Consider the following 509,589-nt stretch of genomic DNA (forward strand, 5'->3'; position numbering starts at 1 on the left):
CAAAAAGGAAACACCAGCCCTGCAAATCTGACCAGAATGTAGATGATTCCATTAGCCTCCAGGTCCACACAAAAATGAAAGCTTTTGCGGTTTTACAAAAACGTATATATTTAATGCTGGGCAACTGCTAAACTCTGCAGTTTTTGTTGAAGAAACTTAAAATGATTAGCTCACTAATTGTCTACAATTTTACATCCGTTTGGCTGAAAGTGAAAGGAGGGAAACAGAATTCCAGCAGAACTCAATGGTTATTGTTTATTCGCCATACTTTTTGTCACTTTAGTTTTTTCCAGTCAATAAAATTAATTTACTCCTCAAAATAGTAATAATAAACAAAATGCGTAGAAGTGACACTGCCTGATTTTAGGGCTGGATCCGATCAAGCCATGCGCTTCTGCCTGGTTTTCCTCACCCTCATCCATTCAGGACACTTTCTCTCAAGTTGCTCGCCCTCCAAACGCCACCAACATGCTGTAAGACGCCAAGGCCACCTAGAGGCTCCAGAGGAAGGGTCGGTGAGCCCAGCCCTTAGGCCAGGCACTGGTCCCACGAGTGAGGAGGTCTCCTCGTGCTTCCCCCATAGTTTGGATCACCCCAGCACTTGGGTTTTCCTGGCTGAATTCGTAGGCATCGTGGAGCAGAGACAAACTGTGCTGGTCAGTCTTACATGCCACGCTTAGCTAAGCTAGCGTGCCCAGTTATTCAAACAAATACTAATGGAGGTACTTCTGAGAAGGTAAGAAATGGTTAACATTGACAGTTGACTCTATGTTAAAAAAAAAAAAAAAAAAGATTATCCTATATAATCTTTGTTAGGCTAATCCAGTCAGTTAAAAGACTTTAAGAACTGTAAGAACTGAAGTTTCCCTGAGGGAGAAAAAATTCCACCTGTGGAACACAGCATCTGCTCCTGCCCAGGTTTCCAGCCTGCCCATCCTGATAGCCGGCCCTACAGATTTCAGCTAGTTTAGCCAGCCCCCACAATCACGTAAGCCAGTTCCTTGCAATATGCATATAACCTAATATATGTTCCACTGGCTCTGTTTCTTGGTGGAGCCGTATTACAGAGATCACCCGACCATGCCCTACCTGGATTCCATGCCCATTGAACCCATAGCATAAGAACATGTTAGCTCTTTCATACAATTAAGACTGAATATTTTGTTATACAGTAAGAGGTAACTGGAACATGCTCTGTTACCCAGCCACTTTCCAAAGAATTTTCTACGTCAGAGGAAAACACTGACTGTGAGTGTGTGCTTGCGTCCCTCTCACAGTTCAGGCAAAATTAAAGGAAAAGTAAGATGCAGTCCCTGAATCCAAAGGCATTTTCGTTTATGGTATCCTTGAGCTCGAAATCTAAAAGACACACTGCTTCATCTTTAGTCAAGACCATGTTGAGAACAACCAAGACAAAAATCTTCCTAACCCATTCTTAGATAGGGTGATTTTCCTTGACAATGTCAGTGTGCCAGGCACGTTAACACTAACAATGTTAATAGTGACGAATGGCATCTCTTTCGCCATAGCGCTACCTTCTCTGAGAGCCTGCCTCTAAAAGTGCTCCCAGGGGACCCAGTTCTCACGCTCAGTGATGCAAGTCAACCAGAGAAAGGCAAATATCATATGGCACCACCTACATGTGGAATCTGATAACAATGATACCAAAGAACTTATTTATAAAACAGAAACAAGCTCCCAGATTTCAAAACAAATATTATGGTTACCATGGGTGAAACCATTGGACAGAGGGAGAAATTAGGGGGGTGGGCATAACATATACATACTACTGTATAAAATAAAAATTAATGAGAACTCTGTGTAGCACAGGAAAATGTACTCAGTAGTTACTAATAACCTACATGGGGAAAAAGAATGGAGAGATATATAGAGAGATTTGATTCATTTTGCCATATACCTAAAACTAATTCAACATTGTGAGTCCACTATACCCCAATAAAACTTAAAAATAAAAATAGAGAAAAAAAAAAGAAATGCCACAGGAAAAAATAAAGGTTCCCCTTCCCCATCCCAATTTTTCTGAGAAGAACACATTCTCTTCGCTTCCACCCGGCACTCACCCCCACACCCCGCACTTCTTCGGCACATCTCGGAGTATCTAGTGCTGAAGCCCCTGCGGAGTGGAGCCTGGGGAGGGTGGTGCTCCAGCACGGGGCCAGCATCTGCTGTCCATGGTGCTAATTTTTTTGCACCAAGGTCACTGTACCCTAATGACACAAAGCACTGCCTCCTGTCACATGGATGAATCCATTGATCCCAGACATCAGAGCCAGACACAGACACTGGATTTTGCCAGATGCTGCTGTGAAAGGTCCTGAGTGTCCTCACGGCGCTGAGGGCAGTGCTTTGCTGCAACCAGACATCATTAGATGTCAGTGCCCTAAACGCACCAAGGTTCTAGATCCCTCACCCACCTATGCATCGCTCCAAACTTTTAACCATGTTCTTTTTTTTTGTCTTTTGTTGTTGTTGTTGTTGTTGTTGTTGCTATTTCTTGGGCCGCTCTCACGGCATATGGAGGTTCCCAGGCTAGGGGTCAAATCGGAGCTGTAGCCATCGGCCTACACCAGAGCCACAGCAACGTGGGATCTGAGCCGCGTCTGCAACCTACACCACAGCTCACGGCAATGCCAGATCGTTAACCCACTGAGCAAGGGCAGGGACCGAACCCGCAACCTCATGGTTCCTAGTTGGATTCGTTAACCACTGCGCCACGACAGGAACTCCCATGTTCTTTTTTATTTCTATTTTTTTGTCTTTTGTCTTTTCAGGGCCGCAACCGCGGCATGTGGAGGTTCCCAGGCCAGGGATCTAATTGGAGCTGTAGCCGCCGGCCTATGCCAGAGCCACAGCAACGCCAGATCTGAGCCATGTCTGCTACCTACACCATAGCTCACGGCAATGCCAGATCCATAACCCACTGAGAGAGGCCAGGGATCAAACCCGCAACCTCATGGTTCCTAGTCAGATTCGTTTCTGCTGCGCCACGATGGGAACTCCCATGCTCTTTTTTAATTGCCACCAATGCAAAGGGGCTTACTGCACTTAATGCATGACTAAGTTTTTAGCAATAACGGATTTTTCTGTTTTTATCTTCAGCCCTCAGTCTCCTAGAGATTAATTCATGACTATCATGCTGAAAAGCAAATCTCAATAGCAGACAGCATGTTATACTCAAAATTGGCCCTGACTTCTAATGCCCAAGTTTAATTCTTGCTCTCAAGAGTTTTCTCAGAACTTCTTCCAAACAGACTGCATGAACCTGCCCTGATGCATCTAATTCTGGGGGGAGCAGCATTAAGGCTTTGCTGGGAATGCACACCACATTATAGTTCTGTAAAAATCTAGTTTAGTTGAAGGGAAGTAGTAAGTTCTTATTCCATTCTGACAAATGAAGAATCCAGAACCCCAATTTTAATTAAAATATCATATTTTGGTGTGTTGGTTTATTTGGATCTATTGACTCTAATCTTGCAAAGACTGTAGCAGTTAAGGGAGAGACTCTGGAACAAGACTCAGCTTATCTCAGGTTTGCCAATGACCAGCTGTGGGACCTTGGAAAGTTACGTAATCACCATTGGTGCCTCCAGGTTCCAAGCTATGAGCATATTGATGGTGCACACCCGTAGGGTTCTAGTGGAGATTAGTTCCCACACATAAGCAGTGTTGGCACAGAGCAGCGACTGGTATATAGTAAGCTATGTAGTAAGCATAGTAAGCACTCTGTGACTTGCTAATAGCATTTAACAATTGTTTCAGGGCTACAACTTTACTAATGACCACCCATGCAAAGAGTTTCTCATTTAGTGGTACTAGATGAGTAAGAATTGATGTAGTCTGGGCGGGTGCCAAGGATTTCAATTATTGGACACTTCTGTGCATTCTGAATTAGAGAGGGGGGTACACAGAGGAAATTGTGCAAAGGTTTGTACTTCTTTGCCGTAATGCATTAAATTCTCGCCCATATTGTAATGGGAAGAGGGTGTTACTTGGGAGATAGTCTGTAAGCACATGGGCTTTATTGGCATATAGACGTCTTTCCTGCACAAGTAGAGTCGTGCACTCTATCCAGCAGCTGGTAGAGCTGCATAATGTTAATACATTAGATATATATGCAGCCAATATACAAGGTCCTGTGTGTCAGCTGTATTATTTAATTATTCCACTGACATAAATGTCAAAAATATTCCTATTTTGACCAAGCGGAATACCTCCAACAAAGACAGAATCTCTAGTCACCGCTAATTTGTATATTTTCTTTCTTTATTAGCCAAAAATACTAAGTACCTCAAACTAATTAAAGTGCAAATAAAAACTTAGATTCACACACAGACAAATCTCTTCATGAATATTCACAGAAGCTTTATTCTCAATAGCCAACACCCGCAAACAACCTAAATATCCTTCATACAAGTGAAAAGGTAAACAAACGATGGTACGTCCAAACCATTAAATACTGCAGGGCGATAAAAAAGAATGAATTTCTGACGGATGCCACAACATGGATGATTCTCAAGGGACTTGTGTGAGTGAAAGACGGTCAATGTCAAAAGATCACATCCTCTGTGGCTCCATTTATGCAACACTCTTGGAACGACGGAAGTATAGAGGTGGAGGACCAACGAGTGGCGACCAGATGCTGAAGGAAGGAGTAAGTACACAGCTACAAACGGGTCAGGATCCTTGAGCTGGAGCTGCTCCGGTCCTTGGTGTGACGTTTTCATGTGAATCTACACATACAACAAAATTGCACAGGACTAAACAGTACACACGCATGCGAATGACTGCATGTAAAGCTGGCAGTAAATTGTAAATAACATTGATTCATTTTATCAACGGCAATCTCCCAGCTGTGACACTGCACTACAGTTATGTAAGTATACGTATTACCACTAGGAGAAACTGGGTCAAAAGTGTTTGGCATCTCTCTGTAACATATCTTACAACTATGCATGAATCAAAACACTTCAGAATAAAAAATTTACAAAAAGAAAGTGCATCTAAGAACTCTCCGGAGTTCCTGCTGTGTCACAGCTAGTTAAGGATCTGGTGTTGTCTCTGCAGCAGTTCAGATTTGATGCCTGGCCTATCACAGTGGATTAAGGATCCAGTGCTCCCACAGCTGTGGCACAGGTTGCAGCTGTGACTTGGATTAGATCCCTGGCCTGGGAACTTCCATATGCCAAGGGTGCAACCAATCCCCCCCAAAAAGAATTCTCATAAGATGTATAAAATGTCAAAAATGCAAAGTTTAAACCTAAAAACACTATGATTTTATTACCCATAGATATACAATATGTGCTATTTAAAAAAAAAAAAATCCTGTGATTCAGATTCAATAAATATTTACTGAGCCATAGCCCTAGTAGTAGGCATTTAAGCAAAGAAAATGTTACAGGACTTCTAGGATACTCCTGGGGTAGGCATTTATCACAGTCCCTATTTTACAAATGAAGACACGGGTTCAGTGACGTCAAAGAACCCGCCGAAGCCCCATGTTCAAGGTGCAGCCGGCAGCGCCTTTTCCAGCACGAAATCAGAGCAGCCTCTGTCACAGAGAAATGTCCCCCACTGTACAAAACAGCAGCTATTTAGAATGAATTTAGGAACTTAAATACTGGACTTTGTGTTTAATTTCCAGTCATAACACGGGTGTAACTAATTTCTTGTTGCTATCACCACGGAACTTTGCTTTACTCTTCTTCTGCCCCTTGAGCACAGGAAAAACTCAGTCACAATCCCACCAACATTTAAAAAATCATCCCAGTTCTTTCCCACTTTGATAAGATGTTGTATAAAATATCAACCTACAAATGCAAAATCTAAATCTAAAAGTAGTATGACTACCCATAGACTTACAATAGAACTATCAATCCCAAATGCATCATTAAATCCCCTGTTCACTGCAACTAGTCACCCCGTGGCTGAGCTCTTGCAGGCTGGACAAGTGGCAAGAGCGGTACCACAGCGAGGTCATGACCTCCAACCTTAGCAGCCACGGTCCACTTTCCTGCAAAATGCATCCACTGGTCCCGGCCTTTCGCTTGACCTGTAAAATGCAAGTTGGTTCCCTCTTCTCGCAATATTACTCAAATACTTGAAGTCAGTTATCAAACGGCGCAAGTCATGTTTTTCTCCAACCTACCGAACACACTCCCATTGGCCCATGTCTCTTTCAAGGCACGGTGACCAGAGATGATAACAGACTGCAGGTGGGTTCTGCCCGGAACAGAGGAAGCTTTTTCTCCCCACGATTCTAAGCACTGTGCTTCTTACTAACGCAGACAAGTTTGCATGAGTTTCCTTCACAGAGTCACCACTTACAAAGTGACATTTTACATGCTATTTCTAAGCCAAATTTCCCTTTTCCATGCAATTGGGCATTGCCTGTACTTTATTATGTTTTTTACCAAGGTATAAATCATTTCACACAGTCAACAAAGAGATTTAATACCTATTTTGTCCAGCATTTTTATTAGCGCTAAGGTAGTAGAAATGAGCAGTCTCTGACATCAAAAAGCTCCGAGTTGAGGAGGATGGGGTGCAAAGAAAAGCAAAACAACCTCATTTTCTTAAAGTTTGGTAAGAGTTATAAAATAAGTAGGCATAAGAGTGTTACTGCAGGAGTTCCCGTCGTGGCGCAGTGGTTAACGAATCCGACTAGGAACCATGAGGTTGCGGGTTCGGTCCCTGCCCTTGCTCAGTGGGTTAAGGATCCAGTGTTGCCGTGAGCTGTGGTGTAGGTTGCAGACGTGGCTCGGATCCCGCGTTGCTGTGGCTCTGGCGTAGGGCGGTGGCTACAGCTCCGATTCGACCCCTAGCCCGGGAACCTCCATATGCCGCGGGAGCGGCCCAAGAAATAGCAAAAAAAAAAAAAAAAAAAAAAAAAAAAGAAGTAGTTTAAAAAAAAAAAAAAAGAGTGTTACTGCAGATTAACAAAGAACCCTCAGTGGGGGACAAGGTTGAGAAATGGTTCACTTTTTTATGATTTCTTAATGATTTTTTATTGTTTCCATTAAGGTTGGTTTACAGTGTTCTGTCAATTTTCCACTGTACAGCAAAGTGACCCAGTCACACATACATATATACATTCTTTTTCTCACATTATCCTCCACCATGCTCCATCCTAAGTGACTAGATATAGTTCCCAGTGCTATACAGCAGGATCTCATTGCTTATCCATTCCAAAGGCAAGAGCTTGCATCTATTAACCCCAGATTCACAGTCCATCCCGCTCCCTCTCCCTCCTCCTTGGAAACCACAAGTCTGTTTCCCAAGTCCATGAGTTTCTTTTCTGTGGAAAGGTTCATTTGTGCTGGATATTAGATTCCAGATATAAGTGATATCATATGGTATTTGTCTTTCTCTTTCTACTTACTTCACTTAGTATGAGAGTCTCTAGTTCCATCCATGTTGCTGCAAATGGCATGATTATGTTCTTTTTATGGCTGAGTAGTATTCCATTGTGTATATATACTACATCTTCTGAATCCATTCATCTGTCAATGGACATTTAGGTTGTTTCCATGACTTGGCTATTGTGAATAGTGCTGCAGTGAACATATGGGCATGTGTGTCCTTTCACAAGTAACAGCACCTCTCAACCTGAATCTCAAAGAACAAGAGGAAGGTAGCCAAGGAAACCACAGACGGGAAGTGACCAAGGGTATTCCTGGTATAGCAACCACACTGGCCATTCATGAGGCGGCACGTTCCCAATGTGACTGGAGTAATTCCTGTTATGCCCAGGATTCATCCATAGAAATCTTGTTCTCAAACACATTGTCTAATATGTTAGTTATACTGTCAAGGTTTATCCACAAATTTGATTTTTTTTCCATCCAAGTCTCCGAGAAAAAGGCTGCTTGTCCTATTGCACAACTTGTATTTCTACCCTTCTTCAAAAAGAGGGGGACCTTAAGAATGACTACCTAAAAGTCAGCACTCTGTCACCAATGAGTTATTCTGGTCATTCGGACAAGTAACTGTCAAAAAAGAAAGAAAGGAAAGAAGGAAGGGAGGGAGGGAGGAAGGAAAGGAGGAAAAGAGAGGGAAAGAGAGAGAGAAGGGAGGAGGGAGAAAGGAAGGCAGGGAGAGAAGAGGTGGGGGAACAAGCCACCTCATTCACTGATTTGTGAAATCTGCTCACTTCCAGTTGTTGCAAAATGCTTTCTAAACTGGCCAGAAGAATTAAGCACAGGCCACTTGAAGTTCTTTAACTCAGCCGTAGGTATGGGTGAATTGAGCCATCAGCTGTGGGAATTGAAAGACAGTTAGGAATCCTAACTCTAAGTACTGCGAATAATGAAGAAAGTTGCACTAACTAGCCATCTCCTTCCAGACCCTACCTCAGCTGGCCCCCATGTGGCTCACAATTGAGGCACGTCCCCCCCCCAGGGGATGAAATATTAGTGAGCCCCCCCAGACCACAATGTGCTTGCATTGGATTATTGCCAAAGTCCCTGTCCAGGGACATCAAACGGGGCTGGGTAAGTATTAGGTCATCTCTCCACCAAGAAGACCATGTCAAACAGGGCAGCCTCACCTTCCAACAAAGGAAGAGTCTTTCCGTAATGCTGCCACTGCACTCAGTCACCACTCTCATCACTCCAGCTCGGATTCCTCTCCGTCAGAGCTGGGCCTGATCTCCAGTTTCCTGGAAGCAAGGACTTCTCTTTTATTGGTCATATACCCCTAAGACTCAGACAGAGTGATGGGATCAGAACCGTCATTGAAAGAATTGGTTCATGGTGGGAACCTGGAGCCCAATAGGCTAAAAAAAAATAATCAAAATGTGCTAATGACATTTTAAAAGTTCATATCTTCCCTTGGAAAGCTATACACAGCAATAAAGGGCAGGAGCTGAGTGGAATATATACAATGTACTGCATACAGTGGACATACAAGGCTTCCTTCCAAAAAGCCAGGAACTCTGTTCGCTCTCCACCATCTGACAGGGCCTGGAAGTCGCAGGCTGGAATCAGCAGGCATCCCAGTTTGCAACTGTTGATACAGGGATGCAAGTTTTCTTTTTTTGTTTTTGTTTTTGTTTTTGCTTTTTAGGGCTGTTTTGTTGTTTTTCTTCTTTTTTGTTTTGGTTTGGTTTTTTTCGCTGCATCCACAGCATATTGGAAGTTCCTGGGCCAGGGAGCGAACCCACACTGCAGTTGCAACCTGTGCCACAGCTGCAGCAACCCACTGTGCCAAGGGAGGCAAGTTTTCTTATTCTTTATAAATGACACCTTCAATAATGTGTCCTATAGAGTTTTTCCTGGGGCATCAGGCTCATTGTCCAACAGTTTGCAGAATCTACTTTCTAATCCTTCATGAAAATTCAAAGTGAACCCCAGACTTTAGAAATACAAGAAAAGTATTTTCTCCCATTCTGAAAGTTGTCTTTTTGTTTTCTTTTTGGTTTCCTTTTCAGTTTGATTAGGTCCCATGGGTTTATTTTTGCTCTAATTTCTATTGCTTTGGGAGACTGACCTGAGAAAATGATGCAACCGACAAGGGCTTAATCTCTAGAATATATAAACAACTTATACAACCCAACAGCAAAAAAACCAATCAATCAATGGAAAAATGGGCAAAAGACCTGAATAGACTGTTCTCCAACGAAGATATACAGATGGCCAGCAAACACATGAAAAAATGCTCAACATCGCTGATTATAAGAGAAATGCAAATCAAAACTACCATGAGATACCACCTCACACCAGTCAGAATGGCCATCATTAAAAAGTCCACAAATAACAAGTGCTGGAGGGAGTGTGGAGAAAAGGGAACCCTCCTGCACTGTTGGTGGGAATGTAAACTGGTACAGCCACTATGGAGAGTAGTTTGGAGATACCTTAGAAATCTATATATAGAACTTCCATATGACCCCACAGTCCCACTCTTGGGCATACATCCGGACAAAACTCCACTTAAAAGAGACACATGCACCCGCATGTTTCATTGCAGCACTATTCACAATAGCCAGGACATGGAAACAACCTAAACGTCCATTGACAGATGATTGGATTCGGAAGATGTGGTCTATATACACAATGGAATACTACTCAGCCATAAAAAGAATGACATAATGCCATTTGCAGCAACATGGATGGAACTAGAGAATCTCATACTGAGTGAAATGAGCCAGAAAGACAAAGACAAATACCATGTGATATCACTTGTAACTGGAATCTAATATCCAGCACAAATGAACATCTCCTCAGAAAAGAAAATCATGGACTTGGAGAAGAGACTTGTGGTTGCCTGATGGGAGGGGGAGGGAGTGGGAGGCATCGGGAGCTTGGGCTTATCAGACACAACTTAGAATAGATTTACAAGGAGATCCTGCTGAATAGCATTGAGAACTTTGTCTAGATACTCATGTTGCAACAGAACAAAGGGTGGGGAGAAAAATGTAATTGTAATGTATACATGTAAGGATAACTTGATCCCCTTGCTGTACAGTGGGAAAATAAAATTAAAAATAAATAAATAAATAAATAAAATAAAATCTACATCTTTACTCCAAAAAAAAAAAAAAAGAAAGAAAGAAAAGAAATATAAGAAAAGGAAGTGGTATAATAGCAAAAGGCTCCAATGTGGAAATTGGGTTGAAGGTGTTAGGGATTTAAAGAAAAAAAAAACAAACTACATTTATTTACTGATCACTTACTATGGCAAGGGAGCATACTACATATTTTAATATGAATTTTTGCAGTACTTTCCCAGTTTTCCTCATGTTTGTTTAGCTTCTCAGACTCTTACCCTTGGAGATTCTGATACACTGGGTCCAGGCTGGAGCTGGAAACCTCATATCTTTAGTAAGCACTCCTTGGAATTCTGATCATCAGGGAATTTGGTAAAAAAAATGCATCGTCTTATTTAATCTTACCATAAACTATAAGGCAGGTGCTCTTCCTAAAAGAAAACCACAACTGCAATTGACTAATTTGCACACAGACACACAGATAGTGAATTCAGTTCACATAGATCAGGAGGCCACAGACCTGGCCTATGGCCCAAATCCAGCCCATCCATGCCTGTTTTTCTTTTTTCTTTCGCTTTTTTTTTTTTTTAAACCTTTTCTAGGGCTGCTCCTGAGGCATATGGAGGTTCCCAGGCTAGGGGTCTAATCGGAGCTGTAGCTGCTGGCCTACGCCAGAGCCACAGCAACGCCAAATCTGAGCCGTGTCTGCAACCTCTGGGCAATGCAATCCTTAACCCACTGAGTGAGGCTGGGGATCAAACCCACAACCTCATGGTTCCTAGTTGGATTCATTAACCACTGAGCCATGACGGGAACTCCTCTTTTTTTTATTTTTACTGTGTGAAAACATACATAACATAATATTTACCATTTTAGCCATTATATTTTTTCTTTTCACTGCTACACCTGTGGCATATGGAAGTTTCTAGACTAGGGAAGCCACAGCTTGAGGCAATGCCGGATCCTTAACCCACTGAATGAGGCCAGAGATCAAACCTGCTTCCTCACAGAGACTGCGTTGGCTTCTTAATCTGCTGAGCCACAATGGGAGCTTTTGGCCATTTGCAAGTGGACAGTTCCACGGCATTAAGTGCATTCACATCCTCTGCCACCATCACCGCTATCCATCTCCAGAGTTTTTTTCATCTTCTTCAACTGAAACTTCATACCCATTAAACCCTAACTCCCTATTCTCCTGCCCTCCCAGTCCCTGTCAACCAACATTTCATCTTCCGTCTCTGACAACGTGACTGCCGGAGGTACTTCATGTGAGTAGAATCATGCAATATGTGCCCTTTTGTGGCGGACTTACTGCCCTTAGCGTAGTGTCGTCAAGGCTCATTTGTGAACCTTGAAAGGGTGTTAAGATCTGCTTCCTTTGTAAGGCTGAGCAGCATTCCGCTGTATGGATGTGCCACGTTCTTTAAAAAACGACTCATCTGTCAATGGACACTTGGATTGTTCCCGCCTTTTGGCTTTTGTAAACAGTGCTGCTAGGAACATGGGTGTACGAATATCTAAGTCCCTGCTTTCAGTTCTCTGGGGTAAATACCAAGAAATGGTACTGTTGGAGCATATGGTAATTCTGTTTTTAATTTTTCGAGGAACTACCGCACTGTTTTCAACAGCGGCTGCGGCATTTCACCTCTCCAACAGCAAGCCACAAGGGATCCAATTTCTCCATATCCCCACCAACACCTGTTATTTGCTGGATTTTTGATAATGACCATCCTAATGGGTGTAAAGTGGACTCTTACTGTGATTTTAATGTGCATTTGTCTAATTGTCAGTGATGATGAACATCTGCCTGTGAGTACAGGTTATTTGTGCATCTTATTCGGAGAAAGGCCTATTCAAGTCATGTGTCTATTTCTTAACTGGGCTGTTTGGTTCTTGTTGTTGATGTGTAATGGTTTTTCATATATTCTGGATATTAATGCCTTCTCAGATATATGATTTGCAAATATTTTCTCCCATTCTGTGGCTTGCATTTTCACTCTGTCAATACAGTCCTTTGATGTGCAAAAGCCTTTAATTTTGATGAAGTCCAATTTATCTTTTTTCTTTTGTTGCCTGTGCTTTTTGGTGTCATAGCCAAGAAATTATTGCCAAATCCCATATCAGGAAACTTTTCCTCTGTGCCTTCTACTAAGCGTTTTAGAGTGTTGGGTCTTTGGGCCTTTGAACCACTTTGAGCTATGTTTATGTGATAATGCTGTAGGGTACAACTTCATCCTTTTGCATGTAGATATCCATTTTCCCAACACCATTTGTTGAAGAGACTGTCCTTTCTCCATTGAATGGTCTTGGCACCCTTGTTAAAAATTATTTAACTGTATATGCCACGGCTTATTTCTGCCTCACTGCTGTAGTCCGGTGACCTACATATCTACGCCATGCTAGTAACACTATTTTTACCCTAGCTATGTAGTAAGTTTCGAGACCAGAAATTGTGAGACCTCCAATTTTGTTCTTTCTCAAGATTGTTTTGGCTGTTTGGGGTCCTTTGAGACGCTATATGAATTTTAAGATAAACTCACGTTCTTAGAATTCCGTGTATGACCAAGTCCTTGCTGACTCAGAATAATCAACTCTTTACTCTTCCACAAAATTTCTCTAACAACCCATCCTGACATTCTACCTGCAAGGAATTTGTATAAAATTGCAACCTACGTATCACATTCCTCCAGTGTCTTCTACATATCAATTAAAGGGTTTTCTTTAAATTCAGTTTCCCTCATAATTTGTTTTAATATTCAAATTTTTCCAAGATGTTACTTAGTATTAAAATAAAAAAGAAATCCATTATCTGAATGTTTAAAGAAGTTTGCCTTTACCTTTATAAGTATCAATAGCAACGCCCTTGATACATATTAAATTATGCTAAGCCAGAATCGAATTTCCATAAACAGCTCTTGTTTATGTACCAACCCGCCCCAGAAAACATACGGACCTTTCCAGACACAGTCTCAAAGCAACACAGAGGAACGAGGGTCATCATCACGCCCAGCCTTCCCACCTTAATAACGGCACTGTGGCCCCCAGTCACTTAAACCAGAGACCCGGGAATCGTTTCTGGCATCTCTTTTCTCTTCATCCCTACATTCAATGTATCAGTGAGTTTTGTCCACTCTGCCCTTATACTGCATCCTGGGTCCTCCCCTTCTCTCCATTTACCTTGCCGACCCTAAAGGACCGTCCACTACCATCACTATCAACTGGACAATGCATTACGCATCTTAATAAGTCTCCCTGTCTCCTCTTGTCTCCTTTCCATCCATCCCCACAAAGCAGCCTGGAGGCTCGCGTCCTTCCTCATCTGAAGCCCAGCGGGTTCCCATGTCACTTATAATAAAATCCAATGCCCTGAACATGACCGGGATTTGAGAGGCCCTGAACTGAGCTAAAGTGCTCAAACCTCAGCCCAGACAATGACCACTATTCTCTTGTTTCTTAAGCTACAACCCCGTCAGCTTCCGCTAAGTTCCTCAAACAGGCCACATCCTTTCTCACCAGAACCTCTGCAAATAGGATTCCCTTTCCTGGTACAGGATTCCCTCTTTCTTCTCTTGAAATTGGCCATCTCCTACTCAACCTTCAAGTCTCTGCTCACTGTCACATCCCAGAGAGATCTTTCCAACCAGCAAATCTAAAATGGCTTGCCATTAGCATAGCGTCCTGTTAATTTCCTCCTCAAATCTTTTACAACCCGAAATTATATTTTTTATTTTTGTCTACTTCTTTCTTCCTTATTATGTAAAGTCTCATAGGACAAAGGCTGGTTCTGATGTCATCACTTTATAACCATGCCTGTCACATTGTAGGCCCACATCACAAATTGTTGAAGGAATGAAAGGGCAAATGAAGAAATTGAGGCTTGAAAATATACAATTTCTTCAAGGTAAAAGTTGAATAATTTTCTAAGCCAGAAATGCATCCATAATTCGCTCTGTTTTCATCTAGCACTTCAGCCACTGTATCACCCTTTTCCTAAAGGAGTATAAAGTGTTGCCTTTCTCACAATACATTGCGTGGAACTGTAATACTAAAGACCTGCAGAATCCGAAACCCTAACTCCAAAGTTGCTGCCTTTCGTGACTATTGTGAACCACATACCATCACTGCTATAGATTCATCGAATTTAAATGTGATTATTAATTCTTAATCAGTCATTATTCACAGGTATTTTCAAACTGCAAAAGACAGAATAGCTGCCACTTTAATGTATTTTTCACTGATGCATAACAGCAGCGTAATGCCTTACTTTACTGCTAAATTCAAAATAATGAACCTTCTAATGAGGAGTTAATATGAGCAACTTTTATCATAATATAAATATTTGTTCTGATGATTCTGTGTACTGTGGTTCACTTGTACCTTCTAGCCTTCTAGTTATCTCTTTGGGTTTAAATTTGAGAGATTCTGAAAAAAATAAATTTTATAAGTTCTACCAGAAATGTCAAAGACTGCATGCCAAAACTGGTTTGAATTGAAGTTTTTCTATTTTATGTCACTTATTAATCACATTATAGTGATGCATGCATGATCTCCTGTTACTTATACACAAACTTTTATTCTCCTTTATTTTTACATATTTTGTTCCTCTTCTTCATTATACCGTAACCCTCTTGGGATGGAAATCACGTCGACAGCTATTTCTTTAAACTTTCCACAAAGCCTTGCAAAAAACACTCTGCCCATTGTGGGTAGTTAATAAATATTGGCTCATTGCCTGAAGGAAGCAATTGACAACCCAGTCATAAAGAATTCACAGTAGTGCATAAGTTTCTCAGTTTATTTTTTTATGTTCCCATGAGTGGTGATGTACCAAAATATTTTCTAATCTTAGCTGAGATCAACTCTGGCAACCAGACAAGAAAAGGGAAAAAGTGTCACTTACATTCATGGCTGGCATAATTTTGTGGCAGCAAGATTTTCAGTGTATAAAACTTAAACTTGCATGAACGAAAGCATGAAAGGGCGTTTTTGTTGGTGTGGATTTCTTTAATTTGCTCCTTTCCTTACTGCCCAGATTTGGAATATACAAAGTCAACTTAGAAGGTACATATTAACAATCGTATTTCCTAAGAGAAGAAAAGCATTTCTTAAGATAAACAAAAATGCAAAGCAGTATGATGCATTTGTTGGAGGAAGAATGGGTTTTGAATCTGGATATTCCTGGGTTTAGATCTTGGTTCTGCCACTTACTCATTAAGTGACCTTGTATGAGTCACTGACCTGTTGGCTAATTCAACTGTAAAAAAATTTTTTTAAATCTACCACATAGTGTTGGTATGAGGATTAAACAAGTTAGAACCTGTCGAATGTCCAGTACTGCTTAGTGTGAACCAATGCCTAGCTCATATTTTCATTAAATTTTCCTCCACAATAGCTTCCCCTTTTGGCAGATATAGGTTGCCGGAAGGGGAGCTGGCACGGGGAAGAAATTCAGCAAAGCTTTTCAGTGATCAGGCAGTTACTGCAACAGCAGTGATATTCCTCACACCAGTTTCTCCCTTGCTCCCAGTCCACCTCCTCACCCCAAGCAAAGTTCATTAGCAACAGTGGTCCCTCAAAAAATGAAACCGTAGAGCATCCTGCACATTTATTTGCGTAGTTTTCCTCTATGTTTTCATAGTACTTTCCTTCTAAAGCAGAAGATAAGTTTATGGCTACATCTTAGGAATGCCCACCAAAGTCTTCAATAATCATCAAGAGACTCATCAGTCTCAAGGTCGGTCAAATTCCCCCACCCCTGCAGAGGTTTCCTCCCACAGCAACCAAGTCCTCAAACATGTCACCAGAATGCTCACCTCACAGCTGAGCTTTGGCGCTGTCTGTCCATGCTAGAGAAAGTTCTGGCACTCCCCACCCCTAAAGTCAAACTCCTTACCTTGGCTGTCATGGCCTTCCACAGTCTGGAACCCCCTTCATTCCACCGTGTGCTCTCAGTACGCCCTGTCATGAGGTCAGAGACAACTACTGATCAGTTTTGAACGTGTCCTAAAGCACAAGCCTTGGTCGCTGCTGTTCTTTACACCTGATGTGCGCCCTTTCCATTTACGGCTATGAAATTACCCCTTTCGTAAAATGCAAATAACATTTCTTACTTTCTTTGGTTTAACCTACCTGAAACTCCCTCTTAGCTCATCTTTATTACCTGAGCACCTACTCACCATTAAACTCCAAAGGCTATTTCCTTCTTGAAGCTCCCAAAGACTGAATTCCTGCCTCCCTAACCTCAGGTCGAACTGATCACAGCACCAAATTATCTGCCATATATTCCTCTCATGGTCTCTCTCTGTCAAACTTTGCTGGTCTCACTTATAGACACCTCCCCCATCAGACTCCAGGTCACTCAAAGGAAGGCACTGTGTGCCCAGCACATACCACCGATTCTTCTACCTGGTGTCCATGAATGCATTTGCTGACAATAAACCGCTCTGTGAGGCCTGCGCTATTCTCCCCTAGAGCCTATTAAATAAATCTCTCTCTCTCTCCTTTTTTTTTTTTTTTAGGGCTGCACCTGTGCCATATGGAAGTTTCCAAGCTAGGTGTCTAATCGGAGCTGTAGCTGCCAGGCTACACCACAACCCACAGCAATGCCAGATCCTCAATCCATGAGTGAGGCCAGGAATTGAACCCACATCCTCATGGATACTAGTTGGGGTCATTACCATTGAGCCATGATGGGAACTCCTCAATTAACCTCTTTTTTTCCTGGGGCCCCAGAGCCCGCTGTAACTCTCCCATTGAAATAACCCACCACGGAGTTCCCGTCGTGGCGCAGTGGTTGAGTCTGACTGGGAACCATGAGGTTGCGGGTTCGGTCCCTGCCCCTGCTCAGTGGGTTGACGATCCGGCGTTGCCGTGAGCTGTGGTGTAGGTTGCAGACGCGGCTTGGATCCCGCGTTGCTGTGGCTCTGGCGTAGGGCGGTGGCTACAGCTCCGATTCAACCCCTAGCTTGGGAACCTCCATATGCCGCGGGAGCGGCCCAAGAAATAGCAACAACAACAACAACAACAACAATTAAAAAAAAAAAAGACCAAAAAAACAAAAAAGAAAAGAAATAACCCACCACGTTTTTCCTTGATGTGTGGTTATATGTGTGTTTGCCTTTTCCCTCCTCCAAGACAGTGAGCTCCTTGAAGGTAAGAATTAGGTTTTTCCAAGGAGGAGCTTAGTAGCTGTTTCTCACATAGTAGCTGTTTAATGAGTATCAGCAGTTTTGAAACTTGTTAAACTACATCAGAAAAGCCATCAGAAGTGGGACTCATCACCTCACTTTGAAGTGAAAACACTGCCATTCACAAAAGTTAACACTGCCCAAACTAATGTTTAAATCTCTAAAATAAGACAGGCCTGCAAAAACTTTCTAGTCCAGAAGGTGGAAATTGGCTGTCATGAAAGAATGATACACCTTGGTATCATCATAAAATATAGTAGAGGATAATAGCAACTAGGACAAACTGGACAGGTTTTGACCACTGCTAAGCATTGTTACCAGGTCTTCCAGTTTTTCAAAAGAAGTGCCAAACATGAATTTTATATATCTCCCAAATTTTTAAAGGTTGGAAACTCACTCATTTAAAAATATAAAAAACACTGTGAAAGCCTAACTAAATACATATGTGGTCAAATGAAGCCTGTAACTGTCCGTTTTTTTAGTTCTCTCCTCTGGATTGATAGTAATATGTCCTAACTATTGAGGGCTTACTTTGACCAGTGCCCCATGCTAAGAATTTTGCATTAATTATGAGTGAATGTCCATTCCTATGATCCGAGTACCACTGATCTGGGTAACATTAAGATACCCAACTTTCAGATGAAGAAACTTAAACACTGGGAGTTAAATTACACACATTAGGAATGTAAATTGGTAAAACCACTATGGGAAACAGTATGGAGGTACCTCAGAAAACTAAATATAAAACTACCATGTGACCCAGCAATCCCACTCTTGGGCATATATCCAGACAAAACTTTCCTTGAAGAAGGCACATGCACCCGCATGTTTCATTGCAGCACTATTCACAATAGCCAGGACATGGAAACAACCTAAATGTCCATTGACAGATGATTGGATTCGGAAGATGTGGTCTATATACACAATGGAATACTACTCAGGCATAAAAAAGAACAAAATAATGCCATTTGCAGCAACATGGATGGAACTAGAGACTCTCATCCTGAGTGAAATGAGCCAGAAAGACAAAGACAAATACCATATGATATCACTTATAAGTGGAATCTAATATCCAGCACAAACAAACCTTTCCACAGAAAAGAAAATCATGGACTTGGAAAACAGACTATGGTTTCCAACGGGGAGAGGGAGGGAGTGGGATGGACTGGGAATCTGGGGTTAATAGATGCAAGCTCTTGCCTTTGGAATGGATAAGCAATGAGATCCTGCTGTATAGCACTGGGAACTATATCTAGTCACTTAGGATGGAGCATGGTGGAGGATAATGTGAGAAAAAGAATGTATATATGTATGTGTGACTGGGTCACTTTGCTGTACAGTAGAAAATTGACAGAGCACTGTGAACTAAATATAGTGGAATAAGTTAAAATCATTCTAAATAAATAAATAAATCACATTAGATAACAACATCAAACACGTCACACTCCCAGGGCACACGCAGATTTCTGTTTGACTGCAATGTAAAAATGACTTTGAGCCATGTGCAACACCAAATGGGCCACTTTACTTTTTCCTCTCCCATTGATCTCTGTAATTACATGATCAAAATAAAGTCAAGGTTGGAAATGGCTGCTCTATATATTAAAATTGCTAAAGTTTGCTATATATCCCATAAAAAGCCTACCTTAAGGTTACAACAATTAATCTTTCAAAAGACAGCCCAAATAGGAAAAAAAAACTTAAATATCTTCATCCAAATACAGGATTGAAGCCTGGAAGAATATAAACAAGCAGGAAGAAGGCAAGAAAAATGGTACAGATGTTTGCAAAAGATTAAACCTAATGTGCTGCACTCTGCAAATGTTTTGGAGTACAGACTACATTCAAAGCTCCCTGCGAGGACTTACTTTAACAGCCTAGAGGCTACGATCATTTCAGACTTGAGAGACATTTTTAAACTTAGAATGGACAGGAACTGGTGACTAAAGTGAAGTGGAGGGTATGCGAGAGGGCGTCACCTGGGACGATACCTCGGAAAGCAAGAAGTTCGTGGCGTCGTTAAGGAACTGTGCAAGATGAAGGAACAGGAGAAAGCTGTTTGGGTGTGCAGAGCATGGCGGAGTGTATTGACAAGGGAAGAGAGGGTCTCGGGACACAGCCGAGGGGACAGGTGAGCAGTCAGAAAGCCAAGAGCCAGATGGGCGGAGCTGAGATGGATGTGAGGAGGCGGCAGTGAGAGTCTGGGAGAGGAGAGTGGGCCCGGCATCCTTGCCCTCTGGATGATAAGCATGAATCACAAGGACAAATGTCAGAAAACTACAAAATCGCCTGGAGAGACTTGGGAATGACGGAGTGGCACAACGCACTAAGAGCTGAGTTCTAGACTTGCGGTCGACAAGGGGGAGGGGAAAGGAGCGGGAAGGACGGGGAGTTTGGGGTTAGCCGATGCAAACTACTACATTTAGAACGGATACACTGTAAGATCCTACTGTATAGCACAGAGACTATATCCAACATCCTGGGAGAGACCGAGGTGGAAAATCATATTTTAAAAAGAACATATACAGCAGAAATTTTCAGAACATTGTAAATCGACTATGATAAAAAATAAATAATATAAAAATTAAACATTTAAAAAGAAGAAGTCAGATCACCTGAGAGGGTCTGGGATGCAAAAAGCTTGCTGAACAAATAAAATGGTAAATTTTATTATGTGAAAAAATAAATAAAAAGATTCAAGTTCCAACACTCCAAACAGTACTTTGCTGTCAAAGCTCAACAGTGTGTTTCTAAAATGCTTTCCTACATGCTTCATAACCGGGCGAATTCTCACTGTGGTTCAACTTCATGGAATCACTGCTTGCAGCTTATGATGTAATCAAGGACACAGGGTTTTCAAACTCTGCACAAAGCCCTAAAGATTTTATGGAGGGCGGTTAGGATTCAAAGACTACTGGAGGGATAGAGTTCTGGCTCCTTAACCCAATCCAATCAGTGAAATTTTCTCTCAATTTGTTGTGTATTTGGGGCCTCTCAGATGTTAGTGCTGGCTAAGAAGAATTCTACTGTTAAGAAATTTTTTAAAAAAGAAAAAAAGCTTTAATATTCACTGAATCATCTTGATAAATGATGAAGTGAAACCTAAGCAAATTTTTTATCTCATAACATAATGCAGTTTATAAATTTCCTATAAACTGCAGTAGATTTTAATGTATCTCATTAATAATGTCACTCTCACCAACATTTCCAGTTGTATTCTTGAGTGAGAGAGAAAGGAGTAAAGACATTACTGGTATGGTATGAGCTGCACAAAATCCAGCTACACTCATGGGAGTGTGTTGTGTTTGTGAAAGTTATCTTTCACAACCATTGCTATAGATAAAGGTTGAGAACTCGTGATTTCAGAGGGTGGGGAGAATGTAAATTATATTTTTGGTGGCAATGTAAATTGGTGCAGCCACTATGGAGAACAGGATGGAGGTTCCTTCAAAAAATAAAAATGACTTAACATATGATCCAGCAATTCCACTCCTGGGCATATATCCGGAAAAGACAAAAAGTCACCACATCCAATATGGACAGTTTTCTGGAATGCTGTTGTAGAAGAAGGCATGATACAGTAATAAAGCAAATACTGAGCAAGTACTTTCAACCACACACAGTAGCCACAGGAAAGGAGATCTCTAGAGTGCTAAAGAGATAGGATGTGGTACAGCAAACAGACCAACACTCATCCAATTCCAAGGTTGCAGTAGAGGTTAATTCCGCCTGCTGTTAAGAACCAACACGCAAACACTAGGACTAGCCTGTCGCTTAAAGAACTTCTTGTTCCTTTCTATCATATCACCTCACGCATATGTTTGATGATAAAAATATTATAATAAGTTAATCATCTTATTAATAATGTAGAGAATATTTATTACTAGCCATTATGTTAAATGTTTACAATATATCATTTCATTTATTTATCCTCAGGATAAACCAACATTGCTATTAGGAATGATGATGCCAATGTTTTCTTTAACAGACACACACACATGCACACGCACACACACACACACATGCACGCACGCACGCACACACACACACAACTGCCATCAGCCACTCCAATTTTTTGATATGGGCAATTGACTTTTTTAAAAGCATTATACAAACTCAACGCAAACCCCCCTTCCAATCAAACTGCCAGCACAACCTACTTCTAAATATACATTTTGGCACTGTATCTACTATTCCCACAAACAAGGAAACAGGCTGAGAAGTTCAGTGATACACCCAATGTCACACAGCCGGGATTCAAATCCAGGAGTTCTAACCACAGAACTCACACTCCTAGTGATCATAGGCCTCACTGACACAGAGAATGAGGGCTTTGTGATGCTTTTAGCCTAGCAGGTATAACCTGCAAACTTTATACTTTACATCAATTATTTCTACTAATTAAACCTTCTATTATATGTATATGTTAAGACTTGTTTGCTGCAAGATATAAGCACCCAGTCTAACCTGGTTGTGGGAGTTGGTTGGATACACAAGGAAATGGAAGCTCCAGAAAATTCTTTCAGTAGCCATTCAGTTTGATCTCATAAGCCTGGCAAGTCATTCATCCCTGTTCAGAAAACGACAGCAACAGTTCCAGAGACCAAGCAGAACCCATCTGGAATCCCCTGAAAAGTGGTCATCAACCGTTGACTCATTCTTGTGACTTAGCTTCCTGTCTTGGCACAGGTTCAACTTTGTTTTCCCTCTACTACTACTAATTTTGCTGTGTCTCACCTCAAAAATTCCCAAGAAGAGAGGATTCAGTTTGGGTGGTAGGTCACTATTCAACATGGAATCCCCCCGGGGAGTTCCCATGTGGCACAGAGGGGAAACTAACCCAACTAGGAACTATTAGGTTGTGGCCTTGCTCAGTGGGTTAAGGATATGGCATTGGTCACAGACGCGCCTGGGATCCTATGTTGCAGTGGCTCTGGTGTAGGCTGGCAGCTGTAGCTCCAATTTGACCCCTAGCCTGGGAACCTCCATATGCCACGGGTGCAGCCCTAAAAAGCAAAATAAAGGATGAAAGGAAAGAAGGCAGGAAGGCAGGCAGGCAGGCAGGAAGGAAAGAAGGAAGGAAGGGGAAAAAATGGAATCCCCCCATGGTATGTTCTAAAACATTTGAAGAAAGCTTCTGACATGAAAAACAGAGACAAAATAAACAGACAAGAGGAAAGCAAACTGGAAATACACGATGATGTTGAGCATTTTTTCGTGTGCTTGTTAACCATCTGCACGTCTTCTTTGGAGAAATGTCTATTCAGGTCTTTTGCCCATTCTTCAATTGGGTTGTTGGCTGTTTTGCTGTTGAGTTGTATGGGGACTGACTGACTTTTTAAACTGAAGTATGGGTGATTTACAATGCTGTATATGGAAGTACAGCAAAGTGATTTGGATATGTGTGTGTGTGTGTGTGTGTGTGTATGATTTTCATATTCTTTTCCATTACGGTTTATTACATTTATTGAATATAGTACCCTGTGCTATATGGCAGGACCCTGTTGTTTATTTATTTTATATACAGCAGTTAGTATTTGCTAACCCCAAACTTCTAATTCATCCCTCCCCACCTTCCTCCTTTGGTAACTGTAAGTGTGTTTTCTAGGTCTGTGTGTCTGTTTCTGTTTTGTAAATAAGTTAATTTGCGTCATATTTTATATTCCTATATAAGTGATGTCATATTGTATTTGTCGTTTTCTTTCTGATTCCACTTACTATGATAATCTCTAGGCCCATCCATGTTGCTGTAAATGGTGCTATTTCATTCTTTTTCTGGCTGAGTAATATTTCATTGTATATATGTACCACATCTTCTTTATCCATTCATCTGTTGATGGACATTTAGATTGCTTCCATGTTTTGGCTACTGTAAATAATGCTTCAGTGAACATAGGGGTGCATGTATCTATTCAAATTAGAGTTTTCTCCAGATAAATGCCCAGAAGTGGGATTGCAGGATCATATGGTAGATCTATTTTTAGTTTTAGCTGGGGGGTTTTTGGTAGTTTAGTATTTATTTAATGATTTAAAATTTTCTGGTTGAAGGCAAGTTTCTCATCTGCTAAATAAACATTTTTAAAGCAGAAATACAACACTGTTATCCAAGAATTTCACTATTTTGTTCTGCAAACTTTTCTTCACCAGTATTTATTTATCTTATACTGATTTTTTTTTCCATTATACCTGGTTTACAGTGTTCTGTCAATTTTCCACCATACAGCATGGCAGCATGGTGACCCCGTTACACATACATGTATACATTCATTTTTATCACATTATTATGCTCCATCATAAGTGACCAGACGTAATTCCCGGTGCTACACAGCAGGATCTCATTGCTAATCCCTTCCAAAGGCAATAGTCTGCATCTATTAACCCCAAGCTACCAATCCATCCCACTCCCTCCCCCCCCCCCCTTTGGCAACCACAAGTCTGTTCTCCAAGTCCATGATTTTCTTTTCTGTGGAAAGGTTTGTTTGTGCTGGATATTAGATTCCACTTATAAGTGATATCATATGGTATTTGTCTTTGTCTTTCTGGCTCATTTCACTCAGGATGAGAGTCTCTAGTTCCATCCATGTTGCTGCAAATGGCATTATTTTGTTCTTTTTTATGCCTGAGTAGTATTCCATTGTGTATATATAACACATCTTCTGAATCCATTCATCTGTCAATGGACATTTGAGTTGATTCCATGTCTTGGTTACTGTAAAGAGTGCTGCAATGAACATGTGGGTGTGGGTGTGTTTTTCAAAGAAAGTTTTGTCTGGATGTATGCCCAAGAGAAGGATTGCTGGGTCATATGGTAGTTCTATGTATAGATTTCTAAGGTACAGCCATACTGTTCTCCACAGTGGTTGTACCAGCTCACACTCCCACCAACAGTGCAGGAAAGTTCCCTTTCTCCACACCCCCTCCAGCATTTGTTATTTGTGGACTTATGAATGATGGCCATTCTGATTGGTGTGAGGTGGTATCACATGGCAGTTTTGATTTGCATTTCTCGAATAATCAGGAATGTTGAGCATTTTTTCATGTTCTTGTTGGCCATCTGTATATCTTCCTTGGAGAATGTTTATTCAGGTCTTTTGCCCATTTTTCAATTGGGTTGTTGTTGGCTTTTTTGCTGTTGAGTTGTATAAGTTGCTTGTATATTCTAGAGATTAAGTGCTTGCCAGTTGCATCATTTGACACTATTTTCTCCCATTCTGTAAGTTGTCTTTTTGTTTTCTTTTTGGGTTTCTTTGCTGTGGAAATGCTTTTCAGTTTGATTAGTTCCCATTGGTTTGTTTTTGCTTTTATTTCTGTTGCTTTGGGAGACTGACCCGAGAAAATATTCATAAGGTTGATGTCAGAGAATGTTTTGCCTGTGTTCTCTTCCAGGAGTTTGATGGTGTCTTGTCTTATATTTAAGTCTTTCAGCCATTTTGAGTTTATTTGGATACATGGTGTGAGGGTGTATTATAGTTTCATTGGTTTGCATGCAGCTGTCCAGGATTCCCAGCAATGCTTGCTGAAAAGACTGTCTTTTCCCCATTTTATGTTCTTGTCTCCTTTGTAAAAGATTAATTTTTGACCATAGTTGTCTGGGTTTATTTCAAAGTTCTGTATTCTGTTCCATTGGTCTGTCAGTTTTAGTACCAGTGCCACACTGTCTTGATGACTGTGGCTTTATAATATTGCCTGAAGTCTGGGAGAGTGATGCCTCCTGCTTGGTTTTTGTTCCTCAAAATTGCTTTGGCAATTCTGGGTCTTTTGTGATTCCATATGAATTTTTGGATCATTTGTTCTATGAAAAATGTCATGGGTAATTTGATGGGGATTGCACTGAATCTGTAGATTGCTTTGGGTGATATGGCCATTTTTACAATATTAATTTTTCCAACCCAGGAGCATGGAATATCTTTCCATTTCTTTACATCTTTTTTAATTTCCTTGATTAATGTTTTATAGTTCTCGGCATATAGGTCCTTTACCTCCTTGGTCAGGTGTATTCCCAGGTATTTGATTTTTTTGGGGTGCAATTATAACAGGTATTGTATTTTTGTATTCCTTTTCTAATATTTCATTGCTGGTATACAGAAATGCGACTGACTTCTGAGTGTTAATCTTATATCCTGCTACTTTGCTGAATTTGTTGATCAGTTCAAGTAGTTTTTGGGTTGAGTCCTTGGGGTTTTCTATATATAGTATCATGTCATCTGCATATAGTGACAGTTTTACCTCTTCCTTTCCTACTTGGATGCCTTTTATTTCTTGTGTTTGTCTGATTGCTATGGCTAGGACTCCCAATACCATGTCGAAGAGCAGTGGTGAGAGTGGGCATCCCTGTCTTGTTCCAGATTTTAGTGGGAAGGCTTTTGGCTTTTCTCCATTGAGTATTATGTTTGCTGTGGGTTTGTCATAAATGGCTTTGATTATGTTAAGGAATGTTCCCTCTATACCCACTTTGGGAAGAGTTTTGATCATGAATGGATGTCAAACTTTGTCAAATGCTTTTTCTGCATCTATTGAGATGATCATGTTGTTTTTGACTTTTCGTTTGTCAGTGTGGTGTATGACGTTGATTGATTTGCATATGTTGAAGCATCCTTGTGAACCTGGGATGAATCCCAACCAGTCGTGGTGTATGATCTTTTTTATATGTTGTTGGATTCATTTGGCTAAAATCTTGTTGAGAATTTTTGCATCTATATTCATAAAGATATTGGCTGATAGTTTTCTTTTTTGGTGGTATCTTTGTCTGGTTTGAGAATTAGGGTGATGGTGGCATCATAGAATGTCTTTGGAAGTGTTCCTTCTTCTTTAACCTTTTGAAAAAGTTTAAGGAGGATGGGTATAAGTTCCTCTTTGTATGTTTGGTAGAATTCTCCTGTGAAGCCATCTGGTCCTGTAGGGAGTGTTTTTATGACATATTCAATTTCATTTCTTGTTGTCGGTCTGTTCAGTTGGTCTATTTCTTCTTGATTCAGTTTTAGTAGGTGGTAAGTCTCTAGAAAGTTGTCCATTTCTTCTAGGTTGTCAAATTTGTTAGCATACAATTATTCATAGTATTCTCTTATGGTTTTTTGTATTTCTGTAATATCTGTTGTGACTTTTCCTTTTTCATTTCTTATTTTGTTTATTTGGGTTTTTTCTCTCCTCTTCTTGGTGAGTCTAGCCAGAGGTTTGTCAATTTTGTTTACCTTTTCAAAGTACTAGCTCTTGGTTTTATTGATTTTTTTCTATTGTTTTTTTAATCTCTATTTTATTGATTTCCTCCCTGGTCTTTATGACTTCCTTCCTTCTGCTGACTTTAGGTTTTGTTTGTTCTTCTTTTTCTAATTCATTTAGGTGGTGCGTTAAGTTGTTAATTTGAGATTTTTATTCTTTGTTTGAGGAAGGCCTATATTGTTATGAATTTCCCTCTGAGCACTGCTTTTGCAGCATCCCATAAATTTTGACAGGTTGTGTCTTCATTATCATTTGTCTCAGGGCATTTTTTAATTTTCTTCTTGATTTCCTCATTGACATAGTGGTTTTTTAGTAGCATGTTGTTTAGTCTCCATGTAGTCAGTTTTTTCTCATTTCTTTTCCTGTGGTTGATTTCTAGTTTCATGCCATTGTGGTCAGAGAAGATACTTGAAATAATTTCTATACTTTTAGAAGTTTTAGTTTTTTCAGGAACTTCCATACTATCTTCCACAGTGGCTGCACCGATTTACATTCCCACCAACATTGTGGGAGGTTGAAGGATTGATGTTTTTCATAACAAGCCTTATAGAACTCATTCTCTAAACAATATGAATGTAGTACTTTGATGCAAGGAAGATTTTATTTTTTAAATTTCTCTCTCTCTTTTTAATTAAAGTATAGTTGATTTACAATGTTGTACCAATTTTGCTGTATAGCAATGTGATCCAGGCATACGCATATATACATTCCCTTTCTCATATTATATTCCATCATGGTCTATCCCAAGAGACTGGATATAGTTCCCTGTGGACCTAATTGCTTATCCATTCTAAATGTAATAGTTTGCATCTATTAACCCCAAACTTCCAGTGCCTCTCACTCCCTTCCCCCTCCTCCCTGTCAACCACAAGTCTGTTCTCCAGCCTCTCAGTCTCTTTCTGTCTTATAGACAGGTTCATTTGTGCTATATTTTAGATTCCATGTATAAGTGGTATCATATGGTACTTATCTTTCCCTCTGACGTAGTTCACTTAGTATGAGAGTCTCCAGTTGTATCCATGTTGCTGCAAATGGCATTATATCATTCAAGGAGCATTTTAATTTAAAAAGTATGAAAAAGGATAAAAGTTATTTTTTAACAGAGATAAAAGAAATTAGGAAAGCAGTAGCTGAATAGAGTAGCTATCACATCACTTCCCTCTGAACCCCTCCTTCACTCCTTCATTAAACAGAGTTAACATAAAACTATGACCAGAAGCAGTTAAGCCACGTCCTCATATAACTAGCCTCTTATAGTTAGATTACTTGGTGAGATTGACATATCTTTCTGCTGAAGAGCTCAGCTGCTGCACTGGGAATATTAAGTATGGAACATTTTAACACCATGAAATTAAAAACAAAGGAAGTATATGGAAAGAAAACTAAGATTGAGAGATTACGAAGAGCAAATGAAATCAAATCTTCATTAGAAGATAATTAAGACCAAGCCTCTGAATAATTCTGCAGCTTCCCCAGAATGCTAATGATAGACATTGGTCGTGTTACTAGTTTTCCCATGAACCATCCCCATAGTATGGCACTATTTATCACTCCTGCCTTTTGTTTTCCCGAAAACACTTACATACCCTTTGACCATTTGAAGTTATCAAAACCAATCTGCATCGCTTCATTTTACCAAGATCAACCTGAGTTCACTTTGGGGAAATATGTAACCAGAGCTGCCTGCGGCTTGATCTGTCTTTTGTTTGTGCTTTGTTCTGCCCTTTGGAAAGTCAAATAATTACTTAAAATAATCTGGCCTGGCTCAATCCTGGGTACCTGGAACTTTTCTTTCTGATTTAGCCTCTACTAGTAGTCATTTGGGCATGGACTTGTGGGAAATTATAAATACATGGTTAACTCTTTAGCATCTAGGCTCTAATATAACTAGTGGCTAAAAATCACTAGCCAGAGACAAGAATATTCTCATGATGAGATAGCTGTTCTGTTGATCTCCTGCTTCCTTTTCTGAGACTCAAAAAAAAAAAAAAATCAGGGCTTGGAAGAGGAAAGAGTGATAATTAAATTTATTCTGACTTTAAAATATGAAGCATGGGAGTTCCCATTGTTGTGCAGCAGAAACAAATCCAACTAGTATCCATGAGGATGCTGGTTCAATCCCTGGCCTCACTCAGTGGGTCAGGGATCCAGCATTGCTGTGAGCTGTGGTGTAGGTTGCAGACAGAGTTCGGATTCCTCATTGCTGTGGCAGTGACATAGACCAGCAGCTGTAGCTCTGATTCAATCCCTAGCCTGGGAACTTCCATGGGCCATGGGTGTGGCCCTAAAAAAGCAAAAACAAACAAACAGAGTGTGAAAGAGTTTAATCAGAGAGGCCCTGACATTAATCCTCTTTCATTGTGCACTTCATCTGTGCTAGCCATGAGGTTAGACCCTCAGTATACCACTTCAAGGTACCTGTTACATCTGCAATTTACAGGTGAGCACACCAAGGCTTTAAGCAAGGCAGTCTTCCCTAGATCACCTGAGGAGCTACAGAAGCAGTGTGACCAGCTGGAATCCCATTTTACCACAATTATGATCTAAGACGGCTGTGTAAGGAGGTGAAATTGTACCTACCCCAAAGTTGATGCAAGGACGAAATAAATTAAATAACACAACTAAAACACTGAGACCTGTGCCCTAAACATAGTGTTTCATACATATTAGCTCTTTTTAAAAAATATTCATTAATTTTTAATTTTTTTATTTTGGACATACACAGCATGCAAAAGTTACTGGGTGGGCCAGGGATCAAACCCACACCATAGCAGTGACAACACCAGATCCTTAACCTGCTAAACCACCAGGGAACTCCCATATTAACTTTTTTCTTTTTTTAATATGAACCTAAATTTTTTAATTTATTTTTGTTTCTTCTCTTCCATTATGGTTTATTGCAGGAGACTGAATATAGATCCTTGTGCTCTACAGTAGGATCATGCTCTTTATTCATTCCTTCTCTTTTTTTAAAGATTTTCTTTTTTCTATCATAGTTGATTTACAATGTTCTGTCCATTTCTGCTCTACAGCAAGGTGACGTAGTCATATGTATATATATATTCTTTTTCTCACATTATCCTCCATCTTGTTCCATCACAACTGACTATAATTCCCTGTCCTATGCAGCAGGATCTCATTGCTTATCCACTCCAAATGCAATAGTTTGTATCTACTAACCCCAAACTCCCAGTCCATCCCACTCCTTCCTCCTCCTTCTTGACAACTACAAGTCTGTTCTCCAAGTCCATGAGTTTGTTTCTTTTCTGTAGATAGATTCATTTGTGCTGTATATTGTGCAGATATGTGATATCATACAGTATTTATCTTTCTCTTTCTGAGCTATTTCACTTAGTAGTTCTATCCATGTTGCTGCAAATGGCATTTAACTCTTAATGTGGTTTTTACTGCTGCCAGATATTTTAAGAGCTAATAAACTTACCTTCTTTTTCTTTTCCTTTTCTCTTCTTTCTTGGCCCAAAGGAAGTAAGAGATACAATACGCCTGTAAGGAGAAAGGAGTGGCTCCATGATTTGAGATTTAAATAAATGCTCTTCCTCCTCTAGGAGATCTTCTCTGCTAATCAGTGCCCAGTTCCTGTAAAACAGCCTGTTCTCTAAGCCACAGCCTGGCTACTTATCAAGAGTTGGCACGAGTGGGAAACCTATTTTCCTGTCCACGCTTGTTCTTCAGTAAGACCAGCACTGAAGTCCTCGTGCTGCTTCTGTGAGCTCCAGGACCAGAGTCATAAATAAAGTGACGCTTATTGGAATGATTTACTCCTGCTCATTACCTTCTCTCAAACACGGGCTGAGTAGAGATGAGCCCAAAATGCATGGATTTCTAACACTCTTCGATTAACTAGTCATGGCACCATTTTACTTGGACGAAAGCACAGCAGGCAGCCTACTTCGAACAGATAATAGGCTACAGCTAACAACTGCTTTAGTGCAAGCACTCCCATCAAGGGCCTCTCATAGTGTTGCTTTACACTCTCAACCAATCACTGTTTTCATGCACTTATCTTACAATTTTCACTATGAGCGGCCTCACACATCCCCACATATTCTTAATCTCCATATAACTGCCGTCCCTTCACACTTTTCCAATAAATACCACTCAGTGGCATGTGAGTATTCTTCCCTTTTTCTCCGCACTTGTCTGGGTCTCCAGTTAAATCCCGACTACTCTTCTGAGTCGGTTCTTATCTCCCACCTCCAGGTACTGGTGGATGTGCAGGTGCTGGAACATGGCTCATCTTACCCTCTCCTCTTTAGGCATCTTTCAGAGTTTCTCCCAACAAAAATGTGAGAAGGGAGTCCTTTGGTCTCCTCCTCAAGTGTCTGCCCACAGGACAGATGAAAAGAAGGCTCAAGATCTAGAAAACAACATTTTGCTGCTTACCACTCTGCACAACTATTTGCCTTAGTCCCGAAAGCACACGAATGAGTATAGATATAATTCCTCTGCTATGACAAAGCAGCTTTCAGTAGTATCCCCTTATAAGGCTCATGTGTGTACATTCATTCAACCACACGTGAATCCATCCAACAAAAATACCTTATTTGCCTGCCATGTGCTAATCACCATGTGCTAATCTCTGGTATATGCCAGAGATGCTAAGGTGAATCAGATGGACACTAGACTGGAGGAGGAAGGGCCAGACTAGGAGCAAGGAAGCCAGTTCAGACAGTATGGCAGTAATTCACACACAACAAATAATAAGGTCCTGAATGACCCCACACAGTGGCCTTGGAGCTAGGAAGCAGGGTCAGGACATGAGAAATAAGGGCGGTGTATCAGAAGGATGTGGGCATTTAACATGAGTGAGGAATGAGAAGAAAGAGATGAAGGTCCAGGATGACTTCGAGATTTCTTGATAAAAATGAGTCAAGGATGTCATAATTCCCGACCAGAAGACCAGGAGAAATAAGTCTGGAGGAAAATAATGGGTCCAGCTTGGGAATCTGAGGTAGCTGTGGGACATCGAGGTAGTGATAACTAAGTATTCAGACAAAAGCCAGAAATACAAGTTTAGGAGACTGAATACTTGCCACACAATGGAATCTCATGCTCAATGTACTCAACAGGAATCAAACACTATTTTAAACGAATATTTATACAACCACCATGGAAAACAGTATGGAGCTACCTTAGAAAACTATATACAGAACTACCATATGACCCAGCAATCCCACTCTTGGGCATATATCCAGACAAAACTTTCCTTGAAAAAGACACATGCACCCCCGCATGTTCATTGCAGCTCTATTTACAATAGTCAAGACATGGAAACAAACTAAATATCCATTGACAGATGAATGGATTCAGAAGATGTGGTACATATACATAATGGAATACTACTCAGCCGTAAAAAAAGAACATAATAATGCCATTTGCAGCAACATGGATGGAACTAGAGACTCTCATACTAAGTGAAGTAAGTCAGAAAGAGAAAGACACCATATGATATCGCTTATATCTGGAAACTAATATAGAACACAAGTGAACCTTTCCACAGAAAAGAAACTCATGGACTTGGAGAACAGACTTGTGGCTGCCCGACGGGAGAGGGAGGGGGTGGGATGGACTGGGAATGTGGGGTTAATAGATGTGGACTATTGCCTTTGGAATGGATAAGCATGATAATGTGAGAAACAAAGAATGTATATATGTATCTGTGACTGGGTCACCTTGCTGTACAGTAGGAACTTGGCAGAACACTGTAAACCAGCTATAATGGAAAAAAAATAAAAATCATTAAAACAAACAAACAAAAAGAATATTTAGGGAGAAGTGCTTGCAAGACAAAATTGTCTTCACTTCAAGATACTTTAAAACAAGGGCTTAATCTCTAGAATATATAAGCAACTTATACAACCCAACAGCAAAAAAGCCAATCAATCAATGGAAAAATGGGCAAAAGACCTGAATAGACATTTCTACAAGGAAGATACACAGATGGCCAGCAAACACAGGAAAAAATGCTCAACATCCCTGATTATAAGAGAAATGCAAATCAAAACTACCATGAGATACCACCTCACACCAGTCAGAATGGCCATCATTAAAAAGTCCACAAATAACAACTGCTGGAGGGAGTGTGGAGAAAAGGGAACCCTCCTGCACTGTTGGTGGGAATGTAAACTGGTACAGCTACTATGGAGAACAGTTTGGAGATACCTTAGAAATCTATACATAGAACTTCCATATGACCCCACAATCCCACTCTTGGGCATACATCCGGACAAAACTCCACTTAAAAGAGACACATGCACCCGCATGTTTCATTGCAGCACTATTCACAATAGCCAAGACATGGAAACAACCTAAATGTCCATTGACAGATGATTGGATTCGGAAGATGTGGTCTATATACACAATGGAATACTACTCAGCCATAAAAAAGAATGACATAATGCCATTTGCAGCAACATGGATGGAACTAGAGAATCTCATACTGAGTGAAATGAGCCAGAAAGACAAAGACAAATACCATATGATATCACTTGTAACTGGAATCTAATATCCAGCACAAATGAACATCTCCTCAGAAAAGAAAATCATGGACTTGGAAAATAGACTTATGGCTGCCTGATGGGAGAGGGAGGGAGTGGGAGGGATGGGGAGCTTGGGCTTATCAGACACAACTTAGAATAGATTTACAAGGAGATCCTGCTGAGTAGCATTGAGAATTATGTCTAGATACTCATATTGTAACAGAACAAAGGGTGGGGGGAAAAATGTATACATCTAAGAATAACTTGATCCCCATGCTGTACAGCGGGGAAAAAAATTAAAAAAAAAATGTCCATGGGGACATGAACTATATTGTGTTGGCTTTATACTGTCACAGAATTGCCTTAACTAAATTGAATCTTGTTCTGACGCCATTGTCTAAATGGAAAGTGGTAATAAGATACAGACCCAGGGAACTTGTGAGTGCATCTTCTGGAAAGACTTGGAGGATTTGATGCTTACCCTTCGGAGGTTTTCTCACCCAGCTCTGAGAGAAACTCCTGGCCCTTTCAGTAGCAGCAATGGTTGTGTTTCTGAACAACTGATTTGTGCACCTTACAGGCATTTTAGGTTGTGTACCCATGATGAGACTTCACCCTCATCTCATTGGTTTCTCAAAAGCTTAGGAACAAATTTAGGACTTACAGCATGTTAAGCCTCACCTCTTCTGGGTGGTATTCTGTTTTCTCCCTTATTCTTCTTCATTCCTATTATTTTGTGCTTCTCAGCTGTACTTTCTTATATCCTTATTAACAGTTTTAAATCATTCCTGAGATAAGAAGCATTGTTTAGAAAATAATTGTTTGTCCATTCATTTACGTCCCTTTAGAATTATGAATCCTCAACCTACAAATGAAGGTTACAGAAGAGAAGGAGACATCCTGTGAGCCATGCAAAAAAAGAAGAGAGAGAGAGAGAAACATGATTCGTTCACATTTTAGGGGGGAAATAGTAGGAGGAACTGGCAAAGGGGGCTGGAAAGAACCCATGAGATGACACTGAGAGAACTGTGCCTTGAAAGCCAAGGAAGGGAAGGTGACTGTAGGTCAAATGTTGCAGAGCATTAACTATAATAGAGTTAACTATAACTTAATAATTTAGCTGTAATAAAGTCTGCAAATGCCCCACTGACTAGGATAATTTGTTGATGATGGCCAAAATGGCCATTTCATTGACTTGGTGGAATCCATTGCCTGATTCCCAAAGACTGAGCCAAGGAAGAAAATAAAGATAATTTTTGCGAGGCATTTGCCTCACAAGGGAATAAGAGGTATTAAGAGACAGCTAGGGCTTGAGCTGTGATCAGGGATGATGCTGTGTTCTATATTGAAGAGATCTGGGCCAGTTAAAGCTGCAGGAAAGAACCAGTTGAGAGAGCAAAATAAAGGCACAGGAAAGAACAGGAGGAAGCAGTGGGTCAGGTTTTAGATGACTGAAGGCTGGGGGGAAAGACTGAATTAAATATCCTGGAAGGGGTGCTGATTGAATCCAGCAGGTAGCCAGGCAGGTAGTTGTACCATGAGAAGGTTAAGAAGATTTGAAACTCAGGTATTGAGTGTGTCATCCATGTAGATGGCAAAGTCACCCAGGATCACGGCATGACTTGTAAGACCATGATCCAGACGCCAAAGCCCTCGATAAGTGAGGGGCAGTGACCTCAACTAGATGACAGCTAGGATAAGGTTAGACGGTGTGTTCAGAAGGTAGAGTCCAAAACAGAAGGAGGTTTTGCTTAAAGGGGAAAGAGAGATGGTTTGCCGGGAGTGATAGAAAATTGGGCGACAATCCAGTGATGCCTCAGAGCTGATGGTCTATGACTCCTATAGGAGGCAAACTCTTAAGCCATCTCCATATGCTACCTCTGTAGGGAGGCATGAAGGAGGGACCAAGCCAAAGGGAAGCTGAACTTCAGTCAAGGCAAGAAGGTGGGAGGTTTTCTGCCACTCTGATGTGTTTAGAGAGAGTTTGGAGATGGGACTTGGGGAGAAAAGTTCATCTCCATCCATCACCCATTTCCTTGAAAAAAGAGAGATGACCCCAACACACACAAGCCTCTAAAGAAAGACTCAGATGCCAGTTTAAGGCTCTAGAGTTTGGAAAGCAGATCTGATAAGGTCGTAGTAGAAATTCTCCCAACCCTTAAACAGCAGCAGCTGCCATGGTGTTTACCATGATGTGACCCATGCTAGGAAACGTCTGTTTATTTGGAAGAGGAAGGAGACAGAGGGGTAGACTAGGATGCCTGCAACACCAGTGAGTGTCTAATTTGTCACAGTAGGGGACACAATGTTTTTAACACGTTAATAAATTAACAGTCTTCTAGTGAGAGACAAAGGGCACCCAGTTCTTTCCCTCTGGCAAAATCACGCGGAGGGAGATGGGTAAAGAGCTCCACCATTGCCCTGGAGGAAGAACACCTGGGATTGTTTGTGTCTCTTCATAATTCAAAGGGTGTCAAATACGCATGACTGTCTTGCTTATAACTCATTTTTTAAAATTAGTTTCTTTCATGTTGTGCAGCTAAAGAAAATACCTATTATTATCTATAGTCACTTTGATATTCTGTAATCCTTAGAAGCATTTTTAAAATGAAATAGAGACGTCTATTAATGTTTCACATGGGATTCAAATTCCTGGGCAAAGGGTGGAGGGATCCACGTAATCAGATTTTTACATAAAGATTAGTTTGTATTGTAAGTTATCACACTTACATTTTAAAGAGTTTCAACTCAGCGTTATAAATATTTTGCACAGATTGGGTAGCAGCCAGGCTGACACAATAAATCTTAATGTCTCCACATTAAAAATCAGTAGCTATTTGCCCATGAAATTTTCAAGCTGCTACATCAATTTTTGCATAAAAACTATATCCTGTAGAATTGTACTGTTATAACTCTTCCTCATAATAGTGTATATTTGATGCAATATCAAGTTCTGCCCATTTTGCTTTAATTTTTTGCATTTTCTAAGTGACTAATTTTCTATAAAACTTAAAAAAAAGTTGCAGGAGTTCCCTGCTGGCCTACCAGTTAAGGATTCAATGTTGTCACTGCTATGGCTCAGGTATGATCCCTGGTCCAGGCACTTCCACTTGCCAGAAAAGAGGGGACTCAAAAAAACAGAAGAAAGAAGAAGACTGTTGCAGTGGTGATTCCACCAGATTAAATGTGAATTATAAAAACAATTACGATACAAAAAAATATTGTCATCTTCCTTTCCCCCAAACAACCCACTTCCAATGTAGAATCTGGAAGACCCAAACTGCACTAGTGTTGCCGTTCAAATCTTATACATTTGATTTACAACTGTTATATTTTCCCCATCATTATTATCTAATCTTAAACTCTGTAAGCATCTACTGAATACATGGTTCAAAATAAAACCAATAATTTAAATCAGACTTGTTTAAAGTAAATATTCCTGAGATTTAAAAAGTAAAAACTTGGACACCCCGTTGTGGCTCGAATGGTTAAAACCTGACATAGCGTCCTTGAGGATGTGGGTTTGATCTCTGGCCTCACTCAGTGGGTTAAGGATCCGGCATTGCCACAAGCTGCGGTGTAGGTTGAAGATGCGGCTTGGATCCAGCATTGCCATGAGCTGTGGTGTAGGTCACAGACTTGGCTCCGATCTCACATTGCTGTGGCTGAGGCGTAGGTTGGCAGCTGCAGCTCCCATTCGACCCCTAGCCTGGGAAACTTCATGTGGCACAGTGCAGCCCTTAAAAGAAAAAAAAAAAAAAAAAACAGTAAAAAATCGTTGACATTTTCTGCCATCAAAGCACAGCACTTCACAACAGAAATGTGAACCTTATGGGTAGCACAATTTACAAAAGAAATAAGACATAAAACTTTCATTGTATTCAAATAAACTTTTTCTGATCCATCATCTCTTGCTGCCCAACTACCGTCTCTTATATCACCACCACCCTACCCACAACTTCCTCTTAATTTCCTTTTAGATTGGCAGTAAAATCAGACAGTATTTTCTTATATGGCTTATTGCGCTGGTATAATACTAAAAATAAGAATAATACATTAAAAGAACGGCCACACTCCAAGAATACTTTTGAAATTCTTCATTTTTCTAATATTTTTATGGAGATTTTTATAATTATTTCATTTCTACTATTTAATTTATAATAAATGTGAGCAAGAGTTCTAATTATCTTCTTCCTTTCTTTTTTTTTTCCAAATATAAGCCAATTACTCCAACACCATGCACTAAATAATACATTCTTCCCCTACTGATTTGAATGGCACCTTTGCCATATATTAAATTCTGGCATTAATAATAGTTTCTTTTCTACTTACATATAATATCCTTATAGCAACTCTATGTAGTATGAACCACTTTCTCCCCCCCCTTTTTTTTTTTGGCCAAGCCTGTGGCATGCGGAAGTTCCAGGACCAGGGGTCAAAAACATGTCACAGAAGTGACAATGCCAGATTCTTATCCCGCTGAGCCACCAGGGAACACTGATCCCCACTTTATAGATAAGAAATTTAAAATACAGAGAATTTAAGGAGTTCCTGTCGTAGCGCAGTGGTTAACGAATTCGACTAGGAACCATGAGGTTGCGGGTTCGGTCCCTGCCCTTGCTCAGTGGGTTAAGGATCCGGCGTTGCCGTGAGCTGTGGTGTAGGTTGCAGACGCGGCTCGGATCCTGCGTTGCTGTGGCTCTGGCGTAGGCCGGTGGCTACAGCTCCGATTGGACCCCTAGCCTGGGAACCTCCATATGCCGCAGGAGCGGCCCAAGAAATAGCAAAAAAGACAAAAAAAAAAAAAGAATACAGAGAATTTAAGAATTAATCATATGTATGACTTGTCACGTTGCTGTAAGCGGAAATTAGCACAACATTATAAATTAACTATATTTTAACTTAAAAATATAATTTAAACAATTTTAAAAAAAGGATTTGCCCAAGGTCACGCACTACCCTGCTGGCTTTACAGGCCATTTAGACACCTCCTCGGGAACCACCTCCTCGGGAACCCATCTCCTCGGGAACGCCTCATTGTTCTTTTTCCGTTTTCTTGCTTTCTCAGTCTCTAACTTAAATTTAATCATTCACTTTAACAAGCTAAAAAATGTATTTTGAATAGAAATGTCTGAAATCTGCATATTTGGGGAGAAATGACGTCTTTGTTACCCCGAGCCATTCTGTGTTGGCACAGGCCAAGGTTCTTCATCTACCTGGATCTTCTTGCACTCTTCAATACATTACTATCTTCACATGAGTTGCATACATCTCTTGCTAAATTTATTTATAGGCATTATATTTTTCCATATTTTTACTATATTTTCCATCTCTCGCTGGTTAAAAAGATCAATCAGAAAGCTCTTGGTTTTCTGTATATTTCCCCCATCGGACTAAATTCTTGTATTCATTTTAAAATTCTTGTATTCATTGAAACAGTTGATTCAATTGGATTTTGAGGGTTTTTTTTTTTTTTTTTTTTTGGTCTTTTTAGGGCCATATCTGCAGCATATGGGAATTCCTGGGCTAGAGGTCAAAACTGGAGCTGCAGCTGCCAGCCTATGCCACAGCCACAGCATTGCCAGATCCAAGCCACTTCTGTGACCTAAACTGCAGCTCATAGCAACGCTGGATCCTTAACACACTGAGGTGAGTCAGGGATTGAACTTGCACCCTCATGGATACTAGTCAGGTTCATTACCACTGAGCCACAATGGGAACTACCAAGGCATTTTAATTATATCTTCTAAAGAGAAAAATAATTGTGCTTGTTTCTTTTCAATATTTGTACTTCATTTTCCCATTTTATTTATTTGATTAAAGCCTCTAAAACAATATTAAGTAATACGTTAAAACAGAAAGTGTTAGTTGTCCTCCAGTATCTATTTCCCTCTTCATCCATAGGAAACCCTAGTTTGTTTGTTTTTTTTCGATTTTATTTTATTATTTATTTTTCCACTGTACAGCATGGGAACCAAGTTACACATACACGTATACATACTTTTTCCTCCCATTGTTGTGTTGTGATGTAAGTATCTAGACATAGTTCTCAATGCTACTCAGCAGGATCTCACTGTAAATTCATTCCAAGAGCAATAGTTTGCATCCATTAACCCCAAGCTCCCGATCCCTCCCACTCCCTCCCTCTCCCATCAGGCAGCCACAAGTCTATTCTCTAAGTCCATGATTTTTTTTTTTGTGGAAATGTTCATCTGTGCCATATGTTGGACTCCAGATATAAGTGATATCATATGGTATTTGTCTTTCTCTTTCTGACTTATTTCACTCAGTATGAGGGTCTCCAGTACCATTCATGTTGCTGCAAATGGCATTATGTCATTCTTTTTTATGGCTGAGTAGTATTCCATTGTGTATATATACCACCTCTTCCGAATCCAATCCTCTGTGGTTGGACATTTGGGTTGTTTCCATGTCCTGGCTATTGTGAATAGTGCTGCAATGAACATGCGGGTGCATGTGTCTCTTTTAAGTGGAGTTTTGTCCGGATAGATGCCCAAGAGTGGGATTGTGGGGTCATATGGAAGTTCTATGTATAGATTTCTAAGGTATCTCCAAACTGTTCTCCATAGTAGCTGTACCAGTTTACATTCCCACCAACAGTGCAGGAGGGTTCCCTTTTCTCCACACTCCCTCCAGCAGTTGTTATTTGTGGACTTTTTAATGATGGCCATTCTGACTGGTGTGAGGTGGTATCTCATGGTAGTTTTGATTTGCATTTCTCTTATAATCAGGGATGTTGAGCATTTTTTCCTGTGTTTGCTGGCCATCTGTGTATCTTCCTTGTAGAAATGTCTATTCAGGTCTTTTGCCCATTTTTCAGTTGGATTGTTGGCTTTTTTGCTGTTGAGTTGTATAAGTTGCTTGTATATCCTAGAGATTAAGCCCTTGTCTGTTGCATTGTTTGAAACTATTTTCTGCCATTCTGTAAGTTGTCTTTTTGTTTTCTTGTTGGGAAACCCTAGTTTTCAAATGAGCACATGGCTACCCAGCATACAGGCTACAGTTTCCAGCATCCCTTATAAGGAGGTGAAGCCATTTAACCAATCACTGAGCAATTTCAGCAGAGGTATCATGTAGCAACTTCCATGAGCATTCTTTAAAAACAGCAGACACCACAGTGGTCTCCTTTCTTCTTTACCCATTGCTGTCTTCTCCATTTTTCTGCCTTAAATACAGATATGCTACCTGGAGCTGGAGTGGTCATCTTAAAGCAGAAGAATGAAGGCCCACCCTAGGGATAGAATGATCCTGGTACCCACAGGGGCCGTGGGGTAGACCCACTTCACCGGCCTTGACTGCCTGTGTCCAGGTTTCTTCAACAAAAGAAGAGAGACCAATAAAACTAATGAAACCTCAACAGACGCAACTGTGATACTGTTACCGTTTCCCCTGAACATAATGAAAATACTGCCTAGTTCATTATCTTCCATTGGCCTTTCATATATACCACTTCTCAACTTAAAGTTTCCTTCTAATTTACAAAAAAAAAAGTATGTGTGTATATGTGTATGTATTTATTCATTTATTTGTCTTTTTAGGGCCTCACCCACAGCATAGGGAAGTTTCCAGGCTAGGGGTGGAATCAGAGCTGCAGCTGCTCATCTGCACCACAGCCACAGCAACACTGGATCTGAGCCGAGTCTGCGACTTACACCAGAGCTCACAGCATGCCAGTCCTTACCCCCTGAGCAAGGCCAGGGATCGAATCCAAGACCTGATGGTTACTTAGTCGGATTATTACCACTGAGCCACAATGGGAACTCCACACACACACACACAAATTAAATCAGGAAGGACTGCTACTTTCATCAAATGACTTGTTATTTATTTACATTTTTTAATTTTTCTTTTTAGGGCCATACCTGTGGCATATGGAAGTTCCCAGGCTAGGAGTCAAATCAGAGTTGCAGCTGCTGGTCTATGTCACAGCTCATGGCAACGGTGGATCTTTAACCCACTGAGTGAGGACAGGGATCGAACTCACACCAACACAGGTACTAGTTGGGTTCTTAACCCACTGAGCCACAATGGGAACTCCAAATGATGTTTTACTTAGATCAGTACTGTCCAATAGAACTTTCCACAATGGTACAAGTGTTCATATCTGTGCTAATTCCGGAGCCACGGGCCCCATGTGACTATTGAGCAACTGACATATGGATAGTGGGAATGAGGAACTAAAATTTTTTAATAATTTTACTGCAATTATTCAAATTTCTACTGGAATAGCCATGTGTGGCCAGTGTCTACCTTGCTGGACAAAGCAGATCAGCTGATCAAAATGATATTCTCTTTTAATCTATTAGGGCAAGATATTGAAATAATAGATTTGGTAATGTTAAACCATCTGTAATTTCTGGAACAGGATCTACTTGGTAATGCTAGGTTTGACTTGCTAATATGTTATTACTGTAGGAAGAGAGGGAAAATTGTGTTCACCAGTCTTTTTAGAGAAAGCACTATATTTTTCAGAAGAAATGCTTCGTATATCTCTTGGGTGTGGTATATAAGACCTTGAGGGAATGCGCAAAGAACAAGGATAATGGAATGTTCCCTCTGTACTGAAGGAATACGGAATGTTATGTCCCAAACAGAAAAAAGTGGCAGTGCCAGTGGAGCCTGTGAGGCTGAGTACTGCACCAGGGAGAAGAAGTGAAAAAGAAAACATTGGTGACACCTCAGTAGAAGATCTAGAAAGATTTCATGCAGAGGTTGTATCATGTGATATAATTCCTCCTCTGGTCCCCACAAATTTTCAGTCAGGCCCACAAAGATCGTTAATATTGCCGTGTGCGTCTGTGTGATTTTGTATTCGTAGTTCACAGATCCTCTATTTCTCTTTCCAGATATGTGATAGGATTTGATTTTCCTAACCTCTTAAAATTGCGGTTTGTGTCGACCAGCAAACATGTGCGGACGTGACACGGGTCACATTCCTTTTCCCTCTCAGGGCAGTGGCCACGTTCTAGGTGATAGAATCTCGGATGCCATTTGTCCCTGTGTAGGCAGAACCCACAGTCAACCTACGGCAGACATGGCTGGGGGGGGTTCTGTCCTTATTGTCTTAGGCTGCTAAAATTTTTAGATTGTTACTGCAACATAATCCAGTCAATGGAAGTTGATAGCTGGTAGTAGAGTGTGCTGGAATTTTTTTAAAAACATTATCAGATTTGGCACTGGAGTGAGGCATGGGAGATAGATGTTAAAAAAGTTGCTGGAACATGAAAAGATGAAAATCTATTTGCTACAGTGATAAGGCATTTGGCAGAAGGTAAAGGAAAAAAGACATGCGGCAAAATGAGGACACGTCCAGGAAAAAAAGGGGTTACGTCTACTGGTGTGTGGAACTGAGCAAAGTCTAGTAAGAAAGTAGTCACGAATGTTTTTGAGAGCTGTGTACTGTGGAATTCCACCAACCTGGACTAAATATGATCATAAGTTAAATTATTAAAAATGACTCCAGGAGTTTTCGTCATGGCTCTGTGGTTAATGAACCTGACTAGTATCCGTGAGGACATGCCTGTGACCCCTGGCCTTGCTGAAGGGGTTAAGGATCACAGTGGTGCCAGGAGCTGTGGTGTAGGTTGCAGACGCAGCTCGGGTCCCACGTTGTTATAGCTGTGGTGCAGGCCGGCAGCTACAGCTCTAATTTGACCCCTTGCCTGGGAAGCTCCATATGCTGCAGGTATAGACCTACAAAAAAAAAAAAAAAAAGATTGTAGACTTCAGAAAACCATAGGTCTCAGTTCTCCGTCGAACACGAAGTGGGCCAATAAAGCTGCTGGCCAATAAAGGACATAGTCCCTGATGCCCCCTTGAGATATGACCAAAGAGAATGGTCGAGAAGGAAGAATCTCTTAGAGGTGGAAACTAGGAGCAGTGAAGAGTAAGGGATGCCCAAGGGGTCAAGTCAGGGCAGCCTCCACCTCCAGAACAGGGCTCTTTTCTCATTACTAATCCGAGGTACACTGAGGGTGTGAGGGCAGAGGACCGTTAGCTCATAAGCATCAGATCAAAAGAAGCCACGTCCGGCCTTGACAGAGGCTCTTGGGCATCGCCTCCTCGTTGATGAACCATCACCCAGAGACCTTGGACGTTAAGTCTGGTTTGTTAGAGGATGCGAATTTGGGGGGGTTATTCTGGAGAAGGGACGATTGTACTTTGAATGTAGAAAGGACAACTGGTCACCGGGAGTTCTCCAGCCATTATTAGGATTGTGTGCAAATATCCCAGTCCCTTCCACGTCCAGGATGAAGGCAGGATTGTTCTTAACGTTTGAAAGTTAGATGCAGACATGTGACTTGCCTTGGCCAATGATATCTAAGTAGAAATTATGCATATCATCCCTGTGACAACACATTAAGAGCCAGAGTATGATTCCCCGTGCTTCCTTCTTCTGGTAGCAGTCACTGAAAAATTTTCCAAAGGTTGACGTTCTGAAAGCCTGTATTCCTGCAGGAGCACATTCCCAGCTGGCTCTCAGTTGAATAATCAAGAAATCAGCTTTCACTGCTTTAAGCCATTAAGGATTTGGGCAGAAGGGTGGAGGCAGGGCTTGTTACCACAGCAAAACCTTGAATATCCTGACAGATAATGTGACTGGTTTTAATGTGACTGGGTTTTCTGAGCAAACCAAGGAAGGGGGCGAATTCTGCACAGAATGGTTCAGGGTCAAACAGAGTCATCCTGCGGGGACAGCAATGTGTCATCCAGAGGTTTTCTGGGACACATTCTTGATACATGCATCTGTATTCATGTATACCCACTGCTTCCTTTGTGTGCTATCATTTTTCAGTTTTTATATCAGAGTTACGCTAGCCTTAAAAAATTGGTAGACAAATGTTAGGAGTTTGGTTTCTTAGGCTTTGGACGGCAAAAGGAACGGAGGGGTGATCTGTGCCTTAGTTAACTTTGTGAGCTCACCTATAAAACCAATTTGATCATTTCACTTGCAAGAGAATGATTCCTAAATTAAATTAACTTTGGCAGAAGAAAGACGTTTATTGCTTCACGTGCAGGAAAGACAAAAGTAGCCCCAGGGACTCAAACAATGCTACAAACTTTCTCCTCTTTTCTTCTCTTTTCCTTTATCTCCATGTCTGTGTCTGAGCTCTTTGTTTGCACGTCCGTGTGTCTCTCTCAGGCTCCACCTCTCGTTCCAAGAGTTTCTGGCTGTGCGTCTGTCTGTCCTGTCACCATAGCCCTGCCTTCCATCCCTTTCTCTCCCTCTGCCTCTCCTTATTAGTCCTGAGCTTAATTTCTATGGGAGGGAGTTGCTCCAGCCACGTGCAGTTACAGGCTTACATCGTCCCCGTAGAGCAACCAAGAAGAAAAGAACGTTTACCGAAGAAGTGAGTACAAAATCACTGGAAAGTTAGCTCCCCTTGTGGCTCAGCAGTAACAATTCCGACTGGTGCGCATAAGGCTGTGGGTTTTATCCCTGGCCTCACTCGGGGGGTAAGTATCCGGCATTGCTGTGAGCTCTGGTCCAGGGCACAGGCGAGGCTCAGATCTGGTGTTGCTGTGGCTGTGGTGTAGGCCGCCAGCTGCAGCTCCGACTTAACCCCTAGCCTGGGAACGTCCATATGCTGCGAGTGTGGCCCTAAAAAGAAAAAAAAGAACAAAAAAAGAAAAAAATTACTGGAAGGGACTCTTATTAATTCTATTTGGGTCACATGCCCACCACAGATCATTAAACATAAGGATAAACAAAAACATGGCTCGACATGATTGGTTTACTCCGAGGATGCGGAATCAGTGTACTGAAACCTCCCACTATCATAATATCATGTGATTGAGTTGGGGGAGAAGCCACCCCCCCAAAGGAAAAAGGAGAGATAAAGATGAAGGGTGAGATATAGCTGTTGGGCAAAAAACCACAGTAAATATCCACACCCCCAAAACAAAACAAAACAAAACAAAACCTGTCTCCACTCTGGAGGGTATAAGTCTTGGGCGATATTTTTCAGTTGCCTTCATGGTTGATGATCTATTTGGTTTTCCTAACTCCACTTGTGTCAATTTTGACCATTTATATTTTTATTGGAAAGCCACTTACTTAATCTAGATTTTCAAACGTATTAGCAAAAATGGAACAGGCTTTCCTTCGTGGTGTCCATCAAAAGGAAAGCCTACGGCGCACGGCCAAGGGCAATTCCATACCAGCAATTCCCTGGGGGACAAATCGAAAGCCCTTCAGGCTGCTCTTGCTTTGGTTAATCCAGGAACCAAACTGAGTATGTCCAGAGGACGGAAGGACTTCATATCCTTCAGGCAACTGTCTGTGCATATTGCTTTTCACAACTGAGCTTTTGACAGGTCCTGGGTAACAGAGACTCAGGGGTTATAACCTCTGACAAGAACTTGGAGTACAAATTATTTCTAATGCTCAATTTCATATGTTTCATTGGTCAGTCAGAATGCAGAGTTCAACAAGGAACTTCTGTGAAGCACAGGGACTGCTACTCGACATTCCGTAATAATCTGAAGGGAAAAGAATCTGAAAAAGAATGGATATGCCCATATGTATAAGTCAATCACTTTGCTATACACCTGCAACTAACACAATATTGTGAATCAACTAACCCCAACACAATTTTTAAAATAAAAATAAAATAAACATGGAGTTCCTGCTGTGGCTTAACGGGTTACAAACCCAGCTCATATCCATGAGGATGCAGGTTCAGTCCCTGGCCCCAATCAGTGGGTTGAGGATCCAAGATTGCCGTGAGCCGTGGTGTAGGTTGCAGATGCGGCTTGGATCTGGTGTCGCTGTGGCTCTGGCGTAGGCAGCAGCTGTAGCTCCGATTAGACCCCTAGCCTGGGAACCTCCATATACCGCAGGTGTGGCCCTACAAAGCAAAAAATAAAAATAAATACATAAACACAAATATAGTGGAGAGAGTTGACATTCTCTTATGAAAGTGGAGACCTCTAAATAGGACACACGTCTGAAGAGAAGACTCCGCGGGACCCCACAAAGGTAGGGTCACAGAATAAGCACTCATGCACAGGGCCACGTTTTTTCTCAGATCAACTAAACAGCTGAAGAAAACACAAGAGGCGGACCGCATCCTGCGAGAGCCTGTGAGGGTGTCGAGACAGCAGGTGAGAAAGGAAAAAGGCGTGTGGGTGTCACGGCAAAAATGGTAGTGAAGACGGCGTTGAGAGAGAAGAGAGACTTCGAAGGGCAGGAGGTAAGCAGGGCCCGGAGAGAGTTCAATGAATGAGCGTGTCTCCTGAACGTATTGCTTTCCCGCTGAGGGGATACCTGGAGAGAGAAAGCAAAGCTTGGATGAAAGATGAACGGCACGACTGTGCAGCCGCGGTGATGCAAGGAGGTCCGAGCCAAAGGCTGAAGGGCGGAGAGCAGCCCTGAGAGACACAAGGCCTTGCCTGTCCTGCTCCAGGTGAGCTCCCAGTTGAACTCAGCCTCGTGGAGGACCCTAAATACAGTCACCGGAAACAGGAAAAGGGCAGCTGGGCCCAGCCTGAATGCAAACCAACACTGAGAAACAATAAGCTGTTGCAGTTTTAAGCCCCTGTTTGTCCTGTCAGGTATCTGGCCAGGTCTGGAACAGCTTGCCCAGTCTTCTGCTAACCTGCTACTAATGTGAGCCATGAAACCATTAACATTCTGAATCTAACCATCCTTCATGAAGGACCATGAATTTGCGCCTCCTTGAGAAGGAAGAGTACAGAGGTCTGTGGGTATTGAAGGAAAAAAACAAATCCAGCAGCAAGGTTCTCGCGGATATTGTGCTATTAACACTGACCTTGTGTGTGCTTTCTTTCCCTTTCCCCACATGATAAAATGTTTCTCTTTATCATGGTTTCAGCGGTGCTTTGAATCACTGTCTAGCTGTTCAAGACCCAGGGTTCTCCATTTTCCCATGAAGATGCATGATAACCAACACCTGCTTGAGTGGTACAGGCACAGGGGTCTGCCCGAAAGCCCACCCCACTGCCTCTATGATCCTCCTGGCTTCCTTCTCCAGTGCAGCCAGTTCAGAGGAGCTGGTTTTGTGAAATATCTGAGGAGTTCCCGTCGTGGCGCAGCAGAGACGTATCCAACTAGGAACCATGAGGTTTCGGGTTTGATCCCTGGCTTCAGTCAGTGGGTTAAGGATCCAGCACTGCCATGAGCTGCGATGTAGGTCGCAGAAGAAGCTCAGATCCTATGTTGCTGCAGTTGTGGCTGTGGCTGGCAGCTGTAGCTCTGATTAGACCCCTAGCCTGGGAACCTCCATATGCTGTGGGTGCGGCCCTAAAAAGACAAAGAGAAAGAAAGAAAGAAAGAAAGAAAGAAAGAAAGAAAGAAAGAAAGAAAGAAAGAAAGAAAGAAAGAAAGGAAGGAAGGAAGGAAGGAAGGAAGGAAGGAAGGGAGGAAGGAAAAGGGAAGGGAAGGGAAGGAACGGAAGGGAAGGGAAGGAAGGAAGGAAGGAAGGAAAAGGGAAGGGAAGGAAGGGAAGGAAGGAAGAAAAGAAAGAAAGAAGGGAGGAAGGAAGGAAAGAAAGAAAGAGAGAGAGAGAAAGAAAGAAAGAAAAAGAAAGAAAGGAAATCTATGAAATGTTTATGGAAATCTAGAAAGCCATTTGAAAATACCATGGAAAGCTGGTTGAAATAACTTGTTCCTTGATTCAACTTGCGACAGTAATGGGAGAGAAAACACCCTGATTGATTATTTGCTTATGTCACTCTCCCCAAGTGCGTGCCCCCTCCTTCTTAACCTCTAGATAATTCAGACACTTTCTTAACCTCTAGATAATTCAGACACTTTCTTAACCTCTAGATAATTCAGACACTTTCTCTCTCTGATACTCTCTCAAAAGGAAGAGTCAAATGTTCTTTCAGTCGGTTCTCACAGCCTTTTAAATGTGCTCCAGGGAACTGCTTTCTATTAAACTGCTTCTGTATGTGTTTCTCACTGTGAGGACAGGTCTACTAACCATCTTTACTTTCAGCATCAGTGCACAGCAAACAGCACACACTTGGTGATTCAGAGCAGAACCGAAATTAAATGTGAAAATTTTAAATGTTACCTGTTTAACAAAATATAAACAAACATGGGAGTTCCCATCGTGGCGCAGTGGAAACAAATCCGATTAGGAACCATGAGGTTGCAGGTTTGATCCCTGGCCTCGCTCGGTGGGTTACGGATCCAGAGCTGCCATGAGCTGTGGTGTAGGTCACAGATGCGCCTCGGATCTGGCGTTGCTGTGGCTGTGGCGTAGGCCGGCAGCTACAGCTCTGATTATACCCCTACCCTGGGAACCTCAGGGCGTAGCCCTAAAATGACAAATATATATGGATATATGTATACACAGACTTAAATGGAAGAAAATAGTTTCATGACTAATTGTAGCAGGACCTCTTCGGCAAGAATGATTTGTGAAATGGTGGAAAATAAAACAAAAAATCAGAGCCACAACAGCTCAAATAAACCTGTGGAAATCGTGATTAATTCTAAAAAATAATAACGCAGTGACAGATAGCACAATCACCTTTTCAGCTTTCTAGTCTCCTCTGTTCTTTCTATAATTTCATATTTGGTTTATAATTTGACCCTAGAAACAATTACTATATTTCAAGGCAGTATATTTTCTAGGACTATATGGAGATCCTTCCTCATTCGGCTCAAGGCAAGGCTCAAATAGCAGGAGAATGAAGAGAAAGGAAAAGAAAAATGCTGCCAGTTAGGGCTCTGTTCCTTTTACGTATCTTTATAGCCACAAAGGAAATAGAGATAAATCTGAGGCTGGAGAAAACTATAATAAAATTCCAATTAGATTTGTCAAAATATTTGAGAGCAATTATAGTCACTGAAACAAGAACAGATATCAGTAAAAAGAGCAATGAGAGAAATTTCTGGAATGGAAAAACCCCAGCAGTAATTTCAAAGCCTTCCTGACTACATCACCCAAATTAGAACCCATGTTTCCAGGAATACACCCCACTGGTCGTGCAGAACAGCCCTGTTAAATTAAGCTAGGCGATCTGACATGGATTTCTTTGCCATCCATCTTTTCAATCATACTTAAGTAAATTATAATTTACACATGATAAACTACATTTATTTCCAGTATGCCATTAGAAGAGTCTTGACAACTTTTAACTACCACAAGTTTGTAACCACTACCATAATCCCCAAAATGTTCACCGTGGCTCTTTTCAATCAACCCATCCACTCCCAGCCCTAGGAGACCACTTATCTGCTTTCTGTCCCAGTAGGCTACATTCTGCATTTTCCAGAATTTCAAGGAAACAGAACCACACAGAAGGCACTCTCCTTTGGCTTCTACGCTGTGTATATTTTTGAGATTCTTCACGCTGTTGTATTCCTTTCACTTAATCACTGAGCATTATTCCACTGTATGGCTATACCAGTTTGTATGTTCGCGCACTTCCTGATGGACCTGTAAGTTGTTTCTAGTTCAGGGCTATTATGATTAAAGTTGCCATGGGTTCATGAATACGGCTTTGGGCTGACGTATATTTTCATTTATCTTAGGCATGTGCTGATGCATGGAATTGCTAGGTCACACAACTGCATGTTGAACGTAAACTACAAAGCTGTTTACCAAAGTGCGTGTACCATTTATATGCCTTCCAGCAACGTGTGAGTTACAGGTGCTCCGTCCACATCTTTGCCAGCACTTGGTATTGTCAGCCTTTGTCATTTTTTTTTTTTCTTGGTTCCATATATATTTTTTTTTTTCCCACTGTACAGCGAGGGGGTCAGGTTATCCTTACATGTATACATTACAATTACAGTTTTTCCCCCACCATTTCTTCTGTTGCAACATGAGTATCTAGACATAGTTCTCAATGCTATTCAGCGGGATCTCCTTGTAAATCTATTCTAGGTTGTGTCTGATAAGCCCAAGCTCCCGATCCCTCCCACTCCCTCCCCCTCCCATCAGGCAACCACAAGTCTCTTCTCCAAGTCCATGATTTTCTCTTCTGAGGAGATGTTCATTTGTGCTGGATATTAGATTCCAGTTATAAGTGATATCATGTGGTATTTGTCTGTCTTTCTGGCTCATTTCACTCAGTATGAGATTCTCTAGTTCCATCCTTTGTCATTTTTTTAAGCATTTTAGGGGTTCAGTAGCTTTGGTTTGCATTATTCTGATGACTAATGGTGCTGAGCATCCTTTTATGTGTTCACTGGCCATTTATATATCTTTTTGCCAAATTTTTTTTCAGATCTTTTGCTCATTTGTTATTGGGTTGTGGTTTTCCTGTTTTTGAGTTGTGACCATTCTTGATGGATTCTGGATGCCAAAAAAAAAAAAATCCACAACAAGGGAAAAAACTACCTTTTTTCTATGGCACAAATGATCCTATCTACAAAACAGAAACAGATCACAGGCCAAGGAGAGCAGACTTGTGGTTGCCAGCGGGGGAGAGGGGATGGAGTGGGATTTTAGGGTTGGTGGATCCAAACTGTTACATTTGGAATAGATGGGCAACAGGGACCTACTCTACATTGCAGAAGACCATGTGTGATTGAGTCACTTTGCTGTACAACAGAAATTGAAGAAACACTGTAAATCAACTATACTTTAATAAAAACATTTTTTAAAGTACATATATATATGTGTGTGTATATGGGGGGGGAGAATAATTCCTCCCAGTCGGTGGCATACTCTCATTTCCTTAATGATTTTTTTCAAAGTATAAAACGTTTCAATTCTAATGAGGTCTAGTTTATCCTTTTAAAAATTTTTAGAGTTTGTACCATCTTAAAAACTATTGCCTACTGCAGGGTCACAGAGATTTTCTCTTATACTTTCTTCTAAAATTTCAAAGTTTGGGCTTTTACATTTAGGTCTTATGATCCATTTCAAGATAATCTTTGTGTCGAGCATGAAGTATGTGCTGAGATTCATTTTATCCCACGAGAATATTCAATTATCCCAACATCATCTGTTGAAAATATTACCATTTGATCCACTGAATTATTTTGAAATCTTATCAAAAATTGATATCACTGTGTATGTATATATTTCCGAAGTCACTATTCTGTTCCATTAATCTGTATGTCTACTCTTATACTAATGTTCATTATCTTAAGCCCTGTAACTTTGACATCTTGAAATTAGCATAAATTTTCTAATTGATTCTTATTATTCTAATTGCGTTAGATACTCTAGATTTTCTGTATATCCGTATGAATTTGCCAATACCTATAAAAGAAAGGCTACAGGAATTTTGACTGGGGATATGTTGAATCACTAGAACAATTGAGGGAATTTTGAAACTTCAAAAGCATTGATTCCTCCAGTCCATGGACCTAACATATATACATCCTCATTTGTCTGTATCTTTTTTAATTTTCCTCAGCACCATATGATAATGCTCTGTATGCAGCTATTTAATATATGTTGTCAAATTTAATTTTAGATATTTTAATTTTATACTATAAAATCATGTGTTTTTCCTTAATTTGATTACCCAATTGCTTGTTGCTAGTATAAAAAATTCAATAAAGTTTGTATATCAAACTTGTATCATATCATCTGACTAAATTCACTTATTCTAGCAGGTTTTTTTACAGATTCGTTAGGGTTTTTTCACATATACTATAATGCCTTCTATAAATAGAAAGTTTTACTTTTTTCTTCCCAATCTATACACCTATTATTTATTTCTCTTGCCTGTTGCAAAAGCTATGAATTCCAGTAAAATGTTGGATGAAAGTAGTGAAAGCATATACTCCTGCCTGCTCCCAGTCTTACAAGGAGAGTATCCAGTTGTTCATTATTAAATATGATATTAGTTGCAGGTTCTTCAGACTCCCTTTGTCAAGTGAAAGAAGGGTTATATTTTTAATTTCCCAAGGATTTTTAAAAATCATTTATTAGTGTTGAATTTTTTAAAAGTAATTCTACTTTACCTACAGAAATAACAGTGTTTTCCCTTTTATTATTCTTTTAGTTACTTTTGAATTACAGTAATTGACTGTGAATGCTAAACAAATCTTGCGTGTCTGGGATAAATCTAATTTGGTCATGAGGTGTTATCCCGTCCATATATTTTACCAAATTTGATTTGCTAACATTTTGTTAAGAACTTTTCTGTCTGTGTTCCTAAGGGATAATGATTTTGTCTTTTAATATCTTTATTGTCAGAGAATTTCAGTCCTCATAAAATAATTTGGGACATGTTCCTTTCTCTTATTTTCTGCAAGCTATAAAATCTTACATAAAGTATGACAGGTATTCTTCTTTCATAAGTTTTTTGATAGAATTCATGACGAAGTCCATCTGGGACTAGAGTTTTCTTTGCAGGAAGGCTTTTAATTACAAGTTTGAATTGTTCAAAAGGTATAATGCTATTCAGATTCTGTGTTTCTTTTTGCATCCATTTTGATTATTTGTGACTTTCATGTATGTCCACTTTCATTTATCTCAATTTCAGTAATGCATTTCCGTCCTTTATGTCTATTTTATCTGATGCAAATGTGTAAGCATTTCTGTAGAGTATATACTTAGATGTGAAATTGGGGGCTTTCTTTATCCTCTCCATTATATCTTTATTTTCTTTTACACTAACCTCTGCTTTGATTTTTATGTTGTTTTCTGTGGCTTTCTTTCTTTTTTTAACCGTATGCTTTGCTTCTTGATTTCCAAACTACATTCCTTTCCAACTAGTATCCATGAGGACGCAGGTTCGATCCCTGGCCTCACTCAGTGGGTTAAGGATCCCATGTTGCTGTGGCTGTGGTATAGGCTGGTGGCTGTAGTTCCAATTTGACCCCCAGCCTGGAAACCTCCATGTGCTGCAGATGCGGCCCTAAAAAGACAAAAATTTAAAAATAAAATTAAAGTTGTCAAAAAAATCAGTAATTTGTGCAGAGCAGGCAAAACATCAGGGTAGCAAATTCCTGCTCAGATTTAAAAATCTGTAATGGTAAGTTGACACTGACAATGTGTCTAACCCTGGTTTCCTTATACCAGAAAACCAACGGAATATATCACTTATCTTGACTGCACTAATGAACTCTGAGCTGCGTCATCTCAAGTACCTAAATCTTTCCTCAGTGCTTTATCTAGTGGACCAGCAAGGTTCAATCATTAACTTGTTCAGCATGCAATCCTTGAGTGTCTGATATATGGCAGTACGGTTCCAGGCACTAGCAACACAGTATGAATCCGCAGATGAAAATCAATGCCTTCAGATATTACTAAACATTTCTCCAATAAACACATGAGAAAATGTTCAATGTCACCCATCACTAGCCAAATGCAAATCAAAGTCACAATGAGATATCACCTCACACTCAATTGGATGGCTACTATTAAAACAAAACAAAAAATGAAATAACAATTGTCAGCAAGGATGTGGAGAAATTAGAACCCACTTTGTAAGGAATATAAAATGGAGCAGTCACTGTGAAAAGCAGTCTGGAGATTCCTCAAAAAGTTGAAAATAGAACTGCTGTATGATTCAGCAATTCCACTTTGGGGTACACATGTAAATGAACTGAGATCAGAGTCTCTGCGGAATATTTGGGATATCAAGGATATTTATACCCATATTGATATAAGCATTATTCACAACAGCTAAAATGCAGAAGCCATCCAAGTGTCCACAGACAAGTGGATGAATAAGCAAAGGGTGATATGCATATAATGGAATAGTATTCAGCCTTTAAAAAGAAGGAAATTCTGGAGTTCCCATTGTGGTTCAGCAGGAACAAAATTGACTAGTAACCATGCGGATGCAGGTTCGATCCCTGGCCTCACTCAGTGGGTTAAGGATCCAGCATTGCCATGAGCTGTGGTGTAGGTCACAGATGCAGCTCGGATCCCACAGTAATGTGGCTGTGGCATAGGCTGGCAGCTATAGCTCCAATTCGACCCCTAGCATGGGAACTTCCATATGCCTCAGGTTCAGCCCTAAAAAAGTAAAAGAACAGAATTCTGATGTATGCCACGACATGAATGAATCTTAATGACATTATGCTAAATAAAATATGCCAATCACAAAACGGCAAATACGACTTACATGAGATACTTACCAGTCGTCCAAGTCATAGAGACAGAAAGTAGAATGGATGTTTCTAGAAGGAAGAGGGGAATGGAAAGCTATTGCTTAATGGGTGTAGAGTTTCACGTCTTCAAAATGAAAAGAGTTCTGGTCATGGAAGGTAGTGACGGTTGTACAAAAACATGAGTGTCCTTCACGACACTGTAAATCCACTATACTTTAATATAAAAGATTCCCACTGTGGGTGGAATGTAAGCTGGTACAACCACTGTGGAAAACAATATGGAGGTACCTTAGAAAACGATATATAGAACTACCATATGACCCAGCAATCCCACTCTGGGGCATATATACAGACAAAACTTTCCTTGAAAAAGATACATGTGCCCATATGTTCATTGCAGAACTATTCACAATAGCCAAGACAAGGAAAGGACCTAAATGTCCATCAACATGAATGGATTAAGAAGATGTGGTACATATACACAATGGAATACTACTCAGGCATAAAAAAGAACAAGATAATGCCATTTGTAGCAACATGGATGGAACTAGAAACTCTCATACTAAGTGAAGTCAGTCAGAAAGGGAAAGACAAATACCATATGATATCACTTATAGCTGGAATCTAATATCCAGCACAAATGAACTTTCCACAGAAAAGAAACTCATGGACTTGGAGAATAGACTTGTGGTTGCCAAGGGGGAAGAAATGGGATGGAATGGGAGACTGGAGTTAATATATGCAGACTTTTGCATTTGGAGTGGATAAGCAATGAGATCCCACTGTATAGCACTGGGAACTATGTCTAGTCACTTATGGAAATGATGGAGGATAATGTGAGAAAAAGAATGTGTGTGTATGTGTGTGTGTATGTGACTGGGTCACTTTGCTTTACAGCAGAAATTAGCACAACCTTTTAAGTCAACCATACTTTAATTTTGAAAAATTTGCTATGAAGAGTTCCCATCGTGGCTCAGTGGAAATGAATCTGACTAGTATCCATGAGGATGCAGGTTCAATCCCTGGCCTCTCTCAGTAGGGTAAGGATCTGGTGTTGCCATGAAGTGTGGTGTAGGTCACAGAAGTGGCTTGGATCTGGTGTGGCATAGGCCGGCGGCTACAGTTCTGATTCAACTAGCCTGGGAACCTCCATATGCTGCAGGTGCAGCCCTTAAGAAAAAGGGGGGGGGGGATAATAGTAAATTTTATGTTGTGTCTATTTTACCACAACAAAAAATTGAAAAAAAGTTATTTCAAGGAGTTTACATATAGTGAGAAAGAACAAAAATGAGCAAATAAACAACATAAAAACATGCTGTGCCAAATGGTGGAATGTTCTAGAGAAACACGAAGCCAGCAAGGAGACAGGGAATCAGGGTTGGACTGAGGATGGTGCGGTGGCCAGAGAGGACTTCACCAAGGAGGTGATGTTTCAGCAAAGACTTTTGCGGGCCAGCTGCCCACAAACATTGCCCTTCCCTTCTTAGGGCAGAATTGCTGCCGGGGGCCTCTGAGCCAAGACCGCACTTCCCAGCCCTTCTCGCATCCTGCCGGAGCCCTGTCATCAACTCCCTCCCTAGAATCTGAGTAGATGCGCTTTCTTTCACCTCAAAGTTGAGGTTTTTAATGAACCTGAAGTGGCTCCTTCACTGCCTCTTTCCTTTTCCACCAACCGAAGCAGAAGTCTCTGAGGCTTTAGAGCAGTGCTGTCCAAGAGAGATATCGTGTGAGCCATACGCGTTATTTTCAGTTTTCTAGTTGCCATATTAATACAGGTAAGAATATTTAGTGTAGAATGTACGTACTATCACTTTCTATAGTGGCAGTGTCATAGCCAAGGAAGTTTATCCAAGATGTGACTCATGTTAAAGTCTTCATGGGTTAATTTAACCTATGGATTTAATGGATTAAATTCATTGCAATTACGCATTTTTGAACTCAATACTTCCATAGTTTATTTCAATATGTATGGAGTATAAAATATTCATGAATACTTTACATTCTTTTTCTAAAATCCAGTGTGTGTTTTGCACTTGCAGCATATTTCTAGTGTTACCTGCCACTTTTCAAGCACTTAGTAGCCACAGGTGGCCCCACATTAGACAGTTCGGGTTTGGGGTATGGTGGAGGTGTGTCCCTGAATCTCCAAGTGGAGGACGGCCATGCTCCAACCATCCACATTTTAGTATCAAATGAGAGACAAGTAAACTTCTTTTGTGTTAATCTTCCAAAGTTTTGAGGCCCATTTGTTACAGCAACTGACTCCTTGAAGTGGAATATTAAAAAAAAAAAAAAAAACTAAAATATAGAGCTTTGGTTTAGCAATTCGGTAAGAGGTAGATTAGAAAACAGATCTTCGAAGCTGGGACTCAGAGACCCACGTTACATGGTTAAACTATTACATACGCATGGAGACAGAAGACAGAACAAGTACGTAGTGATCCTGTAGTCTTAGAAGCAGTCTGAAAGATCCAGAATGCCAACAGATGCTGTGTTAGTGTACTAGGGTTTCCAGAACAAAATACCACAAACCGGGTAGCTGACACAACAGACATTTATTTTCTGGGAGTTCTGGAGGTTGGAAGTCCAAGACCAAGTGCTAGAAGGGTTGGTTTCTGGTTAGACCTGTGTCTTCACATGGCCTTTTCTCTGTACACATGTACTCCTGGGATCTCTTCCTCTTCTTGTAAGGACCCCAATCCTGTTGGGTTGGGGCCCCACCATTATTACCTTGTTTAACCTTAAACCACCCCAAGTGCCTCCATCTAAGTAAGTCACATTGAGGTTAGATTCTGCAATATAACGAAGTGGGGCGGGGGCGGTGGATTCTGCCCAAAAAGATGCTGAGTGTTCCTCTCTGCACTCAACAAAGATTTCAAGAAAGAAATGTGCTCAGGAAAGAACTGGCTGGCTTGCAGACAGAAATGGAAGGGACTAAAGAAAATCTAGAAATAAGGTGGGCTTGGGGCCTTGCAGGCTTATAAAGCTGCCTGTAGATAAGACCTGAGCGGTGAGCAAAAGCACCGTGAAACTGTCTCAGTTAAGCACAGGTGTGCAAAGCGGAAAGTCAGGTCGTGGTGCCTCAGTATCTTCCCACCAAGTCTATTGCCTTCCGTGAACCCCTTAAATTAAGAGGAGACATGGAGGAGCAAGATAGGAAAGAGACAGAGCAGGTCCAAGAATCATTTCTAAGAAAGAACTTGGGATATGGTTACTGCACATGGAGCTGACTAGAAATCAAGGGAGTAAGTTTTCTAAAGAATCGAAGTCTGGGCCTTAAAAAGCCTGTGACAGTAAAACATTCTCCGAGGGACCTCAATATCCAGCAGCAGGAAGCAGGCCGTAAAAGCTGCGCAAGCTCCAAGGAGGTCATATTCCTTCACGCTCATCAGCAAGGATAATGGGTGAGAAAGAACAGCCCTGAGGCCAGAGGCAAGGGCCACAGAGAACGGTGAACAAGCAAGTTCTGCCCATCAAGTAGGACCGATGTCTAGGGAAGGAAGCTGCCTGACCTCCGGGGCCGGGAGCCTTCCAGGGTCTGTCCAGTCGGACTGCTCCTTGCGACGGACCCACCACCGCCTTGGATCTCCCAGTCTGCCCTTTTCCAAAATACAAGTTTCCATTGCAGTTATCCTCTTCCTAGTCCTTTTTTTTTTTTTTTTTTTTTTTTGACGAGGGAAGGGGGAGGTGGGCAGACAATCCGTGTTTGAATTCACTGGTCTCTGGACTAAAGGGACACATGACCAAAGAAGTCCCTGGGCGGGGGGGGGGGGGGGGGGAAATGTGGGTCTTTCCTTCAGGGAGGAGGTCGTTCACACAGATATTAGGTGGCCAGATGGCAGTCTGTGGCGTAAAGGGGCAGCTGCCCCAGGAGTCCTTACTCCCTGTTCATGGATTCTTGTTAGATTCTTGCTGGGACATGTTCCAGAGACAGTGGTAATCATCACAGCTCCCCCTGAAGCCAGAGTGGCCCTGTAACTAGTTGTTCTCTCAAGAGAATGTGAGAACATGTGATGTATTCCTGTCCACTGTCTGATTTCCCTTCCACTATCTAGAAACAGAGGCCTTGGGGTGTTCCCGTTGTCACTCCCGTTGTGATGAACCTGACTAGTATCCCTGAGGACACAGGTTCGATCCTTGGCCTCACTCACTAAGGATCAGATGTTTGCATGAGCTGTGGTGTAGGTCACAGATGTATCTCAAATCTGGCGTTGCTGTGGCTGTGCCGCAGGCCAGTGGCTACAGCTCCGATTCGACCCCTAGCCTGGGAACTTCCATATGCTGCAGGTGCAGCCCAAAAAAGACAAAAAACAAAAAAGGAAATAGAGGCCTTGGAGGCCTGGCCTAAGAGACTGAAGAGCCACAGAGGGAAGAAGCCTGGGTCCCAGAGAGGCCATTTTAGCGAAGCCACGTGCCACCCAGGAGTACCAGCATCAGCTGTCGTGTGAGCGAGAGATAAAGCGCTTTGTCAAGGCATTGAAAACTGGAGGTTTCTTTGCTATGAAGCTAAGAGCACCCTAATTAACAGGAAGGAGAGAGTACGGAGAGGTACGTAGCTCCCTGGACAGAAAGCATTCCAGACAGAGGGAACAGTACATGCACAGCCCTCGGGCAGCAGCAGAAGTGTGTCCAGGGATTAGCAAGGAGCAGAGCACGACCAAAGACAAGCACACAAGGGGAAAAGCTGAACCGATAAGATCAGAGCTGGAAAAAGGGGCCAAATCCTTAAGACCTTGTCAGCCACTGTAAGGACTTGGCTTTTACTTTGAATGAGCTGGGGAACCATGGAAGCGTTTGGAGAATAAGGAAACATTTGGACCCCTCCAGCAGGTGCTTCAGAACAGATTACAGGGGGCAACAAATAGATCTGTTCAAACAGTCCGGGGAAGAGGTAAAGGTGGCTTGGAATTGCGAGGTGGTGGCGGAGGTGGGAAGCTGTGTTTGGATTCTGGGTATATCTTTGAAGCAGTGCCGGAATTCCCTGGCGGCCCAGTAGGCAAAAATCTGGCCTTGTCCCTGCTGTGGCTCAGGTTCAATCCCTGGCCTGGGAATTTCCGCACACCATGGGTACAGCCAAAAGGAAGAAAAAATTAAGTAGTGCCAAAGGCTCCTTGTCTGAAATGCAGGCATAAATGATATTTCTGCTTCTGGCTGATTCATGTCAGAGGGCTCTATGCATGGAGAGCAGAAACTGGTTGTGAGCAGCTCCGAAGTACTTGGTGTCATCTGCAGGGAAAGGGCCCCGTCAAGGCATGACAGCAGTGTGGTTTCACCCTGGCATCAATAACTGATGTGTACAAAGTCCATGAAACTAACCAGAGGCTCAGGAAAGCTTCGGAGCCCCCAGCCCAGAGCAGCTTTCCGATGAGATTTGATGCTATTAAAATATATTCATACTCGGTGCCATCATTAATGTGAACCGTGAAAACTGCCACTGGCCTGAGAGACAAGAGTGCTTTGGGTTCTTTCAATAGCTGTGACTATTCCAAAACAGACAAAACTGACAGGCTACCACTTTAAACGGGAAAACTATCGAGATGTCAGGGTTTTCTTATTAAAGTGCAGCTGATTTAAATGTCGTGCCGATTTCTGCTGTACATCAAAGTGACCCAGTCATGCATACTCATGCACTCTTTTTTTTTAAATATTATTTTCCATCATTATCTTTCCCGGGAGATTGGATATAGTTCCATATGCTATACGCTAGGACCTTACGGCTTATCCATTTTCAATGTAATTGTTTGAAGATGTCAGTTTTTTTGGTGTGTTTTTTTTTTTTTTTCTTTTTTTAGGGCTGCTCCTGTGGCATATGGAAGTTCCCAGTCTAGGGGTTGAATTGGAGCTGCAGCCGCCAGCCTATGCCATAGCCACAGCATAGCTGTGGGATCTGAGCCTCCTCTGCAACCTACACCACAGCCTGAGGCCAGGGATCAAACTTACATCTTCATGGATACTAGTCAGGTTCTTAACCTGATGAGCCACAGTGGGAACTCCCAAAGATGTCAATTTGAAAGCCAGGAAATTCAGTGAAGCTTGACTCACAGACGGTATGGAGGGTTACCCTCTCTAACTTCTAATTGCATATTTAACATGAGAATCACTAGATAACCGTGAGAGCAAAACGAATTACCTACTACTGCATAAGCTTTAATTCATCTCTTGCTGTCCCTTTCAAAATTTTAGTCCCGTGTTACAGCACGTGGTGTCCTCACTGGCAGCACTGTCTGCTCTCTTCTCCGCGTCGTACGTCCTCAGCTACACTCCGAGTTGGTCATTTTTCACTCCTTTAGAAGAACCACTGGGAGGAAAAGCAGGTAATCCATTTACATAACCGTATTGGGTTTTTTTCCCACCGTAGAGCACGGCGACCCCGTTACACATACATGTACTGTTCTTCAACCAGCAGCTTCACCTGGTTTAGGCTGACAATGACGAAGACGGAAACTTTTTGAAATTTGTAATTATTTTTTTTAAATCACAAGATTACAAAAAGTTTAGGAAAAGAGCAAACATGCAGTAGCCTAAGGGGATGCTCTAACATCATGCCACTGTAATTGCAAACATCGGGAAGGTATTTAACCATGAGACAAGTGAAGAAATGTGTAAAATGGAAAAGTGCGCTCCCGAGTGATGTCAGCAAGCTTAAGAAAACGACAAAAGTGGCCACATGGGAACGCGATGAAACAACGAGAAGCCCAGTCAATTGGGCGTTAGAAACAGGAGGAAATCCTCCTGGAGTCAAAAGGAAAGGCGGAATTTAACATCATCGGCTTAAAGCCTGATGAAAACTGAAAACAAAGAGGAATTACACACTCACGAAGGATGCTGGACCCATCTTCTAAATAGGGGGAAGGCCTACAAGGGGAGAAAGCAACGCCACCGAGTATTAGACTTCATTCGCAAAAAGCAAAACACATGAGGAATAAGAAAATATTGTCACTTTAAACTATATAAAATATAAGATAAAGAAAACTATGCTCCCTTGCAAATAAGGACTTACAATTTTTAACAATTAAACAAAAGAAACAATTTAGAGGCACCCTTTTGCCCAAAACACAATCATTTTTGGTGGGACTTTTATAACACCCATGTGGAAAGGAGAGAAAGGAAGTTAAAGTAAGCATGTCTTTAAAAGATAGACCAAAAGAATATGTCCTAATTTGCAAGGCCTTGTGGGTTCCCATGCTACTTGTATCATTGTTTATAATGGGTGCAGCTGAATATAAGAACAAAACAAAAGGAGTTCCCACTGTGGCACAGAGGGTTAAGAATCTAGTGTTGCCACAGCTATGGCATAGCTGTGGCTCAGATTTAGTCCCTGGCCTGGGAACTTTCACATGCCACCAGGGTGGCCCCCCAAAAAAAAGGGTAAAGAAAGAAAGAAAGAAAGAAGAAAAGAAAAGAAAAAAGAAAAGAAAAGAATAAAAACAAGTCTCAGCTGTTCCATCATAGAAGTGGCAGGTTATTTGACAGGCACGCTCTGTCTGGAGATTTTATCCACTGCAGATTTTATACATCTTTCAAATTTCTGATAAGAGTAATAATCCAGGATCCCAAACGATTCCACGAAAGTGGTCATGCGAGCCTCCACCCTCCCACCCTCCTTTCTGAACATTTCTCCTTTTATTGGGAGCCTGTGTCTCTTCCCACCCCCCAGGAATGCAGAGTCACCTCCATTCAAGCCTTCCTCCTGGAGGAAGGAACACCTCCTGCCCCCAACCCCCATCTTACCAGATTCCACTCACATCTGCCCCACTAATCACACCTGCCCTTAGCGCTCCCTCCAGGCCTTGTACCTTTAAGGTCTTATCTACAGACTCACTGATAAACGTATCTGATGTAGTGAGGCCACTAGTACACACCCAAGACGTGGCCCTCTAGGTTTGCAACTAGAGGAGTCGCGAGGAGCATTTGAAATCATTCATCCAAGAAATAGCAAAAAGACCAAAAAAAAAAAAAAAAAAAGACAATGTGAAATCATTCCTCCAGAAGGAGGCGGGGAGTGTGGGAGGGCCTGGGAGTTTGGGGTGAGTGGATGAAAACGACTGCATTCAGAACAGATGGGCGAAGAAATCCTGTGTGCAGCGCCGACAACTCTATCTGATCACTTGTGATGCAACATAGTGGAGGATCATGTGAGAAAGAGAATGCATATGAATGTATAACTGGTCACTTTTCTGAATAGCAGAAACTGACAGAATATCATAAAGCAACTATGATAATATTTTTTTAAAAAACCCTTGGTCCACGTACCATGTCTCAGCCACTGGGGGTGGGGAGGAATTATGAGTAGAATACGCTGTCTACTAGGCAGACTTGGCCTCCAGCCCAGGTCCCAGGCCCGAATATGCTTAGGAATAAGGACAAGAAGTGAAAATAAGCACACACACAGAATATTCTCTGACTCCCTATTTCAACACAGCAGGGAACTAACCCGATAAGACTTTGCTGGGGGATAGGAGGAGGGCGCAAGGTGGGGGCCAAGGCCACCTCCCATCTAGAGCAGCAGCACCAGCAAAGAACCAGACCTGGCTTCACCTGATAGCAGCGGCCGCAGGCGGCGCCCTTGATGAAGGCCGCAAGGTCATCACAGAGTATCCCTGACCTTCTGAGTGCCAGGAGCTCCATGGGGTAGGAGGTGGCACTCCATGTGAGAAACCCGATGTCATGCATGCCCAGTGGGGGCAGAAAAAAAACAATATATGGAGGGCCAGAATGTCAGGGAAGGTTGAGTGGTCTTGAGAGTATGTGAGCCTGGGGATGCCCAGGATTTACTTGGGGGTGGGGGGTGGGGCAGAAGTGAGTCTTTGAACAAGGCTACAAAGTCCAGTGTGGTAGAGATGGTATTACAGAGAAACAACGCTTTATACTCCAAGGCGCTCGCCGTGCTGCACCCCCTGCCCCCGCCAAGGTGTGGTCTGAGGACAGACGTTTCAATGGCTCTGAGGGGATATGGGTTAAGTGACTGCTCTTTGCAGGAACAAAGAGGGGCCTCTTGCAGACAATACCTTGGCCTTTGTGTATCAACATGTCCCCAGTTGCTTAGTGAAGTTGTGGGCTGTGTATCTCTCTGGGGGCTGAATACTTCGTTTGTCCAGTTTTTCCAAGGCTGAAGGCCCCTGCATAGGATGAGGTGGCTAGAAGTTGGGAGAAGGTAATAGGTGAAGTATTTAAGGTTGAGTGTCTGGGCCCTGACCCCCTAACCCCAAACTCTTTTTTCCGCTTCCCAATGAAAACCGTTATCAGTCGGTCCTACAAAATATTCTAACCAATACATGCTATTACGAGCATGCTGTTAGGAGGCATGAAAAGTTCCATTCAGCCATTTCACTCTAAGCTTAGAAAAAGGAAGGCGGCAGACATGCGTCTTTGGCCCGAAGCTTTTTAATGTGCTCGTTACTCATGTGTGTATGTACATATGTGCTACGATGCATAGCAATGTGCCCAGTTTCACCAAATATGGAAACAGAAAGGTGCTTTCAGCAAACATTCTTTCCTATCCACTCTAGGTGATTAGGCATCAGTAGCAAACGGTTTCGAGAGGCATCCTAAGTGTCCAATAGATACTCAGAATGTCAGAATTGCACTGGAAAGTCTCTAAAAGCCAGACCTTCCATTTTAAAGAGAAAATGCGGTCTAGCTGGGCAAAACCTTTTGTTCCATCCAGCAAGTTCATGGCCAAGCTGGATCTAGAACCTATGTCTCGCCCCTGCTCAAAGTGAATTCCTTCCCTGCAGGAGATGAAAGGGCAGCTCAACCCTCTCTTACCCAGAATCTGGTTTCAGGGCAGTGCTCAATCCCCATGTTCACTCTATAAACATCATGACCCTTCCAAACAACCGTGCCCAAACCTGCACCATAAATGTAGCATCATGCAAAGGGATGTCCCATTATGTACTCTCCATTATCACGCGACTCCTAGAAAGACCCAACCCAGCTCAAAATCCACCCCACCTAGTGTGTTCCGAAATATTTGTGACAGCACAACCCACTCCCTGCAACCTTGCCTAAAACATGCACACACGTGCACGCATACACACACGCACCCAAAATATGCTCTTTCATTAAGTGAGAACACAAATCACACAACCATTAAGGAGACTGACGCTGCTCGACGGTGCCAAGGATGGCAAGGAATCTATAAAGAAGGAATCCCCTCTGTTCCCTGTGGGGACATGTAATCAAAGCTTAGGCACCTTTTCGGAACAGATGGATATCTGGATGTCATTTGAGATGGGAGCCGTAACTGCCCTTTGGTATTAATACAACCTTTTAAAAAAAAAAAAATGTTTCGAAGCCCATGAGCAGGAACCAGTCACAGACTCATTTTCCTGACCTTGCTTGCGGTCAGACAAGGATAAATCTTCTGCCTTCTCCGAACTTGCAGGCGGTCAGAGAAGCAAATGGGTCACGTTCCTGGACTCGGGAATGGCTAAAGACAACGGCCATCGTACACAGCAGCCCTCAGTTTAAGAAGAAGCATTAAACTGATCCACCAAAGAGACCTCAGTATTGCCAGGATGTGAAGCCAACGTCCCTCTGTGATCCATGTGGTGAAACACTACCTTCTAATTGCCTCCTATGACCACGCATTTGCAAACAGATGTTACACCGAGATGCCTGCGCTCCCAGCAGTGGAAGAAAAGGGAAATATCAGGCGAAGGTGATACATTCACCAGACAACTCGGACTCAGTGACATGAATTGTATTTTACCACAGTGTATTCTTTCTGCAGAGTGGGATCAATCTTGAGACTTGGAGCCCCAAAGGGTACAAGAGTATCTGCAAGTCTGAGAAGCTGTGGAGCAAGGCTTGTGCACAGAGGAAAGTCAGGCCTCATCTGGCTACCTTCTTCTGATCACAGCCCCCGCTGCTCATTCTTCTGTTGTATCTCTACCTACCCACCAGATTTCTCATTTACAACCTCAACCCCTTCTGAAAACCAGTGATGACATGGCCACAAAGCAGCAAGACCCAGCCATTGGAAACCTCCGCACCTCTTCCAGAGGGTGACACACCTTCCCCGTGCTTCCTGTTTTCATTGATGGGAACGGAGGATCCATCCCTGAGTCAGAAGCATCCAAAGGAGTCGAGGAATAACTATATAATTAACATGAGCCTAAGGACCAAGACACTAGGAATTGAAAAAACACTGAATACTCAAGTCCAAATCCAGATCGAGTAAACTAGAAATCTCTGAGTGTGCACTTCAAGTAGAGGTTTTTTTTTTTTTTTCATCTCTCCAGATTAATTTTAAAGCATAGTCAGGGCTGAGAACCACGGTTTAGCACCATACAGAACCCTGGGGATTGTGGCCATATAGGAAATAGTGTACTCTTCCAAAGTCAGTGAACTTTCAGGCAGAGTTATTGAGGTAGAACTGTAAATACTTCAAATAGCGTGAGATGCGGTGCGGCAATTTTAAAATACGGCCCCAAACTCTTGGACACTCCTCCCACTGAGAAGTAGAGCCCATGTTCTTACGCCTTTAATATAAATTGATCTTTGGCTGTTTCATGTTTAAAAGTATCGCAGAACTGATGCTTAGTTCTGAGGCGACATTACGGAGGGCAATGCAATGTCCACCTTGTGGGCTGGAAGACTCATGCGGAGACCTGGGTCACCGTGTGAGTCTAGCCACCTTGAACCACCACGCTGTGACGAAAGGCAAGCCACACGGAGAAGCCACATCTTCGTGGTGCCCTGGCTGAGTTCCCAGCCACTATCAGCATCAACTGAATAACGGAGAGACTGACAGATTATTTACAAATTCTGGGAGCTGAAAACATCAATATAAGTAAGTGTGTTGGAATACTACCTGTGAATTTGCCCATCAAACATGCATTTTCCAGTTCTCCTCCAAACCTAAGATAACTCTTGCTTTAAGCAATCAGTGAAATTACAAGTGTCTGAAGCTACATATTGAGCTGTTGCTTGTTTCGAATAGATAGAGGCTACATTTTAATTGAAATAGATCAAATACTCTGAAAGTGCTAGGAAAAGGTCCATAACATAAAACTGCCTAACTTCAAAGAACCAATACTATTTTCAAAAATCAGAGAAATGAACGGATTTACCATTTGGAATGTTGATCCAGAAGGCAGAAGGGGGGTCCCCCAAAAAGGCATACCCAGGTCCTAATCCCTGGAAACAGTAAACGTCACCTAATCTGGAAAAGGGTCTTTGCAGATGTAATTAAGGCTCTTAAGATGAGTCATCCTAGATTATACACATGGGACCTAAATCCAATGACAAGTATCCTTATAAGAGGCGGGCGCGGGAGGGCAGAAGAGGAGAAGGCCACGTAACTGCCCAGGCAGAGATCCGAGTGAGACAGCCATGCAGACATCAAGGATTGCTTACGGCCGAGGCCAGCAACAGGTTCTTCTCCACAGCACCAGAGGAGGGTAGCCTTGCCAACATCTTGATTTCGGACTTCTGGCCTCCAGAGCCACGAGAGAATAAATCCCTGGCTTACCAACCCATTTGGGGTAATTAGTTATGATAGCCACAGGAAGTCGGCACAGATGGAACTAAAACCCCACACATTTCTTCATCTAATTTTCTGCTTCCACATAAGTGCAAACTAATAAATTGCAATTTTATTCTTTAAATATGTCTCCTTATACTTCTACCTACAAGACAGATTTCAGTTCTAAATATCATTTTATTACAAAAGTGTCAAATTTTTATTACTATTCTTATTTATCTTTATGGTTAATGTTTCCAACGTTTTTTAAAAAATCTTCTTAATGTATGACCTAGCGGTGATTTTTAGGCTGTATTTATGAGCAATCTAAATAGAGTAGAGACTGAAGCACTCGATTAAGTATTCCGAATTCTTTAGTATGTTTATGCACACACATATGTACAGACGTGTGTATATATTCATACTTATATCTACATACATACATTTGGAAGGTGAGGGGTGGAAAATAAAGCACTTGGTTCAGAAAGAATAATAAGAATGACATCCTTGCTCGAAAGCATACTGCTTGTAGGAAGATGTCTGCAGACATCGAGGAAGACTGGCACGTTCCGACAGCGGAAAATCCTGCAAAGCGACTCACCAGCGCTCCTCGCCACGGTCGGGGTCATCAAAGACGGGGAAGGCGTGGGGAACTGTCACAGCCAAGAGAAGCCTACGAAAATATGGAGACTAAATATTACGCTGTATCTTGAAGAAGGGAAAAGGACCCTGAGTAAAGAGTCCGGAGAGTTGAATAAGATGATGACTTCAGTCAAGAATAATATGGCGCTATTGGTTCACTCACTTTAACAAATGTGCCACACAGATGCAGAGACCTTAACAGGTGGCACCGGGTCCGGATACATGGGAACTCTGTACTATCCTCTCCGTTTTTCTGTTCTTGGTATGTCTATTAAAACACACACACCCAGAGGGCTGCCTCTATCAACATTCACGTTTAAAGTGAATAAGGTTGAGGGAAGTGAAACACTTAATACAAATCAGCAACGTTGAGGAAATTTTCTCGACTGTTTCCCAGAATGCTAGTCCATTGCAGAAAGTTACTTAAGAAGGCTAGTTACTGGAGATGTTCTGAAAAGGGACCACCACCAAGCAGCATTTCTGGGTTTGCAAAGAAAAAACCCAGCTGGTTCTGCTGGCAGCCGAACTTCCAGGACTAACTGGCGAGCCATCTGCTCGCCGCAGAGAGTGGTAACCATGGTTCACGTGTCGCATCGGCTTTCGCGTTAGGAAGTTTGCCCCAACAAGCCTGGACAATTTCGCTTCCGCGCGCAGGTTGCGGGGGGAGGAAGGGGTGGCGGCGGCAGCATCCAGAGGGTGTATATCGTTTTCCAAACCCCATCTGCTCTCCCCTCCCCGGGCTGTGCCCGCGGTCTCCCCGCGCGGCAAGCCGAGGGCACGAGAGCGGGTCTTTTGCGCGTAACAAAAGAGCCCTCCTTCCCGGCACCTCCTCCCGCCGCCCCCACCTTGGCTTCCCGCGGCCGCGGGGCCCGCGTCCCCGGCAGGAATTGGCTCCCGGGCGCGAGGTTTCCAGGTACCCGGAAGGGGGAGGGGGCCGAGGCGGCAACAATTGGGCGGGTGAAGGCGAAACGCGCGCCCAGGAGCGCCAAGATTCCGAGGGGCGGAGAGCCCGGGCCGTGCAGCCGCGCGATTGGCCGGGGCCGCTCCGCCAGCCGCCGCTGATTGGTGGGTTCTCAAATTCGGTCTCAAGGCGCCAGAGGAGGTGTTTTAGCGGGGACCGCGGTCCGAGGCCGGAGTCGCGCTCGGCGGGTCGGAGCGCTGGCGCGGCCGAGACGCCGCGGGGTCCCCGCCTGCGCGAGGCACTCGGAGCGGGGAGCTGCGCGCCTCGCTTTCCCCGCCCGATGCCGCCGATCGGCTGCTGATCTCCTCGCGCAGCTGACCCCGCGCCGCCGCGGGGTGGTGGAGGTCTCGGGAGACGCAGGAAGCCAACCTCGCCGAGGGGGAGTGAGTAGCGTGCGGCCCTGGCGCTGGCGGGGAGGCGGGAATCGGGGAGGGGGGGGGAAGGGACCCTCCCGCCCCGTCCGCCAGCCTGCCACCTCTCCCCTCCGGGGCTGGCGGGGAATCGAGGCGTTCCTGCCGCCGGGCCGGGCACGCGTGCGGTGTCTTGGCTCCAGCCTTCCTTACGGCCGGCCTTTTAAGGTACTTGCCCTTCCTCCCGATCTGGGGGTTCATTGGAAGAGTTCATCCTTGGGGTCTGTGCAGAGGCCTGCGACGGGGCCGCGCTCAGCGCTGAGTGGGTTTGGTCGAGCGATCAGGTTTCCTTCCCTCTGATTCAAAAGCCCCTCAAAGCCGAATTCCTCCCAGTTCTTTGCGCCAAAATTAACTGACCTAGGAGACCCTGTACTTTGTGACAGATTTGCCCTACACCGTCTTGAATTGCAACTTGATTTTGTCCTGCTGCTTTTTACAAAAATGACTCTTTTCGTCGGGGTTTTTTCCTTCCCAAGTTTTCGGAAATTACTAAGCACTCTTTAAAGTGCTTGTGTTCCTACATGTGCTTTTGAGAGAGGTGGGGTGTCTATGACCCTGGAAATTCCCAGGATGGGTTTAGGGAGGGGACGTTCCTGTTCATGAGCAAGTAATAGATATTTCTGTTGAAAGAGAAAATATCCCGTTGTAAAGCCATTTTTCTAATGTAATCGTGCGTTACAGATGGAGGTAAATTGCTTAACACTAAAAGACCTGATCAGCCCCAGGCAGCCCAGACGAGATTTTGCGATTGAAGACGGGGAAAATGCGCAAAAGGTAAGTGAACGGGAGTCCTTTAAACTCGGTCTTGCTTATGATGGCGATGTCTAATTCAGCTGAGGATTCCAGCATGCCGCTTGTATTTGTCTTAGAAGCATACTAGCTGATTTGGGTGACCCTTACAGAACTGTGCTTTTTCTTTTAAAATGACGAGGCCTCCAACGGTCAGTGTTGAATGTCAGGCGTTGTGCGGTAGAAAGAGACTAGGTTAGATGCAATGTTGAAATCAATTCATATGAATCAAAGATATGCAGGTACTAAGGTCTGTCGTACTTGCAGTTGCGAAGGAAGAGTTAGCTGTTCCTGGGCAGGAATGCTAAGCCTCAGTTTACAGGCAAATCGACTTTTGTACCATAGATGCTAGATTACTAAGTGCCCTGAAATGTTCTTCACGTGGCTGAACCAGCTCCTAGAGGCTTTTCCTTTCTCCCAGCATCGTAACCTGTGCCTCCCATAGAGGGAGAAAAAGTGACTGGCGCTCCCCAGCATACTCGGAGTATTTTACAGAGCCCGGCTGGTTTTGCACAGAGCCCTCCCGTGTGGTTTTACTTGCGATTTCTAAGAAGGTGGTGGTGTCCACCAGAAGCATTAGGACGTAAACTTGCCGTAGCAATATCTACACTGGACCCACGTCAGCACAATGTGCTCACCGACCAGTGCCCTCCTAAAAAGGTGTAATAATTTATTAGCAGCGAACATTTAAGCATCTCTCAGCAAAGGCAGATAGATATAATGAAACTGGATTTGGAATCTTTGACGACCAATCTGAGCTTAGCAGCTTCCTTGGGCACTGAACTTCTGGAGGTTCCTGGACTTGACTTAACATCCTCAGTGAAACTGCCTGGTTACAGAGCACCTGTTACAGGGGCCTTTGAAGAATACTTGACAGCCATTAATTCTGGGTAGGTGTGAAATTGTATGCTTTTTCACGTAGGTTTTTTTTTCCCCTCGCATTCAATTTATTTTTCTTAGGAAAAGTAGTATACCAAAACATTATTGTTTTAAAGACGACTTTTTAAAAAATTCCCTCTGCTACAGGAGGGTGGCAGTGCTCAGACTTTAATGTTTATATCCAAAGTCTTCATTTGGGGTGTTTCAGAGTGAAACTTTTTGTTTGCCTTTATAATCTGGATGGAACAGCCTTGAAAGAATGTGGATACTCTTATGAAAAGCCAGAGTCAGCGTCCCCCTCTCTCCCTCTGTGTCAGAGTTTTTGCCTAGTACCTTCCAGAAGGGGACTCTTCCTACTCTAGTGTGCTCAGTGCCTCTGTGCCCAGGTGAGCGTTTGTGTTTTAGTGGGTGTGGAGAACCTCAAAGGACGTCATAGAGATCTGGGAAGGTGGCTTACATGTGTGAAGTAAGTGTGCCTGAGCAGGGGTTATTTCACCTGTCAAAGAGGAGGCCCTTGAAGAGAACGGCGTGTTCCTTGAGATACCAGGTCGGGCTTCTGTCGGTCTTTTTCCGCTGCTGTGGCGTAAAGGCAGGAAAGACTTCTGGGGATAGGGTGTAGTGGGATTTGGAGCCAGAGATCTGGGTTTGATTCCTGCACTACCATTTATTATCTCTGTAACCGGAGATAAATGTATTCATTCAGTCTTTCAACACCATATGTATGTTCCTGGTGCTGGGCATACAGTGGTTTAATAAGTCTCCTATCCTCTCTAAGCCTATTTTTTCTTGCATAAGTTGGAATTAATAAACAGCCCCTGCTCTTTGGGTGTCTGTACAGCACCCAGAACACATGCCATTCACACCTTACTCAGCTGAATGGACAGACCAAAGATGAATAGAATGCAGGCCCAGGCTGGCGGCTGGTTACCCAAGAGACTTTCAGAGCCTTAGATGAGCTGCTGTTCATACCATCACATTGAAGAAGAAGAAGAAAGAAGTAGGGAGAGAACCAAGAGAAAGGGCGCTAGTGCAGAAGAACTGAGAGTTTTAAAGAACACAGAATGATCAGGAGTCTTGGCCGCCCGGATGAGGTCAGGTGGGATATTTTGCCGTTGACGGGTCCAGCAAGAGGTGATCTAAGTGAGAGCGGGGATCAGAGCCGACGGTGGTTTGAGGAACCCCTGGGAGTTAAGAGGGCCGAGCGCTCAGTGTGGCAAGTGTGTCCCTAAGGGAAGGCGCTAGAAGCTTCCAGTACCTTGAAGAAGATGCTTCTGAAATGTCTTTGCAATAAGCCTTAAACAGTAGGTCGGGTTTCAGCGGGCAAGGCGGAGCCCATGGCTTTAGAGACGATGCGATGGTAAGAACGGCAGCTCAGATGTGATAAAATGCAGGGCGGGTTTAAAGAAAAACGAGCAGGCAATTTGGACACAACTGGGGGTGTGCATGAGATGGACTGGAGAAGAGGGTGGCCACGTGTCACCAGGGCCCTTGCACAGGCTGATGATGTTAGATGACAAAGCTGAGACAGAAGCAAGACTGGAACCTTTGCATGAGCAGGCCCTTCCCGTGCCAGCCCCCAGTGTAGCCATACTGCTGGCATAATGAGTCATGATCAACAACGGACATGTGCACAGCACCTCACAGATCATAAGCCGCTTTCGTTATCTCATCTGATGCTCACAGCAACTCCATGGGCAGGGGAGCCAGGGTGCATCGCCTCAGTCTGCATACGGGAACCGGAGAACCTGCTTCCTGGGTATTTATTCCCCTGCCCTCTCTGGTTGAAGAGGTAGACAGATCTGCCCTGGAGTTTAGCATGCAAGGGGCTGATTGGGGCACGGCCCTGGCATTGGTGCCCTTTAAGGGAAGGAGAGGCAGCAGAATTCGAGGGAGAAGCATAGCTGCAGAATAGTCTCAGTGGAAGTCTCGTGTTTACCCTGCAGGGGCTTCTGGGATGGCCCCTCCGAGTCGTCCTGAGACAGGGCAAGGGGACCAGGCTTTCAAACGTCAGTGCTCCTCTCCCTGCACTGAGGACAGAGCCAGCCTCTTGGGAAGGGGCGTGATCCTGGCTGAGTCAGCCCCCTTCACCACCCAGCTGGGAAGCCTTGCTGGAAAGCTTTGGAGAAAGGTCCTTCAGTCTGAACGCCTAATTTTATAGATCTGGAAATGTGGGCCCAGACACAGTGAACCGTTTGTCCTGAGACAAAAACCAGGTTTCTGATTTCTCATTACAATCCCCTCTCCTCTGCCTTCTACAGCGATAGGCTGGCAGGACAGACGGACAGAGGGAATGGGGTGTGGGTGGACTGCACCTGCCTTCCCACCCACCTGAGACCTCGGAAAACGATTTGCTGGGCAGTTTTTTCTGTTGGTGCAGACGTGCGATGGAATCAAAACTACCATGTGACCTAACGCCCCTCCTGCTTAATTACTTAAGTGGCAGTGAAAACAAATCAAAGCGCTGAAGGAAGTAACCCATCTGAATTGCCCTGAATTGCTCCTCACTGCGGAAAGAGTAAGAGCTCACTGTTCTGGGAGGGCAGGTCCTACGGAGGCAGGGGTGGAAGAAGGCGAACCTCCGTCCAGCTCCAAAAGCCTGGGCCACACCCTCCAGTGCGGGGACAGCTTTTGGAATAACTAGATAATCAAGGCACCGTGTTCCCCATGTTCTCCGAGCACCTGCATGGGGCAAGGCATTGCATCAAAAATTGCAGGGAATGAGACATGTGGCACGAGCTCCCAGGCCTCCAGAAGCACCTAGTCCTGTTAACGAGACAAGACACACATCCAGGAAGGTCAACAGCTTTCCAAAGTGCTGTCTTATATTAGCCTTCGGTGCCAGGATGGACGGTAACAGAGAGCAAGACTGGGCAGGGCGGGGGGGTTAGAGAAGAGCTAAGTTTTATGGAAAATTCACTATGTGCCAGGAACTGTCCCCACAGCGCTGGTGGTTGCTATTTGCATGAACTTCATTTTCAGTTGAGAGACTTAAAGTACAGTGAGAAGGAGGAGCAGAGCCAGGCGAGCTGGCCCCACCCACCTGCCGGGAGAGCTACTTCCCCAGTCGTCCCTTCATAGGTGCCAGTGGGCATCACTGGCCAGTTGGTACCTTTTGTTGGCGCCTCCAAAAGATACCTTCTTCCCAGTTCACACCCAGGACAAGCTTTTGCAGAATTTTAGAAACTTCTGCTGTCAGCTCTTCCTTGCATGACCGATGAATTTTACACTGTATGTGACTTCAGCCAAGGTACCCTGTGGTGCCTCCATTCCTTCGTCTGTGCACTAGAAAAATAACAGTACCTAGGGCACAGGATGGGATGAGGAGTAAACAGGGGTAAAGTACACGAAACAGGTGTTGTGTGCAGCACCTTGTAAACACTCAAGGCTTTCCCACGAGAGGTCCTGTGCAGATGATGTCCTCGGAATAGTATACAGATAGGACGGGTTACGAGAGGTGAGTTAGATGCAGTGCCCCAGGTTGGATGCTTCCCCCTGCGGTGGCATGAGAAATCGTCACCCCTTTCCACCCGCCTCCTGCTACCCCAAGGTGGAACTGCACCATGGCTAGCAAGCAGCTTCTGCTGATCCTGCAAATTCCAACTCCAATTTCTGCCAAGCAATTCTTTCTCTCTCTTCACATGTTGCTCAGTTATAGGAAAGCCCTTTTTTTTAAACCATGGCTCAGCCCAAATCCAGCCCAAATCCGAGCGTGCAGTAAGCTCTAGAGTGATACTCTGAACAGGAAAGGGAGTGGCAAGTATTTAACCCTCTGCCTTCCTAGTTACACACGGCCCTGTTGCCTGGAAGTGAATTCAACCACGAGGACAGCAGAGTCTTTCTGGTTTTGAATGACGAAATCTTATTCTGGGGGAAAGAGCTTTGTTGGAGTAACCTAGTGGTTCCAAATGTGACTTCTCCATTCTCAGTCCTTTTCCTTAATGGATTCATCCGTGGACCCGTTATTAACTAACCTTTTCTGAAAATTTTCGAAGACGCCCTGCTCAGAGTGTGATCTGGAGGCAAGTGCTAGTCCACAGACTGTGACCCAACTGCAGAAAACCGAGACCAGTGCTTGAGAGTTGAACACTCAGGAACCTCTGAGTGTCATTGGATCTTGCCCCTGGGACCTCGAAGCCTGTGATCAGTGGTCTCTCCTTGTCAGGCAGGCTCGAGGTCAGACTGAGTGGCACACGCCAGGGGCCTGCCACCTGAGATGGGAGTTCCAGATGAGTCCCATGAGGTGAGGCCACATATTGGCCTGTGGGAGTTAGGACAGAGGAGCCCGGTCCTTGACCACAGGCAGTTTGAGAAGCACTGCTCTGGACGGGTGACGTTAGATGGCTGGCTGGGTTCACACGTGGCATTCTCTTAAAAATGCCCTCCATCAGTTGGTCCTGCTAATTGCTCTGTGAGCACCAGTGAACACTGAGCGAGAGCATAATTGCTCTTCACTAGTTGGGGCAACCTTGTAAGTCGTGCTTCAAAAATGTGTCACTTACAAGCCAGATGGACTCCACCCACCTTTGTCCTGAATGGCCTCCTGGTGCTGCCAGAGGCGTCCGCCAGTGACAGATACGCTCGCAACCTCGTTCACAGCAATGCCGGGGAAAACATGTTTAAAAGGAGTGGCGGATGACAGTGGGTTTCTCTTTGGAGCGACCCCTTGGTTCCCGTGGATCCTTTTGCTTATTGTCCTTCGTCCTGCCCTGGTAGCTTTCAGCCCTGAACGTATGGCCTGTTTGCATTTTCAGTTCTCAGTGAGTGATGGGAACAGAGTGTACTCTTAGCTGGTACCTGCCCTTTCTCATATTTGCTGCAAGGTTTTTGTTTTCTTTTCTTTAATAGGAAAATATATTTGTTGATCGCTCAAGGATGGCTCCAAAGACGCCAATAAAAAATGAACCCATTGACCTATCGAAGCAAAAACTCTTCACTCCAGAAAGAAATCCCATGACTCCAGTTAAGCTTGTCGACAGGCAGCAGGCAGAGCCGTGGACGCCCACAGCCAATCTGAAGGTGCTCATTAGTGCTGCCAGCCCGGACATAAGGGACCGAGAGAAGAAAAAAGGACTGTTCAGGCCCATTGAGAACAAGGACGATGCGTTCACAGACTCCCTGCAGGTAAACAGGCCTGCTCCTCCTAAGGGCTCTCTTAGAATTTAAAAATTTTTACTTGACTGTTAAAAAGTCTCAGAATTCTCCACTTTTTGCTTACTATTGACTCAAAAGGAATCCTCAATATTTTTATTTATTTACAGCTAAAATGGAACTCTCCTTTGGTATCTCATTCCTCATACATGAATGCTTTCTTCTGTAAAATACACTCTTGACCAGTACATTTTAAATGATAAATTTTTAAGCAATGATACTTACTAATCTTGATTTAACGAAGAAATTTGCATTACTTTTAATGCTGCCATAAATTATAATTTTCGCTCCAATTTTAAGGGTAATATTAATCTGGATATTTTTGACTTGGGAAATTTCATCATTCTCATGTATGTTTAGTTCATTGGTTGGGACTTTAGAGTCATCTTTAAATTGCCTGTACTCTGGGGAATCAGAGCTACTGAACAAGCAGCATAGCCATGCTTTTTTAAAAAAAATCAGTGGTCAATCATTGTCACTCTCCGTCAAACTTTTTCCCAGACTTGCTAAGAAAAGTCACTCACAGATGTGTTATTTGTCTTCCATTTTTTTCTCCTTTTGGTGGATTTTTTTAAGCCATAAAAATAACCACAATGAAGAAAATGGGAAGGGAGAGTAGAAAAATCCCAAATTACAACATGAAATCAATAGAACAAAATGAATAGAATACTCGGTATACTGTATTGTAACAGAACCACAATGTAACAAATACCAATCACACAGGTGTTTGTTTGTTTGTTTGTTTGTTTATGGCAGTTCTCCTGGCACATGGAAATTCCCCGCCAGGGGTTGAATCTAAGCTGCAGTTGTAACCTACGCTGCAACTGTGGTAATAGCAGATCCTTTAACCCCCTGCCCTGGGCCAGGGATTGAGCCCACACCTCGGCAGCAACCCAAACTGCTGCAGTCAGATTCTTAACCCACTGCGCCACAGCAGGAACTCCCAAATTACATGGGGTGGGGGGGGTTGTTTCTTGTTTTAAGGCCACACTTGCAGCATATGGAAGTTCTCCGGCTAGAGGTCGAATCAGAGCCGCAGCTGCCAGCCTGTGCCACAGCCACAGCAACTCAGGATCCAAGCTGCATCTGTGACCTATGCTGTAGCCTGCGGCAATGCCAGATCCTTAACCCACTGAGCCAGGCCAGGGATTGAACCCACATCCTCAGGGATACTAGTTGGGTTCGTAACCCACTGAGCCACAACGGCAACTCCTTTTTAATATCTTTTTAAAACTGATTCTCTGATATCTTTTGATAGACTATTTGGTCATATAAAATGTACTTATCATGTGTAATATCGTTAATGCTCATGAATCTGCCTACCAACCCAGAACCCGGACAACACTCTTAATTTATATCTGCCCTTTCCGCAGAGTAAGCTCTCTCCAGAATGTGTATTCATCATTCCCTTGCCTTCTGTGCCGTTCATATAAGGGACTTAAGCACCCACAGATTTTTTATCTCCATGGCCGGTGGGGGGCAGGGGGGAGGAGGCGGTCCTGGAACCAGTTTCTTATGGATACCAAGGGATGACCATAGTATATAGTCTTCTGGGACTTCTTTTTCAATCAGCATGCATCATTAAGATTCATCTGTGTTCCTGCTTACAGCTATGGTTTTCCCATTTTCATGGCTGTATGATATTCCATTGCATGAGTATACCATGACTTAGGTATCCATTTCCTGGTTTGTGGCCATTTGAGTTGTCTCCCGTTTGGGCTAATAGGAACTGGTTCTTATTGAAGCTGCTGAAATAATCATGTCACTTTTCTTCTTGAATACGTTCGTCAAAAAGCCTTTTCCTTCCTTGGAGCTTGAATTGAGCCTTTTTCAAATGTGGGTTGATGAGATAAGGACACTAGTTTAAGGTACTTACAATAAGGAAGAAGAATATTTAGCTGCCCTTGTTCAGTTCCACCAACCCTTGGTAAATTGTAAAAAAAAATAAGCATTTGATGACACAACGCAGGCCAGTATATCTCAAATTTTCATATTGATAGAATTACACAGGATCTTAGCAGAAGACAGATTCTGACACATGGAGTCTGAGATAAGGCCTGAGGTTTACATCTCTTAACAGGCTCCCAGCGATGCTGATCTGCACGGTCTGTTCAGACCCCACCAGTGGCAAGCGTGTAGCAACCTTTGCGTGACTGCTTTATCTGCATTTCATTGAACCAGCAGACTCAGTCTCAGAGCACAAAGGACGAACAGTTGGGCTTAGAGACAGCAATAGGTAAAAGAAAGGTTAAGAAAATCAGATGAGGAAGTCTCTTAACCAGCATCCAGGGTGGGATGGGTTACGCTCCCCCCGACTCACCAGTCGACCCGCTGCAATGGCAGTTTCTCCTACAGGATGTTAACGGTGACGTCTCCCTGCTCCCTGTCTGCCCTTTGTAGCTTGATGTTGTTGGGGACAGTGCTGTGGACGAATTTGAAAAGCAGAGGCCAAGCAGAAAGCAGAAAAGTTTAGGACTCCTGTGCCAGAAGTTTTTAGCTCGCTACCCAAGTTATCCACTGTCCACTGAGAAAACCACCATCTCCTTAGATGAAGTTGCTGTCAGCCTTGGTATGTATCATCCACTCAGCTGGAGGCCTGTCTCCAGGTACAGTGGGAAATTGATTCCTCAAGCAGGTCAGAGGTTTCGGGTCACCTCCTTTACAAAGTGAAGAGCGGGCTCTTGAAAAGAGCGAGGACACAGGGGCAGGCAGAGCTTGCTTCTGTCCTTAAGTGTCTCATCATCTGCGCGGAATTCCTGGGCTCGGGCGCAAGCCAAAATCTGGTTTTCTTAACCTTAAAAAATGTCTTTACTGGGAGTTCCTGTCGCAGCTCAGCAGAAACGCTGAGGATGCGGGTTTGCTCCCTGGCCTCACTCAGTGGGGTCAGGATCCAGCATTGCCATGCACTGTGGTGTAGGTCACAGACACGGCTCGGATCTCACACTGCTGTGCCTGTGGTGTAGGCCAGCAGCTACAGCTCTGATGCTACCCCTGTCCTGGGAACTTCCATATGCCGTGGGTACGGCCCGAAAAAGACCAAAAAAATTTTTTACCAAAGACTGACATGACAAATTAATATCTAATATCTTACTTCCACCTTATCTCAGACAGACTCAAAAGATATTTAAAAACATCCTGCTATTTATTTTTAAAAATGCTTCTAAGAATTCAGAACTGGTGTTACTTCTGTCACAAAGAGCGATGTGAAAGCAAGGCCATTACGCTTGAAGCCATGTCCTGTGACAGTCGCAGCATGTCTGCCCAACTGGAAAAAGCACGTCTGGATGTAACTCAGCTCAGCCTTGCAGCAAAGAATGCCTGCCTTCACATGGCTGGGCCTGTGTCCTGAGCAGCCGCGTCTGGGCTCTAGATGGGCAGTGGGCTCCCTCAGAAGAGCGACCCCTGGTGGATCCGGATTGCACTTGGTTTCAGGATGAACACACTGTTGACAAACCATAAACAAGGAGAAGTCACGGTGATTTAAGATGTCAGGGTGCTCCCTTAAGAGATGACAAAGGTTAACATCCATGGGAAATAAAAAAGCCTCAAAGAAATCAGCCCAAGAGTCTTCACAATAGATGCTGTGTTTAGGTTGTTCCTTTGATCTGTATCTTCCTAGAGACCAGAGAATGTAACCCAGCAGATGACTGCCGATCTGAATTATTCAAACGAGTGGCTAAAAAGGTATTACTTGCTGGAAGTTGAGACAGTGAGCCAATGTGTTGTGATGGGAAGAGCGTGGGCAGGACTTTGGGTCGGATAGAGCTGCATTTGAAGCCCAGCTCTCCACTTAGTAGACTGGGAGAGCTTTTGAAAGTTAACTCATCTTTTCTCATCTATAGCATAGGACCCATCACATCCTTTGCAGAACCTTAGGAAAAATAGGCATCATGTCAGGAACGTGCCCAGTTCAGAGCCTGGCTGGGATGACTCTTCTCCCTGCGTGGAACAGTTTCTCCTCAGCTCTGATGAGAGGTACCCCTCTCTCCACCACCCCCAGGCTGTCTTGGCAGCCTCTACAGCTGGGAGGTCAAGCAGGGCGCTTTGACGGGGGAGCCGTTTTGGAGGGAAATGGAAAACAGTATTCTGGCACCGTAGCAACGAAACAAGCAGGGAAGGTGGGCCCGCTGGACACAGGCTTGATGTAGATGCGGCTGAGAGACAGGGTCCTGGAAACCAGTCTTCGGAGGGTGGGGGGGGACCCACCGAACAGACGACGCCTTTCTCACTGGGCTCCACGAAGCAAGCTTCGTCCATGTGCGCAGCCATCATCAAGAGGGCTTGCACTCATGTCAGTGCAGGAGACAAAAGATGTTGGAAGGCTGAGTGACAGGTCCCAGGGAGGACAGAACGACGGACTCCCGGTCTCATATGGGCCGTTGATCCCCAGGTTATAACTGCCTGGAGCAGAACTCCAGATATTTTTGCAGCAGCTTCCTACTGCCTCATGGTTACCCAGCCCTCCCAAATGAACCTTCCGTCTCGCTTCATGTGAAATCGAAAACTAAGGTCCCTTCCTAGACGCTGTGACCGTCTCTTAGGGTCGAGTCTGAACTCCCTGCCATATCCCAGGTCTCAAGCTTTGAGACCATATTTCAACCAAGGATGTGGAGAGCATTCATGTTGCACTGCTTCCCAGTTTCCGGTCTTAGGTAGATCGGATACTGATACTCTAGGTAAGAAGTTCAAGAACTGGGAGTGGCGTTAGGAAATGGAAAATTACGCAGCCTGGAAAACTAGCTCAGTGGGCTGAGACGCTCCCAATAGGCTCTTTCAGGGACTAAGGGCAGTTTGGTAGCGATTGCTCAGTCCTTGAGGGCGTAGCTCCTGCCCTGGCTAGGATGAATAGGATTGCTTTGAGTGCAAGACAAAAAGGGCTGAGTGTGAGGGAGAACCTTCCTGGCAGAGTGAGCCCCAAAGTAACCTGCAGGTCTTGAGATCTGTGAAAGAAAACATTTTGGTCCGCCCAGCCAGGGACTCAGTCCAGATGCAAAGGCGAGTGGTGATTCGGGCAACTGGCTGCACATGGGCTTCTGCCAGCCCCACCTACTAACACGTATGGTGTACGTCAAGCATCGTCTTACTCCCCAGGGGTCCAAATGGTCTTTTCTTTGTTTCTTGGGAAGCCTGGCCACCAGGTGGAGGCTGAACAGCTTGTATCTAACACAGAATAACACAAGAGCCGGGCACATGGCGGGCCCTGGGGTGTCTCAGCTGCATTCACATGACGTTTCGGATGGGAAGGTTTATAGGATGTTACACTCTAAACAAGATGTGTTAATAAATGAAAACAGACTGGAGTAAGGAGACAGGCAGATCTGGACCAGGGGCTGCTGCTTGCTCCCGCCAGCCCCTTGCAGCAGGCATCTGGCGCCAAAGCCGGAGCTTTTGAGGGTGAAGAGCCTTTCAGGGTCATGAGCCAGGGTGTCGGATTGACTGCAAAATGCCTCTTCATCCATGTGATGGAGCTTTCTCCCGGCGCCACAGTTTGCACTGGAATTTGATCTATTTCTTGTGCTAAATCTTCAAAGGGCCACAAGCTACCTGCACCAAATTTGTCCTCGTTATGGAACAGCTCCTGGTGTGAAGAGAAAGGAGGCATTTTGGTAGCTGGGCTGGTGTTCTGGGAGATGCCTGGAGGCTTTTGTTACCTAGATGGGTTCAAATGGGGCCAGTGGGTTCCAAAGGGACTGTTGCATAACAGGGTGAGACACAGATGGGAGATTTTAAAAATCTGTTTCTACTGTCACCTCTTAAGCTAGCGGGGATTTTAGCTCTCTTCCAGGCCACGCAGAAGTATTGACAAAATAGTATGCAAACAGTTGGTAAATTAACACCTCTCGGAAGCCCTTTGAGTTTATGGTTGCGTTTAAGACTGATGATTTTATGAGATAAATGCTACGGCACAGAAAGATTAAGTAACTTCTCAGGCTCACCCAACTAGTAAGGGGTAACGCAGGGACTCAAATCCAGGCAGTCTGACCCTGAAGCCCCCCACACTTAATCAGTGTAAGTGTTTTTAGGAGATTGAATAGACTGCTCAGGATCCTAGCTGTTTGTGGAGTGCTCGGAAAGTGGCTAGGGAACTCAGGAACTGGATGGCCAGCCTGTGCCAGAGTCCCCGTGCCCTACTGATGGGCTCTTTGGCGGGATGTGGTGAGGGGGGCAGCAGGGAGAATTGGACAGTTGCTGTCACCGGACTGACATTAGCTGTGATGAGCAGAGGGAGACTTATGTGTTACTCCAGCCAGGGCACCAGCTTCTTCCAGCAGCGTGAGAAAGGTGCCCCAGCTCTCAAGCCCTGCGCTTCCAGGGCAAAATCGGAAACAAAATATTTACCATCTGATTTCCTGACTGGCCATTAAGAAAATTAACAAGGTAATTTTTTCACATCCTTCAAACTCCAGGAAAGGACAGTACTGTCCAATAACAAGGTAGCAGTTACTGGGCACAGTTTTATACTCTAATTAGGAATATAAGTCAAAAGCAAGCACCCAGCATTCATCCAGCGTTTATTACTCTGATATTGCTCAATCCCACCAGTGTTAACCCACTGAAATGTTTGTATGGTTTGCCTAACAGTTTCTCCCCTTTTTTTTTTGTTTGGTCTTTTTCGGGGCCACACCCGTGGCATATGGAGGTTCTCAGACTAGGGGTCTAATCAGAGCTACAGCTGCTGGCCTACACCACAGCCACAGCAATGCCAGATCCGCACCGATTCTGTGACCTACACCACAGTTCCCAGCAATGCCGGATTCTTAACCCACTGAGCAAGGCCAGGGATCGAACCTGCAACCTCATGGGTCCTAGTCGTGTTCATTAACCAGTAAGGCACGATGGGAACTCCTTTTCTTTAATGCTTTTTTTTTTTTTTTTTGAAGTTTCTCAACGGTTGGTATAATACAGATGGATCTGTCGTCCATCTCAAGGTGGATGTTTATACTGGATCTTAGCGAGGGTTGGATCCCAGGAAGAAAAAAGAGAGAATTTCTGTTGCTTGCATTCTTCTAGGGTGAATTTGTTGAGCAATTATATTTGCTGGGTAGAGGATGACACAAAAAAATTCACAGACGAGGCCCAAGCCCTCAAGAAATTTACCCTCAAAACTATTCGTCAGCCGACTCGTGGTTGCCAAGGGGAGGTGGGGGAGGGATGGGTTAGAAGCTTGGGATTGGCAGATGCAGACCAGTCTATAGAGCACGGCCAAACAGGTCATGCCGTGCAGTGCTGAGAACTCTGTGCGGTGCCCGTGGGAAACCGTGATGGGAAAGAGGCTGAGAAGGAGTGTCTGCACCTGTGCACCTACTGCTGTACATCAGACATCAGCGCGACACTGGGGATCAACCGTGGTTCAGTAAAATACTTTTTTTTTTTTTTTTTTTTTCTCTTTGCCCTTTTTTTGAGCTGCTCCCAGGGCACATGGAGGTTCCCAGGCTAGGAGTCGAATCGGAGCTGTAGCTGCCAGCCTACACCACAGCCACAACAACGTGGGATCTGAACCGCGTCTGCGACCCACACCACAGCTCACGGCAACGCCGGATCCTTAACCCACCGAGCAAGGCCAGGGATCGAACCCGCAACCTCATGGTTCTTAGTCGGATTCGTTAACCACTGTGCCACAATGGGAACTCCAGTAAAATACATCTTTTAAAGCTGGGTACCAGCCTGCTGACGGTGGGCTCCTGTTTCTCCCGCAGGCGTGGAAAGAAGGCGCATCTACGACATTGTGAACGTGCTGGAGTCGCTGCACCTGGTCAGCCGGGTGGCCAAGAATCAGTATGGCTGGCACGGTCGGCACAGCCTGCCAAAAACCCTGCGGAACCTCCAGAGACTGGGAGAGGAGCAGAGATACGAAGAGCAGATGGCACACCTCCAACAGAAGGAGCTAGACCTGCTGGAGTACAAATGCGGAGAACGCAAAAGAGACGGCTGTGCAGAGTCCCAGGACCCGCACTTGCTGGACTTCTCTGAACCAGACTGTCCCTCTTGTGAGTCCCCAGAAAGCGCACGAGTCGTGACAGAGAGGGTGATGGGTTCTCCTGAGGACAGTCACGGCTAAGAGGGAGCTGCCAGACTGACAGCCCCACGGGACCTGTCCTCTCGTTCTCCCCCCTGAAGACAGGAGGCCAGATGGCCACTCGCCGGGGCGGCCTGTGCACCCGCGCCGGAAGCCTGTCTAGTGGCAGCTTTGCCCGGTGTTTGGTTGGTTTGGCCCGGCGATCACCAACTGTGCTCCCGTTTCGGATTGACAGCCCCGTGCTGATTGCTTTTCTGAGCCTTTAAGGAAAAAGTCCTTGGGAAAATTTCTCCCTTCAGAGGATTCTATTTTTTTAATTACACATTGGGGTAGATGACTTTGCAAAGAACCCCTTTAGCAGAAAATGCTGATTAGAAAGATAAGACAACCTGCTTCATTGGCTGCATTTTTTTTAACTTACACTGTTATTCCCTTCCCAGCTCATACTCAGCCCGTTCCTTTAAGCCCTCATCTTCATTCTCCCCCTGCTTCCGGCTGCTTAGATGCTAACGTTCAGGTATCCCCCAGGCCCCTTCACCTGCAAGCATGAGAAACAGGAATGGAAGAGTGGACCTGGCTTTCATTCCACCTGCCACCCCAGGCATTTTAATTCCATCCTGTGCACCGGTTCTTATCCTAAAACCCGAGGCGGCGGCTGTCCGTCGGGGCCGCTTTGCCTGCCATCCGCAGCCGCACATCTCACCAGCGTCTCCTCTTTCCTTCTTTCTCCACGTACTCCCGGAAAGCGGTGGGGGAGCTGGGCGCCTCCAGTGTGGAGGGTGTGTTCTAGCTCGTGGGGCTCAGAGCCATAAAACTGGAGTCCTCGCCTGGAGGGAAGAGTTTCATATTCCGAAAACGGTTCCCGAGTCCCTACCCTGTCCTGTGTCCTACTTAGTCTCTCCCCAAAACTGCCTCAAGAGAACGGCTTCGTGGATTCTCGTCCACGAAGTGGGAGGGTACAGCACCTCGGGATTTATCCCTCCTGTGAGTTTCTATGGTTCTTACTTCTTCAGGAACCATCCTTCTAGGACGGCTCATGGGCCTCTGCCACCACCGTCACAGGAGTGGTCTTTCCATCTGCTGATGGACCCTTCCGGCAACCGCAAGCGCAGCCTCTCTTGTGGTAAATCAAATGGGTTGATGCTTTCCTTCCATTCTTGTAGCATCTGCAAGCAGTAGAAAAGACAAGTCTCTGAGAACCATGAGCCAGAAGTTTGTCATGCTGCTCCTGGCCTCCAAACCCAAGATTGTGACCCTCGGCGCGGCTGCCAAAGTACTGACAGAGGGAAGCCAAGACACGGCAGACCACAGCAAACTCAAAAGTGAGTGTCTCGACCTAAATCCACCCAGCACGGAAAGGGTGGGAGTCCATGTGTCTGAGATTTAGAAAAAATTGTTTTGAGACGTACACCCCTTCCTGCCTTCATAAAGGTCCTTGGTGCTGTGAGAGGTAAGTCGGCCACATGCTCGGATTCCTGTGAAGGTTCTGTCAGATCCCAGCAGAGTGGACGGTGGAAGCAGAGTGGCGCCCACACGCGCAGGTCAGGGAGGGGCCAGAGGCTTTGCGTTTCTCTTTAGCGTCGCTGCATCCGAGACGGAATGTCTGAGTTTTCTTTCCCTTTTCTCCTCGCCCCCTGCATACTCTTCTGATGGGTGGACATGAGAGTTGTCTACAGGTAAGAACCAGAGGAATGAGCAGGGCAGGGTACGGGTGGTGGGACGCGGCTGCTGGGCAAGGAGAGTGTTTCCCAGTTTCACATCTCTCTTCTTTTGCCGTCAAGCCTGGGCCGAGCTAGAAGCCTCTGGCTGCGGGCAGCTCATCCAAGCCTGGGAGACCATGAGCTCAACATCCTCTAGCTTTTTGTTTGTTTCCAGCAAGAAGTGTAGCCCCCCCCCCCGCCCCCGCCCCCCACCGGGAGAGGCGACTAGGCACCATGCCGCTCCGTCAGGGTTGAGAACAGTGCTGCGTCCAGGATGAACGCAGTGTTTGCAGACGAGGATCAGAGCCCTTGGCGTGATCTTAGGACCCGAGTTGAATATGAAGTGATGTTTGAATAGAAATGACATCGTGAGCACCACCCTGCCCCGTGAATGTGTTAGGCGCCCCCCGCCCCGCTGAATGTCTCCTCCAATACCTATACTTTCAAAGTTGCAAAAAATTGCCCCGCCGTCTTTGGACTCGGGGATGCCTGACCCACCGCGCCCCCGCCCCTCGGGGCCTCGGGGTGGCGGGACTCCGGGCCGGGAGGGAGGCGCTGCTTGTCTGGCGCGCAGTCACCCCGCCTGACCTGGCGCCGCAGACCCGCTGGGGAAGCCCTGTCACGGCCGGCCGCCTGGCAGAGCCGGGGCCGCCGTCTCCCGCCGGGCGAGCTCGGGGCAGGCCTCTGATGGGCCACAGGCCAGAGGGACGTTTCCTAAGCTTTTCGTTATGGCCCGTTTCCCTCCCTCGGTGTTTCGGCCGTCCCCGCCGTCCCGGCCTGTCACCAGGTGCCTCTTGCAAGAGGTGCCGAGCTGCAGAAACGGAAGGACCCGATGCCCTTCCCTGAGCAGAGTCCCTGGGTACCCAACGCCGGGTGCCGCCGGCCCCGCCGTCTCCTCGTCCCGCCCGCTCCCCGCCGGGGGCGGAGGTCGAGGCTGAGAAAAGCCACCCCGCGCGGAAGCGGAGGCCTGACGGTGTCGCGGCCCACCGCGTGGGGTGACCACACCTGTTTTTGTATCTTCAAGCAAAGGTACGACGCCTCTACGACATTGCCAACGTGCTGACCAGCCTGGCGCTGATAAAGAAAGTGCACGTGACCGAAGAGCGAGGCCGCAAACCCGCCTTCAAGTGGATCGGGCCGGTGGATTTCAGTCCCAGCGGTAAGGCGGGCCGTCGGTGGGCACCCTCCTAGGCGGCACCCCCGGCTCCTCTTCCGGACCCGACGGCTCCCTCACAAGGAGACTGGGCTTCCCCCCCGCCCCCGTCTCCCATCACCCACATCGCCTTCCGAATTGGACCAGGGATGGGATGCTTGGGACCGTGAGCCTTGTCTACACATGGTTATGCTGCTCCTCCTGCGAGCTTGGAACCTAGCGGACGCTGGGCCTTAAATGACACCTCTTTCACCTTTTTCATTTTATTCCAAAGTTTCTGGAGGTTTGGGGCTGAGGATTTAAGAAAAAACATGACACTTCTTAGGAACTCTGGTTGTTTCTGCATTAGCAGAAGAAAACGTTGGTTCCCTTTTAAAGGTCCAGATAATGTTAAAGTTATTATCAATGACTAAGTCAGTGACTCTCACAAAAATAATGTGTGGTGAGATGGCTTTTACATACAGTATGCATGTACTGAACCCCCTTTTTGTAATTTACTTAATAGGTTGCAAATGTCATACTTTTATTGAACTAGAGCAAAAGACAGTGTTATCTTCTTCCATGGCTAATCCTTGAGAAACTGGGGGCTGGATCCTTCTGCACTGGCTACTTTACACATAACTGTGCTGCCTGGAAAAAAAGCCTTTACCGTTATTTTTCAATGACCCTTCCAATTGTAATCGTAGTGTATAAATTCCTGCCACTTCACCCAGGCTCACAGAAGACACAGCACTCTGTCTCACTTGTAACGCATTATTCACTTAGGATCTAGATGAAACCCCTTAAAACCAAGTATAAGTACCTCAACCCAGCAAGTACTTACTGCACGTGGACTCTGCGTCATTACTGTACAGGTGTACTTTGTTTTATTGCATTTTGCAGGTCCTGCGTTTTTTACAAATTGAACGTTTGTGGCAACCCTGTGTTGTCACGTGATACTTAGCATTTTTCAGCAATCAAGTATTTTTTAACTAAGCTATGTACATGGTCTAGATACGATGCTATTTCACGCTGCAGTATAGCGTGAGCATAACCTTATGTGCACTGGGAAACCAAAAAATTCATGCGACTCACTTTATTACAGTGTTCTGGAACCAAACCCAGCATCTCTCCGAGACAGGACGGTACTGATGCCACGAGAGTCACAGACGCTCTCGTGCAATGAACGACTTTGCCACCCTCTGCCCCTCTGCCTTTGGCTCCTCCTCGTCTTTTCACCTGTCTGTTCACTTTTCAGCGTAAAAACAGGCCACTGAACCTTCAAGATGCCGCTCAAATGTCTCATGACCCAGCGTAAAGGGTGCCTCGTCTGAACTCCTGCAGTTCAGCTTTGTGCTGTTTCCTTGGTGATGACACTGTGCCACAGTCCCTGCTGCACATGTCTGAGACCAGACGGGGTCTCTGTCTTTGATTATATCCTATCACCAGATCGGCACCTTAGGCGCTTCAGTAATGAGCTTCTCTCAAAGTTGTATAATTAGCACACCTTTGAAAATGAAATAACTCTGAAGCACCACACATGGCAGTATTGGCTATGTAGGAATTCAGACGGGATGTGGGTTCAGTTCTAATGGACTGTCAGGTTTTAGAGGGACAGAGAGCTCTTTTTCAGCTGAAGGAACAGATACCTAAGAAGATACCTGGTTTGTGTTGGAGAGATGAGCCACTCTGACTTAACTGGTGGGCACGGAATAGAAATAATGAGACATGAGATGTGATCTCTTGGCACCACATACTGGAAGGCCTCAAAAGTTGCCTTTTTTTCTTTTTTTTTTTTTTTAAGGACTGCATGCACCTCATGGCGTATGAAATGGGAACTCCTGGAAGATCTCAAAAGTTAAGCCAAGAGGAGTTCCCATCATGGCTCAGTGGTAACGAACCCAACTAGTATCCATGAGGACATGGGTTCAGTCCCTGGCCCTGCTCAGTGGGTTAAGGACCCAGCATTGCCATGAGCTGTGGTCTAGGGTGCAGACACGGCTCAGATCTGGTGTGCGTGTGGCTGTGGTGTAGGCTGGCAGCTGCAGCTCCGATTCGACACCTAGCCCGGGACCCTCCATATGCCACACATGTGGCCCTAAAGGGGGAAAAAAGAAGCCAAGAGATTTATACCTGATGTAGGCAGAGAACAAGGGTTCTTTAGATAAGGAGATGGAAAGAGAGGAGGGATTCAAAAGTGGTGATGTCATCGAGGAAAATAAGATAGCCAAGCATTCAGCTGGTGTTGAGAAGTCAAGTTCACGGGTCTATAACCAGTGGGACAGAAGACAGCAACTGGGCAAGTTCTGATCTGACGCGGGAGAGAGGATGTGGCACTGGGTCAGGAGCCTCAGCTCGCACTTCCTTTCTCTGCCCTTCTGAAACCTGGCCCTCTCTCTGTACGTCCTGCTGCCACTGCAGCACCACTGGCATCAAGCCAGCAATCAAATTAGGAATGTCAAACTACCTTTGATTTCCGAGTTCACTTTCCTTTGCTCCTGGATGAGCAGTTCCTCACAGTTCGGCTTCCTCACTGCCGTCTCTTGCCTCGTCTCCCTTCCCACCTCATGGCCTGTCCTTCTTCTAACAGCTTTATGCGTAGGACAGTATATTTGTAAGTTCTGCACAGTATGCACCTGAGAAATAATCTCCACCAGCAAAGGCGGGAGCCCATCACCCCGCAAAGTCTCCCGACGCCTTTTAAAACCTCCCCCTTTCCCCACCCTTAGCCGGGGTGCTGTCCTTCACACTAGATTTGGTTGTATTTTCAAGAAATTTCAATACGCGAATCATAGACCGGCAAGGCTCAGTATTCAGATTCCTTGTTTGCGAATTTACCCACTCACGAAACTTTATCGGTAACTCCAAAAGTAACACTCACAGCCTTTTCTGAGTCATTCAGAGAGCAGCAGATTTGATTAGCCTCACACATCCTCCTGCAGAGGCCCGAACCAGGCAGCCGTCTGCCTTCTTGTTTCTCATGCTGGTTTCTTTTGACTCATACTACACACAAGTGTTCTTCTCATGGTCTTTTTTGTGCCATGTTTTCACGTCTTTGTGGTTTGCTTTGGCGAGTTCGCTGTTTAGAATTGTCCCCAGGTGTCATACTGAAATGCTGTCTAGTGGTTCTAAGTGCAGGAAGGCTGCGATGTGTCTTATGCAGAAAATATGTACGTGCGAGGAGCTTCCTTCGGGCACGAGGCCTAGTGCTGTGGACTGCGTCCAGTTCGACAGACCAAAACTACGTATTAAATAAGGTGTCTTTAAAGGGACCTACATGTGAAACAAGGTGAGGCATCGATGAGTCGATGCAAATGTGACCGGAGGCTTGCAGGAACCTGCAACTATTTCCTCTAGGAGTGGTGGTTCAGCATTGGTTCATTCCACGTTCCTGGTGACTTTACAGAAGTATCACAGTGATGACAGTCAGCAGAGCAGTAGTGTCTACACTGCTTATCAGGCCTCTTCCACTCCACAGAGTGACTCTGGGATTAATCAGAGTCGGCGTCTCCCATTTATTCCGTTTTACTGCTGAGGATTCGTCGTTGGGTGTCTTCTTTGTTCATGCACTTCTTGGGGACCTTCAGCCACTGTGATAGGCATGCGTTGGAGCCCCACTGGGGGGTTAATTTCTGTTTCTCCAGTGATTAGCAGTGTTAAATATCGTTTCGAGTCGTTGCTTGGCCGGCCCCATGTCTTCTCTAAGGAAGTGGCTCTTCTTTGAGTCCGTGGATGTTTGTTTCCTTATTTTTGAGTTGTGGGTGTGCACTGCGTACATTCTTCACACGAGTCTTTTACCGGAGGCGTGATTTTCACGTTTTCTCCCATCCGTAGCTTCTCTTTTCCATCGCTTAGCAGTGTCTTTTGAAGAGGCAGACAGTCTTCCTTTTGAGGAGGTCCAATGCAATAATTTTTTCTTTTGTGATCACACTTCTGTGTTCTTTCCAAGAAATCTTTGCCTGACACAAGGTCACAAACGAGGTGTGAGCCATGACCGTATTGCTTGTTCGTATTTGGCATGCAAATATCATTGTGCCAGGATCAATTTGCTGAAGACGAGTCTTTCTCCACCAAATTTCTTTCGTACTTTTATTGAAAATAAATTAACTGTATGTGTATGGTACTCTCTGGACTCCCAAAACTGCTGATTTCTCTGCCTATTTGGCTTCATAGTGATGCTGGCCTCCTGGAGTGTGTTGGGAAGAGTCATCTTCAGTGTTTGAGCAGAGTTTGCTTAGAATTGATATTGTTGGAGTTCCCACCGTGGCTCAGTGGAAACAAACCTGACTAGCATCCGTGAGGATGCAGGTTCGATTCCTGGCCTTGCTCAGTGGGTTAAGGATCTGGTGTTGCCATGAGCTGTGGTGTAGGTCACAGACACGGCTTGGATCCTGCCTTGCTGTGGCTGTAGTGTATGCCAGGGGCCACAGCTCCTATTCGACCTCTAGCCTGGGAACCTCCAGGGAACTCCTAGCTGTGGTCGATCTTGATAAATGTTTCTTGTGCACTTAAAGAGAACATACACGTGACCTTTGAACTGTGCAGGTTATTTTTTTTCTTTTTCTTGGCCACACCCGTGGCATGCAGCAGTTCCTGGGCTAGGGATCAAACCCACGCCACAGCAGTAGCCAGAGCCACTGCAGTGACGATGCCAGAACCTCAATCAGCTGAGCCAAAAGGGAGCTCCTGCACAGACCTTTCCTTTCCGTTTTTTGACGGCCATACCTGCAGCACGTCAAAGTTCCCAGGCTAGAGGTCACATCAGAGCTGCGGCTGCCAGCCTACGCCACAACCACAGCAACCCCAGATCGGAGCCACATCGGCGATCTATGCCACTGCTTGTGGCGACACTGGATCCTTAACCGACTGAGCGAGGCCAGGGATTGCGTCCACCACCTCGTGTCGGGTTCTGAACCCGCCAAGCCACGGTGGGAACTTCTGTGCCGTCCTTTTTGAAGCAGACATTTTTCAGTAGTAAATACTTCAGTCCTCCATAGTCTGAAGTTGGCTGAATCTGCAGAGGGTTTGGAGGGCCAACTATAACTTGTGTGCAGGTTAACCTCTTTGTTAAGATTTCACTGTATATCCTGCTTTGCTAGATGCAGTTGTCTCTAAGTGACAGCAATGTCAAGTTGGCTGGTAGTGTTGTCTAATTCTTCTATGTCCTTACTGATTTTTTGTTCTATCAGTTATTGATAGAGGAATATTGAAATGTCTGTTTATAATTGCAGATTTGTCTGTTTTTCCTTGAAGTTCTATCAAGTTCTTGCTTCATGTTTTGGAGCTATCTTTAGGTGCATAAACGTTTAGGGCTGATCGCTCTGCCTTCTGGATGAAATGACCCTCTTCGTACCTGACCTTCTTTGCTCCGAAATCTGCTTTATCTGATAGTGGGCACTTCAGGTGTCTTGCTTAGCTTAGTGTATTACTGTTCATCCTTTAAACTATTAAAAGTATCTATGTTTAAAGTAAGTTTCCAGTAGGCTGGGCTTTTTAAATCGAATCTGACAAACAATGCTTTTTCATTGGGTTGTTTAGACCATGCATACTTGATGGGATTATTGATATAGTTGGGTTTTAGTCTGTTATCTTGCTGTTTGTTTTCTGTTTTTCCTATCTGCTCATTGTTTCTTTTGACTCTTTGTCTCTCTCATTTTGGCCTAATGCTCCCATTGTATCTCCCTTATTGGCTTATTAGCTATAACTCTGTTGTGTCATGTTAAGCAAAACTGAAATTTGCCACACACCAGCAACTATTTCCACAGCGTTTACATTGCATTAGGAATTACAGGCAATCTAGAGATGATGTAATGTATACAGGAGGATGTGCATAGGCTGTATGCAAATACTGTGCCATTTTCTACACGGGTCTTTAGCATCTGCAGATTTGGGTATCCATGGGGGGACCTGAAATCCATCCCCTGGGGATATCAAGGGCCCACAGGAGGTCCTGTGCAGACCTCCGGCATTCTTTCTGCATGGCTCTACTCTTCAGTACTGTGCCTGCAAACTCCAGCTGCCTTGGCTCTCCTGCACTCCCAGCTCCATCCGCAACTTAGGGAGACGTTCAGAGTCCCCTAACCTGGACGCATTGTCCAGGCAGTAAGCTGCGGCAGTCTCAGAGCTCACCTCCTCCAATTCCTGAATCTAAGGGGTCACTGTCCCTCATGTCCTCATGGCTGGTGTCTTGAGAGCCATTGTTTTATACAGTTTGTCCACTGTTTCATCTGTTTCAGGAAAGAGAAGAAATACACCTGGTACTGACTCAACCCATTTTCTTTTCGATTCTGTAATTTCTGATTTTCTAAAGAGTGTATTTGTTGGGTTTTTAGCATAAGAAAAACAAAATCATACAGGTGATGTTCAATTTTTATGTGTTTTAGAAAATCTAAGTCTAGCTGGGCCTTTCCGTTTTTTAAATTAGTCTTCTAATTAAAACGTGCCTGCTTTGAACTTAGAAAACAATAGCGTAGAAGAGCAGGGTAGCAGTGACTGTCTGAGCAGCGGGGACTGTTCCTTTACAGAGTATAGGCCTGACTCTGTGGAAATTTCTGTCCTGATTCCACGCGGGCTATTTAAGCATAAAATGGGCCTCCGAGGCCCAGCCTTCTCTTGTGCTCGCTGTTCAGCAGCCTTTCAGCCTTGACATTCTGCTGACCTTACTCCTTTGGTCCTTGGTAACTGAGGCTCCTACTCCGAGAGAAATAATAAAGCATAACAATAGAAAATAGAGCTTCTTACACTCACTGCCCTAGGGCTCTGGCCTACGAGGCTGATCTCAGTGTTAACGTCTCTGATGCGCCCGTGTTGGGCTGAGTCTGACTGGGTTTCCCTTTGATGCCTCTGCCCAAAGGAAGCATCTGCGGTGTCAGGTCCATTCTAATTTGGGCCGAAGGACATCTTGCTCTACTTTTGTTGCAGTTGAGTTCATTTTAGACTATAGATGGATTCGGTCTTACTTTAAAGTCACCCACTGACTTTTTAAAAAGATTAGTATGCTGAAAGAAATTGGGGTTTGAAAAAAGTTTACAAAGTTCCTTTGATTGCCTTAGTTTTTAATTTACAGGGGAGCTCGATTACAGCTAGAGGTTCTCAAAGCCGTATCTTTAAAAGGCTAAAATTATCCTCAGTTATAGCTGGATAACAAGGCTACCAATGCTCTCATTTATTTAGATGAAGAACTCGTGGATGTTTCCGCATCTGTCCTACCAGAACTGAAAAGAGACACATATGGCCACATTCAGTTCTGCGCAAAACAGAAGCTCGCTCGACACGGTTCTCTTAACTCCGTTCAGGCTTCGGAGAAGATCCAGAGGAAAGTGAACTCGGAACCCAGCAGCCCTCACAGAGACAAGCAAGGTATCTGCCTTTACTGAATCCATGGACTCTGTCAGCCACCATGCGTTGTCGTCTCGGCCAGGGCTGGCAGTGTAAAGGGAGCTGACTCAAGGCTCTGCCTGTTTTGGTGGGGGGTTTTTGTTTGTTGTCACCTGCCCGAAATGAAATGATCTGGAGAGGTAAAAGAGTTGGTGACGTCACAGCGTATGAACATGGTCCCGTGCATGAAATTGATCCTAGTCAGCCTCGAAGACTGAAGAGCAATTGGCTTGCCATGGTTGGCCTGTCTGGTGCATCTCAGCCATTCATCACACTCACAAAGCAATACGGGCTTTGTTTTGTTTTCTAGCTAATTTTTAATGAGACCTGAGTTCACCATTGACAGCTAGATTCTAGACAGTTCTCTCTTTGAAGCCAAACCAGCATGGATTTGAGATAGTCTTATTTATAATCCCTGAGCTGTGAATAATGAATCCTGCACGTAATTGGTGTATATAAATCCTTGCTATATTTGTCAGACCTTCATTTTCCTTTTTAGAATCAGGTGGCTACTCCTTAGAAATTGGAAGTCTAGCAGCTGTCTACAGACAGAAAATAGAAGACACTTCGCGGTAAGTAGTCCTTTAAAAACTTCAAGTATATTTTTTTTCTATTTCCTAGTTTTAACCTTTAACTATGAAATGCCACCCATCAAAAGGTCAAATGTAGCAGTCTTATTCAAAAGTCAGCCATTTGTTTATTAAAAATTTTGCAATTTTTCCCCCTTGTACCCAACACTGTGCAGGATGTGGCACCAGGGACACAAAAGTATGAAAAATTTACTCCATAGGCTATGAAAACTTAGAAGGAAAAAAAATAGACATACACCAAGAAAAGACAATTCGCTACTAATGACACTGAGAAATGACACATCATAGTCCCATGAATCACTCTGTCATCCTCATAGCTAATGTTATTTATGAGCTACCAGGTACTGTCCCTAAAGTTTTCTGTGTATTATCGAATCAGAACAACCACCTTTGGAGGCTGGTGCCGTTATCCTCATTTTACAAAGAAGAAACTGAAACTCAGAGACGTTGAGTTACTTGCCCAAGGTCATGATGCTAATAAGTGACGGAGCTGAGATTAAAACCTAGGCTGAGTCAGACTTAGGGTCTGATTTTGAAGAAAATCACATATTATCAGAGGAAATGCCAGAGAGAACCGAAGAGGCTTAGAGTGATAGGTGTGGGAAGAAGCAGATGGTTGAGCCAGTGTCAGGGAGTAGAGGGAAATAAATAAGCTGGTTAGTTTAGCCATGATGATATGTCCAAATAGAGTCCAAATAAAGGAGATATTTATAAGAGCTTGGGGTGTTGGAAGAAAGTGGGTCAAGTTGGCAAAAAGTTTTGGAAGCCAAGTGGAAGAATTTAGATTTATCAGATGGATGGTAAAGAGTTACCATAGGTTCACTGGAGAAGACCCCTATTCTGGATGCTTTAAGCAGGGGGCTTTGGGAGTAGAGAAAGGCTCCAGATTTGGAAATCCCAGAATGGAGCATTCCCAGACTCTCTGGCCTGCCAAGGTGCTGGCATGAGCCGGGTCAGCTGGGGAAAAATGGAGATCAGAGTAAGAAAGTGAGTCACCAAGACTCGCTGAGGTAGAAAGAGGCAACGCACGGAGCACCTGGGTCTCGGGGGCCGGTGATCTCACCAGGGGAGATGGGGAGGCTGAAGCTGTGAAGCGCCAGAGGCAGGGCAGCAGGTGTGGGCGCACCGTTGGACCGAACGAACGGTAGCCATTGCTCGTTCCGGGAGGCTGCGGTTGGAGAGGTGGACTTGTCGCTGCGGCCCCAGGCACAAATTGCCTTCCGTGCCTCCATCACCAAGGCTGAGAGGAATTTCCTCATCTATTTCTCAAAATATACCAAAAATACACACACGTGTTCTAGTATTTGGAAACCTTTCTGCATAAAAAGCCCAGACATTATTTAGAATCCCCTATATTGATGGGACTTAATTTTGAAGGTGCGCTGCCTAAAACCTCTTTAGTAAAACAGCGCAAAATGGGACAAGAATGGTAGAAAATACCTGTGTCGATAAACCCGTTTCTTCCCTGCCCACTTCTTTTCTCACACAGCGGATCTGAGACAGACTAGATGTGTCCTTTAAATCAGGGTCTGGTCCAGTCTCCTGTTATCTACCCTGGATGTCACATGATGTCACCTGCAGCCCGGCCAGGTGACCTTCAGCCGGTGGATTAGCCTCTGAGCTTCAGTTTTCCTCTCTAGGAAGCTGGGGGGGGGGGGGCAGTAGCTAGTGCTATGATAGTTATATAAAATTAGGACAGTGTTCTGCTCGTCCTCAGAGCAGCTTTGTGCCCGGGAAAGGGCACGCGCTGGGTGACTGCGGATGGTGGCCGCGCAGGGGCAGGGGAGGAGCCACGCGTTAGCCCCGCCCTGAGGTCGCTGGGCCCATCGCCAACCGGCCCTTGAACCGCGAACCGTCCCGGGATGTGCTCCCGCCGCCGCCTCCGGGCTGGGGGACAGGTGCTGAGGGAGGGCGCTTCGCCTCAGCCTGAGCCGCGTCTCTCCCTCCCGTTTCGGTCCCTGCGTCTTGAAAGCGAAGAGCCCGGCGGAGAGAAGCAGTACCCGGATGAGCCCGTGTCCGTGTCTTTGATTCCAGGGGGGGTGCCTTTGCCCGTCGGAGAGCGATGCCCCCATCCGACGGCCAGGACGCCGCCGCTGCCCCGCTCCCCAGCCGCTCCGCTGACTCCGAGTCCTGTGCCAGCCCTCCGGCCAACCGCGTCCTTTCTGGGGCGCCCACGGACTCGCAGGCCTTCTCCGCCCAGAACGGACGGGGAGCTGTCTCCCTCGGCCCCGCGGCCTCGGACGCCGCGGAGAGCCTGCAGCCGGCCCTGCTGCCCGGGCAGCCCCTGGTGTACGTGCCCTCCGCGCCGCTCTTCATGCTGTGCGGGGGCCTGCAGGAGGCGCCGGCCCCGGGGGCAGGGCCAGAGAGGGACAGCAGAGGCTGGGAGGTCACGGCCGCAGAGCACGCGTCCAGCCCCTCGGTGCCGAAGCGCCTGGGCGAGGAGAGGAGGCCCCAGGAGGAGGAGGGGCCCGCCACCAAGAGGCAGAGCAGGGACTGCGAAGAAGGCCCCCTCTCGCTGGTCATGCCCAAGGTAAGGGGGTTCGCGTGAATGTGCCAACCGACCGCCCACGGGCCCAGCTTCTTCCAGCGAAGACCCAGTCATAAGCTACCGCCTCTGGAAGAGGAAGGATTTCACACGTCACTTGTAAAAAGCCCAGGATCTGCTCTCCCGAAAGATCCGGCCGTAAAGTAGTGCTGTCATAAAAGTGATTTTGGCTCTGCATAAAATGCCAAAAAAGTGTAAAGAAAAAAAACCTGTGCATATTGCCGCCACACAGAAGCAGTCACTGTTAATATGTGTATCTTCTTTCCCCGTCTTTTTTGCTGTCCTTTAGTTTTTCTTTAAAGACGTTGATGAAACGATCTGAATCCAGGGCGCACCTGCGGTCCAGAGTCAGGAATGTGGGTGCCATGTGGCTCTAGGGGTCTGTGTCAGTGCCTGTGGCACTGCTCAGAGAGCCTGTTCTCCTGGCTACACAGTGAAAAGAACAGAAACCTGAGCTGTCAGGGTCTCCCGCTTAGCAGCCATTTGGAGGTTAATGAGCTATGACCAGCACAATGCTCAGAAAATAGAAGCACTGTCACTACAGCCCTGTGCAGAAGGTCAGCGAGGCACCCTTCATGGAAATCAGTCCGTTAATTAAGACTCTTCCTTCTCTGTGGCTTCCTCTTGCCAGAATTTAATTTTGTACATAGCCTGGGGTTGCAGAAGAGAAGAGAAAGGCTGACTGGCATATCTGAGATACACAGCTAAGATAACCAAGATTGCTTTGGGCCAGCCCTGCGATTCTTACCCGATTCTTACCGAGCCTCCAAAAGCCTGCAGCATCAGTGGCCTTGATGTGATCCGGATTAGAAATGTATTTCACAGTCTGACCACCGTGGCTAGTTTTCATAATTAAAATCCCCATCGTTTCTAGGTTTTAAAATCACTAGCCTGCAGAAGCACATGACGTGACATTCATCTTCAGACCCTTCCTATAAATATGACAGGAACTAACTGACGTACACACATCGGGATGGCACGCCTGACCCTTTCGCTTGTGTGTCGCTATTTTGAGAAAGCTCTACTGTTAGTTTACTCCTGGGGTTTTGACTTGCTTTTCTGGTTTCCGTTTGGATTGTGCTTAGAAACCCTCAGATCCCACAGACATTGCCTCTTCCAAGAACGTGGAGACAAGGGGCTCTGCACCCCAGGAAGACCTTCGCAGGAATGGGCAACTTTCCGCTGCAAAGGAGGCTTCGGGAAAGGCTGTGGCAAACTGCTTTGTTTCTGCTGAGTGGGGAAATCCTTCTAGAAATTCAGAGATAGAAAAGCCTCTGAAAGAAAACGAAAGCACCAAAGAGCCCTCTTTGCTGCAGTATCTCTATGTGCAGTCGCCAGCAGGTAAGGGACGTCCTGTCCTCGTGTCCCTTGGGGTCGTCAGATCACACACTGGGTGTTTATATTTGTGTGCATGTCACCTGACCACACTGGTGCGTTGATGAGCCACCTCTGAGTCACTTTACCCCGAAGCCCTTGCTTCCTCCGTCCATGAGATGAAGGTGGGGCTGCTTTTACTTTCAGCAACCTCAAGGATAATGAGAAAGTAATTAGGGAGGTAATTCATTTTTAATGCATTTGACTTGACTTGGTAAAAGAGCATAATGAATGCAAAAGATGATTCTGGTTTTCTAAGGCAGTGGAATCTGGCGTTGGTTCAGGGTAACATCAGGAACCCCATGGCCGCCATGCGCAGCCAGCACGCTGATCTCTTAAATATCCAGAAGTGTTGACAGGCCACTGTGGTCGAGTGCCAGGTCTGGAGTGAGATTGCCGGACGGTGAAACCACTTATTATCTGCATGAACTTAAGTATTCAGCCCTCCTTGTTGGTGAAACAACAGTAATAGCACCTGCTTCACGGGGGTGCAATGAAAATTGAATTAAATTTAATAAGATAATACATCTAAAGCACTTAGAATAATAGTGCCTGACACTTAGTAAGACTCAATACATGCTTTTACTCTTTGGAAATAAAGCTGAAATACAACAGATAGCTAATTTTTAAAATATGCACTGTGTGCATGAAGCTGCTCTTGATGCAAAGAGACTTGAGGTGATTTTCTTCGAGTCCTTGTTCCCTTCGCAGGTTGGTAGATATTTGTTACTATTCATTTGTCTAGAAAATATTCTTTATCCCTTTACCAAATATCGTGTGAGGGTTTCATCTAAGCATGATGCTCCGTGTTGCCGATGTATGAATAAACAAAAACACTGACCCAGCTTCTTCAGAAGGACAGAGATAACCCAGCTCAGGAATCACGGGCTGTTTCCGGGCCGCGGGCCCTTTGACACTGTAGTGAAGCCTGTGGGTTTCTCCTCAGGATGTTTACAAGGACTTGGAATTAAATACACAGGATTACAACGGAAACCAATTCTATTGAAATCCAGTGAGAAAAAAAACTGAATTGTAGCCGTAGAAAGATCTGACAGCAAGCCCAGGCCTCTCACGACTTCCGAGTTGTGGTGAGCTTAAACGAAATCTGCCCTGGCTGTAAGAGTGTATGAAATTGATCGTGCTTTCGACTCGTGATAAAGTCAGGGTGCTCTTTATCCGGCTGTGATTCGTTGCCCGTGATCCTGAATGAGGGCACCGAGGATGTCGGACATGTGTCCAAGGAAAGACAATGTTTCCCCGTCCACGTTTCTTTCCTCCTCAACTGGGCTTCCGCGGAGCTCACGTTAATAAACTCCCGGGAGAGGCGAGCACCCACCAACCTGTGACGCAGGTGCAAGTCAGGATGGGGTGGCGGCGGCGGCGGCTGCAAGGAGGCGGTACTTGGGCTTGGGGGCCGGGGGGCACCGGGAGGGCAGGCCTGGCCTGGGGACGGGCTCCTGCGCTCTGGGCTCTCACGCCGACGGCCCTGAGGGGTGGGCGCCTGGACGGCGTCCTCGCCTCGTGTTGACCTGGGCCCTGTTCTGCCTCTCTTCCAGCATTAAATGGTTTCAACGTGCTTTTATCCGGCCATCAGACGCCCCCTGCCGTGGGGGCGTCCCCGGGCCCCCTGCCCCCGCTCAGCGTCCCGTGCATGGTCGTGCCGTCGCCCACACTGGGCCCTTTCCCGCTTGTCTACTCCCCCGCGGTGCCCGGGCGGGTTCCGGCGGCACCCGGCCCTCTCCCGCACGCGGGGCCCGCGCCTTTTGGCCTGTCCGGCCTCGGGTCGGCCGCTCCGCTCCTCATCGGCCCGGCCGCCGCGGGGAACCCCAAGCCGCCGCCACTCCCCGCCGCAGACGCGCCGCTCCAGGGTCCACGCGCTCTTAGCCTGAGTCCGGTGACGTCGAGATCCCTCCGTGTCACCCAGCCCGAGTCCCCCGTGTACAGAGGACATCAAGCGTCTGTGGCAAAACCACAGCAGGTGAGTCTGAGGGTCCGTGTCAGCCCCGCGCAGGGAAGACGCAGGGCTTGGGGACGGGCTGCCTGCGTGGGATCAGATTTCAGTCCAGCGGCTGTGGGACGGGGGCTTTAGGTCGGGTTCTCCCTGGTGGCCACTGGAGACCCAGAACTGTCAGCCTAGTTCCTAGAGTCCGAGGCAGAAGGCAGGCGAGCCTGTGCTTTACAGCTTTAGGTGTCAATCTGTTCCTTAGAATTAGAAGGGACTTAGTTAAAGAATAGTTCAGGGAGAGTTTTTAAATTAATTTATTTGTTGTTTGTGGGGGTTTTTTTGTTTGCGGTTTTGGGGGGCCACTCCTGCACATATGGAGTCCCTGGGTCAGGGGTCAGATCCGAGCCACAGTTGCGACCTACACCAGGGCGATGCTGGATCCTTTAACCCTCTGTGCTTGCTGGGCCAGGGATCAAACCTGTGTCCCCGCACTGCTGAGGTGCTGCCAGTTCCATTGGGCGCTAGGGTCAGGGGGATTTTTGATGCATGCTGACTATTCAGACGATTTCTCCAAACTCTTATTTCACTACATCAATAAAGGACACCATCTGAATTTTAACTGTGCGGCTGTAGCAGCAATCACGCGACACCGAAGTCTTGATACCAGTTCAGAGATTTTTAGCACCTATCATTTCTTAAAACGTATTGTTTAGGAGGCAAGGGATATATATATATCCACACACACACACTCATAATGTATGTACAGATGTACATAGATAAATGTCTATATAATCAATATAAATTAATCAGTACTTTATTTGCCCCCTAAAACTCCATCTGCAGTTCAGTCAGTAAGCATCTCTTGAATTCTGCTATGCCTTGGACATTGTTCAGAGTCCTTACTTTCTCTCCCATAGAGTTATACTGTGGCCAGAAGTATTTTAGACAAGTAATTCAGAAGCTCAAAAGCTGGCAAAACTTCAAATGAAGGGTAGCTTTTAAACCAGGCAGTTATAACAGAGCCTGTGCCTTTTGATCACCAGTTATGTGCCAGGCACTGCCCTGGGTAATCAAGAGGTATCAGCCAGCAGGGTGATGGCTCCTGCCCTTTTAGGGATAGATGTCTAACACGAGAGGATAGATGGTAGCGAGTGAACAAAACAGCAAAGATCCGTGTATGTACCACTTGCCTGGCATGATCTGAAGGGCTTTATAAACATGATCTGGTTTAATTCTCACAGCCCTGTCATGTCAGTGCTTGTATCATCCCCATTCGTGGGTGAGGAAACTGAGGGGCAGAATGGTTACGTGATTTTCCCAAGGTCACACAACTAGTTATGGCAGAGCCCAGAGCCTGGCTCCAGGTGCCCGGGCCACACCTGTGGCCTCTCTGTCGGGCTTCCTCTCGCCGCGCGAAATAACCAGCGCGTTTCCAGTTCTGCTAAGCGCCGTGAAGGAGATAAACTGGCCACGTGTGACAGAAAAGCGAGCAGGACGGAACACCTGCTCAGGGACCCCAGGGACACCGGTCCAGAGGGGCCTTCCCGTGCAGAGACTGGGAGCCACCTGCCCTCACTTCTGCTGTGACGTATTCTCTTTTCCTCTCTTTCAGTCACCAGCTCCAGTCACCCCCAAGAGCGTCCGGTGCACACAGCGAGATACATTTTTCAAGACACCCGGCAGCCTCGGAGACCCTGTCCTGAGGAAAAGAGAGAGGAATCCGTCGCGTAACACCACTTCAGCACAGCGGAGACTCGAGATACCCAGTGGCGGGTCCGACTAAGCCGCTGCTCTGCCCGGCAGGCGGGGACGGAGCTGCCCGAGCTTCCCTGTGATAAGGTCTCGTCCTAACTCTGCCGAACAGAAACCGGAATGCAAACCATCTCGTCTTCAGCATGCCTCCTTCCTCTCTGCAGCATCCGCTGATCCAGACACTCACTCCCCATCGTCATGAAGCACCTATTTTCCTAAAAGTGGTTGTCATTCATTGTGCATTGAAAACCAGTTAGAGTCGGGACCCTGCGTGGTGTCACAGGGAAAGCACCAGCTGACTTTTGTGGTTTTGATTCAAGAATCATCTTAATGCCGGAAATAGATCCGAGCAGCCTCCTGGAGCCTTAGGGTTTTCTGAAGTGGGGGGTTGCATCTAGCACTTAACTAAGGTGAACGTTCTTGACACGTATTTCCACTTGCCCTGAGCTGATCTGTGGTGAGAAACCTCCTTTCTGCAGTTTAGAAAAGCTACTGCTCCCTTTGGCTTCATCAGGAAGCCAGCTTCACTTGTGACTCCTATGGTATTATTTATTTTTTCCTGAAATGGGATTTAGTGCAAACAAGTTTACATCTACAGCAAAATACATGTTTTTCAGGGTATGACGACTTGAATGTTTATGCTTTTTTCCCTATGATTTGCCCTGCACTTACTTTACAACCTAGCAATAATGTGGACAAATGTATGTGCGTGACGGAAGGCCAAGGCCACGCTAACTGTGAATGACACACCTTGCTGTCAGGAGCTGTGCGCACCCCACCTGGGCATGAGTATTAAGATGAGCCCCAGCAGCCCGATAGCTGCTTCTCGGTAACTGAGTGATTTGTCAGAATCCTGCCGTGTCCAGTTTCCTTCACTGCATGCATGCCCTTGTGGTTTTTAATTTAAATGTTAACTACAGAGGATCAGGTACGGGATATGCCTCCTAACAACTGCTGTTTATCAAATGAATCAGGATGGTGGAAAGTAATTCTACAAAAAATGGGAACCTGGTTGGGAGCTTTTGGTAGGATTCTGCTGACGTGATGATGTAGAAATTGACATAGGACAATAAGGGAGACCTAGCTTTTTTCGCTTCCTTTTTTTCTTTGTTGTTGGAAGAGGAAGAGGGAAAATGAACACTTTATGTTCAGGATCCAAGAGTACTCATTCACACCCGTTGTTTTTCAAAGTCCTTCTGCAAAATAAGAACAGGGAGTGCAGGGCTTCATTGTTCTCGCATAAATTTAATTCTGGAAACTGTTATGCAATATCCCTTTGTTAAACCATATTCCTTTAGGGTTTCATGAAGCGGCCAAACTAGACTTTGTATTCTTTGATTTACTGCTGTTTAACTCACCGTCTCTCCCGAGTAAATGGCTTCCTTCCTGCCTCCCTCCTCTTCTCCCTTCCATTTTTCCTCCTTTCCTTCATTCCTCACTCTTTCTCTTCCTGTCTCCTTAGATTTCTTTTTCAGATCCTTAGATGTGGGATCTTGGTGTAGGACTTTATTTTTATTTTTGGACCCAACAAAATGTTATATGAAAGAATAAAGCATATTAATTGAAGAGACTCTGGGAGTCTGAGTGAAATAGCTTTACATTAACTGCAGGATAATATTAGCCTGATCACCCCCACAAGATTTTTGAAAATGTGAGATAGGTAGCCAGGTTAAATAAATTTGCCATGATATAGAATTTTTATAAACACTAAACTTCTAAAGTTTACCAGATGGATCCCCCCCCCCCCAGTCTTCTCTAGAGTTAAACATGAAAAATGTGATTCTCGTCATGAGCTGATCTAATCGCATGGTAATGGTTACCCTCAGCTAATATGACGGATTCCCGATCAGAACAAAAATACGTCTTTTTCAGGAGAGTATGGGACACACGGAACGGAGGTGTGCTTCGGACTCTCCTTGAAACATTTCCTCTTGCGAGATGTGCATGTAGATGAAGACAGGCACTGATGCCCCTCCCTGTCTTTGGCTGCCTGCCATTTAACTTCTCTGATACCCTTTTTTAAAAATTCTGTTCATGACATGACCACATAAACCTCAGAGGATTCACAGCTCTTGAGGGGTATTCCGCAAGCTGATAAATGAGAGTATGATTCTGTGACCATAGGCTTCGAGAGAGAAGACCAACAAGAGAGTCCTTTTGTACCCAGGAGTCATTTCTTCGTGTGGCTTGGGGATGTGTAGAAAATAGTTAGGCAGTGGTTCTTTCTGGCAGGAATGGGAATCTGCGACAGAGCCAACGGATGGTACTGGGGCAGCTGGCATCTCCCCACACTCGCATGTTGGGAGTAGTGAGAAAGCCATGGCACGCTCGAGTCTATCCTGATAATGTGGCAAAATGTTAATAAATGACTGTCAGTGATCCTGCGAAGGAAATGCAGCTTTGAGTCCACACTGAGGGAGGTGTGTGTCCCCTACACTGTCCAGGGTTTGAGAAACCCTTTCATTCTGGTCCAAGCGTTGGGGGTATAACGTTTATACTTGAATCTACCTACCAAGTTTACATTTCTCGATTCCTTTTTGCGAGGTGCTATTTCTGTATTTAAATGACTTTTTTCCCCAATGTAAAGCTGCTTTCTGCTTTATCTTATTGCACTGCTAGTTTTATGTAGGTCTTAATTTTATTGCTGCTTACAGCTTTTTTCATATTACTTAGCTCTGCTCTTCTAATGACTATATTATCTATATAAATTTTTCTTTTAGAAATTTTTTTGCTTTTAGGAAAGTATGAAGCTTTATAAAACAGCAATAAAAATCAATTCATGTAACGAGAGATACTGGTTGTTTGTTGGTGGGCTCCCTGTGGGCACTAGTTTCAGTCAAACCATTCCTAAGTTGCAGAATGACCAACCAGCTCTTCCTAATCCCAAGTTAGATCTTTAGGCTGAGACATTCCAGTGGTTTCCAAACCCCAAACACTTACTCTATCAGAACCAGGTGGGGGCTTGGGAGGGTTGAGGGACTCTGCCGTTGAGTTTTTTATTTCTACCAGAGTTTGAATCTCTGGAGGTTTGGAGCTTCCAGATGGTTCTGATGCTTAACCAATCTAAGAATCCCAGTGAGGGCAGACTGCCTCCCTGACTTTCCATGATCTCTGCAGCGTTAAATGCTTCTCAGCCCAGCAAATGCCCACCCTTTTAGTTCAAAGTTAAATTCTCGGATGGCAAGTTGCTGTAGCTGCGGTGTAGGCTGGCAGATGCAGCTCCAATGGGACCCTTAGCCTGGGAACTTCCATAGCTGGGGCTGTGGCCCTAAAAAGCAGGGGGAAAAACTGTTCTATTGTTAACCCTCACTTTTAAGTAAACCTCCAAGCAGACGTAATCTGACTTTCCTTAGCTCGTGTTATCTCCGGAGTCAGTTAGGGGTTGCATTTTTGTCAATCTCCCCAGCTAAATTGACAGGTGCTGGGGAAAACAGCTTTGAAACCTCAGTATCAAGCCCAACACTCGGGACTTAGTAGAAGCCCCCAAAATAGTGAACGGGGGAACCGTGGGACCCAACACAACAGGGCTTGTGCCTCTAATTTATTTCAGCTTCTTCCTTTCAACCGATCACGTCCCGGTCTTTAGATTTCCTTCTTACAGATGTAGACAGAATAACCCAGGAGAGAACTGCTTCCCCCCCACGCACACACACCCCCCTGGATTAGGGGTGTGCCAGCATATATTTAATGGCAAGTTCGAATAGGGCCCTGCTGTACTGGCAGACATCCACCCGTATCTTCTCACGCATGCTCGTCTTGGTTGTCTCCAGCGGTATAAACGGTACACGGATCCGGCGGGACTATGGAGTATCAGTGGAAGCAACTTGGTTTTTCTCCCAGGGTCCCTTTAAGCCTGGTCCATGAGGGTAACACACTCGCTCCTGTACAAACATGAGGCCAGATGCTGTGACCTCCCTGTTACTGTAAATAACAGAAGTTCTATCGTCATTTGAAGTTAAGACAGAAGGCCCAGAACCCTCACACAAACTCTGCCTACCAAAACTGGGAGCGCTCCCAGATGCCACAGGCCAGAATCACACCAGAACGACTGCAGGCAAGAGGTAAGGTGAGCAACACCCCTTAGTGACTCTAAAGAGGCAAGGGTGAGCAACCACAGCATAACTGCACAAAACCCATTCCTGCCTCCCTTTGCTCAACCCTTTCAAGACCTGTGGTTGAAGGCGTTCCAGAGCGTGCATAGCGTGTAGCTGGTTTGCAAAAGCCCCCCACTAATTTTTTGGAATGCAAAATCATTTACCATAATTTGCTGCTGTAGCCAAGCTCACCATTTCACATCCTGTTAAAACAGTTGTAAACGTCCATTGTCCAAGATTCCCACTCCCTAGATGACTGTTACAGCACTTACTATGTCATCCTTAAGAAATTTTTTTTTTTCTCTGCTTTTTAGGGCTGCACCTGCAACATATGGAAGTTCCCAGGCTAGGAGTCCAATTGGAGCTACAACAGCCACCCCAACACAGGATCTGAGCCATGCCTGTGGCCTACACCACAGCTCATGGCAACACCGGATCCTTAACCCACTGAGCAAGGCCAGGGATCCAACCTGCATCTTCGTGGAGACTAGTTAGGTTTGTTCACTGCCGAGCCATGAAGGGAACTCCCAATTTTTGATAGCTCTTAATTTGTTAGTATTAAGATCAGATTGATTGGTTCAATGTCCTTTCCGTCCTGAAAATGCTTCTGAAATGATGAAATGATACCTAAACCCGTAAGCCGTCTTCTTTTCATTCTCTAAATTCTTTGTTGTCAACACCCCATGGTAATCTTCAATGTCACAGGCTCTTCCGTATGGCCAGCTTTTCCCCAGTCGTGCCCTGAAGAACTCAACTGCTGATGGACATTAGGAGTCAAATAAAGGTGGGTAATTTTGGTAAAGAAAATTAAACAGCTGATTTGTTTGCTATGGGATTTATTAGAGACTTAAATTTGTAAGAGGGAATGTAGTATATATACAAATTCTTTAAAACTGGTTTTATAGCCAGGCCAGTTTCATTCTTAGAGCAGCTTACAAGAACAAAGCTCAGCAGAAGCTACTTTGAGAAGCAATGAATTAATCTACAGCACAAACGTCTAAAACTTTCTTGGTCTTCACTGAAAAGATAAAGGACATCGGTTTCTTAAAGTCAGACACCGCAGATGCTTTACACCTGTATTGGCAATGCCTGCCACGAAATGTGCACCCAAGAAAAGCTGGGGGGAAAATACCGGACGGATGAGTTAGCACACACACAGGTGACCCCTGAGTAGCCTGGGCATTAGGCACACCGACCCTCCGTGCCGTTGAAAACCCATGGGGAAGAGTCTGCCTTCTACAGTCAGTTCTTCCGTATTCTAGTTTCTTCCATATCCTGGTCCCACCAGTTCAACCAACCCCAGACTGTGCAGGAGTACCGCAGCACTCATGTTTGAAAAAAATGTACAAGCGGAGCTGTGCAGTTCAAACCTGTTTTGCTTAAGGGTCGACTATACATAATAATAAAAAAAAACTTAGAGGGTTCTATATACATAACAGCTATTTGATACATCACTGTATACAGCTAAGAGTTTTCTTCATTTAGAAGAATTGTCTCCATCATGCCATCAGTGCTTATAAAACTGACTGCATAGTGACATTCCCAAGTTTAACTTTCGATGGCATCCCATACAGCGTTTGCCTGATTCTTTTGGCATCCCTTTCCAGTCCCTTTCCAGACTGATTCCAGTTTGCCTTCCCAGCTACGCTAGATATTGTCCACTGACCCTCAGCATTCATCCCCACTCCCCTTCCGAGTTCCTTACCACAGGGCCTGGGAGCCTGGGAACTACATTTCCCAGATGCCCCCGCTACGAGGTTCTAGACGCGGCTCTGTCAGCGGAGGATGGAGCTGCAGGATTTGGCAGGGAGAGAGGCAGCCGAGGTTGCTCTTCCACTCACATTGGAGCAACTCATGAAAAGATTTCAGCAGACGGTTTTATACCAGCCGTTCTTTATCCTGCTGCCGAGGCCAACACCATGGACCAGCTCTGATGCTGGCAGTGATTTCACACTGCTCCGAATCAGTGTGAGCCTCTGGGTCACAGCCATGGCGACACGATCAAAACACGTCACATCGACCGGCTGCTTTCACTTTCTCTCCCTTCCGGTACTTTTGGAAGCACCCAATTCCCACTGTTAAAACCTTCTGCAAGGAATACCCAGAGTGCTTTCTAATTGCTACGCAAAACCCGCAGTCTTCTCTCCCCGACTCCCCCTCGCATCCACCTCAGCCCCTCCACTCTCAGGGCCCACACTCTGCCTGCTCCTTTCCGCATCCATTCCTTGCACCACCCGTCCCCTCTTCCTAAAATGCCTCCTCCCAACCCCAGTTCTCCATTGGGCTATCTCATGGGCATCTTCCCAAATCCAGCTTAAATGTCTCCCCCCTTGGGAAGGATGAGTTGTTTGCCCCAACCACGCTGGGAGATCCTCGGGAAGCAAAAACGGAGTTTTTCTCGTCTAGTGCATAGCGCTAAGCCTAAGGAGTATGTGAATAAATGGTCCACGCGGCTGGAGACACAACAGGGCACCCCGGGTGAGCAAGGTGGCTGTAGTTTAACATGCAAGGGCAACACAAAAAGAGTGAGTACAATAAACAGCAGCTTCTCACCAGAATCGAAGTGTGCATAGCCCTACCTACCACACCAAAACCATGCTAACCATTTACTCACTCCATAAACATTTACTGTTACTATGCAAACGGCAATAGCCTTTTTGTGTGAAGGGGGGGGAGATACATTTTTTCTTTTCTTTCCCTTCCTTTATCTCTCTTTAAGAATGGTAGAAAATTATAGAAACGCAGTGTCTGAAGGAAGTCTGAAGTCACAATTCACTCTGTTTTACAGACGGGGAAATAGAAGGGGTGTAAGTAACTTGGCCTGGATTACACGACTACAAAGCGGGATTAAAACACAAGGCTCCCCATAACCCAGTCCAGCACCCTCGTCCTACACTGTGCCACTATCAAGGGAAGGCAAAATCTTTTATCAAAATGTTGGCGTCTCCCTAGCAAGTCTATCCAGTTGTCAGGATGCATGAATTTTGTAGACCCACGGACTTGTGCATGCAGAAAGTTGTGAGTTTATTTCCCGGGCAGTTCTCTCTTTCCACAGCACGCTGAAATTCTGCAAAGCAATCTTAACATCCAACCTGGGTTTGGAAAATGCATATGAGATCGCCAGGTAGAGAAACAGAGGTGGGAGGAGGACGTTTTAGGTAGAAGGAATGGCGGGGGCAAAGGTATGGGTGCTTAATTATAGTTGTTCTGTGATCTTTAAACACGTTTATCAAAACATTAAAAACTTTCTTGCAGTTGACTATAAGGATTTAGGGAAATGAAAAAGCAGTAAAACTAATATTGATTTAGTATGTAATTTAAAACATTAGAACATTGAGAATTAAAGTGTTTTACTTCATTAAAAACTTAGCAAGAATAGTTTGAACAGAGCTTACCCTCTCGTTGCAAAAATTACGAGTGCTGATCACTCGTAGGTCTTGATAAATTATGATATTCTTTTCTAAGTTTGGGCCAGCTTCCAAATTCTATCCTTAGTACATTCAATTCCAAGAACTATCTCTATGAGTTCATCTACTGTCATGTTTCTGCAGGCATCATTCCCTCGGGAGCATCCTTACCCTTTTCAGCATGATCGTTTTCCTCACTTGTGGTGACAAATCCCCCTTCCTTACGTTCCTCTCACTGCGTCTCACGGCATAGCTAGCGTCTTGCCAAGACCACAGGGTCAACACTCCCACTATCCATTATTTCTTCCTAACTACATTTAAGTTCAGTTCAGATTTCACCTTCAGCATTATCACTTCTTCTTTTCCTCATTTTCAACTTTCTTCAAGTATCGATTTTTGTGAACATATGTATTCACAGCACTAGGAAACGCAGAGGCACGCCTACACGCTAAACGCCTTTCCACCTGCACAGAGACTCTGCGCACGCGCAGCAGACTTTGCCAGAAGTGACGTGATTGGTCATTGGTCCCGATGGGACCTGTTATTTCTGTGTTGATTTGTGGGCTGAAACAGCGACGTGTGTACGTTTATGCTCACAGTTAATATATCCCATCGGAGGAACTGAAATTTGTTACCATGTTACTGGGGGACCGGTGTTATGTAACTAAACCATGGTAACCGACAAACGTGCGTATCAGAACCGTGCACGCGAGGACCGCTTGTATAAATTCTAGGATTGAAATCAATTTCCCTTTTAACCCCTTCTTCTCCCTGATGGCAGAAATTAAACTCCGTCGATGCAGAACGGCATCAGTCGGTTCAGCACCTCCCTCCCGACATGTACTTCCTGCCATTCTCTTGAAGTAGTACTTTCAGTGATAGGTCTTTAAAAGCAGAATTCAAACAGGCGTCAACAGCAAAGGGCCTTGATTCCTTATGTCACTGCAAGCGCAGAGCTAGGACCATGATTCAAGCTCATTTTCACTTCAATCCCTTTGGTTCTGCCTCATCCTTCCCCATATGTCAGTTTTGCCCCGAGGCTGCAGCAATTATCGTTCCACCCAAGCCAAGTTCAAAGAAAGAGAAGAGGAAAAAAACAAACAAACAAAACTCATTGGAAATTCTTTCAAAGGAGTAAGAAAGAACTTAAGAGTTCCCCAGAAATGTTTCTCCTCAGTTCTTATTGGCTCAAATTGCATTACCAGTCCATTTCTAGACCAATTACTGGCAGGGGATGCAGAAGTAACTTTATTCCACTTAGATCTATCTTTGAAACTGAAGCCCTTGAGCTCCGGAGGGGAGGGCTTGACACCTGAACAAAATTTGAGTTCTACTAGAAGGGAAAAAGCAGGAAACAGATGCTGGCTAGCCACAGCAAATTCGCCACAGCCCCACCCGCTCTCCCTCCAATCCCGCGGCATCGGAAGGACTTCGGGGAAGTGCTTCGTGCTTATCTGCTCCAATCCGTAGCGGCGCAGAGGCACGTTTTTCCCTCCGCTCCTTGGTCCTATGACCCTGCTGACATCCACTGCCACGTCTCCGGTCACCGACTCCACCCCCGTGGCATCCCCTGCTGGTCCTGCCTCATCCCACCAGAAGGCATCTCCAAGTTCGCCCGTTCTCAGTTCCGTTTTCACCAGAGCACGCGCAGCCCTAGGAGCACTGCTGGTTTTCAGGGATAATGCCTTTGATCTGCTCTGAGCAAAACTGAGAGGCCCAGGAGAGTCTTGCGAGGCTGCCTCTGATCCTCTCTGCCAAGAGAATTTCAGCTAACCCTGGGCCACGGTGTCATTTTTTGTCCATCTTCCCTGTTAGAGCCACCGTTTGTAAAGCTTCCACCTGGGGTGCAAAAGCAATTAGCTTTTCAAGTTGGCAAGGCCACACTGGTGAAGCGTTTCCATTGGTTGGCATACATCTTAGGGAAACTCTTGTGTTACAAAAAGAGACACAAACAAGGGGCTCATCGTTTCACCGTAACAACAAAGAGCTATAAACAAACTACAGTTTCAACAACATGGGCAAACAGTGACTTCCACCCCATGAATTCAGTTGGCTACCACTGAATGCGTCCGTGAAGGAACCAGATCTACAGGTACGAACCAGGATACATCTAAAATGTATGTTAAGCGGAGAAAGTAAGTTGTAAAAAGAAATGTTCACTTCACATCATGTGTATTTTAAAAACACTTTACAATGAGTATGTAAAAGAACCGACACAATTAATACATACTAGCATCAGACTGGAGTTACTGCTAGAAAGGGAGGGTTGAAAAGGGAATGAGATGGGATGGGTGGAGGAGCTTCCACTGTGCCTCTGATATTTCCTTCCTTTTTTAACAAAGGCATCTGAGGTCATACGGCAAATGTTCACCGTGGGTAATTCTGGGATGTAAGCATTGATGTTTTTGCTATATTAATCTCAGTACTTTTCTGTATGTTGGAAATACTTTAGGATTTTAAATGAAAATTTTTAATATACTAATTTTAGAAAATGCTTGCCATCTGTTGACTATAAATCAATGGTTCCTAGACTGGGGGCTTCAGTGAGTGTGGGGATTGGACTATCTATCAGTCAGAATTCTCAGTGCCTCTTCCTGGAGGAAGTTCATTTTTCCTCATCGTGTTGAACTCAGCAGAGGCCATGAACTTATTTTTTGCAAAGGAATATAGAAGAAGTGATGCATGTCCGTGGGCGCAGAAGTTCATGAGGATGCTCATAGTTTTCTGTCCGTTTTTACCTCTGCCCCAGATCCAGACGTCCCAGAGAGAGGCTGCTCGGTCCCTGTCTTAAGCAAGGAGCAGAGACGTAGCAACCTGGAATGCACATGTAGCGTGAGCAGAAACAAATAAAAAAATAAAATAAGGAGTTCTTAAATCACTGGGGTTTGGGGTTGTTTGCTACTTCAGCATAATTTAGGTTATTCTAACCAGCACAATTTTAAAAGTGCTCTAAATGAGGAACCCAACATAGCACAGGCTTTCAAAATCACTACTGAGAGCTCCTAGCACCATCTTTTTTCTCCCCCAGTGCCGAAGACATGATTGCAAAGCAGGAAGAGTTATTTCTACTCAGTCAATTGAATGCTTTGTAAACTTAACTCTGCCCCTTGAGCTCCTCCTATCACAGTCCAGTTTGAGACTCAGGCAAAGTTTGATCACAGAATGGCTTTGGGATCCACCAGTGATTTCAAGCTGGGATGTGCAAAGACTTTGCAAGAGAGAGGTATATAGTCAAACAATTTAAACAGAAGACACTTTCCCTGTATCTTCAAACTCCATCTGTATTCCTATCTAAAACTGATAAACTTGACAGCCCCGGTCATCTCTGGTGGCTTGGATGCAAATCCCCAGCCTGGAACGCCCACCTGCCACAGGCGAGGCCATCAAAAAAGAAAAAGAAGAGCTTACTTCCCACACAATCAAAGTTTACAAACATACATTGTTTGGGATATAGAAGTATATGAGACATCCATCGTAGGTTCAGTTTTAAACATTGTTATCTTAGGAGTGCCCATTGTGGTGCAGGGGAAATGAATCTGACTAGTGGGTTCAATCCCTGGCCTCGCTCAGTGGGTTAAGGATCCAGCACTGCCGTGAGCTGTGGTGTAAGTCACAGATGCAGCTCCGATCCCCCGTTGCTATGGCTGTGGTGTAGGCTGACAGCCATAGCTCGGATACGACCCCTCACCCGGGAACGTCCATATGCTGCCGATACATCCCTAAAAAGCAAAATAAATAACTAAAAAAACCAAATATTGGTATCTTAAAATGTCACATCCACAAACCACAGGACACTACATTCCCTGCAACCCTTTACATTTAGAATTGAAATTTTTACATACAAACTTTAAAATGCACTTGGATTTTTCAAAGCTATTCTAAGGGGTACGTGAGCAGAACTGCCTGTGGACCACCGCCCCATTCCCAGAGATGGATCCTCTCTCACCCCGCCCTCATCCTTCAGCTCCCGGTGGGCTCCCAGCATTGTCCACACGGTGGCAGTAGTGTCTGTGCAGAAGGATGGATTTGCACCTCGAGATGACTTCTGAATCATCCCCATATTTCATTTGCAATCAACATGTTAAATAAACAGTTTACATATTGCATTAGAACAATAAAATCCCCACTGTGACTTTCCACTGTTGAATTTCAAAATATTTCATTAAATTTTCCAGTCATGTAACAAATAAGCTGTAGCTATGAATACCCGAGCTATGCAAATCTCCTTCACCCACCTGGGAATGACCTGGACATTAAATTCACTTTTACACTCCTCTCTGCTTTTCTCTTCCCCACAGCTCACTCCGTCTCTGCCCACCCCCTAGTTGCTAAGCAGCTAAAAGAGCGTTCTTGTTTTTGAACACGAACCATTAACTGCCCTCATTTTCTCTAATGAGGACATGGCTGAAGCCCAAATTACCTCCTTTTCCTGAAAAACAGAGCAAGATGCTTATGACTTACGCTAATAGTAAAGCAAATCACGTCTCAATAGATACATGCAGGACAAGGAAACTCAGAATGCTTGAGCAACCCTGAGCACACATACCCAAACACTGTACTACTAAGAGTCATTTGCCTTATTTTTGAAAATCATATTATTGAGCGCCTATTATATATGAGGCACCTGCTTCACATGTACTATTTCTTTGAATTTTCAAAATACTATTTCTTTTAATAGTCAACCCTATTTTGAAGGTTTTTGTTTTACAGCACAGGACAGAGTAACTTTGTAAGATTTGGTTGGGTGCAAAGTACATTGGGCTTTTGTGTGTGTGTTTGAGAAAGGACTGTTTCCAAAAGGGAAGAGGAAGTAGAAGTCTTCTCCTATAGGAAAGTGGTGATAGGTAACCACTCACCAGCCATTCTTAAGCAAATCTGTATTTGTCTGTCTTGCTTTTTAACTTTTACTTTAATTTTCTGGATCAGAAAGCTGAGTGCCATAGAAGTTAAATGACTTGCCTAAGTCATAGAGCCAGCAAGTGGCAGATTTAGATTCTGACTCTAACACCATCGTAGCACCTCACTTCTTGCTCATGCAAGGTTCGGAATGGTGCAGCAATTAGCATTCTTAGCTCATTCATTCATAAGAAAGTGTGCTTTGTCCAACATGAAAACACATGATGGGAATTTCTACAGTAAAACTCTAGCAGGCTCTTCTTTGCCCAGATGGAATGCTCTCACTCCCTGTGTGAGCAGAGTTGGTTGGATGGACCCAAGCTTAAACCTTGCTTTGCCACTTGTATAATCTGAGAAAGTGATAAGGTCACCCCCTCTCTTTGAGGCTCAGTTTCTCCTCCATACAAAAAAAAAAAAAAAAAAAAAGAGCATCTATCCCACAGAGATGATTTGAAAATTAATGCTGTATGTTCATAGGGAGGTCAAACTGTTGCAGTAAATGGACTCCCAAATGTATAATAGCTCAAACAGTCCACAAGCTTCCTTCTCACTCTCCTTGTAGCCCAAGGCAGCCAGGCCTCTTTGGCATACACCTCTCCGCCAAGGCAGCAGGTAGCTTAGCAGCTGTGCCACCTTCAACAAATGAGTTTCAAGACTACCCCAGCCATCGGCTCCATGCAGCTAAGCTAGAACTGGGAAAGAGCAGGAGAAGTAAGTTTGGGAGACTTTTAAAAGTCAGACCTGGAGGCAGGACCCCTCACTTCCACTCACATCCCACTGCTTGAACTTGGGCACATATGAAGCCACCTGCAAGGGGCTGGGGGATTAACCTGGCCCAAGAAGAAAAGGACCTAGAATCTGGGCAGCATTTTAATCCTTCCAAGGAATCGTGTGTCTGTGATGGTTTCTTAACCGCACACAGAGTAAGAATTCAGTAAATGTTAGTTTCTTCCATTTCTCCCCCCGCTTCTTTCTCGTTTTTATATTTCCTTCTCTCATTCATTCATCTACATAGAACATATTTCTCATGTAAGACATAATTGCTGATCACAGTGTGATTACTCTTCAACCGACACTCAATCATAGGTGATTTTTAGGGTAAACAGCTTTGTGTCAAGCAGGAACCTAAGTCTTAATAAATATTAGTTATTTGCATTATGATTTTGATTTCCTCTTCTGTAAGTTGTCACTGGCTATAAAATTGATCTACAAAGTCACAAAATAAAGAAATATGCAAAAAAATCTGGGACTATCCATGTTTCACTTTTTTTTGGGCCACACCATGGTATGAGTCAGGAATCAAACCCACGCCACAGCAGTGACCCCAGCCACAATAATGACAACGCTGGATCCTTTTAACCACTAGGCCACCAGAGAATACTTCCATGTTTTACTCTGTAAATCTTCTGGAATATCGTTAAGTTCTCAGAGTTAGAAGAGCCTCTCAATTTGTCAAGTTCAGAGGTGAGAAAAGTAAAATATAATAAGTGAGGTGCTATGTCCCAAGTCACACAGCCAGTCCATGGCAGGGCTCAGGCTTTTGACACCTTATCAGTGATCAAGAAAGAGCTGCAATTATTTTAACAGCTGCAAAGTATTTTGAGAACCCAGAGAAGCTTAACGGAAGTGTAGGTATAATCCTGATTTCCTCAGAAGGCTGTGTCAAAATGCCAGTTTTATCTAGAATTGACATCATTTTGGGTTGAAGTCATATTTCAAATTAGCTAAATAATTTCAAAGCAAGGAAAAAATAGGAGGGTTGGGTGTTTTTTTTTTTTTTTTTTTTTTTTTTGTCTTTGTCTTTTTTTAGGGCCACACCTGTGGCATATGGAGTTTCCTGGGCTAGGTGTTGAATCAGAGCTACAGCTGCCAGCCTACACCACAGCCTTAACCCACTGAGAGAGGCCAGAGATCGAACTTGCATCCTCATGGATACTAGTTGGGTTGTTAACCACTGAGCCATAATGGAAACTCCTAGGAGGGTTGATTTTTGATGGGAGGATGAAGTAAGAGTTGGAGAAGGTTCAAGCCAGGATATAAGGAGGTTTTTTGAAAGACAAACCTAAATGGAGCAGAAGGTCCTTGCATGGGCAGGTACTGGGAGGTGATGGAAGGGCCAGCACCCAAGAACCAACATCCAGCCTTTGAACATCTCAGACAGAGATCTTTTAACTTTAGTAAACACAGGAGATTTTATGGAACAACCACAACAAAAAACTCACCAGGCAGACAGCAGCGTATGTTTAAGACGAGCACGTTCATGTTCGGAGAGCAGAATGACTTCCCAAGAGAAACAGCAGAGCTGGGAAGCGAACCTGGTCTTTTGACTTGAACCCATTAAGCGTTCATTTAACGCGTGCTTCAGGAGAGGGAGCACTGAGTGCCCAAAGCCCAGCTCCTTCCGCGTCACGAATTCACCGCTCCAGGCCATGGTAGACTGTAAAAATGGCCCCGATGCTCCATTCGCCCTCATCTGTCCATTGCTCATCGCAGTGCAACTCTACAGTTCCTCTTATCAGCCGGCAGAGTGTATATCTTAAATCTGGCCGGCCTGTTACATGCTCTGGCTTATAGAAAAAAGCAGAAACGATGAGATGCCAAGTTGAAGCCAGACCATATGAGACTTCACGTGCTTCAGCTTTCTCGAGTTTGGACTTCTGTCTCCAAAGAAAGAAACAATTTGGTCGAGCCAGCTGGAAGATGAGACGCCATTTAGTATAGAGATAACTTATGCCAACAGAGACCTTCCTAAATTCGCCAGGTCCCAACCAACCCACCAACTAAAAGGAAACACATGAAGAATCCAGACAGTATCAGTCAAGTCTGGCCCAGGTCGGCGGACCTGCCAAGTAGACCCGTAGACTAACAATAATAAATATTTGCTGTTTAAGCCATTACATTTTGGGATGATTTGTTACTTAGCAATTGCTAACCAATACAGGGAAACCTTGCTTCAGAACTAGACTGAAGATCAGCAGAGCCCAACAATCCATATTCACCCAAACATTATAGGAATATACTGAAAATGTGTGCCAACTACCTCTGGTTCTCGCAGCTTTCTTATGTAACTGGCAAAACGTATATTGCTCCTGCTTCTACCAAAGTAGATAATATCGTTAAGTGAAAAAAGAAAAATGACTCCTTTCAGTCACAAGCATACCCCCATTAATCAATGCTGAACAAATATCTAAAAAAAATAATCCTAAGGGCATCAAATAATGAAGTTGCCAAGGAGCCCCTATGTCTTCATTCAACTTTGGCTGCTTTGTATATAGATTATGGCATAAAGATGCTAATAGAGCCATGTGCGAACTGTCCTCATTTTCTTGGAAAACATCAAAAATGAATGAGAAGAGCACTGTTTTAGTCCAGAGACGGAAAAGTTGTTAGGGCTTTGAGAGGTCAGATGAGGTCAAAAATGGATGGCTGCGAGATGTCTCATTCCTTGCAGCCTGTAAGTCTCCCCTGCTTCCTCAACAACTGGCCCTGTCTAACAGGCTAGCCTTTAGAGTCTCAGCTGTAGACACCAACTCATCTTCAGACTTTGCTGAGTATGGAGTCTGGAGGGTCAGATTTCAAGGAAACCAGGCGAAGTCATTTATGAGTTACATGAGAGTGGAAATTCCATATGGCTTCTGACTTGTAAAAAGTAAAGTAATGTTTTGTTTAAAAAAACTCTATCTTCTCCACCCAAACTTGGTTGCTTAAAGTATAACCTTGTCTTGTGGTCACTCTCTTTAAAAAGTATTTTAAAAGGTCTCCTTTGGAAATAAAAGTTACTCGAGTTCACTTTTGGTCTGTATCAGCAAGTATTTCCACACACTGTTTGCCAGCAGGCTATTGGGGCCACACAATTTGCTCCCAGCAGCCTGCTCTCCCAGACCAAGGGTGGATGAAAAAAAGGAGAGTGATTTGACGGTTACATTTTAAATCTAGTCAATATTGAAAACATTTAAATAGAACATAGGGAATTCAGTTCTCTGATGCCAGAGGCCAATGACTCCCCCACTTAACTTATGCAAAGGTGCTGCCCCATGGCTGGGAGCATGGCTTGGACATTCCAGTTCCAGCTCTGCTACTTAACTGGCTGTGTGACCTCAGTGTCCTCTGTAAAATGGGGACAATACTAATGCCAAGAGTGGCTTTTGGAAAGGATGCTAGTAAACATAATAAGAAGTAGCCAACATGCATGGACCTGAGCCCTGCACTGAACATGGGACACCTCATTTAAATCTCAGACAAGGAACTGAGACCTGACAGTTTCATGCTTAGGCTATAAGCTTGCAAATGGCAGAGCTCGTATTTGAGCTGAGATGAATCTGATTGGAAACCTCCTTCATACTGCTCTTCTTCTTCCCCTTCTGTCAGCATTTTAGAGATAGAAGGTTCTAGGGAACGGTCACAATACAAGGAAGAAACTTGAATTGCTGACTTTTTTTTTCTTTTTTCCTTTTCAGGGCTGCCCTCGCAGCATATGGACGTTCCCTGGCTAGGGATCCAATCTGAGCTACAGCTGCTGGCCTGCACCACGGCCACAGCAAGATGGGATCCGCGCCTCATCTTGCTGGATCCCTGCCCCACGGAGCAAGGCTAGGGATCGAACCCGCATCCTTACAGATACTAGTGGGATTTGTTTCCGCTGTGCCACAAAGGGAACTCCGAATTACTGACTTCTTACATGGAGAAGAGTCACTTGCCAACTTTGCTCTGGGCTTTGCCTGAGAGAGAAATAAACTGTTATATTCAAAAGCTTGTGTGTTGAGGTCGGGCTGCTTCTTGGAGCAGTTTGATCCACCCCAGCCAGTGCAGTTGACAAATACAGGATTCAACACTCAATACACTAGCTGAACGACGCTGAAGGCTCGTGAGATCCGCCTGTCACGGTCTAGTCGCCCCACTCCCGAGAGGAGCCATACCTGAGAGACAGGAGAGCCGGGAGTTCAGAGCATGGGCCTCTGTTCCGGACAGACTGGGCTCGAACCCCAGCTCTGCCACTAACTGGGTGTGAGAGAGCAGGTCAGCGAGTGAACCTCCCTGAGACTTGGTGGAACCGGGTGTAAAGTGGATGATAATAACCACGCAAGGTTTTTCCAGGACTGGATGCTCTCGGAACGTCCAGGGCTCGGCACAGGGACTAGATTCCATGACCGGAATCCGATCAGCAGCCCCTGCAACTGGGTGAGAGGCTGCCACCAGCTGGTCAGAGCACCCTCACGACCCAGCAGAGAGCTGGTTACACACAGACAATCCTTCCTCCTCGGCCCTAGCTTTCCTCCCCCACCCTCCGCGCTCCCAGAGTAGTGCTTCCGAAAGTTAACATCAGGTAGGGTACCACTGTCTCTCCTACCCCCTTCAGATCTGATTTGATTTCCGGTCCTTGTCAATCTTTTTGACTTACACTTCCTTTTTTTTTTTTTTTTTTTTTTTTTTTTGCCATTTCTTGGGCCGCTCCCGCAGCAGCATATGGAGGTTCCCAGGCTAGGGGTCGAATCAGAGCCGTAGCCACCGGCCTACGCCAGAGCCACAGCAACGCAGGATCCGAGCCGCGTCTGCAACCTACACCACAGCTCACGGCAACGCCGGGTCCTTAACCCACTGAGCAAGGGCAGGGACCGAACCTGCAACCTCATGGTTCCTAGTCGGATTCGTTAACCACTGCGCCACGACGGGAACTCCCCCCCCGCCCTTTTTTTTAACGCTGTTCTGCGGCTGTAACTTAGTCTAAGACAGGAACATTATTTCCCTGCTTCAAAGGCCTAAAGCACAGTTTCCCATCAGCCCCAAGCACTCATCACAGGTGCTCAGTTCCAGGCTCACGCTGCCCACTCATCAGCGGGCGGACGCCCCGAGGAAGAAAGAGGGTCTCAGCTTGGAACTTCCACGGAGTGACAAGCACTCTTAGATCCGCTTACAGCTCCCGAGGGGCGTCTGTCACTGGCAAACAGCCCCGGTCACATGTTCTGGATCAGCCGAGGCAGTGATGCCACCCGTGTGGTCCTGCGTCACGTGAGGAGGGACGCGGGGTTGGCGTGGGCACCCGTCCACCCGACAGCAGAGCGGCCACCTCCAAGCGGCAGGTGTCCCCTCGCGGCGGTGGCTGCCGCCATGAGGAGAAGGCCCCTGGATTCCCACCCTCCCTGTGCCTCGGTTTCACCGTTTGCCTGAACCCTGAGGCGTGGCAGTTGTGTAGCGGTCTGACCAGCAGCCCGGGGGGTCCGATCACTTGTTTGTCCCCTTCCCCCATCCCGCCAGCGCCACCCCTCCGCAGGGGCTTCAGCAGGATATCAGCCTCCCTCTCTCCAGTCTCGCCCTTGCTGTTGAGTGTTTCAACAGTTCTTTCTTTGGTTCTTTTTCAGCCGCCCCTGCAGCATGTAGAAGTCCCTGGGACAGGGATCAAATCTGAGCTGGTGCTGTGACCTGAGCTGCCGCTGCAGCAACACCAGATCCTTAATCCACTCCTCCGGGCTGGGGATCCAACCACCGCCCCCGCAGAGACAAGCCAGATCATTCCCCCACTGTGCCACCGTGAAAACTCCTGTTTCAATGTTTCTGCTTTGCTTTGTCTTAATATTTCTTGTAATGGACTGCACGCCACAAAAAGGAGTGCAGATTATTCCTAAATCATCTTGCTTTCCGTCTGTATTTTTTAAGCATCTAGTAAAATCTGACTCCTCTTGGGTCTAGTCACCACGATCAAAATCAAACTACCAAGATCATGAAAATCTTCCGCAACCTATTAGACGGCACTGTGATGCACCATTTTCTCTTTCACTTGATTAGTGCTACTTGGTTACAGCTGTATGACAGTTACAGCATTTCCTGGAATAACATTTACTTTATTGCAAAATCCTACAAACCACATTGCTTCACAGCAACATTCAACGAGTATTTTAGCTCCGGTGTGTCTGGAATAACTCAGTCTTACCCTCCTTTTCTCCTGTTCTAACGCTCTTCAGTATCTGAGGAAAAAGGGCAAGTAAGAGTTATTCAAATAACTGGATATAACTAATTCTTTGGAAAATGTTATTTTTTTTCAGAACCCCAATTCAACTAAAGTTCCTGGAATCTCTACCAAGATCTGTAGAAATGTAGGCAGCTATATATTTTTTTCTCTTCTTTAGCAATTGCTCAGTTCCATAGATCAGGAGCCCTAGCAAATCCAGCCTCTAGCCTCTTCTTTCCCTTTTTTGGCTGTGCTGCAGCATGTGAAAATCCCCAGGACAGGGATTGAACCCATGACACAGCAGTGACCCCTGAGCCACTGCAGTGACCATGCTGGATCCTTAAGACAATGAGCCACACAGGAAGTCCAGCCTGTTGTTTTTTGGTAAACAAAGTTTTATTGAAACATAGTCACAAGCATTTGTTTCTGTATTGTTGGTGGCTGCTTTCATACTATGACAGCAGATTTGCTGGCCCACAAAGACGTATCTGGCTGGTCCTTTACAGATGAAGTTTGCTGACTCCTACTACAGATGAACGGTTTATGTGAATCAATTTGTATCTGTGAGAGTGGGGAGGGGTTGGGAGAGATTATGATTGGCAGGCCTATGATTGACAGGCAGTTTTTACTTAGGATTTAATAATATCCCCCTAAAATTCATATCTATCCAAGACCTGTGAATGTGACCTTAGTTGGAAACGGGGTCTTTGCAAACGTAATCAAATTAAGAAGAGGTCATCCTGGATTAGAGTGGGCCCTAAATTCAATAACTGGGGTCCTTGTAAGGAGGGGGAGGTTTGGAGACACACATCAAAGGCTATGTGCCAACAGAGGCATAGATTAGAGTGATGCTATCACAGCTAAGAAGTGCCAAATACTGGCTCAGGCACCTGCAGCTGGGAAGAGGCAAGGAGAAGTTCCCTCCTAGACCCTTCAGAGGGAGAACGGCCCTGCTGACATCTGGACTTCAGGCTTTTGGCCTCTGAAAAAATGAGGGAATAAATTTCTGTTGTTTTAAAGCTACCTGGTTGACAGCCATTTGTTACGGCAACCCTAGGAAACTAATACACAGGTTTAGGCTGTAAAATCCTTTGACTACTTTTCTGTTTCCATTGGAAGAATGACCCGGTAGCTAATGCAATGGCAAGTCACTGATGCAAAGAAAAGTTTAAATACACATAAAGAGGACATATAATGTTTTTTCAACTATGGAAGCTAGGACTGGGTTGGAGTAGATTGAAGAAAGGAAGGGGAAAAGGATTCTAAAATGAAAGGGGTGAAATAAGATAACTAAGAAAGTATATGTTCTACATAAACTTATCTACAGGGCAGAGGCTGCCTCACAGCCATAGACAGCAGACTTGCGGTTACCAAGGGGGGGGAGGGAGGGAGGGGGATGCATGGAAGTTTGGGGTTAGGGGACGCCACCAATCATGTTTACAATAGATAAGTAATGGGGTCCTGCTGCGGAGCCCAGGGAACTGTGTCTAGTCTCCTGGGATAGACCACGACGGAAAATAATGTTTTTTTCCATATATATATATATACATGGCTGAGTCACTTTGCTCTACAGCAGAAATTGGTACAATGTAAATCAACTGTAGTTTAATCTTTAAAACTGCACGCTCTCATAGTGCTCAAATTTTGTTTCTTAGCAAAAGCAGAAGAGTCTTACTTCTATCAGGTCTCAGAAGAATCACACGCTGAACCGTGTCCTTCCCTCGCTCTTGTCCCCGATTCGCACTGTTCCCTCGTTTCCCTCAGTCTCTGCTCAGGTGATACTTTCTCAAAGAAGACGTTTCCCGCCACTTCACTTAAAACACACACACACACACCCCTAGGCTCAATCTCTCTGTCGCCTCTTCAACTTGACTTTTTCTCCTGGAACTTAGGTTCATGTATTGCCATCTCCCCTCACTACACGCTCTGTGAGTTCAGGAATCTTACTTCGCTTTGTTCACCTACGTATCTCTGATGTCTGCATGTATGAAGTAAGAATATGGGGAGATACGGGTTTCCATGTTGGAACCCGTATCTCCCAGCTGTGTGATCTTGGGTAAGTTATTCCCCTCTCTGAGCCCAACCGGCCTCACCTATGAAGCAGAAATCAGAAGGCGGTAGCAGTCCACCCTGCACACACATTATCGTCGATGCGGAAATATAAACTTTTGGGGTGACTCCCGTGCTCACTCTCCATGTTCTGGAGGGTCTGGGGGCATGAGTGACTTCGCAGTTGAGACGCATATGAAGCTGACCTTTACAAATAACTCTTCGTACACACAATATGCAGTATAATCAAATTGTCTTCAACACAATCATACGAATTCTTAAGATTCCTAAGAATTGAGTCACCACTTTATCTCTGAGAAAGGTAAGAAAAAGAAAGAAGACAGTTCGGCTAGTTTCAACTAAAAGGGGATATTTACAAACTACAAAAGAACACAATACCCAAAGTCAGGGGGCGGAGCCAGCGCTCAGAGGGGCCTGAGAACCAGGGCCGCCAAGGGCCACGGCATCCTCTCTCCTCCCTTCCTCCTCCTCCCTCCCTGCCCTCCCATCCCTCCCTCCCTCTGCCTCTCTCTTTGCTCTCTGTCCCTTCTTGTCCCGCATGCCAGCATAACACAGAGTAACAGACGCACTTGTCTCTGCTTCTGCAGACAGACAGTAGTCGCTATAGCTCCGGCTCCACGTGACCTCTTGGCTGATCTGCCCAGTGACAACTAGAGCCACATTTCAAGGTGTGATCTGCGTGAGACTCTCATAGAGGTGGCGTGTTGCAAACGGACACCTGGGACCCACCGGAAGGGGAGAACTGGATTGTTCCTTTTTCACAAGCTCTTTGTGGCCTTGCGCAGCTGCAATTGGAGGACCACAGAACTAGAATCTGTGTCCTAATTCTGAATCACAGGCGGGGGGAGACCGCTTGGTCTAACTAAACATATGCCCTGGTCTTCCGGTCATCTGTGGCCAGAGGGGGGCAGAGTCAGGAGTGGCCTCAGGGGACCCTTTCCCCTGAGGAGGAAGGAGGACGCCATCTCACGGAGAGGAAGAACTTCTCTCAAGTTGCATCCATCCCTAAACACCCAGCGAGCTGGAGAACGGGTCCCGGAACACTGCTGTGCCAAAGGGCACACGTCTACAAACGCACGTGCCAGCAGGAATGGCCAGGAACCACAGGAAGATGGCTTCTACCTCACTCCCAGCTTTCACGTCTCTCTTGGGTGCGTTCAGTAGCAGAATCAAATTCACATTCAGAACCCTAGCTTCAAAGAAGTCCGAAAAATGCCGTCGTACTTTTTCAACCTCTCCAAAAAGATGAGATGGAGGTTGAGCGACCTCAAGGGTAGTATCCAACATAAGGGGCATTCTGTACCATTTCTGTACTTTCGTAGGATGATAAGAATCAACTCACCATTTCATCTTTAGAGTTCCTCCTTTGTAGAAGAGGAAAAATAAAGTATGTTTAAAAGCCTTTTGATGTCTTAGTAATAAAAGTACATTACTAGGAGCCTTCAATTTGGCTAATTTGCTTGACAATCACTGGATTAAAAACATGCAATCCAAACGTCATACAGAGCCTTCCAACTCCAATACCCAGGGGTTTAAGCCCCAACCGGAAATAGTACAACCTGTACAGGCATCGAGCCCACCACCAAATTCCCATGAACTCCATGTGGACTTACATTCCTAGAGTGAACTTGACCTTGGGAGCCTCACTTCCATATCCATGTTCTCTGTTACGCACCTTCTTGATCCAGGTGAGAAATTGAACCCGGATCTAGTTTCCCTAAGATTTCATTCACAGAACAGTAATCAAGTGAATACGTTTTACTGCAATAATGCAACACTGCACACCACTTTCAGCAACAGGCAGCGGAGTTCTTGAGAGAGCCTCTGTGGGGCTGCCAAGGGCACCAGCCCAACAGAAAGAACGCAGTCATCAGAGCCAGACCCAGTGTGGCCGCTGTGCAGCCTTCAGGACTCTCTGCGCCTCATCCATTCCCAGGGGTCTCCTGCCTTTGTTTCAGGTGTGCCAAGAGCTCCTCTCTTCTTCACTGCTTCACTCAAGCAAAACAAGGTCAGGTTTATTAAATGGGCGTCTGCATTTGTTCAACAGCTGACTCATGACACTTTGCTGAAATACGTTCCAACTAAACATTACCTCATCTAGACTTCAGAATTCTGTTTTTCCCATGAAATTGTCGAGTGAAAGACTGTTCGCAGTAAAATTGTCATGTACAAGTACCTAAGGAAAGATGGCGAGGGAATGAGCAGAGGGACTTTTTAAAGAGAGTATGTTTCTTTTGTTAAACCTGCAGGAGACCTGGGGATGAAAATAAGAGGCCCTGGAAGCTCCTCTCTCTCCTCCTCCTCCTCATGATACTTCTCCCCAAAGAGAGGGTTCCAGAATATGGGTCCTTGTCTTCCTATCATCCTAGCACACGAGGTCCCTGCATCGGCCACATCATCTGAGCCCTGAGACGCCCCCACTCTGTCCTGACCCAGTTGCATCTCTGCAACAGGGAAACAGACACAGGTGGCCCTTGCTGTCCACCAATCACGTGCAAAGCCTGTGCCCTGTGTGTCACGGGCCTGGCCTCCTCACCTCTCCTGTGAGGCAGAATTCTGTGTTTCCCAAAGGACACTGGATTGTATCAGAAGTAATTGAGGTGCTTGTTTCAAATGCAGACTCCTGGGCCCTGTCCCAGGTCTGCTGAATTACAACCTTCTAGAGATCTTCTGACCGCTAAACCTGGGTTGCAGCTAGCTGTAATGATTAGCCCCGTTTCACAGCCCAGCAGGAGAGAAGGCAGTTAAGTAACCTACTCACAGTTACCTGGCTGCTAAGTGGCAGGGGTCTGGCTCCCTAATTCCTGCCCTTGAACTCTAAGGAGTCTTGCATCGAACACCGCATGACCGAAGAGTCTGAGCATAGCAGAGACTGTTCTCTCAGACAGCTATCCCCAAACGCCCAGGGCCAAATTATACAGCATTTGATCACAAATATCAAACTGCCTGGGTACAAAACCTGGCCACCCCCATTTTCAGCTATGAGCTTCTTCGCTTAAGCTTGCTGTATCTCAGTTCTTCAGTCTACAAAACGGAGATAGTTGCACCTACTTCATAGGGTTCTCTTAAGCCTTAAACAAACTACTACACAAAAAAGTTGAGAGCAATGCCTCACATAAGTATTCAATGTATTAGGTGTATTTCCCACCCAACGCTTAGCTTCACCTAACCAAACCCTTAGACAGTACCTGAGAGTCAAAGCATGTTTTATATTTTTTGGTTCACTTAACCTTTTTAGTTTATAGCTCATCTTTAAAAAAAAATTCTTCAGCTCTGATCCAGCTGATTCCTGGAAGGTGTTGCCCTTATATTAATTCTACCCTTGTGTTTCCAACTAAGGGGTTTACCTGACATTTATCAACTTAGAGAGTCAGCTCAACGCTGTTTTATAACAGCTTCATATTAAGATTTATGGATAAACATCACCATTCAAAAATAATTAATGTCCCTCAAAGCTTGACATTCATGCTACTGTGTTTTTGAGATTTTGGAAACATCAAAGTGCATGAGACAACTCATTTATCACTGGCTACCAATTGCCTCAAACCATGGGGAAAAAGGACAAGGCAAGACCTCCGATAGTATATGTGGATGACAGATACTCTTCTTCTTGGTGTCTTCCCTGTAATTATTCTTCTGTGGGACCCTTAGACGAATAAACTGCTATAAACAAGAGTAAAGACATTACTAACCTGTTTGGTTAGAGTTTCAGCATGAAAAAAAAAACCTCTTTACATTAAAGTTGAAGTATGTTAGTTCTTTTAGCCAGAAGCACTTGAATTTATTAAAAAAGAGCTTTGAGATCAAATGTCAACCAAAAATTATTTTGCTAGTTCTGAAAGCGGCATGATTTTTTTTCCCCCACATTTGAGGGTTTTTTTCAGACTTTCATTTTTTATATATTTTTTAATTACTCAATGAATTTTATTACATTTATAGTTGTACAACAGTCATCACAACCCAATTTTATAGCATTTCCACCCCAAACCCCCCATGCATTCCCCCACCCCCAACCTGTCTCATTTAGAAACCGTAAGTTTTTCAAAGTCTGTGAGTTAGTATCTATTCTGCAAAGTGGTTCATTGTGTCCTTTTTTTTAGAGTCCACATGTACCTGATAGCATATGATGTTGGTGTCTCACTGTCTGACTTCACTTAGCACAATAATTTCTAGGTCCATCCATGTTGCTCCAAATGCCATTATTCCTTTCCTTTTAATGGCTGAGTAATATTCCATTGTGTATATGTACCACATCATTTTTTCCACTTATAATTTTTTTATTACTCAGTGAATTTATTACATTTATAATTGTACAACGATCATCACAATCCAATTTTATGGGATTTCCATACCACACCCCCAGTGCATCCTCCCACCCCCCAAACTGTCTCCTTTGGAAACCATAAGTTTTTCAAAGTCTGTGAGTCAGCATCTGTTCTGCAAAGAAGTTCATTGTGTCCTTTTTTCAGATTCCAAACATGTCAGTGATAGAACTTGATGCTGGTGTCTCATTGTCTGACTGACTTCACGTAGCATGTAATTTCTAGGTCCATCCATGTTGCTAAAAATGCCGGTATTTCGTTCACTTTAATGGCTGAGTAATATTCCATTATGTGTATGTACCACATCTTCTTGATCCACTCCTCTGTCGATGGGCATTTAGGTTCTTTCCATGTCTTGGCTATTGCAGATAGTGCTGCAGTGAACATCAGAGTACATGTATCTTTTTGAGTCATGGTTTTTTCTGGATAGATGCCCAGGAGTGGGATTGCTGGATCAAATGGTAATTCTGTTTTTAGTTTTCCAAGGAATCTCCTTACTGTTATCCATAGTGGTTACACCAATTTACATTCTCACCAACAGTGTAATAGGGTTCCCTTTTCTCCGCACCCCCTCCAGCATTTATTGTTTGTAGACTTTGTGATGATGGCCATTCTGGCCAGTATAAGGTGGTACCTCATTATAAATTTGACTTGCATTTCTCTAATAATTAGTGATGTTGAACATCTTTTCATGTTTTTTTTTTTTTTGGCCATCTGTAGGTCTTCTTTGGAGAATTGTCTGTTTAGATCTTCTGCCCATTTTCTGATGGGGTCATCTGTTTTTGGTATTAAGCTGTGGGAAGTGTTTATAAATTTAGAAGATTAATCCCTTGTCAGTTGCTTCATTTGCAAATATTTTCTCCCATTCTGTGGGTTGTATTTTCATTTTGTTATGGTTTCCTTTGCTGTGCAGAAACTTTTAAGTTTAATGGAGTCCTGTTTGTTTATTTTTGTTTTTATTGTCAACACTCTAGGAGGTGGATCTGAGAAGATGTTGCTGTGGTTTATGTCGGAGAGTGTTTGGCCTGTGTTTTCCTCTAAGAGTTTTATAGCATCCAGTCTTATATTTAGGTCTTTAATCCATTTTGAGTTGATTTTTGTGTATACTATTAGGAAGTGTTCTCATTTCATTCTTTTACATGTAGCTGTCCAGTTTCCCCAGCATGACCTACTGAAGGAACTGTCTTTTCTCCATTATATATTCTTGCCTCCTTTGTCATAGATGAGTTGACTGTAAGTGTGTGGGTTTAATTCTGGGCTTTCTATCCTGTTCCACTGATCTATATTGCTGTCTTTGTGCCAGTACCATACGGTTTTAATGACTGTAGCTTTGTTGAAAGCCGCCTGATTTTTTCCACATTAGTAACAGAGTTTTCCTTGGGTGTGGCTAGATTCTTACACAGAATCCAGTCATTCTTAATACTTTTACAATTTGCCCATTATTATTTAGGGTAAAATGCTCACGAGATTATGCCACCTAAGCAACAGCTGGTGAGCTTTCCAATCTTGAGGCCAAGACATAACTTTCTCTTCCTTACCACACAACCCATTTTTGTGAAACTTTGCTGTGACCAATTTAAAATAAAGTGAGGGGCAAAGCCTTCAAGTTGATTGAGTCTAATTCAATACATAAATATCAGTTTAATCAAGAGCCACAGTCTTCCTGTCGGAATTATGAGTACCATGGGATAGCATGGTCACTAACTCTATGGCAACCAAGAACTGCCCAGGGAGAGGGCCCCCAGCGGAGAGCTGTCCTCCACGTCTTTCCAGATCCCTGTTCCTCTTTGTCACCTCACAGCATTACACCAGTTGCCTCCTGTGACCAGTATCTGCCTGCCAGACAACTCATCTTCTGTTGGTTTGGGAACAGGCCCCTAACTTTATCTGTCCAACAAGAGGTGTGTAAATATTGGCATTTGGGGATGGCAGGGAGGAGTTCTGGTAAAGATTTACCTATTCCTTAAAAACAGAATTGGATGAGAAGATTCCGCCTCTCCTTCCAGGTATTTGTCAAGCTGTGAAATCCTGAAGATGAAGCTGACAGAATCAGGCAGAGCCTGGAGATTCTAGAGAAGCAGAGGAAGAGCTATAGCACTAGTGTAACGCCCCTGGAAACCACTCTGCTTCTGGATGTCTCATTATATAATGCATTTGCCATTGTTTTAGCCAGTTTGAATAAGAGTTTTCCATTACTTGAAGATGAAATCATTCAAGGTACAAACTCCTCAGTCCTATGAATTGCTCAAGTTTTGATTTGCTTATACTCATTCTCTATCTCTGTGCTGGGGCAGGGAAATATGAAGTGTAATTGATGAATTCCTGAAGGTTCAGTGTGTCTTTTATCTGACAGATAAAAACTTGGTGGGGGAACCAAGTCATCAGAAGTCTCTCACACTTACTTGAGTTTTACCTCCCGGAAACCTACCACAGTAAATACTAGAGGAAAAAGCTTCTCAAACTTCTGGCAGGGAGGGGAAAAGGAACCATTTTTATTTATTTATTTTCTTTTTAGGGCCACACCTACAGCATAGGGAAGTTCCTGGGCTGGGGGTCACATTGGAGCTACAGCTGCCTGCCTATGCCACGGCCATAGGAAATCAGGATCCAGGCTGTGTCTGCAACCTACACCACAGCTCACCTCAACACCAGATCCCTGACCTACTGAATGAGGCCAAGGATCAAACCCTAACCCTCATGGGTACTAGTCCATTTGTTTCCACCGCGCCAGAATAGGAACTCCAGCAACCCTTTTTAAATACACCATGACATTCCATCCTTAACAGGTTCTGTCCTCAGTAGAAACTATAACAAAGCCCAGGAGTTCCTAGGCACAGGTGTTAAGGATCTGACATTGTCACTGCAGTAGCTGGGGTCACCACTGTGGTGCAGGTTTGATCCCTGGCCTGGGAACTTCCGCATGCCAAGGGCATGGCCAAACAAACAAACAAACAAACAAAAAACAACAACAAAACCCACCCAAAACTCAAAGCCTGGACTTAGAGTTTTATCAGAACCTAACTGACCTGGGAGAAGGGAAATGCACAATTCCAACTCCCTCTAGCTTTTCACATGTGAAAGGGGAACACTCCAACCCTAACTATCCTGTCCCACCTCCAGGGGAACAGCAAAGACGCACTTGTGGAGCTCACGGTCCAGGGGCTTAGCTTCACTGAGAGACTGAGATCTAATCGTAGGACTACAGAACACCTCTGCTCCCCCCACGCCTCGTCACCACACTACTGAAAACCTGCTTATAGGAGTTCCTTTTACCAGGTATAAAAAGTCCAGTCAGTTGTCAAAAAAAATTTACAAGGCATGTTAAAAGGCAAAAAAAAAAAAACCAAAAAAAACAAAAAAACACAGTTGGAGGAGACAGCAAGCATCATAAGCAGACTTAGGTTTGACAGGGATGTTGGAATGATCAGACTGGGAATTTTAAAAAGCTATGATTAATATGCTAAGGGTTCTAATGGATAACATAGACCAGCTGCAGGAACAGATGGGCAATGTAAGCAAAGAGATGAAAATTCCCATAAAAAAACCAAAAGAAATGTTAGAAATAAAAAAAAAAAAATACCTAACAGAAATGACAAATCCCTTGGATGGACTTATTAGATTAGAAATAGAGGAAAGACTCTCTGATCTTGAGATCTCTCAGTAGAAACCACCAAAACCAAAAAGCAAATAGAAAGAAAAAAAAAAAGCCAAGAATATACAAGATGGGTGGGACAGCTACGAAAGGTGTAACAAATGTGTAACGGGGACACCACAAGGAGAAGAAAGAGAAAGGAACAGGAGAAGTGTTTCAAACAGTCATGACTGAGAATTCCCCCAGTTAATGTAACACACCAAGCCCAGATCCAGGAAGCTCAGAGAAGAAGAGGCAGGATAGATGCAAAAACAAACAAAAAACCCTCAACTCCTAGGCAAAATCATATTCAAACTGCACAATATCATTGATAAAGGAAAAATCCGGAAAGACGCCAGAGAGACAAACTATCTTACCTATAGTAGAGCAAAGATAAGAATTACACATGACCTCTCCTCCAAAACCATTCAAGCAAGAAAAGAGGGCAATGCAAATATTTAGTGTTAAGAGAAAAAACAAATGCCATCCTAGAGTTCAATATCTACAAAATTATCCTTTCAAAACTAAAGAGGCAATACTTTCTCAGACAAATAAAACAAGGAAATTTATCATCAGTAGACATGTCTTGCAAGAAATTTCTTTCTTCTTTTTTTTTTTTTAATATGGCCGTGCCTGCAACATGTGGAAGTTTCTGGGTCAGGGACTGGACCTGCACCACCCGGTAACTTGAAGTAAAAACTAACAGAACTGCCAGGAGACATAGCTTCATCTGCTGTTATAGCTGGGGACCCCAACACTCACCATTATCACAAATGAGCAGATCTAGCAGGCAGAAAATAAGTAAGGATACAGCTGAACGCGACATTCATCAGCTGAATGAAAAGGACATCTATTGACTACTTCATCCAAACAATAGGAAAATACACATTATTCTCAAGCTCACACAGAGAACACTCACCAAGATAAACCACATTCTGGGCCATAAAACACACCTTAACAGATTTAAATAATAGAAATATATGATGTCTGCTCTCAAACCACCGCAGAATTAAACCATAAATCAGTAACAGAAAGATAGCTGAAAAATCCCCAAATACTTGGAAGTAAACAATATTCTTCTAAAGAATATATAGGTCAAAGAAGACTTTAGAGAAATTTTAAAGTATTTTGACCTAAATGAAAATGAAAAACCAAATGCTAGTGAGGCTGTAAGCAGCAAGAACCCTCACATATTGCTAATGAGAATGTAAACGTAGAGTCACTTTGGAAGGCAGCCTAGCGGCTCCTTACAAAATAAACCGACTCTTATCATATGACCCAGCAATCTTGGAGTTGCAAACTTATGTTCACACAAAAACCCACAGAGGGGTGCTTAAGGCAGCTTTATGTATAACTGCCAAAACTTGGAAGCAAGAGTTCCTTCAGTAGACGGATGGGTAAACAAACGGTGCTACATCTAGACAATGGGATGTGACTCAACAGTAAGGTAACTGAGCTAGGAAGTCATTAAAAGAAACAGAGGAATCTTAAATGCCCTAAGTGAAAAATCCAACTCGAAACGGCTACTTACTGTATGGCTCTAACTATACGACATTCGGAAAAGGCAAAGATACAGAAATGGTCAAAAGTCAGGGGTTGCCAGGTGCTGGAGGAGGGGGTGAGACGAACAGTGGAACACAGAAGATTTTCCAGGGCAGTGACAACACTGTCTGATGGTAGATACGCGTCGTTACAGATGGTCCCTGACTTAGCACAGTTCAACTTAACCACTTTTCAACTTTACGCTGGTGTGAAAGCAACACACAGGAGAAACCGTACTTCAGATTCTGAATTTTGATCGTGTCCTGGACGAGCAATACATGCCCCCTCCTGGTGCTGGACAGCAGCCGTGAGCCGCAGCTCGCACTCAGCCCTGTGACCAGGAGGAAAAACAACCGACAGACTCACAGTGACTCTGAACCGTACAACCACCCCGTTTTTCACCTTCAGCACAGTATTCAGTCAATAGCACAAGGTATTCGGCGCATTTACTGTAAACCAGGGCTGGTGGGAGATGACAGAGCCCGTCTGCAGACGGTCAGCGTGGGGAGCACATTTAAGGCAGGCTACTGCGTGGTGTCCAGGACGGTAGGTGTGTTCAAGGCATTTCCGACTTACGTTCCTTCTAACGTGCAATGACAAAACCCCACTGGACGTCAAGGAAGATGTGTATGTACTTGTCCAATCCCGTAGACTGTATTCCAAGAATCAGTCATAAAGTAAACGATGGCTTTGGGTGATAAAGACTTGTCCGTGTAGGTTCATCAATTTTAATAACTGTCCTGCTCTGGTGAGGGATATTTACAGTGGGGAGGCTGTGCATGTTGCGGACAGAAGGTTTATGGTAAATCTTTGTACTTCCCACCCAATTTTGTTGTAACTCTAAAACGTCTCTAAAAAATGACATCTAGGAGTTCCGTCGTGGCTCCATAGTAACGAACCCAGTCAGTGTCTGTGAAGGTGACCTTGCTCAGTAGGTGAAGGTTCTCAGTTGCCATGACCTGCGGTGTAGGTCCAATTTGACCCCTAGCCTGGAAACTTCCATATGCCGTGGTGTAGCCCTGAAAGACCAAAAAAAAAAAAAGGAATTTATTTTTTAATTAGTGATGATGATGACACAGACTCATAACCCCTCATAAGCCCTTATCACAATTACAAAATCAAAAATCTCTGAAAACTGAGAGTGTTTCTATGGCACAATCGATCTAAATTAACATAAGCAGGTTTATGATGTATTTGTGTAAATATTCATGTGTTTCACCACAGAAATACTACCGTATTTAATTTTGGGGCCCTGGAGAAATTGTGCAAGATACAGAATATCCACCTTATTTCTATTTTAAAAACTAAAAAATTCTGCGTTACAGAATACATCTGATACCAAAGATTTTAGAAAAGGAATTACTGGCCTATAACATAATTGGTATTTACTGAGGAATTAAAATGTTCTAGGAGCTATTTTAAGCACTTTGTATTTGTTAAATCATTTCATCTAATGAGTGCAACTGTGGTGTTTCCAAAACTAGGACACCTCCCAAAGAACAGGCAACCCAAGAGCGCTCGGGAAAAAACAAAACGTTTGGTAGGCACCAGGCTTTTGGAGAACTTGGATGACCCCGTCCAGTCACCTGGAGGAACTCAAGCCTCAGGGATCCACCTTTAGACGGGATGGGCTTCAGTCCCTCTTACAGGGGAGAGCACGTTTCAAAAGCTTTCATCTGCACGTTAACTCACCGACACTAGAAAAGGAAAAGAGCTCTTGCAGTGCGAAGTCTGTTTCTTGACAACAATTTGTGAAAAGCAAATGTGAAAGGAAAAAAGGGAAGCAAACAAAATGAAAATCTAAACTGTATTTTCATTTCCAGTAAAATCATTAGACAAACTGTGATCCATAGTTCTGACTATGGATAGGTCTTACTCCTTGAACGGCAAATATGTACTGGGGGAGTATGAAAATGACTTATGGAAATGAAATGTTTTAATCTGATAAGAGGATTTCATTTTTCAACAGAGGCCATAATAAATATTTATTGGCTTATAAGGATGAATGACTAAGGAAAGAAAGTAGATTTAATTAATACTCTAATTCTTTTCCTTAGTTACCTACTTCCTGATGCACAGAACCAAATCAAATCAATGGGAAATTGATTTCATGCTAGGCTTGAATGGTAAAATATCACCAGTTAACCTAATATTCCGTATTCCTTTCTATGCCTCCATTATGTAGAAAAGGCTAAATAGGCCTCGATTAGATGGCATATCATTGCATTACACTGATTACAAGCTTATAAGCTTGACTGGTACAACACACGTGTCCTCTCATTTCACAAGCTATGCAAATGGGGACAAATTGAAAAGCAACCAAAGGAACAGCCACTCCCCTTGCTGCCACAGTATGAAAAAGATAAAGCAGTTTATCATAATCGAGTGACGAGGCTATACTATCCTAGTAATTTAAAAAAAAAAAAAAGTTCAAGGTGGAAGGCATCTTTGTTATCTAGCCCTTAATAATGGTTTACGCAAGTAAAGCACCTTTTGTCTGGGAATATCAGACTAATTTTATCTACGGGAATTACAATGAGAGAGGCAGAATTTTCCCGCAATTAATGCCTAGATGAAATCCCAGATAAAATTACCACCTACTAACTCTGCGTCCTCCATTTATTCACCAATTTAGCTCACTTGGTATAAACCTTATTTCCACGTTCAATAAAAAATAAAGTATCAGAATGAGCTGTGACTCCTGCTCGCCTTCAAAGAGCAAAGGGCTTTTAGTCTAATGCAGAAGGTACGGATGTTATGTTGTTGAAATCAAATCTGAAAAACCATTAAGAGTTTTTGGAAAGCAGTGTTTGACCTATTGGCTTATTTGGATTCCCCAGAAGCAGGCCCTGAGATGAGGATTTGTGTGCAAGGAAGTGCTCTCAGAAGAAAATGCAAGGAAGAGAGAGAAGCAGAACAAAAAGAACAGAACATCAGAGGCTTTGATTTCAGCAAATTCCTGGGAGAGTAGTGAAGAATCAGGTGATTCCACGGGGTGTTTTTGGGCTGTAAGTTATAGCCTCAGAGCTGTTGTACCGTAAGGTTAGGGCCTGGATCAATCTCCCACTGTGATCCTTCACTAGCTGAGCATCACCCTGGAGGATCATAACCTCCCAGGCCCTTCCAGTTGCCTTTGTCACTGTGTGGGGACAGCCCTTCAAGGAAGAGTGGCAGCTCAGGACGTTGAAAGCCAAAGCACATTAAAGCTGGGAGAGGGATATACAGAAGAGGTCAAAGGAGTCCAAGGGTACCTGTGCCCACTATCAAGACGCATGGGAAACAATTTGAGCAAATGTTTCCTACGTAATTACCACCCCCCTCCCCCCAAAAAAAACCCACATAGATTGAGTTACAGGTGTTTCATCCAGAAAAGTATTTAACAGCAGGGATTTAGGTGTTACCATTGGAAGACCCAGAGAAGCAGCCACAGGTTGGGCTTCTGGGAATGGTTCCCAGTAGGAAGGACCCAGAGGGAAAGGACCAGGCTTCTCTCTCAGCCCCAGTCAGGAAGCTGATGAATCAAAACTGCTACTGCAGCTTCTCAGGAAGGGCTGCTGCAACTATCTGTTCCAGAACCACACTGTGCCTGCCGGAGCCTCGCCAGAAAAATACACAAGTAAACAAGTGAATCAATCAAGCAATCACTGAATGCGTTTTGATTTTTTAAACCACAAAAATGTAGAATCTTGTAAGATATCTACTTAAAATCAAATACCAGAAAGATAATTAATGAACTATAAAGTACAGAAACATACTTTGCTCTCTGTGGGAAGTAAATAAGCAGCTCTGTTTTATAATTATCTCTTTTGACTCCCTTTACCTATTTCTCTCAGCCCTCATTCTCCATCTCTGGCTACGACCAGTCTGGCCTGCAGATCTGTGAGCTTGGATTTTTGTTTAAGAATCTGTATATAAGACAGCTGATTTGGTCTTTGTCTTTCTCTGAGTTAATTGCCTTAGCATAACGCACTCAAGATTGGTTCATTTTGTTGCAAATAGCAAGATTCATTCATTTTTACAACTGAATAATATTCTATTGTGTGTATACATATATACAGACATATATGTATATACACATCTTCTTTATCCATCTATTGATGGACATTTAGGTTGCTTCCATATCTTGGCTATCGCACATAATGCTGCCGTCAACTCGGTGGTGCATAGCGCTTGGCTAATTAGTGGCTTTGATTTCTTTGGATAAATACCCAGAAGGGGACTTGCTGGAGAGTGTGGTAGTTCTATTTTTGATGTTTTGAGGACCATCATGTGGCTTCCACAATGGCTGCACCAATTTACACTTCCACCAACAGTGCACAGAGTTCCCTTTCTCCACATCCTTGCCAACACTTGCTATTTCTTGTCTTTTTGATGATAGTCATTCCAACAGAGGTGAGGTGATATCTTATTATGGTTTTGATTTGTGTTCCCCTGATAATAAATGATGTTGAGCATCTTTGTATGTGCCTGTTGGCCATCTGTATGTCTTCTTTGAAAAAATATCTATTCGGATCTTCTGCCCATTTTTTAAAAGGACTCTGTTTTTGCTATTGAATACTGTGAGTTCTTTGTATATTTTGGATTTTAGCCTTGTATCAGATAAATGATTTGCAAATATTTTATTCCACTCAGTAGGTTGCCTTTTCATTGTGTTGACTGCTTCCTCTGATGTGCAGAAGCTTTTTAATTTAGTCCCACTTATTTGCTTTTGCTGCTTTTGGTGTCAGATTGAAAAAAAATCATCACCAAAGAGCTTGCCACCCATGTTTTCTTCTAGGATTTTTAGATTTTCAGCATTTTTTGATTTCTAAATGCTCTAAGAATATAGTTTTTGTTGTTGTTGTTTTTCTTTTTCTTTTTGGAGTTGAACCTGCAGCATTCCCAGGCTAGGGGTTGAATCGGAGCTGGAGCTGCCAGTCACAGCCACGGCAACACAAGATCCAAGCCACATCTGCAATCTACCCCACAGCTCAGAGCAACACTGGATCCTTAACCCACTGAGTGAGACCAGGGACTGAACTCACATCCTCATGGATCCTAGTCAGGTTTGTTAACTGCTGAGCCACGAGGCAAACTCCCAAGAATATAGTTCTGAATATACGATGGGATCCTCTTGCATTGTCTTCCTCCTAATAGTTAGATAGTGTTTCTCAACTAATGTTTCTCAAACTTCTTAGTTAATAAGGATGTTTCTGGAAGCTTGTACTGAAAGTGTAGTAGCAACTCTTTCAATCTTTACCTATAGAAATCAGGGAAATGATTATACATTTCTTTGCACTCAAAACTGTACCATTTAAGAGCATCCAAATAGGTAATATAATGCACATGTGTAGCAGTCAGTGGCAATTGGACGAGCAAGTTCATCATTCAGCCTAACACTGTAACCAAGAGAAAGTGTTGGGTGCTGGAGGGTTTCTTCAACTGCAATACCAGAACGTGCTTCCAGGGTGTCCCCAGTTTATTGCTAGGTATCAAATGAGCTGGCTCTAAAACATCCACATGAAGGATTATTTTCATGAGAAGGTACTGAAAGTGAAAAGATTTTTTGAATTCTAGGAATACTATTTTTGAAAAATATTATCTTTTTCCAGATTGGGTTTAAATGACATAATATGTCATATTGTTTATTGAATGCTTATTGAGAGTTTGTTTTCATCAAGAAATTATATATCTTCTATTTTCTTCTTCTTATATTAAACAAACTGATGTCAAATTAAATACAGTTAGATAGGTCTCAATAGTGTATTTTCTATTAGATTTTACTACATAAGAAATTCATCTATGAATTTGTATGGCTTTTATTAAACTTGTGCAAGCACACAGTAGAAACTTAAAAACAAAACAAAAAAATGCCCATAAAAATAACCGCCAAAATCCCATTATCCATAAATAACCACAAATAACATTTCAGTGACTATCTTTCTAAAGATAAGTATACATAAATGGGATTATGCTTAGAGCATTGTTCACTTTTTTCCATCCAACACCATATTATAAACATCTCTTGGTGTCAGTAAATATTGAGCTACATCAAGTTTAATGACTTGACAATTTTATTGCATTTATGTGCCATAATTTACTTAATCAGTCCTTACTGATAGATGTCTAGGGTGTTTCCAATTTTTGTACATTAAAAACAGATTTATAAGAAACATTTGTGTGTCTACATCTTTTCAGTATTGTATCTCCTTAGGGCAAATGCCTAGAAGTAGGATTACTGCATGAAAAAATCTGATTTTTATGCGTTGCTAACTGCATCCCAGAATGGACCATGGATTTACAGCATCCTTCCTTCTATGCAATGCAAAATCCTAAATGTGACTTTAAAAAAATAAAATCAGCTTTATTCCCGAAGGAATCTAGGGATATTTTTCTTTATTTTCTCTGAAGCATTTCTCACTAAATTGTGAAAAATCTCTAAGAAGAAAATGAAGAATTTCCACAAATTTGTTGTCAACAAGATTTAATTCTGTGATAGTTTTAAGATGATATATTTAGGTTTCAGGAAAAATAAAAAGTGATTGCTTTCCCCATTAGCATTTAAAACTTGTTACTTAGGAAAGATGTGAGAGGTATTCATTCCAAGAATATCCATTTTTCTGTTATTAGAGCAGAGGAAAATGAGTGTAAAATATAGTCATGTTAATTTTAGCAAAATGTGAAAATCATTGGTTATTATTATTCAGGGGAAGAGCAATTTTATTAAAGCAAAGAGTAGGGAAGAAATTACCATTTTTAGTGACAAAACTGAAAGTGATCCTGTCATCCCATCCAAGTTGGAGGGTGGCTGTGCTTACACAAAGACCTTGAAACTCAGTAATTCATACATGTTAGAAACCTTAGTCTCAGAGCGTTTGAAGTGACAGAGATCTCATTTGCGGGAAAAATAACTAAGAAAACCGTATCTGGCCAGTAGATATGAAAGACCTGCCTTCCACGTATACGACTAACTTAGAGGTAAAATCAATGATTTGCTCTGCATTCCTGGACACCTATGCATGTCTCCCGGCTCTGATATCTGTGCATCCGATATCTGGGGATCCACAGTCTCTGTGGAAACGGAGCACAGTCAGTGCTGGTGAGGTTCCTTTTAAAGGCCACATGCACTAGTTGACCATATCAGGTTCATAGGAAGATCTCTACTTTGGAAGAATAAATTTGCCAACAGCCATCAAAGCCCTACATTTATTTTCTTTTACTATAAAATGTTCATAAGCACTACCCCTCTTCCTTCGTCCTATATACACATGGTTTATGCTACATAAAACTTTAGTTTCCTTTTAAATTAAACCTCTATTATTATAAATTTACATCATTTCATTACAAATTATTAAAAACCGACCATAGGCTAGAAACGGTTCCAAGCATTGAGGAAATAGCCGTCAACATAACCAATTCTCTTTCCTGAAGCAGCTTAGATTCTAGGTGGAGAGACACACAAACAATAATCAATTAAATGAGTAAGTAAATATGTGGGATCATTTTCTCATGGAGAAATAGAGTAGGCAAGGGGGATAGAGAGTAGCAAGTAGGGGTGACAGGGAGCACGGCATCACATACTGTGGTCCAGGCAGGCCGTGATATTGGAGCAGAGGCCAAGGAAATGAGGAATGAGTCCTGCCCGTATATGGAGTCAGGGAGGGACATTCTAGGCAAGGTGAACAGGTAAGATGCAAAGCTGTGGGGGAGTTTTCAAAGAATTACTCTGACTGCTCTGTACAGGGGCCATTTCCTGACATAAAGAAGATCCTCAGATGAGCAGGGCCAGAAGAAGAAACCCAGGGTTTGATGTTAGATGTGTTTAGATACCCGAGGGAAGATTTTCAAGTAGGCAGTTTGACATACACTGTGTGAAGTCCAAGAGAGACATCTAAAGACATGTTTCATAAGTGAATCATACTCTCAGGATTTGACAGATCCTTTGAGTGTTATCTGTCCCAAACACCTATCAGATGCTAAACATTCTCTAGAATATTCCTGCCCACTGATTATACAGCCTAACTCTAACCTTTCCAGCCGTGCGTCATGAATGCATGACCCCTGTGACCATGAAGCAGCCCACTCAACACCAAGAACATTTTTTTTTTTTTTGGCTGCCCCCACGGCATGTGGAAGTTCCTGGGCCAGGAATCGAACCCACTCCACAGCAGTGGCCCACGTCTGCTGCAGTAACCATGCTGGATCCTTAACCTGCTGCACCGCAGGAGATCTCTCAAGACCATTTTGAGCAGTGGAAAAGTCTTGATGGTAATAAAAATCAGTCTCTGTAAATTCCACCCACCAGTCCCTTTGATTCCTACAAAGAGTGTCTAAGCAAAGCAGTACCCAGCCCAAAATAAAGGCCTTTCAACTCCTTGTAAGAAAGAACGGTTCAATTTTTAGAGCTATCTAAATTTAGATTTGGCCTCTCATAAGGGGATCAAGTTACAGAGTGCCCTAATGTAGGGAGCCATTGCACATAGATTCCAAGGATTCCCGCATCAGCTGGTTTACTAAAATCCCTTCTGAAGTTCGTGTTCTAACTCCGACAACGTAAGTTATCTCTTAACAGTGTGGTAAGTCAATACATCATAACCTCTATTTAACACTGGCTTGGAGGATGGATCACTCTATATGAAAGTGTGCCTGCTCTACAAACCTCAGCTCATTATGCGGCCCCTATTTTTATCATTTACGTATTTTGAAGTCAGATATAACATCAGCAGTCTTGTTCCATTCTAGAGACGTGAGCTCTTTAAGAGCTGTGTTCCAGCAACAGACATCTGGAGGGATTAAATTCTTCAGCTCGGCTCCTATTTCAAAGCAGTCATTTTTACAGAAGGTAGGGGAAAGGATTCTACCTTGGATGGGAGCCCTAAAGAGTTAAGCTAAATAAAAAATACACACTTCAAACTGGACAAATGTGAGAACCAATTTAGCAAGTTAGACATTGCATGTATGTATTGACCTATTCTAGTTTTATCTCTTAGTTGAAACATCAAGAGGTTTATGGTTCACACCAAAATAACCTGTTGTTTCTTCCATAAATTTAACAGAATCGATGGAAATAAAGTGTGAGAATTTCTGTATCTGTGCAGAGTTTTGAAATGTCATTAAACTCAAAAAATAGAATTCTATTTCAAAAGTTCTGAAGGAAAGGACTTCAAATAAAGGCTTTCAGAGCACCATGAAATGCCTACATTCAATTCTTTATTCAGCAAACATTTCTAGAATTTACTATGAGTCATTACAGGGCCAGGCACTGAAAAATTCATTTTCTATCTCTTTGAAGGAAAAGATAGGCTGCAGAATAGAAAGATAGTGTAAAAAAATCAACTGTTGGCCTAATAATTACTGGATATCAACTTAGAAGCATAAAAAGATCGTTTCAGGGAGTTCCCGCTGTGGTGCAACAGGACCTGTGGTGTCTCTGAAGCGCAGGTTTGATCCCCAGCCTGGCACAGTAGGTTAAGGATCTCGCATTGCTGCAGCTGCGACTTAGGTCGGTCACAACCACGGCTTGGATCTTATCCCTGGTCTGAAATCTCCATTCGCCACAGGGTGGCCAAGGTGGTCAAAAAAGAGAAAAAAACAAAACATTTCAGTAACTACCTCCTGTGTAAAATGACCCAGCCGTGGGAAAGGAATACATTATCACGTTTTTTCTTTTTCTTTTTTAGGGCTGCACCTGCAACCTATGGAAGTTCCTAGACTAAGGTTCGAATCAGAGCTGCAGCTACTGACCTACACCAAGGCACTGCAACACGGGATCGAAGCCCCATCTGCAAACTATGCCACAGCTTGAGGTGACACCGGATCCTTAACCCACAGAGAGGCCAAGGATCGAACCACATCCTTACGGGTACTAGTTGGGTTCTTAACGGGCTGAGCCACAACGGAAACTCCTGGAATACATTATTACGAAATAAATTTTCTGTTACTATTCTAATCGATACAAGGTAAGTCAGCTTTGCCAGCGGTCTATGTTCTGAAATGCACTCAGAGTTCCTTTTTCCAATGTTAGCATTTCATGCAACACTCACAGGGCACCTCTTGAGCCTGTTATTCAAGAATGTAAATAAGTGTTTACACATTCACACTCTGCATTTCACTCTGAATCGCAAAATGCTCGGGTGGAAAAGTACTTAGCCAGGTGGTAAAGTAATTTCGGTTTTAGGGGTTTTATGTCCGTAGATCCTGTCTTCCTCTCTACAGCTGTCCTGCTAAATGGGGGTGGGGGAGAAGGCTTGTGGGAACCCTATGGTCACGCTGCTCTCGGAGTGCTGAAAGCACAGCAGCTGCTGGAACCGAATTCCTTGCCCCTTAGACCACCCCCATCAAAATCCACAAGGCCTGGAAGGACTTCAGACTGAGCCACCAGCCCTTTGGCGACTCCGAATTTCATGTGGCTCCAGCAAACCACACCACAGCTCTGCGTAGCAGGACCTGAGCTTTTAACCAACCAGTATCAGAAAGAGCCGGGGAAATGTCTATTCAGGTCTTTTGCCCATTTTTCCACTGATCGATTGGCTTTTTTGCTGTTGGGTTGTATAAGTTGCTTATATTTTCTAGAGATTAAGCGCTTGTCGGTTGCATCATTTGAAACTATTTTCTCCCATTCTGAAAGTTGTCTTTTTGGTTTCTTTGTGGTTTCCTTTGCTGTGCAAAAGCTTTTCAGTTTGATTAGGTCCCATGTTTTACAGATGGCCAGCAAACACAGGAAAAAATGCTCAACATCGCTGATTATAAGAGAAATGCAAATCAAAACTACCATGAGATACCACCTCACACCAGTCAGAATGGCCATCATTAATAAATCCACAAATAACAAGTGCTGGAGGGGCTGTGAAGAAAAGGGAACCCTCCTGCACTGCTAGTGGGAATGTCAACTGGTACAGCAACTATGGAGAACAGTTTGGAGATACCTTAGAAATCTATCCATAGAACTTCCATATGACCCTGCAATCCCACTCTTGGGCATCTATCCGGACAAAACTCTACTTAAAAGAGACACGTGCACCCGCATGTTCATTGCAGCACTATTCACAATAGCCAAGACATGGAAACAACCCAAATGTCCATCGACAGATGATTGGATTCGGAAGAGGTGGTCTATATACACAATGGAATACTACTCAGCCATAAAAAAGAATGACATAATGCCATTTGCAGCAACATGGATGGAACTAGAGAATCTCATACTGAGTGAAATGAGCCAGAAAGACAAAGACAAATACCATATGATATCACTTGTAACTGGAATCTAATATCCAGCACAAATGAACATCTCCTCAGAAAAGAAAATCATGGACTTGGAGAAGAGACTTGTGGTTGCCTGATGGGAGGGGGAGGGAGTGGGAGGGATGGGGAGCTTGGGCTTATCAGACACAACTTAGAATAGATTTACAAGGAGATCCTGCTGAATAGCATTGAGAACTATGTCTAGATACTCATGTTGCAACAGAAGAAAGGGTGGGGGAAAAAATGTAATTGTAATGTATACATGTAAGGATAACTTGATCCCCTTGCTGTACAGTGGGAAAAAGAAAAAAAAAAAAGTTAAAAAAAAAAAAAGAGCCGGGGAGTTGACAACGTTTTTTATGTTCATCCACAGAGAAAACAGAAACAATGACAATGGAAAGAATTTAAAAGAGGTCTTGTGTACACCTTGGTGCTTCAAAAGGGACCTGAAAAAACAGTTCAAAGACATCCTTGCCAGGAAGTCAACCTCTGTCCAGAAGGCTGAGGGCGCAGGGCCCCTGTGTTGGTCCTTGTCAAAATACACGATCCTGCTGACAGAATCCCCAAGCACAACCTGAAGTCCGTCCTCCCCGGGCCCTAAACACACACACACCCAAGCAAACAAGGGAAGAGGAAGGAATGTCGGTCACGGCGCTCCAGATTGGGGGTTTTCATCCTTTTTTAAAAAAGCACCAGAACCCTTGCTTCAAAAGGAAGCACGCCAGGGCGTCCAAAATGTAAAACAAACAAGATGACAAAAGTGGAGCTGCTTTCCGCTTCAAATGGGAGTGAAGAGGGGAGGGCCCAAACAGCTGATTTCGTGCTTCATCTACGTCTCTTACTGAATCCTCAGCACCAATTTAGCCCCCGCAGAGAGGCACGCCGTCCTGCATTTCGCTGCAGGTGACATCCCATCTAATCCCAGTGGTGGTGCCTAGTTAGTTCGGATTCTGCTTTTAGCCCAGAGCCTGACAGTGTGCCCCTGATTCAGTGAGTAAAACTGAAGAAATTACAGTTATATTTTTTAAAAATGAAAACAACATGATTATATTGTGCTTAAAGTGACGGAACTGCCGGAGGAGGGGCTGTTTCCCGCTTGAACCCAACATTATGGGTCGATTCTAGAGGCATTAAGTTCATGACCTCTGGAGACATAATGCCTTGGTTAAAATCCAGCCCCGAGAACTTGCGATGGAGAGAAGGCAGTGTCTTCCGCAAGTGGTGCTGGTGCTGGGAAAACTAGACACCTCCACGGAAGACAATGAAATTAGAACGCTCTTTAATATCACGCACAAAAATAAACTCAAAATGGATTAAAGACCTAAACGTAAGGTCTGATACTATAAAAATCCTAAAAATTGAGGCAGAACACTCTTTAAGTTACAGCAATATTTTTTTTTTGATCCACTTTTTAGAGTAATGAAAATTCAAAAACCTCCTCCTGGAGGTTCTCTTGTGGCACAGTGGGTTAAGGATCTGGCATTGTCACTGCAGCAGCTTGGATCACTGCTGGGGCCCAGATTCGATCTCTGGCCCAGATAATTGCCTATGACCAGGGTGCAGCTCTCAACAAACAAGCAAACAAATCCTAACAGCCAAATCAAACCTAATTAAACTTAAAAGGTTTTGCACAGCAAAGGTGACCCATCAAAAAAAAGATAGAAAGAAAAGAAAAAACCACCCACAGAATGGGAGAACATCTTTGCAAATGAAGCAACTGACAGAGGATTAATCTCCAAAATATACAAACATCTCATGCAGATTTATATTTTAAAGAAGTAACAATATTCAGCCTCTATACTCCCTCCCTCTAGGAAATGGTTAGCCCTTTCAAAGATCCTGGGATGGCCGTCTATAAAATGTGGGTAATAACGCTGCCCGCCTCACAGAGCTGTTGTGAGTACTAAGTGAGTGACGTTCTTAGCACATAGTAAGTGTTCAGCAAGGACTGGTTACGACCATCTGTGGACTATGGTGCTGCACTCTGCTCTGTAGGGATGATACCAGTACCAGGGGTGTCCCAGCCTCAGCGCAGCAAAGTCGTACAGACCTGACTGGGGTGAGCAATCGTCCACTCTGGCACATCTAGAGCTCCAGCAACCACAACTCTGGCCACCCTCCAGGCCCTGTTTCCCGCATCTGCAGGATGCAGGGTCTGTCGGTGGGGGCTGGGTGGTAGACTCTAGGGGAGTGAAGAGCTTCCCACAGCTTTGAGGGCGCTAGAGGCCCCTTTCCTCAGGCAAGGCAAGGTGCTGAGACAGTCTTGAGTGCAGCTTATTCCAAGAACAGCAAGACGGCCAGTGTGGCTGGAGTGGAGGGAACGAGGGAAGACAGAAGGAGGTGGATCGGGAGAGGCAACAGGACCGACCAGAGGGTCTTACAGGCTCCTCTACCTCTTTAGATTTTTCATCCAAATGTGATGGAAAGCCATTGCAGGAATCTGAGAAGTGAAAAATCGTCAGCTTGGTTGAAGGAAATGCCTTAGATAAGATGCTGAGCCAAGCTGTCCATTAGTTCTAAGAGATGAACAGCCATACAAGGGTATGCTTTGATCTTAGCCGTCAAGCAAACTATACACAGGTAATTCATTACGATCTCAAAGGAGATTCTTCAGGCATTTTAATAGTCTCCAAGTGATTGTACAAAGTATTTCAAGTATCTGGATAACTGTTAAACTTCCTTTAGATGCTGTGTTGCTACAGTATCATTTACCAAGTTATGGAACTATGAAATACAGGTCAAATGTGATAAGCACAAGTTTAGTTCAAATCTGAAGCAATTGGAAGTTGGTGTTTGTACCAGTCATGGGTCACTCAAAGTACTAATCCACACGGGAATCGTCCATAGTTGACGAAACCAGAAACAGAAATAAGGAAAAGCCTAGAAATGTCAGGAAAAATTCAGTTTCAGCTTCTCCCAAACCGAAGATTGTGTCTACACACCTCAAATCTACATGAGCCTCAAGCTCTCTGAAAGGCAGTGTTCCTTTGTCCCAGCAACTATCTGCTGAATGGGTTTTATTTCAATGCAATGTGTCAGCGTTTCCTGCTCTGGATGTAAAGCCAATCCCATCAGTCATCTCTGAGGCTAGTCTAGCTCTGTCGTAAACACCCCAGTGAGCTGAGGTAGTATTTTCCAAGAACTAGCAGTTACATGCCCCTTCACTCTCTCTGCTATAGGAATCTGTTCCAAAATCTGGTCACCCCACCCAAGCAATGGCCTAGAGAGCAAATGCTCAGTCAAGGATTAATGTATCTGGGATATTCCACAGCACCTTGTGTGTTGAAACATCAAGTGAAACTTCTATAAAACTTCTTGCTTCCATGAGAACAGCGTCATTTCCTGAGATGGTCCCTAACCGCTAACCAGGAACAACGTGATTCATGGACTTACAGTTTAAAACAAACAAACTTCCATGTTATCTGGTCCGTTATCTTCTCAGATGAGGAAACTGAAGTCCAAAGAGGTCAAGGGATTTTTCTTCCTGGGTCTCAAAGCAAGTTAGTTGCAAAGCCACAATTAAAGTTCACGTCCCAGGACTCTCCTCAGGGATTCTTCTACCTCATGATGCTTCCATCCAAGCTGTCCGAATCAGTTAAGGTTCCACGGTAGAAAGCAGCAAAAGCTACCTTGGCACACGTCAGCACAAGGGAATGATTAACTAATAGGATATGGAAGAACCACAGTTGGAAGAGATTTTTAAAAATCAGTCTTAAACTAGGCGAAACCAAGTGACTGCAGAGGTCCCTGCAGTTGAAACTCCTGTCAACCAGGCCCAGACTGCACCACTGGCACTGAGGAGCGCCAACAATTTTTTCCAACCTGGCATGATTCCACTCAAGGCTTAAAGCTGCATGAGACTCTGATATTTCATGCCCAAGTCTAGGTGGTTCTTGAGTGATAAGAGAAAGGATCCAGTAGAAGCAGCCTCTAGAAATCACCTTACAGTCCATAACGGAAGAGCGAATCCCTAGGTTTCCCTCCACAGCAAGACACAATGGAGAGAATTTCCCCAAATACAATCAGAGTGTAGGTAGCAAGAGGTATTGGTGCTGAACGATCAACAACTGATGAATGTCACTACAAGATGAAGTAATACATGAGCTCCTGCACAACTTGAAAAGGAAACTACATTTTAGAAAGCAGTGACCTCCTATAAAATTAAACAGTTGAGCACAATATTTTTCTAAGTCGATACAATTGTATACATATCAATTCAAGGAGCAACACGAATAGTAAGGGATTGATTTACTGAATGATACTGTGTTGAATTAGAAACATGGTTAGAACACTTAACCCACTTAATTTTCATAACTCTTGACCATGAAAGGGAAGAAATACTGATAAATGTATAGTCTCCATTAACTACTTCAACTACTAAGGAGAATGAAGTCATTCTTGACTTGGCGAGACAGTAACTGTTTCGAAGATTTACTTACAAAATTAGCAACAGATGAAAGTCTACAATTGAGTATGTGTGCAGTTATGATCATGGGGTTAATCCATAAGACAAATAGATTTGATCTCAGCTGCCAAAATATCTGTTTAACTGCTAAAAATATCTTTAATAAAATGTTACTATAATTCAATTCAGTTAAATACTTGAGCCCCTACTTTATGGCAGATACCTCTAGAACTTTGAATAAAGCCTAATCCTTGCCATCAAAAAAACTATACACTTGTGGTGAAGACATACACAAAGACAGAAATGAGTTCCACCATTTTCATGGGTAAATGAGAGTTCAACTGTTTAGCTATAGCCACCACTATGCTTTTGGGAGCTAACATTCACCATCTCCACTGCAGCACTTCCAAAGGTCCCAGGATTTTGAGGTGGGGGTTGGCCCACTTGAATTAGTTGATTGGGTATTGAGCCAAGTTTTGGGCAGATGGATAGCATCCTGACAGACAAGCACTAAGTGATGTGCTGATTACTGCCTGTTAGAAGCAACAGGCTCTTCTTCATGCCTGGTGCTTCTTTTAATTTCAAGAGAAGCACTGCTGGCTCTCTGGCCCAATTTTGCGCGAGAGGTGAGTCTAGGCATTTTCCTATCTGATAAAGTTGGGAAGAACAAACCCGGCATGCTCATATCATCTGCTCTCAGGAGCAAACCTGCTTACCAAGATGAGTAGTTGGAGCTGCCAATAACTTCCTGGGCCACCCCATCATCTCCCAGAGGAAGAGCCTGCCCTTCATCTGACACCGCAAGTGAGGAGAAATGGATCTCTATCTTATCCGGAGTTCCATAATCCATATTCTACATCTTCAACCCAGTATTTATCAATAATAAGGTGATATCTTTTTTCTTGTTTGCCACTTTGGGGTTTACTTCAGAATTTGCTCAGGGCTCAGGCACAGCCCATTATCCCAGACCCCACCTGTCTCCGCCTCTCACCAGAGGACCCCTCCGTCTCCACCCTCCCCCATATGAAGGGACCCAGCACTAATGAGAAGGAGGGCTAAGAGGACACACGTCCACCTCGGAATGAGATTGGACCTTCTCATACGGTTCCCTGGGACTGGTGCCAAACGCACTCCCTCTAAAAGGTGTTCAGATGTGGGCACACTCTCTTCTGGAGACCCGCTCCAGACCTGGTGCATCACCCGGGACCCCATCAACCTCCGCCCTCCACTAGGCTGTGTTCCCTCCATGTCGGCCCTGCCCACCACGCTCCGGGAGCCCTGACCACGGGTTTGTTCTTCTCTAAATCATCGCATCTTCTATCAAATCCGTCATCACTAAATGAGTGAGTTCTCCATATTCCTATTTCCATGATGCCGAGGCTTTGAAGCTCAGGGTCAAGCTTCAACTTTTTTTGTGTCTATCTATCACCTTTCCCTGAGGCAATGAACACAAAACGCTTAGCTGGCTGAATGAGGTAAAGGCCAAGGGGTAAGAAAAAAGATAGGAAACAAAGACCTTACTCAAAAATATTATTCTACTCCACGGGGGACGAAGCACTTACAACTTGATGTCAAAACCAGTAGGAATAAGCACAGAGCACTACCTGGGTACAAATGAAGACCAGATCAAGCAGTAGGCTTTGGGGAAGACATGGACCAAACACTGGGGAAAAGCGCTCTCCAGGTCAAGTCTTGAAAGTGTCCACATGGAATCCCAGCTCTTACAGAGACATGTGTATCTGTGTCTGTGTGTTTATGTTGTGGAGATTTTAAACTTTTGGCTGTTTACCTTTGATTTTGGAAGTTTCCAACATAAACGTAGAAAAATAGTACAATGAATCCCCAACACCAAATCCACCCCTAAGCTGTAATATCAACAGACAGCCAATCTTATTTCACCTAAACCACCCTTTTCCCCTGCTCAAACTAGTTTGAAGCAAATTCCAGACATCTTACAAAGGACTTATAAAATATAATCGCAATATGATCAACGCACATTAAAGTCACTGTTTTTTCAACATCATTAAATAACAAGTCAGCATTCAGATTCCCTCAATTATATCCATTAAAAAAATACAATTGGTAGGTTCAAGTCAGATTCCAAACAAGGAGGTTCATACATTGCTTTTGTTTGATATTCACGTTGTCTCTTTTCATCTACAGCTTCCCCCTCCTTTCTTCCTGGCAATTCATTTGTCAAAGAAACCAGATTGTTGGTCCTATAGAGTTTCTCACATTCTGGATTTTGACGAACAAATTCCTGTAGCCTCATTTTATATATTCCTCTTTCCCCTCTACTCACTATAAATTAGTGGTTAGACATAAAGTTTTACCTGATTAAACTTTGATTTTTTTTTGGACCAAAAATAGCTTTTGGGTGATACTGTAAACTCCCAATAGGAGTCACATAATTGTTTATCGCTCCTCTGCGATGTCACCAATCACACAGGGTGACTGCCTGGGTTCATTATTTAATGAGGTTTGTTTGTTTCTTTGTTTGTATTTTAAAGGTTTATAGCAAATTCCACAAAAAGAATTCATATTCCTCTGTGATTGGAAGGTGGGGGTGGGGAATAAAAACCTCATATTATCATACAAACTTTTTTTTTTCTGTCTTTTTAGGGCAACCCCACAGCTAGGGGGTTGAATTGGAGCTGTAGCCACTGGCCTACACCACAGCCACAGCAACGCCAGATCTGAGCTGTGTCTGCGACCTACACCAGAGTCACATCAACACCGGCTCCTTAACCCACTGAGCGAGGCCAGGGATCAAACCTGCATCCTCATGGATGCTAGTTAGGTTCATTTTCTACTGAGTCACAGTGAACAGCAACCCCATTCATACAATTTCTAATACTCTGGGGCTAGAGTCGGCCGTGTGGGGAAGCAGAGTCCTCAGCGGCTTCACTACCTGCCCTGAAATAAAGCCTTATATTGTTTCGAAGTGCACGCGTAAGGCTAATCTGACAGCAGGATTGTGCTGCTCAGGGACCGAGGCATACTGTTGTGTATGGAATGGACGGTAAAGGGCAACCTGCTGTGTACACGGCAACCAGGAACTCTACAAATATTCTGTGAAAACTACGGAGGAAAACAATCTGGAAAAGAACAGACGTGTGTCACTTTCTTGTACATGATAAATTATCACGACCTTGTAAATCGAGCATACTTCCATAAAACGTAAAACTCGAAAAAAGATTGATGCCAGAATTGAAAACAGATTTAAACATCATTTCCAGAGCAATTCTACCAGGAAAGAGAGAATTCTGGAATTCCGATTGCATTTCCCCTGTGCTCACCATCCAATCACATTCCCTTCGATTCACAAAGTAAGAATAAAAACCAATTTATTCCATTTCTATCATTTCACGTTTTCTTCCTTATATTGACAGACATCCCTCCCTCTAGTTGAAATTCTCCTTGTCCTAAGTAAAAAAAATCAGTTGGATTTGTTTACAATCTTGTCAAAGATAAAAAAATCACTACACATAAAAAGCCACGACAGCCCTCTCAAACAAACCAGCATCTATTTTCATACCCAGGACATCTGCACGCAGTTAAGGTGCAGTAATAATTCCTTCTTTTCCTTTTGTGCATCAATTGCTAAGCCACCTGCTAAATTTTCAATACTACTCACTCTACAATGCAGACTGAGAATTTATACTAAATGCAGAATTTCTTCTAAGACTAACTCTTTTTAGAATAAGGCATGGCTACATTCATTTCTTATCTAACAAGCAGTCATGAAAAACACGATTTCTTTCACATTTATATCACAGATTCCAACCAATCCTACCAAAAGATCTCATATTTTCCTATTTATCTGAAGGAAAAAATTAGAATGAAATAATCATCAAAAATTTTCATTGTCCAAAGAGTATGAGGGTGCGTGTTGGGGGAGGGTGGTGTGGCAATCGTGAAAATGGCACATTTGCCCGTCATAAATATGAACACCATATGAGGTGCCCAAACTGACAGCTTGGCATCACACTGCAAACCGCCACTGAATTCACATGTGTCACATCTCAGATGAGCCTAGATGCATTTTCGAGGGCAATCTTTAACATTCTGAACTGCCTTCAATGTCAGTTCTATCTCAAGTTGTGTGATTACTTCTGAACATGCTTATTTAAAAACAGAAATCATACAGCTCTTCATTTCAGAAATGGGCATAGAAAATAGTACCATTCAGGATCACAAACTAGTTGTTTATTTAGACCCAGCCTTATTCATGATGGATACAAGGTAGCTCCTAAAGATACAAAAAAAACAGGTGAGTAAAAAAGAAACAAAGAGAAAGCAATGAAGACATGAAACAGGCAAGAATGGGGCTAGCCCACAAAAGGTGTGTCTGTCTGCTTTTGAAGAGGGGTACTGCCCAGGCGTGAAGAGCCTTTTCTAAGATTCAAGGACATCCCTGAATAAAGGCAAGTGGAACTGAACTCGTGTGGACATTGCTCCTCAAGGCTTCCTCTTACAGTCATTTGCTCCCAGCCTATCATCACTTCTATGACTTTAACAATTTTAGGTTAAAACACAAGTCTTGGAGTTCCCGTCGTGGCACAGTGGTTAGCGAATCATGAGGTTGCAGGTTCAATCCCTGGCCTTGCTCAGTGGATTAAGGATGCAGCGTTGCCATGAGCTGTGGTGTAGGTTGCAGATGCGGCTCGGATCCCGAGTTGCTGTGGCTGTGGTGTAGGGCGGCGGCTACAGCTCCAATTAGACCCCTAGCCTGGGAGCCTCCACATGCCACGGGATCGGCCCTAGAAAAGGCCAAAAAAAAAAAAAAAAAAAGACAAGTCTTTACATGAAGCACAGAATAGAAAGCCCTAATTTTATCTAGTTCAAATTCACCCCCCCAGATTTCTTTAGAAATACATCACTTATCCTACAGCTGGTATAACAATCATACAATTACCAAAGATTGTGGTATATACCCGTTGAGCCTTTTGTAAAAAATCAGTTAACGGAAACCTCAATTATAAAGTTCAGAGACCAGAAGGGGGAGCTCTCATGTCCTGTGATGCTGGCAGAGCCCAGCAGGAAGAAAACCGACTCCTTTCCTGGCAAGGACTTAGCCAATGAAAATTCATGGACCCACTGTTTACCGCAGTGCTTCCAACTTCCCTTTCCTCTCTATAAAGGTGACTCCTTCCCTTATCTTGGGCAGAGTTGCACCTGGCTCTCCGTAGTGGCAGACCCTGAATTATAATTCTCTGCTAACTCCAAACGAGCCTAGCCTTGCTGGAGAGATATCTCACAGAGTATTTGTTTTAGGTCAAGACTTTCTAAGCCTTTTGAAGACTTTCTAAAAATCAGAGTGTGGATTACACAATTTTTTCCTAATCTCAGCATGGAAAATTTTTCTCACGACATTCAAACTCCAGTCAGTCTTATAAAGAAAACTCCCCAAACTCTCCTACGAGTTTGTGGGACTGTAAATTGGTGCAGCCACTATGGAGGAACAGTATAGCGGTTTCTTAAGAAATTCAAATTTTCTTTATTCAATATGTTCCAACAATCTCACTCCTGGGCATATATACAGAAAAAACTCTAATTCAAAAAGATAATGTACCCCAATGTTCAAAGTAGCATTATTCATAATAGCCAAGAATACGGCTATTATGAACAGAATCTCAATGTTCAATGGAATCAATCTAAATGTTCTTCAACAGATGAATGGATAAAGATGACATGATTCACATACGCAAATGGAATACTATTCGGCCATAAAAAAGAATGATTTTATGCCATTTGCAGCAACATGGATAGACCTAGAGATTATCACAACAAGTGAAGTAAATCAGACAGAGAAAGACAAATATCAAATGCTATCACTTATATGTGGAATCTAAAATATGATACAAATTAACCTATTTACAAAGCAGAAATAGACTCACAGATACCAAAAAAAACAAATTTATGGTTACCAATGGGGAAAGAGGTAGATAAACTAAGAGTTTGGGATTAGCACACAAACTGCTCTATATAAAATAAACAACAGGACCAATAAACAATAGCACAGGAACTATATCTAATATCTTGTAATAAACCATAATGCAAAAGAATCTGAAAAATAATACATATAAATATATATATATTATTTTCCAGATTCTTTAATATACATAACATTTTTTTCATGTTCTTTTCCATTATAGTTTATAATGTATTTATGTATTGCCTAGTTTATTACAAAATATATATATAACTGGCTCACAGTGCTATACACCAGGAACTGACAAAACGCAGTCAAGGATACTTCAATTTAAGAAAAGAGTACTCCCTGAGTTCCCATTGTGGCTCAGCAGTAACAAGCCCGACTGGTAACCATGAGGATGCAAGTTTGATCTCTGGCCTCGCTCAGTGGGTAAGGATCCAGTGCTGCTGTCAGCTGTGGTGTAGGGTGCGGATGTAGCTTGGATCTGGTCGTGATGTGGCTGTGGCGTAGGCTGGCAGCTAAAACTTCCATTCGACTCCTAGCCTCGCAACTACCATATGCAGTGGCTGTGGCCCTAAAACGACAGAAAAATAAACAAAGTTATAAGGAAAGTGAAAAAGAGGACTTCTTAAAGCCTTACGCACTTTGGCGGCTTAACTTTATGATAGTTAATTTACTCATAAATTTATCAACAGGGATTTATTGAGCATTGTCCCTGTTCTAGAAATGGCATAAGGCGAAATGAGAAAGGTTTGAGCGGGACCCATGTTCTGCCTTTACAGAGCAGAGCAGATGAGCGGCCTCATCTTATGTCCCGTTTTTCATATGCCGCACCCTGTGCAGCGCCTCAGCGCCCGGGCTTCCTGAAGCTTGGTGTTGCCGTTTGACAAAATTCAGTGAGGTCTAAGCCTGCATCTGTCCTGCTGCTTCTTCGTGGCAACACCAAAGCGCAGACGACCCAGGCTCTGCAAGCGCCAGGAGGCCCCGGCGCTTCCTCGGAGGCTCTGCCAGCGGCGTCCGAGGCCAGGGACGCGGAGCTCGCAGAGGCAAAGCTGAGGACAAGGAGTGGCTCCCTGTCACCAAGCTGGGCCGCCTGGTCAAAGACATGAAGATCGAGTCCCAGAAGAGATCTGTCTCTTTTCTCCGCCCATCAAGGAATCGGAGATCACCGACATCCCTCGTTTCCCGGGGCGTCCCTCAAGGGCGGGGTTTTGAAGATCAGGCCTGTGCAGAAGCAGATCCGAGCCGGTGAGTGGACCAAGTTCAAGGTATTTGCCGCCAGAGGAGATTACAACAGACACGGCGGTTTGGGCCTCGGGTGCTCTAAGGAGGTAGCCCCTGCCATCCTTGGGGCCATCATTCTGGCCAAACTCTCCATGGTGCCCATGGGGTGAGGCTACTGGGGGAACAAGATCAGCAAGACCCACATTGTGCCTTGCAAGGTGACTGGCCGCTGTGACCCCATGCTTGTGCACCTCATCCCTGCCCCCAGGGGCGCTAGTATTGTCTCAGCCCCTGTGCCCAAGAAGCGACTGATGATGGCGGGACGTGACAACGGCCACAGGCTGCACTGCCACCCTGGGCAACTCCACCAGGGCCGCCTTGGATGCCGTTTTGGAGCAGTACAGCTATCTCACTCCTGATCTCTGGAAAGAGACAGCGTTCACCAAGTCTCCTTGTCAGGAATTCACTGACCATCTTGTGAAGGCCCACGCCAGAGTTTCCACGAGGGACCCAGGCTCCAGCTGGGGCCACCGCATAGGTTTACTTGAGAAAAATAAAATGAATGACGCTGGTTAAAAAGAAAGAAAAGACTGTATCTGCTCAGATTCCTGGTACCGCTTTCCTGATGAAATGCGTCAGCCAGAGCAGAGACTTCAGCTCTGCAGGGGATCAGCAGCAGAACCAATGTAAGCAGCTGGCTTCTCCCATCTTGACCTTTTTTATGTAAGAAAAACCACCTCAGGAGTTCCCATGGTAGCTCAGTGGGTTAAGGACCCAGTAAAGTGTCCGTGAGGATGCGGGTTTTATCCCTGGCCTGGCTCAGTGGGTTAAGGATCTGGCATTGCCACAAGCTGCAGTGTCGGTGGCAGATGCGGCTCAGATGTGTCATTGCTGGAAGTGTGGCATAGGCTAGCAGCTGCAGCTCTAATTCAACCCCTTAAGCCTGAGAACTTCCAAATGCCACAGGTGTGGTCCTAAAACAAGAAAAACCACCTCTGTGTAAGCCCCTGAGACATCGTTTCTGCTACTTGCAGCCTAAAGTCTTCTTAACTAAATCAATGGACTTATAGTCTCTTTGGAAAGTCAGACACAGGTGACCACAAAATGTAAGACAAAAAGAAAAAATTGCTATTAGACAAGTTCCACCAAGGCACTACTAGCTTTGAGGAATGTAAATCATTTCCATATAGGAAATAATTGAGGAAGAAGAGATGAATGGGGGGAAACGGGGAGGAAGAGGAAATAAAGGGAAGATTTTTGCTTTTGCATGTATTTCTCCCAGCAAACCTACTTTAGAAATAATTTGAGGCGTTCCTGTCATGGCTTAGCAGAAACAAATCTGACTAGTGTCCATGAGAACACAGGTTCGATCCCTGGCCTCGATCAGTGGGTTAAGGATGTAGCATTGCCGTGAGCTGCGGTGTAGGTCACAGACGTGGCTCGGATCCCGCATTGCTGTGGCTGTGGTGTAGGCTAGTGGCCACAGCTCTGATTCAACCCTTAGCCTGGGAACCTCCATATGCCATGGGTGGGGCCCTAAAACGACCAAAAAACAAACAAAAAAAAATAAAGGAGAAATAATTTGAGGCAACCCCTCAGTCAAAGCTCAGGCAACAGAACAGTCACTCTGCAGGCCTGGGTATCATGGCAGTAGGGTTGGGACTTAAGGAGAGAGAACATTGAGAAAAAATTAGTATTTTTGGACAGAGTTGGGGAAGCTGCCCTGTGAACCCTAACTTGGGAGAGAAGAGAATTTTTAGGAAGTTTTGATGAATGCTGAATAATGGGATTACTCCTTTCTTTTGTAAACATTTCTATAATGCTTTGTAGGGCTTTTGGAAATGGATGTGTGTGTTCTATTAAATGAAGCACTATAAAAAGCAGAAACTTTGGCAACTTAATGGGTCCAGTTAAGTTTCACATGTGCTATCATATGTAATCATTGCAACTACTCTATGAAAGAGCTATTATCTTTTATTTTTAATATGAGGAACTAGGGCTCAAAGGACTAAGGTACTTTCTTCAGCTCTTATCTTCAGAAAGTTGCATAGTGAAAGCTGGATAGATTGTATCCATCTCAAAAGTCCTTTCCCTTCTACTACCCTATGCAGCCTGGGAAAAAAAGGGGAGTGGAGAAAAAATAGGAAGGCGGTAGATATAAACAAGGCTGGGAGAAAAAAGACTCCTTAGACAGGAATTTCCCTGAAATTCCACAATCAGAAGTCAAAAAGAAGGTTTGCTGCTCAGTATAGGAAATAAAAACAAAGCCCGCAGTTCCTTTGTTAGGCCCAAGGCAGCTGCACTACTAACTACCTGGTGACCCTGGAGGGGTCATTTGCAGCAACATGGATGGACCGAGATATGACGATACGGAGTGAAGTCAAAGAAAGAAAAACATCACGTGGTATCACTTCTATGCGGCCTCAAAAGAGGCCAGCAAGGAATTTACTTACAAAACAGAAATAGACTCACAGACACAGCCACAAAGCTATGGTTACCAAAGCGGAAAACACCGCTTCTTACAAAGTATACAAATGACAGATCCTCCTGTACGGCCCGGGGAACTGCATTCAGTGACTTGCAATGAGCTGTACTGGAAAAGAACCTGAAAAAGAACTAGAGACATACACAGCTCTCTGCTGTACCCCTGAAACACTGCAAATCAACTGCACTTGAAAACAAACACCATCGCTGGCTCTCAGTTTTCTCATCCATAAGACGAGGAACTGTGAGGACTCCGAGAGGACAAGCCTGTGAAGTCCTGGGCCCAGTGCCCGGCAGGTCGTGGTTTCCCAACGGTTACCTCTCAGGCCCATCATGACTACTCAGTTTCTCTTTCCTGGTCCCAATCACTGCTCAAGAGCAAGTGGGCATTGGTCCTCGTGTTCCTCTCCTGTTCTTAAAGAAGCTTTCTTTCCAAGAGGTCCAAACAGGCCAACAGTGATGCCTGCACACAATGGCGAAAAGCAGCATCAGAAGAACCGCCTGCAACATGAAGGGTCTTGGACCACGACCAGGAGCGGAAGGACTTCACCCCAGGGCCGATGGATAACGTTAATACCACTCTCATGTGGAGCCAGGCTTCTGGAACATCAGAGCAGCCAGTCTTCTCTGGCCGGAACGGAAGTTTTCACGGATGGAGACTAAAAGCAAAACCAGAAGGTCACAAAGGAAGGGGCCTCCCACACTCTAAGAAAGATAAAAATCAGATCATTTGCTCTGTTACTTGATATTAAAAACACAGAGTGAACCCAACATTTTTAAAAGCACATGGACATGTCATAATTCTTTTGTCTGCTGCTACACTTGAAATGGTTCCCTAAAAATGTCTAGAGAATTTTTTTCCTCTAAAAATTCTCTAAAATTGCATCGGTGATAAGTAAACCCTTTGTTGGAATCCTCGGAATTGATTCTTCAATTTTTAATACAGTTGTAGTTAATGCTTTATCAACTGATGAATAGCTAAACCACAAATGTCTACTAAGCAAGCACGAATCCCAGGATGGTAAACAGCTGAAGGCAGGAGCTCAGCTTCGTCTACACAAGGCTGGAAAAGGGGCCCTCGCAAGGTAACTTCAGCCTGAGAGGAAATCTTTTGTGAGTAAAACAGGAATTCTGCAGAAGGAAACGTCCAAGAATAAGACCATGCTGCTTGGCCGAGGGCATCTGGGTTCCAAATAAGCCTTGTGGGAAGAAGACCACCCAGCGATGCAGAACTACCACCTGGCCTGTACAGCCTTTCACCTGTTCCACCTCTGGACCGTCGAGGGGTCTTCCAGCTTTCTTTGTCTCCCTTGGTTTTAGTCTCCGAGGTTGGGACACACACAGCAAGGTATTCAAGTAGAAGTACTTTGGATTTCAGACATGTCATTTCAGAGCTGGCAGGGATTTGAGGAGGGTATATCTGGTCCAGACTGGATCGACAGTCTCCTCTCTCGGATGCTACCCACACAGCAAGGCAAGACCCGGCAGCGCCACCCTCAGGCGATGGCGCAGTTAGAGAACGGGGAAAACTGGCTAGAAAGTTAAAAGGAGAAGGCAGAAAAAAGAACAATGAAAAAAAAAAAAAAACCGCAGTGGGGAGTGGCAGCTACGACTGCGTGAGACTTCGTCATGGCAAATATGACTCAAAGTCTGGTCTTCTCCCGGGCTAGACTTTACCTAAGCCACTCCATCTGGGGCTGGATAGCAGAGATTCAAAAGCAAAGCAGTGGTTGGTGGGAAGCTCAGGTTACCCTTTTGTGCGTCCTACACCCCCAATCGGTGCTTTGAGAATAGACAGGGAGCCAAATCCTCCCAGACTCTCCGCGTAGCAAGTGGGACGTGTTCTTCCCACAGGCCAGCACTCTCTCCAAATGACACGTGAGATTTAAATTTTATAGTGTGGAAAGCACGCAAGGTTCAGGGTTAAAATCTTTGGAATCAGATGGCCTGAGGTCAGATCTTATCCCTTACTGGTTGTGTGACCCTGGGGCGAGTTCGTTCGTTCATTCAGCCAGTATTCACTGAGCTATGACGGCCAGCTAGAGAGAGAGCAATGGCAGCAGGCTCTCCTTATCGCCTGGAACTCGAGCTCGGGAGGGAGACAGCATAAACGAGTAAGTAACTATACGAATATTACACCGTGACAGGTGCTAAAAGGAAAATATAAAGCTGACAGAGGATCTTAGAAGTGCTGAGGGTATGAGTGCCTGAGTAACCAGGTAAGGCTTATCAAGAAAGTGGTTTTTGAGAAAAGAACACGAAGGAATGAGCGGTAGTGATATTTGGCAGAAGAACATTCAGGAAAAGAAAGTAGCCAGCATGATGGCTGTAAAGTGGTGGTGGTCATGGGGGGGAGTTCCCTGGTGGCCTAGTAGTTAAGGACCTGGCATTGTCACTGCTGTAGTGCAGGTTCCATCCCTGGCCCAGGAACTTCCACATGCCATGAGGGAAGCCAAAAAAGGTAGGGAGAATAGGAGGGTGCAAGGAGGCAGGTGTAACTGACTGGAATAAGCAAGAGAAAGGGGGGAGGAATTCCCGTTGTGGTGCAGCAGAAACGAATCTGACTAGTATCCATGAGAACACAGGTTCGATCCCTGGCCTCGCTCAGTGGGTTAAGGATCCAGCATTCCAGTGAGCTGTGGTGTAGGTCACAGACACAGCTCAGATCTGGCGTTGCTGTGGCTGTGGTGCAGGCCAGTGGTTACAGCTCCACTGCAAACCCTAGCCTGGAAACCTCCATAGGCCATGGGTGGGGCCCTAAAAAAAAAGATCAAAAAAAAAAAAATGGAGGGAAAAATGGAAAACCAGATAGGTAACCCAATCATGAGAACCTTATAGAACAAAAGGATTTTGGCTTTTACTCTGGGTGAGACTGAAAGCCACCTGGAGCAGAGGGTCAAAGGTATGACTCAAGTTTCCACAGGATCATTCCGCCTGTTTCATTTTAGAAGAGACTGGCCAGAGAGAAAGGAGGAATACAGTCAGGAATACATCACAATAGTCCCGCAAGAGAGACGGTGGCTTCTATTGGTCAACATCTCTGTACATCTCCTTCCTTGTTTCCCCAGTGGGCGTAGTTCTGCTGTCTGGAGCATCAGTGAGAGGCTGCATTAGCCAATGGAGCAAAGGCCCAAACATCTGCTCTTATGCGGGCTCCGAATTTCTCAATGAACCCCCTTGTATGCATAGAGACCGAAGCTTAAGAGGTTTAAATGACCCCTCTTAATATCTAGAAAGGATTACAGGAGGAACTGGAACGTGGGACTTGAGCCTCTGTGCGTTACCGCGTGACATGTTGCTGCTGCATTCAAGGGAGTAACTCACTCATCCTCACTGAAGCCGGTATTTGCTCTGACTCTGTTCTTCAGATCAACCAGTCAGCCGACAAGGTCCTGAGCTAACCCTGGGCCACAGGAACAAGTTGGTTTGATGGATGGAAAGAGATGGGGAGAAATTCAGAGCCCAGAGTTACTCCTAGTTACAGCAGGCTTACCCTGAGAGTCTCGAGAGGAAAAACTGGAGGTCCCTTATGAAGAAGACGAAAGAAAAACGTAGAAAGAAGATGAAACACAGGCATGCAGGCAAAACAAAACAAAAGAAGAAAAAAAGAAAAAGCACTGCAGAGGGAGAAGATTCAGTCCTAGAGGCAGGAGTTCCCATTATAGCTCTGTGGAAACAGATCTGACTAGCATTCGTGACGATGCAGGTTCGATCCCTAGCCTCGCTCAGTGGGTTAAGGATCTGACGTTGCCTTGAGCTGTGGTATAGGTTGCAGATGTGGCTGTGGCATAGGCCAGCGGCTACAGCTCTGATTTGAGCCCTAGCCTGGGAACCTCCATGTGCTTCAGGTGCAGCCCTAAAAAGACACACGCACATAAAAAAGATCCTAGAGGCCAAATTTTACCTTCTTCAAAATCCTGTTCAGGGCTATCCCTGCTGTCCTTTTCAGACCTTCTAAATTTCTTGAATGGCTTTGCTGTGGACCAGCCCCAAGTTTTCTTCATCTCTCCTTGGCATCGATACAATGCAGATGGCCTGTCAATACTGAGAAACCACTGTGGTGGCTAAAGCAACACAAAGGGAGGTATGCCTACAATCACGTCAGCTGAAGGACACGTTGTCATCAGGAGCAAATTAAGACGGCAGAGTGACTTCGCCTTGGGATGAGTTACTCATGTTCATTTTGCATCAGGAACAGGAAACATTCTTTTGCTTTTGATCCCTCTTTCTTCAAAGGAAAGACATCCCTGTCCATTGCTATTGTTGGTTAAAAAAAAAACTAGAAGAAACTATTCTTAGTGTAAATGAGATGCCTTTGTATTGAGAAAGATCATGACACAACTTCACTATTTCCATCAGCACCTGTATCATGGTGTCTTCACCCAAAAGTACACACCCTCCTCTTCAACGGAGAGCTTAGTGTAAGCTTGTATTCCTTAACAAAGGTAATCCTGGCTTAATTAGCACCCAAATTTATGCATCTTCTTTGGTAGGGATAAGCCCTTGGAAATGAATAAAGATGTCTTCTAATTTATGCACATCACCATAATCAGATTTGTCGTTAATTTTATGCGTATTAAATTTCTATTTAGAAAATGAAGAGAGCTTGGCCAAGGCCAGAACACACACAATCCAAGCCAGAAAGAAGACATTTTCATTCCTAATGAAAACATGGAGAGTGGGAGGCTGCAGATGGGGATGAGACCTTTTCTAAATTTGATAGCCTAAGACGTTAACAAGGTCGTCTTCGAGTTATTTCAGTTCTTCTCCAGTTAAATCGAATCTGAAAGAGAGAGTCAAATACCTGGGGGTTGTAAAAATGTAGAAGGTTGAGCCAAGAGCAAAGCCACCCTTAGCAGAGGCAAGTTCATTTCCGTTGGACTGAGAACATTAGAACAGGAACACCCTCCCAATAAAAAAACTTTGACAGCTAAAGAAGTACAAGAACCATAGTAATTGCCATTTCATTGTTTCGTCTTCACCTTTAATGGACTATTAGATAATATCTTCCAAACCTTCGCCAATAAAGCACTAGTGATGTTTTCTTATTCTTCAAAAAAGTTACGCTTTGGAAAACTTAATTAGGGGGCTTATGCAGGAAGCCTCCAACATCCAGCCCGCTTTTCATTTTGGTAACACAGGCAATGGCTCCCCCAGGATCGTGCCACCTAGCTGTTGCATCTGCTCACCTGACTGACAATACAGAAGGGAACCGTTGTAACTGGCTCTCTTTGGACTACATCAAAAATTTGCAAAACGTTCGTAAACCACATGGTGTCAGGGGCGGTAACCATGAAATCCATGCCAGTTATTCCGGTGAGAACTTATCATTTCAAATAACCAACGGCCTTTTGCCATGGTGTTCACACTAAGAGCTGTAAATCTGAACCATACTCCCTCCTGGTGTTTGTGTAGGCAGGTCTGGGAAATCACATCTCTGCTACAGGGGCGCCTCGATTAGAGGAAGTCAGAATGAACAGGCAAGAGGAGAAAAATAAATGCTGTTTGAACAGATGATGCAAATCAGCCATATTCCACATCTTGTCTTCCGAGACTATCAGCTAGGAATTATTGAGAACAAAAACACCGTCGTTTTCTTTTCTATTTGATCAGCAAGGTTTATTAACTTGACAGCCTACTCTACCAAGTTTGAAAAGATAATGAAATTTAGTTAAATAACATTTCCGATTACTGGTGCATGGAAATGTGAACTTTTGGATTCTCTGCTACTATCATCTGTTTTACATTTGTTTAAACTAGAGCAAAAATAAGTGGAGTTTGAGTACTTTAAAGCCTATCCTAGCTGGAAAACCTTATTCCTCTTACTATTATTTAAACCAGATTCAACCAATCTTCCCAGGACCACTTCACTGAACAGCTCCCAGAGGTGTCATTCACATCATTAGCTGTGAGAGCGGTACCCCCTTGAGTTGTGCAGGGCGCGGCTTTGCAGTCCTAGACTCAGTGGCTTAGGTTTCCCCAGGCAACCTCTGTTAGATGGCCGACTTTGTGAACCAGTGCCTGAGCCTTGACTCCACATCGTGCCAAACAAAACTGCCATTCAGAGACTATGTGCCATTATCACGCTTGTTCCATTTTGCCAGACATGACGTTCCCTACCCCAGTTTGCGTCTCTGACTAGGAGTCATAAGTGGGGGTCGTGGGTTCCCCACCTGTATTTACTGAGCAACTACTATATGCTGAGTACTTATTTTAATCAGTCCTCACAATAAGTCTGTGTAGTAATACCATCCTCGCCACAGGATGATCAGTTAATAAATTGAAATACGGATTTAAATCCAGATCTATTTAATCTCAAAGCATATACTATTTCCCCTACATAATTTTACCATGCTGCTCTAATAAAAGCAGGCTTTGGTAAATGGCTGCGGGAAACTCCCCACAATATGACCATCGATTGTCATAAAGATGATCCTATGATACAAAAGGGAGCATTAAAGTATCGTCTAGACTTCTTAGCGCGAAGGCTGATGCAGCTAACACGGAGAAGCGTATGGAAGGGCTTCCCAAAAGAGACACTGCAAAGAGGAGAGAGAGAACTGAATGCCACGGTTGGTGCAGATTTGAGGGGCGCCAGGGCTGCACGGAGCCAAGGCAGACACGGCAGGCACGAGAGGCTGGGGATGTGGGAGACGGCGGCGGAAGGCACAAGCTGCAAGGGGCACCCGTGGCCAAGAGGAAGTGGACCAAGGCAAAGGGGATCCGCATCGAGCTCAGGGGCAACGAAGCGAACCTTTGGCGAGCACGTCAAGAACACCGCCTGACCCAAAGGAAGTGAGGAATAAGCGGATTTAGCGGCTGGAGGGGGAGCATTCCCGAACACCAGCTGACCGCATCAGGACCTCCAACCACAGGTGCTCCCCAAGCGAAGTTTCTGGTTCTTTTTAAGAGTTTAGGCCAGAGCTGGAGGTGAGGGAAAGAGGGCAGTCTTCCCTCAAGGGCTGCACTGTGTGTTGTTGAAGTGTAAATCGAGGGCTGTTAGACATTTTTAGAAGTTAGCTGAACCGTTTTTTGGGGGGAGTGCCTCACCTGTGGCATATGCACCTCCCAGGCTAGGGGTCGAATCGGAGCTGTAGCTGCCAGCCTGCGTGACAGCCAAGGCAACTTGGGATCCAAGCAGAGTCTGCGACCTGCATCACAGCAACGCCGGATCCTTAACCCACTGAGTGAGGCCAGGGATCGAACCCGTGTCCTTATGGATACTAGTCGGGTTTGGTACTGCCGAGTCATGACATGAACTCCTGAACAAACACTGGAGTCTCAGTGGCAAACCACGAGCGGTCAGGAGAGCTCCGCAGCCAGCAGCAGAGGAAAGCCTCACATGGAGAACGTGTGGAAGCAAAGAAAGGACGCGATTGGATTGGCCACAGTTAGAGCCTGGATGGTTGGTCCTGATGTGACTGGTTGCCCTTAGCATTTTGATTTCATAACCTTGGGGCATCTACAGGCCTAGATTCAGGTGACTTTAGGAGCCACCAAGACTTTAGAGCTCAGTCTGATGAACTCCTTGTTGAATTAACACCATTCACCAAATCCTATTTCCTTTTCTCCTGGCCCCCAGCTCTTCCCCCAGGCTCTCTGGCAGTTACATGAGGCCTGTGTGGTTGAATGTGGCCAATGGCATGAGGTGACAGGTACCACTTTGAGGAGGAAATGGTTACAATGCATGTCTGTCTCCCCTCCGGTCTCCTTGCCACCTGCTGGGTGACTGAAGACAGCAGCCAGTTCCTCGAGGGAGGCGGAGCCTCAAGATGGAACAAGCTTAGGTTCCCAGATGAGCACCTAAACGTCCATCAACCAGAAATGCACACGGAACTGTACTAAGCTCTTGCTCTCATCAGGGTAACGCTAACTCTTACCCTAACTAATACAGGCTATTGCAAACTGCTTAGGATTAGGGACGCCTATGTAGATTGGTAAATAAATAATGGAAGTGTCCCCCCCCCAAAAAAAGGGATCCCACTGCGCGCCGGTGGGATCAGGGCTCCTCTGCAGCACCCATGATACAGGTTCAGCCCCGGCCCAGCACGGTGGGTTGAGAGACCCAGTATTGCTGCAGCTGTGGCACAGGTCACAGCAGAGAGTCAGATCTGATCCCTGGCCCAGGAACTCCACATGCCAAGGGGTGGCCAAAACGGGGAGGGGGAGGAAAGTGTCTTCGAAACCATTTAATGTTTTAAAATTTGTCCTCGCCTCCACCCACTTGATTACTGTACTTTCACTCTGCAGCAGGCACTGACTCAGGTGCTGGGGTCAGTATGACAAGACAGGTGAGGTTTAATTCATGCGGTTCAGGAGGGGAACTGGAGACAGATATCAAAACGTGTCTAAAAAATCTATTACTTTTGGATAATGAAAATGCACTGAAGGATGAGAATTCGGGTGCTTTGGTGGAGGCCTGGCTGCTTTAGTCATGGTGGCCAGGAAGCCCTCTCTGGGAAGGAAGTTTTGAGCTGAGGACTAAATGATGACAACCAGCCAGTCACAGATCAGGGGACAGAGGCAACAGCAAGAGCAAAAGCCCTGAGATGAGAACAAGCTTCCCATGTCAGGTTGAAAGGAAGAAAACCAGCGTTGCTGCAGGACATGGAAGGGGACCAGAAGCTGAGGGGGACATGGCAGATCACAGGGGACCGTGTCAGCCTGCTCCCGAGTTGCTCAGTTTTTCTCTTTGAGTTTATTCTAAGAGGAATAAACAAGAGGAAGCGGTTAGAGGGCTGTTGTTGTTGTTGCTTTTTAATATTCCGGATTTTGTACTCAGTCTGATGGGACTGAGCTGCATATGATGTATGCATTAAATGTCTTAGACTTTTTTTTTTTTTTTTTTTTTTTTTTGCCTTTTCTTGGGCCGCTCCTGCGGCATATGGAGGTTCCCAGGCTAGTGGTCCAATCGGAGCTGTAGCCACCGGCCTACGCCAGAGCCACAGCAACGCGGGATCCGAGTCACGTCTGTGACCTACACCACAGCTCACGGCAACGCCGGATCGTTAACCCACTGAGCAAGGGCAGGGACCGAACCCGCAACCTCATGGTTCCTAGTCGGATTCGTTAACCACTGCGCCACGACGGGAACTCCAATGTCTCAGAGTTTACAGCAACACTCAGCTGTACTTTGAATTGGATGAATGGATAGAGACAAGGAAATGGTCCTGATTTTAAGAAAAAAAAAAAAAGTCAAGATAGGCCCTCCTCCCACATACACACACTGTAACCCTAGGGGGCAGTGATTTTGAAGGTGACATCTCCAAAAGACGGCATGTTGACCCCACAGGAGACTTGGAAGACATTTGCTGTAACTGTCAATGCCTGTATTGTTTCTTGTGTTAATGGAAAAAAAAAAAAAAAATCACCAATCAGGCATTGGGAAGTATGTAGAGGAGGGGAGGCATGGTTCCCAGTCTTTCTCAAGGCCACCTCAGCATTTGCTTCATATCATTACTCTTCCCTTGGGAGCATCATTTAAAAAACACAACAAAAAACACAATTCAGAAACGCTGAGATTGGTGTGGATGGATGTGAAATACCACAGTATGTTTTAAATTGCAAATAAAGAAAAGTTATTTGAATCAAAAGGACAAACTTGTTAGTGGCGCTCTCCCTCCTAGCCAGTCTGACGATCTTGAATGCCAAGGTTCAGAGCTTCCCACAATGGCCCTTAGGGTCAATTGTCTGGAGGAGTCCTTCTTGCGTGAGAGCATCGTGATGTAGACATGTATGTGCCTGCTTACGATCTCGAATTATTAGCACGCCTGCTAAAATTAGCCACCATTTTCTTCAGTTGTCACCTGAGCATGGGGATACTTGGTTCAAGGTTTCATGTTTGTTTTTATCTTGTTAAACCTGTAGACGTAACGCTTGCTTCAAAACCCGAATCAACACCTATTTCTTCTAATGAAAACTATGGTGAAGAATCAAGTCTGCCTTCACAATCAAGTATTTGCTTATAATCCATAAAGTTCATCATTGCGAGGTGGAGAGGAAGAGGTCTCTCTTTAATTTGCACATAAGCATGAATAAGCATGTAGGTGCATGCACACGGGTGTGTAAGTATGTGTGCTCTAAGATATTTTCTGAGTATCTTGAAAAAGTTACCAGGGATACTGGCTGCCTGATAAACCTCCTGTTTCCCAGAGGCCCAGGTCACGTTAAGACCCTGTGAACAAGAACTCAGAGTCCCCTGCGCACCAGTGAATGCCCTTGGTGGCTTTGCGTTGAAAGGCAAATTCAACAGCACAAGCCATCCACGTAACGAGCCTTGCTGTGCAGCCTGGAGACTTGGCCTGCTGCCACCAGCACCAGACAAAGCAACCAGAGGTGGGTCTCAGACCGTCCAGAGCACGGAGGATGAGAACAGACACTCTGAATGGTTTTTTATATGCTAGAATTACCCATTTCTACATGTGCACTTTCATACAATGTGGTTTGTAGATTTCTAACTGTGATTTTACTAGCAGACATATTGTCTGCAGCCTCACACACAAGAAATATCAAAACTATCACTAGAATTTCTGCATTATAAAATTTCCTAGGACTAACCAAGAGAGATGAATCAATCCTTATCAAGAAAGGTGTGCCTTGCTCGCTCTATACCAATTCGCCACATAGTAGGGCAGATCTGTTGGTGCGCTTGAAAGATCAGCTCTCTCAGGAAGCTCTAACATGCATGGTGTGAAAGGAAGGGTGAAATAAAACCCAAGATTATTCAAAGCCCAGTAAATACCCTGCAATACGTCGTTCCTTTCGTCTTTTCCCAGTAAGACTGAAACCCAGAAACTTCTTTTGAATGTTTTCAATATTTTCTTTTCCTATTTTGTTCTCATCAGGATTAAATCACCACAGTGAAATCCCCAACAGTGTAACTCAACTGCTGCAGCAAATGACCCTGCACGTCAGAGCGAAGCACAAAACCATTTTTTTAATGACACTGAAACAATGACATTACACTTCTAAGATATTTATTCTTGATACAACTCATGTTTACTGCAAAAATATATGTGGTGTCTACTGCTGCCTCTAGAAATGTAATTTGATTAATATAAAAGGATATTAAGAATGAGTCTGAAAGTCTTGATTATTAATTACGCCTATCACAAAGTGAATTCTCTCTAATGATTTATTAACCACTGCAGGTAGCCCGACATGAGTTCTCACAGAAACTGGATAAAATTACATGGGAAATTACTATTCTGTACAAACTAGATAAATTTTCCCGTGTTATAGACATGCCGAAGTCATCAAGAAAGCAGCAAGCAATGTCATTTCACTCTTCTAATGTCATTCTGATTTTCCTATTTTAATCCAAGGGAGATGATAAATAAGAAATCTTTTAAAAATTACATTGTGTTTTCAGATGAGTAAGTATATTTATTATTTTATTGAGAAAAGGTAATTTGTTGTGCATCTTTCTAAACATTCTCTTCATTATCTGTGAATACAATTTTCTAGGATGAAAAATAGCCCGTTATTCAAATATTTTTGTTTTCTCTAATTTTCTAATTAAAGAAGATCAAGTCTGATTCCATTGCCTACTCATTTTTAAAAACTGTTTTAAAACATCTTAAAGATGGCATCTAAATTTTCATAGGGAAATTTAAAGATTTTTTGCATTTTTTTTTGCATGATGGTTTATGTCTTTTATCAAAAAAAGATAAGCACCACGCATTACATACCACGTTAATGAAGTACATTGCACACGCCACTCATGTACCACAGAGTCTCACACTGAAACTGGTTTTCTGGTGATGGAGACAATGTGAGGAGGGCTACAGACATGCTTCCTAGAGTTCAGGTACCATCAGGATTTAATATGAAATACCTATCAAGTCTGCTTTGCTCTATATTCATTTAGTGATCAACAATGCGTTTCACAGAGGAGACGGCAACCTGAGGTTATTTAAAGGATGAACAGTAACACTCTGGGATAACAAGCAGATTTTGAGCATATTCCAAGGTTCACTATGATGAGAAAGTCAGTCCACGTGCTTTTGTCAAATTATAAAGTCTCCATAAATGTTGGTAATTCACTTCCTAACAAAATTTACAGGATCCTTCAGAGGACTAGAAACACAGTAAATATGACCATCACTTTTCACAAGAAGGTGCTGTATCAATATTGCTCAACTTCCTTCCCAAATTATTGTGTCTTTCCTCAAGTGGAATGCGCCAGTTGATCGACTGTGTGGCAATCCACTTAAGCTCCCCAGGAGCGAACTTCACCCAGGGCTACGAAGAGAACCATCAGCTCTACGAGCCTGACGGATGGATTGTCGCTCATCAAAAGAAACCGCCAAGATGAGTCCACTTTGACAAATCAGTGTTAAAATTAAATTATGGATCACGAATAAATGATAATTGTGTTGACCCTTTTGGATCGAAACAAACCTTACCCACATCCTATTTTGTAGGGCCTGAAAGCTCCAAAGGGTTTTCACATTTTTTAAAGGTAGAAAGGAAGGAAAAATGGCAAGAAAAAATATGCTAGAGAAGCTGAGTGTGATCTGCCTAAAACATACACCACCTGGTTCTTCGCAGAAAAAGTTTGCTGTTTGTGATCTAGATACCGCAATAACAAGTTGTTTCTCATCTCTCAATTTAACAAAGGTACTAAATATGTATTTCCGTTGATGGATATTCAAAATTTTAATTTTTCATATTGACATATACTTTATGTACAATAAACTTCACATATTTAAAGGATATGATGTATGAAAAACAAAAATAAACAAACGAAACCTAATCAAACTTAGAAGCTTTTGCACAGCAAAGGACACCATAAACAAAACAAAAAGACAACCTCTAGACTGGGAGAAAATATTTTCAGATGATGTAACTGACCAGGGCTTCCTTTCCAAAATATACAAACAGCTCATACAACTCAACAACAACAAAAAATCCAATTGACAAATGGGCAGGAAACCTAAACAGACATTTCTCCCAAGAAGACATACGGATGACCAACAGGCACATGAAAACACGCTCAACATTGCTCATTATTAGAGAAACGCAAGTCAAAACTACAATGAGGTACCACCTCATACTAATCAGAATGGCCCTTATTAAAAAGTCTACGTGTAACAAATACTGGAGAGGGTGCGGAGAAAAGAGAACCCTTCTACACTCTTGGTGGGAATGTAAATTGGTACAGCCATTATGAAGAATGGTATGGAGGTTCCTCAAAAAATTAAAATTAGGAGTTCCCGTCATAGCTCAGTGGTTAACAAATCCGACTAAGAACCGTGAGGTTGGAGGTTTGATCCCTGGCCTTGCTCCGTAGGTTAAGGATCTGGTGTTGCTATGAGCTGGGGTGTAGGTCACAGACATGGCTCGGATCCCATGTTGCTGTGGCTGTGGTATAGGCCGGCAGCTACAGCTCCGATTAGACCCCTAGCCTGGGAACCTCCATATGCCACGGGAGCAGCCCAAGAAATGGCAAAAAATACAAAAAAAAATTAAAATTAGAATTATCTGATAATCCAGAAATTCCACTCCTGGGTATATATGCAGACAAAACTAATTCAAAAAGATGCGTGCAGCCCTATGTTCATTGCAGCACTATTCACAATGGCCAAGACATGAACACAACTTAAATGTCCATTGACAGATGAATGGATAAAGAAGATGTGGTTACATATATACAATGAAATACTTAACCATAAAAAAGGACAAAATAATGCTATTTGGAGCAACGTGGATGAAACTAGAGACTCTCATACTAAATGAATTAAGTCAGAAAGAGAAAGACAAATACCATATGGTAACCTTTATGAGTGGAATCTAAAACATGACACAAATGAACCTACCTATGAAATAGACTCGCAGACATGGAGAGTAGACTTGTGGTTGCCAGTTGGGGAGGGTGGGTGGAGGGAAGGATTACGAGTTTGAGGTGAGCACATGTGAACTATCACATACAGAATGGATAAACAGCAAGGTCCTACTGTATAGCTCAGGGAACTATATTCAACATCCTGAGATAAACCATAGTGGGAAAGAATGAAAAAAAATATATATATATGAATCTATATCAGATTACATGTGTATGAATCTATATCAGTTATGCATATATATATATATCTGAATCACTTTGCTATACAGCAGAAACTAACACATTATAAATCAATTATACTTCAGTTAAAAAAATAAAAAGAGTATATGCTTTATGAGTTTTCTGATGAAACTATCATTCTAATCAAGCTATCAAACATTTCCAATACTTTCAAAATTTTCTTCACGCTTCTTGAGAACTCATCCCTCCCTCCATTCCTTTCCCCAGACAACAGATCTTTCTATGATCATAGAATTTTATATAAATAAAATCATGGCACACAACCTTTTTCAACTGGCTTCTTCCATGCAACATCATTTTGAGATGCATCTGCCTCTGGTGGGATTTGTAAATTGTTCCACTTTACTACTGAGTAGGATTCCCATTTAATTTTTTTGATGGGCATTTTTCTTGGGTAAATACACAGAAGCAAAATTTCTCAGCAATATGGTAACTATATGCTTAACTTTATAAGAGACTGTCCAACTGTTTTCCAAAGTATTTGTACCACCGTATATTCCCCATAGCATCCCTGTCCCACAGCCTTTACACTTGCTATTGTTACTTTTTAAAGCAGTAATAGATTATCAAGTTATCTCACTGATGGGTTAATCTGCGTTTTTCCTAGCGACTAATGACAAAGACTCTCTCCTCCACCCAACTGTAGTCAGGCTTCTTGAGCCTTTCTTGACTAAGCCTCTCCCTCAGCCTGTAAAAACTGCAGAGTCCCCGCACACAGGATTTCGTCCACCCTCTGTGCTAAGAGACTTGAACCAACACTAGCCTGGTTTCTGACGTCTCAGTCCTAGGATGACTTAACATGCTGATGGGCAGATAGGGCCTGGATCTCCTCTTAGACAGTTTAGAAGCTTTGCCATCACAAATCCTTCCTCCACCCTTCGAGATAGAAATCCATCCCCTCGACCTGTCTTCTCAAGGACCCAAGAGCCGGTTCTTTGAAAGGCGAACATTCAGAGGTCTGTCCTCTTGCTGCCAGTCCCTGTGGGAGGATTGGAGCCACTTCCCTGGGCGTCATGACCATCTCCTGTCGTAGGGATACAAGTCGGTGTCTCCTCCAGAGACGTGCCAATTAACCAACCCCGGTGGCCTGGTCATGTTAACTAACCCCCTCCTTCCTGCTTCTGTCAACTCCTACCTCCATGACTTGCTCAAGCCCCCACTCCCTCCCCCCTCTCCTTTTAAGACCCTGAACACCTCTGCACAAATCAATACTGACCTCAGTTCACACAGGACTCTTCCTTGCTGCAACAGTAGCACTGATAAAATCTGTCCCTACCACTTGAAGGAGGGTCTGGCATAGGTTCTCTCTGATACTAAGTATCTTTGATACTGCGTATCTTTTGATGTGCTTATTGGCCATTCACATACCTTCTTTTGTGAGTGCCTGTTCAGATCTTGGCCATTTACTATGGCCTTCCCATTACGGAGTTGTAAGATTCTCCATATATTCTGAGTACAAGTCCTTTTACTATGTACACATACATCTGTACATGTATGCAAAATAATTTTTTGCCAGTCTGCAGCATGACTGTCATTTTCTTCACGGTAGCCTTCAAAGAGCGAAAGTTTAAATTTTGAGGAAATCGAATGTGAACATTTTCCTTTTATGGTTTTATATTAGCAAGGATTCTAACAGAACCAATAGGGTGTGTGTGTGTGTGTGTGCACTGCACGTGTGTGCGTGTGTAGAACCACAGATATATAGAACCAACAGGACATGGCCTGATAATCCTGTGTCCATCTATATACACAGAGATCCTATTGATTTTGTACCTGTCTCTACATATCTACATATCAGTTTGTGGAGATATATCTATACACCTATAATCTCCATCTATATCGACATAATATACAGAGATATATTTATTATATGGAATTGATTCCTACAAATGTGGGGACTTGAAGAAGCCAACATCTGTAGTGTAGAAAGTAAAACAGAAACTATCTTTTAAAAGCCTAATGGTTACATCAGGTCAGGTCAAAGCGAATTAACTGGATGACGCACTTACATATTTACCATCAGTCTAACTCTCTGAAGTTTGTTCTCCTGGGATCTGTCCACACCGATGTAAACTAGCCCTTGGCTCCTTTGCCACCTGACCAAACTCACATTCGGCTGAAAGTCACAGCCAAGTTTTGGCACAAGGGAGAAGGAAAAAAAAAAAAAAAAAAGGCAGAGGGACCTCAGGACTCCGGCATTGAATGGAGGTGCTCTGGAGACCTGGGATAGGGCGACAGAAAGCTCACAGTGAAGAAATGAGGATGAGGGAGCTTTCCCGCTGGTGGCACCCAGAGCCCAATTCATCACATAAACACCTCAAGCTCATTAAACCCTGGCGCTCCGTGAAAGCCCCAGGTTCATTACTTCAAATAATATGAGGACAGGAAAAGTAAGTGGCTTCTGGGAAGAAAGCAAAAAGGACGTTTCATGAGAAAGCTGTTTTCTCAAATCGTGACCTCAGCTATTCCAGAAAAGGAAAACTCATCAAAGATACACCCTTTTAAAAATACTTGAAAAGATGTGAGCTGCACACAAGTGCAAAGAGGGGAGGTTTTCCTCATTAAACGGTGGGTGAAGCTTAACAGAGGAGAGTCATGCTGGGGGAAACGCAATTCCATGTTAGTAAAAGGGTTTTCTTTCAACACATCATTGACTGTCAGCACAGACGAGTGAAATAGCCCCGGACGAGGACACTCTGTCTCAAGCTTTTCGTCCTAGTTGTGCTAAAGACACAGAGCAAGCAACAGAAGGACAAAGCTAATTCTCCACAAGGCACTTCCACATTTCTCATCTTAATAAATTGAGAATACGTAATAAAATAAAAAACCTTGGAAGAGAGGTTTTTAAAAAAAGAAGAAAAAGAAAACCATGAAAGGTAGGTATTGGTATCTCCACCCTAATGATGAGAATTAATTTCAGATAAGAGGCTTCCCCGAGTCACGCAGCCAATGGCAAACCCAGGCAGAGAACTCAAGTCTCATTTCCAAGCCGTGTTTCGCCCCGACATCATCTGTCTCAGTAACTAACTCAAGCATCCTCTCATCTACTCATTAAAACTTCTTGAGGAGTTCCTGTTGTGGCTTAGTGGTTAATGAACCTGACTAGGATCCATGAGGATGTGGGTTCGATCCCTGGCCTTGCTCAGCGGGTTAAGGACCCAGCGTTGCCCTGAGCTGTGGTGCAGGTAGCAGACGGGACTCAGATCCCCTGCTGCTGTGGCTGTGGTGCAGGCCGGCGGCTACAGCTCTGATTGGACCCCGCGCCTGGGAACCTCCATAGGCCGCGGGGGCGGCCTGAAGAGACCCAAAAAGACGAAAAACACACACTCACTGAACACCTACTATACTCCAGGAATTATGCCACAGGTTTGAGGCAGAAGGATGAATTACACATGATCCTCGCCCCCCGGGAAGGTGTCTCATCCGCAAGGAAACGCGTGAACAAGTAGAAACTGGGCGCCACTGGTTCTTACCCACACGCACGATTTTAAGAACCAAGTGCCTTGCGAAGCCATCTCCCCAAATCTCCAAGTGCTCCTAACGCCCCCACAAGTCTCATTACTAAATGTCGGCTTGTGCGGATTTGAGAACTAGCGACCAACAGTCCATAGGGACGTAAGGATACTGTCGGACATGCGCGGTACTGACCTGCAGGGTCACCTTTTTGAAACACTTGAATCAGGTGCTAATTTCTCCAGCATCACGGACGGGGGCTTCCTTGAAAACAGGCAAGATCTTGGCACTGCATTCGCACGCGGCAGGGCCCGGCTGGAGCTCAGGAGTCCTCGCCCTTCCTGACAAGGTATTTGCTCTCCGGTTTACCAGGGACCCCCTTCTCTCATGTCACCTACTTAACCTACGTCATCCATTTACTTTACCTGCCTGGCCATCAGCCCACTTTTCCTCTCCTCCAGCCCTGACCTTCTCGACTGGTCACCACGATACTCAGCTCTAATCACGCCCATGATCCGCAGAATTTTCCCAGGAGGATGCGTCGCCAGGAGCCGCCAGGGAAGATGCTGTGGTCGAGTGGAGAGAACGTGTTCGCTTGTGAGCCAGGCTTTCGGCAGGGCTGCACACCACCACTGCTTCTGCTGAAAGCTCTCTTCCAAGTTTTTCCTTCCATCCCCCTCAGCCCACCCCTGGTTCATGCACCCATCTGTCCACAGAGACCGAGTGCAAGCGTGTATCGCTCAGGGTCTGGTTGAAATATAGCAGCCACATTAGTGATTCCACAGAGAACTGATAATAGGGAATTGGTTCAACGGGTACGAGGACCAAAAAGCAAGAGGGGACATCAAAGGAACACAGTGACTGTGGAAAGCAGCCGTCGTCCCCAGCCTGGGGCACGCAGGAGCAATGCCAGGATTCTCACAGCCTAGGAGCTTGGAGGAGAAGAGCCTCAAAGCTGGGACTTGACCTGTGAGGTGGGGGTTGCCCCCCGGCTGCCCCTGGCACCTTGGGATCGGTCATCAGACGTGGTACCCGGGAAGTGCTGTTAGACACACAACAGAGCAAACGGGGGAGGAGGACTCCCTTCCCCGCTCCTGCATCCCCATCTCCCGTGAGTGCAGAGAGGGCAGGAGCCCAACCCAGCATTGCTAAGCGTAGAGGACACAGATTCGGAGGCGAGGGTGAGAGCTGAGAATCAGCACGAAGGCATCGGGTCCCAGTGCCCTGCTTTTAACAGCTGAGGCTGTGTGAGGACGTGTTCTTGGCTTTTCTTCCCTCGAGTTCCATTTTCTCCCAGAGTGGTTCTGGGTCCCTCATACAAACCTGTTTCTGGAAGATCTACCCACCGCCCAGGGTTATCAGGCGTGTTGACCTCCAAGGCGTGAACGGCAAAACACCAGAGTGGTACCCAAATCTTTAGAATGATGTGCAATTACTAATCATCAAAGGTACATACAGTACACAGCAGTGAAAACAAAGAAACAGGGGGTAACATTTGACCCGTGGGACAGTCCGTGGACTCGCAGGGGAGAGAAGAGTCCTGTGGACACAGGCAGCAACCTCGTCCCCTTCCCGTCCTCCCTTCCACTCTACCCTCCGAAGCACTGCTGAGTTGCTGCCTTGCTGGCTTGCACTTGCTCACCCGCGCCTATGCCCAGAATGCTCTCCCGGCCTCGCCCCTTGTCTGCCTCCTCATCCTCATTTTTTATTTATTCTTTTTTAATTTTACTTTCTTTTTTTTTTTTTTTTTTTGCTTTTTAGGACTGCACCCGCAGCACACGGAAGTTCCCAGGCTAGGGGCCTAACACCACAGCCACAGCAACGCGGGATCTGAACTGTGTCTGCGACCTACACCACAGCTCAAGGCACCACAGGATCCCTGAACCAATGGGTGAGGCCAGGGATCGAACTCCAACCTCATAGGACACTAGGTGGACTCTTTTCGCTGGGCCACAATGGGAACTCCCTCATCGTCTTTTAAAACCCCGCTCACACATCACCACCTCAAGGAGTCTGTCCTAAGCCCACCCTTCTCTGGGGCTGTTTCTACGGCTCCCACTGTTATGCAAATCTTGGATATCATAATCATTTTGCTTCAATTCTGATAACGGGTTTTTGAGGAAAGAGCATAAATTTTCACTTTTAATACCACCCATGCTTGATAACTACTGGCCTTCAGCAAAGTTAGGATATTGCGAAGAGTCTGAAAGGCCAAGTCAAGAAGAGTCTGGCTTTTTTTCCTACAAGGAAAAGGCAATCATTCTCGCCCTCTCTCCTCCGAATGGAGTAATGTTCCTATAAAGCTTTCACTACGGAAAAACGGCGCTCCCTCGGCGGCTCAGTGGTTCACAAATCCAACTAGGAACCGTGAGGTTGTGGGTTCGATCCCTGGCATTGCTCAGTGGGTGAAGGATCCCGCGTTGCTGTGGCCCTGGCGTAGGCCAGTGGCTACAGCTCCAATTGGGCCCCTGGCTGGAGAACCTCCATATGCCGTGGGAGCGGCCCTAGAAAAGGCAAAAAGACCAAAAAACAAAAACTTTCACTGAGAAAAAAGTCGGTCTAAAATGCAAATTATTTATTCATGTGGCTTTCAGAGTCTTTAATAATTTGTTCGACATTACTAAGACATTATTATAATTAAGACAGCATTACATGACACTTTTCTAAAATGCCTTAGGACCACCCTTTATTTCTCTTCTGCATGGCTCTATCCATTCTCACTACTTCCTACCATCACCTCTCAAAAGCCCAGGTACAGCTTTTTTCCTCTTCCCAGCAAAATCATAGGAACCTTGCTGTTTTCCTTAAAGCCACAAGCCCATCCGCAGCTGCAGGGCCCTCCATGGCTGTCCCAAGTGCAAAGCACTTGCCAGAAGAGACAGGAATGCACACGGCACATCTCTTCACAAGTGAAGCCTCCCCCTGGGCTGCAACTCTCAGGGCCTTAGTGCCCTAAAAGCCTGCGGAAAAACCGTATTGAAAAGGGGCTACCAGCAGAAAATGAAAAATGAGGGGAAATTCTGGAAAATGGAGGCAAACACATGGCAATCCACAGATTCAACCCACCCCATCAAAGTGCCAATAGCATATTTCACAGAACTAGAATAATTTTAAAATTTGTATGGAAACACAAAAGACCCCAAATAACCCAAACAACCTTGTAAAAGAACACAGCTGGAGGAATCATGTCCCCTGACTTCAGACAATGCTACAAAGCTACAACAATCAAAACAGTATGGTCACGGCACCAAAACAGACACATGGATCAATGGACTAGACTATGACGCCGATGAAAGAGATCAAAGAGGACACAAACAGATGGAAAGACATATCATGCTCTTGGATTGGAAGAGTCATATTATCAAAATGACTATACTACCCAAGGCAGTCTACAGATTCAATGCAATCCCTATCCAATCACCAAGGACATTTTTCACAGAAAATGTTCTACAAGGCTAGAAACCTCATTAAAAAGAGAGCTTATCTTTCGCAGTGGTTTCCAGATAGTCTTGGTTGGAGAGTCATTAGATAGGCTTGTGTCACGGGCCCACCCCAAACCAATTGTGTGACCTGCGTGGGCGATGGAAGGAGGTGCCTTCCAGGAACATTCTAGGGCTGAAGCTGAGCAGGTAAACTCAGCACTAGTGGAATGAGAGGAGTAGTCCCACGGAGGAAAGTTAATGTTCCACTGGAGAATGGAAGATGCGAGGGATTCACTCATTCAGTAAATATTTATTGGGTGCTTAATATGTGTATGCCTTTTTTTTTTTTTTTTTTTTTTTTGTCTTTTGTCTTTATAGGGCGGCACCCACGGCACATGGAGGTTCCCAAGCTAGGGGTCTAACCAGAGCTGCAGCTGTCGGCCTACACCACAGCCACAGCGATGCCAGATCTGAGCCCTGTCTGAATAGATTTTTGTTGTTGTCTTTTAGGTCTGCACCTGCAGCATATGGAGGTTCCCAGGCTAGGGGTCTAATTGGAGTTACACCTGCCAGCCTACACCACAGCGATAGCAACACTAGATCTGAGCCGTGTCTGCAACCTACACCACAGCTCACGGCCAAGCTGGATCCTCAACCCACTGGGCAAGGCCAGGGATTCAACCCGCAACCTCATGGTTCCTAGTCAGATTCATTAACCACTGAGCCATGACAGGAACTCCTGAATAGACATTTTTCCAAGGAGAAAATGCAGAAGGCCAGTAGGCATGTAAAAAGATTCCCGATGTTTCTAATCACCAGGGAAAGGCCCAGGGCAGTGGGTTAAAGGATCCAGCATTGCCACAACTGCGGCATAGGTCACAACTGCAGTTGGATGTGATCCCTGCCCTGGGAGCTCCCTATGCCACTGGTGGCCAAAAAAAGAAAATAAGAAAATTCTAGATGGATTAAAGATCTAAATGTTATTAACTATTAGGAAGTTTTGAACTTCTGGTTGAGGGAGGCCTCCCTAAGCAAGGGGGGGGGACATATTTTATTTGTTTATTTATTTATCTTTTGCTTTTTAAGGCTGCACTCTCGGCACATGGAGGTTCCCAGGCTAAGGGTCGAATCAGAGCTCTATCTGCTGGCCTACACCACAGCCACAGCCACACCAGATCCGAGCTATGTCTGCCACCTGCGCCACAGCTCACAACAACGCCAGATCCTTAATCCACTGAGCAAGGGCAGGGATCAAACCTGCATCCTCATGGATGCTAGTCAGGTTCGTTAACCACTGAGCCACAATGGGAACTCTGGGGGAAAACTTGTTTTTAAAAAGGAATTATATAATATATACAGGTATGGTCCTCGTTGGTTCTCTATTTGGCACTACCTTTTCTTGGGCCTGTTTTATACAGTTTGATTCCAGCAGTTTGAATGTATGTTAACATGTACCTAATTTGCCATCTGGCTCAGATATACTTCTACCGTTACCCTTCAACCCTGTTCTATCTTTCAGTATTTTCTCGGAAACTTTAACATGTTCATTCTGCCACATGAAATACCTAAACTGGCCAGTTCAAAACACACTGAACTGATGATTAAAACTCTGCTCCGTTTGGACGTCAGCTGGGTAGAGAGCATCAGACTTAGGATGAAGATTTTCCTACCGCTGAACACGGTACTTTGGATTTGCAAACGCCAGTTGCACACCTCAGGCCACACTCATCACCTCCCTTTCCAAGACCTGTTTTGATTTTTATGCTCCCTCACTTGGTGATATTTGCACTGCTGCACATGCTTAAACCCAATGTCATTTGCACTCACTCTTTTTCACTTCCCACAACCAAAGGGTCGCCAAGTCCTGCTAATACCTATCTGGAAAGTATCTCTCATATCCTTTCTTCATCCATCTCTAAACTGCTAAGCCAAGTTACCATCTCTTGAATAAACTGTCGTTTATGTCCCTTAATTGGCCTCTGCCTCCAATCTCCAACCCTCCTAAAACCTATTTCTCATGCTGCCTCCAGAACTAGAGTTTTAAAACATAGATGTGACGAAGGCAATCCTTCTGATGGACAGTTTCAGTGTTTCCAATATAATAAAATCAGCCACATTTCATCCTGTCCCAATTTATCTTTCTGGTTCACCCCTTCTTCCAAAACATACGTACACACACACTCTGTGCTCTAACCATACGGGTTTACTTGCGGTCTCCTGGACACCCTGCCTCCTGTGTGTCTTTGAAAATGCTCTGCTCCGCACCGTCCAGCATGGTGGCCACTGGCCGCATGGGGCTCGAGAGCACCTGCAATACGCCTCCTCCACTGGAGGTGAACGGTCAGTGTCAAAGGAGGTTCACTCAAGTTCAAAGATTTCATCCCAAAGTTAATGGCAAATATCTCAACAATGTTGTATTAAAATTACATGTTGATAAAATTGTGGAAAGTGTAGTAAGAACGATGTAGTGGCTAGCAAGGGTTAGATACAATGTATTAAAATTAATTGTATCTGTTTCCTTTCACCTTTTTTTAATGTGGCTTCCCGAACAGCTATGTTTTCACACATGGCTCCAACTGTTTTCTATTAGACAGCACTGCATTAATCCGTTTCTCCCCTTCTGATAAAACTTAATTGTGCTTAAAATCCTACCTCAGTGGTTAACAAATCCGACTCGCATCATGAGGACACAGATTTGACTCCTGGCCTCACTCAGTGGGTTAAGGATGCAGCGTTGCCATGAGCTGTGGTGTAGGTCACAGACACGGCTCGGATCCTGCATGGCTGCGGCTGTGGTGTAGGCAGGCAGCTCTAGCTCTGATTCAAGTGACCCCTTGCCTGGGAACCGCCATATGCTGCAGGTACGGCCCTAAAAAGACAAAAAAAAAAAAAATCCTACCTCAGATGTCACCCCCCCTGTGAAGCCTTCCCAGCTACCCCACTCTAGAAAAAAATGATTTCCACCTTTCTCTTAACTTCGGTCACAGCCCTGACCTCAGTAGAATGTGATTGTTTGTAAGTCTGTCTTTACCGTTTTTTAATCTTTGCATCAGTTGATTCCTTACTCTCCAAATAGGCTCAGTGCTCAATCAACATGTGCTTGTTAACTGGGAGGAACAAATAGTTCTATCAAAAACTGACACTAAGGATAATCACCAAAAATAATCACAAGACTTACCCCTGGGCTCACTGCACACAGGACAGCAAAGGAACATGTTTCACGTAATTCCAATAAGAGAAAGTTTTTGGTTTGTCAGGAAACCAAACATTTTCCTAGCACTACCTCGAGGAGGGATTTATTGCCTGAAACCTTCTATGAGCCACTGAGCCGCACAGTACGTCAGGTCTTTAATCGGGAGTCGACAGATAATACAGAAAACTTCCATATATGGCCATTTCTTATATGAAGGAACACTGCAAGCCGACAGCATAGTATTATAGCTCTGCAGAAAGCATTTTATAGACTAGGGTAAGTCAGTTCAAATGAAGCTCCCTGGTGATCTCATTTGATAAAAAGAATCCAGAAAATACAGTTGGATTTTTTAAAATCCACTCTCATAATCTTTCAATTGGAACGTCAATTATAATTTATTAAAATTATTGATATTGTTGGGTTCATATGGCTTATCACAGTCTTTGATTTTCATTTATGCTATGTGTTTTCTCGTTCCTTTATTCATTTCTTTTATTCCTTTGAATTGTTTTTATTACTCCACTTTTTGCTGTATTAGCTTTTTAGTTAGGTATTCTTTGATCTTTCCTTTAGTGATTATCCTACTATTAGATACAATTTATAATTGTATTAAAATCTATGGTATTGAACAAAGAAAATATTTAAACAGAAAGGACATAAAATTCAATGAAAATGGGTAGGAAAGGATATAATATATACTAACCAGAAGAAAGCTAGTGTAGCAGTATTAATATCATATAAATATGATCTTAAGACAAAAGCATTACGTCATGACAAAGAAACAATTCACCTAAAGAAACAACGAGCCTGAACCTGCAGTTAGTTAACAACTGGGCTAGAAGAGATGTTGAAAAATTGACAAAAATATAATAAGAAATTATAAATCCATAATCAGAATGGATGATTTTCACATCCCTCTCTCAGCAATTTATAGATAAAGCAAACACAAAGTAGTAAGAATATTAAGGATTTCTCAAAATAAGGAAGAAGCATGGTCTAATGGAAATATATAGTCGTATATGTATTATATAAATATATATTCATATGTATATGAATCCTGAACACAGTTTTAGAAACACATGAAATACTTAGAAAATCTGACCTTATACTAAGTCATAAAGAAAATCTCAATACGAACCCCTAAATCAGCGTAATACCACATGGCCTACTCACAAGCCATTCAAAACTGAATATAGTAACGACACGGTAACTTCCCAAAATACCCACCAATTTTAAAATGTAATTGTAAGATGTCTGTGAATCGAGAAGTCAAATGGAAATTGGAAAACATTTTAAGATGGAATAACATGAAAATATTATATATGAAAACCTATAACATGCAGCTAAAGTGGTACTTAGCAAGTTGCCCACACTGGTCAAGGCACAGATTAGAAAAGACAAATGACTGAAAATAAATGCTTTTAACATAGGAAATGGGGGAAAAAAAAGGCACAAAAAAGAAGTTTTGGCCAAAAGGAAAGCCAAAAAAAGTACACAAAAGGAAATAATAATAATTTGTTAAAATAAGAAACAAAGAAATACTAAAGTATTTCAATAAAACTTAAAGAGAGGATTACTAGAGAATCACACATACACACATACAAACCAAAAACCAGTCATTTTTGAAAAGCTAACAAAACAAAAAATGCCTCACAAGTTTGATTAGGGGACCAAAAAAAAAAAAAAAAGCACAGTTATATTAGGAATTTAAAAAAGGGATTCGATAGACTTTTTTATAATTACATGTATTAGTTTTAACCCTTTTAGTTATAAAAGATCAAAAACCCATCATAAAATGACTTAAATAAATATTGAATTTAGTGGCTCATATTATAAAATCCACAGCTAGGTATGGCTTTAGGTAGAGATTCACCCAGAGTTTAAATTACACTTTCATGACCCAAATTTAACCCTATTTCTCGCTTTCAATTCCATTCTCCTCCATGTTAGATTCCTTATTATCAGACTCTCCCTTCACGGCAGCACCACGAGAGCCAGGACCCTTGTAACAACATTCTGGAGCCCAGGTGGAAGGATCCCATTCCCAGCGTGTCAGTCGAAGCGTGATTGCATTTCATTGGTTCTGACTGGCTCCGGAGCCCATCCCTAACCCAGTACCTGCAGCCCAGGGAACACGATGCTCTGGTTGGCTGAGCTGGAATCACTGCATCTCTGCTGGAGTGGCAGCATGAAGGGTAGCACATTCACCAACATCAAGGCACAGTCAGAGGAGATCGGTGAATGGCTGCTCTGGGGCAAAAAAAAAAAAAAAAAAAAGAAAGAAAGAAAGAAATACACCAGGATTTCAGGTTGTATTTTAAATGCGACTTCAACCCTACGAGCCCACCAAGATGAGTTAACTGCCAAATATCCTTCCATAGAACAAACAAAAGTTCATCTGTTGCATGGAATGATTCTGTACTATCCAGTGCACCTCAAAGCTACAGCCAGAGGTGACTGTTCAGTTTTGCGTAAATATGGTGTTACCATATTTTCTTTTTTTTTTTTGTCTTTTTTTTTAGGGTCGCATCCATGGCATATGAATGGTTCCCAGGATGAGGGTCAAATAGGAGCTGTGGCCGCTGGCCTGCACCACAGCCCCAGCAACGCCAGATCCAAGCCACATCTGTGACCTACACCACAACTCATGGCAACGCCGGATCCTTAACCCACTGAGCCGAAGCCAGGGTCAAACCTGCGTCCTCATGGATGCTAGTCCGATTCGTTTCCACTGAGCCACGACGAGAACTCCATAGACCTGTCCTTTTTGACAGGTATTAGCCAACCGATTCAACAACTTCTCAACGTGAAGTCCTAAATCACTGAGCTCCTTTCAGGGAGGTCTTTAATACACCAAATATCTTGAGTTAAAAATACCCCAGGAGGAGTTTCTGCTGTGGCTCAGGGGGTTACAAACCTGACTAGTATCCTTGAGAATCCAGGTTTGATCCCCGGCCTCACTCAGTAGGTTAAGATCCAGTGATACCTCAAGCTATGGTGTAGTTTGCAGATGAGGCTTAAATCTGGTCTTGCTGTGGCTGCAGTGTAGGTTGGCAGCTGCAGCTCTTGATATGGCCCCAGCCTGGGAACTTCCATATGCTGCAGGTTCACGCCACCCTAAGAAAAAAAAACAAAAAACACAAAACACCCCCAGGATTTTCTGTTGTGGCTCAGTGGGTTAAGAACCCAATACGGTGTCCGTGAGGAGGCAGGTTTGATCCCTGGCCTTGCTTAGTGGGTTAAGGATCCAGCAACCCCCAGCCTGGGAACTTCCATATGCTGCAGGTGCAGTTGTAAAAAGAAAAAAAAAAACAACAAAACACCCCACTGCTCTGTTTAAAGTTTGTTCTTTGTTCATTATTTAAGAAATACCAAGTGCTGGCTAGGTATTTTGTTTGCTGCTAAGGAAATAAGCACAAACACCAAAGATCACCAATCCCTGTCCTCAGGGAGCTGACAGTAGTCAGCCTAACAGCAGGAAAAATTTTCAACTGCTACCTTGATGTAAAATTGTTCAAGAGCATGAGTTAATTTTATACCCTTTTTAGAGGATTTTGCACAGCAGATTTCACAGGTCATTAATCTAGCCTAGCAAGGAAAGCATTTGGCTCTCGTGGAAACGTTCTCTGGGCACTGGGGAATGTGTCACTAGCATTGCGACGGGGCTTAAGGTGAAAGGACAAGGCACATTGGAACAATGTGTCCAGCCTGTAACCGCGACCCCATTCCCTGCCCGACTCCAATCTGGGGGACGTGTAAGCATGGGTGGTTTGTAGGAAGAGAGCAAAGTCTAACGCAAGAAGAAAGGATCTGAAGCATAAAAAGAGGAAGAGAAGGGCAAGAGCAGCGGGGTAGGGGGTGAATGGTTGATATAGGTCGTTTGTACCTTCTGGTCGCAAGTAAATACTAGTCCATTGCTTGTTGTCAGCACTTATTCAGAGTTCTGGGAAAGATGCCTTCTCTGAATGATTCAGTGACTTTATTTCAAATGATCTTCACAACTTCGAACAAAACCACTATTGACTCAAGACCCAGGAAACTAATTTTATGCCATCTTAACTCCATTAGGGCAAAGAATAACTCATTCCATAGAAAATCTCATGTTATATTCATGTCCCACCTCTCAGCTGAAACAGTTCAGTTTAGATTTTGCCTACATACTTGGCTAGCAAGAAAACATTATCTGATTGCAAAACAGAAAGAAAAATCAAAATGCAGATTCAAATGGGTGGAAGCAATGCATTTCCAAACAACGAGAATAATTATGTATATGCTACAAGTAAGCGAGTCTTCAAACAATGAGGGCTGTGACTGATGTAAACTACTGCCACCCGTAAACAACAGAATCTCTTTTGAATAAAGACAATGGCATATATAATTTACATTTACTGCTGAATGAAAATGTTCCAAAAGGCATTTCTCATCAAGAAATCAAAGAGCGGCAGGCCCATGTTAGGAGTCAAGTTTGAATAGCTCACCAAATGAAAAACATTTAGAAAGTCTGCTTACAATTATTTGAAAGTCAGGAGAAAAAAATCAGGAAAACTGGTTCAGTGTGTGGTACCCAGTCGGACAGCTTTCCACCTGCCCGGCTCTGCCGCATCCGGAAATGGAGCTGATCAAGTCCCTCTTTTGCAGAAAATCTGTCCATGTTTCCCTTGGAAACACCAAAGTTCTAACAATGCCTTCTACGTTCCTACTAGATTTGGCCTTGCTTCTCTACCTCGTCTCAGGTAATTCTGTCCCAGACCACGGTCCTCCAGCTGTGCTGGCTTCCAGCTGCTTCCAAACCCCAGTCAGGTGTCTACCACTCCAGGGCTTTTGCATTGGTCCTCGCCTTCAATTAGAATCCTCTTCTCTCAAGTCTCAACAAGGCTCCCCCAGTCCTTGAAGCCTGTTCCAGGGCGGCCGATCCTGATGTCTTCCTTAAAATTACAAATCTCCTCCCACTTTCACGACGTCCTCCTCTGCTTGCTTGCTTGCTTTCCGTAACACTGTTCATGAGAGCACCACAACGGCAGGTTTTTTGTTTTGTTTTGTTTTGAAATGGCTGTACCCAAGACTTATGGAAGTTCCCAGGCCAGGGACTGAGTCTGAGCCACAGCTGTGGCAACACCAGATCTTTTAACCCACTGCCTGGGGCCAGAGATCGAACTGGCACCCCTGCAGCCCCCCAATCCACTGCAATCGGATTCCTAACCCACTGAGCCACAGGGGTATCTCCAAGGCATTTTTGTGTTTTGTTTCCTACTTTTCCGTGCCTGGCATTTTTGTGTTTTGTTTCCTACTTTTCCGTGCCTGGCACAGAGTAAGTAGTCGGTGAAAGTGTTGAATGAATGAATGATTGAATGTCGGTGCCTGAAAACGGGGCTGCCAGCACAGTTAGAGTTCTGGTTAACCATCGTCTGAGTAAAATCAGCCCCATCAAAAAATCTTACCTCCAAGCACTGTACTATTAGAATCTGGCTTCTCTTGAAAGCAGAGCCTGAAACAAAGTCAGGTATGCAGGTATTTTACCTGCCAAATGATGCCAGGCAGCAGGCATGAGGGACAAAGAAGAGTGAAATAGTAAGAGTTCATGGAATGGCAACAGAAGAAAGTCAATACACAGGACTAATTGCTGGGGGGGGCGGGCCAATAGCCTCAAAGCTGCAGTATAAGCAGGAGGCTAGAAAAGGTGACATCCAAGACCGAGGCCAATAACCAGACTGGAGAAAAGAGCGGGTGCGACTGAGGCTGGACAGGGTCACAAAGCCAGGAAGGCAGTGGAGACCGAGGGGTTCTTACCATCTGATTTTAGGGGTGGAGCAATTGCCCCGAAAGACCTGATGGTCAGGGCTGTGGCCCCAAGGGCGAGTCGTCCGCGCATTTGCACAGGGCTCTGCACTTGCTTTCACGCTCTGCTCTGCTGTCTTCAATTTTTTTTTTCTTTGTTTTGGTCTTTTTAGGGCCACACCTGCTGCATGTGGAAGTTCCCAGGCTAAGGGTTGAATCAGAGCTTCAGCTGCCAGCCTACACAGAGCCACAGCAATGCAGGATATGAACTGTGTCTGCAACCGACGCTGCAGCTTATGGCAATGCTGCATCTTCACGGGTACTGGTCAGGTTTGTTAACAATGAGCCGTGACAGGAACTCCAAATTCTTACTATTTTTAAACTTGTGCTCTGTAACAAAGTCTGGCGGGACAATGGAACAGAGGCATGAGAAGAGGAGTTACTTGCAAGCAGTGGCAGCCCCCACCCACAAGGGCTCAGAGCCCTGGGCACCGCTGGCAGAGGCAGGCAGAGCCATCTTGGGGCCTTCCTGGGGAGACACAGGGCCTGAAGCGGCGGCTGGGCTGAGACCTGGGCCTGGACAGACAATGCAAGAGCCACAGCAGCCGCCTAAGTGGTAGCAGTGGAAGAGATGAAAGCCACGGGGTGAAGATGCGCCTTTGGTCAATAGCCGCAAAATAAAACATGCTGTTGAATGCAAGAATGCACACAGGAAAATACGACAGTGCCTACTATAAACATTTTGTTCTATCGGCAAAAGTAGAGTTAAATACACAAAGTCAGATGAAATGGCATACTGGAGAGCTAACTTAAATATAAACCAAGAGGTATTATAGATAATGAGGACTCTGATGTGAGAGTAGACAGTGTTTTCAACCAAAAAGAAACTCCTAAGGAGTTCCCATTGTGTGCAGCGTAAACAAGTCTATGAGGATGCAGATTCAATCCCCGACCTCAATCAGTGGGTCGGGAATCGGGCATTCCCATGGGCTGTGGTGTAGGATGCAGACGGAGCTCGGATCCCACGTTGCTATGGCTGTGGTGCAGGCCAGCAGCTGTAGCTCCGATTCAACCCATAGCCTGGGAACTTTCATATGGAAATAAAAGAAAAAGGGAGCTTCTCAGATCTAAGAGTCAAGGAATTTTTGTAGGGACACAGATGGAAAGGAGCTGGGAGCCGACACCTAAGTAAGGAATACAGATGCTTATTTTGCTCAAATATTAAAATGCTAGCTGGCTGGCCACCGTCGTCACTCTCTGGTCATGCCAGCAGGCAGCAAGCAAGCTTGGCAGGCAAAGTGGAATGCAGTTAGGGTTCTTGGTCTGCCACTAATTATCTACATGACACGGGGCAATTGCAGCCTCTCCTTTTCCTAGTCTCAGAACTGGAGGAACTGTAGATAAGATGATCCTCCCACTCAAGGACTGTAGTGATAACATATGTGAAAGTGCTTTGGAAGAAGAAAAAGGCGTAGTCAGAGTCTTCAATTATACATTCCAGCTCAGAGTTGTTTTATATCAAAAAAAAAAAAAAAGAATGGTTTTCCTGTGAGTTAAGAAAGACTGTAATTTCAGTGGCATGTGCATCAGCCCTAAGCACTCTCCTTAAGTATTCCCGAAAAAGCGTCTATCAAATGCTGAATAACACCAGTAATTACCGAGTTATCTTCCTCAAGTCTCCCCTCACCTGGTCTCAGTCACGATAAGCAGCGAACACAGAAAGAGCTGGCCAGTGGAAAAGTGCAGTGGTGATCAACTCTGGAGTCCAAAATAAATACCAAATCGTTTAAAAATAGCTGCATGATTTCGTAAACACTAAAATACAAACAGAAAACTGTTCAAGTTATTTGAGTAAATTGTGATACACATGATAAAAATATCCTGAATTTTAAAATCAGACAGGAACTTTGCCAAGTTCTCTCTTCAATCTTTTATTTTTTGTCTTTTTAGGGCAGCACCCAAGGCATATGGAGGTTCCCAGGCTAAGGGTCTAACTGGAGCTGTAGCTGCCGGCCTGTGCCACAGCCACAGCAACACCGGATCCTTAACCCACTAAGCAAGGCCAGGGATCGAACCTGCAACCTCATGGATACTAGTTGGGTTCATTAACCACTGAGCCACGACAGGAATTCCTCTCTCTTCAACCTTTAGCTAAGAGTCTGCTAGAGAATCTGTAGAATCTCAATGGAGCTGTGGAATCATTATGTTTCCGGGTCGAAGTTATGTAGCCTTGTATTTCTGTCTTCAAAGATTCTACTTAATCATTTGTTAAACAGGATAAGAGTTTCTCTCCTGCCCTTGCACAGTGCTTTTACTTTTTATTTATTTTTGCTTTTTTAGGGCCACCCCCGAGGCATATGGAGGTTCCCAGGCTAGGGGTCGAATCAAACCTGTAGCTGCTGGTCTACACCACAGCCATAGCACTCGGGTTCCGTGCCGCTTCTGAGACCTACACCACAGCTCATGGCAATGCCGAACCCTTAACCCAATGAGCAAGGCAAGGGATTGAACCTGCGTCCTCATGGATGCTCGACAGATTCGTTTCTGCTGAGCCACAACGGGAACTCCTGCATGGTGCTTTTAAAGGACCAAATGTGAAAATGTCTTGAAAACAACAAGGATGTTTACAGGGAGACAGATTTATCTTCCAGTTTTCATTCTGGTCCGAGGCTCTAGAATTGCATCTGGAAAAAGCCCAAGACGGTGAGCAGAGGTGAATCTCAAGATCCTTCACTGAGGAACACCATCCGTAAGAGGAGGAGGACAGAAGCCACTTTCATGGACTTCGTTAGAAATGAAGCAGAAAGGAACCACAAGGAACGAACAGGTAATCTTGACGCAACCAGCTTCCGGTTTCCAGGAATCTCCCCATCTACAACAAGTGTTATATTGCTGAGGGGCGGGGGGGAGGAATACATCAGGAGTTGGGGATTAACAGATCTACACTTCTGTATGTAAAACGGATAAACAGAAAGGGCCTGCTGCACAGTTCAGGAAACTACATTCGCCATCCCGAGATAACCTCTAACAAGCAGAATCTGAAGCATATGTAACTGAGAAACTTGGCTGGACACCTGAAACCAACACAACACTGTCAGTCAACTACACACCCATGAAAAACACTATACATTAAAAAATGAAGACAGCTACTCCAAAAAAGTGCTATATTCCATACATGAAACAGATTTATAATATAATTTAAATATGTTTTATTCAAATAAAACGTCTCCCTCAAAATAGCCACACTTATGTTTTTCAAAATAGACAACTCCTCTCTTCCCCAGTTCAAAACCGTTTTAGATTTACCACGTCGTACAAAGGGGGGCACATCCAGCCGTATTTTTATCCCCACCAGCTATCAAATCCTAGGATGTTAAAAATGAGTTCTCATCGCTTCTTCCTTTTCACCCTCGGGCAGCCCCCGCTGTGCTTACGACACAAGGAGCTAAGGTCAACTGTCCTTTTTGATTATAACTTTAATTACAGGGAAACAAGAGTTTGCCATTAACAAACGTCAGGAAACTGAGCAGAGGTGGAGCTGAACAGAAAACAGCAGTTACGTTTACTGAGAAACTGCACTTTCCCAATTCCGTGGCTAAGAGAATTTAAAAAAAGAGAAATTCCTGATGCTTCTAGCCACTGTTGATCTCATGGGATTGACTCATCTCAAGACTTCAGAAGTCGTCAGCTGCAACCCGTCTGTGTTATTACAGGTAATTAAAAGCAACGCACAGAAGGAAAGGAAAACTGGGAGGGGAGGAGAAGGTCAGAGAAAGTGAGTTGGCTCCACACTTGCTTTGCAAATAAGCCACAAAGAACAAGGAATGCCCCCTCTGAGTTTCATAGATAATGACTAGACTCAAGAGACAAAAGCAGAAACCTAGAATTCTGCAATTCCTTCATTCTCATCCTGCCTCGTCTAAGTAAATACTGTCGCCAGTTTCCCCTCAAATATAAACAAACTCGGTTTTCCTGGGTTCTCATCCACTGCTTGCTGATACCCTGTCCCTCACACAGTGTTTTTAATTTCTTTGAGCAATCACTGATAATGTTATAATATCTGTATCTATACCTCTATCTGTAGCAGAGAGAGAGCGAGAGAGACGGAGAGACTGAGACTTAAAAACGCCTAGTTTCAGAGTGCCAGTCGTGGCGCAGTGGAAACGAATCCAGCTTGGAACCATGGGGTTGTGGGTTCAATCCCTGACCTCCCTCTTTAGGTTAAGGACCGGGCACTGCGCCGAGCTGTGGTGGAGGCCGGTGGCTACAGCTCCGATTCGACCCCTAGCCTGGGAACTTGCATGTGCTGCGAGGGCAGCCTTAAAAGATCCACCCTCCCCCCCAAAAGCTTAATTTCTAGCTTTTCAAAAACTTGGGAGATCTGGCAACTAGGAACTCCCTGTGCTCTGTCGTCCTCTGCTCCCCTCCCTCCCCCCCGCCAGCAGCCAGCACCCCCCCATTCATACTCTCTCCTTCCCCCCCACCCCCACCGCCGTTCACTCTTTAAAAACCCTTGTCTCTTTTATTTATTTGGATTTCCTGCCGGGCCCTGTTGAGGCTCTGAGTTTTCTACCCTGAACACAAGGCTGCTAGTGTCTTTGTTTGGATTTCCTTTATTTACACTACATTTTAAAAGGTTTTCCTGCTTCTGAGTTTTTGTCTTGATGTCAATATAAAATGACCACCTTCATAGTCAAAGACTAGAAAGACAGACTTTTATTTAGACATGTTTCAGTGATACGAATAGAGACAGTACAAAGAATGCAGGCATTAGAAGAATAACAAACACACGAAAAAAGCAAGTTAAGAAATTCACCAACAGACTCAGGAATCCAAAATCCATTCAAATCAATCTGTGTTTAGAGAACCTTATCTCATTTCACAAATGAAGTCCCTGGTTACTGATCCCAAGTTCCTAAACCTTAGAAGCTTCAAAACAAACAAACACTGGTGTCTAAACCCATTCCAGGAGCTTAGGATTTAATTGGTGTGCAGTGTGACCTGGATGTTAGGATTTTTTTTTAAGTTCCCCAGGTGCTTCTGAAATGTGATGAAATTTTAGAAGCACTGCTGTAGACACTGCTTTGGCTGTAATTAAATAGTAGTGCCATTGCCTCTTAAAGCCACTTAGTTCTTAAAAGTAAGGAGAATCATCTGCACGTTCCCGTAGCTGGAGGGAAAGGGTTGGCCAGCAATTCCTCCAAAAGATCTTTTTACCCCCAAGGACAATGTTATCTGACCCATCAACGGGGCTTTCACGGTCCTACCCACGGGAACCCTGACAGGTCAATTCCTGAACTGAGCCTCCGTGTGGAAAATGAAGACAGCAGTTCCCCCCTTAAAGGTTGCCCTTAAGACTAAATGAGATCATGTATGTGACGCAATAGCTGATTCTCAATAAAGGGCACATTTTTTTTAATATGAAGTGATTTTAGTTTTTCCTCCAAGCCAGAGCCAATAATTCCAGCTAACATTTCTCTCTCTTCCCAGACATTCCAAAGCACCACCATGATTTCAAATGAGTTCGTATTGTTCTACACTCGTTCCATGAATGCGGTCTTACTGGACAGACGAGAATTATGTGCAAGAAGGGAAATGATACAGATCATTTAACAGCAACGATGAAACCTGTTTGCTTCTCACACACTGAACACAATGTATGGAGAGACTGGATCCTCAAACTGCTGGAAGAAACTGGCCTCAAACTGTCAAGCGGTATCCAGAAAGCCAGCGAACCGGGAGCCGAGGAGAGCGCAGGGAACAGCACTTTCCCTTTCAGAGGTAGATGGCCCCGCATTCTGTGCAGCACTTTTTCACTGCAGCTCTAACTCGGTGCCACAGACTTGGCGGCTTAGGCAACACGAATGCATTCTCTTACTGGCCTGATGTTAAGAAACGAACAGAATATGCCTCCCCCTCCTATGCCACGTTGGCATAAGGATTATTTTGAACTGTACACCCTAGAAAAAGAGCAAACGCAGCGAGAGGCTTTCTCTGATTTCCCCTCATCCGCCTGAAGACAGAACCTCCAAAAGAAACCCAATGGTCATCAATCCCCTTTACCAGGAGTTTCATCAGCCAAGGAGGAGGCGAGCGGTGACACCATGCCCAGACAAGCTGTGTCACAGACCATCACACCTCCCACCTGTGCCGCTAAGATCCCACTCACCTGCATAAAAGTTACTCTCTCCCAGGAGGTATGCACACCCCCTCCTCTCCCCCATGAAGATGGGATTTAATCCTGAATTCTACAGCTACCTCTTTGCATTACTCAGAGTACTGCATTATTTGCATTATTTCCTGGGAGATACCCAGGAAAAGGTGTTTACCTACATGAAGAACACACATTAATACACTTCTGTTTGTTCTTCCGTTATTCTGTCTTTTAATACGGGGGTCTTAGCCAAGAACTCAGAAAGCTAGAGGGAAAATTATTTTCCCTTCCCTACAGTAAGAAATAGGATATGGTTCCTGTTGGGCTAAGAGCAAGGTGCTGGCGGGTGCATTTCTCAAGGGAGCATATCTTACCTTCCCTCGTCCAGTTTCTCCAGCCTGGCTTCCTTGACGCTCCCTTCCCTTCCTGCATCTTCCATACCGGCAGCGGCAGCGTGACACAGGGTCCTCCTCAGGCTGCCAGGGCTCCGCTTTTCTTTTCTAGAGACATCTCTCCCGCGACTCTCTTCTGACTTGCTTCCATCTTGAAGAAGCTTGTGATTAAAATGGACCCACCTGGATAATCCAGTGTCAACAGCCTACTTTAAGGGTAGCTGATTAGCCATTTATTCCATCTGCTCCCTAATTCCCCTTTGCCTCGTGAATAACACATGCGCATAGCAACAATGTATGGAGAGAGAAGTCCAACCTCACCGCCAGGTAAGGGACAGTCTGTGATCACCTCATCTCTCATCTCAGTCAGAACTGGCTTTCATCCCAGTTCCCAGGATTAGGATCTGGACATCTTTAGGGGCCATTATTCTTCCTATTACATTCTCTTTTTTTGCCTTTTGTCTTTTTAGGGTCACACCTGTGGCATATAGAGGTTCTCAGGCTAGGGACTGAATCAGAGCTGTAGCCGCCAGCCTACACCACAGCCACAGCAACACAGGATCGGAGGCTCATGGCAACGTCGGATACCTAACCCACCGAGCAAAGTCAGGGATTGAACCTGCGTCCTCAAGGATACTAGTCACGGGAACTCCTGCCAATTACATTCTGAACTCACTGTGAGAAGCTCATTAGGATCAAGAGCTTGTAAAGGAGTAGGGAGGGCCTGATACAAGATATTACCACAGCAATTACTGATCCAGTCATTTACAGTAGGCAATCAAGCCCCTTCTCCTCCATATGTGAACCATGGCAGACATTGCTAATCAACCAGGCATAATCATAACCTGAGGACCCTTCTCCACACAGCCTGCGAGGTAATCACCAGGGGGTCAATCAGACTCTGCAAGCAAAGTGAAATCTAGCTTCCACGCTAAATCTGAACAACTGCAGTGGAAAGAGACTTTCTCTCAGGGGGCTTCTTCGGCATAACGTGCGCATCTGATGTTTTTTAATTGGCAGACAAAAGGAGTCCCAGCTGAGCTAAATAAAGAGATCATAATAAGACAGTAAAACGAGTGGACTAATTTATTCCAAAATCCTTGACAGAAACCTGTGTTTCCATGATAGCTTGTAGAGGATCCATATAGGAACTAAGAAAGTCTGCATTTATCATTGGTCCTGCCCACACAATGCAAAACCTTCTCTTGAGAGTTGTTGTTTTTTTTTTTTTTAATAATGAATCTTTTTTTTTCCCTATGAGGATATTTTGCTTAGAAGTATTTGAATATATGCTTATATGTAGCTATTTGAAAGCTTTTCTTATCCCATAATAAAACACAATGGACTTTTAGAAGCAATCTGTAATTGTGGTAGAGAATTTAGGAAAAACAAGGAAGAAAAAAAGCCCACATGGAGCTGTATCTGACAGAGGTAAATGATAGTTCTCACTCTGCCAGATTTGTTTACATTCATGTATTCATTCACTATGTTCTTATTGAGCCTTTGTGCCACACTGTTCTAAGGTTGAGGGTACTGCATGAAAAAAAGAGAGACAAAAACCTATGCCCTCACTGAGCTCAGTTACACACACACTCACACACACACACACAAACTTCACCAAAAGTGACATTATGGTTTTCATATTGTTTATAACTGGCTTTTTTTTTAATATGCTTGTTTTTTAACATATCCCTCTAATTTTGTCAGGCTTTCCTATTTTTCCCAACAGTGTTGATTGCCCTGAGAGATAAGGTAACTACTGACTCTGCTGCATCACTGGCGTCCCAGTCTGACTTGTCTTTCCATAGTTTGATGCTTTGTGATCAAGAAGCAACCTACCCCCAAACAGGGGATGCTGTGAATACTTACACACAAAAGATGATGAGAAATTCATTCCGTCCTATTCCCGTTATCTATTGCTGCATCATGAGTCTCCCTCAAACGGAGTGTCTTAAGACAACCACAATCATTTTACCATTATCAACACTCACAATTCTGAAGGTTTACTCAACTCAGGGGAGGAATTCTCTCTTAGAGTTTCTTCTCATGTAGTTGGACAATTTTTGGTGCTGGAGTCACTGTCTAGGCTTCTTATTCACATGGCCCATTAATTACAGCTGTTGGCTGGATGTTAGCCAAAGTTCTGCTCTAGAGAACCCACACAAAGCCTCTCCGTGTGGCCTGGGCTTCTTTGAACATGGTAGTTGTGTTTCAAGATCAAGTATCCCAAAAGCACTAGCCAGAAGCGACACTGCCTTTCATGCCAGGCTCAGAAATCACATAGGGTCACTTCCCCCAGAGTCACCGGCTCATCGCATGCAAGGGGAGGAAGCAGAGATGCCGCCTCTTGACAAGAAGATGCTGTCACGTCCCTCGTAAGGGCTGGGATAGATTGTGGTGACCATCTTCGGAGAATGCGACCCACCATACAGCTCAGCCTCCTTACACTGCCCATCAATAGGGTTAAAATCAGGGATGGCAAACTCTCAGGACAACTGCAGGCTTAAGAGAAAAAGTTCTATCACTGTCAAGACTCTAGGAAAAAATATATCTGAATTCCCACCGTGGCCAAGTGGGTTGAGGATCCAATGTTGCCGCAGCTGTGGCATAAGTCGAAGCTGAGGTTTACATTTGATCCCTGGCCCAGGAATTTTCATATGCCACGGGCGCAGACAAAAAAGAAAAAAAAAATCTCTTGGAGTTCCCACTGTGGCTCAGCAGGTTAAGAATCCCACATAGTGTCCATGAGGATGCCAGTTCCAACCCTTGCCTCAAACAGTGGGTTAAGGATCTGGCCTTGCTATAAGCTGAGGCGTAGGTTGCAGATGTGGCCTGGATCCAGCATTGCTGTGGCTGTGGCGTAGGCTGACAGCTGCAGCTCTGATTCAACTCCTAGCCCAGAAATGTCTATATGCTGCAGGTGCAGCTCTAAAAAGTAAAAAACAAACAAACAAAAAAACCCCAAACATTCATTTTAGTAAAAAAGAACTGATACTGATAATTGGGTAACTAAGTAGTCTAATTTCCCCTATATTTATCCCATGGATTCATATTTAAAAGCATTAGTTGATGATAAAATGATCAGGTTTTAACTGTCTTTTGAAAAAAATAGATTTTTTTAAAAATTGTATTGATGTAGAGTTGATTAACAATGCTGTGTTGAGTTTCTTTTCCTCTTTAATTTGTAAAACTCACCCGGAGAAAGTGACACATGAGGAAGCAGCCTTCCCTGCGTATGAAGCTTGGGAAGAACCATAAGCCAAGGCTATTGAAAGTATAGTGTAAGTTAAAGGGTGTTTAAGTGTAGCATTAAAAGGCTGTTCAGTGGGTTCCAGACAACTGTGGGTTCTCCACGTATGTGATTGCAGAGGGATAAACACATTAAATCACAACCAGTTACTCTTACCCAAAAGCCGGATGGGAATTTAGAGACATCATTAACTAACACTTGCTAAAACAAATCAACACCCTCTTATTTCAATACGTAATGAGCACCTGAGATGTATCTGGGACAAATACTATGTGCTCATGGTACACTAGCCATTTAGGAAGTATACAAAGTGATGTTAAAATGGTAGACGCTCTATCCGTTCAGCAGCATAAGTAAAACCCTCTCGGGTAAATACCACGATGAAGGAGTCTGTGGGGCGGACACATAAACACCATAGCGGAGAACCCTCCCCACCACGTGCTGTTGATCTAGTCTCAACAGCTTCCTGTGAACTACTTCAACTCTTTAAAAAAGAGTCCATTTACAGGTTCATAATTGTTTTCTGTGGAAGGGAGGTCACGCTGGACGGCGACTGAGAGGCCACACTTTTCTTCCATCCTGACGTCAGAACCTCTTCTCAGGCCTTCACTCTGGAAGTCAACCTGAAGAAGGAAACGGCCCCTCCGTTCCGAGTTCAGTCCTTTCTCCTGTCATTCACCACAAAGCGAATGTGAGTTGTTTCTCTCAGCCCTGTTTTCTAACCGTGAGTTCATTAAAACGAAAGTTCTTGCTTCAAAACTTTTTCAAGTCTTTGGAACTCATTCGAATGCAAGTTGACTCTCATGATCTCCAAGACCGTCACGCATTACATAGTTGGTAAAACTCAGCCTAAGAAACCTGAGACTCTACGCATCTGACGTTGACTCTTATGCTCAACTTTTAATGCAATGGGTCATTTCACTTACCGGGGGGCAAAAGGGAGGAACAGACGAGAGAAAACATCACACACCAGCAAAGGGAAATTCTATTTGTTCTCTCCTGTTGACTCTGGGTTTGGGTCTAGGTTGGGTCTGGTCTAGCTGGGAAAGCCATGCCTTTGCTCCCATCAGGAGCCAGCTCACCAGCACTGCCTTGACGACAGATGCCCAGGCAAGACCCCACGTTCCTGGAACCACAGCCCTAAAGATGGCTCGGGGAACTCATGCCATTCAGGTCTTTTCCAGAAAACTGTCTTCTTTGTTGACTCACCCGTTTAAACAGGGAGAGGAAATGATGAAAACATTTTCTTCCTGTTCTCAGAATAGAGTCATTGCTTGTGCGGGTCCGTGAGTGAGTGTGAACTGGAATCGTTTGTGGGCTTGCTGGGGTCTTTAGTGGATACTTATTTCTTTGTCTTCTTAGTTAGAATTTAAAATGATCAAGAAATATAGCTTATGGAGCTTGAATGTTTGCCTTAATTTTTGATATGGTAACTACCATAGTGTCTCAGTTGTTTTTCTCCAGATACTTCAAATATACAAACTACATGTTATGTTAACCGTTCCTTTCTTTTAAACTCTTATACACAAAATTAGGCCTTCTTAGGTCGAGGAAGCATAACAGTCTAGTAACGACAATAGTTACCATTTCTTTCGATGGTATAAAATAGTGGAGATGAAAGAATGGTAGCTATGCTTGATTCATTCTCGCTTCCCAAATCTGTCGTAAGAATTAAGGTTTCACAGGTTTAATCCCTTTAGAGGCATTAAGTATATATCTCTGGGAAATCAATTCACAAAAACCAAGTAAACTGGCTCTTGCTCTGGTTTGGCTTCATATTTTTTTTCCCGTATTTGTTCAATCATTCTGCCAAATTCATGGAGTACCTAAAATATTCCAAACCTTGTGCACCAGGCTGGGAGCTCAAGACAAGCGAAACAAACGAAATCCTGGTTCTTAGAGAGCTTAAAGTCTAGCAGGGAAGCAGACAACAACCAGTCACAAAACAATGTGTTTAAACAGGATGCACTTAATCGCTCATGCAGCATGTATTCCAGACGCTGCACAAGGTGAAAGGGACAGAGTAGACAAAACGACAACAAAAAAAGCCCAGACCCTGTCCTTATGCAGTTCAGCTGTGGAGATATGACTGAATCCCAAATGCAGCACAAATATAAGTCGAAGGTTCTATAACTCAGAACTCTTTCAAGTCCAAGTGGCCAAAAACCCAACTTGCACCATCAGAAGCAAAAAATAAGGGGGGGTAGTGACAGGTTCACGTCGTGAAAAAGCCCGGGGCTAGCGGAGCTGGGGATCGGTGCTGGGGTGCAAACACTGCCCTTGAGACCCGGTGACTCTCCTCACTGCAGCCCTGCTTGGCCGTCTTTTGGCTTCATCCTCACACCCAAGTCCCGCAGTCACAGAAGAGCAGGTCTCTTTTCCCTGCATGACCCTCACTGGCCACAAGGGGACGCAGGTCCCTGGCCCAGACGCCCCCTGTCCAGAGGATGTGGTGCCCAGACAGACAGGCCTACGCCCCGGGCTCAGCGTCAGCCGTGGGGGTGGCGCCAGCTCCCGGAGCAGCCTGTGCCCTGAGAGCGGGGCAGAGGGTCCGGCCCCAAAAGAAACTGGGGCTGCCCTACCCCAAGGAGGGGCAACGGACATGGTACCCAAGCACTTGGGCCCCAGGCATGGTGCCCTGCACTGCGCATGCTGCCCAGCCTCTACACGCCCTCCTGCTCCTGGAGAGAAGCACAGCGACCCCAGCGCCACCTAGAGCAACGTCTCTTCCTGATGGGGCCTCTTGAAGGGTGACAGTTGCGATTCAGGTCACAGCCCACAGACACGCATCTCGCTTTTCTCTTTTCCCTTCCCTGTGGCTCTCCCCCCCACCCGTCATATCCCACACTGACCCAGGGCCTCTCTGCACACCCTGTTTTCCAGGCCCGACCCAGATTCCTCCCAACCCCAGCACACACCCTGTGCCCATCCCTCATTTTTGTGCCTAAGCTCTGGTCGTCTGTGTCCACTTTCTGATCCCCCCAGGACTGTCCACCCCCAGTGCGGGTCTTCCAGGCTTACCTGTTCCCCCAGTCTTTCCTCCATGGATTACCCCAAGCTGCACAAAGGTCAGGAACGCCCTTAAAAGGTGGGGGTGGGTGGGAGGGACCAGTTAGCAAGATTGGGCTGCTTTAACAGAGGAGGTGAAAAATGCAATTATTTGTCTTTTCTTTTGCCCCTGCCATCCAAATAATCACACCCCACAGTATATGGTTTCAAAAGGTGACAGGAATCAGAGTTCCCATCGTGGCACAGTGGTTAACGAATCCGACTAGGAACCATGAGGTTGCAGGTTCGGTCGCCGGCCTTGTTCAGTGGGTTAACGATCCAGCATTGCCGTGAGCTGTGGTGTAGCTGGCAGACGCGGCTCGGTTGCACAGCATTGCTGTGGCTCTGGTGTAGGCCGGCGGCTACAGCTCCGATTCGACCCCTAGCCTGGGAACTTCCATATGCGGCGGGAGCGGCCCAAGAAATGGCAAAAAGACACACACACACACACAAAAGTGACAAGAATCTGGGAGGGGGGTAGAGGGGTCAGTGGCGGACGTTTGAATTAAGATCTAAAGAATGAACGAGCATGAACTAAGCGGATGGGGTCGGCAGGTGAGAGTTCTGAGGAGACACCTCGTCGGACAAGACCCTGAGCCTGGAAACTCGGACGTGAAAAGAAGCACGTTTGTTCCGAGGGAGGGGAGCAGAGTGAGGGACGATGACCCCACGGGGTAGCCGGGGTGTCCCAAGCAGTGGACAGCAAGGAGCGACACCAATGACCAAGCAGGCGAGTTTGGTCAAAAGTCAGCAGAGTTTCCTTGAGGCTTGGGCAGGCAGAGGAAAGAGCTTACAGCCGTGTTCCCAAGCCCCAGCCTCGGGGGAGAGAAAGCCCTGTCGAATGCCTGCTGCCCGCGATGTCTGGCTGCAGCCACGCAGTTATGCGCGAGCGCCCAGCTCCGAGCAGAAGGAAAAGCGCCTGCAGCGCCGTGTCTCTTGGCTGAACTTGACAGGCATCGTTCTGTGAAATGCTGACGTCAGAAAGGAATCAGTGCCAAGCTCCTTTTGCTGTTATGATTAGTTCAAGTTTCCAATCTTCCCCTGCACAACTTTGGGAGGGAAATTTAATGCTAATAGGAGATAAAAGTTAGCTTGTTTATTGGCCTAAGCGGATAGGGGAAAAAAACCTGGTTTATTTCCAAGTGTTCACGGACATGGTTGGGTTTAAATCTGCCGTCTTGCAATATGTCTTCTAGTTACCCATCTCTTCTTTGTTCCTTTTTTTAAAATGTATTTTTCTTTCTTTTGGAGTGAGTACTTTTTAGGGTTCCATTTGATTTCCTTTGATGGCTTGTTAGGGGTTACTTTGGGGTTTATAGTACATAGCTATTTCAGTCAAATTTCAAGTGATAATGGACCATTTTCACATTTAGTATAAAAACCTTGTGGAGTTCCCACTGTGGCTCAGTGGTTAATGAACCCAACTAGGAACCATGAGGTTGCGGGTTCGATCCCTGGCCTCCATCAGTGGGTTAAGGATCCGGTGTTGCCAAGAGCTGTGGTGTAGGTCACAGACACGGCTCAGATCCCAAGTTGCTGTGGCTGTGGCTGTGGCTGGCAGCTACAGCTCTGATTCACCCCCTAGCCTGGGAACCTCCATTTGCCCTGGGTGTGGTCCTTAAAAAAAAAAAAAAAAGACAAAAATAAATAAATAAATAAAAACAAAAACCTTGTGATAGGACACTTTTTTTTTTTTCAGGGCCACATCTGCAGCATATGGAGGTTCCCAGGGTAGGGGTCAAATTGGAGCTGTAGCCGCTGGTCTGCTGGTCTACACCACAGCCACAGCAACACAGATCCAAGCTGAGTCTGTGAACCACACCTCAGCTTACAGCAACACCGGATCCCTAACCCACTGAGCAAGGCCAGGGATCGAACCTGCAACCACATGGATACCAGTCAGGTTCGCTTCCTCTGAGCCATGACGGGAGCTCCAGGACACGTCTTTTTCCCACCTCCAGGACATCATGCTATTACTGTCGTACATGTTCCTTCTACTTATAAACCCTACAATGCATCATATACATTTCACTGTTTTCTTGTTAAACAGTCGATGATCTTTCAGATAGATTTTTTAAATAAGGGGAAAAAAGTCTTTGATTCTCACCTAAGAACTATATCTAGAGCTTTAAGTCTTTACGTTGCTTCAGCTTTCTTTCTAGTATCATTTTCCTTCTGTCAGAAGAACTTTTAAACATTTCTTTTGTTTCGACTGCTGTGATGAATTTCTTTAGCTTTTATGTGCCTGCCAGAAACTTCATTTAACCTGCATTTGTAACAGTTTTTTTGTGGTTTTTAAATTCTAGGTTGATAATTTTTTTTTTCCTTCAGAACTTTAAAGATATTGATCCACTGTCTTGTGGCTTGCATTGTTTTCCATAAAATCTGCAATTATTCTTATATTTTTCCCCCTTCTGTATAGATTGTGGTCTTTTTCTTCTGTCTGCTTTTTTTTTTGTTGTTGTTGTTGTTTTTGTTTGCTTGTTTTTTGTTTTGTTTTGTTTCTTGGCCACCCCCTGGGGCATATGGAAGTTCCTAGGGCAGAAATCGAACCCAAGCCAGAGCTGAGACCTACACCACAGCTGAAGCAGCACCAGATATTTAACCCACTGTGCCAGGCCAAGGCTATGGCCAGCACCTCCACACAGACGAGCTGGATCATTAACCCTTTGCACCACAGCAGAAACTCCACTCCTCCGATTGCTTTTAATTTTTTTTCATTATCACTGGTTTTAAGCAATTTGATTATGATATGCCTTGGTGTAGCTTTCATGCTTAGAGTTTGCTAAATTTCTTGGATTAGGAAATTTAGTTTTAATAAAATTCAGAAAATTTCTGGTCATTCCCTTTTTTTTTTCTTTTTGGTCTTTTTAGGGCCTCACTCATTGTATATGGAAGTTCCAGGCTAGGGGTTGAATCAGAGCTATAGCTGCCAGCCACAGCCACAGCCACAGCAACTCAGAATCTGAGCTGTATCTGAGACCAATCCACAGCTCACGGCATTGCCAGATCCTTAACCCACTGAGCAGGGCCAGGGGTAGAACCTGGGTCCTCACGTTTACTAGTTGGGCTCATCACCACTGAGCCACCATGGGAACTCCGGTGGTCATTATTTCTTTAAATAGTCTTTCTGCCCTCCCCTTTCAAGGACTCTAAGTACATGTATTTGATCAAAGTTGTCCCACAGTCTGCTAATTCTCTACTCATTGTTTTCAATCTTTTTTCTGAATTTAATTTTGGATAGTTTATGCTGCTATTTTTTTTTTTGTTTTTTTGGGGTTTTTTTGTCTTTTTGCCATTTCTTGGGCTGCTCCCACGGCATATGGCGGTTCCCAGGCTAGAGGTCTAATTGGAGCTGTAGCTGCCAGCCTACGCCAGAGCCACAGCAACGCAGGATCCAAGCCACGTCTGCGACCTACACCACAGCTCACGGCAACGCGGGATCCTTAACCCACTGAGCAAGGGCAGGGATTGAACCCGCAACCTCATGGTTCCTAGTCGGATTCGTTAACCACTGTGCCACAACGGGAACTCCCTGCTATGTCTTTTAAGTTAATCTTTTATCCAGTTGAGGCTAATAGATTGCAGTTTTCATATTAGACATTGTATCTTTTTTTTTTTTTTTGTCTTTTGTCTTTTTGTTGTTGTTGTTGTTGTTGTTGTTGTTGCTATTTCTTGGGCCGCTCCCGCGGCATATGGAGGTTCCCAGGCTAGGGGTTGAATCGGAGCTGTAGCCCCGGCCTACGCCAGAGCCACAGCAACGCGGGATCCGAGCCGTGTCTGCAACCTACACCACAGCTCACGGCAACGCCGGATCGTTAACCCACTGAGCAAGGGCAGGGATCGAACCCGCAACCTCATGGTTCCTAGTCGGATTCGTTAACCACTGCGCCACGACGGGAACTCCAGACATTGTATCTTTTATCTCTAGAAGTTTAACATAGGCGTTTAAAATATTTTCCATGTAATCAAGGATTTCTCTACTTTATCATATGAACTTATGGAATACAGCTATAATTGTTTTATTCCTTATTTACTATTTTGTTAGCTGTTACGTTTAGATCTATTTCTATGGATTGATTTTTTTCCCCCCTCCTCATTGTGGACTCTCTTTTCCTGCTTCTTTGTATGCCTGGTACATTTTAATTAGACACCGGTTACTGTGAATTTTCCTATCGATATTCCACAGCTTTGTTCTGGGATTCGGTTGTATTTGGAAAAAGACACTTGACCCCAAACAACCCGGGGGTTAAGCACACCGACCTGCTGCATAGTCAACAATTCACACATAACTCACCGTTGGTCCACTGTCTCCCCAGTTCCTCCGTATCCCCGGTGCTGCATCCTCAGATTGAACTAACTGTGGACTGTGTCATACCGTAGTATTTGCTATTGGAAAAAAACCCACATGTAAGTGGACTCGTGCATTTCAAACCTGTATTCAAGGGTCAGCTGTAGTTTTATCCTTTCAAGATTCGCTTGTAGACTTTATCAGTCAGGACTAGAGTACATTTTTGCCATGGGCCATTACTGGGGCAGTACTCTGAATATTCTACTAATGCTCTGTGAATTAGAAGTTTCTTTCTCTCTGGATTGTAGGAGGAGCCCTGTGTGAGCTGTATGGACTGTTGCCTCTGCTGCATTTGCTAGAATTTTCTCTTGCCTTAGGTAGTTTCCTCATACTCACACTCTGTTCAGTACTCACCTGAGCACTTCAGGAGGGCCTCAGCAGTTCTCTGAACATTTCTTTCTGTGCAGTTTTCTCTCATCTGGTACTCTGCCTTGAAAATCTATTCAACTTGGTCTCCCTGGACTCCCAACTCCATCTCTATAACTCAAAGAGATAACCAGGTCCTATCTGGAATCCTTCCCTTCCTTCAACCTGGAAACTCTCTCTGGGTGGGAAGCTGGAACAGCCGCAGGGGTCAGTTCATTTGTTTTCCACTTCTCAGGGGCCACTGTCCTGAGCTGCTTGCACTCCAATATCTGAGAACCACTGTTGCATATATTTTGTCCAGTTTTTAAATTTTTTTCCAAGTAGGAAGATAAATCTGGTTCCTGTTACCCCTTCCAAGCTGAAAGCTGAAGTTTTAAACCATGTTAAGTGGATGGTTCTCAAACTTTAGTATGAATCCGCATTAATTGGTAGGCTTGTTGAAACAGATTGCTGGACCTTCCCCCAGAGCTCCCAAGTAAGTAGGGGTGGAACCTGAAAACTGGCATTTCTAACAAATTCACAGATGATACTGGAGCCTCTGGTTCAGGGACTCCCCCTGGGAGAACAGCAGTGCTCAACAATTCAACCAAGAGCATCTCGGATGATGCACACCTGCTAATCAGCAATACGCGTGAACCACACTGATAAGACAAAACCTGTCGGTCATAGAAACTCAGTCCTGAGTGTTTATGTAGAGCAGTTCAGATCCATTGGGAGATACACTCGACCAGAACTAAAAAGCTGTTCATGCCCTCCTATCTGGTAAATGCAAGTAAATCACGCAGCTAGATCTTTCCCAAGTTGTAGCTCTTCGAATGTTAGTATTCTGAGTTGTTAATAGGAGTTTTATGAAGATTTTTATAGTCAAATAAGGCTAGAAACCTGTAATATGTTAAGGTCTTTTATGAACCTTCCAAGGGAAGATAGAATAAGAAGCGGTTTCCAAACTTGGGGGACCACAGAACCATTTATTTTGCAAAACATCTATTAGTAACTTGAGGAACTTGAATGCTCTTTGGAAGCCAGACTGGGAAATTCTGGAGTAGACCCTTGGCATTTGTAAGTTTATCACTTGCAACGTTAGCTATTTGTCAGAAGAAATGTCATCGCTGTAATAGTTTGTGGTTCTGCGGGAACAGGGAGGCATTCCCTGGCAATGAGTCACCCAGCTAATGAAGCCAGCCCGCTGCCCACAATGCAGACCCTGATATAGCTGTGCCGCTCATCACGCAGCAGCTTTTGCAGTGATGAAAATCTGTGAAATTTTTTATGATTTGTGAAAACAGCCCTGAAAAAAGAAAGCAGCTGTCAGTTTGGGTGGTGGAAAAAATTAGAAGAAGCAGGAAAAGGAGTTGGTGCAAGTGGAGGTGATATTAAAAAGGGGGTCTTAGCAAGAACATAGAAGTTTGGGGATAAATTTTTATTTTATTTTATTTTGCTTTTTAGGGCCGTACCTGCAGCATATGGAGGTTCCCAGGCTAGGGGTCGAATTGGAGCTCCAGCTGCCAGCCTACCCCATAGCCACAGCAATGTGGGATCCGAGATGCGTCCGCAACCTACATCACAGCTCATGGCAACACCAGATCTGTAACCCACTGAGTGAGGCCAGTGATCGAACCTGCATCCTCATGGATGCTACTCAGGTATGTTAACTGCTGCACCATGACGGGAATTCCTGGGGATAAATTTTACAGGTGGTCTCCTAAATTTGTCAAGGGTTTGGAACCATATGCAAATGAGTTCATCCTGTAATCTCCGTGGCAACCATAACAAGGGATTCATGAACTGGTTTAGTGAGAGACAAAACCTAGCAAGATAAAATGCTACACAAGCAATTGCTGATTGAACTATAATTCAAGAGAAAGCCAAAAGCCTGGGCAGATGTTTCCGTGAAGGCACAGGAGGCGAAGACACTCAGACAGTCAATGAAGTTGACTTCTAGAATTTAAAGAGGAGTTCTTTGCATAGAATGTCCACAGGGAGTGTGGCCTTAACTGGCTATATTCAAAGGAAATGGATAGGTTTCATTCTAAGATAATATCTGGGAAATAAATTTTATGTCTCAGGACATGCAGAATGTCGTAGAGGAAAAAAGTGCTGCTAATCACAACGATTCTTTCACAAGAACCTAAATTCGAGTGCCCCTCACCCCTTCACACTCTTCTTAGGGGTTTTCTCCATTAATTTAACCGGTATTACATGGCTGAGTAGTTTTAGAGGCAAAGCACTATAGAAATCCAACACCTAAGTAGTTCACAGCATTCTCTGTGGCACGAAATACATCAAATTATTTAAGAAAAATTTTGTGAAGCATATTTCGGAGGTGGGGGGTGGGCACAGACGTCCTGGGGCCAGTGAATTATACTCGTGCCGCAGCAGCAACCTGAGCCACAGCAGTGACGCCACCATCCTTCACCCACTGAGCCACCAAGGGAACTCATGTGAATCATAATTATTGATTTAGAAATATTATAAGCTACTGTTTCAGGCTCAAAATTAGGTTTCAAGTTTACTCAATATATCGAATATATTTTAACATTTTCTGGTTGAAAAAACTCAGCACTCATTGGAGGAATCAGAGGGGACAAGATGTGAACTGAGTCTGTGTTTCCGAACCTAGTGTTGAGAAAGCCGAGCTGCTCTTTCTGGCTTCATTGTCCACTTTTCTTTCGCCGTGACTACGGATACGATTGTGTGACCTGCATACCAAAGATTTGTAGTTCAGATTTATCTTTGCTTGTTAACAAGGCTGCTTAACACCACAGATATCACTTCGTAGGAAAAATTATCCTTGTTTGAAAAACGGCAATGAAAGACACGCTATGCAGAAAAACAACTCGAAAGAATACTGCTCTAAGTTAAATAACTCACCTATTTCCTCAGACAGACAGTGATGGAGGCAAGACACATGCAAGGCTCCTCATTCCCACTCTGTGAAAGGAATTTATCCCATCCCTGTGTCCCAACGAGGAGATGGGACAGAAACGGCTGTGCTCCAAGTTCAACTTTCGTGTTCTGTGCGGCATCACCAGCTCCTGCATCGTCTAGACGGCTTTAGCCCAAAGAGGACAGTCAGGGTGTGATGGCTTTTTAATGCGTTGCTACCTCTTCACCTCCATCTCCACCTCCACCCACCCGACCCCCAGCCCAGGCCCATGCCCAGACCTGTCTCCTGGATGGTGACCAGTTTCTGCCCAGTGCCAACCACTGTGGCTTTCACTGCAGTCAGCCGTGGTGTGAAGCATCTCCTCAAACTACAGGTGTCTGTCTGGTTTGTTTGAATGGAGACTCCCAAGGAGCTATCGGTCTTTGGTGCCATCGAAGTTTTTTCTTTCCTTCTCTTCTTGTACTACAGGAAAAAGTCATCACTGAACGGCCCCGTTTGGTAATAGAAAGCGTGTGAGCTTTGGATCTAAACTGGAGTTGAATCTCAGCTCTGCCACTTACCAGCTACGTGGCCATGGGCCACGTTCTTCGATTTCCATGAATCTCTCACTTGACTCAACTGTAACATGGAAAGGAAGACGATGCCCTCACAAGGCCCTTCTCTGGACCAGAGTAATATTCTTAGAGTGCCTGACATGCAAGCGGCATTCAGTAAGTGGTTACTGTTGCTGGCTGGCAACACATGCTGCTGGCTCGAAGACCAGCCAGTGGTGTACACACTGGCTCCTCCCCATCTCTGATTTTACAGCTGAATTTGGACAGAAGAGGGAGATCTCTCCAGGGCAGCCCACTGCCACGCCACGGAGGACTCAGACGGGTTTTCGGGTCCATATGAACAGACATCTGCGCTCATAACCCAGCCATCGACAGGGCAGTGAAGTCTGCTCCTGCCGCAGCCCGCCAGGTCTTCCATGAAGCGAACATGGGGACACATAAATCCCAACCTTGGGTCTTTTAACATGACATTCTTGAAGAATTAGGAAAGGGAATTAGGTATCCCGACAATCTTTGGGAACGACGTAAGCCAATAATGTCTAAAGCAAAATCTAAGTCAGCTCGCCTTATAAATATATAAATAGAGAATTTCTAGGAGCTACTTACTTTTTTTTACGTATTAACCTTGCTTCTACACCTCAACACTTTTCTTATGAGGTGAGAGCTGCAGGAACATGACAGGTTTTTTATTGTCTTTTACAAGAAAAGGGTCATTTTACAAATGACACTTAATCCCATATGTGAGGATTACACAAGAATCCTGGCAGGCGTATGCCGTAAGTAATTACGTGCCTGTCAATTCTAGCATTGTGCATTGTTTCCAAAGTCCTGTTAACTTTCCTTACATCATTTCCCAGAGAAGCATTACATAAATACATATACATGATGTTGGAACTGGAAATTTTTATGAGGCTTGCTCTGAAGCTTTGTTCGGTGATCAAAGTGCATAAGGAAATCTTGTTTAACTACTTTTGAAGCACAATACACACCCAGTGCTAATTCTTAAATCTCGAATTAGGCTAATATTCTACTTAGTCTTTTTCTGAACAGAAGCGAAAAAAATCAAAATACTTTGATAAGCACTATTGCATTTTCTAAAATTTTTTCTTGAAATTTAGTGGATAAAGCTACTCTTATTTTTATACAATCTGCAGCAAGAAAAAAATTCATGTAAAATCTAAAATATGTGTACATTTTTTTTCCTGGAGGTATCTGGTGTTTATGATCACATACGAGATATCAAATTATTTAATGCATCCTCAAGAATGCTCAGTTCCTCATATTAGAGGGGTTTTTTTGGTGGGGGGAGAAGTCTCCTAGTGGTTGCGGCTTTGAAAATTTGTTCCCATTTCTCATCTTAAGACAGAAGTTAATATTTGTGCGAAACTTCAGAATTGTGACCTCAGGAAACTCCATTCCACGAGTGTACACACAATCATATGTTTATTCAATGTTTTCCCATAACCAAAATGTCAAGCAGGGTGAGCACTGAAAACGGTAATAGGTTTGGCCGTCAGCAAAAGGCTCGGGGTCGCCAGGAGGGCCGGAGTCTCTTCAAGGCTTGACAGGACTGGAGACGCTCCTTCCAAGCTCACTCGTGTTTTTTTGGCAAAAGACTTCACCTCCTCGGGGGCTGATGGCTGGAGGTCCCGGTTCCTCATCGTGAGGGCCCTTGGCAGGCTGCTTGAGTGTCCTCCTGACATGGCAGCTGGCTTCCCCAGAGCAGATCCATCCAACAGAGGGAGAGACAGAGGGAAAGGGAGAGGGAGGAGGGAGGAGGGAAGTAAGGAGGAAATCACGCCTTTTATGACTTAGTCTTAGAACGATACGCGATCAGTGCATCCAGCACGCAGTCGAGGAAAGAATTCAGTATCACCTGACGAAGGAAGGGGTATCAAGGAATTTGTGTACATGGTTTGAACCACTACAGTTCGTTTGGAGTTCTAAGTGCAAGTCATAGAAAACCCATCTCAAGATGCAATAAACAACCTTGGAGATTCATCTGCTCCCCAAATGAAAAGACAAGCTGTGAGTAGTTTGTTCATATCTCTGTCTGCTTTTCTCTGTCCTCTCTGGGCTGAATCACCCTCAGGCTGCCTTCCTACCAGCAAAAAAAGCACTGTAGGAACTCCAGGCCTCAACCATGCACAAGCACCTTCCACTCAGGAGAGCATGGCTTTGTCTCAGCACCTGGCAGAGCTCAGAGACTCACTTCGATCGGATGGGCTTAGGTCACATGACACACACCCCCCATCCAAACCAGGGACTGGAAAGCCCAGATTGGCTCCCAGGCCCCAACCAAATCAGGGCTGTGGAGGTACTTCCCTAAGAGCGCATGGCCCCCCAAGAGAAACCTGGGCCTCTGGGGAAAGAGGAAAGGATGCTGGGGAAGAGGAAGGATGCCATGAGATCCTACGACAAAACTCAAGGAAGTTTTTGGTCGGCTTTTTAAAATATGGGGTAGACAGCATTTTTGAAATCTGAAAGAAAAGAAGGCAGTAGAGACAGAGAAATTGAAGCGCAAAGGAATATTACAAAGAATGCCAAAGAAATGAGCCAAAAGGACTAGCAGAGAGGACGAATGGATGCTCTTGGTAAAGGCTGGAGGACCACCTGCTCCTCTGCGATCCGGGTCAGCAAGAATGAACGTGGAGAAGATGCGGACGGTTTGTGGGGAGGCTGAGACAATGGTGGGAATTCCAGCCAAGGAGAGGGTGTTGTCGCCAACGGCAAACAAGGGAGAAAAGTGAACTGGGGCATTTAAGGGGTTAAGATGCATGAAATGGACTGACTTGGGAGGTTGGAGTTAATGGTATTTTTCATACTAGTAGAACTAGAAAAATTCTGCTGTAATTTAGAAAGCATAAGCAGCACTAGAAAAGCAAGAAAGCTCTGGTAGAAAAGAAAACCTAAATAATGCAATAGCAGAAGATAATAGCATTAAAGGGAAATAGTATCCACTGAAGGAAAGGTAAGAAATAACGCAAATTATAAGGAAGTGGCAGTTGGAAGCAAGTTTTGTTGTTGTTAAGCAACTACAGCAAATATCAAGAGTCAGATATTCTGATCTTCCTTTAAAACTTTAATCATATAGAGCATTATTTTCTCTGTCAGAAACCCATCACATAGCATTAGGGTTGAGGATGAATAATTTTTAATTCCCACCACTGCTGTTAAATCTTGGCTAAGAAATAAGGTGAGGACAGCTGTTTCTTTTTCATTATTAAGCATGTAGATTAGCAAAATGAAACATTTCTTCCCTTTATTTAATATATACTAGAAGATTCCTTTCCCCCTTCTGGGAAGGTTTCCTTGTCCTAAAATAAAATAAAGAAGCCCTACGTTTGTATTCACACTCATTTGTTTCAGAGTTTTGTTAAGAAAAAGTAAGATGAAACACAAAGAATAAAAATATTTGAAAAATCTGACCTTGGAGCACAAGGTCAAGAAGAAAGGGAATGTTGGTTCAACTTGCCTTAGGACAGTGACCTTGACCAAGGACTTTGATTCAAAACTGGTTAATGGATTCCAGAGACTGAAGGAGCTTTTACAAGTATCATGTGCAATTCTTGGGAAAAAGAAACATCTTGCTGGACACATTTAACCTTCCATTGTGCCTCTTGTAATAAGGCTGAAGGGGTTAAACAGACTAGGACCATATGGAATAAAGAAAGGCTTATTCTTCTCCAGGAGGGCTAATTCCTCCCACTAACTCTTCTCCAGGCACACAATTTACTTTCTACTGGCAGGCTCTTGATTGTTCTGGAAAACACAACACTTTCTTCCTACCAAACACTTCAGTAGGCAAGAGGAAATGAATGCTCAGCAAAGCCCAGTTTCTCTTTCTTTCTCGAGGCAAAAGAGGACATCAAGAGATCCTCGTTTAACCTAACAATCACCATTTATTGAGGATTTACTAGGTGCCAGGTAGGCTCCTTGGTATTTTACAGATATCACCTGATTTAGTCCTCCCAACAATGCTACAAGGTGTGTAGTATCATCATTTTACAGATAAAGAAACAGATACAAAGGAATCAAGGACTAGGTCAAGCTCACAAAACTAGCAGGACTCAGAGCTGTCTGTTAAAACTACACTTGCTTGTTTCCAAAGTTCAGATTTTCTTTTGCATCATGCTGTCTAAATAAACTGAAAGAACTTCTTAACAGTTACAATGAAAAGCGTCAACAGTTTAAAGAAATGTTTAATGAAAAGAGAAAATACTCTTTAAAATGTTGATAACTAAATACAAATAGAGATTTATTCCAAATCAAATGTCGCAAGTATCCCCAGACTCACTGTAAAATACACGCAGACAAATACAAGGAAGGACAGACAGCAGGAAAACTTTCAGGTGGGATGCAAGTGCGATTTCAGCGCTAGGATGTGGCGGTGGAAGGGAGTGGCAACAGCAGCGTGTCAGAAAGCAAGCAGGTCAGGTTCTAGAGCCATCGAGATCCCAACGGCAGGAAACAAAGGACAATGATTTGCGGAAAACCATATAGCAGCGAAACGCGCTGAGAGTTTCGCTCAGTAGAAACACTGCATCAACCCGCGCGAGAACGATAAGTACCATGAGGGGCAGCGCTAAAGCGCCCGCAGAGTCCGGAAGAGAATTGTCGCGGCCGCCTCGGGAGTCAAGTCAAGTCTTACATGAGCTGATGTCAGGAAAATGGGACTCCGCATACTCAGCAGAGCTCACGGCAGGCAGGAATACTTCCAGGCTCCCGCCACAGGCTCAGGAGATATCAGGCGCCACCACCCAGTACTTGGGTGGACAGAGGATAAAGCTGCTCTTGTGATGGGTTTATCCTGGATTGGCCCCCGCGTATAAAATAAAACAATAACAATATTATAAAAATCACACTTTTGCACTGCGTCCTGCAGATATTCACCAAGGCAGGGCTTCTCAACCAGTGTCCCCTGCCCTTTCCCCAAGAGGTCATGTGCCAATGTCTAGAGACTTTTCGCTTGTTATGATGGGGAGGAAGGGAGTGTCACTGGCATTTAGTGGGTGGAGACATTCTACAATGCCCAGGAAGGCTCTTACAACTAAGAATTACCCAGCCCCAGAGGTCTGTAGTGTGGACGTTGAGAAGCTCTGCGCTGGGGGAGGCTACTGCCTTCGTGGCCTGGGGCAGAGCCATGGCCACTGCTTTTTATGAGTTCCCCGCTTTCCCAAATAGCATTTCTCTTCCCAGGGGTCAAGGCTTCTGGCACAGAGGTCATCAGTAGGCCCAGAATGTGCATCAGATAGAGATGGCATTGTTTATTTTTCTTTTCATCTAAAACAATCAGCCTGTAGCCCAGATATCAGATCCCCTCGCTTGTCACTGCTGTCCCTGGGCTTTTCCGTCATCAGCGAATCCAGACCCCGGCCTTCTGGCAGGGTTTGCCCCCCAAAGCCTCGCTCAGCAGCGTGCACAGCCAGCGCCAGGGTGGTGGGAAAAGCAAAACACTGGGGTAATGCGGCGTTTTGGTAACGTCATTTATTTAGTCTGGATGAGAAATGCTGCTGTTTAAGAACAAGAAGGCTGCGGATTCCCAGAAGCTGGAAATAGGGCCAGAAAATATTTGTCCACTGGGGAAGTTAATCACGTTGGGTTTACTTATAAGGACAAGGCAAGGGTGGGGCGCTGGAAACCCCCATGTGGCCGATTCCCTGCTGCTGGAAACCTTCGGCCTTGGATTGTCCCCTCCTACAGGAGAACCGGCGCCCGCGGTAGGAAGAGTATGTCGCAGGGCGGCGGGGTCTGTTTCCGAAGGGACAGTCCCGCCGGCTGGCCTCTCTGCAGGGTGGGGAAGCCGCCTTTCCCAGCTCCTAATCGCTTCTAGGAACTGCCGGCTCCCGTTGGGGAGGGAGAGGAGCGAAGCCGGCGGCCGCGGTCCGGGGACGTGGGAAGATGCCGGGCAGGCGGGAAGCCGGAGGAAGAGGCGGGATTTGAGCTTTTGTCTCCCGTCTTCGCCCCCGAGTTCGGCAGCGGGCTGCCCTCCCGCCAGACGTCCCCGGCCCTGGGAGCGGGCCCGGGAATCCGCCGGGGCGGGGCGCACGCAGGCCACGCCCTCGCCGGGGGACTTAAAAGGCGCCGTAGCTCGCCCCGCCTCCGCCGCCGCCGCCGCCGCTCCGAGACTCCTGCCGCGCTCTCCGGCCGGTCCTCCGCGTCTCCGCCGCTGAGCGTGGTCCTGCTTCCGATCGAGTGAGTAGGGCAGTGGGGGTGTCTCTGCGGGCGTCGCGGGGGAGGTTCCCTCAGGCGCCCGGGATCCTCAGGCCGTCCTGCCGGCGCCCTCTCCTATGCCGTCCCCGTCGCGGTCCCCAGTGGGACGCTAGGCGTCCCACTCATCGGCGCGCCCCGAGCCCCCTCCACATACCTGCCCCGCTCCCCGCGGCCGCCCTACCCCGATCTCCGATCCCGGGTCCTCTGGACAGAGAAGTAATCGTGCGTGACCTCCGCGCCGGTTTCTCTGCGAGAGAGAAGTGGGGTCGCGTTTCGCGTGGCTGCTAAGCCGTCTCTTAGTAGCCTTGGGCCCCCTCCTCCTCTCCGCGGAGGAGCGGGCGGGAGCCGAGCCTCCGGGTCTCCTCTGCCGCGAGGGTACTGCGCGCTGGGGGCGACATCCCCGGGGCTGGTTCCGAGCCCTCGGGGTGAGGAGGGGGCTCCCCCAGTGCGCCGAGCCCAGAATCCTTCCCCTGCTGCGGCTCGGAGCTCCTGGTACCCCCATTGTCTCTGCCCTCCGAGCACCAAACCTTAAATGTTGAAGGAACAGTAGTGAAACGTCATATTGATCACTCCCAGCCTTTTCCGGAACTTTCCATCATTCAGGTACAAACCGGGAAAGCAAGAATGCTTGGTTGTAAATTTTGTAACAGGTCCTGAAAATCGAATCCTCGGCTCTAAGGCTCCACGTAGGCAGCCCCCGAGGGGGAGGTGGTTTTCTGAGTCAGGAGACACCCACGTCCGCCCCACCCCCAGCCTGGACGTTTGTTGCAGGATACTTGTTTGAAGGGTTACCCAAAAGGTTTAGCCTGTTTTATTCGCAGTCTGCAGACCAAGCACATTTTCATTTTATAAATGCTTTTTATCTGGGGTAATTTTTTAACTCGGGCAGTAAAAACGTTCTATTTAGTTCTTAACTTTTCTAATTAACCTGTTTCAAAGCTCTACTTATTTAAAAAAAAAAATGCCAAGAATTCAAATAGTTCAGCCGAAAAGTTGGCTATGATTTGACTTAAGTTTTCCAGGAAAGGGATGGGCAATGGATTCTAGAAGGGTAAATCTCTCATACTTCAAAAACTGCATACCGAACTAGAACTGATTTTATGAAGTCTCCGGTGCTCACTGCCTCTCCAGTGGATTGGCACTGACACTTTACCAATATCTCTAAGGGTTCTCTCTACTCTGGATTCTAATGTCCTTTGCCTTTAAGAGTGAAGTTAGGTAGAGGCAGGATCTGCATCCCGTGAGTCTTGGAACTCACAGTGCTTGGCTTGGGTGTTTTAAACACAATTGGACCAGAGCCAGTATTGGTTAATTGAATGAAGGAAAGAGTAAGGCTTCAATTGTAGGAACAAAGATTGAATTGGCCTCAAGCAATAGACACATGAGCAGATGTGATCTACGGTTTCTATCATGAATTTTCTAATGGATTCCTCCAAATGTATTCACAAATTGACTGATACTGGTATATGCTAAATCCTGGGCAGAAAGCAGGACTCACTGGAGGTCTGCCTGATGAAATTGCAAACTCACTTGGATTTTGAGGAAATTATATTTATGCTCAAACAGCAAGAATGTTGGCAGTAATAAATGAAGAGCTTTAGAAGTGTGGGTTAATGCTACCCCTAAATGTCTGGAGATCTGAGCCTCTGATTTTTCTTCTCTGTCAAAATTTTGGTACATCAGATGAGCAAGGGAGAGCCAGCCCACTGTGGGAGAGGAGGCACAGGACAGAACAGGACTGACTAGTTGGGCCCAAATTCACAGCCCAGCTTCAACCCCCAGGGGCTCAATGACCTAGGGCAAGGTATTTTACCCTCTGGCCTCAGGTACGTCACCTTGTAAAGTGGGTGTCGAAGCACATAGCCTTGCAGGGGTTCTCAGAAGGCCTGCTAATCCTTGCATAAAGCCCAGCCCAGCTTGGGAGAGGTGCCTTGTAATTGGATTCCATTCTGCACTTTGTTGGAGAGTGGGGTGAATGGTATAGCCTGGAGGCCAGCTTTCTTCCCTTTGCAGAGAGTCACAGGTTTCCTCAACTGTATCACTGCCTGGGCTGGTATTTGCATGGCACCCTTGTGTTCTAGTGGGTGGGGATCCCTGCACCTGGGGTCTTGATGACCTAGGATGGACATACCTAACTTTCTTGTGTCATGGAACTTCCCGGCAGTCTGATGAAGCTGCTGGACCTCTTAAATGGTTTTTGGGTTTTTTTGTCTTTTTGCCTTTTCTAGGGCTGCTTCCTGTGGCATATGGAGGTTCCCAGGCTAGGGGTCGCCGGCATACACCACAGCCACAGCAACACTAGATCCAAGCCGCGTCTGCGACCAACACCACAACTGACGGCAACGCCGGATCCTTAACCCACTGAGCAAGGCCAGAGAGCGAACCCGCAACCTCATGGTTCCTAGTTGGATTCGTTAACCACTGCGCCACGACGGGAACTCCGTCTTAAACTGTTTTTAAACATGGTACCAAGTTCACCAATCCCCAGAATTTCACGGAATCTGTGGACCCTGGGATGAGAACCCTGACTTAAGGGAGTTTTCACAAACTGGACTGGGGAGGAGCTAGGCTCAAGTTCCGACAGGTAAAATTGTAAAATTTTAGTGTAAGCCTTAGAGGAAGAACCAAAAGAAGTAATAGTGAGTCATTTGCAAAGGCTATCAGGTTCTTTGCTTTTTTGTTTACCATCTCATTATGCCAACAATACTACTAATTGTCCTTGGCTAATAAGAAAGCACACATCAGGTAATATATCAGGGCCATAAGACTTCCCAGTTTACCGTAAGAAGGTTTCAAGGCTTCTCTTGCGAAAGAGAAAAGTGGAGAGATAATCAAGTTCTCATCCCACCAGTGCAGAAAAACAGTTTACGAAGCACTTGTGCTCGAGCCATGTCAGTCTCTACCGTACTTGTGTTACTTGCAGTAGTTTCGTTTTAGCAAAACACCCGTCAAATAAACTCAGTTTGGTCTATTTGAATTTCATCGAAGTGTTTACGTTGAATTGGTCATTTTGTTTTGGCTTCATCGTTATGAGCCACTTGATACATCTGCGCCTCCGCTTCCCCCGCCGATGCAAGAGGGTGAGGGCAACGCCGAGCTCAGTCGGGACGAGCAGTAAGTGAGTTCATGTAAGTAAACTGCGCGGCAGAAGCACAGCGAGCTCGACGTCACCGTTTCTCATTATCGTCACTTGCATGGCAGGCGTCATTCGGGTGCCTTACAGGCATGGACGGTTCCATCTCAGAACTGCCCTAGGCCACAAGTAAGCACTGTCTCCAGTTTTAAAAGAACACAAGCAGATCAAGTAACCAGCCAAGATCATCTGGCGAATAAACAGTAGTCCCGGCACAGAAATCTCAGTCTGACTCCACGTAACATCACACACACACACACACACACACACACACACACACACACACACAGAAATCTCAGTCTGACTCCCCGTAACATCACACACACGCGCGCACACACACACACACACACACACACACACACAGGTCAGACAGACCCTGAATCATTAACTATTCCACACTTTTCACAGACTGGATGGCCAGGCCAGGTGCGGAGGTCCAGGTGACCGAGCTGACAGCGCCTGCATTCTGAGGTGTGATTTCGCAGCTAGTCTCCGACTCTGTGTCAAGGATTTCCTCTGTCCTCTGAGCTGAGGACGTGCCTGGTAACAGGACAGAGACTTGGTCACAATCGGCAAGGGGGAGGTGAACCAGGGGCGCTACTAGAAGGGGGTTTCCTGCAGGAGGAGGACAGACGCGGGTGAGCAGAGAGGAGTGGTAGAGAGCTTGGCGCTGGGAGCGGCCGTCTGAGTGTGAGGCCAGCACGCAGGTGCCGCTTCTGTCAGCGGGACGCAGAGAAAGCAGGCAGAGAGGAGGGCGCCGTGGTGCGGAGCAGTTCCGCGGCTCAGGGACTGGTCACACTCCGTCTGAATGCTCTCAGCCCCCAAATCAGGTCTGGGAGGCTGGCAGCTTGTGGTTCCAGAGTCAGACGTGAGTGACTGAGCCTAGATCTGCATCTTTGAGGTCAGTGACCTGAGCGAGTCACCTACCTGCCGAACGTTTGGCAACCGTACTCAGGCGCGCTGGTGCTGCCGAAGGAAGAGGAAGCCAACCTTGGAGGAGCACAGGCGCTCTGCCAAGTACTCCACGCGTGTTATCTCGTTCAAGCCTTACAACCATCCCACGAGCGACTTCTCACCTATGTGCAAGTAGACGCTCAGAGGTTAAGGAACTCGGCCAGGATCACAGACTTGATGACGGATTTCAGGCTTACCTATGTCTGATTTTAAGTTGCCACACTCTTCTCTTATGCCAGGAATGTCTTAGAGGTGCATTGCCGTGTCCATGGCAGACATTATTTATGTATGTATTTATTTTGCTTTTTAGGGCGGCACCTGCAGCATATGGACGTTCCCAGGTGAGAGGTCAAATCAGAGCTGCAGAAGCCAGCCAACGCCACAGCCGGAGCAACGTGGGATCCAAGCTGCATCTGCAGCCTACTCCACAGCCACAGCTCACAGCAACGCCGGACTCCCTGCCCGCCAGTCAACAAGATGAAACTGTTCCGCATCCTACGTACACAGACCGTGAAGACCTCCCACAGCCCTCTTCTCCATGCTCCTGGGCTCTGGGTTCTATTACATTGCTGGTATTTGTTTACAGATGTCTGCCACCGAAGCAGAGCTACCTGACACAGGCACCCTTCCTGGCACCTTTCATCCTCAGCTCCCCACCCAGGATATGCTTCTAAGACGGTGAATAGATCTGTTTACAGGAGCACGACGTCCGCAGTACGGCGTCACCGTGCTCGTAACTGCCCTGCCCTGGAAGAATCACTTGAGATTCAGCAAGGACATCAGGAAGGAGCTGGATGAGGGAGAGAGGGAGGGAGCTGAGTCCGTTTTCCCGACATGGAGGAGGGATTAGGGGCAAAATGAAGGAACGGATGGACTACGAGACGGGTAGCAGAAGACGAGGATTCATAACAAAGATTAACATGCTACATGTAGATGATAAAGGCTACCAGGTACTGAGGGCTGAGCATAAGCACTGTCATCTCATTCTCTTAACTGTAAGAAAGGTCCTGTTACCCTCGTTTTCCGTATGAGGGAAATGAGACAGGGTTGACTCCAAAATCCGTCTTCGCAGTTCTCGGTGAGGCTGAGCTGCCTCAAAGATCACCAGCCTGAGGATTTGGCTTGGTAGAAGGAGCCAGATGGAACAGAGCTAATCCCTCAGACACAGAGTCTAATCCTTGGCTCAGTGGTCTTCACTCGGGTAAGGGAAGTGGACTAAGCAGGTCGTTTGGGTCTCAGAAGAAGAAATCTTCAGAATGGGCATTGAGCGAAGCTTAACTTCCAATGAGTTACAGCTCTGAAACTCTGGCCTCTTTTAAAATCACTGTAATGGAGGACAGTGTAAATTAAACTCACTTACATGCTCTTTCACATGTGACTGCCGTTCTGGATGTGGCTCAAGATGAAACTGGTTTATAGAAGATTCTCCTTTGGGGAAGTTGGACTATAGCCAGGTTCCAATGTAATTAACAAAGCCCTGCATGTAGTCATAAAATGTCACATCTTCTGGAAGCATTTAGAATCTGGGTTTACAGATGGATTCACTCCAAACCTTTGGGATCAGGGCAGTTAACTTAAACTGCAAGTGGAGACATGTAGGCTCGAAATTCATGGGTTTGAGTCATTCGGATTCTAAAGTAAGGCAGTCGGCACAGCACAGGTGGGAAGTCTGACGCCCACGGTCATTTGTGTGCTCGTTGGTCATCTAGAGAATGAGCTAACTTGACCACAAGGTGCCTCAGATTTAGACTACAGTAATTTCCTTCTCAGGCTCAGTCTTACAAATTCTGGGTGGGGTCTCAGACTGGGGGGGAGCAACGTAAGAAACTGCACATAGGTGTTTGGATGTAAAGCAAGTTTTTCATCCAACACAGTGGACAAATCCTCGTGCTGGGGCTCTTTCAGGCAGGGAGAACCAAAGAACAAGACAAATAAACCCTAAGAAACTGAATTTGGCCTCTTGGGCAAGGTATGTGTAACCCGGGTTTTCTTTCTCCTCTTACCATTCCGGAAAGTAATGCATTGGACTGGGGAAAGGCATGCAGCCCAGATTGCTCAGTGCAAATCCAGTTTGCAGTGATGAATGTCAGCTGTTGTGGAGCCGCGCAGCCAAGGGCTTGGAGGAAAAGTGAAGCCGTGGTTTTTTTTTCTTTTTTTTTTCTACCTTTTTGCCTTTTTGCCTTTTCTTGGGCTGATCCCTCGGCATATGGAAGTTCCCAGGCTAGGGGTCAAATCGGAGCCATAGGTGCCGGCCTAAGCCAGAGCCACAGCAACGCAGGATCCGAGCCGCGTCTGCAACCTACACCACAGCTCATGGCAACACCGGATCCCTAACCCACTGAGCAAGGCCAGGGATCGAACCTGCAACCTCATGTTCCTAGTCGGCTTCGTTAACCACTGAGCCACGGTGGGAACTCCTGTTTTTTACAAATATATATAAATGGGCAAAGCAGTGCCAAGAGTGACAGAAATGGACAATGGTCCCGTTTCCCCTGCCAGACTCAGCAAACATCCACATGAGTTCCCCTAAAAGTGTAAATTTGAGCTTCATCTCTCAGGCTGTCCGCACACGTGGAACTGTTGTTTGGCTTGCGGGGTGTTGTCATGCTCCAGAGAAAGGCTTGTCAGGGACTGATCGCTTTCTTCTTTGCTCTCTGCTGCTCTGAGCTGGGTGCTGTAGTTTCTGGGTTTCCTACCCGAGCACCAAGAGCTGATGGACAGTAGCCTCAGGCTGCAAGTCGCTGGATGTCTGCCGAGGCATCTGTTCGTTGTGTTTTATCTTCACAACGTCTCTGAGAGGCAGAGAGCGCTACCTTCTCTTTTGTTGCAGAAAAGAAAACTAAGCCCAGCTTGCACAGCCCTTACTTCAGTGACATCAACCCGGGCCTATCTCAGCCAGTCGGTCGTCCTCCCTTCCCTCCTCCTGTCCTTGAGGCAAACAAAATAGAGAATATCATAAGGAACACCCACCTCCCCACTATCCAGCCTAAAACATGAAGCATCAATCCAGCGGAAGCTTTCCAAGGATGCTCTGTTACACCACCAGCCTGGACCACAGTGAGCATTATTCAGAAGTCCTCGGGAACGCCTTTCAGTGGAGGGAGCTTTTAATAAGCAAGTTTGACTTGGAACTTTTACTGAGAGTCTGAGAGTGCGACCAAGAGAAGTAGGGCAGTGCTCCCTTTGTCTTCAGAGGCATGGGATCGAATTGGGAATTGTCCAAGCAAGTTGAAAAAGGAAGGGTTCTTTAAGACAAGAGAAATTAAATATCTGACTTATGTCAGGCATCTGGTAGATGGTGTGGGAGGAGCCAGAGCTGTGGTCCCCACCCTCGAAGGGAAGACGGCCTTAATGTGGTAAAGCAGAACCTGGGCAGCTATTTCCCGAGAAGATGCCATACTCAGATTTGGCTGGTGTGGTGTGTGCAGTAGGAATCAGACTTGATTTACAAGAAGTGAGTTACAAAAGGAAAGGGAAGATACTCTTCCTTTAAAGGTCCAAGCTGCTCTACAATATAGAATAACAAAGTCATGAGTTTTTTTTTTTGTTTTTTTTTTTTTTTCTTTAGGGCTGCACTCACAGCATATGGAAATTTCCAGGCTAGGGGTGGAATTGGAGCTACAGTACTGGCCTATGCCACAGACACAGCATCGAAACCTACACCACAGCTCATGGCAACGCCATATCCCCAACCCACTGAGCAAGGCCAGGGATCGAACCTGCATCAAGGATGCGAGTTGGCTTCGTTTCTGCTGAGCCACGACCGGAACTCCTATTTGTTTTTTGTTTTTTGTTTTTAAATGGGTTTTTGTTTGTTTGTTTGTCTTTCTAGGGCCGCATCAGCAGCATATGGAGGTTCCCAGGCTGAGGGTCCAATCGGAGCTGTAGCCACCGGCCTACACCAGAGCCAAAGCCAACCAGGGGTCCAAGCTGCATCTGTGACCTACACCACAGCTCCCGGCAACGCGGGATCCTTAAGCCACTGAGCGAGGCCAGGGATCAAACCCCTCCCTGTCCTCATGGATACTAGTCAGGTTAGTTAACCACTGAGCCACGACGGGAACTCCTTTTTAATGTATTTTTAAATGTTATTCAAAGACAACTCTGGGTAACATTAGTCTTGATGGAAATCTGGCTCCTTATCGGTTAACTGCTTCAAAGTACGTGTGAAAATGTAAGATACCAGGCTGGCGGTGTGATGACACTTTCTAACAAGCCAGCTGGGCCGTCGATGCTTGGGATCCGATCTGAAGTCACTGTGACGTCATCACGGTGTGTTTGGTTTCCTCGGGGATCATGGGGGTGCGTCCAGCTCATGCCTGTTGTGTCGGTGAACATTCCGGAACATGGGTGGCTTTGGAGCCATGGCCAACATCAGTATCACTAACTGTATCCCAAACTCCAGCCAGTGCAGGCTGCGGGAGCCAAGCTTTGCGTCCGATTCTACAGCCGGGCTCAAGTTTTATCCTGGATTTAAACAAGGAAGCACCCGTCTCCAGGGACGGAAATAAGGGATTTATGCCACTACTAACGGAGAGAGCGTAGGAGTTCCCGTCGTGGCGCAGTGGTTAACGAATCCGACTAGGAACCATGAGGTTGCGGGTTCGGCCCCTGGCCTCACTCAGTGGGTTAAGGATCCGGCGTTGCCGTGAGCTGTGGTGTGGGTCGCAGACCTGGCTCAGATCCCGTGTTGCTGTGGCTCTGGCGTAGGCCGGCGGCTACAGCTCCGATTCCACCCCTAGCCTGGGAACCTCCATATGCTGTGGGAGCAGCCCTATAAAAGGCAAAAAGGCAAAAAAAAAAAAAGGAAAGGATACAAATACAGTCCATTGTTGCTGGGTTCGGATCCTATGTGGATGCCTTCAAGGGAGCCTGGTAACATCTGTGGACCCTAAGAATTACTTTGCTCCTGTCTGAACGAGGGAATTAGGCTTTTTTGCAAGTTGAGGCCAACAGTGTAGTGATAACTAGTCAGATCCGTCAGGTCTGTGTGTGTGTGTGTGCCCGCGCGCGTGCGTGTGTGCGTGTGTGGTGGTGTTTTTGTTTCTAGGGCCAGGGGCTGCATCTCCCAGAAACATAAAAGGGAATTGATGAACTCACTAAGTGAAGAGCACAGGATACCACCAGGCATGGCTGCAAAGAATCTGAATAGTTTCTGGTTTTTTTGGCACTGGCTTCGTTCTTTTTTTTTTTTTTTTTTTTTTGCATTTTATTACTTCTGTTGCATTTATTGCTTATTTTATCATTATTCACTTTAAACCATACGCTTTTTCACTCTAAAAATAAAAATTTTCCTACACAAGACTCATAACTAATTTTCCTCTTGGACTAGAGTATCTGAGAAATCTCCTCATTCCACATTCCCAAGTAACTTTCTGAAAAAGTCTGTTACAGGGACCACATACTTCATGTGCTTTTCAAGATATAGCTTAGTGATGAGATTTTTCTCCTTAGATCCAGCTGTATTTTCTCTTCCACATTTTAACTGTATTTTTTGTGTGTTCTCAGCCCCACTTGGATAATAAATTGTCCTGGCTTCATTCTCATAGACGGCTGCCAGCAGCTCCACCTCTGCATTCACACGGTTCTAGACCAAAGCGGGGCTTTAACTTCCACTGACCTGGCTTGGGGCTTGGGGTCATGTACCCATTTCTGACCCAGTCCCAATAGTGGGAGGGATGCACTGATTCACAGCTGCGACAGTCACGTGCCCAGCCCAGGAGCGGAGGGTGGGACCAAACCCTCTAAACAAGTGCTTCTCCAACTCTCTGTGGGAGGAGTTCCCGTTGTGGCTCAGCAGTTTATGAACCCGACGAGTATCCACGAGGATGCAGGTTGGATCCCTGACCTCGCTCAGTGTTGTCGTGAGCTGTGGTGGAGGTCGAGGATGCAGCTTTGATCTGGTGTTGCTGTGGCTGTGGTATAGGTTGGCAACTGCAGCATCTAGCCTGGGAACCAGGTCTGGCCCTAAAAAGCAAACAAACAAATGCAACTATCAGTGGTAAAGGGCCATATTCTTTTTCATTTCTGAATACAGACTGATTACCCGCCCTCCTTCCACCAAGATGAGTCCCCTGATCATGCTGTTGACTGTTGTGGCATAAAACTGTCTCAGAGTTCCTACACGCTTATCTGAATATTGTCCTGAGTTGGTAGCAAGCACAGGGGACCATCACCAGGAGATCACATTTTAATAAGCATTTCTCTAAACCATGTGCACCTTGAAAGAGACGGCGGCTTCCTTGGAGAAGATCTGGGGAAAGTATCATCAGAAGAGGGGCCAGAGATGGCTGTGAACCAAAAGGATGCCCAGCAGAGTGACCCATTCTGTCAATCCTGTGGAAAGACCTCATCTCGGGTTCAGGAAGCTGCTGGGTTCTGGACTATCTTGTGGCGCGGGATGGGCAGTGGAACGGGGGTTTTCTCCGCTCCTTTTTATGTGAAGGCTTGCAGATTCTTCCGCCTTTTGCTTAGCAGCTGTCCTTGTCCCTTGTATTTCTAGCCAGATTTGAGTTCGGAAAGAGGTCTCAGCCTTTTTCACCAGCTGTTTCCTGGAGAGGCCAGCAGCTCATCCCAGGAGACGGAACAGGCAAGGGCTGCAAATGTCATTCACCGGAGGGAAGTCTGAAAAATGATGGTGGGACCAAAGGGATCCTTTCTCTGTGTTTTTAGAGACCGCTCAGGGCAGCGCCAACACGACACGCTGCCTTGGCAGGACAACTTTCTGTACTGGCAAAGGCATGTGAACATGTTGGCCATTCAGCACTAGGCACTTTAACTTGAGTCCAGATAGACCAATTTGTTGAGAAGGGAATTAGAACACGCTGGCCCACATGACAGCAAGCTAGCCAAGGATTTCAACTGCCAGCCCGACCACCTCCTCAGGCCACATGCTCCGAGGCTGTTCTGACACATTCAACCAACAATTCATTTCACCAGGAAGGAAACTTGGTAGCATATTATATGCGGACTGACAGGCCCATCAGAGGGGAAATCAGGCCTTGGCTGGACTAGAGGACGCTGGGATTAGTACAGCACAGCAACTTAAATGGTTGCCATCTGGACGGGGGGTTTGTTGTGGTTACAGCACGGCTCCACCCATGCAGTTGTACTAGTCAGAGAAGCAACTGCTTATGCTATAATTTTGTGTAACTTCAGCAGACAATTACAAAACTTAGTTTTGCCGGGCAATCCAAGACTTTCTTCCTCCTTAGAAAGTGTGTCACAGCTCATGTCTGCTAAATGGTAAGAATTTGGTGGTGTTACAGTGAGCGAAACGTGTTAAGAAAACTTCACCCAAGCGTAAGCTCTCTGGCTGATTGTAAGACAGCCCGCAGGGCTCCAAGTGGGTACCGGGCAGTGTTTGCCTCTCCGCTCCCCTCACTGCTTCCTGAACTCGGTGAGATTCTAGCGGCACCTTTGTTTTGTGCCTGGTGACCTGCGCTGTGGCATTGCATGCAGGTCCTCTGTCCTGTAGGAGAAACACTTGTGCGTCACAAGCCAGTTTTCAAGTGAAAGCGCTCCGTGGCCTGGGAGGCAAGATGCGGTTCTTCTGGAGAAATGCAGGTCTTTTAAAAGATGTGCAGAGGGCAGGGTATAAAGAAAAGCCCAGGCTCCTGGGTTTAAATCACCCTCTGGGGGCTTGTGAGACCCTCGCCCAGCAGGGCACATCCTAACAGCCCCTCTTCCTTCAGGATGCCCGTCTGGGGAGGTGGCAACAAGTGCGGGGCCTGTGGGAGGACCGTGTACCACGCTGAGGAGGTGCAGTGCGACGGCCGGAGCTTCCACCGCTGCTGCTTCCTGTGCAGTAAGTGTCCCCGTGGTCGGCCTTGGACAGAATTCATGTGTCTGAAGCTCCAGTTTACCGATTTAGGGAAAAACTGTGGTTTTGCTAACAGAGGATTTTAGCAGCACAGGTAGCTTCTGCCCATGTGTCCTCCTGGACGCTGCGAGTGCTCAGCCCCCCCAGCAGGGACAGTGGGAGTGACCCGCCCCTCGGCTGTGTTGTCCCCAGAACAAGCAGCCCCCCTTGGCCCTCCCTGTCCTGTGGTTTCTGTCACATCTGTCTCCCCTGCTGTGCCACGCGCTCAGGGCTGTGTGTCGTCTGGCACCCAGCACAGTTTGGGCACATCCGAGGGGCCTGGCTCCCACTACTGAATGGCCAGGTCGCCGCTTACTCACCCGCTCACTCACCCGGCTGGCTTTGTCCCTCTGGCCAGGTTCCTCCTCTTTCACAGGCCGGTTTCGTGCAACACTGTTAGCGAAACGCACATGTCTTCTCTGCGGGTGAGTGTTCAGCGTCACTCCTCCTTATTGACCAACGTCCTGGGGTTGAGGACAAGGGGCTCAGGCTCTGGGACGCGCACAGGGGCAGTTAGGGAACTGCCTGCGTGTCCGATGGAGGCGGAAAGTGGGCCGTGAAACAGCACCAGCCTGTCGGCTGCAGCCAGGCTTGGCACCTGCGAAGGCAGAAGGGGGACGGGAGGGAAGCCCCCGCCCCGCGCCTTCAGGCTTCAAGCAGGCGGGCGGCACTTCAGAAAGCTTCACGTTGATCATCTCCTGAGTCAAACAACATTGTCTTGAGCGAGGGATTTGCTAACGAGGCTCTCGCCATCCATGCAGCTCTGCGGCGTCTCTAGACGGCGGTGCCGGGCCAATTACTGCCAGATATGGCATATGTTAAAAACAAATCCGGTTACACTAAGGAGTGATCTTCCAGAAAACCTTCCCTCAAATTTTCGATGTCCTTTGCCCTCGCCTTCAGGGCGACCGGGCCTTTTTCTAGCGCAGCTGCTTTGCAGACCGACCAGAAACAGACAAGCGCAAGTTGCAGTTATGAAGAAGAAAAATACAGCACAGAATGTGTGCTCTGTCCGCCTCCGTAATAGCTGGCATTTCTCAGACTGGGTTGAAGCATTTCTTCTCTGAGAAGTTAACTTTTTTCTTTTAAGGAATCTCTTTTTCAGCAGCTCTGTAACCAGGCGAGTATGTGACCAAGGAGGAAGGGCAGACGCTTGGGAAATTGCTCCGACTTTCCTCCAGGTTGAGCCGTGAGGTCCGCACCGTCATAAAGGCAGTGCTTCCCCAATGTCCGGTGCCTGACCGGTCATCCTCGTTATCCATTCCTAACATCTGCCTCTGCTGACTGAAGCCTTTTAAGGACATAATTCAGAGACTCTGCCACCTTAGGGGAGTTTGACTGCAGAGGACAGGGATGAAGCCCGGGCGGCGGGAGGGCGGGGATTCCGGGTAACATCGGCACATCCTTACCTTGCTCTGGTTAACAGACAGGTGTTGAAAAGCAGTTTTTCTATTTATTCTGTCTCTTGGGTGTTGGCTCCGCAGCAGTATCTGATTTTAGGTTAACGGCGTCTTTCAGCAGATGTGCTTCCCACCTGAACCTCAGGAGCCAGGTTCCAAGGAGACGAGGTCACTGTCTCACCGGGAACCTTCCCCAGGAAGGCGGCACTTTCCCCTCCTGGAGGCGGCCGGCCGGTGCCCCTTCCCCGCGCCCCCTTTGCCTGCCCTCTTCTCGGCTCGCCCCTCTAAGTTTGTGGGGTTGCCCCTTTCTACGGTACTCACTTAGGCTTCCTGCCGCCTGACTGCACTACCCGTGAGCTCTCTCACAATTCTTTTTCTTTTTTCTCAAGCTTAATTGAAGTTTTAGAAGGTGAAATAATGTCTGGATAAAACATGATGACATTTGGCAGTTTTAGGACATGGGATACGTGGCAATGTCTTGGGGTAAGAAATCCATCAGGAAAGAATGTGTTTTCCTTTGGGACCAAAAGAAAACAAATGCAGACTCTGAACCACTTGATGATTTTCAGACGGACTTATCACTGCTGGAGAAGCCGGGGCCGAGACGAAGACTCCTTTTCCCTTCGAGACTAGTGATGAAAAGGAGAATTCTGGATTTAAAATCTTTTTATCCCTGGGGTGCTTCGGAGACAGCTCCCCGGAGGTGCTCCTGCCCTTTTGTTCTCTAACAATATTCTTGGACGCAGAGGATGAACAGATTGCTGGGCGGGGAGGGGGGGGAGCAAGGGTCTCGGCGCAGAGGGCCAGCCTCGTCTCCTTTGTGCCTGTGTTTAGAGCCACCTCTGAAACTCTCTCCCTCCTGCCCAAGAGGCAGATCCCACTAGTCCGAGGCTTCAGGACGGCCAAGTTCTGATGTATCTGAAGCAACCATCTTACCACCTGTCCCCGCACGTGGCTGAGCTGTCCAGATGCTGTCCCATGGCTTTTGGGCACCAGAGAATAAACCCGGAAAGTTGACCAGGGCTCTTGCCTTCTCCGTACCACCCTGATTTTAAGGGGAAAGCCATCTTTGGCACATGTGTAAAGTCTACCTTTTCCCCTTCAGTGGTTTGCAGGAAGAACTTAGACAGTACGACAGTGGCAATTCACGACGAGGAGGTCTACTGCAAGTCCTGCTACGGGAAGAAGTACGGGCCAAAAGGCTACGGGTACGGCCAGGGCGCTGGCACGCTCAACATGGACCGGGGCGAGAGGCTGGGCATCAAGCCCGAGAGGTGAGTCAGGACCACGTTTCCTTCAGAGCGGGCTGCAGCGATTCATGCTGCCGGATCACCAGGAGTCTGGGAGTTTCCAGGCTTTTCGCTTGAAAGAGGCGAATCAAGTGACTCAGATTTTCTAGTGTAAACTAAAGGCTGTTCTGTAAGTTTGAAGTAATGGAAAGTTTGGGACCTGGCGGAGTTCTTGGCGATTATTCCCACGATGTCTAGTCCTGGTTTATAGCCTCATGAGGTGCGCCAAGGAGTCACGATGGTCTCCAGAGCAAGCGGTTTCAATTTTCTTCCATACAGCGCTTCAAAGAGCAGGTGAAATCAAATGCCAGGAAAGTGTAGCCTCGGAATCATGAGATGCATTTCTCATGTGCAATCAATGAAAAGTCCTCAGTCACTCCCTATGTGGACGAATGTTTCCTCACCAAGAAATTACTTTTTCCTAGCTTGAAATTCTTAAAAATGGGAATTATTTCCTGTTTTTGATTTATGAGATGCGTATTAAGCTTTAAAGGTTTCAGTACCAAAGTAACAAGCAAAGTGCTAAATCCGCCAAACTTCCCTTAGTATTTCACACTGAGACTATGTAATTTCTTCACGTGGAATTTCTTCTTAATTCTTGTCCATGACCCAAGAATTCCTTTATTTGAACTTCACATCCATTTTATACTGAAGAGGCGAAACTGGTGTCATACTCCAGGAAGGTGGCCTTTCCTTGGGCAAGGCCATTAACTGTGCCTTGTCGACTGGACGCCGTGCAAGCATGTATGTTAACTCATGTAACCCTCACGACCCTTGAAGGTGGGGTTTCCCATCTTGCCAAAGAGCCAGTTGAGACAGTGAGAAGGAAGTGATTTGCTGAAAGAAAGCCACACTGCCAGTTAATTGTGGGGCCTGGAACTTAACCAGCATAGCTGTAAGCACAGTGCATTATGGTATCACCGAAATAATATTTGTTTCTTCTGTATACTTTTCACAGCAACTCTTGAGTTTAGATACTTTGTCTCTACTGTAGCGACAGGACAGTACAACTCAAGGCACACAGATAAGCGGTAGGGTCAGGCTTTGAACTTCGGTCCATTTGGCCCCCAGACTCGAGCTCCTTCCTCCCTTCCTCTGGGTTCCCCCCGCACTCGCTTCTGAGCCACGGCGCCCTGCTGGGCATCCGCTGCACGAGGGCGGACTCGTTGGCTGCTGCTGTCCTTGCAGGAGAGACCAGCATACCTTTGACTTCGTTAGCGTTTCTCTTGTCCCTTTTCCAACGTGTTAAAATCCCTTCTTGTTTCCCGAGATTTTAATTCAAACCTTCGAAACACTTGCACTCGCGCACCCTCCCCGAGACAAAACACCCGTGACCCCAAAAGCGAGTCGGTGATTTTGGCCATAGTTTTAAAGTCACAAAGACCGGCAGACGCTCCTCTTTATCTGCTTCTCCACCGTCTCCAGTAAGCGGCCAGCCCTCTGTACTGGCCTGTGTGCACTTGCGCTGTCTCCTCCTCCTCTCCCTGAAGCGTCTCTTGATGACGCCTCTCCGGGTGCCCCTGGGGGCTGATGCCCTCATGGCCTGTGGTCAGGTAGGGGGGCCAACCATTTTTGGGAGGATCTCTTGGCGAGGCAACATTTTCACTGAGGCAGACGTGCGTGTTTTAGTTCAGGGTCATCAATTTACGGATTCTCCGGCCCTTCAGCAAGTAATTGAACATCTGAGCCCCTACTTCTTCATCTGCCATATGAGGTAACAATTCACCGGACCTTACGAGGTGTCAGAAGGGAGGTGGGAGATAATCCACGTGAAGACCCTTTTATTTCTTTATTTTTTTGTCTTTTTAGGGCTGCACCCGAGGCACATGGAGGGTCTCAGGCTGGGGACTGAATTAGAGCCACAGCTGCTGGCCTACGCCACAGCCACAGCCACACCAGATCCGAGCCCTGTCTGCGACCTACACCACAGCGCAGGGCAGCAACCGATCCTTAACCCACTGAGCGCAGCCAGGGATCAAACCTGCATCCGCATGGATTCTAGTCAGATTCATTTCTGCTGAGCCATGACGGGAACTCCATGTGACAGTCTTAATAGGTGGTTATATTTGGAAATTTTTCTTGGGAAACCCTTAACTTCAAGTCGAGTATCACTGTGAATAGCTTTTAAAGACCACTTTAAAAAGTGAATACAGACATCCCTTGGTATCCACAGGGGACTGATTCCAGGACCCTTGTGGCTACCAAAATCCAAGGATGCTCAAATGTCTCATGTAAGATGGTAGTGGTGGAGTAACCCACACACATCCTCCTGGGTAACCGAAGTCATCTCTAGATTACGTCTAATACCTATCACAATGTAAGTGCTGTGTCAAAAGTTGCTGATGTGTGGCAATTTCAGAATTTGCTTTTTGGAACTTTATGGAATTTTTTTCTCCAAGATTATCAATTCGAGGTTGGGCGCATCTGTGGATGCAGAACTCATGGATAAGAGGGCTGACCGTATATACATATTACAATAGGTTGTGGAGATTTTTTATTTTTTTATTTTTTTGAGGTTTAAAAAGCTGGCTTTTTAATTCATAACAGTTTTTTTTTTTTTTTTTTTTTAAATACACTCCTATCAGGGACAATTGGAAAATCCAGTCCTGGGAACTAGTACTGTAAATTGGTATTTGTTGCTAAGAATAAATTTCCAGTGGCTACATCAGACATGATTCAGAAAGTGCTGTATATTAAATACCTTAGCCCAGTTTAAACAATGGGCAGATCTAAATAGCTGTTTCTCCAAAGAAGATGTATGGATGGCCAAAAAACACATGAAAAGATGCTCAATATCACTCATTATTAGAGAAATGCAAATCAAAACTACTATGAGGAACCACCTTACACCAGCCAGAATGTCCATCATCAAAAAGTCTACAACTAATAAATGCTGTATAGGGTGTCTAAAAAAGGGGAAAATCCTCTTACATTGTTGGTGGGAGTGTACACTGGTACGATCACTATGGAAAACAGTATTGAGGTTTCTCAAAAAATTAAAAATAGAACTATCATATGATATAGCATTCCCACTCCTGGGCATCTATCCAGTGAAAACCATAATTCAAAAAGAGGCATGCACCCCAGGGTTCACTGCAGCACCAATCACAATAACCAAGACATGGAAGCAACCTAAATGTCCATCAACAGGGGAGTGGAAAAAGATGTGGTACACATACACAGTGGAATATTACTCAGCCATAAAAAAGAATGAAATAATGCAATTTGGAGCAACATGGATGGACCTAGAAACTATCATGCTAAATGAAGTTAGACAGTGAAAGACAAATATGTATCACCTTAATGTCAAATCTAAAAAAACAAAAAAGGATCCAAGTGAACTTATTTGCAGAACAGAAGCAGACTCATGGACTTTGAAAAACTTACGGACCAAAGGGGACAGATAAGTGGGTGGGAGGGATAGACTGGGGTTTGGGACTGGCGTAAGCACACTGAGGTATAGAGAAGGATTGGCTAATGGGGTCCTGCTGTGCAGCACAGAAGCTCTACCCGGTAGTCTGTGATAATCTGTGGGTAAAGAATCTGAAAGAGAATGGGGCTGTGCATACGTATGACTGGATCACTTTGTTGTACAGCAGAAATTACCTCAACCTTGTAAATCAACTATACTTCAATAAAACTTGAAGAAAAATAACTTAGGTGGAAGTGTGGAAAGCATTAAAGACTAAAAAGTGGGTATAGTGGAGATGAAGATACTGAAGATACATGTGAAGAGCTGGAATAAATTGTTTTGTGAAAGGCAGTATTTCTAAATTAACATTTTATTTTAAATACATATATAACTTACTTAATAAAATACAACTAGGACAAAATTGTTTTCCCCGTAGGAAAAACTGACACTTAGCTACTACCCCTTGCTGAGTGCTGTTGCTGTCATATCTTATTGCTCAGCCTATTTGTAAGGTTTCAGAAAAGCCTTGAAATCTTTTCAGAGCCCAGCAGGGTGTTCTGTGTGGTGGGTACATATCTACCCGGTGAGTAGAAAGAAGTTACAGAAAGCAAGGAAAACATGGTTTTACCTAGTGACCAAACCAACACTCTACACAGGGAAGAAGTAAACAGGTCATACGGTAAGAGGCGACTTTTCTAGAATATATTCCCATAGAGAAAGTAATTTATTCGCGCTTTCTCCTTTTATATTGGGAAATAATCTGTAAAACCTGCTTCACTTTCTCAATCACTGCCTAAGTCAGCTGCCTTACTGCAGAGACTAAACTGCTTAAGTGACCCTAACTTTTCTGTCTTCTGTGAAGCAAAAGGCTAGCTGTGGTTCCAGTGATAAGACGAGTAACAATAATAGTTGAATGTGGGGTGAAAACCTGTGCTATTAGGTTTCACAAAGCAAAGCATAGTTGTTTCGTGGAGAAGTTAGTACCAGGGATTCATTGAATTCCTGTGAGTTTAGACTCAGGGACAGATATTTAAGTTTGGAGCCTTGGCTGTCTTTTTATAACAAGAATGAACCCATAAATGGGTTAAAATAATAACTGGCCAGCCCCTGATTTATTTCTTCTTCATTCCTCTGTACCGGCCTGTGGCGGCCTCCAGCCAAGGGACAGTATAGCAGTTACGTCCCAGAGTTCCCTGGTGCCTGTCTTGGGGCTTGTAAGGGCCCTTTGGAAACTCTCGCCTAATTCCTTCCCCCCTCCCCGCCCCCCGTTTCCACAAGTGTTCAGCCTCACAGGCCTACGACAAATCCAAACACTTCGAAATTTGCTCAGAAATACGGAGGTGCTGAGAAGTGTCCCAGATGCGGGGACTCTGTGTACGCTGCTGAGAAGATCATTGGTGCTGGAAAGGTGAGACCCTCTCGTGCATCCGGAAGGGGGATGGTCCCGCTTCACTCCTTCGCCCCCAGGCCCCTGTGCAGCCCCCTCAGGCGCTCTGTCTTATAAATAAGTGCCTTGGATTCAGCGTTTTCTTAATTGGGTTTCTATCTGAATCATTACTTTTTTGAAGTGACGCCCTTATGTGACACATCACATCTGTGTTTAAAATAAACCTGTTTTCATGGGGGGCAACCTGGCAGGTTAACAAGATCAGACTGTTAACACATCTGGACTCCGCAGCTTTTTCAGTGTAGCTGGGGGAAAAGGCAGTGAACACGGGATAATCAGTTTGAAGAAGTTGCTTCACCGGCTCTTTGAGCTGCAGTATTCTCAGCCGTGAGGGAGCACGCTGGCACGTTCCTGTTGGGGCTGAGCAGGCCGAGCCGACGAGTATCCATAAGGATGTGGGTTCGATCCCTGGCCTTGCTCAGTGGGTTAAGGATCCAGTGCTGCCGTGAGCTGGCATGTAGGCCAGCAGATGCTCTGATTTGACCCCTAGGCTGGGAACTTCCATATGCTGCAGGTACAACCCTAAAAAGGGGGTAAAAAAAACCCCACTGGGCTCACAGAGAGGTTTGAGACACATAGGGAAATGGCCCTTCTGTGGTAAAGTTTGAATTCAGCCCTTCTGCAGGCAACCAAGAATGCAGATGCAGGGCGGGTCCAGTTCCAGCCTTCTGGCGGGGTTGGCCCAGCATCTAAATTGTACTGCAGGAAAGCAGCCTCTCAAATGTACTCTTTTCCCTCCTCCAGCCCTGGCACAAAAACTGTTTCCGATGTGCTAAGTGTGGCAAGAGTCTTGAATCAACAACTCTGACCGAGAAAGAAGGTGAAATCTATTGTAAAGGTAACATTAAGTTCAGTTATTGTTCCCATATGAATATCCCACACAGGCTGTTGAAAGAAATGCCACCAGCATTTGAAAAGAAGGGCGTTTCATCGTGGCTCAGCAGTTAGCGAACCCGACTAGCATCCATGAGGACGCAGGTTCAGTCCTTGGCCTCGCTCAGTGGGTTAAGGATCCGGCGTTGCCGTGAGCTGTGGTGTAGGTCGCAGACGCGGCTCGGATCCCGCGTTGCTGTGGCTGAGGTGCAGGCCGGTGGCTACAGCTCCCATTGGACTCCGAGCCTGGGAACCTCCATGGGGCAAAGAAAAAGAAAAAGAAAAAAAAAGAACACAAAAGTTCTCTGAAAATGGGGAAAAGGTTAGGGTAGTGCCAGTGACTGAGTGAAAGTACACGATGGAGAGATGCTTCCAGATGACAGGAAAGCACACTTCTGATGATTCTAAGTCACGTTCCTAGTCATTTAAAACTCCGTTCAAATAAAAAGAAACAACGCACTTCTTTCGACTTAATGTTTTAAGCACACATGTGACTCGGAGGAGGTGACAGACAGATATCTACCTTGTCTGGCCTGGTCTGCACACCTGTAAGTCCGGTGGGGCCTTGAGCTGAACTGGGCCACCAGTCTTGGACTTGCCTTTATGGCTTTAAGATAGTGACCGCAGGGCACGTTTCACATCTCGAAGAAGGCGCAGCTAACGGTTCTAATTTATGGAGGAGGCGGTGTGGTTCCATGGGTCTGAGGCACTGCTAGCAAAGCTGAATGGACTGGCACTAATCCTTGCCTTTCCTCTTGTAGGGTGCTATGCGAAGAACTTCGGGCCCAAGGGATTTGGCTACGGCCAAGGAGCAGGAGCCCTTGTTCATGCTCAGTAGAGGTGCAGACCCAGAACCAAGACCCCACCGAGGGTCCCTACACAATCCCGCACAGATCATCTAACACGAAACCACTGTGAGATCCCGCCAGCACTCAAGCACTGTACGTTGCCCTGGGCTTGGATAGTCCAGCTGACCAGTAGGAAGAGAGCACTATACCTTTTTGCTTTATTCATCAGCATTTCAAGGACCATTTCTTTTACATTTTAAAATAAAACTTAAGCTTGATTTGGGTGTTTAGTGTCTCTCAATTAACCTTTTGGAGGAGCTGCTGTGAGTTCACTAGGCAATAAGCCACTTGGGTCCTCGCCTGCATTTCTGTTGGTTGAAGAGCCCACCCCATCACGCAGTTCAGTCGCTAGTTGCTGTCTGCATTGCAGAGGATGGCTCTCGCTAAGCTGCCAAGTGCGCCTCAGCAGTGAGGGTTGCCAGGCAACGGGCTCCCCACAACTCCAGCTCCTCAGAGCTGGCATTCTGAACTCCCGCCTGCCCCACTGGTGGTGCCTGCTCTTCTCTGGGAGCAGTTTACTAAGGCCTGGCTCCTAGACAGCCTGCACTAGAGTCACCTGGGAGAGTTAAAAGGCAGATTCCTGGGCCACCGAGAAGCAGAAGCTCTAAGGGCGGGGCCAGTAAGCCTTCTAACAAGTGCCTCAGAAAGGTACACTGAGGGTGGGCACAGGGCTCAAACACCTAAAACTTGTTTTGTCTATACCTAGAGATCACTACAAACAGCAACCTGCAGACAACTATAGAATATGAGGCTTACTGCTGTGACATTTTTCAGACTCCCTACTCCCATCTGACAGATGGCGGTTTACTAATCCTGGAAACTGGAGTGATTTTCTCCCCTATTTCAATACTGCAAAATGAGCAAAGAATGTTACATGGTCCTGGCACATTCAGCCAGCTCAGGAAGAAAAGGAATATGAGACAAAGGAATATTTCCATTATTTCTCCAGAAACTTTCATTTCATCACCAAAGAGTCAAACTAACCCTTTTTTTTTTCCAGGGGTTGGGTATGAAATTTGTTGGCAATGTGTTATTTGTAAAATTGAACCAGCCTAATCTGAATACATCTTAATTTTTCCAAGACCTATTTTAACATATGATACTACTTGTTTTAAAGGGGGTGTGTTATTATATGACTTTAAAAAAAAGGCAGAAATGTAGTGGGGGAAAAGCCAGCTGAGGGTGTAGCAGGTGAAAAAATCCGTGGTAATTTACATCACAGCCCGGAGCCTTTCACATGTGCCATAAGGCTCGTTCCACTGGGGGAGAACGGAGGGCCTTTTTGCTAAGCCGGCTGGAGAAGGTCATGAACAAGAAAGGAAACAGACTGAATTGAGGAAGCGGTAGGAGTGACTTCAGTTCATTCTGGGGTCGTTTTAAACATGCACACAAATTCTCTGACACACACATCAAAAGATGGCATCTAATTCCCTTCCCTTTGAATAAGGGTCAACCTCAGTGACTTGTGGTGGTTGCTCCTTTTTTGGGTCACACCTGCAACATGTAAAGTTCCCAGGCTAGGGGTGGAATTCGAGCTGCCGGCCTACACCACAGCCATAGCCACAGCCAAGCGGGATCCGAGCTGCGTCTGCGATCACACCGCAGCTTGGGCAACACTGGCTCCTTAACCCACTGAGCGGAACCAGGGATCAAACCAGCATCCTCATGGATACTTGTCGGGTTCATTACTGCTGAGCCACAACAGGAACTCCCAAGAGACTCATTTTTAACTAAACAGAGTATGATGGACTGCGCTTGGTTGGAAATAGAGCTTTTGCTGGCCTCTTTCTCTTGAGATGCTTACTCTTGGAACGCAGCCACCGTGTTTGAGGAAGCCCAGATTACACAGGGAGGCCACAGGTAGGTTTTACAGCCATAGCTTCAGCTAAGATCCCCCGTCAGCCAGTATCAGCCAACAGACAAGCAAATGAGTGAACTTTCAGATTGTTCCAGTACCCAGTTTTTAACCATCCCAACTGTCACCAAGTAGAACAAAGCGAGCTGTTCTTGCTGAGTTCTGACTAAACTGCAGATCTGGGAACAAAAATACCATTTTAAGCCCACTCAACTTTTTGGTGCTATGGATAACCAGAATGACACAAAAACTGTTTCCACAGAGAGCCAGCATTTCCCATCCGACGATGTCTCCCAAGTTGTATCAGAGATGCAAATAGATACCTGAGAGGAAAATACATGAAACTGCCAGGTACCTGGTAATTTAAGATTTTCACTTGCTAGGAGGACCCCCCCCCCCAGTTCAGAATTAAATTTAATCTTAAATTGGGAGCCCTGGCAAAACAGCTACTCCAAAACTAAGAAATTAGCTTCCAGGGCCTCTAGGAGTGACAAGGGAATTTGGCTTTAGGCAGACTGTTCTGGGAGGAACCACTTTCATCTTTCAGATGTACGTCAACAAGTTTGGTAACCCCGAAGTTACCCCAATGTCACGTTAAACGGCTGCATGGTAAATAAATATTTTTGTTTTAAAAATGACCTGCTTGGAACACCTTCACCCCCTTGCGGTGACGCGGCACTGCGGGAGGACGGGTGGCAGCTCTGGTTCTACAAAGTCTTCCCAACGAATTAAGTTGAGGGAGCGTTACAGCCGTCTGTCTGTGTCTATATTCCTGTCAATTCGCAGCACACACCAACACACTGCAGGCTCTGACACCTTGTGGGTGAGAAGTCTGTTTTAAGCTGAAGAAAAGCCATGTGCTGAACTAGTGGTCCGTGGAACCACCACCATCTCAAGGAGCACTGGGGATGCTGGCCGGGACCACTGGTTCTCAAAGTTTTTCACCTCCGGACCCCTTTACACTCCTCAATCACTGAGGAATGTCAGTTGCCTCTATCATTATTTTCCATGTTAGAAATTAAAGAAAACTTTAAGAAGTATATTAATTCAGACTTCCACCCATAGCATAGTTGAAATAACAGGAACCAGATTTGCTCTCTCACTTAAAACAATCAAAATCACACATTACATGAAAAAAAATAAGGTTTTCAGAACAACTGACAACAGGCAACAAAGGACAGCTCTAGGGAACATGAGATTAGCCTCAGGATTAGCAAGCTTACTCTTTTGAGTTTGCAGGCCAGGGTGCCAAGAGGGAGAATTCGGAGGGAGGTGGAGAAGGGCTCAGTTTCAGAGAAACAGAGGCAGCGGGAGCCGGAGGGATCGGAGAGACTCTGCCGAGAAACAGCTCCAAAGATGCACAGAGCACGGCCCTGCCTCGCTGTTCACGTCTTCAGCTGTGTGCTGGTTGCACACGCATGCAGGTGACAACCCAAGATTATGGGAAAAACCATCTGAACGAGGTAGAGCGGTGTCTGGTGCTCACATGGAGTCAGGAGTAGCTCCTGTTCTCGCCAGTGAGATCGGGAAATGAGATTCAGCTCTTGCCTCAGTCGTGGTGAACAATTAACCCTAAATGGAACACCGCTCTGGTCCTGCCTAACACATCTTGCTTAACCACAAAACCTGAAAGAATCAAAGTTTCCAAATAACTGCCTCCAAGAACAAAACTCCGGAATTTTTATAGGAACACAAAAATATCCAGCACTTAATTCACAGTGTCTGATAGCCAATCAGTAACTACCAAGCACTCAAAGAAGCAGGAAAACAGGATCCATGATGATGAAAAAAAATCTTAACAAAACCAACCTAGACCTGATGTACACATGAACATTAGCAGGTAAGAATATTAGAACAGGATTTCCTGTTGTGACTCAGCGGTAATGAAACTGACTACTATCCATGAGGATGTGGGTTTGATCCCTGGCCTCGCTCAGTGGGTTAAGGATGCAGGGTGGCAGTGAGCTGTGCTGTAGGTCGCAGACCCGGCTTGGATCCCATGTTGCTGGGGCCGGGGCTGGGGCTGCTGCTACAGCTCCTGATTCGACCCTCAGCCTGGGAACTACCATATGCCACGGGTGCAGCCCTAAACACACACACACACATACACACACACACACACACAGAATATCAAAACAATTCATTATAACTGTATGCTTTATTTTTGTTTTCTTGTGGGTTTTTTGTCTCTTTAGGGCTGTACCCGTGGCATATGGAAGGTCCCAGGCTAGGGGTCAAATCAGAGCCACAGCTGCCAGCCAACACGTGAGCCACAGCAACTCAGGATTCGAGCCGCATCTGTGACTTACACCACAGCTCCTGGCAACGCCTGATCCTTAACCCACTGAGCAAGGCCAGGGAGCGAACCCGCAACCTCATGGTTCCTCGTCAGATTCGTTCCCAATGTGCCACAACAGGGAACCCCTATATGCTTTATTTTTGAAAAGTTAAGCCGAGATAGAGAAGATGTAAAATTGTCCAAATCAAACATTGTGGGTGCGAACTATAATGTGGCGTGAATGATTCTGAGGACAGACCAGACAGTGCAGAAGAAAACTTTAATTGAACTTAAAGACGTAAAACTATCTAAAGTGAACACTGGGAAAAAGAAAGAGAATTTCAAAAACTGAATTACCAGGGAGCTGGAGGGCAATCGCAAGTGGCCTAATATATGTGTAATTGGAGTTTGCTAAGAGGGGGAAAGAAAAATATTTGAAGAAATAATGACTGAGAATTTTCCAATTTTGATGAAAACCATTAACCTACAGATACAACAAACAGCAGAGATATTCTGGTTAAGATTGACCTGAGCAAAACGTTCACAGTCTAATTCAAAGGCAAGAGGGTTTCCTAAGAGACACATCTGTTTTCCTTGAGTCTGTGACTTAGCTGACCTAGACCAAGGGACATTTTGAATATTCCACTTGGAATTACAGATTTTTCTTTTCTTCTTCTTCTTCTTATTTGTATTTTTAGGGCTGCACCCACAGCATATGGAGGTTCCCAGGCTAGGGGTCGAATCAGAGCTGTAGCCGCTGCCCTACACCACAGCCACGCCAGATCTACTACCTACACCATGACTCAGGGCAACGCTGGATCCTTAACCCACTGAGTGAGGCCAGGGATCGAACCTGTGTCCTCATGGATGCTAGTAAGATTCCTTTCCGCTGAGCCACAAAGGGAACTTCAGATTTTTCTATTTTAGAAGTTGCAAAGACATTTAATAGAAAACTCTTATACTAACAATTTTATGAAACTGAAGTTTTACTTTCTGACCTGAAGCTAAATTAGATTTCTTGTCCTGGTATGTACCACTCATTTCCAATTATCTCTATAAATTCTTAGAACCAGGCATCCGTGTCATGGGTACAATATACCACTCTGGGAAGGATTACGGGTTCCAGACAAGACGACAATAAATAGGAGAAAAGTACCTAACTGGAATAAAAAGTGAGAGGTTACTGTAGAATTTCCTTTATTATTTATACTTGTTCAAAATACTATCGCTTGAGTTCTGCACAGCTCTGGCGGCATTACTTTCAATACAGTGAAATAATTAATGATTATTATTTCAAGATCTAATACCACTGGGCTCTCAGTTAAATAATAAACAACATGTGAACCACTGCAATGGGCTCCTCCATATTTTTCACCTTTTAAATTCTCAAATAAAAGCTTCTTTGTCATGCAGAGTTTCTCAGGTAACTGACACCTATGGTTAGTAGGTTTCCTCTTCCAGTCTTTTACTACGGAGTTTTAGACAGACTTAGACTTAAACTGAAGAGATTCGTAAGATCCCTGAGGATCCTAATTAATTCCATGGAATCGAAAATTCTTAAAGAAAAACATATTCTCTTACTAAAAAAATAATTACACACACATATACACAAATTAGAACTAGAGTTTGGTTTTTGTTGCTTTTTTTTAAAGAATACTTCACCACCTTCTACTTTTGCAGATTTCTAGTCTTGCCATTTGATTCCTAGGGGACCCAGATATAAACATACAGAATAATCTTTTCATATTATAGGTACCACTGCCAGTATTTCATCAATTTCTTGACGTGAACTGAGCAAAATAACAAACAAGCACACACTTAAGAGTCAATATTTATTCTGATTAATATTTTACAAAATTTTGACAGATTTAATTTATGTAAGGAGAGCTAATTTATTAAACACTTTACAGGTTTTTCCTTCCACAGAGTAACATGGTAAGTAGCAAAATAATACTTGGCACAGTTATAAATAAAGAAAATATAAAATAAAATATCCATAGCTTAAGTACAATAATGATGCTATTTTATGCCTATTAATATTTCAAATAAATTCCTGGGAACAACAAAAATAAGGAAAAAAATTCCAAAGAAGTAATGCATGTTCATAGCTAAGAAATAAGTTCCTATTTGCTAAAAGTATCCAAATTAGCTGATATGAACTATCCCCCAAAGGGTCACCTTCATATACAACTTAGAATAGGGTTAAACTGGTTCCACACACAGACCTACAAAATAACTAGACAGTACACTGCTGCATAGTTGGCTCTTGACCACCCGACCATTTCTCAATTATAGATTTCACTGGTGCTGTGAGATGCTTAGCACTAAAGCACTCACATAGCTAATATTTTCCATGTACTTATACATCAAGAGGTTTGGTGTGGTTTTTTCTTTTTTTTTTTCCCCTATTTAACTAAAAGACATCTCTTTTGCACTGAAAAGAATATTGTACCACAAAGAAGAAACATGGTAACAACACTCTCATCCAAACTCTGAGAAAACCACCACTGTATTTGACTGTTAATAAAAATGTAGTTGATAAAAATTGCAACTGAGTCTTCATGTGAAGTGGCTCAAAGTACAAAAAATTAAAACAAATTCTAGCCTTTTATAAATAACTTTGAATTTAAAAATTATCCAAAAATTCCCCCCAATTAGTAGTCAAAACTAGCAGAGACATTTGTAAAGGTAACCAATTTTGTACATTCTATGACAAAATGGCACAATGCTATTGCCGCCCCACACCCATCTCGTCCCTTTTCAAAAATAAAGTGTGTATGCCAATTTTCTAATATTAAAACACTCACATACACTAAGGGTAATCTTTTTGATGTATGACTGATGGTCAAAGAAACTACTATATAAAAATGGTACTTGGAAATACTGAACACCCACTATATACATTTTCACTGCTCCTCGTACTAAGGCAAGGGGCGGGTATGCCACTAGATTGCTTTAATACCTGTAATCTGCAGTTTACAGAGAATACTAATTTTTCCGAGCATCAGACATGCAGTGAACTTGCAGTATATAATGCCTATTAACAGCAATATTGAACACCACTAGAAGCTCATTAGTTATCTCCCTTTTCTTTTTGGTTGGATAAAATGAAATGAGCAGCTTTAAATACGCTAACACATAGAGACACAGAGAAAACTATTTGATAAATTATTTATATACATACACAATCTTTACACTGGTCTAGGATCTGTCACCAATCTGACCGCTTTTTCCCACCCTCCCGCAGCCCCTTCCCTCTCACACGTTTCCCACAGGCTGCTCGAACCACAGTTTGCTACAGCACTTAAGAGGACTAAACCAAGTCACATTCTGTAAACAATATTTATGCAAGTCGTGACGAATAAGAGTTCACCATGAGAGTATGGAAATGCTGCAACAAAAACTGATCAGTGCATCATGTTGAACAATTAGGAAATCTTTCTGAAATGGTTTCAGAAGGCAGTAGCAAATTTCAAAACAGTCAATATTGAGAAAATTGAAACAATCTTGGGGGTAAAATTCTTTCTGATAGGTTGTTTTTTAAAAATTAGAATATACCATTGCTTTTCTTTTATTCACATGTGCTATATATACAGAGATCATGCACCATCTTCAGCTAGATGCCATTATTTTGTCTACAATTTATTTTGCAGTATTTCCACTTATCTCTATTACTGAGAATTTTGCATTAACTTATCTGTCCTGCGTTTTTTAAAAAATAGCTCAACGCTTAAAAACTGGACTATCTGCACATCAAATTAAATTCTAATTTATGCTTTACTGGATAGTGTGTGCTAGTATACATTCTATGAGGTGTAACATGCACTTAGCAGGGCTTTTAACTGGAACAAAATAACATGACTTACTATACTCATGCAAGTGCTTTATTATCAGACCATAAAACCTTAGAGCAAGGTTGCTACAAATTATTTCACTGAACTAGAAATATATCAGCGTTGCAACAGCTGATAGCAATAAAATGTTAGCACATTTTTTGTGAACATTATTTTCTTGTGCCCTTGAAGACACATTACAGTAGATCTCTAATAAAACCACATGATTTTTATCACAGTATTTACATGTACATTCTAAAATGTACATAATACTAGTCTGAATCAATTTATGACAACTCTCTTGGAATTAAATGCAATACTAATAGTAAATTGCATCATAAAGTTTAGTTGTATGCCATAAATTTAGTTTTAGATAGAATCGAACATTTCCGATCGTATACCACCAGTCTGTCAACAGAATAAGTTCACCATTTTTTCATGAAAAAATGTTATGAGAACAAAACCGAAAAGCTGAGTATGTTGTGAATTCCCACAGTGAGAACCATTAAAATTCTTAAGATCTTTATTCTTCCCAGAAGTGGCAGTGTGTTCTGTCCATGTTGGCTTTCGTTAATAAAAGCGTTGAAAGAAAGACTGTAAAATTCACTGTTAGCCCTACGTACAGCATGCTATTTGTTCAAAGGATGTGGATTCGAGTGTGAGAGAGACACGGACAGACACAATTTTCAGGCACCACTCAGCAATATGCTTCACAGGATAAAGATGCTGCTACACGAGCTGGTACCCAGATCCTGATATTTGGTCATATTCTATTGTATACTGCCTGGTCCAGTCCACAATAACAGGACGAAAGAGGCCACAGCATCGAAATTCAAAGAAGTCTATAATATTCCTTACACATCCATGGCTAAACATCCCCCACCAGAAAAAAAAAAAAAAAGAAAGAAAAGGAAAAAAAAAAAAAAGAGAGAGAAAGTCTATTAGTACAATGACTTAATATATAAGTTTAATACAACTTTGATGTTAAATATTTTTTTTCTAAATGTAAAAACTCAGGTTACTTGCCAGGAAAAAATTTGTTTATAACTCTACAAAATACATATGCATTCATGTTTTTTCACAGCTTTGACAACACTGATGTTTCACACAATTATATTTTAAAGTTATTCAAATTTGCATTTTTTTCATTCCTGTGTCATATGTAATTTTTGATGAAACCTTTCCTTGATTGGTGGCTCTTTGGCAAAGAGACAAAATATATCCAAAGTTGAGACAGTAAAAGACAAAATAATATGTATAGCATAAATGTGACAGTTATCTAAGAGTAACAATTTAAAAAAAAAGAAATATCAAACAAAGGTCCCAGAATTTTAGAATATCTTCAGGGAGTTCCCTGGTGGCCTAACAGTTAATAATCCAGTGTTGTCACTGCTGTGGCATAGGTTTGATCCCTGACCCAGGAACTTCTGCATGCCTCAAGCACAGCCAAAAAAAAAAAAAAAAAGAATATCTTTAGAAAACCAGTAAGTTCTATATCTTATATAATAATTGTACCTATGGAAGAATTCTCAAAACTATCCAACTGACTCTTATTTTTACTTTTATTTAAAGGTATGCATGCTTTCAAGAAGCATGAGACAATTAATAGCACCACCAAACCTTGAAGCTAGTAAACAAGTAACTTAAATAAAACCCAAAGTTTAAACATTTCATATAATCAGGAAACAATCATTTCTTAACTTCCAACTGAATGAAAAATAAAAATATGCATATAAATAAAAGAATAGGACAATTTCTTCAATAAATGGTGTTGGGAAAACTGAAAAGCCACATGCAAAAGAAAAACTGGACCACTGGACCATTGTCGTATACCACACACAACAATCAACTCAAAATAGATTAAACTAGAATATAAGAAGTGAAACCAGAAAACACAGGTGTCCTTGACATCAGTCCTGGTAACGAATTTTTCAATCTAATACCAAAAGCAAAGGCAACAAAAGCAAAAGTAAATGAGACTACATTAAACCAGAAATCTTCCGCACATCAACAAAATGAAAACAGAACAGAAAAAACATTTGTAAACCATGTATCTGATAAGGAGCTAATATCCAAAATACATAAAGAACTCACACAAGCACAAAAAAGCAAATAATCCAATTAAAAGACTGGCCATCTGAACAGACATTTTTCTAAGGAAGCCATACAGAGGCCCACAGACAAAGGAGGAGATGCTCAATCAACATCACTAATTTTTAGGAAAATGCAAATCAGCACCACAATGAGACGTCATCCCTCACCTGTTAGAATGGCCATTATCAAAAGCAAGAAGTGACAAGTATTGGTGAGGATGTGGGGGAAGGGGACTCTGGTGCACTACTCGCAGGAATGCAGACTGGTGCAAGGCAATGTGGAAAACCGTAGGAGATGCCTTAGAAAAGCACAAAGAGAACCACCGAATGGCCCAACAATGTGCCTTCTGGGTATGTACCCAAAGAAAATGAAAACACTAACTTGCAAAGCTATCTGCGACCTCCATGTTCACAGCAGCGTTAGTTACAACAGCCAAGATACAGAAACAACCTGGGTCTCCATCGATGGAGAAAAGACTGAAAAACGGGATACACACACAGAGAAACAAAACGCAACCATTTTACAAAAGGAAATCTAGCCATTTGTGACCACATGGCGGGACCCTGAGGGTCAGACAAAGATAAAAACCACACAACCTCACCTGCATGGAATCTACACCAACAAACCCACAGGTCACAGGTAGAGAGAACAGAGGCTGGGGCGTGGGGGGGCGGGGGTGAGACAGGAGAAGGGGCTCAAAGGTCAAACCTCTAGTTCTGAAATAAGTCAGTCCTGGGGACGTCACGTACAGCACGTGACTACAGTTAACACTACTGTACATGTGAAAACAGCTAGGAGAGAAGATCTTACAAGTTTTCATGACAAGGAAAACATTTTTTGCAACTAAGTATGGTGACGCGTATCAATTAGATTTTATTGAGGTAACCATTTTACAATATATACAAATACCAAACCATTATGTAGTATGCCTAAAACTAATACAATGTTAGAGTCAACTATACTTTAATTAAAAAAAAGAAAAAGAGGAGTTCCCATCACAGAGAAGTGGAAACGAATCCGACTAATAACCATAAGGTTGCAGCTTCGATCCATAGCCTCGCTCAGTGGGTTAAGGATCCAGCACTGCCATGAGCTGTGGTGTAGGCACAGACTCGGCTTGGACCTGGCATTGCTGTGGCTGTGCTGTAGGCCGGCAGCTGTAGCTCTGATTAGACCCCTAGCCTGGGAACCTCCATGTGCCTCGAGTGTGGCCCTATGAAGGGGAAAAAGAAAAAAATGAAAAAAAAAGAAAACTAGGTGTATGGAGCGTTTTGTGTCATTCAAAGAGCAAATAAAACAAGTAATTTGCACCAAAAAGTCGCTGCTCTAAAGTCTGGGAAACTTCTCTAAATAGTGAATTTCAATAGACTGTAATTTTTAAAATCTTACTTCAGTTTTCTGGAAACATTCTTTTTTTTTAACAAAGATCTGTAAATTGATGGAAAAGCTACAGAACAAATGTTAAATGTTAGTAGGTCAATAAAGTTTGAATTGTATAATCAAGAAAAAGAGGAATATCACAAATTTATATATAGTTAATGCGATGAATACTAAAGTTATGGTAAACTAACCATGCTTCATCTGGCAGAGATCTCGGCATTTTTTATGTTTTATAAGCTATTTTTTGATGCACTGCTAAGCAAAAGAAACAGTCCCTGTTTCATATCTTATTAACATGCTTAAAGAAAATGTTTCTCTTTGATGTACTCACTAGATACCTGCTGAGTTCACGTTAGTAAGGAACTTCACGTACCCAGAGAAAACCTTAAATTCGCAGATTGTACGTACTTGAATGGGCTTTCGATGGACGTTGTTGTGACTTTAAAGTGCTTGTACCGCCTGGCATTCATTCTTTCATTTGTAGTTATGCCTAAACACGATATCTAAAGGGGAAAAGAAGGCAAACCATTAACTCTGAATATTTAACGTAAAACAAATTATTTCTCCAGAGGATCAGGATGGAGAGAAAAATGACAAAGTCGGATTTTGGCTTTCCATCAGGAGATCATCAAGCTGGTTTACATATCATTTGACTTTGTGAAAAGTAGGTGGTTAAACAGGGAAAATATTTTAAAACAGGTTGCTTGGCATTGTGCATGTAGAAAGACAGACATAAAGTACATACTATTTCTCCAACAGACTCTTTAAAAAGCAGTCTTTTTAGGAGTTCCCTTCGTGGCTCAGGGGTTAACGAATCTGACTAGGAACCATGAGGCTGCAGGTTCGATCCCTGGCCTCGCTCAGTGGGTTGGGGATCTGGTGTTGCCGTGAGCTGTGGTGTGGGCCGCAGATGCAGCTCGGATCCCGCGTTGCTGTGGCTCTGGCATAGGCTGGTGGCTACAGCTCCGATTGGACCCCTAGCCTGGGAACCTCCATATGCTGCGAAAGTAGCCCAAGAAATGGCAAAAAAACAAAAAAAAAAAAAAATCAGTCTTTTTAAAAAATAATCCTGATTTTAAAAAAGGACTTGAATAAAGACATACTTGTAGGTGATAAAATATTACTATTAAAAAACACACAAAATCAATGGCACCATCAATCTAAGCTCACATTTACATTCAACTGGATGTATGTAAATCAGGAAACTGAAATAAAAAGTTTTGTCGAGAGTAGTACTCAAAGTCAAAAATTCATAGCACAAGGGGGAGGAGAGGTGGAGGGAAAGAGGGAAGAAGAAGAGTAGATGGAAACGTGATTATAAAGAGAATACACTGTTATCTTTTAAGCAAGGAGTGAAATTTTAAGAGTTCTCGGCATGCTAAAGAACAAATAATGAACCTCTGCACATACCTGGTACATCTGACACATGAGCAGGACAGCCACCCACATGAAATGAAAAACACTGTTCAGAAACATCCAGAACATCCACGGGGAACATGTGGCAATTTGAGTAATATACGTCCAAAATCCATCCTTGGTGTAACTGGTCTCACAGTGGAGCCCCCAGTCTAAAATCAGAGCAGCAGTAGTCAAATGTATGCAGACTTTGTGGTAAGGACCGCTTGGAAAACATGACACAAGAATTTGATGGGAGTTCCTGTCGTGGCACAGTGGTTAACGAATCTGACTAGGAACCATGCGGTTGTGGGTTCGATCCCTGCCCTTGCTCCGTGGGTTGACAATCCGGTGTTGCTGTGAGCTGTGGTGTGGGTTGCAGATGTGGCTCAGATCCCGCGTTGCTGTGGCTCTGGCGTATGCCAGCGGCTGCAGCTCCCATTAGACCCCTAGCCTGGGAACCTCTATGTGCCGTGGGAGCGGCACAAGAAATGGCAAAAAGACCAAAAAAAAAAAAAAAAAAAAAAAAAAGAATTTGATGACTTGCAATGCAAATATTTTTATACTCTTAAATAATTTCATTAACTATCAGTGAAAAAACATATCAAAAACAAATGGAAAAAGCAGCAGTCAACATTAAACTGGTACTGTAACAATACACAGTTATTTGATTAGTATTGCATTCATATACTCCTTACAAAAAGTTTCCTTTATACAAAGATAAGATGATTTACACACTTGGGACGTCTTTGGAAGGGAGGCATATAACACAACAAGACCACCTTGGTTTGTGGGGCTGGTTTGAAACCAAAATCTACTCTTTGGGAGCTGCTGCCATAAAGAACTCATGTCATTGGCAGGACTATGCTCTCTCGCAGGTGTGTTGGGCCAGAGATTAAGTCAAGAGCGCTGAACACATCTTTCTCTCCACTCATCTCCATTTGAGGAGGTAGCCTCCTTTTTCATTAGGGCAATAACAGAGGTTATTATTAATATCTGGAGGAGGAGGAGGACTAGGACATCATCCAAGACTTCTTTTTAAGTCAGTATCTAATATATATTTAAGTACCATCAAGCCCTGAGGGGCAGTAAATAATATTTTCTTTTAAACTCTTTCCAAATTGTTCTCAATGCAAAACAAACCCACCATTTCTTCTAAAATAACCCATATGACCGAGTGAATAATAGCATATTCTTAACCTTTTAAATATTCTCTAGTAGGCAATAATATACCTGACTCTTCAAAATATTTCAAGTTCTATCCAAACTTAACCTCAACTATATTCCTGGCTGTCTGGTAAGAAAGAGCAACTGGAGTTCCTGTCGTGACAGCCTAAATGAATCTGACTAAGAACCATGAGGTTTCAGGTTCGATCCCTGGCCTTGCTAAGTAGGTTAAGGATCTGGTGTTGTCCTGAGCTGTCGTGTAGATCACAGATGTGGCTCAGATCTGGTGTTGCTGTGGCTGTGGTGTAGGCCAGCAGCTACAGCTCCGATTAGACTCCTAGCCTGGGTAGCTCCATGTGCCGCGGGTGTGGCCCTTAAAAAAAAAAAAAAAAAAAAAAAAAAAAAAAAAAAAACTAACACAATTACAGAAATTATAAACTACTAGAGTAAAGCAAGCATGTGATGTGAAAAATACTTGTGTATTTTACTCAAAGCTTTTCAAAGCCTATTAAAGGACAGTGCGTTAAACATATTTGATAGTTCTACACCCATTTTTAACTTATGCTTCATTGCAGTAAGGTGACCCAAACCTTAATTTTTAGTTAAAAGACATCTGTCATTATCACATTTTTCTTTTTTTTGTCTTTTTGTCTCTTCTAGGGCTGCACCCACGGCACATGCAGGTTCCCAGGCTAGGGGTTTAATTGTAGTTGTTGCTGCTGGCCTATGCCACAGCCACAGCAACGCCAGATCTGAGCCGTGTCTGCGACCTACACCACAGCTCACGGGAACGCCGGACCCTTAACCCACTGAGCGAGGCCAGGGATAGAACCCACAACCTCATGGTTCCTAGTCGGATTCATTCCCCACTAAGCCACAATGGCAACTCCATATTTTTCATTAATATGGTAAAGCATGAGTATGCAAACATTTAAGAAGATAAAAAACTAATTGTACTCACAAGAAATACAACCATAAATCATCCAGCAGATCATAAAAAGCAAGAAGAAGAGGTAGCCCATAAAGTATCTATGGTTGCCTGCACCTAAAAAACAACACAGAAGTAATTTTTTTCAGCTAGGGAAAAAAACAACTGGAAATACACTTGGGACAGGGAGAAGGTGGCAAAATGTTATAAAAAGCGAGATACGCCTTGGAAAATAGTCACATGTTACTTTACAAAATGTTCTTCAAGAAAGTAAATGTTTCAGTGAAAGTCTTAAAAGAATGCTTATTGTTTACACACAAAGATGCAGTGACTGAAACGATATTCATTCTGAGGTCAAGAGTCTTAATCAAACGAATCATAATTCTGAGCATTAATTCTACCACTTGATTTGAGGTTTAAATCACCTTACTTTACCTTCACTTTGATAAACTTTATAATCCAACTTTTTATTTTCATTTATTTATTTTTTTATAATTTTGCTTTTTAGGGCTGCACTTGGAGCGCATGGAGGTTCCCAGGCTAGGGGCTGAATCCGAGCTGTCACTGCTGGCCTATGCCACAGCCACAGCAATGTGGGATCCGAGCCACATCTGTGACCTATACCACAGCTCATGGACGGCATTGCCAGATTCTCGGCCCACTGAGCAAGGCCAGGGATCAAACACACATCCTCATGGATCCTGGCCAAATTCTTCCTCTGCACCACAACGGGAACTCTATAACCCGGCTTCTTAAAGGCTTCTCCCCAACAGAGGCGCGGAGCCTCTGCAATGCCCTGAGCTCCCTCGTAAGTCCCCGGCCATCTCCCAGACCGCTTAGCTCATTGCCTCGGACTACACCGCTCCTGATCACTGAGGTATGTGGAGTGCTTGTACGTCCTTCTTCTCTGCCTCTGTACATAAAACCTTCCCACTGTTTTTATTGCCTTACTTTCTCTTTTTGACTGAAGAGCAGTACTATCTGCCTCCTTCGTGATTTCACTGTTTCCAATGGAGAAGGCGGGAAAGAACAAGCGCTAGAGAAAATGGACAGAACAGTCGTAACAATCTTTTCTAGACACTGATTTGGTCTTTTTCCTCTCTCACAAGTGAGCTTATGTTCCGCCAACCAGAAAATAACTGAGGAAATGAGGGTTGGTGCAAGGTGCAAGAAGGAACCTTTTCTGTCTACTTTAATATTGTACTTCATGAGTTACCTACAGGAACTTCAATCAACAATACATTTAGAAATTTCTAATAAAACTCACCTACACAGTTACCCACCCACGGGCAATGATGGTCGAACTTCGCTATGCAGCGGTTGCACACACCACAATGTTTGGACCGCACTGGTTTCCGTATCTGTTAACAGGCACGTTAAAAGATTATGAAAGACACTATACCTAAGAGAGGAAAGCTGAACATTTATTTTCCTCAAAGTACAGTGATAAAAAAAACTTGTATTTTTTGAAAAGGATTATACCAAGGTTTCCAAAGGAAAAAACCAAACAAAATCACTTGTTTTAATAAAACCACCACAACAAAAATGAAAATGATAAGGCCACTGTAGAATATAAATTCCTAAGATGGGGCAGAACCATCACTTTACAAAAATAATTCAGAATCACAGGCCAATTTGCTGTTGCAATGAATGGTACTATACTTAATGTACAACCCTTAAATTTCTCAAATATCACTCTTCAGCTTTCTTAATGAAAATTCACTGCAATTAATGGTCAAATACGGGCTGTTGCTTAATGAAATGAAACTGCTCCTCAGTAAAGGGAAGGTCAAGTTAGAAGTGAATAAAAGAAGCTTTTAAAATTCCAACCAATAAGAAAATGTCTAAGTTAAAAAGCCAGCCAAAAAAAACAAAACAAACAAAAAAACAAACAAACAAACCACAAGAAACACCCCCCCCCCCCAAACTAAAACCAATTAGCATACCTATCTTTCTTTCAGGGCCTCCTGAGATCTCAGATCTCAGGCAGAATTTCCCTGCTGAACTGCACGACCTTATATAAGAAAGTACAACATGCTGAAGAAGTTTACGTGGTCTCTATTCCATTCGTTGCAAAAAAACATTAAATACATCTTTCGGCTCTTGACAGGCAATAAAGAATTCTTGTCTATGATGACTTACTGTTTTAAGTGTTGCGAGATGTTTTTCTCTACATTACTCTAAATCGGTCAAGTTAACACAAGGACTTTAGTAGTTTAAAGTGATTTTCAACGAGATGCTAGTCCCATTGATGGATACATGACAAAAGCAAGCATTATTAACTCTTACCAGAAACAAAATTTATAATTTCATTGGTGTTTCAATAAAAGCAATGCTATCTCCTCAACAGTTTGCATAAGGTTATAAACTGTTTTGCAGTACTAAGAAAAAGGCCTACGTATGCTATGTAGTTCTTCCGTGTACCAAAATAATCTGTGACCCAAGAAAAGGCTAAGTTATTCTTCACCAAGATACGAGACAACATCTATTAGGAGAAGGAAGTAAGATATAGCAAACTCTACCCTTCCTTTCAACCCTCAGCTAAGTTTCCCCTTTGGGCAACACAGGTCAATGAAAACTCACATGGGGCTCCCACCACACATCTCCTTAGTTCACCTGAGGAGCAACTGATTTTTAGGAAATTCTGATGTATATGTGTCTTCTTAGAGACTTCTGTATTTCCAAAGTAAAGAATAACCATATAATGCAAATACCTCTGGCAATTTGAATCATTTTATAATAGGGTATGTCCTTTACTTCCTAATGCCAAGTCATCCAGAAGTACAGAGCTTACAAAAACATATAGTAAAATGTTTATGCTGTGATGACAAAAATAATCTTGTTCTTGCCATCAGGTATTTATTCAATAATGACACTTTACTGAGCAACTCTAAAGAATCTGTCACATGGCAAATACATCGGCCACGTATACTTGACTTCGGGAACAGAATTAATATTTCCACAGAATAGTCGAGCATAAGAATGTTCTAAGTGTTAAGAATACCAATTCTGTAAATTGTCCACTGTAGAGCAGAGACAAACACCTTTGCAACCATGCATAAAAATACCAAAGAACCCAGTCAGCACCCTAGAGTTGTTACCACGAGTAAAGCAGTATGGATTTGAACATTCAAAATCGTTAAGTGAAACAACTTAAAAGAATCTGGAGATTTAGAGCTCAGTTTCAAAAACTCATTCCAGAATCCTAAATTAAGTCAATTATTTTATTATTCAAATGTTAAGACATTAGGTCAGCTGTAGGGTACAACCTGAAGGTATAAAAGAGCATTTAGTTTAAAGCATGATTTGGGGATATTTTCATTTCCATGTAGAAAAACATGGTTTAACCACTGTGGCAGTCATACATTTTTCACAAGAACTACCTATAAAAATTAAGCAGAAAATCATTAATGTCTATAATAATAAAACAAACCATGTCAAGATTATTATACCTGATTCCATAAATAAATGCCATTTAATTTCGTATATAGCTTGATCTACAACCTGGTTGAAGATGACAACTTTTAATATCAATGATAAAACAGTGCTGAAAGTTGCATAAACACTCTAATACACATGGATACCTGCTCTAATTGAACCAGGTTAGAGGCCATGGTGTCTTAAAAGTTATACAATTACCCAATGTGACCTTTAATATAAGAATTAATTTTCTTTTCTTATTTTACTTTTTGTCTTTTTGCCTTTTCTAGGGCCACTCCTGGGGGCATATGCAGGTTCCCAGGCTCAGGGTCTAATCAGAGCTGTAGCCGCCAGCCTACACCACAGCTCATGGCAACACCGGATCCTTAACCCACTGAGCAAGGCCAGGGATCAAACCCGCAACCTCATGGTTCCTAGTCAGATTCGTTAACCACTGAGCCATGATGGGAACTCGAAGAATGAATTTTCTTAAAATGTAATTAGGGTAACAGTATGTTAGGGAGTCACAGTAACCTACTGAGAGTAAATATTACATAGTTTATCTGTTGAACAGTATTTTAAGAAAGAAAGGAAAACGAGCATGGATACAAAGGAATGGCACCACTGAAGCCCAAGCGTAGTTAAGGTACCGGCGGGAATAAGTGCCCTGGAAAGGAGACGTCTTTTCCCCTCCTTCCCTCCTATGCCGCAGTCTAAAAGGCACCTGGAGGGGTCAAGAAACATGCTCAGCGAAAGACACTGTTCTGGTTTCCCACACTCTCTATGCTACGCCACTTCTAAGGGGAGAGGAGCGAGGGAAGAATGAAGAAAAAAATACTACCAAACAGGTACTGCAGAATATACTGAGGTCCAGACTTCCTGTCTCTGCAAGTTCAACTATTGTCTGTAAATTAAAAAAACAAATTTTATTAAAAACTGAACAATATTCACCAACTACTGTGCCACAGCATCAGTATCAATAAACACGATGTTTGTTTTTAAGTAACCAATGTATTCAGATGTAAATAATAAAATCCCTTCACTAACTTCTGCTATTGCGTTATAGTTACGAACACAGCAATTTTATTTCTTGGGTGTAAGAAAAAGCAACCCTAAACTTAGTTATAGGAATACACTTCTGAGAATAAAACTAAATTACCTACCCTAAGAACTAGTCTGCGTAGGTTTTGATGATAAAGAGATGAATGCAAACCTAAGTCCAATAAAGGACTGAATCTTTAGAACTGGAATATAACTAAGAAAACCCGGCAAACCAATTAGTAGTAATGTCTAGAGAACACTGAAACATAAGGGCAGCATTCTCTATATAGCCTAGAAAAGAGGGATTAGATCAGAAGAATCTACTAGTGTTTTAGTCAATTGTGGATAGGAATAATTCATCAGGATTTGTTTCGTTTTCAGAGACTGGATTGAAAAGCTCTTAAAAATAATCTAATTGCCTCTAGTCCAATTCTCTATGTTCATGACATCTTTGGATTACAAATTTGGTTTCCTGAGTACCTAGGCCATAGGTGAGGGGTGCCTTGGGTCATACATACAAATATTTCAATCATTAGAACAATATATCTGTACTACCCAGTTTACTGACCTCCTAGTTTATACATTTAACGAACACTTAATGAATGCGAATTTATATGCTGAATGTGTACAGAAATCTTTAAAATTCTGTATTTGCCTCCGAAAACAATCGCAGTCCTTATAAAGAAGAGAAACATGAAACTTCAAAGCTTCATGGAAGGGTAAGGACAGGCATCATAAGAGCACCAAAGGTGAGCATCAACTATACATACCCTCAGTTTGGTTTGAAATTTCCTGCATTCCAAAAGACAGCTTTTACTCTAATAGCAGCTAAAAATACTGGTAATCCAGCAACAAAACACATGTGACTAGTTAGATTGTATCTTGCTACCTTTTTCTTTTGTTCTTCTGTAGCTTTAATAATCCCTGGATCTGACTTCCAAGATTTTCCAAAATTGTAGAAAAGTGCAATACTATTGGCAAGGAATGGAAGATGGATAAATAAAAAGTTGAGATGTGCCTAAAGTTAAGGAATCTAAAGAAGCCATGAAAACTAGTTATTATAAGCAAGCTTACAATGTGTAAAATTCTATCACATACACGAAAAAACCTACAAAAAATAGAAGATGGCTTATTATATCAAAGAAATTACATACTAGTCTATTACATTAAATAAATACATTTTCCCATTATGCTCATAAGTAAATGTGGAAAATAAAGGAATTTCTTTATAAACTTTAAATCATGTAGGGGAGGCTTATCTGGCACTTTTTAGAAGTCAGCAAATATATTATTATTATTTTCTTTTTTTTTTCTGCTTTCTTTTAGGGCTGTACCTGTGGCACATGGAAGTTCCCAGGTTAGGGGTCAAATTGGAGTTACAGCTTCTAGCTTATGCCACAGCCACAGCAAAGCCAGATCTGAGCCACAGCTGTGACCTACACCACAACTCATGGCAAGACCTGATCCTTATTTATTAACCCACGGAGCAGGGCCAGGGATGGAACCCGCATCCCCACTGATACTATTTGGGTTCGTTTCCACTAAGCCACAAAGGGAACTCCCCAATATATTATTTTAAAATGATCACTATTTTGACAAAAATGAAGGGATTTATGTTCAAAGTAACTAGCATATTACTTTATTTATATGCATTAAATTCTTTATATATCTACCAAATGGATATCATACCTGTATATTTAAAAGATTTTATTTTTTTTTTAACTCTTTTTTAGAGCCGCACCTGTGGCATATGGAAGCTCCCAGGGTAGGGGTCACAACGGAGCTGTAGCTGCCAGCCTACACCACAGCCACAGCGAGGCCAGATCCAAGCCACCTTTGTGATGTACACTGCAGCTCACGGCAATGCTGGATCCTTAACATTGAGTGGGGTCAAGAATTGAACCCTCAATCTCATGGATACTACTTGGGTTCATCACCACTGAGCCACAATGGGAACCTCTGAGAATGTTTTTATATCCTTCCCATTGCCTTTTTTGACCACATTCAAGTTGACTTTAATAAACCGACTTAAAGCAGAAAGAGCTTCTATGTTCACGTTTTTCTACCTAATGAAAATGTAAGAGGTGTACTGAGCACTTGTAAATTTAAGTGAAGAACTGAAGACTGTTTTCAGTAACACTGGGAAAAAGAATGCTGCTGAAGCAACACAATTCTGAGACACACAATACATGAAATACTCAAATACCATTTCCAGGATTTTACGTAGGTATAAAAGCTGTCCATAAAATTTCCCGTGAGAGCCCTCCCTGTACCAGGGAAGAAAGGGAAGTGCCAGAGCCTGGGGGGCGGGGCGGGGGGCGTGGTCCTGAGAGGGATGCGTGTTCACACAAGGACAGCACTAACCCTCCTCTCCAGCTAGTCCTCCTACACAGCTACCCGTCACATGCCTCGAACTGACTGCCCTTAGCTCAGACCCTCTGTCTTGTCACTTCTTCACCAATGCATCATTTCTTAGTCTAAAAGGCATAAGGATTTCTACTCTAGTCAGGTCTTCGAGTCTTCATTATTTCTATAACCTCCCATGTACATGGGGAAAAAAAAAAAGATTTACTAAGACATGAATGCTTTCCTTGTTTTTTTGTTAAAAAGATTTTACATACATACAAGTATCATATGAAAATTGTATAATATTTTTGGACATTATCATGTAATCCAAAATTAAGTAAAATCCAAAAATAGTGTGTACACTCTTTACATTTCTAATGAAGCACAGATAAGCAAGAACAGCTTCATGAATGAAATGGTCCTATACTTATTTGGTAAATACGCCAAAACACTAAACAACCACGTAAGATACAGGAGGAAAAAAGGAAGACGAAAGAGTAATTATTTACCACCTGCCATAAGATAAAAGGGATTTCTCGTTCTCTAGTCCCCTATTTATTCCAAAGTTTATCATCTGTATTCCCCAAAATCCATATGTACAGCCAGCAAAGAATAAGCAGAAAGTCAAATTTTCAGCTCTTCCAACAGCGAGAATTCTCCTAAGGATAAAGCCGGATAAATGTATTTGTGCCAAGAATGCTGAAGACTGGCATGAGGGCAGTGTGTTTATGCACTGCTACAGTTTCAAAAAGTACTAACATATAAATATATAGGTCAGGTTCCATAAATTTGCAGGGTGCTATCCAGCAGCTCAGTAAATGATTATAAATTTGAAAGGGACATTCAGGAATAAAGTATCAGATGAACTTAAAAAATTTCTTTGTTCTTTTAAAGATAAAGAAATCAGATATCTTCAAATATCTAAGTTTAAATTTAGCTTTAGCAATAGATCACACTATTTTAAACATTTAACAGAGATAAATTTTTGGTATGTTGTTTTTGTAAAGGTTTAAAGCAACACCTTTTCCTGAAATTTTGAAAACACTAAAAAGACAAAAATAATTCTACAACCTAGAGATAACGCCTTTTATTTATGGTATTCTGTACTTTTAATCATAACGGAGATCACTGTGTACTTACTAGCATTAATAAAATAATACTTATTTATAACTGACTATGTGCAATTTAGGCTGCACAAAAACCCTACAACTCCTGCTGCTACCCAAATGGCAAAACTCAGGTAGAGGTTAATTCAGCAGGCACAATTACAGAATGGATTGACATGGACCTGGTATTAAAACCTAGGGTCTTGGCGTTCCCGTCATGGCTCAGTGGTTAATGAACCTGACCAGTAACCATGAGGTTTCAGGTTCAATCTCTGGTCTCAATCAGCGGGTTAAAGATCCGGCATTGCCGTGAGTTGAGGTGTAGGCTGAAGACCCAGCTCGGATCCCATCCTGCTGTGGCTGTGGCGTAGGCCAGGAGCTACAGCTCCAATTTGACCCCTAGCCTAAGAACCTCCACATGCCACGGGTGTGACCCTAAAAGACAAGACAAAAAAAACCCCCCACAAAAACCTAGGGTCTTGCAACCTATGCTATACTGCCTCTTCAAAGTGCTTTGCAGAATATCCTGGGTCATTAAATATGTGAACAATATCTTTGGGTTTAAAAATCTTTTAAGTCTGACACATATTTTTATACTGTCAGATTATTTCCAGAAAGATACACCAATTTATAACACACCACTAGCAACACATAGCTGCTGACCACTAATATTTACTTAGCACTGAGCAAAGGAAAACAACTGCCATTGAGAGGAAAGAGAAGCATTATTTCATCTTCATTTGTATTTATGCTTTTACGCCTAATCATTCCTCCAATTAGAAATAAAATGCCATCAATGTTTTCATTTAAATATTTATGGAATCTTTTTTCCATTTAACTTTTTTTTTGGGTCTTTTTAGGGCCACAACTGTGGCGTATGGAAGTTCCTAGGACAGAGGTTGAATCATTGCTGCAGCTACCAGCCTATGCCACAAGAGATCTGACCCGCATCTGCAACCTACACCAGCTCACTGAAATGCAAGATCCTTAATCCACTGAACCACAATGGGAACTCCTACTTGGAAGTTATTTTGATGCCTGCTATGAACTGCAGCTCTAACTTACCATAAAACCCCCCAAAATGAACCAAAAACAATAAATCAAACCAATCAACTGCCTCCTAAAATTCTAGCATCAACTTCAGAAAGAGGTCAAGCCACACTATACCATAAAGTTCAAACTGGAGGTCAAGGAAAGAAGATTCTGGTGATACTGCCTGGTGCAGTTCTTAATCCCACCTCCACCTGTATTAGTAGTGTGGGAAGTGAAGATGAGAAGACAAAGTCAGAACTCTTATCAATCCCACTCTGGCCTTCTGCTACAGACTGAATCACATCCCCCCTCGTACCAAATGCCAATGTTGAAGCCCTAACTTATAACAGGACATCCCCCACCCGGAAGCGGGATCCTTCGGAGATAATTAGGTTAAATGGGTCGTAAGGGTAGGCCCCTAATCCAACAGGGCTGCGGCTGCACAGCAAGAGGAGAGGAAGGAGCTCTTTTTGGTTCTCTCCCTGCCGTGTGAGGACACAGGGAGAAGTTAAGTCTAAGCCAGGAAGAGAGCCTTCACTAGAACACAACCATGCTGGGGCATCCTGATCCAGAACTATGAGAAAACGAATTTCTGTTGTTTAAGCCACCTACCTCAGGGTAATCTATAATAGCAAAGGTCTAAATATCAAAAAGAAGTCATTTTTCTCTAAATTAATCTATAGCTTAAACAGAATTTCGATCAAAATTGCATAAGGCTTTTCACAGAACTTAAGGAGTTGATTCTAAAAAATTTAAATAGAAGTGCAAAGGGCCAAAAAGAGCTAAGAAATTCCCAGTAACAAAAAGTTGGGAAACGTGGCCTACCAGATCTCATGGGTTAAGAATACGTAAAATAAGACACATGCACCCCCATGTTCACTGCAGCACTATTCACAATAGCCAAGACATGGAAACAACCCAAATGTCCATCGACAGATGATTGGATTAGGAAGATGTGGTATATATACACAATGGAATACTACTCAGCTGTAAAAAAGAACAAGATAATGCCCTTTGCAGCAACATGGATGGAACTAGAGACTCTCATACTGAGTGAAGTCAGTCAGAAAGAGAAAGACAAATACCAAATGGTATCACTTTATCTGGAATCTACTACATGGCAATGAACCTCTCCACAGAAAAGAAAATCATGGACTTGGAGAACAGACTTGTGGTTGCCAAGGGAGAGAGGGAGGGAGTGGGATGGACTGGGAGCTTGGGGTTAACAGATGCAAACTATTGCCTTTGGAATGGATAAGCAATGAGATCTTGCTGTGTAGCACTGGGAACTATGTCTAGTCACTTATGATAGAGCGTGATAATATGAGAAAATAGAATGTGTACATGTATATGTAACCGTGTGACCATGCTGTACAGTAGAAAAAAAATTGTGTTGGGGAAATAACAATTTAAATAAATAAATAAATAAATAAATAAAGCTACAGTAATCAGATAATACAGTACTGGCATAGCCAAATAGAACAATAAACTGAAGAGCATAGGGAGCTTGATAAATATGAAGTTGATACTGCAGCTGAGTGAGGAAAGGGTGTGTTGGAGCAATGAGTTCCCTAAATGAACAAAAAGGAAGCTACTGACGCCTCTTCTCACATCGTTCATTTGACACAGTCGTCAAATACACATGAACTGTAAGACCTTTTGTAGGAGTATCTTTAATGACTTCGGAGAAATCTGCGTATGTGCACAAAAAATATACAAGATTATAACAATATTGTTGGAGTTCTCAGAAGGTGATGACTGGATATCTAAAGACAGATATTAAATAGCTGAGAAAATAAGAGAAGAAAACTAGGAGAGATACATAAAAAAACTAAGTCTGGAGAGTAAACTATTGAAAAAATGCTTAAAAATAAAATGCACAGGGCAGAGGAAAAGTTAAAATTATTTTTGCACTGTTTTCATTTATATATATATAATTATCCCAGTCTTCAGAAGTTCCTTACATCCACCTAATGGTTTAAGATTAACTTAAGACCTAATTGAAAAATAATTTATTTTCAGATGTAAAATTCCTAATAACCTATTACAAAAGTGGTGCCAACACATTAAAGAGATGTCTATACTGGTTATGACAGTGAATTTTAGAGTTGTTTGAGTATCATAAAAATACAGTCAATGAACAAAATTTTCAAATAAATAAAACTGCAAGAAAAATCACTCATGAATCTCCTAACAAGAGATAACCACAGCTAAAATTACATGTACTCACCTCTGGCTCTTATCATTTGCACATTTAAAATTAAGAATCCCTTTATAAATACAATTTAGTATTTTTTCATTTATTACATTCCAAGAATGAGCCCTTATCATTATGTCTTAGGAATGCATTTTAATGGCTATTTTATCCTGTACTGTAAGTCACATAGCAGATAACTCTTTCCTCCTATTCAGGTTGGACATTTAGGTTATTTCCATTTTTTCCCTGGTATAAACAGTACTATGATAAACACCTTTATAAATAAATCTTTGCTCTTATCTCTTATTATTTACTTGTGAATAATTAAGAGACCAAAGGGTATTTTTAAAGCTCTTTCTATACTCTGACAAACTGCTTTCCAAGAAGATGTAGTAACTTAATTTTTAAGGTCAGAGTAGAATACAGAACATTTGAAAATATACTGCATCAGGTCAAAGAGCTCAGTTCTAGACCAGATTCTTGTTAATTACCTACCTATGTAACTTTGAGCAAGACATACAATTTCTCTGAACCTCAATTATTCCATCAGTTAGAAAGGTGAATTACAATTTGTGTGGCTTATTTTTTTAATCTCAAAGAATTATTCTGAGAACCAAGTAAAAGAATATATCTGAAAGAATTATAAACCAAAAAAGCAATGAACAAACATAGCAAGTATATAGGGTAATACTTATTTAATGAATAGGAGAAAAGAATAAGAACTCATTAATTATAATAAATAGTTTATATCAATATAAAACTCATTATTACCACAAAAACACTGAAACTGAGTAACATATTACAAGAAACTAAAATCGTTTTTATAGTTGATCCTTATGCCTCATAGCTAAAATCTGTAACCCCACAATCAATATTCACAGCGCTTTTGCAGTCATTTGTATGTGCAAAGCAAGCAAGATACATGAATTATTCTATGTATATATACATTTCCGGCTGGATTAAACAAGGCAATACTCTGCCTTCTTTTTTGACATGTGTTTGCTTTTTGCTGGCAATTCTGCTGTTTAAAATGGCCTCCAAGTACAGTGCTAAAGTGCTATCCTAGGCACAAGTCTACATACATGGACTGTACAAAACTCTCTGGCATAAAGTTTTCATTATTTGGTAATTTACTAATTATCCTTTTCCCTACTCACATGCAAACATATTTAAGAGTACAGCAACAATTCAAAATTATTTGGAGATGTGAATCTGACTTTTTTCCCTTGAACATAAAATTTACTGTCCAATTTAGGAAGCAAAGTTAGAAAGTATGTCTGGAATACAAAAGTCATTTCAGAGGTCAGTACTTTTATAAATTTAAAATAGAGAGGTAGTGAAAATGAGTAGATCTGTTTCACTCATTAAATGTTCCAATTTAATTTAAGACAATTCTGATGCTTAATAAATCCTTGAAGAACAACTTTTATGTCAAAGTATAATACAAGCCTAGAATGGGCTAGTGAAAACTGCCACATGGAAAACTTTCAATAGACACTATGCTAAGAAACTATTTTAAAAGTACTATACTTTCTGAAAGCAATCCTATAATGCTGTGAAAATGTAAGAATTAGAAGTGTAGTTATAATTCCGTGGTTCAGTTTCACAAATAAAATACCCATATTTTGATTTTCAGTATTTTGTTTTTGTCTAACATATAAGACAATTTAACAAAAATAATACAATATTGTAACATGCAAGACTGTAAAATGAAACCAGGTGTTAATTAATATTGTTCAGAACATTACAGGTCACTGAAAACTGCATGTCATTTAAATGAACTTCTGTACTTTTCACAGTAATGTTTTGAAAAATGACTTAGACAACTGTGAAACATGTACCTTTATTATATGAAGACCATCTTACTCCTTAAACCTTTTCTTTTAAAAATATCAAAAGTTGACAGTGGCCTTATTTCTTCGATGTACACAATGCACACACAAATTTACAATTTCAAATTACATTACTTTCAAAAGTATACTACATTGAAATAATTTGCTGAAGTTAGCAAATTATTTGAAGATATGCTTTTCAGGAAACAAGAGGAAATTAACTCTTACCTACCATAGCAAAATAGTAAGATGTAAGAAAATATTTAGAGGAAAGTTTGATAGTAAAACATAAAAATCACAGTTCAGCAGAAGGGTTTGGGATATGTGTTACAGAATCAGACAAATACATGTATCTACCCCAGCTTTATTAGAGACTAGCTGTGTGGCACTGGACAAGAACCACTTAACCTATTTAAACTTAAATCTTCTCATCTATAAAATGGAGAAAATAGAACTAATATATAGAATGTGTGCTAAATAAACACTAAGTATTGAAGAAGATGCCCTTTAAAAACAGAATAAATGGTAACTATTATTATTGATGTTAATAAAAGAAGCTTTAAAAAGTAATTTATTAAATATGAAAATTTACTATTTTCTAGGAATATGCCCTTACTATTTTTCTAGGAATATTGTTTTCCCGTAGCTTATCATGAGTAGTTCAGTTCTACCATTAAATCATTGTTAAACACTTGTTTAAATAACAAACAAAAATTGCTTTAGATAAAACCTTAATAACCAAAGGATATCATTCCAAAACCAGAAGAACCATGTCACATACATCCAGAATTTGGTTGCCAAATATATTCCAAGGGGCAATGCACTATGCATTGAATGATCAAAAAAGGATCTGTAAAACATAAGTTTATAAAATTTGAACTCAGTCTTTCATTGTAAAAATAAATATGTCCAGTTAAAAATAAAGTTAAAGACAACACACTTACTTTGAAAGAAATTGTACTGTAGCCCAAACGCCACCATACATTAGCCCTTTAATGAGCCAAGAATCAATATTTAGGTCTGCTATAAACCCAACCAGCCAAATAACTAGGAAAGGAGTTCCTAGCATTACTTTCTGCCGAAATTCCTGTTTAGGGGAGAAAAAAGAGAAAGTTTGGCATGTTTCAAGCAACCCGAATATGAAGCATTACTACCTTTGCGAAAACATACGACAGGAGTGAAATTCACTCATTCAAGCATGCCTACTATGTGCAGATACTATTCAAGGGGCGTCTCTGTCCTCTGGAAAGAGGCAATTTAAGTAAACAATTTAGAAGTACTTATTTACATCTGTGGAAAATGAGAACAGAAGTTGTAGGAGTGGGTCTAGATAAATATAAACGATGCCAGGACCACCTGCTAACACATGGACGGGCTAGAAAACAGTTTATGAAATGTCACCTTGTTGTAACAAAAGCAGTGATAACTAAGGGACAAGGGCCACCAGAATGACCAAAGGTCTGCAAGCTGTATCAGATAAGGAAACCTGAGTGTGCTTAGCCTGGAGAAGATATCGTGAATACATATAAACAGTATAGTAAAACCTTAAAGTAAGAGAGAGAATAAAATCAAACAATCTACAAGGTCCTAAGTCCACAGAATGGAGATGATGTGCATCTGAACACATATCAAAACGGTGCTTAATATTTCAGATGTAATTCCAGTTCATTTTTTGTACTGGTCTAATTGTTAGAAATAGTCATAAATATGAAACCTATCTGCTTCCTGTAACATCCAACCAGCTGTATCTACAGAGCAACACAGGCTGTTTCATTCCGTTGTGGCTAGAGAAAACACAATTTCTACCTTAAATTTGTTGAGGTTAGTTTTGTGCCTTAGTATGTGGGCAATCCTTGAGAATATTCCAAGTGCACTTGAAAAGAATGTATACTGGGATTTTTTTAGATACAATGTCCTGAAAATGTCAATTAGGTCTAACTTTTCTATTGTGTCATTCAGCATCGGTTGCCTTATGATCTTCTGCCTAGAGGGTCTGTCCATGGATGTGAGTGGGGTGTGACGGTCTCCTGCTATTAGTGTACTCTCATCACTTTCTCCTTTTATGACTGTTAGTACTTGTGGTATGTATTTGGCTGCTCCTATATTAGGGGCATATTTATTGATGACTGTAATATCCTCTTCTTGAATGAATCCTTTTATCATTTAATAGTGTCCTCCTTTGTCTTTCTCTATAGGCTTTGTTTTGAAGTCTATTTTGTGTGATATGAGGATTGCATCCTGTTTTCCTGTCTTTTCCATGAAATATCTTTTTCCATACCCTCACTTTCAATTTCTCCATGTCCTTGGCCCTAAAGTGACTCCTCTACAGGCAACATATTGTAGGCTCTTGTTTTTTTTATCCAGACACCCACTCTATGTCTTTTGATTGAAGCATTCACCCACTGACATTTAACTGTCAATAAATATGTGCTTACTGCCATTTTAAACCTTGTTTTCCAGTTGATGCTGTGCTTCTCCTTCTTCCTTTCTTTTATTGGTTGGACAATTTCCTTTTATTTCATGCTTATGCCCTCTTTAGTTTCTGTGAATGTACTGTTTGGTTTTGATTCGTGGTTGCTCTGTTTTTGAAGTATGTTAACCTTTCCTATATCTGCTTACTTTAGACTGATTGTCACATAGGCTCAGACACATTCTAAAAAAAAAAGTCTAGATTTTGTTACTTTTCTTCCCCAAATATTATGATTTTGATGTCCTTTTTTAACATCTTAGCCTTCTGCCATTCTGTGTGTTTATTTCCACTTTTTCAACTGGTTTTTTTTTCCTCCCTTTTAGATCTGTATGCTGGCTTATTTAAGTGATTACTTTCCAGTTGTGATTTCCTCCATCCTATTTCTCCTTACTTCTTTTTTATTTAGAGAAGCCCTTTCAGTATTTCTTTTAGAATGGGTTTAGTATTGCTCTACTTAGTTTTTGTTTGTTGGAAACATTCCTTTTCTCCTTCTACTTTAAATGATATTCTTGGTGGGTAGAGTATGGTAGACCACAAATTTTTCCCATTTAGAATTTTGAATATATCTCGCCACTCTCTTCTGACCTGCAGTACTTTCTGCAGAGCTATCAGCTGATAGTCTTAAGGGGGGGGGTTCCCTTATAATTAACTCTTTCATTTTCCTCTTGCTGCCTTTAGAATCCTCTCCTTATCTTTAAATTTTACCATTTTTCTTATGTCCTCGTGTGGGCCTATTTGGGGCCCTCTCTGCTTCCTGCATCTTGATATCTGTTTCCTTTAGATTTGGAAAGTTTCCAGCCATAATTTCTTCAAATATATTTTCTACCCATTTTTTTCTTCTTCTAGAATCCCCATTATGTGTAGACTGGCACACTTTCTATTATCCCATAGATCTCTTATATTGCTTTCATGTTTTTCATTTGGTTTGCTGTCTGCTGTCCTGATTGGGTGCTTTCCTTTATTCCACCTTCTAACTCACTACTTTGTTTCTCTGCAGTATTCATTCTGTTCTTCAGTGCCTTTAACTCAGCTTAGTCTCTGCAAACTGATTTTCTTTTTTCTTTTTAGGGCGGCACTTGCGGCATATAGAAGTTCCCAGGCTAAGGGTCAAATCAGAGCTACAGTTGCCAGCCTACACCACAGCCACAGCAACTCAGGATCTGAGCCACATGTGCAACCTACACCACAGCTCATGGCAATGCCGGATACCTGACCCACTGAGCAAAGCCAGGGATCGAACCTGCGACCGCATGGATACTAGTCAGATTTGTCTCTGCTGCACCACAATGGGAACTCCTGCAAATGAATTTTCTAATTTTTCTTGGCTCTTCCTTATATTTTCTAGTTCTCTTTCTAAAGTAATCTGCATTACTGTTCACATCCGCTCTTAATTCCTACATATTCGCTCTTAACTCCTTCAGTATTTTCACCATCTCCTTTTTGAACTCAGTGTCTATTAGACTGGAGAGGCCTATTTCACCGTTTGCTGCTTTAGGTGAATTCTCCTGTTCTTTTAACTGGGAATGGTTCCTGAGCTTCTTTGTTTTCCTTATATTTTTCTTACTCTGTGAGTTTAGGGAAATCAGCTACTATAGTTTGAGGGGTTATTTATATGAGAGAGCACCCCTGGGTATTTTGTGAGGAATTACTATTACTTTTTGGTGTGAGGGCTTCTTTTGGTGTGGATGCTTGCTGTCTCTTTCCTCAGCATGTGCAGGCTGTCATCCCCTTGACAGGGTGCTGTGTGTGCTTCCAGGGAGATGGAGGCAATGGGCAGGGCTTGCGGCCAGTGCCTGGTTGCGGGGCCCTTGACAGTGGTGCAAGAGCTGCTGCTAGTTGCAGGGCCCTGGGAAGTGGCTGTGACCCTCAGGTCCGGAGTGTCTGGCAGTGGCATTAGCAGGGCGTGTGCATTCTCAAGGAAGTGAGAGCAACAATGGTTGGTGCTCAGTTGCAGTGCCCTCCTCTATGCCAACCTCTGAGATGACTGGGGCCACAGATGGTGCCCGTTCATGGACCTTTAGTGGTAGTGGGCCACGCTAACCTCTGAAGTCTGAGATGACTGCAGTGGTGTACCCCCACCACCTGCAGACCACACAAGAGGCGCCCCATTGTGCTTACCCTGCACAGGAGGTGCCACCACCAGCAGTCCATGCAAGAGGGGCCCATCACCCATAGCCCAAACAAGAGGTGCCTCACTGCCCATAGCCCAGCCTTCCAAGAGTCCACATCTGCGCAGAGAAAGATATTCTTGCAGCGGTCCGCCCCTCCTCCTCTCGCCCTCCCCAACAATGACACCTTGCTTCTCCTGCAAGCCGAAACCTCCTCCTGGGTTCCCTTGTTTGTGGCCCTCCACTCCCCAGCCCTTGGCATACCCCGCTCCCTAGCCCCTCGGGCTATCTCCACATAGCCATCCCTAGCCCTCTCCCTGGAAATGACCTCCGGAATCTGAGTCTCAGTCCCCAGACCCCTTTCGAGAGTCTCAGGCTGTGGTGTCCTAGGAGGCAGTATTGCATGTCTCTCTGCTTTGCCCTTAGCCCAGCTGATGTGCTTTTCTCTGTATTTCTGAGGTTCCTGCAACTTGGCTATCTCCACCTCAGTTAGGTGGCTTCCAAGGTGTGGCTTCCTTTCCTCTTTCACAGCTCCCTCTCAGGAGTGCTAGTCTTGTCCTGATTCCTTTCTCTCCCTCTCTCTCTTTTTTTCCCCTTTTCTTCTACCCAGTTATGTGGAGGGTTTCTTGACTTTTTTGAAGATGTAAGGTCTTCTGACAGCATTCAGAAGCGTTCTGTGCAATTGCTCTACATGTAGATGGTTTTTGATATATTTGTGGGAGAAAGCAAGCACCTCCACTGTCTTGATCTTGCCTCTGGATTTTTTTTTCAAGCAGTCACTTAACATACATATTATAATACTGTAAGACGTAATGGTGAAGTGCTGCTTTTGTAGATATGAAAAAAATTTATTTTTTCTTATATTTCATAATGAACTTTTCAAATATATAGTAAATCTGAAAGAATTTTATAGTGAGTATCTGTATATCTACCACCTAGATTCTACAATTCAGTAATCTTTCTTATCTTTTTTTTTTTTTGGCTGCGGCTGTGACATACAGAAGTTCCCAGTCTAGTTTTGAAACCCATACCATAGCAGGGACCAAAGCACAGCAGTGACAGTGCCTGATCCTTAACCCACTGTGCCATGAGGGAACTCCTCAGTAATCTACTTCTTAATTAACCTTTTTATTTTAAAGTAATTGTAGATTCGCCTATAGTGTTAAGTAATCGCTACTCAGGGTTCCCAAATGGCCAGGGTCTTGCACAGCAGTCAAGTATATATCACAACCAGGATAGTGATGTTGACACAGTAAGCTACAGGATACTTTCGCTACTAAAAGAATTCCTCATGTTGTCTTTTTATGGCAACTTCCCTCATAACCTACCTCTAATCCTCATATTAGCCTCTGCTAACCACTAACCTGTTCCACATTTCCATAATTTTGTCATTTTAAGAATTTTTTTCTTTTTTTTTTTTTTTGTCTTTTTGCTATTTCTTGGGCCGCTCCCGCGGCATATGGAGGTTCCCAGGCTAGGGGTCCAATCGGAGCTGTAGCCACCGGCCTACGCCAGAGCCACAGCAACGCGGGATCCGAGCCGCGTCTGCAACCTACACCACAGCTCACGGCAACGCCGGATCGTTAACCCACTGAGCAAGGGCAGGGATCGAACCCGCAACCTCATGGTTCCTAGTCGGATTCGTTAACCACTGCGCCACGACGGGAACTCCGTCATTTTAAGAATTTTATACAAATGGAATTATACAGTACATAACCTTATAGGATTGGCTTTTTCACTTGACATAACTCTCTGGATAAACACTGGTTTATTGCATATACCATTAGTTCACTACTTTTTGTTGCTGAAGACATCAGACCGTATGCACGCATCAGGTTGTTAACCATCCACCCACTGAAGGCCTCCGGGTTGCTTCCATTTTGGGCTCCAGTGGATAAAGCTGACCTAAACATTCACATACACATTTCTGTGTCAACACTAGTTTTCATTTCTCTGGGATAAAGCTTAAGAGTACAGTTTCTGGATCGTATGGTAACTGCATGTTAATTTAATTTAATTTTTTCTGCTTTTTATGGCCACACCTGCCGCATATGTAAGTTCCCAGGCTAGGGGTCAAATCAGAAGCTACAGCTGCCAGCCTATGCCACAGCCACAGCATGCAGGAACTAAGCCACATCTGTGACCTACACCACAGCTTACAGCAACACCAGATCCCTGACCCACTGAGTGAGGCCGGGCATCAAACCCAATACTCACGGATACTAGTTGGATTCTTTTCTACTGTGCCACAATGGGAACTCCTTTTTTTTTTTTTTTTCCCGCTTCTTATGGCTGCACCTGTGGTATATGGAAGTTCCCAGGCCAGGGGTCAAATCAGGAGCTACAGCTGCCAGCTTCTGCCACGACCACAGCAATGTAGGATCCAAGCCACATCTGTGATCTACACTGAAGCTCAGAGCAACACCTGATCCCCAACCCACTAAGGAAGGCCAGCGATTGAACCTGCATCCTCATGGATACTAGTTGGATTCATTTCCAACTGCTCCACAATGGGAACTCCTGCATGTTAACTTTTAAAAAAGAAACTGCCAAACTGTTCTCCAGATGCTGCACTGCTCTACGTGTCCTCCAGCAATGTATGAGTTTTTCTGCATCCTCATCAGCATTTGGTGTTACTGTAACTTTTTATTTTTAGTTATGCTGATAGGTGTATGATTATTAAAGTTTTTTTCTTTTTAGGGTCATGCCCACGCATATGGAAATGCCCAGACTAGGGGCTGATTCAGAGCTATAGCCACAGCAACAGCATTACAGGATCCAAGCCGTGTGTGCGACCTACACCACAGTTCACGGCAATGCTGGATCCCCTACCCGCTAATCAAGGACAGGGATTAAACCTGCATCCTCATGGACACTAGTCAGATTTATTATGCTGCGCCACAACAAGAACTCCAGGTGTATTAGACACTGAGGTTTAATATGATTTCCCTGGTGATTAAAATAATGTTGATCATCTTCTCAGGTGCTTACTACCATTTTTAAAACCTTTTTTTTTTTTTTGTCTTTTTGCCATTTCTTGGGCCGCTCCTGCGGCATATGGAGGTTCCCAGGCTAGGGGTCCAATTGGAGCTGTAGCCACCGGCCTACACCACAGCCACAGCAACGCGGGATCTGAGCCGAGTCTGCGACCTACACCACAGCTCACGGCAACGCTGGATCCTTAACCCACTGAGCAAGGGCAGGGACGGAACCCGCAACCTCATGGTTCCTAGTCGGATTCCTTAACCACTGCGCCACAACGGGAACTCCTTTAAAACCTTTTTTGGTGAAAATCTCTCTTCTTGTCTTTAGCCTATTTTCTAATTGGATTTGATTTTTCACTGTTGAGTTTTGAAAGGTCTTTATATATTCTGCAAACTAGTCCTCTGTTAGATATGTGGCTTGTAAATACTTCCTCCTAATCTACAGTGTACCTTTTCATCTATTAAACAGAATCTTTTGTAGAACAAAACTTTTAAAATTTGATGAAATCCAAATGATCAATTTTTACCTTTATGGAGCATACTTTTTGTGTCAAATCTCTTTGCCTAGCCCTAGATTTTTAGAGCTTTACATTTTATATTTAAGTCTGGAATCATTTTAATTTTTTAATACAGTGTGAGGTTTGACTAAAGGTTTATTTTTTTTTTTTGGCCTACATATGCCCAAATGCTCCAGTGTCAACTGTTGAAAAAGCTATCTTTCCTCCAGTGAATTGCTTTTACACTTCTGTCAAACATCAGTGGGCATATCTCCCTGGTTCTAATTCCAGGCTATTTATTCTACCCCACTGATCACCTTATTCCTCCAGCAGCACCACATAGTTTTGATTACTGCAGCTATACAGCAGGTCTTCAAACTGCATAGAGTAATTCTTTTCCAAAACTGTTTTAGCTATTCTAAGTCTACTGCCTTTCCATATAAACTTTAGAATAATCTTGGTTATACAAATTAAAAAACCTTGGAATTAATTATATTACATCTCCATGTTAATTTGGAGACAACTGATATTTACTATGTTGAGTCTTCCAACTCATGATCACAGCATGTCTTTCCACTTATTTACATCACCCTTGATTTCTTTCCCTGGTATTTAAACTTTTTCAGCATACATGTACTTCGCATGTTTAGCTGATTTACACCTAAGTATTTTCTTAATGATTTTTTTTCCATCATAGCTGCTTTACAGTGTTCTGTCAATTTTCTACTGTACAGCAAGGTGACCCAGTCACACATACATATATATATTCTTTTGCTCACATTGTCATGCTCCATCATAAGTGACTAGATATACTTCCCAGTGCTATACAGCAGAATACACCTAATTATTTAAATCTTTTTTTGGGGGGAGAACCAATTTTATTTTATTTTCTTATTTATTTATTTTTTTTATTTTCCCACTGTACAGCAAGGGGGTCAGGTTATCCTTACATGTATACATTACAATTACATTTTTTCCCCCACCCTTTCTTCTGTTGCAACATGAGTATCTAGACAAAGTTCTCAATGCTATTCAGCAGGATCTCCTTGTAAATCTATTCTAAGTTGTGTCTGATAAGACCAAGCTCCCAATCCCTCCCCCTCCCATCAGGCAGCCACAAGTCTTTTCTCCAAGTCCATGATTTTCTTTTCTGAGGAGATGTTCATTTCTGCTGGATATTAGATTCCACTTAGAAGTGATATCATATGGTATTTGTCTTTGTCTTTCTGGCTCATTTCACTCAGGATGAGATTCTCTAGTTCCATCCATGTTGCTGCAAATGGCATGATGTCATTCTTTTTTATGGCTGAGTAGTATTCCATTGTGTATATATACCACTTCTTCCGAATCCGATCATCTGTCGATGGACATTTGGGTTGCTTCCATGTCTTCGCTATTGTGAATAGTGCTGCAATGAACATGCGGGTGCACGTGTCTCTTTTAAGTAGAGTTTTTCCAGATAGATGCCCAAGAGTGGGATTGCGGGGTCATATGGAAGTTCTATGTATAGATTTCTAAGGTATCTCCAAACTGTTCTCCATAGTGGCTGTACCAGTTTACATTCCCACCAACAGTGCAGGAGGGTTCCCTTTTCTCCACAGCCCCTCCAGCACTTGTTATTTGTGGATTTATTAATGATGGCCATTCTGACTGGTGTGAGGTGGTATCTCATGGTAGTTTTGATTTGCATTTCTCTTATAATCAGCGATGTGGAGCATTTTTTCCTGTGTTTGTTGGCCATCTGTATATCTTCTTTGGAGAACAGTCTATTCAGGTCTTTTGCCCATTTTTCCATTGATTGATTGGTTTTTTTGCTGTTGGGTTGTATAAGTTGTTTATATATTCTAGAGATTAAGCCCTTGTCGGTTGCAACATTTGAAACTATTTTCTCCCATTCTGTAAGTTGTCTTTTTGTTTTCTTTTGGGTTTCCTTTGCTGTGCAAAAGCTTTTCAGTTTGATGAGGTCCCATGGGTTTATTTTTGCTCTAGTTTCTATTGCTTTGGGAGACCGACCTGAGAAAATATTCATGATGTTGATGTCAGAGAGTGTTTTGCCTATGTTTTCTTCTAGGAGTTTGATGGTGTCCTGTCGTATATTTAAGTCTTTCAGCCATTTGGAGTTTATTTTTGTGCATGGTGTGAGGGTGTGTTCTAGTTTCATTGCTTTGCATGCAGCTGTCCAGGTTTCCCAGCAATGCTTGCTGAATAGACTTTCCTTTTCCCATTTGAGGTTCTTGCCTCCCTTGTCAAAGATTAATTGACCATAGGTGTCAGGGTTTATTTCCGGATTCTCTATTCTGTTCCATTGGTCTGTCTGTCTGTTTTGATACCAGTACCACGCTGTTTTGATGACTGTGGCTTTGTAGTATTTCTTGAAGTCTGGGAGAGTTATGCCTCCTGCTTGGTTTTTGTTTCTCAGGATTGCTTTGGCGATTCTGGGTCTTTTGTGGTTCCATATAAATGTTTGGATTGTTTGTTCTAGTTCTGTGAAAAATGTCATGGGTAATTTGATAGGGATTGCATTGAATCTGTAGATTGTTTTGGGTAGTATGGCCATTTTTACAATATTGATTTTCCCAATCCAGGAACATGGAATATCTTTCCATTTCTTTACATCTTCTTTGATTTCTTTGATTAAAGTTTTATAGTTCTCGGCATATAGGTCCTTTACCTCCTTGGTCAGGTGTATTCCGAGGTATTTGATTTTGTGAGGTGCAATTTTAAAAGGTATTATATTTTTGTATTCCTTTTCTAATATTTCATTGCTGGTATACAGAAATGCAACTGACTTCTGAATGTTAATCTTATATCCTGCTACTTTGCTGAATTTATTAATCAGTTCAAGAGAATCAATTTTAAATGGTACTTTTTTTTAAATTTTGGCATCCACATTTTTATTGCCAAGTATATAGAAACAAAAGATTTTTACATTTCATCTTATATTCTATGACCCCGATGAACTCATTAATTAGCTCTAGGGGACTATTCTGTAGATTCCTTGGGGTTAGATCCCTAACCCTAACCCTAAAGAGACAAAAAACAAAAACAAAAACAAAACCCTGAACAAAAACCATATGATTATTTCTGTAGATACATAAAAACCTTCTGACAGAATACGATATCCATTTATTATTATTATTATTATTATTTTTAGGGCTGCACCCGCAGCATATGGAGGTTCCTAGGCTAGGGGTCTAATGAGAGCTATAGCTGCCGTCCTGCACCACAGCCACAGCAACAGCAACGCCAGATCCAAGCCACGTCTTCAACCTGCACCACAGTTCACAGCAACGCCAGATCCTTCACCCACTGAGTGAGGTCAGGGATCAAACCCACAACCTCATGGTTCCTAGTCGGATTCTTTCCGCTGCACCATGATGGGAACGTCCCTCAACAGAACAAAGGCCCTATGTGACAAACCCACAGATACCATCACACCTAATGGTGAAACGCTGAAGGCAATGCCCTCTAAGATCAGGTACATGACAAGGATGCCTACGCTTGCCACTTTTATTCAACACAATAAAGAAGTGTTCGCCACCACAATGAGAAAAGAAAAAGAAATAAAAGAAATCCAAATTGGAAAGGAAGAAGTAAAACCATCACTGTTTGCAGATGATGTGATACTATATACAGAAAACCTTAAAAATACTATCAAGAAACTATCAGAACTAGTAAGTGAAGTAAGTAAATTTGTAGGATACAAAATTAATAAATAAAACTCTGTTGTTTCTATATGCTTGTAACAAACCATCAGAAAGAGAAATTAAGAAAGCAACCCCAGGAGTTCCCGTCGTGGCGCAGTGGTTAACGAATCCGACTAGGAACCATGAGGTTGCGGGTTCCGTCCCTGCCCTTGCTCAGTGGGTTAAGGATCCGGCGTTGCCGTGAGCTGTGGTGTAGGTCGCAGACGCGGCTTAGATCCCGAGTTGCTGTGGCTCTGGCGTAGGCTGGTGGCTACAGCTCCGATTCAACCCCTAGCCTGGGAACCTCCATATGCCGCGGGAGCGGCCCAAGAAATAGCAACAACAGCAACAACAACAACAACAGACAAAAAAGACACAAGACAAAAAAAAAAAAAAAAAAAAAAAAAAAAAGAAAGCAACCCCATTTACAAGTGCATCAAAAAGAATACACTATATAGGAATAAAGATAACCAGAGTACAAAATATAGGATTTGTACTCTGAAAACTCGGTAAGACATTGATGAAAGAAACCAAAGATGACAATAAATGGAAAAACCTTCCATTCTCATAGACTGGAAGAATTAATATTGTTAAAATGACCATATTACCCAAGGCAATCTACAGATGCAATGCAGTTCCTAACAAAATACCAGTGACATTTTTCACACAAAATTCTACAATTTTATGGAAACACAAAAAGATCCTGAATAGCCAAAGCCATCTAGAGAAATAAGAACAAAGCTGAAGTATCATACTCCCTGATTTCAAACTATACGGCAAAGGTGCAGTAATCAAAACAGTATGTGACTGGATCACTTTGCTGTGCAATAGAAACTGACAGAACACTATAAATCAACTATAATGGAAAAAATAAAAATCATAAAAAAATCCATAAAAAAAACCCAGTATGGCACTGGCACAAAAACAGACACACACATCAATACAATAGAGTAGAGAGCACAGAAATAAACCCATGCATATATCTGATCAGTTAATCTACAACAAAGGAGGCAAGAACATAAAACAAGAGGGAAAAAAAACTCTTCAGTAAATGGTATTGGGAAAACTGGACAGCTACATGTAAAAAAATCAAACTGGACTAATTTCTCGCATAATATACAGAAATAAACTCAAAATGAATAAAGACTTAAATGTAAAAACTGAAACCATAAAACTCCTAGAAGAAAACAGGCAGTATGCTTTCTCAACAATATTTCTTTTGGATCTGCCTCCTCAGGCAAAGGAAACAAAACCCAAAATAAACAAATGGGATTGCATGAAACTAAAAAGTTTTCCACAGTAAAAGAAAACTAACAACAACAACAACAAACCTAAAAGGCAGCCCCACTGAATGGGAGAAGATATCTGAAAATAATACTTCTAATAAAGGGTTGATATCCAAAATAAACAACTTATACAAATCAACATCAAAAAAACAAACAACCCAATTATAAAATGAGCAGAGGACCTGAATAGGCTTTTTTTTCAAAGAAGGCATACAGATGACCAAAAGACACATGAAAAGATGCTCAACATCACTAATCATCAGAGAAATGCACATCAAAACCACAACGGAATACCATGTCACACCTGTGAGACTGGCTGTCACCAAAAACAAGAAATAACAAATGTTGGTAAGGATGTGGAGAAAAGGGAATCCTTATGCACTGTAGAAGAACTGTGAACTGGTACAGCCACTATAGAAAATAGTACGGAGGGTCTCAAAAAATTAAAACTAGAACTGCCACATAACCCAGCAATTTCACTTCAGGGTTTACTGAAAGAAAGCTAAAAGACTAATTTGAGAAAATAAATACAACTCAATGTTCACTGCAGTGTTATTTACAATAGCCAAGATATGGAAGCAACTTAAGTGCCCATCAATAGATAAATGGGCACAAAAATGTGATCTATATAAACAATGGAGTATTACTCAGTCATACAAAAGGAAATCTTTCCATTTTTTACAACATGAATGGATCTAGAGGTATTATGCTAGGTGAAATAAGTCAGATACACACAAATACTATATGATCTTACATGAGGAATCTAAAACAACAAACCAAACAAAACAAAAACAGGCTCACAGATGTAGAAAACAAGCAGGTAGCTGTCAGGGGGGAGGGGGATGGGTAGTAAAAGAGGTGAAAGGGATTAAGAAGTACAAATGTCTAGTTATAAAATAAATAAGCCATAGGATGTAATATACAGCGCAAGTAATACAGTCAATAATACTGTAAAAAATTTGAATAGGGCAAATGATTACTAGACTTAATGTGTGATTACTACATAATGTATGCAAACATCAAATCACTACACTGTATATCTGAAAACTGACATAAGGCTGTATATCAACATTTCAATTAAAGAAAGTTGTGTTTACACTACATTATAGTTTATGAGGTGTGTAATAGCTATATGTGTTAAAAAATGCACATACTTTAATTTAAAAAATACATTATTGATAAAACTTGCTGTCATCTGAGCCTTCATCAAGTTTTTGCTGATGGAGGGTCTGAAATATTTGAAGAACTACCAAAATGTAACAGAGATAAGAAGTAAGCAAATGCTGCTGGAAAAATGTTACCAACAAGACTTGTTTGATGTATGTTTGTAAAGCCACAAACTTCACTTAAAAAAAAAAAAGTATCTGTGAAATGCAATATAATGAAGTATGCCTGTAGTCTTCCTTTTTGTACTGTCTTTGTCTGGTTTGGGGATGAGGGTAACATACGTCATTTCCATTCTGTTACTTGCCCATATTAGCAACTTGCCAATATTCTTGTATGTGAAGCCAGTTTCCTACAGATAGCACACAGTTGAATCATACTTTATAATAATCTACACTGCCAGTATCTTTTAATTGGTATACTTAGACCACTTACAGTTAAGGTAATTATTGATATGTTAGGGTTTAAATTTATTTTATTTTTCGTTTTGTGTTTGTTCTATTTTTGTTTCTCTGTTTTCTTTTTCCTGCCTTCTTGTGGGTTGCTGAAAAGCTTTTTAGAATTTTTAGAATTCTATGTTACCTATAGTGTTTTTGAGTATATCTCTTTGTATAACTTTTTTAGTGGTTACTCTATCATACTAAATAGACTTATCACAGTGCGCTGGTGTTATGTTACCAATTCAAATGAAGTGTGGTAACTTTACTTCCATTTAGTCCTCTATCCTCCCCTCTTACCATTGTAAACTGTCTCAAATATGTTCTCTACATAAATTTAGATCCAAATCAAATAGTATTATAATTTTGGCTTCAACTGTCAAGCATAATCTGGAAGACATAAGAAGGAAAGTCTACTGTATTTACCCATAATCTTGCTTTCCACGATCTTATGTTCCAAGAGTCTTTCTTTTATTACTCTCTTCTGCCTAGAGAATTTCTCTTAGCCATTCCTTCAGGGTAGGTTTGCTGGCCACAAATTCTTTTAGTTTTCAGATCTGAAAATGTGTTGATTACTCTTTCATTCCAAAAAGATATTTTCATTGGATATAAGATTCTGGGTTGACGGTTATTTCCATCCAGCGCTTAGAAAATGTGGCAGCTCCTTCCGTCTCTATCGTTTCTGATGAGAAATTCACTCACTGATATTTGAATAGCTTTACCCCTACTAGTAGGGGATTTCAAGATTTTTACTTCATGGTCTTTGGTTTCCATGAAAGAAGTTTACCTATGATGTGTTCAGTTTGGATTTCTTTGAGTTTATTCTGTATAGGGTTTGTACCACTTAATCTACAGTCTGTCTGCTGCAAATTTGGGTTTTGTTTTTTTGTGGGGTTTTTTTTTTTTTTTTTTTTTTTGGCCATTATATCTTTGAATACTTTTTCAGCCTCGCTTTTTTTTTTCCCCCTCTTTTTCTGGGACTCTAGTCATATCAATATTAGATACTCTGTTATAACCACAGGTCCCTCAAGTTCTGCTTTTTTTTTCCAGTTTATTTCCTCTGCTGTTAGAAACAGGTAACTTTTATTGTCTATCTTCAAGGTCATTGATTCTTTTCTCCATTCCCTCTCTTCTGCTGTTGAGCTCTTCCACTAAGTCTTATTTTGGTTATTACAATCTTCAGGTTTAAAACTTCCATTTGGTTCTTCTTTATATTCTATTTCTTTCTTTCTTTCCTTTTCTTCTTTTTGGCCACACATGTGGCATGTGGAAGTTCCTGGGCCAGGGACTGAATCTGCACCACAGCAATAACCAAAGTCGCTGCAGTGACAAGGCTGGATCCTTAGCGTGCTGAGCCGCCAGGGAACTCCTAGTTCTTTTTCTTTGCTGATCCTCTATTTTTCACTTGTTTCAACTACGGTCATAAGTACTCACTGTAGACTTTTTAGGATGACTGTTTTAAAATCTTTTGTAAGATAATTCTAACATATCTGTCATCATGTTGGCATCTGAGTATCTTCTCATGCAGTCAGATCTTCTCAATCCTTGGTATGATGAGTGATTTTTGTTTGAATCATAGACATTCTGGATATTATGAGACACTGGATCTTATTTAAACCTTTTCTTTTAGTGGGTTCCTCTGATATAGTCAGGGGGAGAAAAGTGAGACACCTTCTCATTACTGCCAGGTGGGATGGAAGTCCAGGATCCCAAGGTGGCCTTCACTGACACCTGAGAAGGGGTTTCTTCACTCCTGGCCGGCAAAGGTGGGACTTGCAGCTCTCTACTATACCTCGACTAGTACCTCCCTGGACACCTCATTACTGTTTTCTATGTATTCTCCACAGACACAGCAGGACAGTGAGGACGAAAGTTCCAACGAACTCTCTACCCCACTGTCTCTGAGGCACAACATTACAGCCTGGTAAGGATAGAAGTCTGAGCCTTTGTGGGTACGAGTCAGGATGGAGCCACAGACTTTTCTGTTTATTTGGCTGTTACTAGAAAGTTACTTTCTAAAAGTTTCTATCTTGCTAAATAAGCTGCCTCTTTTGTGGTCCTTTGGCTAAAAAAAGGAGGCTTTGGGGTGTGTGTGGGGGGGGCTTTTTTGTCTGTACCCATTCATGATTCTGGATTGTTAGCTTTGTCAGCTCCTGTTCTGGGAAATGCGGGGCAAAAAAGAAAATACAGGGAATGCACCACCATCTCATTTCTGAGGTCCTGAGATCCCTACCTGCTCTGCCTTCTTCTCACCATCTTCAAAGTCTTCTTCTATTTGTTTTGTTAATGCCCAGATTTTTTTAGTTGTACTTAGCAGGAAGGAATAGGGAATATCTACTCCATCTTTCCAGATTATTTTCATATAATCAATAAACAACAATAAAGGATAATAAATGTGAGATTTTCACTGTTAACAAAAGGAACCATGGGTTTTTAAATGTTGAGAAATATCAATTTAGAGATTTCCTTCTAACTCATTAATAAGCAAGTAACACTTATTTAACTACAAATCTCTAAAATCTTCTAACCTTAAAAATCAGGGTTTTTTAAAATCAAGATTCACTTTGCAGCTGTCTACTAGCATTATCCAAAAATAACTTTTTCCTTTCGGTATGAGTTATTTTTAGTAAAATGCTATTGAGTCTTAGGCATCACTGTTATCTTGCTTAGTTTTAAATTCAGAACATACTTCATAGACTGGCAAATCAAGATCATAATTTAAATTTTCCTAATGTGAGATGGAAAGAAAACAGCCTACATAAATATAAATACTTAATTTCACAACGGCCCCAACCATCATATATTTTTCTCTAGTGACCTTTTAAAAATACATAGTATAGGAGTTCCTGTCGTGGCTCAGTGGTTAACGAATCTGACTAGGAACCATGAGGCTGTGTGTTTGATCACCAAGAAACCATATGCAAACACTTAAACCTAGTATATAGTTCATTACTGCAGTAATAAATAACTGTATATATTAATAAACATCCACAATATACAAAGTCCTTTTTCATCTGGTAACATATATAAAAAATATTCTTTAGCATATTTATACTAAGCAAAACAAAAGCATAAAGATTATGGGACCTGCCAGAGTAATACAAAATATTTTGATTAGTAGCCTAGTTACAAGACATTAGCCATTATTTATTTTTTGTTTTAATAAGGCCACACCTATGGCATATGGAGGTTCCCTGAGCTAGTGGTCAAAACAGAGCTGCAGCTGCTGGTCTACACCACAGCCACAGTCATAGCCACACTGGATCCGAGCCATATCTGCAACCTATGCTGAGGCTTGCAGCAATGTGGGTTCCTTAACCCACTGAACAAGGCCAGGGATTGAACCTGCATCCTCACGAACACTGTCAGTTTCTTAACCTGCTGAGCCACAACGAGAATTCCTAGCCACTTTTTACTCTGTTGAAGAAAACTTTTCTAAATTCTAGAGGCCAGAGCAATATCAAAGTAAACAAATAGTTAACTACTTTTAATATCACATCTAATAATAAAATGAGATGTTGATATGACATGCAAAAATTGCTCCTTACTCTCAAATAAGAAGCTTAAAATAGGCAAGTTAATAAACTATAAATCTATTTCTTCTCACAGCTAAGTAATGAACCAATGGACTTTTCAGCTCATTGAGGAAGTCTGAATTCCTACAAATAAATGAGGCATATTTTCAAGTCGACTTCCCTTTATCCAAAACTTCTTTTGTTCTGGTAACAGTTAACTTTATACAAACAGTATTACCACTAGAACAGCCCTGAGTAAGACAAATAAGATGCCCAAGGCTTAATGTAATTCAAATTGTGACTATTGACAAGTTAGCAAATATCTTGTTAATTATTTACATACACAAAAAACCTGTCAGCTAATATTTTTTTTTTTTTTTAGGGAAATAAATTTTTAAGGATTACAGACCCCTCTTTTGGGAAAATGTTGTTAGTTCTGAAGTCATACAAGTAGGCAACTGAGCCAACAGTCATACAGTTTAACATTGAAGGTATTATGAAAGATCTAAAACGAGCTTTCTATAGAGAAGTGATAATAATTTTCTCCCTAACAAATTACATGCTGCAAAAGAATGGAAAGCTTAAATTAATTACAGCTAGAGTTGTGAGGAGTTTAAAAAGATATATATCAGGACTGAGATGTTCACAATTTATTACTATACTAACAAATACACTTAAGTTGCAAAAACTTCTATTACCTCTCTATAACTTAACAAAGGCCAGATGAATCTATGAATTAAAGTTTGCTGGTAGCCTATGGAGATTTAAACAATTTCACATATAACCCTCTTTCTTAAAATTTGCCATCTATCTTCAATTTACCCTGAGTGAAATAATACTTTAAAAATTGCACTGGGGAGTTCCCATTGTGGCTCAGCAGGTTAAGGACCCAACATTGTCTTTACGACGATGTGGCTGTGGCACAGGCCCCAGCTGCAGCTCCGATTCAGCCTCTGGCTGAGAACTTCCATATGCCACAGGTGCGGCCCTAAAAAGGAAAAAAAAAAGAAACAAACAAACAAATAAAAAGTTATATTGGCCAATGCCAAGGTTAAAGGCTTTAAATACCCATGCTAAGAAAGCATGCCTCTGAATCTTACCTAATAACACTGTATACTGAAAATCTTTGGTCACGAATTTACCTTATCAGCTTTCAGCTTTCTAAGGAAAGATGGATTGTCGTATCCTTTTGCTTGCCTTGCCTCCTGCAAATGGTTGATCATCCACACATTTTTTCTCTGCTTTGCCAAATCAAGTGCTGATTCGCCCTAATAATATAAGCAGAAGAAATTCACATTAAAAACAGAAAAGAAAGAAAAGGTAGAACACATTTTAGTTACTAACTTCTAAAGCACTCCATAAAAATAAACTGACTAGAGGAGTTCCTGTTGTGGCGCAGCGGAAACGTGTCTGACTAGGAACCATGAGGTTGCAGGTTCAATCCCCGGCCTTGCTCAGTGGATTAAAGATCTGGCGCTACCATGAGCTGTGCTGTAGATCACAGACGTGGCTTGGATCTGGTGTTGCTGCAGCTGTGGAGCAGGCCAGCAGCTGGAGCTCCAATTATACCCCTCGCCTGGGAACCTCCATATACCATGGGAGCGGCCCTAAAAAGCTAAATAAATAATAAATAAACAAACTGACTTCAGTATTAGTTCGTTAACACTGTTTTAACACCTGGCAAAGGCAATTACTACAAGACTCTAAATCATGTCACTTATGTTCTCCCATTCAAGGTACAATAAGAAAATGTGTTTACTCATCTTATTTTATAGATTCTATTTTTGCTTGCATCTTAACTTATAATTAATAAATCAAAAAGTAGGCATTTTAGCACCTGCTGGATCAGAGGCTATCATTAAATTTATCAGTTTATTTCATTTCTTTTAAGGGTTTCCTTAGTAACAGGTATTGCTACAAGCCATCTTGCTATAATACCAAACTGCCAGAAATCTCTCAGTTTAATTTCAGTGATGACGGAAGTCTGAAGAAGAGAACAGGAAAGAAGAAAAGTCAACTTCTTCTCAAAAAGAAAAATGCACTTCTACCACTGTCATGCTGGTACTCTGGAACATGTTAAATTCACTCACCTAACCCGAAATTTCCAAAAAGAACAAGAGCAGCAACAACAAATAGTTAAACTCATGTTATAAACTTGTAGCTCCCTTTAATCTCAAGAAAAAGAATGCAAGTATAAGCGAACAAACTAAAATGTTTTAAAGGAAGTAAGAAACGAGAAGTATCTCCAATTCTAGATCTATGCTTCTTTCTGCCTTTATAAATTTAAGACCTTATTTCCCCTTCTGCATGTTAGTCAGATATCTACATTTCTCTTCTATTTAATATTTTCCACTATTTATCTACTCCTTTAAATAGAAAAGCAAAATTAATAATTTTGTTCACCAAAATTTCAAGAAATATGAATATTCAAAATTACCTCAACAAAAGAAAAAAATACTGAAATTTTATTTTAAAAAACTGAATGAAAATAAAGAAATGAGGAGCCTTGGTTGCCTTCCTTAGGAGAGATAATTGCTGATCAAGTACGGAGTACAGTTTATTTAATAAGAAAAAGAAACACATAATAAATGAAAAGAACCAAACAACAAAATAAACACACCACTATCACCAAGAGCAACAACAACACAACAATAAAAACAAAAAGCCTAACCAATCCTTTAATAAAAAGATCAAGAGTACTTAAGAAGAAATGGGTTAATCTAGGTGAGTCTTCCACAAGTAGGGATATTTGGTTTAAAGTATCTCCTTACCTATTCCAAAATTCTATCACCTGGGTTGTCAGAACCAGCTGATTAATCCAAACTAAAAAGGTTACCTGAATAAAAGCAATCCCTTGGGTAACAACTCCCAGAGAATATCCTGCAGTTGCCTCGGTCCAGCTGAGCATCCCTTCCACTAGAGGGCCATGTGACACCTAAGGATTGCCTAGATAAAAAGATGGAGGGAGCTTTAAGAAATCTTTCAACTTCTCCTCTAGTCGTCTAACTACTTTTGTATAGTTCCTTTTATTCAGCTGGCAAAAGTAAACAAACAATTACTTTAAAGAATTATACTAAAACCAGGGTTCCAAGTTGAATCTATACGTAATCACTCCATGCATCAGCCAAAACAGTAAGTGGTAACATCAGCAAAACCAACAGGAATCATGGAGTATTTACAGACTAACTGGTGATAAAAGAAATTCCTCAGGGATTTTGGTGAGATAAATATCATGGAAGTTGGAAGACTGAAGATCACTTTTTGCCTAAAAGAGGATGAATCACATTACGTTGTTATAACTAAGGAAAATTCATCCTTGGAGACCATCTAGGTCAGGTACTTAAGAGGTAATGAAAACTATTTTCTGAAAAAAGTTTCTCTCTTCAAGAAACCAGGAAATAGTCTTTCAATATATTAATTAAAAAAGTTCAGTAATTTTACATTTTTCACAAGCTAAAAATTATGTCCTTTGATAACTTTAGAAAGAAAAAATTATAAATGCTTAGGCAGCACTCAGATTAACTGCCCCCCACCCCACCCCAAACTCAATTCATCTAAATTTATCTATATTACTAAAAATGTGCATGTGCAAGAGGGTATCATTTTTTTAAATTCACAAATGAGATGCTACCATGAAAAGGGATTGCTGCATAGATCAATTTTCTTAAGTCTTAGTACCCAAATCACTTTCCCTCCCCTATTGTTATTACTTCAGAAGATTTGAATTTGTTCTATGTAACTATTACCTAGGGACATGGTTTTTAACATCTGATGAAAGCCACTGATTCTCTCCCCAGAAAAATACTGACACTTTATAACAATTTCAAGGGTCCAAGGACACACCCCCTAACCAAAATCCACTGATGGGGTCCAGATGAGGAACTTCGCTGAAGGGACACATGGCCATTTCTGATCCTTCGAAGGATCAAGGTGGTCCCTTGAAAGTTCCCTTTTGTTTAATATTAACTGTCTCCAAAATGAATCCTGTCTTACTTTGACAAAAGAATCATTTGTTTATATATTAAAAGAATTGAATCCCTTACTCAATTAACTAATTTACAAGGATAAACATCTAGTTAATATAAAGACAGATTTCTAGGAAACTTAAGCTTAATTTTATTTAGAAAATAGCTATTTTAGAAGAAACAGGGTCAATTAATAGCTATATAACTACTACAATATAGAGTTTAATTTTTCATATTCTTTGACAAATGCAACTTTTACTAGCTATTTAAGTCATATCCAGATTTACAGGCCACATCTTTCTTGGTACAATTCATGATTATTATTAGTCAGACTTTCTTTCTTAAGATTTAAAATGAAAAATGGAAAAAACACAGCTATAAGTCAACTTTATCTGTCAAATTCCTAGACAAACAGTCTAGGAATTAATGAATTTTTTAATTAATGAATTTCTCACTTTCAAATTTGCACTTTAAGTTTACTTAATTAGCTTGACATTCCACATAGCTATAAGGCACTACCGCAAATGAAACATGACCAAAACAGAACCACTTCTGTTGCCTTCACTCTCCAAAAGTCTGCTTCCTCAGTCTTCACAACTTCGACATGTATCCCAGGACATTTAGTTATTCCAACCAAAACCTAAGTCATCCATGGTTTTTTTTCTTTCACTCTCACATCTAATCTACCTTTCCATTCCCGACTCCAAACCACCCATTTCCAAACCCACTCACGTCTCGCCATCACTGCTCCTACAATCACAAGTTAAACTAACACCACCACTTGCCTCACTTACCCAAAGAGCCTAACTGATCTCCACTCAGCCTTTGCATTTTCTTAATTCATCAAGACATTCTCCATATGCCAAAGTAATTTTTAAAAAAATATTTAAAACACAAAGATTATATGATCATTCTACACAAATCCTTCCAAACTGTTTCTCAAGACTGAGAATACAATTTAAGCTCCTCATCATGGCCCCGTATGATCTAATACCTGTCTCTCTCCATGACCCTACTTGGTCAAGGCTATCATTTCTGTATCTGATATGGCGAGCTTATTCCTGGTCGTGGGCCTTGCACTTATAGGTTCCTTTACATGTAAAGTTTCTTCCCCACGTATCTTTGCATAACTGATCTCTCATCAGACAAGTCTCAAAGCAAATGTCATCTCCTCAGAGACATTCACAAATCACTCTTGCCTGATGTGGCCCCCTTAGCCCTCATCACTACCACATTTGCCTCTCTGCATGTGGTTTTTATGTTTTGGGTTTTTATTTTATTTTATTTTGGTCTTTTTAGGGCCAAACCCACAGCATATATAAGTTCCCAAGCTAGAGGTCAAAATAGAGCTGTAGCTGCCAGCCTAAGCCACAGCACAGCAACGCAGGATCCGAGCCAAGTCTGTGACCTACACCACAGCTCATGGCAACGCAGGATCCTTAACCCACTGAGTGAGGTAAGGGATTGAACCTGCATCATCCTCACATATACTAGCTGGGTTCATTACTGCTGAGCCACGAAGGGAACTCCTTTTTACTTTTGTGTGTGGTTTTTTGCCTTTTTTTAGGGCCGCACAGCATGGTAACTACAGTTAATAATACTGAACTGCATATTCAGAAGTTGCTAAATCTTGAGAGTTCACATCAAAAGAAAAAAAGAAAATTTTGTGACTATGTATGGTGACAGGTGTTGACTAGACTTGTGATGGTGGTCATTTTGCAATGTGTACAGGTATCGAATCACCATATTGTACACTTGAAACTCATATAATGCTATACACCAATTACACCTCAAAAAAAATTTTTTTTTAAATAATGTTACTCCAGGGAGTTCCCTGGTGGTCTATGGTTAGGATTCAGAGCTTTGCTGCTGCAGACCAGGTTCAATCCCTGATCTGGGAACTGAAGTCCACATCAAGCTGCTGTGGACAAAAGGGGGGAAGAAAAAGTTACTCCAGAGCTACCAAGGAATTACATTTAAAGTAACATTTTTGTCAATTACCAGCCTTGCTAATACATGTCAGATACAATTAAAACATTAATAAAGTGGCTAAAAAAAAGAGGTGAATTTAAATAAAAGCTCTATAGGTACAATAATTAGCTAAATTATTTGACACTATAAGGCTCTGGAAGTAAGACACATGCCAGTTTATTCATTTTGGTAGCAAATAATTCATGTGCTGAACCTAAAAATACAGGGTCAAACTATTTAAATCATTTCAGTGTCTCTATTCTTACCATTACCTTTCTGCTGAAATTCATTATAGATTATTTCTTTTACTAAGACTAGTCAAAAGTTTATACACTGGTTAACATGGAGTGTAAGTTGAAAAGACATTACATTTACAAACCACACCTCAAGTACTTAAAGGTCATGATTGAAGAGAAGTTACCTAAAATTTCATACAGATAGAAAAAATAAAGTGCTCTGAAAGTATACACTACTAGTTTCAAATTCCAGAACTATGTAATCATCTTGCCATAATTCTTTAGCACTCCTATAATTTCAATATACTTACATGACTCTCAGCAAAGTCTATGGAGACTCACCCATTTGCCATAGTGAAATTGGTTCTATTTTTTCAAAAACATAACTCTGATTACTGGAAATGTATTCCCAGAACATAATCACTTTAGGAAGAGTGACATAGTAGCTAAGAGAAGAAATATAACTCTCTAAAACAATTCAGGTAATAAAAAATAAGGTCATCTCATTAACTTTTTTTCTTGTGGGGATACTGGTCAGGTTTAATCAAACTCCCTTCTTATCCTTTAGGCCTTAAGGTCATCCTAATTTATTAATCACGGTTTTATGAACTTTCAGAACTTCTTATCTTAAAATGCTTGGAAAGGCAAAATTTTCTCTTCATGATTTCAGAAGTGGCAGAGAGGTATGCTAGCATAGTCATGAAAACTAGCTTGGAGGGAGAACTCAAGACTGCACAAATCTTCATTTGGTCAACAAATATTCAGAGTGCGCATCACACATCAGGCACAACGATAAGCGACTTTCCTCTTTCCATACATTTACAGGCATCTAGTAGAGCATTCTCATCACTTCGAGGAGAGAAAAGACTTGAAATTTTAAAAATGAAAAAGAAAATATGTGGTTTTAGCGTCTTACAGCTTCCAATAAGATATTTGATATTTACTTTTTTAAAAAAAGTGTTCTTTTTTTATTTAATTTTTACTTTATATTGGCATATAGCTAATTTACAAGTTGTTTTAGTTTCAGCTAAACAGCAAAGTGATTCAGTTATACATACATCCTTTTTTTAACAGATTCTTTTCCAATATAGGTTATTAGAGAATACTGAGTAGAGCTCCTTGACATTTACTTTTAACTAAATATCTTTAATTATATTCATTTCTAAATATTGGTTATAATCATAAATAAATTAGGCTCCATATAACCCTAGTTTATTTTAGTAGTTTAACCCTCTCTTCTTAATCAAATAGTGAAAGAACTATTCATTGCAACATAAACAGATACCCTGATCCAGCAGGAGATAACCCACTTTTTGATTGAGATTTTAGATTATCATGTGGCTCGAACCCCTTTCATATTTAATTTAATGAGCACATATTCCTTAGAAATTTAAGAAGCATGACTCAGAAAAAATACGGTTTATAGTCTAAACTAAAGAATAGTTGCCAATGGGCACAAAGTTATTTATGAATGCACATTATTAACAGATGATTTTTAAAACTTTAAAGTCACTTCACAGAAAGAATCTGTTGCTAGAAGACATGGTGAATTCAGGTGCTTTAAAAATGAGGACGGTTAACCAAAATTTAACACTACCATTAGAACTTTCTTCCAGATCTTCATAAAATATGTCTACAAATTTCTAAATGCACAGAATGTAAAGATTAATTTGCTTTGCTCGTAGATAACTTTGTATACTTTTTTTTCTGCTATACTTTTCCTGGATTAGTCCAGCATTTGGGGGAGAAAGGTTCTCCTAAAAACATCGTAAAGGTGTTTATCAAATTTAAAGGTCTTGACCTTAAAAAAATAAAACAATAAATGACCAAGTCAAAAAATTACTAAAATTTACTATGCATACTGTGGTTTAACTATAAACTTGTGATTCTCTCTAATGATCTTAAAGAAAATAGAGAACTATTCTATTCAGCTATAAAAATAAAGACCATATAACTTAATTTCCAAAATTCAGTAAGAATTCACTAAAGAAAATGCCACCAAAAACTGAAAATTACTTAAATACTAAAATATGAAAGTAAGTCTTTCAAAACAAATTCTTGCATGGAAGCAAAGGATTGAGCTTAAAGATGAATTTTCTTCCATCTCTGACTCTGAGAGTTTGTTAAAAACCTGTTTTATTAAGGAATTCCCATCTTGGTAACTACATTTCATAAAGCATGATCAATATAGGCTATTTTTACCTTGATATTCTGGGCATCAACATTAGCTCCAGCTTCCAAAAGAAGACTAATGACTGTGGTATTCCCTGCTAGTACTGCCCAATGCAGAGCAGTGTTTTTGTGATACTTGTCACCAAGGTTAACTGAAACATTGAATGTTAAAAGCAATCTAGTTGGATCCACACTGAAAAGGAAAAAAAAAACACAACAACAACAACAACCCTAATTTCAATTATAGAAATCATCACAGATACTAAACTGATTGTGGCTGCATTCCATCTCGGAACACTCCTATTCTAACCTACTTTCAACAACTTTACAACGAGTAATGAGACAGCGTTTTAGCAGGCAGTACCAAGTATGTGCAACACCATATAAGGTAAGACGGCACCAAGAGAGTGGGCACACTTGGTCCTGATGTTTACTCTTTTCCATCTAGGAATTTATGTCATTCTTATCTATATAACTAAACAATTAAAACTTTAAATTTAAATCTGGATGGTTCCCCAAATGATTTAAGGCATCTTACTAATTAATGTGTTAAATTGCCAATATGCAAATCCCATAAATAACTGGCTTTTTTTAAAAAGAAGGCCACTTCTTCCATTCTTGGAAATTGTTAACAGAACAACAGATTAATGATACTGCAATTACCAAGGTCAAAGTAAACGCAGAGACTCAAACCATGCAAAAAGGTAATTTATGTTATGTTCTACGTACTCATAGTAAGAATTGTACGTATTAGCAGGCATAACATTAACTGCTTTTTCTCACTGCTTATTTTACATTTTATTATGCTAGAAGTGATCTGAATAAATATTTCGTAATAGTTACATACCTGTGTGTTCTATAAGCTGCCCACATTAAAGGCGTCATCCCATTCTGATCCATCATATCTACATCCTAAAAGAGTAAAAATAAAAAGTCAACTTTACAACTTCTACTAAATTCCTACCAAATTTACTTAGAAAAATATAATTTACACATCACAATTGGCAAAATTACTTTAATTCTCTGAACTTCAGCTTTCCCACCTAAAAATGTGAATGCAAATAATGGTTCCATAAGGTACCTGTGATGATTAAATGGAATGATGTGTATAAGGTAACCTATTCCATAGCCTGAAATATAACAGACATTCAAGAAGTTTTATTTTTCTTTTTAGGGCCACACCTGCAGCACATGGAAGTTCCCAGGCTAGGGGTTGAATCAGAGTCACAGCTTCTGGTCTACGCCACAGCCACAGCCACGCCAGATCTGAGCCACATCTACAACCTATACCAACAGCTTGTGGTAACACCAGATCCTTAACCTACTGAGCGAGGCCAGGGATCGAACCTGTATCCTTGTGGATGCTAGTTGAATTCTTAACCTACTGAGCCATAACTGAAACTCCACATTCAATAAATATTAAGTTTCCTCTTCTTCCCTTTCTTATCTCCCATTCCTAGATTACATTAAACCAGCAGTTCTAATCCAAGTTGTTGGCTAACTTACCAGTTAGTGGAGAGAGGACAGAGTTAGTGAGTACACTTTAAGACCCTTCATAACTCTATGTAGCCGTTCTCTGCAAAATTATGCCATATTTCTAGACTACTAAAAGAAAAAAATGAAATTCAACCTTTTCTCTCTTTGGGCTGGGATTTAAAACTTGGTACTTCTTTTCCAAGTTCAGTCTGGACATATGAGTACTCTCTGCTAGGAAGAATTAACAAGCCCAGATCAAAAGGTTATGGGAATTCCAAGACCCATGAAGCTCCATTACTTAGCATATTCCCTTTTTGCCCCGAAAATCATCCAAAAGAACTCGTAAGGAGCACTGAATAAATTTAACAAGATAACTAAAATGAAACAATTGTGACTAGAATGACAAACTGAATGGAAATGTTATATGCTCTAAGAATGTAAATTTGATAACACTTATTTAAAAATAGGGGGGTGAGTTCCCATCATGGCTCAGTGGTAATGAACCTGACTAGTATCCACAAGGACAAAGGCTTGATCCCTGGCCTCGCTCAGTAGGTTAAAAATCTGACATTGCCATGAGCTGTGGTGTAGGTTGCAGACGTGGCTCAGATCTGGCATGGCTGTGGCTGTGGCATATACCAGAGGCTACAGCTCTGATTTGACCCCAGCCTAGGAATTTCCATATGCTGTGCATGTGGCCCTAAAAAGAGAAAAAAAAAAAAAAAAATGGGGGGAATGGAAAAAAGCAGAAAAGAAAGCATAATGAATGCTTAATCTGTAACTGCTATGAGTCAAAGGATATTATTTAAAGCTAAAAATCAAGTAACAGAAATGTAGTTCTATTTATCATACTTAATGCTCATCTACTTAACAGCAGGAAAAACAATACTATTGACTATTGTCAGTGTAAGACCGGGAAGATAAAGAAGAAATTTCAAATATATTAATTAAGCAGAACTAATAAAAACTGAGCAAACATCTAATTAAACTGAAAGAGAAAAGGAGAAAGAACTATGTGACTGAGGAAAGGATTTACCAAGCAGAAGAAAAGGGCAAGCACAAAGGCCCTCAGACAAAGGCTTATCAGAGTTACACAACAAACAGCAAGACGATGGACATGATTCAAGCCCAGTAAGTGAAAAGAAGATGCCAGAAGAGACTGAGTGGTATCCAGGGCCAGACCACACGTGATTCTACAGGCCAAAGAAGGACTTTGGAACCTATTTAATGTATGATGTAAGGCACATTAGAGGGGTTTCCTTTTACAATATTTTAGCATATACACTGAAAAAATTCTGGGAAAGTATATCGAAACTGTTAAAGTGATCTCAGTGGAGGAAAGAGATAAGGGAAGAGATAGGATTTTATTCTAAGTCCTACTCTTCTATCACATTTGAATGTTTTACAGTAAGGATGCTACCTCTAAGCAGAAACAAAACTTACTCATCAGACATTTATCGACATCATTGTGCATGTATTATACAAAAGGTGCTGTGACAAAAATCTTTTATAGCCTACATGCTATGCCAGAGTTAAAACGATCACTGAAACGTCCAAACTCCAAAACAATAAACTAACAAAAGGCTCAAAACTTTACATCATCTTTCTTACCCTGTTAAAAACTAGAGGGAAAAAAGTGAATGTGTATTATACACTCACTATAGCTGCCTTCTATAGAGGGCCGCTAACGATGCTGCATGTCATGCGCAACAGCGCCATCTGCTGCTTCGACCTCCAGTCTAGAAAGAAACGTGGGCGAACAGAGGATCCCCTATGGCCGTCGGTCTTCAGCCGCAGCCCCCAGGAAACCTCATCTCCCAGTGTTCACAACCCTGCGTTCCCACACTGAACATGGGCTGGGCTGTCTTAACGGACGGAATAGAGCAGTCATGTTGCTATGCCAGTCAAGACCTGAAAACAGCCAGACAGCTTCCGCTTTGGTTCTTTAGGGACAGTGTAAGAAGTCTGGCTTCCCTCAGAGAGACCAGATGAGGGGACTGTACAGAGTAAGTTCTGCGACTGCATGGAGGAAAAGAGAGAGGCTGCTCCAGCACCCAACTGAGTCCAACCTCTTAGCCATTCCTATCAAGTTCAAGGTATGCAAAGTGAGCCATCCTCCAGCCCAGTAAGCTCCCAGATGCTTGCTGCTCCCAGTCATGACCACGAGAACCTCCCAGCCCAGACCAGTCAACCCAGAGAACTGCGAAATATAATGGCTGAGGCTGTTCGAAAGCCATTAGATTTAGGGAGTAGTCTGTTAACCCCATAAGAGGTAATAAACCTCCCCTTCTAGTCTGTGCCTCTTTTCCTTAGTGATCGTGCAGAACACACAACTGTCACTGCCTGCCAGCGCCAACAACAAGTATCTTAAAGGATTCACAGAATAAATTTAATGGGATTATACCCATTCAAGAAAAATCAGGAAGAACCACCTAAATCATGACAATTTTTCTGACATGTTAGAAGCAGTATTTTATACAGCAGAAACTGAGTCCCCCTCAAGATGGACTTAATACAGAAAATAACTAGTAATATGTTCAAAAAAAGATGATATATTCAAAAGATGTAATGAAAGGGGGGAAAAAACGATACCTAAACTTTCTCCCTTACTTTTTTGGTCTTTTTGTCTTTTTACGGCCGCACCTGCGGAACATGTAGGTTCCCAGGCCAGGGGTCCAATTGGAGCTGTCGTTGCCGGCCACAGCCACAGCCACAGCGACTCAGGATCCGAACCGTGTCTGCGACCCATACCACAGCTCATGACAACGCCGGATCCTTAACCCAAAAGTGAGGCCAGGGATCAAACCCATATCCTCATGGATGCTAGTCGGGTTTGCTAACTGCTGAACCAGGATGGGAACTCCTCTCCCTTACTTTCTGCAATTCATCTCTCACTCCTGTAAATAAAAAACTCAACTTAATGCATCACTATCTCTGGACCATAACTATTTTTTTTGTATTTTTATGTTAACTACATTAAACAGCTCAATATGGAATTATTTGTTCTCTCCATCCATCAGAATGCACTATTTAAATATCATTAGATTGTTCTACTTCTTAACACCAATGATATTTTAAACCATGAAGTTCTCTTGTGGCACAAAGGGTTAAGGATCTAGTGTTGTCACTGGAGCAGCTCAAATTGCTGCTGTGGCTCGGATTCAATCCCTGGTCGGGGAACTTCCATGTGCTGCGGGCATGGCCAAAAATGAAACTTTAAAAAAAAATTAAAAATAGAAAAATAAACCATGAAGAACATCTCAGTAAAATCTACCCCATGGTGGAGTTCCCACTGTGGCTTGGTGGGTTAAGAACCTAACACAGTCTCCGTGCGCATGTGGGTTTGATCCCTGGCCTTGCTCAGTGGGTTAAGGATTTCTGAGTTGCTGCAAGCTGTGTCACAGGTCACAGATGCGTCTCAGACAGAGTGTTACCATGGCTGCGACTGAGGCCTGCAATTGCAGCTCCGATTCAACCCTTAGCTGGGGAACTTCCATGTGCCACAGGTATGGCTGTAAAAAGAAAAGAAAAGGAAAAAAAAAAACTACCCCACTGTCATTTTTTACCTGTCCTTTCGCTATCAGATAAGCAACAATTGAGGTATGTCCAAACTGAGCAGCCAGATGAATACAGCTACATCCTTCTCCATCAATTAATGAAGGATCTGCACCATATTTCATTAGTTGTACAACCATAGATAGGTGGCCTTGTCTAAAACATAAAAGAATAAACACTTATATACATAAAGTTATTTCAAACAGGAAACTCCGGAAAGATCTTTTTTTGAAATAGGTTAATGGTGGGAAATACTTTTTTTATGTTATTTTAAAATAGCTGTATGTCAAGACATCTAGCATTTTATGTTCTGAAATCTTAATTGGTGTAACAGTCTTTGAAATTTATAGATACTTATAATTTCTTTAAATATGTAATAGTTACTTTATTCTATTAATTTTATTCCAACATGATCTTAATTGTCCCATGAACTAGAAGCTTTTATTGTACATATACATAGGCCGCAAAAATATTCCAAAGTTTAACCCCATCTTAAAATTAACTGGATTAATATCAGCATGGCTAATTCCTTAAGGACACTTCAGACAATAAACTTTGCTCCCAATGCAGCTAACACTGGATAGCAATTCATCAGTACATTACTAGTATTACCTACGGACACAGCAAGTCCTCCCATTCATTTCAGTATATCATTTAGAAAAAATACTGCTTAGATACAGACTAGTAAAGGAACAAGAGGGGAAAATCCAGCAGCAAGTTTCAACCTTGTGGCCCAGTGCAATGGAGTTGAATTTAGGTCTCCTCCAAGTTGATCCACAATAGCACCTTTCGAAATATAGTATCTATAAGACAAAATTTGAAATCATTAAGACAACTTTCATTTCCAACTTTAAGAACTTACACGAAAAACAAAGAAATGCTTTTCATTTTAGATCTCATGCCAGTTTTATGCCTCTGACAATAAACAATCTTTTAGTTTTATAAATGTATTAGGAGAATTTTATAGTAACCATATCATTCTCTTTTGTTTCAGAAGTAAAACGAAAATATTTCTTTTAATTACAAACAAGAATAGCAAAGCCAAATAACCAGCATATAAAAAAGAAGGCAGCCAGAGAACCACAAAGATTTGGATTAGATAGCAGCAACAGATAGAATTTTGGAATTAGAACAACTGTACAGTGGGCCAGATACTTTATCTACCATGGGCAGAAACTCAGCTTTTTAAACTCACATTTGTTTTCCTCACAAGATGATTGCAGATTAAATCCAACTATGTATGTGAAACAATTTTATGAACTGTAACGTATAACATAAAGGTTCTTTACAGTGCCTTATTTGTTATGTTTTTGTTCTATTATAAAATATTTAAAAATTTTTGGCCATGCCCGCCACACGTGGGAGTTTCTGGGCCAGGGATCAAACTTGAGCCGCAGCAGCAAAAACGCCGAATCCTTAACTGCTAGGCCACCAGAGAACTCCTGTGATGCTTTTAAGAGTGTGTTGCTTTGAAAAGAAAGAGCAACTTCATTGATTACTGTATTAATGTCATAACATCTTGATATTCTCTGAAATGAATAGTACCTAGCTGCTTATATAACGCTTGCTTTGGGACTGATCAACGCAACGAATCTTGGATACAGATGATTTCAAGGCATCTGATGTCAAATGTCTGATGTATGTATCACTGAGACGCTTAAACTAAGTCATCACTGCTTAAGGTCACTCCTGCATTTACTCTTCATGCTCACAGCTCAAAAGAGTCAATACATTCATACTACGAGCTTGGTTCAGAAATTTTCTGCTTTATATATTTGTTAAATTGGCGATTTTAAAGCAATTATTCGATGAAGGGCCCAGTTCCACTCTATCGTAAAATAGTTTGAAGTAACTTGAAATATTTCCAGACAAAATATTTCCAGTCCAAAATATCAGACAGTAGTCTGAACACAAACATTCAAAACTCCTAAACTGTTTCTTAAGGTACTCAGGAGACATTATAAAATAGTTGAAAGTGGTTTTTTGAGTCCAAAGAGAAGGACAGCACAACCAAAGAACAGCTTTGACAGCAAATATTTTCTTAAAACTTCTAACAGTAAAGTTTTTAGGACAATTTTATCACCTTCTCTATTGTTAATACATCTGTTCAAATCTTTGCCAGGACTATCGCAATGAATGATTTCCAAACCAGTTCTCAGGTACAAATTTTTTTTTCACAAAGATAAATTTTTCTATATACTAAAGAAGAATAACTTCTATCGCCTTTTCATTGTAAACTTCTAGAAGAAAATTACTATATTTTTACAACATATCATTCTTTGTAGCTTTAAGACCCTAGTTCAAAACTACAAAATTGTGAAAAGATCACATAATTCTTACTTTTAAACTCAAGTCTCCTTATAATACTATAAGAAGGTTTTTATCAAGAAATGTTCCGGGAGTTCCTGTCATGGCTCAGTGGTTAACAACTCTGACTTGGAACCATGAGGTTGTGGGTTTGATCCCTGGCCTTGCTCAGTGGATTAAGGATCCAGCGTTGCTGTGAGCTGTGGTATAGGTCACAGACGTGGCTTGGGCCTGGCATTGCTGTGACTCTGGTGTAGGCTTGTGGCTACAGCTCCGATTAGAATCCTGGCCTGGGAACTCCCATATGCTGCAGCTGCAGCCCCTTTAAAAAGACAAAGAAAAAAGAAATGTTCCTTGGGAGTTCCCTCTGTGGCTCAGCAGTTAACCATCCCGACTAGGATCCATGAGGATATGGGTTTGATCCCTAGCCTCTCTCAGAGGGTTAAGGATCTGGCATTGTCATGAGCTGCCTGGTATATCAGAGATGAGGCTTGGATTCCGTGTTGCTGTGGCTGTGGCGCAGGCCAGCAGCTATGGCTCCGATTCAACCCCTAGCCTGGGAAACTTCCATATGCAGCGAGTGCAGCCCTAAAAAGCAAAAAAGAAAGAAAGAAAGAAAGAAATGTTCCTTACAGGTGCTAAGGATCCCCTAAGTTTTAAGAACAGATTATAAATGGATAAGAGACGGCAACAAATATTCAAAAGAGGAAGAGCAAAGAGCTAAATCACAATGTCTCCAGAGGGGGACACCAATGAGAAGCAAACCAGAATACGTTATAAAACCCTAGAAACGCTAAGGGATTAAAGGCAATAGCTACCTACAAAGAAAGTAGTAAGAAGCTAGACTGTAAAAAGAAACACTGGTTCAAAGTCAATATAAGTTGCTCAAAGACTGTTATAGTCTAATTTATATTCTCACTGAAAGTGAGTATTTATTTAGTATCCCAACAGAAATTTTAGTGACATGGAAGCAGTCAAGCAGTTGACAGGGCTAGACTAGCATTCTTCATGCACTGCAATCTTAAAATGTGACGACTCGAATTTTTAGTATTATTGTGGTAATAATTCAAACTTCTGTAGTGTCTCTAAACTTCTCATGCTCTTCTAGTTTTAGGTCAATCATTTAGCATTGCCAAAAGGTGTATTCTGTGCATCTTTACCACAGAGTTTTGAGACTCAAGGAGTTACAACGCAGAAACACATGGACAGGTACTGAAAATGTATTAATAAAAGCTGACATGCTAAACAGACATTTGGGAGGTTCCTGTTGCCAACTCTCTAAGTCCCACAACTTCCAATCAGCTTTGTTATGGCTCTCCTAAATATGATTGATCAAATACGACCAGATAATTGAGGAAAGTTCAAATATGGAAGGAGACTAAAAGAAATAGAGCCCCAAATAAATAGACATTACAAAGAGAAGCTTCAAAAACAAAAGTTATAATTAATATCCTCCAAAAAATAAGAGAAGATAATAACTCACAACATAAGAACAAAACATTTTTTTAGGGGCAGGGAGGTAGAAATCAAGAAAGAATGCTTCGGAGTTCCCGTCGTGGCGCAGTGGTTAACGAATCCGACTAGGAACCATGAGGTTGCGGGTTCCATCCCTGCCCTTGCTCAGTGGGTTAAGGACCCGGTGTTGCCGTGAGCTGTGGTGTAGGTCACAGACGTGGCTCGGATCCTGCGTTGCTGTGACTCTGGCATAGGCCGGCGGCTACAGCTCCGATTCGACCCCTAGCCTGGGAACTTCCATATGCCGCAGGTGCGGCCCTAGAAAAGACAAAAAGACAAAAAAAAAGAAAGAATGCCTCAAAATTGAAAATGCAATAGATAAAAATTAGAGAGTCAAAGGAAAGATCTGAAGATAAATTAAGAAAATTTCCCCAAAGCACAGCAGCCATAAAAGTTAGTTGAAATAAAGATAAGAAAGAGAAAGTAAGAGCTCCTAAAAGAAAAAATAGAGAAAATAAAAGTGAGGCAATCTGGAGGACACAATACAAACACACTTCCCTAAACTAAAAAGGCAAGTTTTTAGGTTAAAAGTGGCTATTTAGTAGCCAAAAGCTAGATTTTAAATAAATAAGTAAAAGGACCATATCAATGCACAATAATGTAAACTTTCACAAAGTCAGAGATAAAGTAAAAAAACTTACATGTTGCCAGGGAAGAAGAATAAGCCATACATAGAGTGCTGCTCTCAGAAACCTGTAAGTTCCATACTTTTTTTTTTTTTTTTTACAAAGCCCTGTAATCCTTAATAATACCTCAACTTGAAATCAAACTGAAGTCAGTGACTACAAGCATTATTAGCTGTTGTTAACAAGGACTTCTGAGATAAGAGGAAACTGCTGAAGACAAGAGCCTGAGCTAATCCTTTCTCTTTCATTATTTTTTTAGGGTAAAATCTGAGAAATAGTTGCAAGACGTCCAAGTGGAAACACAAGGAATATAACAAATCCAGTCCGGGTGAAGGCCTCCTTCTTTCCAAGCTACCCTTCCTTTACATCTTATCCTCATGAAAGTGACCTAGTTACTTCGCTTGCAGTAAGTGCCTTTACTACATAACTGGGGGAACGTAACTATTAAGAGGACCTTCTCCGATGGTATGTGGTGCTCCTCGTATGTCTGGCTGAGTATATGAGAAGACCGCAAGGTCCTGACCACTATTCGGACAGGCCATTTCCCAGAGGCGTTTCTGCATCAAGCATCCTTGACAGATGAGGTCATGTCCTCCCTCTCTGGGACCAAGAGCAACCTTGCTTCTCACACACTGGGTATCAACTGGGTGTGCAGCACCCACCCGGACCATATCAGGCCACCCCCACAGGATGTAGGGAGCCAGAGGAACCTATGCAAACGTGCTATTCATGCTATTTATGCTATTTACTGTGCTGTGAATAAAAAAGACCTGAGTCTTATATCTTCTGCCAGCATCCATGCAATAGTAATATGCTATAGCTTTGAGGTAAAGTGTATACTTCTAGCCTCAAAGGTAAAAATTAATCTTCAGACTAGGAATGCAAGTTGCTACAGAAAACTATATTTACTCACCATTATGTTTGTTTTAGGAAAGTAACTTGCTAGACTATGGATTTTAAGAAATTAAGTCCACTCTCCTGAAGATATAATATACATAGACACTATAATTACTAACCCACTGCATAATAACTACCTTTATTCTGTAACGCCACTTGTCCATAAGTGGTGGAACAATCTGTAAGGCAAGCAACATCAAGACTTTCTGTATTTCTCATTTCAGATTTTCTTGTTTATTTTTAAACATAAGAAAAATGTGTATTTTTTATTAACAAAAAAATTAGATCAAATTATCTCAACTGTAACACCTGAAACAAAAAAAAATAATAAAGCAATGCTTTAAAATTCTGAGAAGACTAATTCTAATCTAGAAGTCTATGCTGATCCAAAAAACCAATAAGGCTGCGAGGGCAGAAGAGTAACTTCAAAACACTGACTTCCCAGGCACACTCTCTCTTTCTCCCTCCCTATTTCTCTCTCTCAGAGTTATCAAAAAATGTGCTCTATTACAACAAGAGAGTGAACCAACAGAGACAAAAACATGAAATCCAGGGAACTGAGACCAACACTGGAGCAAAGAGATTTCCCAGAATGACTGCAAAGGAAATTCTCCAAACAAGTTACGTGTAGCTCTAATGGGCAAACGGTCTGGGCTAGAACAGGAAGATGCAGAAATGCAGGAATGAGCTCACCCTCCTCCTCCACCACAAAAGGAACCAACAAATTACCTGCTCCTGTTTGCATACATAAATGGGTTTCATAGTTCCAAGAGTGTGGGAACAATTAGTTACAATGCACAGTTAAGCAAGTGAAAAAAAAAAAAAATGAAGCAACTATTACTTCAAAATAAAAATTCTACAGGAAAAAAAAAAGATAATTATGGAACATTTCTGGGCTTATCACCAAGAATTTATTTACATATTCAACAATTTAAACTTTAAATAGTAATTTAACCAAAACTATAACAGGATGGAGGAAGAAGTATTAGTAAGGTGTTTTAGCTATCCCAGAATAGAAGGTCAAAACATAATAAGTGATAAATCAAGAAAGAGCACAAAAGTTGGCAATATTTATTAAAATGCAAAATTCATCCTTCCAACTTGCTTATTTCTAAGAGAGGTACAGATATACACGAACATAAGCAAAACGGTATGTGAACAAGATATTAATTCCAACACAGTGTGAAATATTAAAAGCAGTAGAATCAATTTAAATGTTCACCAATAGCTAAACCATTAAATAAAATTCATACAATGGAATATTACACAGCTTTTTAAAAAGAGTGAGGCAGCTCTAGTTGTACTGATATGAAAAATCTTAGATACATAAGTTAAATGAAAAAAGTAGAAAAGTATTTACTATCATTTGTATAAAGAAAATAACTTTCTACATAAAAATAACAATACTAAAATATAAAGAGTAAATACTGACAGAAACATATTGAAAACAGTTACTTCTAGGGTACAGAACCCAGGGGGTGGAGAGGAACTGCTCTTTCCCACTGTAAGCCTTTGCATACTATTTGATTTTTAAAACTGTTTATTTTAAAGCTATTTTGATTAAAATAACATTAATTTTTAAAAATGCAAAGGCTACATAGAAGGCTAGATAATTTGAACCAACCTCTGATTAAAGAAAACTTAAAAAAAAAAGTTCAGTGAAATAAAAGAAACATTTCCTAAAAAGCAAAGACTAAGAAAATAAAGAGCATTTACCTGGCTAAGATTCAGGAGAATGTTAAGACTGGGAAAAGTTGGAAAACACTTGAGCAGCATCTTTCCTAGAGACAATTTGCTGATGCAGAAGACTTGGCCAAGAGGTAAGCTTAAGCAAACAAAAGTAAAATAAGGATTGGGACCCCGAAAAGCTGCACTGTACGAATAATTAAGTACCAGAGGTAAGCTTGGCTCTAGCGTAGTCTTCAGCCACCTGAGTGATCCAGAAAATCTAAAGCCTTAAATTAAAGTTGGGCCCAGCAGAAACAAATGGGATCCTCTCATCTTAGGCCTCAAATTATTCAACAAATAGGTTTTCAAACACAATGTCTACTACTACACATTCAAAGATAATCAGGCACAAAAAGGAATAACATAACAGATACAGAACCACACAGGCTCTAAATGCTATCTTCTCAAACACAGATTATTCAATAACCATAGGTTCAAGTATATAAGATGGAAAATTTTAGCAACAAACGAATCAAATAATACAGGTTAAAAAAAGTTCAAATTCTAGAACTAAAAAATAAAATAAGGAACACAATAAATAGATTTACTAGCAAATTACACACAGAGAATAAATGAACTGGAAGATAAGGCAGAAGAAGTTTCCAGAATGAAGGAAAGAAAAAAGGATAGTATACAGAGAAGGATAAGAGACACAGCACACAGTGAAAAGGTCAAACATACGTTTAACTGGTGTTCCAGGAGGAGAGCAAAAAGAGAATGGGGCAGAAGTACTACTTGAAGAAATAATGGCTGAGATTTTCCAGAACTGATGAAAACATCAATCCACAGAATCAAGAATTTCTTGCACTCTCATTCAGGGTAAATAAAAAGAAATCCACACCTAGAAACATCATCATGAAACTGCAGAAAACCAGAAACAAAGAAAAGAAATCTTAAAAGCAGCCAGAAAGGAGAAAGAAAGAAAAAAAGCCTTTGAAAGTACAATACTTAGATGTACTTCTCAATACTAAAAGAAGTCAGAAAACAGTGGAATGGTATTGTCAATGGATATAAAACAACAATAAAACAAACAAAAACTGCCAACCTAGATTTCTATACCATGTGAAAATTTCCTTCACAAATGAAGACGGAATAAAAACATTTTCTGACAAACCAAAACAGAATTTAGGCATTAGGAGACCCATTCTAAAGGCAGAGGTACAAGAAAGGGAAAAAAGATCAAATAAAGTGGAAATACACACTCTCAAAGAAAGAGATTCATGGAGCTCAATACTTTAGCTATTAATTGCTTAATTATTTTTTTAGCATTTGCTACCTGATATTAACATCCTATTTGTCTCTAGATTCTGTATACTGTACTTCAATGCACACCTGCAAGCAGTTCATTTCAGATTCATGCCTCTATCTAAAGATCTTATGTCCAAATTGTCAGAGGCTACAAAGCCAGATTTACTGAGAAAGACTTCCTTATCATCCTGACTCCTGCTTACCTAACTATCTCTCTAATTACTAAACAAGCAAATGGCAGTAAGTAATACAAATAACTTACAGTGAGTATGGAAAGTATTCTCATTTATGCTGGTGTGAAGGTGGATTACTATTACCTATTATCTGTGTAACCCTCACTTTCCTCTCGTGGCTTTTGGCCAGAGAATTCACATATTTAGAATGCAAGCTGTAGCTTAGACTGCCTGAGTTAAAGTCCTGACTCCAACCTTTATCAGCTGGAATGTCATCGACAGGTAGCATATTTAACTTTTTTATGCTTCAGTTTCCACATCATTGGGACAGGAGTAAAAATTGTTATTTTTCACAGAGGTTATTCGAAGAATTAAGATTAAAGAAATATACACAGAAACGCACTCAGCCCTGTACCTGGCACCTAATAAGTGTTCTGCGTAGGTTAAAAACAATTTTTTTCCAGGAACAAAAAAGTACAAAGAATCTACATTTTAAAAGCTATGAGTTTTAGAAATTATATATTTTATAATTATTTCAAATAATTTTATAATAATGACTCATTCCTCTAAAACACAGGCATACTTACTTGACTAAATCTATCCTGTTATTGATGGCGGCCCAGTGGAGGAGCGTAACATTTTCTTTGTCTGGTTGCCGCACATCGTAACCTGCTTCCACCAACTCTCGACAGCGTTCATATATCCCGTATCTTGAGGAGAAAGAAAACATGAGGTTGTTACCGCTATTTGACAAGATATTTAAGGTTGAAAATCAATTTCCAATAGAAACTAATGTTCCAGTTTTATCCCTGGAAATTAAAATGGCTTTCTGAACGTAAAATGTTATTTAGGGAGTTCCCATCGTGGTGCAGTGGTTAACGAATCCGACTAGGAACCATGAGGTCGCGGGTTCGATCCCTGTCCTTGCTCAGTGAGTTAATGATCCAACGTTGCCGTGAGCTGTGGTGTAGGTTGCAGACGCGGCTCAGATACCGTGTTGCTGTGGCTCTGGCGTAGGCCTGGGAACCTCCATATGCCGCGGGAGCGGCCTAAAGCAAAAAAGACAAAAAAAAAAAAAAATGTTATTTAGAAATAGGCGTATTCACAGGAGTTCACTGGTGGTCTAATGGGTAGGACTTGGCACTACCACTGCTGCAGCCTGGGGTTCAATTCCTTCTGGGAACTGAGACCCCACATCAAGCTGCTGCATAGCCAAAAAAATAAATTTAACTTGCTTTAAAAATATACATCTGGGAGTTCCCACCGTGGACCCGACTAGGATCCATGAGGATGTGGGTTTGATCCCAGGCCTTGTTCAGTGGGTTAAGGATCCGGCAATGCCAAGAGCTGTGGTGTAGGCCAGCAGCTGCAGCTGTCATTCGACCGCTAGCCTGGGAACTTCCATATGCTGCGGGTGCGGCCCTAAAAAGACAAAAAGACAAAAAAGAAAAGAAAAAGAACACAATGAACAAGCCAGAAATTCCACTTGAGTTGTCTACCCCGGAAGAACTCCTATTCGTGTGCACAGGGGAACAGGTAGATGGATATTCACTGATGCAGTGTTTGAAATAATGAAAAAGTAGAAACAATTTTACATATACTTCAGAAAGGAATGACAGAATACTACAAAGCAGTTAAACAGAATAAATTATATCCTTATTTATCAAAACTGCTAAATCACAAAAGCTATACAGTTTTTTCTTTTTGTTTTTAAAAAGCAAGCTGTGAAAGGACAGAGCAGAATACAACTTGTGTAGATTTTAAACATACATTAAAATAGCACACTTTGTTTATGGTTGTTTGTAAAAATGTACATGAGAATGATTCAGAGCAATTTCGAGAGAAGTTTCCTGGGGAAGTAAGGAAAAGGGCGCACTGAGGAACCTGCAGCAATTACAGCCAAATGTGAGCATGTGCTTAAGCTGACAGTTACATTCCTCTCTACACTTATCTGTAGCACAAATGTTTCAAAATTTAACATTTTAAAAGGCAGAAATTATAGACAGCAGACATAGATACTTTTTAAGAAATAGCATGGTTAGAAGAGCATCTGAGGAATAAAGAAAGGTGGCTGTTTTTTCTTAAAATGGACAACACTAGAGTGTATGTGTTGATGGAAATCATGCATAAAGCTTGGATGGATTAATGACAAAGGAAAGGAGACACCAAAAGGGATAAAGGCTCAAAAAGAAGAATGAAGAGCAGGACAACTCGTTTGCTAAATACAGCTGGCACAATGTGTTTTTTTGGGTTTTTTTGGTCTTTTTGCCATTTCTTGGGTCGCTCCTGCGGCATATGGAGGTTCCCAGGCTAGGGGTCTAATCAGAGTTGTAGCCACCAGCCTACGCCAGAGCCACAGCAACGCGGGATCCGAGCCGCATCTGCGACCTACACCATGGCTCATGGCAATGCCGGATCGTTAACCCACTGAGCAAGGGCAGGGACCGAACCTGCAACCTCATGGTTCCTAGTTGGATTCGTTAACCACTGCGCCACAACAGGAACTCTGGCACAATGTGTTTTGATTTCTGATTATATAAGACATTCAAGAAAGCAGGGTGACATCTGTGGACTAAGGACTTCCAAATGTTTGCCTCGCCACAAAAGAAATAAAAAAAACTGGCAGAATCAACTTTTTCAGACCTCTGAAAATTAACAAAAGTCTTTTAGCAATCCAAGGAATCTTTAGCGAAGAAAAATGGCTGAGTTTCAAAAAGAACAAAGGACTTTGTAGTGTTTTAAAATATCATAGTTCTGGAGTTCCCCTGCGGCACAGGAGATTAAGGATCCAGCATTGTCACTGCAGTGGCTTGGGTCACGGTTGTGGCGTAGGTTCAATCCCTGGCACGGAGATTTCCACATGCTGCAGGCACAGCCAACAAAATGAATAAATAAAATAAAATATCATAGTCCCATCCTCTGCTCCCCAGTAGCCTTGAAAAAGAAGTCTGTATCCCTGGTACTGACACCAGAATGAGCAAAATAGGAATGGAGTCCTTTCAAAGCCCATTCTCAAAGAGAAGTCATTATTTGGCCTCTACGGTGGTTCCCTGGAAGAGTCCACTTGAAAGGCTTATACTAGACCTTACCCAAACTCATCAAAGCTTCTCATTCAATGTTTGTTGAATGTTTTAACATCAATGTTGTCTGAGAATTTGAGTAACATTTGGGACAAACAAGACAAATCAAAAAAACTTAAGCAAAAGCTGAAGACCGAGATATCCACAGGAGCTTTTTGAAAAGCTCAGACATATTCTTGGGAAGCTAGAAGGCCATGTACACGATCAACTAAGACCTGAGAAGGCCCTAAGCTCTCACCTCTGACCGACCCTGAGTTCTCTGCAAGCAGAAAGTGACGGCTATGGTAGAGTTGTAAGCTGCCTAGCTGAGAGATGACTGTTCCAACGTGCACAGTCCCTCAACAAAGAGCAACACTCACTGGTTCTAGGATTTAAGAAGTCTCTGACCACCAACTAAGCAAGCAGACACTACAGTGGTCACATATGACAAAGATATAGAAATTTGACAAACAACCACCAACCCCGGGAGAGCATGATATCTAGAACTGTCACATTATATTATTTGAACAGTCCAGTTTTCAACAAAAAATTACAAGACATGCAAAAGAACCAAAAAGTATAATCCACGGAGGGCAGGAGGGAGCAATTAACAGAAAACATCCCTGAGGAATCCCAGACACTGGACTTAACTAGTCAAAGATTTTACTTACTTATTTATTTTCTTTTTTAAGGCAGCATCTGCAGTATATGGAAGTTCCCAGGCTAGGGGTCAAATCAGAACTGCAGCTGCAGGCCTATGCCACAGCCATTTCAACAGTGGATCTGAGACCCATCTGCAACCTACACCACTGAGCAAGGCCAGGGATCAAACCCGCATTCTCAAGGGGGTTTAATCTATGTCGGGTACTTAACCCACTGAGCCACAATGGGAACTCCTAGATAAGGACTTTTTTTTTCCTTCTTTTTAGGGCCTCACCCACAGCATATGGAGGTTCCCAGGCTAGGGCTTAGATCGGAGCTGCAGCTGCCAGCCTACACTACAGCCACAGCAACACAAAGTCCGAGCCATATCTGCTACCTACAACACAGCTCATGGCAACGTTGGATCCTGAACCCACTGAGCAAGCCCAGGGATTGAATCCACATCCTCATGGATATCTCAGGTTCATTACTGCTGAGCCATGATGGGAACTCCTAGACAAGGACTTTAAATGTGTACAAAAAGCTAAAGGAAAACTTGTCTAAAGAAGTAAAAGGAAAGTTTGAAAACAATGCCTCAGCAAATGGAGTATATCAAATAGAGAATATCAAAAAAAGAAACTTAACTATTCATATTTCACTTAAAATACAGAGAGCAAAGAAAACAACTACAACAAAAAACTTACTGTGTAGCCTTAACTATGTCCCATGTGCTGTAATCATCAATGTGAGTTTTCCTTCCGAGGGGGTCACCATATCCATGGTTATAATGGCTTTGAGGTTTGATTTCCTGTTAATGAAAAAAAAATCACACAGAGAAAAGAATTTAGAAAAGAGTGCAGAAAATATTTCAGTATTTTACTATTGCTTTTGTGCTCTTTGAAGAATACTCATTACTTAAATCAAGTTTTACCTTATGCAAAAGCCTGTACTCTGAAGAAAAAGCAAGTTCAAAGAGATTTATCCCTTATACACACTCTCAAAACAAAAGCTAGAAAACTATAAATTAGTGACAAATTAGTAACTAAAATTCATCTTTAGCTCAACAGAACTCTCATACTTCATCACATCAACTCATTCACTGAGATCAATTTTTCCATTATTACAATATAACCTTTAGCTCTAACACTCCACTTCAAAATTTTCATCACATGCCAAATAAAAACTGAGGTCCTAAAAAAGGAACCCAGGGATTTTATACTTTTATTATTCTCATATATTACCTTTTCTTACACTCCTTCCATGCTGAGGGCTTGTTAAGCATCTACCATTAGGTGAATACAGAAAAATGGGGAGTTCCCGTCGTGGCTCAGTGGTTAACGAATCCGACTAGGAACCATGAGCTTGCGGGTTTGATCCCTGGCCTCGCTCAGTGGGTTAAGGATCCGGTGTTGCCGTGAGCTGTGGTGTAGGTTGCAGACGCGGCTCGGATCCGGTGTTGCTGTGGCTCTGGCGAAGGCCGGTGGCTACAGCTCCGATTAGACCCTTAGTCTGGGAATGCCATATGCTGCAGGTGCAGCCCTAGAAAATACAAAAAAAAAAAAAAAAAAAGAAGAAGAAGAAGAAAAATGGGGTGCTCTAATAAAATGGTAATCCACTTGAGTAGTTCTAAAACTGTCAATACTTTCAAAGAAACTAATTTTTATATAATTTATCTGTTGTAGAATATTACATCCACATAAAGCTTATATGTTATGTGCAATTTTCTAATTAAAATACAAAATTTGGAGTTCCCATCGTGGTTCAGTGGAAACAAATCCGACTGGTGTCCATGAGGACACAGGTTCAATCCCTGGCCTCGCTCAGCTGGTTAAGGATCCAGTGATGCTGTGGCTGTGGCATAGGCCAATGGCTACAGCTCTGATTGGACCCCTGGCCTGGGAACTTACATATGCCAAGTGTGTGGCCCTAAAAAAATAAAAAGATACAAAACTTGCTATGCATAGTCATCTTTCTCAATATAGCACTGAGATACAATTAAGTTTCTTTTATATGAAAACAGAAAAGCTGAACATGTTTGGCTCTATCATCCATTCAAATTTCTATGGTTCCAATATTTTTCTCTTACAGATACACACATATATGTAAGGATAAGGCATAACAAAATATTTGGAAAGAATTAAATTTTTAGAACAATTCATACTCTCTTGGCCACTGATATATATTAATATAAATATAGGAGCATTTCATTGGAGAAAAAAAGGTTATTATCTTTAGCTCATTCTAGCCATTTAAATTGTGTGGAAAATTCCAAAACTGATTTATTTCACCTATACATTTAGAATACTATCAATCTGAATATTTTCAACAAAAGGAAACTAAAAAGTTTCACAAAAGCAAAATCTGCTTAGAATATAACCTTTCATATCTAATCTTTCAACAAACAGAAGCTTAGTTCCTTATGAAAATGCCATAACCAATATTAAAATACCATTGTAATAATTATAAATCCACATTAGCATAAGAAAGAAAACAGACATCAGTTTTAAGCTAAGATTCATAACATACACACTGCAGATAGTTTGGTAAGTGATTTCTTTTGAGAGACTGTTCTTGGACTGCATTAAAATAGAGCTGGTAAATCTGAACACAGGTAGGTATAGTATTTTGGATGTACGCAACATTCTGAATAACTGATAATGGAAACCCATATGTTAAAAAAGTTACTCAATTTTTTAAAACTTTTTCTATTTAATTTCTCCACTGAATTCTAGTTCTTTTCTAGTTCTTAACTTCTATATGCTCTATTATCCAGTGGAGCAAAGTGAAAAAAGATACTTCTCAGATCAGTAACCCTTTCTCCTTCCTAAATGTTTTCTGATATTATCGTCCCCTACCACAGAGAAAATAACTTTTCAGACTTTTGATTCTGACTTCTCTATGGCCACAGTTTACAAGTGGAATGGAGTCATATATCCAACAAAACGTGTATTGCAAGTCTGCTATAAACAAAGCACTTTACAATGTACCAGGACCTCAAGCGAGGACAGGGTAAAGCCAGTGCAAAGTTTAAGAAGGTATCAAGATGGGAGTTCCCGTCGTGGCGCAGTGGTTAACGAATCCGACTAGGAACCATGAGGTTGTGGGTTCGGTCCCTGCCCTTGCTCAGTGGGTTAACGATCCGGCATTGCCGTGAGCTGTGGTGTAGGTTGCAGACGCGGCTCGGATCCCGCGTTGCTGTGGCTCTGGCGTAGGCCGGTGGCTACAGCTCTGATTCAACCCCTAGCCTGGGAACCTCCATATGCCGCGGGAGCGGCCCAAGAAATAGCAACAACAACAACAACAACAACAAAGACAAAAAAAAAAAAAAAAAAAAAAAAGAAGGTATCAAGAAACTCTGCAATCAAGATTATTTTACTATTTATTATTTTTAGAAATCTTTGTAAATTATCTGTTAGAAATCATAACCAATGCAAAAACAAGCAAAAAAACCCTAAATATTAACATTTTAAATACAGACAGTACTAGTATTGCTCATTTTCCTTTTAGCACCAGCTCCACTATGGCTTGGAGCAGTACCGAAAACCAATATGCAAATACCAACTAGGGCGTCTTGCCCTCAAAGTCTTTACAATCCAAAGTGGAAGGACAAGGTAGATTAGAAACATAAATCAAAGATTAGAAGAGCTGGGGAGTTCCCGTGGTGGCGCAGTGGTTAACAAATCCGACTAGGAACCATGAGGTTTGCGGGTTCGGTCCCTGCCAACGTAAATAAAAGATAACATAAGGTATAAAAAGTAGTAGTGTAACTTTAAAAACTGCTTCAATAGGAAAATCTGTTACAGCAAATTCCTATTGTTTACTATGGACAAATAAATTATTTTTACAGGCAAATAACAAATATTGATAAAATAAAAAACAAATCTTTTTTAAGACTTATTACTGTGATGCTTTCATGAGATAAATGTACTAGAAATCAAACTTTTTTTCCAGTGACATTTTAAAATTAAACCTACACCGGTATTTGCTTTATCCTAAGATTTTTATGTTTCCACTTTTTGTAAGGAAATATAGATTTTAAAAGATAGGTTTATATATATATCCCTAGAGAAATTCTACAGAGGTAGAGTTACTCCCACTAAACAAGTAGAAAAAATGATGTTTAAGCAAATATCCAACCTTTTTACTACGTGTGTGTGTGTGTGTGTGTGTGTGTGTGTGTGTGTGTGTGTGTGGCATATGAAAGTTCCCAGGACTGAATCTGAGCCACAGCTGCAGCAACACCCCATCCGTTAACCCACTTTGCTGGGCTGAGGATCGAACCCACACCTCCGCAGCAACCCGAGCCGCTGCAGTTGGATTCTTAACCCACTGGGCCACAGCAGGAACTCCATTTTACTGCTTTTAAAAAAATGGATAATATGGAACTTAAATTATTTTTATCAGTTTTAATCAGACTGGAAACTGATTCATCTCTAGAACTATACCCTGCCAAGTGTATTTTATAAATGTATAGATATTAATGTGTTAATTATAAATTTGCTATTATATACCAGATAAAGTTTCAACATACAAATATTTAATGACATTTTAAAATTCTATAAGTTTTCCTTGATTTTAACGGGAAGCAAGAAGCAATTTTATTGATATCTCTGCCAAGGAAAGTAATACTAATTTTAAAATACATATGTAGGTGATGGTAACTTTTAAGAATGCAATAATTCCATTAGAAGCAACATGGTGTAATAGAAAAAGCCCTTGATTGAGACATATGAATTAAGAATCTGCAACTTTCTTATCTAGGCTGTAACATAGGAAAGCAAATTAACTACAACAGGATTCTAAAAAGAAGAGGGTGAATAAGATCAGCTTAGAGTTTCACTAAGGTGCCTCAAGGACTAACATCCCGACATCAAAGAGCTTGATGGTTTCAGCTCCACTCAATTCACTCCCTTCTTAAAACAAAGGATTTATCCTCTTTTTAGATACTAGGGCTCTATTATACAATATTTCTTTCATTTAAAAAAAGATTCAGCTTATTTAAAAAAAAAAAAAGTTTAAAAACTATGAGATCACAAGTCCTCCAAGATCTCTACTAAGGCTAATGTACAATGATTGTACATATTGGAATAAAGAAATTACAGTCACTAGAAAGATCCTCAAGGAAACCAGGATGACAGCCATAGATTTTTAAAGCCCTGGGAGTTGTTAAAGAACTGGAAGGAAAGAAAGCACCTCTCCAATCTGCTGAGGTAGCAGACAAGAATGAGAAGAGGCGCAAGAAACTCAGCTGTTACACTTTCTGCTAGGAGAAATCAATACAATAAAACTCAAACTTAGCACATACAGGGAAACTCTGTAATCCATGTTTATTCACATGCCTGGGTGGAATTATACAGCCAATAAACTAGTTACCAAGTGTCTATGTGCAATTTAGCTAACTTTTTTTAAAATGCTGGACCAATTAAATCTTTAGTATACATTCTTTTAAAACATAGAGGAAGGCAGCACTGACCAAAGAATCCTCTATGGCACAGAACCCTAGCCAACCATATACAGATGTTTTATAAGTGCTCTATAAAAAAAGGTGCTCAAGAATAGGTTCTGTGGTAGAGTGTATGTGAAAGAAAAAACATGCAAGAGTAAGTTATGGAATATTCAGAAAGAAGGATAGGGCAGGGACTTGCCCTGCCATTAATTACAATACATTAGGAAGAAAACTAATGGAAAAAAATAGCAGAATTATGCAGTAATAAATAGGGCAATAGAATAAAGCTTTAAGAATGAAAATTAGAATCAGGAAGGAAAGACATATAAATGTACAATGGGATAGCCATTTGGGATAAAAAAAATTCAACATGCTCCAACACAGAAGGGTGATGTGCTTGAAAGAAAGATGCCAACAAACACAGCCAAGGATATAGTTTCTTTAATGGCAGAGGATACCAAGATATGTGTGAAAAAGCAATGCCACATAAGGCAGAATTCAGGGCAGCAAGCTCCTACATGGAAGCTCCCAGGTCAACTTCAGCTGCACAGCCCACAAGAACATACAGGTAAACGCCTGAACCATTTTCCTGGTGAGAGAAGCAGGCACCCACATGCTTATGGGGCATCTTTGTGGTCCCCTGGACTCTGTGGACTATTCTGAAGACTCTGGTCATACGTCTGGTGCTTACAAGTTCTAAGTAACTTGTTACAGCTCTGGGACTTTCCTGAATGTTTAATGCAAGACCAGGTAAACTGCAGGTCAATTTTCCAGGCTTCTTAGAGAAGTGACTATCTCCTGGCAGGACCAGGGCTGCCTGCTTAAGCACTCTTTCTATAGATTCCCATTTCACTTTTTATATTAGATAACTTTGAGCCAGAACAAAGATTTAATATGAGAGTATCGGTAATAACAGTCCTATTGTTTTTTTTTTTTTTTTTTAAAGAGCTCTGAGAAAAGCATTGAGTAACAACACATTTGTAAAATGGGAAAAGAATACAGAGATAATTCAAAGAGGGCAAAATAAAATGGCAAATAGATGTATGAAAAGACGCCATCAATTCTCAATTAATATAAGTGCATTTCCAAAAAACGGAGAGAGCAAGAGCGGGAGTGACAGAGAGAGAGGGAAAGAGAAGGAGGGAAATCAATTCAGTACAATTCTAGGGGCACATACATGTTACTTACATGACTCACGTTACCTGCTTGCCTTTGGTGCACAGCCCATACACATTTGTGAATTAGCAAACCAGGAGGGCTTCACCATGTGCTTATGACTTGCACTATGCAAATATCTGCTGTCAAGTATCACTGTAACAGGCTGACTTCTGAAGCAAGAAGCTAAATGTATTTAATTACATTAATTTTGAGTTGCTCAAATATAATTCCATTACGTGTGTGATAAAATTAGAGTAATATAAAGGGTTGCTGACAAGACAGGAAAGAAAAAAAAGTCTCTATGCACAACTGATTCATTTCTAAGTCCAAACCAAAACTGATGACCCAAATGTGAGATATTCTTAAAACTCAGGTAGTAATGAACTAACTTCTAGGAATACCACAAGGATTTTTACAAAAGAATATTGACTATATATGATGAGAGGACAGCACAAGCATAAAACATATAACCAAGTGAACAATGAAGGATAAGGAAAACCAGTAGACACTATAAATTATAAAATATAAGATATAAATATAAATACAATATATCATATAAATAATATAATTATAATATAAATGTTATATATTTATAAAATATAACATAATAAAATTATATATTAATATAAAATATATCAATATATAATGTGTACAATAATACATAATATAATGTATGTGTAATATAAAATATAATAAAATGATGTAAGTATAATATATATAATTATAAAATAACTTTCTTTTAAAATGAATTTAATTAACAGTGCCAGCAAGTGACACTACACTCAAGACAAAATTTCTAATTTATTTGATGCACCCTCTTTAGGGGAAGATTAGACAAAAAAGACTTGGCTATATAATGGAAAGATTTCAAACCAATTTTTTCAGTAAGTAAGAAGTCTCATATTTATATATGTTCTGCTGTAGTTTCTGATCCCTGGCTAACAGTATATTATCATTGTTTTTAGTAAACAAGGTTCAAACTCACTTTGCTGGCCTCTAACATGACTAGGAAAATGTTCATCACCTTCTAGCTTCATTAAAAACTGGTTTTCGGAGTTCCCATCGTGGCGCAGTGGTTAACGAATCCGAGTAGGAACCATGAGGTTGCGGGTTCGGTCCCTGCCCTTGCTCAGGGGGTTAACGATCCAGCGTTGCCGTGAGCTGTGGTGTAGGTTGCAGACGCGGCTCGGATCCCGTGTTGCTGTGGCTCTGGCATAGGCTGGCGGCTACAGCTCCGAATAGACTCCTAGCCTGGGAACCTCCATATGCCATGGGAGTGGCCCAAGAAATAGCAAAAAAGACCAAAAAAATAAATAAAAAAATAAAAACTGGTTTTCACTTTATTTCCTTCTAGTATTTATATACATATACACACACACACATATATATACACACACATATATAATATATACACAATAATATATTATATATTACTATAATATATATTATGTATAAGCATACATATACACACTATATATTGTGTTATAATATATAATTGTAATATATATTATGTATAAACATACATGTACACACTTTTTTCTCTTTCCACAAACATTTGATGAACATATGTCTATATGTGTAGTTTTCTCCCTCTCCTTTTTCAAAAAAACCTTTGTTTTTCAGATTTTTATTTAGGATAGTTTAACATTTACACAATCAATGCAGAGGTCCCACATTCTACACACACAGCTTCCACTATTATTAACACCTAACAGTAGTGTGGTAATTTGTTGTAATTCAGCATTCAATATTAATACATTATTATTGACTGAAGTCTATACTTTTATTCAAATTGCTTCAGTTTTTAAGTAATACCCTTTTTCTGTCACAGGCTTCTATTCAGGCTATCACATTACATTTAAGTTGTCATGGCTCCCTAGGCTTCTGTAGCTATGACAAACTTTATTTTATTTTTTTTTAAATGGCCACACCCATAGCACATGGAAGTTCCCAGGCCAGGGACTGAACCAGAGCCATAGCTGAGACTTGAGCCACAGCTGCAGCAACACTGGAATCCTTAACCCGCCACACTAGAGCAGGAGCTCCAAACTTTTCTTACTTTTGATGACCTTGACAGTTTTGAGGAGAACTAGCCAAATACTTCTTTTTATTTAATGACTTTTATTTTTGTCCATTACAGCTGGTTTACAGTGTTCTGTCAATTTTCTACTATACAGCAAGGTGACCCAGTCACACACACACACATATACATTCATTCCTTTTTCTCACATTATCAGGCTCCACTGTAAGTGACTGGATAGAGTTCCCAGTGCTATAAAGCAGGATCTCACTGCTTATCCACTCCAAAGGCAACAGTCTGCATCTATTAACCCCAAGTTCCCAGTCCACCCCACTCCCTCCCCCTCCCCCTTGGCAACCCCAAGTCTGCTCTCCATGTCTATGATTTTCTTTTCTGTGGAAAGGTTCATCTGTGCCATATATGAGATTCCAGATATAAGTGATATCATACGGTATCTATCTTCTTCTTTCTGACTTACTTCACTTAGTATGAGAGTCTCTAGTTCCATCCATGTTGCTGCAAATGGCACTATTTTGTTCTTTTTTATGGCTGAGTAGCATTCCATTGTGTATATATATACATCTTCTTAGTCCATTCATCTGTTGATGGACATTTAGGTCCTTTCCATGTCTTGGCTATTGTGAATAGAGCTGCAATGAACACATGGGTGCATGTGTCTTTTTCAAGTAAAGTTTTGTCTGGATATATTCCCAAGAATGGGATTGCTGGGTCATATGGTAGTTCTGTATTTAGTTTTCTGAGGTCACTCCATACTGTTTTCCGCAGTGATTGTACCAGCTTACATTCCCACCAACAGTGCAGGAAGGTTCCCTTTTTTCCACACCCTCGCCAGCATTTGTTATTTGTGGACTTATTAATGATGGCCATTCTGACTGGTGTGAGGTGGTATCTCATGGCAGTTTTGATTTGCATTTCTCTAATAATCAGTGATGTTGAGCATCTTTTCATGTGCTTGTTGGCCATCTGTATATCTTCTTTGGAGAAATGTCTATTCAGGTCTTTTGCCCATTCTTCAATTGGATTGTTGGCTTTTTTGCTGTTGAGTTGTCAAATACTTTGTGTCATGACCCCAGCTGGAATTTGTCAGGTGTTTTTTTCATTATTAGAGTATGTGTTTTTAGGAGGAAGTTTTTTTCTTTCAATTTAACCTAATTTTGCAAATTTCCTTCAACACTGCTATAAAATCTTTGTCTAGATGTTTATTTATCTTTATGTAGTCCGTAATCACAATATTCATATAGTTCATATTCTTCCCCTTTACATTTCCTCTTAGAATGGCTATTATTAAAAAGATAAAACAAACATTGGGAGGATATAAAGAAAAGGGACTGTAAATTGGTAGAGTCACTATGAAAAACAGTATGGTGATGCCTCAAAAAACCAAGAAAAGACCCAGCTATTCTACCTCTCCCTATTCAACCAAAGAACACAAACATATTAATTCAAAAATATACAGACACCTCTATGTTCACTATTATTTACAATAGGTGAGGTATGGAAAAAACCTAAGTGTTCATGGATGGATAAAGGGATAATAAAGATATGGCATATCCATACACAATGGAATGCTACTCAGCCATAAAAAAGAATGAAATTCTGCCACTTGTGACAACATGGACAGACCTTGAGAGTATTATGCTAAGTAAAAGATGGAGATAGACAAACATGGTATGATTCTACTCGCATGTGGAATCTAACAAAATAAAACAAAAGCTAGAGTTCCTGTCGTGGCTCCGCGGAAACGAATCTGACTAGTAACCATGAGGACGAAGGTTCGATCCCTGGCCTCACTAAGGGTTAAGGATCCAGCATTAGCATGAGCTGAGGTGTAGGTCACAGATGTGGCTCATATCTGGCCTTGCTGTGGCTGTGGCATAGGCCAGTGTCTACAGCTCTGATTCAATCCCTAGCATGGGACCTTCCATATGCCGTGGATGTGACCCTAAAAAATTAAATGAATAAGGAGTTCCTGCTGTGGTGCAATGGAAACGAACCCGACTAGGAGCCATGAGGTTTTGGGTTGGATCCCTGGCCTCACTTGATCAGTTAAGGATCCGGTGTTGCTGTGAGCAGGGGTATAGGTTGCAGACGAGGATCGGATCCTGCTTTGCTGTGGCTGTGGCGTAGGCCAGCGGCTACAGCTCCGATTTGACCCCTAGCCTGGGAACCTCCATATACCGTAGGTGTGGCCCTAAAAAGCAAAGTAAGTAAAAAAATAAATACATAAAACAAGAACAAACTCACAGATTCAGAGAAGAGATTAGGGCTGACCAGAGGAGAAGGGGAAGAAGGGTGGTGAGTGAAGGGTGAAGGGGGTCAACTATACATGTGATTATAATTAGACCCTGGTTTATAGTGTATACAGATGTTGAATTACAATGCTGTACACCTAAAACTTACATAATTTAAAAAAGAAAAAAACCTATGAAATAGGATAACTTTAAAATAAAAATGAGGGTTTCCCTGGTGATTCAGTGGGTTAAGGATCTGGCATCGTCACTGCTGTGGCTCTGGTTACTGCTGTGGTGTGGATTCGATCCATGGCCCAGGAATTTCTGCATGCCATGGGCGCAGTGAAAAATAAGTAAATAAATCAGCAAATGGACAGATTTTTCCTCACTACTACAAAACCATTTCTTTAAAATTCAACATTTCTTTTCAATGGGAGTAAACTTCCTAGAGAGATTCTTAAAGGGTATAAATATTTTTATGGTTCTTGATACAATATCTAAATTGGTTTTGCAAAGAGATATATTTATAATCCCACCACCAATATCTGATTAACCATTTTTCCATAAATTCACAGGCATGAGTTATTTTTAAATTATCCCCTAATTTAAATAGAGGAGATAACATTTGAACTTTCAACCTTAAATATATTTTCCTATTCTATTTCTTCTTTTGAGAATTACCTATTGCTATCTTTTGACCATTTTATTCTGTGTCCTGAAATTTGTTTAATATATTAGAATCTGACTTTTATCCATAAAGATTAGATATTAACCTTTACACACTGATCTAAACATTCATGTTCCATTTTTAGAGTTATTTATACTTTTTTTTTTTTTTTTGTCTTTTTTGCCATTTCTTGGGCTGCTCCTGTGGCATATGGAGGTTCCCAGGCTAGGGGTTGAATTGGAGCTGTAGCTGCAGGCCTATGCCACAGCCACAGCAATGCGGGATCCAAGCCGTATCTGCAACCTGCACCACAGCTCATGGCAACGCTGGATCCTTAACCCACAGAGCAAGGCCAAGGATCGAACTCGTAAGCTCATGGTTCCTAGTCGGATTTATTAACCACTGAGCCACAACGGGAACTCCGTTATTTATACTTTTGATACAGTTCAAGGATTATATTAACTATAATCACTTACATTAATCTTTTCCTTGGGCATTTTTGGTCCTGACTTTTATATTTAAATATATTATAATCATCAGTGCTATTTATCAAATATTTCAAGTTCTCTCCCCAAGCATGTGGCACATCCTTAGTCCTTTGAAAAAATTAAGTAAGTCCAAGCGATTGACTTTTTTTTTTTAGCCAAGAGACCATGAATAAAAGAGACATACTGCTGTCAGAGAATAGGTTTTTTGTTTGTTTGTTTGTTTGTTTGTTTTTTCCCACTGTACAGCAAGGGGGTCAGGTCATCCTTAGATGTATACATTGCAGTTACAGTTTTTTCCCCCACCCTTTCTTCTGTTGCGACATGAGTATCTAGACATAGTTCTCAATGCTATTCAGCAGGAGAGAATAGGTTTTAAAAGCCAGTAAGCAATTCCTCAGTCCCTCTTCCCATCAGACATGGAAACCGACAATGTTCCAGGGAGCAGATTAAACAGTCTGGGACCCAAAGTAGCCAAAATGCACATGTACTAAACCAGTAACATGTAAGCCACTACGATTTTACACTTGCTACTGCAGTAAAACCCAGCTTATCTGCAGTATGCAGAAAGTAATTTTCATTGCATTTTGGAGTTGGATATAAATAGTAAATGGGAGCATTACTAATGTTCCGATTTACCTTGTATTTAGCCACATTGTTAAAAATATAATCTTTGATTTTTTTATTACCTCTTTGAATAATCTAAGAATACCACCTAATCTTCTCCAAATAAGTATGGCCTTTCATTTCTTCCAAGCTGTCAGGTACTTTAAAGACTTTAATATCACTTTGCTCACGTGAACAGAACAGCTTAGCTATTCTGCTCAAAAGGCACACTGCCTACACCTCAGGTTTGGCAAACTTTTACAAATCCTTCAACCCACAATTAAATGTCACCATAGCCTTTCTTGTTTCCCTAAGGCACAGTCAATTGCCTTGTCATCTGTGTTCTCACCACTACACAAACAAATTATTCTAGTACTGTGTAATGGCATACATGTTAGTTTACTACTGACCCGACAATAGATTACTATCAATTCACTGCCTTAAAAGAACACAAATTGGAGTTCCCGTCGTGGCGCAGTGGTTAACGAATCCGACTAGGAACCATGAGGTTGCAGGTTTGGTCCCTGCCCTTGCTCAGTGGGTTAACGATCCGGCGTTGCCGTGAGCTGTGGTGTAGGTTGCAGACGCGGCTCGGATCCTGCGTTGCTGTGGCTCTGGCGTAGGCCGGTGGCTACAGCTCCGATTCGACCCCTAGCCTGGGAACCTCCATATGCTGTGGGAGCGGCCCAAGAAATGTCAAAAAGACCAAAAAAAAAAAAAAAAAAAAGAACACAAATTTATTATCTTATAGTTCTGGAGGTCAGCAGATCAAAATCAATACGAATATCGAAAGGTGTTAGCAGGGCCATGCTCCCTTAGGAGGCTCTAAAGGAGAAGCCATTCTTTTTCTTCCAGATCTGGTGGCTTCTGGCTTTCCTTGGCTTGTGGTGACAGTAATCCAGTATTTGAAGCCAGCACCTTCAAATCTCCCTGGTCTGCTGCATATAGTCTACTCCTCTGCGTTTAAATCTCCGTCTGCTTCCCTCTTACAAAGATACATGTAACTGCAATAGGATCCACCTGGATATCCAAAATAACTCCCCGCAAAATCTCGTAACTCTTAACTTCCTCATCCCAGCAAAGTCTTTTTTCCTCTTATAAATTAACACTTACAGGACAAGTTTCAGGGTTTAAGATTTGATAACCTTGGAATGCCATTACTCTGCCTACCGGACGATGGAAATAAAGGCAGAAACGTGAGACAAGGCAAAGTTGGTATTACTTAGGTTAGATGCTGTTGGTAGTTTTCTCATATCCTCAGTCATGGGCAGTATCAATGGCCTCTCTCATGTGGGGCATTCTGAGAATTCTGAAACACTCGCTCCTTCACCAAACTGCACTCAGACGCTTCTGAGCATTCTTCTCAACTAGGCCTTGACCTTGGTTCCCCATCCTTACTGGGACTGCATAATCCAGCTTTAGCAAGAATCCTGCTGAGTCAGTTAGAGAATTTTCCATCCTTGATATCTGATCACCCTGGCTTGCCTGTGGCAAGAATCCTGTTAAATTGGTTTAGCAAGAATGCCCCTACCCCTGATGTCTCGTCTTAGTATTTTCCCTCCACTGACCACCCCCCCCATTCTGTCTGTTGGCTATAAATCTCCAATTATCTCTGCTGTATTCAGAACTGAGCCCAGCCCTACACTGACAGCTCCGTTTCCTCCTTATTGCAATAGTTCCTGAATAACATTAATTTTTACATTTGAACTAATGTCCAGCTATGGTTTTCTTTGACAGAAATTCCCTCTATAACCTTTGGGGCAGAAGAGACATTCTTCAGCTCACCTCTAAAAATTCCTCAGCTTCTTTGCCAGTGGTATAACCTTAGGGCTGCTTCTGCCCAGCAGGCGATTTGTTTGTGTTAAGTTTCTTTCAAGACGACTATATCCTATCTATGCTTGGCCCAAAGGAAACACCCTTATCTCACATCACTGGACATACAGAGGAAGCGCTCTCTCCTGCTCTTCTGCTATAAGGCTATCTAATACATCTTTAAGCTTTACTCTTCCCCAGTAAAGCAGCAGTTCCCCCAACCCCACCCTGTCCCCTTGTCTCTGGGCCTTCAGCAACCTCGTGGGCCCAAATCACACTTTTTTATTTTTTATTTATTTATTTTTTTTGTCTTCCTCTCTTTTTAGGATCGCACCTGGCAGCATATGGAGGTTCCCAGGCTAGAGCTCCAATTGGAGCTGTAGCCACCAGCCTACGCCAAGGCCACAGTAACGTGGGATCAGAGCTGCATCTGCGACCCACACCACAGCTCACCCCAACACCAGATCCTTAACACACTGAGCGAGGCCAGGGATCGAACCTGCATCTTATGGATGCCAGTCAGGTTTGTCAACCACTGAGCCACGCCGGGAATTCTCCAAATCACACTTTTTCAAGAATCCTCTAATATGCCATTCAGACAGCATCCTAGGAGGCCTAACTATTTTCTGCCACGTAGCAAATATCCAGTCAGAGGAACGTTCTTCTCCTGCAAAGTTTCCCAGTCTTTCAGAGGGATTGTTTGCAACCTACATGGAGGACCATATACACACTACAGAACGCCCTTGCTGGGCTGATAACTCTTCCAAGAACCCCTTGCTCCCACTAAAGTCTCTCTTTATCTTTACAGACTAGAAGTAATAGATTTCCAATACAAATACCAGCCACCTCCCAGCACGCTGAGCACCTCTGTTTATACTGCAGGCCCTTTTTCAGCTACTGTCCTCAGCTTTGAGCTCCAGGAAAACTGCTTAGACGACAAGAAAAATCCCAATTTGTGTCCTAATATGCAAAAATATACCGTAAAGTACTTAGCATTTTTCACTTAACATTGTTTTTGAGATTTATCTATGTCGAAGCATGTAATTCTAGTTTATTTAAAGTAATTATTAGATAGTATCCCATTATATGAATAAACCACATCAATCCCCTACTAAGAGACTTTTTTGCTGCTGTAAGTCATACTGCAATGAACAATCTTACACAGGTTTCATCTAATAAAACTTTCTCTAGGTAAGCACCTAGTATTGGAACTTCGGAATAAAGAGGTTTGAGTATCTTCTACTTTAGTGTCATTAAAATACTCTCCAGGGTGGCAGTACCAACTTATACTCTCACTAGTAATGTGTGAGTTTTCCACCATACTTAGATTTCCCAGACTTCTTAATTTTGGAGGACTGGTGGGTACTAAACTATATCTTGTTTTGATCTGCAATTCCCTGAAGCAAATTGAAAAAAGTTAAGATCAACTATATCAATGCTGCTGAAAAGTCAACAAGGATAAGCACCACAAGCTGACCACTGGATTTAACCATGTAGATTTCGTGTTACTTTGACAAGGGGGGCACATGCCAGACTGTAACTGATTAAAGAAAAGATAGAAAGAAAGGAACTGGGAACAGCAAGAACAGGCAAATATTCTGAGGGGTTTTGCCACAAAGAGCAAAGAAAGAGGGCAGTAGACAGAAGACGAGTAGAATCAAAAGAAAATGGTTTGGGTTTTGAAATTTTTTAGGAATAGAAATGATTTCTAGTAGAAGTGAACTGGTGGAGTCAAAAACTGATGGGGTCCAACTATGAGCAGACGTCTTAAGGGGGCATGAGAGGATAGAAATTAGCATAAACAAACATAGGCAGCACTTTAATGCTAAAAACACACAACACTGACAAAAGAAATCAAAGATCTAAATAAATAAACAGACATACTACTTTTAAGGACTGGAAGACTAAAAATGGTTAAGATGTCAATTCTCCCCACGTTGACGTACATGTTTAATGTAATTCCTATCAAAATCCCAGTAAGACTTCTTATATATATAAACAAGGTTATTCTAAAATTTACATGGGAAGGCAACTAAAACAGCTGAAATAATTTTTTAAAAGATGAATAAATAAGAAGTAGTCTACTCAATTTCAAAACCTATTATACAACTTCAACAATCAAGACTGTGTAGTATTGGCTAAGAAATAGATACATGGGCCAGTGAAACAGAACACAGAACGCAGAACTAAAAACATACAGGAGTTCCCGTCATGGCACAGTGGTTGACGAATCCGACTAGGAACCCTGAGGTTGCGGGTTGAATCCCTGGCCTCGCTCAGTGGGTTGGGGATCCGGCGTTGCCGTGAGCTGTGGTGTAGGTTGCAGACGTGGCTCGGATCCCGCGTTGCTGTGGCTGTGGTGTAGGCCGGCGGCTACAGCTCCGATTGGACCCCTAGCCTGGGAACCTCCATGTGCCGCGGGAGCGGCCCAAGAAATGGCAAAAAGACAAAAAAATAAAATAAAATAAAAACATACAAATACGCTTAACTTATTTTTGACAACAATGTAAAAGCAATTCAGTGGAGGAAAGAAGCTTTTCAACAAGTGGTGCTAGAAGAGCTGGATATTTTTAGGGGGAAAAAAGAAGTTCAACCTAATCCTCATGCTTTATGCAGAAATAACTCAAAATTAATCCCTAACTGAAATGTTACATGTAAAACCATAAACTGTTTAAAAAAAAAAAACAAAACAGTGGGGGAGCAAAAACTCTTGCTTCTATGGCTAGGAAGAGATCTTAAAGCATAATCCATAAAAGGAAAAAACCAAACTTCATCAAAACTTAAACTTATGCTCAAGAAAGACCCTAGAGACTGGGAGAAAACATCTGCAAATCACAGTAAAATACTAGTGTCTAGGATGTTAAAATAACAACTTCGCAAAACTCAACAACAAAATTCTTAGGTAGAAATTCTGAACAACAAACCACAGATAAAAGTGTCACCATGAGCTAGAGGTCCACTCCAGCCCATACTTGCCACCATCTCAGAACATTACTGGACACTTCTGTCTGTTCAAACTGTGGCCAGATAAAAACTGAAACTCCTACCTGGACCAGACCCCAACCACCATCCCATGACTACGTGACTCAACACATGACCCCTGCCCGATAAAACTTGACTCTCCCGGGAGTTCCCATCGTGGCGCAGCGGAAACAAATCTAACTAGGAACCACGAGGCTGCAGGTTCAATCCCTGGCCTTGCTCAGTAGGTTAAGGATCCGGCATTGCCATGAGCTGTGGTGTAGGTCGCAGACGTGGCTCATATCTTGTGTTGCTGTGGCTGCGGTGTAGGGTGGCAGCTATAGCTCCAATTCAACCCCTAGCCTGGTAACCTCCATATGATGTGGGTGTGGCCCTAAAAAGACAAAAAAAAAAAAGACTCTTCAACAATAAAGACAAAACAAAAGCTAAGGAAGTATTAACAAATAAATAAATAAATAAAAACTTAACTCTCCCTAAATGTCAGGAGGCCTGAGTTCCTTCTCAATGCTCCCGACCATATCTCTGGCAATAAAACCTGCTTGGGACCTCACTGCTCCTGTTGACTGTCTTTTCTTCTCTCCAGCATGCTAACAAAAATAATCAATTTTTTTAAAACTGGCTAAAGACACTTGTTATTGGCTGAATGGTGTCACCTTAAATTCATCTCTTGAGCCTTAAATCCTAGTACCTCAGAACATGACTAAATTTGGAGGTAGGCCCTTTAAATAGGGGATCACATTAAAAATAAGGTCATCGGGGTGGGCCCTGATACACACTTACTGGTGTCTTTAGAGGAAAAGAAAATTTACATACATAGACAAAAGAGATTGGTGCCAGAGAGGAAAAACCATGTTGAAGACACAGCAAGAGGGCAGCCATTTGTTAAGCAGAGTAAGACCTCCTAAGAAACTCAACCTGCCAATACCTTGACCTAGCCGCCAGAATCGTGAGAAAATAAGTTTCCATTATTTAAGCCACTCCAAATATATGCTATTTTGTTATGCAGCCCTAGCAAACTAACACAGACACAAAGAGACATTTCATCCAGAAGGATATATAGATGGCAAATAAGCACATGAAAACAGTCAGTGTCATCCGCCTTTAGAGAAATGGAAACTAATAACAATGACTTATCATATACCTATTAAAATAGGATAAAATTAAAAAGTGACAACACCAAATGCTGGTAAAGATGCAGAGAAATCAATTAATCGTATACCACTGGTTGGAATGTAAAATCTACAGCCACTCCAGAAAACATCTTGACAGTTTCTTAAAAATACTAATATACAACTATCATATGACTCAGTAATTGCACTCCTAAGCATTTATCCTAGAAAAATGAAAATTTATGTTTACACAAAGAGCTTTATGCAAATAATTAAAGCAGCTTTATTTATAATAACCAAAACGGGAAACAACACAAATATCAATGGGTAAATAGTTAAATAAACTGTGGTACATTCACATATTACCCAGTAATAAAAGGAATGAACTACCGATATGTGCTAAAACCTGAATGAATTACCAGAGTATTATGCTGACTGTAAGATGTACATAGTTCTATAAAACTACTGAAAAAAATCCATGTGTCAGTGAATTCACATAGTTCAAACCTGTGTTGTTCAAAGATCAACTGTACATGACATTATGTTAAAGGGAAAACTATGGAAACAGTAAAAAGATTTTATCCCATTTTAAGGTATACAGTAAGTCATGGTTATTAACTTACATTTCTCTAATGGCTAATGACGCTATGTTTTCATGCACTTATCTGCCATCTATTTATCCTCCGGGATGAAATATCTCTTTGTGTCTGTGTTAGGTTTTGCTAGGGCCGCCACAACAAAATACCATCTATGGAGTGGCCAGAGTTAGCAGGAAGGGAGGGATGAAGAGGCAGAACACAGAGGATTTTTAGGGTAGTGAAACTATGCTGTATGATACTGTAATAGTGGACACATGTCATTATACATTTGTCAAAACCCACATTAAAACCCAAAAGTGAACCCTAAGGTAAAGTACAGACTTGGGTGATAATGATGTGTCAGCCTAGGTTCACAGACTATAACAAATGTACTACCTCCACCGCAGGCTGTTGACAGTGTGGTATACGGGAATTCTCTACTTTCTGCTCAATTTTGCTGTGAACCTAAAACTACTCAATGAAAAATATTTTTTAAATAAATGAGGACGTTTGCAATCACAGCCAGCTATTTCATCAACTCTGCGACATCACTATCACACTGTGCTGCACATTACAAAAGGGGCAGCTGGGTTCAACTTCAGCTCTGCCACTTACCATCATTACCCTCTCTCTGCTTCATTCTCCTCGTTTATAAACGAAATATTTAAAAAGTATGAGAACTGAATCAATGAATATATATGCAAAACTGTTTAGGACAGGGGCTCAGAGTTTCAGTTTGATAACCGTTAGCAACTACTATTGAGGAGATAACAGGAAAAGCACATGATACAATGCTTCATACCTTAAACATCAAATCAGCTTCCTTCCTCCTCCTGTAATTAAACTTCAACATATGAAGTGTATATCAGAGAGGGGAGGACAAAGTATGGGACTGTTTATCAGAATCACCTCCGGAGCTTTTTATATATATATACACACACACAAATGCACACACACACACCACAAATCTACTAAATTAGAAACTGTGAGCAGTGGATATGGAAGCATGTATAGTCTAACAAACTTCTCCATAAGGTTCTGTTACATACAGCGCACACATGCACAAACACACACACATTCTTACTTTACTCAACCCATTTCCACACAAATCCAGTTCTGATGAAGTTATTGCACACCAGTGATGAATGGGATTCAACGCACTGAAATATGTATTTAACATCAACTCCGAGGAGTTCCTATGTATTATGTAGATCAAGGGCTGGCAAATAGAGCCCACAGATCAAATCTGGCCCACTACCTGATTTTACATATAAAGTTTTCTTAACAAACAGCACACCCATTCATTTCCATATTGCCTACAGCTGCTTTCATACAATCTCCACAGACTTGAGTAGTTGCTACAGACACAATACATCCCACAAACCTGAAAGTACCTATCATGTCTTTACAATGAAAGTTTCCCAACCCCTGGTCTAGATTATTCATGGGGCATGCTATTCAGTAGCTCCACTAGAACATTAGTGCTAACAATGAGTTCAATGTAATTACAGCACCTCAAAGTACATCAGAAAATAAAAGCCTGGAACAAAGCAAATAAATAGTTCTCTACAGAGAACAGAAAAGGTTTTGCCTGCCAGCATTCTTTCTTTAAGGAAACTGTTCCTCCTCCAACAACAACCAAGAGCTCTTAGCCACGTACAGGTCCTCTCCTGTGACCTTAGAAGCAGGCACATAACCTAAATCAGAACAACTGATGCCACTTTTCAATGTGGAATAATGAAAAACAAGTAGTCCCTCTGTAACGGTTAGCTGAGATTTGAGATATGAAAGCTGGCATCCATGTCCCCACTACACAGAAGAAAGAAGTTGCTCTTCATTAGCAGCTGAAAGGCAGAGATAAGGGCTGGGAGAGAGAAAGGGAGAAATGCTTGGTGACATTCTCGGCTCAAGTTCTACTTACCCTAAAGCCCAACTGCACCCCTGCCCTCCTGAGTTTGAGTGATGTGAGTCAGTAAATTACCTTTTTTACCAAAGCAGATTTTAAAACAGTTGGTGACAACTGCAATCCAAGGATTCTCTTTTTTTTTTTTTTTTTTGCTTTTTAGAGCTATACCTGTGGCATATGGAAGTTCCCAAGCTAGAGGTCCAGCCAGAGCTACAGCTGCCGGTCAACACCACAGCCACAGCAACATCAGATCCAAGCCACAGCTGTGACCTACACCACAGCTCAGGGCAACGCTGGATCCTTAATCCACTGAAAGAGGCCAGGGATCAAACCCCTGTTCTCATGGATACTAGCCGGGTTCTTACCGAGTCATGAAGGGAACTCCTGCAATCCAAAGATTCTAACACAATGAATAATTTCTTCAGCTCACAAAAGGGTTTTTGTTTGTTCATTTGTTCATTCATTCATTCATTTTAATGAGAATGGGAATAATTCTGGTCACCACTTTTGTTCATCCTTCACTAAATTCTTCATAAATGAATTAATGTTCATAATCAGAAAGTTATTTTTACAAACTGAACAAGGGTAAAGTAACATCTCAATCAGTAATTATCATTTTTTCACTTAATTGTTCCTAGCATAAAAGTGATTAAAAAAACATAAGCTATCTGATATATATTTTAAAAAAAACTTCAATGCATTTAGCTTTATCATTTCCATCTCAACAGTACTGATAATCAGAACAATGAGCCTGATACACTATAATATTCTGATTTATCAAAGAAAGATTCTACCACAATTACTATGTATTAACCCTAGAAAGTGGGGTAATTAATTTAGCAAATTTTCAGCAACTGAGACAACAACCAAAAATATTCATTAACCTTCTATAATTCAGGAAACTAAGTTCTTCATAATCTCATCTATAGAAAGCTCAAGTTTCACTCTACTTTCAAATTTGCTGCCTGGACCCCTATTCTAAGGAGAATTTAACAAAAGACATCACCCTACAAATGCATAAATATTACATGGGTTGAGAATTTTACTTGCATAGTTTATAAATATAATATTACCCTGAATCAATTTTTTAAATTCCAAAATTTAAACTATTTGATATTTTATTCTTTAATTACCTATCTGTCATAGAATCTAATCACAAAATACTACTAGAATTAGATGATTTAAAAGAGAATAGTGAAATAACATCTTCTTGTATAATGTGGCTATTGGGAATTCCGTTAAAAGCACACTACATCAAGACACATTAACTTTAATTAAAAAAAATTTTTTTAAAGACACCCTAAAGGACTAAACAATCCTAATACACTTAGGATATTTTCTAGAGGAAAGGAGGTCCACAATATATTTTTAATTTTTAACTAAATACACACATCCACACACACACACACACACACAAACACACACACACACCCACACATACACACACCCCTTTATCTATCCTCTGGGATCTGAAGACCTCTAGTTCATCATTTGTTATTTTACAATGTCTTACTCTGTGTTCCTCATTACTTTGTGGGCTATCAAAGTATCAAGACCATACTTAGATGCTAAATAAACATTTCTCATAGCAAAGCACACATCTTTAAAAAAAAAAACTAAATAGTGCAAAAAAGGCTTATAATAAAGAGTACTCTGCCCGTCCTCTCCTCAAACCTCAACCAATTTTAGCTACCTTAGCTAGTCAATCAGTTGCCTCAATATCTAATATATGTATACTACTACTGCTTGAGATATTACTAACTTCTTACCACAACAGCTAACATGTATTGTGTTCCTAAATGCCAAAGAACTTTATATATACTCTCTCATTTAATCCTAACGATAACGTCATAAGGTAGAACCTATTATATTCCCATTTTGTCTGGAAAATTGGAACATAGTTTAATAACTTGCCAGGGTCACGCAGCTAGTGCCAAACTAAGTTTTGAACTCAAGGAGCCAAGTACCAACACTCACGCTTTTAACCTATATCCTTTTTTTTAAATTTTAATTTTATTGGAGTATAGTTGATTTACAACGTTGTGTTCGTTTCAGATGTAAAGCAAAATGAATCAGCCACACATATAGACATATCCCCTCTTTTTCAGATTACTTTTTCATCTATGTTATTACAGAATATGGAGCAGAGTTCCCAGTTAAATACAGTAAGTCCTTGTCGGTTATCTATTCTACATACAGTGGCATGTTTATGTCAGTCCCAAACTCCCAAATTATCCCTTCTTCCCACAGCTCTAAGTTTGACTCCGAGATTTGTGAGTCTGTGTCTGTTTTGTAAATAAGTTCATTTATGTCATTTTAAATGTAATGTAAGTGATATCACATGATATTTCTTTTTCTGTCTGACTTACCTCACTTAGTATGACCATCTCCAGCCATCCATGTTGCTATAAATGGCATTATTTCATTCTCTCTTATGGTTGAGGAACATACTCTTACCCCCTCCACAGTCCACTCTCAGTAAACACTTTTGGGATAAGTTTCACAAATTCAATAAAAACACTCAGCAAAATAAATCAAAACAGTAAAATGGCATTTCTCACAACCACAGATAATTTTTTGGTTCTATGGGTCAATAATTTTCAACTTTGGCTTTGCCACAATCTATGATGTCACCAATTAGTGGCACTTTCATTTTATATATATTGACTCAGTGCTTACTATGCTTAGGGTATACAGCATCTTTAAATTTAAATTATAATTATATGGCCTATAGCATTTCTGCTGAATAAAAAAAGGCATCGGATCCTAAAGACTGCCAGAAAGACATGCTTTGAAGGGAAAGAGTATGTGAGAAGCCTATTGGAAAAAGAAAAGCAATTTTCTAAGTGGTTTTTTTAAATCTGCTTTCCAAAAGCAAATGAGCTAATTTATACATGTGTATGCTTGCATATCTCCAAATATATAAGGACCCAAAAAAATAGTAATGGAAAAAGGCAAAATTACTTTCACTAAAGAAAAGCTTAAAAAATATACTCTGTAATATCTGTAGTATTGGAGCTCCTGCCGTGGCACAGCAGAAACGATTCCGACTAGGAACCATGAGATTGCGGGTTTGATCCCTGGCCTTGCTCTGTGGGTTAAGGATCTGTCATTGCCATGAGCTGTGGTGTAGGTCACAGACGCAGCTTGGATCTGGCATTGCTGTGGCTGTGGGGTAGGCCAGTAGTAGCTCCAATTAGACCCCTAGCCTGGGAATCTCCCTATGTCACAGGTGTGGCCCTAAAAAGACTTAAAAACGAGAGAGAGAGAGACATGGATGTGGACAAATTTAATATGAAGCAAAAAATGTTGCCAATTTAAAAAATGAGACACTAGAGAAAAGGCAGCAATAGAAGTCTTGAAATTGAGAAAAAAGGAAGCAAGCAAGAGATGAAAGCCCTAGATAATCTACACAATCCAGTTCAAAGCTCTGAGTCAGATCTTGCTGAAACAGAGAGCCCTTATAATAATGCTCCGGGTGAAGGGAGTATTGTGGCCTCATTCTGTGAAAGCAGACAAGGCTTACTGAGGATGCACTAGTGAATGAAATGGAAGGCTGGGGACAGCAAGTCAGCTGGATCTGGAGACCAACATAAGCTCTCCATCCTTGTGGTGAAGTTCTACTCCTAACCATTCTAGATAACTCGAATCGGACCCTATCTACAGGCTACATTTCTCATTTTAGCACTTATTTGGATTCTGTTACATGTTTCATATGCACATAACTTCCCAACTGGCTCATTAACTTCTAGAAAGCAAAAGCTACCACATTTACTATATTTTCACCCATATAACCTAGCATAGTGCTATGTATATAGTAGATAGATGCTCAAGCCTATCAATCTTAAAAAATCACAACATACATCAGAGCATTCGAGTCTGAAGAAATCTTAAGGGAACATCTAATCCAGCCTCTTTATCTTAAAAGCAAAGAAACTAAGAGTAGTTCAAATGTCCACTACCCTAAAGTAGAAGAGCTGGGATTATCACCCTCATGCCCTCCTAACAGTTTAACTTTTCCAAATAGCCTCTAATTTCTACCATTATAATAAAATAATCTGTTTCATCAAGAAGCAAAGTCAACAACATCAGTACCCACTTTACGCCAGAGCCTCTAGAAGGTTAGATGTGCTTGGCAGTCTATGTGCCAGGTCTGTGATGACCGCTTTATAAACATTATTCTACTTAATACGACTCTAAGAGGTAGGTAAATTTCACAAAAATGTAAAATGTAATTCAACCATGATGATAGCAAGTGGCAGAACCTCAATTCTCCATCTGTCACCAGTCTTGGCTCTTAAACAGTATCCTACACTGCTTCTCAGTGAATTTACCACAAATATCATGAAGTCTCAAGAGTCTAGCATAGTGTCTGACCAAAACAAAACAAGTAAATGTTTAAATAACTGATTAAATGAAGGAATTATTTAATTAATTTAAAAAGTAAGGTTCTCTCACAACAAATATCTCTAAAAAGAAGGGTTCATTGTTAATCTAATTACATAATCCCCTAAGGTTTTAAGAGCGAGCAGTCTGCATGCTAACAGGAGATTTCAAGAATGGCTAATTTCTTCACCCCACAAATAAGTCCTCTATTCAACAAATAGTGAGAAACTATTTTTGTGACACACTATTAAATTCGAACATAAAAAGGAAAATAAAACTTGTCCTTGGCAAGATCCTATTCCACTAAATTAAATCCAACATAAGTTTCTAAACCATTGAATTAAAATCAAAATAAATCTGTAACACTGCCCTCCTTCTGGTGGGAGAGAAAGGAATAAACAGCATTAACTGAGCACCTACAATGTGCTGATCCTTAAATCTCAACACAGTCTCACCTAATCTCTTAAAGCAGATAGGTATCTTCTCAAGGGAGACTGGAGACACTGTTTAACAACAAAAAAGAATCCATTATCTTACTTAGTCCTCACTATGGCTTATTAGTTATTATTTAATCCCATTATTTTAAATCATGAAGCTGGAACTCAGAGAAGCAGCTTGCCCAAGAAAGCACTGCAAGGAAAGAGCAGAACTCTACCGGGTCTGTACCAGGTATGAATGCAAAACTGCCCACAGGAAAAATACAGAAAGACCTGAGCCCTGGCAGTCATGAGCTGAAGACTCGAAACATCTAAAGGAAGCAGAATTTACTGTTGGTCAAGTAAAAATGGCAGATATCATCTACATCTACTTCCACTTTCAAGGATGAGGAAGTTGATTTTCTAGTAACAGTCTATTAAACGGCAACCTCAAGACTGCTCTCTAAACTTCAAGACTACAGGCCATTTCACGACTCCAAGCAATCTCTGGATTCGTCCCCTGCTGAAATCATTCCTAAAGTACCAAACAATGTATTGTTTCACAATGCAAACACTTACGAAGAGTTTTATTAAGATACACAGAATCAACATTTAAGTATTTAAAATACTTTCGCAGGACTAGATGAATAGAAATATTCGTTAGCAACATCTTCAATGCATCATCTGAAAACTACTTTGTCTATTTCTTGATATATTTTTAGGGCCTTAAGTGTGAACTAAAAGAGAGATGTCTCCAATGCCAATTCGGAAAATGTCACCACTTTGGTCAAAACAGTGTTTAGCTTTACTGCACAGCCTTCTGTCAGAAATCCAAGGCAGACTTTTCCATTTAGTGGCCCAGGTATAATCCTAAGGAACTGTTTTTGATAAATCAAAAGTGATGAATGAGAAGGTGATGAGAATACAGAACACGGGTACGTGCTTGTATTTACACTTTACTAAGTAATATAAGCAAGCTCTAATCCTCAATCCAGAAATAAATAGAGTGATTTTAATGTACGGTAATCAGGCAAGGGCTTCCATGTTTGCTCACCCTACTACAAACACAAGGATTGTCTTCATCCCTTAAGCTCATAAAAACTACAGGAGCTCTTCAGGAAGCTTTGATGCTGCCCCTCCGCACAACACTCCGGGTCATTAAAAACCGGAATTCATCAAGAACTGCTTCCAGGCCTGAATTAGTACTAGCTCGGCTATAAACTAAGACGTAAACAAGTGCAGAACGCTACCGATCCTGGAGCTACCGATCCTGGAGCGGGGCACTGTTTACCGACGGGGGAAGAGACTCCCGCTGTGATGGGAAACGCTTGCACTGTCCCCCTCTGGCTCGCCCTCAAAAACAAGACAGTTCCTCAAGCCAGTGCGAGCGTGGGTCTAGGCTCAGAACTTCCGACCTCTCTTTCTAATCGCTTAAGGACACATGCTCAATAAGAACATCCGACACAAGGTGCCCCAGGAGCTGCCAATGGCATAAAGGGAAGGGCATCACTTTGTCCAAGAAACTGTTCTCACGCTGCACGCCCCCACCGAGAGCCAAAAGGGAGGAACAGATACCGTCATTCACGCCGAAGAAGGAAAAGAGCAGAAATCAAAACCATTCGCGCTCCTCCTCCCCCCAGAGGCGCGGAGCGGGATAAGGGCTCGAGGCACGGCTCCCACCCCGCACCAGGCCCTCGCCGCCAGCGCTCCCGTGAAAAGCGCGGCGACAGACCCGTCCCCTCAGCGTCTCCACCTGCGTCCTCCGGGCACCGCCGCGGACCGCGTCCCAGAGCCCGCCCCGGCCCGCCCCGCGCTCTCCTCCCCCGTTATCCGCTCGCAGCCGCGCTCCGGCCTGGATCGCTCCCCGCCCTCCCCAACTTCGGCGCGTCCCACCCCCCAAGCAGCAGGCCGCCGCCCCCCGCGCGGCCGGGGGCGAAGGCTGGGGGGCCGCGGGGCGCGGGCTGCGCGGGGCGCCGTCCCTCACCTCGGGATGCAGCAGGGGCACGCAGCCCGCCTCGGCCTCGTACTCGTCCGGGCCGTCCGCCATCTTGGTGTTAAATCCCTCCTCCCGCTGCATGCCGGGAGAAAGCGTTTCGCCCTCGCGCGGCGCGGGCGAGGCGGAGGGCGAGCGCGAGGGCGAGCGCCAGACCCGCCGGCGGCGACGCGGCCGCCTCCTCCGCCGTCCCGGCCGCCCGTGCCGCCGCCCCCTCTGCCCCCGCCCTCCTCGGAGGGCGCGGGGCCTGGCGCGCGTGCGCGCGAGCCGCCCGGCCGGAGCGGGGGCGCGCTCTGCTGCACTGCGCCGCGGCCGGCGAGCGGGAGGCGCTGGGCGTGGGCGCCGCGGCGCGGGGGCGGACTCGGGCCCCGGCAGCTGTGCGCCTCGGGCGGCCCCCGGCAGGCGGCCGCTGGGCGGTCCGGGATTTAACCAGGGCGACCTAGCGGCGGCGAGGGAAAGAGGGCAAGGCTCTGGAGCTGCGCCGCCGAGATCGGGGATCCCCGGCACTCAAGGCGGCTTGTGCCCGCAAGCCCCACCGGCCCCAGCCGCCGACCCCGGGACACCCCCCCCCCCCCATGCGAGACCTGGGGTGGAAGCACCACCCCGCTGGAGGTACTAGCTTGGGACTCTCAGCTTTGAGTCCAGATGTGCGGCGCTCCCGAAGACGAAAGACGCACCTCCTCCTCCGCACTCAGAAAGGTCATCCCACAATTTATGCCTCTGGGAGGCGCCGGGAAAACACGGATAATGCTTGGGATTCCCTCCTAGAGAAGCCTTTTCAAAAGGATCCCAACCTGCCCTCATTGGTTTTGAATTAAGAATAACCACAGGAAAAAAAATGTACGCCCTCAAAGCCCACGAGCGCCCATGTGCTGGATTTTAATGTAATCCAGAAGTCATTTAGTCTGAATTCGCTGAAAGCGAACCGGAGAAAATGACGAAAGCCCTTTTTTAAACGATGTTAGGACTGCTTGGGGGCAGGGTAAAGGGATTGCTTTCTAGAAATATGCTGCTGGGCCTATTACAGAAACTATTTATCTTTGTTTTTAGTTTTTAAAAATCTAAACTGCTTAGAGGACGATTTAGCAAGATGATGAAAAACGATCTAGTAGAGATCCTGACACTAACCTGTCTCCTGTTAAAGCCAAATCAACCAAAGACCACCAGGGAGAAGCTTGCAATCCGGTAACATCAGACATGTTTATACATCAAGAGGAAGGACGCTCCAGAGAAAGCGTGGCAACCGCTAGGAAAGGAAGGATAAAGCGTCTTTTGTAAGGTTTAGGTTCCCGCCAAAGTAGTCAGTAGGGTCTTGAGAGAGCGGGCATCAGTTCTGGATTGGACGCTGTTTCAGAGGCGGGATTAGGAAAAGTGAGGATTAATTGAGGATTGAATGCTGGCACGAGGAAAGGGCCGTTCAGTAATTGGGTAGTCTAGTAATAAAAGAAAACAGCAAAGAGAGTAGGTCTGGGCATCGTTGGCAGGAGAGCAGTATCACTTAGAGAGGGTAGATAGGGCATTTTACAGATGCTGCGTGGCAGGGGGAAGAAAGCTCAGATAACTCTGCGGATGGCTTTACACTCTGTGTTCGCAGTACTGTTGCTTTTTCTCATTGCAGTCAGGTAATTTTCATTCTTTTGGTCCTGGCTCAAACCAAGCTACTTAGAGCTGGGGCAAGGGTTTGCTATTTTAACAAAAGCAAGCCAGCACATATGGCAATACTCTGCAATCCTATGTTAGGTGAAATGAGGGCAATATTTTTGCATTCATATTCTGTATGAATCATTGGTATAGATAAAAATCAAACTAGAGACTTAAAGGGAATATGTGGAATTTGACATGTATTGAACTTAGGGATTCGGTGCTGTCACTGACTAGGATCCTTGGGCCCTTTAATCAATAGAAATTGATAGGAGGCCAGAGGAGAAATTCAGACAAGGTTTTATTAGGACTCATGCTACAGCAGGAGGGAGCAAGAGAGCAAAAATGAGTAACAGGTACCCTTACTCCCACTCTGAGGAGGTTGGCTGGTTCCTTTAATGGGATGAGGGTAGGGTTGGATAGGTGGGTGGGGCCAAAGCAGGGAGCTTAGGTGGTCTGCCCACCCCCTTGGTGGTGCCTGGTGCAGGGGTCATGCACCCTTTCCCTGCTTTCACGCAGCACCTCTGAAATGGCAGTATCTCATTGTTGCTAACTGCCCTAAGGGCATTCCTGTAGTTATTTTTGTTGGTTTTCATCCCTTATAGTTTCCTTGCCTTCTGTTGCTCAGGGAGGCCTTTGCCCAGGTGCAAATACAAGCACCGTGGTAGAGGGTTCCAGGTCCCAGCCTATTTCAGTGCTAACCGTGTGTTGATTTGCTCTGCTAGACCCCTGTCAGGGTTCCTGCAGGAGGATATCAAAAGAGTAAACTTTTTATGAGACCTTCATTAGGACAGTATGAATGCATGATAACTGCTGTGGGCCTAGACTGTGGCTACTTCCATAATGTTCCCCTGCACTGCTATCCCTGCCTCAGCTTCTAGTCCGTCATTGGAAGGATATACCCTTAGTTTATGTTCCCTAAGGTATTAAATTAGCGTCCAAGAGCTCTTTTCTCATTGACTTACTTACACCTAAGAATCAAACAATTGTAAATCTTAAGTTGGCCCAGCTGTTTCATCTTATTTAGGCAGCAGTTTAGTAAATCAAAGCATTCTTCTATCCAGACTTCCTAGGCTAGTCAGACTATCTGGCTTTGAATCGTATTTTGGTCATCTTAACTCTGCGACCTGAGGAAAGTTACATATGTTTTCTGGCTGAAACATGCTTGCATGGTTGCCAGGCCACTTCTTCTCTTGGCTCAGGCTTCGATAGCTCTCTCAGACATTCCTTTTTTTTTTTTTTTTTTTTGTCTTTTTGCCTTTTCTAGGCCACTCCAGCGGCATATGGCGGTTCCCAGGCTAGGGGTCGAATCAGAGCTGTAGCCTCTGGCCTACACCAGAGCCACAGCAACGCGGGATCCAAGCCGCTTCTGTGACCTACACCACAGCTCACGGCAACGCTGGATCCCTAACCCACTGAGCAAGGCCAGGGATCGAACCTGCAACCTCATGGTTCTTTTTTTTTTTTTTTTTTGTCTTTTTGCCTTTTCTAGGCCACTCCAGCGGCATATGGCGGTTCCCAGGCTAGGGGTCGAATCAGAGCTGTAGCCTCTGGCCTACACCAGAGCCACAGCAACGCGGGATCCAAGCCGCTTCTGTGACCTACACCACAGCTCACGGCAACGCTGGATCCCTAACCCACTGAGCAAGGCCAGGGATCGAACCTGCAACCTCATGGTTCCTGGTCGGATTCGTTAACCACTGAGCCACGACGGGAACTCCAGACATTCCATTTTTGTGATATGATGTGGGTGACATCTTTACTTGCTTTTTTTTTAGGGCCGCACCTGCAGCATATGGAGGTTCCCAGGCTCACGGTCTAATCAGAGCTACAGCTGCCAGCCTACACCGCAGCTGCAGCAAAGCCACATCCAAGCCATATCAGCAACCTACACCACAGCTCAGGCAACACCAGATCCTTAACCCACTGAGCGAGGCCAGGGATTGAACCAGCAGCCTCATGGTTCCTAGTCAGATTTGCCACGACAGGAACTTCTTTCCTCCATATGCGAATCCAGTTTCATTTCCACTCTTAGTTTCTGCTTGAGGACACAGTATTTCATCTTCTCTTTACTCTTCCATTCCTTGAGGAAGTGGTGGGGGAGAGGTAAGCTCTGTTGAGGCAAGACACAGCTTGCATGAGAAAACCTGGGTCATGTCATCTTTGCTGAGTGTTTGTTTTTTCTGTCTTGTGTCTCATTCCCGTAGGGAAGTATCCTCAGAGGTCAGGTGTCTCTCCGCCTCAGTGAACAGCCCTGAAGCTTCTACTTTCATTGTAAAGGGTCAGCTCCATGGTTCACTCTCTCCACATTGCCAGCATTTCTCGAAGCTATTTCTAGTAATGTACTGTGAGAAAATGAGAAAATATAAGGACATGCACTAGGTTTGTTTCTCTGCAAATTTGGGGATATAAGCATGAACCTTAGATATTTGGTATCTTTATGAGTATAGCTTGAGATGGGTAGATAGATGAAAGGGCAAAATTAAGAAGTAGGCTTTCATTCCTCTCTGCTCCAATCCAGAATATTATGTTCCTTTGTGTCCCATTTTTTCTTTTTCTTTTTTAAAAAAACAAAAACAAAACTTTAGGATATGCCCCTTTCATTTTTTGGTTGCTGAATTGGCGAGCTTCCTAGATTTTTTTTTTTTTTTCCTAACAGGTACTAAGGGAGAGAAAGGCTGTGATGCAGTTTTAGTTGACCACCTGGACATTTCAAAATCCACAGCACTTGAGAATTTTCCTCCATGCCCACCGAGCCTTTATGTGCTGATATAACCGGGCGCTCTAGAGACTTCTCCCAAAGTGCTGAGCCTGAGAGTCCCTGACTCCTCCACCCCGCATTCTTGAGTTTGGGTTTTTTACGACTGGTTACCTCATTCGTTGCATGATTTTTCCAAATTTCATTCTCTGAGATTAATCTCAAATTCAGCTTTGGGGACTCTTGCTATTAGATTAGTCCATTATGAGAAGGCACTGGGAGCTACAGATTTCCAAATAAACATGCACACAATTTTGTGTAAATATCAGAGGGCTCAGGACTTTCTGAGCACAGTCCATGGACCCCGGGTGAAAAAAAAAGGCATGAATGATGGCTTTAGTTCCTGACCAATGCCTTTAATCTATAAAGGATTTAAGCAGTCATCTAGTTTATAATGCCTTCAGACAAAATAGTTCTCATCAGTAAGTGTGGTATAGAAGAAAGGCTATTGTAAGAAACTGAACACTGGTTCTGACTTTCTAGCTAACTAACTTAACTTTTTCACTTAATTTCTCAGCCTCAGTTTTATCATCTGTGAAATGAAGGGGCTTGGAAAGGTGTCTCTGAAAGTCTCCTTCACCCTCATGATTCTAATTACAGTACCGTCCTAGACAGATGATAACTTTCTTTTAAGCTCTTAGAATGAGAAGTCCGCAGTGTTTGTAATTAACTTTTGTTCTGCTCTATGATAGTTTTTACTATCAGAAATTTCTTTCTGATTTCTATCCTAACTCTCTCATGCTGTAGAGTCTTCTTTTATTTTCTTCTCAATTTTCTCAATATTCTCTTTTATCTTCCTAGCCTAAATCATTTCTAGACAGATGAAGACTTATTAGCGAAATCTCAGAAAGGATTTCCATCACTGAGTGGTCCTTTTCCCACTTCTAAATCATTAATGCACATGGTAAATGAGATGAGATACAGTCTTAACACCCAAAAGCACTATATTCAGATAAGAGAAGCTAAACTGCTGTGGTTACATCTGGTTTCCCTGCTCCTCTCTTCTCTGCTATACCGTCTCAACTTCCCTCCGAGAGAAGATGCCATTGGTAAATATACCACATTAAGAGAATAAAATAGAAGTACAACTCTGTTTTTCAGTTTTAAAAATAATAATTGTAGGAATTTCCATTGTGGCTCAGTGGTTAACGACTCCGACTAGGAACCGTGAGGCTGCGGGTTCAAAACCTGGCCTCGCTCAGTGGCTTAAGGATCCGGTGTTGCTTTGAGCTGTGGTGAAGGTTGCAGATGTGGCTCGGGTCCTGCGTTGCTGTGGCTGTGGTGTAGGCCAGCAGCTACAGCTCTAATTAGACCCCCTAGCCTGGGAACCTCCATATGCCGTGGGAGCAGTCCTAGAAAAGGCAAAAAGACAAAAATAAAATAAAAATAAAAATAAAAATAAAAATTGTACATCCCTTTAAAAATTTAAATAATTAATACCTACAACTAAAATTATCTTTTTCCTCTCCATATATAAACATATATATCCTTAAAAGATGATTTCTGAATTGTTCAAATTGTTCCACCCCACAGCAAAATAATATTTTGCTAATAGCAAATTGAATCCAACAATATATAAAAATAATTCTACAGTACAGCCAAGTGGAATTTATCCAAGTCACACAGGCTGGTTCAATTTAAATCAGTTAACATAATCCATCACATCAATAGGTTAAAAAAGAAAAATAACATCATCATATCAATACATGCAGAAGAAGCATCTGGTGAAATCCAACACCCATTCATTATAAAAACTTTCAGTAAATTAGGAATAAAGAACTTCCTCAAAATGATTTATAAACTAAAAAAAAACCTGCAGCTAACATCACACTTAATGGTAAGAAACCAGAAGCTTTCTAAGATCACAGATAAGGCAAGGATATTCCCTCTCATCACTCCTTTTCAACATCGTACTGGAGGTACTAATGCCAAAAAATAAGAAAATGAAATAAAAGGGATAAAGATTGGGAATGAAGAAATTAAATTGTCTTTGTTTGTAGATGGCGTGATCATCTACGTTAAAAATCTAAGAGATTTGACCAAAAAAAACCTCCTGGAACTAATAATTGATTATAACAAGGTTGCAGGATACAAGATTAATACACATAAGTCAATTGTTTTCCTCCATACCAGCAATAAACAAGTGGAATTTGAAATTAAAAACACAAAGCGACTTACGAAAAAGAAATAACTAGGTATAAATCTAACAAGATATGCACAAGATCTGTATGAGGAAAATTGCAAAACTCTGAAGAACAAAATTAAAGAAATAAATGGAGAGATAGTCCATGGTTACAGACAGGAAGACTCAATATTGTCAAGATGTCAGTTCTTGGAAGTTCCCTTGTGGTGCAGTGGGTTAAGGATCTGGTGTCGTCATGTAGCGGCACGGGTAGCTGCTGTGGTTTGGGTTTGATCTCTGGCCCAGGAACTTCCACAGGCTGCAGACACAGCCAAAATCAATCAAACAAACAAAAAAAGATGTTATTTCTTCCCAACTTGATACATAAATCCAATGGCATCTCAATCAAAATCCCAACAAGTTATTTTGTGGATATTGACAAAATGATTCTGAAGTATATATGGAGAGGCTTTATTACTATAAAGCTATAGTAATCAAGACAGTGTGTTATTGGTGAATGACTAGACAAATATATTAATGTAACAAAATAGCCCTGAAATAGACTCAGACATATATGGTGAACTTATCTGATAAATAAGCAGAGTCATTAAAATAGAGCAAAGACAGTGTTTTCAACAAATGGTGCTGGAAAAACTGGACATCCATATGCAGAAAAAACAAGTGAATCTAGGCACAGACCTTATGCCCTTCACAAAAATCAACTCAAATGGATGACAGAGGTAAGTGAGAAACTATAAAAACATCTAGAAGATAGAGGAAAAAACTTAGATGACCTCTCTTAATGGTGATAACTTTTTTAAAATACAACATAAAAGGGATGATCCATGAAAGAAATAATGGATAAGCTAGGCTCATTAAAATTAAAAACTTCTGCTCCGTGAAAAATAATGTCACAAGCATGAGAATACAAGCCACAGATGGGAGAAAATATTTGCAAAAACACACATATGTTAAAGGACTGTTATCCGAATTATACGAAGAACTGTTAAAATTCGACAGTAAGAATACAAACAACCTGATTTAAAAATAGGCGACACATTTGAACAGACACATTAACAAAGAAGATCTACATGTGATAAAAAAAAAAAAAAAGCTTATGAAAAGCCACTCTACAACTTACGTCATCAGGGAAATGCAAATTAAAACAATGATGAGATTCTACTACATACCTACTAGAGTGGTCAAAATCTGGAACAATGACACCCAACGATGGCGATGAGATGAAGGAGCAGGAACTCTCTCGCATTTGCTGCTGAGAATGCACAATGCTATGACCACTTTGGAAGGCAGTTTGACAGTTTCTTCCAGAATGAATCATACTCTTACCGTATGATCCAGTGATCACGCTCGTTGGTAGTTACCCAAAGGAGGTGAAAATTAGGCCCACACATAAAAACCTGCACATGGATGTTTATAGAAACTTTTTTCATAACTGCCAAAACTTGGAAGCAACCAGCATGTCCTTCAGTAGCTGAGTGGATAAATTATACAGACAGACAATGGAATGTACTTACAGACAATGGAATATTATTCAATGCTAAACAGAAATGAGCTATCAAGCCGTTAAGAGACATGGAGGAAACTTAAATGCCTATTACTAAGTGAAAGCAGCCAATTTTAAAAGGCTATACCTTGTATGATTCCAACTATACGACATTTGGAAAAAGGCAAAACTATGGAGATGGTAAAAGATTAGTGGTTGCCCAGGCTTGGGAGGTAGGTACAGGTGATGAATGAATAGGCAAAGTGCAGAGAATTTCTAGGGCATTGCAAATACTCTATGATACTATAATGGTGGATATATGTCATTAATATTTATCCAAACCTGTAGAATGCACCATCCCCAGAATTAACCATAATGTAAACTATGGACTTTGGGTGATAAGGATGTGTCAATGTAGATTCATCACTTGCAGCAAATACATCACTCTAATGGGGGATGTGGGTAATTGAGGAGGCTATGCATGTGTGAGGGCAGGGGGTATATGGAAAAGCTGTATCTTCCCTTCAGTTTGGCTGTGAACATAAAACTGCTCTAAAGAAAAAAATGTGTATTGAACTAATGGACTATTAGGATTAGGCAGCCATTAATAAAAATAAAGATTACATTCTTGGGCAAGTGAGATAAATGGCAGTGAAAAGATGAAAGGATGAAAAATTACATATATTCTGGAATTTACTATAATAGTTATATGGAGAAAGAGAACAAAAATAGTCAACAAAAAGGAAGGCAGTAGTTGTTAAAGTTGTTAAAATAAAGATGAATTCTGTGGATAATAAATTTTTATTAAGTGGAAAAAAAAAGACTAGGGGTGATGTCTTATTCATGTTTATATTTTCAGTATTTAGGAAGTCACCTGGCATCTGTCAGGTGCTCTGTAGTAAAACCTTCATGCTGCTAGTGCCATCTCTTCCACCTTGCAGGAAGAGCCCACCTGAGAAGGAACCCAAGCAGAGAAAAGCAGGCAGAGCTGGCAGATAAAGCAGAGCACTTCAGAGTCAGCCCTGAACTCAGTGATGCTTAAAACTGTTAACCCCTCAAAATTCTTTGACATAAATGGGTGAATTCTCTTTTAGCCTGAACTAGTTCGAGTCAGGCTCCTCTGCTTGCAGCCAAAAACCACCAACCCCAAACCAGCTAAAACTAAAGCAGCTGGTTTGTCCTACCTGTGTTGGAGATTTCCTTATCTTGAATTGAAACAAAGATAAATAGGTCCTTTGTTTAATTTTTGTGTGGCAAATAGTATTGGAACTTACACCAGTGCTGGTGATTTTCTCCTTCACATTTGACTGCTGTCCCCTGTCACTTCCACAGCTGAGCCTGAGATCTGGGCCAATCCCAGCTTTTTAATTTTACATATGGCATAATCACGTTGTTTCTTACCTCCTTCTTACATAACCTCTGAAAAGCTGTTTTCTGTGCTGTTGGTACTGAGCCAACCCATCCTCTATGATTTTTCTATTTTTGAGTCTCATGGTTACAATAAAGCATATCATTGTCCAGATTTTGAAAGAGTATGTGAACGTCTGGGACTATCATTCCTGGATATGATGAGCACAGGGAGACTGCTGCTTTGCATTGTGGGGACCCAGATGGACTGGTTAGCTTTTCCTTGAGTCAAAAATCATTATTTTATTATACATGACCCTAGCACCTATATAATTCTAATTATAAGCTTTAAATTTTTCAGTTTTTAAATATGAAACTCAAAAATGTGCACTCTTTCTTGGAAATTATCTGTAATATAAACATCCAGTCACAAAAAGAATATAACTGAGAAAAAGAAATATAAATGGTTGATAGATATATGAGAAGTGCTAGATTTCATTCATCTAGCATATTAAGGAGTTCCTGCTGTGACACAATGGGTTAAGGATCAGGCATTGATGCAGCTGTGGCATAGGTCACAGCTGCAGCTGGGATTAGATCTTTGGTCCAGGAACTTCTGTATGCCACAGGTATAGCCAGGGAAAAAAAAAAGAAAGAAAGAAAATGCATATTAAGATAACAATGGCATGCCATATTTTACTACCAGACTGACAAAGATTTAAAACAGATACTTTTAGGGAGTTCCCGTCATGGCGCAGCGGTTAACGAATCCGACTAGGAACCATGAGGTTGCGGGTTCGATCCCTGCCCTTGCTCAGTGGGTTAACGATCTGGCGCTGCCGTGAGCTGTGGTGTAGGTTGCAGATGTGGCTCGGATCCCGCATTGCTGTGGCTCTGGCGTAGGCTGGCGGCTACAGCTCAGATTTGACCCCTAGCCTGGGAACCTCCATATGCCGTGGGAGTGGCCCAAGAAATAGCAAAAAGACAAAAAAAAAAAAAACAAAAAAAACAGATACTTTTAGTCCATGCCATTGGTAAAAGCATAGGTGGGCACAACTTTTTGGATGGCATTTGCATAATATCTCTCTAAATATCAAGTACATCTACTCTTTGACCCACCAATTCTATTTCTGGAAATATGCCTTCCAGATACATCACATAAGTGTGCAAGAATATATGTTACAAAGTTGCTAGTTGTAGCAATGTTTATAATAGTGAAAATTAAAAATTTTTATTGTATTTCAATAAACAGTGAAATGTGTTACATCTGTACTATGAAATAGCTGTATAACATGGACACATTGTTGGGAGGAAAAAGCTAAGGATGAGAATGTATGTGTGTAGGCATAAGCTCATTTGTGGGAAACAACTGTACATGTTTAAACACCTGGAATGACATCAAATTTTTTGACTTCTGGGAAATGGAATTTAAGAGCAAAGGATAGAATAGTTTCTTTTTATTTCTAAATTCTATTTGTACAACAAGCATACACTACTTTTATATTAAAATACATTTTAAAATTCAATTACACTTTTGCATTCCTACACAATCCATAAAAAAATAAAAAATACAGTTAAACTGTGCTATAAATTTAAACAGTAATTAAGCCATGCCTCTGTTCCACTGTCATAAGAGGTGATATTTAAGGATGATAATCAATTGAAGTATGAGAGGAAAGTAAATAAATTGTATACACATTGCTGTATAGCAGAAGTTGACATGGTGAATTAACTGTAATAAAAATCTTTTAAAAAAGTGTACAAAACTGAAAGGTCATTTTTATTTGTTTATTTATTTATTTATTTATTTTTGGTCTTTTTGCCTTTTCTTGAGCCACTCCACAGCATATGGAAGTTCCCAGGCGAGGTAGGGGTTTAATCGGAGCTGTAGCCTCCAGCCTACACCAGAGCCATAGCAACGCAGGATCCGAGCCATGTCTGCAACCCACACCACAGCTCACAGCAACACCGGATCCTTAACCCACTGAGCAAGGGCAGGGATGGAACCCGCAACCTCATGGTTCCTAGTCAGATTCATTAACCACTGCACCACGAGGGGAACTCCTGAAAAGTCATTTTTAATCTATATAAATAATATAATTACTACTATAAATGAGTTACTGAATTTTATGTTGATTACAAGTTTATTGTTTGGAATTATATTTTCTTTTCTTTTTTTTTTTTTTGTCTTTTTGTTGTTGCTATTTCTTGGGCCGCTCCCGCGGCATATGGAGGCTCCCAGGCTAGGGGTTGAATTGGAGCTCTAGCCACCGGCCTACGCCAGAGCCACAGCAACGCGGGATCCGAGCCGCGTCTGCAATCTACACCACAGCTCACGGCAACGCCGGATCGTTATCCCACTGAGCAAGGGCAGGGACCGAACCCTCAACCTCACGGTTCCTAGTCGGATTCATTAACCACTGCACCATGACGGGAACTCTCTGGAATTATATTTTCAATAGCCAACAGTGAAGTCACTTCTAAATCTTGTCTTCTAGTTCATATGTCTTTCTACAGTCTTGCCATTGCTATCTCTGGTAGAGCAGTAGGAATTATTTTGCAGGAGCAGGAATGTGGAATTTTCCCTATTTCTTATCCCTGCCCTAGAGAAAGCCAAGTTCTTTGGAATTGTGGCCAGGCCTCTGGTATTATGGTATGCATATAGAGGTTGATACAGTGTATTATAGTTGGGGACAGTTGTTCTTCCCCTTCTTGTTAAGCAGAGATATGAGAAGGTTTGGAGTTGCTAGAATTTGCCTATGACTAGAAGACTAGCCTAAGTGTTCCCAGCTACACCCCTGGGAGGGAACTGTGTAGATAACACAGGAAAGAACAGGCAGGAAACACTAAGAAACTGAGTCAAGGTTGGTAGACCAACCATATCATGGCCTTGCCAAATGGGGTTGGGCTTAATTATGTATTAAAGTGTTTCTATGTCTGTCTTCCTACCAAGCTAAATGCACCTGGATACAACTGGAACAATGATTGGAACATATTAGGTACCCATTATATATAGATTTGAGTAAGTGGATGGATCAATGAATAAATACTCAAGATAGAAGAAAGAAAAGACTCATTAGAGTGAAAAGAGCTCCCCTAAATGAGAGGGAGGAAAAAACAAACGATATTAATGAGAGGGAATGACAGAGAAGCACACCAGAAAGAATCAGAATCCTAGAGTTTCCATTGTGGCTCAGTGACTTAAGGACCTGATGTAGCCTCTGTGAGGATGTGGGTTTGATTCCCCAGCCTCACTGGGCTAAGGATCCTGCATTGCTGCAAGCTGCAGTGTGGTTCACAGATGCAGCTCAAATCTGGTGTTGCCATGGCTAGGGTAAAGGCCTGCAGCTGCAGCTCCAATTTGATCCCTAGCCCAGTAGCTTCCATATGCCATAGGTGCAGCCATAAAAAGAAAAAAAAAAAAAAAAGTAAATAATGGGAATCTTGAGCTGTCTCAATAGCGTGGTATACTCGGGAAGCCTTACCCTACTTGGGTAAACTAGGATAACCCAAAGAAATACACAGTTGGACTTAGATAGCACAAAGCTAAGATAGAATGCCCAGATCTTCCCCAAATAGGAAGAGTCTCAGTGGTCCCCTAAAGGAGAATTTTGGAGAGTTCCACCCTCGATAAAACTCCCTTAGGGTTTGTGTAAAATAGCTTATGTAATTTGTTTGCTCATATCCTATTATTCCATACCAATTATGGTTTCTATATCATCTACTTTTCCAAGCCACTGAGCCCCACCTCAATCAAGAAGCAAAACATATCTGGGAAACTTCAGGACATCTAGGCATCTTCTGGCACACCCAGGAGCTGTGCTACTGCTCACTACTATTGCAAGTACTGATACTCTTGTCACTACCATTACCATCCCCACCATAATCACCATCAGGAGCTAAGAGTGGAATCACCCAATAAATCATAAGGAGAAACTGTCTGGGATCCTGACTAATCAGAGTGGCATCTCTTCCTTTCTTCCTTCGGGTGGGGTACCAGGAGAGAAATATGAAATGTCCCCTGTAGTTAACATGTCTATCTCTATAGCTATGTCTAGATCATTAGAAATAAACTAGGAAGACTTTGAGATTTGAGAGAAGAATTTGAAGAAGCAGGTAGGTTCTGGAGCTTCAGAAATTCAAACCGAGACTGACAATACCTTCAGGATTTTCTGTCTTGCTCACTCCATCTCTCATGTTTACTTACTTCTGCTTGGCTTCATTCTTTCCTATAACAGATGGGCTTTTTCCACTGGCACAAAAACAGTTCTGCCAGCAGTCTTGGGTTTATATCATCCCAGTTATCTTTCTCAGAAGAGGATTTTTTTTTCAGCTTCCCTCTGACTATTTCCAGGGAAAACTCCAAGTGACTTGACTCAATTACCTATCCCTAGACCAACCTTACGGTCAAGAGGATAGTTTACCCAGATTGGCCCTCCCTGTGTTGCATGTCCACCTTTTGGCTAGGTAGGAAGGTCCTTTGATTGGCAGCTTCACAGAAACCACATGGGATGCATGGTTGGGAGGTGATGCACTGTACCTTAAGAAGGGGACAACATTACTGAAAGAAGAGACGCTTTGGATGTCTACAAAAAATAGATCAAAGATAGCTAGTTAGCTAGATGGAAAAAGAGCTGCTTAAACGACTGTATTGATGACAGTTACATGTGTTAGTGATCATTTTAGGGTCTAATAAATGTTTCTCACAAATTTATTTTTTGCTATTGTCTCCTGTTCAGTTATTCAAATGTATTATAAAATTATCATCATATTACAAAAGAAAAGAAGAGTTCCCATTGTGGAGCAATGGAAATGAATCTGACTAGTATCCATGAGGATGCGGTTTCAATCCCTGGCCTGGTCAGGGATCTGGTGTTGCCATGGGCTGTGGTGTAGGTCGCAGACTCGGCTCCTCGGATCCTGAGTTGCTGCGGCTGAGGCGTAGGCTGGCAGCCACAGCTCCAATCCAACCCCTAGCCCAGGAACATCCATATGACACAGGTGTGGCCCTAAAAAGCAAAAAAAAAAAAGAAAAAAGAAAAACCTGCTAATATCTTAATTAGAATTGATGACATCTAGACAATTTTACTTAGACTTCCTATCCAAGTGTATAACATAGCTTTCACTTATTCAATCTTCTAAAAAAATTTTGTAGGTCTTTTATGTAATGTAGGTGGGAGATTATTAGGATAATAGCTGACAACAGAACAGCCTTTCGTTAGGAATATACTTTAAAAAGTAAAGGTAGGGCTGCTGGATACAGCTGCTCTGTCTGTGCACTGCACAACTGCAAGGAACCCCATGTATATGGACTGCAATCTAAGCAAGGAACCTGGACTTAGGCAGTGAAGCAGATCTGGGATGAATGTGAGAGTGCTGACAGGAGACAAAGCAATAAGAAAGAGTGGTTAAGGAGTCCCCATCGTGGCGCAGTGGTTAACGAATCCGACTAGGAACCATGAGGTTGTGGGTTTGATCCCTGCCCTTGCTCAGTGAGTTAACCATCTGGCGTTGCCGTGAGCTGTGGTGTAGGTTGCAGACGCGGCTCAGATCCCGAGTTGCTGTGGCTCTGATGTAGGCCGGAGGCTACAGCTCCGATTGAACCCCTAGCCTGGGAACGTCCATATGCCGCAGGAGCAGCCCTAGAAATGGCAAAAAGACAAAAAAAAAAAAAAAAAAAGAAAAAGAAAAAAAAGAGTGGTTAAGCTTATCTTCATGATAACATGAGAAAATTTTGATTTAGCTCTTGAGAGAGAACAGAAAAGAAGAGACAAAAGGTTCGGAAAGGTGGCAGGATAAAGACAGAAGCTTATGTGATGGTGGAAGGATGAGAGGTACAAGGGTAAAGAAGCCAGTGAGAAAACCTCAGGAGCAGGATAAACAAGGGATATTTCAGAACAGGATTGGTCTACACACAATTTTCAGTCACTTGAAGTGAGATATGCAGGCTCCTATCTTCAGTGAAATTTCTGCTACTTGATACAATCTTTTCGTATAAGACAATCCGGGGATAGGAGGAGGGAACAGAAAGCCTGCGCTTTGACCCAGCTTGCGTCATTGTCACAGCAAAGATCAAGAAGTAGAGTAGTTCCTATGTGATGCAGTGGTTTGAGGATCTGGATTGTCACTAATGTGGCAAGGGTTCAATCCCTGGCCTGGGAAATTGTGCATGCCACGAACATGCCAAAAAAAAAGAAAAGAAAAGAAAGAAAGAAAGGAAGGAAGGAAGAGACACGAACACGTAGGGAGGAGAAGAATATAAGACACAGAAAGGGGGAGGGGGTTTTAGTTCATCTATCTGGAGCTCGGGATTGCAGGGTGGGGACCCTCCAGCTGACACCTAAATCACATTCATAATGACTCCATACCACTCTTGTTAGCATTCTATGAATTACTCTGTGGTTATTTCTTGCCTTTACAAATGGAACTCTATTTTCCATAATATTTTCCTGCCAGTTTGGCAGGTTACTGTCTGTCTGTCTGTCTGTCTGTCTATCTATCGCCTATCCATCTATCTATCCATCCATCCATCTACTTATCTATTTAAGAATATATAAAATGTATATAACATATTATATATATGTGAAATAAAGAAAAATTTAAAAATATATTAGGCCTTTCCTGCTGACCTGCCTTTTATCTGATACCATGTCCCTTGAGATGAAATTTCTTTTACCATTTCTTGTAGTTTAGGTCAGCTGTCAACAAATTCTCTTATCTTTTAATCTATCTAAAAGTGTCTTTATGTTGTATTCCTTTTTAAGAAATCATTTAGGTATGTTGTAGGTTGATTTAGGTTGACTTTTTTCTTTCAGCACTTTAAAGATTTTGTAGTTTGACTATAACATACATATGTATGTTTTCTTTGTATTTATCTTGCTTATAGTTTACTGTGCTTCTTGGTTCTCTGAGATGATGTCCTTAAATTATTAGAAATTCTTGCATTCTCTGACATCTCCTTCTTGGGCGTCAATTATGTGTTTTAGATCATTGGTGTTGTTCCAGAGGGCTTAGATATTATAATCAGTATTTTTTTTTAATTTTTATTTTAATCTCTCATTTTTCTTTGTGTTTTGAGTAATGTCTATTGACCTGAATATCTTTAATATCTTCAAGTTCAGTGACTATTTCCTCTATTGTATCCAGATTGCTTTCAAGCCCATGAAATAAATTCTTCGTAGCTGATATATTTTTCACTTCTAACATTTCTTTTCTTTTTTTTTTTTTTTTTTTTTTTTTTTGCTTTTTAGGGCCATACCCACAGCATATGGAGGTACCCAGGATAGGGGTCGAATCGCAGCTACAGCTGCCAGCGTATGCCACAGCCACAGCCATGCCAGATCCAAGCAGCATCTGTGAACCACAGTTCACAGCAATGCCGGCTCCTTAACCTGCTGAGTGAGACCAGGGATGGAACCGGCATCCTCATGGATCCTAGTCAGGTTCACTAACCCCTGAGCCATGAAGGGAACTCCTCATTTGATTCTTTTTAAATCTCCATCACTTTGCTGAAATTTTCACACATTTGTTCACACATGCTGCCAATTTTTTCCATTATATATATAATTACGCACACAAAGTATATATGTGCATGTATAATCTTTTACATACGTACAAGATTAGATATATAATCTGTGTACCAGAGTCCTCTCTGATTGGCTTATTTTAATATGACAACCCACTAGCTATCAAGGAGAAAGAATAGCATATAAGCCCAAAGACATCCAGTTGGCTTGCCACATGCACAGAGAAAGTGCTTCAACTCAAGTATAAAGGAAACATCTTATTTTCAAATAAGAAGGAGCAAAGTCTTTATCGGTAGATACCACCATGAGATAACAGAGGCACCCTGTGTAAGTGGAAAGAATGCCGATTCAGGGAAACGGGTCGAATTCTTGACTCTGCTGCTGATAAGCTCTTTACTCCTCAGCAGGTTAGAAATTCCTCCAAGTCTCAGTTCCTCATCTACAAAATGTGGACAATTATAAAAATACGTTCCGCACAGGCTGTGAGGTTGAAGTGTGATCGTACAGGGGTGGTGATCAGTGCAGGAACCAGCCCAGAGAGGCCCTCCGTTAATGCGCCATTTTCTTTCCCTTGCAGGCGCCGCCAAATCCCTACCTTTCCCCTCCCCTCCCTCCCCTCGGGCTGAAATGCGCAAGGGACCACCAGTTTTGTCTTGGTCAGGGATCTAGCATCCATCCCACTGCAGGCACACAATAACTATGTGTCGAAAGAACAAGTTAATAAAGCTCTTTTCTGAGTAAGACAATCGAAAACATGGGCTCACCGAGGATCAGACTTGCCCTAAACAACATTTTCATGAGCCATCCAGAAAACGTTTTAGACTTTCTTTAATCAAATCTTTTAGACTTCGGAAGCCCCTAAAAATGGTAGTGGAATGTCTGGCTCACACATAAGCACTTCAGAGAAAATTTTCAAGGCGATCAAGGGGGTGAAGAAATAGCAAGTTAATTTCATTGACTCATACAAGCAGTGCTTCTTGAGCATTTTCTGCATTCCACGAGTGAGAACTGCGAATCACTAAAGGTTTCTTTAAAGATGTCAGATCATGTACTGTTTTAGCCAAAAATGGAGATGAAAAGGTCCTCAGGAAGATCAACAAAGTGTACAGTAGTTTATTTACTTATTATTTATTTATTTATTTTATTTTTTTTTTTTTGTCTTTTTGCCATTTCTTGGGCCGCTCTCGCGGCATATGGAGGTTCCCAGGCTAGGGGTCCAATTGGAGCTGTAGCCACCAGCCTAGGCCAGAGCCACAGCAACTCGGGGATCCAAGCCGAGTCTGCAACCTACACCACAGCTCACGGCAACGCTGGATCCTCAACCCACTGAGCAAGGCCAGGGATCGAACCTGCAACCTCATGGTTCCTAGTCGGATTTGTTAACCACTGCGCCACGATGGGAACTCCACATTAGTTTATCTTTGTGCGTTGCAAGGTTACTCCTCGCCTGGAAAGCATGTCTAATTCTTAATAATAACAAAAGCTACAGAATCCACGAGACACTATATCTTGAAACTTACCCACCAATACGGAATAATTAAAAGTATGTCTCTGTTTCATAAGGGTTGATAAGAGGCATTTGAAGAAGTATAGAGTATGTGCTCCCTGGCGAAGGATGAGTTAGTCACTTTATAAAATGCTTAAGAATCACTTTATTTTTAGAATGTTCCCTTTTGTCACTGACATCTTAATGTATTATAATTTGAAATGTTTGCATGTTGAGTGAGCAGAGCATAAGCACTTTGCAGTGGTGAGAATAATTGCTACTTAAATGTGCTATAAATCAATATATAATGCAAACATGCACAATAATGGCTTAGACTGTTTATTGTACTTTAATGGTAATAAAACATAGTTTGAAAAACACCAAGTGGTGCTAAATGGAATATTCATTTTAAGTATGCTCTCTAGTTCTTTCATTAATTAACTACCTGTTAATGGATTAATTTGTTAACTCAAACCAGTGAAATTCATGATTTTAAAGGTGTATATGTATAAACTTCATACTTATTAGAGAATCTCAGGGAGGATATCACTTCCTATGTAGAAATACAAATCAAAATTTATGATCAAAAGGAATCAAAAGGAAATTGAACCTATTTCTAAATTGAAACATCTCTGTATGTCTTTAAAAACAACAGTTTTATACACAGTTGAAATATTTCTAATGTAATGGTCAAGTACAGAAATACTATAAGTAAAAGAATTTCCTTAATACCTAAGACCTGATCAGAACAAGAAAGTTTCAAAAAATGTATGTATATGTATGACTGAGTCAATTTGCTGTACAGCAGAAATTGGCACAATGCTGTAAATCAACTATAATTTTTAAAAATGAAAACTAAATAAATGCAAAATAAAAATTTTTAAAAAGAAAAAGAAAGTTCCAAAAATTGGCGGGAAAAAGAGTATGTGAAGTGAAGTGATTTTTCTTGATTTCTAAGTCCAAAGTTTAGTAGTTTATATAAAGGGTTTAGAAAATGTTTGAAATCAATCTATTCTCAAGATGGATTCCTCTTTTTTTCCTCTACATCCTTCTGGACTCTGGCACATTAGACTATGAAAAGCTGAAGAGGAATTCTCTTGTGGCACAGTGAGCTAAGGATCCAGTGTTGTCAGCACAGCAGCTTGGGTCACTGCTGTGGTGTGGGATCGATCCCTGGCCCAGAAACTTCCACATGCAACAGGCACAACCAAAGAAAGAAAGAAAGAAAGAAAGAAAGAAAGAAAGAAGAGAAAGAAAGAAAGAAGAGAAAGAAAGAAAGAAGAGAAAGAAAGAAAGAGAAAGAAAAAGAAAGCTAAAGAGACAAATGCTCTTTTATAAATAATGTGTAAGGTGTTAATCTAGGTAATGCAGTTTGATTATTCTGCAGATAATCTCGGAAAGACACACGCTGTGAAGTCTTCTCTGGCCTCCATCAGGGACCTCTGGTTCAGCTGCCAGGTGATGTCACTAAGGCTCCAGTCTTTTTTCATCTTTCTGCTCTCATGTTTGGTATGTCATAATGTTTTCCTCATGGTAACAAAATAGCGGCCACAGCTCCAAACATCCCAGTCTGAAACAGTAAAATCAAAAAGCAAGAAAAAACTGACAGGTTCTCCAATGTATCTCTCTTTTTATCAGGAGGGGAAATCTTTTCTAGAAGTCCCCAACCAACTTCTCTTTTCTCTTTTTTCTCAATGGCCGCAACTATGTCACATGCCTCCCTTAAACCAATCACAACAAGAACAACACAAAGAACATTTCCATTGAGTTAGAACAGTCACAAACTTTTCCCTGGGACCAGGGAGGGACCCACTTTCCCTGAGTATGCTACTACTAAATCTCTGAACCAAACTGGATTTCTTTTAGGAAAGAAAAAGGGCAAGATGGTTGTTTGGTCAGTAACCAGTACTGACCATCACACCTCAAAGATAGGTATGTACAACTGAATGCCAGTTTTGTTTTGTTTTTTGGTTTTTCGGTTTTTTTAATTTACACTTAGAAATTTTTTTCCCAAGAGAATGGGCACTTGTGTTCTCTGGCCAACATATTCTTTCCTCATAGGAAAAAAAAAAAAAAAAAAAAAAACCTTCAGGTGAAGTTAAATTATAATAAGAAATCTAGTAGGTGAACGCAGAATCAGAGGAACAGTTACTTCTCTGTACTCAGGTTGAGCTGTCTGCTTGCAATGCCTTTTCCCTTTTTATAACTCCTACATATTTTTTACAAATTCAACTTAAGCATCATCCACTTTAAGAAGGCTTTCTTTGTCACCCCAACCTTCTCCACCTGCACGGCCCACCCCCAAGCTCAACTGCATGCCTCTCTTCTGTATTGTCATGGCACACTGTGCATAGCTGTATCATTACACCTACTCTATTGTATTGTACTTATCAATTTATATGTCCTCTTGACTAAATGTAAGTTCCTTAAAAGCAAAAACTGGGCTATCTGGTTTTTATAGATTTAGTGGTTAGCACAGAGCTCAGTATGTGATATAGAGAAAGAGAGAGAGAGGTTTGTTGTAGGCAGAATAATGGCCACCCCCTAAAGATGCTCAAATCTGAATTCCTGACACCTGTCGTGATGGTTAATTTTATGTGTCACATTGGAGAGTGTTTTCAAATGTGATTAACATTTACAGGCATGAACACAGATTGCTTTCCGTAATGAGGATGGGTCTAATCCAGTCAGCTGAAGGCCTCAATTCAACAAAAAGACTAGCTTCCCTGAGCAAGTAAAAATTCTCCAACTGACGGCCTTTAGACTTCACCCGCACCATCCCTTCTCCAGGGTCTTGAGACTCCTGGCCACACTGCAGATGATGGAGGCCACACTGCCAGCCTCCGTGGTCACAGGAGCCAGCTCCTTATCACAAGGACTATCTAGCTATCTAGCTATCAGCAGATAGGCGTATGCCTCCCATTCAGTTGTTCCTGTGGAGAACCATGTATACGCCTCACAAGGCAAAAGAGAGTTTGCACATGTATTTACACCAGGGATCTGAGAGGGAGATGGTAAGAGTTTCTGGGATTATCTAGTAGGCCCGGAGCAATCACAAGGGTCTTTACGAGAGACAGAAACCTCCGCATCAGAGAAGAAGTAGCGACAGGAACAGGGCCAAGTTATATAATCACCAGCTGGAGGCCACAGACTAAGGCTGAGATCTAGAAGCTGGAAAGAAAACAATCTTCCCCTAGAACTTCAGAAGGAATACAGCTCTGCCAACACCTGGATTTTAGCCCAGCGAGATCCATTTTGGACCTCCGACCTCCGTAACTGTAAGATAACAAATGTACGTTAGGTCAGCGAGTTTGTAGTAATTTGTTACAGCAGCCTAGGACACTAAACAGTGGTAAGGAGATTGGGGAGGTGACAAAATGACTGAAGTATTTAATGCATTAGGCTGTTATAGTAATAACCAGCATTTAATTATTGCTTGCTATATCCCAGGCATTTTTACACATTCAATCTTGATACAAATAATCAAACTAAGACCAAAGTACTATTATACTTATTTACAGATAAGCAAACAAAAGTCCAGAAAGACTGAATCATTTGATGAAAGTACCACGCCAATAACTACTATAAGTGTATTAGAAATCAAGGTGCATTCCTCTAAATCCCAGGGCTCCCAAGATACAGTGGAGACATGCAGCTGTACAGCAGGGCACCAAGACGGCCTGAGAGCCCCTTAACCTTCTCCACTTGGCTTCAGAACACCTAAAGCAACTTAAATAACAGTATAATTGAGGTGAAAACAGTGTGCCCATTTGCAAAAGGGTTTTAAGATAAGTTTCTACCTTCTCTCAGTGCAGGGATTGCCTTTCGTCAATCTCTCCCATAGGAAACTGTGGAGCTGCTCGATGGTCTGTCCACAGATTGAGTCCAGTACGTAGGCTCCCACTCTCCGTGGACTGAGACAAACTAAATACTGTGGACCTGGCTTGCCTTTATGTCATATTTTTGTCTGTTTATTAATTCTCATCTTTTGCAAATATTGATGCAATTGATTAGACACTGAACAGGACTCCCTCTTTTAAGATGATTTTGCAGGAGTTCCCATTGTGGCTCAGTAGTTAACTAACCCAGCTAGTATCCTTGAAGATGCGGGTTCAATCCCTGGCCTCGATCAATGGGTCAGGGATCAGGTATTGCCATGAGCTATGGTGTAGGCGCTTTCCTTCCTTTGCTTTTGTTTTTTTATTTTTTAAAGTCAAACTTTTATTATTTTTTAATTTTAGAGACTAATAAAATTGTTTTATAGCTGACATTCAAAAGAATTCATTGAATTGTAATTATTTGTCTAATTGAAGGATACATTTTAGAACGATAGAAAAGATTTTTAATATGAATAGAAAATTCCTTATATGAAAATTAGAGTTTGTATAAACCAGTGAGCATGGTTTCATTGCTACCACCTATGACTTCATATTTGGAGAATTTTTTAAAAATTTAAGAATTAAGTTCATTGAATAATTAAAAAAAAAAAAAGAAAGAAAGAGGGGCAGAGGATGCTGGCCCCAAACAATAAATATTCTCTATATAAGCCAAAAAAAAAGAGAAAGAATTAAATATTTGCCACACACACGAAGAGTTTACTTAGTGTACATAAAATAGAGATATCTTTACCAGGCTTTTTGCAAATATGTTAATTAATTGACCCCAAAATCTTTAGTAGAACTACTATAAAACAAATAAAATATGGCAATGGGATAGAATGATGGGGGAGAGAGGCCAAGTGTAGTTACGGTGACTCAGCAAAGTCCTCTCTAAGAAAAGAAAAGCTCTCAGGAGATCTCCACCAGGAGGAGGGGCCTCGGGAAGATCTAGAAGAACGGTGGTCTACACGGGAGAGACAACTACAGGGCCTTGCGATGGGAATAAACACGTATATTCCAGAAAAAGAAAAGGCCAAACGACATTTTGCGTAATGAGTCTGTGCATGGGCAAGAGGTGATGATGCCTGAACTAGAATTTTAAAACCGAAGATACTAAGTGGTTGAATTTGGTCTGTAGTCTAGAAATCCAACCATCAAGACGTCCGCAGGGGTTTAAGGAGAAGAGGGGGCGCCCCAGCTTTTGACCTAAGTAACTGAGCAGGTAAAGGTCCCGTTTCCTGAAGCGGAGAATATCTGTGTGACCTCTTATTTGTTCTCTTTGGAATTTGAGAAATACGTAGTAGAGTTAAGAAGAATTGCCAAGAAAGAAGCTGAATATATGAATACGGAGCTCGAGAGAGGTAGGAGTAGAGTTTTCATCAACCGCTTCTCCCCTGCCAGCTATGCTGGTCAGTGTCAACTTAAAGTTCCCGAGAACTGGGGAGCCTGCGCTGACACCGCACAGCTGGAAGGCCGAGGAACTGAGACCACCTGTGTCAGCGTGACTTAGTTATTTGTTCCAGGACACTTTGCCCAGAATAATAAAAGTGCAAGGCCACAAACAACTTGACTGCTTGCGTCAGGAAATCACTGCTAATCAGCTTATCTAAGAATTTCCCTTATCAAACTGTAGTTTACCTGTTATGATTCACTTCAAGATTCTTGCCTCACAATGTCCACCCACCCTAAAGTATTATTTCTCAAATTTACCTAATCTCAATCTGTTTTCCACTTTGAAATATCTGCCATAATCCCCTTGAGCCCAGACCTCCCAAATCCTACATCATCTTTCTCTGATTCCTCCCTTTTGATTCTGTTAAGGCATTATTCTCCCTGGCTGCAGGGGCAGCAGATAAACTGAGTTTTGCTTTGTTAACAGTTTGGTTGTATTTCCGAGGTCAAGATTTTTCACTGTTTGGCTCTTCTGCCTTCACAGTGTTAGTCCCATAAATAACTGTCCACCCACCTGCCCTGAGACTCACAATTAGCAACACGAGAGCGTTGAAGTTGGGAGGACCCTCAGACATGTGTTCTAATCAATTTATTTCATAAACAGGAAAACGGAGGGCAGAGCAGGTGTGACTCTTCTAGTGTCACAGACAGTAGCAACTAGATCATAAGCCTTATAAGTCCCAGTCTGGGAGTGCTTTGTTTTTTTTTTTTAATTTTTTATTTTTTTGTCTTTTTGCCTTTTCTAGGGCCACTCCTGTGGCATATGGAGGTTCCCAGGCTAGGGGTCGAATCAGAGCCGTAGCCGCCGGCTTAAGCCAGAGCCACAGCAACGCAGGATCCAAGCCGCGTCTGCAACCTACACCACAGCTCATGGCAACGCTGGACCCTCGACACACTGAGCAAGGCCAGGCAGCGAACCCGAAACCTCATGGTTCCTAGTCGAGTTCGTTAACCAGAGCACTACGACAGGAACTCCTGGGAGTGTTTTTTTTAAACTCAACGAATTTTATTATATTTATAGTTGTACAACCATCATCGCAACCCAGTTTTATGACGTTTCCATCAGAACACACAAGCTCATGTTGAGCAAGATGAAATAAGCTTTTTATCTTTTAAAATAAAAATCTGATTTTATTTCCTAAAAACTTCATAACAAGGGAGAGAGCAGTCTGCCTGTTTTGTTTTTGGTTGTGGTTATAATGCTTGTGCACCACTTGCCTGCCTGGCTTAGACACCAAGCGCATGCATTCATAAAGATATCAGTACATCTTAATTTACACTTACCAAAAATTCAGATATTGAAAGTTCATTAATCAACGTAAAGATGTAGAAGCATCAACTGCCAAATCAAACAATTATTCACATAGTTCTAGTTTTATTCTCATCTAAATATAGAAGAAAGGGAAGTTCCCGTTATGGTTCAGCAGGTTAAGAATCTAACTAGTATCCATGAGGATGCGGGTTCCATCCCTGGCCTCACTCAGCATGACTTAGATCTGACCTTACGGCTGTGGTGTAGGCCAGCAGTTGCAGCTTTCATTTGACCCCTGGGCTGGGAACTTCCATATGCTGCAGGTGGGGCTCTGAGAAAATAAAAATAAAAAATTCTGCAAAACAGCTCAGGAAAGTGGGTCAGGCTAATCTTTCCTACTGAAACAGACCTGGGCTTTTACAACTGATTTTTTTAATCTTTACTATTGTTGTTTTTCTTGCCTGAGAACAGTCATTCGTTCTTTTGCTCCCTTAAGCTGGTTCTTATTGAGACCTGTTGAAAGGTAAGCATTATGGTCAGGCTTAGATCACAAAATGGTTTAGTCCAAAAAACGGCTTCTCTTATGTCAGCAAACCGTGCCTGGTTCTCTTTCTCCAGGGCCCTCCCTTATCTACCTACACGAAGAGTGAGTAGAGACAGGGAAGAAACCCGAGAACGGGCTCTAGGGTACTGTCTGAAAGAGGGCATTAAAACTAAGAGAGGTTTTTGATTTTGTTTGTTTAATTGCAAGAGATTATGGGGAAAGACCACATCATTTTTCAAGGGTGTAAAGCGTCAGGGTTGATACCTGCATAGCTAGGGCTGTTCTCCCTACCAGGATGAGGCGATTTTAGAAAGCCCAGAAACAGGGACCCTGGTGCTCACACAGACACCTGCACTGTTTCATCCCAACTTCCTCCTCCAGGATTAAAATAAAGAATAAAGAATTCACATAAAATACTGAAATCGGAGTTCTCCTTGTGACGCAACGGAAACCAATCCGACTAGTATCCATGAGGATGTGGGTTCTACCCCTGGCCTCTCTCAGTGGGTCGGGGATCCTGCGTGGCTGTGAGCTGTGGTGTAGGTTGCAGACATAGTTTGGATCCCGCGTTGCTGTGGCTGTGGCCAGGCCAGCAGCTGTGGCTCCGATTTGATCCCCAGCCTGGGAACTTGCACGTGCCGCTGGCACGGTCCTCAAAAGCAAATCAATCAATCAATCAAATATACTATTAAAATAAATACTTAAACCATGGTCAGGAACGTCTGTGGCTGGAAGAGTTTTGGTTGCCTAAATAAGGCCATGAGACAGTCTTGTCTTTCCCGCAACTCAGTATCATTTGGACCTAACACTACCAATGCAGCGCATGACAGCAAAATGAGACTGGAAAGCATTCGCTCTCTATCTTTTTCAGAGTGGTTTCAGTCTGGGGTTGGTGAGTGTGAGACACACACACACACACACATTTATATATAAATGAGTAATTAGAAAGTGAGAAAGTGGAACTAGAAAACAGACTTCATCTTTCAGAAGCTAAACTGTTACGAACAATTTTCAAAAAAAAGGCAAAATCAAGACTCTCGGATATAAAGTGCAGACATCAAAGATTATTCGTGTATATTTTTAATGCGGAAATTATAAAAATATTACAACCAATTTCGAGTCAGAGAATCACAAATTTATACTGAATAAAAGAATAATGAAGTGAATCTAACTGCGGAGAAACCGGCTTTTTCCGTACAATGGGAGGGTCGAGGGGTTCAGTAGTTGGGAAGAGATGCATATAAATATGCAAATAACTTCCACCAGAGAGAATTTATTTGCATATCTATAGACAAGAATTAGTCCCACAGCAAGGTTATAGAGAGGTGAGGAAGCTGCGGCAAGAAACTCCCATCAGGGTTCAACCGAAATACTCACACATCGAAATGCCTTCTCCTGAGAGGGGAGGCTACGAAGGAAGGAGAGTAGAGACATGGAAAAGCAGCGGCTTTGGAAAAAACCAGAGGTAGTTGACATATGACGGCCTCAGTCTTAATAAATTGTTACCATCGTACCATAAAATCATACATCATTTAGAAGGCAGAGAATTTGATATAAAACAGCAACTGTGTAAGCAGCTCTTTGCAGGAAACCGCCCTCAGCAGCAAGCTGCTCTGATAGCAAAGCAACCCTGCAACTAACTCTAACCAGGCACCCGATGCTCTACTCACCTCTGGCCCAAGCGCACCCTTCAACTCCTGCCCAACTCGTCTGTTCTTTTTGAAGATCAGAGGTAGAAATGAAGAACACGTAGCTGAGAGATGGCCAGATCGCCTCCTAGCTTCCTTTGCAGTAATCTCCCAAACAAACTACGAACAAGATAAGCTCCAGCAGAAGAATCCAAGTGCAGGCCTGCACACAGCCAGGGATGGCAGCCCACCCCCACTGCAATGATCAACTGCGATTACTTCCCCGCCCCCTTTAAAAGCTTTCCTTGCAGAGCAGAATCTTCAGGGTTGGTTTTTGCGGGATGAGCCCACCCTCTCCCCAGATTGCTGGCATTCTGGTTAAAGTCACCTTTCCTTTTCACCATTTGTGAGTATTAATTTTGTAGGTGGTGGGCAGCAGGTGTCCCGATTCGATAACAATTGAAATCCTCTTTTAACTGTGAGTTTCGTAGCAAGGACAAACACGGAAAGACGGCGGTAATGTAATTCTAATTGGTATACAGAAAGAAGAATGCAAGGTGGTTTGGGTTTTTTTTTGTTTTGCTTTGTTTTTTGTCTTTTGTCTTTTTTAGGGCCACACTCGTGGCATACGGAAGTTCCCAGGCTAGGGGTCCAATTGGAGCTACGGCTACTGGCCTACAGCACAGTCACAGCAATGCTGGATCTGAGCCAAGTCTGCGACCTACACCCCAGCTCACGGCAACGCCGGATCCTTAACCCACTGAGCAAGGCCAGGGATCGAACCCGCAACCTCATGGTTCCTAGTCGGATTCGTTTCCGCTGTGCCACCACGGGAACTCTGCAAGTTGTGACTGCTGAGTTGTGAGCTACATGAGGAAAGACTGGGAACATCTGGAAGTCCCTATGCTGAATAGGAGATAGAATTCACTAAAGCAAAAGAATCATGAAGCTACGCTGTGGGACTGCAGGGTTAGAGACATGTGGGCATGGAGTAAATGCGGAAGAGGAAAGATCTCCCTGGTAAGTACACATCTGGCTAAGGTGCCGTCGGAGTCCTCGCAGCGTCCAGATCTGCCTCTCTGTGGCAGTTGGATACTGTTTGACTGTTTCCTCTGTTTCTCCCCACAGAGCTCCAGAAGAACAGCCTGCTTTCCACGCCTGGTACAGTTGACGGACCTTGGTGCATCTCAGGGAAACTGAACGCGTCAAGAAAGAGTGAGTGAAGATGTTTGAGTCCATCACTGGGGCTTCTGGAAAAATACCGTGGACTGGGCGGCTTCTAAACGATAGCAATTTAGTTCACGGTTCCAGAGGCTGGAAGTCGCTTCTCAGATGGCCATCTTCTCCCTGTGTCCTCACATGGTGGGGACCAAGGGGGCTGTCTGAGGTCGCTTTTCCAAGAGCACCAATCACATGCGTGAAGGCTCCACACTCTTGACCTAATCGCTCCCTAAAGGTCCCACCTTCTAAACCCTTCACATCGGAGGGTAGTTTTCAGCAAATGGATCTGGGGGTACTATAAGCTTCACTCCAAAGCGCAGACCGTTGGACCAGGTGTACAGGGTAAGGAATGGCTCTGTCTAGGGTGTGAAGCCTAGAAGAGGCCAGCACTCACTCGGTGGGCACTCTTGCTGTTGCAGAAACTGCAAAAACCATGGCAGCGGAAGGAGACAAACGCACTCGGAGATGGGGCAAAGCAAGGTGTATTCCAAACCGATGCGGGCTCAGAGGAGGCATCTGGAGTCTGAGCACCAGGTCTTTGTTCTCAGCAACTTTTATACATTACAGGGTCTTGGTTTTCCCCTGAAGCATCCCCAGGATCTTCCCCCTTCCCCGAGGAGGCAGTGTTCCTTCCTAAGAAACCCAGCAAGCAAGGTTACAGAAGCGGAACTGATAAGCAATGCTGGGAACACCATTAGCAGGGCGCTGGCTTGGGCATAGGCGTAGCTGCTACATTATTACAAGAAGGATGGTATGAGGCCAGCAGAGCTGAAAAGGCTTACAGCTGCTTTTTTTAGGCAAGGGGGTGTTGTTCCTTAGTTAAAACTCTCATTTCATTGCCTTGCTCATCTTGCCTTGGACTTGAAAATATCAGAAACCAGTTACTTTCACACAGAAAGATATGAGGGGAAGCAGCTGCGGTGAGAACGGGACTTGGACATAGCTTGTGGGGTGCTCTGACCTGCTGCTTGAAGCTTTAATCCTTTATTCTATATTAAGGATTAAATTAAAACCCTTGAATTTATTTTTTTGTTCTACTTTATAACTTTTCTCCTGACTATCAAAATGCTTTCATTGTTGATAATTAATAAAATACAGGGAGTTCCTGTGGTGGCCCAGTGGAAACTAATCCAATTAGGATTCATGAGGTTGTAGGTTCAATCCCTGGCCTCACTCAGTGGGTTAAGGATTTGGCATTGCTGGAGCTGTGGTGTAGGCTGCGGCTACAGCTCCAATTAGACCCCTAGTCTGGGAACCTTCATATGCCGCAGGTGTGGCCCTAAAAAGGACAAAAGACAAACCCCAACCCCCCCAAAAAAAAATTCAAAGAAGAAAATAAAATTCCTACCACTCAGGTATAAGTACTGTTAACATTTTCCTAGGAATTCATGTTGTGGAGCAGCAGAAACCAACCTGACTAGTATCCATAAGGACCAACCTGACTAGTATCCAATCCCTGGCCTTGTTCAGTGGGTCAAGGATCCAGCGTTGCTGTGGCTGTGGCAGGCTGCAGCTGTAGCTCTGATTTGACCTAGCCTGGGAACTTCCTTATTTTGCGGGTGTGGCCCTGAAAAGAAAAAAAAATTAAAAAAATTTTTTGTATATTCTTCCATTTGTTATATGTATACTTTTTTCTTGCTGGGATTTTTTTTTTTTTTTTTACTGGGATTTTTTTTTAATGGGATGGTAGCATATATATATGATACATCATCTATGCATAACATATATAATAGGTATATTATCATATATTATTTTTTAAAATTTATAATCTCTCCCAAAATGTTCCAGTGCCATTAAATCATTTCTTCCAAAATGATTTTTAATGGACATACTATCAATTATTCGATTATTGAGCCTTTAGGATGTTTACAATTCTTCTTTGTTTCAAAGTGATACTTTGATGGACGACCTTATTCAGAAACACTTGTCCACCCTTTATTTTCTCTGAAGAGATTCCTGTAGGTGGAATTACTTAAATCGGGGATGTGAACTTTTCAAGAACTCTGCTAGACCAAGCGGCTTTCAAGAAGACTGTTCTTGTCCAATTTACACTTCTGTCAGAGCCTTTTAAGAGTGCCTGTTGCCCTGCAACCTGAAAACAATCAAGTAGTAACAATTACATGTTATTTATGGAGGACACTAGCTAAAGTCAGCACAGAGCTCCCAACACAGTGTTGCTCTGACCTGCCTCCAAGATGAGAGAGAAGAGTGAAGCTTTTCAGTCTAAATCTAAATGGGCCGTATTAGCACCGATTTACTTCAGACCAAAAATTACATCTTAACTTTATGAAAGTTGTAGTTTTTAGAAAATTTAGATGCAGAAGAAAATAGAGTATCAATGTAAATCATACTTAAAATAAAATATCTGGCAACTTTTTTTCTTTCTTTTTTTTTACCTTTTCTAGGGCCTTTCCTGCGGCATATGGACGTTCCCAGGCTAGGGGTCCAATCGGAGCTGTAGCCGCCGGCCTACGCCAGAGCCACAGCAACGCGGGATCTGAGCCGTGTCTGCAACCTACACCACAGCTCACGGCAACGCTGGATCCTTAACCCACTGAGCGAGGCCAGGGATCGAACCTGCAACCTTATGGTTCCTAGTCGGATTCGTTAACCACGACGGGAACTCCAAAAATTTCTTAAAGTATGTACAATCTCCAGAAGGAAGCATGGATGTTCAAGAAAAAGACTGTGCAAATGAATGCCATGTGCAATCACAGAATAATCATTTAGGTTATTATACTTTAACACGAAGGGAAGACAAGAGAAACATTCTTGCTTTCCTTTGGTCCTTTGGTTATGTTTTATGACTTGCACCAGGTTCTTTACATAGAGTATCGCTAACACGCCCAAACCTTGGCAAGGAAGATTTGTTCCCTTCTGATTTTATGGATAAGGCATCAGACTGAAAGGTAGGAAAGGTGTAGTTCAGTATTTGAGTCTAGATGTGTCTGACTCCAGAACTGGAATCATTGCACCAGGCTGGAGCCACTCCCAGAGAGATACAGTAAGGTTTCGTGTGACTCCGGACTAGTGACAAAGGGGCTGGTGATACAACACCGTCGATCTTCCTCCCTGGTGGCCTGAGGTGGAAGAGTGAACAAGTTAACACTTTTGGTCATTTCTAAGCTTAAATTAATATGTTATAAAATTTGCATTGGAGGAGTTCCCATTGTGGTTCAACTAGTATCCATGAGGATGTGGGTTCCATCCCTGGCCTCGATAAGTGGGTTAAGGATCCCGCATTGCTGCAGGCTGCAGCAGATGAGGCTCGGGTTTGGCATTGCGGTGGCTGTGGCATAGGCCAGCAGCTGCAGCTCTGATTCGACGCCTAGCCTGGGAACCTCCATATGCCATGGCATGGCCCTCAAAAGAAAAACAATAATAGTAACAAAAATTTTTAAAATAAAATTAGCATCAGACTGCTTTTGTTGCTTAAACTGTAAGGAGAGAGCAGAAAAGAAAAAAGAGAGAAAAAAGTAGAAAAAGGAAAAATGAATGAGGACAAATCAGCCCTTGTAGGATTATGAAACACCACAGCCACAGCAACCTAGAGAATGTCCAGGTGCTGAATAGGGAGTGCGTAATTTTGACAGAGTATTTCAGTGTATTTGGAGACTGGGAGGCAGAGGGATGGGCGGTTTTAGAAGCCACCCAAGCGGGGGATGATCACAGGCTTGGCACTGAGCCATCCGTCTTTTTCCGTTTTGCCACCTGGCACCACCACAGAGATGCACCTGCCTCAAAGGCAGGCCGCTGTGTTTGTGGGTTGGGACATCCCTCTCTTGGACAGGACAATACTGAAGCCTTTCCCCTTTTTCTCTTTCAACTGTCCCGCTGTACCCATCTCCCGCCCCTTCTCTTTCTTCACACTGAGTCCCTGAGTGCTTGACTGGAGGCAGGCTGTGTATGCTACGGAGGCAGTGTGGGGTCCTGTTTAGGACCAAATGTCCCCACGTCAGGCGGCCACTCCTGCGTGAGCTTGGACAAATCACTGGTCATTCTTTGTCTCAAATCTCCCGTCTGTAAAATGGACGCCCATTCAGACAACATTTATGAAGCACCTGCTCTGTGCCAAGACTTGTTTGACTCTCTGAGGACAGAGCAAGGAACAAAACAGAGAGCTTAGTTTGCAGTAGGGCAGACACCCTTTAACCAAATAGATACCGTAATGATAGATATTTAGGGTAATGAAGAAAAACAAAGCAAGATAAAGGGACCAAAGTGACCGGGAGGACTATCTGAGACAGTTGGAGAAGCTCTCTGAGGAAGTGGCATTCGAGCAGGGACAGGAATGAAAGTGAGTGAGTCATGCCACTGACCTGGGGGGAAAGGAGCAGCAGGCACAAAAGCCCTAAGTCGGGGCAAGCCCAGCGTGTGCAAGGAAGGGCGCAGCACAAAAGGGCAGTGTGGCCCCAGCAGAGTGAGCGAGCAAGTAGCGAAGGGCCAGCTCATCCTGGGCTTACAGGCCTTGCGAAGGGCTTTAGATGGATGCTACACGTGATTACAAGGGGATCAGTCATAGGAAAAAGGCAAGACTCTCGTTACATAATTAGAAAGAGATTTGGCTGCTTATAAAACCATTGAAAAGGCCACAGGAGCACACTCTAAGCCGCTTCCTAGGAATGAGACCAAGAATATCTCCGTCAAAGCAGCCTGCCAGCAACGTTGCCACCACAGCCACAGTCAGAAAGATGGGCACTGAAGAGGCTGCACATGAACTGGTGATGATTTTGAGAGTAGATGCCGTAGCCACAGCCCAGGGAACAGGAAGCCCTCAGTTCTGCCAGCACACCATCTCCTAACATCCAGACCAAGCCAAGCAAGGCCTCTACGACCTGCTACAGCGTCAGAGCAGCCAGACACGGGCTCCTAACCTCTTGCATCTGACCAAGCCCCAGCTGCAAGAGTTTAAGAAATGCAACTTGTGGGAGTTCCCACTGTGGCTCAGCCTTAATGAATCTGACTAGTATCCATGAGGACTCAGGTTCAATCCCTGGCCTCACTCAGTGGGTTCAGAATCCGGCACTGCCGTGAGCTGTGGTGTAGGTCGCAGACACAGCTCGGATCTGGCATTGGTGTAAGTTGGCAGCTAAAGCTCTGATTTGGCCCCTAGCCTGGGAACTTCCATATGTCACAGTGTGGCCCTGAAAAAAAAAGAAATGCAACTTGTAATTTTCCAGTCCCTGCAGGATGAAGAAGCACGTGAGAAGACTGGAAATGGATGCTGGGGGCCAGGAGGACGACAGGCAGGAAGGGAGGGATGGGACATGATTTGGTTTACATTTTAATAGGATTATTCTCACTGCTATAGAAAAAATATATACTCTAGTGGACCAATAAGATGCAACAACAGTTAAAGGGTGACAGCAGTAGCTTAGGTAAGAGACAAACAGCCTTAGACTAGAGTGGTGACCATGAAAAAGTAGGAAATGGTGAAATTATTTATTTCGTAAGTAGAGCTTGTAGGGTTTGCTGATGGACATAAGATACAGTAAAAATTAGGAATCTAGGGCGTCCTAGGATTTTGACCTAAACACCTGCATCAGGAGCAGTGATGTTCACAGAGAACACTGGGAAACACGTGGGTTGCGGGGAGAAGACACTAGCATTTCTCTCAAGTCATAAAGAATTCTCAGTTCTTCGCGCGGTACTGGGCACACAGTAAATATTCAATTTATACTAGCTGTTCTTTTTAATTAATGTTTGTCCACCTACTTGAAGTTGAGGCACCAAGGGTGAAACTGGATATTTCTCAAAGGCAGTCATGTCTTCCAGGCAGAAAGAGACAGCAAGACACCCCAAATCCGGTATCTGGAACCAGCTACTTATCAAAGCCACAGCGACTACTGTTAGGTGCAAAATCATTAGATATTCTTTTCCGGAACTGCAGGTATAAGCTGCAGTGGAACCTGTGCTTATGCAGAATCAGGATTATTCCCTTTGCCTGGCTTGGAGGAAGGCCTGGATAGCTTGGGACATGACTCTTGGGTGGGGTTGGGGAGGACAGCCTGCACATGTCCAGGGTTTGGCACTGGCCACAGAGAACCCATTAGAGACAATTCACAAACACTCTATTATAAAATCCTGGAAGAGCAGAGTCCATTAAGAAGAAATACAAAGAGAAAAAAAGGAGCCAATGGGGAAAAGCACACAAACACAAGGATTTCTTCCCCACAGTATTTTTCCTTCTTTCTTTTTTCTTTTTAGGGCCACACCCGCAGCTTATGGAAGTTCCCAGACTAGGGGCTGAATCAGAGCTGTAGCTGCCAAACTACACCACAGCCACAGCAGCACGGGATCCGAGCCACTTCTGCGACCTACGCCACAGCTCACAGCAACGCTGGACCCTTAACCCACTGAGCGAGGCCAGGGATCGAATCCACATCCTCATGGATACTAGTCGGGCTCATTTCTGCTGAGCCGCAATGGGAACTCCCCCCACAGGATCCTAGTGACAGCTAACCCAAACAGTAAACCCCATGAAGACGTTGAGAAACTTCCATGTATCACCTCTCAAACCCGAGGGAAGGGGTAAGATCTTCATTTGGCAGGTAAGGATACTGAGGCATGAAGAGGTTAAATAACACGCCCAAGACCACGCAGTTAGTAAGTTGCAAAGATGGGATTCAACTCAGACTAACTGATCCAAGACTTCATGTTTTCATATATCCTATTCAATTACACGCTTATCAGAGACCAATGTCAGTGCTGGAGACAGGGAGCTCACGCTGTAGCTCAGTGGGTTAAGAGCTCAACGCAGTGTCCAAGAGAATGTGGGTTTGATCCTTGGCCTCTCTCTGTGGGTCAAGGACTTGATGTGCTGCAGTGTAGGTTGCAAATGCGGCTCAGATCCAGGGGCCTTATGGACCAGTACTGGAGGTAGCACACCTCACTTCAACTCACACTTTCTTAGCTGGAGCTCAATCACCCAGCTACATCTACCTGCAGGAAAGACTGGGAAACACGCCCAGCTAGCCTGACTGCCACAACTGATCTTATTCATGACATGATTTCTCCCAGTTTATTCTCAAAAGGAAAGAGGAACTTTAGTTTGGGGATAACCTTGCTTTCTTTTTTGCATAAAATTACAAAAAATTTAGGTCAAATGACTACATGGCTCTTTTCCTTTCACATTCAGTTGCTGACAGAGAAGTCCTTTTTTTTTTTTCTTTCTTTTTTTTTTGCTTTTAAGGGCTACGCTCACGGCACACGTAGTTTCCTAGGCTAGGGGGCTGAATTGGAGCTACTTCTGCTGGTCTACACCACAGCCACAGCAACACCAGATCCTTAACCCCCTGAGGGAGGCCAGGGAGTGAACTCATGGGTACTCGATGAATTCGTTACCACTGAGCCACAATGGGAACTTCTCTACCTAGTAATTTTTATAGTGCCAAGAGCTGAAGTACATTTATGAATAAAGTCTGAAGGTAGGACTAGGGAGACTAACTCATCTTAAAAAAGTCAAAGACAGCTGAACAAAGGAATCTACATTTAAGGTCTTTTTTTTTTTTTTTTTTTTTTTTTCTTTTTTTCCTTTTAGGGCTGCACCTGTAGCATATGGAAGTTCCCAGGCTAGGGATCCAATCAGAGCTGCAGCTGCCGGCCTACACCTCAGCCACAGCAATGCCAACTGGAGCTGCACTGGCAACGTTGGGTCTTTAACCTACTGATTGAGGCTGGGGATCGAAGCTGCATTCTCATGGATACTAGAGGGATTCTTAACCTTCTGAGGCACAGCAGGAACTCCCTAAGACTTCTAGGTTGAAGAGATGGGGACAGATTTCCAGCCGTAGAAAACAACATAGGAAAAGGCAAGGAGTTGCCTGTATACAACAGGCACCAGGAAAAACAAAATCTCAGGGTGGTATTTTGCCTGGAAAAATTAAAATGCAATTAGAAAAGCACAGGCTTTATTTTTTGTAGCTAAAAATCTCCCAAAGGATCTTGAATCCAAATGGGGAATCTTTCATTCCACCAAATCCTCATGTTTCCACATTTACTGCATACGCACTTAATTGATTAGGTGTGAGTTCTCTGGTGATGAAGATATTTGACCAGCAGCTGAGGGACTTCCCACAGCTAGAGCATTTCTTCTCTCCTTTCTCCAGCATGAATTCTTTTGTGCCATTAAAATATGAACTAGAATCAAAGGTTTTCCCACACTCATTACATTAATCATATTTTACTCCTGTATGATCTCCATAATTAAGACCTGATTTTTTGACCAAAAGATTTTTCCTCATTATATGAATGTGGTTACTGCCCAATACGAACTCTTTGACACCTAATTTAAGCCAATAAAAAATGAATAGGAACAGAGGCATATTTGGGGATCAGGTTTGCTATGGGATACATACTGTTACTCAATATGTTTCTTGGTTTCTTTGATGTTTTGTTCGTGGTGGGCTGGTCCTGGGACTATTCACTCCTACACAGGGGTCTTATGGAATCCCGATACTGAACTGAAGTCTAACAGAGGACTCTGGGCAAGCGTTGGGATCTCTTCTCTCAGTCACTACAATCCCTCCAGGGCAAAGAGCTTGATGACCAGAGCGCAGGTTTTATGTCGGCCTCCATGTGCAACCCACCAGACCCGGAGGCCTTGTGCAGAGCACAACCTGTACCTTCATCTGCCAGGTACTTGCAAGTACAGCGGGAAGATGGCCTTTGAGCATCTCCCCCACCAACTTACTATAGCCAATCATATCCTTACTGAACAGGCCCAAGATGAAGGACTTGGCAAAACTCAACTTTTCCCAAGTAAATTTTTGAAAAAAAAAAAGAAAAGGTAGACATTGCTGATGCCAATACAGGTGGAAACTATCACCCAGAGACATTCTAAAATAAGTGCTATACGGCAGGTCTTATTAAGCAAGGCCAGTTGTATAGTATAGGGAACTCTACTCAATATTCTGTGATAGCTTGTATGGGGAAAGAATCTGAAAAAAATGGGTATGTGTACATGTGTAACTGAACCACTTCATTGTACAGCAAATTATCAACATGGCAAATCAACCGTACTTCAATAAAATTTTTAAAAACGAAACGAAAATAAAATAAAATAAGTGTTTTTAGTAAACAATTTTTATTGTCCCCATAACACTCTGGGCTCCATGATAATTTCGCTTTCTAAATTCCAGGGTATAGGATTTTAAAAACCAAAAGAAAAATAAACAAAAATGACATCTGGGAACTGACGGAAGATAAGAAAGACCTCAAACATTTGGCAATTAGATGATTGAGTAAAGAAAGAAAGTCGAGGAGTTCCCGTCGTGGCACAGTGGTTAACGAATCTGACTAGGAACCATGGGGTTGCGGGTTCCGTCCCTGCCCTTGCTCAGTGGGTTAACGATCCGGCGTTGCCGTGAGCCGTGGTGTAGGTCGCAGACGCGGCTCGGATCCCGTGTTGCTGTGGCTCTGGTGTAGGCCGGTGGCTACAGCTCCAATTGGACCCCTAGCCTGGGAATCTCCATATGCCTCGGGAGCGGCCCAAGAAATAGCAAAAAGACCAAAAAAAAAAAAAAAAAAAAAAAAGAAAGTCGATGTCATCTTTTCGTACTTTGGCTGCACTAACCAAGATACAAAACTCAGAGTTCTGATCTTCCTGCAGCTGGTCAACAACCACAGGCCACTTTATTTGTTAGGTCAACTGCTGAAATGCTCATGGGAGAGGACCTTGCAGCAAGAAGAAACTTAGCACATAAGCAGTGCTGAAGGCTGATCACATCATGCTTGTGCGCAAGCTGGAAAGACTAATGTCTGATACGAAGGCCTTCCTGGCGTATCTCTGATTATAGGGCACCGTCCTCAGGGGAAGTTTTTCTCTTAGAATAACTACCTGATCCAACCTTTTAAGCTGATCGAGTCATGCAAACAAATGGAACGGGATCTCTGGTTGCCCTACATACAAACCAAGTATGGAGGAATCTTCTGATAAAGGAATCAACTGAAAAATATAAACCATTAGGAAGTAACCCACGAAAGATAAATACAGACTCTTGGAGCCCCCACTTCCAGATCTAGGGGAGGCCCAGGAATCTGTTTTTTTGTGCAGTTATACTTGGTGATTCTAATGTAGACAGACCATGAGACCCAGCAAGCAGGTAAAAGCTGTACCGCAACCCATTCTGGACATTTCCTCTTTGGCCATTTATTCAAGAAACATCTGACGAGAGTTCTCACGGAGCTCCCATTCCAAGGTGAGGGCAGCAAGCAATAACTAGTAACCAACCATACAGGTCTACAGAGCACATGGTGTGAAGTTAGTTCTGGCTACACGAATAGGATAGGACACACACACAAAGAACAATGGCTAAGCACCGCTTTTTTAGAAGGGGTCGTCAGGAAAACTCGTTGATAAAGTTAGAGTACAAACCTGAAAGCAGTGAGAGGCCAGCCATGTACCCCTCTGAAGGAGGAATATTACCTCTTGAGAAAACAGCAAATCCAAGAGTCCTGGGGCCACTGTGACCTGAGAAAATGGACGGAGGCTGGGTTATGAGGGTCTTGAAGGCAGTGGTGAGGGCCCTGGCTTTTCTTACCATGGAAGTTTTTGAATAGAGCAAGGATATGACCTAACTTACTTTTTAAAGGAGGCACCCAAGTGAAACGATTTTGACTCAAAAAACTCAGTGAACTTGTTGCTCTATTTATGATGTAAAAATAGGGAGAAAGCTGAGGTTTCGAGATGCATTTTTTTTTTTTTTTTTTTTTTTTTTTGTCTTTTTAGGGCCGCTCTCATGGCATATGGAGCTTCCCAGGCTAGGGGGGTCAAATTAGAGCTGTAGCCGCTGGCCTACACCACAGCCACAGCCACAGCCACAGCCACAGCCACTCCAGATCCTAGCTGCATCTTCGATCTACACCACAGCCATAGCAACACCAGATCTGAGCCACGTCTGCGACCTACACCACAGCTCTTGGCAGCACTGGATCCTTAACCCACTAAGTAAGGCCAGAGATCGAACCTGCCTCTTCATGGATACTAGTCAGATTCGTTTCTGCTGAGCCATGATGGGAACCCCTCAAAATGTAGTGATTTGACCACTTATTTGAGTGTTAGTAAAAAGTTGCAAATGGTATTTTTTTAAAATACTAAAAACAAAACAAGTAAAACTGGTTATAACATCAATTCATAGCCATGCTTTCTTAAAATGGCAGGTTTGAGAGGCAGATAAATCAGGTTCTACTTGCAGTTCTGCCTTCACTGTTCTCACAAGTAAAATGAGAATAATATGGGCTTCCTAGATCACCATAAAGATTAACGAAGATTATACATGTTTAGTAAGTTGAAAGCACTCATTTAAGGAGAGCTATGGTGGAGAGTTCTCGCTGTGGTGCAGTGGTTAACGAATCCGACTAGGAACCATGAGGTTGAGGGTTCGATCCCTGGCCTTGCCTAGTGGGTTAAGGATCCAGCGTTGCCGTGAGCTGTGGTGTAGGTCGCAGACACGGCTTGGATCCAGTGTTGCTGTGGGTGTGGTGTAGACCAGCGGCTACAGCTCCAATTCGACCCCTAGCCTGGGAACCTCCATATGCCACGGGAGCAGCACCAGAAAAGGCAAAAAAAGAAAAAAATTAAAAAATAAATAAAAATTTAAAAATAAGGATAGCTATGGTGATCGGTGTTATTTTGTCTACATTGGCTGAATATTCCATAAAATGGGAAAATATTAAGTGTTTGCTCAAATAGTATCAATTATTTATAGCAATGGATGCTCTTTTAAACAATGAGGCAAATACGCAAAGTAGCTTTGTGGTGAATAAATCCCTAGGCTAGGAATCAATTAATTTAGTTCTAGTTTCAGGTTTTTGGTTTTTTGGGTCTTTTTTTTTTTTTTTTGCTTTTTAGGGCCACACCTGCGGCATATGGAGGTTCCCAGGCTAGGGGTAGAATCGGAACTACAGTTGCTGGCCACAGCCACACCAGATTAAGAGCGGTGTCTGCGACCTACACCACAGCTTCATGCCAACGCTGGATCCTTAACCCACTGAGCAAGGCCAGGGATCGAACCAGCATCCTCATGGATACTAGTTGGGTTTGTTAACCACTGAGCCACAAAGGGAACTCTTGATATCTTTTTGTAATTATAGAAATGTAAGGTAGTAATTTGATACCCCCAGCATTAGACATTTCCCCCATAAGTACTTGTCCAATTAAAAACATTCGTCAAATATAAAAGGGACAAGCATTAGAATATATCTTTTCTCAAAAATGACAAAAAACCCAAAACACTGCATTATCTCAAAAGAAAATGCAGCCAATGTATCTTCCTGTAAGGAGAAATAAGGAATAAAGAGCAATGAGAGCTTCTTACCTTTACTGAAGATACAATTACATATGGAAAAACTCAGGAAAGTCATGTCTTTGAGTCAGGGAAGTTTTGTGGTAAGCTCATTATAATTTTGCATCTCATGCTCCTTAGAGGGCTGGCAGTTAGTATTTTCTGGAGGGTTTCTTTCTCCCTTTGCGTATTTATGGATATTTCCATCCGTAATGAATACACGCATGCATATTTTCCTTGTTAAAAGTGCTCCCTGTCCTTTACAAAGCCTCTCCCACCAGGCTTCAGGCAGAACTGGGATGTAGAAATGGTTCACCTCCAGTCCTTACTGCCCCTTTTAACACAGAAAAGAGAATCCCCCCCAGATTGCTCTGCAATCCTTACCTCCTTTTCCTTTCCCCAATCGAAGGCTGATTTCAGAGAAACGGAGAATAGGAGACTGGCTACCAGAGGTTACAGGAAGGAGGAAGTGAAGTGACCTAGGTCAAAACACATTTTTTAAGAAGGAGTTCTAAGGGTCTAAGGGACCCCCTGATGACCGCGGTCTTTACTAAGGTGCTGCACACCTGAAAGCTGCTGAAAGCAGATCTGAAGCCTTCTCGCCACCCCCCACCAGGCACACATGCGCGCGCGCGCACTGCGACTCTGTGAAGGGACCCATGTGTTCCTCACTTTTATCTTGGTAACCATCCCACAATGAACATGTGTATCAAATCATTACATTGTGTACTTTACATATATCCAATCATATTTGCTAATTATGTCTCAATAAAGTTAAAAAAAAGCTGCAGAGAAAAGGATAGACTTGTAGTCATTTTTCACTTTGGTGTGAATTCAAGGTAATAGGTTATATTCCCTGAGAGTGTCTGTATCCTATTATCTGTTGCTTTAATATTCATTGCAGAAATAAAATCTTTGTCTCTTTGATGATGACATCTGAGGTCTCAAATTCCAGGCATAAGAAAAATGTGTATGGCGAGACTCATAAGATTGTCCTGACCTTTGTGGGGGTGAGAGGAGGACAGTCAACCCAACATGATATCACTGCACATGTAGCCCAGTACAGCCCTATCCAGCCTGTGCTTCCGTGTGACCAAAAGCTGAATCGCCCCAACATCTGGGGGGAGTTTACTTTTTTTCTTCTCCTTCGTATTTGGTGAGGACACCTCTACAGAGAATGTCATTAGGATCTTAGAATTTGGGAACTAAAATTCATCAAAACTAGAGGTCGACTTTTTTCTCCTGTCCCATACTATCTATTCATAGACACAAATCGCCTTAGCAATAAAATCTCTCAAGAGAGTGGGGATAGGCATCCTTTGTGGGAGGCTCTGACCCAAATAACCTTCCTCAGTACAGAGATGGGAGAGGATGGGCAAGGTGGACCAGATCTAGGCTTGCGGACATCCTTATACAATGGGGGATCTTTTTTAAGAAAATGAATACACAATTACGAAGGAAACAATAGGTATACAAGCAAAGATCTACTTATAGTGAGAAAAGGTATCACAGCACATTATGAATTTTAAAAAATCAAAGTTTTTAAAATTCACGTTTCAACTGAATTGAATTTTATTTAATTTTTAAATTGTATTTATTTTTTTACATAATGTTTTTTTTCATTATAGCTAGTTTACAATGTTCTGTCAATTTTCTACTGTACAACATGGTGACCCAGTTATATATACAAGTGTATATATTTTTCTCACATTATCATGCTCCATCATAAGTGACTAGACATAGTTCCCAGGGCTACACAGCAGGATCTCATTGCTAATCCATTCCAAAGGCAATAGTCTGCATCCATTAACCCCAAGCTCCCATCCATCCCATTTCCTCCCCTCCCCCTTGGCAAGCACCAGTCCATGATTTTCCAAGTCCATGATTTTCTTTCCTGTGCAATGGTTCATTTGTGCCATATATTAGGTTCCAGATATAAGTAATATACGGTATTTGTCTTTCTCTTTCTGACTTACTTCACTCAGTATGAGAGTCTCTAGTTCCATCCCATTTTTTAATTATATTTCAATCAAGATCGTTAGCATATTGATCAGAAGCTAAGGTTCAGACAAATCACTCTACGCAGCTAACATGGTACCCTGAGGTACCCACACAAAAACCCTGAGGACTCCACACAAAAACTACTGTAACTGATAAATGAATTCAGCAAAGTAGTAGGATACAAGATTAACATTCAGAAATTAGTTGCATTTATGTATACTAACGATAGAATATTTAAAAGGCAATTAAAAATTACCTTTTAGAATCACACCCTAAGAAATTAAATACCTAGGAATAAACATGACCAAGGAGGTGAAAGACTAATATGCAAGAACTATGAAACATTAATCAAGGAAATTAAAGAGGATCCAAAGAAATGGAAAGATATTCCATGCTCCTGGGTTGGAAAAATTAATATTGTAAAAATGGTCATACTAACTACCTAAAGCAATCTACACATTTAATGCAATCCCTGTCAAATTACCACAACATATTTCACAGAACTAGAGCAAATAATTCAAAAACTTATATGGAACCATAAAAGACTCAGGAATGCCAAAATAATCCTGAGGGGAAAAAAACAAAGCAGGAGCCATAACTCTCCCAGACTTCAGACAACATTACAAAGCTACAGTAATCAAGACGGTGTGGTGCTGATTCAAAAAAGAGACATACATATCAATGAAAAAGAACAGCGAACCCAGAAATAAACCCAGACATCTACAGTCAATTAATCTTTGACAAAGGAGGCAAGAATATAAAATGGGAAAAAGACAGTCTCTTCAACAAGTGGTGCTGGGAAAACAACAGCTGCATATAAATAAATGAAACTAGAACACACCCTTACACCATGCACAAAAATAAACTCAAAATGGCTTTAATACTTAAACATAAGATGTATGTTTAAACATATGTCATAGAATAGAATATAGGCAAAACATTCTCTGATGTAAACCATACAAATGTTTTCTTAGGACAGTCTCCCAAAGCAATAGAAATAAAAATCATATATAAACAAATGGGACCTAATAAAATGTACACGCTTTTGCATAGCAAAGGAAACCACAAAAACACCCCAAAAAGACAACCAAGCGAATGGGAGAAAATAGTTGCAAATAATGTGACCAACAAAGGCTTAATCTTCAAAATATACATACAACCCAAACAATTCAACAACAACAACAACAAAAAAAACAGCTGAAAAAATGGGCAGAAGAACTAAAGAGACATTTGCCAGCAGGCAGATGAAAATATGTTCAACATCACTAATTATTAGAGAAACGTAAATCATTTTTTGTTTTTTTTGTCTTTTTTTTTTTTTTTTTTTTGGTCTTTTTGCTATTTCTTTGGGCCGTTCCCGCGGCATATGGAGGTTCCCAGGCTAGGGGTTGAATCGGAGCTGTAGCTGCCAGCCTACGCCAGAGCCACAGCAACGCAGGATCCGAGCTGCATCTGCAACCTACACCACAGCTCACAGCAATGCCGGATCCTTAACCCACTGAGCAAGGCCAGGGATCGAACTCACAACCTCATGGTTCCTAGTCGGATTCGCTAACCACTGAGCCACGACGGGAACTCCGAGAAACGTAAATCAAAACTACAATGAGGTACCAGCTCACACCAGTCAGAATCGCCATCATGAATAATTTTACAAATAACCTGGGAGAAAAAAGAATCCTCCTACACTGTTGGTGGGAATGTAAATTGGTACAACCGCTATGGAAAACAGTATGAAACTTCTGCAGAAAACTAAATATACAACTGCCATATGAGTTAGCAATCCTACTTCTGGTCATATATCCAGACAAAACTACAGCTCAAAAAGATACATGCATCCGCATGTTCACTGCAGCACTATTTACAGTAGCCAAGACATAGAAACAAATAAACATCCATCAACAGCTGAATGGATTCAGAAGATGTGGGATATATGTATACACTGGAATACTACTCAGCAATGAAAAGAACAAAAACAATGCCGTTTCCAGTAACATGGATGCAATCAGAGAGTTTCATACTTAGGTTAAGTCAGAAAGAGAAAGACAAAAACAATATGATATTATTTATATGTAGAAGCTAAAATATGGCATAAATGAACCTATTTACAAAATAGAAACAGACTCACAGACAGAGAAGAGACCTGTGACTGCCAAGGAGGATGGAGGAAAGGGACTGAGACGGACTGGGTGTTTGGGGTTAGTAGACACAAACTACTACATTTAGAATGTATGAGCAGGAGTTCCCGTCGTGGCGCAGTGGTTAACGAATCCGACTAGGAACCATGAGGTTGCGGGTTCCGTCCCTGCCCTTGCTCCGTGGGTTAACGATCCGGCGTTGCCGTGAGCTGTGGTGTAGGTTGCAGATGCGGCTCGGATCCCGTGTTGCTGTGGCTCTGGCGTAGGCCGGTGGCTACAGCTCCGATTGGACCCCTAGCCTGGGAACCTCCATATGCCGCAGAAGCGGCCCAAAGAAATAGCAAAAAGACAAAAAAAAAAAAAAGAAAGAAAGAAAGAAAGAATGTATGAGCAATGAGGGCCTGCTCTATAGCACAGGGAACTACATCCAGTCTCTTAGGATAGACCATGATGGAAAATAATATAAGAAAGGAAATACATACATATGTGTATGACTGGGCCACTTTGCAGAAATTGGCACAACATTGTAAATCAACTATACTTTAATAAAAAAATTCAACTAAAAAAGATTCAGACAAATATCTTTAGCCAAAAATATAGAAGATAATTGATAGAAAATGCAATAAATAAAAAATCAAAAACTGTTGTCAACTGAGCCAGAATCTCTAAGGATGGGGCCTGGCATCCATATTTTTACCCTGGTGATTCTAAAATGTGAGGAGTTCTCTTGTGGTGCAATGGGTTAAAGATCCGGTGTTGTCTCTGCAGTGGCTTAGGTCGCTGCCGTGGCATGGGTTCGATCCCTGGCTGAAAGGTACAGCCAAAAAAATAAGGAAAGAAAAAATAAAAGCACAGATACAGTGGAAAACCACTAGCCTGCAGGAAATAATGTGCTCACTTCCCTGCTCCAAATCCTCTAATGGGATAAAACCCTAACACCTTACCATAGACTAGAAAGCCCTGTGTGATCTAATGCCTCTCTGTATCTCTGAGCTCATCCCCACCACACTGCTCTCTGTATTCCAGCCACACTGACTGTATTAGTTATCTACTGCTGCATTACAAATCACCCTAAAACTTAAAGGCTGAAAACAAGGAAGTTTTATTATCTAATGGTACCAGGAACCCAAATACAGTTTAGATGGTACCTCTGGTTCAAGGTCTGTCCCAAAGCTGTCATCATGATGTTGGTCATGACAACAGCCTCATCCAAAGGCTCAACTCAGGGAGGATTTGCTTATTTGGAGGATTTGCAAACTCTCTCACGTGGACCTCTATTCCTTACAGGCTCTTCGTCTGAAGGCCTCAGTGCCTCCGTGCAGGCTATAGGCCAGAGGCCTCCCTCAGTTTCCTGTCACAAGAACCATTCCATAGGGCAACTTATGGCAGCTTTCTTCCTCGCAATGAGTGTGTTGGGGATCCTCACACCCACGTCCACATTCAGAGGTAAGCTGGAAGAACTCACGGGGAGACATATGGGCACACCTCGGGATTTTGGGGACTTGCTTCTGGGCCTAATAATTAAGTGAATATCATAGTACAGTGAGTCACAAAACTTTTGTTTTCTCAGTGCATGTAAAAGTTATAATTACACTATACTGTAGTCTATTAAATGTGCAATAGCACTATGCCTAAAGGAACAGTGTATTTACCTTAATTAAAAACACTTCATTGCTAAAAATTGCTAAGCATCATCTGAGCCTTCAGTGAATCTTAATATTTTTCTTGGTAGACGGTCTTACCTGGATGTTGATGGCTGCTGACCCATCAGCAGCCTTCAGCTAGTGGTTGCTCAAGGCTGGGGTGGCTGTGGCATCTTCTTAAGACAACCGTAAAGTTAGCCGCATTCACTGACTCTTCCTTTCACAAATGATTTCTCTGTAGCATGAAGCGTCATTTGATAGCATTTTACCCACAGTAGAACTTTCAAAACTGGGGTCAACCCTCTCAAACTCTGCCCCTGCCTTATTAACTAAGTTTACGTAGCATTCTAAATCTTTTGTTGTCATTTTTGTAATTGTCACAGTATCTTGACCAGGAGTAAATTCCATCTTGAGAAACCACTTGCTTGGCTCATCCACGGGAAGTAACTTCTCATCCATTAAAGTTTTAACATGAAATTCCTGCAATTCAGTGTCATCTTTAGGGTCCACTTCTAATCCTAGTTTTTTTGCTGTTTTCTCCATATGGGTAGTTACCTTCTCCACTGAAGTATTGAACCCCTCAAAGTCTTCCATGAGGATTGGAATCAACTTCTTCCAAACTCTTGTTAATATTGATATTTTGACCACTTCTCATGAGTTATGAATGTTCTTAATGGCTTCTCGAATCGTGACTCCTTTCCAGAAGGTTTTCGATTTACTTTGTGTGATTCAGAGGAATCGCTCTCTACGGCAACTGTAGCCTTAGGATATTGATCTCATTATACATCTCCATCGGAGCTCCTGGGTAACCGGGTGCATTGTCCATGGGCAGTGATAATTTGAAAGGAATCTTTTCCCAAGGCAGTGGTTCTCAAACGTGGTCTTAATACATTCAGTACATCATGTTGTAAGCAGATGTGCCGTTATCCGTGCTTTGTGGTTCCGCTTACAGAGCACAGGCGGAGGAGATGTAACATAATTCTTCAGGGTCCTAGGATCTGGGGAATGTAAATGAGCACCGGCTTCAACTTCAGGTCATCAGCTGCATTCGCCTCAGCCTGTCCTTTGAAGCTGTGACGACAGGCATTGACTTCCTCTAGCCGTGAAAGTCATAGATGGCATCATCTCCCAAAATAGGATTGTTCAGTCTACAGTAAAAAATTCTGCTGTTTAGTGTATCATTTTCATGAATTATCTTACATAGATCCTCTGGATAAGTTGCTGCAGCTCCTCTACCAGCACTTGCTGCTTTGCCTTGCATTTTTATGTTATGGGGGGAGTTGACTTCTTTCCTCAAACCTCAGGAATAACCTCTGCTAAATTCAGATTGTCCTTCTGCAGCTTCCTCACCTCTCTCAGCCTTCACAGAACTGAAGAAAGTTAGGGTCCTGCTCTGAATGGGCTTTGGCTTAAGGAAATGTTGTGGCTGGTTCAACTTTTTTGTCCGGACGACTAAAACTTTGCCCGTATCAGCAATTAGTCTGTTTCACTTTCTCATCGTTTGTGAGTTCATTGCAACAGCGCTTTTAATTTCCTTCAAGAACTTTTCCTTTGCATTTACAGCTTAGCTAACTGGTGCCAGAGGCCTAGCTTTCAGCATGTCTTGGCTTTCAGTGTGCCTTCCTCACTGAGCTTAATCATTTGTAGTTTTTTGTTTGCTTATTTTGTTTTTGTTTTTAGGGCTGTACCTGCAACATATGAAGGTTCGCAGGCTAGGGGTTGAAATGGAGCCATAGCTGACAGCCGGCACCACAGCCACAGCAATGCCAGATCTGAGCCATGTCTGCAACCTGCACCACAGCTCATGGCAACGCTGGGTCCTTAACCCACTGAGCAAAGCCAGGGATCGAACCTGCGGCCTCATGGATGCTAGTCAGGTTCGTTTCCACTGAGCCATGGCAGGAACTCCCTTCTCTAGTTTCTGATTTAAAGGGAAAGATGTATTCCTCTTGGTTCACTTGAACACTCAGGGGCTGTGGTGGGATTACTACTGGCCTAATTTCAATTCTGTTGTGTCTCACGGAATAGGGAGGCCTGGAGACAGGGAGGATGGGAGAGGAACAGCCCGTTGGTGAAGCAGTCAGAGCACATTTACCATCTTATATGGGCGAGGTAGGTGGCAGCCCAAAATAATTACAATAGCAACACCAAAGATAACTGACCCGAGATCATCATAACAGACATAATAATAATGAGAAAGTTTGGAAAGTTTTGAGATGACTAAACGGTGACACGGAGACGTGAAGTGAAGGTGTGCTGCTGGAAGAAATGGCACCAGGGGACTTGCTCAACACAGGGGTGCCACAAACCTTCATTTGTTTAAAAAAAAAAATGCACTATCTTCAAAGTGCAACAAAGTGAAGAGCAATAAAACCAAGTGCAATAAAAGGACACACAGCCAGGGTATAAAGGAAAAGGCACAAGCAGAGTCCGGAAGAATTCATTTGTAGGCTCTGTTATGTTTTCACCCCACAAGGGATCACACAGATCGCGCTCTTCTCCCAGCAAGAAAATGCAGACTATGTGTCAATGTTTCTGCCCGAAGAAGCCCATTAAAGACTGAGCACCCAAAGATTTTATGGGGGGCAGGCCACACAGGCACCCCATGCCTAGTGCACCCCCAAATTCCAGGCTCTCGGGAGGAAAGCACATTATTTGCATGAACAGCTCAGGTACAGTGAGCCGCCCTTAAAAATTAGGGAAAATTTTATATCAGTGCAGGGGACTGTTTATCAGCCAAGTTCCCAGATGTCAGCCAAAGGCCAGTCTTACAGGCTGGTTTTTCTATGGACAGTAGTCTCAGGCCTGCCATGTTAACTTTTTTCTGCATAGTGAGAAAACAAGAGAGCAGGAAAAAAGTATCCAAGACAGAGCCACCATTATTTGCCATCTAATATTGGCATTCCATCACCTCTGGCACATTCTATTTATTAGAGGCTAGTTACTACATTCAGCCCACACTCAAGGGGAAAGAATTTCATGAAAGTGTGAATTCCAGGAGCTAGAGATCACTGAGAACCACTAGAGGCTGCCTTACACACTGGCCTACTTTTTATTCCTCAGACACCCCAGGATCATTTCTGCCTCAAAGCCTTTAAATGCAATGCTTGCCTCTCTGGTATTTCTTTCCTCACTTTACTTAGGTTTCTGTTTAAATATCCCTTTCTGAGGGAACCCTTCCCTGATTATCCAAGCTAAAACAGCATACATGCCTCCCTAACAATTTTTATCTTTTATCTTGCTACATTTTTCTTTTTTCTTTTTCTTTTCTTTTCTTTTCTTTTTTTCTTTTAAGGGCCGCCCTTGAAGCATGTGGAAGTTCCCAGGCTAGGGGTCGAATCAGAGCTACAGCTGCTGGCCTATGCCACAGCCGCTGACCTATGCCACAGTCATAGCAATGCCATATCTGAGCAGCATCTGGGACCTACAGCACAGCTCATGGCAATGCCGGGTCCTTAACCCACTGAGTGAGGCCAGGGATTAAATGTGCATGCTCGTGGATATTAGTTGGGCCCTTAACCAGCTGAGCCACAATGGGAACTCCCTATATTTTTCTTTATAACAGTTACCATTATGGGTTTATTTGCAATTATGTATTCATTTGTTGGCATAGTTGTACAAATTGGGTGACAGTAATAATCTCGTCTGCTCTATTTACTGTTTATACAAAGATATAGCAACAGCTGACACATAGTTAATGCTTAAAATTCATTAAATGGATAAATGAGCGGAATTCCAGATTACACAAAAGTTACCCTTCTTAATGGAAATAAATGTAGTTTATACATCAGTCTCTTATGACTTTGTTTAGTGTGAGTCTATATCCAAAAGAGGGTTCAACTCCAGCTAAATGAAATATTGAGTTCCTAGAGTTGAGGACCAATCCTTTACCAAACTACCTTACTGAGATAATACCACCCTAAAGATAGGCCTAATCCCCCAGCCACATACCTGAGACGGTACTTCTGTCTCATCAGTAAGCTCATGATGTACCCCTCTTCCACAAATAGTTACTAAGGGTTCACCTGTGTTGAGCACTGTGCCAGAAAATAATCCGAATGTGAACAAGACAATCTCTGCCATCAAGAAGCTTATAGTCTAGTAAAGAGTCTTAGACTAATCAAGATATAATTCAGAAAATATATATAGAACATTTCAAAAAGATATACCAGTAAAGGCGATACTAAATACAGCTCTTAGGGAGCTCCCATCATGGCTCAGTGGTAACGAACCTAACATCCATGAGGGTGCAGGTTTGATCCCTGGCCTAACTAAGTTGGTTACAGATCCGGCACTGCTGTGAGCTGTGATGCAGGTTGCATATGAGTCTCAGACACCACGTTGCTGTGGCTGTGACATAGGCCAAGAGCTGTATCTCTGATTTGACCCCTGGCTTGGGAACTTCCATATGCTGCAGGTGCGGCTCTAAAAAGAAAATAAAAAGCTCTTAAATGTGGAGCAAAAATCACTAAAGCTTATTCTAACATTCAATATTTAGGTGAAATAAGTAACATACTGTTAATAACTTTGCTAAGAGCCGCATTTATGGAGTACTCTTTTCTGGTCACCATGCTGTGAGGATAGGCATAGAATCTAATTCAACCATGGTTCTTGGTAGCCAGCAACCGAAGCTAATTCTAAACTAATCACACTATAAAAGAGTTCAGTCAAAGGCTATTGGTTACTCATGGCCTTGCCTGAAAATGTGAAGACATCAGGCTTTCAGCTATATTTTTAGGAGTAGTGACATGGAACTGGGCTGATGAAAAGCTCCTGTCACAATCACAAAGCACTAGATGGTACAGTTTGGACTGATGCCGCTTCCGTACTGGAACCAGTTTTCATGCAGCCAGTGCTGCCCGTACCTACATCATTTCTGTATCAGAATGCTGACATAGCCACCGCTGCAACCACTGCCACTTGCTGCTGTGCCTCTAGAGAGATCTCCCAGCCCCTTCCCACTTGTGCCATCAGCTCCTGCACCAAAACTTAATTACAGCTGAATGATGAAGCCCCAGATGACCTACTTACACTCTTGCTGCAAGGAAGCTCGGGATACCAAGATCTGAACACTTACAACACTTAGAGGGTCCTCATCCCACCCTAGCCTCCCCGGAACTCATACACGGGAATGTCTATGACAGAAAAGTTTGGATGCTGAGAAGCCTTAAAAGAACGACAGCATTTCACTCGCTCCTCACAACAACTCTGGACATAGGTATAATTTTCCAAAACATCAGAGTGGAGGAAAGGCTTTACCCAACATCACACAGTTAATGAGGGGCAATGTTGCTAATAAACCTAAGGTGTGCTTGGCTCCAAAGCCATACTCGCAAAAAAGCAAAATTCTATACTCCCACATCTCTGGAGGAGTTATTTCCTGGAAGTGTTCTGTAAGCCTTGTGCTGATTAGCAGTAAACATTCCCTAAACATATGTCACCTTCTTGTCTGGGATGCTAATGTTACTGACAAACCAAACACAGAACATATTTCTTTGCAAATAACTTCTAGGAGTAATGACAGACTTGTTCTGGATTATATGCATAGAATTATACGGACTCCATTATGGCAAAAAGGCACGGATGTTACCTCAATTGTCATGATTACAGTGTAACCATGATTTATATTTGTTTTTATTTATTTATTTGTCTTTTTAGGGCTGTACCCGTGGCATAAGGCAGTTCCTAAGCTGGGGTCAAACTGGAGCTACAGCTGCTGACCTACGCCACAGTCAGCAAAGCCAGACCCAAGCCATGTCTGCAAACTACACCACAGCTCACTGCAGTGCTGGATCCTTAACCCACCGAGCGGGTCCAGGGATCGAACTTGCATCTTCATGGATACTAGTCAGGTTTGTTACCACTGAGCTACAATGGGAACGCCCTATTTTTTAATTTCATACAGGAGTTCCCTGGTGGTATAGTGATTAGACTTGGTGTCTTCACCACTGCAGCCTGCCAGGATTCAATCTCTGGTCTGGGAACAAAGATCCTACATCAGGTAGCTGCACACCTCTACCAAATAAACAAATAAATGCAAAAATACAAAAAATAAAATCAAGCAAGAAATAAGGATACAAAAGTTATTTGAAAAAGAGCCAAGTAAATATGAAACATAGTTGTTGCAATAAAAACTCAGTGAATGAGTTAATTAGCAGATTACACATAGCAGAAAAAAATTTAGTAAACTGGAATATTGGAAAACACAGCATAGGAGATGGAAAAATGAGAGGGTAGGAAATATACAGTATAAGGTACATATATACAGTAGAAGGTCTGACTGAGATTTCAGAAGATGAGAATAAAGAAAATAAGGGGAGGTGATATTTGAAGAGGTAATGGCTGAGAATTTTCCAGAAAATGAAAAATATAACTGCACTCATGCAGAATGCACAGTATGAACTAAACAGGATAAATTAAAAATCCTTGTGTAATGAAACTACAGAACATCAAGGGCAAAAAGACGATCTTCGAAGCCCTAAGAGGCAAAGATAACTTCCAAATAAATAACAAACTGACAGCAGACATCATGGCAATAAAATGAAAGTTGAAACACAATAGAATAAGATTTTTGAAATATCGTGAGCAAATGACTACTACCTTAGAAATGTGCACCAAGAAAAATTCTCTTTCAAGAATGAGGGTGAGATCAACCCAAAGATAGTAAAAACTAGGAGAGGATTTATTTTCAACAGGCCTACACCAAAGGAATTTTTAAAGGATATTCTTTAGAAAGAAAATCCCAGAAGGAAAGTTTGGGATGCAAGTGGGAATGACAAACAAAGAAATTATAAGCATCTACATAAATCTAAATATTGTCTGTTAAAAACAAAAATAAAAACAAATATTATTACCAAATTCATAAAGTGTTTTTGTTTTTGTTTTTGTTTGTCTTTTGACTTTTAGAGCTGCACTCAAAGCATATAGAGGTTCCCAGGCTAGGGGTCTAATCCGAGCTGTTGCTGCCAGCCTGTGCCAGAGCCACAGCAATGCCAGATCTGAGCCGCGTCTTTGACATACAACATAGCTCACAGCAACGTCGGATCCTTATCCACTGAGCAAGGCCATGGATCAAACCCGAAACTTCATGGTTCCTGGTTGGATTCGTTTCCACAGAGCCAAGATGGGAACTCCTGTTTTTCTAAGATTCTTATATCTCTCCAAATGTTAACCTTCCACATACTCATAGTACAATGATCAAAACCAGGAAATTAACATGGATACACAAACTAACTGATTTACAGACTTTATTCAATTTTCACCAAATTATACTGGTTATATCCTTTTTCTAGTCCAAGATCACACATTTCATGGAGTGGGCTTGCAACTACTTCAACCGATAGAATATTACAGAAGTGATGGCATGAAACAAGTGGAAGGAACATAGATTCTGCCTCTCAATGGGAAGTGCTAGGGAATTTACAACCATATTTTTATTTTTATTTTTTTATTTTTTTTTTGTCTTTTTGTCTTTTGTTGTTGTTGTTGCTATTTCTTGGGCCGCTCCCACGGCATATGGAGGTTCCCAGGCTAGGGGTTGAATTGGAGCTGCAGCTGCTGGCCTACGCCAGAGCCACAGCAACTCGGGATCCGAGCCGCGTCTGCAACCTACAACGCAGCTCACGGCAACGCCGGATCGTTAACCCACTGAGCAAGGGCAGGGACGGAACCCGCAACCTCATGGTTCCTAGTCGGATTCGTTAACCACTGCGCCACGACGGGAATTCCTACAACCATATTTTTAAACCACTCCAAAGAAGGACTCAGGTATAGCTAAGACATTCCTAAAAAATAGAATAATAAACTGGGGAAATTTTAATTATCAGTTATCAATATTATTACAAAACCATTAATTAAGACAATATGATATTGGTTTAGGAATAGACAACTGATGGAATGAAAAGAAGAACTTAGAAGCTAGACCCATATACAGATATGTTCTTGACATATTACGAGGGCGATACTGCCATTTCCTGAGAAGTGGACAAAGTCGTCCATGAGTCGTACTGAGGCAATTGGCAATCCAAATGGCAAAAATGTGCAAAAATGTGATTGGATCACGCCGCAGACACAAGTTAATTATAGATTAAAATTTTGAGACGGAAGGGCACAAACTTGGAGTGTTTAAGGCTTTGGATAAAAATACTTTGAGGGCATCTCGGTCCCGTCTCTTCAGCAGAGGCCTGGCTGCATTCCTGTTCTTCAGTGTTCACGAGTCATCCACGTATCCTCAAAATAAACCCCATCCTTTTTTTGCTTTTTGCTACACCTGGCTGTGGTTTCTGCTGCTTATACAAGGTGCTTAAGGTAAGCTGGCAGGAGGAGGGGCCAAAGATTTCTCCATCACCGGGAGCTCCCTTCGTGGCTCAGGGGTTAATGAACCTGACTAGGATCCATGAGGATGCAGGTTGGATCCCTGGCCTTGCTCAGTGGGTTAGGGATCCTGAGTTGCTGTGGTTGGGGCGTAGGCCGGCGGCTGTAGCTCCAATTTGACCCCTAGCATGGGAACTTCCATATGCCATGGGTGTGGCCCTAAAAAGAAAAAAAAAAAAAAAAAAAAAAGATTTACCAAGCACTTATTTCACGGCTTGCACCATCCAAGTGCCTCCCATGTATTATTTATTCATTTAATCCACACAAACAAGGCAATGAGGCAGTCACTGACTACCCCATCTTACAGGCGGATACACAGAGGCAAGAGAAGTGAAGGAATTTGCTCAAGGTCACAGGGTTAATAAGCAGCACAGCCAGGACTGTAATCTGACATTCTAGCTCCAGATCCCAACGAAGGTTGTGAACCTTGGTCTCTCTGGCTCTGTGTTCTTTTTTTTTTTTTTCTTTTTCTTTTTCTTTTTAGGGCCATACGCACAGCATATAGAAATTCCCAGGCTAGAGGTCGAATTGGAGCTGCAGCTGCCGGCCTACACCACAGCCACATGCTAGATCTGAGCCACATCTGCAACCTAGATGGCAGCTGGAGGCAACGCTGGATCCTTTAACCCACTGAAAGAGGCCAGGGATCCAACTCGCGTCCTCAGGGATACTAGTCAGGCTCTTAACCCACTGAGTCACAACAGGAACTCCCTCTGGCTCTGTATTCTCCATCTCTGGGTGGTGCAGGGAAGACCAGAGTATCACAAGAACTTGCTTTGCGTGATTGTTTTATTTGCGACCAGGCCAACCCCCTGCCCTGAGAAACTGCAGGGCCTCCCAGAGGCACTCCCTTCTGGCACAGATGTGGCAAAGGTGGTTCTGGGACCAGACTCGACCTCTTTGGTGCATACACCTGTGCCTACAAATTCTAGCAGCAAACCCAGAGGGAAGCCTGTATCCCCCACCTCCTTCTCTACCCCAAGCACCCACAGCAGTCACGGCAGAGGGCAGGGAGACTCGGTCTGCCTTCTGTCTGTGTCCAGTCGCTCCCAACCACCAAAAGAACAGACGGCTTCAGGCCTGGAAGGCACGATTCTGCGCCCTTAGGCATACCTGGTTCACGGAAATCTCTACTGGAAGAAATTCTCTTCCAAGTCCAGCAGCCTGGCAGGTGCGGCACACCTAGGCTTTTGCACCTCCGGACTGCGCACGTCGTGAAAACAAGATTCTTTTCAGCTGCCACCTTCAGAGGCCCTGTTTTTGTCAGGGGCCACCAGGCCCTCCTTGTGACCTTTATCCTGCAGTCAGTTTCGCTTTCCCAAGAAGCTGTCCCCGAGGCACCGCCTGAAGCCCAGCTCAGACACTGTTTTGCTTATAAGTAAGATCTTTGAGGCTTTTGAATACAGTAACATTTTTGAACATAAACTACTGGTTTCTAGAAATTGTTTGGAATTTCACTTTGGGCGGGGGGCTGTCAGCGAAAGTCTCTCGGAACGAGCACAACCAGCAGAGACCTGCTTCTCTGGCAGTTCTTACAGCACATAAGCACCCAGAACGTGTTTCTGTTCCTTTACTGGAAAAACCAGCTGTTCACCCCTCTCCCCTCCCTACCAGACCAAATGCCGTGGAAACACTTATTCCGCCTGAGTAGCATCTCCGAAAGCAGTTCTCTTCCAACAGGATTTTAACCTGACAGGACAGAGGGATCGCTTCTGTCTCATTCTTGGAGCCCCCACCCCGCTTAGAACCAACACCTTGGTCACAAGAGGCCACCTCAGGAAGCAGATCATTACAGCTCTAGAGCAGATGTGTCAAGAAACTAGTTACCATGTGCAGCTGAGCTGCACGGCCTAGGATGTTTAATCCCTGCCCCTGAGCTTCTTAAAACTTTTTTAAAAAGGGGTTCAGAAACAAAATATCCAAAACTTAGAAATAAGGCAAAGGAAAGACAGCACGTCTTTTCAATGCCAAGGATTATTTAACGATCTCTGGAAATACATCTTTGTTTGACTAACTACCTAGTGTTGATTAAAATCTCAGATTCTGTGCAGTTGCATCTTAACTTGTAGATGTTTTTCCTCTAGGAGAGATGTGATTTCTGTCTAATGGAAGAATTACCTCACATTATGATTTTATTGCCTTGTAGGATATTAACCAGTTTTATATCTAACCTAACAAACCTTATTCTAAAATTCTTTTTTGTAATGTCTTTATTTGTTTGTTTGTTTTGTCTTTTTCCCTTTTCTAGGGCTGTACCTACAGCAATATGGAGGTTCCCAGGCTAGTGGTCTAACTGGAGCTATAGCTGCTGGCCTACACCACAGCCACAGCAACTCAGGATCCAAGCCGCATCTTCGACCTACACCACAGCTCACGGCAACGCCAGATCCTTAACCCACTGAGCAAGGCCAGGGGTCGAACCCGCAACCTCATGGTTCCTAGTTGGATTCGTTGACTACTGCGCCACGCCGGGAACTCCTGTAATGTCTTTATTATTATCATTTTTTTCATTTTAGACCCTCATCCAAGGTATATGAAGTTCCCAGGTTAGGGGTCGAATCGGAGCTGCATCTGCCGGCCTAGGTCACAGCAATGTCAGATCCGGGCTTCATCTGCGACCCACACCACTGAGTGGGGCCAGGGATTGAACCCCCATCCTCACGGATAATAGTTGGGTTTGTTACTGCTGGGCCACAGCAGGAATTCCTGTGATGACTTTAAGTATCCAGTTATTTAAATGTTCTTTGAATCAGCTTTACCATCTTACTGATTTCTTCATTAATGATTTGAATAAATCTTCGATACATCTATTCTATGTATGAGAAACAAATTTTTATTTTTTTATTTTTATGTTTTGCTTTTTTAGGACCGCACCTGTGCCATACGGAGGTTCCCAGGCTAGGGGTCCAATTGGAGCTACAGCTGCCAGCCTATACCACAGCCACAGCAGTGCCAGATCTGAGCCTCGTCTGCAACCCACACCACAACTCATGGCAACGATGTATCTACAACCCACCGAGTGAGGCCAGGGATTGAACCCACATCCTCACGGACACTAGTTAGACTTGTTTCCACTGTGCCATGAAGGGAACTCCCAAGAAACAAATTTTTAAATTTTTGAAAATATACTTTGCCCAAGAAAACTAAAGAGACGGAAGGTACTTTTTTTTTTTTTTTTTTTTTTTGACAAGAGTAGTGGGTCTGGTTGGAGGGAGCATAGGTTGTACTCCCATCACTTCCTATCAAAATCACGGGGCTCCAGGTCCATTGCCCGAGCTGGCAGTCCCATTCGAGTCCCACCCCACTGGAAGAATGCTCTCAGCCCAGTAGTGCACCTGGGTGCTGGGACAAGGGGCAGGGGAAGCAGCAGCAGCAGACTACAACCCCGGGAGACTAAAGTAGAGGGAAAGGGAAGGACCAAAAGGAAAAAGGAAGCAGAAAAAAATGGAGAAGAAGGAGAAAGAAAACGGAGATTGGGAAACAAGATCCGTGTCCCAGGGCCAGCAAAGGCCTGAGTGTGGCACGAATGACTGGAATCCAAACTCTTTGGAGGGAACTGAGAAACCCTGAAAATGAGCATAAGGACTCGAGGGAAGAGAATATCTCCTGTTCATTTAGGTGAGCCACCAAAGGTAAGGAGAAGCATGAAAGAAATGGATTTCAAGTGTGGCTCATCAAAACTCCTAAGACAGAAATCACAAAGGAATATCAGAAATCTGTTAGAGCTCTGTGGGGGCTCCGCAAGTTGACGATCCCACCTTGTCACTGCTGTGGCTTAGGTTGCTGCTGTGGGCAGGTTCGATCCCTGGCCCAGGAACTTCCTCATGCTGCAGGCGCAGCCAAAAAGGAAAAAAGAAAAAGAAATTGGCTAATAGCTGAACATGAATAGCAATGTTTTGTGAATCCAGGCATAGCTTTATCCACGGCATACGCATTAAATAGTAATGTCTTCTTCGAGCACCCTTTTCCCGCTCCCCTGCAGCAGTGTGAAATAGCTCAAAATCTTTCGGGAAACATGTTTTCAACATAAAACCAAACCTGAATTGGAGTGAATCCCACTAGCTATCTGGTTGCTAAGCCGATGCTAAGCCAGGGACAGAGGAGGGACACGTGGATTTGCTCGCCTGCAGGGAAGCGCAGGAAGAGGGCGGCAGGTATCAGAAGGAGAAGCAGACACTGCTCAGGTGTCTCCTGAACACAGTCGCCCAAAGTGACTTATGGTCACCAGTGAATGGGGTGCCCCAAATCATGTTTTAGATTGTGATGGAAAACTGTTGGAAGAAGCAGAGTCAACGTAAGGAGAAGAGTCCCAGGGAGGAGCCCTCTTTATTATGCTCACAACGCGCGCCCCCCTCAAGTGTCTGCCATTCCTGCCTCCTCTGACGATGGACCTTTAGTAAGTCTCTGCTTGGTGGTGGCTAAAAATGAACGTGTGTGTGACAGAACTGACACCACAGAAGAAAGGTTCAGTGGCTTAAACACACCGAGAAAAAGACTAAGGTATCAAACCCACCAAAGAAATCCAACAGGACTTCAAAGGCATGGTTTAGTTGAATTTGATTTAGTAAAACGATGGAAGTGAAGCCTGGGAAGAAGGACCTTTGTCTACAAAGGAAAGTCCTTGGCATCGCTGAATTTAATACCCAGGTCATCAAATTTCTGTCCAGTAAACACTTGTCTACACAGGAAGCGGTTCTAATTCTATTTGAGGAATTTAGATCGTTGATGAAATTCAGAGACCACTATCTCTTCTGCTGATTCAAAAGATTCCGACTCCCCATCTGATAAAGCCCAGGGGTAGGGCAGGAGTGGGGAAGCAAAGCTTCAAAACAGGTAAAATTGCTTTTCTTCTTTGTTTCCGTGAAAGGAATTATGTATTCAGCTTCAAATGCTGAATTCACTAACACAATGCTTTTCTTCCTCACCAGAAATAAGACAAACGATTTCAATCATTGTTTACTTCCTTTCCAGTGAAAGGGCCTGGCCATCCTGATCAGCTCAACGAACTACGAATATCTCCTCGGAAAGAATGTGAGGCAGAAGTGCTAGTGGTTAAATGCCCACGGATGCTGGGCTCTCAGAGCTCACAGCTGATTGCGTAGTCACTGTTTGCAATTTACTGCTGGCATCTACTGGCATTTGGCACAACGCTAAGGGCTACCCTTGGGAAGTCAGCGCTGATGCCCTCCAGATGACTCACTTCTCCAATCACCTAAGCAAGTGAAGTGAGTTTTATTTGCCAGCATGAATTATGCCACCAGGGAAAGTCACGAATCCATGTTGTTAAACCAACTCGAGTGCTCCACCTTCTGCCTCATTCGGATTAGCTTCAGGGATTTAAAAAAAAAAAAAAAAAAAAATAGCAGGCTGTTGTCAAGGGCCAGATACCTACACCTTTGGCTGCAAAGACAACAGGTAATCGCCTCAGTGGAGAGCTGCCTAAATCAGCACCACCCACCCAAAGGGCTCAACAGCTTAAAAAAAAGGATCTTGACATTTTGGTTCACGCCTCCTGGCCTTTGTGGGCTCACCAGTCTGCTAGTTGTTTTCTTATTGTGCCTGGACACGCCCGTTCAAGGTCGTAACCTCTGCTTCCGATTCTTCCTCTCGCCGGATACAGGCTTCTATTTCCCTTTCCTGGTCAATGCGAGCGAACGAACTGTCCACAGGGCACATCCTTTTCTTTCGCCAAATGGCTTTTACACCCCACACCCGCGTGCACATGTGTGTGCACACATACACATTCCTGTGATTAGAATGGCAAAGAGGCTTCCGCAGAGAAGGCCCAGAACGGAAAAGGGAGGACGCATCAGAGGCGTGTGATGTAACAAGAGCCTGCTCTTTCCTTAACTCGCTATTGGCAGGTGGCCATCCCGCTCGGAAACCGAGTGGAACGCAGACACTTCAGGGCTCTTCTGGGGGCCACAGGGGTGGGGCTTCGAGAATCGGCAGAAGGGAAGGAGCAGCCCCTGGAGAGAAGCATCCCTAAGAAAAAGGAACAGAGGTCAAAGCTGTGGGAGAAGGGCCATTCTGGGTATTATGCGGTGCCTCTGCCATCGGATCAGGCCCCTTCGACTCTGTCTGCACAGGATGGGGTGGGGATGACGAGCAGAGAGAAGCAAAGTGAAAGCTGTTCCTTCACGAAACACAGTGGGACAGCAGTACTGTGCTGATGGGTTCCCAAGGGAGGAAGAGAAAATTCCACACGTTGTTGGCACCGCCAGGGCTTCTCTGTACTGGAAGCTCAAGTGTGAAGAGACGGGCGTACCCGGCAGGCACAGCCAGTGGGAGTGACCGCCGCGACTGCAGACCAGTTCTGTCCAGAGAAGGAGTCGGGCTGGCAAGAGGTTGAAGACAAAATGGCCTTTCCTGTGGGCGAACTCGCCAGCCTTGTTTGAGGAGCATGGGAGAGACATACCCTGGGGACCTTCACATCTGTCTGGGCCATGTTACCTAGAGCCAGCGAGACCAGGGCCACAGACGCCTGTTACAAGTGCAGTGGTACCTGACTGACACTTAACTCCTCCGCTTTCAAAGGACAGAGGAGATCCGCGTTACCTGGAGGCAGCTCCTGAAATGCTGGGGCACCAGGGGGAGCAAAACTGGAATGTGTCGCAGCACTGGGAGGCTGCTGACCCACTGAAGACGTCACTGAGACTAGGAACAGAACTACTGGCAATTTTATCACTTCCCTGAAGGAACTGAACTAGCGATTCGTCTACTAAACTAGGTATTAGTCTACAAACAATTCTGGTTGAAAAGTCTACATGTTTAATTTCCATCGCTCTTTGCATGTTCGTTCCTCCGAGACTTAGTTCGAGTTCAAGGCGCACGTCTCAAAGAGCTCGTATCTGGAGCAGTTCTCCATGCTTGTCCACCGTGGCATTTTTGGCATCCTTAATTTAAAATCTTATTTTATACTGAAATAATTGGTGTAGATTCCTGTGTCCTTCAGTGAGGCTCTAAGTTCTCAAGGACGGGAATCATGTCAGACACTTAAACAAATGATTTGAACTGAACCCTTCACAGCCTTCATCAGGTAAGAGGAAGCCCTTATCACGGCCTACTTTTAACACCCACACCAAAAGAAAAAATTTCAGGTCAAATTTTTGTGGACTTTTTTCTTCTCTTTTGTCTTCTTAGGTCTACACCCATGGCACACAGAGGTTCCCAGTCTAGGGATCCAACTGGAGCTGGAGCTGCCAGCCTACACCACAGCCACAGCAACAAGAGATCCAAGCTGCGACTTTGACCTCACCACAGCTCAGGGCAATGCTGAATCCTTAACCCTCTGGTCACATTTTTTAGGAATATCCTATCATGGCTAAGACTGGCGGTTGCCATCCAACATGCATTTTTGTCTTCTTCAAGAGTAATAAAAACCTTAGGATGGCATAGGCAATGCCATAAAACTACATTTCCCAAATTTCCTTGCAGCTAGGGATGTGATCATGTGAAGCTTTGGACATTGTGACATGAGCTTAGTGTTGAAATGATTCGCAGTTTGTGTCAGGAAAGGGAAGGAGAGAACCTTGGACAGGGATGTGGTAATGAACCATCTCTGCTCATAAAGACAAAGCTCAGCTTCTACATATGGTAGAAGGAGTTCCCATTGTGGCACATCGGAAAGGAATTTGACTAGGAACCATGAGGTTGCGGGTTCGATCCCTGACCTCGCTTAGTGGTTAAGGATCCAGCATTGCCATGAGCTGTGGTGTAGACTGCAGAAGTGGCTCGGATCTGGTGTTGCTGCGGCTGTGACGTGACGTAGGCCGGAGGCTACAACTCTGATTAGACCCCTAGCCTGGGAACCTCCATACACTGTGGGTGCAGCTCTAAAAGGACAAAAGACTAAATATATATATATATATATGGTAGAGAAACAAGCTAAAAGGAGCCTGTGACTTGACAATGCAGTCATCATAACAGCCCTGGACTGCTCGTGCCTAAAATATTATGTGAGGGAGAAATAAATGTTTATCTCACTCAAATCACTGAATATATGAGGATACAATTTTGTTTGGTATGTGGTATATAAAAAAAATTTGTTTTACAGAATCTTGCAGTATCCTCTCCTTTTATTTATTAGATCCTGCAAATGCTCTTGGCACAGATCAATAAGAACAAGTTTAATAGCAAATAATAAATAACCACATTGTCAGTAGCTGGTATGTGGTATTGGCAGGATCTCTGGTACAAACTACCAAATTTCTAGTTTTAAGTCTTTTCATTTGTCTGCAGTTGTGAAACGAGGGAAGAACTTTCCATTTTAGCCTTCCACAGCCCACTGGTCTACAACTTAGATCTCCAACGACAAGAGGGCTGAAGTCAAATTTTCTATTTCAAGTACCTATGCCCTCAGGTCACCCAAGTGTGGCTGCCTTCCTACTCCCAACACACACTCTGAAGTTAACAGATCACATACTGAATCTGGTAAACTACAATGAGAAAAAACCCTGAGTTCCTCTCATAGCCACCTCCTTCTCTCTTCTCTCATTATTTTTTCCATCTTCCCCTACTCCTTCACCCCCTATTTCCCACATTACAACTGCTCCCCCGACTCACCAAGGCCACTGTCTTGGCCAGAAAGAATTGCTCGTAACACCTTTGAGACCCTTTGGTTTCCCCAATCAGTTGTGAGACCTCTGCTTACCCAAGACAGTTTCCATACACTGAATGGTACCCCCTTGAAGTCCTAAACAGACTGACCACCATGCTAGCCACTTGGGCTGAGGCAAAGTTATTGTTCCCTGAAGGACCAGGATGACCCTGTTCTGAGGTGACAAGAAATCTGTAAACATAAGGGACAAGTTTGATAGAAAGTCCTTTAGAGAGAGCGGAAAGTCAAATGACTAGTTCTAAGGATAGGTGACATAGTAAATTCATGACAGGGCTCAAGAATAATAATAAAAAAAAGGGAATGAAAACAATTCAAAATGAGTTCGCAAGTGTCAGATCGCCACATGATTTTCGCTGGATGTGATCAAATCTGTATCTTGCTGCTTTTGGTTTTGAACCTAAGGTAGAGAGAAATGATTTGCTCGTGGCATACTGCCATCATCAGTCTGGGCAAGGGTTCGCTCTTATTTCATTTTGCTGTATTTTTCTCCTTCATTCTTGATGCCCACCTTTGTTTCCCTCTCCACTGTGTGATATACTGTAGAATCTCTAAGCAATGTGTATCCTCGGTACGTCCATAACTTTGGAAAAGGATATAGAATCTGGAATTCAAATTGAGAGTCAGTCAGGCTCAGGCAAGGCCTGTCACCATAACTTGTTTGGAATTTAGGTGTACATGTCTCAGACCATTTTAGATTGTTGGCTGGAATGTGGTAAAATATAATCTATACTGTGTTGTTTTGGGGTTTGACTAAAACGTGAAACCTTGAGATAGTCACAGCATGCGACCATCACCAACTTTTGCAAGGGCCCTCTCTTATTTGGTATTGTTTAATTTTCCTCCTACATCCTTGATCCCCACTCTTATTCCTCTTTCCATCATAGGGACCCATCCTACTGCGAAAGCAACGTACGTCCTTGGGCCATTCAGTAAAACAGCTTTTTAGTTTGATGTAGTCCCATTCGTTTACTTTGCTTTTGTTTCCCTTGGCTGAGGAACATATTCCAAAAAATAATAACATTGATGTCAAGGTCTTCTTCTAGAAATTTCATGTCTTGTTTTTCAGGAACTTATTTTTGTACATGTAAGAAAGGTCTTCTTCTGGAAATTTCATGTCCTACATTTAAGTCTTTAATCTATTTTGAACTTATTTTTGTACATATGAGAAAGTAATCCATTTTGATTCTTTTGCATGTTTCTGAAGTTTTCCCAACATCATTTATTGAAGATGTCTTTTCCTTGTTGTATATTTTTGCCCCCTTTGTTAGATTAATTGCCCAAATAAAAGTAGGTTCATATCTGAGCTCTCTGTTCTGTTTTTCATCATTTTTGTGCCAGTATTACACTGTTTTGATTACTATAGTGTTGTAGTATATTTTGAAATCTGAGAACATGATACTTCTAGCTTTCTTTTTTCTCAAGATTGTTTGGGTTATTCAGGGACTTTTCTGTTTTAAAATGCCATTGATATTTAATAGGGATGGTATTTAGTTGTAAAATTGCCTTGGGTAGTATATTAATTATTTCAATCCATGAGCATGGTATATCTTTCAATCTGTGCCCTTTCAGCTTTGTTCATCAGTACCTTATAGTTTCCTGAGTACAGGTCTTTATCTCCTTAGTTGGATTTATTCCTAGGTATTTTATTCTTTTTGATGCAAGTATAAATGGATTTTTAAAAATTTCTCTTTCTGATAGTTAATTATGAGTGTACAGAAATGCAACAGTTCTGTATATATTAATTTTGTATTCTGCAACTTTACTGAATTCATTGATGAGTTCTAGTGTTGTTTGGTGGTTTCTTCAGGATTTTCTAGGTATAACATCATGTCATCTACAAAGAGTGACAGTGTTACTTCTTTTTCAATTTGGATTCCTTTTATTTTATTTTATTTTTTTACTTCCCCATTATTTTTTTTTCAACTGTACAGCTTGGTGATCCAATTACACATACATGTATACATTCATTTTTATTACATTATTATGCTCCATCTTAAGTTACTAGACATAGTTCCCAGGGCTACACAGCAGGATCTCATTGCTAATCCATTCCAAAGGCAATAGTCTGCATCCATTAACCCCAAGCTCACAATCCATCCACTCCCTCCCCCTTGGCAACCACAAGTCTATTCTCCAAGTCCATGATTTTCTTTTCTGTGGAAAGGTTCATTTGTGCCATATATTAGATCCCAGATATAAGTGATATCATATGGTATTTGTCTTTCTCTTTCTGACTGACTTTACTCAGTGTGAGTCTCTAGTTCCATCCATGTTGCTGCAAATGGCATTATTTTGTTCTTTTTTAGGGCTGAGTAGTATTCCATTGTGTATATATACCACATCTTCCTAATCCAATCATCTATCGATGGACATTTGGGTTTTTTCCATGTCTTGGCTATTGTGAATAGTGCTGCAATGAATACATGGGTTCATGTGTCTTTTTCAAGGAAAGTTTTGTCCAGATATATTCGCAAAAGTGGGATTTCTGGGGAATATGATAGTTCTATGTATAGTTTTCTAGGGTACCCCAAAGGACTCAACCCAAAAACTACTTGAACTGATCAACAGATTCAGCAAAGTAGCAGGATATAAGATTAACATTAAAAAATCAGTCACATTTCTGTATTCTAACAATGAAATATTAGAAAAGGAATACAAAAATATGATACCTTTTAAAATTGCACCCCAAAAAATCAAATACCTGGGAATACACCTGACCAAGGAAGTAAAAGATTTATATGCTAAGAACTTTAAAACATTAATCAAAGAAATTAAAGAAGATGTAAAGAAATGGAAAGATATTCCATGCTCCTGGGTTGGAGAAATTAATATTGTAAAAATGGCCATACTACCCAAAGTGATCTGCAGATGCGATGCAATCCCTATCAAATGACCCATGACATTTTTCACAGAACTAGAACAAACAATCCAAAAATGTATATGGAACCACGAAAGACGCAGAATTGACAAAGCAATCCTGAGGAACAAAAACCAAGCAGGAGGCATCACTCTTCCAGACTTCAAGCAATATTACAAAGCTACTGTCATCAGGACAGTGTGGCACTGGTACCAAAACAGACAGACAGACCAATAGAAAAGAATAGAGAACCTAGAAATAAACCCAGACACCTATGGTCAATTAATCTTTGACAAAGGAGTCAATAACATAAAATGGGGAAAAGACAATCTTTTCAGTAAGCATTGCTGGGATACTTGGACAGCTGCATGCAAATCAATGAAACTAGAACCCAGCCTCACACCATGCATGAAAACAAACTCAAAATGGCTCGAAGACTTAAATATAAGACAAGACACCATCAAACTCCTGGAAGAGAACATAGGCAAAACATTCTCTGACATCAACCTTACAATTGTTTTCTCAGGTTAGTCTCCAAAGCAACAGCAATAAAAGCAAAAACAAACCAATGGAGGGGAGTTCCCATTGTGACCCACTGGTTAACAAATCCAACCAGGAACCATGAGGTTGCGGGTTTGATCCCTGGCCTTGCCTTGCTCAGTGGGTTAAGGTTCTGGCGTTGCCGTGAGCTGTGGTGTAGGTCGCAGATGTGGCTCGGATCCCGGGATTCTGCGTTGCTGTGGCTCTTGCACAGGCCAGCGGCTACAGCTCCGATTAGACCCCTAGCCTGGGAACCTCCTTATGCCAAGGGTGTGGCCCTAGAAAAGACCCAATAAATAAATAAATAAATAAATAAATAAATAAAATAAAAGTAACAAACCAACGGGACCTAATCAAACTGACAAGCTTTTGCACAGCAAAGGAAACCAAAAAGAAGACAAAAAGACAACTTACAGAATGGGAGAAAATAGTTTCAGATAATGCAACTGATAAGGGCTTAATCTCTAAAATATACAAACAACTTATACAATTCAACAGCAAAACAGCCAACAACAACACAATTGAAAAATGGGCAAAGGACCTGAATAACATTTCTCCAAGGAAGATATACAGATAGCCAACAAGCACATGAAAAAATGCTCAACATCCCTGATTATTAGAGAAATGCAAATCAAAACTGCCATGAGATACCACCTCACACCAGTCAGAATGGCCATTGTTCATAAGTCCACAAATAACAAATGCTGGCGAGGGTGTGGAGAAAAGGGAACCCTCCTGCACTGCTGGTGGGAATGTAAGCTGGTACAGCCACTATGGAGAACAATATGGATTCCTTTTATTTCTTTTCCTTATCTGATTGCTGTGGCTATAACTTCTATTACTATATTGAATAAAAATGGCAAGAGTGGGCATCTTTGTCTTGTTCCTATCTTAGAGGAAATGCTTTCAGCTTTTTACTCTTGTGTATGATGTTAGCTGTGGACTTGTCACATATAGCCTTTTTTATGTGGAAGGGTGTTCCCTTGATACCCACTTTGTTGAGACTTTCTAATTACAAATATATGTTGGATTTTGTCAAAAGCTTTTTCCACATCTACTGAGATGATCATATGATTTTTATGCTTCAATTTGTTAATGTAGTGAAATATATTGATTGATTTGTGGATATTGAACCATTCTTGCATCCCTGGGATAAATCCCACTTGATCATGATGTAGGTGATGGGATTAAGATGGTGGAATAGAAGGGCTGGAGCTCAACTTCTCTCCTAAAAACAACAAAATTTAAACCAAATGCTGAACAATCTTCAACCAAATGGACCAGTAGCTTTCAAAAAGATATCCTACTCCAGAAGACAAAGAGGAGGCCACATCAAGAGGTAGGAGAGGTGATTATGTGATATAAGCAACCCCATACCTCCTGGGTGGGAAGCCCCACAGACTGGAAAGTAACTGTATCACAGACACTCACCTACAGGAGTGAGAGTTCGGAGCCTCACAACTAACTCCCACGTGCGGGGATCTGGCACTGGGAGGAAGAGCCCCTGGAGCATCTGGCATTGAAGGCCAGTGGGGCTTGTGCACAGGAGCTCCACAAGACTGGGGGAAACCAAGACCCCATTCTTAAAAGGCACACACAGACTTTCACATGCACTGGGTCCCAGGGCAAAGCAGAAGCTCCACAGGAATCTGGGTTGGGCCTGACTGCAGTTCTTGGAGGACCTCCTGGGAAAACAGGGGTGAGTGTGGCTTGTTGTGGGGGAAGGACATTGGAAGCAAAGCTCTAGGAATATTCATCAGTGTGCCCTTCTCTGGAGGTGGCCATTTTGGGGAAATCTGGCCCCACCCATCAGTGCTGAGGAGCCCCAGGGCAAACAACAATCCAGGTGGGATCATAGCCCCACCCATCAGTACACAAGCTGCCTAAAGACCCCCAAGGCACACAGCCACCTCTAATCTCACCCAGAGACAAAGCCCCACCCACCAGAGGGATAGGAATCAGCTCCACCTGCCAGTGGGCAGGCATCAGCCCCTCCTATCAAGAAGCCTGCAGCAAGCCCCCCTACCAACTTCAGCCACGAGGGGGGGCAGACATCAGAAGTAAGAGAGGCTACAACTCTATTATTTGTAAAAAGATCATGATGTGTAATCCTTTAATGTATTGTTGAATTTGGTTTGCTAATATTTTGCTGAGGACTTTTGCATCTATGTTCAGCAGTGATACCGGCCAGTATTTTCTTTTTTTGCCATACCTTTTTCTGGTTTTGGTATTTCATAGAATGAGTTCAGAAGTGCTCCTTCCTCTGCAATTTTTGGAGTATCTTGAAAAAGATGGGGATCAACGCTTCTCTAAATGTTGGGTAGACTCTACCTGTGAAGCCATCTGGTCCTCGCTGTTTGTTTGTGGGAAGATTTTTGATCACTCATTCAACTTCACTTCTGGTAATCAACCTATTTATATTTTCTACTTCTCCCTGATTCTGTCTTGGGATATTGTCCCTTTCTAGGAATCTGTCCACTTTTTCTAGGTAGTCCATTTTATTGGCATATAGTTGTTTATAGTCATCTCTTAGGATCCTTTATATTTTGGTTGTATCTATTATAACTTATCCTTTTTCTTTTTTATGGCCACACCTATGGTGGCATAAGGAAGTTCCCAGGATAGAGGTTGAATATGAGCTGCAGCTGCCAGCCTTTGCCACGGCCTTAGCAGCACCAGATCCAAGCTGAATCTGTAACCTACACTGCAGCTTGTAGGCAATGCTGGATCCTTAACCACTGACCAAGGCCAGGGACTGAACACTCATCCTCATGGAGACTATGTCAGGTTCTTAACCCACTGAGCCACAATGGGAACTCCTTGTTTTTTCTTAATCAGTCTGGCTAAAGGTTTAATTTTTTTAGTCTTTTCAAAGAAGCAGTTCTTACTTTTATTGATTTTTTAAGCCTCTATTTCATTTATTTCTGCTCTGATCTTTATGTGTCTGGTCTAATTCAGTCTCCTTTCAAATTACTGCTTCTGCCCTGGGTCTGAGATTGAGTGAGATTTTTGTGTGTGCTATATAGCACTGGGAAATATACCTAGTCACTTATGATGGAGCATGATAATGTGAGAAAAAAGAATGTATACATGTATATGTGACTGGGTCAACTTGCTGTATAGCAGAAAATTGACCGAACACTGTAAACCAACTATAATGGAAAAAATAAAATCATTATTAAAAAAAAAAGAGTGGATTCTTTATTTCCTATAGCCTTTGGGTTCTCCAAAAAGTAAACCCACTGGCCTTCAAATCCAAACATTCTGGGTTTGGATCTTCCTGGTACAGGATCCTCAGGCTGAGGATCTCAGGGTGGGGCTCAGACCCCTCACGCCCTGGGGAGAACCTAAGCAACTGTAATTAACAGTTGTTCCATAAAAGATGGTGATTTGGGTTTGCCCCTGGGAGGAAATGAGCTCAGGGTCTTCCCACTCTGCCACTCTAGTTGTTTCAAATATCCTGTCGCAATTTGTGACCTGCAAATCAACTTTGCTATTATATCTTTTGGTACAGAGGAATTCTTAATTTTATTGTCTTCTCCATCCATTTTCATTTTATCATAGAGTTTGTATTTCTGAGTGTTGGTTTAAGTTCTTCCACACCCCAAAGCTAGAAAAATAATCTACATGTTTCTTTTTCCTTTTCCATTAGATTTTTTGATTTACTTTTTCCATTTAACTCATCCAATTGGATTTCACCCTTGTATGTGGTATAAGCATGCATTCTCAGTGAGGATAATGGCACTCCTAAGAAAGTGAAATTGGGGTTTAGGGCATAAAAAACCACTTAGATATTACAATAGTTTATAGCTCTTCAAGGGCCATAAACAGATATACTCTATATCCATGGTAATAAAACTTTATTGGGACAGTTCTCCTACGGTGCAGCAGGTTAAGGATCTGATGTTGTTGTAGGAGAAAATGTCCCAATAAAATGTAGAAAGGAGAGACCCCAGCCATGATGACTAAGCAAAGTCTAGCCAACTGCCCCAACCAGTCCTCCCCCATGCATCTGCTTCTGTAAATTTGTTTCCGCATCTACTACCTTGCCTGATGTCACTCCAGTCCAACCAGCCAAGCTTGGACCCGGAAGACGTGGCCCATAAAACCCTTCTTCCGGGCTCAGACTCTGGAGAGCGATCTCCTCTGAGCCCGCCGGCGTCATAAACCTGAGTTCTCCAACTCTCCGAGAGCTCGCTTGGTTTCTCGCCGGGTAAAAGAGCTGATCCACTGCAGCCGCAAAGCTGCCGGAGCTGGTACGCTACAGCCACGGGGCTGTCGCCAGAGCTGATACGCTGCAGCGCAGGGCTGCTGGGTATCTGCCGTAACATTGTCACTACAGTGGCACAGGTTCTATCCCTGCTTGGCAATTTCCACGTGCTATGGGCATGGCCAAAAAATTTTTTATTGGGAAGGAGGAAAATAAGGAAAAAGTATACCTAAAAAGACTTTTTCCGGGGACAGTAATGAAAAAAAATGGTTGATAAAAAAAATAGCTTCTAGTATAAGCTAAGAATCCAGCATTACTTTTCTCCATAAAAAGATATTTTCTTAATCTATTAAACACTTTATTAATTCTTTCTCTACCTGTGCATATCAGCTGTCTGATACCTGGCAGTTAAGTTCCCCCCTTTTTTATTTTTTGCTTTTTTAGGGCCTCACCTGAGGTATATGGAAGTTCCCAGGCTAGGGGTTGAATTGGAGCCACAGATGCTGGCCTACACCACAGCCACAGCAATGCTGGATCCTTAACCACTATGCGAGACCAGGGATCGAACCCACATCCTCATGGATCCTAGTTGGATTCGTTAACCACTGAGCCATGAAGGGAACTCCAAGTACCCCTCCGCCACTGCCCTTTTTCAAAATTTCTTTAATTACTCATAATATATTTAGTCTTCTTATACATGTCAGAATAAGTATGTTTAAATTTTTTTTTTGGCTTTTTAGGGCTGCACCCATGGCATACGGAAGTTCCTGGGGGTCAAAATTGGAGCTACGGCTGCTGACCTCCACCACAGCCACAACAATGTGGGATCCGAGTTGCATCTGCAACCTACACCACAGCTCATGCAATGCCAAATCCTTAACCTACTGAGAGAGGCCAGGGATCGAACCTATATCCTCATGGATCCCAGTTGGAACTGTTAACCACTGAGCCATGAAGGGAATTCCAAGTCCTACTGTAATTTTAATTGTAACCCAATTTACTGATTAATTTTAGAAAACTGGCGCTTTTACATTGTTCCATTCATTCCATGAGCATGTACAGCACTCCGTTTATTCAGGCTTTTGAACCCTTAAACTTTTTCTCCACAGTGATCTTGTACATTGTTTATCTGGCTGAGTTCTGCTTGCAGTTCTGATCGCCACTGTGAATGGCATTGCGCAGTTCGTTCTATTTTCAGTTGACTATTGCTGGTGCAGAGGAACAGATTTTTGTGAGAGACCTTCTTGTATCTGGCTTTCTTACCAAAGTCTCTTATTAGTTCTGTAGCCTTTCTGTTGATTCAGTTGGGATTATCTTATCTGAAAAGAAAGAAGGAAAGAAAGAGAGGGGGAAGAAGAAAGGAAGGAAGGGAGGCAGGAAGGGGGGAGCGATAAGGGAAGGAGGAAGTGAGGGAGGAAGGAAAGGATAAAATCAAAAAGGAATTTGTGTATCTGAAGCAGATAAGGAGAAACCTATAGTCCAGTGAACTACCTACAACAAGAGGAACAGCGAAGAGAAGGCTTGTGGCTCACACTATGAAATCAGCTGGTCTTTTTTAATGGCAGAGGTAATTTCTGCTTTGCATTTCAACAATCAGCTTATTCAGATCTGCCTAATAAATACCTACAATTACTGTGGGTTTCCTAATTCACATGGTCAGTCCTTTTAGGCTGTATAATTATGAATTTCAGGAATGCATTATGTCACAAACGGGTAGAACCACTTGTGCTGCTTTATCTCAGCAAGCAGCACAGTAATCAATAGTCCATAGCTTTCTTGCAGAAGTCATATTTAGTAACCTCTGAACATTCACATGAGTGCTCACAAAGAGAAGGAAATTTAAGCACAGGCATCTCTTGCATAATTTCCGAAATGATGACCAGCCAATATTGGCTAAGGCAATGTGATCATTTTTGCCTGATGATCCAAGTTTGTTGCTTAATAAGAGTGTCAGGAGAGCAGTTGCATCAAGATACACACATCATTCCCTGAATTGAACATGTACAAAATGAAATTATGCTCCATCATAATAAACTTGGACAAGGTTTCTATGCAAACACATGACTGTAGAAACTGGAAATTTCTCAAAATATTCATAAGAAATCTAAATATCTTAGAAACAAGCTCCTGGAGTTCCCGTCGTGGCGCAGTGGTTAACGAATCCAACTAGGAACCATGAGGTTGCGGGTTCGGTCCCTGGCCTCGCTCAGTGGGTTAACGATCCGGCGTGGTGTAGCTGTGGTGTAGGTTGCAGACGCGGCTCTGATCCCACGTTGTTGTGGCTGTGGCGTAGGCCAGTGGCTACAGCTCCAATTAGACCCCTAGTCTGGGAACCTCCATATGCTGCGGGAGCAGCCCAAGAAATGGCAAAAAAGACACACCAAAAAAAAAAAGAAAAAAAAGAAACAAGCTCCTGAAAATGATAAAAATCAATTCTTTCAATATCACCAAATAGATTTTTGTAAGCTAAATGGATATCAGAGGTAAGACCTACAAAAAAAAACACTAAGATGAACCTTATTAAAGAGAACAAATGTCTCGATATTCATTACGGGGGACAGATGGAAGAACAAATTTGTAACAATAGGGATAATTTTAGCTGCTCTTAGCAACGTAGACAGGACTCAAGTAAAATATGATGGTTAAGCAAGGAGGGAGAAACTCATAGCAAAAAGATCTTTATGAAGGCTACCCTATGTAATTCTAAAAATAAAAATCACTATATAAAAAAATAAATGCTGCAAAATTGGGTTGTGGTGATCATTGCACAATTATAAATGTAATAAAATTCACCAAGTTAAAAAAATAAGAAAGAAATTGCACCTTGCACTTTCTTTTAAGAGCTATTCGTTGGAAATACTGTCTTAACTGTAAAAACAAAAAACCTATCACATCAATACAAAGATTGGAAAAGAAAGAGAAATGTTTAAATATATATATATATATATGAAGAATATGAGGTTTAAAGGAAACATCTTCCAATAAAACAATAGAGCAGTGATTTAATGGAGGCCATCATTAAAGACAGCAGAGCTGTGGGAGTTCCACTCGTGGTGCAGCAGAAACGAATCTGACTAGTATCCATGAGGACACAGGTTTGATCCCTGGCCTTGCTCAGTGGGCCCGGGATCCGGCATGCCATGAGCTGTGGTGTAAATTGCAGATGCGCCTCCTGCACTGTGGCTGTGGCTGTGGTGTAGGCCTGCAGCTGTAGTTCTGATTTGACCTCTAGCCTGGGAACTTCCATATGCAGTGAGTGCAGCCCTAAAAAGAAAAAAAGAGAAAAAGAAGACAGCAGAGCTGTCAACAGCATTATTAACCCATTATACTTTTTACATAGCTCTATGAAGACACAAATTCACTGTATGTCATAATTATGAGCAGTTAGCAGTCAGGAATTATTTCCTCCTCTCCCGCTTTGTTTTGTTTTAAATCTTCTGCACCCAGTACAGTACATAGCTGCATAGCAGGTGTTCAGTCTTGGAAAAGCTGTGTGTCTTAAAGTAATGCAGTTACATGACTTTGCACTATTTCTAGATGTATTCGTTATCACTGTGTTCATCTATGAGTCATGTGACTTGTACTACTTGAGCCAAAATGCCATGAATTAGTTCAGTCTAGACCAATTATTTTAACCCCCAAGTTGGACTTTTAACTCTGCCAGATGCTATTTGACAGTAGAAATCTTGACAAGCATATATTATGTTGTTGTGTAATTACAGCTTTCTAGTACTCAGTATGGTATTCTTAGCTCAAGCTGTAGCTCATTTAGTGTACATAATTACAGCACACTCAGCAGTGAACACTGACCTACAAAGAGGGAAATTCTGATGCTATTTTTTACCTATTTCAATTGATAATTGCAGTTATCACTAGGACTCCTAATTTTGAGAAAGTTTGATATTCACACTGCATTTAGAGATAACTTTGGAATATCTAACGTCACATTGATATTGTAAAGCTATTATTTCTACTAAAGATGATGGAATGTTAATAGTACTTGAACAAAATGTGAACTTTATTTTTTTGGTTCTTTCCTCTGGGAAAAAAAACAAGGGGCAAAATGGTACCAAAGTGTGCAAGTCTTAAAGAACCATTCTGCTGGAGATTACAGCTTGTTACGCTTTCATAATACCTAGGATATATTCATGCCTCAGCAAATTACACTTTCTCATCATCATTCCACTTACGTATTTTGCACCTTAAAATACCCTTCTTTAAGAAGCATAAGGGATGGGATTAAGATGGCGGAACAGAAGGACTGGAGCTCACCTTCTCTCATAAAAACAACAAAATTACAACCAAATGCTGAACAACCTTCAACCAAATGGACTGGAAACCTTCAAAAAGATATCCTACTCCAGAGGACAAAGACGAGGCCTCATCAAGAGGTAGGAGAGGTGATTATGCAATATAAGCAACTCCATACCTCCTGGGTGGGAAGCCCACAGACTGGAAAGTAACTGTATCACAGAGGCAGAACTCTCACTACTCCCATGTCAAGTTCCCATGCATGGGAATCTGGCATTGGGAGAAAGAACCCCTGGAGCATCTGGCATTGAAGGCCAGTGGGGCTTGTGTGCAGGAGCTCTGTGGGACTGGGGGAAATGGAGACCCCATTCTTGAAAGGCACACACAGACTTTCACATGCACTGGGTCCCAGGGCAAAGCAGAATCTCCATAGGAATCTGGGTTGGACCTGACTAAAGTTCTTGGAGGATCTCCTGGGAAAACAGTGGGTGACTATGGCTCATTGTGGGGGAAGGACATTGCAGGAAATCCCTTGGGAATATTCATCAGCTGTGTAACTCTAGAGGGGGCCACTTTTGGGAAAATCTGGCCCCACCCATCAGTGCCGAGAAGCCCCAGGCCAAACAATAATCCAGGTAGGATCACAGCCTCACCCATCAGTAAACAGCCCCCCACCACCACCAGGCACACAGCAGACTCTAACCTGCAGCCCCACCCACCAGAGGGATAGGAATCAGTGCCTACTACCAGTGGGCAGGCACCAGTCCTTCCCATCAGGAAGCCTACAGCAAGCTCCTGTACCAACTTCAGCCACAAAGGGGGGCAGACATCAGAGGTAAGAGAGGCTACAACTCCACTGTCTGCAAAAAGGAGACGATACCAAAAACCTGTAAAAATGAAAAGGCAGAGAACTATAGCTTAGGCAAGGGAACAAGAAGGAAAAAAGCAGAGAAACAGCTAAGTGATCTGGAAAAAGACTTTAGACTGATGTGCTGAAGATGATGCAAGACATTGGAAATAAACTGGAGGCAAAGATTGATAATTTACAGCAAACACTGAGCAAAGAAATACAAGATTTAAAACTTAAGCAAGCAGAAATGCAAAGTACAATAACTGAAATAAAAAATTCATTAGAAGCAACTAACAGCAGAATATAGGAGGCAGAAGAATGAATAAGCAAGGTAGAGGGCAGACTAGTGGAAATCACTGATGTGGAACAGAAGAGAGAAAAAAGACTGAAAAGAAATGAAGAGAGTCTCGGAGAACTGTGAGACAACATTAAACGCACCAACATCCATATTATAGTGGTGCAAGAAGGAGAAGAGAGAGAAAGGGACAGAAATTCGAAGAGGTAATGGTGGAAAACTTCCCTAACATGGGAAAGGAACCCCTCACTCAAATCCAGGAAGCACAACGAGTACCATATAAAATAAACCCAAAGAAGAACATCCCAAGACACATATTAATCAAACTGACCAAAATTAAAGACAAAGAGAAAATACTGAAAGCAGCTAGGGAAAAGAAACAAATCACATACAAGGAAACCCCCATAAGGTTATTGGCAGATTTTTCAGCAGAAATGCTGCAGGCCAGAAGGGAGTGGCATAATATACTTCAAGTGATGAAAGGAAAAAACCTCCAACCCAGATTACTTTACCCAGCAAGGCTCTCCTTCAGATTTGAAGGAGAAATCAAAACCTTCACAAATAAGCAAAAGCTAAGAGAATTCAGCACCACTAAACCAGCTTTACGACAAATACTAAAGGAACTTCTCTAGGCAGAAAAGAAAAGGCCACAACTAGAAACAAAAATACCACAAATGACAAGGCTCACCAGTAAAGGCATATATACAGTAAAGGTAGGAAATCATCCATGCACAATTGTGCCACCAAAATCACAAATTGTGAGAAGAGGAGGGTACAAATGCAGGACACTGGGGATGCACTTGCAATTAAGAGACCAACAACTTAAAACAATCTCATGTATTTGACTATATCAAAACTTCAGGGCAAATTTAAACCAAAAATCTACAATTGATACACAAACAAATAAGAAAAATCAACTCAAGTACAACACAAAAGATAGTCATCAAACCACAAGAGGAGAGAACAAGAGAAGAAGGGAAGAAAAAGGAGCAACAAAACCAAATCCAAAATGTTAATAAAATGACAATAAGAACATACATATCAGTAATTACCTTAAATGTAAATGGACTAAACGCCCCAACCAAAAGACATAGACTGGCTGAATGGATACAAAAACAAGACCCATATATATGCTGTCTTCAAGAGACCCATTTCACTTTTAGGGACACATACAAATTGAAAGTGAGGGGGTGGAAGAAAATATTCCATGCAAATGGGAATCAAAAGAAAGCTGGACTGGCAGTACTCATATCAGACAAAATGGGTCTTAAAAATGAAGAATATTTTAAGAGACAAGGAAGGACATCACATAATGATCAAAGAATCAATCCAAGAAGAAGATATAACAATTGTAAATACATGTGCAGCCAACATAGGGTCACCACAATATATAAGGCAACTGCTAAGAAACTTAAAAGGAGAAATTGACAAGAGGCATAAGATTTAGCCCTTAAACAACCTGGTAGTTGTAGGTATGTTGTCACAGGAATCAGGATTTTCTTGGTTTTTTTTTTTTTTTTTTTTAGTGCCACACCCACAGCATACGGAGGTTTCCAAGCTATGGGTCAAATGTCAAATCGGAGCTACAGTGGCCAGCCTACACCATAGCCACAGCAACGTCAGATCCATGCTGCATCTGAGACCTACGCCACAGCTTATGGCAACACCAGATCCTTGACCCACTGAGCGAAGCCAGGGATTGAATCCACACCCTCATGGTTCCTAGTCAGATTTGTTTCCACTGCACCACAATGGGGACTCCAGGACTGTCTTGCATAAGAGATAGCGAGGTCTTTGGTGACCTTGGTGGGGGTGGGAGACAGGCTGCCATCGTCTGGGCATTTCCTCCCCAGCAAGCTTTGCATCTTATTGCTCCCTAGTCACTGTGGCACTTCTCTACCGAGCTACATTGCCTTTGCCTACGTGTTCCTCTAGGATTCACTTGCACTGCAAGAAAGGTTAAAGTGTGACCAAAGCATATGGCACTTCACTAAAACCGAGTATCAATGATTGGAGAGTTTTAATTTCTTCAAAGGAAAGTGTCTTGGAGATGCTTCCTTTACCTTTCCTTAGAGAATTGTCAAAAATAGGAGTTAACGCTCTTGCACAACACTTGCAAAAGTCTGTGAACTTCAAGAAGACGTCTCTTTAAGTGTGTAGCGTATATTCCATTTTATTCCAAAGCACACAATATTTTAATTCAAAGAAATTGCTTTTTCAGAAAGAACCATCAGTTTTCAAACTTTTCATAATTGGCATTTTGACAATGTACATTTAAATATTCTAAAGATAAAAGCTATGGATGCTTCAGTATTTCAGGATCTCTTTCCATGTCTTATGTGGAAAAATACACATGAAAAATTTTCCCGTATGTGGTTGAAAGTTCCTATGTTAATAGAATCAGGAGAATTAATTTTAATTCAAGAAAAGTCTTTTGGTTCTACATAAAAAGACAGTATAATCAGCTAACAAAGTTATAAAAGGCTTTTATGTGGGCATTTTTCAGACTTTGGTTCGATTAACAGCACATACGTACACACTTTTCCTAAACTTAACCCATGTTACAAGGTTCTACTTAAAATACCTTGACATTTTCCTTAGACGAAACTTGTGACCATATAGAACTGAATGACCATTAAAAACCCAAGCGATGGGCTACATAAATAAAATGGGCCTTTCTTGATAGGTACCAATGAGGTATGGAGATCATTTGGCTTGGCAATGTCCCTGACAAACAAACTAAGTCTCAGAAAATCAATCCAACGTAACACTCACACTGTCTCTAAAGATATAACCTGATGTCACCATCATCCAAGAGACGGTTCAGAGCAAAACCTTTTAATCTAAATAAACAAATCAATTAGTAATTTGCAAAAAGAATTCTTACTCTTACAGGATTTATGTATACATACACCACATGGTGTCTAATTACTAAGGCCTACCATCCTGAAATGTTTAATGAGAATACTTGAGTTCAGCACATCCACCTAAAATTTATAAGAGATTTCTTATAGGACTCTTGTAAGTTAGATGCCATGAATGATTTTAAAAGGTAATAAAAAGAAAGAGGAAGGAAGTGGAAAGAAATAGACAATTATCTATCTTCCGAAAACTTATTTCTAGCTAGAAAGAAGGTATTGCTCTTTAACAGTAAGCCTCCAGAAATATTTCAGCATTATGCTTGTCTCTGCCATTAAATGAAAAGCATTTCAAAGGCAGAGCTCATAGCTGATTTATCTTCCAAAGTGAGTACCTTCTGTTAACAGCATTTGCTCAGTAACTGGTTCTCAAATTGAAATAAATTGTCACTGTTTTGGTGCATCCAAAAACACCAATAATAGGATGAATCCTCTCTTTTATATACCATTTCAGATTCATTGATATCCATACAATAAATCTTCTGCATAAAGGATAATTAAAATCATGTTTTTTTAAAACAATGGTTTGCACAGGTGGGTTTCAAAATACTTGAGGGAAAAGCACGTGATGAAAACATTCATCTTTTAAAAACATCACTGAATATTTTAAATATCAGCATATGGTATTTTTCTTGAAATGAATACTGACTGATTTAGAGATATGCTCACTGGCACTCTTGCTAGGCATTTACTTGTGACCGTGTAGGTAAATTGGCAGTCTCAGTTGAAGAACACTTTGATTCTTTATTAAGTTGTGCCAGGTTGGGAGGGAAAGTCACTAAGCGAAAGGCAAGGAGGAGGTCATGTGTTGAATGAGTTCCCTGAAGATAGATGATCAGTTGACAGGCAATCAGTTTCTGCAAGGAAGGAGAAAAGGCTGAAGTTCGGCCGTCATAGAGGAGGGTCTAGTAGGAATCGGCCAGAAGGAAGAGCATGAGCAAAGGCACAGAGGTGAAAGGGTCCATGGACACTTCCCTCTGTTCTAGAAACCCAGGTGCCATTTTGAGTCCAGTCTTGATCAGTGGTGTCTGTTTTGTTTGCTGTGCCTGAGTGTTCTTGGTGCGTTGCCTCGTTCCCCAAGCCACTTTAGAATTAATGTCTTGCTTGGCTCTTGCTAGACCCACTGTCACCCCCAAATAGCTGAAATCTTCCCATCATACCAGAACACACTCCGAGCTGACTTTCCCAAGTCAGCTTAATATCCACTGTACTGGTCTGCTGTGAAAATGAAATCAATAATGTCTGTAAATTGTCCAGTGTGATGCCTGATGAATGTTACTTCCATTCCCCGTCTGAGCAACGCCCACTACTTAGGGTGGCTCTGCTACTGTGTGTAACTGACACCCTTACCCTCCACACACACCCAAGCAGATGGCGTGCTGTCTTGAAATACCAGCCGTTCCCTGTTGGACTGCTCGCTGCTGCCTGAGATCTGCATACAATACTGATGCCACCTGCATCGCCAGCTAGCTCTGTTCCTGCAGCACCTGCTCCATCTCTCTGGTGGGAGGATCTCATTTCCTGTGCTGGCCTCTCCCACGATGAAGCTTCCTGTCGACTTGTCCTGAAATAGGATACTAGGAACTTTGAGTCTAGAAAAAACTTGGGAAAACAGACCTGTTTTCTAATATTTGAAGACCTGACTCCTAAACAAAGAATTAGACCAGAGTTTCTAAATATTTTTTGTCTTTTGGTGAAACTTAGGGTTGCTTTCTTAGAGTAGTTTTTTTTTTTTTTTTTTGGCTGCACTGCAGCGTATGGAATTCCCAGACCAGGGATCAGATGCCAGACACAGTTGTGACCAATACTGCAATTGCAGCAACACTGGATCCTTAACCCACTGTGCCAGCTGGGGATTGAACCTGCATCTCAGCACTCCAGAGATGCTGCCAATTCTGTTGCACCACAGCGGGGAACTCCAGAACAATTTATTTATATATATATATGTATATATATATTTTTTTTTTTTTGGCTTTAGGACCACACCTGAGGCATATGGAGGTTCCCAGGCTAGGGGTTGAATCAGAACTACAGCTGCCGGCCTACAACACAGCCATAGCAATGAGGGATCCGAGCCTCATCTTTGACCTATGCCACAGCTCAGAGCAACACCGGATCCTTAACCCACGAGGATGCCAGGGATTGAACCTGCATCCTCATGGATCCTAGTCAGGATCATTAACTGCTGATCCACGAAGGGAACTCCCAGAACAATGTTTTTAAATGCACAAACTATAACACACAGGATTACAAGGAAAGCAACTATGTGGAAATACAGTTACCAAGATAAATATATATATATATATATATATATATATATATATATATATTTTTTTTTTTTTTTTTTTTTGCCATTTCTTCGGCCGCTCCCGCAGCATGTGGAGGTTCCCAGGCTAGGGGTCGAATTGGAGCTGTAGCCACCGGCCTACGCCAGAGCCACAGCAACTCGGGATCCGAGCCGCATCTGCAACCTACACCACAGCTCACGGCAACGCAGGATAGTTAACCCACTGAGCGAGGCCAGGGACCAAACCTGCAACCTCATGGTTCCTAGTCGGATTCGTTAACCACTGCGCCACGACGGGAACTCCCAAAATATTTTTAAAAACAAGTTTGTGATACAGCAATGGATATGATTTTTCTATTAGCACAATAAATAACAAGAAGCAGCAGCAGACCTAACAACCTCTGAAATTCCAAAGTTATGCTGTCAATGATATTTCAAGATTTCTGGAACAAATGGAATGTGATATGAAAATATGTGTGATTTCCGTTGTTGACAAAGTCATAGGGCTTGTTAAAAAATACTAAGATTTGTTGGCTTCATTCATAATTGAAGGAAATCTAAATTTAGTTACAGATAAGTTAAAATAAAGATGACATTTTTCTCCCCACCAAAGTTCACAGATCCCTGAAATCTATGCATGGATACCCTTGGCCCAGGCCTTCCCCTCTCCCATCCGTACAAGGACTGTGAGGACCAAAGACTGCACTCACTCTGTGCCGTTCAAAGGAGCAGAACCAGGCTCAGTGCGTTCAGGAAATCCACAAAGGCAGATTTCAGTTTTGCGCACTGAAGCACCTCTTAACAATGAAAACCCTGGAGTTGCCACTGTGGCTCAGCAGAAACAAATCTGACTGGTATCCCTGAGGACATAGGTTTGATCCCTGGCCTCACTCAGTGGGTTAAAGACCCAGATTTGCCACGAGCTGTGGTGTAGTTTGCAGACGTGGCTCGCATCCCACATTGCTGTGGCTGTGGTGTCGGCCAGGGACTGCATTTCTGATTTGACCCCTACCCTGGGAAACTCCATTTGCTGCAGGTGTGGCCCTAAAAAGACAAAAATAAATAAATAAATAAAAATAAAACAATTTAAAATCCTCAAAAATAACAGGCCACTTAGTGACAAAATCAGTTTTTCATCGCTAAAAACTATTCAAAAGAGGTTGAATAGTACTAAGGAAAGATTTCTGAAATGAAACTGGGGCCCCATTTACTTAAAATGCAAAGGGAGTAATGATTTCTAGAAAGAGGCAATGAGGGAGGCTTGCTAACGTCTGCCAGGCAGGGCGTAAAAGGCTTTATAGTCACCCGCTCATTCAGTTCTCCTGGAGCACGGGAAGTAGGCATTATCCTCTGAATAGCAGCTCAAACACCTCACAGGGAGAATTCAAATATACATATACGCCAAGTCTATCTGTCAGATTATCAAGAATAATACTATTCTAGGGGCTTTACATGTGTTAATTCATCTTCACAGCCGCTCTAAGATGTAAATGATCTTATCATTTCCATTTCACAGATGAGAAAACAGAGGCACTAAGATGTTGAATAGTTTGCCAAAAGCTGCACAATCACTGGATTTGAACCCAGGCAGTCTGACTCCAGAGTCCACGCTGGTAACCACCTAGGCTACGCTGCACCTATCACGGTACTCGCAATTCTGTTTGATGCATATTTAAGATTTCTCTCCCCAAAAAGACAATTATTATGACGCTGAGTCTCCCTAGGACCAAGTTTCTCTGCTGAGTGTAGGACTAACGTCTCCATCCAAGACTTTATTCCCTTTCCTGCAGCACCTGTTCCCCTTCAAGACCGAGGAGCATCAAGGGAAGGGAGGGGCTGCAGCGGCAGGGTCCTCTGGGAACTTCCCAGGTACGAAACCCCTCTGTGTCCCTGTCTCTTATTCGTAGGAGAAGAAAAAGGCTTTCATCTCCTAGAGCCTCCCTGAGTTCCAAAGACCTGACTCAAGCAGCTAAAGATCAGGACAAAAGGCAGAGGCCTCCCAGTCCCTCCTGGGGGGCTACGGATAAACGTCTGATGCATACCTTCGAGTTGTTGTGCAGAAAGTAAGACCGCCTTCCACCAGGTGGCAGAGGGTGGTGACTATAAACTGACCACACGCATGTGGACCCCAGACTGGCTGGAACCTGAAGGTGGAGATTCTTGAAACATCAGGGTGAGGAAGCCCTGTTACATCCCCACTGACCAATCAGAAGAGGGACGACGAGCTGGCGATGCGTCCTGTGACCCTCTCCCTACCACTGTCTTCAAAACCTTTGCCCCAAAGCCGCTGGGAGTTGGAGCCTTTTGAGCATGACGTGCCCACACACTCTGCGTGGCATGGACAATAATGCCGTATTTTCTCCACCACAACTCAGGGTCAGTACAGTGGTTTTACTGAGCAGTGGGCGAACAGACCCAAGTTTTGTTCTGTAACAACAGTTCAAAGACAGAAAACGGAACGGCCTTAGCAAAGCTAGGCTTGTCTGGGGCACATAAATTCAAACTAGGCCTGCAGTTTTGTTCACCACTACACTAGACTGAAGACCTCTGACTCTCATCCTAATCTACCTTTACTCTCTATGCTCATAGCTAAGCAGGGAAGAGAGAGAGTTTCTCGCTTCTTGATTCTTTTTTTCTTTTTCTTTTTACTGCTGTACCTGTGGCATGTGGAAGTTCCTGGGCGAGAGGCTGAATGGGAGCTGCAGCTGCAGCCCTATACCTCAGCCACAGCAATGCTGGATCCAGATCTGAGCAGCATATTCGACCTACGCCACAGCTTGTGGCGGTGCTGGATCCTTAACTCCACTGAGTGAGGCCAGGCATCTAACCCCCATCCTTGTGGACACTATGCCAGGTTCTCAACCTGCTGAGACACAACGGGAACTCATGACTTCTTGATGCCTATTCTTTCATTCTGTCAGGGCTGTTGGATGAGTCAAAAACAAATTACCTGAAGCCAAAGCAAAAAATCACTGAGCAGGACTCTTCCTACCTGACTCTGTCTTTGTTAGGGACACATATGTCAGCTTTAAGTCCCTCTGTGAAACAAGTAAGAATCTCGCTGCAGCGCCTTACCATCTCCCCGGGAGACTTCTCTCCCTCTCGCCCTCCTGCCGAATATTCCTTGATCTTGCACATCCATCAGAGGAGCACAGCAAGGAAACCTGGAAAAGAAAGAAAAAACGTAAAAATTTCCAAACAATAAAATGAAAGAACAGACCTTTCGGGATCCATCCCTGTCAGTTTGACTCAGAACCAACTTGTTCTGCCTCTGTTGTCTGCTCTTTTAACCACTAATGTTATATTTTTAGTCTCTGAGGGCTTCTCCTCCATGGTCCATCACTGACAATGTGCTCCAGGGAAGAAATGAGAAGCACCCACTCTCAGGAAAGCTTCGTAAACTGCAGCTTTGATTCTTGCGAAGCTGGGTTTCTCTGTCCTACAGCAGATTCCAGGATAGTGATTCATAAGCTGAGATTTATGACTCGCTATGTTCAAAGAAACAAGCAAAAAATGTTTATTTCTGTCCTCTCAGGAAGTCATCTGAGTCACTAATATGTCTCTGTTGGTTTTTTGATTTTTGTTTTTTTACTTTTTAGAGCCGCACCCACGGCATCCCAGGCTAGAGATGGAATCGGAGCTGTAGCCACCAGCCTACACCCCAGCCACAGGAATGCAGGATCTGAGCCGAGTCTGCAACCTACACGACAGCTCATGGCAACACTGAATCCTTAACCCACTGAGCAAAGCCAAGGATCGAACCTGCATCCTCATGGATCCTAGTCGGATTCGTTACTGCTGAGCCACAGTGGGAACTCTTCTTTTGGTTTTTAAGACTACAGTTTTCTATGAGTCTATTTCTGTTTTATAAATGGATTCTTTTGTATTTTTTTAGATTCTATATGTAATAATATCATATAATACTTGTCTATGTCTGACTTATTTCACTTAGTATGACCATCTCTAGGTCCATCCATGTTGCTGCAAATGGCAATATTTCATCCTTTTTATGACTAAGTAAAAAGAAAGGGGGTCGGGGAGGATTATTAGGAGTATGATATTAGCAGACATACTGCTATATATAAAAATCAGTGAAAAGGAACTGCTGTGTAGCACAGGGAACTATATCCACTAACTTAAAGTGGAAAATAATCCGAAAAAAATAGATCTGTAACAATCACTTTGTGGTATACATGAAACTAAGACAATGTCGTAAGTTATGCTTCAATTAAAAAAAATAGTTTTGAGTAATCATATAACAATTTTCACGAGAGTCGATATAGACTGACAGACATTATAATGAGTTAGATTCGGTCAAGATAATTGAACCATTTGTTGAGCCCTCTACTTGCAAGGCAATATATTAAACATTCACATACATTCTATCATTTGATCTTTACAAAAACTCTGCGAGGTATTAATATCTGTGGCCCGCATTTTATATGAATGAACAAAACAAAGTGATTAAGCAATTTTTTAAACAAAAAGCCAGTCACTCATAAGTGGGGGCTCTGGAACTCAATCCATGTCTGTCAGATTCCAGACCTCAAGTTAAGTAACCCTCTGTTTTCAATCACCAGGGAACTTTCTCAACAGCTGAGGCCGCTGGCAAACATGCTGAAATACTCGGTTCAGAGCCATGCATTGAAGTCCTCTATCCACTTCCAAAATATGTACCCCAAGCTATTTTTCCTGATCCTCTGTGTCTTGAAATCCTTTCAGAAAATGCTGTTTCTATGTACTGAGCACCCTCCATGGGCTGATTAGTATAAAATAAGTTATTTTTAGCAAGAAGAAAAGTCTTTTCTGGGGGTCAGTTTCATAATTGCAGCGACCTCTGCTGCATTTATGAGCCTTGCTGAGTCTGGCTGAAGTCACTGGGGTGATGAGCTGAATATGGGGGTTCTGTCTCATTGACCTAGGACAGTCCCTACCGTACCCACCTCCAAGTCGCCTAAGAGGAAGAAGGAAGGCTGCTAGGCCAAGTCACTGGGGAAATTTGGATGCCAGTCACCAGATTCAGATTGGCTCACTGTGTTTGAAAAGGGGTATTCACCCAGGGACAATATTCTCCTTATGGGCCCTCCTTCTAGGAAAATTCTTTTAGTGCCTCCAGCTGTTTTTCGACCTTCTGGTCAGGTATTCACAATTCAAAAATAACCATTTAAGGAAGTGCCAGGAGTTAACTCAGGTACTTTTTATTAGTTCAAGTCAGGCACTTACTCCCTCTTGCTTAAGCCACCTGTGCTGCTGTGCCAAGGGATTGTTTCATCAATAAACACTGAGCTGGGAGTTCCATTTTGGCGCAGTGAAAAAGACCCCAACTAGTATACATGAGGATGTGGGTTCAATCCCTGGCCTTGGCCAGGGAGCCAGCATTGCTGAGAGCTGTGGTGTAGGTCACAGATGTGGCTTGGATCCCGCATTGCTGTGGCTGTGGCACAGGCTGGCAGTTGTAGCTTCGACAGGACTCCTAGTCTGGGAACTTCCATATGCCTCAGGTGTGGCCCTAAAAAAATAAAATAAAAAATAAACACTGGGCTGGAGTTCCTGTCGTAGCTCAGCGGAAATGAATCTGACTAGCATCCAGGAGGATGCAGATTCCATACCTGGCCGTGCTCAATGGGCTAAGGATCTGGTGTTGCTGTGAGCTGCGGTGTAGTTCTCAGACAAGGCTCAGATCTGCCATTGCTGTGGCTGTCGTGTCGGCCAGCAGCTACAGCTCTGACTCAGCTCCTAGCCTGGGAGCCTCCACATGCCCCAGGTGCAGCCCTAAAAGAAAAAACAAAGCAAAACAAAACCAAAAAACAGTGGGCTTTACTTAATAACTTATTAGCGGTCAGAAGACCAAAAATTTTACTGGGCACTTGGTAGTAATTATTGTAGTAAAAAGCATTTCATGGGAATTTATTCTCTTCTTTAAAAGAAATATAGACTATAAACAATGGAATCTTCTAGAAGAAAAAAGGAGAAATCTTAGGTTGGCTGAATTGGAAGATTTTTGTGTTTTTATATTTCACTGCATCATTCTGACTTCAAAGTCTTAGAAATCTTTTGATAAACACGATTGAGAAGAAACCTTTTGTGAGCCCGAGAAATATTTTAGTATTGTTCTGATTTATTTTTAATTTTTGCTTATAAAAATTATGAAAGATTTTCCTTTCTTTTCTTTTTCTTTTTTTGGCTGCCCTATGGCATATGTAGTTCCTGGGCCAGGGGTCAGATCCAACCACAGTTGTGACCTAAGCCACAGCTGCAGCAACACCAGAGCCTTAACCCTCTCTGCTGGCAGGGATTGAACCTGCATCTCAGTGCTCCCAAGATGCCACAGATCCCATTGCACCACAGCGGGAACTCCTGAAAGATATTTTTTGTTGTTTTGTTTGCTCATTTTTGTCTTTTTAGGGATGCGCCCGCAGCATATCGAAGTTGCCAGGCTAGGGGTCGCAACAGAGCTGCAGCTGCCAGCCTACGCCAGAACCACAGCAACACCAGATCTGAGCCATGTCTGTGAGCTACAGAACAGCTCACAGCAACACTGGATCCTTAACCCACTGAGCAAGGCCAGGGATTGACCCTGCATTCTCATGGATACTGCTTGGGTTCATTACCACTGAGCCACAACGGGAACTCCATCCTGAAAGATAGTTTTTAAAACAAGGAGCACTAATGGCTGATAAATACCAAAAGAGTGTTCTAATTTTTGCAAATTTGTAAAAGGTAAACTTCAATTTTCCACCCATGAAATAAAAAAAGGAAGGAGATTAATGTGCTTCAACGGTTGCAGTGGTGTGGTTCCTATTTCATGGGTGAGTTTACATTCAAACAATCATTCTGACAAATTATTTAGCAAATTGTATAACATCCTTAAAAAGGTTATTTCCTCATATCTTCTTAATCCAATAATATAGCTTCTAAAATTCCATTCTAGGAGTTCCTGTCTCGTGGTGCAGCGGAAATGAATCTGACCGGGAACCATGAGATGGCAAGTTCAATCCCTGGCCTCACTCAGTGGGTTAAGGATCCAGCATTGCTGTGAGCTGTGGTGTAGGTCACAGACGTGGCTTGGATCTGGCGTGGCTGTGCCTGTGGTGTAGGCCAGTGGTTACAGCTCCAATTCAACCCCTAGCCTGGGAACATCCATATGCTGCGGGTGCAGCCCTAAAAGGCGAAAAAAAAAAAAAAAAAAAAAATCTGTTCTAAGAAAACATTTGCAGATGGAGACAGAGATTTACAAACAAATGCACTGACCACAGCTATGTCAGCAGCTCATGCTCTGAGGTGTCTTATGAGTCAGCTATGAAGTTCAGCACCCACAGCATCTTAGATGGAGTTTAAAAAAAAAAACAAAACTGGAATCAAGGCTTTCCTCTGACCCCCTTAACTGCTGGTTGACTCTAGAAAATTACTTTTTAGTCTATTATTAAACATTTTCATCTGCAGCATAAAATACTCTTTAAGATCACCATACTGTGTGAGTACCCAGCTCTACTTATACATAAGCTAATGGAACTTGAGTAAATCTCTGTGCATCAATTTTCCTATCTGTGGAATGGGGACAGTAATAGTTCTTACCATTTAGGGCTGTTTTGAGGACTGAGTTATTTGTCAATGTGGCTTGACAGGACTTGGCATTTAAGAAGCACTGTCTTGCACTGTGTTAAATGAATCTGCACAATGAAGATAATAACCTCTCTTTTACCAAACTGAGGGAAGGATTACATGGATGACATATGTGAAAGGATTCTACAAACTACAACACCTTATGCAAGCATCATGCCGTTATGAATGAGCTAGTTGGAAGCAATGTCAACAATCTTACAACTTCATGGAAGAAAAGATTTCACCTGCTAGAAATCATACACGGAGTAGTAACTGACTTAGCAAACTAAAGCAAAAGGAAATTTCGTTCTGCATAGCTCAGACAAAAACTGCTGCAGAATGAAGCTGGAGGCAGAAGCAACGTTACCAGGGAAAAACAGAACTGATAAATTGTCAGATGTGTGGACCCTGTCAGAGGGGTTCTACCAAAAAGTTGTGGCATGGAGTTCCCGTGGTGGCGCATCTATAATGGATCAACTAGTATCCATGAGGATGCAGGTTCCATCCCTGGCCTCACTCAGTGGGTTAAGGATCCGGCGTTGCCATGAGCTGTGGTGTAGGTCACAGACGCGGCTTAGATCTGGTGTTGCTCTGGCTGTGGCGGAGACTGGCAGCTATAGCTCTGATTAGCCTGGCAACTTCCATATGACAAAAAAAAAAAAAAAAAGGTTGTGGCAGGAAGGAAATGTAGTGTAAGATGCATGTAGAACAGATAAGATTTATGCTTATGGCCATTATACTAATATCTACGTTATTATATCTATTAACATATATCTAACCCCGATTTCATTATTGGTAATAAACACTAATTTAATCTAATACGGATTTTAGAACTGTACTTGAGTCATGAAGTTGGAAAAGTACATATGTTTGAATGAGGAGGAGGGGGCATGGGATAGGATCAAATCCTTATCTTTCATAATAGGAACTGTTCAGAATCAACTGAGAGATGGAAGTGAGAGTCAGACAGATGAAGATCCAAATATCAACTTCCCAAATGAGAAACAAGATTTGGGTCTAGGACGCTTTGAGGGGAGCGCCCCTAAGAAGTAGAGTGAGAAGGTGGGAAGGAAGGAAGAGCCGGAAAGGGGTCTGTCAACGAGCCCAGTCCTGAGAAACCACGTGGAACCCGCCTCAGACCTGTGCCACCAGGAGTTCGCATCTCGGCGTGGTGTTTACAACGATCTCACATTCATGTGGGTTCCCTCTCAGGCCTCCCTCAGTGGATCAAGGATCTGGCGTCACAGTGAGCTGTGGTGTAACAGGTTGCAGAGGCGGCTCAGATCCTGAGTTGCTGTGGCTGTGGTGTAGGCTGGCAGCTGCAGGTCTGATTCAACCCCTAGCCTGGGAACTTCCATATGCCTTACGTGCCACAAGAGCAGCCCTAAACAAACAAACAAACAAACCTGTCCCACCAGTTGAAGATGGTGTTGATTCCTCTGTGCTTTTGCTTCCAGTAGTGCAAACAGTGCCTGTGGAAAAGCAAAGAGATGCAGGGACTGTCAGCAGGACGGAAACTCACTAGAGCCGCAGCAGGTGAGCTTAGAGGCTGGGGATGTGGGGTGGGGCCTTAACAAAGTCTGCCAAACATAAGGCGGAATGAAGCATGGAGTTGAAATATTGCTAAAATTTCAACTATGAGTTAGGCTGACAGTTGTTCCATCACTGGCTCACGCATAGGCAGTGTTTGCCCCAGTACATTCACAGAATGAAGTGCAGAGCAGAAGGCACGGTGCTTAAGTAGGTGTGTCCAAGAGAAAGGAGGAGGCTGAGCTGGGCCTATTCTCTAGCCAAGTGTGTCACTTCTCCCTGGAAAGGGTGGGGGCAGAGGAGGGAGGGAGGGCTAGGGAGGATTCACTGACAGCTTCTGCAGGGAAACAGAAGGCCAGGGAAACGGAGGGCCCGGCAGAAATCAACATATAAAAGCCAGCACAGACATAGAACACTTACTGACCTAAATCACAGCAATATCTGGTTTGATCCACCTTCTAGAATAATGACAATAAAAACAAAAATAAACCAATAGGACCTAATTAAACTTAAAAGCTTTTGCACAGCAAAGGAAACCATGAAAAAAAAAGAAACAAAAAGACAACTCACAGAATGGGAGAAAATCTTTGCAAACAATGCAACTGACAAGGGCTTAATCTCCAAAATACACAAACAACTCATATAACTCAACAACAAAAAAACAAACAACCCAATCAAAAAATGGGCAGGAGGAGGTCCCTTTGAGGCTCAGGGGAAACAAACCTAATATCCATGAGGACACAGGTTTGATCCCTGGCCTCACTCAGTGGGTTAAGGATCTGGTGTTGCCAGGGGCTGTGGTGTAGGTCACAGAAGTGGCTCGGACACCAAGTTGCTGTGGCTCTGGTGTAGGCTGGTGGCTACAGCTCCACTTCAACCTCTAGCCTGGGTACCTCCATATGCCATGTGTGCAGCCCTAAAAAGACAAAAAAAAAAAAAAAAAAAAAAAACAGAAAAAAAGAGCAGAAGACCAAAACAGACATTTCTCCAAAGAAGACATACAGATGGTCAATAGGCACATGAAAAGATGCCCAATATCACTAATTATAAGAGAAATACATATCACAACTACAATGAGATACCACCTCACCAGTCAGAACGGCCATCATTAATAAGTCTACCAATAACAACGTCTGGAGAGGGTGTGGAGAAAAGGGAACCCTACTACGCTGCTGGTAGAAAAGTAAATTGGTACAACCACTATGGAAAACAGTATGGAGGTTTGTCAGAAAAATATAGAACTGCCATATGATCCAGCAATCCTACTCCTGGACATATATTCAGACAAAACTGTAATTCAAAAAAGATAATGCACCCCTATGTTCATTGCAGCACTATTCACAATAGCCAAAGCATGGAAACAACCAAAATGTCCATTGACAGATGAACAGATTAAGAAGATGTAGTACATATACACAATGGAATACTACTTAGTCATAAAAAAGAACAAAATGCCATTGCAGCAACATGGATGCAACGGGAGATTCTCATACTAAATGCAGTATGTCAGAAAGAGAAAGAAAAATACTATATGATATCACATCTGTGGAATCTAAAATATAGGACAAATGAACCTATTTACAAAGCAGAAATAGGAGTTCCCGTCGTGGCGCAGTGGTTAACAAATCCGACTAGGAACCATGAGGTTGTGGGTTCCATCCCTGCCCTTGCTCAGTGGGTTAACGATCCGGCGTTGCCGTGAGCTGTGGTGTAGGTTGCAGACATGGCTCGGATCCTGCGTTGCTGTGACTCTGGCGTAGGCCGGTGGCTACAGCTCCGATTCGACCCCTAGCCTGGGAACCTCCATATGCCTCGGGAGCGGCCCAAAGAAATAGCAAAAAGACAAAAAAAAAATAAATAAATAAATAATAATAAAATAAAATAAAATTTATAAAAAAAAAAAACAAAGCAGAAATAGACTCACAGACATAGAGAATAGACTTGTGGTTGCCAAGAGGGAGGCGGGGAGGAAGTAGAATGGACTGAGAGTTTGGGCTTAATAGAAGCAAACTATTACCTTCAGAATGAATAATGTCCTACTGTATAGCACAGGGACCTATATCCAGTCTCTTGGGACAGACCATGATAGAAGATAATATAAGAGAAAGACTGCTTGTGTGTGTGTGTATATATATATATATATATATATAGAGAGAGAGAGAGAGAGAGAGAGAGAGAGGGAATGACTGGGTCACTTACTATATAGCAGAACTTGGCACAACATTGTAAATCAACTATAATTAAAACTATATATAACATGTGGCGGGTGGGGTGGGGTGGGAGTTAATACAGAGGAGTTCCCTTGTGGGGCAAGTTCTATTTTTGGCATTGTCACTGCAGCAGTTCAGGTCAAGGTCGTGGCACGGGTTCAGTCCCTGGCCTGGCGACTTTCACATGCTGCAGGTGCAGCCAAAATAAATAATAAAAGCTGATACAGAAAAGAAAGACAGGGAAGGAAGAAAGAACAAAAACCGTTTTCACATGTTATTTCACATTATCAAGGTATATATACCTGATAAAAGGAGTTATCTCTTGGGAAATACTAATCAAGATGAGGAGAACAGAAGAGAACTGCTCTTTTTCACAGAGACTTAATCACACTATTGAACTTGCATAAAGGTATTGATTTAAACATTTAAACATTTAATGTGAAAAAACTAAATGGCAGACCCATCATATTAAGGGGGGAAAAGTTTTTAAAACAGGCATGACAGAATAATCCTAATTTTTACGAAGTCTACACAAGGAGTTTTTACTATTATAATCAAGAAAATACAAATACATACTAATTACTTTAAAAAATGAAGACGAGGTAGAATCACTGATCTGTTGGCTCCATATATACGCACTTAAGTATTTGAAATTATTCAGTAATTAGTTCTAAGAAGTAACAATGAGAATAAATATAAGAACATGAGCTCAAATACTAAGCTAGTTCAAATACCTCTGAATGATTGAAGAGTCTGGGGCCCACAGGGAAGTAAATAATACAAGTAAGGTACCGACATAAAATGCAAGAAACTCGATTTGGAGTTTAAAAACTAGGCTGGCGTTCTGGCTCAACCACCCACCAACTCAGTACTGTTGGTTTTTCGCGAGACAAGTTTCTACAATATTTTCTTAGCCTCTTTGCTGAAAACTCCCTCTTGTCCTGCTTCACTTTACCCCATCTTCCTGCTTGAAACACAGTCGCAGTGACGGTGACTGACTTAAGCTGAAGAACAAAGACCTAAAGGCATAAGCTATTCACAGGGTCAGCTGAATGAGGACTCAATGCATTGGTCTGGGCACATGGACCTGTGCAGATTGCCACGCTGTTTGCACTGCATGATACGTCCTCTAAGGAATAAGAGGAAGAGGAACCTCATGGCCAAGGGGTTCATGAGCGGTTGTTAGCAAAATATGCATCAGCAAAGAGAGCCAAGGTGCAAACCTAGGCAAGCTGTCTGCAGAAGCACAATGGTGATTCTCTAGATGCTATGCAGATAGCTGACGCCAAGCTTCCTCAAATGCTAATGACTGTTAAATGCCTAAAGGTCGGAATAAAAGCTTAATCAGCAACCGGCTACATGACCTTTAAAGTAACTTAAAAAAACCTATATCCTATACCTACAACCCCCTTCTCACGTGACATAATCCTAAAAAACACAATAAAAGCAGTGTGGTTCCTTGAGGCAGGGCTCTTGTGCCCCGGTTCCCACCTTTACTTCAGATAAACGTGTCTGTGTCTTGTTTTATGTTAACCTTTTTCCGTAAGTCTCACAGTCCCCGTTCTTCAGCCCCATCCTGCTGAGCTGGTCTCGCATTGGTTAAGTTCTTCAACATCACTGAGACTTGGGTTCTCTCTGTAAAGGGGAAATAACTGACTTCACAGCGTTCTTGTTGAGATGATGTGAACTAAGGTATGAAACCACTGTGAACAGTTATGTGAACACATATTCACAAATAGATACATATTTTAAAACTCTTCTTTAACTACCAGGTTTTAAAGCCAAAAGCTAACTATAAATAACCTGTTAAAAGAAAAATTAGAGAGTTCCCATTGTGGCTCAGCAGTAATGAACCTGACTTATCCATGAGGACGTGGGTTCAATTCCTGGCCCTGCTCAGTGCCTTAAGGGTCTGGTATTGCTGTGAGCTGTGGTGTAAGTCACAGACATGGCTTGGATCCTGCATTGCCGTGGCTGTGGTGTAGGCTGGCAGCTATAGCTCTGATTCAACCCCTAGCCTGGTTCCATATGCTGCAGGTGTGGCCCTAAAAAGACAAAAAGAAAAGAAAAATTATAAGGGAATATTTTATTTTTATTTATTTATTTATTTATTTATGTTTTTAATGGTTAAATAGTTTCACTGAGAATTTATTTACATTTACCTATAGCATTTGCTTTTTCTACAACATTTTTTTGGATAATTGATTATAAATACTACCTATAGAAAATAAAATTAGGAACAATAAATAACTTATTAAATTGTAGCTTATAGTACATGACCTTTGTATTGGCCTAGAGTAGCGTGTATATTTATCATATTTGCAAGAGTTAGAATACAGTGTTTTCTTTTTTTCTCCCCAAATTAACTTAATGATTTAGAGAAATATTCAGAAATATATAGGATAAAATTTATTTTGGATATGTCAAAAATAAATTCAGTATATGTATTTCTAAGTTACTGAATTAATTATAATTTGAATTACATTGTTATTTTCTTTTTTTTTTTTTATTTTCCCACTGTACAGCAAGGGGGTCAGGTTATCCTTACATGTATACATTACAATTACAGTTCTTTCCCCCACCCTTTCTTCTGTTGCAACATGGGTATCTAGACATAGTTCTCAATGCTATTCAGCAGAATCTCCTTGTAAATCTATTCTAGGTTGTGTCTGATAAGCCCAAGCTCCCAATCCCTCCCACTCCCTCCCCCTCCCATCAGGCAACCACAAGTCTCTTCTCCAAGTCCATGATTTTCTTTTCTGAGGAGATGTTCATTTGTGCTGGATATTAGATTCCAGTTATAAGTGATATCATATGGTATTTGTCTTTGTCTTTCTGGCTCATTTCACTCAGTATGAGATTCTCTAGTTCCATCCATGTTGCTGCAAATGGCATTATGTCATCCTTTTTTATGGCTGAGTAGTATTCCATTGTGTATAAGGGAATATTTTAAACTTTTTAAGTCCGAAGGTGAGGCCTATGGAAATTCCCAGGCTAGGGGTGGAACTGGAGTTGCAGCTGCCAGTCTACACCACAGGTCACAGCAACGCAGGATCCTTAACCCAGTGGGAGAGGTCAGGGATCAAACCTGCATCCACACAGATACTAGTTGGATTCGTTTCCACTGTGCCACAACAGAAACTCCCTAAACAGTTTTTAGAAAGTACATATTAAGATAAATATTGTAGATAAATATTACCATCTCTAAGTGCTGGCTAGTACCCTAGCATACATGTAACAGTCCTGTGTTTTTCAGCTTACAGTTTAAAAAATCTGATTATAAAAGTAATGTGTGCCTACTAATATATAAATATACATATATATATATCCTCAAATGTATCTTCAAAAAATAACTTAATGGCCATAAAACATTCCATTAAGCAGCTGCAGAGTAATTTACGAACTTCTTATGTTAAGACACACCAGTTTCCAACTTTGCGGTGTTATAATTAACCCAGGCTCAGTATGCCCCTTCGTGAATCTCTGTAACCTGAGTCATACTTGCCTATTTACTCATCCGCTTCTAACCACTGGACAAATGTGAGAGACTGTTCCTTTTTTCGCCACTGTTACTTGGCAAGGTACTTTGCCTACTATGTTACTTTGCCAGGCCTTCTGCCTGGCACACGTTGTTTACATATATAAATATGTGATGTGGGAATGAACAAAGGAATGAATGGATTCTGCTATTTCCCCACAGAACTCAAGGTGTATTGCAGAGAAGACTAACAAAACGAGATAACCTTTCTGAAAGTCCTCTGTGTCTCTGAAACTTTATCACCTCTTAATCTGCATTACTTTCCGTGTTTCTATTGTTGCCATAAACCAGAGCAATAAGAAAGAAAGGTTTGAGAAGCAGGTGTGGGCATCAGTGAGTACCGAGAGAAAGGCATGCCACACATCTCTCCTAAACTCTGGCAAGCAAGCTCGATTTAACTCTGCCTTGGCAAGGACAAAGCTTTCATCTTAATGGAATCTTCTGCCAGCACTACAGTTACTTAGCTGTTTCAAAGCAGGAAGTAAGAGAGAAAAAAGATTGGCTTGGGGGAGGGGAAATTAGGGGAGGAAAACATTTTTCTCATTTTCAACTTAAAGTATGAGTTAGAAATACACAAAGGGGAGTTTATGGGAAAAAATGCAGAATGCAGCATTGACTACATCTGCATACGTAAGCTCTATACTAGAGTCAAAAAAAAAAAAAGTATATTTGCTCAAATCTGGATATAGTGTACTGTTCCAAAGAAGCATATTGAAAGCACTCTAGAGGTTAAATAGCCTGGGGGCAGTGTGTATAATACACAAGTAGTGCTATATTAGGATACTTTCTGGTTAAAAGGGCACAAAGGAACCTCTTGGGTCATGGAAATAGTTGCTACCTATCTTGTCAGGAGTGGTGACTGCATGAGTGTATATAATTTTACTGGACAATTTGAACCAAATGCTCAAGCTCTCTGTGCAGTTTACTGAACTAAATTATATATCCGTTTAAAATATTAAGTAACAGGAGTTCCCATCTTGGTGTGGCAGAAATGAATCCACCTAGGAACCATGAGGTTGTGGGTTTGGTCCCTGGCCTCGCTCAGTAGGTTAAGGATCCGGCATTACCATGAGCTGTGGTGTAGGTCGCAGACGTGGCTTGGATCCTGCATTGCTGTGGCTGTGGCACAGGCCGGTGGCTACAGCTCGGATCCGGCCCCTAACCTGGGAACTTCCATATGCTGTGGGTGCGGCCCTAAAAAAAGATAAAAATAAAATATTACATAACAAGAATTTTCCTTTGCAAAAACAACATGCATTCATCCCGGAAAGTTTAGAGAATACAGATAAGCACAAAGAAGAAAATAATGACCTGGACTTCTGCTGCCCAGAGACAATCACCCTTAACATCCAGGCTGTCTCTACCGGTTTTCCCTTATCCTCCCTCCCAGTTACGAGGGTACCTGAGAAAGCAAGAGTTATGATGTGGACATAATCAGTTAACTACCTGACTGCCTATAAACTCCGTGCCCATCCAAACATCCTCAGCTTTACACCAGCTCCCATCCCACCCATCCTGTCAAAGGGCTTGTCGGGCGGTTCTCCTCTGACTTTGGATGTAAACATCCACAAATGTAATGGAACTTGGATCAAAAGTAGATCATGAACTTTTAAAAACAAGACACATTTCATCAAGTCAGCCAACACAATGCTGGAAAATTGCGAGGCCACGTAAAAACCATGGAAAAGGGGGCGTTGGATGTGATATGCATGTACTGAGAGAAAATAAGCTGGGATGATGATAAGCGCTTCAAAAGAGAATGATGTGATTATCAAAGGCTAAAAGAAGCCTTTGGAAAATAAGGAAGCCCTCAAATTATCTTTGCTACAAAAGTTATGATAGTACCACAAAAGTCAATCATAAAGTGGTGAAGAAGGTTGTATCATATTGTCACACAATTTTTGTCCAAAAGAAAAGTCAAAATCAACATTTTCAAAGTTAATTTTCGATTAAACATTTAAAAAACTATTTCCTGTAACACAGCTTGTCAAATATTAATGTGCCTGGGAATCATTTGAAAATCTTTTTTTTTTTTTTTTTTCTGTTTTGTTTTTTGTTTGACCAAACCTGCGGCACGTGAGCTGTGGCTCAAACCCATGCCACAGCAGTGACAACACCAGATCCTCAACTCCTCAACCCGCAGAGCCACAGGGGAACCCCCCTGAAAATCTTTTTAAACTGCAGGTTATAATTCAATTAGATCGGAGGAAGGGTCTTAGGTTCTGCATTTCTAACGAGTTCCCAGAAATACACACAGGGTTAGTCTCTGGACCTCATTTGAATACCACGGTGATCTATGGCGACTCACTTTTAAGTGGCCTTTGTCTAATACTCATTAGCTTTATCCAATACGCAAAGTCTCCCTATCCTTCCAGCTGTTTCTTTCTTAACTGTAGCTGTTTTACCACGTTCTGTCAATTTCTGCTTTACAGCAAAGAGACCCAGTCACACATATACAGACATTCTTTTTCTCACATTATCCTCCATCATGTCCATCACAAGTGACTGGATGCAGTTCCTTGTGCTGCACAGCATCCTTCCCACTATTTGTAATTTAACTGTTCTAGATCCATGGTTTTCAACTTATAAATGAAATCGCCTGGAATGGAAAGCTTTTTTTTAAGGGGGGGGGGATCTTTTTGTCTTTTTAGGGCCACACCCATGGCATATGGAGGTTCCCAGGCTAGGGGTCTAATCGGAGCTGTAGCCTCCGGCCTACACCAGAGCCACAGCAACGCGGGGATCCGAGCCGTGTCTGCTACCTACACCACAGCTCACGGCAATGCCGGATCCTTAACCCACTGAGCAAGGCCAGGGATCGAACCCACAATCTCACAGTTCCTAGTCAGATTCATTCCTGCTAGGCCACGATGGGAACTCCTAGAAAGCCTATTTAACCGTGGATTGTTGGGCCCTATACTTCCCTCTTGCCAAATCTTGAGTGGGGTCTGAAAGTTTGCCTAACTGGTTCCCAGGTGACACTAAAACTGCTAGTCCTGGGACCACACTCTGAGAACCACTGCCTTAGAATGACTGCAAATAACTTCTAGAGAGTCGCCTACAATACTTGAATTACCTTATGCTCTGTAATATTTGCAAAACACAGAGGACAACAGAAATTGTATGGATCACATGAACATGCCCCAGCATGTACCTGCCTCCGTGTGCTTGGTACTTACTGACCTGGATCTAGCTCATTGCCAAGGGTTCGTCTTGACTGTGTATGTGTAGGTCAGTGGTCACCAACTGTTTTGACTCCAAAATGACTTTTGATGATTTTCTGTTCCTTTGTATAATATTCACTCTATTTCTAGAGAGAGCAATGAGACTGCATATGTTAGAGCAGCTTAGACGATCAACCGCTCCATCTCACTTCTGCTCACAAAGGATCCCCTCTCACTTTCCGAGTGGTGGTTGCTCTGCCATCATCTTATTAGTTGATTGTGCGTGCATTATTAGAACATGCAAAATAAACTCCCGTGTATATCAGTATAAATGGCTCACAACACACACTTTTGGTATGGATCCTTTCAGGCAATCCTCTCACCTTGAGATTATTCAGTTAAATCAGATAATACGACCTGTAAATCCACTTCCTGCACCGGTAACCTGTGATAAAAGGCAACAGGCAAACAAGGAGCAAACCATTTAAGGCTTTACTACAAGTCCTTTTTTTGAGGAACTCCCACTCAGGATACTGCAAACATTGAATCACTACCCTTAGTATGGTGATTCTCTAGACAATTCACCTAACTGCATTTTCATCCAGCACACCCGGGTTTGCTGTCGATCCACTGGATCCACTGCGATATCACGGGACAGGGTCAGATGCCCCAGGGTGAAGCAGAGCAGTGGTTAAGCCCCCAGCTCTAAACCCAGATAGCCTAGTTTAGATCTTGGCTCTACTACCTACTGTAAGCTGTGTTCTTAAGCAACTGACGCGATCACTCTGCCCAGTTTCCTCATCAGTAAAATGGGAATAATAATAATAGAACGAATTTCACAGTGTCATCGTGAAACTCAAATAAGTTAATATGGGTAAAGCATGTAGAAAAATTCCTGGCACAAACTAAGGTCACAATAAGCGTTAGCTATTTTATTATGTCCTGAACATTGAACTGGAAGTCAGAAGACATGGTTCCAGTCCTGGCTTTGTCACTGATCAGTTTTATGACTTTAGACAAGCCATTTAACTTTTCTGAGCTTCAAGTGCAAAACAGGGCTTAGGACCCCTGCCTTGACAAATTGACAGAACTATGGTCTCAAGGAAAATAGTACATGTAAATGTCCTTTGCAAAAATGAAAGGAACTATGCAAAAATAAGAGCCCTTCTTTGTAATTGTATTTCTCTTATATCATAATACATATTATCTAAAATTTTTTTTGCGATTATTTTATTTATTTTTCAACGATTTTAATTTTTTTCCTTATAGTTGGTTTACAGGTGATTATTTTTTCTTACATTTCATAGCCATTTAGTAATTTATTTTCTGAAATGAAAAATGAAACTCACTTGAATACAATTTCTAGAGTACGCGTTCCTCCACTAAAAAAAAAAAAAAAGTGAAACATCTGGCCTTTCTAATTTTCCAGCTGTATGGTGTAATATAAAAAGTATGAGCTTTGTGAACAAAAGCCCAACATAAGTTCCATGGGAGTTGCAAAGGTCACTTAAATTCTCTAAGCTTCCATTTTATCATGGAGATAATAGTATCCAGCCCACCTGGAGAGTAATGAAATACAAGCAAAAGTTCATAGATGCCATAAATTAGGGTAACGTCATGTGTATATCTAGCCTAGGAATTGGTGGGTTTTTTTTTTGTAAAAGACTAAATAGTAAATATCTTAGGCTATGTAGGCCATAATCCTGTCACAACTACTCAACTCTGCCACTGTTGCACAAAAGTAACCAGAGACAATATATGAACAAAGGGGTGAGGCTGTGTTATAATAAAATTTATTTATGGACACTGAAGTTTGATTTTTTTTTTTTTTTTTTTTTGTCTTTTAGGCATTTCTTGGGCTGCTCCCACGGCATATGGAGGTTCCCAGGCTAGGGGGTGAATTGGAGCTGTAGCTGCCGGCCTACGTCAGAGCCACAGCAACTCGGGACCCAAGCTGCCTCTGAGACCTACACCACAGCTCACAGCAACACCAGATCCTTAACCCACTGAGCAAGGCCAGGGATCGAACCTGCAACCTCATGGTTCCTAGTCGGATTTGTTAACCACTGAGCCACAACGGGAACTCCTGAAGTTTGATTTTTATATAAATGTCACATGATAAAAATCTTCATTTGATTTTTTGAAGCCATTTCATTTACCATTCTTAGCACAAAAATAAGCAGTGAGCTGAAAGCAGCCTGCAGGCCATAGTTTGCCAACTGCTGGTGCAGAACAATGCCTGACATGTAGCAGGTAGTAGTAGGTGATACTCGGCACATACCTTTGATGTGTAAACCACAAATCACTGGATATAATCTACTGGCACCTCTGCTTGTTCCCCACATGCTGTCAAGACCACCAGCTCTTGGTCTATCATCCGTGTTCTCGGTACCAGAGATAATGCATCTGGAATTGTGGGCCTGGCATTATCTAAGGCCATTTGATTTGAACTTTACTAAGTCTTTTATGTGTGTCTAATTTTAAGTCCTTGCTTTTAAAGAGAATATTAAGAATCTAAGCAAAAAAAAACTCATTCTGAAATTTCCAGAAAATGGAGAAAAGAAGAGATAAAGAGGCTCACTCGTAGTCATACTGTCCAATCAATTCCTGTTTAGTTATGTTTTCTACCTCCCCCTTTGAGGACCGCTGCCTTTATTTAAGGAAAAAAGCAAAAAAAAGTAAAGCAACAGTTAGGTAGTTTTGCTTCCTCTGCCATCTGTCAGCATTACATCATTTTCTTGCTCCAAACTTAATGTTGCTGTTGTTTTAAGGGTTTGTTTTTTTTGGGGGGAGGGAATTGTTTTGTTATCCCCAACTTAGCTGGTTCTGTGCTTTCTCCTTCCCGAGCTTTTTTCTTCGTATGTGTAAGGGTCGTGCTTACCTCACTCCACCATCAGCACCTAAAGAGAACACACCCCCTTCAGCCCCATGTGTTTTGCAAATGTTTTCTTCCTCACCAGCTCTATATGCGACTGTAATTTCTTATAACCTGTTTCCCTAGCCACACCAACCTATGGGTAAAACGAAACCATAGTAACAGGAATAAGCAGTATTTTTTTCCTTATTTGCAGCCCAACCATCTATTGTGGGACTTCTAACTACCCTCAAGGTCTCATCCAGTTGTCCCCAGGAAGCTCACAGGTGGCATATGATACATGTGGTCACAAACAAGTCACATCTGTTACCACCTGTGTCTGCCATCTCTCCCACCCTGGCCCCCTTCAGTGATACCTGCTGCCAAAACCTCTGCTTCTCATGAAGTTACTGGATAGTGCCCCACCACTGCCACTACTGTAGGTGATATCCACGCTAAGGGAATTGTCTTCTGAAGCTACAAACTACCAAAATCTCTCCCACCCTTAAAATTTGTTCCCACTACTTCGGAATCACGAGGCCTCTGGTGTCATCGCAACCATCAGGGCTGGTCTCTACTGCAGATGCACCGAGTACTGAAGTTGAGGGCAGGGCACTTTCAGAGCACTTAATGCATGGAGGCCATGCGGCACCACCGTGGGATCGAGAATTTTCTCCTTCCTGTGTCAGCAGCAACAGATGAGCAGCAGAATAGGACTGTTTGTGATCCCGGTACCTCACACAATTTCTTGAAACAGGGCACTCATTTCTCGTACCCCCTCCCTCTCTGTAGGACTCTGTAGGGTTTAGAGAGGCTGGACCAGAGGCTAAATCTGAGCCACAGACATCCTGCTGTGCTAATTTTCCCTCCCATCTGGCCACTTATTGGTCCAAACTTAAGAGCCCTACTTTTTCTTGCTTTAGAAGGAATTCTTTCCAAGGAGACGCCTTTTCCCCTCATGCAGTGAGGAACGCATGCTCTGACCCTACACGTGTCGGGATGGCTGAAGGCCAGTGTGGCCCAAGTGTAGGTTCAAGCCGGAATCCTCCACTCCATCAGAATTCTACCCTTCAGGCTCTCTCATTCTTCTTAATCTGTTGTCCATTTTATATGACTTTGGTCATAAAAACATAGTTATCTTTACTCTGGTCTTTTGAAATCTGTTTTTCTAAAATCTCCCATATGTTTTTGTAGTGGACATCTGTTGTTTTTGCAAGTCTTCTCAAGAATATTGCTCCATCAATTCTGCCTTCACTCTCCTACATCATCCCTCTCTCAGCACATAAATATCTTCCATTTGAAAAAAAAACCTTCTCTCTTCCAGATACCGCCCTATTTCTCTGCTTCTTATTACAACACACATAGAAATAAACTGCTGGTGATTTTAATATTTGTAGTCTCCACATGCTTTCTTCTCTTTTCTCTTGAACAGACTCCAAAAGGGTTTTTGGTTTTGTTTCACCTTTACACCCTTTAAACTGCTCACGTCAAGGCCTCTGTGCAGTTACATAAGGTCAGCCCTTATTGTCACTTGACCTCCCTCCATTGACAGTGTTTTCTTTCTCCTTGAAGCAGTTCATTCCCTTCGTTTCCAGGCTATCTTATTCTCTCAGATTTTGCCTCTTCTCTGGATGGGCTGCTGCTTCTCAGCCTCCAGTCTCTTTGCAGATCCCCCACCATTACCCTGACATCTGAGCGCCCAAGAGCCTCATTCTTGGAACTTTTATCTTCCATACTCTCTCCCCCTCAGTCATCTCATCCAGTCTCATGGTGCTAAATACCAACTGTATACTAATAACTCTGCAGCCAGGGGCTCTCACTTGACTCCCACAGTCATATATTCAACTGCCTCTCAAAGTCTCCACTTTGAATCATCCTACGGATCTCAAATTTAATATATCTACAATGGACCGCCTGTTCTCCTACCGACCTGTTGCTCCCACGGTTTTCTCCGTCGCAGTTAATGGCAACCCCAGTCTTGCAATCCCTATTGTCAAAACCCTCAGAGATATCCTTTGATACTTCCTCTCATTTCCCCCTTGCCCCAGGTCACTGCTTTCATAGTATTCCAGAATCTGACCTCTTTTAACTCGGTCCACCGCTATCATTCTGATCTGAACCATTAATCTCTCTCATCTGGATTGCACTCATCTCCTACCTAATCTCCTGCTTTCTCCCTTTGCGCTACATTTTAAAATGTCAAGCAGATCACGCCAGTACCCCACTCAAGTGGCTTCTCGACTCAGAGAAAAATCAGTCAAGCCCGTAAGACGTTTTACCATCTTTGACCTCATCCACTAGCCCCGGCTCACTGGACAAAGTACGAACCCACACACGCACCCCCCTCTCCCTCGAGATCCCAGACAGCATGCCCTCACCTGCTTTGCCTCAAACACCCCCTTCTCAGTAAGGCCTTAGATAACCCTGCGTAAAACAGCAGCACCCTTTCTTCCCAGCAACCTCTACCCCCTTCCCTGGTATTCTCCTTCGTAGCACAACCACCCGAAATACACAGTTTATGAATGTAGCTGCTCATCGTTTCTCCTCACCCACCTGGAATGCACACCCGGAATCTAAAGCGGAGTTCCCGTCGTGGCGCAGCGGACACAAATCTGATTAGGAACCTTGAGATTGCGGGTTCCATCCCTGGCCCCACCCAGTGGGTTAAGGATCTGGTGTTGCTGTGAGCTGTGGTGTAGGCCGACACCTGCAGCTCTGGTTAGACCCCTAGCCTGGGAACCTCCATGTGCCGTGGGTGCGGCCCTATAAAGACAAAAGACAAAAAAAAAAAAAAAAAAAAAAAAATGCATACACATATTAAGCACCCAATAAATATTTACTGAATGAGTGAATCCCTCGCATCTTCCATTCTCCAGTGGAACATTAACTTTCCTCCGTGGGACTACTCCTCTCATTCCACTAGTGCTGAGTTTACCTGCTCAGCTTCAGCCCTAGAATGTTCCTGGAAGGCACCTCCTTCCATCGCCCACGCAGGTCACACAATTGGTTTGGGGTGGGCCCGTGACACAAGCCTATCTAATGACTCTCCAACCAAGACTATCTGGAAACCACTGCGAAAGATAAGCTCTCTTTTTAATGAGGTTTCTAGCCTTGTAGAACATAAACTCAGAGCTACAGAGGTCGTCCTACCCCTATGAGAGGTGACCATGTCTTGAGTGTGAAGCCAGCACGCAGGAAAGCAAATGATAACAGAGAAACAATGATTCCTGATGACTTTATTTGAAAACGTGGATCCAGCTAGGTCTGAGTCCATTTAAATTAGATTCCTGCCACTTATAACTAAAAGAATACTAACAAATTCAAACTCTACTCCCAGTTCCGACTCTAATATGGCATTACCTCTTTTTCTTGATATTCTTGGAGATTTTATGTGCTTTATTAACCAGTTTTTCCTTATTAGTGAAAGTCAAGTCCAGAGTATAACTTCCCCTAATTGCTTCCTTAGTCTTCTGAGAAATAAAATTATCAGGGAGGTAAATAGAGAATTTTTCAAATTCTCTGATTTTGGTGAAGTGGAAGCTGCAATAGATACTGGAATTGTTTCCGTTTCTTCCTCTGTAACTAGCCTCTGTGCCAATTTTATAGCTAGAATTTTAAAAGCACTTTTTAGAACATTTCTGGCTAGGGTGCATGCAGCACACTCCTGTAAAAATATGAGTTGCGGCTTCTTTTTATACTGAACAAATTATTTTCATTATCTCTGTTCTTGGTTTTCTAAGGTCTCCTTGTAGATGAACTTTATTTATGAAGTAAGAAAACACTGATTAAGTCCAAACTCCATGCCTGGTACTTTTTTTATGTGTTAGAATGTAAAGATAAGTTTATTTTGATATTCAGCATTTTCTTTTTATTGATGAATTTTATTACATTTATAAGTGTACAGCAATCATCAAAACCCAATTTTATAGCATTACATCCCAAATCCCCAGTGCATCCTCCCACCCCCCAAAGCTGTCTCCTTTGGAAACCATAAGTTTTTCAAAGTCTGACAGTCAGCATCTGTTCTGCAAAGAAGTTCATTGTATTCTTTTTTTAGATTCCACATGTAAGTGATAGCATTTGTGGGGGGGTTCTTTAGTCTTTTTGTTGTTGTTGTTCTTTTTGTTTTGTTTTGTTTTTTAGCGATAGCATTTGATGTTGGTGTCTCATAGTCTGACTGACTTCATGTAGCAAGATAATTTCTAGGTCCATCCATGTTGCTAAAAGTGCCATTATTTCTCTCCTTTTAATGGGGCTGAGTAATATTCCTTTGTGTATATGTACCACATCTTCTTTATCCACTCCTCCGTCGATGGACATTTAGGTTGTTTCCATGTCTTGGCTATTGTACATAGTGCTGCAGTGAACACTGGAGTACATGTATCTTTTTGAGTCATGGTTTTTTCTGGATAGATGCCCAGGAGGGGCATTGAGCCACAAAGGGAACTCTTTTTTTTTTTTTTTTTTTTTTAAATAAACATTACCCTCTTTTATTTCATTTTCTGTTTGTTTCTGGTATATAGAAATAAAATTGATTTCTGTTCCAGTTTTTTTTGTTTTCCTTTTTAGGGCCACACCCAAGGTATATGGAAGTTCCCAGTTCCCAGGCTAGGGGTCGAATTAGAGCTGCAGCTGCCAGCCACAGCCACAGCAATTCAGGATCTAAGCCGCATCTGTGACCTACACCACAGCTCATGTCAACACCAGATCCTTAACCCACTGAACAAGGCCAGAGATCGAACCCATATCCTCATAGATCCTAGTCTGGTTCATTAACTGCAGAGCCATGAAGGGAACTCCAAACATTTTTTCTGCATAGTATTTCATCCTCACAACACTTCAAAGTTAATTTTTTTTTTTCTTTTTAGGGTTGTACTTGCAGCATATGGAAATTCCCAGGCTAGAGGTTGAATTGGAGCTGCAGCTGCGAGCCGACACCACAGCTCATGGCAACGCCAGATCCTCAACCCACTGAGCAAGGCCAGGGATTGAACCTGCATCCCCAGGGATGCTAGTCAGATTCATTCCTGCTCAGCCACAATGGAATTCCACTCCTCCTCTTTATAACATCAGCCTTTCTCTTATTCCATGCAATCTTCCCTTTTTGTCAGGCCTGAATGAGGCTTTCTGAAGGAGGGAAAGAAAGGAAGGTGGAAACGGGCAAGGGAAGGATAAGTCAGCAGCTGGGCCAGATTTTGTTGGCCTGGTCAGCAGTCCCAGTAACAGTCTAAAGTGGGGTGGGACATGCAGGGTTAATCTGGGCTAGGATCAACATCAAAGAACTGATGTGACATTATCACTGCCTTCCTGACTATAGCAGTGCTTGTCAGAGGGGCTGGATAGCTGTCCCAGAGCGATCTATTATTGTTGCAGGGGGTTGAGGCAGAATCTCATCCACATCTGAGGGGCAGTGGCATAGTTCGAATATTGAAATAAGAGGGGAGAAATGGATAAGCAGGTTGTCAAGGTACTAGCTGGGGTGGAGGACTAAACTTTGTTCTCAGAAAAAAATTACATGTAAACCAGGAAGCTGGAGAGAAGTCTCCCCTAGCATTTGAAACCACAAAGTTAAGAAGGAAAAATGCAACCTGATGTTCTGAGCAAGTACTCCTGAGTTCCCTTTGGTCCTCTGAATATCGAACTTGGAACAGCAAGACTAATTCCAGCCTCTTTCTAGAAGTGGCCTTGTAGGTAACGATAGACATGAGATCATAATGCAACCCATCTGTGTCTGGGAAGAGCTGACCAGGGTAGGAACTGACAATTCCTGCCTAGGGAATAAATCAAAATAAGCTTTCCCAGCTTAGTATTATTTATATACCTCTCTGGAAACATTCAATGAAGTATACATAAATTCTAAATGATACTCGGAGAGGTACAATTTCAATGAACTTCTGAGGCTGTATACTTTTTAAAGTAAAGAGTTTTCATTACCAATGTGAAGATAACGCCTCTACCAGCCTGTACTATGGCTATTTTAACGTTAGGTAGTCTCCGAGTTACAAATATCTGGCGTGTGAGCATCTTGTCCAATTATGTATCCACTAACACCTGCTGCTATTACCTGTGCCTCATGCAGAGTGCAGAGTCCTAATGACTGACATTTATCCAGCATTTACCCTGTAATCTGCGTGGTTATGTTTACACGACTAATGCTATGAAGTAGGCCTAACTTTTATATCCATGTTATAAGGAGGAAGCCGAGGCCCAGGAATGTTCAGTACAACTTTCAGTTGTGCCTGGAAGCCTTCCTTGTTTCAAGCAATGAGCATTTTAAAGAGATATGATACAGGAATTCTGATCATGGCTCAGTGGTTAATGAACCTGACTAGTATCCACGGGGACACAAGTTTGATCCCTGGCCTTGCTCAGTGGGTTAAGGATCCTGCAGGGCTGTGGCTGTGGTGGTGACCAGCAGCTATAGCTCCGATTGGACCCCCAGCCTGGGAACCTCCATATGCTGCAGGTGCGGCCCTAAACAAAAGACAAAAAAAAAAAAGAGATAAGACACATTCAAATATAAACAACTGGTCACACTCTCTCCCTACACATTCACCCAAACACTGCCTGGATCCTGAGCAATGACTTCCGCCCTCCGTTCCAGTTGTCATCCAAGCTGCTCTACCGCCACCTGTTGACCAGCAGGGGGACTGTCTGACTCAGTGCTTCGCTATAATCTTACTTCTCCTTCCAGGAGTCCTTCCAGGGTGGTGGACCTGGCTTACATCCCACTCCCCCCACCCTAGTTTAAAGAGGTCCCTTTTATTACATGTAACAGGTAACACGTATCATTTACACCGAAGAAGAGACGGTTATGAGATTGATCGATGTAAGTAAAGCACTTACTCTACTCCGTTCACGGAGTGGGTTTCTTTGCTTTGAGAACCCAAGTGCGCTGGGGAATGGTGATGTGTAAAAATTCTTCTTGAAGGAAAAGAGGATGACACCCTGTACACAGTGAGTTTCTACCCCTTCCACACCTCACGTTCTCCTCCTGCACGGTACGACGTCCACAGAGTCAGGCTGTCTCTAAGCGGCTGCCTGATAAGGACGTCGTTTTTGTATGAGTTTTCATTCAGCGCATCGAACTCTATGATGGCCTCATCAAAAGTGGTTTTAGCCAGTGTATGGGCATGTTCTGGGCTAATTAGGCTCTCACAGGAAAGTATAAAAAAACTAAGGAGCTCCCATCATGGCGCAGTGGTTAACAAATCTGACTAGGAACCATGAGGTTGCGGGTTCGGTCCCTGCCCTTGCTCAGTGGGTTAAGGATCCAGCGTTGCCGTGAGCTGTGGTGTAGGTTGCAGACGCGGCTCGGATCCTGCGTTGCTGTGGCTCTGGCGTAGGCCGGTGGCTACAGCTCCGATTCGACCCCTAGCCTGGGAACCTCCATATGCCGCGGGAACGGCCCAAGAAATAGCAACAACAACAAGACAAAAGACAAAAAAAAAAAAAAACAACTAAGAGCTAGCCCACGGTGGATTGGATGTGGAGGTTGCACCTCTTTCATGTTTTTATCCAATGCCTTTTGGGAAGCTCCCCAAGAATTATTTACAATTTATTTTTGATCACCACCTTAGGCAAGAGAGGTACAGGAAGTCATCGCCATCTTCAGATAAAAGAGTACTTTCTGAGAGTTCCTGTCATGGTGCAGTGGAAACGAATCTGACTAGGAACCATGAGGTTTCGGGTTCCATCCCTGGCCTGGCTTGGTGGGTTAAGGATCCGGCGTTGCCGTGAGCTGTGGTGTAGGTCGCAGACGAGGCTCGGATCCTGCGTTGCCTGGGAACCTCCATATGCCACAGAAGTATCCTTAAAAAGACAAAAAAAAAAAAAAAAAAAAGTACTTTCTGGATTAGTTGCATTGGCTATCATGTACTTAGCCAACAATCTCAGGACAGTGGTACAGATGGTTCTCAGTTCAGACTCTACTTTTTCCCAGTAGTTCTTTTTTTTTTCTTTCTTTTTATGGCTGCACCTGGAAAATATGGAAGTTCCCAGGCTAGGGGTCTAATCAGAGCTGCAGCTGCAGGCCTATGCCACAGCCACAGCAACTCGGGATCCAAGCTGCACCTTCAACCTCCAGTGCAGCCTGCAGCAACACCATATCCTTAACCCAGTGAGCAAGGCCAGGGATCAAGCCCACATCCTCAGTGACTGTGTTGGGTTCTTAACTCACCGAGGCACGACGGGAACTCCTCCCAACAGTTCTTAATCAGCTGCAATTTCTCGTAAAAAGACCTGTGGCCCCAATGATGTTCTTGCTGCCCCAGAGTAAGCTGTGCCCTCACTGGACAGCTCTAGTGGGTCTCCATCTTGGTTTTCAGCCAGAGCTGTGGTTTTGCTAGGAAAAGCACAAGTTCAGCTAGGTGTCCAGAGGTTTCACTCACAGAAAAAAGGTTATGTTCATTCCCACTCATTTCACAGGCTATAGCCAGAAAGAGAGTAACAGCTGTGCTACTGCTCATGCCAGTTGCCAAAGGAGTAACCCTGATGCGGCTGGAACTCTGGCTTCACTTTTTGCCTGCACCACTAATAATCATTTTATTGAGCCATGCCCCAGCCTGCAAAACTCTCCCATTCAGCCACTAGACAGGAGTTAACCATGAGGCAGGTTAACTTTGAGGCCACCCTGGGCCTAATTCCCCACTCTCGTCACTCTAGGGCACCAAATGAGGCAGAAAGGATGGCACAATTGTCAGCTGCTCTGGACATGGGTTTTCAAGTATTTTCCCTCTAATAATCTCCAAGTCATTTCTTTCTTTTCTTTTTTTTTTTTTTAGGGCCACACCTGTGGCACAGCTGTGAGCTGTGTTGTAGTTTTCAGACGTGGCTTCGATCTGGCATTGCTGTGGCTGGGGTGTAGGCCGGCAGCTATAGCTCCGATGTGACCCCTAGCCTGGGAACCTCCATATGCTGCAGGTGTATGGAAAAGGAAAAACAAAAAAATTTGCTATTTCAACTACCTTACAAATTTAGGTAAGAAGTGAATTATTGTTATTATTATTTTTTGTCTTTTCTATGGCTGCACTCACGGCATATGGAGGTTCCCAGGCTAGGGGTCTAATTGGAGCTGTAGACACTGGCCTATGCCACAGCCACAGCAACGCAGGATCCGAGCTGTGTATGCGACCTACACCACAGCTCACGGCAACACTAGATCCTTAATCCACTGAGCAAGGCCAGGGAGCGAACCCGCAACCTTATGGTTCCTAGTCGGATTTGTTAACCACTAGAGAACTCCAGAAGTGAATTATTTTTAAATCAAGTTTTCTATGGGAAAATGTTTCTAAATCTAAATATTTGATTACCTTATTGCCCTAGTCAATTTGAGTAGTTAAAATTCCATAGACTAGATGGCTTAAGCAACAGACATTTATTTTTCATGGTTCTAGAGGCTGGGAAGGTCACAATCAAGGTACTGGCATATTGGGTATCTGGACAGGTCTCTCTTCCTGATTTTCAGATGGTTGCCTGCTTGCTGTATTCTCATAGGGGGAGGCTAGGAGCTCTCTGGTCTCTTCTTGTTGGGGCACCAATCCCACTCTGAGAACCCCACGTCATGACCTCATCTGAACCTGGTTACCTCCCAAAGGCCCTATCTCCAACACCATCACACCGGGGATTAACGCCTCAACATGCATTTTGGAGGGAACACAAACATTCAATCAATAGCATTTATAACTTTTTTTAGGGCCACACCCACGGCATATGGACATTCCCAGGCAAAGGGTCATATTGGAGCTACAGATGCCAACCTAAACCACAGCCACATCAACACCAGATCCAAGCCACATCTGTGACCTACCCCGAAGCTCACAGCAACGCTGGATCCTTAACCCACTGAGCAAGGCCAGGGATCCAAGCCAAGTACTAGTCAGGCTCATTAACACTGAGCCACAATGGGAACTCCAACAGCACTTGGAAATAGCAATGTAACACCTTGTAAAGATTTAAAAACACTAGTTGAATACTGTAAAGTCCTTGAGTGGAAAAGTGGAAACAAAGCAATTCCAGGCCTTCTCTGGAGGGATAGTACATGCACAACAGGTGAGGAGGGTCAGGTGACCAGGTAGGCTGGAAGAAAATCCCTCCACCATCAGCCCCCAGTTTTAGGTCAGTGTTCAGAGTCATAGTCTCAGTCACTCAAATTACTTATCTCCTTAATATACTCTTTTAATTATGCTCTCCTTATTCCTGCTTTACTATAGTACCTACCTTCTGTCAGGAGTGGCATTTAAGTTACAAATAAACTATTGTCAGATGATTTAAGAGCATTAACTTATATGAATGCTAAGCAATAATGATAAGAACAAATGTTCGCAACCTGGGAAACATTCCCCCATGATCTGCTGCGGAGGTGGGGGGCTTCCATGCAGCTAATAAACTGAACAGCTACCAGTGACTGAGCACTTCCTCTGTGGCGGCCTCTGCCTTGAGACTACCTGAAGAGGGAAGAGGGGGCGCCTCCAGCCCCAGCGGATTCATACACCTGCTCTCTGCTGAATCTGCTGTTACAGCTGCAGTCACTGTCTGATGTCACTGGCAGGAGAGTCCCTGAGCCTGACTCACAGAAACCGTAAGAAATAATAAGATGGTTGTTGTTTGGCTCCTCTGAGCTGGAGGTGGTCTGCTACAGAGCAACTGTTTCTGAAACGGGTACGTAAGTATTACTGGAGGAAACAAGCAAGAACTGGTAAAACCGGTGGAGTTCCCGTCGTGGCGCAGTGGTTAAGAAATCCGACTAGGAACCATGAGGTTACGGGTTCGGTGCCTGCCCTTGCTCAGTGGGTTAACGATCCGGCGTTGCCGTGAGCTGTGGTGTGGGTTGCAGATGCGGCTCAGATCCCGAGTTGCTGTGGCTCTGGTGTAGGCCGGCAGCTACAGCTCCGATTCAACCCCTAGCCTGGGAACTTCCATATGCCGCTGGAGCGGCCCAAGAAATAGCAAAAAGAAAAAAAAAGAACTGGGAAAACCGGTGAGGGAAGGAAAGAGCTGACAATGAGAGGTGTCTGTCCTTTGGAAGTTTGTAAAGAGCTAATTACAGCATCTACCACATAGAGAATAGATGTGTGTGTGCGAATGCACATACTCACGGGTGTGTGCGCCAGGCTGGGGAGTGCTGCCACTCTGCATGCCCTACTTTGGGATCTTTGGGAAAATGGGTTTCCTACAAGATCTGTTGTCATGAGGACGCAAAGTGTACACGAAGGAAGTGTGAAGATGTGGAACTGCTGTGACCTGGTTCCCCAGCCGCTCCACGGGGAGGCTCGGACTGGTGTTTGGACCAAGGGGACGGAACCGCTCTCCCATCCTCAGTTCTATGCCTCATGCCCATGCATGTCAATCTGTTAGTAAATACACCACACCGACTCAGATTCCAGGCTCAAGAAAGAAACCGCCCTTTCCGTGTCGACAGCGCTCGCGCCAATACGGTGCATGTTTCTAATACCTGCCAGACTTTCTCTAAGAAGCGGGGCAAGCACCAACCCCGCAAAGTGACACAGTACCAGAGGGCAGGGATTCTCTGTACGCCCCGGGAAAGCGGCGTGATGACAGGAAGCAGAATGGCTGTGGTGGGCAGACTAAGCCGATTTTCCGGAAAAAGGCTAAAACGACAAAGAAGTTTGCGCTGAGGCTTGAATGCCCTAAGCCCAGCTTCAGATCTAAGAGAATGCTGTCTATTAAGAGATGCAAGCATTTTGAGCTGGGAGGAGCTAAAAAGATAAAGGGTTAAGTGATCTAGCTCTGAGTTTCAACCTTTTATTACGAATTTAATAAAATTTTAAGATTAAAAAAAAAAAGAGTAAAGAAAGAGACTACCTGGTTTTGAATTCCAGCTTTCTCATCTACTAGCAATGTGGCTCTGAGAATCCAACAACTGGAAATTTATTTTTTTAAAAAAGGAATTGTCCAGAGCCTCCAGGCCCAGGGAAATGAGGGACTGGTTAAGAAAAGCTTAAGTTCTAGAGAGGGAGAAAGGGAGCAGGGGTTATGAGTGAGGAAGACAAAGGGGGAAGGAAGACCTTGAAAGACAGAAATAAGTTCCACAATTTCCCTCAGTACTCGAATCAAGATTCCTTAACTGCCCAGGGTTGTACAAAATGCACGGCTTGCTCAGAGTTCTCTCGTTCAGAAAGGCCTCGCCTGTGGAAAATAGTTCACAGGAATGCGATGTATGCACAAGAAGAGGTGTTTTCAAAGTTCTCCAGAAATAACCAATAATGGAAAAAAATCCAAAAAAAGGAAAGAAGCAAATAAACCCACAGGTATATATAGATATTTGTTGTGCTGAAGCCAGGGGAAGAGACAATTCGACAGCCGTTCCTATTCTAAATCCCAAGTTGTGTCAACTGAAATCATGAAAACAATTTAAGTAGGACAGAAAGGTTGGCCAGCAAAAACAGGTCGTATATTCTCTGAGAAATCCTGTTAGGACTTCTGGTCAGGTGACTCGATACGTGCCTGGCAACCCTTGGACGAGACAACATCAATTTCCAGCCCAGAGAGGCAATACTGGGGTCAAGGGGAGAGAGTGTTACTGAGGCGAGTCTCTTTCTTCAGGCAGAATGACGGCTGGCAAAAGGCCGAGCCAATCTCAGAACATGCCATCTTGAAGGGCATTTCTTTGTCTGTCCAGGCTGCACACACATGGAGACATCCAGGCATTTGGGTGATGCAACCCCCAGCCCAGAGGCGGAGGTCAACATACCGCTGGATGTGCTGGAGAAATCCGTGGTGGGAGAAGCATCCGAATGGCAGGGAGACTGCTGGCCTACTGTGCGCTCCCTGGAGACAGGGGTCTTGCAAATGCTGAGGAGGCTCCACCCCGATTTATGGAAATCAGAGGGGCTGCTGGATCTTCCACAGCCCCAGAAACACAGGGCTCTCATCCACAAGGTGGAGAGCCCGCCCACATGTTTTTCAAAGAGCTGCACAGCTGTGCGGTCACTGGAAACCAAAGGCTTATCAAGACCAAGGACACCATGACAAGACTTTGAGCAAAAGCTGAGAACTCATGGTCATTTAAAATTCCCTTCAAATTTGAGGCCCTGGAAGCAATGCGAGGACCATAAAAGCCCTTTAAAATGACAGGCCAGCTCTGAGTTTCCCAGGCCTTTTGAATGCAGCCACTATGGTCTTCACGGTGAGACAAGTAGACTGACTCTCTAGTTCCGCCCTTGCCATATTCCAGACCTACTGTGCTCTGCTCTGCAGGATTCACACATTTCCACATTCCAAACAGGTGTTCTCACATCGTTCCACACGTTTCCCCTTTCCAAACCTTCCCATGCTCTGCTAGAACTTTCTTTTAGGACTGTGGGTTTTTCAAGTTCTTTTGGCCCCTGATTTTTTTTTTTTTTTTTTTTTTTTGGAAACCGTCATAGTCAGCTTTCCTTTCTTGGACCCTAACATTCCTCAGGCCCTCCAGGTCCACTGTGCAAGCCTGTCAAAATATTTTTCCATAGTGCAAATAAAATTATTTTGACATCAGTGGGGGCAGCTCTGTTGGACGGAACAGCCTCAATTTCCAGCCCAGAGGGGAAATACTATGGTTATGGAGAAACAGTGTTATTATGAATCGACTCTCTTTCATATGGGCAAAATAACTGATGGCAAATGCCAAGCCAATCTCTGCACATGTCTCTAGAAGGGTATTTCTATGTCTATCCAGGCTGCACACTCAGGGAGGCACAGGCATTTGTGCGATGCAGATGCAGATGTCAGCGCTGCGCTGGATGTGCAGGGCGTGCTGGAGAAATCATGGTGCGAGCACCAGCTGGACAGCAGGGAGACATCTGACCACCTCTGCTCTCCCCGGAGGCAGGGGTCTTGTAAATACTGCGGACAATCTGCCCCGATTTGTGGAAAACATCTGGGCTGTGGCTCTTCCCCTTCACTGGAAACACAGGTTCTCATCAGGAAAGCCGAGAGCCTGCCCACATGTTTGTAAAACAGCTGCCCAGCAGCACGTGTCGCTGGATTCAGAGGACTTATCTAAGTCAAGGACACCACCGACACCACTTCCTGTGTAATTCAGCGACCGAACCATACTCATTAAACATCCCTTCCGATGTGTAGACCTGGAAACAAATAGAGGAAACCAGGGGCCTCTGCAATGAAAGGCCAGCTCAGCGGCCCCCAGGCCCTTTGGATGGTGCCACAGCGGTCTTCCCGACGGGCCAAGGAATGCCGACTCTCTGGTTCACACCCTGCCATATGCCAGACATACCCTGCTGGGCTCTGTCGATTCCACACCTTTCCACATTCCACACATACGTACCCTTTTGCACCTTTCCCCACTGCACACATACTTCAGCTCTGCTCTCCTTTCCTTGCAAGAATGTGGGTTTTCCAAAATCTTTGAGGCCCTTGTTTATTTTCTGAAACGGACAAAATCCCCGCTCTCCCCTCTTTGGCTTGCCAATTCCCCCAGCATCTCTTGGTCCACTGGGCATTCCATGCCTCAAGAATTTTCCTCCTTGTAAATAAGTACCTTTCAATTCAGATAGGAAATGGGAAGACGGATCTATCACTCCACCTGTTGTATAAAATCCTTCTGCTCTTTCCATAGACACCAGTGTAAATTCAATCTCCAACAACAAACACCTCCACAGTCCAGTGTTTTACTGGCTGTCCACAAGCAGAGTTGATTTTTCCCACCGGGCCACCGACATCAAATAAATTAATAGAGAGAAAATGGTAGACAGATTGATAGATTGGACGATCAATAAATAGATAGAGACATAGGATGGGAGGAGGCAAGATGGTGGAAGAATAAGAGGAAGCACTCACCCTCTCCCACAAACACATCAAAAAACCCATCTACATGTAAAGTGACTTGCACAGGACATCAACTGCGAATGCTGGCAGAAGAAGTTCTGCTTCCAAAAAGGGCAAGAAACTCTTGACATAACTGGACAGAACAAAGGAAAAGAGAGAGAGAGAAAAGGGACCATGACAGGACTAGCATTCCCGAGAGGGAGCTCTCAAGGAGAAAGGGAACCCACACCTTGGGAAGTCACCAAACCAACGGAAAGATCAGCAGAATCGGAGGGACCTCCGAGACAGAGGAAATCGCAGCAGCAGGCCTGAGAACCGAAAGGCCGAGTGAGAGAAGCACAGATCATCTGAACCACTGGCCCAGACGCCACAGCTTGAGACGCTTGGGTGGGGGCTGGGTGCTGAGACTCAGGCTCCGGAGGTCCGACCCTGGGAGCGGGCTGGGGCTGGGGGTGTGGAGACAGCCTAAGGGGGTGGGGAGCGGCGCACCAAGGGCCGGGGAGTGGAAAGCCCGGGGAGTGGAAAGCCCAGCGGCAGAGGGAAACCAGGAGAAGGCCTGGACCCGCAGGAGAGATAAGGCGTCATTGTTGGGGACGGGAGAGGAGAAGGGGCGGGCCGCCGCCACAGCCGACTCCTTGGGCCCCAGAGTGCCAGCTTGCCTGCCAGCTCGTAGGGGGCGAAGTGTCCCCGGTGCAGCAACCCCCCACGCCGAATGGCCAGAAGCCACATGCCCGCCCCCCGCACTCTGGGCCGTCCCGCCCGCAGGAAGCCACAAACGCACCGCTCTAGACTGTGCATCTTAGGCGCAGCCTCCTCTTGCGACCAGAAGTCGCTTAGTGGCCCACCGCAGACCTGGTGTCTCCAGCAGCGGGAAGCCGCTTGCTGGCCCGCGGTGGACCGGACCCGCAGGTGGCGGGAGCAAACCACCACAATTATTCCGGACTCCAGAGGTGGGCGTGGGCTGCCGCAGCTGGGACTATCTCGACAAAAATCCCTTGCAGCCCCGGCCACTCCGGAGGGCCTCACAGAGAAGGACACACAATGAAACACCACCTGACGTTGCTCTTGCTCCCCTGGGAGCACACACGCCCTGCAGCTGCCACTCCCAAACGTTCTGGGAGGGGCCCAGAGGCTTGGTCACTGTCCCTTCCTAGGAACCTGCAACGAAGAGCACCTTGCTCAGCTCATCCTGCGGGGGCTAAGCAGGACCAGGTGGCAGGGGTAAACCACCACAGTTACCTCTGGCTCTAGAGGTGGCAGTGGCCGGACACCACCAGGGGTCAGTGAACAGGCACCAACTGCAGCCCCATTCACCTCAAGGGCACCACAGAGGACAGCATTGTGACCGAACCAACTATTGGTGGTCCCGTACCCTTGGGAACACACCGGCCCTAGCACTGCCACTGCTGAATGTTCAGGGCAGTGCCCACATGCCAGATCTCTGTCATGTCTCAGGATCCTGCAGCTGGGAAGCGCCCGTGCAGCACCTCCTATGTGGGCTAAGCAAGACGGATCACCTCATGCACGGTCTGCAGGTGGCGGAGGCAAACCACCTCAGCTATCACTGAAGCTAGAGACGGTCACGGCCCACTCCCACTAGAGGTTCCTGAACAGGCACCAGCTGCGGTTCCAATCACCTCAGAGGAGGGCACTTGCAATCAAACACAAGCCGTTTTCGCTCTCACTCCCCGGGGAACTCACGCACCCTGTTGCAGCTACAGCCAAATGCTCTGGTCAACTTGCAGATCCATCTAGAGCTCATTACCTCTTCCCAGGGCCCTGTAAATAAAAGTCAACTGTGCCACCTTCCTGTAGGTCTTTGCTCCTGCTGAGAGCCCAACAACCAGGCACTGAATGCTGGCCCTACCCATTGCCCCCTTCCCCCTGAAAACACACTGAGCATCCTGGGGCTAACAGACTGCTCACACCAAAGAAAGACACAGCAAAGATTCAAACTCCCACACCAAAAATAAATAGTAACTCCCCCCAAAAATTCAAAGAGATACTCTTGCTAGAAATAGACTTACAAGACTACGGTTTGGCTTCCCCAAACTCACAGAGAAAGAAAAACACAAGCAAGATGAGGAAGCTCAGAAACCATTCCCAGTTAAAACAGGAGACTTCACCTAAAGCAGTCAACAATGAAACAGACCCCTGCAGTCTGACAGACATTGAGTTCAAAAGGGAGACAGTGAAAATACTGACGGAATTAAGAGAGGATATGAACGGTAATGCAGATTCCCTCAGAAAGGAACTAGAAAATATAAGGAGGAGCCAAGAAAAACTAGAAAATTCATTTGCAGAGATACAAACTGAGATAAAGGCAATAAAGACCATAATGAATAATGCAGAAGAACAAATGACGTAAAAGATAGAATAATGGAAATCACTCAATCAGGACAGCAGACAGAAAACCAAATGAGAAAACATGAAAGCAATGTAAGACACCTATGGGATAATATAAATCAGACCAATCTACGCATAATAGGAGTTCCGGAAGGAAAAGAAAAAGGGGATTGAAAATATATTTGAAGAAATTATGGCTACAAACTTTCCAAAACTAAAGGATGCTGATATCAAGATACAAGAAGCACTGATGGCCCCAAAACAAGTTGAACCCAAACACGCCCACACCAAGACATATTATAGCAAAAATGGCAAAAGTTTAAGAGAAGATTCTGGGTTTTTTTTTTTTGTCTTTTGTCTAGGGTCGCTCCTGCAGCATTTGGAGGTTCCCAGCCTAGGGGACAAATCGGAGGTGTAGCCACCCAGCCTACGCCAGAGTCAAAGCAACGCGGGATCCAAGCCATGTCTGCAACCTACACTACAGCTCACGGCAACTCCAGATCCTTAACCCACTGAGCGAAGCCGGGGATTGAACCCGCAACCTCATGGTTCCTATGTCGGATATGTTAACCACTGAGCCATGATGGGAACTCCTAAAGAGAGGATTCTAAAGGCAAGAAAAAAGCAAAGCGTTAATTATAAGGGAAACCCCATAAGGCCATCAGCTGATTTCTCTACAGAAACACTACAGGCCAGGAAGGAGTGACAAGATATACATCTAAAGAGCTGAAAGGAAAAAATCTGCAACCTAGAATACTCTATCCATCAAGAATATCATTTAAAATAGATGGGGAAATAAAGAATTTCTCCAACAAACAAAAACTAAAAGAGTACATGAAACCCATGCTAAAAGAAATAATGAAAGGGCTTCTCTAAATTAAAAAAAGAGGAGGGGAGAGATCTAGGATGGAGGAAACCACCATTGGAAAGCAGTGTCTTAAATAAGGCAGCATACAGATCTAAACGTGAAGATGCTAAAAAAAAAAAAAAAAAAAAAGACATCAGAATCATACAATGTGGGCAAGGAAAATGAGAAAAAAATAGATTCTTTTTTATTTTTGTAATGATGTGTTTGAGCCTATATGACTATCAGGCTACAGCAAGCAGATATACAAAGGGGTTAAAATACTTAAGAAACAGGGAACCACAAATCAAAATTGAACATTACACTCCAAAAAACTGAAAAGTACTCAAGCATAAAATAAGTGGAAATCATCCAACCAAAAAAAGAAAGGAAGAAAAGTGAAACATAGAACCAAGTAGAAAAGGTTTAAAATGGCAATAAATATATATCTATCAATAATCACCTTAAATGTCAATGGACTGAATAATCCAATCAAAGGCACAGAGTGGCCGATTGAATAAAAAAGCAAAAACCTTCAACCTGCTGTCTACAAGAAACTTACCTTAGGGCAAAGAACACACATAGACTGAAAGTGAGGGGATGGGAAAGATATTTCATGCCAGTGGACCAGAAAGGAATGCAGGAGTTGCAAACTCATATCAGACAATGGCCATAAAGAAAGACAAAGAAGGACACTATTTAATGGTTAAAGGATCCATTCAAAGAGGATATTACCATCGTCAATATATATGCCCATAATATAGGAGCACCCAAGATACCTACAACAAATACTAACAAACATAAAAGGAGAAATCAATGGGAACACAATCATAGCAGGAGATTTTAACACCCCACTCACAGCAATGGACAGATCCTCTAAACAGAAAAATCAATAAAGCAACAGAGATACTAAATGACATAAAAGAAAAGTTACTTAATTGATAATTTAGGACATTACATCCAAAAAAAAATCAGAATATATATTCTTCATAGTGTACATGGAACATTCTCAAAGATTGATCACATACTAGGCACAAAGCTAACTTCAACAAATTTAAGAGTAGAGAAATTATTTCAAGTATCTTCTCTGACCATAATGGCATGAAACTAGAAATCAACTACAGGAAAAGAAATGAGAGAAAACCTACTACATGGAGACTAAACAACACTAATGGGTCAATGAGGAAATCAAGAAGGAAATTAAAAAATACCTCGAGAAAAATGATAATGAAGACACAACCACTCAAAACCTATGGGATGCCACAAAAGCAGTGCTCAGAGGGAAATTCATAGCAATATAGGCCATCCTCAAAAAAGAACAAAAATCTCAAATTGACAACTTAAGCCACCACCTAAATGAATCAGAGAAAGAAGAACAAAAAAAGCTGAAGTCAGCAGAAGGAAGGAAATCATAAAGATCAAAGAGGAAATCGATAAAATAGAGATTCAAAAAACAACAGACAAAAATCAATAAACCAGAGTTCCCGCTGTGGCGCAGAGGAAATGAATCTGACTAGGAACCAGGACGTTGCGGGTTCAATCCCTGGCCTCACTCAGTGGGTTAAGGATCTGGCATTGCCGTGAGCTGTGATGCAGGTTGCAGACATGGCTCGGATATGGCATTGCTGTGGCTCTGGTGGAGACCAGCAGCTATAGCTCCGATTAAATCCCTAGCCTGGGAACCTCCATATACTGTGGGTGTGGCCCTAAAATAAGACAAAACACAAATAAATAAATAAATAAATAAAACCAAGAGGTGGTTCTTTGAAAAGGTCAACAAAATTGACAAACCTCTGGCTAGAATCACCAAGAAGAAGAGAGAAAAACCCCAAGTAAACAAAATAAGAAACGAAAAAGGAGAGGTCACAACAAATATTGCAGAAATACAAAAAACCATGAGAGGAGTTCCCATCGTGGCACAAAGAAAACAGATCTGAGTAGGAACCATGAGGTTGTGGGTTCGATCCCTGGCCTCAATCACTGGGTTGGGGATCCAGCATTGCCATGGGCTGTGGTGTAGGTTACAGATGCGGCTCAGATCTGGCGTTGCTGTGGCTGTCGTGTAGGCAAGCAGCTATGGCTCCGATTAGACCCCTAGCCTGAGAACCCCCATGTGCCTCGGGTGTGGCCCTAAGAGGACAAAAAGACCGAAAAAAAAAAAAAAAAAAAGAGCGAGAGAGATTTGTCAAAGAAATGTTACCACTTATACTCCATGACAGGCCAATAAATTCAGGGGAAAAAAAAAAATACCATGAGCGAATACTATGAACTGTATGTTAACAAATTTGACAACCTAGAAGAAATGGACAGCTTTCTGGAGACTTACAGCCTGACAAAACTAAATCAAGAAGAAATAGATCAACTGAACAGACTGATCACTAGAAATGAAATTTAATATGTCATAAAAACACTCCCTACAAATAAAAGTACAGGAACAGATGGCTTCACAGGTGAATTCTACCAAATATACAAAGAGGAACTTAAACCCATCCTCCTTAATCTTTTTCAAAATGTTGAAGAAGAAACACTCCCAAAGACATTCTATGATGTCCAAAACCAGACAAAGATACCACCAAAAGAGAAAACCATCAGACAATATCTTTGATGAATATAGACGCAAAAATTCTCAAAAAAATTTGAGGCAACAGAATCCAACAACATAAAAAAGATCATACACCATGACCAGGTGGGATTCATCCCAGGTTGAATGGTTCAACATATGCAAATCAATCAATGTCATACACCACATTAACAAAAAAAAAGTAAAAAACCACATGATCACCTCAAGAGATGCAGAAAAAGCATTTGATGAAGTTCAACATCCATTCATGATCAAAACTCTTACCAAAGTGGGTACAGAGGGAACATATCTCAACATAATCACTGCCATTTTTGACAAACTCACAGCAAATATCATACTCAATGGAGAAAAGCTGAAAGCCTTCCCACTAAAATCTGGAACAAGACAAGGATGCCCACTCTACTGCTGTTATTCAACATAGTATTGGAAGTCCTAGCCACAGCAATCAGACAAACAAAAGAAATAAAAGGCATCCAAACAGGAAGAGAAGAGGTAAAACTATCACTGCATGCAGATGACATGATAGTATATATAGAAAACCCCAAGGACTCAACCCAAAAACTACTTGAAATGATCAACAAATTCAGCAAAGTAGCAGGATATAAGATTAACATTCAGAAAGCAGTCACATTTCTCGATGCTAATAATGAAATATTAGAAAAGGGATACAAAAATACAATACCCTTTAAAGTTGCACCCCCAAAAATCAAATACCTGGGAATACACCTGACCAAGGAGGTAAAAGACATATATGCCGAGAATTATAAAGCATCAATCAAGGAAATTAAAGATGTAAAGAAATGGGAAGGTACTCCATGCTCCTGGGTTGGAAAAATTAATATTGTAAAAACGGCCATACTACCCAAAGCAATCTACAGATTTAATGCAATCCTCATCAAATTACCCATGACATTTTTCACAGAACTAAAGCGAACAATCCAAAAGTGTATACGGAACCACAAAAGACCCAGAATTTCCAAAGCAATGCTGAAGAACAAAAACCAAGCAGGAAGCATAACTCTCCCAGACTTCAGGCAGTATTACAAAGCCACAGTCATGAAGATAGTGTGGTAGTACCAACACAGACATAGAGACCCAGAAACAGAATAGAGAACCCAGAAATAAACCCAGACACCTGCGGTCAATTAATCTTTGACAAAGGAGGAAAGAACATAAAATAGGAAAAGACAGTCTTTTCAGCAAGAATTGCTAGGAAAACTGGACAGCTGCATGCAAATCAATGAAACTAGAACCCCACCTCACACCATGCACGAAAATAAACTGAAAATGGCTCAAAGACTTAAAGATAAGACAAGACACCATCAAACTCCTGGAAAGAGAACATAGGCAAAACACTCTCTGACATCAACCTTACAAATGTTTTCTCAGGTTAGCCTCCAAAGCAACAGAAATAAAAGCAAAAATAAACCAATGGGACCCAATGAAATGGAAAAGCTTTTGCACAGCAAAGGAAACTTAAAAGAAACCAAAACTACAACTTACAGAATGGGAGAAAATAGTTTCAAACAATACAACTGACAAAGGCTTAATCTCTAAAATATACAAGTAACTTCTACAACTCAACAGCAAAAAAGCCAAAAACCCAATTAAAAAAAATGGGTAAAAGACGTGAATAGACATTTCTCCAAAGAAGATACACAGATGGCCAACAAGCACATGAAAAAATGCTCAACATCACTGATTATTAGAGAAATGCAAATCAAAACTACCAGGAGATACCACCTCACACCAGTCAGAATGGCCATCATTAATAAGTCCATGAATAACAAATGCTGGAGGGGGTGTGGAGAAAAGGGAACCCTCTTGCACTGTTGGTGGGAATGTAAACTGGTACAGCTACTATGGAGAACAGTATGCAGGTAAAAAAGAACAAAATAATGCCATTTTCAACAACATGGATGGAACTAGACACTCTCATACTGAGTGAAGTCAGTCAGAAAGAGAAAGACAAATACCACATGATATCACTCATATCTGGAATCTAATATATGGCACAAATGAACCTTGCCACAGAAAAGAAAACCATGGACTTGGAGAATAGATTTGTGGCTGTCGAGGGGGAGGGGGAGGGAGTGGAATAGACTGGGAGCTTGGGATTAATAGATGCAGACTATTGCCTTTGGAATGGATAGGCAATGAGATCCTGCTGTGTAGCACTGGGAATTATGTCTAGTCACTTATGATGGAGCGTGATAATGTGAGAAAATAGAATGCATACATACATGTGTAACTGGGTCACTATGCTGTACGGTAGGAAAAAAAAAAAAACATGTATTGGAGAAATTGAAAAAATTAAAAAAGGGGGGGAAATTAAAAAAAATTAAAAAATAAAAGACCACAACCTGGAGTTCCCATTGTGGCACAGCAGAAACGAATCTGACTAGGAACCAGGACGTTGCGGGTTCAATCCCTGGCCTCACTCAGTGGGTTAAGGATCTGGCATTGCCGTGAGCTGTGATGCAGGTTGCAGACATGGCTCGGATATGGCATTGCTGTGGCTCTGGTGGAGACCAGCAGCTATAGCTCCGATTAAATCCCTAGCCTGGGAACCTCCATATACTGTGGGTGTGGCCCTAAAATAAGACAAAACACAAATAAATAAATAAATAAATAAAACCAAGAGGTGGTTCTTTGAAAAGGTCAACAAAATTGACAAACCTCTGGCTAGAATCACCAAGAAGAAGAGAGAAAAACCCCAAGTAAACAAAATAAGAAACGAAAAAGGAGAGGTCACAACAAATATTGCAGAAATACAAAAAACCATGAGAGGAGTTCCCATCGTGGCACAAAGAAAACAGATCTGAGTAGGAACCATGAGGTTGTGGGTTCGATCCCTGGCCTCAATCACTGGGTTGGGGATCCAGCATTGCCATGGGCTGTGGTGTAGGTTACAGATGCGGCTCAGATCTGGCGTTGCTGTGGCTGTCGTGTAGGCAAGCAGCTATGGCTCCGATTAGACCCCTAGCCTGAGAACCCCCATGTGCCTCGGGTGTGGCCCTAAGAGGACAAAAAGACCGAAAAAAAAAAAAAAAAAAAGAGCGAGAGAGATTTGTCAAAGAAATGTTACCACTTATACTCCATGACAGGCCAATAAATTCAGGGGAAAAAAAAAAATACCATGAGCGAATACTATGAACTGTATGTTAACAAATTTGACAACCTAGAAGAAATGGACAGCTTTCTGGAGACTTACAGCCTGACAAAACTAAATCAAGAAGAAATAGATCAACTGAACAGACTGATCACTAGAAATGAAATTTAATATGTCATAAAAACACTCCCTACAAATAAAAGTACAGGAACAGATGGCTTCACAGGTGAATTCTACCAAATATACAAAGAGGAACTTAAACCCATCCTCCTTAATCTTTTTCAAAATGTTGAAGAAGAAACACTCCCAAAGACATTCTATGATGTCCAAAACCAGACAAAGATACCACCAAAAGAGAAAACCATCAGACAATATCTTTGATGAATATAGACGCAAAAATTCTCAAAAAAATTTGAGGCAACAGAATCCAACAACATAAAAAAGATCATACACCATGACCAGGTGGGATTCATCCCAGGTTGAATGGTTCAACATATGCAAATCAATCAATGTCATACACCACATTAACAAAAAAAAAAGTAAAAAACCACATGATCACCTCAAGAGATGCAGAAAAAGCATTTGATGAAGTTCAACATCCATTCATGATCAAAACTCTTACCAAAGTGGGTACAGAGGGAACATATCTCAACATAATCACTGCCATTTTTGACAAACTCACAGCAAATATCATACTCAATGGAGAAAAGCTGAAAGCCTTCCCACTAAAATCTGGAACAAGACAAGGATGCCCACTCTACTGCTGTTATTCAACATAGTATTGGAAGTCCTAGCCACAGCAATCAGACAAACAAAAGAAATAAAAGGCATCCAAACAGGAAGAGAAGAGGTAAAACTATCACTGCATGCAGATGACATGATAGTATATATAGAAAACCCCAAGGACTCAACCCAAAAACTACTTGAAATGATCAACAAATTCAGCAAAGTAGCAGGATATAAGATTAACATTCAGAAAGCAGTCACATTTCTCGATGCTAATAATGAAATATTAGAAAAGGGATACAAAAATACAATACCCTTTAAAGTTGCACCCCCAAAAATCAAATACCTGGGAATACACCTGACCAAGGAGGTAAAAGACATATATGCCGAGAATTATAAAGCATCAATCAAGGAAATTAAAGATGTAAAGAAATGGGAAGGTACTCCATGCTCCTGGGTTGGAAAAATTAATATTGTAAAAACGGCCATACTACCCAAAGCAATCTACAGATTTAATGCAATCCTCATCAAATTACCCATGACATTTTTCACAGAACTAAAGCGAACAATCCAAAAGTGTATACGGAACCACAAAAGACCCAGAATTTCCAAAGCAATGCTGAAGAACAAAAACCAAGCAGGAAGCATAACTCTCCCAGACTTCAGGCAGTATTACAAAGCCACAGTCATGAAGATAGTGTGGTAGTACCAACACAGACATAGAGACCCAGAAACAGAATAGAGAACCCAGAAATAAACCCAGACACCTGCGGTCAATTAATCTTTGACAAAGGAGGAAAGAACATAAAATAGGAAAAGACAGTCTTTTCAGCAAGAATTGCTAGGAAAACTGGACAGCTGCATGCAAATCAATGAAACTAGAACCCCACCTCACACCATGCACGAAAATAAACTGAAAATGGCTCAAAGACTTAAAGATAAGACAAGACACCATCAAACTCCTGGAAAGAGAACATAGGCAAAACACTCTCTGACATCAACCTTACAAATGTTTTCTCAGGTTAGCCTCCAAAGCAACAGAAATAAAAGCAAAAATAAACCAATGGGACCCAATGAAATGGAAAAGCTTTTGCACAGCAAAGGAAACTTAAAAGAAACCAAAACTACAACTTACAGAATGGGAGAAAATAGTTTCAAACAATACAACTGACAAAGGCTTAATCTCTAAAATATACAAGTAACTTCTACAACTCAACAGCAAAAAAGCCAAAAACCCAATTAAAAAAAATGGGTAAAAGACGTGAATAGACATTTCTCCAAAGAAGATACACAGATGGCCAACAAGCACATGAAAAAATGCTCAACATCACTGATTATTAGAGAAATGCAAATCAAAACTACCAGGAGATACCACCTCACACCAGTCAGAATGGCCATCATTAATAAGTCCATGAATAACAAATGCTGGAGGGGGTGTGGAGAAAAGGGAACCCTCTTGCACTGTTGGTGGGAATGTAAACTGGTACAGCTACTATGGAGAACAGTATGCAGGTAAAAAAGAACAAAATAATGCCATTTTCAACAACATGGATGGAACTAGACACTCTCATACTGAGTGAAGTCAGTCAGAAAGAGAAAGACAAATACCACATGATATCACTCATATCTGGAATCTAATATATGGCACAAATGAACCTTGCCACAGAAAAGAAAACCATGGACTTGGAGAATAGATTTGTGGCTGTCGAGGGGGAGGGGGAGGGAGTGGAATAGACTGGGAGCTTGGGATTAATAGATGCAGACTATTGCCTTTGGAATGGATAGGCAATGAGATCCTGCTGTGTAGCACTGGGAATTATGTCTAGTCACTTATGATGGAGCGTGATAATGTGAGAAAATAGAATGCATACATACATGTGTAACTGGGTCACTATGCTGTACGGTAGGAAAAAAAAAAAAACATGTATTGGAGAAATTGAAAAAATTAAAAAAGGGGGGGAAATTAAAAAAAATTAAAAAATAAAAGACCACAACCTGGAGTTCCCATTGTGGCACAGCAGAAACGAATCTGACTAGGAACCATGAGGTTGTGGGTTTGATCCCTGGCTTCACTCAGGGGGTTAAGGATCCGGCGTGGACTGTGGTGTAGGTCACAGAGGCGGCTCCGATGCGGCGTTGCTGTGGCCCTGGTATAGGCCAGCAGATATAGCTCTGATTGGACCCCTAGCTGGGAACGTCCATGTGCCACAGGTACAGTCCTAAAAAGACAAAAGCCAAAACAACAACGACAAAAACAAAAAAACCCACAACCCAATTTTTCAGATGGCAAAACTAGTGAACAGGTACTTCGCCAAAGAAGGTAAGAATGATGACAAAGCAGCGCAGGAAACGACGTTCAGCGTCGTCAGGCATTGGGGAAGCGCAGGCCACGAGCACAAGGAGAAGCCATTCAACAGCTACCAACACAGTTCAGGTCATGGAGCCTCACCACACCACGCACTGGAGAAGACACGCAGAAAAGGGAACCTTCCTACATAATAGTGCAACCACCTTGGAAAAGTGACAGTTTTTCAAAAAGTTAAACATACACCTGCCATATGTATGATCCAGCCATTCCACTCCTAGCATTTACCCCAAAGAAAATGTATCTGCGTACAAAGACTGGCACATAGCAACGAAACCACAAGTGTCCTAACAGGAGCTCAGCCTCTTTATCCATTACAAGTGAGGCTTCTTATTCCACTCAAACAGCTTTTTATCTGAGAACAAGAGTTGTTCTTAATTTAGAAACAGGCAAAATGTGAAAATTATACTTCCAACTAAAATTTTTTTTCTTCGTCTTTTTTTTTTTTTTTTTTTTTTTTTGCTTTTTAGGGCCACACCTGCAGCACATGGAAGTTCCTAGGCTAGAGGTCGAATCAGAGCTGCAGTTGCCAGCCTACACCACAGCCACAGCGATGCCAGATCCAAACTGCTTCTGTGACCTACACCACAGCTCATGGCAATGCTGGATCCTTAACCCACTGAGGGAGGCTGCAGATCGAACCCGTGTCCTCATGGACACCAGCTGGCTGTTACTGCTCAGCAGAATGGGAATTCCCACAACTAACAACTTCTTATAAGTTCTTTTAGTCTTGTCTGTTTTCCACAGACAAAACCAACCAAGAATTGACTTGAGGAACAATGAAAACGCACACCATAATATATAGTTCTGAAATTTAATTATACACATTTTAATTTATTTTGAGAATACATTTATATTTTAAAATCAGGACATGTATACATATGACTAAACAGTATGGCTGACACAGACCAAGTCCACACTGGTAAGCAGCTGAGAACCATTTAATGTGCTGACAGTAGTGCTGGCACAGGCACACAAGAAGAATAAATAATAGTGCTTTGGGGGCACAGTATCAACAGGGTAGGTAAAGAAGGAGTCTCGCTGTGGACACTACAGCAGGAACAACTCCCCAGTACTGACATGTGCAAAGTTCCAGGTCTCCGCAATGGAGACGGCCCAGCCCATCCACACGGCCTCCCACTAAGTTGGCAGGTGACGAGGGCGGAGGAACTTGACCCAGAGAAAAACTGAAGCAGAGTTCAGACAAGCATGTGTGTGCATACGCACACCCTACAAAGGCCCCGCCCTACAAAACAGAACTGTACCCAGTAATAAAGGTGCTCCTGGGAGTTCCCGTCGTGGCGCAGTGGTTAACGAATCCGACTAGGAACCATGAGCTTGCGGGTTCGATCCCTGACCTTGCTCAGTGGGTTAAGGATCCAGCGTTGCCGAGAGCTGTGGTGTAGGTTGCAGACGTGGCTCAGATCCTGCGTTGCTGTGATCCTGGTATAGGCTGGCGGCTTCTGCTCCGATTCGACCCCTAGCCTGGGAACCTCCATATGCCCTGGGCGTGGCCCTAGAAAAGGCAAAAAAAAGGTGCTCCCAGCCTCCCTGTCACCTGTTGGGCAGTGAGTCAGGGCATTGCACCTTCTGACACCCAGACATCTCCATCAGGAGGAAGGCTGTCCCCTGAGTGCTGGGGACAGGCTTTAGGTGAGAGCAAAGCCTTGGAAGCTACTGCATTATTTCGACGTCCGTAAAAAAAAAGATATCGCTTGCTAACCCCAAGTGCACAAACCAAAACTGCTTCACGGCCCGCAGCCAGAGGACGAGCACGATCATCCTGCTGAGTAACGGTGAAGCCAGTGACAAGCCCCTGGCAGGGCTTCCACAAGCACAGTTACGGGCAGGGAACGGAGTTAGGTTCATGCGCTCAAACTTACACCTACTGCTATGAACTAAGTTTTACGGCATTTCTTGAGTCAAAATAAAACCAAGTGTCTAAGGACCCACTGGGCCTGTGACGGATTTCCATCTGTTACTCATTCACTCCTGTAAGTGAGGCCCGGGGTAATGGAGCATGTCCAGGCTTTCAAGCACATAGAAACTGACCAAACGTTCAGCTTTAACTCGATATTCCCCTCCCAGGGTGAGGGGCAGCCTCGCCTCTCACCAGGAACATAAAGAGGGAGGAGAGAACATCCACCGTGAAGGAAAGGGCACGGCAGTTCAGAGCTGGCGAAGGAGCAGGTTACTAGGGGCCGGAGAGCATCATGGGAGAAATCGCTTCCTTCCAGTGCTCCATCCCTGCTTTAGCAGCTCTATGCGACAGAAACAGGCAAAGGCAAAGAAATGAGCCTTGGGTAGCTCAGAGCAGAAGCAAAGTGGGCAATTCAGCTCTGAGGGGTTAGTAAGACATAGACTCCAGGAAATAATCAGCACACAGGCCAAGAACCTCATAGGCAGCACACAGCTGGGGCTCCCCGCCCCATGTGATGGGGCCTCTATCATCTCCAGTGCACTGGGGACCTTCAATGTCACAACTGGGGAGGGTGAAGTTTTCTGATGTAAAATAACGTGATTAAATTAAAAAAACAACTTGGCCTTTCTTTTTTTTTTTTTTTTGTCTTTTTTAGGGCGGCACTTGTGGCATGTGGAGGTTCCAGGCTAGGGGTCTAATTGGAGCTATAGCCACCAGCCTACGCCACAGCCACAGCCAACTCGGGATCCGAGCCACGTCTGCGACCTACACCACAACTCACGGCAACACCGGATCCTTAACCCACAACCTCGTGGCTCAGTTGGAGCCGTTAACCACTGAGCCACAACGGGAACTCCGACCCAGCCTGACTTTACATGGGCTGAGAATCCAAGTCTGAATAAGTTAATCAGCAGGTTGGGAATTTAAACCAGATAGTTATTATTTTTGAAATCTATGTTAGGAATTTCTACTTCCTTTGTAAAAAAAAAGGTTTTTATGAGCTTGTACAGCTGAGACTGGTTAGTGTAGCCCTATGTCCAGACGGTAATGAAGCTGGCAGATGACAGATCAGTTTGAAAAGGGGACGTGCAGGGGTTGCCATACAGACCTGAAGCCCAACAGTGGAGCTGTCAGAGAGGGACGGATCCTTCTAAGAATAAAGAATTAAGACAATTACCAAGAACTCCACCAAGAGAGCACCAGGGCAGCAATTAGCAGGGTCATCTCCTGCAGCCAGTGAAAGTTATTTCTTAAGCAGAAGGATCCAGGTGAAATGCCTGGTTGCTGCTGCCATCTTCCTTCCTAGATACCTCCCTTAAACTACCACCCCTCATATCATGGTCAAGGCAGGAAAGTGAGTCTCAGCCTTCAAAGTACTGTCCTAACTAATAGCTTGGGTGTCCTTGAAAAGATACCCACTCTGCTCTAACTGTGTGCTCCCCAGGGACTGGTGGATATTAGAAAAGGTGAATTGCCACAAACTCAGAATAGGTGCTGGCAACAGAATTAATGCTGGAGTTGCGCCGAGGGCTGGGGTTAGTCAGGGTACCCACCACTGAGGATGCTGCCAATGAGCTCCAGGTTCTTCTCATTGGTTCCAGGCTTGACACCAGCGGGTGTTTTTCTCCTCAAACTGGTAGAAGTAATGACACCTGTAGAGAGAGAAAAAAAAAAATCAATCAATGTATCATCCTTATAATGACCACACACACAAATTATCAAAGGCTGGTACCATCTTTTTATTACATGTGTGTCTGCAATCCTACACTTCCGGTTTAAAAAAGACAAACCCTTAATGATATGCAAAACCCTTATCTTGATACTGAACACATTTTAGCGAACACTCCCACCCCTCTCCTTGGGAGAGAGTACCTATTTGTGTTTCGTGATCCAGTGTCAACGGGCTGGAACCCGCAGGCCGGGACTTTGCTCAGCCGCAACTGAAGACCAGCTTTTGAAGTGAGCCTCCGGTGACTCTAGTTTCCTGGGCACATCCCAGGGCGTTCCATGATACTTGCTGGGGCTCCGAATGACTGTTCTCTTCTTTTTCTCATTTAGCTTTTGACACTTTACATCTGTTCACTCTTAGCATCTCAGTGATAATGGAATCCTGGGAGCTTAGAATCTGGAACAAGTAGGTGTGGCTTGTTCAGCTGTGCGGTTGGGCCACACTGACAGCCCCGTCCTAGGCTTGCAGTCTCACCCCTCCTGCTCCTGCATGGCTGAGCCTCAGCCTACTCATGAGGAACGTGCCCAAGCCAGAGGAGTTCCCTGTTAACTTTGACCCTCGCTTTCCCACGATATGAAAACTGGAAGGATGCCATTTGCAGTTGCATATGATTAATGACATCAGAATATACAGTTAATACTGAGCATGTATTTGAAGAAAGTTTAATGCCAAGAAAAAGAAGTCACAACCAGGAGTTCCCGTCGTGGCGCAGTGGTTAACGAATCCGACTAGGAACCATGAGCTTGCGGGTTCGGTCCCTGCCCTTGCTCCGTGGGTTAACGATCTGGCGTTGCCGTGAGCTGTGGTGTAGGTTGCAGACTCGGCTCAGATCCTGCGTTGCTATGGCTCTGGCGTAGGCCGGTGGCTACAGCTCCGATTGGACCCCTAGCCTGGGAACCTCCATATGCCGCAGAAGCGGCCCAAAGAAATAGCAAAAAGACCAAAAAAAAAAAAAAAATAGAAGTCACAACCAAAACTTAGCAGGAGAAAAGGAGAAATCAAAATTATATGTGATCTCTATTTTGTAAAAGCTTTTTACAAAAGCAGGAAAAACACCATATATTCTCACTGGTTCTCCTGTAAAAAAAAAAAACACAGGTGATTTTTTAAAAATGTTCTACATATTTATAAAGTGTAAGTTGAAGAAGGAAAAGGAAAATAATGCATCACTTCATTTATCAAAGAAAAGGTTTAGAAAAAAAGGAAAGGAGGAAGGAAAGAAGAACTCCCCGATTTTCTGCTTTAAAGACCAAGGAGTATTGGGTATTCCACTGGCTAAGCATGCAAGTCTCCTTTCACACACCTGCCACACATCAAAGCTAGCCACTCCTTGACTGTCACTGTCAAGTCGCCACTCAGGATTAAACTTCAGTCTGGAAGGCTAGAAAAGGCCTTTCTCACCTCTGCAGGACAGAATGCAAGAGATGGGCCAGAGCCCCAGCCTCACTAATAAACGCCTCGTCCACTGCAGTTCACAAAGCCTCCCGTTTACCTTGCGCACTTTGCCCAGAGTGCTGGGTGCCAGACCTCGCCGCTTGCTGGGTGTCCGTGGAGGGCTGCCGTGGAGCATCTGTGTCTCTGCCTGCTTCTTATTCTTTAGTTGCTGTGTGAAAGTCAGAAGCAACAGTGGTAAATCCCAGCAGGGAAACAGGTCTGGGATGGGAGCAGAGGCAGGGCCAGAAATCTCATGCCAGAGTACCCAGAACTAAAAAGAGCTGCCGTGAGCTACCCCTTCTGCAGCCAACCCAGGGCCTTGGCGGCAACTGGGCTGCTCACTCGTGACCATCTCCCCTCTTCCCAAATGGGGTTCACTGACTCCCTCCTGCTCGGCTTTCTCTCCCCCCAGTCGATGTGTCTCCCATTGTTCTGCTACACACTCCGTCAAGTTTTGTCCATTTACCACAAAGGCCTTCGCATGCTCCTGTTCCCACTTTTCAATCCGTGTTTTCAACTCTTCTTCCAGTGGAGACCAGAAACAAGGACATACTCATTACTCCAAATCTTTGGTGTGAAGCCCAAAAAGAAGTGATTCTCCCTCCCCAGAGTATCATCAGCCTGACTTCAGGAGCTGCACCCATGTGGGAATAGGTTGGAGTGGCCAGAAATCAGTCTTATAACACACCTGAAGACAGGAAAAGGTCAGAACCCAGAGCCTGACCGTGAAGGTTCTGGAGCCCGAAGCTGGAGGTGGCACCGGGGGAGACCAGCAGCATCAAGGAGGCAGTGTACACTAAGAACAGCACTCTCTGGGCTCCAAATCTGCAATCTGCCTCTTCCTGGCTGTGAAACAGTGGGCAAGTTCCTGAAGTCCTCAGTGCCTCAGTTTCCTCATCTGTAAAACCGGAAATAACAATCTCAGCCTCATCAGGATGTTGTGATGATTAAATAAATTAACGAATGGAAAATACTTTGAAACAGTGTCTGGCACTTAATTCAATAAATGCTAACAATTATTATCATTAAAATAGAGAACAGTGGAGCTCCTGCTGTAGCACAGTGGGATCAGCGGCGTCCCTTCCACACTGGGGTGGCGGTTTGATCTCCAGCCTGGCACAGTGGGGTAAGAATCCAGCATTGCCACAGCTGTGGTGTAGGTCACAACTGTGGTTCTGATCGGATCCCTGGTCTGAGAACTCCATATGCTGTGGGATGCCCTAAAAAGAAAAATTAAATAAAACACAGTAATGAAGTCCAAACATTTTCTCAAAAGGTTACTTTGTGTTATAGGCTGAATTATGTCCCTAGCCAAATTCATATGTTGAAGTCCTAATCCCCAGCATCTCAGAATGTGGCTTTAACTGGACACAGAGGCAACTGAGTGAAAAGGAGGTCCTTAGGGTGGGTCCTAACCCAATATGACGGGTGGCCGTTATGAGAAAAGAAAATGTGGACAGAGACACATACAGAAGGAAACCACGTGAAGACACAGGGAGCAGACGACTGTCCGAGAGGCCTCAGACGAAACCAACCCTGCTGACGCCTTGATCTCAGACGTCTGGCCTCCAGAACGGTGAGAAAATGCACTTCTGTTGTTACAGCCACCCAGTCTCTAGCACTTCGATATGGTAACCCCGAAAAGTTAATGCAACTTGATATTCGGTTCCTTATTCCAAGAGGGAATAAGGTATATACTGATTATCCCGCCTGAGCTTTGGAAGAGGAGACAGGGAGCAAAGTGAAGTGATTCAGAGCAAAGGACAGACACAAAGTCAGGTGTTTTGTATCCAAGCACCAAAAACTGTTTTAGCAACAATACACCTTAATAAGTGTTTTTTGGAGCTGGGCCCACTGCTTTTCTTCTTTTAGAACATTTGTGCCACAATTTCTAAATCGATGGATCTGAAGCTTTACTCTGTAAAAAATACATTTTAATTAGAGTAAATCCCAGACAGACCAGTCACTTCTGCTAAGAATCCTCACTCTTGGAGTTCCCCTCATGATCAGCCGAAACGAATCTGAATGGCATTCATGAGGACGCAGATTCAATCCCTGGCCTTGCTCAGTGGGCTAGGGACCTGGCGTTGCTGTGAGCTGTGGTGTAGGTTGCAGATGTAGCTTGGATCCCGAGTTGCTGTGGCTGTGGCATTGGCCAGCAGCTATAGCTCTGATTCACCCCCTAGCCTGGGAACCTCCATATGCCTTAGGTATGACCCTAAAAAGAAAAGAAAAGAAAAAAAAAAAAAAAACCAGAAAAAAATGAATCCTCACTCTCACAAATGGATACATGTGTTTAAGGAGACTTGAGAGTTCTGCATTCCTTTCCACTCTGAGTAGGGAGAAAGGGCTGCTTTCTAAAGCAAGGGAGTAGCGTGTGAACCCTCCCAGACATATGAAAGATCAAACACTGGGCTAAGACCCCAGCATTGTCTTGTGGGTTTTGATTCCTGGCCTCGCTCAGTGGGTTAAGATTCCAATGTTGCTGCAAGCTGCAACTTGGATCCTATGTTGCTGTGGCAAAGGCCTTCAGCTGCAGATCTGCTTTGACCCCTTGCCTGGGAAATTCCGTAAGCTGCAGGTGCAGCTGTAAGAAGAAAAAGAAAAAAGTAAGACAGGATTTAATACTTATTGTACAATGTCACCGGCTGCCTCCCTTGGTTCAGAGGTCCCCAGTAGGAAATGGGATATATGGAGGGACAAGGGGGTGGGTCTCCACCCAGGAGAGCTTGGTGCTGGCACCCCCACCTGCCCACACTCTTCCCGCATACTGAGACAATGCAGCTTAAATATGCTCAGTTACAGGGTGTATAAACTAATCTGGTTTTCATGAAATTAACCCTCACAAAATGGACAAAAAATATAAAATGTTAGACTTCTTTTTAACTTTGCTGATTTTTATTATTCTACACTGTGTGCCGTATATCAAAACAGTAATATAAATATATAATTTACAAATACAAATTTGATGAATACACTCGAAAATGAGGCAGATAATCAGAAACAATCTTGACAATTTTGGGGCCAAACTGATAAATGAATTCTATTTCCCTGCCAGACTGCTTGATTAGTAACTGCCTACAAGCAATAACTAAAGGGAATGGTAATTAGTTTATTTTTAGTTAAATACTGGCATGTAAATAAGAGTTGCTTATTTGACTCTCTGCGTATACAAATATTTAAACTGAGGTATAGCTGATTTACAATATTATATGTTTCAGGTGTACAACATAGCGATTCACAATTTTTGAAAGTTATATCCCTTTGGTAGTTGTTATAAAATACTGCCTACATTCTCTGTGCTATGTGATATAACCTTGTAGCTTACTTGCTGAGACCGGCTCAGCAGGTGAGGCTGAAGAACGGGCGCTGTGAAACTTCAGAAAAAGTTAACATAAAACAAGACACCTTAAGTAAATGTGGGAACCAGAGGACTCAAGGTCTCAGGGACCAAGAGCACCGCCTCAAGAAACCACACTGCTTCTATTGTGCTCTTTAGGATTCCGTCAAGTGAGGAGGGGGCTATGGGTGCAGGATATAGGGTTTTTTTGTTTTTTTACAATTTTAAAAGCCACATATCCCTTAGCTGGTTAAGCTTTTATTCTGACCTTTAGGCATTTAACAGTCTTTAGCATTGAGGAAGCTTGGCGTCAGCTGTCCAGGCATAGCATCTAGAGAATCACCATTGTGCTTCTGTAGACAACCTCGGTTCTGCTTGCTCATGCATATGCTGCCAATGACACCTCATAAACCCCTTGGGGCCATGAGGCTCATCTTCCTCTTATTCTTAAAAGGACATATCATGCTGTGCAAACAGCGTGCCTACCTGCACAGGTCTGGCATACCTAGACCAACGCACTATGTCCTCATTCAGCAGACCATATGAATAACTTATGCCTTTAGGTCTTTGTTCTTAAGTCATTCGCCAGCACTGCGACTGTTTTTCCAGCAGGAATATAGGGCAAAGGTAAAGCAGGACAAGATGGAGTTACCAACACAGAAAACAGAAACAGAGAGGCCAAGAACATACTGCAGAAACATGTCTCCCGACACATTTTATTTTTATTCCTTTTGCTTTTTTTAGGGCCACACCTGTGGCATAGAAAGGTTCCCAGGCTAGGGGTCAAAACGGAGCTACAGCTGCCAGCCTACCCCACAGCCACAGCAATGCCAGATCCAAGCCACGTCTGTGACCTACACCACAACTCATGGCAATGCCGGATCCTTAACCCACTGAGCAAGGCCAGGGATCGAACCAGCATCCTCTTGGATACTAGTTGGGTTCGTTAACCACTAAGCCTTGACAGAAACTCCCCCTAGTTTGAACTTTTTGAGGACTTTCCATACTGTTTTCCAAAGTGGCTACTCCAATTTACACCCCCAACACCACCTCACAAGGGTATCCTTTTCTCCATATTCTCACCAACACTTATTTGTTGTCTCTAATAATAGCCACTCGGGAGCTCCCCTTGCTGCCGTGAGCCACACTGCCATGAGCTGTGGTGTAGGTCACAAGCATGGCTGGGATCTGGCATTGCCGTGGCTATGGCGTAAGTCGGCAGCTGTAGCTGTGATTCGACCCCTAGCCTGGGAACTTCCGTATGCCACAGGTGCAGCTCTAAAAATAAAGAAAAAAACAGCCTTTCGGGAGTTCTTGCCGTAGTGTAGGATGTAAAGGAACTGGCATTGCCACAGCTGTAGCACAGGCCACAGTAGGGCTTGGGTTTGACCCCTGGCCCAGGAACTTCCATGTGCCTTGGGTGTGGCCAAAATAATAATGAGAGTCATCCCGACAGATGCGAGGTGATACCTCATTGCGGTTTTTTTGGTTTTTGGACACACTTACAGCATGCCTGAGTTCCTGGGCCAGGGATCCAACGTGCACCGCAGCTGTGGCTTGAGCCACAGCTAACCTGCTGCGCTACCAGGGTCATTCCTCACTGTGGTTTGGGTTTGCACTTGGCTTGTGATTAGTGATGTGGAGCTTCTTTTCATGTGTCTGTTGACCATTTGTATGTTTCTGTACGTTGTCCTTGGACAAAATGCCTATATGGATCCTCTGCCCCTTTTTTAATCAGGTTGTTTGTTTTTTAATGTTTAGTTATGTAAGCTCTTTGTACATTTTGCATATTAACCCCTTATCAGATACACTGTTTTCAAATATTTTCTCTTATTCAATAGGTGGCCTTGTTCTAAACTATTAATTTATAGAATGGCTAACATAGAAAGATAATCATTAAGTGTTGGTGAAGATATAGAAAAGCCAGAACTTTCATACACAAATTGGTTGGAGTGGGAACCGGTACAACCGCTTTAAAAGCTGTTGGCAGTATCAACCAGAGCTGAACCCAGCAGTTCCACATCTCCATACATACCCAGCAGAAATGCACACATATACACCCTCTGGTACAAACCAGAATTGTGAAAGCAGCACTACTCATATCAGCATAAAGGGAGAAGCAACCTAGATGTCTATCAACAGAATGGAGAAACAGTACTTTCCTACAGTGGAATAAGACAGCAATGGGCACAACACATGCACAGATCTCAGAAACATTATGTTCAACTGCGCCAAATGAGAGGTCAAATACAAAAAGGCTACATACTAGGAGTTCCCGTCGTGGCTCAGTGGTTGACGAATCCGACTAGGAACCATGAGGTTGCGGGTTCGATCCCTGGCCTTGCTCAGTGGGTTGGGGATCCGGCGTTCCCATGAGCTGTGGTATAGGTCACAGGTGCGGCTTGGACCCCGCATTGCTGTGGCTCTGGCATAGGCCGGCGGCTACAGCTCCAATTCGACCCTAGCCTGGGAACCTCCATATGCCGCGGGAGGGGCCCAAGAAATGGCAAAAAGACAAAAAAAAAAAAAAAAAAAAAAAGGCTACATACTATATGATTCCATTTTATGAAGTTTTTAAAAAGGCAGACCTATAGTGAAAGAAAGCAAACTGATTGCCTAGAATTGGGGCAGGGGATCAACGCAAAAAGATTCAAACTCTTTTTAGGGTGATGTTCTAGATTTTGATGGTGATTACGTAACAATACGGGGACCAGAACCCAAAACCTACAGGTAAAATGAGTTAACTTTACTGTATGTAAATCACACCTCGAATCTTAAAGCAAAAGGAGGTGAAAGACACAATGTGGAAAAACAGAACAGAAAGCTGGGGAAGAGGAGGGGAAACAGTCTGAGCACAAGAAACCAGAGCAGCGCGCGTCTACCACCATGGGATTCCATTTCTACAAAGTTCCAAAACAGGCAGACCTAAGCTCTGCTTTGGCAAGTCAGGACAGTGGTTGCCATTGCCCTGGGAAGTGGTGACGTGGAGAACGTGGCACAAGGAGGGCTGGTGGCACATTGCGTGCCGACTTTGTGAAAACCCATGGAGTTTGCGCCTGATTTGTGTTCATTTTTGGATGTACGTTATTCTTCGATTACAAAGAGTTTATTTTAAAAAATTACTCATTGTTATCTGAAATACAAATTTAATTGGGTAACTTGTGTTTTTAACCTTTTTTTCTTTTGGTCTTTCTGTCCTTTTATGGCTGCACCCACAGCATGGAGAGGCTCCCAGGCTAGGGGTCTAATCGGAGCTGTAGCCGCGAGCCTACGCCAGAGCCACAGCAACTCGGGATCTGAGCTGCGTCTGTGACCTACACCACAGCTCGTGGTAACACTAGATCCTTAACTCACTGCGTGAGGCCAGGGATGGAACCGACATCCTCATGGATACTAGTTGAGTTTGTTAACCACTGAACCACGACGGAAACTCCGTGTTTTTATCTTTTACTTTAAAGACGACAAGCCTTAGTGTGCTTAGCTTAGCATGGGAGAGTTTCTCTCCTTTCTTGGTACAGCTGGAAAACAAAGACACTGCTCTGGCGCCAGAGAAACCAGACTCTGGATGTGCTTTGCTCCCTACCAGTCAGTGAGGAGGCCTAGAACAAGTCACTGAAGCTTTTTGGGTGCAAACATTGAGATGAGAGGATCTCACTGGCCCCCTTTCTGTCACAGCCTATTGAAGGGGTCTGAATCACCAGTCTAGATTTCTAAGAACATCCGTTTCTCCAGAGGTTTTAATATAGTCACATCCAAGACATTTCTCCAGCCAAGAAATCCCAATTCAAAAGTTGCCTGTCCTAGCTGAAGAAAACCTTTTGCACAAATACCAGTTGCCTACACCAGAGGCCAAGATCAATATCCACATAATGAATACATCATGGCGTAGCAGATACGAATCCAACCAGCAAGCATGAAGTTGTGCGTTCGATCCCTGGCCTCACTCAGTGGGTTAAGGATCCAGCGTTGCACAGTGAGCTGTGGTGTAGGTCGCAGACACGGCTCGGATGCTTCGTTGCTGTGGTGTAGGCCAGCAGCTGTAGCTCCAATTTGACTGCTAGCCTGGGAACCTCCATATGCCGCAGGTACAGCCCTAAAGAGTAAAAGAAAGAAAGAAAGAAAGAAAAAGAATTTACGGTACTCCATTTTAGAAATGCTAACAGGCAATTAAGTCATGTTTAACTAAAGTGCTTCCTCGGTGGATCTGTATCTTTGTACTCCCCCCCCCCCCCCACTTTTTAAGGGCTGCACCCAGAGCATACGGAGGTTCCCAGGCTAGGGATCAAAGTGGAGCTGCAGCTCCAAGTGGATCCCAGTCGTGTCTGTGACCTATACCACAGCTCACGGCCACACCAGATCCTTAACCCACTGAGCAAGGCCAGGGATTGAGCAGCATTCTCATGGATACTAGTCGTGCTTGTTTCTGCTGAGCCACAACAGGAACTCCTGTACTTCACTTTTAAGACAGAATGCACAAGTCAAAAATCCACATTTACTATTATTTAAAATAACCTACAAGAGCTCCTGCTGAGGCACAGTGGGTTAAGAATCCAAACGCAGTGGCTTAGGTCACCATGGATTCAATCCCTGGGCTGGTGCAGTGGGCTAAAGAATCTGGCATTGCCACAGTTGTGGCACAGGCTCCAGCTGAAGCTTGGCTTCAATTGCTGGCCCAGAAACTTCCATATGCCACAGGTATGGCAATAAAAAATAAAATAACCTACAAGGTCTAAACTGCGGTCAGTATTCAGGCTGAATGCAAAACCTGAGAGCTGAGCCAGGCCGGCCTGGGCACGGATCTGAGGGGCACTACAGAGTTCTCTCCAGTCTGAATGGCCCACTCCATCCCAGCCAATCTCCACAGGACAGCTAAGTTCTCATGAGGACAAGACCCAGTCAGAGAGTTCCTTGTGATACAGCAGGTTAAGGACCTGGCAATGTCACTGCAATGGCACAGGTTCTGTCCCTGACTTGGGAACTTCCACATGCTGCAAGTGCCGGTGAAAAGAAAAAAAACAAAAAAAAACCCCAAAAACTGTCAGGCCATTTTAACTTTGCCTCAAAGCTTCCTACCACCCTCAGGAAACACAGTTTGTTGGGTTTTTTTTGTTTTGTCTTTTTGCCATTTCTTGGGCGGCTCCCGCTGCATATGGGAGGCTCCCAGGATAGAGGTCGAATCGGATCTGTAGCCGCCAGCCTACACCAGGGCCACAGCAATGCAGGATCTGAGCCGAGTCTGCAACCTGCACCACAGCTCACGGCAACACCGGATCGTTAACCCACTGAGCAAGGGCAGGGTTCGAACCCACAACCTCATAGTTCCTAGTCAGATTCGTTAACCACTGAGCCACGACGGAAACTCCCAATAAACACAGTTTAACCACCTTTAAAGGAATGGCCTTCTAAGCCTTTCTCCAGGTTTATCTTAGCTAATTCCTCCCACCCCTCCCTCCCTAAAACTCCAGCCAACTGAACTCTCCGAGCCCAGTCCCTGGGACGCTATTCCTCACCCAACCATGCTCAGCTCTTGGTTTCTGAGCCACGGTGCTTCTGCACATCACCTTCTACCTGTCACCACCTCCTGTGGACAGCTGTGACTCCTCACAGGCAGCCCCGGGCAGGGACCACCATATCCTACTCATCTTCACTCCGCCTTGAATTCCTCCCAAAGGTGCCATATCTTTCCAATGTCCACCTACCTTCAGAATGCCTGCGTTCTCAGATACTGACAACAGAGGTACAAGCAGCGCTGTCTAGCTCTGCAAAACATTTTTTCTTAACAGTAAAAAAGTCTGGCACAACTGGCAGAACATCTGAATACAACTTTCTCCAAAGAAGACATACTAACAGCCAATGAGCACATGAAAGATGCTCAACATCATTGGCCACCAGGGAAATGCAAATCAAAACCACAAAGAAATATCACTTCACCACCACTAGGGTGACTATAATAAAAAAAAGCAAAACAGTATCAAACGTCAATGATGTGACAGGATTAGAACCTTCATACAGTGCTGGTGGGAATGTAATACGGTGCAGCCACTTTGTACAACAGTCTAGCGGTTCCTCAGTTACCATAAAACCCAACAATTCCATTCCTAGATATTTATCTAAGAGAAATGAAAACACATGTCCACACAGCTCTTACATAAATGTTTATGGCGTGAGAAGAAGGAAAAAGAAAAGGTGTTCCCGAAGTGGCACAACAGGATTGGCTGCGTCTTGGGAGTGTGGGGACGAGGGTTCCATCCCCAGCCTGGCACAGTGGGTTAAGGATCTGGCATTGCCACAGTTGATTGTGTCTGATCCCTGGCCTGGGAACTCTATATGCCTAGGGGCGGCCAAATACAGAGAAAAAAGAAAAGTATTTATGGCAACATCATTAGTACTAGCCAAAAAGTAGAAACAACCCAAATGGCCGTCAACTAATGAACAGGTAAAATATACCTACACAATGGGATAGTATTTGACAATAAACCTTGAAAACATTATGCCAAGTGAAAGCGGCCAATCACAAAAGGGGACATTTTATATGACTTCACGCATTTGAAAGGTCCAGAATAGGCAAATCTACAGAGATAGCAGGTCAGTAGTTGCCTAGGGGTAGGACTCAGGGGAGGGAGACCTGTGGGAAAGGGGGACTGAGGGTTAATGGGTAGGAGTTGAAAGGAATGATAAAGGGAGTTCTCTTGTGGTGCAGTGGGTTAAGGATATGGCATCACTGCAGTGACTGGGTCGCTACTATAGTGTGGCTTAGATCCCTGGCCTGGGAACTTTCACATACCTCAGGCATGGCTAAAAAAAAATTATAAAGGGGAGTTCCCGTCATGGCTCAGTGGTTAACGAATCTGACTAGGAACCATGAGGTTGCAGGTTCGATCCCTGGCCTTGCTCAGTGGGTTAAGGATCCAGCATTGCCATGAGCTGTGGTGTAGGTCGCAGACGCGGCTCGGATCCGCATTGCTGTGGCTCTGGTATAGGCCAGCGGCTACAGCTCTGATTCGACCCCTAGCCTGGGAACCTCCATATGCTGTGGGAGCAGCCCAAGAAATGCCAAAAAAGACCAAAAAAAAAAAAAAAAAATTATAAAGGGACAATGAAAATGTAAATTGATTGCCATAATAACTTCACAACTCTATGAATATATTAAAAATAATTAAACTGCACTCTAAGTAGGTGAATTATATGCTACGAGGATTTTCTCTCAATAAAGCTGTTATTTTTAAAAATCTGGCACACAATCTTTTTTCTTTTTGTCTTTTTAGGGCCCAACCCACAGCATATGGAGGTTCCCAGACTAGGGGTCAAATCGGAGCTACAGCCGCCAGCTTACGCCACAGCCATGTGGGATCTGAACTGTGTCTGTGACCTACACCACAGTTCATGGTAACGCCGGATCCTTAACCCACTTAGCAAAGGCAGGGTTCCAAACTGCGTTCTCATGGATACTAGTCAGGTTTGTTACTGCTGAGCCACAAGGGGAACTCCTGAAGGTTTAAAATTTGTGACTTAATTGAAAAACTTACTTATGGATTGGGAGCTTGGGGCTAATAGATGCAGACTATTGCCTTTGGAATGAATTAGCAATGAGATTCCGTGTGTATCACTGGAAACTATGTCTAGTCACTTATGATGGAGCACAATGTGAGAAAAAAGAATATATACATGTATGTGTAACTGGGTCACCATGCTGTACAGTACAAAAAAATTGTATTTGGGAAATAACAATTGCTTACAATTTAAAAAAAACCTTAGATATGATTTGCTAATTCATTTAGTCAAACACGTTACTTTTACAAAATAAAATGATATGAAATTGGGATAAAATTCAAATCCAAGTAAAACCAAGACAAACGCCTATACAACAAATGGACAACTAAACTCCAGCAGATGGGCCTAAACTAAAAATTACTTAAACAAATTTGATTTGGTTGGAGAACAGATGTTTGGAATTACCAAATGTTCTAGAAATAGTTATTACAACCATACAATGTTCAAAGAATTTTTTAAAAAGTCTTTACAACATTGCAATTATAAGAACTTAATACTTATATCATCCTGACACCTCTTTCTTACGTCTCTGTCATTAGACTTATTTTCCTTTCCTTTTTTTTTTTAAGGCCACACCTGTAGCATATGGCGGTTCCCAGGCTAGGGGTCAAATCAGAGCTATAGCTACAGGCCACACCACAGCCACAGCAATGCCAGATCTGAGCCATATCTGCGATCTACACCACAGCTAATTGCAATGCCAGATCGTTAGCACAGTGAGTGAGGCCAGGGACTGAACCCTCATCCTCATGGATACTAGTCGGGTTCTTAACCTGCTGAGCCACAATGGGAACTCCTAGCCTTACCTTCTTTTTAAGAAAGAAATTTATTTTTGGCTACACCTGCAGGATGTGAAAGCTTCCAGGCCAGGAATTTAGCTAGAACCTCAGCAATGACAACACCAAATCTTTAACTGCTAGGCAACCAGGGAACTCCTCGCCTTACTTTCAAAAGATAGCCAGAATCTCACTCCTTCTCACCTTTGCTGCTCCCTCCCTGGTTCAGGGGCCACCATGATCTCTTGCCCCAGTCTTCTAACAAAGGCCTCCAGAGCCCTTTCATCTGGTCACACTGGGCTCCTTGCTCTTTTAGGAACCCACCAGGCCCCATCCTGCTTCGGGCACTGGCACCTGCTCTGCCCTCGACCTAGACTGTCTCTGCCCATGTCCATGGCTTGCCCCTTGCCGCCTTGAGGTCTTTTCTCAAAGATCACCTTCTCAGGGAAGCCTTTCCTGACCCATCTCGTTATCCCTGCAACTCCCCTTTCCCACACCTTCGGTACTTCTTACCCCTTTTCTCCGCTTGAGGTCTCTCCATGGCACTTATTACCACTTAATGGAAGATTTATTACCTTTTCTATTGGAATGTGAACTGTAAATGGGCAGGGATGTCAGCTGTGTTCACCTGTTATATCCTCAACACTTAGAATGGCGCCTTATTGTAATAAACATTCAGGAAGCATTTCTGAATGAGTAACTTGATGTTTCAAACAAGCTGTATGGTATTACACTGCCTCAATGAAATCATCGTGAAAAATGATTATCATGGTACAATTACGTACTACCCTGCTAAATGGTTTCAGGTAATTCCCCAAAAGATGCAAATTTGAGATTTTTTTCTTATAACACATCACTGAAAAACTGAGAGCGCTTATAAGAACACAGTCCAAAATCAGAGGTTGTATAAAGGGCCAAATTTCCAGTCTCCTCAACCTAAGTCACTAGACCGGAAGAGAACTCAAAAAGTCCTAGTCTAGATGATTTCCTGCCTTCAGACGGCATCCCACTGACCCACTGTCCTTTGCCCTAAATGGCCCTCCAGAGATGCTTTGTTAAGGTCCTCTGTTCAATCCACTTACGAAATCGATAACCAAGAGTCAAGTGAGTGAAAATCTGATAACCACTATGTTTCTCAGGCATATTTCTGATAGTCCTCTAAATGTGAATACCTGAAGTCAGATGACCCAAACGTCTGATTTTGTTAGTAGAGTAATTCTAGTTACTCCTTTTTTTGGTGGGGGGGGCTGCACCATAATGTGGAAGTTTCCCTAGCCAGGGATGGAGGCCAAGCCAGGAACTGAACCCACACCACAGAAGCAGCCCAAGCTGCTGCAGTGAAAACACTGGATCCTTAAGCCACTGCGCCGCAAGAGAATTTCCCAGCTGCTGTTTTAAAAAACCTAATGATACCTGTCTGCCTGGAACCAAAGTTAATTGATAATTTTCCTCCCCCTTCACTGACTTTCTTGAAAGCAGAAGATGCCCAAACAATTCAAAAATTGTTCATGGACTTGGAGTAAGGGTTTCCTGCGAAACGTCATTTAAAATTGTACTAGTCCGGGAGTTCCCTTTGTGGCTCAGTGGATAAGGAACCCAACTGGGATCCATGGGGATGGGGGTTTGATTCCTGGGCACTGCCATGAGCTGTGGTGTAGGTCGCAGATATGGCTCGGATCCCGCATTTCTGTGGCTGTGGTGTAGGCTGGCAGCTGTAGCTCGATTCGACCCCTCACCTGGGAACCTCCATATGCTGCATGTGTGGACCTAAAATAAATAATAGATAAAATAAAATTGTACTCGTCTTCAGGCTGCATCACAGCAGCTTGAATATGCCATCCTTTAGATAATAACCTGTCTGTAATCCACAGCCTTCTATCAGTTTTTCCAATAGTGCCAGTGATTGGTACTCCATTCCCGTCAGGGGAAGCATCTGAAAAGAAAGGCTGTAATTAGCAATCACAGAAGGAAGAAGCTTCCAAAGCCACACATCAATCAGATTGACCAATAGCTACAAATTACTACATAATGAATCCTCACAATGCTTCACCTACTCCTTTGAGAAAATAAGGTCAACGTTTACACGGCTTTTAACACAAAAGTCCTAGGCACTGGCATTATTATTTTAGAGATGAACAGACTGACATTCAACCTCTGCCACAGCCGCAAAGCCGGTAAGACGCTGTGTGAGGAGACTGGTCCTGATCTCAAGTCGGACACTCCTTTCCCAGTACTGCCTGCGAAGTTGTTAAAACTGCTGCAAAAAAATTCCTTAATCGGAGTTTCTCAATTTACAGGAAAAGCAAGCTGTCTTTCCAATTCAAGTGTTAACAACGCAACCCAGAAACATCCAAGAACAACGATAAATTCACACGTTCACAGCTTTATTTAAAGAAAAATAAGAAACCCTGAACAGAAAAGACTCAGAACAAGCCATCGGCGCCAAGAAGCAACACCTGAGCCGCTTTGCGGACCTGAGAGGGTGGGGCTCCCGGACGCAACCGCGACCACCAGCACCTGGGCGCCAAAGCCCAACCTGCCTCCCCCGCCCTGTCTCCCAGGCACCGGAGCTCAGCCTGCACCCTGGGGCGCGGCTGCCGGGAAGGTGAGCGTCCGGACTGGCCTCCGCCGGGCGAGGCCCCGCGGCCCTTGCGCAGCTCGCGGCTTCCCAGCCCTGCCCCGGGGGTCCCCAGCTTCACGCGCGCCGCCCCAGCTGAGCACCGCCCCGGGCCAAGGGCGGCCTCTCGGACCCCCCACCCTGTACGGGTGTATATCCCTCCTTCGCCCCCTCGATCTCCCCGAAACCCGCACCTTCTCATAGCGCACGGTCCAAGCAAGCGGGTGTCGGGGCCCCCCACCTTCTCCGCGGGGGCCCCGGCGCAGCCACCAGCCGCACACATCCTCAAACTCACTCGGAGTCCGCGCTCCGCGAGCTTTCAGGCTTCTACAGAATTTCAAGCGGGACCCAGAGGCGGCCGAGCCCCGCCTGCAGACGCGCGGCGGTCCTGGGCGGGGCCTCGCGCTCCGGGCCCGGGAAGGGACCGGGAGCCGGAGGCGGGGGTCGCCGTCTGCGCGTGCGCCGGCTCTCGGCCCTCGCGTTGCTGCGGCGGGGAGGAGCCCGTTCACAGCGCGGAGGCTGCAGCATCAGAGCCGCAGCTTGCCCACGCCAGTTTTGCTTCCGAGTGGGCGGGTCCGCCGGCCTCCCCGTCTCCCCAGCGTGGCCCGGAGGTGGCTTCGCTGCCTTCGGCCAGCCCAGTGGCTGGAGCAGGATTAAAGGCAAGCCTGGCTCCTCAGCTGCGTGCCTTGCTCATTCAGATGGCAAGCCTGAGCATGGCGCTTCGGTGGTAGTTGCCCCCGATGTAGGAAACTGTGCCCTAAACGGGAAGGGGACGCTGAACTCTGCTCACTGCCTGGTAGCTTTCTAGACGCTAACCCTAACCCAGTTAATCTTCACAACCATCCTGCTAGGTTTTATCGCCGTTTTACAGAGGAGGGAACTTTCTCAGAAAGGTTCCACTGATTTGCCTAAATATCCATTGGTAAATGGAAATTACCTGGGTTGTGGTTTTCTTTCAAATTCACTGGGTTTATACAATGGTTATATGAAAATTTAAAAACTCAAAATCAACAAAATACTTCTATATCCTTGCTTCATGACTAAAGGCTTATATGCCCCTTTTTCATTTTTTCATGGTTGCTTAATATCTTGGTGTGTAGGTTCAAAATTCAACTACTTTGCTATTGATGGACATTTAGATTGTAATTTGTACAAATACATGTCTTCATACCTAAATCTTTGCACCTTGCGGTTATCTTAGAGTTGGTTCCTAGAAGTGTAATTACTGAACAACCTCTCTCCCCAGGCTGTATTTATTCCCCCCCCCCCCCCCCCGCGTCAAGGAAGCCTCATGAAAGAGTGCCCTCCACTTACCTCAGCCGTGTGGGGCACTACCTTTTAAACGTCTTTGCCGGGTGAAAAGTGGCATTTCCTTCTTTGATTCCTACTTGCTTGATTATAACTGAAATTGTATATTTTCCTCATGTGTTTTGGCCAACTTCTGTGCATTCTCTTCATTTGCCTTTTAAGTGAAGGAAAAGTAAAGGTTGCTGGTTTGGGGTCACCTTCAGACTTCATTGGTGCTTGCAACTTCCTGTAACTTGTCAGCGGTGTGCCAAGCATTCACACCACTAGAATGTGGCCTACAGACACCACTTTTTAATTTTTATTTATTTATTTTGTCTTTTTGTCTTCTTAGGGCCACACCCAAGGCATATGGAAGCTCCCAGGCTAGGGGGTCAAATTTGAGCTACTGCTGCTGGCCTACACTACAGCCACAGCAATGCCAGACCCAAGCCACATCTGCAGTGTAACCCAGAGCTCACAGCAACACCATATCCTTAACCTACTGATCGAGGCCAGGGATCGAGCCCATGTCCTCGTGGATCCTAGTTGGGTTCTTTAACCACTGAGCCACAAAAGAAACTCCTGGACACCACTTTTTACATTTACTTGCAGAGTTCCCCTTGTGGTTCAGCATTAACAAATCTGATTGGTATCCACGAGGATGTGGGTTCGATTCCTGGCCTCTTTCATTGCCTTGAGGATCCTGGTGTTGCCATGAACTTCGGTGTAGGTCACAGATGTGGCTCGGATCCCATGTAGCCGTGGTGTAGGCTGGCAGCTGTAGCTCAGATTCGACCCCTAGCCTGGGAACTTCCATATGCCACATGTGCAGCCTTAAAAACAGTAAAATAATAATAATAATAATAATAATAATAATAAAGGATATTCTTTTAAAAAATGAATTTACTTGCACTCTTTATTGACTAGCTTGAGAGTTTTCCAGAAAGCTTCAAAAACTCATGATCTTAGGACAGGTTCCCTGGGCCAGCGTTTTAATCATCCAGAGTTAAGACAATTTTTCTTCCCATGCCCTTCACACTATAGTTCTAAAGCTAACAAAGTCATAGAAGCATTCGAGGATATCAGTTCAGAGCACATACTCAGCATGGAAACACTGTATTAAAAAGGGTCAGATTAGATTTCTAGTGAACAGTGCTGTTTTAGAATGTAAGTGCAATGCACTGCCACTGTTGACTCACTTGGCCATAGAATCTTTTTCTGACTGCCACAAATTCTTCCTACAAAATGATAGCCCTGTCAGCAGTGTCTTTGATCTTGAACGCTAGTTTGATGTAGCGCTGTCAAGATTCTAGCAAGATACTTGAGGGATGCATTTTCCTTGGAATTTGCACGCATATCCCATTATCATTCTTCTCTAGAAAGAAGACTTTTGATGATCCAGCAACATAGGTTTGGATCTTTCTTTTAGTAAGTGGCTGCGCTGTGGATTAGGGATCATAGAGGGGGTAGAGCAACTGGGAGGGACAGTTTTGCAGAAGCCCAGGCCAAAAACAATGCCTCTGCCATGGGGAAGGTGAGGAGAAAGTGAACCCGATGCTCTTAGAAATCATGGGGAGGGGAAGCACCGCTCTGTGGGGGATAAAAATTAAAAATCTGAGGTCAGGAGTTCCCACTGTGGCTTGAAAGGCCAGTCGAGTGAAAATCCCCCTCGTCTGGACTCAGAAGAGGCGACACCCCAAATCACTCACGAGAAGCAGTCTTGATGCAAACAGCAAGAGGATTTTTATTCCAAGCGCGCTGGGGCCCACAGTCGTACGCCACGCAGGGGTAGAGGACTGCGGCGGCGTGTGCGGAGTCGGGACAGCTTTTATGGGGTTCACAACAAAGCCCGCGCTCCACAAACCAATCATTTTAAAATATCACAAACCAATCATTTCAAAACTTAGAGAGCCCGCGCTTCGTGGACCAATTAATTTAAAATATCGCGAGCCCGTGGTCCGTGGACCAATCATTTTAAAACAGCTCCGGAGGTCCGCATCTGCACGGGCTCCTGGGCAGAGTGACAGATTGCAGTTGAGATACGTCACTAGGGCTTTCAATGTGTAATCAATTCTTCTATGGTGCCAGTCAGTTTTACAGAATCCAGATAAGCGATTAGTCAACTCATTTCCTGTTATCTTACTTAGGCCAGGATAGCAGGCCCTGGAACAATAAGAAGTGTGACCTTCTACCTATTTACTGGCAGCAAGCAGGGTCTGGAATTCGGGGGCATTTAGAGCTTTTTATTAACTTCCTGGGTTCTGGGAGGGTTAGGTTGCATTTTCATCCTTTCAGGCTCAGCAGAAATTAATCTGACTAGTATCCATGAGAATGCAGGTTCAGTCCTTGGCCTTGCTCAGTGGGTTAAGGATCCAGTGTTGCCATGAGCTGTGGTGTAGGTTGCAGATACGGCTCAATCCTGCATTGCTGTGGCTGTGGTGTAAGCCAGCAGCTACAACTACAATTCAGTCCCTAGCCTGGGAAACTCCATATGCCATGGTTAAGGCCCTAAAACGACCAAAAAAAATCTGAGGTCAAGAATATAGTTTCTTGCATGGACAAAACTTGGGTCGATGATGAGAATGTCAATTACGGAAGCACAGGAAGAGGAGTAGATTTAGGGATTCCAAGTGAGAACAGGAGGCTCAGTTCGACGGTTTATCTTAGACACGTTGAGGCTGAAGTGCCCGTGGCATGCCAAGATTGGAAATAATGGCATGAAGCTCAGCAGTGAGGGGAAAGCTTGGGATGTGCAAGTGGATAACAAAAGGACAGGCAGAGGAGAGGGCAGCAAAGTGCGCACACAGAGAAGGGACCCACGGGACACAGAAGTGCAGCCTAGGGACTGCACAAGGACAAACAAGAGTGTCGTAGAAGGCAAACACGAGCGTTTCAAGAAGGAAAGGGGGGTCATTGGTGAGACCAAGTTAGAGACCACTAATAGACGGGGTCAGAGGTCACAAAGTTTAAAGGGTAAAGGGGAAGAAAGACCACTGGAATCAACACTTAGGAGGGCACCGGTGACCTTCAGAGGAGCACAGGTTGCCAATGCCTGAAACTGCTGTAACAGGATGCACAATCTTTCGTTCTGCAATAAGAAACAAAAAACTCAGAGTTCCTGCTGTGGCTAAGTGACTCAGGTCACAGCAGAGGCTCAGGTTCAATCCCTGGCCCAGAACAGTGGGTTAAAGGACCTGGTGTTGCCACAGCTGTGGCTTGGATTTAATCCCTGACCCAGGAATTTCCACATACTGTGGATGTGGCTATTGTTTCTTTTTTTTTATTTTTATTTTTTGGTCTTTTTTTTCAGGGCTCCACCTGTGGCATATGGAAGTTCCCAGGCTAGGGGTCTTATAGGAGCTACAGCTGCTGGCCTATGCCACAGCCACAGCCATGCCACACCTGAGCTGCCTCTGCGACCTACAACATAGCTCATGGCAATGCTGGACCCATAACCCACTGAGCAAGACCAGGGATCAAACCTACAATCTCATGGTTCCTAGTCGGATTCATTTCCGCTGTGCCACGCTGAGAACTCCATGGGTGTGGCCATTAAAAAATAACAAAAGAAAAAGAAACAGGAGTTCCCGTCGTGGCGAAGTGGTTAACGAATCCGACTAGGAACCATGAGGTTGCGGGTTCGGTCCCTGCCCTCGCTCAGTGGGTTAACGATCCGGCGTTGCTGTGAGCTGTGGTGTGGGTCACAGACGCGGGCTCGGATCCCACGTTGCTGTGGCTTTGGCGTAGGCCGGTGGCTACAGCTCCGATTCAACCCCTAGCCTGGGAACCTCCATATGCCGTGGGAGCGGCTCAAGAAATAGCAACAATAACAACAACAACAAAAAAGACAAAAAAGACCAAAAAAAAAAAAAAAAAAAAAAAAAGAAAAAGAAACAAACAAAAACTTAAAATTGAAGAGCATCTAAAGTTAGAACAGTAACACAGAATTCCAGTGGTTAGGACTTGGTGCTCTCACCACCGCTGCCTGGATTCAATTCCTGGTCTGGGAACTGAGACCCCACATCAAGCCACTGTGCACAGTGGCCAAAACCCCTGCCCCCACCCCAAACCTCAGTTTTTCCAAAGTGTAATAAATCACAAAATTCTGGAATTGGAAGGGTGCTTATTGATGATCTATCTAACTCATCCCCCTCATTTTATGGTTGAAGAAAGTCCAGTACAGGGCACTTTTCAAGGAAGAACCAGTCCAGGCCACAGGGCACATGAAGCCCGAACATAAAACCCTGTCAGCTTCACCAATAAAGATGGACCTGCCTGTCCAGAACAGCACAGACGACATTGAGAGTAAAGGCTTCATTTACAATGATCCTGAAAGAGGATTTAGCAGAATATGTTTTTTTCCTCCTTATCTCATAGCATGGGCTGGACTCCATAAACAAAAAATAAATATCCTGGGGGCAGAATGTGAGCTCTCTCTTCAGATATGTTCTCTAGGTTCCAAATAAGGTCCCTGCTGCTTAGCTCTTAGGAGGTGCATTGGTGGAGATTTTACTTGCTGCTGGGAGTCAAACACCAGCATCCCACTGAGGAATGTGAGACTTCAACAGTGGCAGGGAAACTTCAGGCTTTCACTTCGCTCATGGCCTCTGTAAGGTGAGCACTGTGAGTGACTGGGGTTGTCTGAAAAATGACTCTGTACCGTGAGGAGTCAGAAGCACCATTGTCCATGAGCCAAAGCAGATCTAACCTCCCGACTCCAGTCACGTCAGGCCCCTCCTGTCCACAGCCCTGGCTGGGTCACAGCACCCAGTTACAGACACAGATGCATCAGTGCCACACTCTCGGCACAGAAACTTGGTGCAGCCAGGCTTCCCGCTATTCACCCCACAGTACAACAGCGGTGAGTGGTACCCAGAGGCCAGTAAAGAAGGCTCTCTGGAGTTCCTGTCATGGCTCAGCAGTTAGTGAACCCGACTTGCATCCATGAGGACTCGGGTTCAATCCCTGGCCTCGCTCTGTGGGTGAGGTGTTGCAAGATGTGTTTCTACAATATCTTCTTAGCGTCTTTGCTGAAAACTCCCTCTTGTCCTGCTTTACTTTACCCCATCTTCCTGCTTGAAACACAGTCGCAGTGACAGTGAATGACTTAAGGTGAAGAACAAAGACCTAAAGGCATAAGCTATTCACAGGGTCAGCTGAATGAGGACTCAATGCATTGGTCTGGGCACATGGACCTGTGCAGATTGGCACACCATTTGCACAGCCTGATACATCCTCTTATGAACAAAAGAAAGAGAAGCCTCATGGCCCCAAGGGGTTTATGAGGGGTTGTTAGCAGGATATGCATTAGCAAGGAGAAACAAAGGAGGTGCAAACCTAGGCAAGCTGTCTGCAGAAGCACAATGGTGATTCTCTAGATGCTATGCAGAGATAGCTGATGCCAAGCTTCCTCAAATGCTAATGACTGTTAAATGCCTAAAGGTCAGAATAAAAGCTTAATCAGCAGCCAGCTATGTGACTTTTAAAATAACTTAAAAAACCCTATATCCTGCACCCATAGCCCCCTCCTCACTTGATGGAATCCTAAAGAGCACAAAAGAAGCAGTGTGGTTTCTAGAGGCGGTGCTCTTGGTCCCTGAGACCTTGAGTCTCCTGGTTCCCAACTTTACTTAAGATAAATGTCTCTGTGTCTCGTTTTATGTTAACTTTTCCTTAAATTTCACAGCACCCGTTTTTCAGCCGCATCCTGCTGAGCTGGTCTGGGCAGTTAGGGATCTGGCATTGCCGTGAGTTGTGGCGTAGGTCACAGACGCAGCTTGGATCCCACGTTGTGATGGCTGTGGCATAGGCTGGCTGCTACAGTTCCGACTGGACCCCTAGCTTGGGAGCCTTCATGTGCCGCATGTGTGGACCTAAAATGACAAAAAAAAAAAAAAAAAAAAGAAGAAGAAGATTATCTGAGTGCTTCCCTTTAGTCCCCCAGGCCCCACAGAAGCCTGTACTCACCCTTCTCTCTGGCCAGGGACTGGAGGGCTGAGATCTTAGAGAATGTGCAACCACCGAAGAACACCACCAAGATGAGGTGCAGAGACTCTCTGGAAGCCTTGTCTTCCTTGCTCATGTAGGACCAGACCAGATCAGACCAGACTCAGCTCTTCACTTACCCACTCATGCTGAGTGCATCCGACCCTCCTCTTCTGCTGCCCCGCCCTGCTGGGCAAGGCCACTCACCAGTGAACGCCAACTCTCTGCAAGTGAGCAGCCACCTCACTTCATCCAGGCCCTTACAGCCCTGTCACTCCAGCAGCTGGCGGGGTCGGGGTGGCACAAGTGCTGGTTTCAAGTCCAGCAGCAGCCAGACTGTCATGTTTCCTGTTAGTCACCAGGGCAGTTAAGAATTGGACCAGGCCAGGAACTAAGAGAAAGCAGGTGAAGTGGGAGCGAGCCACTCATTCTCACCTGCTCCATGATTAGGCAGCTCAGGGGCACATAGGCCCCACTGAACACATAGGCCATGTCACGTGGCACTTTCAGATCATACTCGCCGTCCACACGTGGGATCTAGAGGGCAAAGGGGACTGCATGAGGCAAGTGACGACTCAGCCCTCCTGTCCTTTCCAGGGCCAGGAAAAATTGGCTTATCCCTAAGAAGAGTTCTTACTTTAACGAAAGGGAGAAACAGCAATTGCCTTGGGAAAAAAATAAAAAAAGAATCCATAACCCAAAGATGAAAGCCATTCAGTATATGATTTTCTTGAATCAGTGCCCATGCTCCCTAGGAAGGGCTGGAGGGAAGACAGCCCCTTTCTGACCCTTCAGTGACATGGGACATGTCTGTCACGGAAGCAGCACTTCGCATATTTTTTGACACTGGTAGGAACTTGTTTATGTGTTTATTAAATGAATGAATCTTTGGGCTTTGTCTCACTATTAAGTTAGGTTTCAGCTATAATGCTACCAAACAAAAGGACCTTTATAAAAATAAGATGATAGAAAAGTTTTTGTGGGTTCAAAGTTCTCCATAAAGGACTGAACCCACCGCCTCCCCTATCTACTCATTCTACGTACCAAATTCCACTTCTTGCTGATGGCACGAAAATTGCTCCTCTTGGCCAAAGAACTGAAGGCATCAGTAATCTTTCCTGGGAAAGAAATCTACGCTGGGTTTCATCTAAGGTTTATGGATTAAGGATGCTGGCAGAGGCGATACCGATCAGAAAATGACAGGACCACCTCATGTCAAATAGCATCAGAGCCATTCACGTCCAGTTCCCTGGAACTGATCAAGACATTCACTACCCTTCTCCCCACCCACAGTCTTCCTCCTCCACCAGGGTACCAGCTCTCTACTAAGCAATCTACCAGGTGACCCTGGTATTGCTTGAGTATATGGCCTTTGGAGTCAAACCTATGTGGATTCAAATCTGACTTACCAAGGGGCTCTGAAAAAGTCACTCAATCTCCCTAAGACTCAGTTTCCTCATCTATAAAGTGGTGATTATACAACTTACCACCTGGAAACTGGATCTAAAGGGCCCAGCACATCAGTGCTAACTGGAAACTGCTCTTCTTGCTGAAGCAGGGGCTGTAAGGACAGTGACAGCAAGGAATCACTTTCTCCTCCCCCAGCTCACTCTCTCCCTCCCAGGGTGCTCTGCCTGGTTTTTATGTTGTTGTTGTTTTTTGGTTTTGTTTTGGCTTTTTAGGGCCACAGCTGTGGCATATGGAGGTTCCCAGGTTAGGGGTCAGATCAGACCTACAGCTGCCAGCCTACGCCACAGCAACTCAGGATCTGAGCTGTGTTTGCAACCTACACCACAACACGTGGCAATACCATATTCGTAACTCATTGAGTGAGGCCAGGGATCAAATCCACAACCTCATGGTTACTAGTTGAATTCGTTTCCACTATGCCACAACAGGAACTCCTGTCTGTTGAAAGAAGGGTCAGCAATGGCCGAGGAGGGTGGAAGGGGTTGCCTGCGTTTCCTGCTCACCTGCAGCCTTGTCCATCAGCAGCTTGCTCACTTTACTCTCTACAGCTGTGAGGGTGTCCCCCTCACCTGCTCTGTTAGGAGCCCACTCACCGCAGATTGGAGAAGGTTAGCAGGTGCTCAGGGCCATAGCTCTGAAGAAAATGCAGCGCAGCTACCTACTGAGCATCCACCAAAGGTCTAGCTCTGGGAGATGATATGGAGGTGAGGGAGACGAGGATCAAGCAGTCTATGTCCTGAAGGGCCCATGCTTGTTTGTGGGGTAGATTTTCTTTCCTGTTTTTTTTGCTGACATGTAGAAGTTCACAGGCGGGGATTGGCCCTATGCCGTAGCAGTGACAATGCCAGGGCCTTAATGCATTGAGCCACCAGGGAACTCCTTCTTTTCCTTAGGAGCCCAGACATTTCAAAAATGTCCAATGACCCCCCTCCCCCAAGATTTCTCAAGAACGCATTCTCCTGGCCTTACCTGCAGATACTGGGTTTTCAGAGATCAGTAATCTTTCAGGATCAAACCTGAGGGAGAACAGGTTCATGAAGCAGTTGGGGTATCCTCAAGTGTACAGCCAAACAAAACAACCAGCAACCCCTCGTCCCACAAAAAGCAAAACAAAAAACAACCCCTAATCATAAGGAAGTAGTCAGTGAATGATGTGAACATTTCATCCAATGCAGTTCCTTCTAAATTAACTCCTGAACTTAAACCTACTGAATTACAAAGCCTGGATCCAAGGAAGAGCCCTGAAGAATTTCGAAACAAATGCTGATCTCATCTTAGTGGGGTGTGTAGTGGGGTGTGACAGGAAGAAGAAAGGCCTTCTTGTGTATTTCTCTCTGGCTGGTTCTCTTAGGAACTGCTTAACAGCTACTGAGGAATGGGAAAAATGTTCACACGAGTCCCCACATTAGAGTCCTATATGTTTTTCTCCATAGAGGTAAGAAGAAATGGGCTTCCAACTATAATAAAGGGGATTTAGTATTTCTTTTCTTTTCTTTTCTTTGTCTTTTTAGGACCATACCCACAGCATACGGAAGTTCCCAGGCTAGGAGTCAAATTGGAACTACAGCCGCTGTCCTATGCCACAGCCATAGAAACTTGGGATCTGAGCCACGTCTGTGACCTACACCACAGCTCATGGCAACGCTGGATCCTTAACTCACCTAGCGAGGCCAGGGATCAAACCCGCACTCAGTGAGCCATGATGGGAATTCCTTTTTTTGTTATTTCTATTGCTTTGGGAGAAGACATTTTACACAGTTGATGTCAGAATATTTTGCCTATGTTCTCTTTTTTTTTTCTTTTTTCTTTTTTTTTTTTTTTTTTTTTTTTGTCTTTTTGCTATTTCTTGGGCCGCTCCTGAGGCATATGGAGGTTCCCAGGCTAGGGGTCGAATCGGAGCTGTAGCCACCGGCCTACGCCAGAGCCACAGCAACGCGGGATCCGAGCCGCGTCTGCAACCTACACCACAGCTCACGGCAACACCGGATCGTTAACCCACTGAGCAAGGGCAGGGACAGAACCCGCAATCTCATGGTTCCTAGTCGGATTCGTTAACCACTGTGCCACGACGGGAACTCCTGCCTATGTTCTCTTCTAGGAATTTTATGGTGTCTTGCCTTATGTTTAAGTCTTTGAGCCACTTCGAGTTTATCTTTATGAATGGCATGAGGATGTGTTCTAGCTTCATTGATTTACATGCAGCTGTCCAGTTTGCCTAGGACCACTTGCTGAAGAGACTGTCTTTTTCCCATTTTATATTCTTGCCTCCTTTGTTGAAGATTAATTGACTGTAGGTGTCTGGGTTTATTTCTGGGTTCTCTATTCTGTTCCATTGGTCTGCATGTCTGTTTTGATACCACTGCCACACATTATTGATTTCTGTAGCCTTGTATTACTGTCTGAGGTTTGTCAGAGTTATACCTCCTGCTTGGTTTTTGTTCCTCAAGATTGCTTTGGAAATTCTGGATCTTTTATGTTTCCATATACATTTGTGGGTCATTTGTTCTAGTTCTGTGAAAAATGTCATGTGTAATTTGATAGGGATTGCATTAAGTCTGTAGATTGCTTTGGGTAATATAGCCATTTTAATAGTATTCATTTTTCCAACCTAGGAGCATGGAATATCTTTCCATTTCTTTGAATGCACTTTAATTTCCTGGATTAATGTTCAGGAAATATTAATATAATTAATATAATTAATAGAATTAATATAATTCTCAGCATACAAGTTTTTCACCTCCTTGGTCAGGTTTCTTCTTAGGTAGTTCATTTTGGGGATGTGATTTTAGAAGTTACTGTATTTTTTTAATTCCTTTTCTAATACTTCATTGTTAGTATACTGAAATGCAACCACTTCTTTTTTTTTTTTTTTTTTTTTTTTTGTTGTTGTTGTTGTTGCTATTTCTTGGGCTGCTCCCGCGGCATATGGAAGTTCCCAGGCTAGGGGTCCAATCGGAGCTGTAGCCACCGGCCTACGCCAGAGCCACAGCAACGCGGGATCCGAGCCGCGTCTGCAACCTACACCACAGCTCACGGCAACGCCGGATCATTAACCCACTGAGCGAGGGCAGGGACCGAACCCGCAACCTCATGGTTCCTAGTCGGATTTGTTAACCACTGCGCCACGACGGGAACTCCTCTTCTTTCTTAATGGTTTATATTGTTTCCCACTATACCTGGTTTACTGTGTCCTGTCATTATTCTAATGTACAGCAAAGTGAACCAGTCACATGACCATATATACATTCTTTTTCCCAAATTATCCTCCATCATTCTCCATCATAAGTGACTAGATATAGTTCCCAGTGCTATACAGCAGGATCTCAGGGCTTATCCATTCCAAATGCAATAGTTTGCATTTATTAACCCCAGTTTCCCAGTCCATCCCACTCCCTCCACCTCCCCCTTGACAATCAGAAGTCTGTTATTCAAGTAGATGAGTTTCTTTTCCATGGAAAGGTTCATTTGTGCTATATATTAGATTCTAGATATAACTGATATCATGTGGTATTGGTCTTTCTGGCTTGCTTCTTAGTTTCTACTTCAACCCATGTTGCTGCAAATGGCATTATTTGGTTCTTTTTTTAATGGCTGAGTACTATTACAATGTACAGTTTCTTGATCCTTGGTTGTTTCCATGTCTTGGATATTGTGAATAGGTCTTCAGTGAACATGCTGGTGCATGTGTCATCACAAGGAAAGTTTGTCCACATACATGCCCAAGAGTGGGATTGTTGGGTCATATGGTAGTTCTATATTTAGTTTTCTGAGGAACCTCCATAGTGTTGTCCATAGTGATTGTACAAATTTACATTCCCACCAACAGTGCAGGAGGGTTCCCTTTTCTCCACACCCACTCCAGCATTTGTTATTTGTGGGCTTATTAATGATGACAGTTCTGATTTGTGTGAGGTGGTAACTCATAGTAGTTTTGATTTGTCTTTCTCTAATAATCAAAGATGTTGAGCATTTTTTCATGTGCCTGTTGGCCATCTGTATATCTTCCTTGGAGAAATGTCTATTCAGGTCTTCTGCCCATTTTTCATTTGGGTTGTTTCTTTCTTTGCTGTTGAGTTGTATAAGTTGTTTGTATATTTTAGAGATTAAGCCCTTGTCCGTTGCATTATTTAAAACCACCTTCTCCCATTCTGTACTTTTTTTTTTTTTTTTTAATGATTTCCTTTGCTGTGCAAAAGCTTTTAAGTTTTATTAGATCCCACTGGCTTATTTTTGCTTTTATTTCTGTTGCTTTGGGAGACTGACCTGAGAAAACATTTGTAAGGTTGGTGTCAGAGAATGTTTTACCTGTTTTCTTCCAGGAGTTTGATAGTGTCTTGTCTTATATTTAAGCCTTTAAGCCATTTTGAGTTTATTGTTGTACATGGTGTGAGGGTGTGTTTTAGTTTCATTGATTTGCATGCAGCTGTCCAGGTTTCCTAGCAACCCTTGCTGAAAAGACTGTCTTTTCACATTTTATGTTCTTGCCTCCTTTGTCGAAGATTAATTGACCATAGGTGTCCAGGTTTATTTCTGATTTCTCTATTCTGTTCTATTGGCCTGTATGTGAGTTTTGGAACCAGTACCACAATGTCTTGATAACCGTGGTTGTGTAATATTGCCTAAAGTATGGGAGAATTATACCTCCTGCTTGCTGCTTGGCTTCTGTTCCTCATAATTGCTTTGGCAATTCTAGGTCTTTTGTGGTGCCCTTTAAAATGACAGACCAGCTCAGAGTTTCCCAAGGCTTTTGAATGCAGCAACTATGGTCTCCATGGCAAGCCAAGTAGACTGACCCTCTAGTTCAGACCTTGCTACATTCCAGTCCTACTGTGCTCTGCTCTGCAGGATTCACACATTTCCACATTCCAAACAGGTGTTTTCACAGTTTTCCATATTGTGCACAAATCATTTCACACCTTTCCCCTTTCCACACATTCCTATGCTCTGCTCTACATTTCTTTCAGGAATATGGGTTTGTACAGTTATTTTTGGCCACTGTTTTTTTTTGTTTTGTTTGTTTGTTTGTTTGTTTGTTTGTTTTTTTCATTTTCTGAAACTGTCAAAGTGATCTTTCCTTTTTTGGGCACGACCATTCCTCAGGCACTCCTGGTCCACTGGGCAATGGATGCCTAAATATTTTTCCACAAAATAAAAAAATTTCTAATATTTCACATAGGAATAGGACTACTGATCTATGATTACATCTGGTATAAGTTAATTCTGGGTGGTTTTGGTAAATACTGTGGCTTGAAAATCATTGATGGGCAAACCACGCACATATGCATTTAGAAAGAAAGAGGGAAAGAGAGGAAGAGAAGATGAAAAAATGAAACCAAAGAAATGAGGCCAGACATTATGAAGGAAGGAATCCCAGGTGGAAAATTAAGAAAAAAAAATCAATCATTCCATCCACACACACATATCTTCATAAATACCTAAGTGCAGAGTTCTGTCATAAAGGAACAAGGCTGACATGACACTATGGGTTGGGAGCTGAGGATTTAAACAGCCAGTCACGGCCTACCTTGGCCTTGGAGCTCTGAAAGCCTTTGAGAGTGAAATAGCCCACTGGAAAAGCACTTCTTGGTATATCATGAAAGCTGGAGAGGTAGACCTACATGTCATATGGCTCCCCCGCCAGTGCAGACCCCAGGGACTGCTGAGGCAGAAAGAGGAGGAAAGCCTGAGAGTGGCAAAAAAAAAAAATCGGTTTTCCAGTCCATGAGTTTCTTACCCGTAGGAGGTTCATTGGGGTCCTGTGTCAGATTCCAGATTGAAAGGGTTTCCAATGGGATTTGTCTTTCCTTTGGTCGTATTTCATTTAGTATGGGAGTTTTCCTTACCATATGTGGTGCTGCCAGTGGCATTTTCCTCACACTTTTCGTGGCTGAGTACACATCCACTGTGTATATGGACATCCTCTACCCAACACAACCATCTGTCCATGGACATTGAATGTGTTTCCATGTGTTGCTATTGTGAATAGTGCTGCACGAACATAGCAGAGTATTTCACTTTTTGAAAAGAACGTCTTCAGGATATATGCCCAAGAGTGGGATTGCTGGGTCATTCAGTCATAATATGTTTATGTTTCGGATGACCTAGTTCCTGTGTTCCTTGGCTATTGTACAAATTTACCAACACACCCACACGTAGGAGGGCACCGTCATTTCCACACACGGTCCAGGTGTTTTTATTTGAAATCCCACTAGTGATGGCCATTCCAAGAGGGGTGAGGTGGTACCTCAGCTTTGTTTGATTTGCAGTTCACTCTTAATGAGCGATGGTGTTCATTTTCCCGGTGCCTGTTGTCCCATGTGTATCTGGTTCAGGTAAATGGCTATTCAGGTTCTTTCCCCATTTTTCAATTGGGTTGTTGTTTTTGTATTGCTGTGGGTGCTGTCAGTGGTTGAGCTGTTTATTTTGGAAGGCTAGCCTGACCTGGGTATTGGGATCTGGATACAGTGCCTGCGTGTTGTGCATGGCAGGTGCATAAACTGTGAGATATGGAGAGCTGCTGTGTCAATCGCTGGGCATTGTCCCTCACGATGTCCCAAGAAACTCCATCCTTTTCTTTCCACGTGAGCCTCTTCTCTTCTTTCTATGGACCTGATGTGGAGACATGACCTAAAGCCAGGTCGGGCATTTAAGGCTGTAGATGGGTGGATATGAAGAAAGATCTCACTGAGATCCCTCCCAGCACCCTGCGTCAAAGATCTGCCTTTGTCGCTGGGGTGGGTTTGGTAACCACTGTGGCCTGGAAAACATAGATGGGCAAACCACCCACACACGCTCCAGGTAGGGTCAAAAAATTTAGAAAGAATGTGGGAAAGAGAGCAAGGAAAAAAAAAAAAAAAAAACAAGCAAGCAGGCAAGAAAGAGAGGAGGGCAGACCTAACGCAGGAAGTCATCCCCAGTGGAAAATTAAGAAAAAAAATAATAATTCCATCCCTACACACCTATCTTCACAGATACATAAGCGTGGGATTATATGAAAAAGTAAGAAGGTTGGCATGACATGATGGGTCAGGAGCTGAGAGTTTAAACAGCGAGGCATGGCATAGGGGGGCCTCCGGGCTCTGAAAGGATTTGAGAGTGAAATAGCCCATTTTGAAAGGCACTAGTTGGTATTTCATCGAAGCGGGGGGAAGGAGACCTAACTTAAACATGTGCCCCCTGCCCCCCAAACACACCCCATCAGTGCAGCCCCTGGGATTGCTGAGCCAGAGAGCAGATGAAAGCCTGAGACTGGATGTTCGAGCAGATGTCCACACGAGGGCGCCTGAGTACGTCTGGCCTAGGGTGCGGCTCCGAGGAGGCTCTAACAGGGACCAGCTCAAAGGGTCTAAAAGTGCAGGCTCAGCCTTGGGGATGAGGGAGTCCTGAGTGCAAGCCACCGCGAGCACCCAGAGGATTTTCGGGTGTTTCCTGGGCCCCAGGGACTCTCCACTCCAAGATGCCTCATGTCAGGCAGAGGGCACAGGTGTCCCTTCCGGATTTGGAGGGGGATTGGCAGCCTGGTTGGGTGGCAGTGGGTTTCACCTGCTCGAAGCCTTCCCTGGGGTCCGGCGTGCCTTGGGTTCCTCGAGAGGCCGGGGCCGAGACACACACCCAACATCGGTGTTGCATCGTGAGCTGGCCATGGTCAAGCCCTGACCGTTGGGGGTTCAGTTAGGTGAGAAAGGGGGCCTGAAGAATGAATGGGGGCCTTCGGCGGCATTAGGGTGGGCAGCCGGGCGAATCCCTTTGCACTCAAGAGGCTGAGGGAAATAGCCTTCTTGCCTTTGGAGATGAGCCTCCCTTGTCAGTAGGGCGCCAGGGTATGGGGGTCTTACCAAAACCAGGTCGGACGAATTAAGCAGGGTTGATTGGTCTCATCGGGCAAGCTCTCAGGGAGCTCCCGCATGGCTGCCAGGCTTAGGAGTCTCCCCTGGTCACAGCTGTGGCTGTGGCAAGAGCTGCGTTGGGGGATCGACCTCTGGCCAGACACATCTCAGTGTGGCAGGGGCCCCCTCACTATACTGGTCAATACAAAGAGAGACTGAAAAGAAGGAGCTTAGGAGTCCCGTCGCGGCTCAGTGGGTCAGGACTCTGACTAGGAACCATGAGTTGCGGGTTTGATACCTGGCCTTGCTCAATGGGTTGGGGATCCAGCGTTGCCGGGAGCTGTGGTGTGGGTCGCAGACGCAGCTCAGATCCCACATTGCTGTGGCTCTGGCGTGGGCTGGTGGCTCCAGCTCCGATTAGACCCCGGGCCTGGGAACCTGAACATTCCGTGGGAACAGCCCTAGAAAAGGTGCAAAGACAAAAAGAAAAAAAACAAAACCAAAAATGAAAACGAAAAGAAAAAAGAAAAGAATGAGCTTAATTGATAACGTATTAAGTCAATGACACTCTCTTTCTCTCACTATATATACATCTTACATAAACATATACATATAACACGCACCCACCCACGCACGCAGGCATAGTCCTCCAGAATAGCTAAGGAACTGGATAGACCAAGCAATCCGAAAGGCTCTCCTGACCCAATATCTCAGGGGGCAGGGGGTTTAAAGTGCAAGCCTGTGGATGTCCAGCCTAGGAGTGGATGCATTTCCAGGGCAGTGTGCATCTGCATGCCACACATGGATGCCGGACAATAACTAGGCAAGTCACGAAATTCATAGGTGAAAATGTTTCTATAGTCATAAATTCATACACGCCGGCCGGGTAATTAGGTCTGGTCGGAGGTTGCAGGCTAGGACATCTTGATAGGCTCAACAGAGTCCTCGTGCCTGTCTCTTTTCCCCAGGGGCAGAAGTCTCGACCCTGACCCCTACTCTCATGAACGCCGAGCCGCTCATTTTGTCGCTTTGTTTTGTTTTTTTCTGTTTTTTTCCCCCCCCCTCAAATAATTGCTTATTTTGGCTTGTGGCTGATGGATGGGGCTCAAGTTCCCTTTAACAGCAACGTCCGTCATCCCCTCGGGCATGTACATCCATACGGTTGCTGTCGCATGATCCTCCATTGGGGTCCCCATAGAGGGAGGAGGTGTCGTTCCTTCTGCCAAACAGCAGGATGTCTATGCTCACCCACGCCAAGGGCAAGCGCTTGTTTCCTATCGGACTCCTTAACAACGATGGCACGATATACTCTCCCAAAGCGTAAGTGCTTGGCCGGTGTGGACTGATCACAAGAAAACTTAACGGAGATCTCATGGGTCACCCTAGTTAAAGTGGAATCGGAGAAGTTGTTTACCAGAGGTTGATCTCCCAGTGCAGTCATTGCCACAGCCACAGCCGTGACCAGGAGAGACTCCTAAGCCTGGCAGCCTCGTGGGAATTCCCGGAGAGCTTGGTTGATGACCCCAAGCACACAAGGCACGCCGGAACCCAAAGAAGGTTTCAAGCAGGTGAAACCCACTGCCACCCAACCAGGCTGCCAATCCCCCTCCAAATCCGGAAGGGACACCTGTGCCCTCTGCCTGACATGAGGCGTCTTGGAGTGGAGAGTCCCTGGGGCCCAGGAAACACCCGAAAATCCTCTGGGTGCTCGCGGTGGCTTGCACTCAGGACTCCCTCATCCCCAAGGCTGAGCCTGCACGTTTCCAGCCTGGGAGCTCCAAGCTGTTAGAGCCTCCCAGCTACCCCTGGGGCCAGAAGGGACGCTGGCACCCTCGTGTGGACAAGGGCTCTAACAGCCACTCTCAGGCTTTCCTCCTCTCTCTGGCTCAGCAGTGCCTGGGGCTGCATTGTCTGGGGCCCAGCTGCGGGTTAGGTCTCCTTCCCCAGCTCTCCAGAAATACCAAGAAGGGCCCTTCCATGTGGGTTCTTTCTCTCTCAAAGGCTTTCAGAGCCCGCAGGCCAACCTACACCATGCCTCCCCATGTAAACCCTCATCCCCCGAACCATCGGGGCATGCCAGCCTTCCTCCAGGTTGATGTAGCCCTGCCCCTATGTCTTTATGTCTTTCTGAGGATTGGTGCGCAGGGATGCAACCAACAATTGATGTTTTTCACAGCTTTCTCCCCGTGAGTCCTTCCTTCCTACAGTTAAGTCTGGCCTCGATTCTTCCTTGTTTCTCACTGTTGTGGTGGTGGTGGTGGTTGTTTCCCGGTTCTCTCTTTCCCTCATTCTTTCTAAATGTATTGACCCCACCTGCAGTGTGTGTGCGTTGTTGCCCCATGGATGTTTGCCAAGGCGCAGTGATTACCAAACCCCCCACAGTGACAAAACCAGACCTCTTCCCCAGGGGGGCCAGAAGGGAGTTCAGTGAGAGCTTTCTTTCGAGCTGTCAGAAGATGCCCGACCAGGCTGTAGGGCCTATCTTCATGCCAGCTCCACAGAAAGAAGAGAAGAGGCTGCATGGAAAGAAAAGGATGGCGTTTCATGAGACCTCTTGAGTCACGATGCCCAGCGATTGGCACCGTGGGTCTCCAAAACACCACTGTTTTTGCATCTCCCTCGAGAGGCACACAAGGCATGCCAAACCCCAGGGAAGGCTTCAAGCAGTCGAAACCCCCTGTCACCCAACCAGCCTGCCAATCCCCAAATCCGAAACCCAGATGAAGCTATTATTACCCCTGGCAAGTATTTAAATCCCTCTGTCACTGAATTATAATTCTAACAAGCCTTCTTTATTTTTTAATACAAATTGGCTTATGTACTTAAATATTTATGTATGAAAAGTGTATCTATTTATTTAGTCATTCCCCTATTTATTTATTTACTTGTTTTCCTCTTTTTTTTTTTTTTTTTTTTTGTGGCAATAGTTATAATAGCATGTTCTCTGGCTAGGGACTGATCACACAGCTTCACCACAACTCTTACCAGAGCCACAACGGTGACAATGACAGATTCTTAAGCCAGGCAGTCCTGAGTGATCTCCATGAGAACTTTTCTTATATCAAACAAATGACCTTAATTCACCAGGGCTGACTTTAGGTCAGACCTCAATGCCATAGTGCAGGTATGTAAAAAAGAGAGCACCAAATGTAATGAGATGAGGAACAATTCAGGGGATATCTTGAGAGAAAAACACATGGACTGGCACCTCCCATCACCAAAATGCACCAATTTCCACCACGCATTCACCAGTACCAACCTCTATCCTGATACCAAAACCCTTGAATGCCATGGGCTTGAGAATTGCCAGCTCAAAATTCAAAACAGATGGCATCTCTGTTCAGATTCCTGACTCTCAAGAAACAAAATGCCATCCGACCCCACTGCGCCTATCGAGCTTTCCAACCACTCTATCACCTACCAGTCTGGAAGTCCTCATCAAATGCTGAAGGGACACCTGTGTCCTCTGCCTGACATGGGGAATCTTGGGCCTGGGAGTCACAGGTGCCCTGAAAAGTACCTATCTCTATGGGCCCTTTCTGTGGTTTCTGCCAAAACCATCATCCACCCCAACCATGAGCCTGGAAGTGCAGCCTTGGAATCTGCAGATATGTTCCAAGGTTCTGGTGGTGCCCTCTTGTGGTCATCTGCTCTAAAAGCAACTCTCAGGCCTCCCTCCTCTCTTCCCTCAGCTGCCCTGGGGGCTGCACTGGTCTTGGCCAAACCTGCCGGTTTGACTTTGCTCTTCTGACCCTCTATATGTCATGAAGTGCCCTGGAAAGTGGGACATTTCCATCTCAAAACCTATCAGGGCACTGACCCTAACTTACTCAAGGCCAGTACCTTAAAACCCTCTGCTGCCCCACCCATTATGTCATGAAAGACTTTATGCTCTAGATATTAATTCACTCAAGTATTTATCTATGTTTTCTTATTTATTTGCATACTTATTGGAACCACCTGTGGCATGTAAAAATTTTCTGGTCACAGATGGAAACGGAGCCAAACCTGTTATTACCCCAGTGACTGTGTTAAAACCCCCCTGCCACCACAATTATAATGATAGGAGAGCCTTATTAATTTCTTAAATAAATTGACTCATGTACTTAAGTATATATGTATGTATCTATTTTTTGATTTATCTGTTCCCCAATTCATTTATTTCCTTATTTACTTATCTAGTCATTAACTTTTTTGGCCCCAACTGCAGTAACAGGAAGTTGCTGGCCAGGGATTCATCATGAGCCACCACTCTCAGCAGAGCCAGAGCAATGACAAGGACAGAACCTTAAGCCATGCAGCCATGAGAGATCTCATGAGGGCTTTCCTTATATCCAACAAGTGGCCTTAGTTCACCAGGCGTGGCTTTAGGTCAGGTCTCGATTCCAGAGCATAGGTATGTAAGAAAGAGAGGCTCATATGGAAAGACATGAGGGAAGATTCAGGAGATCTCTTGAGAGAAAAAGCACAAGGATCGGGACAGCTGCCCACCAAAATGCACCAATTTCCACCATGCATTCACCAGCACCAGCCTCTATCCAGGTACCAAAATGCTTGAAAGTCAGGGGCTGGAGAATTGCCAGCTCAAGATTCGAAACAGATGTTGTTTCGGTCCTGACTCTTGGTGTTCGAGGAACAAAATGCACTCTAACTCCACTGTGCCTGGCAAGTGTTTCTAACCACCATGCCACCCAACCAAATCCCAAACCTGTATCTTCTGCCTGACGTGAGGAATCTTGGCTCTTGGAGTCACTGGTGCCCTGAAAACAACCCAGTTCTATGGGTCCTTTCTGTGGGTTCTGCCAAACCCATCTTCACCCCCAACTCTGAGCCTGCAGGTGCAGTCTTGGAACCACAGATATGTTCTGAAAGTACAGCATTGCCCTCTTGTGGCCACATGCTCTAACAGCAAATCCAAGGCCTTCTTCCTCTCTCCCTCGGCTGCCCTGGGGGGGCTGCACTGGCCTTGGGAAAGTCTGCTGGTTTGACTTGGCTCTTCCAGTCCCTCTAAGTGACATGAAGTGCACTACCAAGTGGCCTATTTCTCAAAGTGTTTCAGGGCACTGACCCTCACTTAACCAAGGCCAGTACCTTAATACCTGCTGCCACCCCACCCATTATGACAGCCTTCTCTGTACTTTACGTGTGTGTGTGTGTGTGTGTGTGTGTGTATTTACTTATTTATTTAGTTATCAGATCCACTTCTGGCATGCAGAAATTGACACAGATTGAAACACAGACTAAGCTGTTATTACCCCTGGCCAATATGTTAAAACCCTCTGCCACCACAATTATAATGTTAGAGACCCTACTTTTTTATTTTTATTATTTATTTATTTATTTTTTTGGTCTTTTTGTCTTTGTTGTTGTTGTTGTTGTTGCTATTTCTTGGGCCGCTCCCGCGGCATATGGATGTTCCCAGGCTAGGGGTCGAATCGGAGCTGTAGCCACCGGCCTACGCCAGAGCCACAACAACGCGGGATCTGAGCCACGTCTGCAACCTACACCACAGCTCACGGCAACGCCGGATCGTTAACCCACTGAGCAAGGGCAGGGACGGAACCCGCAACCTCATGGTTCCTACTCGGATTCATTAACCACTGCGCCACAACAGGAACTCCCCTACTTTTTTATTAAAAAATTGCATTATGTATTTAAGTATGTACATATGTATGTATCTGCTTACTGACTTATGTGTTACCCTATTAATTAATTTAGTTACCTCTCTATTCATTTATTTTTTGGCCCCAACTGTGATAATGACAAGTTGTCTGCCCAGGGATTGATATCATGCCTCTGCTCTTACCAGAGCCACAGCACTGACAAATACAGATCCTTAAGTCATGCAGCCATGAGGGATGTCCATGAGAGATTTCCTTATATCAAACAATTGGCCTTCATTCGCCAGAGCTGGCTTTATGTCAGGTCTCAATACCAGAGGGCAGATATATAAAAAGAGAGGGTCAAATGGAACCAGATGTGGTACAATTCAGGAGACCTCTTGAGAGAAAGCACAAGGATTAGGACACCCATTCACCAAAATTCACAGATTTCCCCCATCCATTCACCGGCACCAGCCTCTATCCAGATACTAAAACTCTCAAAACTTAGAGGCCTGAGGATTGCCAACTCAAGATTCAAAACCGATGGTGTCTCAGTTAAGACTCCTGCCTCTCAAGAAACAAAATGCAACCTGACCCCGAATCAAAGTGTAGTTTAAAGAAAAGCACGGAGTGTACACACTGGATAGTCCATACTGCACGAACAGTTTGAGTGAAAACTAGCTCGAACTTCTCCCCAGTTTCAACTATCATAAGTACATTAAACATTCTTCAACATGTAATGTATAGAAAAAAGAAATTTTAATCTAGTGCTATAGATAAATTGCTATAAGGGAATGATGAAAGAAGCATTCAAAGTACCAAAAATGTATCCCTTTTACTTTTGGCATAATGATTTACCTGGGAAAATAAGAGAAGTTAAGCCAAATGCCCTGAAACAAGGTATCTACTCATCAACAGTTTACAAGGTCAAATTCATCTAAATGACAAGATAATGAGATTTATGAGTAGAGGTGACAAGCCTAACGAGCCTGGTGACAGCCTGCTGTCCAGCAAATTGTTTTAGTTAAACTTTAAATGTGACCTTAAAAAAACATAACTTCTCTCAAAAGTGCAATGAGGTGCCACCTTACTCCAGTCATAAAAGCCGTCATTAATACATCTGCAAATAACATGCTGGGGAGGGTGTAGAGAAAGAGAACCCTCTTGCACTGTTGGTTGGAATGTAAATTGGTGCAACCACTGTGGAAACAGTATGGTGCTTCCTCAGAAAACTAAAGAGAACTAACATGTGATCCAGCAATCCCACCTCTGGGCATAAATCCAGACAAAACTTCCATACAAAAAGATACATGCACCCTTATGTTCATGGCAGCACTAGTCACAATAGCCAAAACTTGAAAACAACTTAAATGTCCACTGACAGAATAATAGATTAAGAAAATGTAGTACATATATACAATGGGATAACTACTCATTCATAAAGAGAATGTAATAATTACAGCAACATGGATGCATAGTAAGTGAGATGAATCACAAAGAGGACAAACACCATATGATGTCATTCATATGTGGAATCTAAAATACTGCACAAAATGAACCTATCTACAAAACAGAAACAGATTCACAGGCAAGGAGAACTGACTCATGGTTGCCAATGGGGAGGGAGTTTGGGGTTAGAATATGCAAACTAGGAGTTCCCGTCGTGGCGCAGTGGTTAACGAATCCGACTAGGAACCATGAGGTTGCGGATTCCATCCCTGCCCTTGCTCAGTGGGTTAATGATCCGGCGTTGCTGTGAGCTGTGGTGTAGGTTGCAGATGCGGCTCGGATCCCGCGTTGCTGTGGCTCTGGTGTAGGCCGGAGGCTACAGCTCTGATTAGACCCCTAGCCTGGGAACCTCCATATGCTGTGGGAGCGGCCCAAGAAATGGCAAAAAGACAAAAAAAAAAAGACTATGCAAACTATTACATTTAGAATGGATAAGCAATGGGATCCTGCTTATAACATATAGAACTATATCCAGTCTCCTAGGATAGAAAGAGATGGAAAACGATATCTAAAAAAAATGCATTGGGGGGTTCCAAAGGCGGTGGAAGTGCAGGGGGATGCACTCACTCTCTCCCACAAACATAGCAAAAAAAAAAAACCAAAACATATCTACACATAAAACAACTTGCACAGAACAGCAACTGAATGCTGGCAGAAGAACTTAAACCTCCAAAAATGGTAAGAACCTCTTGACACAACTGGGTAGAACAAAAGAAAAAAAAAAAGCAAGAGAGAGAGAGAGAGAGAAAAGGGGAATCAGAACTGGACTGGCACTCCCAAGAGGGAACTGTGAAGGAGAAAGGGAAGCTGCACCCTGGAAAGTCACCTAACTGATGGAAAGATCAACCAAGTCAGAGGGATCTTCAGACTCTAAGAAAAGTGGAGCAGCAGGTCTGAGATCTGAAAAGCTGAGTGAGAGCCACACAGATCATCTGAACTACTGGCACAGACACCAAAAACCAAGATGCTCGGGTGGGGGTTGGGCACCAAGACCTAGGCCCTGGAGGTTAGTCCCTGGGAGCAGGCTGGGATTGACGGTGTGGAGACAAACTGAGGGATTAGGAAGCAGTGTGTTGCAGGTGGAGGGAGCAATATGCTAAGGGCTGGGCAGTGGAAAGCCACAACAGAG

At 43.1% G+C, this 509,589-nt stretch overlaps 4 protein-coding genes, 3 long non-coding RNA genes, 1 other non-coding gene and 2 pseudogenes across 49 annotated transcripts; 6 read left to right on the top strand and 4 right to left on the bottom strand.

The window, feature by feature from the left end:
• Positions 1-68,673: 68,673 nt before the first annotated feature.
• On the top strand, positions 68,674-104,944 carry E2F7 (E2F transcription factor 7). 2 transcript variants are annotated; one of them, XM_003126756.5, is made up of 13 exons: positions 68,674-68,884; positions 69,593-69,685; positions 75,425-75,700; positions 78,128-78,296; positions 83,425-83,715; positions 84,908-85,066; positions 86,469-86,603; positions 93,750-93,935; positions 94,453-94,525; positions 96,578-97,073; positions 98,174-98,429; positions 100,019-100,440; positions 102,020-104,944. In XM_003126756.5, the coding sequence occupies exons 2-13, from the start codon at positions 69,593-69,595 to the stop codon at positions 102,188-102,190; spliced, it is 2,727 nt and encodes a 908-aa protein (XP_003126804.1). In that variant the 5' UTR covers positions 68,674-68,884; the 3' UTR covers positions 102,191-104,944. The 2 variants fall into 2 exon arrangements, with proteins under 2 accessions (XP_003126804.1, XP_084813916.1); XM_084957790.1 differs by lacking the exon at positions 78,128-78,296.
• On the top strand, positions 73,843-73,902 carry MIR7139 (microRNA mir-7139). The gene has a single exon (NR_128455.1). It is a non-coding gene; the product is annotated as a microRNA mir-7139 (primary transcript).
• LOC146403619 (uncharacterized) lies at positions 82,588-194,995 on the bottom strand. Of its 14 annotated transcripts, none has more exons than XR_014804623.1 (5): positions 194,793-194,995; positions 189,952-190,079; positions 184,608-184,734; positions 116,779-117,249; positions 103,665-106,080 (listed from the first exon to the last, which is right to left on the bottom strand). It is a non-coding gene; the product is annotated as an uncharacterized LOC146403619 (long non-coding RNA). The 14 variants fall into 14 exon arrangements; XR_014804618.1 differs by lacking the exon at positions 103,665-106,080 and adding an exon at positions 109,589-112,474 and having other exon boundaries at positions 184,608-184,739; XR_014804617.1 differs by lacking the exons at positions 103,665-106,080; positions 116,779-117,249 and adding exons at positions 158,259-158,994; positions 159,596-159,868 and having other exon boundaries at positions 184,608-184,739.
• Positions 153,015-156,389, top strand: LOC100154051 (small ribosomal subunit protein uS5 pseudogene; annotated as a pseudogene).
• Positions 191,763-195,883, top strand: LOC146403620 (uncharacterized). Its single transcript, XR_014804630.1, has 2 exons — positions 191,763-191,977; positions 193,755-195,883. It is a non-coding gene; the product is annotated as an uncharacterized LOC146403620 (long non-coding RNA).
• Positions 195,884-215,369: 19,486 nt separating this feature from the next.
• CSRP2 (cysteine and glycine rich protein 2) lies at positions 215,370-236,914 on the top strand. Of its 3 annotated transcripts, XM_084957798.1 has the most exons (7): positions 215,370-215,461; positions 226,069-226,155; positions 227,261-227,373; positions 229,933-230,101; positions 234,807-234,936; positions 235,720-235,813; positions 236,610-236,914. In XM_084957798.1, the coding sequence occupies exons 3-7, from the start codon at positions 227,262-227,264 to the stop codon at positions 236,684-236,686; spliced, it is 582 nt and encodes a 193-aa protein (XP_084813924.1). In that variant the 5' UTR covers positions 215,370-215,461; positions 226,069-226,155; position 227,261; the 3' UTR covers positions 236,687-236,914. The 3 variants fall into 3 exon arrangements, with proteins under 3 accessions (XP_084813924.1, XP_084813925.1, XP_003481816.3); XM_084957799.1 differs by lacking the exon at positions 226,069-226,155 and having other exon boundaries at positions 227,261-229,310; positions 229,397-230,101; XM_003481768.5 differs by lacking the exon at positions 226,069-226,155.
• A 5,733-nt stretch (positions 236,915-242,647) lies between these two features.
• Positions 242,648-336,339, bottom strand: ZDHHC17 (zinc finger DHHC-type palmitoyltransferase 17). Of its 5 annotated transcripts, none has more exons than XM_084957792.1 (17): positions 336,125-336,339; positions 309,022-309,125; positions 305,204-305,326; positions 296,848-296,925; positions 296,134-296,278; positions 291,939-292,003; positions 291,122-291,284; positions 283,890-284,015; positions 265,545-265,687; positions 265,348-265,450; positions 256,977-257,099; positions 255,888-255,950; positions 252,894-252,987; positions 251,660-251,743; positions 249,547-249,704; positions 248,545-248,639; positions 242,648-245,530 (listed from the first exon to the last, which is right to left on the bottom strand). In XM_084957792.1, the coding sequence occupies exons 1-17, from the start codon at positions 336,215-336,217 to the stop codon at positions 245,392-245,394; spliced, it is 1,899 nt and encodes a 632-aa protein (XP_084813918.1). In that variant the 5' UTR covers positions 336,218-336,339; the 3' UTR covers positions 242,648-245,391. The 5 variants fall into 5 exon arrangements, with proteins under 5 accessions (XP_084813918.1, XP_084813921.1, XP_084813919.1 ...); XM_084957795.1 differs by having other exon boundaries at positions 291,122-291,243; positions 336,125-336,201; XM_084957793.1 differs by lacking the exon at positions 336,125-336,339 and adding an exon at positions 335,716-335,928.
• On the bottom strand, positions 301,693-304,056 carry LOC146403621 (uncharacterized). Its single transcript, XR_014804643.1, has 2 exons — positions 303,877-304,056; positions 301,693-303,292 (listed from the first exon to the last, which is right to left on the bottom strand). It is a non-coding gene; the product is annotated as an uncharacterized LOC146403621 (long non-coding RNA).
• Positions 336,340-339,902: 3,563 nt separating the features above from the next.
• On the bottom strand, positions 339,903-485,129 carry LOC146403622 (uncharacterized). Of its 22 annotated transcripts, XM_084957809.1 has the most exons (12): positions 484,975-485,129; positions 471,185-471,394; positions 470,555-470,665; positions 469,206-469,458; positions 468,887-468,985; positions 426,765-426,830; positions 420,832-420,920; positions 420,414-420,619; positions 416,820-417,033; positions 377,161-377,255; positions 374,868-374,963; positions 354,841-356,087 (listed from the first exon to the last, which is right to left on the bottom strand). In XM_084957809.1, the coding sequence occupies exons 9-12, from the start codon at positions 416,927-416,929 to the stop codon at positions 356,032-356,034; spliced, it is 357 nt and encodes a 118-aa protein (XP_084813935.1). In that variant the 5' UTR covers positions 416,930-417,033; positions 420,414-420,619; positions 420,832-420,920; positions 426,765-426,830; positions 468,887-468,985; positions 469,206-469,458; positions 470,555-470,665; positions 471,185-471,394; positions 484,975-485,129; the 3' UTR covers positions 354,841-356,031. The 22 variants fall into 22 exon arrangements, 10 of the variants coding, with proteins under 10 accessions (XP_084813936.1, XP_084813932.1, XP_084813929.1 ...); XM_084957804.1 differs by lacking the exons at positions 416,820-417,033; positions 420,414-420,619 and adding an exon at positions 484,018-484,096 and having other exon boundaries at positions 469,206-470,139; XM_084957803.1 differs by lacking the exons at positions 416,820-417,033; positions 420,414-420,619 and having other exon boundaries at positions 354,660-356,087.
• On the top strand, positions 439,298-450,400 carry LOC110260600 (large ribosomal subunit protein eL42-like; annotated as a pseudogene).
• Positions 485,130-509,589: the final 24,460 nt, after the last annotated feature.

The sequence above is a fragment of the Sus scrofa genome, chromosome 5 (genome assembly GCF_054392235.1).
Source record: "Sus scrofa isolate SSC_HxYL_T2T_F1_AM1 chromosome 5, Sscrofa_HxYL_maternal_Yorkshire_Landrace_v2.0, whole genome shotgun sequence".
Taxonomy (NCBI): Eukaryota; Metazoa; Chordata; class Mammalia; order Artiodactyla; family Suidae; genus Sus; species Sus scrofa.

Excerpts from the sequence above, each read along its gene's own strand:
- LOC146403622 (XM_084957800.1), bottom strand. The coding sequence starts at position 468,925 with ATGAGAAGAACCTGGAGCTCATTGGCAGCATCCTCAGTG. Across the intron at positions 420,921-426,764 it reads ATCTTCAACTGGTGGGACAG|GTTTCCTTGCTGTGCTCCTC; the intron begins GTTTGTTTGTTT and ends TTTCTTTTCCAG. Across the intron at positions 417,034-420,831 it reads AGAAGTCTCCCGGGGAGATG|GACAAGTCGACAGGAAGCTT; the intron begins GTAAGGCGCTGC and ends ATCCTATTTCAG.
- E2F7 (XM_003126756.5), top strand. The coding sequence starts at position 69,593 with ATGGAGGTAAATTGCTTAACACTAAAAGACCTGATCAGCCCCAGGCAG. Across the intron at positions 85,067-86,468 it reads AGACCACAGCAAACTCAAAA|CAAAGGTACGACGCCTCTAC; the intron begins GTGAGTGTCTCG and ends TGTATCTTCAAG. Across the intron at positions 97,074-98,173 it reads TCTCGCTGGTCATGCCCAAG|AAACCCTCAGATCCCACAGA; the intron begins GTAAGGGGGTTC and ends GATTGTGCTTAG.
- ZDHHC17 (XM_084957792.1), bottom strand. The coding sequence starts at position 336,217 with ATGCAGCGGGAGGAGGGATTTAACACCAAGATGGCGGACGGCCCGGAC. Across the intron at positions 309,126-336,124 it reads TGCCCCTGCTGCATCCCGAG|GAAATCAAACCTCAAAGCCA; the intron begins GTGAGGGACGGC and ends TTTCATTAACAG. Across the intron at positions 249,705-251,659 it reads GATTTATGGTTGTATTTCTT|ACTGGGGGCTCCACTGTGAG; the intron begins GTGAGTACAATT and ends CTCTGATTTTAG.
- CSRP2 (XM_084957798.1), top strand. The coding sequence starts at position 227,262 with ATGCCCGTCTGGGGAGGTGGCAACAAGTGCGGGGCCTGTGGGAGGACC. Across the intron at positions 230,102-234,806 it reads CTGGGCATCAAGCCCGAGAG|TGTTCAGCCTCACAGGCCTA; the intron begins GTGAGTCAGGAC and ends CGTTTCCACAAG. Across the intron at positions 234,937-235,719 it reads AGATCATTGGTGCTGGAAAG|CCCTGGCACAAAAACTGTTT; the intron begins GTGAGACCCTCT and ends TCCCTCCTCCAG.